This window comes from Neovison vison, chromosome 13 (genome assembly GCF_020171115.1).
Source record: "Neovison vison isolate M4711 chromosome 13, ASM_NN_V1, whole genome shotgun sequence".
NCBI classification, from domain to species: domain Eukaryota; kingdom Metazoa; phylum Chordata; class Mammalia; order Carnivora; family Mustelidae; genus Neogale; species Neogale vison.
In genome coordinates, this window is record NC_058103.1 from 62,371,534 (window position 1) to 62,916,404 (window position 544,871).

At 38.5% G+C, this 544,871-nt stretch overlaps 8 protein-coding genes, 1 non-coding gene and 4 pseudogenes across 15 annotated transcripts; 7 read left to right on the top strand and 6 right to left on the bottom strand.

Annotated features, from left to right (window-relative positions):
• Nucleotides 1–8,657: 8,657 nt before the first annotated feature.
• LOC122894081 (protein only RNase P catalytic subunit) lies at nucleotides 8,658–159,610 on the bottom strand. Its single transcript, XM_044231430.1, has 8 exons — nucleotides 159,417–159,610; nucleotides 157,795–159,075; nucleotides 155,368–155,415; nucleotides 153,248–153,380; nucleotides 106,806–106,913; nucleotides 13,682–13,830; nucleotides 10,267–10,462; nucleotides 8,658–8,983 (listed from the first exon to the last, which is right to left on the bottom strand). Exons 2-8 carry the CDS (start codon nucleotides 158,778–158,780, stop codon nucleotides 8,852–8,854), a joined length of 1,752 nt encoding a protein of 583 aa, XP_044087365.1. The 5' UTR covers nucleotides 158,781–159,075; nucleotides 159,417–159,610; the 3' UTR covers nucleotides 8,658–8,851.
• LOC122894015 lies at nucleotides 34,100–34,655 on the top strand (annotated as a pseudogene).
• A 232-nt stretch (nucleotides 159,611–159,842) lies between the features above and the next one.
• On the top strand, nucleotides 159,843–183,622 carry PPP2R3C (protein phosphatase 2 regulatory subunit B''gamma). Its single transcript, XM_044231434.1, has 13 exons — nucleotides 159,843–160,097; nucleotides 165,252–165,379; nucleotides 168,067–168,171; nucleotides 168,962–169,074; nucleotides 169,816–169,913; nucleotides 171,321–171,391; nucleotides 173,395–173,527; nucleotides 173,941–173,996; nucleotides 174,074–174,149; nucleotides 174,836–174,972; nucleotides 177,429–177,566; nucleotides 180,231–180,290; nucleotides 183,316–183,622. The coding sequence occupies exons 1-13, from the start codon at nucleotides 160,049–160,051 to the stop codon at nucleotides 183,502–183,504; spliced, it is 1,353 nt and encodes a 450-aa protein (XP_044087369.1). The 5' UTR covers nucleotides 159,843–160,048; the 3' UTR covers nucleotides 183,505–183,622.
• Nucleotides 183,623–184,303: 681 nt separating this feature from the next.
• On the bottom strand, nucleotides 184,304–204,390 carry FAM177A1 (family with sequence similarity 177 member A1). Of its 2 annotated transcripts, XM_044231440.1 has the most exons (6): nucleotides 204,316–204,390; nucleotides 204,095–204,218; nucleotides 198,139–198,312; nucleotides 189,272–189,338; nucleotides 188,165–188,262; nucleotides 184,304–186,332 (listed from the first exon to the last, which is right to left on the bottom strand). In XM_044231440.1, exons 2-6 carry the CDS (start codon nucleotides 204,188–204,190, stop codon nucleotides 186,126–186,128), a joined length of 642 nt encoding a protein of 213 aa, XP_044087375.1. In that variant the 5' UTR covers nucleotides 204,191–204,218; nucleotides 204,316–204,390; the 3' UTR covers nucleotides 184,304–186,125. The 2 variants fall into 2 exon arrangements, with proteins under 2 accessions (XP_044087375.1, XP_044087374.1); XM_044231439.1 differs by having other exon boundaries at nucleotides 204,095–204,375.
• LOC122894016 lies at nucleotides 189,838–191,681 on the top strand (annotated as a pseudogene).
• Nucleotides 204,391–212,205: 7,815 nt separating the features above from the next.
• Nucleotides 212,206–254,138, bottom strand: SRP54 (signal recognition particle 54). 2 transcript variants are annotated; one of them, XM_044231431.1, is made up of 16 exons: nucleotides 253,903–254,138; nucleotides 244,254–244,364; nucleotides 240,024–240,115; nucleotides 238,964–239,048; nucleotides 235,109–235,213; nucleotides 233,446–233,512; nucleotides 233,308–233,365; nucleotides 229,174–229,324; nucleotides 227,225–227,373; nucleotides 226,779–226,879; nucleotides 226,192–226,278; nucleotides 222,828–222,901; nucleotides 222,503–222,611; nucleotides 217,446–217,616; nucleotides 213,610–213,705; nucleotides 212,206–212,708 (listed from the first exon to the last, which is right to left on the bottom strand). In XM_044231431.1, the coding sequence occupies exons 2-16, from the start codon at nucleotides 244,329–244,331 to the stop codon at nucleotides 212,617–212,619; spliced, it is 1,515 nt and encodes a 504-aa protein (XP_044087366.1). In that variant the 5' UTR covers nucleotides 244,332–244,364; nucleotides 253,903–254,138; the 3' UTR covers nucleotides 212,206–212,616. The 2 variants fall into 2 exon arrangements, with proteins under 2 accessions (XP_044087366.1, XP_044087367.1); XM_044231432.1 differs by lacking the exon at nucleotides 253,903–254,138 and adding an exon at nucleotides 248,835–248,963.
• LOC122894788 lies at nucleotides 227,384–227,520 on the bottom strand (annotated as a pseudogene).
• On the top strand, nucleotides 232,074–232,185 carry LOC122894802 (annotated as a pseudogene).
• Nucleotides 254,139–254,218: 80 nt separating the features above from the next.
• LOC122894084 lies at nucleotides 254,219–290,415 on the top strand. 4 transcript variants are annotated; one of them, XM_044231435.1, is made up of 9 exons: nucleotides 254,219–254,417; nucleotides 254,604–254,708; nucleotides 271,099–271,220; nucleotides 273,217–273,355; nucleotides 276,250–276,371; nucleotides 278,100–278,210; nucleotides 284,435–284,541; nucleotides 288,405–288,495; nucleotides 290,050–290,415. In XM_044231435.1, exons 2-9 carry the CDS (start codon nucleotides 254,612–254,614, stop codon nucleotides 290,164–290,166), a joined length of 906 nt encoding a protein of 301 aa, XP_044087370.1. In that variant the 5' UTR covers nucleotides 254,219–254,417; nucleotides 254,604–254,611; the 3' UTR covers nucleotides 290,167–290,415. The 4 variants fall into 4 exon arrangements, with proteins under 4 accessions (XP_044087370.1, XP_044087371.1, XP_044087373.1 ...); XM_044231436.1 differs by having other exon boundaries at nucleotides 254,219–254,380; XM_044231438.1 differs by lacking the exon at nucleotides 254,219–254,417 and adding an exon at nucleotides 254,439–254,467.
• A 45,350-nt stretch (nucleotides 290,416–335,765) lies between these two features.
• Nucleotides 335,766–335,886, bottom strand: LOC122894736. The gene has a single exon (XR_006381808.1). It is a non-coding gene; the product is annotated as a small nucleolar RNA SNORA32 (small nucleolar RNA).
• Nucleotides 335,887–369,551: 33,665 nt separating this feature from the next.
• BAZ1A (bromodomain adjacent to zinc finger domain 1A) lies at nucleotides 369,552–463,163 on the top strand. Of its 2 annotated transcripts, XM_044231660.1 has the most exons (26): nucleotides 369,575–369,694; nucleotides 381,221–381,499; nucleotides 403,003–403,146; nucleotides 413,196–413,297; nucleotides 415,786–415,873; nucleotides 420,454–420,588; nucleotides 421,366–421,465; nucleotides 422,209–422,375; nucleotides 424,658–424,753; nucleotides 425,437–425,575; nucleotides 426,859–427,005; nucleotides 432,286–432,381; nucleotides 432,509–432,733; nucleotides 433,886–434,051; nucleotides 434,309–434,422; nucleotides 437,366–437,490; nucleotides 440,919–441,515; nucleotides 443,333–443,496; nucleotides 444,210–444,364; nucleotides 445,324–445,472; nucleotides 453,369–453,616; nucleotides 453,708–453,934; nucleotides 455,867–456,339; nucleotides 459,104–459,246; nucleotides 461,589–461,676; nucleotides 462,123–463,163. In XM_044231660.1, the coding sequence occupies exons 1-26, from the start codon at nucleotides 369,582–369,584 to the stop codon at nucleotides 462,317–462,319; spliced, it is 4,677 nt and encodes a 1,558-aa protein (XP_044087595.1). In that variant the 5' UTR covers nucleotides 369,575–369,581; the 3' UTR covers nucleotides 462,320–463,163. The 2 variants fall into 2 exon arrangements, with proteins under 2 accessions (XP_044087594.1, XP_044087595.1); XM_044231659.1 differs by lacking the exon at nucleotides 432,286–432,381 and having other exon boundaries at nucleotides 369,552–369,694.
• Nucleotides 463,164–477,404: 14,241 nt separating this feature from the next.
• LOC122893064 (heterogeneous nuclear ribonucleoprotein A1) lies at nucleotides 477,405–478,432 on the bottom strand. Its single transcript, XM_044229851.1, has one exon. The coding sequence runs from the start codon at nucleotides 478,376–478,378 to the stop codon at nucleotides 477,416–477,418; it is 963 nt and encodes a 320-aa protein (XP_044085786.1). The 5' UTR covers nucleotides 478,379–478,432; the 3' UTR covers nucleotides 477,405–477,415.
• Nucleotides 478,433–483,174: 4,742 nt separating this feature from the next.
• Nucleotides 483,175–485,931, top strand: CFL2 (cofilin 2). Its single transcript, XM_044230598.1, has 4 exons — nucleotides 483,175–483,281; nucleotides 484,366–484,673; nucleotides 484,794–484,870; nucleotides 484,954–485,931. The coding sequence occupies exons 1-4, from the start codon at nucleotides 483,279–483,281 to the stop codon at nucleotides 485,064–485,066; spliced, it is 501 nt and encodes a 166-aa protein (XP_044086533.1). The 5' UTR covers nucleotides 483,175–483,278; the 3' UTR covers nucleotides 485,067–485,931.
• Nucleotides 485,932–544,871: the final 58,940 nt, after the last annotated feature.

Below are 544,871 nucleotides of genomic sequence, written 5' to 3' on the forward strand. Positions count from 1 at the left end.
TTCTAACACCCAAAGATACCTATTAACATTTTAGAATCAACAAGATGTTATTTCTTTGAGATACTTTTCTCCAGGTGTTTCTTTCCTCCCATAGGTCGGTCCTTCCTGCCTTCCTGCCTTCCTCCCTCCCTCCCTCCCTTTCCCTATTCAAAAAATGGGATATTAGACATGCCATTTTGTAGATATTCTTTGATTTAATCCATGCCAACACACAAAGAATCATTTTAACTACTGTAACATTTAAAATTATACCTACTTTTTCATTCCCTTGTTTTGAACATTTAGTTATTTACAGTGTTATTATCAATAATACTATTATGAATATCTTCATGTACAAAGCTTTTTAAAAAAAAGAACTTCTTTTGGAAATGTAGTCAAGAGTAGACTGCCCACAACAGAAACTTTGAAGGTAAACATCAACACAGTTTGCTAACTGAATAAATATGCAAGTAAAGGGAAAGAATAAGAAAAAATAACAAAGTAAGGCAGGAAGTAGCTCTGTTGGGGTGAAGATGAGTGGTTTCCAAAATGGCTGAGTTTGAGAGTCTGCAGGCCACCCAGGTAGGAATGCCTAACTGGAAAGAAACCAGGGGGTAGAGATGGTGCCTTCCCTTGAGACACCTGTCTACTAAACTAACCCCAGCAAGGCATGGTTTTATTGGGCCACAAGCCTAAAGGTGTTTGCAGTTAGATGGGAAAAGAGCCAGTGGAAAGGGATTGACTAAAGAGAACAAGGTCTCAAGTCACTAAGAAGGAACAGAATGGAGGCAAGTAGAAAAAGTAACCTAGAAAAGAAAAGGGAGAAAAGGTCAGGATAGGAAAGTTATTGGAAATGGCAAAAATTGCTGAAAAGGCTCATGACAGGTGGCTTGCAGATCCTAGTTAAGTCACTGCTAACAGTGAGAATGGTGAGGTGATGATGCAGGACTTAAACTGACAAGTGTTGTTGCATTAATGTAAGCTTGAGCTCATTTGCCGCTACTCAAAATACTATTCAAGACATGGTCTGCAGCATTGTATCCCTAGGTACACCAGACCCAAATCAGAATCTGCATTTTCAACAAGATCCCGGATGATTCTATGCCCATTAAAGACTGAGAAGTACTGCTATAGTCCATCTTCCCCACTGAACAGAAAAGGAAATGGAAGTTCCAAGAGATAAACTATTTTTCAAGTTAAGATTGCAAAAGCTAAGAGAGCTCCTTCAGGAAATGAATGGGAATTCAATGAAAGATGAAAACCAGAATCTTCAAATGGGAGTGAAGTTCTAGCTGTATAATTACATGACTTTTCTAGCAATACTGTTGTGTGGGAATGAAGTGGAATGATTTGGAGCTATCCAAAATGATGTTTCTCAAAGGCAGTGCAGGAGGTGAAAGGAATGAAAGAATCCATGGTGCTACTGAAAACATCTCTAAGATAAATGCTTTAAGAGTGGGATGGGGGTGGGCGGTGCCTGAGTGGCTCAGTCCGTGAAGCATCTGACTCTTGATTTCAGCTCAGCCCATGATCTCAGGGTTGTGAGATTGAGTCCCTCATCGGGCTCCATGCTCGGTGCAGAGTCTGCTTGAGGTCTTCTCCCTCTGCCCCTTCCACTGCTCACTCTCTCTCTCTCTCTCTAAAATAAGTAAATAAAAAAATAAATCTTAAAAAAAAAGAGAGAGAGAGAGAGCGAGAGTGGGATGGGGAAGAAGGCAAGCAAACCCAGATGGGGAACGACAACTGAGGCCTTTAAAATAAGAAGGGATGGATCTCAGAACACACCAATGAGCTGGTTATTGGGATGAAGGAGTACGGCGGATAACAAGTTGTGGTCCAAATGAAGAACTTGAAAGTTTGAAATTCTGAAGCTGGAACACTTTTAAGTAATTTAAAAGGCTCAAGTTGGCCATCTCACAAGGGGCCAAAATGACCTAAAGGTTAAGAAACGAGACCAAAACATGGGTGGTGTTGGAATATCTGGGCATAACGGCAGTGGGTGGGAATAAAAAAATCTATTGACACTTACAAAGCACAGTCTGTTCGACTCTGATTTCCTCACATAAACTTCCCTTGGTGTGTCAGTACAAAAAGAGCTATGTGATTTGCTTTAAAAGATAAAAAGCTCTTTATCTGTGTAAAGCAGTGATCCTTCATGAGACTCTCTTCAAAAACTTGGTATGACTCGAGTTTATTTCTTTAGTACTTAGACATTAGAGGGTCTAACTTGGAAAAGACCTATTTCTTCAAAGATCTGACCATGCCTGCGAGAACTAGACTAAATGCCAAAGGACACGACCCTTCATTTGAGCCAATAGATATTATCAGAGTGACAGCTTCCTGGAACATGAATTTCCTCCTGAATGCAAGGAAGCCTTGAGGACTTTGAGTACACACCTCTGCAAGTAGTATTTTATGGTAGACAAAAAGGCCCTAGCTTAATTCGGCCACCCCTCTTTAGGAATTCACATTATTATGATTAGAGTTCATGAGGAAGAAGTGGTAGAAGACTATACAAACAAAGGAGTTTTCATTTTCTCTCAGGCGAAAAAAAAGTTACAAGAGTTTATAGAGAATGATCCTTTAAAAATTATATATATGTAATAGGCATATGTGTGTGTGTGTGTGTGTGTGTGTAAAAACTTAGTAGCAATAGATAGCTCAGCTTTGGAGCAGAGAATAGAAAAAAATGCAGCTTTGGCTTCTAAGACAAGGTCACTAAAGAAAGGAAGAAACTATAAGAATATTTTATTTTTAATGACTTAGTGATAAGGGCATCTGGCTGGCTTAGTTGGTAGAGCATGCGTCTTGATCTTGGGGCTAAAAAAAACCAACTTAGTAATATAGTACATCTTACCTTTGGGAAGACCCGCCATAACCACTTTCAAAGGAACCTATTTCATGGAGGTGTGGAGGCCCATTCTCTTCTCCCAGGCTGGCACACTGCCCTGCCTGAAACAGCCAAATGAACAGTAGAATTGTCAGGGAATTCCACTGGCACTTGTTAGGGCACTGGCATTCTCTGTTCTAATGTAGTCATAGAAAGCAAAATAAATCTGTTTTAATAATTGATTTTAAATATTTTGATGTGAACTAAACTTGATACCAAGTAATGTTCTGGTCCAGCTGAGAGTGAAAGGGCAATCTGAACTCGTCTCTTTAAAAATGAATTTCTGTCTCTACCATTAGAAATGACAGTCTCTAGCAGTGATTTCTCAAGTATTTGGTCTTGTGGGCTGGATTTTAATTAACACCAAAGAGAAGACGGGTAATTATTTTTATTTATTTATTTATTTATTTTACAGATTTTATTTATTTGACAGAGAAAGAGAGAGTGAGCACAAGTAGGCAGAGCGGCAGGCAGAGGGAGAGGGTGAAACAGGCTTCCTGCCAAGCAGGGAGCCCGATACAGAGGCTCAATCCCAGGACTGACCTGAGCTGAAGGCAGATGCTTAACCAACTGAGCCACCCAGGCGTCCAAGGGATAATTATTTTAATGTGGTTGAAATTTATGTCACATTTCTTGTCAGAAACTACCAAAAACCCTTCATATGACAGCTGCTATTTACAACACGTCATGGTTACCTTAATAATCCATTTGATAAGAATGTACTGTGAGCAATCTAGTGGTAACACAAACTATTTTTAGCTGCCATCAGTGACTAGATAATTGTCTTCCTGTTTATTTTAATTCCCAGTTGAATGCAAGTGGTGTATGTGGTGTATGTGGAAGCCCTGAGTGGAATACTGCCAACAAAAAACAAACCTCAGAAAAGAGAGCTTTAGGGAATGATGAAACACCATGAAATAGACATGTTAAGAGAAAATTAAAGATTATTTCTCAAGATTTATGGCACTTACTCATTGGTATTCTCTTTATTTTATTTTTTTTAAGTGTGGGACATAGAATTTTATTTATTTTTGTTTTTAATTATTTTTATTAACATATAATGTATTATTAGCCCCAGGGGTACAGGTCTGTGAATCGTCAGGTTTACACATTTCACAGCACTCACCAGAGCACATACTCTTCCCAATGTCCATAACCCAACCTCCCTCTCCCTCTCCCCCCACCAACCCTCTGTTTGTTTTGTGAGATTAAGAATCTCATATGGTTTGTCTCCCTGCAGATCCCATCTTGTTTCATTTTTTCCTTCCCCACCCCCAAATCCCCCGCCCTGCCCCTGAAATTCCTCATATCAGGGAGATCATACAATACTTGTCTTTCTCTGATTGACTTATTTCACTCAGCATAATACTCTCTAGTTCCATCCATGTCATTGCAAATGGCAAGATTTCATTTTTGATGGCTACATAGTATTCCATTGTGCACGCGCATGTGTGTATGTATACATACATACATACATACATACGTGTACACACACACACACACACACACACACACACACCCCACAAGTTTATCCAGTCATCTGTAGATGGACATCTAAGTTCTTTCCATAGTTTGGCTATTGTGGACATTGCTGCTATATACATTTGGGTGCACATGCCCCTTCAGATCCCTACATTTGTATCTTTAGGGTAAATACCCAATAGTGCAATTGCTGGGTCATAGGGTAGCTCTATTTTCAACTTTTTGAGGAACCTCCATGCTGCCTTCCAGAGTGGCTGCACCAGCTTTCTCTTGTATTTTTTCATCTCACTGTTTTCTATAGCTTTCTCTAGGCAGATCTCTAAATGGAAGTCCCTTTGCTTATACTGAGAGTTCGATCTGCTTATGTCCCAGCCTTAAAGAATACCTAAATCTAAATATCACCATTTCATCTCAGTGGTCTATATTCCTATATTCCCAGTCATTCCCACAAGGGTGCCTTTAGATGTTTTTCACTCTAGGAATTCCAGATTACTGAATGATGGCTGAAATACCAGATCTGAATTCCATTTAGCTTTGCCCTCAATTACCCTGATCATATTAATTTTTAGCCAATGAATGTAAGACTCACCATGACAGACCAGAATTCAGGTGCCCATATAACACACTCTTCCTTTCCATTCCTGCTTTAGAATGAAAGTATTAGCAAAAAAAGAAATCTAACATGAACATATATGATGCATTTTATGGTGCATCAGGGCCATTTTTAAAAAAGTGACAAACCTGTTAAAGGACTAAAGAGCAGGGCGCCTGGGTGGCTCAGTGGGTTAAAGCCTCTGCCTTCGGCTCAGATCCTGATCCCAGGGTCCTGGGATCAAGCCCTGCATCAGGCTCTCTGCTCAGCAGGGAGCCTGCTTCCCTTCCTCTCTCTCTGCCTGCCTCTCCCCCTATTTGTGATCTCTCTCTGTCAAATAAATAAATAAAATCTTTAAAAAAAAAAAAAAAGGACCAAAGAGCAAGCCATTCTACTAAAGTGCAAACCTGAAGACAAAAATTAATTTAACGTGAAGAGCAAGACACCAGAGGTGAGGTAGTGCCAACTTAAGTCCTGAATCATTAACTCAGGCTTCCCATTTGAGATCTTCTCATTTTGGGGTCTAGAGAATAGTAGTAAGGAAAAGAGACTGTAAATTCAGGAGCATGTCAGGGGGAAGCACAAAGCACTCAGAAGCAGTTTTCAGTGGCAGAGTCAATGCCCTTTCAAAGCCTTCATTTGTTCATAGCTGACTTAAATGATATCAATCCAGAGCACAACTTTCTTCTTCTTTTCCTTTTTTTTTTGAGAGCACAACTTTCAAAAGAATTCCTCTTCCCATTGTCTCGGACCTTGCTTGACATGTAGCTTTTTCTTTTCCACTCAGGTGATCAGAACACAAAAGGGCAGCCTAAGTGTTTGGTACCAGCTGCCTTCCTTCCGTCAGATCTCTGCATTCGCCAGGGTCCTGTGTCAGTGTGATTTACCCTGAACAGTCCTAGAATTGCCCTACTCCTGGACAAAGAACAGATGTACCTCAGTTCCAGTCAACCAGAAATTAGGACTTTATTATTATTTTTTTAAATCTTTATTCTTTAGTTATCTCTACACCTAATGTGGGGCTTGAATTCACGACCCTGAGATCAAGAGTCACATCTTTTGACTGAGCCAGCCAGGAGCCCCAGGGTTTGTTTGTTTGTGTGTATGTATGTATTTAAGATTTATGTATTTGAGAGCGAGAAAGAGAAAGAGAGCGCACGAGAGAGAGCACAAGGGGGAAGGGCAGAGGAAGAAGGAGAGAGATCTCAAGCAGCCCCTTGCTGAACAGGGCTCCATCTCAGGATCTCAGGATCTCGATCTGAGCCGAAACCAAGAGGTTTAACCAACTCTGCTTCCCAGAGTTTTATTGAACAGTATTAAAGTGTTAAAAAATAATGTAATTTCCCTACCCAATTTTCTACACCAATGAGCCATTTTACAGATGTGGACCCTTTAAAGAGGTACTCCCTTTTTTCTTTGCTCTCAATCTGCCCCGTTTCTTTCTTTCTTTCTTTTTTTTTTCTTTTTTAAAGATTTTATTTATTTATTTGACAGAGAGAGAGAGAGAGAGATCACAAGTAGGCAGAGAGGCAGTCAGAGAGAGAGGAGGAAACAGGCTCCCAGCTGAGCAGAGAGCCCGATGTGAGCCTCGATCCCAGGACCCTGGGACCATGACCTGAGCTGAAGGCAGAGGCTTTAACCCACTAAGCCACCCAGGTGCCCTGCCCCCTTTCTTTTATGTGGCTAACAGAGTTCCTGAATCTAAATACTGGGTACTCTACCGTTCAGTCTGTCTGAGTTTTTATGAACTACTCTAGCCTAAATCAGTGTGAAGAAGAATGAGTATTTGGGTGGGAATCAGGGAAGGTGGGTTATGGTTGAAACCTAACTAGCTGTGGGTCCCCTCCCCTAACTAGCCCTTCCATCTTTCTGGGTCTGTCCTTCCTCTATAAAATGCTACCGATGGATTTTATGGTCTTCAAGGATCACTCCTACTCTTAACATTCCAGGATTCCTTTTGTATCCTCCCCCATTCTCCACGTGCTCCTTATAAGGGCTTTGCATTAGTCTTCTAGAGAAGTTTAGTTAACAAATGCTTTCTTCTTTTCAAAAATTTTTCCTAAAACTAGGATAGTTCCTTTAGAAAAAGGTTAATTCTCTGAAAGCACAGCTTTCTAAGTATGTAGTTTGTGAAATGTAGAAGATAACCAGATTGGATTAAGAGAACTTCTGACCCTTAGCATCTTCAGTATTATCAATTTATTAAGCACTTCCCTGGAGAGCTATTTTGTCTAGGTGTGCAGCAGTGTAGGATCCAGTAAATGGATAAGGAGATGAAACATCCCCTCCTGAGTTTTTCCTGGATAGTCTCTCTCTGCATACTACATGCCCTACTTAACAATTGTGTATATGGCTTTATGTAAATGAGGTAATTTACTTGTTTATTTCATGTAAATAATTCTTTTTAAAAAAGATTCATCTATTAGGGCACCTGGGTGACTTAGTCAGTTAACTGTCTGTCTGCCTTCGGCTCAGGTCATTGTTCCCAGGGTCCTGGGATTTAGCCCCACATCAGACTCCCTGCTCAGGGAGGAGTCTTCTTCTCCCTCTGCTGCTTTCTCTGCTTCTCCGTTGTCTCTCTCTCTCTCTCAAACAAAATCTTAAGAAAAAATTTATCTATTTATAGAGCTCTAAAGAGACAGAGTATGTGCAAGCAAATAGGGAGGAGAGGAAGAATCTTCAAGCAGACTCCCTGCTGAGTGAGGAGTCAGACATAGGGCTCAATCCCATGACCCAGGAGATCATGACCTGAACCCAAACCAAGAGCCAGAAGCTCAACTGACTGAGCCACCCAGGCATCCCTAGATAATTATCTTTTTAATGTTAACATTTTTTGACATATTGATGTAAATGCATCCACTTTAAGTATTTAGTGTGATAAATTTTGACTAATATACACATACACCTAAGTTAGCATCATCTAGATAAATATATAGAACTTTCTATCACTCTCCAGAAAGTTCTCTCATGCCCTTGCCTCAGAAAACTACTATTGTGATTTTTATCACCACAGATTGGTTTGGCCTATTCCTGAATATTAAACCATACAGTAAGTATGTATGACTGAGTAAAGAACATAAAGTATTGGGACATGAATATTTCCAGTTAAAATCAAGGTTCAGTGAGGTGTAAGCTTGCTGGCAAGTAGGTAAAACAGAGGCAAATATGAAAAGTTATGACTTGTTAAACTAAGTCAAACTTGATTAAATGAAAAAAAAACTGCATCCTTTAAAGAAGTCTCATATGCTGAGCAATAGAGTTAATAGTGTTCACAAAACATTGAACTAATCTGAAAAAGGCATTATAGAATGAAAAGCAAATGACCAGAGGCTAAAGAGAATGAACTGCTCCTTTTCCTCCAACCCAAATCATTGGGTGGTAAGTAAAACTTGCCAATAAGCTTCTGATATCTTGGCCAGTTTATCACAGAGGACATTAAGTGATTCAATGTGAGTAGGAGAAAATCTGTACAGGATGAGATAATACCAGAAATGGGAGAAGGGGTTTAGAAACAACATGAGCAGCCTAGGCCTCGATGCATCGATTCTGCTATTGGGGGACTTGGAAGGTGAGGTCAGGAGTAGCAAAATGGATATGGGAAGCACTTGTTGTCCAGGTTAAGTGGGGTAGCTGGCCCACCAGGAGAAATGTAGGCTTCATTCTGCCTTGAGTTCCCTAAGTATGGATTCAGTCTCCAAAAACAAATGCTACTGGTTATGAAAAGATATTATGTTTTATTTAATCCAAAAAAGGTCAATTTGTTGACATGCAAACCAACGGGACCAAACAGGACAAAGTGGCTCCTGCCACTGTGCATGTAGGAGCACTGCTCTGAATAAGCATCGACCGAAGAGCTCTGATGCCAACCAGAGGGCACCCACACACTAGTTCAGCATGGGGTAGAGTCTTTACGTCTTACGGTGAAGGCACAGCCATTTGGTTGGCACTTCATAGGAGTATCTTTCCACCGTGTCTTCATCATAAGGTATGTGCCATGAGTCTCCAGTTGTCTGCACCACTGTGTTGTAACTGGGGATATGCTGTTGAATTTAAAAGGGAACCAAACATTGAGAACAACACTGAGGGGTTACCTGGCCATTTCCCTTTCTTTTCTGATAACTTCTCGTTTGCTTCAGGATTATTCTCTCTTACTTAACAAGAGCAACTAGCTCTATGAAGATGAACCCTAGTATTAGGGGTTCCTTTTTTGGGGGTGGGTTCATTTTTGAGGTTAAAGATTCTCTGTAGGAGTATTACTACATTTATAGGCGATAATATCCCTTTACTTATCTTTATCAGTTTTCCATGTGAGAGAAAAATTTCATATACGCAAACGTAGAGAAATGGTATGATGAACTCCCAGGTACCACCCAGCTTCAACCATTATCAACACATGGCTAAATTTATTTCATCCTACCACCCCCGAAGATTACTGTGAAGCAAATCTCAGATATTGTATCACTTCTTCTGTAATAGTCAATATGTACCTTTAAGAGATAAGATCCATTTTATAAATATAAGTTCAATACTATTATTACACTTAAGAGTTAATTCCTTTTCATCAGATATCTACTAGTCACATTTCCCCAAGTATTACATGTGCATACACATATTTTACAGTTGATTTTTTGAACAACAGTTAAAATTAGGTTATTACTAAATTATCTCTTAATTTTAAATAGAGCTTTACTTTTCATCTCTATTCTTGTAATTTTTTGTTGTTGAGAAAACCAAGCCAGTCATCCTGTATCATTTCCTATAGTCTTGATTATTTGTATAGATCTTTTGTTTTATATGTTTTTTGACCACTGGACCACATTTATCATTCACTAGTGTATTTTTCTATAACAACTCGCCTTTGGATTTTCTCCCTTCACTTTCACCCAGAGACATTCCTTAAATTTGCAGGAATCTAAACTAGAATCAAAGGAGAACTCAGCTGAGACCATGCTGCAGAAGTGGATTAATAGGAAAAAGGAGTTGCTTAGCAGAAATATGATGAAGCATAAAGGATAAGAAAGGTTCAGCTACTGCAAATATCAGGAAAATAAAAAACATGTATGAAAATAAAGAACAAGTTATAATCAGTGACATAATTGAAGTCACAACTGATGACACTGCAGATGTTTTCACTATGTCAATTAATGTGGGGCTGATCTATGAAAACTTTTGCCCTGGCAAACTTTCTGTTTCCAGGAACTGGCTAATTCCAAGTACCAACCTAAAGCTGAGAAAAATCAAGCAATTAAAACCTCCAATGAGTCGCAACATTCTTTGACTATACCATCCTTTGTTGACATTATATGGAGAACAGATAACATACCTGAAAGGTTATTTTTGAACTTGTAAGCCTATTAATAATTGCTAGCTGATGTCCCTGCTGCCACTTGAAGAAGAGGCGCTGGGTCTTGGCATCACGCAGACAGGCCTTGTGGTCCCGCATCAGATCTTTTGTGATGAACTTGCAGTGGTTCCCCGAGTGTAGTGTGGCATATAGAAGGAACGGATCATCCTCTGAGCTGAGCCAGGCAGGAGAAAGAAGACAATCAAGCACAGCCCCAGAGAGGCAGAGGATACCATTCTTAACCATGATTCTTACTTCTTATTCTGCTTTCCTCAGAGGTGGTCTGCATTCTTTTTTTTTTTTAGATCTTATTTAGTTATTTATATGAGAGACAGAGAGTGAGTGCACAAGCTGGATGGGGGCAGAGGGAGAGGGACAAGCAAACTCCCTGATGAGCAGGAAACACCCCTTACCCCCTGCAAAGGAGGAGCCCAGGACCCTGGGATCATGATCTGAGCTGAAGGCAGATGCTTAACCCATTGAGCCATCCAGGTATCCCAGTGCTCTTATTCTTAAGTGACATAATCCCAGTGATGCTTATAAACCAACCACCTCCAAGTCTTTTGTTAGTAGAAAGCACTATCTAGAACAAAAAATGGAAAGCTAAGGGGAAGGGAATGCAAATGCTCAACTGGCTCAATTGGGCTCTTCCACTAAAATGGGAAATTCTAACAATAATTATCTCTTCACATTCCAAACTTTGTTCTCTGGGTGCCCTGGGTGTTGTGCCCATTTGCCTTAGTCACCAGAGAGCACGCCCTTACTTCCTTTCCCTTTCCTCACTCAAATGCGAAAAATGTTCATAATATTAATAGGACAGGATGACACTTTCCTGCAGCAAAGCTACCAAAAATAATGGGCTGCCTTAAAGCTAAAACTGGCATCTCATAGCAGCTTCTGGGAAGTCACCCAGATCCACACCCAAAGGCATCTCCTACTTTGAGAAGAGACTGTGACTCAGACTCTCCAACGGACCCTCACGCTCTGTGAGAACAGCAGGGGCTGCCTTGGCTCAGGAGACTCGGACTGCAGCATGGGCTAGGTCTTATGCCTTGATCCAAATGACCCAAAATGGGACCATTTGATGTTTATTTTATAACAAACTATTTCAAATGAAACGATAAATGACTGGAATCTATCTGCCTTAAAAATCTCTAGGAAAAAGAGGAAGAGAAAAAAAATGCAGGGGGTTATATGGGATGAGATGAGAAAAATGATGGTAATCATTGGAGCTGGGTGACAGTTACATGGGGATTCACTATGCTGTTCTCTGGAGTATACGTCTGAAAAGACTTCTTTGGCATGTTAGTGGAAAACAGAATTAAGGTTAAAAACTTAGATATTCAAATCCAAACCACAGAAAGTCACTTGAAAGGACACAATAAATACAAGTCCCAAGCCAGGCATGAGACCAATTTCCATCAAGCTCCTTGGTTTTACCATTTATCATTTATCAAATTCCTCCATCTAAGAAAAAGAATAGTGATGATAACAGCACTACAAATATGATTCATGTACTTGGTGCCCTGCCACAGTTTTATATATATTATTTACAGGTATTCTCTCATTTAATCTTCACGATAACCCTGTAGGGGTTACATATGGGGAAGACCCAGAGATGGGAAATACGTTCCCGGATGGGAGGTGGCAGGGCCACGCTCTGAAACTGGGCAGACCAATTAAAGCCTGTGTTCCTCATGTCTACCCACTGTTGCCTAAAGCGAGGGTGTGAAGGACGTTATTGTTGTCTTCTGCTCTTGGGAGACAGAGAAGCAACCCTTTCCGGAGTATGGAAAAGGACTTACCTAAAGATAAAAGGGATTGGTTTGGGATCTGAATGAGGGCTTAGCCTCCTGCTCCATGTACTGGGAGCCATTTTACCCTTTTAGGAACAAAGAATTTGGGGAATACTGACAAATCCTGAAGCTATCACATTCAGTATAATGAAACCTAGATCAGCTGAGGGACACACATTATCCATGCAAGGTTAGAAATAAACTTTTGGGGTGCCTGGGTGGCTCAGTGGGTTGGGTCACTGCCTTCGGCTCAGGTCATGGTCTCGGAGTCCTGGGATCGAGTCCCGCATCGGGCTCTCTGCTCAGCAGGGAGCCTGCTTCCCTCTCTCTCTCTCTGCCTGCCTCTCTGTCTACTTGTGATTTCTCTCTGTCAAATAAATAAATAAAATCTTTAAAAAAAAAAGAAATAAACTTTTGTCACCACATAAATCAGATGTAAAACTATGTGCATTTTATTTTTTTTTAAAGATTTTATTTATTTATTTATTGACAGAGAGAGAGAGAGAGATCATAAGTAGGCAGAGGGGCAGGCAGACAGAGAGGAGGAAGCAGGCTCCCTGCTGAGCAGAGAGCCCGATGCAGGGCTCGATCCCAGGACCCTGGGATCATGACCTGAGCCGAAGGCAGAGGCTTTAACCCACTGAGCCACCCAGGTGCCCCAAAACTATGTGCATTTTAAAACTTTACATGTTCTGTTGAGGATCTGTGCCCCTCCGGACTGATGCTTTCTTCTTTATGGACACTGTACCATTTTGTCACTGACCTTATTTAGCATGTTCCTTTGGCTTCCTGAGACACTCACGGCAGCATTCCCTTTATAGTTAGAATAAAATCCACGTTCTCTGCTTGCCTGCCAGAGCCCACAAGGTCTTCTGTACTGTGGTCCCTGCCTTTTCCCTGACCTTGGAACCTACCACTTTTCTTCCCACTGCTACAGCTCATCTGCACTGGTCTGTTAGCTGTCTTCCAACATGCCAAACACACTCATGGCTCCCTGGCTTTTTGAACACCTGCCATTCCCTTGGCTTGGTATTTTCTTCCATCCACCCTCCTATTTTCTCAAGTGACTCCCTCTCTTTGTATCTGTCCTCTCTCAAAGGCTATTCCTGACCACCCCATCTCCTACCCTCTGACCCACCCCCTTTCTTACCTATTTACTCATCCTTTCTTACCTATTTACTTTGCTATACTGTCTTCTTAACATTGATCACTGCCTGGAATTATATTATCTTTTTATTTGTTTACCTGTTTATGTTAAGTCCCAAGAAGGGGCAGGGACTTTGTGAACAACTGCTGTTTTCCAAGAACACTGAAGGTGCTCATTTATATAAAATATCTGTTGAATGATCTATGTAGGACCTTATAGCATGCATTCTGTGTACTCCTCTTACTTCTGACTTTATCTTCCTCCTAGTTCTCCTTTATCCTGATTTCCTCATCTATTTAAATTTATCCTGCTGTAGAAAGTGTATTTTTGTAAGCTGCCTCAAATCCTTTTTTGGATTCATACACGAGTACTTTAAAAATGGCAAAAATAGGTAACTACCAAGCAGATGACTTGGGCCTAGGGTAATTCACCTAGTACCTTCAGTACTTACATGTTGTCGGCAAAGAAGCAGCTGGCTTGCTTCTGCACCTTCTTCATCTCATCCTTTCTCCACCTGGAGTGCTGTGTTAGCATGTGCTTTCGGCCCAGGACCAGCAGCTGCAGATTCTGCTTGGCTAGTTGGGAGACCACATCCAAGAGCTAGAAAACACAAAGACAGTCAAGGGAAGACTCTCAAAGTGGAGTAGATCCTCCAGCTGCTAGTCTCAATGGTAAAACACTCTTTTCTGGTAAGGGGTGAAAAAATGTTCCTTAAAATAATTTTGTATCTTTGTAAGCCTGAAGAAAAGGTTTCCTTATTACAAATAAATGTCTACCACTTGCCTACTAGTCAGGCTATATTTCACTGGGTCTGGGGGTATTTCTAAGCAAAGACAGGATGAATTGTTTTTCAAGTGTGTATGACAGAGTCCACTGGGATAGACAGAGGGAGGTTCAAGGAGGATGCGTTTTAGTCTCCACCCTGTTTCAACCAAAACATCTCAGCTTTTGTATATTTATATATCATATTCTGCATAAGTTTCCACTTGAATAAAGGGTTCTCTCTCTCTCTCTTTTTAAAATACAGTTTGTATATGCCTGGACTAGATTGTGTCTTTTCAGCCAACTTTTCTATGCCATGATTCTGGTGAGACTGCTACCTTTCACTGAAATCCTTTTTTTCCACTCAAAGATCAGTCAATTTCTATTCTCTAGCTCCTTTTCAGTGAATTTACTCCCATTTTCTCTACTTCCCACCCATTTTCTTTGCACATAATTGCCTCTTAAAAGTCTGGATTTTTAGCAAATCTAGTAACTTGGTAAGCTTGCTTATATTCAATCTTTCATAAGAAGTCCATAGATTACTTTTATTTACAACTTACTAAACTAAGCTATAAATGGATATTACTAGGTAAAATAAAACTTAATGAAAAATTAAACTATTAATATTGTATCAGAAATATAGAAGTTCTTTACAACAGTTTCTGAGCCTATGAAATCAGGAATTAAAGTCACTGAAGAAATCATTAATATTCTTGAGTCTTGGTTGGAAAAGGCACTGACTTTATTATTATTATTTTTTAAAAAATTTATTTATTTATTTGACAGAGAGATCTGTCTCTCTGTCAGGCAGGAGTAGCGGCAATGGGAAAGGGAGAAGCAGGCTCCCCACTCAGCAGGGAGCCTGATGTGGGGCTCTATCCTCAGACTTGGGGAACATGACCTGAGCTGAAGGCAGACGATTAACCGACTAAGCCACCCAGGCATCCGTAAAAAGCACTGATTTTAATCCAGCTTCCCTTAACTCTTAACTTCTTCTCAAGCTTTTTAGGATATTATTTAAAATTCTTTAATCAATAAAACTTCATCATTTATTTGGTCAGTTGTCAAACATTGCTTTAGCACAAATTGTATATAATATCTGTGTAGACTCTCTAACAGTCTAAGAATAAATTTAGTTAGGGTCAAATTTTTAATATTACTGTTTGATACTTTGGATTTAAATCATCTATCCTACCCCATTACTAATTTTATTATTTTAGGAAACTGTAGTTGTTTTTATTATCCCTAATTATTTGTTCTCGAATTAAGACAGAGTGGACACAACTTGCCCAATGAATGTGTGCTAATACTTAAGCAGAAAAGTATATCAAGACCAGTGTAAGGCCTCTAAAGCCAAAGCTTTATAACCACTAATACAGAATTCCTTCCTTCAAAGGTAGGAATAGTGGCTTCTATGTTCATTCAACAGTTGTTTCCCAGGTCTCTCTATGTATAAGGCACATGGTAGGTATCTTAGCCTACAAAATTTTGAAAGACCTGGTCCCTGGGGCACCTGCGTGGCTCAGTTGGGTAAGAGTCTGCCTTTGGTTCAGGTCACGATCCCGGGGGTCCTAGGATGGAGCCCTACATCAGGCTCCCTGCTCAGCAGGAAATCTGGTTCCCCCTCTGTCTCTGCTCACCAGTCCCCTTGCTCTCTCTCTCTCTCTCTCTCTCACATAAATAAAATCTCAAAAAAACAAAACAAAAAAAGACCTGGTCCCTGTCTTTAGCGAGCCTATTAAGGCCAGGAAAATATATATGCTAAATCTACATTTGTTAGATGGTTAATAAATATTTTCTGCTTAGCTGACGAATATACTCAACATCTATTTTTATCTATCATAAAAGTTGCTCATTATCGAAACTTGAAAAATACAGACCAGAAGAAAGACAAAGCAGCAACCACTCATACCCTACCACCTGAAGACTGTTAACATGTATCTACCAGTGGAATAACCATACATTTTCATATAATCTTTAAGCCATCATCTAAAAAGTTAGGCTAGGGCGCCTGGGTAGCTGCCTTCAGCTTGGGTCATGATCCCGAGGTCCTGGGTTCAAGCCCCACATTGGGCTCCCTGCTCGGTGGGAATCCTGCTTCTCCCTCTCCCACTCCCACTGCTTGTCTGCTTGTGTTCCTTCTCTTGCTGTGTCTCTCTCTGTCAAATAAATAAATAATATTAAAAAAATTAAAAAATAAAGTTAGGCTAGTAATCAAAAGCAAACATCTATACTGTAAGGAAGTTTGGCTCTCTGATTCAAATACCTCAGAAGACATTCAGAGAGGTGCGTCTCCTTCAGAATGCACACATAACATTCTTTCTTTTTTTTAAGATTTTATTTATTTGAGAGAGAGACAGCATGAGGAGGGGGAGGGGGAGAGGCAAAGAGTGAGAGAACATGGGAGGGACACGCAGACTCCTGCTGAGTACGGAGGTAGATGCAGGGCTCCATCCTAGATCCTAGAACCCTGAGATCATGACCTGAGAGGAAGTCAGATGCTTAACTGCTTAGCTGAGTGAGCCACCCAGGCACCCCTATAATATTCCTTTCCTTTAGGATTATTTTCAGTGAGCCCAATTACAAAATGGCAACTTGATTCACTAAGAGGAATGACAATTACTTTTAAAATTTTCCATATGAATTCTCACCAAATTAAAGATAGGAAAAAAAATTCAAACAATAACTTTTTTTTAAATGATTGTTTAAATTTTCATGCAATTGGAAAGATGTGGCTTAAAGAAAAACAGAGTTGGATCTTCAGAGCCATACGCTGGTTTAGATAAACAGCCTTGAGTTTGCTAATATTAAGTTAAAAATAGGGGCCAGAGAAGAACAGAAAAGGATTAGCTTGAACTGCTCTGGGGCACCATCTTGTGGTTTAGAGGTCTCTACCAGCTCTCTATCTGAAACAATGCAAACAAAGGAGTGTAAGTGAAAGACACAGGAAAGAAAGATGTGTATACAGAATAGAGGTACTGGCCTGAAACTCTGTAAGAGTCTAGCTGTGAGCAGACTTCTTCTGGGGTAAATTCCAAGGCTGGATCTAGTGGGCTGGGTCAGAGTCAGAGGTATACTCAGAACAGTAAAGAAAAAGAAAATTTACCTTAATTCTACATTAGATCAAAAATAAAACTGGGAGGGAGTTCCACTTCTAGGAAGATGGGAGTAGATCTACTTTTCCTACCTCTGCCACTAATTACAACAAAAACCCCTAGCCATTATACAAAACATACACAGAAAGACTTTGAAAGTTTGATGTTCCCCCAAATCAAAATGTTTCCAAACACATTTAAGATATAAAATTCAGCACAGGGGCGCCAGGCTGGCTCAGTCGGTGGAGCAGGCAACTCTGGATCTTGGGGTTGTCAATTTTAGCTCCATGTTGGCTGTGAAGATTGCTTAAAAATAAAATTTTTAAAAATTACAGTATAAAATGAGATTTATGCCTATTTTCCCCATAAAGCAAAAAAAAATTTTTTTTGAGAAATTAAAAAAAAACACTGTGGAAGGTAGAGAGAAAAAAGCAGACTGGCTAGGGACCTGGGGGCATGATGAATGACATGGCAGTGTGTTCCCTGGATTTTTTTTTTGCCTCATATATCCTAGACTTGGCGCTAAAGAAGCCAGAAATCCAGAAATGTCCATGGGTACAGACAAAAAGAGCCCAAGAAAGGCCCGTTTTTCTAGCCAAAGGACCAGGAAAGAGGCCACCTGGCAAGACAGAAAACTTGTTACAATGATGACACCAGCAGACTGATATTTTGTGTGTGTGTGTGTGTGTGTGTGTATACATACATACATCTAGTATCTGGAGCAGCCATGAAAAATGCTATACAAAGAGATACACTAAAAAAATACTATAGATTAAAAAATAAAATAAAAAACCCACTATAAGTACATCAAAGTGGAATTCTATAAAAAGTTCACATAGCCCATAGGAAGGCAAGAAAAATAAAACAAAAAATAAAATGGCAGGTATAAATCTTAACATTTCAATACTAACATGAAATATATTTTTTTAAGATTTTATTTATTTACTTGAGAGACAAGAGAGCACAAGCAAGGGAAGACCAAGCTCCCTGCTGAGCTGGGAGCCTGACGTGGGGCTCAATCCCAGGATGTGGAGATCATGACCTGAGCAAAAGGCAGAGACACTCACTCAACCATCCAACCCACCCAGGTGCCCCAAAATATAAAGAATTTTAATATACCAATTAAAAGAGCCTGGTAGAGGTGCCTGGGTGGCTCAGTGGGTTAAGCCTCTGCCTTTGGCTCAGGTCATGATCCCAGGGTCCTGGGATGGAGCAACACATTGGGCTCTCTGCTTGGTGGGGAGCCTGCTTTCCCCATTCTCTCTGCCTGCTGTTCTGCCTACTTGTGATCCCTCTCTCTGTGTCAAATAAATAAAATCTTAAAAAAAAAAAAAGGCTGGTAGAGTGGGTAAAAAAACATGACCCAGCTAATATTATCTAAAAGAAACTCATTTCACATATACAAATATAGGCTGGTGGAAAGTTAAAGGATGGAATAAGTTAAATCTTATGCAAACTACTGCAAACTATTCATCAAAGCAAATCCAGAGAGGTTACATTAATATTAACAACAGAGCTGCAAAAATGTGAAAAGAAAGATGATAGAATGTAAAGGTGAAATAGACGAATCCACAATTACAGCTGGAGACTTCAATACTCCTCTTTCAACAACTGGCAAATGACCTCGTCAGAAAATCAGCAAGCACATGGAAGAAGAGAACAATACCATCCATGTTCATGGATTGGAAGACTCTAGACAGTAAAAATGTCAAATCTCTCCGAATTGAAATGTGGGTGTTTAAAGCAATTCCTATCAAAATCCCAGCAAGATTTTTTGGTAGATATATAGACAGGATTATTATAAACTTTTATGGTAAGGCAAAGGAAGAAGAATAGCTAAACCAATTTTGAAAAAAAAAAGGGGGGGGGAGAATCAGTCTACTTCATCTTAAGCCCTATTATAGAGCTAATGTAATCTAAATTCTGAGACATTGGTAGAGGGATGGGCACATAGATCAACAGAACAGAACAGATGACCCAGAAACAGACCCACACAAATATGCCAAGGAAAGATAAACTTTTTAACAAATGGTGCTGAAGCAATTGGACATCAAGTAAATAATAAACCTCTATTTAAATCTCATACCTTATATAAAAAATTCAATCAAAATGGACCATGGACTCGAATATTATACAGCTATATAGTTTTAGGAAAAAAACCTAGGAGAAAAATCGTCATGACAGGTTACACAGAGTTCTTAGACTTGGTATCTAGACACTGTCTATAAAAGGAAAAATTGATAAATTGGACTTTATCAAAATTAAAACTGCTTTATGAAAGGCCCTGTTAAAAAGATGAAAAAGACAAGTTACAGACTGGAAGATAATACCTGCAAACCACATACTCAACAAAGAAGTTTCTAGAACACAAAGAACTCTGAAAACTCAACAGCTAAAAAAAGCAAACTATCCAAATAAAACATGAACAAAGTCCTTTTGGGGCACCTGGCTGGCTCAGTTGGCAGAGAATGTGAATCTTGATCTTGGGGTTGTGAATTCCAGCTCCACAAAGGTGATGGAGTTTACTTAAAAACAAAACAAAACAAAAGAACGCCTAACACCTTGCACTAAAGAAGACATACATGATATACAAGCATATGAAAAAATATCCAATATTATTAGCCATCAGGGAAATGCAAACTATAACCCAATGAGGTATCACCACACATATATCAGAATGGCTAAAAAAATAGTAATAACACCAAATGCTGAGATACTGAATCATTCGTATATCGCTGGTGGGAATTTAAAATGGTACAGCCACTCCAGAAAACAGTTTGGCAGTTTCTTGTAAAACTAAATATGCAACTACCACACGATTGAGTTATTGTATTTCTGGGCATTTATCCCAGAGAAATGAAGACTATGTTTACATAAAAACTTGTGCTCAAATGTTTAACTAGTTATGTTTATTCATAATAGCCAAAATCTGTAAACAATCCAGATGTCCTTCAATAGATGAAGAGTTAAACAAACTGGTACATTCAGATCACAGAATACTAAACAACAATAAAAAGGAACAAATTATTGATACCACAACAACCTGGATTGATGAGGTCAGGCAAGAAGTAGGTATGGCTGTAACAGGGAAATAGGAGGGATGTTGTGGTGATGGACACCGCTCTATCTTGACTGCATCAAGGTCAATATTCTGGTTGTGATAATACAGTTTGCCAAGATGCTATCATTGGAGGAGAGTAGGTAAAAGATACATGGAATCTCCATGCACCATTTCTTACATCTGCAAATGAATCTATGATTATCTCAAAATAAAAAGTAAACAAAAACAACAAAAAACAAAACCTTTAAAACCGAAACTGGGACTTCTGGCACACCTGGATGGCTCAGTTGTTAAACAGCTGCCTTTGACTTGGGTCATGATCCCAGGGTCCTGGATCAAGCCCTGCATCAGGCTCCCTGCTCAGCAGGAGCTGAGCTCCCTCTCCCACTCTCCCTGCTTGTGTTCCCTCTCTTGCTGTCTCTCTCTCTGTCCAATAAATAAATAAAATCTTTAAAAAAAGAAAAAATAAATTAAAAATAATTATTAAAAAAAAAAAACCATCCCTAGGGCTTCTAAGGACAAAGGGGTATGGGACAAATATCCAATGTGTACTGGATAGCCAGAAGAAGGTATAAAAGGCAATCCTCTCCTGAAACTATAAGCAGGAAATATATTTAGATGAGAACGATAAGGAAGAATTTTCTTGAGTTCAGGGCAGTCGTGACCACAGAAGCTGCAATCCACTCTGGATTGTTCTAACATGGGAAACTGTGAGATGGGAGGGATAGTTCTGGGCTTGTCTAAGGAGTCTGGAATCTGAGCCAAATAGTAGAACAAACCAAATAGTATGGCTCCTTCTAGAGAATATCTAAAATTCCACATTGACTCCAGAACTTTCTGTGGGTACCTTAAGGCTAACTTAAGATTAGATCTCACATCTCTTCGTGCCATTGCTCCTTAGGATGTCTAAAGGGTAACTTTCCAAAAACCAGAAGAGTAAGAACAAATTTCAGACTAATATCTGATGCAAACATTTTCTGGTTTAGGCTTTCATTCTAACTTGGTTTTCTCCTGCAGGAACAAATAAAAACTTTGTTTTTTGTTTTACTTGTAAGTGACACACTTATTTTTGGCACAAAACTGCTGAAAGGTAGTTAGGGTAAAAATACATTTGGCAGGGCTATAGGTGTTAGAAATAACTGTAGGGATACTCAGGAAGTAGAAAAGCTGCCTGAGAGGTGGTAGAGGCCAATGAGGGCAAGAGCTTTTCTGAGCAATCCTAGACAACAAGTGTAACTTCCTTTCCCTATTCTTAACTTTTTACCCCACCGCCTGCAGTCTCTGGCACTTCCTGGGTTGTGTGGACTGTAGATCTTTAAAAACTCTTAAGCCTTAATATCTGATGGTCACAGAAATTAGTTTTATGCCAGTTCTTCAGCAAGGTAACTATAATCAATATACCTTATATTAAGAATTCTCATTACCAGGGGTGCCTGGGTGGCTCAGTCATTAAGCATCTGCCTTCAGCTCAGTTCACGATCCCAGAGTCCCCCCAGCTGGGCTCCCTGCTGGGTGGGAGGCCTGCTTCTTCCTCTTCCACTCCCCCTGCTTGTGTTCCCTCTCTAGCTATCTCTCTCTGTCAAATAAATAAATAAATAAATAAATAAAATCTTAAAAAAAAAAAAAAGAATTCTCATAATCAGATACTTTCTGGAAAAATTTTGGAAACAACCCAAATGCCCAGCAACAGATGGATAAACAAAATGTGTAAATGCATACAACAGAGTATTATTCAGCCTTAAAAAGGAAAAAAAAATTCTGATACATGCTATAACATGGATAAACCTAGAAGACATTATGTTAACATTATGTTAAGACATTAAGCCAAACATGACAGATATTGTACAATTCCAGTTATATGATGTACCTAGAGTAGTCAAATTCATATAGACAGAAAATGTAATGGTTGCAAGGGGGAGGAGCTGGGGGATGAGATTATTTAATGGGTATAGAGTAACTGGAACATAAGCAAAAAACTAAAAAACACAAAAATCTGGTTAACATAAATTTTGCACTATGTACATTTTGCCACAATAGAAGTTTTACTACTGAAATCTAAAAATACAAACAAAAGTAGGTAAAATAGCATAATGAACTGCTGGGGGGTCTGTCACCAGCTTCGATAACTATCAGCTGCAGGCCAGTCCAATTTCATCTGTCTCCCCACCCAGATTATTCTCCCTTTCAGATTATTTTGAAACAAATCCCAGACATCATATCATTTCATCTATAAATATGTCAGAACGTACATCTAAACATAAGGATCCTTAGAAAAAATAGGCACAATGTCATTATCATCCTAAAATATTAACAATAATTCCTTAATATCAAATTATCAAATACACAGTGTGCATCTGAGTCATCATTTTTTTTTTAGTTTTCAAAAAATATGAGGATCTAAAAAGGCTCCATATATTGCAATTGCTTGATTGTAGTAAAGAAATGTTGCTGTTTGTCCTAACAGAATTTCCCACCCTTAGATTTTGCTGACTACATCCCTATGGTATCGTGTAAAATATTCTCTGGTCCTCTGTTTTTCTTATAAATTGGTAGTTGGATCTAGAGACTCGATCAGATTCAGGGATTTTTTTGGATGTGCACTTACGTGTGTGTGCGTGCGCGCGTGTGTGTGCATATGTACACATGCTTAAATCTGTGGCCTGACACAGAGAAAACTCCAGTTCATTCATCAACCATTAAAGAGTACTTCTCTGCCAGCCAATAGCAGGGGGTACTGGAGATACAGACAGAAACACACAGTCATCCCTAACCTCCAGGAGTTCGCGGTCGAATGACTGTAATATAATTTAACAAGTGGTAAGAGGGAGGACAAGGGATGAGCACTTAAATCACATGGGGGGTGGGGAGGGCAGTCTAGGAAGTCTCCACGGAGGAAGCAACAGCTGAGGTTTCAGATGAATTATCTGGGCAAGGAATGGGAGTAGCATGTTGAAGGTGGAAGGTCTTTATAAGTACACTGAATTCGAGGAACTGCAAGCTGTCAGATGCAGTTCACTCAGAAGTGTGGGATGACAGTGAGAAATGCCAGAAAAAAGGCCGGAATGAATATAGAGGTCAGATCACAAAGGTCCTTGTAAGCTGTGATAAGGAATCTTTTCCCACCTAAAGGCAATGGGGGTAAAGCAAAGGATTGAAAACAGGAGCATGAATGACTCCCAATTTAGAGTGACCAAAACTGTAAACTGCAAAAAGGCTGAGCAAGGAGATCAAGTAGGGGGCTTCTGCGGTAACTGAAGTAAGAGATGAGAACGGAGGCCGGGGCAGTGAAGACAGAAAGAAGAGAGCCCTCTGAGAGTTAGTAGAGCAGAGCTGATCAGACTTAGTCATTGATTTCATGTGGGAAATGAGGAGAGAGAAAAACCAAGGAAGACTGGGACGACAGGACAAACGACGGTAGCAAGACAGGACCTTTGAGAAGAAAAGCTCACGATACGCCCAGGCTGGAGATATCCAGTGGGCATCCAGTGACAGGACTCTACTATTTAGCAGAGGGCTCTGGGCTGGAGATAAAGATGTGGAGCCATTCGGAGTAGATGAGGTATCACAGGAAGGATACAGACTTATAAGGGAATAAAGCTGAGGATGAAACATGAGGAATATTCTTTTCTGAAGAGTAGAGTGAAGAGAAAACAATTTAATGTAAACTGAGGAACAGCAAGAGATGAAAAGAGAACCAGGAGACGGAAGTCTCTCAGAAAGACTATGAAGGAGAGGGTAAGTATCAGTGCTTACAGAGACACCAAAGCTTGGCCTGCAGCCTGGAGGAGTCATTTTGATGACACCACGGGGGCAGGAATGATATTTCAATTGGTTCCCTAAACTACATACGCTTATAGTTTGCTTTGTCCAGAGAGACTCTGTCTTACAAGCATGGCTCTATTTTGCTTACCAAAAATAACAATCAATTCTGCTTTTTCATTTCAGAAACTGTGTCGTGTGTCCTCTTTGAAATTTCCAACTTCCAGAAGTTTCACTGTGAAGGGAGGAGGTGTTTGATATTTTTTTTGTTTTGTTTTGTTTTTAAAGAGGGAAGAGACTTGACAATATTTATACTCTGATCAGAAAAAGTCAGTGGCAAGCTAAAAGCTGAAGATACAGGCATAGAGGGGATGATTGTTGGAACCAGTTTCCCGAGAAAACAGGCAGAGAATCTAGAGAACAGGTGAGAGAGAGAACATCTCTAGCACAGAGATGGATTTGAGCAGAGATAAACTGGTTTGACTGTGGGGGGTGCGGGGGCGCGCGCGCGTGTGTGTGTGTGTGTGTGTGTGTGTGTGGAAACACGAGTTCACTCCTCCTGACAGCTTCTATTTTCTGTGTGTTGCTGGGGGTGAGTCATTGGCAGAGGGACGGGGTGGGGGGGAGAGAGAGGGAGGCTTGAGGGCAGAAGCACGGAGGAGATACAGCTGGTGTGAGGATGGAAGTGGGAGCCGGCTGCGGCTGCGGACGCCCAGAGCAAGCCAGTCAGCGTAAAAAACCAGGAGAGGGCGGAAGCCAGAAGTGCCTAGAGGCAGCAGGAGTGGGGACAGGTGGGAGGTTTTCAGCACTCAGCATCCTGGCTGAGGGAGAGGCCGGGTGAGTAAGTATTGTCCCTTGCTCCACATTCACCTTTGGTCAAAGGACACTTTCAAGTGGAATCATAATCGAACCAGCAGTCATCTAATATCAGTCTCCTGATTTGCTACAGAAGATACCATTCCAAATTTACAGGATAGAATAGTATAGGATCTGTGGGTGGGGAGTCCAGGCCTGAGTCAGGAATTTCACATTCCTGTTTCATTTATTTGCTCAGATTGCTTTATTTTTAAAATGTGCGATCAGGTGCCCTCTCACCCTCTCCCCTCTACCACTATCCTTAACGGTATTATGAACATTTCCCTCTCAAGTCATTCTCAACAAAAACATAAAATGACATCACAGCCACATACAATTCCTATTCCTATATAGCTCATTGGAAAAAGGATCTCAAAACCATGTGGCTTTCAGGGCACTCGGTCTCTGGCAATGACTCTTCCTTCTAAAGACTTGGAAGCAACCAGGGGCCAGTTTGATAAGGTGGCCCCGGGGAGGCTGCATGTTAGTGCTGAAGTATGTTTCCTTTCTCACCTACCTCTCAATCTTTAGCCCAGCCTCTCTCCTCTCAGTGTGGAGGAGTGGTGGGGGAATGGTGAGGAGAAGCTGTATTTACTTCTCTTAGCCTGACTGAAGGGCAGCCCCTCGCCCAATTCTATTCAGCTAGTTAGAGCCCGCTACCCAGTGGATAAGGCACCCAGCGTCATTCCCAGGCACCTTCTTCTTCTTCTTTTTTTTAAAATTTATTTATTTGACAGATAGAGATCATAAGCAGGCAGGCAGGCAGGCAGGGGGCGGGGGGTAGGGGGGGAAGCAGGCTCTCCGCTGAGCATAGAGCCCGACGTGGGGCTCGATCCCAAGACCCTGGGATCATGACCTGAGCCAAAAGCAGAGGCTTTAACACACTGAGCCACCCAGGCGCCCCCACAGGCACCTTCTGATGCTGGCTGGTATTCGATGAGTGAAATGGGAAGTTAAAAGATTCCTGCATTCAGCTGTGGACAGTTTTCTTTAAAGGATCTAATGTAGAAGGGGAGCTTGATTAAAGTAGAAATTGTTCCCACTGAAAATGGTCACCGGCTGTTACACGTGCAAACTGTGAACAGGTAGGGTATTTGAGGAGGAAGGCATCATGGCACTTGGCCGGTCTAAGTTTGGAGGCCTCATTTTTCTCAGATAAAACCATATAAAGTGCTCACACCAAGGAAAATGTGAAGTGATTTTGTTTTTGACCTGTCTCCTCTTTATACGTACACACAGCTATAATGCAGCACCTGAGCTGTGAAAGGAAGCAGATCAATTTTAAATAGAATGTTGAGGGGTGCCTGTGTGGCTCAGTTGGTTAAGCATAACCCTTTGGCTCAGGGATTGAGCCCCGCATCAGGCTCTCTGCTCTGCAGGGAGTCTGCCTCTCCCTCTGCCCTTCCCAGCCCAAGTGCATATGAACTCACCCTTTCTCTCTCTCTTTCAAATAAATAAATAAATAAAATCTTAAAAAAAAAAAAAATAGAATGTTGGGGCGCCTGGGTGGCTCAGTGGGTTAAGCCACTGCCTTCGGCTCAGGTCATGATCTCAGGGTCCTGGGATTGAGTCCCGCATCGGGCTCTCTGCTCAGTGGGGAGCCTGCTTCTCTCTCTCTCTGCCTGCCTCTCCATCTACTTGTGATTTCTCTCTGTCAAATAAATAAATTAAAAAAAAATAGAATGTTGATGTTAAAGAGATTATTTTCCATTATCTGTATGTGGAGAGACTTAAAATTCCATAAAAAAAAAACCAGAAAGAAGTTCTTAGAATAACCACGAATAGCCTGCATATAGCTCCAGCATAGAAGAATACCAATTTCTAATACCAGTTACATAGTTTTCTGGACACTAAGACCAGGAAACACACATTCACTTTTTATGCTATTGCTTCACTAAAGACAACCTCATGGTAACTTGGGGGTTGAACTGGGATGGATGGGGGGTGGAGGGTTCCTATTTGAATCTGGCTGGGTTTTAGGAGATGATAGGTTTAAGTCAAAAGCAGACAAGAGAAAGCAAGAAAAGTAAACAAAGTTTCTTTGGATCCTTTTCTTTCATGTACATTAATTTTGACAATTATTCCCCACAAAATTAATTAATTTTGACAATTTTGAGAACATAAAATCACTTTAGAGATGCAATGATAGACGAAACTCTATAGGAGCAATGTTCTCACAGACTCAGAAGACACAATGTTTATAAATTGACACACTGCGCTCTCCACAAAGTTTGCAGCAGAAAAAACAATGCAAGTCATAACTTACACTACAACAATGGAGTTTTCTACTTGTTTCTGTGTTCCTAACATCTTCAAGTGAGCTCATAACCAGTTTCACTTCTCTTCTTTGTCTTTGTAACACTGTTCTCTTGAGCTAAGTTTCAGGAAAAGAATTCCTGCCCTAGAGATAGTGCTCAGGTGACTGTTATTCGACATTTTTCTATGTACCTCTGAAAATGCCACCAAGGAAGAGTGCAGAAAACCCACCAAAGTTGTGGCTCAAGGCTTCTTGTCACATTTTCATTTGCCAGCTACTTACTGGTGGGGTCTAGGCCTCAGTTCTACCTATGACAGCTGCTGCTGCTGCTTACAGAGAGAGAGACAGAGGGAGAAATCATTCTTTACTTAAAGAAGATTAATGAATTTCATTGCTGGAACTGTTCAAGAGCTATATACCAGGTAAGGTCTAGATTAACACTTGATGAAAATAGGTACTTGGAAGAAGATGAAAAAAGGAAATGTTTTAGAGAAGCAGCAGAAGCTGGGGTGAGGTGAGGGAAGGAAACTTCTCTGGGTGGTATTCCAGAAGTGGAAGCTTCAAAAGCCTTGTGGTGGAGTTTCAGAGAGGAGAGGCTGGGAGTGAACCAGAGTCCTGCTCCCATCTCTGGGACCATGTACTCTGAACGCAGAAGATTTAAAACTTTAGTGACTGATTGACTCCATAAAGTTCTTCAAATCTCTTGGAAGGAAGTATGTACACAAAATACTATCACTTTATTATGATGTCATAAATGATCCCACTATATCACATTAGACTCACCATGTCCTATATCCTGCTTTCATCAGTCTCTGGTATTTTGGGGAGATTTCAGTGATCTCATGTTGTCTTTAGTCAATGAAACAATTCTACTGAGGAAGAGAAATGCCCTTCCTGACTTGGGAACATCCTGTCAAGTGTGGGATGTGTTTCCTGCGTACCGTGTCTCTCTGATGCCATTAGCACCCACACAGTTGTCCAGCCTTTTAGAGAATGATTAAATTGGCCAAGATGGATTTCCCCATCTCGCTGAGAGTCAGCGCTGTCTAGAAGACAGAAGATTTCACTCCTGACTCACAGAATGACTTCTCTCCAAACATTTACACACATTTTTTGGTCTTTTTAGTTTCTCTGTAAGATATTTGCGTTTCTTTTATCACAGTGAGGAAGAAAAGGACAGTATTTTGAAGACCGAAAACTAATTTCAGGAAGATTAAATTAACTTACTTTGATGCATTTTAATTTCCACTTTCAAAATTTATTAAAAATTTCCTCCAGGGTTCCAGATCCAGTTCATGTATGGGGGGTAATCTGCTCACAGTGGTAAAGAATGTAAACATGTTCAGGCCCACAGGTACCATTTAATGACTAGAGGAGATAGCATAAGATGAGGGGACTGTGGAGGCTTGGAAATTTGTGTAGTCTTTCCTTGACTGCACTGATTCACATAACTTCTGTTTTAGCACAGAGCCACATACAACAGTGCATTGTGACTATTGACTTTGTTTTCTGGAACAATCCTGTCAGTTCAAAATAGACAAAAGACCTAGGAATATAAAGAGACACCTTGGGTAATCACCAGTTAATGTTTCAAGTCATCTCTATAGCTCTGCAGTGGAAGGGCTTATACAGTAAATAAAATTGAAAAGAGACATAAAAGAGACTTTTCCAATTTATAGTTAGTATTTAATAGTATAGTAATTAAGAGCAACAAGCTTTGATGTCAGACTGCCTAGGTTCGAATTTTGGTTCCACTGTATCAGAACTGTGTGACCTTAGGAAATGCACATTTCCTCTTTGGGCTTCTGTTTCATCATTGGTAGAATGGAGATACAAATTGGGTTATTATGAGGATTAATGTAGATGTATTTAGCTACACAGCACATGGAAAAGTACTCAGTAAGAACTAGCTATTATTAGAAAGTACAGCATGGATTAGTACATTTAGACCTCTCAAACCTCACCGTATCCACCCCCCCCAAAAGGAAAGAGAATCAAAATGGAAGAAAAAGAAAGAGAGATTCTCACAGACTTCACTGATTTTTGTGTTAATCTCTCTGTCAACGCTTGTTAATAGTGAGGAGAACGTAAGCTTTGAGGTTAAGAAGACACACACAATCTAATACCAATCCCAACAGAAATCCCAGTAAAACTGTAATACAGAGCCTTGTAAAATGACAAACCCACAAGAACTTGGAGAACAAGAGGGGAGATAGCAGCAACAAAATCTGGAAGCTGGAAAGGACATGGACAGGTGGCCACTAACCTTGCAGATACAACAAAGTCAGATTTGAAGAGGGGTAAGCTAAGAACCAATTTAATTTCTCAAAACAATCCAGAACTAAAAGCAAAGGAGGCATACTAAATGGAAGTCCATCTCTTACCTCTGGAGAACTGGGTAAAAGCTATTAAAGCAATATCAGAGTCCTAAATTTGCTTTCCAATCCCACATCCATATTGATTCTGCTGGGGCGGGGATAAGAAGTCTAAAGGCTCATTACCTGGATGTGGTGGTTCAAAGGATCTCTTTTTTTTTTTTTTAAAGATTTTATTTATTTATTTGACAGAGATCACAAGTAGGCAGAGAAGCAGGCAGAGAGAGGGGGGGGGGAAGCAGGCTTCCCTGGGGCTCGATCCCAGGACCCTGAGATCATGACCTGAGCTGAAGGCAGAGGCTTAACCCACTGAGCCACCCAGGTGCCCCTCAAAGGATCTCTAGATTACAGTACTAAGCTCATTTGACAGTGTGTGTCCCATACTGAAAATAGGGATTACATGAATATATGCGTATTGAAATTAGAATGTAGAGAAACTCAGACCTGTCTCCTTCCTTGGCTCTCAGAAACACTGGCACTGGTGAGGCCTTTACCCTGCAGGCAAGAGACTGGAAACACGCCTTTGGGGAATCTGACCAGGCAAAGGAAAAAACCCTAGAGATACTAATTGGGAATTCCCCAACAAATGGCCAACCCAGATCACCCTACTGTGAAGTCAACAGTCAATAACCCCACCTACACAGAGCTTCTAATCAGCTGTTATGTTTAGATTATGTTTAATCATAAGCAGATAGCAAAGAATCATCACAGGGTGGAGAGCCTGTGAAATGGAAGAGTCTAAAACAAATAAGGAAAATAAATAAGCAAAAGCCTATATATAAAGGGAGAAGGCCCAAATCCCATAAAAACCTATCACTAAAATCCTATGAGATAACGGGGGGCCTGAGTGGCTCAGTTGCTTGAGCCTCTGACTCTTGATCTCAGGATCATGAGCTTGAGCCCCTAGTGGGGCTCCCCATTAAGCAGGGAGTCTGCTTGAGATTCTTTCCCTCTGCCTCTCACTCTGCACGTGTGTGTGTGTGTGTGTGTGCATGCATTCTCTAAAAATAAATAAATCTTTAAAAAAATCCTATGAGGGGGGACAAGATGGCGGGGTACTAGGAAGAGGCGTCTTTTCAGCTGGTACCCCAAAGTGAGCTGATTACCTACCAAAGAACTCTGATTACCAAAAAGGAGAATTTCAGACCAATATCACTGATGAATATGGATGCTAAGATTCTCAACAAGATCCTAGCCAACAGGATCCAACAACACATTAAAAAGATTATCCACCATGATCAGGTGGGATTCATCCCTGGGCTACAAGGATGGTTCAACATTCGTAAATCAATCAATGTGATACAACAAATTAATATGAGAAGAGAGAAGAACCACATGGTCCTCTCAATTGATGCAGAAAAAGCATTTGACAAAATCCAACATCCGTTCCTGATTAAAACGCTTCAAAGTATAGGGATAGAGGGAACATTCCTGAACCTCATCAAATCTATCTATGAAAGACCCACAGCAAATATCATCCTCAATGGGAAAAAGCTTGCAGCCTTCCCGTTGAGATCAGGAACAAGACAAGGATGCCCACTTTCACCACTCTTGTTCAACATAGTATTAGAAGTCCTAGCAACAGCAATCAGACAACAGAGAGAAATAAAAGGTATCCAAATTGGTAATGAAGAAGTCAAACTCTCTCTCTTCGCAGATGACATGATTCTTTATATGGAAAACCCAAAAGACTCCACCCCCAAACTACTAGAACTCATACAGCAATTCAGCAGCGTGGCAGGATACAAAGTCAATGTGCAGAAATCAGTAGCTTTCTTATACACTAACAATGAAAATACAGAAAGGGAAATTAGAGAATCGATTCCATTTACTATAGCACCAAGAACCATAAGATACCTGGGAATAAACCTAACTAAAGAGGTAAAGGATCTATACTTGAGGAACTATAGAACACTCATGAAAGAAATTGAAGAAGACACAAAAAGATGGAAGACCATTCCATGCTCTTGGATCGGAAGAATAAACATTGTTAAAATGTCTATACTGCCTAGAGCAATCTATACTTTTAATGCCATTCCGATCAAAATTCCACCGGCATTCTTCAAAGAGCTGGAGCAAATAATCCTAAAATTTGTATGGAATCAGAAGAGACCCCGAATCGCTAAGGAAATGTTGAAAAACAAAAATAAAGCTGGCGGCATCACCTTACCTGATTTCAAGCTTTATTACAAAGCTGTGATCACCAAGACAGCATGGTACTGGCATAAAAACAGACACATAGACCAGTGGAACAGAGTAGAGAGCCCTGATATGGACCCTCAACTCTATGGTCAATTAATCTTCGACAAAACAGGAAAAAATATACAGTGGAAAAAAGACAGTCTCTTCAATAAATGGTGCTGGGAAAACTGGACAGCCATATGTAGAAGAATGAAACTCGACCATTCTCTTACACCGTACACAAAGATCAACTCAAAATGGATAAAAGACCTCAACGTGAGACAGGAATCTATCAGAATCTTAGAGGAAAACATAGGCAGTAATCTCTTCGATATCAGCCACAGCAACTTCTTTCAAGATACGTCTCCAAAGGCAAAGGAAACAAAAGCGAAAATAAACTTCTGGGACTTCATCAAAATCAAAAGCTTCTGCACAGCAAAGGAAACAGTCAAAAAAACAAAGAGGCAACCCACGGAATGGGAGAAGATATTTGCAAATGACAGTACAGACAAAAGGTTGATATCCAGGATCTATAATGAACTCCTCAAACTCAACCCACACGAAACAGACAAACACATCAAAAAATGGGCAGAAGATATGAACAGACACTTCTCCAATCAAGAAATACAAATGGCTATCAGGCACATGAAAAAATGCTCATCATCATTAGCCCTCAGGGAGATTCAAATTAAAACCACATTGAGATACCACCTTACACCAGTTAGAATGGCCAAAATTAACAAAACAGGAAACATGTGTTGGAGAGGATGTGGAGAAAGGGGAACCCTCTTCCACTGTTGGTGGGAATGCAAGTTGGTGCAGCCTCTTTGGAGAACAGTGTGGAGATTCCTCAAGAAATTAAAAATAGAGCTTCCCTACGACCCTGCAATTGCACTCCTGGGTATTTACCCCAAAGATACAGATGTCGTGAAAAGAAGGGCCATCTGTACCCCAATGTTTATAGCAGCAATGGCCACAGTCGCCAAACTATGGAAAGAACCAAGATGCCCTTCAACGGATGAATGGATAAGGAAGATGTGGTCCATATACACTATGGAGTATTATGCCTCCATCAGAAAGGACGAATATCCAACTTTTGTAGCAACATGGACGGGACTGGAAGAGATTATGCTGAGTGAAATCAGTCAAGCAGAGAGAGCCAATTATCATATGGTTTCACTCATTTGTGGAGCATAACCAATAGCATGGAGGACAAGGGGCGTTAGAGAGGAGTAGGGAATTTGGGTAAATTGGAAGGGGAGGTGAACCATGAGAGACTATGGACTCTGAAAAACAGTCTGAGGGGTTTGAAGTGGCGGGGGGGTGGGAGGTTGGGGTACCAGGTGGTGGGTATTATAGAGGGCACAGCTTGCATGGAGCACTGGGTGTGGTGAAAAAATAATGAATACTGTTTTTCTGAAAATAAATAAATTGGGAAAAAAAAAAAAAAGGAAAAAAAAAAAAAAGAAAATCTAAAAAAATAAAATAAAATAAAAAGCCAGAGGGGGGGGGGGAAAATCCTATGAGACCATGCATTCATTAAGCTTTTTTTTTTTTAAGGAAGAAAATAAAGGGCTCTTATGAATTAAAACATGGCTGCTACCAGGAATTAAAAAAAAAAAAAAATCAACAGAAGGGTAGGAAGAGAATACGGAAAAGACTTCCCTTGGGGCACCTGGGTGGCACAGTGGGCTAAAGCCTCCGCCTTCAGCTCAGGTCATGATCCCAAGATCCTGGGATCAGGTCCTGTCGGACTCTCTGCTCTGCTCAGCAGGGAGCCTGCTTCCCCCTCCCCCATACCGCCCCCGCCTGCCTCTCTGCCTACTTGTGATCTCTGTCAAATAAATAAATAAAATCTTAAAAAAAAAAAAAAGAAAGAAAGAAAAGAAAAGACTCCCCAGAAAAGGAGTAAAGAGATAAAAAATAAGAAATTTAGAGGACCAGCCTAGGAGATCTAACATCTGAATAAGAGAGAGAGAGAGTAAGGAAGGGAAAGAGGAAGGGAGGGAGGGAACAAACAGGGAAAACAGAGAGGATTCATCAATGAAATAGTCAAGGAACATTTCCTAAAACAGTAAGATAGTGAGTTTTTAGAATGAAATAGTCCATGGGATTCCTGGGTGGCTCTCTGAGTTGTGTCTGCCTTCGGCTCAGGTCATGATGCCAGGGTTCTGGGATTGAGTCCCATATCATCAGGCTCCCTGTTCAGTGGGGAGTCTGCTTCTCCCTCTCCTCTGCCCTTCCCCCATGCTTGTGCGCTCTCTCACTCTCTCTCTTTCTCTCAAAAAAATAAAATCTTTTCTTTTTTTTAAAAGAACTAAATAGTCCATTGTATACTCAACTCAATGAATGGCAAACAGACCATATCAAGTCATGTTCCTGTAAAAGCTTAGAACACTGGAGACAAAAAGACAATTCCAAAAGCTTCCGGAAAGAAAAAAGCAGACCATATAGAAAAGATCAGGCATCAAAACGTCTTCAGATTTCTGTCCTTCCCATAAGCAGCCTGAGGTGATCTCTGAAAATGGTTCACTACTCACTTGACCCAGAAAGCCCTACAAAATCATGCAAACCAAAAGGTTCAAATCTTCGTGTTCACTTTAAGAACACACGTGAAATTGCCCAAGCCATCAAGGGTATGCGTATCTAAAAAGCCACCAAGTATCTGAAGGATGTCACTTTGCAGAAGCAATGCATACCATTCCATCACTACAATGGTGGAGTTGGTAGGTGTGCCCAGGCCAAAGTGTGGGGCTGGATGAAGGGTGGGTGGCCCAAAGAATGCTGAATTTTTTACTGCACATCCTTAAAAATGCAGAGTCACACTGAACTTAAGGGTTTAGATGTAGATTCTCTGGTCACTGAGCACAGCCAGGTGAACAAAGCCCCCAAGATGCAGCGTAGAACTTACAGGGCTCACGGTCAGATTAACCTAACAGGAGCTCTCCTGCCACACTGAGATGCTCCTTACTGAGAAAGAGCAGACTGTCCCTAAGCCAGAAGAGGAAGCTGCACAGAAGACAAAGATATCCCAGAAGAAACAAAAATTATGGCTTGGGAGTCAATTCTGCATAAAATAAATGCAAATAACAGTAAGAAAAAAAAACGTTTTCAGATTTCCAACACTGCAAACAAAGCACTGTCTTCAAAATTCTGAAAGAATGTTTCTAACCTAGAGATCTATTTTCAGCCACTCTTTCATATATAAGAATAATACAAAGACACTTTCAGACATGGATGCCTTCCAAAATTTTACCTCCCACGCACCTTCCTTAGGAAGCTCCTGAAGAATGTTTTCCACCAGACACTAAACCAGGAAAGAGGAAGGCAGGAAATAGGAGAGAGAGAATGGGAAATGCATGAAGGATAGTTAAGAGAGATTCCAGGATAAGGGCTGTGTATAAGAACCAGAGGGCAATTGATCAGGATTAGAAAGTGCCTTGAGAGATGCCCACACTAGGGACAGTCATCACCATGATCCCCACTGCCATGACATTAGCATTTTCACTGGAGAATCAAGTGCCTGTGTGAGCTCATACTTGGCTGTCTTAAGCAAAGTCTGGAGTTACTATACTCCCACTCCTTGCCTTGCTGCCTGGATCAGTGAAGACTTACATTTTACTGAAAAGGCAAGAACATTTTACTTTGGTCTACTCTTAAAAACTGGAGGAAAGCCACATGAGTTTAGAGGCAGTAAACAGCAGCCTGTGATGTTTGACCATATTTCTGTCCAATGTTGTACAACTCATTCAAACTACAACTCTGCAAGATGTCTTCGCTGTGGTAAAAACCTCTGTTTCCTAAGACTCATGCATAACCCTAAGCCCTTACCTCACCAGAAGGGACTCTTAGGAGCTCTCAGAGAAGCCGTGAACCAAAGATTCTGTTCACCTTCTCTGGGCAGGGGGAGTTGTCATCTAACAGCGACAATACTTGTCTTTCCTCACATGCCTAGGGCTGAACTTGCACTCAGGTTTTTCAAACCTAAACAAAGAAAGGCAAGGATATTACACTGTACTCAGGCTGTGGGCATGGGCGAAGAAGAGGTTAGCAGGAGGAAGAAAAATAAGTTAGGGCACATAGAGAGCGTTCTAATTTAACGGTAGGTACAGAAGAATTAGTTTTATTATTACTCTGTACACTATATATTTACATTTAAGTGTTCTTAATTTAAGTTCTACATTTAAGTGTTCTTAAGTGACATGTTACATACACACCAGAGGCTTTGTAAAATGAATCAGACAAAGGTCCCAATATTCTATCATTTTTGAGGTACAAAAGAGCAACCTCGTATGTTTAAATTAATATCAGTTCAGGGGGTGCCTGGGTGGCTCAGTAGGTTAAGTGTCCAACTCTTGGTTTTGGCTCTGGTCATGATCTTGTGGTCCTGGGATCAAGCCCTGTGCCGGGCTCTGGCTCAGTGTGGAGTCTGCTTCAGATTCTCCCTTCCCCTCTGACCCTCCCTGCTCACGAATGCACGCGCTCTCTCTCAAATAAATAAATACACCTGATCTTAGCCAAAAGGCCAAGAAGCGGTCCATCAAATGAATAAATAAATAAATAAAATGTTAAGAACAAAACAAAACAAAATAACTAACAGTTCAGGCTCAGCATTTACCTATGGCCTTGAGGCAAGTCAAGAGCCCAAGTTTCCCCATTTGCAAGACATAGAGTGAAAAAATACAACAGCGAATTTCTTTGATGTAATGAACTCTCATAACTGAGTAACTCTCATATTATGTATGCCCAATATAGTAATTCCTGTCCTCTAAAAGATAAAATGTGACACTAATGGGGGAAATTCCTTTGTGTTTCCCAGAGAAAAGATCCAGAAAATATTATATTCACATAACTATAGTTTAATATAATGTAACAAGGAGAACTTAGGAACAGTTTTTAGAAATCCCCAAACCCTCACATTTCCCTCACTTCTGCTTTTCTTAGCAGAAATGGGGGCACAGAAACTGGAAATGACAGGAAGCAATAATGGGGATGTGATTTGAGGGAGGGCTGTGAGAGGAAGAATTAGATATAAAATGAGACAACTGTGCTCACTATTCTCTTATCAAGGCAGAGATATGGGTGGATGGAGTTGATTCTTGGTAGAAGAGCTATTTTGAGGCTCTTTTTCCAAGTACATAGATTAAAAATTCATGTAAACTAAAAAAAAGACTCTTCCACTTTTCTCCCATTAGCTATAATTTACTAGGCAATTCTAATGGGTCAGAAGCACTTTAAATGTCTTTATATACATCATCATTTCATCCTCACAGATGTCCTATGATTCTGGTACCATTATTACCACCCTGCTCCTAATGCCTTTTTACAAATAAGGTAACAGAGGCTCAGTAAGGTTAAGAAAATAGCTCACAGTCACAGGCCAGTAAAAAGCAGGGCCAGGTTTCAAACCTACATTAATCCTAACCATTCTCTGAATCAGTAGTGCCCATATTAAGTACCTCTTGATTCTAACTTCTGTCTTTTCAGTACATACCATTCCTAATCCTGCCCCTTATTCTATAGCTAACTGTGATTATAATTTTTCCAGTAGCATCTACTGCTCCCTCCTTCCTGGGTAAGTTGTGGGAAACCCCTAGGTACTTTTGTTTGAAAGCCTAACACTGTATTTCTCACACTAGGGTATACCCAAGCAGGACCTGGCAATATACTGGGGTATCCTGAAGCCCAGAGGACAAGCAAGCACAACCTCCTGGACTGAGAATTTTACTTCAGGCTTTTGTTTGTTTGTTTCTGAGAACATCCTTGTTTTTTATTTGAAAACAGAGATGCTTTAATATTTGCAAATTCAAGATCACTGTTTTTATTAAAGATTTTTTTTATTGATTTATTAGAGAGAGAGCATTAGCATGAGAAGCGGGAAGGGCAGATGGGGAGAAAGAGAAGCAGACTCCCACCTGAGCAGGGAGTCCAAAGCAGGACTCGATCCCAAGACCCCGGGATCATGACCTGAGCCAAAGGCAGACATTTAACCAACCAAGTCACCCAGGCGCCCCTACACTAACTTTTAAGATGAAACAAGTAAGACTCCAAAGACATTTTTTACTTGCAGCAGGGTCATCTATTCCAAACCCTGGGTATAGGAGCTCTTTCTCCTTTGCAAGTAGTGTGAGGTGACCACTGGATTGTAAAATAAGTCAGCTAAGAACAGCACTCTGCCCAGCCCAGGAGCAGAGTCATAACATGGAACATGACCCCAATCTGACTATTCAAAGACAATTACAAAATTTTGTACTTGGAAATACATATATTTTTTAAAATGCAGATTTTAGAGTAATATGTTTGATGATGGCATCTTTGTGAAAAATAATTACGTGTGTATTTACGTGAAAACAGTCTTGAAAGACATACACTTATCAGTGGTTTCCTCTGGGCAACAGGACCGAGAGAACATTCAATTTCTATCATTTGATATTATTTGACTTTTTCCCCAGTGATATATACTACCTTTATTAAGGATGAAAAACATTTAAAGGTTAAAAAACAGCAAAAAGAAGGTGGGGGACATGGAGGAAGGCTGTCAAAAGATATAAACTTGCAGATATCAGGTAAGTTGGTTCTGGGATATGATGTACAGCATGGCGACCACAGTTAACAATACTGGACTATATATTTGCAAGTTGCTAGGAGAATAGATCTTAAAAGTTCTCATCACAAGAAAAAATTATATCTATGTGAGGTGATGGATATGTTTTTTGTTTTTTTTTTAAAGATTTTATTTATTTATTTGACAGAGAGAGGTCACAAGTAGGCAGAGAGGCAGGCAGAGAGAGAGGAGGAAGCAGGCTCCCTGCTAAGCAGAGAGCCCGACGCGGGACTCGATCCCAGGACCCTGAGATCATGACCTGAGCCGAAGGCTGCGGCTTAACCCACTGAGCCACCCAGGCGCCCGAGGTGATGGATATGTTAACTAAACATAGTGTGGTAATCATTTCACTATGTATATATGAAATATATATATATCAAATCATTGTGCTGTACACCTAGAACTTATACAACATTGTATGTCAATTCTATCTCAATAAAACTGAGGGACAAACAGCAACAATAGCACCCAAAGTAATCCCCAAAACTAAAGATAAAAAAGGATCCTAGAGGGGCACCTGGGTGGCTCAGTGGGTTAAGCTTCTGCCTTCAGCTCAGGTCATGATCTCAGGGTCTTGGGATCGAGCCCCGCATCCAGCTCTCTGCTCAGCAGGGAGCCTGCTTCCCCTCTCTCTCTGCCTGCCTCTCTGCCTACTTGTGATCTGTCTGCCAAATAAATAAAATCTTAAAAAAAAAAAAAAAAGGATCCTAGAGTTCTTCCAAGTCAGTAATCCTCTGAATGATTGAGCCTGAAGGTCAATTTGAAAGTCAGCAGATTTCCGGTAGGTTCTGCCTGAATTTAATTCAACAAATATAGTATCCACTCTGGCAGGCACCATTTGAGGTGCTGGGATATTTAGATCTTTATGTATCAATAAGATTCACCTCTTTTCTTCCAAGAGTTCATTCCATAGAGGGGAAACAGACATGTAAACAAATCACTGTAATATATATGATTTTAATGCAATATAATGAATACAGAAACTTATCAAAGGAATGTAACTGTTCTGCTCCAGGTACTGTCCTAAGCACAGACGGACATCAGAGTGGATAAGACACGGGCCCCACCCTCAAGGAGCTCAGAGCTCAGTGGGAGTAAATACGAAGTATTGGTAGAATCTCTACAAGGGAGGGAGAAAAGAGGGGCCTCTGAAAGTTTTAAAAGGTAAAATGCAATGCCCCAGAAAGATGGGGGAGAGGGAGGGGACAGCATTCTAGATGAAAGAATTGGAAATCCAAAGGCACATATGTATAAAATAGCATGGTATGTTTAGGGAAAGACAGGAATTTTTAGGTCTGTTGGGTTGTACAGTGCTGGGTAGGGAGAAGGAGGAGCTGAGAGGGTGAGAGACTGAGAGGCTGAGAGGTATGTAGAGGTCAAATAAGCGAGTGCTTATTTGCACTGCACAGTACCTTGGGTTTATGGGATGACAAGCCTCTGAAGGGCGACAGGAGCAGAGCAGTGACACATTCAGATGTCCACTTCAGAAAGAACATTCTCACTGAGCCTCCGAAGGTGGGAAGGCCAGTTATTAGACTTTGGAGCCGTGAGAGAGGAAAAGAGTCTCGCTGAGATAGGACAAGGTAGACAAGAGCAGCATTGCCCGTGTGAAATAGAACCTGACCTATAGGGGTACTTGGGGGGCTCAGTGGGTTAATCAGGTCATGGTCTCAGGGTCCTGGGATCGAGGCCCGCATTGGGCTTTCTGCTTAGTGGGGAGCCTGTTTCCCACTCCTACCCCCGACCTGCATGCCTCTCTGCCTACTTGTGATCTCTATCAAATAAAATCTTAAAAAAAAAAAAAAATAGAACCTGACCCACAAATAAGTTTGGCAGTGACATTAAAAATAAAAAAAGAACACATGAAATAAAGATTAATAATGCATTTTTTCCTTAACCCACTATATCGAAAATATTATTTCAATATGAAATATAAATATGGTTAACAAAACAGTTTCTATCACTTTTTTATACAGAGTCTTCAAAATTGGGTATGTATTTCACACTTCTAGCACTTCTCAATTTGGTTAGCCACAGTATAAGCGCTCAACAGCTCCACTGGCTGGTGGCTATCATCTTAGTGCAGGACTGGAGGGATTACTTTAGGAAGCCATATTGGCAGGATCTATTAACTGAGTAGAGAACGAAAAGGTAAAAAAAACCTGGAATTGCTGGCTTGGGCAACTGGCTGGAGGGTGTTATTGGCAAACCAAATAGAGGATACAGAAAGAAGAATAGGTCTGAAGGAGGAGAAGCAGGAGAGATAGAATGTTTGGTTTTAGGGTGTTAACTTAGCAATGTTGTGATGTGCCTATGGTGACCTCGCTAGTACATGACAGAACCAGAATTCTGATCCAGATCTCTTTGATGCCAAATCTTTTCTAAAGATTCCTCTGAGGGGGGGTTTGACAAAAAGAAGGATAAGGCATGGGCAGTCAAAGTGTTCCTTTGTTTTCAATCGATGAAATACCTTCACACTGACACGTGTCAAAAAACAAACCAAAAAGATAAAAATAAAAAACCCCAAGTATGTGAGGCTGTACAATTCCATCTCCAAATTAATAATTTCTTGCATTAACAGTACAGCCATAAAAGTGCAATAATCATTTTTAATATTTTTGAAGATAGCAAAGGATTTTTTGTAATATTCCTAATTTTTTCAAATCTAATGTAAAACATATACTTTCCATAGTACCATACCCTACTTTATAAATATGTACACCTAGCTTAGAAACGGGACTTTCAGATATCATCAAAATTATGTTCATACTGTAGGCGAAGATATTAATTTTTAAGAATAACCTAATAGTCATAAAAAATGAATAAAAAAAGAATAACCTAATAGTCAGAAAATTATTAAGACCTTCAAATATTCTAAAGAGTCAAAAAGTGAAGGGATCCAGTCTGATTCTACACGCTAATTCAAAGACGTTTACTTGAACATCTTTGTTTTTGAAAATTTTGTTTTTTCCTCTAATATCTGCATATGCCTAGGAATACAACATCAGAAAAACGGAACTTCTTAAGGTAGGTGGCATCACAGCTCTCCTTAAGATTTGCTGTCTCAAAACACAACTGGTTGCCTTAGGAATGACTGTGATCACACACACACACAAAGGTATCTATGAATGGAAATAAATAAACAAACAAAATAATCTGTTTTCAAAGGCATGATTTTCCAAAACAGAAACAGGTGAACTGAGAAAACTCACCTGCGTAGGTTTTAAAACAAAGAAAAGAATGGTTTAAAAGTTGACCACTAGCCAGGAAGTAGTAGCCACAGTATTTCTAAAGGATGATAAAATTAGACCGTGTGTGTACAGAATGGTAGGAAATAGTCTGAGTGGTAACACTGGTGACAGTGAAATGATTTATAAACCACCAACTCTATGCCAGTTGGTACCACATTTCTCTTAAGCACTCTTGTTTCAAAAAAGTTTTCTAATTTTTTTTTAATAGAGAACAGAGCAGAAGGCCCTTTCTTTCTTTCTTTTTTTTAAAGATTTATTTATTTGACAGACAAAGATCACAAGTAGGCAGAGAAACAGGCAGAGAGAGAGAAAGGAGGAAGCAGGCTCCCCACTGAGCAGAGAGCCCCATGTGGGGCTCGATCCCAGGGCCCTGGGATCATGACCTGAGCCAAAGGCAGAGGCTTCAACCCACTGAGCCACCTAGGCGGCCCGGCCCTTGGTTTTCCACAGTTAGACAAGGCAGTACAATGAAAGGGAAACTTGTTTCAATGTGACAAGCCACTGAGTTGACATGGCAACGGTATGGTTTCATTCACTTACTGCTATTAGGTAATGTATGAAATGCAGAATAAATATTGTACCTAGTATCCATCACCTGGCGAAAGGAACAAGAATCCTGCTTGTAAGATGCAGAGTAGGCAGGCATCTAATTCTGGAAAATACTGCAATTGGGAGTTATCAGAACAAAATAATTTTATGAACTTCTTAGTCAGCTTGGGCTGCCATAACAAAAGATCGTAGACTGGGTGGCTTAAACAACAGAAACTTATTTCGCACAGTTCTGGAGGCCAGAAAGTCTGAGATCAGGGTGACAGTGTGCTCAGGTTCTGGTGACGGCGTTGTCCCTGGCTTGCAGACAGCTGCCTTTCCACTGTGCCCTTGGCATGGCAGAGAGAAAGAACTCTCATCTCTTCCTTTCTCATAAGCACACTAATCACACCATGAGGATCCCCCCACCCCCATGACTTCACCTAAATCTAAACATTGGTGGTTAGGGCTTCACTTGTGAACTTGGCAGGGGTACACATGAATCAGATCGTCTATTCTTGTTCTTCATCATGCCTGATCTAACCAACTCATAACATGCTGCCAAGCTGGCATTTAAATGCTGAGAATGTGATCATTCACTTTGAAAAAATGCCATTTGTTTTCAGGGAAGCAGAACATCTCTGAAAAAAGCACGGGATGTGGATTCAGTGTAGTACTAGAGAGCTGTTAACTTCTGGGCAAGTCACTTAGCTTCTGAGCCGGTTTCCCCGTATGTAAAACTTACTCCAAAAACATATGTAAGGATAAAATCAGATAATATCTGTGAAAGGACTCAGTAAGCTTTAAAAGACTACATATTGTTATTGATAGGGTATGAAAGCACAAAAATGTGGTACACTGACACATAGGTTTGACAGACCCTCAAAGATTAAGGTGTTAAGAGAATTAAGTTTTCAGGAAAATACAGTGAACGTATAGTTTCAAAGATCCTTCACTTTAATTCCTTGATTTAAGCACACCTATTTCTTCTTAGTTCCACTGTTGTCACTTTAGTTCAAAATGCCATTAGGTCTCCTGATCGGTCTTTTTTTTTTTTTTTTAAAGACTTCATTTATTTATCTGATATATACAGAGAGAGAGCACAAGCAAGGGGAGTGGCAGGCAGAGGGAGAGGGAGAAGCAGGATCCCTGCTTAGCAGGGAGCCTGATGGGGGCTCCATCCCAGGATCCTGGGATCATGACCTGAGCCAAAATCAAGAGTCAGACGCTAACTGACTGAACCACGTAGGTGCCTCTGGATTGCCATTGCTGTAATCAGTAACTCATAGAGAGCTAGCTGGCTCTAGCTTCTTTCCTCATCTAAACTTCTCAAAAGACTAGTATACAATTTCTTTCTTGCTATCCATTTACTCCTTAACCCCTTAAGGGATGGCTTAACCCCTATCACTGCATTAAAGCTGATCCCACTGAGGCCATCAGTCATTTCCTAATTATTGATTCCAGTGAACATATTTCAGTTCTTGTATTAGTCTGTTTGAACTGCTATAACAAAACTACGATAACTGGGCAACTTATGAATAGCAAGCATTTTTTTCTCACATTTCTGGATGCTGGGAAGTCAAGATTATGTCACTGCAGATTCCATGTCTGGTGAGGGCCTGACTCTGTGTTCATAGATAGCCATCTTTTCACTGTGTCCTCACATGGTAGAAGGGTAAGGGACATCCCTCTCTGGCCTCTTTTATAAGGATACAGTCCTATCCAGGGGGGAATCTGCCTTCATAACATAATCACCTCCCAAAGACCCCCAACTCCAAATAATATCACATGCCAGGTTAGACTGCAACATGTGAATTTCACGGGGAAATGTAAACATTCAGACCTTTTCTCCTCTATTTGGTACTCCACGTTTTTTCTTCCTGAAACCGTGAGGTCTGTGAGTCCATACTCTTATCCTTCTCCTTGTACTCCAATCATTCCTTGTCATCTCTTCCCCCTTAAATGTTGCAAAGGATCAAAAAGAATCAAAAGAGCATGACACAAAGAGCCTAGAGTAGTATTTCAAGAAAGAGGGGATAAATAGATCTGTTACAGAAGAATGAACATGGATTTTGGAAGGAAGTGCGTCTAATCCTGTGACTTTACCACCTACTAGCTATGAGACAAATTACCTAACCCTTTCTGAGCCGGAGTTTCCTTATCCTTAGGGAAGAAATACCACTATCTGTGAAAACGTTATGAAAATTAAATGAAACGCTGCATATAAAATGCCTCACATGGGCACCTTCCGCTTGCTCTACAGAACATTCTCAACAAACAGCAGCTCCCATCTCCCCACAATAGTCACTGGTAACACTGAAGAGCAATCATTTCAATTAAGCAGTGACAATGATGGTAAGCTGCCTCAGGTTAAGGCATCAAGTTATGAAGTACTAAAAATAGGGAACAATAATTGAAAGAGGAAAAGGATTTGAGAGAGTTAACCTTGTCTGAAGTCTAAAAAGGATGAAGCAAGTTAAGTGCCAAGAGGGAAGGGAGCCCACGGGAGCCCTCATGTCTTACATATAATTAGCATATGCCCCCAAATTATTTGAGGTAGAGAACCCTCATTGGCCTTTAAAGGATGCAATCTGCAACAGGGATAGAAGCTGTAGGGGGCTGGACATGGAAAAGATCACAGAACAAATGAGCCACCTCATGGAAGACAGTTTTGATGGAGCTGATGCCTGATACTTTTGATCATTTCAGCAAAGATCTAGGAAACTAAATATTTAGGTAAATTAGTTTCTAAAGCAGATTTGAATTCAAACATCTTTGGCAGTTAATGAATGTGAAGCACAGAGCTAGGGAATTTGTGTGTAGAAAACATTCCTTAATGGCACAATCTCTAAACCTTTCCATCTGATTCTAACTATAATAGATGTGTGAACAAACATACTTCTCAATTTTTCCAACCCTACATGCACCAAGAATTACTCTCTTCAAACACATATTTCATTCTAATAATGAGTCTTGACATGATAGTTTTCTTAGATAAATTCAAAGTTATCTCATGGGGCGCCCAGGTGGCTCAGTCTGCCTTCAGCTCGGGTCATGAGCTCAGGATCCTAAGATCCAGCCTCACATCAGGCTCCCTGCTCAGTGAGAAATCTGCTCTCCCTCTCCTTCTGCTGGTTCCCCTGCTTGTGCTCTCTTGCTCATGCTGTCTCTCTCAAATAAATACAATCTTAAAAAAAAAAAAAGACAAATTCAAAAATATTTCAGGTGGGCGGGACATGTGTGTGAAATTATCAATAAGTATTTTCATCTTCATATGTTGATTACAAGGAAAACCTACGTTTCAAAGAATTTAGAACTGTGCAGAGTCACAAGGCAAGATAATGGTATAATGGAATCCAATGCTATTCTTTTTCCCAAAGCTCTCTAGTAAATACAAGGAATGCAATGTTGTCTTCAAAGGACAGTACATAGACTTCTTACCAATTGCACATTTACTGGCCACAAATCAAGGTGGAAGAACCACTGCATAGTAAAAGAAAAAAAAAAAAGAAAGAAAAGAAAGAAAGAAAAAGAAAAAAAGATGCTATGATGATTGAAAGGGAAAAGAAAACTAGGAAAAACTCATGTTTTGCTGTACAAAAAGGAAGGGAGGAAGGGAGAAAGAGGGAAGGGAGAAAGGGAGGGAGGAAGGGAAAGATGGGAGGGAGGGAGGGAGGGAGGGAGGATGGAGGAAGAGAGAGAGAGAGAGAGAGGGGAAGGGAGGGAAGGAAGGAAAGAGTGGAGGAAGGGGAGTGGGAGGGAAGGGAGGAAAAAGGGAGGGAGGGAGGGAGAAAAGTAAGAAAGGAAAGGAAGGAGGGATGGAGGGAGGAAAGAAAGAAGGAAGGAAAGAGGAAGGGAGGGAGGAAGGGGGAGGAAAGGAAGGAAGGAAAGAAAGGAGGGAGGGAGGAAGGAAGGAAGGAAGAAAAGGAAGAAAGAAAATAGAGAACTCCTTAAAGGCAGAGAAAAAAAATCCTCCAATTACTACAGAAGGTGAAGAAGGAAGCTGTAAGTGAATTTTAGAGCAGCTTAACACAGGTAGTCTGAGAAAGACACAGGTTGGTTTCTCCACAAAATCTTCCACCCCTTGGAGATGACTGCATGCTTTCCTTAAAAGAAAGGTTTGCTCTCTGCAATGACGGGACACGGTAACCGACTTTATTATAGGAAATTAATTTTTTAAAAAGATTATTTATTTATTTATTTGACAGACAGGAATCACAAGCAGGCAGAGAGGCAAAGAGAGAGAGAGGAAGGGAAAGCAGGCTCCCCGCTGAGCAGAGAGCCTGATGTGGGGCTCCATCCCAGGACCTTGAGATCATGACCTAAGCCGAAGGCAGAGGCTTTAACCCACTGAGCCACCCAGGCGCCCCTAGGAAATTAATTTTGACAAACATCTGAATTAACCTTAGTAGACAAGGCCACCATGTGGAGTTGAGCTGGCTGTGCACTGCACAACTGCAGCACAACATCCACAGACTGAAATATGAGAGACACCCTGTGGACTTAGGCGTAGCAGCAGCCCTGATGGCAGGGATGTATTAAAAACAATTGGAGCTCCAAGAGGGCAGGGGTTTTTCTGCTTCATTCACAGTATCCCCAGCACAAAGAACAGTGCCTGGTGCTTCGGATCATCAATTAAAATGTGCTGCACTATGAATGCACTTATGAATGAAAGAAAAAGGGAAAATGGAAGTTTGAGAGCAGAGGGGAAGTATAGGTTAGAGAAGGATTTCTTACAACTGGAAGAAACTGACCAAGTAAAAAATCCAGAACCTTGGAATGTAATTCCTGCCTGTCACAAAGGAGGACAAAGATGAGAGGACAGAACCAGTTTTGAACTGTCTTGTCAAGTTTTCTTTCGCTCTGGCATGGACTTATTAAGAGTCAAGCAAAAGTTATATAATAAAGAAGGGTAGAAAGACCATGTTAGCGTAGATGGGAAATTTTCTTCTTAGTTAACAGGCTAAGTATATCAAGAAAAGTTCACTCAATTACTTTTTTTCTAACAAAAGTATCTACATGTCCATTCCCATACAGGGAGGTAGAAGTCCAAAGAAAAGAGGATTTTCATTATAAAATGAACCCCCCAAATAAATTCTTGAATTTATCAAGAATCAAGTAATAGAAACAATGTGGAAGTGATTTCTAAATTATTATATGCTACCACAGTGTTAGTTATTTTTATTATCCAAGTAATAGAAACAGAGTTCATAAAGATTAACTAATTAATGTCTACTGACCATATCCTGAACTTTAGCATACATGATGTATACAAAATATGTAACCTTTTATTCCTTGTGTATACTTGATTTTCATTCTGTTCTATTTATCAGGTTTCAACTAGACCTAAAGTTCTGTTTCTTTAAAATGCAAACCCTCAACATCGCCTTTATATGATCCCATAAATATACATATAGAATTTCTAAGGACAAGGGCTATACAAGAATTTCTGTAGCATTCTTTTTTTTTTTTTAAAGATTTATTTATTTTTAGAGAGAGAACACATGCGTATGGGGGTGGGATAGAGGGAAAGGGAGAGCGGGAGAAAGAATTTCAAGCAGACTCCCCGCTGAGCACAGAGCCTGATGTGGGGCTAGATCTCACGGGCCTGAGATCTTGGAAACCAAGAGTCAGATGCTCCACCCACTGAGCCACCCAGACTCCACGCTGTGGAGTTGCTTTACACATTCAGAGCATTAAAAATTCCAGCTACAGGGGCGCCTGGGTGGCTCAGTGGGTTGGGCCTCTGCCTTCGGCTCGGGTCATGGTCTTGGGGTTCTGGGATCGAGTCCTGCATAGGGCTCTCTGCTCGGCGGGGGGCCTGCTTCCTCCTCTCTCTCTCTTTGCTTGCCTCTCTGCCTACTTGTGATCTCTCTCTGTCAAATAAATAAAATCTTAAAAAAAAAAATTCCAGCTACAAAAATTTATTTGAAGAGCACTGATGCTTCTCTACCTCCTACTACGAGTCCTCTGATGACACAGCACAAACAATTCTACTCACCAAGGAAATCTGCTAAAGTTGCTCTAAATTCTGAGCAATACAAAGGTACTTACTGACCCATATTTCTTCTGTTCACAATCTGTTTTCTGCCATGGGTTTTGGCACACACCTTCTGTAACTTCCATTAAAACAACAGAAACCGGGGGTTGGGAGAAGGGGAATGGGGTTATGGACATTGGGGAGGGTATGTGCTTTGGTGAGTGCTGTGAAGTGTGTAAACCTGGCGATTCACAGACCTGTACCCCTGGGGATAAAAATATATGTTTATAAAAAATAAAAAAAATTAATTAAAAAAAAAACAACAACAGAAACCAAACAAAACAAGAACATACAGCTCTTCGTTGTGTAAACAAATCTATAGTTGGCTTCTCTGGGAGGAACCACTCCTACTCATGGCCACCTGATGTTTATCAGGATATACCAGTAGAGAGCTATGAAAAATAAAGAGTGGGAAGTTCCCTGTAACCAAATCAAAAAATGTTACAGAAACTTATGTGATCCTTAGCAATACTTGTCTCCTATCTACTGTACATTTAGGTTATAGAACCTACCAGATAAAGGACAATGGGTATGTATTCTCTTCATGTGGCAATGCGATGTATCAAGTCAGTAAAGCTTTATTTATTTTTTTAAAGTTTTTTTTATTTATTTGACAAAGAGAGATCACAAGTGGGCAGAGAGGCAAGCAGAGAGAGAGAGAGGAGGAAGCAGGCTCCCTGTGGAGCAGAGCCCGATGTGGGACTCGATCCCAGGACCCTGAGATCATGGCCTGAGCTGAAGGCAGAGGCTTAACCCACTGCACCACCCAGGTGCTCCCCTAAAGCTTTATTTTTGTATGGGTAATAAATCCAAATGGTTCCAAATCCAAAAGAAACCAAAGGCTATTTACTGAAAAGTGTCCCTCCCACCCTATCCTCTAGCCACCTAGCTCCTCTCCCAAGTGGCCAACAACACTCTCTGCCTCTTGGGGCGCCTTCTCAAGAGACATGAACAAGCAAGTGTGTATGTGTTTTCTTTCCCCTTCTCTGTACAATTGGTGGCATAACGTATACTACTTCTAGGTAGACTCTTAAGGGCTTCTCCCATGATGCCCAGTATCCCACAAGGACAGGGGAATAGGCTTCTTCTTGCATGTTATTGTTGCTGTTGTTGCGTTGATAGAACAAAAGCAGCTTCCTGAAGTGCTATATCGTGAAGGAATCTGAGGCCAGCAGGCTTAGAAAGTATGTTATGAATGTTTTGTAATACCTGCGACAGCCATTGATTCCTGTTCTGTGTCATACTTTATCTTCTACATGCTCCTACTGTTAGAACTACCACCCTTTATTATGTTTGGGACTCTTTTATTGGGACTTTTAAAATTCTCTTTTATGTATATAAGGTAAGGTGCTTACCCAGCCCAGGGCCTAGCAAGTAACAGCATTTAATTATTGATTTAGTAAAATATTAGTATGTCATTAGTAAATATTAGTAAAATATTAGTATGTTATTAGTAAACATTTATTTACTGAGTGAATCCCACAGCAAAATTCCCAATGTTTGGGGAGAATAAGAGAGCTTTTCATATTTATAAATGAGCTACTTCCCTCCATGCAAAGACAGATTTGATCAGCCCTGGAACTGTAGAGGTACAATGATGGTGTCTTTCAAACATACATGGCAGTGTTTTCCCTGTCCCTGTCAGAATTTACAGCAGGGCCCTCTGGCACTCAACCTGCTTGAGAAAAAAATACATCTACAGAACTTTACACAGGATTCTATGTGCATAATCACTTGGTTTCCAATCACTGCCATCTACCGAGAAAATGGTTGTATAACACGTGATTTCTGAAACAAAGGTGAGGGGGGAAGGAGTTTAGGTGATGGTGAAATAAAACTGAATGGAAACATCATGAGTGAGAAAGAAAGTTTGTGATTTTTTTTTATAAAATCCAGGGAACGAGAAAAATTAACTAAGAACATTTCAACTAAACCTTACTCATTTGAGACTCTATCTGCTAATCATTCTCAAACTTCCATTTTCCATATAAGTACTGCCATCTACAATACATGTAGGAATCATGGTATTTTTTAGGGGGGGAATAACTGAAATGAAAAGCCTGGCACACTACATGCTAATGTCTTCACGCCCTTTAAATACATGCATTTATCAAAGTTACATGGTACGCTATCTCTTTATCACATATTTTGAAAGGTAGTAATACTTAATGGGCTGCTTATTATCTTTTAAAAATATTGTAAAGCTAGAGTTTATGATTTTAAGTCTTCAAAGTCTATATTATATAAACTCTTAATAATGAAGAAAAAGAAATAGTTTATAATTTTGAATCAGAGTTTTAAGAAATATTTTAAATATGCCCAAATTCTTTCTTTCTTTCTTTCTTTTTTTAAAGATTTTATTTATTTATTTGACAGATGGAGATCACAGAGAAACAGGCAGAGAGAGAGGAGGAAGCAGACTCCCTGCTGAGCAGAGAGCCCGAGGGGCTCAATCCCAGGACCCTGGGATCATGACCTGAGCTGAAGGCAGAGGCTTTAACCCACTGAGCCACCCAGGCGCCCCAAGAGTCCCTTTTTTGAAGTGAAAAGAGTCTCTTAATTTTGGTGGGATTCCTCTCTGCTGACCTGTGGGTTAACCTAGGGACAGACAGGATGGAAAAGGAGGAAGAACATCAAAAATGAACAAACTGACTCAGATTATAGGTTTAAGCTGGAAAAGCCTGAATGGAGTTATCCCAAAACACAGGTGATCTTCCTGCTCCCAAGAGAATATTATACCAATATGTTGTACTGTCACAATACAGCTTTTAAGATAAATAAATGGAATCCATTAAAGCTGTTTTTTAGAATTAAAAAGAAGAAATTTGATTTTGGAGATGACTGAAGATAACCAATAACATTAAGACCAGTGAAAATTTTACTGGGTTGTTTAGCCAACTATCGTCAACTGCGTGTTAAATTTCATCTTTCTTTTCAAATCTCATCCTATGAAGGATATGGCATGGGTTTTGTTTTTTTTAATTCTTAAATTTTTTTAAAGGTTTGTTTATTTATTTTAGAGAGCAGGGGTGAGAGAGTGCACCCCCATGTGAGTGGGGGGAGGGCAGAGGGAGAGAATCTTGAGACCAGCTCCCCGCTGAGGGCGAGCTAGATGTAGGGCTCCATCTCAGGACCTATGAGATCATGACCTGAGACCAAACCAGGCACTCTGTGACATGAAAACAGGAAAATTTGAAAATAGGAGATTTGAAAATAGGAGAAAAGGTGATATTTAGTACTTCCCCCCCCACATTTCACCTTCCAGCTCCGAAGTACTACTTTGCTACCTGGTGCTATTTGAACAATGCTGTCTGAATCAGCCCTTCTTCTTTCCCACGCCCTCAACTCTACTTACCAAAATCTAACTGAAAAAAAAAAAAAAAGAACCAATTAAATGGTGATGTCTATCCATAAAGTATTCTTTGATTCCTCCTTACCTAGGAGTAGTTTTCCTTATCCTAGGAATGTTTTTTAGCTTTTTTCTTAAATACTTCTTAGGGCCCCTATAAATATTCTACAGATTAAAAATTTGAGTATTTACAAGACTTGCAAGATCATAAAGTCCTTGACAAGGAGAGAATGGCATCTCGTTCATCTCTGCATCTTCCACAATGTCTCGCCCTGTGCCGGGCACTGGAAAGGAAGTCAATAAAGATTTCATGAATAATACATGTTTACATTTGAAAGTTTACGTGGCTCACAGTAAACCAAGTAATTCTTTTGAAAAATATCATGGCACAAAGATCTACTACAGAAGGGTTTTCATTAAATATTTCTTGGTATAGGGTGCCTGGGTGACTCAATTTGTTAAGCATCTGCCTTTAGCTCAGGTCATGATCTCAGAGTTCTCGGATAAAGCCCCACCTGGAGCCCCATGTTGCACTGGACTTCCTGCTCAGCAGGGAGTCGGCTTCTCCCTCTCCCTCTGCACCACCCTCCACTCGTGCTCTCTCCCTCTCTCTCTAATAAATAAATACAATCTTTATTTTTTTTAAAAAGATTTTATTTATTTATTCGACAGAGATCACAAGTAGGCAGAGAAGCAGGCAGAGAGAGAGGAGGAAGCAGGCTCCCTGCTGAGCAAAGAGCCTGATGCGGGGCTTGATCCCAGAACCCTGAGATCATGACCTGAGCCGAAGGCAGAGGCTTCAACCCACTGAGCCACCTAGGCACCCCAATAAATACAATCTTTAAAAAAATATTTCTTGGACAAGGGAAGCTAGGATCTATGGCAACTACAATAAAATACACATACTTAAACTCATGTTTTTATGAGTAAAAATTAATGTCTTTAAGTCACCAGCAGCCTAATGACAATTTTATAACTTGTCAGAGCTTTGATCAGGCTAGGGGCATGTGATTTTACAGCTCTTTTTTCTTTTTTTAAAGATTTTATTTATGAGCGAGAGATACTGTGATTTTATAAGCTTTTTTTAAAAGATTTTTATTTATGAGAGAGAGAGAGAGAGAGAGACACACACACACACACACACACATACACACACACACTATGTGAACACGAGCAGGGGAGAAGGGCAGAGGGAGAGGGAGAAGCAGACTCCCTGCTGAGCAGAGAGTCACGATGTGGGGTTCAATTCCAGGACCCTGGCTTCATGACCTGAACTAAAGACAGACACTCAAGTGACTATGTCATTCAGGCGCCCCAAGGAGCTAAAACTTCCAAAGCTCTTTTTTAATCATTGGTTTATAGATTAGACAGACTGTACTATTGCCACGGAGATGTCACAACTACCAAAAATGGAACCATAACAAATTTTAAAGCATACCAAATGTTGGGAAGAAAGGCAGGCATTAGAATCCTTAGCCTTATGTTTACTGATTTAGATTCTTGGGGCTCCTTCCACTACGGTAGAAAAATGCCCTACCAAGGTATTCAAGTATTCAAGCCCTCCACAGATTTATTCAAAGTTCCTAATAAGTTTATGTATGTGGTAGGTCATACCATATGAAATTAACTACAGCAGAGTTTCCTTTAAAGCAATTAAGAACGATATATTCAGAAAAGAACACAGAATTCATGTGGACACATGGAAAGAATTAATTTCCGATACTAGTAAAACCAATATGAAGATTAAATGTGAACATGAACAGAAAGAAATAATTAACAGGCAAATTATAATTAAGCTAAAAGAGAAAGAGATAAAAGGCCATCATTAGTCTAACTCTGGAAACAATCAAGAAAGTTCCCACAATCCCACAACATATCACAACCACCCCAAAAGGAGCATGTGGTCAAAGATAGACAAACAAGAGCCAGATACTAACCATGTAATTTGAAAGTTGAGAAATGAGGGAAGAACGAAAGAGACAATAATTAACAGAGAGGGAACATTATTATAATTAGGCAGCTTTTGAAAAAGTTGTAACTATGAAGGTCAAAGTACTACACATCTGATAAAGTTCTTAATTAAAGTTGTTGTTTTGTTGCATTAATAATGTTTCATGCTCATTAGGTATTTTCTCATATAGGCTGTAACATTTTTCTCCATTGGAACTTCAGAAAGAAAATAAATTGAAGAGAATGAAATTATGTATGTAGTATTTAGAGCATTCGCTCAAGCCAGACTTCTTGAATTCAAATTCTAGCTCTCGCTTACTAATTTAGTGACCTTAGGGATGTCACTTGACCTCTCTAAGCTTCAGTTTCCTCCTCTGAAAAATGGGAACTAATTTTAGGTAGGAGGATTTATCTGTTATGAGGATTAAATGATTAATTTAGTAGATTCATTTATCATTTATAAAACACTCTGGAACTGCATCCCAGAGTAAGTGCTATATGAATGTGTGCTAAATAAAATCTGTCCTCAATATTTCAGCTGTTCAGCTGACTTAAAAAGTTTGGCCCCCATGATTGAGAAGGTCTTCAGATGTACATATTATGATGACACTAGGTGTAACCTAAAGAAAGGTGTTCTAATTTTGAGGAGCCCTGCTTTGACTTTATTGTCTATCCTTCATTTTCTCCCCTATGATTTCTAACTCTGTTTCTGTAATTTTAGTTAAAAGACGGCTATCCAGGAAATAGCATACCTCTTGTTCAGGGTTTTTAAGTCACTGCCTTCAAATCTGCCATGCCTCTAAAGAAACTTAAGGGGATACACACACAGACATACAGACACACACACACACACACACACACACACACACACGGGGGAGGGCAGGAGGGATATATATAGAGAGGATATAAGAAGATATGTATCACTTCCCTTATTAGACATATGACAGTACATATTAAAGCTGATGATAGGGTGGGGTCTGAAGTCTCAGTAAGATCATGTAAAATCAAGACAAGTTTCCACACAGAGGTGCTGGTATGCTACCTAAAGAAGAATCTAGTAGAGACTTCCAATAATTTATCAGTGAAAAATCAAGTAGAGGGAGAGCAAAGCTAATGGCCTTATTCCTAATAACAATCTCTAGAACACAGATAATAAGAAAAGGAAAACCTAGAAGATTAACACAAGGAGGCAAGTGTCACTGAGACTCATGACACTGGAAAGGTATGTTCTATTCTAATGATGCTGTTGCGGTCAATGAACAGTGATGCTGTCCTAAGACAGATTACAAAACAGATAGAGACACAATATACAGTAGTAACGGGAAATGTCACCTCTCCCAGCATGGGTGAGAGGTTTCATTCTGGTAAAAGTAGAGCACCTGATAAGTTGATATCATGAGAATTTCATTTCTCAGAAAGTAGAGGAAACAACAAAGAGAACTGCTATTCAGGACTATAGAGACCAAGGAGGAGGAAAGTGTAGATGATGTAGGAGTGACAAGAGCTTTAAAAGAAGTGATGGTCCTCACTGGTTTGGATTCTGTAACAGCAAAGGAAGGAAACCTTTTGCATGGGAGGACCCTAGACCCTAAAAGAGTACATTTCAAAGTGTTCAGACACAGGGTGGGGTAATCCCAAGCTAGAAACTCTAAAAGGGAGTGTAATTTAAGGCAAGTGGAAGGTACAGCTTTAAAAACAAAATTGTAATATTACTGATTCCAATGAAGAAAAAAGGAGAGAAGCAACTAAAGAAAAACAAACAAACAAATAACAGGTAGAGATGCACTTACGAAAGGATGAATACAAATGTGGTGCAGTCTCACCACAATAGTATCGGGAAAGTTAATGCCCAGAAGGAGGTAAATATTTCTTTTCCTATCCCCATGACCTTTTTGTTTCTTACCCCCTTCTCTTAAAGGTCAGAACTGCTGGTTACATTCTACCTGGGAGTAAGGAGGCCAAAGAATTAGAACCTCAGCCTGGGAAAAGAACTTGAGAGTCTAGAATGGGGAAAAGAAAGTAAATGCTAGGGATCTGGCAGTGTCCAAAGTAAGTTATTTTATGGCTGACAGAGTGGTCATAGCTTGGACTGAGGATGCCAGATGATCTACAGAAATTAGGGAGACTGCAAGCTCCATCAGCAGATCTGGGTGGTGTGCCCATACTTCTCATATTTCTTGTGAGTTCTCCCTCAGGTAATTGTTATTTTGAACTTTTTGTTGCTTTTCCTGAATATGCTCTTTGTTTTTTGAGTTCTGCTCTGAAGTTCCTCCAAATCTATAGTACTGTTAGATATATGCCCATTTTTCCATTCTTTCCAAAGCCTAGAGTTTGGGCCTAATGAATACTGAATAATGTCTCTAAATATGCCAGCTGTTTCTTGGTAAACATCATTTGTTTCCCTCCATGGATGTCTCTGGTGCTTGTCTATGGTGAGAACCCCTGAGTCTGGCATCCTTTAATCTCTGCTGTTCATATATTCATGTCCAGTGACTATTATAATTTGTAAGTTGTGGACAACAAAACTAAATGTTCAAAGTTATATTCAACTTGGAAATGCTGGACAAAGGTCTGAATGAGAAAAGAAAAGAAAAGAAAAAATAAAGACAATGGAAGTGACTGAAAAAAAAATAATTACTCCAAATTAGTTCATTTTTCTAGGCATGAAATTTCATCTAAGACACCAAGAAACTTACATATATTATCATGCAACCATTACTGATTATCTCTAGAGAAGGAAGAATAAAAGTCTGGAGATAAACAAAGATGACTGATTTTCAAAAAGGAAGGAAATATGAATCTTAAATACCAGAACATCAGCTTAGGAGAGGAGCAAGACCCAGAAAGGCCAGAACAGTAACATGACCAAGGTCATGCCACACGAGTGGTTAATTGGACACTGCCTCCTGGACCTTCAGGAGAGCATGCTTGCATGTGTGTGCAGAGAGACACACTGAAATCACAGTAGGGTAGGATTCTGTCATTGCTGTTGTTGTGAAATGTCTCAAACCACATCTGTGTCTTTACATCCTCCGGGGTGAAAGTCCCAGGAGGGAAAGTCCACCTGGCTAAGCATGGAATGTGTGCGTCTGTTTTAGTTATAGGCCTGGGACCAGAATGAGGTGACTAAAACCCCTACACTGAGCACAATATTTAAGGGGGCACCAAAAACCTCACTGGACAAGATAAGTAGTATTTTAATGCAGCATTTTACAAAATCAAAATTAATGCACAAAAATCCATGATGAAAAAAATATTACAATTTACAGAAAGGTTCAAAAATAGCACCATGCCAAACGATACTGGTGCCTGAGACAAAAGGGACAATCAATAATGGTGATCCTGCTTTTCTTTAAAATTTTGGTATTTTGTTAATCATGAATTTTTTTAAGTTTATTTATTTATTTAAGTCATCTCTACACCTAATGCGGGGCTTGAACTCACAACCTTGAGATCGAGAGCTGCATGCTCTTCTGACCAAGTCAGCCAGGAACCGCAATCATGAATTTTTTACATAATTGTGATTTTTAAAATACTGCATTAAATTTTTATCCTTATTAATTACTCAATTTTTTTGGCATCCCCTTAAATGTTGCAGCTGAGGTGAGTGTCTCATTCTTAGGTGGCCTCAGGCCTCTTCCTTGGTGCCAGGGAGCAACCTGAGGGACTGTCTGGAGCCATCTTTGATTTCCTCTATGGGAAGATCAGCTCTAAAACAGGAAATGAGTGTGGGAGGCTCCTTCTGCCTGACACAAATCTGTCCCTCCTCCTTCCCTTTATCTCTGTCATCAGGTCTCAGTTTAGATATCACTGCTTCACTACTGATTTAGGCATTCCTCTGTGTTCCCTTAGCATTCTATACTTACGCTTACCAAATACTTACCACTGTTTTGCAATTTATTTGTTTACATCCTCCCCCAAACTATAGTCTTAGGTGACATGGATTCTGCAATATTCATCCTTGCATCATTCTAATACTTAACAGAGTGCCCAACACATATTAGGTCTTCAATAAATATTTTCTGAATGCATGCATGGAAGCATTATCATAGGGGAGAGTAAATGAAATTAAATGTTGATTCCAGAAAAGATGACTCAGGGAAATATACATAGTTGTCCTCATCTATCTGAATGGCTGCCATGAGGAAGAAGGTTGAGATTGTTGTTTCTCAAACTTTTGTCCATTCCCCATCCTCCTGGAGGAAGTTCACTACATTTCCATCACAACTGGCTCACAATAATTATTAGGATTTTTTTTTTTTGGAGGGTGGTGGCACACCACCGTAGTACAAATGTGGTAGTACAAATGCTGAAAGGACCTCATACCCGTAGAAGACTATCAGAATGATGGAGAAGCAGTACATGCATTATGCTCCTCAGCCTCAGAATCATGGGACAAGTTTTACTTATCCCATATAGCTTTGTAGGAGATCTAGAACCCACTGTCAGATATTGTCCCAGGACAGGTTTTGGCCTAACAGAAAGAACAATTTCTAACCTTTAGAACTGTTCACAAACAAGATGGGTGGAGATGAGAAATGATGAATGTGCCATGACCATGGATCTGATGACTCCTTATCAAGGTGTTACAGAGTAAACCTGGCAGGAAATAGAGGGAGACTGGAGTGTGAATTTTGAATAGTGAACCTCAAAAAGATATATCCATGTCCTAGTGTCGGAACCTGTGAATGTGAGCTTGTTTGAGGAAAGGGTCTTTTAAGATGTAATCAAGTTAAAAGATCTCCACAAAGATGAGATCATCCTGGATTACCCAGTTGAGTTCTAAATCCGATGACTTTATAAAAGACAGAAGGAGAGAGGCCAGGAGACACAGAGAAAGCAGGTTGGATATGGAGGCAGGGAATTTAGACAAGCAGATTTGTGATTTCAAAATCACAGAATCTGTATTTCTAGGCATTTCCTGCTTAGTGGGAAGAAAAAAAACAACAACAACAAAACAAAACAGAAAAACAGAGTCCACGTGGAATGCTACCACTTAGGAAAGCTTTTCTGCAATGTTTCCAGAAACTGTTCTCAGAAACTGACACCTCTACTCTTGGGGCAATGAAGAAGAGGATATGTACTTAGATATAATCAAGCTGGCATACTGAAATTACCAATAAATTAACTGGTGATATTGAAAAGTTCACAATACCAAGCTCTTTCTAACAAATACATGAAGCTATGTCTAACATGTAGAATGCCCTGAGATGTGGACTCCATCCAAATGTCATGCATGGTCACTTAGGGAATGGTAGCTAATCCAAATTATGCAGGTAAAGAGCAAAGCCACTCTTCTGAATGGCTACCAAACACTTTTCAAGTACTCAGTGTCTAAACAATGTCACATGTAGGCCACTAGCTTTCATAAATGCCATATGCCCCTTTGTCTCCATAGACCCATCTCACTCTACCCATAACTTGCTATTTATTTACAAGGGCTTAAAAAAATCTGTGGGTACTTCATACGCTTTTAAAGAAATGGGAATACCCACTAAGAATGACATTCCAATTTCACACTTTTGGGATTGTTAATTAAAAAGGGGGATAGAACAACTAAGACAAAGGAATAAATCTTAACTATATGTCACTAGCATTTTTTTTTACACTTCTAAATTGTTTTCAGAAGACCAAATACTTTTTAAAAGGGAATATTTTTCCACTTCCAATTCAAGTTTTTTTTTTAATCACTTTTTTTTTAAAGATTTTATTTATTTAATTGACAGAGAGAGATCACAAGTAGGCAGAGAGGCAGGCAGAGAGAGAGAGAGAGAGGGAAGCAGGCTCCCTGCTGAGCAGAGAACCCGATGCGGGACTCGATCCCAGGACCCTGAGATCATGACCTGAGCCGAAGGCAGAGGCTTTAACCCGCTGAGCCACCCAGGCGCTCTCCAATTCAAGTTTTATTTGGAATCACAAAACCATTTTATTAAACAGCCTAGTGTATGATAGAATAGGGTTACACACAGATAACTAACAAGTAGCAGATCCAAACCCAGATACCTTTGCTCCTGAGCTCTTAACCAGCCAGTCATAGTATCTCCTAAGTTATTATCCTATTAGTGTTAATAGGCTATCCTGAGTTTGTTCACCAGTTTCTAAATTTATTTAGTAGTTCAAAATATTTAATGTAAGTGTACTATGTGAGAATATAAGGAACTACAAAGGAGAAAAATACAGGGAACTGCAAGGATTTGAGTGACATGCAGGGAAGAAAAGACATGTACTATAACCTAATATAAAGTATTATATAAAGAGAGGCAACTACTACAAGACAAACAGAGACAAAATGCTAGAGGAATTCTCAAGAGAAAGAGACAGTTTTTAGCCTGAAATTAGAGTAGTGGAATCTGGGAAAACTTCTGAGATGTGCCTCTATGACACCTCATGGTCAACTCACTAGAGGAGATAAATAATGGAATGATGATGATGATACAACATCACCTATTAATAGAGCATTTACAATGCGGTCAACATTTAAAATGCATTTTTAAAATTAATTCTCACTAAAATCCAATGGGTAGGTATTTGTCCTCCTTCTAAAGATGAAGTAACCAGAGAGATATAAGGTTATTTGATTAATAATAAATGACAGCTCATGGGTAGATCACATAATGCCAAATGTATGCTTTGAATAATATGAGGGATGCTTCTCAAAAAAGGTAGTAAAGAACACATGGTTGGGATAGGAATTTACATCTTGGAAGGAGGATGGTTGGTTTGTCTTTGTCAATTCCAGGATTCTCAACTGGGAGATGATTTTGCCCCCATGACATCTGGCAAGGTCTAGAGACCTTTTTGGTTTTCACAACTCGGGGAGAGGGCAGGAAGTACTACTGGTATCTCCATGGGTGGAGGCCTGGGATCCTGCTAAACATGAACAATGAACAACACTACACCCAAACAAAGAATTATCTGGCCTAAAATGTCAATAGTGTTACGGTTAAGAACCCCTGGGCTGTGCTATCTGGTCTCAACACTCCTGGTGAAGATAGAACCAGGAATGTTATACTTCACAGAGTAAGTCAGAAAGGAGATGAAAGGAGCAGAGGAAAAGGAGAACCAAGCAGAAAAAAAATGAAGAAACTGTAGCTTGAAGCTAATTAGAACGAGAAACATTAAGAAAGAAAGTAACAAAAAAGAGGGGGGTGCCTGGCTCAATCAGTTAAGCACCAGACTCTTGGTTTGGCCTCAGGTCATCACCACAGCTTGTGGGACTGATCCCAGCTCAGTGGGGACTCTGCTCGAAGATTCTCTCCCTCTGCCCCACTCCTCCCTGGCACACATGCTGTCTCTAAAACAAATAAATAAACCTTAGGAAAAAGAAAAAAAAGAAAATGAAAAAAGAACAGCCATTCATACAGCTTCTGACACAGGGAAAGAACGAAGGACAGAAAACATAGGAAAGGCAAAGCAAACGAAAGCCTTTCTCAGAATTAAAATAGAACAGGGGAATCCTGAAGGAGGCTACATAGAAGAACTTGAAGTTACATCGCTCTACTGAAACACAGTGACATGCATGTGCACAGAAAGGTCTTTTTATTTTTATTTATTTTTATTTATTCATTTGAGAGAGAGACAGAGGCAGCGCACAAGCAGGGGGAGAGGCAGATGGAGAAGCAGACTCCCTGCAGAGCAGGGAGCCAGATGTGGGGCTTGATCGCAAGACTCTGAGATCATGACTGGAGCTGAAGGCAGACATTTAACTGACTGAGCCGCCCTGGCACCCCCAGAAAGGTCTTTTTAACATGAAGTAAATCTATCAAATTATACCAAGGTATTTTGGTGAGTTTTTTGTGTGTGTCAGGGGGGACCCCAAAAACAAAACTAAGGGATGAGGATAGACTGAGAATACCTCTAATATAATTATAAGGTCTTTAAAATTTTGTTGTTTTAGGACTAATGAACAGATCTGTTTATATATATAATATGTTTTATATATATATATATAACATATATTTTTAAAGATTTATTTAAGAGAGAACACAAGAAAGAGAGGGCACGAGAGTGGGGGAGGGGCAGAAGGAAAGGGAGAGTGAGAGAATCTCAAGCAGACTCCTGCTGAGTGTGAAGCCCAATGGCAGCCTCCATCTCACAATCCTGAGATTATGATCTGAGCTGAAATCAATAGTTAGACATCCAACTGGCTGAGCCACTGAGGTGTTCTTTGTTCTTTTTATATATTTTTAAAAATGAGTTTAAAATATGTAGTACTCTGGAGTGCCCAGGTGATTCCGTCAGTCAAGTAGCTAATTTTTTAAAAATAATTTTTAAAAAAGATTTTGTTTACTTATTTGACAGAGAGAGACACAGCAAGAGAGGGAATACAAACAGGGGGAGTCGGAGAGGGAGAAGCAGGCTCCCCACCCAGCAGGGAGTCCAATGCAGGGCTAGATCCCAGGATCCCGGAATCATGACCTAAGCCGGAGGCAGTGCTTAACAACTGAGCCATCCAGGCGCCTCTAAGTGGCTAACTCTTGGTTTCAGCTCAAGTTATAATCTCAGAGACTCTGGATCTAGGCCACCCACCCCCCGGCTCCAGGGCAGGTTCCCAGCTTATACACACTTTCTTTCTCTCTCTGGAATAAATAAACAAATCTTTTTTTAAAAAAATGTAGTAATTTACCTCTAAATTAAATTTACCAACCTGGCTTTCTGGACCAAGATCTGATTTCCTAAGAATGAATTTAGGAAGGGGCAAATTTTCCAAAGAAAGCAAAGAAAATAAAATAGATTGGGCCACTTAAAAACTCAAAGCTTGGGAAAATATTTGCAATAAATATAAGAAGGTCCAATATATCTACTTTACAAAGAATGCTTACAAACAAAATAAATATTAAGCCCAACAGGAAAAAGCATAAACCTATAAACTTACAGAAATGACATGAATTCACAAAAGAAATCAAAACTGTTAACAAACATATGAAAACCATCAGCCTCATTATTTATTTTTAAAAATACAAATGAAAACAAGATACCCTAGATTCAATACAATCCCTATATCAAAATCTCAGCTGGCTTTCATGTAGAAATTGACAAGCTGATTCTAAAATTCCCATGGAAATTCAAGGGACTTAGAACAGCCAAAACAATAAAAAAAAAAAAAAAAAGAAGAAGTTGGAGGACTCACTTTTTTCCAATTTCAAAACTTACAACAAAGCATAGTAATCAAGACTATGTGGTAGTGACATAAAGACAAACCTAGTGGTCAATGGAATAGAATTGAAGGTCCAGAGATAAATTTTCACATTTATGGTGATTTATTTAATAAGGGTGCCAAGATAATTCAAGTGGGGAAAGAATAGTCTTTTCAACAAATTGTATCAGACAACTGGATATTTACATGCTCATGAATAAAGTTAAATCAGACCTTATACCGTAAATGAAAACCAACTGAAACAGGTCAAAGATCTGAGCGCGCACACACACACACACACACACAGATATGGAAACACACACATCACACATACACACACACAAGTCAGGAAAAAATTGAATAAGACAAAAAAAAAGGATAGAAATAGATCAAAATGTTAATACTGAGTAGTGAGATTATGTATATTAAAATTTTTTTTTGAAATATTACTTGCCAGATTTTCTAAAATCAACATTAAAGAAAAGCTTTTAAAAGTTATCAATAACATTAAGAATTGGTTTATATTACCTCATTCAAATAAATTTAAGGAACTAGTTGCTATTTCTCAAAGGTTGGGAGTCTGAAGACAAAATCAAGCTGAGATTCTAACTATTCAGTTCCTTTCAAGAAAATGCTAAAAGTACTCAGAAATACCACAGCACCCTCTTTTGGAAGAAATGTATTGTTTTTCACAGGGAGCCTGCTGGAATCATTAAGTTTTAAGAGCTGAGATTCTCTTGGGAGTATGAAGCCTGGTCTCCTCATTTTACAAATAGGAATCTGGGGCTGAAAAGAAGAGACCACCCAAAATCATAAAGGGAGGTAGCAGCAGAGCTGGGAATCTAGCCCCATATCAGATTCTAACCAGAACTTACTTTTTTCTGATTTTTGCATTCATCATTAAATACATTTTTAAGGATTAAAAAAAATAATAATACTCTTCCAATCTTCAATAAGTATGAAGTCTTATATTCAAAAAGCAGTCTAGGCACCCAGCCATTTAAAAGCAGTATTTAGGGGTGCCTGGGTGGCTCAGTGGGTTAAGCCGCTGCCTTCAGCTCAGGTCATGATCTCAGGGTCCTGGGATCGAGTCCCGCATCGGGCTCTCTGCTCAGCAGGGAGCCTGCTTCCTCCTCTCTCTCTCTGCCTGCCTCTCTGCCTACTTGTGATCTCTCTCTGTCAAATAAATAAATAAAATCTTTAAAAAAAATTAAATAAAAAAAAATAAAAGCAGTATTTAGAAAGACATGTCCAGGGTGCCTGGGTGGCTCAGAGGGTTAAGCCTCTGTCTTCAGCTCAGGTCATGATCTCAGGGGATGGAGCCCCGCATCAGGCTCTCTGCTCAGCAGGGAGCCTGCTTCCTCCTCTCTCTCTCTGCCTGCCTCTCTGCCTACTTGTGATCTCTGTCTATCAAATAAATAAATAAAATATTAAAAAAAAAAAGAAAGACATGTCCATTCTTGCCTGATGTTTGAACCAAATCAGAATAGGAATTTATAAAACAGAATAGGAATATATAAAACAACCTCTGCATTTGTCTGCTAATAATGCACTCTTCTAAAAAGAAACAACAATAGAGAGAGTAAAGTATTCCATTTAATCCTAAAAACCAAAATCTTAATGAGACAGATTCCTATTAGTTTGGGGCTTCTTCTTCTTCTTTTCTTTTTTTTAAAGATTTACTTTATTTTATTTATTTGAGAAAGAGAGAGAGCGAGCATGAGAGGGGAGAGATCAGAGGGAGAAGCAGACTCCCTACTGAGCAGGGAGCCCGATGCAGGACTCGATCCTCGGACTCCAGGATCATGACCTGAGCCGAAGGCAGTTGCTTAATCAACTGAGCCACCCAGGTGCCCTAGTTTGGGGCTTCTTAAAAAAGTCTACTATCATATAATTGACCTAATGTACTGGGATAGTAGTCTGTTGTAAAGTCCTTCAATTTCACTACTTAGGCTGATTTACGAATGGCTATTCATAAAGGGAAAGAAGCAGTATATAACTCTTTCCCCCCCAAAATAAATAATATCGGGACTGCCATGTTAGCTTTTATCGTTCTCCTACTTGTAGATCTGAGTGGTACATCTACTTTCCTGAAAGAGTATTCTTTGAAAGAATACCCTGTGTTTTCCTCTTATTTGAAGGATGACTAACAAAAGGAAACAAACGGACAATTAACAAGTGATTAATAAAAGAATAACGTATGGCTTTTATCATCAGCAGCATTTTAATGGCCTCTAAAGTATATTGAAGCAGTTGCACGAGAGATATGATGCTTACTCTTGGTTGATAGTTATTTGTCTACTGATGAATCTGTAAAGGTAAGCATCATTAATTCTTTTGACAAATATTTACTGAGCAGCTACTGCCTGCAAGGCATAGTTTTAGGTGCTAGGAATATAGCAGTAAACAAAATAAGCAAGGTCCCTGCTCTAAGTGGAATATACATTCTTGGGAAGTGGGGAATTGTTAGTAAACAAACAAAAACAAATAAATGAACAAGGTGATTGTAAAATGTGAAGACAATAAAATGGGTACCTAAGGAAAATCTTTTTTTTTTAATATTTTATTTATTTATTTGACAGAGAAAGAGAGAGATCACAAGTAGGAAAAGAGGCAGGCAGAGAGAGAGGGGGAAGCAGGCTCCCTGCTGAGGAAAACCTTAAAATTAATCTTTACAGTGTTGATCACCCACTAAAAATTGTCCATCAGTTCCACTGTGGGAACTGAGCCAATTCTATATAGATGATGGTCCACTATAATGCAATGTGACATGGGCATGAAGCCTGTAGGAACTTGCTCTACTGAAGAAAACTGGAGGTGAGCAGCTGTGCTCTTTTTTAAATTTTTCACCAGAAGTTTAGTGGGCATATCTTAGTATTCCAGATACTTAAATTAGTTTGTTTATCCAGTATCTAAATTAGGCAATGTTTTGGCTGTTTCTAGCTAGTAACATGTATTGATTTTCAGGATAATTGACACTTATCAACATGAGCCTCTCATGAAATTCTGTCACTGTCAGAATACCAGCTACTCTCGCCCCTTCTGCTGACTTCCCAGTTTAAGTCTTCTCCATGGGCTAGTCAAGACTCGGAACTGAGAGCTAAATGTTAAAAATAAAAACCACAGATATATCTGAAATCAGATTTGTTTTATATAAGTTTAACTTTTCCTCACCTGTTTTCTGGATGAAATACACCAACTGAAAGCAGAGAATGAGATGAAGCATCTTCATTACTCAAAACTAAATATTTTGTTAGTGAAAAATGACAGAATATAGATATCTTCTGACAAATAATGGAAACTCAATTTATACCTTATAAATAGGAACATTGCTCTAGTTATTCAGCCAAAAGCTTTTCTTCTCGTTAAAACTCCCTAATACCTAATCAACTTCCTTTTTTCCATTTGTGAGTTTGAGTGTGAGTGTGTGTATACACACATGTACATATGCAGTTCTATGAGTTTTAATCAATACCACAATCAGGATACAGGAATAATTTCACCATTAATTAATTTTTCATTTTTATAATTCTATGTTGGTGACTATTTTAACTCTAGAATGTGTTTTTTACTTTTATAATTGAAATGTAAAGATCTTATCTATTTTAGAAAGACTGCTCTAGCAAAAATGGGAGAAGATAAACCGGTACAGTATTAAACTAGAAGGAGGGTAGCAGAAAAGTAATAAAATATACTAAATCTTGCCATAGGGAATGTAATTTAACTCTAAGTATTGATGCCAAGAAATCAAGAGAAATCAGTAAGGGGGTAATAGGGAGACTAAAAAGTTTCTGACAAGGGAACAAAGAATAAAAATGACCCCAACATGAAAAGGTATATTTAGGGCCTGCTTTGAAAAATACCGCTACTTCTTCTTCTTTTTTTTTTTTTAAGTGTTTATTCATTTATTTGAGAGAGCAAAAGTGGGGCAGGGGAGGGGGAGAAGGAGAAGCAGACTCCCAATGAGCAGGGAGCCCAACGTTGGGCTTGATCTCAGGACCCTGGGATCATGACTGAGCCCAAAGCAGATGCTTAATTAACTGACTGAGCTGCCCTGGCATCCCTAAATACCACTGCTTCTTTTGTATTCATTAGGCAATTGACTGCCAAGTCATCATATTCAGGCATTAGACATTTATGAGAAGAAATGTACTCCTGAAGTTCGAAAGTCTAGAACTATCCTGTCCCAATATGGTAGCTATTAACTACATATTACTATTGAGCACATGAAATATAACTAATTAGAATTGAGATATACTGGATTTCAAGAAAATTACTATTGACATAGAATACAAACTATTTCATCAATAATTCAAAAAATATTACAAGTTGAGATGATAAAATTTTGGACATGCTGGGTTAACTAAGATTTAATGTTATTTCACCTGTTTAATTTTTTAATGTGGCTACTAGATTTGATCTAACATATTTCTATTGGACAGTGCTGATCTAGAATGTTACTCTAGAATGTCACTGGTCTATTCTGTGAAGACCACTCTGTACAGGCTAATAGCACTGTGCTAATAAGGCTGGTGATATGGATTAAGAACTACATGAGTCAGTCAGAAGCGGTCATCCCTGTGGGTTGAGTCCACCAGTTTCGGCAAAAACTGAAACACTGATTAAAAGAGAATAGGTTGGGGCACCTGGGTAGCTCAGTCATTAAGTGCCTGCTTTTAGCTCAGGTCATGATCCTAGGGTCCTGGAATCAAGTCCCACATGGGGCTCCCTGCTCAGCAGAAAGCCTGCTACTCTCTCACTCACTCCCCCTGCTTGTGTTCCCTCTCTTACTATGTCTTTCTTGGTCAAATGAATAAATAAAAATAAAATCTTAAAAAAGAAAAAAAAAGAATAGGTATAGATATCTACAATTGACTTTGAAATACATTAAATATCCACATGAATTAATGAATTCATAGAAAAACAGCTGATAAAACAAGTTCCATAAAATGTTAATGGAAGAATCCGGGAGAGGGGTGTATAGGTGTTCACTGTAAATTCTTTAAATTTTCATGTATTTTAAAAATATTTCATAGGGGCGCCTGGGTGGCTCAGTGGTTTAAAGCCTCTGCCTTTGGCTCAGGTCATGATCCCAGGGTCCTGGGATCGAGCCCCACATCCGGCTCTGTGCTCGGCAGGGAGCCTGCTTCCTCCCCTCCCTCTCTCTGCCTGTCTCTCTGCCTCCTTGTGATCTCTGTCTGTCAAATAAATAAATAAAATCTTAAAAAAATATATATTTCATAATAAAACATTGGGGGAAAAAAGGCAAACAGGAAGGTTGTATCAGCCTAGAATAGCATAAGGGTTAAACTGGAGGTTAGGAGGCCTGCTCCAGATACTCCTGCTGTTAAAATGTAACTTTGCAGTTTTTTTGTTGGTGGAGAACAGGACAATGAACAATTAATGTATTCACAGTAATACTGAAGAAGATACTTTTTTCTGACTACTGCAGTTCTTGACTTTTGTTATCTGATTTCTGCCTCCAGGAAGTAGGGTTTTTATTTTTTATTTTTACCTTTTAAAGACTTTATTTATTTATTTGACAGAGAGAGAGAGAGAGAAAAAAAAATAAAAGAAAAGAAACATCACCACCTTGGGAAGAGAAACTTAAAAACAGAAGATGCCACGTGATAATATCAACTATCAGGAAACTTTCGGAGTTAAAAATCAACACATTGAATGCAATAAATTCACGTGTTAGAATTTCAAGACTGCTGAATGACAAATGGCAAATGTCAAAAAGAAATGGCAAAAGAAAACTTCTAATTAACTTTCTCAGTGGGCTGCACTTGGACACTGCTAAATAAATGACACAAATTAGACAACCTAAAATAGAAATGTAACGGACCTTGAGAGATAATCAAAATTAGTTCTATGGTCTCATGAACAAAAAAACTTGGGACTTTCACTTTAGAAAGGAGATGAATGAGGCCCAGAGCAGCTCACTGTCTTACTTTCGGTCATCTAGTCAAAAAACAGTGGTGATGGGGATGATGTGCCATTTTCCTGCCATCTGATGTTATGACAATGTTGCTAGTCTACACACTTGTGATGGAGAATAAGACATCGGTTTCAGGTTAGGGGTGAACACTTAGGAATGAGCCATTTCCTTGACTTATAAAGTTTAAACCTGCTGCCAGTGAGTTGAAATATAAAGTTGTATAAAATAGATATGTGCCTTAACAGTGCAGGCCTGGCCAAAACTTAAATCAGAGGTCCTAACCAGTAAACAGTAAGCTTATTGATAGGACTCAGGTTTCATGGGAGTGCCACTCTCTTCCCCCCGACTCTGTAGCGTCGCTGCCTCCTCACTGGGGAGGGAAGGAAGGGAAACACCACTGTCCTCTGTTCTACTCAGGGAATTCACCAACAGTGTTCCCTCAGTCCTCTCCCGTCTGATGACTTGAAGGCTTCAGGGATATGAAAAACACTCCTTATTCACCAGAAAGATTGAAGAACCAAACAAAAGGACACTGTGTGTCCTATGCGCCACTATCACAGCCATCACACATTCCACAAGTCTAAAAATACACTTTGGGTCAAACATTCACTCAACCTTTTTCATATACCTACTATATGCCAGACACTGTACTGGTTGTCGAAATTTCTAAAAAGCACAGTCCCTGCTTATCAAGGAGCTTAGATCATTGCAATCGTGTGACTGGTGCTAGGGCCAGAGATGAGAGAAGGGTGTCCAGAGAGCATGCATAAGGGGCCAAGTGCCTGGACCCATGAGGACCTCTAGGAGAAGGTAGGGAATGTGGGGAAGGGGGTAAGGGGAGACTTCCTGGAGAGGATTCCCAAGCCATGCCCTGAAGGGCAAGAAGAAATTAGCTAGACTAAAGGAGCTTCACATACAAAGGCACAAAACTATGCTGATGTTACAAGTCTCAACTGTTTGGTAGACTGAGAACATCTTCTATTTCAAGATCACTTCAATACCTAATTAAATAAACGAATACCGGGACGCCTGGGTGGCTCAGTGGGTTAAGCCGCTGCCTTCGGCTCAGGTCATGATCCCAGGACCCTAGGATCAAGTCCCGCATCAGGCCCCTTGCTCAGCAGGGAGCCTGCCTCTCTCTCTGCCTCTGCCTGCCTCTCTGCCTGCTTGCGTGCTTTCTCTCTCTCTCTTTCTGACAAATAAATAAATAAAATCTTTTGAAATAAATAAATAAATAAATAAACGAATACCATTGATGGCTTTCCTTTCACTGCTGAAGCTGCTTTTCTCTCTTAATAGAGCAGATGTATGGAAAGCTGGCAAGATCCACAGGGAGAGAATAAAATACAGCATCTCTAAGCTAAGCCTCTGGTGTAAGATAGCCTAGGTTTGAATCTCAATTCTGACATTTACTAGCTGTAAATGTTTCAGGGGCAAGTTTCTTGGCTTTTCTAACCCTTCGTTTCTAGACCTGTAAGATGAAAATAATACCTTCTAAGACTGTCGTGAGGACTAAATGAGATAATGCATATAAAGGACTCAAACGGTTCCTAGTATATATGAAATTCTTCATTTTCTCATTTCTTTCACAAATCTTGCAACATGACTTTCCAGTAACATTACCATGTGACATGAGTATCACCTTTGACAAATGTTAAAGTGGAAGAAAATAAATTTAAAAGGAGAAAGGTAAGTAAACAGAGTATTACCTAAAAATATAAGCTCTTTCTCTACAGGAAGTTTTTTGTGGTTGCAGATTAAAGGAGATAACAGATACCATTTGTGAAATACAAAGCTCAAGAAACCATGTAAGGTCTACATATGTAGTAGTTCTGAATTTAATTAACCAATTCAATAAAAAACCTTAGGATGTTCTTGCTTGATTTTCAGATTTTTCTTTTTTTCTTTTTCTTTTCTTCTTCTTCTTCTTTTTTTTTTTTTTGCCTCAACACAGTAATAAAATGATCAAGCCTATCAGAAGAACACCCTTATACTAAAATGTAGGTGTTATCAGTAGCAAGGTCAAGCAAAATTAAATAAAGCTTAAAACTACATTAATACACAATATCTTTGCTCTTACAGGCTAATCTTAAGAAAGTGTAAAGAACATTTACTATCTAAAATTACCTTTAATTTATTCTAAAAGGAGTCCAGGATTAAAAAGCATTAAAAACATTAATTCTGAATATCTGTTATAGCTTCTCTCTTTTTTTTTTTTAAAGATTTTATTTTTATTTATTTGACAGAGAGAAATCACAAGTAGGTGGAGAGGCAGGCAGAGAGAGAGAGAGAGAGAGGGAAGCAGGCCCCCTGCTGAGCAGAGAGCCTGATGCGGGACTCGATCCCAGGACCCTGAGATCATGACCTGAGCCGAAGGCAGCGGCTCAACCCACTGAGCCACCCAGGTGCCCCTGTTATGGCTTCTCATATAACAAGTGAATAGTACTTGATGACTTAGAAAGTTCTGAAGACAGTTACATTTTAAGGCAAAAATTCCCCAAGTGTATTTTGAATAATATGTCCTTCAAAATGCTCTGTGAAAAAAGTTCCATAGACAAACAGTATATCCTCTGTTGGAAAAGAGCTGCATCTCCTTCCCTCCACACTTGCTGTTTTGGGTTATTCCACTCTCTACGCTTTGGATCCTGTTGTTTTCCACGTTCTTGAATACACTATCATTCACTCCTTTTCCTGTACATATTCAGCTTCAACCCCTATCTGGATCATCTCCCACTTGTCCATTAAATTTATCCCCTTTCAGATACTGCCCAGTTTTATCCTCCCTGCTTCCTGTCTTAATTTCCTTTATTCCTTGTGAAATAATGGAAGGAATACATATCAGTTACTGTCCCAGTTCTTGGCACAGAGCTCCTAAAACCCTTGGCATTTTCTAGGTGACAGGAGTGTCCTTTGTTCTTCTTTTGTTCTAATGAGGTGACTCTTGGTGGGCTCCTGGGTAGCTTTAGCATGGGGGCTGGTCACCAGAAAGACCAAGTCATGATTAGAAGCTTGGAACTTTCAGCCCCAGCATGCAGATCCTCCAGGAAAGGAAGAGGGGTTGGGAATTGAGTCAATGATCGTGCCTACATGATGAAGCCTCCATACAATTCCTAACGTATAGGATTTGGAGAGCTTCTAGGTTGCTCTAGAAGCTCTAGGTAGGCTCCTGCCTACATGCCAGGAGCATGGCACACACCCCAACTCCTCTTGTATGGAAGCTCCTGTCCTCAGGACCCTTCCAGAGCTTCTCATCTGGCTGTTCATCCGTATTCTTTATCTTATCTTTTATTATATAATAAATCAGTAATCATAAATAAGTGTTTCCTTGAGTTCTGAGAGCCATTCTAGCAAATGATGACACTCAAGGAGGGGTCATGGGAACCTCCAATTTACAGCTGATCAGTCAGAAGAGCAAGTAACAACCTGGGACTTAGAACTGGGGTCTGAGGGAGATGCAAAGTCCTGTGGGGCAAAGCCCTTAACCTATGGAGTCTGCACTAACTCCAGTTAATGTCAAAAATTTAATTCAATTATAGGCCAACCAGCTGATATCACAGATAACTGCTTGATGTGTGAAAAACACACATCTGTTGTCAGAATTTAAGTGTGGAATGTTCTATGTGAGTGAAAAAGGAGAAACACACAGTGTGTTTTTCCTATACAACCCTCAAGCTACTCCATTTGGCTGTTTGTCCCTTCCCTCCACTTCTATAGTTCACTCTATAGTCAACCAATCATCTCCTTTTCACTATATTCAATAATATTTCCTGATCCTCACTCCTCGTGATAGTTGTGTAATATTTGACAATATTACACATAATCTCTGCCTGCCTTTTGGAACATCTCTGACAAGATTACACATAATCTCTGCCTGCCTTTTGAAACATTCTCTTCCCTTGGCTACCTCAGCCTTCCCTTGGCTGCCATAACATATTTACTCTTCTAGTTTACCCCCAATCTCTGCTGGCACTTCTCCACGTCCTCTGGCAAGCTTATCCTCTTCTACACAGAGTTATGTATTGAAGTCCTTAAAGCTCTGTCTTAGAATGTCTTTCTCCTTCCATATGATTTCAATTATCACCCACAGGCATTTGAGTTAAAAATTTCTATATCCTTCCCAGACCTCTCTTCTGAACTCTAGGGCTATATGCCGGACTATCTATTAGGTAGCTCCATTTGAATATCTTGGAGGAATCAAACTCAACACATCCAAAACCAGACTCATGATTTTCCTTCCAAACCCCTTCCAATCTCTCAGTAAAGGGCAACACCTTCCAACCAGTTAAACAAATTCACACCCTGGCGTCATTCTTAATCATGTTCTCCAATTCACAAGCCCCTATCCAATTCAATATCAAATTCTCTCAGTTTTATTTCCTAAATATTTGAAGATTCATCCATTTCCAACTGGTCTCTCCCTCTCTAAATTTATCTTCTCTGTGCTTAACTCTGGGTGAGTTTCTCAGTACCAACTTCCAATTAATGAACTCTTTCACTGTGGCCAGTCTAGAATTTATAATGTCTACTGAATTATTTCAATGACTATTTTTCATTCAAGAGTTTTAACTGATTCTTTCAAACATCCATCTGGTTCTTGTTTCACTTCTGCCTGTTTTTTGTTTCATATTTCATTGCTTGCCTTAAATGGAATAATTTATTTGAATCTGAGCATATAAAACATACTTTTATTTTTTTGAGAGAGAGCTCTAAAGAATGAGAGCCTGGGATAGGGGGAGATGGAAAGAGAGAAAGAACCTTAAGCAGAACCACACTAGCATGGAGCCCTACACCAGCCTCAATCTTACGATCCTAAGATCATGACCTGAGCCAAAATCAAGAGTAAGATGCTTAACTGACTGAGCCATCCAGGTGCCCCTAACCATACTTTAAAATACTTGAACCTTCAATGAATTAATTTGATCCATGAATGTGTGTTTTGTTGGTTTTCTTTTTTAGCCTTAAATTTCATCACACTTTCGACTTTCAGTTTGTATATTCATTTTCATTTTAAGTTAAGAGTTTTTGTTTGTTCTTTCTCTCTTATACATTCTCTCTGTTCTTAACTTCCATTATGTCGATCCTATCCCTACCTAAAAGTTTTGGGATTACTAGTCTTCCTAGTTCCTGAGGTGATGGGAATATCACAGATCCTGTCACTGGTGGGTTGTAAGACTATTTCTTCTGTCTTCAACCCTGGGGCTTGCAACTTGTTATAGTGCATTAACTTCAAATGGTAGTTAAAAGGTTTTTGTTTTGTTTTGTTTTGTTTTTCCCTTACCTCAGATATGCTGCCATTTTGAGAAGCCTTACTCTTGCTCCAGCTTTAAACAATAAATCTGACTTTGTCCTATCTCACCTGGCACACTTTTAATCTTTACTACCACAAAGCAGTTGAAATCCCTGCCTCCATGCCTATTCTAGGACTCAGAATAGTCCTAAGTAGGCCTCTGTTTCAACTACTCAAGAGTTCACTTGTGTTTTGCATTGTTTTTGAGTTTGGCAATATCCTTTTGGTTTGCAGTTTCTATAGTTCATCTATCATTGATACATATTTGGTACAGACGTCGTATATCAAAGTGTGAATTTACAGAACTACCTTGACTGAAAGTCACTGATTTACTATCCACATTACAGCCAGAATTATACTTTTAAAATGAGAACTGGATTATGTCAATTCCCTGCTTTCGATCACTCTTAGGACAAATATCCAAGTCCGTAAAGTCTACAAGGTCTGGACCCTTTCTGCTCCTACCATTCTGACCTGTCAGTCTCTCATACTTGCCTTTTTCCATTACCCAGCTGCCTCCCTACTAAAGGCATTTGCACATGCTACTCTCTCTACCCCAAATCCACTTTCCATCCTTCTTTGTTATCTTTCTTTACCTAGTTGACATCCCTCTCATCTCAACTCATTTGCCATGTCTTCAAGAAAACCTTTCCTGATCTCCTTGTCTAGCTCAAGTTTTTTTCTTAAATATCTTCGTAGCACCATGTACTTTTGTTTGTTTGGTTGGTTGGTACCATTTATGACAACTGCAGTTGTACATGTATTTCTAGGATTATAATAACATCAGGCTCTAAACTCCATGGGGACAATGATCATGCCTGTTTTTATTTACCACTGATCCCCAAGCTAGCTATTGAATGATGGAAAGAAAACTCCAATCCTTCACAATATGATATTTAAGGTGCTTCAAACCAGGACCAAAACCAACCTTTCTGACCTCGTGTCCTGCTATTACCAAGCAAGTAAGCTATGCTCCAGCTACTAGTTGTCTACTCACTACTCTTCAAGTATGCCTATATTTTCCGCCTCTAAACACTCATGACTCAAACCACTGCCTCTGCTTAGAATACTCTCCCCACTAACTCTGCCTGATGAAGTTCATCTCAAATGTCACTTTGTTCATGAACTCTTTCCTTAATCTCCTTATCTACATCTCACTTATGGTGTTAATATGCCTGCCCCCCCCCATTTGTGTATGTTTTATCACTTTTAGGTTGTGAGTTTTCTCAAGGGCAAGCCATTTGGCCATTTCCAGAACCACGTAATAGTCACTTAATATTTATTAAACTGAATGTGAGCACAAATAAACTTATTTTTGTTGATTTGTAGAAGATCTTATTAGAAAATGACTATGCTGGGTATATCCTCGGGGGAGTCAAGATGGCGGAGAAGTAGCAGGCTGAGACTACATCAGATAGCAGGAGATCAGCTAGATAGCTTATCAAACCATTGCAAACACCTACAAATCCAACAGGAGATTGAAGAGAAGAACAGCAATTCTAGAAATAGAAAATTGACCACTTTCTGAAAGGTAGGACCCGTGGAGAAGTGAATCCAAAGTGACGGGAAGATAGACCGCGGGGGGAGAAACTGGCTCTAGGCAAGCAATGGAGCACAAAATCAGGACTTTTAAAAGTCTGCTCCACTGAGGGGCATCGCTCCAGAGGCTAAACCAGGGTAAAGCCCTCGCAGGGTCAGCGTGGCCCCAGGACCCGTGGGGTCACAGAAGGATGGGGGGTGGTCTGAGTGTCCCAGAGCTCACAGGTATTAGACGAGGGCAGCCAGCTACAGAGACAAAGCCGAAGAGTGAGCTCTCAGCTGGGGGTTACCTTGAACCGGTCGCAGGCTGGGTGAGCTCGGAGTGCGGCCGGAGGCCAGGGAGACAGGAGTGATTGGGCGCTCTTCTCTGAGGGCACACTGAGGAGTGGGGCCCGAACTCTTGGCTCCTCTGGGCTGGAGATTGGGAGGCCACCATTTTCACTCCCATCCTCCGAACTCTACGGAAAGCATTCAGGGAACAAAAGCTCCCGAAAGCGAACCTGAGCGGATTACTTAGCTCGGTCCCAGGTAAGGGCGGTGCAATTCTGCCTCAGACAATACACTTGAGAATCACTACAACAGGCCCCTCCCCCAGAAGATCAAGAAGAAATCCAGCCAAGACCAAGTTCACCTATCAAGGAGAACAGTAGAATTCCAGAGGAGGAGAAAGCAAAACACGGAACTCATGGCTTTCTCCCCTGATTTTTTAGTCTTATTGTTAATTTAATTTTTTTAAATTTTTTTTCTTCTGCTAAATTTTTTTTGACTTTTACCCTTTTTTAATGTTTTTTAACTAGTTTATCTAATATATATACATATATATATTTTCTTTTTCATATTTTTTCTTTATTTGTTTTCTTTTTTTAATTTTTTTTTCTTTTCTGAACTTTTTTTTAATGCCCTTTCTCCCCACCACGATATGGGGTCTCTTCTGATTTGGTTAGAGCACATTTTCCTGGGGTCTTTGCCACCCTTTTAGTATTTTATTTACGCCTTCATATACTTTTATCTGGACAAAATGACAAGGCGGAAAAACCACAAAAAAAAAGAACAAGAGGCAGTACCAAAGGCTAGGGACCTAATCAATACAGACATTGGTAATATGTTAGATCTAGAGTTCAGAATGAGGATTCTCAAGGTTCTAGCCAGGCTCAAAAAAAGGCATGGAAGATATTAGAGAAACCCTCTCGGGAGAGATAAAAGCCCTTTCTGGAGAAATAAAAGAACTAAAATCTAACCAAGTTGAAATAAAAAAAGCTATTAAAGAGGTGCAATAAAAAATAAAGGCTCTTACTGCTAGGATAAATGAGGCAGAAGAAAGAATTAGTGATATAGAAGAAAAATGACAGAATAAAGAAGCTGAGCAAAAGAGGGACAAACAGCTACTGGACCAAGAAGAGAGAATTCGATATAGAAGAAAAATGACAGAATAAAGAAGCTGAGCAAAAGAGGGACAAACAGCTACTGGACCAAGAAGACGAAAGAACATTAGAATAATTGGGATTCCAGAAGAAGAAGAAAGAGAGAGGGGAGCAGAAGGTATATTGGAGAGAATTATTGGAGAGAATTTCCCTAATATGGCAAAGGGAACAAGCATCAAAATCCAGGAGGTGCAGAGAACACCCCCCTCCAAAATCAACAAGAATAGGTCCATACCCAGTCAACTGATAGTAAGATTTACAAGTCTTAGCGACAAAGAGAAAATCCTGAAAGCAGCCCGGGAAAAGAAGTCTGTAACATACAATGGTAAAAATATTAGATTGGCAGCTGACTTATCCACAGAGACCTGGCAGGCATGAAAGAACTGGCATGATATATTCAGAGCACTAAATGAGAAAAATATGCAGCCAAGAATACTATATCTAGCTAGGCTATCATTGAAAACAGAATGAGAGATAAAAAAAACTTCCAGGACAAACAAAAACTGAAAGAATTTGCAAACACCACACCAGCTCTACAGGAAATATTCAAAGGGGGTACTCTAAGCAAAGAGAGAGCCTAAAAGTAGTAGATCAGAAAGGAACAGAGACAATATACAGTAACAGTTACCTTACAGGCAATACAATGGCACTGAATTCATATCTCTCAATAGTTACTCTGAATGTTAATGGGCTAAATGCTCCAATCAAAAGACACAGGGTTTCAGAATGGATAAAAAACCAAAACCCATCAAAATGTTGCCTACAAGAAACTCATTTTAGACCCGAAGACACCTCCAGATTTAAAGTTAGGGGGTGAAAATTTACCATGCTAATGGACATCAGAAGAAGGCTGGGGTGGCAATCCTTATATCAGATCAATTAGATTTTAAGCCAAAGACTATAATAATAAGAGATGAGGAAGGACACTATATCATACTCAAAGGATCTGTCCAACAAGAAGATCTAACAATTTTAAATATCTATGCTCCTAACGTGGGAGCAGCCAACTATATAAACCAATTAATAACAAAATCAAAGAAACACATTGACAATAATACAATAATAGTAGGGGACTTTGACACTCCCCTCACTGAAATGGACAGATCTTCCAAGCAAAAGATCAACAAGGAAATAAAGGTCTTAAATGACACACTGGACCAGATAGACATCACAGATATATTCAGAACATTTTATCCCAAAGCAACAGAATACACATTCTTCTCTAGTGCACATGGAACATTCTCCAGAATAGATCACATCCTGGGTCATAAATCAGATCTCAACCGGTATCAAAAGACTGGGATCATTCCCTGCATATTTTCAGACCACAATGCTCCAAAACTAGAACTCAATCACAAGAGGAAATTTGGAAAGAACCCAAATACATGGAGACTAAACAGCATCCTTCTAAAGAATGAATGGGTCAACCAGGAAAGTAAAGAAGAATTGAAAAAATCCATGGAAACAAATGATAATGAAAACACAACCATTCAAAATCTATGGGACACAGCAAAGGCAGTCCTGAGAGGAAAATATATAGTGATACAAGCCTTTCTCAAGAAACAAGAAAGGTCTTAAATACACAACCTAACCCTACACCTAAAGGAGCTGAAGAAAGAACAAGAAAGAAAGCCTAAACCCAGCAGGAGAAGAGAAATCATAAAGATCAGAGCAGAAATCAATGAAACAGAAACCAAAAAAACAATAGAACAAACCAACGAAACTAGGAGCTGGTTCTTTGAAAGAATTAATAAGATTGATAAACCCCTGGCCAGACTTATCAGAAAGAAAAGAGAAAGGACCCAAATAAATAAAATCATGAATGAAAGAGGAGACACCTCTTTCATAGTATGTGTTAGGAGACTAACACCAAAGAAATACAAACAATTATAAGAACATACTATGAGCAACTCTATGCCAACAAATTTGACAATCTGGAAGAAATGGATGCATTCCTAGAGACATATAAACTACCACAACTGAACCAGGAAGAAATAGAAAACCTGAACAGACCCATAAACAGTAAGGAGATTGAAAGAGTCATCAAAAATCTTCAAACAAACAAAAGCCCAGGGCCAGACGGCTTCCCAGGGGAATCCTACCAAACATTTAAAGAAGGAAAAAAAAAACATTTAAAGAATTAATTCCTATTCTCCTGAAACTGTTCCAAAAAATACAAATGGAAGGAAAACTTCCAAACTCATTTTATGAGGCCAGCATCACCTTGATCCCAAAACCAGACAAGGATCCCATCAAAAAAGAGAATTACAGACCAATATCCTTGATGAACACAGATTCAAAAATTCTCACCAAAATACTAGCCAAGAGGATTCAACAGTACATTAAAAGGATTATTCACCATGACCAAGTGGGATTTATTCCAGGGCTGCAAGGTTGGTTCAACACCCACAAGTCAATCAATGTGACATAACACATTAATAAAAGAAAGAACAAGAACCATATGATACTCTCAATAGATGCTGAAAAAACATTTGACAAAGTACAGCATCCCTTCCTGATCAAAACTCTTCAGAGTGTAGGGATAGAGGGCAAATACCTCAATATCATCAAAGCCCTCTATGAAAAACCCACCGCAAATATCATTCTCAATGGAGAAAAACTGAAAGCTTTTCTGCTAAGGTCAGGAACACGGCAGGGGTGTCCATTATCACCGCTGCTATTCAACAGAGTACTAGAAGTCCTAGGCTATCAGACAAGAAAAAGAAACTAAAGGCATCCAAATCAGCAAAGAAGTCAAACTATCACTCTTCGCTAATGATATGATACTGTATGTGGAAAGCCCAAAAGACTCCACTCCAAAACTGCTAGAACTTGTACAGGAATTCAGTAAAGTGTCCGGATATAAAATCAATGCACAGAAATCAGTTGCATTTCTCTACACCAACAACAAGACAGAAGAAAGAGAAATTAAGGAGTCAATCCCATTTACAATTGCACCCAAAACTATAAGATACCTAGGAATAAACCTAACCAAAGAGGCTAAGAATATATATGCAGAAAACTATAAAGTACTCATGAAGGAAATTGAGGAAGACACAAAGAAATGGAAAAATGTTCCATGCTCCTGGATTGGAAGAATAAATATTGTGAAAATGTCTATGCTACCTAAAGCAATCTACACATTTAATGCAATTCCTATCAAAGTACCATCCATCTTTTTCAAAGAAATGGAACAAATAATCCTAAAATTTATATGGAACCAGAAAAGACCTCGAATAGCCAAAGGAATATTGAAAAAGCAAGCCAAAGTTGGTGGCATCACAATTCCGGACTTCAAGCTCTATTACAAAGCTGTCATCACCAAGACAGCATGGTATTGGCACAAAAACAGACACATAGATCAATGGAACAGAATAGAGAGCCCAGAAATAGACCCTCAACTCTATGGTCAACTAATCTTCGACAAAGCAGGAAAGAATGTCCAATGGAAAAAAGACAGCCTCTTCAATAAATGGTGTTGGGAAAATTGGACAGCCACATGCAGAAAAATGAAATTGGACCATTTCCTTACACCACACACGAAAATAGACTCAAAATGGATGAAGGACCTCAATGTGAGAAAGGAATCCATCAAAATCCTTGAGGAGAACACAGGCAGCAACCTCTTCGACCTCAGCCGCAGCAACATCTTCCTAGGAACATCGCCAAAGGCAAGGGAAGCAAGGGCAAAAATGAACTATTGGGACTTCATCAAGATCAAAAGTTTTTGCACAGCAAAGGAAACACTTAACAAAATCAAAAGATGACTGACAGAATGGGAGAAGATATTTGCAAACAACATATCAGATAAAGGGCTAGTGTCCAAAATCTATAAAGAACTTAGCAAACTTAACACCCCAAAAACAAATAATCCAATCAAGAAATGGGCAGAGGACATGAACAGACATTTCTGCAAAGAAGACATCCAGATGGCCAACAGACACATGAAAAAGTGCTCCATATCACTTGGCATCAGGGAAATACAAATCAAAACCACAATGAGATATCACCTCACACCAGTCAGAATGGCTAAAATCAACAAGTCAGGAAATGAGAGATGCTGGCGAGGATGCGGAGAAAGGGGAACCCTCCTACACTGTTGGTGGGAATGCAAGCTGGTGCAACCACTCTGGAAAACAGCATGGAGGTTCCTCAAAATGTTGAAAATAGAACTGCCCTATGACCCAGCAATTGCACTACTGGGTATTTACCCTAAAGATACAAACATAGTGATCCGAAGAGGCATGTGCACCTGAATGTTTATAGCAGCAATGTCCACAATAGCCAAACTATGGAAATAACCTAGATGTCCATCAACAGATGAATAGATAAAGAAGATGTGGTATATATACACAATGGAATACTATGCAGCCATTAAAAGAAATGAAATCTTGCCATTTGCGACAACGTGGATGGAACTAGAGTGTATCATGCTCAGCGAAATAAGTCAAGCGGAAAAAGACAACTATCATATGATCTCCCTGATATGAGGAAGTGGTGATGCAACATGGGGGCTTAAGTGGGTAGGAGAAGAATAAATGAAACAAGATGGGATTGGGAGGGAGACAAACCGTAAGTGACTCTTAATCTCACAAAACAAACTGTGGGTTGCTGGGGGGAGGGGGGTTGGGAGAAGGGGGGTGGGGTTACGGACATTGGGGAGCGTATGTGCTATAGTGAGTGCTGTGAAGCGTGTAAGCCTGGCGATTCACAGACCTGTACCCCTGGGGATAAAAATACATTATATATTTATTAAAAAAATTTTTTTAAAAACTTGAATTAAAAAAAAAAAAAAGAAAGTGACTATGCTGTATTTAAGCTTTAAGCTTCATCAAATAAAACATTACAGTAAAAAAAACCTTTTTGGTTTTGAGTTATATACAACAAATGCTTGGTTGTTTTATGTTGTACTGAAATAAAAATCAGAACACATGGAGAGGACAAAGGGACATATTTTATGGCTCCTAAAGTAGCACAAAGAAATGTAAAAAAAAACTCTACAAAGTTTTATTTATTCCTTCTGCTATTAAATCTGAGAATATCCTAATTTCCAAATGGGACAGCCAGATTGAGAGTTTAAACATTTAGGGGCTCTAGGTGGGGGGCAGGCAGTAAGGCAATAAAGAGACTGGACCTGTTCCCTACTAGAGCTAGAAAACATACAGATTACTGGCTATAGTGACACTCTCATTTTGAGACGCTGCCATATCCCAGGGAAATGCAGAGAGGGGTTTTCTTGAACTGGCAGGGTCCAAGTTGGTGGATTAAAAGAGGAAAAAACCAGGTAAGTAATCTCAGGGTGTAGGGGTCAGAATGAACAGAACAGAAAACCTGGTGGATATAAAGAAAGAAAGAAACCAAGTATCAGAATAGCAGGAAAAGCAGCAGAACAAAGAAACAGTGGGAAGGATTCCCACCTATTTCTTCTATAGCCACACACCAAAACAACTGTATGTCTTTTTGTAAAACATCATAAAAGTGGTCTCTAACTTACAATATATTGATAACTTGTTTAAAGAGAAGTCTTACACACTTGAAACAATTGTCAGAGAATCCCCAATAATCTTCAAATGCTAGAGTAGGCCTTGCAATTACATAAAACAACTGGATAGATGTGCCAACTTCACTAGCACAGGTACAGATAACAATACTAATATAAAAATAACCAAAGATTTTGAGTACATTGGGTGTGGGGGGAAAAGTCCTTAAGTTCCAAAGCATTTCAAACCACAGAAAGGGTAAGTTTTTTTCTTTGCATTTCCACTGGCTCTAAAAATAAACCTTTACTGTTTTCCACATTATAAAAGAAATGTAAGTTTGTTATTTAAAAAAATTCTAACACTACACAAATACGTAATATAGAAAGCCAATGTTCTATATAACATTTCCCTTTGGAGGTAACTAGTGTTTATCAGTTGGGTACCAGCCACTTTTTATTATTATTATTATTTTTTTTTATTACTTGAGACCTAGTAATAGAAGAGCTGCTCCGAATAAGTTTATACTGAGGATTTCAGTTTCTCCTTTGAGCTGTACCTTTGCTACTCCACTGCTAAGGAAACAAAAAAGGAAAAAGAAAAATCCAAAATACACGCTGATCCTCCAAAACAGGCAAGTTACAAGCAAGACTAACCCCTGAAGAAAAATCAAAGGTGACTGGACAAAACTGCTACACTAAGTGGCAGAACCAAATATTACTTGATATTGAAAAATGGAGTAAAACAAAAAGTACTGACCTTTCTTATTATTCTCGATGATCAAAAACGGGGACAGTATCTTTTCCTTCAAAAAAGACTGAACCAGCCTACCTAATTATCTATGTTTTTTAGTTTTTAAAAAAGAACGGTGTACAAATAAGGTTAGGAAGTGCTCAAAAAACTGCACAATGAAGGGGAGACAAATCAAAGAGACAGGAGCCAATAAAAAGCTTGCAATTGCCAAAGCTAGAATAATGTGAACAAAATAAGTACTAGATTATAAACCAAAGTATAAAATAAAATATCCATGAGTCCATACTACTATAAATAAAGATTAAATAAATAAATAAATGGGGAAGAATATACAAATTTCCCATGGAGAACTTAAAATAACTTATGTGAATATCCTGCCTCCAAGGAGGTAGAGCCTAACTTTCCCCCTCTCTATGTATGGCTGCATGTGGACTTCCTTCCAAAGATTACAGCATGGAAACAGGAGAGAGAGAATAACTTCATGCTGGAGAAACCTGACAAACCCTTCCTCAGCAGGTAACAGAAGTTAGTATCAACAGGGTAAGTCATGTTGATATTATGTACTTTTATATGATGTTATAGGGCTGGTACTTTACCTCTATGGTCTTCCTCCCAAAACCTATAACTCCAGACTAATCATGAGAAAAACATCATACAAATCCCAACTGAGGGACATTCTACATATTACCTGCACAGCACTCAGCAAAACTATCAAGGTCTTCAAAATAAAGTCTGAGAAACTGTCACAGGGAAGAGGAATCTAATGAGACATGATGACTAAAGATAAGGCAGTATTCTGGGTGAGAGCCTATGGCAGATACTATGATATCTCTATGTCATTTTTTTTCTCTCTGATGACATGTCAAGAGTGACAACCAGGGAATGGACATTGAAATGGAATTAATAAAACTAAATACTGGTGAGTAATTAAAAATTTGGTATACTTAGGATTGTTTTTACACCCATGGAACTATGTGGCTTTGCAATTTTCACTTTCAAGTTCTTATTCTGGTAAAAGACTGATATTGATAAAACACTTTATGAATATTTTGCAGGGTTATTTTGGGCTATTTGAAGAGGAAGTGCTGTTTCCATTTATCTTCTCAGTTTAAACCCAGTAAGATTGCCTGTTACTTCTTTCTTAAACTGATGAGAAAATTTTTAAGTCGTTTTCCTGACGTTTATACCAGAGTACATGAAGATCTTTTTCAGGAGAGGGAGATCTATAATAATTGGAAAGCTTCAATGTAGACTAATTCTATAATTTTATGTACACAAGCAAGTTCTAGGCATTTATGATTTACACAAAACTGAGTGAGAAAAATGCTCTGTTGATTAAATTAAATGTTGAGTTACAAACTTCTTTTTCCACATTAAAGAAATCACATTTGGGGTACCTGGGTGGCTCAGTGGGTTAAAGCCTCTGCCTTCGGCTCAGGTCATGATCCCGGGGTCCTGGGATCGAGCCCCGTATCGGGCTCTCTCAGTGAGGAGCCTGCTTCCTCCTCTCTCTGCCTGCCTCTCTGCCTACTTGTAATCTCTGTCTGTCAAATAAATAAAAATCTTTAAAAAAAATTTTTTTAAATGGCATTTGCCATAATTACTTAACAAAAACCAAATGCAATTCTGATATTTCAACTCACCTGTGCATCTCTTTAAATCTTAAGAGTGCTTACTACAAGGGAAACATATTAGGAATATATACTTCCTGGCCAGATTTTTTAAAAACTGCAATAAAATGATAAGTTTTTAAGAAAAGATCTAGTACTGCTATGGATTACTGTAAGTCAGAAGGGAAAAATCAGCTTACCTATTTTCCGAAGAGGTCAGAAATCAAGAGTCCTGCTACCAGGCCTCTGGCCAACCTGAGACAGCATTAGGAATACTGAGTTACTGAGGCCTGTTCTCCCAAGCTCACACACTGTTCTTCTGACACGTTTACTGCTGATGCTTACACAATCCATTTGCTTGGACCAAAAAGAAGGCTGTAAAGAGCACTCAGAATGCCCACATCAGAAATCTCTTTGGCTTAAATATTAGGAATAATGGTACTTTCTCTAAACAATTTGTTTCCATTTGATCTTATGAATTATGTGAATCCCCCAAATCAATGACTCTTACAGGAGAAATAACTTCCTTAAAAAGTGCACCAGAATGATGTGTTTTCAAACTTCTCCACTTTCTGATATATCTTAACTCTCCCCAAACCCATCCCAGCCCCTTTGAGAAGCTCTTTAGGTAATGAGAGTTTTTATAAATGGCAGTGTGGAGTGCTTATGAATGATGTGCGGGAAGATAAAAGGACGAACCCCTGCTCTTCAGCAATCATGTTTTCATCTTCAAGTTTGTTGACGGAATTTATAACCACACTACTAGAGCACTTCATTGGTATGAATTTTGTGGACCAAACTCAAACCTCTTATTCTTCCTAAGTTTATTTGCCCTTTGTGCTCTTACTTTAATTTTATTTTAGCTTATATTAAGTTTATTTTATTTTATTTTTTGCAATGCATACATCATTATAACCATCTTTTATCTCACAGAACCAAGCAGGACAGAAACCATCTACAAATAAAGAGTATCTACTTTGGATTTGGGGGATGAGTACTTGAAGGAAATGTATACTCTTCCTATACTATCTAGGAAAGAAAATGTCTAAGTGAAATACTGCAGGAAAATTTAAGCTCTAAATTAATCTCAATTGTATTTGAGAGAAAAATCAGCCTTTCAATAGTTAAAAGTCTGAAATAGAAGCTTTTAAAAGGAAAAAGACCTGTTATTTTAAAATAAATATTTTAACACAAAATTAATGACTAATAAGGTATTACCACTGTAATACTCATTAGGGACAAATTTATACAACTTCAAAATTTAGACAATTTCAAAAACATGTTTGAGTAAATTTCCTATTCCTTCTGGAACTGCTGTGTACCTTACAGATTTAACAATATATATTTTTACATTTTGGCCCAAGTGGGTATTTTATTTTCATAGGTAGCTCTACCTAGCACATTCCTGAGAAGCATGTTTTAAAATACTGTCATAGAAGCAAGGTATACACAATAATGATTCACAAAGACAATCTCACCACACCCCAAACAGTTATCGCACAAACATTATGAGTGGCACATCAAGAGAAGAATCAACTTGCCATTAAGATTTTGTCAGCAAGAAAACAGATATGGGAGCCTGGCAACACTGTATTCCTAACAATGCTGTTCTAAAACACACAGTCATTTGACTGACTAATGCAATTGGGGAAATTTTGTTTCCAATACTATGCAAAGTATACCCTTCTGGGGATATCCTAGAAGAAACAGATATGAGACCAAATTCATTACAGCAAGTTTGCCTGGCTTCATTCATCTTGTACTTATTCTCTTGATTACTTCACCAAAAGTCCACTTATGTGACAGTCCATCATTCACTCCATTAGCAATCAGTCCATGCAAGAATAACTCTGAATCATATAGACTATTTCAGTAGTCATGTGACAAAACAGAAGTCTTACAACATGTGAAGCAGGTGGAGTGGGTGGAATTGCACATGGATGAAGGAAGTCCCCAGCCAGTCTGGCATTATTTGATCTAGGGTAATGTGACTTAACATTGAGTTACCATGTCATGAAAGAAGGAGAGTAAGAAAAAAAATTTTGCGTGTGTTTTTCAGTAAACTTCTGGATTGGCGTTCACAAACACCTATTTATTTTTCCAAGTCATTTACATCACCTCTGACTATCCAGATGCAAGTATTTTTAAAAATAAGGAATCAAGATTAGATCTACTTTTCCACTTCATGTAATAATAAGTGTATAGATTAGAGAACACATGTCAGTCCTTCCTAAATCCTAATGAAATCAAACTTAAATGCTGCTACCAAGTTCTCTGCCTTAATATCCATAGTCCAAGTTTATAGTTCCAACTGTTTTTCTTCTTTCCTTTTAAAAAAAAATCTTAGGCTGACAAATACATACTAACAATGACTTATTTGGGTGATTATTTCAGACATCCTCAAGAGAAAAAAGCAATTCTATGGGTTTGATAATCCACATAATCACTCTTAGTCTTAGGCCTTCCTCAATCAGCACATTCTCTTTGGCTAATTAACGTTTTTTATTTTATTTATTTGAGAGAGATTTATTGAGAGAGATCACAAGCAGGCAGAGAGGCAGGCAGAGAGAGGAGGAAGCAGGCTCCCCGCTGAGCAGAGAGCCCAATGCGGGGCTTGATCCAAGGACTCAGAGTTCATGACCTGAGCCCAAGGCAGCGGCTTAACCCACTGAGCCACCCAGGCCCCCCCACTAATTAACGTTTTTTAAAAGTCATACTCAGGTACCTTAAAATTGTCAAAATGCTAATAAACTACTTGATAATATAATACTTATTATAATTATTACATAAATATTACATATAAGTATACATAATATATAATTATAATATATAAGTATTATACATAATACTTATATAACTACTTGATATATAATACTACTTGGTTATGGAAATATGGCAAACTTCTATTTTGAAAGTGGAAGAAGTATATTATTCTTAAGACCCAGTTTCAGTACCTTAAAATGAGTTTCATATAGTCAGTTAAAAAAACAGATTCCCAATCCAAGATTCATTAAGACGTCTAATAATTTTGAGTGTTTGACTTTTATAAATTGCTTATTTTTGTAAAGCTTCTGAGAAACTGTTTATATAATAATGGTTCTCAAAATGTGGGCCCCTCAACCCAGAAGCATCAGCATTACTTAAGAACTTTTTAGAAACATAAATTCTCAGCCCCACCCCAGACCTTCTGAATCAAGAACTCTGGGTATAGGGCCAGCATCCTGTTTAACAAGCATGCAAGGTGGTTCTGAGGCACACTGAAGTCTGAGAATCGGTATTCTAAAGTATAGCAGAATCTTTAGTGGTTCAGTTTATAATACTACATATTTATTTATCTTTAAGAATATCTTAAGAATGGGATGCCCTGGGTGGCTCAGTTGGTCCCAGTGTCCTGGGATCGAGTCCTGCATCGGGCTCCTTGCTCAGTGGGGAGTCTGCTTCTCTCTCTGCCTCTGCCTGCCACTTTGTCTGCTTGTGCTCTCTCTCTCTGACAAATAAATAAATAAAATCTTAAAAAAAAAAGAATTAAAAAAAAGAATATCTTAAGAATGTGTTAGTTTTTTCTAAAGAAACAGAATGAGTACTTGCAAAAATATATAAATTGGATAAAGTAAAAAGTGTTTTCCTGGATGAAAGTTTAAGCTAGAAATAACTGGTTTAATAACTGTGTCTATAACTCCTACCCTTAAAAACACTGAAAGAACCATTAAAAAAAATTTTTTTTTTAATTTTAGAGAGAGTCAGGGAGAGCAAGCACAAGTGGGAGGGGCAGAGGAAGAAGAAGAGAGAATCTCAAGCACAGCTCTGTGCTCAGCACCGAGCGTGACGCAGGGCTCGGCTCAATCTCACGATCCTGGGATCGTGACCTGAGCCGAAACCAAGAGTCAGTTGCTTAATTGACTGTGCCATCCAGGCGCCCCAAGAACCAATTTTTAAATTCCACTGGAAAGAAACTATTGTTAACCAGTTGACTAAAATTAAGAAAATATTTAGAAATAATCTTCAATCACTTATTTCCAATCTTTAGTAATCAACAAAACTTATGAAAGTAAACTGGGAAAAATGACAAGTTTTCGATTCTAGATTTCAGTATAGAAAAAATTACTCACCTTCTCAGAGCAAACATGGGGGCAGTATATGTTCTTTGAAGGCAAGTAGCAGCATGACATCCTAGTTTTGAGACCCAAGGAACAAGGCTTTCTACCTCTACACCCGGCCCTTAAGAACTAGTCTTAAGCAGGAGGAACAATTATATGGACAAAAGTATTTAAAAGTTAAGGAGGTTTAATAAAAATACTTCAATACTTAATCTAACATTTGCCACTGCAAACACAATAAGGTATTTAAGAGTTTCTTTGCTACTTCAACATTATTGAAACATAATTTCAAGCACAATTGGTGTTAAAGTCCGTAATATTTCTAGTTTGGGCAAAAAGAAATATGCCCAAGATTAAATACACACACACACACACACACACACACCCCACCCCACCCCCAAACATAGTTTATTATATCTTAGGTTCTTTATGGTACTGAAACATTTCTAAGAGGTTATGTAAATCAACAGAAAGAAATAAAATAACTTGGGTGGCAGGAGAAAAAAGCGAACTCATTGCCAAGTAAATGCTACTGCCAAATGACCTTTAATGACTAATACCCATGTTTCCATTTTTCTCTCACTGTAGTAAAACCAACTAAAAGATGGCAATCAAAACAAATTCTGCAATGTTTCTACCAAACTACTTTCTATTCAATGCCCCCACCATGCCATAAGAAGGAAAGCATTCAGTGCTGATCTCTGGCCATAATTCTTTTAAATTACATTATAAATTTTCATTCTGCATAAGCTATTTTAACCAATTCTCAGTTATCTGCAAAAATTGGTAGTAGAGTTTTGAACAGCTAGCAAGATTATCTAAAATGATGTCCTTTTTTTCCTATATGCCCTCTACTAAAGGAGCTTATGAACAACTGAAAATCCAAAATGTAAGCTGCAAAAGGAGCAAGGAACAAAGGCACTAGGACTGAATTATGGGTAGAAGTGTGTGTGTGTGTGTGTGTGTGTGTGTGTGTGTGTGTGATAGAGAGAGAGACAGACAGACAGAGGAGACAATGAGAAAACTCAACATAAGAAGCTTTCCACTTTATATCCTTTTGTTTTTTAGATGAAAGGTTAATATGGTGTCCTTGTCTCCTCAAGGCGATCTCACATTGTCAATTATTAATGATGAATTGGTGACTCAAAAGAAAAACCCATCTTAAAAATGAAAGTTGTAAAAGTATATGTAAAATATGAGTCATTGAAACTTCAGAATTTCTACCTGATCACTCTAGAAAAAAATGATCAACAACAAATGCATCAGTTCTTTCCACATAAAACCATGGTGAAGGAAACTGCTATTGGAAAAAAAAAAAAAAAAACCTGAGCAAAGTCAGTTTGCATGGTCATGTTGAAACTCATTTCTAGCTCCCAGGCTAGACCTGACCATTATATCAAACACCACCAATCTCTGTGTGCCAGCCATTAGAGCTGCTCCAAAACAGTAATTCTCTCTCCTTCTGGGTACATATCATAGGACTGCCTCCACTATCTTGCTGAACTCAGGTGTACCTGCACAGCTTGTATCAGCTGCTAATTATGGGCAGAAGTGATAGGTATCAAATCTGAGCAGAAGCTTTATGAGTCAGTGTGTGCTCTGCCATTGTCCCCTTTCTCTCTGCCACAGTGACTGGCAGTATTTCAGAAAGTTATTCTGTGTCCCGGAATGAGGATGATGATGACGCAGAAGATCCACAATGAACATGTAGCATGAACAAGAAATAATTTGTTTGAAGCCACTGAAATCTGGGGTTTATTACTGCAGCATAACCTATCTTAATACTAATACAGTCTTTTATTTTCTCTATATGGTTAATGTATTTCCTATTTAAATATTTTGCAGAAAAGTTAGCCATTAATTTAGAGAACTTGGGGTACCTGGGAAGTGCAACTGTTAAGCGTCTACCTTCGGCTCAGGTCATGATTCCAGGATGCTGGGACTCAGCCTCTGTGTTGGGCTTCTTGCTCAGTGGGAAGCCTGCTTCTCCCTCTCCCACTACCCCTGCTTGTGTTCCCTCTCTCACTGTGTCTCTCTCTCTGTCAAATGAATAAATAAAACCTTTAAAAAAATTTAGGGACTCAAGTTCAGCTAATAAGCATCAGTTAAAAAAAAATGAAGACTTGGGGCACGTGGGTGGCTCAGTGGGTTGAGCCGCTGCCTTCGGCTCAGGTCATGATCTCAGGGTCCTGGGATCGAGTCCCGCATCGGGCTCTCTGCTCAGTGGGGAGCCTGCTTCCCTCTCTCTCTCTCTGCCTGCCTCTCCGTCTACTTGTGATTTCTCTCTATCAAATAAATAAATAAAATCTTTAAAAAAAAAAAATGAAGACTCCCCAAACTAAAAAACTCAAAGAGGAGACTGTCCATTATATTTAAATTAGGAAACTAAACACAACATAAAAAAAGACCTCCCTGTTGTTCCTACAAAGTTAAGGCCATGGACAAATAAATGCACTCACAAGGTGATTGGTTGTTGTTTGTTTGTTTGTTTGTTTTCCTATTTAAATGTACTGGACTACGTGCCAGGTACTGCAATAAGTGCTTTTCAAGGATCAGCTCATTTAGTCTTTACGTAAGGCATGAGGAAGTTAAGTGACTTAGCTGAGATCACAAAGCTAGCAAGTGAACTAGGGTGCAAAATGGTGAAACTCAAGAAGTCTTTCAGAATTAACCCTGAAGGAAAACCAGACGCTATTTCTACAGGTCATACAATGTACTATATATCTATTTGTTCACTGTTTCATTCATTTACTAAGTATCTACTGAGCAATTTATTATGTGCAAGGCCCTTTTCTCAGTATTCAGAATCTAACTGTGAACAAGATGCACAAAATCTTTTGGAAATTTAATAAAGTAAGCAACCCCACGCATATGTAGTGGTAGCTACAAAGTGTTGTGAAGGAATTAAATAAACTATTGCTGTATAATTAACTACCTCAAAACCTCGATTAAAATAACCACTTATTTTCTCAAGGTACTATGGGTTGCCAATTTGGGTTTGGCTCAGCTAGACAGTTACTCTGCTCTACATGGTATTGTTTAGGCCAATCCACATGTTCAAAATCAGTTGGCAGATCCCAGATAACCTTACTCATGTATCTGGAGTCTTAGGGGAGATGGCTATGCACATGCTTTCTCTTGCCCCCTTTCTCCTTCTCCCTCTCTTTTCATGTGGCATCTCATCCACGAAGAGACTAATGTGGGGTTGTTCACAAGGTGGTAGTTCCTACAGAGTGACAGCATAGCTGCATGGCCTGTGGAGCCCGTGCTTGGAAGTCTCATAATGTCATTTATGCCACATTCTACTCCTCAGACCAAACCATAAAGCAAGCTCAGATTCAAGAGATGGGAAACAGACTCCATTTCCTGATAGGAGGAACTGCAGAGAATCTGTGGCCATTTTTTAAAATTTATTTTTTATTTATTTTCGGCATAACAGTATTCATTATTTTTTCACCACACCCAGTGCTCCATGCAATCCGTGCCCTCTATAATACCCACCACCTGGTACCCCAACCTTCCACCCACCCGCCAATTCAAACCCCTCGGATTGTTTTTTAGAGTCCATATTTAATGCACCACCCAAGAAAGTAAGGTGGATATAACTGAAAATATATGCAGAAGGTAGGAGAGCAGACTGCGGTTACTTTAGAAGAATTAGGGAAGACATATGAGGTGCTGCTAAAGAAGAAAGAACATTACAGGCTGAAGGAATAGCAAGTACAAAGACCCCGAGGCAGGAAAAAGTTCGGTATGCTTGAGGAATAGGAAAAATTCTAGTGTGTCCATAATTCAATGAAAGAGGGGAAAAAAAAAATAAAGACATGAGGCTAAAAAGAGAGGGAAAGTTCAGGTGATGAAAGGCACAATACTCCATGATCAGGAACTTGGATCTTATTCTAAGGGTAAGTGAAAGTCACTGGGACAAGGGTGAAAAAGCAAGGAGACCACTCAGGAGATTAGATGAGAGATGATGTTAATGGAGATAGAAAGAAATAGTAAGATTATGGGATACACTTAGGGGTTATGACCAATAAAACTTGCTAGTTAAGTGGATGTGGGGCGAGTGAAAAAGAACAATTGAGGTTAGGATCTTTGGTTTTTGACTTGAACAATTAGGAAGCTGGTGGTGCCAATTACCTACTCACTTAAGCTCTAAAAAACATTTAATTTTTACTTCTGATTATCTATACAATGCATTTCCTCAGAAGTATTATTAAGAGTCAAAACAGTATGTTGTTGGGGGATGGCTGTTCATAAAAAGATTCATGAACTTAAAACTGCTCTAAAGAGATATGTTTATTAAAATAAAAGAAATGCAACCTAAGAAAATCCAAAATACTATATCTTGCAGCAGGTAATGTGAACGTGCTACACAAAGGTTGATCAAGGGTTCAAGGGTACAAGAGTTCACAGATGACACTTTAAATTAGTAAAAATTTAAAATTTAGTCAAATTTGACTTCCCAAATTACAACATATTATGGAGAAATGAATGTTATGAAAACTGTTTTGCAATATTTATTATTTTAAATTTTTTAAAATAATTTTTATTCATTTATTTGACAGAGACAGAGCACAAGCAGGCGGAGTAGCAGGCAGAGGGAGACGGAGAAGCAGGCTCCTCACTGAACAGAGAGTCGGATGTAGGGCTCAATCCCAAGATCCCAGGATCATGACCTGAACTGAAGGCAGCCACTTAACTGACTGGTCCACCCAGGTCCCCTGCAATACTTACTTAAAACAAATTCTTATCCAAGTATTTTGGATAAACACTATTCTCTATTCTGACATTTTAGGCAAATTTTTTTTTTTTTTAAAGATTTTATTTTATTTGAGAGAGAGAGACAGTGAGAGAGAGAATGAGCGAGGAGAAGGTCAGAGAGCGAAGCAGACTCCCCATGGAGCTGGGAGCCTGATGTGGGACTCGATCCCGGGACTCCAGGATCACGCCCTGAGCCAGAGGCAGTCGTCTAACCAACTGCGCCACCCAGGCGTCCCGGCAAATTTTTTAAAAAAGATTTTATTTACTTATTTGAGAGAGAGAGAGGGAGAGAGAGAGCACAAGTAAGCAGAGCAGAAGGCAGAGGGAGAAGGAGAAGCAGGATCCTCACCAAGCAGGGACCCTGGGATCATGACCTGAACTGAAGGCAGATGCTCAATAGACTAAGACACCAAGGCGCCCCCATTTTAGGTAAGTTTTTAAGAAAAGAATCATACACAAGGATCACTATTAATAAACAACAACGTGCACAATATACTATGAATGTCTTGTTTAGATAACGTGACCATTAGTCTAATCATGTTAGCATTAGACATTAGCATTAACATGGTTAGCATTAACATGGTAATCATGCTACCATTAGTCTAATCATGCTAGCAATTCCTAACATTTTTGGCCTAAAGACATATCCTCACATCTTAAAACTGTATCTGGCATGGAATAGGTGCTCAATAGACAGTAACTGAAGTTACATCGTGATTCCCAGCTAGGACGTTCTGTCCTCAAACTGGAGGCTATATAATTAATCTGTTGGTCATTCAGAACACTTTCCTCTTCTTCAAAATAAAAATATAAACCAGAACCTTTCTCCTTCAGAAAATTTGAAACTAGATATATATTTTTAAAGCAGGATATACTTCATACTTGAAAAACATCTATAAGGTTAGTAGCAAACCTTCTAGAACTCTTAGAAGAAAACAGAGGAATGTATCTTCATGATTAGGTAATGATATTTTTAGATATGACACCAACAATGACAGGCAACAAAAGAAAAAAAAATAGATAAACTGGACTTCATCAAAACTAAAAACTTTTGTGCTTCAAAGGTTACCACCAGGGCGCCTGGGTGGCTCAGTGGGTTAAGCCACTGCCTTTGGCTCAGGTCATGATCTCAGGGTCCTGGGATCGAGTCCCGCATCGGGCTCTCTGCTCAGTGGGGAGCCTGCTTTCCTCTCTCTCTCTCTGCCTGTCTGTCTACTTGTGATGTCTCTCTGTCAAATAAATAAATAAAATCTAAAAAAAAAAAAAAAAAAAAGGTTACCACCAAGAAACTGAAAATACAATCCAAATGGGAGAATATATTTGCAAATCGTATGTCTGATAAAGGTCTATTATTCAGAACATATAAAAAATTACAATTCAATAATAAAAAGACAAGTAACCGTATTAAAAAATAGGTAGATTGGGGAGCCTGGGTGGCTCAGTGGGTTAAAGCTTCTGCCTTCGGCTCAGGTCATGATCTCAGGGTACTGGGATTGAGCCCTGCATCAGGCTCTCTCCTCTCTCTCTGCCTGCCTCTCTGACTACTTGTGATCTCTCTCTCTGTCAAATAAATATATAAAATCTTTAAGAAAAAAAAATAGATAGAGGATTTTAAGAGCTATGTCTCCAAAGAAAATACACAAATGGCCAATACACACGAAAAGATACTTAACATCCTACATCATTAGGAAATGCAAATCAAAACCCACAAAAGATACCACTTCATATGCACTAGACGGTTATAATAAAAATGATGATAGCAGATGTTGGTGAGGATGTAGAGAAACTACAACTCTTATATACTGCTATGGAAATGTAAAATGGTACAGCTGCTTTGGAAGTTTGGCAGGTCCTCAAAAAGTTAAATAATTACCATATGACCTAGCAATTCTACCTCTATGTGTACATCCAAAAGAACAGAAAACATGTCCACAATTCAGCAAAAGTGGTTCTAAAAACCAAGTTTATAGCAATATAGGCCTACCTCAAGAAGCAAAACAAAACAAAACAAAACAAAAAACCAAAACAAAACAAAAAAAAACCTCAAATAAAAAACTTAACCTTATACCTGAAGGAGCTAGAAAAAGAATAAACAAAATCCAGCAAAAGGAAGGAAATAATAAAGATTAGAACAGAAATAGGGGCATCTGGGCACCTACCTTAGTCAGGTAAGTGTCTGACTCTTGGTTTTGGCTCGGGTCATAATCTTGGGGTTGTGAGATCGAGCCCTGAGCTGACTCCATGCTCAGCACGAAGTCCGCCTGAGATTCTCTCTCCCTCTCCCTCTGCCCTTCCCTCCACTCATACTCACCCTCTCTCTCTTTCTCTAAAATGAATAAATAACATTTCTAAAGAGATTAGAACAGAAGTAAATGATATAGAAACTAAAAAAACAATACAACAGATTAATGAAACCAGGAGCTGGTTCTTTGAAAAGATCAACAAAATTGATAAACTTCTAGCCAGACTCATTAAAAACAAAGAGAGAGGATCCAAATAAACAAAATCACGAATGAAAGAGGAGAAATAACAACCAACACCACAGAAACACCACTGTAACAGGATATTATGAAAACCTATATGCCAACAAACTGGATAACTCAGAAAAAATGGGAATATTCCTAGAAACACATAACCAAAAACAGAAAGAAAGAGAAAATTTGGTCAGCAGGCCAACTGTCAGCAATAAAATTGAATCACTATTCAAAACACACCCAACAAACAAAAGTCCAGGACCAGATGGCTTCAGAGGCGAATTCTACAAAAACCTTAAAAAAGAATTAATACCAGGGCGCCTGGGTGGCTCAGTGGGTTAAAGCCTCTGCCTTCAGCTCAAGTCATGATCCCAGGATCCTGGGATGGAGCCCTATATCGGGCTCTCTGCTCAGCGGGGAGTCTGCTTCTTCATCTCTGCTGGCCTCTCTGCCTACTTGTGATCTCTGTCTGTCAAATAAATAAATAAATAATCTTAAAAAAAAAAAGAAAAGAAAAAGAATTAATACCTATTCTCCTCAAACTATTCCAAAAATAGGGGAGCCTGGGTGGTTCAGTTGGTTGGGGTCTGACTTTTGGTTTCAGCTCAGGTCATGATCTCAGGGTTGTGAGATAAAGCCCTGTGTCTGCTTGAGATTCTCCCTCTCCTTTTCCCTCTGCCCTTCCCTCACTCTCTCTGTCAAATAAATAAAAGTCTTTAAAAAAAAAAACTATTCAAAAATATTGGAGGAAGGAAAACTTCCAAATTCATTCTGAGGCCATTACCACTCTGATACCAAAATCAGATAAAGGCACCACAAAAAAGGAGAACTAGAGTCCAGTATCTTTCATGAATATAGATGCAAAAATCCTTAACAAAATACTAGCAAACTGAACCCAACAATACATTAAAAGATACCACGATCAAGCAGGATTTATTCCCAGGATGCAAGGGTGGTTCAATATTCACAAAACAATCAATGTGCTTTGTCACATCCCAAGAGAAGGATAAAAACCACAAGATCATTCCAATAGATGCAGAAAAAGCATTCAACAAAGTATAACACCCAATCATGATTTTAAAAAAATGAAGGCCTTCTGCAAAGTAGGTCTACAGGGAACATACCGTAACAACATAATAAAGGCCTTATGTGAAAAACCCACAGCAGGGGCGCCTGGGTGGCTCAGTGGGTTAAGCCGCTGCCTTCGGCTCAGGTCATGATCTCAGGGTCCTAGGATCGAGTCCCGCATCAGGCTCTCTGCTCAGCAGGGAGCCTGCTTCCTCCTCTCTCTCTCTGCCTGCCTCTCTGCCTACTTGTGATCTCTCTCTGTCAAATAAATAAATAAAATCTTAAAAAAAAAAAAAACCCACAGCAAACATCACACTCAATGGGGAGAAACTGAGAGATTTTCCCTTCAGGTCAGGGACAAGACAAGAATGTCTGCTCTTACCACTTCTATGGTACTAGTACTTAAGTTCTAGCCACGGCATTTAGACAACATAAAGAAATAAAAGGCATCCAAATTGGTAAAGAAAAAGTAAAACTCTCACTATTTGTAGATGACATGATAGTACATATAGAAAATCCTAAAGATGCCACCAAAAACTACTAAACCTGATAAATGAATTCAATTAAGTTTCAGGATACAAAATCAATGTACAGAAGTCTATTGGCTTTCTTTACACTAATAATGAAGCAGCAGAAAGTGAAATGAAGAAAACAATCCCAAGTACAACTATACAAAGACAATAAAATATTTAGGAATAAACTTAACCAAAAAGGTGAAAGACTTGAAAACTATAAACTATTGATAAAAGAAACTCAAGATAACACCAAAAAAATGGAAAGACATTCCACGATCATGTGTTGGAAGAAAAAATACTGTTAAACTGGCTATACTATTCAAAGCAATCTAAAGATTTAGTGAAATCCCTATCAAAATACCAGTAGCACTTTTCATAGAACTAGAATAAACAATCCAGAAATTTGTATGGAATCTTAAAAGACCCTGAAGAGCCAAAGCAATCTTTTTTAAAGATTTTATTTATTTGACAGAGAGAAGGGGATCACAAGTAGGCAGAGGGGCAGCAGAGAGAGAGGGGGAAGCAGGCTCCCTGCTGAGCAGAGAGCCCCATGTGGGGCTTCATCCAGGACCCTGAGATCATGACCTGAGCCAAAGGCAGAGGCTTAACCCACTGAGCCACCCAGGTGCCACGAGCCAAAGCAATCTTGAAAAACAACCAAAACTGGAGGTATCACAATTCCAGACTTCAGTCATATTACAAAGAGGTAGTTATAAAAGAGGTAGTAAAGTAATGGCACAAATACAGACACATAGATCAATGGCATAGAACAGAAAATCCAGAAATAAACCCACAATTAGAAAACCCAGAAATAAACCCACAATTATATAGTCAATTAACCTTTGACAAAGAATGAATGAATATACAATGGGAAAAAGACAGTCTTTTCAACAAATGTTGCTGGGAAAATAAGATAGCTACATGCTAAAGAATGAAACTGGACCACTTTCTTATACCATACACAGAAATAAAGTAAAAATGGATTAAAGACCTAAATGTGAGATCTGAAACCATAAAAATCCTTAAAGAGAGCACAGGCAGTAATTGCTCTCACATTGGCCATAGAACATTTTTCTGGATAGGTCTCCTGAGGTAAGGGAAATAAAAGCAACAATAAACTATTGGGACAATGTTGAAATAAAATTCTGCACAGTGGAGGAAACAGTTAACAAAATGAAAAGGCAACCTACTGAATGGGAAAAGACATTTGCAAACAACATATCCCATAAAGGGTTACTATCTAAAATATATAAAGAACTGATACAACTGAATATCAAAAACCAAATCATCCAATTAAAAAATGGGTAGAAGACACGAACAGACATTTCTCTAAAGAATATACACAGGTGGCCAACAGACACATGAAAACATGCTCATAACCAGTGATCATCAGAAAAACACAAATCAAAATTACCATGAGATATTACCTCATAACTGTGAGAATGGCAAAAATAAAAAACCACAAAAAATGACATGTGTTGGCAAGGATGTAGAGAAAAGGAACCCTCTCACATTATGGGTGAGAATGCAAACTGGCACGGCCATTGTGGAAAACACTATGAATGTTCTTCAAAAAATTAAAAACAGAACTACCCTACAAACCAGTGATCGTACTACTGGGTATTTACTCCCAAAACACAAAAACACTAATTCAAAGGAATACATGCACCCCTGTGTACACTGCACCATTATTTATAATAGCCAAACTATGGAAGTAGTCTGTGTCCATCTCCATCAATAGATGAATGGATAAAGAAGATGTGGGCTCTGTGTGTGTGTGTGTGAATGGAATATTATTCAGCCATAAAAAGAACATTGTCATTTGCAACAACATCAATAGAGCTAGAGTGTATAATGCTAAGCAAAATAAGCCAGTCAGAGGAAAACACTTACAATTTCACTCATTTTTGGAATTTAAGAAACAAAACAAATGAGCAGAGGAAAAAAACAGAGAAAGACAAATGAAGAAACAGACTCTTAAACTACAGAGAACAAACTGATGGCTACCAGAAGGGAAATGAGGGCAGTGGGTGAACTAGGTGATGGATATTAAAGAGTATACGCATCGTGATGAAAAAATATCAAATAAAATTAAAATTTCTCCTTAAAAGGGGTAGTTCATTAAATACTCAGTTTGTTGGCTAGAGTCAGCTATTTTATTTTCTGTAAAAAGATCTGCTTTTCTAGAGCTGGACTTTGAATCAAGACTAACCTTTCTAAAAGGCTGTAATCCTAAAAGGTCATTTAATATATACCCATGCCTTGGGGTGCCATTCAAGAAGGTAATTCCTCAGTGTCGATAGAGTTCTCTGTGCAACTTAAAAAAAAGAAAGAAAACACATCCACACAAACACCTTTATGTGAAATGTTCCCAGCAACACTATTCTTAATAGCCAAAGAGTAGAAATAACCCAAATGTCTACAAACTATGAATAGATAAATAAAATGTGACCTATCTATTCAAAGGAATATTATTTTGCAATAAAAAGGAATAAAATAGTGATTCATGTTATAAATAGATGAACTTCAGAAACATTATGCTAAGTGAAAATATGAAATGTCCAGAATAGGCAAATCCATAAAGACAGAAAGCAGATTAGTAGTTGCCATGGGAATAAGGGGAAGAAGAAACTGGAAGTGACTAATGACTATGGTGTTACTTTGGGGAATGAAAATATTCTGGAATTAGATAGTGGTAACGGTTGCAAAACTTTGTTGAATATACTAAAAAACCACTGGATTATACATTTTACACTTGATCTTAACTAAAAAGCCAAAAATTAGTTGGACTATACACTTTATACATATTTTTAATTTTTATTGTTTTATTTTATTTTATTTTTTTTAAATGGGCTCCATGCCAGGGTGGAGCCCAAGGTGGGGCTTGAACTCACGACTCCGAGGTCAAGACCTGAGCGGAAATCAAGAGTCAGATGCTTAAAGGACCAAGGTACCCAGGCACACCTGGATTGTATATTTTAAAAGGCTGATCTCAATAAAAGAAAAAGAAAACTAATGCAGATATTAAAGAATTGAGGTAGGACTTCATCAAGACCCTAAATTATGGGCGCCTGGGTGGCTCAGTGGGTTGGGCCACTGCCTTCGGCTCAGGTCATGATCTCAGGGTTCTGGGATCGAGTCCTGAGTCAGGCTCTCTGCTCAGCGGGGAACCTGCTTCCCTCTCTCTCTGCCTGCCTCTCTGCTACTTATGATCTTTCTCTGTCAAATAAATAAATAAAATTAAAAAAAAAAGACCCTACATTATGCCCAAAGTAAAATCTAATCAGGGACTTTATAGCTCCATTTTCATTTAGTATATCCTGCATGTATATCCTGTATTAAGACACCAGCAACTGAAGGATAAACACAGTCTAAATATTTATTTAGTAATAACTTTTCAGCAAAAAACTTCTCTTTTTCAGTAAACAACAAAATCATATATTAACCCATACTTTTCTATACCATATTCTTCTTTCAGATTCATAAGTAACATTTAAATACAAACCTTCACATCTAAGTTAAATGCTCTTTTGAATCACTTTTGGCCATAACAGCTCGTATAGTCTCATGGTGATAAATTACATACCATTCTCCTTAGAAACTGTGTTCTTCATCTTTACTTCTTAGATCACTTTTAGGACCAACAGCAAAGACTGAAGAATAATGGGGTATTATCTGTATTCCACATTGATTACTGCTTTTCTTTCAATGAATTTTGCTATTCTGCCTTTGTTTACATGTGTTGTAAACAATTTTTTTTCTTATTTACCAAGTAAGGTAATCGACTTGAATGTCTATGGGAAAGTTTTGCCAGGCAGAAGTTTGTTGCCCGAGTGACAACTTTTTAAAATGCAAAAATCAGTTATAACAACCTCTCCTTGCTTCAAAATTCTGTACCTCATTCCAAAAAACATGTCAATTACCATTACCTTTTACTGCAATGTTAGAAAACCTTCAGGAAATATTTAAAGTTCAGATTAATGTTAATATTAAACTGTGTAGAGCTGCCAATTCAACGAACTCAACTGAGGTCACAAGCGGATAGACAGACCTATGTTATGTCCCTACAGCTAAATTCACACGTACCCATGCAATGCCAACTGCCAATAAGTCTCAACTCCACATGGCAACTGGCAAGGTTCTGCTGACATCCTATATAAGACATAATCTGGCTTCAGAAAATTAAAATACAAGAAAGATATATATGAAAATTGAAAGAATAAATTCTTAAGAACTTATTTTTAGCTCCTTGACCTCTGTCACTACTAAGCTATATGCTCTGAGACCAAGATATGCAATCCCTCAATAATGAAGGTAAAAATGGTCTTTTCTTATCTATGAGCTGACTTATGGAGAACACTGTTAAGATTCGTAATTAGCAATTAATGGAAAAAGACCAAGAATTTGTAATGTATTATACATAGAGTTCATGGCAAGAACATAAATGATCTCTGCATTACGCCACAGAAAATATCCAGAAACTTCATCACACAGATGAAAAAGCTTAAGGCACACAGAAATAGGATTCCTAGTATTTCCTTTACTCCTACTTACAGGTGACTATAGTAAGAGATGGAAATAAAGAAGACATATCAAGAATATCTTGACAAGCCAAGAATATTACCTTTCTGAACTATTTAATTTTGTTAACAAATGTTTGAAATCTAAAAAATGGGGGCGAGGGACTGTCCAGCTCTTTCCACGTAACAGATTCACAGCACAAATGTAGCTCAATAGTTGTAGCAATCATGTAATAAGCAACCTTGAAGAAACTTCAATTTGGAGGCTTGGCAGGAGTATAAATTGCTACAATCATTTTGGAAAGCTATTTGGCAATATGTACTGAGGCCTTAAAATATCCACACTCTTTGACTTCCATTTCTGAGAATCTATTTTAAAGAAATCATCTGAAAGCTGCACAGAGATGTCCCAAACATTATTTACTGGAGTGAAAAATGGAAAACAATCTGATATGCCCATCAACAGCGAAATGATTAAAGAGCTGTGGTACATCCATAAGATACAAAGGATTATATAGATATTTTAGAATATTTACCAAGAATGCCTCATCACTTTTTTCTTTTCCTGATGGTGGTTTGCTCTTTATTTTAAAGTAATACATACTCATTGTAAATTGAAAAAAAAAAACAAAAACAAATGAAAAACTGAAACCCTCTCATTTTCTTATATACTATCTCCACCTCCAAAAGTTTTTTACTGTTAAGATCTTATGGGTACTTTCTAGAAAATTTCTGGGCATATACAAAGTTATCTAACAACCTTTTATACAGATAATCCTTTATTTTGTTTTAACATAAGTGGGGCCATATAAGCTTTTATTCTTTAAATTGCTTTTATTCTTCAAATTGCTTTTTATTCTTCAAATTGCTTACTAATTTGGCTATTATTCTATATCAGCACGTACAAATCTACCTCATTCATTTAAAATAGATATTTCAAGAGAACAAATTCATGGTTATCAGAAGGGAGGTGGATGGGAAGATGGGTGAATGAGGTGAAGGGGATTAAGAGTACACTTATCTTGATGAGCATTGAGTAATGTATAGAATTGTTGAGTCAGTACATTGAACACTTAAAACTAATTTAATACTGTATGTTAACGATACTGGAATTAAAACAAAAAAATAAATAAAACAGACGTTTCAATATATATCAGGACCTAGACTGATATATATTTAGGTTGATTAGACTTTTTTGTCTACAAACAATGGCTAACTAACATACTTGGAAATATAACTTTATGTGTTTGTGTGACTAGATCAGTTCCTACAAGGAATATTTCAACATTTTAGTTATTCAAAGTTGTCAAATCACCTACCCAAAATACTGTACTCTTCTCCCTACCTTTCCAAACTATTCAAAATATTGGATGCTAACAACTTTTTAAAGTCTGCCAATCTGGAAGACAAATATTTTTTATTTGCGCATCTATAAACATGAATCTACTGGATGGTTCATCTTTTTCTTACGGCTTATAAGAGACAATGGTAGTATCAGAAAATTAGCCCTTTGCCACATGTGCTATAAACAATTTTTTCTCCTTGTTGTTATCTTTGAACAATGTTTACAGTATTTTTTTGTGCCTAGTAAATTTCTCTATTCCCTCCATTAGGACTCCTATACTTTGTATACGCTTCAAAGGTGCTTTTATCTCAAAAATTTTTTTAAGTATTTATTTGACTTTTATTAGACAAAGATCACAAGCAGGCAGAGAGGCGGCACCCCTATCTCAAATATTTTTAAAAGTACATGTTTTCTTCTACTTCTTATATAGTTTCATTTTTATTAAGAGTTTCCAACAACTGTGAATTAAAATGTAGATATACTATTATTTACAAACTTGAAGCTTGACTAGGTAAGAAAATGGAAAAATGCTGCAAGAAATAAAACACTGACAGTGGTTATTGTTCGATGATAAAGCTGTATATGATTTTCTTTACTGTAATTTCCAGATTTTCTATGTGCCTTACTTTTATAATCAGAGGAAAATAAAATTTCTTAAAATCATATTTAAACTTTTTCTTAAATTTTGATGATACAGGCTTCACTTCTCAATTATTATTTGAGTATCTTACCTAGATTGAGTCTAATAAGGGTAGAGCTTTGTATTCCTTTTAATTCTATTGAATGGCGACCTGACAGGAAAAAAACTACCAAATAAGGGTCTACTGAAAGCAAGAATTACAGTTCCAGTTAGGAAATTTATCTGAATAGTAATCACAATAACAGTTATACCTATTAGATATTTACAACATCCAAAACGCTTACATATATTAACTCATTTATTCTTTACAACACCTTTGTGAGATTAAGTACTACTGTTCTCTTGATTTTACACTGCAAAACTAAGGCACAGAGAGGTTAAGCAATTTGCTCAAACCATGAACACTCTTAAAAGTAGAAGAGCCAGGACTGGAATTCAAAAAGTCTGACTCCAGAATGCTTATTTTTTTTTTCCTTTTGAGAGAGAAAGCGATCAAGCAAGGGTGGGGAAGTGGGGGTGGAGAGGCAGAGGGAGAGAGAAGGCTCCACGAACAGCACAGAGCTAGCATGGGGCTGGATCTCACAACCCTGAGATCACGACCCGATCAGAAATGAAGAGTCGGATACTCGGAGCCCCTGGATGGCTCAGTCGGTTAGGCTTTTGGCTAAGGTCATGGTCTCAGGGTCCCGGGATCAAGTCTTGCATTGGGTTCTCTGCTCAGTGGTGTGTCTGCTTCTCTCTCCCCTTCTCTGATCTCTCTCGCTCTCTCTTGAATAAATAAAAACATCTCAAAAAAAAAAAAAAAAAAAGAGTTGGATACTTAACTTACTGAACCAGTCAGGCACCCCTAGAATTCTTATTCTTAACTACTAAACTAAAATCCTCTTTAAAAGATTAACAGAAAAACTGGGAAGCTAGTTCTGACAAGCTATAAAGTGTTAAAGAATAAAAATAAGCCACAAAAGGGCCTAACAATAGATTTATCAAAAAAAAAAAAAAAAGGAGAGAGAATGGACTATGAAAAATACAATATATCTTTATTTTTTACCAATCTCTAGCTTCACAGATTTGAAAAAAAAACTTGAGAAGGAGATGTTTTCTGTCTTCCTTATTCAGGTGGCTTCTCTAAGCTGAGCCTCTGAGCTGTGGTTTTCCAAACATAATGTCAGCGGAGCTGTCACAAGATAATGGGACTTTGAAGAGCTGAGTAATACCAATTACCTGTCACATAAAGTGTTGCTCACATTAAATTATTTTGAAAGTAAAAACTAAAAGCAGTGACAGATGCCTATGATCTCACTGGTCAATTATTTGTTCTTTTCCTCTTAGTTTGCCACAATCTGCTAGGATCTTTCCAAATGTACAAATTTTTCTCACATAATGCAAGGGAATGTATCTACTACATCATTTTCAAAATGCTACTTTCCCCAAAAATGTTCACTCAATTTAGGGAAGTCAATTTTTAATACTTTATGTGAAGCTGAAAGTCAAACAAAAGGTAAACAAATACAAAACTTTACTTCTCACAGGAACTTTTTAGAATGAGCCCTTCTGAGTCTGAGCTCCATCATACATTAGAGACAGTAATTTTATGTTTCATTTTCTGATCTTGCCCTTGTCAAAATTACTGCCTCAAAGATCCCTTCAAGTACCTAAAAGACAAAATATTTTCAACTTGCTTTTTTTGTTTAAAAAAAAAAAAAAAAAGATTGAAAAGTACATACTTGACCACAAAAATGGATGCACAAACATAAAAGAAAGGCATATAAAGAAACTTCTTTAAATCAACCTTATACTTTGTGTACTTATAAGCTTTTCTGAGTAAAAATGGTCAAAATGGACTAGTAGCATCTCTGAGAAACAGCTTTTAAGTTGGCAGCAATTTTTAAGAAATAACACTGATTAACTACAGATGAATGGCGAAAAATTGTGAACAATAAGAACCATAAACTTGGTGGTGCCTGGGTGGCTCAATCAGTAAATCATCTGAATCTTGATTTTAGCTCAGGTCATGATCTCAGGGTTGTGGGACTGAGTCCCACGTTGGGCTCTGTGCTCAGCGGGGAGTATGCTGGAGATTCTCCCCCTCTGCCCCTCTCCCTACTCGATCTCAAATAAATAAATAAATCTTGGGGAAAAAAAAAAGAGAACCACAAGCTTGAAACCCAGAAGCTCTCTACAGTTGAACTTTGATGTTATGATTACTTTCTAAGGATTTGCTATACAAAATTCATTTTACTTTTCTAATATTCTAATCTATAAAAAGGGGTCAAAATAATTGCTCATTATTGCTATGAAAAACCGTGACACTTATAAACTCACAGAACAAATGATCACCTTACAAAAAAAGAACTATTTAGATTTATTTATGAGTATACAATGTTTGGAAAAAACAAATATATTAATATCTCTTGAGAGTTTATGTTGATAAACATCAAACAGATAATGTAACACAGAGAAATGATAGAGTCATTTCTCTATCAAGCCAAAGAAGAAATGCAGATGTAGAAAAAGGTCAGTTAAAAATTATATATGGAAAAGGTCTGAAATGGCCCTTTATTAAGTAGACTTTTTTTTAAGAAGGCTCTACACCCAGCATGGAGCCCAACACAGAACTTGGAACTCATGACCCTGAGATCAAGACCTGAGTGAAATCAAGAGTCAGATACTTAACGAACTGAGCCACCCAGCTTCCCCTATTACGTGGACTTTTTAATCACTCTTGGCCAGTCTAGAAGAGCCACTTACTTGCCTGAGACGAAAACAGTGACTCTTAGATAAGGAGTTAGTTGCTGGGACACCTTCTGGAGCTTATTTTTAGATGAAGGAAAAATGGGGAGTTAAAAAACCCAAGAAGATCACAAACAAGTACGATAAATATTCCTAGAGATTTGGAATAACAATATAAAACCTGTACTTACAACTTGAGATTCACGAGCTTTAGGAAATGTTTTGGCAACATTGAGCCCATCAATGACGATATCGAAAGGAGGGCAGCATTTTACAAAGCTCTGAAATCTCTTGAGTTCCTAAAAAAGAAAAGCCAGACAAAATATTAATAAGAATTTAGCAAGGACTTTATTATAAGCTCATTGTTATGACTTTTATTATTGTTCTGGTAAGTAAAAATACCCCTTAAAAATACAAACTCAAAAATAACTTTGAAATGAAATCTGAAAAGACCAGACTATGAGATGAAACTGCATGAAATTATCTGAAATGCTTCTTCACACTTCATACAGCACTTCCACATGCTAATTGCATTTGATCCATAATCAGCTCTCGCCTGCTAAACTGACTCACGTGGCAATCATGATTAAAATGAAATGTCAGCACATATACTAAAATTGGAATGAGCCCCACGTCAGGCCCCCTGCTCAGCAAGGAGTTTGCTTTTTCCTTTGCCTCTGCCTCTACCCTCCATAGCTGCCCATGTGCTTGAGCTCTCTCTCTCTCAAGTGAATTAAGAATATTTTTTAAATATTCCAGAAGAATTAGGAAAATATGATCATGGTCAAGAGAAAAAGAAGTGAACAGAAATCATCAAGGTCTGGATGCTAGTCAGCAGGCAAGAACATTTTTTAAAAAAATTAACATATAATGTATTATTTGCCCTAGGGGTACAGGTCTGTGACACATCAGGCTTACACATTTCACAGCACTCACCATAGCACATACCCTCCCCAATGGCAGGCAAGAACTTTAAACTAACTAGCTCTTCTAAATATATTCAAGAATTTAAAGGAAAATAAAATCAAAGAAGGGAAATAAATAATTATAATATAATCATAGTTATAATAAAATCAAAGTTATAATAAAATCAAAGAAGGGAAAACAGAAAAATGTAAACCATAAAAATGAACACTCTAGAACCCAAAGCATGTATGTGAAATAAAATATTCACAAGATGGACATTAATAGTAGATTAGGGATCGCAGAAGTAAGAATCACTAAACACGAATCACAAAGCAACAGAAATTATATGATCTGAAGAAAAAAAGATTGAAAAAAAAAAAGATAAAGCCTCGGTAACCTACCTCTGCAATAATGTCAAACAGATTCACAAGTGGGTAATTACAGACTAGAAGGAGAGGATAGAAAAGAGAGAATAGAAAAAAATACTTGAATAAACGGCCAAAACGTCCCCCAAATTTGGTGACAAATGTAACTTACAGACCCAAGAAGCAGAGAAAACACAAAGCAGGGTGAATACTAAGAAACACAAAGTAGAATAAATCATAGGTAAATAAAACATGCAGATGTGGTATGTGTAACAACAGCAGCACAAATGACAAGAAGTGGTAAATGGAATTCTGCTGCTAGGTACCTACTTCTTTTTTCTTTTCTTTTTTTTCTGTTCTTTTCTTTTCGCTAGGTACCTACATTTTACGTAAAATGCTATGATCTAAATTCTAAGTCAACTAGATTAAGTTAAGGGGTTTGTCATCCCAAGTCATACATTTAAAAAATAATGAAGAAAAGGTATAGAAAAAAAGTGAATGGAAGAATAAAATGAAATAGTAACAAAATTTTTGATTAGCCCAAAAGAACATGAAAGGAAGGACAAAAGGATAAAAAATATTTTGGATAAATAGGAAATAAGTTACAAAATAAAAATATTTAAATTCAAAAAAAATTTAAATTCAACCCTATCAAAAATGTTGTTTATAACAGATATAATATAAATATGAAGATATGGATAAACTCAAAATAAAAAGTAGGGGGAAAATATCAATGTATCAGTAAGCTTAAGCAGGTTGCAGTGACAGAGGCACCTGGGTGACTCAATAGGTTAAGCATCTGCCTTCATTCCACTCAGGTCCTAGTTCTGATCCTGGGATTGAGGATTGCCTTGGGCTCCCTGCTCAGTGGGAAGTCTGCGTCTCCTTCTCCCTCTGATCCTATTCCCTACTTGTGCATGAGCACGCTCTCTCTCTCTCTCCCCCTTTCTCAAATAAATAAATAAAATCCCTTAAAGATAATAAAAGGACCAGTTGAATTGTTCCCACTTTTGGAAAATTAGGAATAAAGATAAATAAAAAAGACAGTTGCAGTGACATTAATATTAGTTAGACAAAATGGACTTCAAGAAAAGGAGTATTATAAAACATAAAAAGGGAGATTCCTGCTCCTGTTCTCTCTCTCTAATAAATAAAATCTTAAAAAAAAAACCATTGATCAAAACATAAAGTGAACTCATATAACTTAACACCAAAACAATAATCCAATTTAAAAATGGGAAGAGAACCTGAATAAATATTTTCCCAAAGAAGACATACAAATCGCCAACAGACACATAAAAAAATGCTCTGTATCACTTCTTATCAGGGAACTGTAAATCAAAACCACAGTGAGGTATCACCTCCAGCCTGTCAGAATGGCAAGTATCCAAAAAAAAAAAGAAAGAAAAAAACCCCCAAAATCACAAATGATGGTGAGGATGTGAATAAAAGGGAACATTCATGTAATGTTGGTGGGAATGTAAATTGCTGCAGCCATTATGGAAAGGAGTATGGAGGTGACTCAAAAAATTAAAAATAGAAATATCATGTGATCTAGTAATTCCACTTCTGGGTATTCACCCAGAAAGAAAACAAAAAGCTGAATTTCAAAAGGATACATGCATCCCTGTTTACTGCAGCACTATTTACAATAGCCAAGACATGGAAACAACCTTAGTGTCCATCAGTAGATAAACAGCCTGCTGCTCCCCATGCTGTGCTCTCACTCCCGCTCTTTCTGACAAATAAATAAAATCTTTAAAATTAATTAATTTAATTAAATAAGCACTGATCCATATGCATGCTTGCATTTCGCAGTCTGCTTGTCCCTCTCCTTCCCTGCGCTTGCAGCCACGCACACTCTCTCTCCCTTTCTTTCTTTCAAATAAATAAATAAATAAAATATTTTTTTCAAAAGCCACTGAGTAGACCATGCTGATAACGAATGACAGAGAAAGAGCTGACCTACTGTGATAGCATACTAACTACACATAGGACAATATAACTCTGCAAGCGTAACTGTTTTAATGGAGGGTAAATTTAAGTAAGTATTTCTTTCTAGCACTGCTGCTAGATTGTATTTGATTACAGACTGATTAATGATCTGGGCAATGAAAATCCACCACCTTGGATTAACAAAAGAAGTTCTTTTGGGAAAAAAATTTATTGATATATAATTCACATACCATACAATTCACTCATTTGAAGAATGCAATTTATAGGTTGTGCCACATTACCACAATCTAATTTTAGGATATTCTGGCTTTCCTACTAGATACTCCATACTCATTAGCAGTCAATCTCCATTTCTCTACCCTACTACATAGCATCCACTAAACTATCTTCTGTCTCTATAGATTCACTTATTCTGGACATATCATATAAACCAAATTACAGAAACATGTGGTCTTTTGTGATTGACATCTTTCACTCATGTTTTCAAAGTTTGTTAACATTATAACATAAATGAGTATTCCACTCTTTTTTATTGCTAAATAATATTCCATTGTATGGCTATACCACCTTTTATTTACCCATTCATTAGTTGATGGACATTTGGATTATTTCCACTTTTTGGCTATTAAGACTAAACACTGCTATGAACATTTGTGTACAAGTTTTACATGGGAAACTGTCATGAGTTACAATATGTAGTAACAGTAACTCTAAGTTCAACTTTTTGAGGACCTACCAGACTATTTTCCAAAGTAGCTGCACCATTTTACATTTCCAAATGCAATGTATAAGGCTTCCAATTTCTCCACAGCCTCACCAATACCTGTTATTCCATGTGTTTTTTATTACAGTCATGCTTGTGGGTGTCAAATGGTACCTCATTGTGTTTTGATGTATGCTTCCCAAATGACTAATGATGTGGAGCTTTTTCTCAAGTACTCATTGGCCTAAAGGAAATTCTTCATTTTTGTAACATATAGGTTTTATAAATTCAATATACAAGTTGAATTTTAGAAATTCCATAACAGTCACAACTTCTAACGTCTTTACCCATTTTACACTTTTAAATTTAAATCAGAAAAGTGTTATCGCACAGGAATTATAAATACCATGACTTGCAACAGAGTTTGTTAACTCAAATGCCTATAGGGATTAGGCAGGTGACATAAGTAAGTAAAAGGACCAAAATGCTCCTTCAGAGCAGGGAAAATGATAAAAAGCAAATGGTGTAAGTCTCATTGTCCAAGATTCTATAGAAAAAGATCTTAAGGACTAACAAACTAGAGAATGTAGGTCTCTTATAAAGGGAGTAGCCCAGTTCTTAGTTCAGCTAATTGCTGCCAAACAAAAGTTAATACCCGGGTTTCAGAGTTAAAATTTTTCAAGGAAAATAACAAACCTGGTATTCTGAAGTATTATCAAATAATTTTTAAAAAGAGTAAAATACAAAGATGGATCTTCAAACAAAAATATATGGATATGTTTCACCCATAGACCACAAGTTTGTAATACATTCACTTAGTCAAGCAATAGATTTTAATTAAACACCTACTCTGTGCCAAATAATGTTCTTACTCCTAGGAACAGAACTGTGAACACTTCATTGAGCTCAAGAAATTTACATATTAAGGACAACTGGGTGGCTCAGTCAGTTAAGCATCTGCCTTCAGTTTAGGCCTTGATCCCAGTGTCCTGGGATTGAGTCCCACACATTTGGCTCCTTGCTCAGTGGGGAGCCTGCTTTCTCCCTCTGACTGCTTATCCCTCTGCCTGCACTTGCTCTTTCTCTCTCTCCCTCTCTTTAAAAAAAATTTACGTATTAGTAGAGGAAACAAAACCAAGATAACAACTACATATTTAATTTTAGGTATGGAAAAAAAGTGCCTTGATGAAAAATTAATTGGGTTATGGTGTTAGCACCACTCTTCCTGGCCTCTCTCTAAGATATGGTGAAAAGAAATGGCCTTTCTAATGGGGTGACATTTAAACAAAGACTTGAAGGAAGTGAAGGAGTCAATCATGCTTCTGAGGAAGAGCCTTTTAGGCAGAGGGAAAAACTGCCAAGGCCCTTAGCCAAACACCACAGAACTTTGCATGTTTGAGGATTAACAACTAGGCAATCTGAAAGCTCAAAGAATAAGTATAAAGTCTTTGTGTATTATGTTTTAAGTTTAAATTTTAAAAAGCCAGTTCTTGTTTTTTATTACCATATGGGAAAGAGTAAATAAATTTAAAACAATTCTGAAACAGCTAATCAAATGTCTTACACTGCCTATCTTATTCAACCTACTAGGAACAAAGAAGCAGAACTGGTATTTGTTGTTTTGTAGTTGTTACCTAATCACAAATGAGTAGCAAAATGATCCAAATATGTGCAGCAAAAGAGAAATAAACGAATGGAACAGCTTATGCCTTACACATGACACATGAATTCTAGAGGTGACCCCAGCACTTGCCATCACAGAGCTGATCTCGTAATTTTAAGTGACTCTCAAAACATACATAGCAGTAAAAATTGACTCTGCTATTGCATGGAGCACTGGGTGTGGTAAAAAAATAATGAATACTGTTTTTCTGAAAATAAATAAATTGGAAAAAAAATTGACTCTGCTATTTATTCTTCTTCCTACGCTATGGATGAGAAGGCAAAGAGGTTAAGCAACTGATTTTTCTCAACAGGTGATATTTGAAAACATGCTAAAACTTCCTTTCCACCTTGCCACTTAGAGGAGGTTAAAACTCTTCCATTTTTTGGAATGATGGTCTGTGTTTATGATAGTTTGCTTCTGAGACTGTGACACAAATCTCACCAGGAAACTCAAAGACATCTCTCTCATTTATTTTATTGAGTTAACATCCTACTCTAGAATGGCAACTAAGGGGAAACACGACTACAAAATGTATACTCAAAACTTTACATCATAAAAGAAACAGTGAACTTAACAAGTTAATTATATCCAACGCACCACAACAATCAGATTATATTTTCCAAAGATCAGAAAAAAGGGAGTATTAGAACAACTGGCTTTAGTCATAGTGGATATGGAAAAACAGGGGAATACCAGCTATTTTGGTGGCAAGCACTGCTCTTCACATGGGAACCACAATACAAAGTCCAGCTCTGCATCTAATGGCAACATTTCTATGTGTGTCTTCCTTGTACCATGAAATACAAATAAATTCTAAATTAAAAGAAACTAAAATGATTGCCTTAATGTAGCCAGAGAAAAATGAAATCATATGTCTAGAAAACACTGCTGCAATCAAACAACTAATAGTCTTAGAAAGCTTAGACTTACCTAATAGCAAGCCACGTTTTAGAAGATATTTTTCACTTAGTAGTTATAGCTATAATTTCCATAGTATACTATCTTATTTTTAAATACTTATAATCTTATCTGAGTTTTCTGATTCCAGTAAGATGAAAACAAAAAGAAAACAAACCTTTCCTGCTGTGTCTAAATACAGTCTAAAAGGCTGTATAAAATGCAAAAAATTACCTATGAATGGATAAACTTGTAAGAAAGAAAGAAAGAAATCTCCCAGTGCCAGAGATGAGGCCAAATCTGAAAATCAGAACGGTAAGAATAAAGGTTGATGTTAATGTTGTCTAGAAGAGAAGAAAAGAAAGGGGATGGATGTTAGCAAACAGGAGCTTGGCTTTTGATATCCCCGTGGGAGCTGGAGATATATCAAACCTCCCAATGAAGGGAAAAATTGCAAGTGAACTCCTGAATGAAAGAGGAACCTTCACAAATAGGAACACTGTCATCAAAACACGATATACCATTTCATCTAGGTTGCTAAGCTTATTGGCATATAACTGTTCGTAATAACTTCTGATGATTGTTTCTACTTCCTTGGTGTTAGTTGTGATCTCTCCCTTTTCATTCATAATTTTATGAATTTGGGATTTCTCTCTTTTCTTTCGGATTAGTGTAGCCAGTGGCTTATCGATCTTATTGATTCTTTCAAAAAACCAGCTTCTAGTTTCATTGATATGGATGCATTCCTGGAAAAATATAAACTACCAAAATTGAACCAGGAAGAAATCGACAACCTGAATAGACCGATATCTAATAACGAGATTGAAGCAGTGATCAAAAATCTCCCAAAAAACAAGAGCCCAGGACCTGACGGATTCCCTGGAGAATTCTACCAAACCTTCCAAGAAGAAATAACACCTATTCTCCTGAAGCTGTTTCAAAAAATTGAAGCAGAAGGAAAACTTCCAGACTCTTTCTATGAAGCCAGCATTACCCTGATCCCCAAACCAGGCAAGGACCATACCAAAAAGGAGAATTTCAGACCAATATCACTGATGAATATGGATGCTAAGATTCTCAACAAGATCCTAGCCAACAGGATCCAACAACACATTAAAAAGATTATCCACCATGATCAGGTGGGATTATCCCTGGGCTACAAGGATGGTTCAACATTCGTAAATCAATCAATGTGATACAACAAATTAATAGGAGAAGAGAGAAGAACCACATGGTCCTCTCAATTGATGCAGAAAAAGCATTTGACAAAATCCAACATCCGTTCCTGATTAAAACGCTTCAAAGTATAGGGATAGAGGGAACATTCCTGAACCTCATCAAATCTATCTATGAAAGACCCACAGCAAATACCATCCTCAATGGGAAAAAGCTTGCAGCCTTCCCGTTGAGATCAGGAACAAGACAAGGATGCCCACTTTCACCACTCTTGTTCAACATAGTATTAGAAGTCCTAGCAACAGCAATCAGACAACAGAGAGAAATAAAAGGTATCCAAATTGGTAATGAAGAAGTCAAACTCTCTCTCTTCGCAGATGACATGATTCTTTATATGGAAAACCCAAAAGACTCCACCCCCAAACTACTAGAACTCATACAGCAATTCAGCAGCGTGGCAGGATACAAAGTCAATGTGCAGAAATCAGTGGCTTTCTTATACACTAACAAGGAAAATACAGAAAGGGAAATTAGAGAATCGATTCCATTTACTATAGCACCAAGAACCATAAGATACCTGGGAATAAACCTAACTAAAGAGGTAAAGGATCTATACTTGAGGAACTATAGAACACTCATGAAAGAAATTGAAGAAGACACAAAAAGATGGAAGACCATTCCATGCTCTTGGATCGGAAGAATAAACATTGTTAAAATGTCTATACTGCCTAGAGCAATCTATACTTTTAATGCCATTCCGATCAAAATTCCACCGGCATTCTTCAAAGAGCTGGAGCAAATAATCCTAAAATTTGTATGGAATCAGAAGAGACCCCGAATCGCTAAGGAAATGTTGAAAAACAAAAATAAAGCTGGCGGCATCACCTTACCTGATTTCAAGCTTTATTACAAAGCTGTGATCACCAAGACAGCATGGTACTGGCATAAAAACAGACACATAGACCAGTGGAACAGAGTAGAGAGCCCTGATATGGACCCTCAACTCTATGGTCAATTAATCTTCGACAAAACAGGAAAAAATATACAGTGGAAAAAAGACAGTCTCTTCAATAAATGGTGCTGGGAAAACTGGACAGCTATATGTAGAAGAATGAAACTCGACCATTCTCTTACACCGTACACAAAGATCAACTCAAAATGGATAAAAGACCTCAACGTGAGACAGGAATCTATCAGAATCTTAGAGGAGAACACAGGCAGTAATCTCTTCGATATCAGCCACAGCAACTTCTTTCAAGATACGTCTCCAAAGGCAAAGGAAACAAAAGCGAAATAAACTTCTGGGACTTCATCAAAATCAAAACCTTCTGCACAGCAAAGGAAACAGTCAAAAAAACAAAGAGGCAACCCACAGAATGGGAGAAGATATTTGCAAATGACAGTACAGACAAAAGGTTGATATCCAGGATCTATAATGAACTCCTCAAACTCAACCCACACGAAACAGACAAACACATCAAAAAATGGGCAGAAGATATGAACAGACACTTCTCCAATCAAGAAATACAAATGGCTATCAGACACATGAAAAAATGCTCATCATCATTAGCCCTCAGGGAGATTCAAATTAAAACCACATTGAGATATCACCTTACACCAGTTAGAATGGCCAAAATTAACAAAACGGGAAACAACATGTGTTGGAGAGGATGTGGAGAAAGGGGAACCCTCTTACACTGTTGGTGGGAATGCAAGTTGGTGCAGCCTCTTTGGAGAACAGTGTGGAGATTCCTCAAGAAATTAAAAATAGAGCTTCCCTATGACCCTGCAATTGCACTCCTGGGTATTTACCCCAAAGATACAGATGTCGTGAAAAGAAGGGCCATCTGTACCCCAATGTTTATAGCAGCAGTGGCCACAGTCGCCAAACTATGTAAAGAACCAAGATGCCCTTCAACGGATGAATGGATAAGGAAGATGTGGTCCATATACACTATGGAGTATTATGCCTCCATCAGAAAGGACGAATATCCAACTTTTGTAGCAACATGGACGGGACTGGAAGAGATTATGCTGAGTGAAATCAGTCAAGCAGAGAGAGTCAATTATCATATGGTTTCACTCATTTGTGGAACATAACCAATAGCATGGAGGACAAGGGGCGTTAGAGAGGAGTAGGGAATTTGGGTAAATTGGAAGGGGAGGTGAACCATGAGAGACTATGGACTCTGAAAAACAGTCTGAGGGGTTTGAAGTGGCGGGGGGGTGGGGGGTTGGGGTACCAGGTGGTGGGTATTATAGAGGGCACAGCTTGCATGGAGCACTGGGTGTGGTGAAAAAATAATGAATACTGTTTTTCTGAAAATAAATAAATTGGGGAAAAAAAAAAAAAACACGATATACCACCTTCTCTATCTCTACCAGGGATCTAAGTAGGGAAAAACAAATCCTTGAACAAAAAGAAACTTCAGGCTTATGTTTTAAATAGGCTGGAGTACAAATTTAGACAAACTATGTGATACAAAACTCATGATGCTCCACCAAGAAATCACACAAAAACTGGTTGTGAACCAAGGGTGCCTGGCTGGCTCAGTCGGTAGAGCATGTGACTATTGATCTTGGGGTCATGAGTTCAAGTCCCACAATGGGTGTAGAGCTTACTTAAAACAACAACAACAAACACAAAACACAAAACTGGTTCTGATCCAGTAATATCCCTTGGACACATGGCAGAAGCTACGAGAAAACCTCTCCAGAGAGACACTATCAATAATCCAGACAATAAAGGAATTCTCCCAGGAAAAGCAAGTCCCTCTAAAACTGAACTCATCAATTTAAAAAGCATAAAACACAAGGGTAAACAATCTACCATGTGTGAGTCCTCTGACACAACAGAAGGATTAAATCCCAAAGAATTCAGGATAAAGAATAAAGAAATCTAAAAGGCAATAAAAACTAAGTATGAAAACTAATTAGTTTTCATACTTAGTTTAAAACATAAAAAAGAAGAATCAAACCTGTAAGAAAAGAAATAGACCATGAAAGAATGAAGAAAAAAATTTGAAAGAGAACTTCTAAAATTAAAATTTTAAAATAATGGAAACTAAATGGATGGGAAAAAATTCACATGTCCATCAGGTGGTGAATAAACAAACTGTGAGGTATTAATACATTAGAATACACTCAGTAATGAAAAGGAACTACTGATACCTGTAACATAAACTCAAAAACATATTTAAAACTAAATATAGGCTCCTGGGTGGCTCAGTTGGTTAAGTGACTCCCTTTGGCTTAGGTCATGATCCTGGAGTCCTGGGATTGAGTCCCACATCAGGCTCCCAGTTCTGTGGGGAGTCTGCTTCTCCCTCTGACCTTCTTCCCTCTCACGCTCTCACTCTCTCAAATAAATAAATAAAATCTTAAAAAAAAAACTAAAACATTCTAAAAACAAACAACTATTCTAAAAACTTAACTATGTTAAGTTAAGGATAAAAAAATTTACAGATTAGATTCTATTTATATGAATCTTTTAGTAAAGGCAAAACTACAGAGACAGACAGCAATTCAGTGGTTGCTGGGGTTAGGGGTAGGAGCAGGGATTGCCCTCCAAAGGGCATGATGAAAGTTTGTGGAGTGAAAAAAGTATTCTAAAACTGAGTCATGTTGATAGCCACACAAGTTTATAAATTTACTCAGAACCACTGAACTGTACACTTAAAATGGTGAATTTTGTGGTCTGTAAATTATTGAAAACAATGGGGGGAAAAACCTGTAAACAAATGGGTAGAAAGAACAGACACATCTGAGGTAAGAAGCAGTGAATTAGAAGACATATCTAAATATGTTACCCAGAATGCAATTCAGAGATACAATGACATGAAACTTATGAAAGAAAGAATAAGAGACATGGAGGAGAGTGAAAGGGTCCCACAAAAGTCTAAAAGAATTTCAGGAGAAGCAGTACTTGGAAAATACAAGGGCTGAGAATTATTCAGAAGTGATTCAAGATATAAAACCTCAGATTCAGGAAGCTTAGTGAATCTCAAGCAGGAAAAATTAATACATTTATACACACACACCATAATGAAACAACAGAAGTGAAAAAAAATTTTAAGAGCAATGAGGAGGACAAAGATGATCTATAGAACAAAACTTGAACCAAAGGGGTGCCTGGCTGGCTCACTTGGAGGAGCATGGGACTCTTGAACTCAGGGTCATGAGGTTCAAGCCCCATAGTGGGAAAGAGATTACTTAAATAAATAAAAAAAAACTTCAAACAAACAAAGAAACAAACAAACAAAGGGTGGGAAGCAAATGTCTCAACCATAACTAAAATAGAGACCAGAAGATATTGTGATACTATCTTCAAAGTGTTGAGGGAAAATATTAAATTCTATGCAATTAAACTATCATTCAAGTAGACATTTACAAAGAATAAAAAACAGTTTACCACTCTCATCCTGTCATTGAAAGAATGTTATTCAGGAAGATGCCCAACAGGAAATTTGGGGTTTGGTAAGAATGAGAGGGCTGGAGGTATATGTATCTGTGAATCATTGGTGCACAGGCACTAGAGAAAACCAGAGTGGGTCAAATGGCGAGATAGAATGGGTGGTGTAGCAAAAGAAGAGGGAGGAAGCCCTCAGAAACAACAAAAACTCAGGGGATTGAGGACACATTTTATTATTGTTTATTATTGAGGACAAACTCAGCTGCATCTATGAAGAAAGAGCAATAGGCGTGAAGGAAAGAACTGCAAGAAATGCAAAGGGATCTGGCAAAAATAAAATAGAAATGCAAAAAAAAAAAAAGAAAGAAAGAAAGAAAGAAAAAGAAAAAAAAAAAAGAAATGCAACAGCAGAATTTAAATCTCCAAAGCAGTAAAGATCAGAAGTAATTTACTAGAATATGTATTTGGTGAAATGCAGCACAAACGCTGAGAAATTCTACTAGAACGCAGAGGAAAAGAAGAGAGACTGCTAAGAGAAAACAAATTATAGATACAAAGGACGGAAAGTAGAGACAACTTAAGCCTCACAACAGTGAGGAATAAACCAGAACAAAAAGATGAGAACTAATCATTTTAAAAAATAAACAACTTTCTTAATATTAAAAAAAAATCTGTGTCTTTAAAAGATTCATGAGACTGAAGGAAAACTTAATGAAAAAATTCACCTAGTTCTCTTCTCACAAAATGTCAAATTTTGAGGTTAAAGAAAGAAATCCTACATACAGCAAGCCAAATAATAAACAGAAAGACTTTTATAGGATTTTCCACGTACCACGTAGATCACAAAGTACAGAAAAACAAGAATTCTAAGTGCTTTTCATTTAACTTTCTCACTCCTAAAAATGATTAGGCACTGAACAGATTAGGAAACTAAAGCACAGAGAAGTTAAGCAGGTCACAGAATCAGTAAGTGGTGGACTTGGGATTTAAAACCTAGAAATCCATGCTCTCATGTGTGCCACTATACCTCAGAGCAATAAAAATCAAGCTAGGAACCACAAAAGCCAGAAGACAACAAAACAGCCATGTTTGAAGATAGTCCTCAGGTGGGCCTGAACCCCCAGGCACCAGCCCTGTGTCAGTTTTGCCTTCCTCCTGGACAGTACATACTAATAAATTATGGCCTATGCTTTTTCCACTTTTATTGAGAAATGAGTGTCACACACCACTATATAACTTTTAGATCTACAGTATGACGGTTCAATTTACATATATTGTGAAATGACTGTGACACTAGGTTTAACTAACATCATTTCACATATTGTACCTATTCACATAGGTACAATAAAAGGAAAAAAGTTTTCTCCTTATGACGGGAACTCTTAAGATTACTCTCTTAACAAGTTCCCACAGATCCTACAGTAGTGTTAGCTACAGTCATCGTGCTATATATTATATACTTAGTACTTATTTATCTTATAAAAGGAAGTTTATATCTTTTGACCATCTGCCTCCAATTCCCCTTCTCCCCACCTTCTGCCTCTGGTAACCACAAGTCTGATCTCTTTTTCTTTGAGTTTGGTGGGTTTTCTTTATTTAGATTTCACATATAAGTGAGATCATACAGTATTTGTCTTTGTCAGACTTATTTCATTTGGCATAATGCCTTCAAGGTCCATCCATATTGTTATAAATGGTAAAATTTCCTTGTTTTCTAATGATTGAATAACATTCCCATTGTATATATATGCCACAACTTCTCTATCCATTTATGTATTAATGGACACAAGTTGTTTCCCTGTGTTAGCTACTGTAAATAAAGCTATGAACATGGGGGTTTAGATATCTTTTTGAGCTAGTGTTTTCATTTCCTTTGGATATATTTCCAGAACTGGAACTGCTGGATCATATGGTAGTTCTATTTTTAATTTTTCGAGGAACCTCCATATTCCATACTGTTTCCCACACTGGCAGTGCCAATTTACAACCCCCCCAACAGTGCACAAGGGTCTTCTTTTCTCCATATCCACTCAAGCATTTGTTATCTCTTATCTTTTTGATGATGGCCATTCTAACTGGTATGAGGTGATATCTCATTGTGGTTTTAATTTGTATTTCCCAATGACTAGTGATACAGAGTATCTTTTCATGTACCTGTTGGCCATTCACAAATTTTCTTTGGAAAAATGTCTATTCAGGTCCTTTGTTTATTTTTCATAAAATGATGAAAGAAATCTAAGATGATACAAATAAATGGAAAGGTATCCTGTGTTGATAAATTGGAAGAATTAATATTATTAAAATGTCAACACTATCAAAAAGCCATCTGTAGATCCAATGCAATCCCTATCAAGTTTCCAAGTGCATTTTTAAAATAGAAACAGAAAAAAAACACTCCTAAAATTTATATGGAACCACAAAGACTCCAAATAACCAAAGAAATACTGACAAGGAAGAAGGAAGATCAAGGTAATGAAGGAGTAGGAGGCTGGCTGAGGACAAAGCCAAAGCTGGCACCTTGCACCCCCTCTTCACCCGCTCCCCTCAGTAATATGTGTGACATTCCTCAGGCACCCCTGACTGCCCTAAAAGAAAAACAAATAATTAACTTGCAGAGATCACAATCCTGCAAGACATGAGTCTCCCTTGGTTTACAAATGTCCTAGAGATTTACAACAAAGAAGTTACCTTATCAATAGCCCAATTTCCAGGGGCACATAACTCAGTTCCTCAAGCCCTAACATCACCCCCCCTCATAAAAACTGGAGGAGGATGAGGCAGAAGGAAATGTAAATAAAATTAAATTTCTTCTAAATCCAAATCTCACTAACAAGGACGCTTGATAGCAAGAATGTGACATTCCACCAGGAAACTCCCAATTGTCTTCATGCTAGTGCCTCATTAAAGGGAAAAACGGCCTTGGCTTAATAATAACCAGGACTTCAATATCCTGACAGTCTCTTTACCCTGATAGCCCTTCTGAACACCCCCTTTGTCCTCACCTACCCTATATATACCTGTGTATATAATCAGCCACTCCTCACATCCCCAAGGAAGCAGCCCTTTCTGCCCATGGGTCCTGTCCCCATGCTTTAATAAACCACCATTTTGCACCAAAGATGTCTCAAGAATTCTTTCTTGGTCATCGGCTCCAGACCTCACCCCACTGAACCTCACCTAGGTTCTAGAACTTCATCAAAGGGATCATACTTCCTGGTTTCAAGCGATATTATAAAGCTATAGTAATTAAAACCACGTGGTGTTGGCATAAAAACAGACAAACAGACCAATGAAACAGAATGGGGAGCCCAGAAATAAACCTAAGCAGATACAGTCAACTAATATTTAACAAGGGACTCAAGAATACTCAATGGAGAAAAGACAACCTCTTCAATAAATGGTGCTGGGATGGGTACATGGATGTCAGAGCCGGTTAAGCATTGACACTTGGTTTCAGCTCAGGTCATGATCTCAGGGTGGTGAGATAAAGCCCAATGTCCAGCTCCATATTCAGCATGGAGTCTGCTTAAAGACTCTCTCTCCCTCTCCCTTTCTTCCCTGCTCACTCTCTCTCTCTAAAATAAAGAAACCTTTATAAATAAATAAATAAATAAATGATGCTGGGAACACTGGATATTCACATGTAAAAAAATGAAACTTGACCCCTATTTTATACCACTCACAAAAATTAATCCAAACTGGATTAAAGGCTTAGAAGTAAATCCTAAAATCATGAAACTCCTAGAAGAAAATAGGGAAAAGGCTCCTTGACATGGGTATTAATAATAATTTTTTGAAAATCGTATCTAAAGCAAAAAATATAACGATATATGCCACATCATCTTTATCCATTCACCAATTGAGCTACTTCCATATCTTGGCTATTGTAAATACTGCTGCAGTAAACATAAGGGAGCATGCATCCATCTGAATTAGTGTTTTTCTATTCTTTGGGTAAATACCCAGTAGTGTGATATCTAGATCATAGGTTAGTTCATTTTTAACTTTTTAAGGAACCTCCATCCTGTTTTCCACAGTGGCTATACCAGTTTGCATTCAAAAGCCTATGCTGGGTGTGGTGAAAAAATAATGAATAATGTTTTTCTGAAAATAAATAAATTGAAAAAAAAAAAAAAAGCCTATGCTCTGATGCAAGGCACACCAGTCAACACTATTGCCCTCCCCCATAACGTATTGACAAACAATGGGAAAGAAATGCAAATCCCGGGACGCCTGGGTGGCTCAGTTGGTTAAGCTGCTGCCTTCGGCTCAGGTCATGATCCTGGGGTCCTGGGATCGAGTCCTGCATCGGGCTCCTTGCTGGGCAGGGAGCCTGCTTCTCTCGTTGCCTCTGCCTGCCTCTCTGCCTGCTTGTGTGTATTCTCTCTCTCTGGCAAATAAATAAAATCTTAAAAAAAAAAAAAAAGAAATGCAAATCCCTTTCTGAGTTCTTTTATAGAGAAATCATATTGCCTTGAAGTAGTCTTTCTTCCTTATTTAGGCTGAGATATCCCTCCTACTCCTCCTCCCTACCCCAAAAATGACCACTCATAGACTAATGAGATTTCACCTGCATAGAGAAGTCTAATGTAGTATTTTTCAACTGTAGGTCACAATCCAGTACTGGGTTATGAAATCAATTTAATAGGTTGCAACCAGCATTTGGGGAGGAAAGTAAACAATTAAAATAGAATATAACACATGCAAACAGATTTACAAGTAGATTTTTCTAAAAGACAGATTTACAAGTATATTTTTCTTTCTTGCAAGAAGCAAGAAATTTTCAGGAAAAAAAATACAAGTGGTTTTGAAACCTATGAAAAGATGGTTGACTCATTTAAAAAAATAGATCTATACTGAGATCTATTTTTCACTTCAGAGAGGCAAAAATCAAAATGTTTGATGACATTGAAACACAAAGGTGTGGAGGAACAAGAATTCTCATATTTTCCTGATCAATGTGTATGTATACTGATAAATTTCCATGGCGGCCAATCAAAACTGATACATTTCTGGGCGCCTGGGTGGCTCAGTGGGTTAAGCCGCTGCCTTCGGCCCAGGTCATGATCTCAGGGTCCTGGGATCGAGTCCCGCATCGGGCTCTCTGCTCAGCAGGGAGCCTGCTTCCTCCTCTCTCTCTCTGCCTGCCTCTCTGCCTACTTGTAATCTCTCTCTGTCAAATGAATGAATAAAATCTTTAAAAAAAAAAAAAAAAAACTGATACATTTCCACTGCCCTAACAATCCCATTTGCCGAAATCTGTTACAGCTGTCTTGGAGTATGTGAGAAATTACAAATGTGCAAGGAGATTCACTGTGGCATGTTCGCAATACTAAGACTCAGTTTAGACAACCCAGATATCCTTTTATAGAAAACTGATTAAGTAAATTACATTCATTCTGTTAACTCCATGAAAAAGGAAGTTATTAAAATCTAAGAGAGCTGAAAGCTATCAAACAGAGGGGACCAGAGAGGGAGGCAAACCATAAGAGACTCTTAATGTCAGGAAACAAACTGAGGGTTGCTTGAGGTTGGGGGCAGGGATGGGGTGGCTGGGTGATGGACACTGGGGAGGGTATGTACTTTGGTAGTGCTGTGAATTGTGTAAAACTGATGAATCACTGACCTGTACCCCTGAAACAAAGAATATATTATATGTTAATTTTTTTTAAAGTTAAAAAAATAAACTACTAAGGAAAAGAAAAAAAACTTCATTTAAAAATGTTTGTGCGTGGGAGGTTGTTCACATTTATGCATCAAAGATGTGTACCTTCAGACTTTTGTATCAAAATAAAAAAGAAACGCTTTTAAACAAAAGCAAAAACAAAAAAACAAAACAAAACAAAAAAAATGGATGGGAGAACAAGAAGGGATATAAGTAGGGAAGGAATGTGTTTTGTTTTGCAGAATTAACAGTTCCAGCCAAGGAGACACTCATTAGGTGTTCTACCTTTCTGTGTCTGGCCTGATACAGCCCCTTACATGTCAGTGGGTTTGAACTGGACTGGAGTTGAGAACCTGTGCAGGGACTCCTGGGAGCTGACCTGAAGTTACCTTTAGCTCATTAGAATACTAAGATCTCCTCCTATGGGCAGAGTTTTCTGCCTGTTTTTGAATATACAATGTATATTCACATGCCAGGCATGAGCAATTGAACAAGTTGTCTGTAAACTCCCTGCACCGCCCCCAATACACTGAATAAAAGCTTCCTGTAGCAACCCCACAGGGAGGTAGTGCTTTTAGAGCTATCTCCCTGTCTCCTTACTTGCAACAAGTAATAAAAAGTCCTTTGCTGTCCACATTTACCTTGGGTTGTGTTCAAGGAGTGTTCTCCAGCAGCTAAGTATATTTACAAGTAGATTCGTCTATTAAATATCCCAGAAAAATGGTATTTACTCACAAGTTTAAAGTTATTTCCTGCATGGACTTTGAGGAAATAGATCTTGTTCAGTTAAAAATAGTTAGAAATTATATTTTTAGGCAGAACAAAAAGCCATATTCTTTTTAATCCCACTCTTTCTGTTCCCATCCTACCCTGACTTACAAAGAAGGGCTAAAAGAAAGGCAAAAAGGCAATACATTTCTTTTGAGGCAATACGTTTTTTAATTGCAGAATCTTGCTCCCAAATTAGAAAGGAACACATCACACAAGGAAAAGCGATAAACATGGCTCCCAGAAATGCTATTAACCACGTTTTGTTTGTTTGTTTGTTTTTTGTTTTTAAATTCTGCTTTCAGTTAAAGGAGTTCATCCACGCTTACACGTTCTGGAAATCCCCTCTGCTTTACACACAACCAGGAACCAGCTCTAAAGCATAAACACTGTGCCAAACTTCTCTCCTTCCTTGGAAGCAAACACACAGAAAATTTAAGTCCTTTCACTGGATGATCCCAAACCAAAACAAAATAAAAATATGCAGAGCTGAAACCCAGTGGAAAAACTCCCCCCTCCTCCAAATCAGAAAGTAAACACTTTTCAAATAAGGGAGAGAAAAGTTTTGAAGAAAAATTTAGTATGACACATAGAACCTGAAGCCCTCAAAAAGAATTCCCAGAGAAAAGCAATTACAGAGCATCGTCCAAGGCTCGTTTTCAGAGTCTTTATAGATTTTTCATTGTCCACCCTAAAAAAATAAACTCAAAATGTTTCCTTTAACAGTAACTTTGGATACCGTATTATTATTATCCTTCTCAGATACAAGCACAAGCCCTCAGAGGAGCTGTGAATGTGCTAACGGAGTGTGAACAAGCCATAAGTCTATCTGGATTTGCATCTTCTCTGCCAGAAGAAGAGAAGATGCCTCTTAACGACTTTGGTCACTTTTCTGAGCCTCAAGGTTCCTCTGGTATAAAGTGGGGCCACCTACCTACTTCAAAGGGTTACCGTAAGGACGCAATAAAATTAAATGATTTGATTAGCATTTGAAACGCATCTAACGTGTACATTAGGTAAGTAGTAATAACAGCCCAAGTTTTATCAACAGTTTGTCACTATTTATAACTCTTTGGGCTATAAAGGAAAATAACTTTCCCTGCTCCGTTGGTAGGATAGACGGATCCCTGTAGGTACCAATAACCTGCCTCCATGTGTGTAAGAAAATCATGTCTATACTTCATTTTTTCCCAGGTGTTCCAATTCAAGGGCCAAAGAAACCATACAGCTCATCCCCTTCAGAAGGGCTCTGGACTGAGACTAGATCCATTGCCCAAGCACTACACAGGCACAGATGATTCATAAATCAAGTCTTTTCCACTAGGACTGCCTGTTATGCTTCCTTGAAAACTACTTTATGCTTTACAATGGGCATATATCTTCTGATTCTGTCCTCCAAACAATGCTGTGAGAAAACTGAGATACACTGGGAAACCAAGTTAATGACCACATAAAAAACACAGAACCTCTATTTCTAACTCCTACTTAACTCATTACTTTACTGAGCCGAATAAGCTTTTGTTTATAAACCAGAAATAACATTGTATGTGCAAAAACCATCAAAGGTTAACATTCTCACTAGCATCGAGGCAGAATTTGCTGTCATCTATACTCATTTTTATTGTTAATTACAAAAGAAAATGGTCTGGGTTATCATTTTGTCCTCTTTTTTCTTTTTTTAAAATTTTATTTATTTATTTATTTAACAGACAGAGACACAGCGAGAGAGGGAATGCGAGCTGGGGGAGTGGGAGGGGGAGAAGCAGGTTTCCTGCCAAGCAGGGAGCCTGATGTGGGGCTCCATCCCAGGACCCTGGGATCATGACCAGAGTCGAAGGCAGATGCATAATGACTAAGCCACCCAGGCACCACTTTTTGTCCTCTTTCAATGAAAAAAAAAAAAAAAAAAAAATCAAGAATAGAAAAGGGAGAATAGAGAAGGGAAATTTTTCAGTTCCTGGAATTTCTAGTGTCTAAGTAAACAATCCTAAATCTGACTATAACAAAGTAAGCATATGGTCAAGCTTTGTGCATCACAGTAATAAAAAGTAGCCTCCTAAAGCTGTCTACACGGAAGGCAGAAAGGAACTGGGAAGTGGCTTCATTCTGAAAGAAATTCAAAAGGTGAAAGAGTCAAAAGTAAATTGGAGAGGCAAGAATACACAGGCAGACATCTTGGGGCTATCCCAGGAACAGTCATAAGCTCAAATGACGTGGTTTGTATATCTCATCAGCAGTTTTCCCTCCCATGTCCAACTTATACAAACATTGAATAACTTAAGAACAACGTACAACTGGAAGATGAGTCATTCCACCAGTAAGCAACGAGATTAAGGGGAAATTCTATTTTCCTGTGAACCCTGACACAGTTTGCTTGGCACTGTTTGCATCTATTTGCCTTAGCCCTGTTAGCAACAACTGTTAATCCATGCTTGAACACTTCTTCTGCTACCGTTAATCAAGCAAGTAATAGCAAGGTAGGTGTTAAGCACTCTTCCACCCCCCCCAAAATACATCAAACTAGTAAGTAGAATTACTAGTAAGTGTAAATGGTGTGTATAATTGAATCCAAAGAGCTAAGTGTGAATCCTGACTTCATGACTTAAACAGTGTGGCTTTTGTAAGTTACTGAAAATTATTATTGTAAAGATTAAGCAATATAATTAAGTACAGGGTAGCTATCACATAAGAAATATAAACACTGAAAAAAGAAATATAAATACTATATGATAATGTATAATACTATACAAAATTACCGTAAAGATTAAGCAATATAATTAAATACATAGTAGCTATCACATAAGAAATATAAACATTGAAAAAAAAGAAATATAACCACTGGATGATAATGTATAAATAACAATATTTCCTGCATGCCTCCTTGATGCCAAGCACCATGGAGAATACAAAGAAGGGTACCCTGTTCTTCAAAGAGCTTGTAAGGTGGATGACGAGACATTAGATACCAATGTGAAAACCTAAGCACTAAAACGAGAACAGACGGTATAGGGTAAATAGCCAAGTGCATGCCAGGGTTCAGAAATGCTCCAAGTTCCAAAGAAGAAAAGGTCCATGCAGATTAGAGAGGCCTTCATGGCAGAGAAAGGACTTGAGATAAGCCTTGAAGAAAAAAAAAATGTGAAGACAAGCGTACATTTTAGAGGAGGAGAAAAAGCAGAGGAACAGAAAGGGCAAAGCAGGCCAGAGTCAATGAGCCATCAGCTCTAGGTGCATTGCCTGCCTGTGGAGGAGAATGGTAAGAGATGAGGCTTTAAAAGTGGGCTGCGGCTGGGTGCCTTGGTGGCTCAGTGGGTTAGGCCACTGCCTTCGGCTCAGGTCATGATCTCAGGGTCCTGGGATCGAGTCCCGCATCGGGCTCTCTGCTCAGCAGGGAGCCTGCTTCCTCCTCTCTCTCCCTCTGCCTGCCTCTCTGCCTACTTGTGATCTCTCTCTGTCAAATAAATAAATTTTAAAAATCTTTTAAAAAAAAAAAGTGGGCTGCAGCCAAAGAAGGAGTTACTTTTAGGGTAGGAATGGGAAATGCCACAAGGGTTTCAGGTAAGGGAATAATGTAATCAAAATCTGTTCTGAGAAAACTGATCTGGCAATAGTGTGAAAGAATGATGGCAGGAGAGTGTCGACACAAGAAAAATGCCAGAAGGTAAAAATGGAAGCTGAGGTTGAGGAAGGATCTAGTGGAGGGATGAGAGCTGTGGGAATAGAACAGCAGAGGCAGATAAGAGAAGTACTGCCCAAGAGGATCTGTGACTGATTAGACACAAAGATTAAGGAGAAGAGAGGAATCAAAAGCAGTTTTAGTCTCTTCAGTCTGGGTGGCAAAGAGGAAAGTCACAAAAAGAAACTCAATGGTGTGTGATCAGAAGCCAGAACGGAAGGAGCATTTGTGAAGAATTTGATTTGTGACACACTGAATTTGAGTCCATAATGGCATAATCACATATAAATGTCACACAGACAGGTGATTACACTATCTGGCATTCGAAAGAATAGTGAGGATTAAAGAACACAATTTGGGAGTCACTGGGACAAAGGAGCACTGCAGCTGAAGGGGAAAGAAAAAAAACAAAAAACAAAAACCTCTGGGACTCCATAAAGACTTTGGGTCTTTTTCCAGGAGAAAAATGCATTCCACTGCAGGGAAATGGGTTTTCTCCTCCAGGGAGGAGAGGACATGGGAGTCCAAGAGCCCAATATTCCTAAAAGTCTTCTTAAAGGAGGCATCTAGATAGTGGCATTACGTCTTTGTAAACAGCGGTATCAGTCTAATACAAAAAATCTGTAATGCAATGTGAACTAAGATAGGGAGATCCTACCTTGAATGGCCATTGTCACTGGCTGCTCAGCCCCATTATGGACTCCAGTGATGGAGGTAAAGTCTGTTGAAATACTCTGCACCTGTTTCTTCTATATTTAGCCATTTTCAGATAAATGTTGATGCCCTTAGCTATAGGAAATTTAATCTAATTTTATTCTGGATAGATGTGTGGTATCTACCTACCAGTCCAAAACCCACCTGAAACACTGCACACATATTTACACAAAATTCTACTGAAGCTTCTGGGAGTTCAGAATCTCATGGAACAGAACCTAAAAACCATCAGAGTTAATTACAAAACAAGAGAGAAGAGTTATGACATCTTCCTCTCCCCTCAAAACCTACTATCATTCCTTTACTTTATAAAGGTATTCTACTTTAAAACTTTTATTTTAATACAATAATGTTAAATTAAAAGTAAACACTTTTGGATTTAAAAACTACTTTAGCTTCCCTGATAACATAGCTGTCAGGAACAAAGAATGCTGTGTTTTGGACCTGATCATTCAGCTCTGCTAGTTCTGGAAGTGATCTGTTAGGTTATTCTGGTACTTTATATAATAATCATTTCCTTACATATATCACAACACTGTCTTGCACCCCTTAAATTAATATATTACATGTCACTCATATCTCAAAAAAGTTGGAAAAACAAACATTTAAAAATAATAACCAGTTCTTACTTTCTAATAATCATCTGGGGTTTCTCTGATTGCGCAGAAGCCTGATACTATTAACACAAACTTAGTGAGAGCAACTTGGGAAGAGATCGCTTCAAAAAATTCTATATCCAAAGGTCTGGCCCATGTTTATATGTGGTACAGGTCCTCAAATATATTTTGAAAAAAAAAAAAAAAGAATCACAGTTATTAGGCCATGAGATATTGCCTGCAGAAAAGGTATTAATTTATGATAATGCCTTTCACCTTTCACCTAATGTTTAATAGCACCTGAGCCTTCACTCTACTAATAAATTCTTTTTAATTCTCAGCGATATTGTACCCAGGCATAGTACCTGATACAGCCTTATCCTATTTTCCTGAAAAATACCCTCTTGCTTTTCTCATTTTGGGGAATTTATAGGTCAAATAATCAGTTCAACCCCAAAGACAAGCATTTAGGGGCACCTGGGCAGCTCAGTCATTAAGAGACTGCCTTCAGCTCAGGTCACCACGAGCCTCCTGGGATCGAGCCTGCATCTGGCTCCCTGCTCCACGGGAAGCCTGCTTCTCCCTCTCTCACTCCCTCTGTTTGTATTCCCTCTCTCGCTGTCTCTCTCTCTCTGTCAAGTAAGTAAATAAGATCTTAAAAAAAAAAAAAAAAAAAGCATTTATACCGTATTAATCTGCAAAGGAGATAGAGCATTTTTATTCATACAGCAGAATGCAATTTGGCCATTCACAGTTTTTCAGTTAGTTTGCAAAGAGGCATATAGTTAATTAAAACAGTAATCCATGAATGCCTGCCTCTGAGACAACTGAGTTACCTGCTACTTCAAATCATCTGAGCAAACCTACCACTGGCACGAATGCAGTGAACTTATAAACAACACAAATGTTTAAATCAACTGCATAGGTAGCTCAATCCATAAACATTTCACTCTTCCCATTATAAAACTCCAAAAGTAAAGCTAGCATTCCTAAGTGCAGGAAATCAGATTTTACTACCCTGCAGCTGCTTCATAGCTCAGGAAAATGCAAAAACAAAAAGGAAATACGCCTGGAGATCTTAATAACAAAGAGTGGAAATCCCCTTACTCCACATCTTCCAATTAACACTGCTGAGAACATAAGCTCGCGGGTTCAAATTTCCCTTCATGGAAGGCCTAACCACACCAGAATTAATCTGCAGTTGCCACCTGGATTAAAGACAGGGTAGATGCACGCTGGAACATTCCAGACTGCCACTTTGGCTATAGTTTTCACTACAGAATGGATTAACATGTCAAGGATTTTTTTTTTTTTTAACTCTAGAGCAGACATTAATCTTTCTGCAAAGCGAAAGCAGTGTGGTTCAACAGAAATCTCTCTCCTGCTCTTGATCTAAATTTCATCTTTCATGCATTTCCTAAATGCAAAAGAGAATATTTATCATGTGCAAAAGACATGACAATTTTCAGCATTTTTAAACATTTGATTGAAGAAGGGGATTTTCACTTTCTATAGTGACATTTCTAAACTATTTTCACATTTTACAATAAGTATAGATTTGGGGGAAAATATAGAAAGATGTTGCCTCTGCATGAAATTCACTAATGATACATTGTTTTATTAATCGCTCTCTTCATAATTTCTATCCTGAAAGCATGCATGTATTTATTTGTGCCAACTTTTTAAAAAAAACGATTTTTACAATAGAAATGTCAAACATATACAGAATAGAATAATATAATAAATTCCAATGAACCCATAAACTAACTTTATCCACTCAGAGTCAATCTTGTAACTTATACAAATCCTTCATTTCCCAGTTATTTATTTTTTTAAGATTTTATTTATTTGAGAGTGAGCAAGAGTGAGTGACAGAGAGCACAGTAGGGAGGAGGGGAGAAGCAGGCTCCCCTAGAGCAGGTGGATGAGGGGCTCTATCCCAGGACCCCAACATCGTGACCTGAGCCAAAGGCAAAGGCTTAACCAACTGAGTCACAGATGTCCCTCCCAGTTATTTTTGAAGCATATCTCAGACATCACATCATTTCAACCATAAATATTTCAGTGCACAGCTCTAAAATAAAAAGTTTTAAAACATAACTCACTAGTATTATTACACCTAAAAGAAATAATAAGTAATAATTTCCTAATATTTCCCACAACTGGTGTTCAGATTTCTCTGATTGTTCAGATCAGGAATTAAATACAATACAGTCCATACCCCGCAAATGACAGAGTACAAATTGCTTTTGATTTACAGGTCTCTATCTCCTTGCAACTAACTAATCAGAAGATCCAGAGTTGTCTCACTGAGTTTCCTATGGATCTGGTATTGCAGTCTTCAGGTGTAATACACCCCTTATATTTCCTGTAAATTTGTAGTTGGCTCTACATGCTTGATCAGATTCAAGTTTGACACTTTCAGACACCAGATTCTTAACTCTTTTATCTCCTATTTCTTGCAACCTAGCGGGAGAAGAACCACTGGCTTAGTTTCAGCCCAATGCTAAAAAGTACTGCTGAACATTAAGGAGTGTCATGTGCTCTGCTCAAAACTTAACTTTGAATTTCCACCTTTGAAAGGCAGAGAGGTAAAGAGCTTCACCCCACTGAAACCTCAACAACTATTTGATTCATTCCTTCTCAGGACTGACATTGTGCTAGATACACATTCTGCATTTTTATTCATCTAAATCACAACTTCCTCTTCTACTCTACTGTTTTCAGGCTTCCACCCTCACCTCTGCTCCCACTAGGAAAGGAAATGGAGAACAAGAATCCAGTAGTCCCCCTTATCTACAGAGGATTTATTCCAAGACCCCCAGTGAATGCTTGAAACTATGAATTGCACCGAACCCACGTACATTATGTTTTTTTCTATACATTCCTACCTATGATAAAATCTAATACACAAATTAGGCATAGTAAGAGATTAATGACAATAACTAATAACAAAATAGGACAGTTAGAACAACATACTGTATAAAAGTTATGTGAATATGGTCTCTCTCTCTCTCAAAATATCTTTCTTCGACTAGACTCACCCTTCTTGTGATGATGGGTGTGATAAGATGCTGATGTGATGAGATGAAGTGAGGTAAATGACAGGCACTGTGACGCAGCATTAGGCTACTCCTGACCTTCTGACAATATGTCAGGAGGAGGATCACGTGCTTCCGGACCATGGCTGACTACAAGTAACTGAAGGCATAGAAAATGAAACTGCGGATAAGCAGACACTACTGCAATGAAATAACTTGCCAGTGGTCACAATAAAGATGATGTTGGGGCGCTTGGGTGGTGCAGCTGGTTAAGCATCTGACTCTTGGGTTTTGGCTCAAGACATGATCTCAGGGTTTTGAGATCAAGCCCCGAGTTAGGCTCTGTACTCAGCCTGGAGTCCGCTTGGAATTGTCTCTTGCTCTCCCTCTATCCGTCTCGCTGGTGCTCTCTCTCTCTCTCTCTCTCTGTGTGTGTGTGAAATAAATAAAATCTTGAAACAAAAAAAGATGAGGTTAAACGAGTTATAGTTGTAAGGTACACACAATAGTGACTAATATATAATAAACCTTATATGTATGTATGCTTTATTTTTGTTTATTTATTTATTCATCAGGAAAAGAAAGCGAGCATGAGAACAAGCAGGGGAGCATAGACAGAGGGAGAAGCAGACGTCTCAGGAGCCAGGAGCCCCATGTGGAACTCAATCCCAGGACCCTGGGATCATGACCTGAGCCAAAGGCAGCTGCTTAACCAACTGAGCCACTCAGGCGTCCCTATGCCTTATTTTTAAAAAAAAAAAAACACAGTTAGGGCGCCTGGGTGGCTCAGTGGGTTAAGCCGCTGCCTTCGGCTCGGGTCATGATCTCTGGGTCCTGGGATCGAGTCCCGCTTCGGGCTCCCTGCTCAGCGGGGAGCCTGCTTCCTCCTCTCTCTCTGCCTGCCTCTCTGCCTGCTTGTGATCTCTCTCTGTCAAATAAATAAAATCTTTTTTTTTTTTTTAAGATTTGATCTCTCTCTGTCAAATAAATAAATAAAATCTTTTTTTTTTAAGATTTGATCTCTCTCTGTCAAATAAATAAATAAAATCTTTTTTTTTTTAAGATTTTATTTATTTATTTGACACAGAGAGATCACAAGCAGGCAGAGAGGCAGGCAGAGAGAGAGGAGGAAGCAGGCTCCCCGCTGAGCAGAGAGCCCGACGCGGGACTCGATCCCAGGACCCAGAGATTATGACCCGAGCCGAAGGCAGCGGCTTAACCCACTGAGCCACCCAGGAATCTTTAAAAAAAAAAAAACACAGTTAAACCAAATTAAAAAACGGAGTATTTTTTAAGATCTCTTGAATTTCTTCAAGAATATAAATACTCCGTTCTACCTTGCATTTTGAGGAATAATGTGTTCCACATGTAAGTAAATGTTCCAGATAACTGAGGCATGCCCCTTTAAATATCCAACTTTATCCCATTTTAATCTTTTAAAGTCAAAATAACCCAAGACAGAATTATTGTTAGAAATGTTACATACTTTCCTTTATCAAATGAAGAACACCAAACAATCTTGTTAAATTTCTTAGTGACCCAGTATTTCATTATGAACATTAATGAATAGAACACAGATTTTAGAGATGGGTTCTAATCCTAGCTCAGTTGCTACTAACAAACTTGGCGTGGCAAACTCACTTAACCTCTATAAAGCCTAGCAAATAGAGATACTGTTTCCTTGGAGAATTATCAAAGAATTAGAGATAACAAAGATCTAGCACAGTGCCTGCTACACAGGAAGCATTTAGAAAATGGTAACTATTATTCATTAATTCAACAAATTGAGCATTATTTATGCCAAGGATTGTTTTAAGTTATGGCTATACCAGAGTTCAAATGGACAAAAATTCCTACTTTCATGGAGCTTCTCTTCTAATATGACAAAAATATAACAAAAGCTAATAAAATGGGGTGCCTGGGTGGCTAGGTTGGTTAAATATCTGCCTTCAGCTCAGGTCATGATCTCAGGGTCCTAGAACTAAGTCCCACATCACATCTCCCTGCTCAGCGGGGAGCCTGCTTCTCCCTCTTCACTCCCCCTGCTTGTGATCTCTCTGTCTCTCTCTGTCATAGAAATAAAATCTTTTTAAAAAAAGCTAATAAAATGTAGAGTATGCAGATAGTAGTAAGAGAAAAATAAAGTGGAAATAGAAGACTTGGGTGAGGTGTGAGGGTATATATGCAATTTAAAATGTGATGGTCAGAAAGAACCATTCCAAAAATGCCATACTTGAGAGCTAAAAGAAGTGGATGAATAATCAAGCAGATGTTTGTACAAAGATGTTTGTACAAAGAGGAAATAGCAAGTGCAAAGGTCCTGAGGTAGGAGCATATGTAGTAAGTCAAGAAATATGAAGGAAAAATAAAGAAAAAGAAAAGAAAGAAACACAAAGGCATCCCACACAGCTGGAATACAGTAAGATCTGACAGGCTAATGGGGCTAGATTGCAAAGGATCTTGCAGGTCACTGCAGGTTATTTTGACTTTAAAAGATTAAAATGGGATAAAGTTGGATATTTAAAGGGGCATGCCTCAGTTATCTGGAACATTTACTTACATGTGGAACACATTATTCCTCAAAATGCAAGGTAGAACGGAGTATTTATATTCTTGAAGAAATTCAAGAGATCTTAAAAAATACTCCGTTACAGGGTTGCCTGAGTGGCTCAGTTGGTTAAGTATCTGTTTTCAGCTCGGGTCAGGATCCCAGGATCCTTGGATCAAGCCCCGCATTGGGCTCCCTGCCCAGCAGAAAGCCTGCTTCTCCCCCTGTCTGCCACTCCCTTTACTAGTGCTTTCTCTCTCTCTCTCTCTGTCAAATAAATAAATAAAATATTAAAAAAAGAAAAAAAAGACTGAGTTTCAGCCTGAGTGACATGGAAAGCTCTTGGAGAGTTTTAAGCAGAGAAGTGACATGATTCGACACGGATTTAAAAGGATCACTGGCTGAAAACAAACTTGGGCATTAGGAAACAGGGAAATCAGTTAGGAGGCTATGACAATTGCTTGGTCTAGAGATCATGGTGCCTTGGATCAAAAACTTGGTAGTATGGGTGCCTGAGTGGCTCAGTGGGTTAAGGCCTCTGTCTTCGGCTCAGGTCATGATCCCAAGGACCTGGGATTGAGCCCCACATCGGGCTCTCTGCTTGGCAGGGAGCCTGCTTCCTCCTCTGTCTCTGCCTGCCTCTCTGCCTACTTGTGATTTCTCTCTCTCTGTCAAATAAATAAATAAAATCTTTAAAAAAAAAACAACTTGGTAGTAGTGAAGGTGATGAAAAATGGTCAGATAGCCTTTGAAGGAAAATTGACAGGATTTTCTGGTAGACTAGAGGTAGGGTATAAAGGAAAGAAAGAAGGAGTCAAGAATGAGTGACATTTCTGATATCTGAATAACTAGAAAGAGAAAGCTCTATTTACTGAGAGATGAAAGATGGCAAGAGGGACATATTTACAGAGATGAGGAGTTTGAACCTACAGAGAATGAAGGAGGTCTTTACCCTTATTCTCAACATTTCTGCAGCTGCCATTTCACAATGATAGTTTTCTCTTCCCTCAGAACTAAACAGTCTTCAGTTACAAATTTGTTATTGTTTCTAATCTATCTTATTCCCGTTCTATTCTCTAGGAAGACCAAATGAAAACACATTAAAAACTGATACATTACTCAACAGTGAAAGATAAACTGAATCAGAAATCTGAAGCAGCTTTTTCTATGGAAAAGAAAACTAAAAGTGGGGTCACTCTGGGTAGTACCTTACTTCCAACATATTATTTCCAAAAAATCACTTACAGAATGGTTATTTAGAACTCAAATATCTTTCCCCAAGTACAAATTTATTAGAAATGACTTGGTTTCCATGCCAAACTACATAATGGAGCTACGTTATAACAACAGCAGTGCCAGCCTGAATCCAAGGGAGAAAAATCACAGGGTATAAGAGAGACCAGACTTTTTTGCCCTTGGCCTAAGAATAAAATAAGTTTCTCCTCTGCACACTCCCACCATGTTTCAGTCTCCCACACTAAAGGTGCCTTTATCCTCTGCCTCTAGCACTGTAATCTTCAGGAAACCTCCCATTCTAGCATCCTCTTCCAATCTGTCAGGAAAAATGTTCTCCATGTCTAAAAATTGGCCACCCAACTCAAGCAGCAAATGGATGCTGTTTGGCACCCAAACAGCAGCAACTAAACACCCACATCCCATGCAATTCTCATTTCCTTGTAAAACAATACTCAGCAAGGCATCAGAAGGAAATGCACAGCTTAAAGCTAATTCTAATATAAATGACATGATCTTAGTTGGAAGAATTTCAGCAAGTATTATATAAGAGAAAATGAAAAAGAATATGGAAATAATGGAAATATTTGACATTGAGAAGGCTACGGCAAAGAATCCACCTACTTCTCTTTATATGTCTTCACCCTTCCCGTACTTCCAAATTCACTGATTTTTCTGTAAGTTTCATCATAATTCTTGCACCAATACCCTGGACGATCTAGAGATTACATGCCTATTTTCCAGTTTTCAGTTGTGGAGCTAAAGAAGAGGGAATGGGGAATAACGTTAATGATTAATTACATATGCGTTGGGTAAAATGTTCCGAAGTTAAGGACTAGAGTCATTAAGGGACTCTTACAGAGACTTCAAACTACATGTATTTAAAACTCCACTTAGCATATAATTACATTTCTTTCCCAAGTTTTTTTCTTAAACTACCAAACCTCTCAAGTTTGCCATTTGCCATTCAACACTTTTTTTTTTTTTTTTAAATCTGGGGGTATGGAAGAACCTCACAGTTCATCACAGAGATAACTAGGGCTTCAAACCCAAAAAAGATGAAAGGGCAGAGCTCTGAAGACTATAACCAAGGGTTCAGTCAGCTCACATTGTTCACATTTGCAGATGCCATTTAAACTAAAAACAAAACAGCAACAACAACAACAACAGATGCCTACGTTAGATCAGTTCTCATACTGACATTCATTTGGGTGACATGTTTTGTGTTAAGTCTGTGGTTAGAGAAACACCAGAAGGTCTCCCTTCTGTCAATTAACTCAAGAGACATCATCAAGTGGAATAAATGGTCTGATTTAAACTTAACGCTACAAACTTAATTAAATCTACTATAGGCCATTTGCCTTCCTCTAATTTCTTTTTCAGAAAACAGAATCCCAAGTCATTAAAATTTTATTTAAAGAATTCTAAATCACAGGATTATGAGGTCTGCTGTTGGATTAAAGTTTCATTAAGAGTTTAGAAAAGAGGGGTGCCTGGGTGGCTCAGCGGGTTAAAGCCTCTGCCTTCAGCTCAGGTCATGATCTCAGGGTCCTGGGATCCAGCCCCACATTGGGCTCTCTGCTCAGCAGGAAGTCTTGCTTCCCCATCTCTCTCTGCCTGCCTCTCTGCCTACTTGTGACGTCTCTCTCTCTCTGTGTCAAATAAATAAATAAAATCTTTAACAAAATTTAAAAAAAAAATAGAGTTTAGAAAAGAGTCTCATTAAAAGCTCAAAATGAGGACCATGATTATTTCCTTCATTAGAACTAACTATTTTGACTGAATTTTTTTTTACAATTAAAAAATATCATTTTTGGGGGCGCCTGGATGGCTCAGTGGGTTAAAGCCTCTGCCTTGGGCTCAGGTCATGATCCCAGGGTTCTAGGATCGAGCCCCGCATCGGGCTCTCTGCTCAGTGGGGAGCCTGCTTCCTCCTCTCTCTCTCTCTCTGCCTGCCTCTCCGCCTACTTGTGATTTCTGTCTGTCAAATAAATGAATAAAATCTTTTAAAAATATATCATTTTTGTGATTAGAACAAAAACACTTGCATTTTGGAAAGAGACAGATGGTGATGAAATAAGTCTCAATAAGAACTAAAAGAGAGGTGCTTGGGCGGCTCAGTCAGTTAACTGTCTGACTCTTGATTTCAGCTCAGATCATAATCACAGAGTCATGGGATGAAGGCCCATGTGGGGCTCCACACTCAGGGGGGAGTCTGCCTAAGAGGCTCTGTCCCTCCCCCTCTGACCTTCCCACTCATGCACACACTCGTTCTCAAATAAATAAATAAATAAATCTTTGGGGGAAAAAAGACTAAAAGAGAACAGAAGACACTAAATAGAAAATACACTGAAAAACAAAAGGCTGTAGTGAGATTGTGTTTGTTTTAACTTCTTTTGTTAATATTTGTATAATAAAATTGAGAGAAATAAGTTTTACTGAAACTTTTCAAAAAGAAAAAGGAAACTCCATCTATAGCACAGTATTTCTAGAGCAGTGGTTCTCACGCTGTGGTTCAGGTAATCTGTAAGGTTTTAAAACTATTTTTATAATAATGTTAACACATTACCTGCCTTTTTCACTCTCATTTGCTCACAAGTGTGCAGCAGAGTTTTGGTATTATACCATAGAATAACCACAATTATCTGAAAATGTGAATAAAATAATCTCACCTTTTCTAACTATGTTCACCTCTATGAGTCTCCATTTTTTTCATATGCTTCAGCCAAAATCACATACAACAGATTGAGTACAGAAGCATATAAAAATTCACTTGTCTTCCATCAAGCCATGTAATTAAAGACATTTACAAATATATAACAATGCCTCTCTTTTCACAAACTGTTTTTGTTTTAGACAACAGTTACTACTGAAGAAATGCTATTTATATTAACATGTAATAGTTTTGTTATTTCAAATAAATTAATACATATTTTTAAAGGTTCCCAGTTTTAATTTCTAATGTAGTAATTACCAATAGCTATAATCCCAAAAGCTCTCAGAAGTCGTTCATTTTTAAGAATGCAAAAGGGGGGGGCGCCTGGGTGGCTCAGTGGGTTAAGCCACTGCCTTCGGCTCAGGTCATGATCCCAGGGTCCTAGGATCGAGACCCGCATTGGGCTCTCTGCTCAGCGGGGAGCCTGCTTCCTCCTCTCTCTCTGCCTGCCTCTTTGCCTGCTTGTCATCTCTGTCAAATAAATAAATTAAAAATCTTAAAAAAAAAAAAAAAAAAAAAAAGGATGCAAAAGGGTCAGGGCGCCTGGGTGGCTCAGTGGGTTAAAAGCCTCTGCCTTTGGCTCAGGTCATGATCCCACGATCTGGGATTGAGCCCCACATCAGGCTCTCTGCTCAGCAGGGAGCCTGCTTCCTCCTCTCTCTCTGCCTGCCTCTCTGCATACTTGTGATCTCTATCAAATAAATAAATAAAATCTAAAAAAAAAAAAAAAATGCAAAAGGGTCTTTTGGCACCTGGCTGGCTCTGTCTATGCACCCTGTGACTCTTGGTCTCCGGGCTTTAAGTTCAAACCCCATGTTGGATGTAGAGATTTTTGCTGTCCTCAAGTATTTCTTAGTCTTTAAGAAAAATCACTCTACAAAGGAATATATATATATTTTAGATTTTATTTATTTATTTGACAGAGAGAAATCACAAGTAGACGGAGAGGCAGGCAGAGAGAGAGAGAGGGAAGCAGGCTCCCTGCTGAGCAGAGAGCCCGATGCAGGACTCGATCCCAGGACCCTGAGATCATGACCAACCCACTGAGCCACCCAGGCGCCCAGGAATATTTTTTTTTTAAGATTTTATTTATTTATTTGAGAGAGAGAGAATGAAATAGAGAGAGCATGAGAGGAGAGAGGTCAGTGGGAGGCAGAATCCCTGCTGAGCAGGGAGCCCAAAGTGGGACTCGATTCCAGGACTCCAGGGTCATGACCTGAGCCAAAGGCAGTCGCCCAACCAACTGAGCCACCCAGGCGCCGAACAAAGGAGTATTTTTTAAGGTAAGAGAAACAAGTGAAGTGAATTTAAAATTTACGGGGCAAATGATTAAGATCAGATTTGCTTCACAATAATCTGAGGAGCAAGGGAAGAACAGGTGGAGGTATAAATGAAGTAAGAATGGACATGAGTTAATAATCATTGAGCGGGGAGTTCGTTATACTAGTCTCTCCTTTTACATATGTTTGAAATTTTCCCTGATAAGAAGATGAAAGAAAGAATTGAACTCATATCTTAACAGTTTAATTACAAAAAAAAAAAAATCTAATTGTAATATAATGTTATTGCTAAGGATGAAGGAAAATAAGGGGGAAAAATCTTACTAATATACAATTAACAGTATATAAATAGCTCCAAATGTACTTTTTGATCTTCACTGGCATTCTCTCAATTGGTTTCATATAGTTAAATCAGTAGGACATGTGTACTATTTGGAGTTCTGCTTTGTTCACTTAAGATTCACATATACAGTTCCCATTTTTATCTACTATCACTAACCAGACTTCAAAATGGCATAGATATCTTTCAGTTTAATAATACAAGAAACTTACCAAACCCTTTAACCTAATCATTGGGCTATAAAATGCAGAATAATTTTTACATGTTGTACTACTGCCATCTGCTGGCTGTGATGTCTAAGTACAGTAAACAAAGATTTAAAGCAGAAAAGCTAAAAATTTACCTATGACGGAGGTTTTCTCCCAAAATTATCCTGTAGAAAAGAAGCTACTATACACTATTAGGGATCTTCAAAACCTCACTTTAGATAAGATGGGTGTTCAGGGTGGTATGATTATAGGCCAAAACCTCACATTAGAAGCAGTGGTTCTTGACCCTGGGCTACATTCTAAAAATCACCTGAGAGCTTTTGAAAATCCTGATGTCTGGACCCCAGAACCAGAACAATTAAATCAGTCTCTATTTTACAGAAATGAAAGGCAAGCCACAAACTGAGAGAAGATGTTTTCAGAAGACATATCTGACATAGGAGTTATATCTTAAGATTATATAAATTGTTACAACTAAAAAATAAGAAAGCAACCCAATTTTTTTTTTAAGATTTTATTTTTTAAGTAATCTCTACACCCAACATGGGGCTCAAGCCCACAACTCCCAGATCAAGAGTTGCATGTCCCACCAACCGGGCCAGCCAGGCATCCGAAAGCAGCCCAATTTTAATAATGGACAAAAGTTCTGAACAGGCACATCACCAAAAAAGATATAGATGGCAATTAAGCACATAAAAAGATGCTCTACATCATCAGCCATTGGGAAAATGTAAATTAAGACCACAAGGAGATACTACTTCAAATCCATCAGAGTGGCTAAGGTAAAGAGACTGACCATAGTAAGTGCTCTCCAGGATATGAAGCAACTGTAATATTCATTTAATGCTGGTAGGAATGTAAAATGGGACACCATTTTGGAAAATGGTTTGGCAGTTTCTTAAGAAGCCACATACACACACCTACTATAAGACCCAGTCACCCTACTGCTAGATATGTACCCAAGAAAAAGAAAAGTTGCAGGAAGTTAGTATCCCTTCTGAAATTCATGTCCACCCAGAAGGTGGCCTTATCTGGATGAAGATGTAATTAGTTAAGATGAGATTGTACCAGAATAAGGTGGGCCCTAAATCCAAGGACTGATGTGCTCATAGGAAGAGTTGGAACACAAAGAAGAGGGAGAGAGTGAAGAAATATGGCTTAAAGCCAAGAAAAACCAAGGACTATCTGAAGTGAAGCTTGGAAAAGAGAAAGAAGGTCTCCCAGAACCTTCAGAAGGAGCATGGCCACATCCATACTTTCATTTTGGACTTCTAGCCTCAGAATATGAGAGAACAGATGTCTGTTGTTTAAGCTACCAGTTTATAGCGATTTGTTACAGCATCCTTAGTAAACACAGAAGCACAAAGTACAAAGACTTCTACAAGAATGTTCTTTTTAATTATATTTTTAATAGTCCCAAACTGGAAGTAACTCAAATATCTACCAACAGGTGAATGGATTTACAAGTTGTGGTGTATCTACCCAATAGAACATTATTCAGGACTAAAAATGACTGAGACATAAAAACAAACAAACAAGAAAAACATGGAAGAACTCTCAAAATTATTGTACTGAATATTTAAAAAATAATAACCAGACAAAAACACTACATATGGTATGATTCTATGGTGTTTACCTGGGGTTGGGGCAGGGAGGCAAGAGTGAGGTACAGCAGTCATTACAAAGTGGCATAAAGAAACTTTAGGAGGCGAGAGATACATTCTTTATATTGACTGGGGCAACAGCTCCACAGGGGCATATATGTGTCAAAACTTACCAAGTTGAAGGGAAAATGGTGGAGATGGAAGCACCAAGAATCTGTCTCTCCCACCTAGACGACAATCACACTGACAGAAACTCTCTGATGTAACCAACTATTTTGGAACTCTGGAGTCTGTTGAAGGCTTGCAATTTGCAGGGGAGGTCTTGAATGACAAACTGTCCTTAATTTTGCTCAGTTTTGGGGCACCTGGGTGGCTCAGTGGGTTAAGCCCCTGCCTTTGGCTCAGGTCATGATCTCAGGGTCCTGGGATGGAGCCCCACATGGGCTGCTTCCCCCTCTCCCTCTGCCTGCCTCTCCACCTGCTTGTGATCTCTCTCTCTCTGTCAAATAAATGAAGAAAATCCTTTAAAAAAAAAATTTGTTCAATTTTAGCCCCTAGTGCAGCAGCAGCTACCCATCCCTCACCCCAAGCCAAATGGCAGGCAGCTTCCATGCCCCTAGAGCAGCTTGCATACCCATTAAGGGAGCTAGGGTGGACAAAAAGGATCCCTTCTCCAAATACTGGGAATCCACGCTCTGCTCATTGCTACTTTTGATCAGAGGTTCAGAAAACAAAGCACACTCACAAAGAAAAAAGAAAATCTGAATACACCTATATGTAGTAAGAAGACAGAATTAGTGAAAAACAACAACAACAAAAAAAAAAAAAAAAAAAAAAACCTCCCAACAACCACAAAAGCCCTGGATTTGATGGTTCACTGGTGAATTCTACTGAACATTTAAAGAATGAATACCAAAAAACTTTTCCAAAAAACTGAAGAGGGACTATTTCCCAACTCATTCTTTGAGGCCAGTGTCACACTGATACTGAGGCCAGAGGAAGACACTACAACTACAGACCAAGATCCTCCATAAACATTGATGTAAAAATCCTCCACAAAATGCTAGCAAGCAAAATTCAGCAGTATGTTAAAAGGATTACCCATATGACTAAGCGGGACCTATTTCTGGAATGCATGGATGGTTCAACATATGAAACTCAATCAGTGTAACAGGCCACATCAACAGAATGAAAGGGAAAATAACCCATGATCATCTCAATTGAATGCAGAAAAGGCATTTGATAAACCCCCTTTCATGATTTAAAAAAAAAAAAACAACACAAAACTAGAGGAAAACTATCTCAATGTTTAAGAGAAACCCACAGCAAACAACATACTCAACATACTCAATGGTGAAAGACTAAAAGCTTTTCCTCTAAGATTAGGTCCAAGACAAGGATGCTTGCTTTCCACCACTTCTATTTAAACATACTGGAAGTTCTAGCCAGAGCAAGGTAAGCAAGTAAAAGAAATAAAAAGCACCCAGACTGGAAAGGACAATGTAAAATTATCTTTGTTTGTAGATGATTTGATTATATATCCAGAAGATCCTAAAAATTCCACACCAAAAAAAGCCACTAGAATAAATCAATTGAGCAAAGTAGCAAGTCATAAAGTCAACATACAAGAATTGGTTACATTGCTATTAATAATGAACAACCTAAAAAATAAATGACAAAAACAATTCTATTTACAATAGCATCAAAAAGACTGAAATACTTAGGAAGTAACTTAACCAAGGAGGTAAAAAACAATACAAAGAAAAACTACAAAAGATTGCTGAAAGAAATTAAAGACATAAATAAATGGAAACACATCCCGTATTCATAGATTGGAAGACTAAATATTGTTAAAATATCAAAACTACCCAAAGCAATCGACAAATTCAATGCAATCCCTATCAAAATCCAAGTGATATTTTTTGCAGAAATAGAAGAACTCATCCTAAAATTGATATGAAATCTCAAGAGACCCTGAATAACCAAACAATCTTACAAAAAGAATGAAATTCATACTTCCCGATTTTAAAACTTACTACAAATCTGCAGTCATCAAAAGAGCATAGTGCTAGAGGTGTCTGGGTAGCTCCGTCGGTTAAGCATCTGACTCTTGATTTTGGCTCAGGTTATGATCTTGGGGTCGAGATTCAGCCCTGCACCAGGCTCCACACTTAGCATGGAGTCTGTTTATTCCTCTCCTCTGCTCTTCCCCCTGCCTGAGCTCCACCTCCCCTTCTCTGTCTCAAATAAATAAATAAAATCCTAAAGAAACAACCAACCAAACAAAAAACAGTGTATTACTAGCATAAAAATAGACATATAGACCAAAAGAATAGACATAAACCCAAACCATTTCATATATGGTCATATGATTTCTGACAAGGGTCCCAAAACCATTCAATGGGGAAAGGACAGTCTTTTCAACAAATAGGTCTGGGAAAACTGGATACTGACATGCAAAAGAATGAAGCTAGACCCTTAACTAACACCATATACAAACATGAACTCAAAATGAATCAAAGATCTAAATGTAAGACCTAAAAGAGTAAAACTCTTAGAAGAAAACATAGAACAAAAGCTACATGACACTGAATTTGACAATGTTTTCTTGGATATGACACCAAAGATACATGGTAGCAAATATAAACAAACTAGACTTGATAATATTTAAAAATTTTTGTGTATCAGAAGATATTATTAACGGAGTAAAGAGACAACCCATAAGATGGAAGAAAATATTTATAAATCGTATTATCTAATAAGAGACTAATATCCAGAATATATAGAAACTACCAAGAACTCAACAACAAAAAAAACCCAATTCAAAAATGGGGAAAGGAATTAAACAGACATTTCTCCAAAGATATACAAATGGCCAACAAGCACAAGAAAAGATGCTTAACATCACCAACCATTAGGGAAATACAAATCAAAACTACAATGAGATACCACTCATAGCCATTAGAATCGATACTATTAAAAACAAACAACAAAACAGGGGCACCTGGGTGGCTCAGTTGGTTAAGCGTCTGGTCATGATCCCATGGTCCCGGGATCAAGTCCCACATCAGGCTCCTTGCTCAGCAGCGAGCCTGCTTCTCTCTCTGCCTGCTACTCCCTCTGCTTGTGCTCTCTCTCTCTATCAAATAAATAAATAAAACCCTTCTTAAAAATTGAAATAAAAAACCCAAACAAAGCAGTATGTGTTGGTAAGGATGTGGAGAAATTCAAATCCTTTATGCACTGTTTGTGTGAATGTAAAATGGTGCAGCCACTGTGAAACACAGTTCCTTAAGAAATTAAAAATAGATTTAGCACATGATGCAGTAATAATAACACTTCCAGGTATATACCCAAAATAATTGCAAGCAGGGTTTCAAAGAGAGATCTGTAACCCAGGCTCATAAACAGCATTATTCACAATACCTAAAATGTAGAATCAACTGGAGTGTCCACCGACACCTGGAGAAATAAAATATGGTATACATACAACGGAATATTATTCAGCCTTAAAAAGTAAGGAAATTCTGCAGTATGCTACAACATGGATAAACCTTGAGGACATTATGCTAAGTGAAATAAATAAAAAGGCAAATACCAGGGCACCTGGTGGCTCAGAGGGTTGGACCTCTGCCTTTGGCTTAGGTCATGGTCTCAGGGTCCTGGGATCGAGCCCCGCATCGGGCTCTCTGCTTGGCAAGGACCAGGCTTCCCCCTCTCTCTGCCTGCCTCTTTGCCTACTGGTGATCTCTCTCTGTCAAACAAATAAATAAAACCTTTGGGAAAAAAAAAAAAGCAAATACCTCCACTTATATAAGGTACTTGCAGCAGTCAAAATCATAAAGACAGGAAGTATTGTGGTGGTTGCCAGCAGCTGGAAGGAATTATTGTTTAATAGTAGGGTTTCAGTTTTACAAGAAGAAAAGAGTTATGGGGATAGATGAGGTGATGGTTACGCAACAATGTTAATATATTTAATATCACTGAACTGTATGTACACTTAAAACCAAAATCTATAGAGGGTGGAGTCCAGGTGTCATTAATTTTTCAGTATCTCCTCAACTATTCTAACCAACAACCACTTCATCAAAGGGTGCCATTTCATTTACTCTGTTTTGAACAAAAGAGTTCTACTTGATAAAAACATTTAAGCCTGAAATAATTTTTTTAAAGATTTTATTTATCTATTTAAGAGAGACAGAGAGAAAGGATGGGGGAGGGGCACAGAGGGCGAAGGAAAAAGAGAAGCAGAATCCCTGCTGAACAGGGAACCCAATGCCTAGCTTGATCCCAGGACCCTGAGATCATTACCTAAGCCAAAGACAGATGTTCAGCTGCCTAAATATCTATTTAGAAACATCCAGGCACCCCAAGTCTGAAATAATTTTGATAATTCTCATTTTAGATGCTTATGGAGGTCAGTCGACATCATACTTTATTTTAAGTAAACAAAGATGTGATATTTACTCCTTGGTTTGTACCTCAAATTCCTAAATTACAAGGTTTAGAAAGCAGTGTTGCAGCTACTTGCTCCCAGCACAAAATAATTTAAAATACAGAATATGTTTTTGCAATGAATGGCAACATAGACTGAACTGTGACCACCTCAAAATTCATAGGTTGAAGTCCTAGCCCCAAGCAGTGCAGAATGTGACTGTATTTGGAGATAAAGCCTTTTAACAAGCAAGTAAGGTAAAATGAGGTCATAAGGACCGGCCTTAATCCCATCTGACTGGTGTCCTGAATACATAGAGATACCGGGGATGCTCAGGCACAGAGGAAGTCCATATGAAAATCAAGCAAGAAGGGGGAGATCTGCAAGTCAAAAAAGAAGCCTCAAGAGAAACGAAACCTGCCAGCACCTTGATCTTGGACATCTAGTCTCTAGAACTGTGCAAAAACAAAGTTCTGTTGTTTATACCACCCGGTATGTACTATTCTATTATAGCAGCCATAATAGATTAATACAAATGGTGAGCAAAAACAAAAAAAAAATAAATCTGGGAAATGACATTCTGGATCTAAACTTTACCCTGGAGCCCATACCAAACCCTGACCGTTGGATACTGGTTTTGGCCAGAGCCTAGAGTTGCTCTTCCTGTCAAATCTTAGCCTCAAATATTTCACCTGCTCTCTGACCTCAGCCTTCTAGTCCTCTTTCCTTGACTCCCACTAAACCTTTTCTTCTACCCCATACTGAGACTGCTGGTCCCTTGAACTCTTCTAGAGAGTGCTCTCTGGCCTTCCCTCCCTTCCCATCTAGTCTGAGCACCATAGAAATCATGTTCACTATTCTGTCAGAATGAACTTCCCTTGCTCTCCATCATACTGTCACACTTCACCAACAAAACCCCAAATTCGAGCCAATGCTACATTTTGTCTTCACTACTACCATTGCAGGTGAGCCAAGCTCTGTCAGAAAAAAATTACATTATACATTCATGTGAAGTCAAGTCTACAAATTACTGACTCAAATCTCAGCACCCACCCCCTGCTACAATCCTGTGAGGAGTTAGCATCTCCGCCATTCTTTTTTTTTTTTTTTTTAAAGATTTTATTTAGTTATTTGAGAGAGAGAGACAGTGAGAGAGAGCATGAGAGGGGAGAAGGTCAGAGAGCGAAGCAGACTCCCCATGGAGCTGGGAGCCTGATGTGGGACTCGATCCCGGGACTCCAGGATCACGCCCTGAGCCGAAGGCAGTCGTCCAACCAACTGCGCCACCCAGGCGTCCCAGCATCTCCGCCATTCTTAACAACCATTCCAAACATTCTTCACCGTCTCTAGTGTTGACTACACTCCAATATGGTGTCGACTAGACTTTCCACTTGACTCCAGCTTCTCACCTTCTACCCATTTAACACAGATGTCATTTCCCTCAAACTTCTCTCCCTCTACCTATATGCTTATCTATGTCTGCACCTATCTTCACTTTCTTTTCTACAGTCTCAAATGAGGCTCAAATTGCACTCTTTTTGGCAGCTCCTCCTATTTCTGAACCTTGCCCATTCATTATCCATTCTCTCTCCTACCTGTCCTGCTTATTCGACATTTGTATCTTTACTGACACCCTTTCTTCATCACCTAAACATGCACAAGTCTCTCCCACATCCCTACATCCTCCCTTGATCTCTACCATCCTCCAGCCCAACTATCCCATTGCTTCTTATTTTCATCTAATCTTCTCAGAGGTATAGTTTATTCTCAATGTGTGTTCACTGAGTTGTTCTAACTTGGCTGGCGTGGGGCCCCAATGTACAACTGAAACTGCTCTTCCTGAAGTTATCAATAACTTCCTAGTTACCTAGTTCTTAAGTAACCCACGCTATAGGCCTGAGGAAAAAGAAGAGAGCCTCTTCTAGTACCAACTGCTCTTTCAAAGTCACTATGTCTCCATTCTTCACCTCATACCAGTGGTCAGCAAATTTTTCTGTAAAGGGCCAGACAGTGAACAGTTTAGGTTTTATGAGCCACATGGTCTCTTTGATAGGTACTCAACCCCAATTCTGCAAGGCAAAAGCAGCCACAGACAATACATAAATGAATGAGTGTGGCTGTGTTCCAATAAAACTTTATTTATAAAAACACGTAGTGGACTGGATTTGCTCTGCAGGCCAGTTTGCTGACTCATCCTCTTTGCTAGCACCTTGTGTCACCCCAGGTGCTTCTACATTTATCAAGAATTTGCCACCTGACTCAGTTCTCCATCACCACCTAAGTAACAAAACACATTACCTGGCACCTGGTAGGCATTCTATAAGCGTGGCTGCAATTATTATTTTAAAAAATTATCATACAGACACACTCAATAAATCTGTGGATGACCATCTAGCACTTTCAGCTCTGTTTCTTCATCTGCTTAACTCTCACACTCTAGGTTTTGTCATCACTGCAGAGCACTCTACATCTGAAATCTAACCTCTCCTATACACTGATCAAAATCTCCTGCTTGTCACTCTCACTCCTCTTATGCTTGCTCTTCAACCTCAGTGAGCCTCCAATCCACTTTTATCTCTATTCTCTCCTAATCCATGAGCTCCCGCCATCTTTACTTCCTATCAAGCTTGATCTCATGGTCCGTTCATTGAGCCATCCTCTCACCTACACCCCCAGCAACTATTTTCCCACTGTACCAGACAAGCAAAATCCTGTACCATCCCATCTATCTGCCTTCTCTATTCCTACACCTGGACGGCTTAGGACTACTCACAGATCAATGCCATCACAAACTTAGATTCTTAGCTGGGGCTTCGGCACCACCCAGCAATACCTTCCCCAATCCTCTCCTTAAGGTCCCTTAGGCTTAGGCTATCATACTTTCTCTCATGTTCAAATGACTAATTTGCCCCGGATTCTTCAGAGAAATGAAGAGGTGTGAATCTATGTTCTCAACTCTTTGCTGCACCAAGACACTTAACTTGTCCACCATCTTGAATTCCTTCCCTCTAGACCCAGAAAAACAGTTGCTTCTACTCCAATCCACCAGCAGTGTTCCAGATCCATCCCTGCCCCTTCTACCTCACCGATTCTACAAAAACCAAACCCTGAGCAAGCCAGCCACATCGTACAACTTTCTTCACTGCTCTTTAACCATGGCTACATTGCTTAACCTGAGCTTCCCCATCTTCAAAATGGTGATATCCTTGCAAGGTTGTTGTGAGTGTAATAGATCTTGAAGTGCCTGACATTTGGCAGTCATTTCATAAATGGTAGCAATTATTAGATTAAGTTAATAGCCTGAAGGTGAAAGGCAGTGACAAGAGATGGAATACAGGGTTGGAGACCTTCAGTGGTGGGGTGAGGGGTGGGCGAGGTGGGGAAGGGAAGCATACCTGGAAAGAGAAAGAGAAAATCATTTCCCTTAACCTAAAATGTTCCAGTCCTTCTATGAATATAACCAGTTGTTTTGTGAATTACAGTAATTAAATGTATGACCACTCTTTGCTATTCTCACCATAGTCTGGAGCCTGCAACTCCTCTTATAGCATAACCCTCTCCCAGAGGAAGATGTGCTCTATGTTCTAAGGCTTGGCCAACAAGGAAAACTAATGAATCTTCCTTCTATTAAGCTAGAATTAAAGTTATATACATTAAAAAGGAATTATAGCCATGTTGAACCATTAGAGGTATCAAACAAAAGTATTCAATTTATGATTCCATTACTGGGACAGAAACACTTCAAGGTGAGAGCCTGAGCCATCTCGTGCTTGAAATAAGCAAAAACTGGGGGCAAACACTGATGGGACAGTGAAGGAAATGTCAAAAAAACACAGGAGTTGGCCTGAAGGGGCTCCTAAAGGACAAATCCAGGACATTTTGAGCATCAAAAAGAATAATGATGGTGGTAACAGATTCTAGCACAATTAATCAAAAAGAGAAAAGAAAAAGTCCTTATGTCTGGAAAAGAAAATTTTAAAAAAAAGAAAAAAAAAGTAGAAGCTCCAAAAAAAAGAAAAAAAGAGAACTCTTCTACAGAATAATACAGTTAAAAAATATAGAAGGAATGAAAAAACTAGACAATTACCACTTTACAAAATCCAAAAGTAAAAATCATCCCCATGATACAAAAAACACTGGGTGAAGAGTTAATAGGCTATCTGCAAGAAGGAGAGAACATCTGCATATGCCCAACGTATTATTCCACAGGCTACTTAAATTTTAATTACAAAGATTGCCAAGGGAAAATGTGCCTTTATAGTGGAGATATCTGGCAGCTGCCCTCGTGATCAAGTGATGGAACTTAGCGTCAATAGTGAGAATAACCTAATGTTATGTGGCTGGTGGATGGCAATAAGCGCACAGCATCAGCCGTGCAGTGCAGGCCCAAGAGTGGTCTACTGAATTGATGGAGGAGAAAACAATCAATTAGTCCATAGTCTTACTGCTCAAAATGCCATCTAAAGATTAGAACCATATCATCTGGGGGCTGTTCAAAATACAGATTCTCAGGCTCCCCTTCAGACAACTGAATCATAATTTACATTTTAACCAGATCCTCAACTGATTCACAGGTACAACATTTGAGAAGCCCTGTACAAGACAAAATACCTAGCCTTTCCAAAAAAATCAATGTCATAAAAATTTTAAATGTGGCTGTGTGGGAGGGTCTGTTCTCAATTTAGTGAGACATGACCACTAAAAGCAATAAGTACATTGTGATTGAATCCTGGAGCAGAAGGGAAAAATTTATAATAATATATTTCAGGGGGACAAACTGGGAAACTGGGAAAATCTGAATGTATCTTTTATTATGTATTATTTATTATGTACCTTTTATTAAGAAACACTGAAATGGGTGCCTGGGTGGCTCAGTGGGTTAAAGCCTCTGCCTTTAGCTCAGGTCATGATCCCAGGGTCTAACTTTATCAATAAAACCAGCTAAAAGTTATTCCGTAAAATGAAGCTAATGTTTTTATGTATCACATTTTCTTTATTTTGAAGAATAAAGGTCTTCATATGATCCAAGGGCATTCTATGACAATTTTAAGTCAAAGTAAGAAGGAAGAACAATTTTCACTTCTTGTTTTTATTTGGTACCTTGAAGAAAAAGCGTTTACTAAGGTAATAAGTGACCTTTCCCCAAGGTAAAAGCATTTTAGTTCTTCAGTTTAATCTTAGTAAACCAGTATAATAAAAGACTTCAGATTAGCAAAATGAAGCTATTAAAAGTGACTTACAGAATCAAATTCAATACCAAGAAAATCTGGAAACTCAAACTCTTTTCATTAGAAGAGTTGTGAGAAACCATGTTTCTGTAAGAGTTACTGAAAACAGTTTTCTGGAAGTACTTATACAAAAAATGAGCACCTATCTTTTTGGCTTAAGTGGACCTGTGCCTAGATAAAACAGGACTGACTCCAATAGATGGATGATAGTCTACCCCAATTATTCTGTTAAATTCTAAAGCAGTCTCTCCTAAAGGTTGCCAACTATAGCCAGCAGGCCAAATCCAGCCTACAATGTATTTTCATAAATATAGTTTTAATGGAACACAGCCATGCTCAGTCACTTATGTACTGTATTTCGAGCTGAAAAACTGCAGCAGAGACCATATGGCCCACAATGCCTAAAATATTTACTGTTTGGTCTTTTACAGAAAAAAAATTGCCAATTCCTACTCTAGACAAGCAATCCACAAAAGGAATAAAACCTGTTCAGGACTCACCTGAGGTGTTGTCTTTTTGTATTGATCACCTCCATCTATCACATCCCTCATGATTTTTCCCTTAAGAAATTCATACTCTTCTGGACTCAAGTGAATAGACTCCATGGTTTTTCCACAGCCCGAACATTGACCACTGTAATTACAACAGTTTGTATTAAATAGTATCCTGGAAAAAATTTTTCCTAAAATGAGTAATCCTAGGACAAGAGGAAATTGAAGAGTAATGAAAAAAGAACATTATAATCTTTGTGATCATCACATTCATCCAATTTTTTATAAACTTGATAATAACACACATTAGATATGCCAGAAAAACCTGAAAAAGTAGACTGCTGGGCACCCAGATTAAAGTTTTTTTTGTTTGTTTGTTTTTTCTCCAATTTATTTATTTTCAGAAAAACAGTATTCATTATTTTTTCACCACACCCAGTGCTCCATACAAGCCGTGCCCTCTATAATACCCACCACCTGGTACCCCAACCTCCCACCCCTCCACCACTTCACTCCCCTCAGATTGTTTTTCAGAGTCCATAGTCTGTCATGGTTCACCACCCCTTCCAATTTACCCAAAAGCACATACCCTCCCCAATGTCCATATCCCTACCAACCTTCTCCCAACCCCCCTCCCCCCAGCAACCCACAGTTTGTTTCGTGAGATTAAGAGTCACTTATGGTTTGTCTCCCTCCCTATCCCATCTTGTTTCATGGATTCTTCTCCTACCCACTTAAGCCCCCATGTTGCATCACTACTTCCTCATATCAGGGAGATCATATGATAGTTGTCTTTCTCCGCTTGACTTATTTCACTAAGCATGATACGCTCTAGTTCCATCCATGTTGTCGCAAATGGCAAGATTTCGTTTCTTTTGATGGCTTTTGATTGTGTATATATACCACATCTTCTTTATCCATTCATCTGTTGATGGACATCTAGGTTCTTTCCATAGTTTGGCTATTGTGGGCATGGCTGCTATAAACATTCGGGTGCACGTGCCCCTTTGGATCACTACGTTTGTATCTTTAGGGTAAATACCCAGTAGTGCAATTGCTGGGTCATAGGGCAGTTCTATTTTCAACATTTTGAGGAACCTCCATGCTATTTTCCAGAGTGGCTGCACCAGCTTGCATTCCCACCCACAGTGTAGGAGGGTTCCCCTTTCTCCGCATCCTCGCCAGCATCTGTCATTTCCTGACTTGTTGATTTTAGCCATTCTGACTGGTGTGAGGTGATATCTCATTGTGGTTTTGATTTGTATTTCCCTGATGCCGAGTGATATGCAGCACTTTTTCATGTGTCTGTTGGCCATCTGGATGTCTTCTTTGCAGAAACGTTTGTTCATGTCCTCTGCCCATTTCTTGATTGGATTATTTGTTCTTTGGGTGTTGAGTTTGTTAAGTTCTTTATAGATTTTGGACACTAGTCCTTTATCTGATATGTCGTTTGCAAATATCTTCTCCTATTCTGTCAGTTGTCTTTTGATTTTGTTAACTGTTTCCTTGGCTGTGCAAAAGCTTTTGATCTTGATGAAATCCCAACAGTTCATTTTTGCCTTTGCTTCCCTTGCTTTTGGTGATGTTCCTAGGAAGAGAACACAGGCAGCAACCTCTTCGACCTCAGCCGCAGCAACATCTTCCCAGATTAAAGTTTTTAAAGTCATTCTCAAAACACAACTGGGCTCCAAATCTGTAGAGGAAAATATCTCCGGGGCTTCACACAAGGCTCATACCACTTTATGGGAAAAACATTTTGAGTACTGGAAATTCTCCATATTCCAAATATGGCTTTTTTTCTTAGGTACTCTCCTAATTATTCTATCTCTAATGTATTCTTAAAAATTTTTTGATCGGGGCACCTGAGTGGCTCAGATAGTTGGGCATCTGCCTTCGGCTCAGGTCACAATTCTGGAGTCCCGGGATGGAGCCCCACACCAGGCTCCCTGCTTGGCAAGGAGTCTGCTTCTCCTTCTCCCTCTGCTCCTCCCCTTGCTGTGTTTGCTCTCTCTCACACATTCTCTCTCAAACAAATAAAATTAAAAAAAAAAAATTTTTTTTTTTGATCAGTAGCAACAAAACCTACTAAACTCACATCAAGAAAGTTAAAATTAAATTTTGGTCTTTACCTTTCCTTGATTGTTGTGAACTGTCCTTTCCATTGTTCTCCAGGAACACTACAAAAAAAAGATTGCAAAACTAGATCAGTAGGAGGTCAGATTCCTACGCAACCAAAAGATAAGCATTTCATTTAGAAACTCAGCAGGCAAGAGCTCTGAAAAGTTCAGGATACTTCCTTACAATGGTTTAATCAGAAGAGTGGGTGATACACTGTGAGGGGGCTAAGGAGATAATGGTACCCTATTCTGGATCTCCTCCTTCCTTCACTTCTCCTTTGGTCATCCAACCTTTATCTTTATTTTTTTTTTAAGATTTTATTTATTTATTTGACAGACAGAGACCCCAAATAGGCAGAGAGGCAGGCAGCGGGTGTGGGAGCAGACTCCCCACTGAGCAGAGAGTCCGATGCGGGGCTTGATCCCAGGACCTTGAGATCATGACCTGAGGCAAAGGCAGAGTCTTAACCCACTGAGCCACCCAGGTGCCCCAACCTTCATCTTTGTATCTAAATCTGCCTGACATTAATAGTGTAACCTATAAATCAGACTTAACTCTAACCTTCTCCATTGAGCTACCAGAGACTGTTTCTCCCCAAAGTAATTTCTTCCCTTATATTATCTTCTTATGTACTACTATTAACTGTCAAGTATTATATTCCTAATTAGGTTGTGAATCCCATCTTAATAGAACTTCTATCACCAAATGCCCACAGTGCCTAGCCAAATGGAGGCATTCAAAACTACTTCATTTATTTGCTCAAATTATCCTTTCCTTCCTCTTACTTATACTACTGTCAGCTTCTACTGATTTGATTGCTTTCTCTCCTTCCCTAGTTAAATCAAGATCTCAGCTCTCATTCAAACCTATAATTGCCTCCAAATAGATCTCTTTATTTCCCATCTTAACCCCTCTTCAATTTTTTTTGTGTGGTGTTGACAGTTACCTTTCTAAAACTATACTCCAAGGTAACAGAATAAAGTCCAAAATCCTTGTCATTCAACATTTTCACAATCTAGCCCCTCTAGTGATATTCAATAAATTTGTCAAATAAGATAATTAAGCATGGTTGCTACTTCAAAGATCTGTAAAGAGAATATATAGCAGAAAGGAGAAAACCAGAAAAGGAATTAAATTTTTAGGAAAAGAACCTAAAACAAATTAGTGTTGAAAAAAATAAGTGAATAAAAGACTGAAGCAATTGGGGTGCCTGGGTGGCTCAGGGGATTAAGCCTCTGCCTTTGGCTCAGGCCATGGTCTTAGTGTCCTGAGATCGAGCCCCACATCAGGCTCCCTGCTCGGTGGGGAGGCTGCTTCCCCCTCTCTCTCTGCCTGCCTCTCTACCTACTTGTGATCTCTCTCTCTGTCAAATAAATAAATAAAATCTTAAAATTAAAAAAAAATAAAAGACTGAAGCAATAAATAGGCACAGAACCAGTAACATGAATAAAAACAAAGAGAAAGCAGAGAGCCTTGGAGAGAGCAGCTGGATGATGGAAAGATCCAAAAGGAACTGGACAATGAGATTTTCCATTTTTACCACTTGAGTATCACTGATCACGGTACCTCCATCTGCTCCAACCATCCAAGTTAATGAAATGCATAGATTAAACAGATACCAGTCACTAGGTTTCTGAAGAACTTCTTAAATACTAATATGACCCAAAGACAGCCCCAGTTTTCTTGCTATGAACTCCAGCGACAAAAACTATTTGCACTTGGGTGGCTCAGTGGGTTAAGCCGCTGCCTTCGGTTCAGGTCATGATCTCAGGGTCCTGGGATCGAGTCCCGCATCGGGCTCTCTGCTCAGCGGGGAGCCTGCTTCCTCCTCTCTCTCTCTCTGCCTGCCTCTCTGTCTACTTGTGATCTCTGTCAAATAAACAAAAAAAAAAAAAAAAACAACTATTTGTAAGTATATCATACAGAACTCAGAAAAAAAGATTATCCTTCTACAAAGAAAAAATACATGAAAACATACAAGTGCTTGATAACTTCCCTATTATGTGATGAATTGAGAATAAAAATTTTTTATGTTATTACTTTTTTAAAGAGGAGGAAATTTTTCTTTATTTTTTTAATTTTTTTTAAAAAATTTAAGGATTTTATTTATTTGCCAGAGAGAGAGAGAGAAAGAGAGAGCAAGAGAGGACAAGCAGGGACAGTGGGAGGCATAGGGAGAAGGAGGTTCCCCGCTAAGCAAGGAGCTCAATGCGGGACTCGATCCCAGGACCCTGAGATCATGACCCAAGCCGAAGGCAGAGGCCCAAACCCACTGAGCCACCCAGGCACCCCCAAAATTTTGTTCTTAAAGGGAAACAAATCTGAGAGAAGGAAAGAAGTATAATCTGAATAGAGTAATTCTCAACAACAACAACAAAAGGTGGCTGCTTTTAGGTAGAGGTATTAAAATAAAAACATACTATAAAGATCAAAATTACCTCTCAAACCATGTTTTGATACTGTGGGCAAATGATTCCTCAGGATACAGATGATTATTTCTTAGATACAAAAGAATGTCAAGTAGCTTATTTGAATACTGATCATCTTTCACGTTTTTTCCAAAATCAAAGAATGCTTTTAAAGTTTTCAACATAGGAGTAAGATCACGACCTAACAATTCCTGATACAAATTCCAAGCGAGGCTTACGTCTTGATGGAGGAGGGCTCCCTCAATACAATCATTGTAGTTCCTTACTGAAGGGATCAGGACTTTTTTGACATCCTCTAACAGCAACAAAGCTTCTTTCCATCTATCTGAGTGGACTAATCCCTGGATGAGGAGAGTATAGGCTCCAGGTTCTAATCTCCTATATCTGGCTTTCATGATCTCATAGACATCAATAACTTCCGATGTCTGCTTATGAAAGACGCAGAGATACAAATACCTGACCAGCAAATCATAGCCTACAATACCGTTGTTTTTTGCAGCTACCCAGGCTAACAGAGATTTGGCCACATCTACAGAGCTATGGGAGTGTGCCATTTGTGAAATAATCCAGCTTGCAAAATTAGCTTTTCCTTTGAAATCTTCCTTGAGTTTATCCCACTCTTCTGAATTCAAAGGTTTTGTTGGAAGTTGAATAGTGTTCCTTACAGGTGGCAAGGCATGATCTTCCCCGAGAGGATTCATCTGTGATCTCTTCCTAGCCGCTCCAGCTGCAAACAGATGGGAATCAGAAGAAACTTCCTTATTACTGCCTTCATCTCCTTTCCTGCCGTATCTGGACTTGGCAACCAGCAGATTCACTGCTTTAGTATTTTGTGCAGACACTGTTTTAAGAGAAAACCACTTCTGTTGCTCCCGGATGCCATAACGGTCTTTGAGAAAGAGAGAGAGGAAAGAGTGCCCCAGGCTTAGGCCAAGGTATGGATTGCTCTTCCAAAGCTTGGGAAAGCTTCGAATACCCGTGAAACACAAAGTCATCGTGCAGTGAGATCAGCACTAGACAGGATGGTGTTCACAAAACCCCTACTTCTACAGCATAATTAAGGAACTGGGAGTGGGGGCGGAGAATCGAAGCACCACTTCTTAAAAGATGATTTTCAGTTTCTCACAGACAAATCAGGGGTCTGCTTTTGGGGCTACCTAACGCAACGAAGTCTGCTGAGTTCTTGCCGTTAAACAACCATCCGGGGACATCCGACATCGGTCGCCAAGTTCTAAAACCTGGGGACAGGGTAGGAATCCTCCGGTGTCTGATATATTCCACACGGTGAACCTGAGGAAAAAGCACAAGGAGGCCCGTCCAGTTTGATTCGCGTGGAACACAACAGCCCTTGAAAAAGAGGCATGATCCCAGGGGAGCCTTGCTGAACGAGGGACGCCCCAACCCCAGACCTGGGAGCAGCATGGACGGCGGCGAAAGCCAAAATCTAGCGGCCCTGGGCCGGCATAACAACCCTCCCAGGCCGCCAAACACGTCAGGTGATGATATGAGGGCGGGGGCGTTGGGGAGAGAGCCGAACTGACAATTCAAGTAAGGAAGTGGGATTCACGAAGGGCACTGCCGGCCGTGTACAGACCGCTTAGAAACTAAGTTCCCTCCATTCAACAACTCACCTCAGCACTCACGCTTAAGGCAACCATAAACACGACGGAACTACCGCATCCACAATGCACCGCAAGGGCCCAGGCCCCGGGGCGTGGCCGAACCCCAAGCAGGCGTTCCGCCGGGCCGGAAGGCGATAGAAACACAATTGTGAAGCTGTTAGTGGCAGAAGGGGCTGTTGAGGACGTCTACTACGTTCAGGGAAACTTTAGGGCCTCTAGATATCTGCAGTGAGCGATGAAAAGAAATTGTGAAGCAAAAAAGCTCTTCCTCAGGCCGGAAGCGCCGTAGGACTCTGGAATCACGTGGTACACAGGCGCCAAAGTCCCAAGTTAAAGAAATAAATACGTGGGCTTCTTTATCCTGCACCTTTAAAATTGGACTTCGGGAAGCTGGGCTCTGCCTAACAGATCACTTTTCGGTCTGTTTCAGGTCGGCGTTCCCCGCTGTTAACTTGATCGCCGTATTCTACGCAGTAGCTATAATGGGTTTCTGCCTGGTTAGCCCACTTCCGCCCGTGTCCAAGATGGCGCTCGAGCGATCCTGACCTTTACGGGGTTGGGCGGTGATTGCAGTCTGAGCTAGTAGGGGGTGGAGCGGTTAGTGAACTGCAAATGCAGGAGCTGCTGCGCGGGAGTCAGCGATGGACTGGAAAGAAATTCTTCGCCGGCGGTTAGCGTCGCCCAGCACAGGTACCTACAGTGAGTTTGGGAGGGGCTGCTTCCAGAGTTAGGTCGGCCCTAAACTCCAGCAGGTAGGGGGGAGGTCGGGGAGGAGCAGCCTCTGGGAGCCTCGCTTTACGCTTCTATAAAAGCTCTCTTGACAAAGGCGGATGGGACGTGATTTAGGGGTACTGAGAGGTTTGACCCGCACTTCCCGGGAAAAGGTTTGCGGGAATGAAGAATTATCTTAGCACTCAGTTACGTGGCCTTGACTGAGGCTTTTGAGGGATAATTGAGGACCCCGGTTCCAACCGTTCTTCGATCCTACTACAACCTATAACCCACTGATTGATCTTAATGCCTTTTTACTAACACTTTTCACTTCCCTTCTTATACATTTTAGATTTTATAATCAATTTTTCTTTATTCTTTTCTCCCCTCCTTCACATTTGCTTGTTAACCAGCCTGGCTGAAGCTCTTATTCCACATGTACCCCCGGGGCAGCCGAAAGTGGCTGGAGAAAAACGGAACCGTGGTCAATTGTCTCACTTTGAATTCATGTCCTCTAACCTAAAGCAAGTGTCTCGGTTATTCATTTGCACGTATTCCGCGTTTCCCTCCGTATTCATTCTCCTACACTCTAAGGCAGTTTTCATCTTCCAGACCTCTAGTATCTTTAGTTGATGAGCTTGTGTATATATTTGAGAAAGTCAGTGCAAAGAAAAAAAACCCACTTTTCCCCACTTACCGTTTCTATCAGGCCTTTCCCCACGCTAGATCCTTTTTCCCCACCCTAGATACTTTGCCTTTACTGTTCAAAATGAACTGTCCATATTCGTATTTGAGACAATTCCTCCACTCCAACAGCAGATCGTGTTCCCTTTCTTTTATTCACTGACTTCACTCTGTTCTTACTTTCTCTCTCATATATCATCAAGTTTTTCTTCTCCACTAGATCATTTCCATCAGCTTTGACAAACATGCTGTAATATACTCCATGTAAGAAATATCATTTCAGGGGCGCCTGGGTGGCTCAGTGGGTTAAAGCCTCTGCCTTCGACTCAGGTCATGATCCCAGGGTCCTGGGATCAAGCCCCTCATCAGGCTCTCTGCTCAGCAGGGAGCCAGCTTTTCCCTCCCCTCCCTGCCCCCTGCCTCTCTGCCTACTTGTGATCTCTGTCAAATAAATAAAATCTTACAAAAAAAAAAAGTCACTTGTACTTTCTCCTCTCCTTTTTTTTTTTTTTTTGGCTGTCAATAAAAGGTATTTTTATTGAAGTAAATTTGCTTTATTTTTTTAAAAATTTTTTGTTTAAATTCAATTATTTAACAGATAATATATTACTGGTTTCAGAGGCACAGGTTTGTGATTCATCAGTCTTATATAATACCCAGTGTTCATTAAATCCCATGCCTTCCTTAGTGTATATCACCCAGTTACCCCTCCCTCTATCCTCCCTTCCCTCTAGCAACCCTGTTTGTTTCCTATAATTAAAGTCTCTTGGGCGCCTGGGTGGCTCAGTGGATTAAGCCGCTGCCTTCAGCTCAGGTCATGATCTCAGGGTCCTGGGATCGAGTCCCGCATTGGGCTCTCTGCTCAGCAGGGAGCCTGCTTCCTCCTCTCTCTCTCTGCCTGCCTCTCTGCCTACTTGTGATCTCTCTCTCTATCAAATAAATAAATAAATAATATTTTTTTAAAAAAATTTTTAAAAAAGTCTCTTATGTTTTTCTCCCTCTCTGATTTCATCTTGTTTCCTTTTTCCTCTCTTCCCCTATGATCCTCTGTTTTGTTTCTTAAATTCTGCATATGAGTGAAATATAATTGTCTTTCTCTGATGACTTATTTCGCTCAGGCATAATACCCTCTAATTCCATCCACATCATTGCAAATGGCAAGATTGCATTTTTGATGGCTGTGTAATAATCCATGATATATATACCATATCTTCTTTATCCATTCATCTGTCAGTGGACATCTGAGCTCTTTCTCTAGTTTAGTTATTGTGAACATTGCTGCTATAAACACTGGGATGCATGTGTCCCTTAAGATCACTACATTTGTATCTTTGGGGTAAATACCCACTTCATTGCATCTTCATTATGTACCAAGTACTATTCTAGGCTATAGCAGTAAACAAAACAGACAAAAGTCTTTGTCCTTGTGGTACTTAGGCTTTAGTGTTGGGAGAGATGATAAATAATAAGCAAATCATTTTGGTTGTACAACTTGTATTTAAGGCTGTTTTCTTCATCGGTGTGCCAGATCCCATTTTTGGTACTCAGAGTTGTATTTCTGCAGTTGTCCCCTCTCTCCTGCATTAGTTTTTCTTTCTCAGTCATTACTATCATTGTATGAACATGGTGGTGTTTCTCTCACCCTAAAGAAACTTGTTGTCTTGGGACGCCTGGGTGGCTCAGTTGGTTAAGCAGCTGCCTTCGGCTCAGGTCATGATCCCAGCGTCCTGGGATCGAGTCCCACATTGGGCTCCTTGCTCAGCAGGGAGCCTACTTCTCCCTCTGCCTCTGCCTGCCATTCTGTCTGCCTGTGCTCGCTCTCTCCCCTCCTCTCTCTCTGATAAATAAAAAAAAAAAAAGAAAGAAAGAAACTTGTTGTCTTAACTTCTACCTCTAAGCTATGCCTCACTTCCCTGCTCCCCTTACAGCAATGCTTGTTAGAAGAAGTGTTGATTAAATCTGTGCTGTAATTACTGCTTGTCAAGATCATCAGTGTTCTCCATTGCTATTCCAGTGGTCAATTTTTCGTCCTCACTTTACTTGGCCTGCTGGCATTCCCTGCCAGGATATGGTAGTTGGCTCTCCCCCTAAACATACTTTCCTCTCTTGGTTTCTGGGAGTCATAACTCCCTCAGTTTTCTTCCCACCCCACCAGTCATGCCTTCTCAGTCTTTGTTTTCTTCTCCCCAGCAACTCCGCATTGGAGTGCCCAAAAGCTAAGGAAGTCCTTGGTCAGTTTCTGTTCTCCATCTATACTCACCTTCATGGTGAAATCAGCCATTCTTATGGCTTTAAATAATGTATGTTTGCTGTTGTCACCTAAATTTATATCTCCACTTTCCAAATGCCAGATTCATATATTTCATTGCCTACTTGACATGGCCATTTGTTAAGTGGCCATGTCAGGTGACTCTAATAGGTATCTTAATCCTAAACTTGTCCAAAACTGAACTCCTGGTCTCCTTTCTAACTTGCTTACCTGTTACTTTCCCTATCTTCTCAGGTCAAAACCTTTGGAGATCTCTTCAACTGTTCTTTTTGTCTGATACCCACATGCAGTTGTCTGCAAATCCTGAGACTAAGAAAATATATCCAGAATATTTACTCCTAACTACCTCTATTGCAGCCACCACAATCCACGGCCATCACGATCTGTCACCTGGACATTAGCCTCCTAATTGCTGCTGTTGGCTCTCTCCCTCACCAGAATAAAAGCCGGGGTCTTTCTAATGACCTATGGCCTTGACTCTTATTACCTGCCTTCCCTCATCTACTCTTTCCTCTGGCTCACTCTGCTGCAGCCACACTGGCTGTCTCCTTTTTTCCTGGATACACCAGGCAAACTCTTGTCTTAAGGCCTTGGCACTGTCTGTGTCCTTGCCTGGTATGCACTTCTCCCTGTTTATGTACATAGACTGCTTCCTTGCCTTCTTCAGATTTTTTGCTCAGTTTCATTTCAGTGAGTCTTTCCCTGACACTGTGTTGAAAGCCATATGTAGGTGTGGACACATGTGTACATGTCCACTCATACTTGCTTGTCCCTAGAATAGTTGAATGAAAAAGGATAAGTGAAATCATGAAAATGACTCCAGTGATTTGGACTGGGGTGACTAGATGAATACCACTAACTGGAATGGAAATGTGGAATTAGAAGAAGAATAGTAAGGTGAGGGATGGGAAAATTATTTTAGATATGTTGGAGGTGAGGATGAAAATATTTTATTTTGAATATATGAATTTAAAGTTCAATAACAATGTCTGGGTAAGTGACATACATTTGGGACTCAGAAGCCAAACTACTAAGTTGAAATGAGGAAAAAGATTAACAAAAAAGAAATGGCCAGAAAATAAGAATAAACAGTTAAGGTTAAAAATTAACTTGGCACATGTGGCAGAAATGCAGGGGAATGGCTCTGGCACATTGGAAAGAAGTGAGACTAGGAGAAGAAAAATAGACTATTGAGAAAATAGGTCACAGATCTGAAGATTTCAGTGAGGCTGACGTGTAGGTATCATGACAGGTTTTGAATAACCAGGAGAGAAAAATTATCTGAGAGTGTATTTAAGTTTAGTATATTTAGGAGCAGATAAGATCTGTGGTCTTGCCATGGAACCAAGTGACAGAGGTGACCCCTCTTAAGAGCTGAGGGGTCATGGTTAGTCATAAACATTTATGCTTCCTTGACGATTGCAGGACCTTGAGCTGAAAAACAGTGTGCGCCAGTTGCTGTGGTCAATACACAGTGCAGGGGATGGACTGAAGGAGACAGCTGTAGGCCAGTAGCAGGCCAGCTGGGGCTAGAGCAGCCTGAGATGGAAGAGGTTTCCATTACGTAGAGGAACAGTGATTGAAAGGACGAAACTTCATGAGGTCAAGGGCTGCATCTGTTTTTTCACCATGCTAACCCTAGTGTCTAGTACTGTTCTGTACACAGTAGGTGCTCAAGAAGTACTTTTGATGGAATGAATCATGAACATACCAGAAGTCTGGAAGAAAGGGACTTGAAGAAGACACAAGTATAGTGACAAAAAGAAGTAGAGGGAGCAACTAAGATGTGCTTGAAGATGCAGGGGAGGCTCTTCCAATTCTTGGTGCTTCAAGAAAATGAATGTACATGTTCAGTGTATAAGCACAATTTTAAATGTCTTTTTTGCACTGTAATTACGCCATAGTAAAAACAAATACTGATTTTAAGGGGTGCCTGGGTAGCGCAGTTAGTTTGAGCACCCATCTCCTGATTTTGGTTGAGGTCATGATCTCAGGGTCGTGAGATTGAGCCCTGTGTTGGGTTCCACACTGGGTGTGGAGCCTGCTTAAGATTATCTCTCTCTTTCTTTCTCTCCCCCTCTCTTTCTTCTCTCCCCCTCTTCTCTCTCTCTAAAAAAATAAGTAGGTAAAAATACTGATTTTGAAAGTGCTCTTCCCCCTTCAATCTGTTTTGTTACCAGAAAAAAAAAGTGAACAAGAATTAAAAGATGAAGAAATGGATTTGTTTACCAAATACTACTCAGAATGGAAAGGGGATAGAAAAAGCACAAATGAATTCTATAAGACCATTCCCCGGTTTTACTACAGGGTAAGTGGTATCTAAGCAAATGTCTCATGGAGTTTATAAATGAAATGTTAACTCTTAAGATGGGATCAGAATCTTTTATATAAATAAATAGAGGTTGTATTTTAAATTTTATATATTCTTTCATTGTATTTGATCTTATTGTTGTTTTGAAATTGATAAAATCTCAAGTTGGTTTTTCTTTTAAATCTCAAGTTTTGATATAAATTGGTATAAGAACACAAAGTTGTTACTTGGCCCCCTTTTGCTGATTTACAGGCTTTTCCTTCCTATTTTTTTTTACAGATATTAGCAGTAGGTATTCTGTTGGATCATGTGTCTAGGTTTACTTGGCTGATTACCATTTTTAACTTTGTCTTTTACCCATGTTCTTAAGGTGTAATACATTTTGCTCAAGGTTAAACTGAAAAATAGATTAAAATGGAAAACTTGAAGAGTTGTACTTACGTTTGCTTGTGCCAAAACCATAAAGAACTCCTTGAAAGAGAGTACAGAAGACAGGAAGACCTTAAGAAAGCTACTTACAGCTGAAATTGAAGGCCACTTAAAGAATAAGATATATTTAGTATTATGCAAGGTGTGACCACTATAGAAAAGTTAACTGTAAAATTTTAGCTGCACGTCTCTTAATTTTCTACCTTCTAAACTCAATTGTAACATTATTTACAAAGATAATAAACGTTGTTTTGCTTATATTTAGGAGCAATGTATTAATATAAGTGAATTATCTAGATAGTTGTAACATTTCTTCAAGTACAAGGCTTTTCCAAGTGAACCTTTTTTTTTTTTAAAGATTTTATTTATTTATTTGACAGAGCGAGATCACAAGCAGGCAGAGAGGCAGGCAGAGAGAGAGGAGGAAGCAGGCTCCCTGCTGAGCAGAGAGCCCGATGCGGGACTCGATCCCAGGACCCTGAGATCATGACCTGAGCCGAAGGCAGCGGCTTAACCCACTGAGCCACCCAGGCGCCCCAAGTGAACCATTTTTATTGGAAACCTTTCTGTAATACTGTTTCCTGGTCTTTCGAGAGTTATATGACTATGGGTGCCTAGCTACCCTAGAGTCAGTAGAGCATATGATTCTTGATCTTGGGATATGAGTCCAAACCCCATGTTGGGTGTAGAGATTATTTAAAAATAAAATCTTAAAAAAAATATATGACTAATCCACATTTGTCATGGAAAAGAGAAAAAATAGCTGATATTTTCCCATAACATTGCACAGAGATGTAAATAAATATTTCTACATGAATCCTTCTCCATACTTCTGTGTACACATGTGTTTAATAACAGTGGGATCATATCATATGTACTTCTCCCACTTTATGCATTTCACACTTTCTTAAACAGAGTCCACTAGACAATTGAAAATCTTTTATAGTCTAGGGGAGCAGTAAGGGAATTGATGTTTATTGAGTGCTGATGTACTTCAGAGCACTTTATATTCATGATCTCATTTAATCAGGATTATGAAATAGTATCTTACCCAGAAACAGCCCTTAGATGTTGAGGTGACCCCATTTCTGAACCAAGGACTCAACTTTCCTGTACTGGAAGTACCAGTAGCAACCTTTTGATCTCCCCTATGGTTCCTGAGGAATTCCTTTTACCCCATTTCTGTCTCTTCCTTCTCTCTGTGACCTCTTGCAGATCCCACATGGTCTCCAGTCTACAGATGTGGATTTGTGGAATGTTCTTCTGTTTCTTCTTCTCTCTCTGTCTTCCCACTGCTTTGGAGAAACCACCTGCAGTCTTTAGTCACCACTTCTCTCCTTGGCTGATTAGCTAGCTGGTTGACTAGCCAGTGGAGCACGATCACAGTCTCAGCCCCAGCCTTACCCTCTCATGCTTCTTCCTTTTCCATTCCTTTGGATGGGAGGGATGGCATCTTAGTTCTTGGAAATGAAAGAACAAATTTGACTATGGTTGCTTAGCTAGGTTTAACGGGGCTGAGTTACAGACAACAAAAAAATCCTCGAAGCAAATTGTTTGACGTTGAGCTGGAATTAGTCATTTTAAAGCCCTGTTTATGGAAATCACCACAGCGAGCAGACTGTCTGCCTAGGAGGTGAACATAACAGACCCGGGCTTGACCATCTCCAAGAAGTACGATCATTCAAGCTCAGAAGGCATACTTTGCTAAGACCATGTATCTTCAGTTCTTTTTTTTTTTTTTTTTTTTAAAGATTTTATTTATTTATTTGACAGAGAGAGATCGCAAGTAGGCAGAGAGGCAGGCAGAGAGAGAGGAAGGGAAGCAGGCACCCTGCTAAGCAGAGAGCCCGATGCGGGACTTGATCCCAGGACCCTGAGATCATGACCTGAGCCGAAGGCAGCGGCTTAACCCACTGAGCCACCCAGGCGCCCCAGTTAGTTCTAATTTAATTCTTTTGTCAGTCTAAAGTTAGAGTGGAAAGAGTGCTCTAAGAATATAAAATCAAACTTGGGCTAGACCGTTAGCTCTTTCTAGGCAGGGATCTGGCCTTACTGATCATTGAATTCTCTCTGGATCTCTTTTTGTTAAATGAACTTTCTGAATGAATGATAACTTGAAGTTAAGCAAAATTGAGATACAAAACATAATTTGAGGCAATGCAATATGTAGTTACTTTATGATGCGCAGTATATTTTACATAATCCAATAATAGTCTAGAATTGAAGTGTAGAAATTAACTCTAGTGTATTTTTAGCTGCCGGCTGAAGATGAAGTCTTACTACAAAAATTAAGAGAGGAATCCAGAGCTGTCTTTCTGCAGAGGAAAAGCAGAGAACTGTTAGATAATGAAGAATTACAGGTAAGAAAAGGATTAAAGGTTGCTTTGGACCTTAGCCATTTTTTTATTTATACAAAAGTCAAACAGGACCTCAGGGTGTCTTAATGGAGCCACAGCTGCTGAGTGGGTGAACACACAGGCCCTGGAGCAGTGAGTCCTACCAAAATCAACTACAGAGCTTGCCTGGGCACCAGCTCCTCAAGATGTTATGTTTTGTTTTGTTTTGTTTTTAAGTCCCTACATGATTCTAATGTGAGGCCAATGTTGAGAAACACTACTATAGGGTCAGACTTTGGGGGTTCACCTCCTAGCCATGCTCTGTGCCTTGGGCAATGGACTTAACATTTCTGTGCTTCAGTTGTCATCTGTGATGTAAGGATAATAGTATCTCTCTGCATCACATAGTTATATGGATTAAAGAGGTACTGTAGCATTGGGGAATGGAATAACTGGGTGATGGGCATTAAGGAGGGCACATGTTGTGATGTGCAACTAATGAATCGTTAAACACAACATCAGAAACTAATGATGTACTATATGTTGGCTAATTGAACACAATAATTTAAAAAAGCTTAAATTAAAAAAAAAAAAAAAAGAGGTTCCATACATGAAAACTTTAAACTTGGGCATTCAGTAAATGCCAGCTATTTGTATTATGTTATTAGTAATCAAAAGGATAATAGGGAATGAGATTCAGCTTACTATTAAATCTCTACTATCAGACTATCATTTTAATGGAAATAACACATTTAACTGATGTTAAATTTTGTTTTATTAACTATAACATCTTCATTTCTGGAATTCTCCTAAGAACTTATGGTTTTTGCTGGATAAGCACCAGACACCGCCTATGATTGGAGAGGAAGCAATGATTAATTATGAAAATTTTCTAAAGGTTGGTGACAAAGCTGGACCAAAGTGCAAGTAAGTTTCATTAAGTATAATTAACAAAGGAATATGTTGTGTTAGCATTTTAAATGCCGAAAATAAATATCAATGAAAATATAAGTCAATTGTGTGACAGTTTGAGTCCTTTCAGTTATTAATGAAATTTTAAAACTATTTAGTCAAACAAATTACATTGGCATGAAGTTATTAAAAGAAACAGATGGTTTAGAAGGAAAAAATGAAACGAGATGGGATCCGGAGGGAGCAAACAAACCATAAGAGACTCAATCTCAAAAAACAAACTGAGGGTTGCTGGGGACTAGGGGTAGGGATAGGGTGGCTGGGTTATGGACATCGGGGAGGGTATGTCCTATGGTGAGTGCTGTGAAATGTGTAAGCCTGATGATTCACAAACCTGAACCCCTGGAGCAAATAACACATTATATGTTAATGTATTTTAAAAATAATAGTTTATAATATAGTGTATTTATATACTATACACTGTATGTATGTGTGTGTGTGTGTGTGTATATATATATATATATAGTACATTTATATGCAAGGATATAGGTTTTCATTCTTTTTTGGGTTGTTTTAACCTTTCATTCTTAAAACAATAAAATTCAAAGATGTCTGACAGTATTTTAAGTTTTGAACTGTGGTTCTCACTTTGATTTTTTTCATTTTGGTTTTTAATTGTTTGAATTCATGCAGTTTGCTAATTCAGTATGTTTGCTCTGTTGGGAGATAATTTTAATCTTTGTTTCCTTTCCTTAGGCAGTTTTTCACAGCAAAAGTCTTCGCTAAACTCCTTCATACAGACTCTTACGGAAGAATTTCTATCATGCAGTTCTTCAATTATGTCATGAGAAAAGGTGATTTCATTTTCACTGTGTTTAAACTCTTATCTGGGAATCAAGGAGGTTTTCGTACATGCTTTTACAATACTTCTTCTCTGTGAAACAACTCTCTTAGTAAATTTGAATAAATAGCAGAATTTCTTTCTTCCTTTTTTTTTTCTTTTGTAAAAGGGAGAACAGAACACGCATGAGTCAGGGTTGGAGGGTAGGTGTTGGGACAGAGGGAGACAGAGAATCCCAAGCAGACTCCATGCCCAGCGGGGAGCCTAACACACAGCTGGATATCAGGACCCTGAGACCCTGACCGGAGCCAGAATCAAGATTGAGATGCTTAAAAAAAAAAAAGATTGAGATGCTTAACTGAGCCACCCACACACCCCTGAAGAGCAGAATTTCTTACTTTTTGATGCAGATTTATTTTTTATTTTTCTGATTCTCTCCTGGAGGAACTTATTAGAGCCAAGATATTCTACCATAAATTTGGGTTCATTATTATAAATAACACAAAACAAAAACATGTATCCTAAAGATACTAGCTAAGAGTTATATATTAAAAGCTGAACCAAGAGGGGCACCTGGGTGGCTCAGTGGGTTAAGCCTCTGCCTTTGGCTTAGGTCGTGATCTCGGGGTCCTGGGATCAAGCCCCACATCGGGGTTTCTGCTCAGCAGGGAGCCTGCTTCCCCCTCTCTCTCTGCCTGCCTCTCTGCCTACTTGTGATTTCTGTCAAATCAATAAATAAAATCATTTTTAAAAATTAAATTAAATTTTAAAAAGCTGAACCAAGAGTTTTAATGTAGTGATTTAAATGATTTTAATTCACTGGTAGTTCTGTTTTACCAATATATAGTTGACCCTTGAAGAACACAGGGTTTGGGGCACCAACCTCTCGTGTAGTCAAAAATCTGAGTATAAGTTCTGGCTCCCCAAAAACTGAACTGTTAAGAGCCTGTTTTGGGCTGGAAACCTTACCAATAACATCAACAGTTGATTAACATGTTTTATATCTTACATGTATTATATACTGTATTCTTACAATAAAGTAAGATAGAGAAAAGAACATTAACTATGAAAATCACAAGGTAAGGCATCTGGCTGGCTCAGTCAGTGGAGCATGCAACTCTTGATCTCGGGGCTATGAGTTTGAGCCCGTGTAGAGTGTAGAAATTACTTAAAAAAAAAAAATATTTTGAAGGGCATCAACTTTATTGTCACTTTAGGCAGGGTAGAATTGTTGATACCTGCCATTAATTCTATGGTATATTTTGATACAATTTTAGGGTTACTGGATAAGTAATATATGTGTGTGTGAAGAAGTATGTAAAGTTATTAGTTTGCCCCTCTAATCTAGCTGTTTATCTCCTTTTATCCGTATATATACTAAAGGACAGCTCTTAAGATTATATTATATCTTTATTGTTAGTTTGGCTTCATCAGACAAGAATAGGACTCAGTTTATATGATGTTGCTGGACAAGGATACCTTCGGGAATCTGTAAGTATTAACCTATTTTAATAACTTCTATAGATACAGAATGTTAACAATAGTTATCACTGAGTGTTGGGATCAAAGGTGATTTTATTTTTCTTTCTCTGATTCTGTTTGTTTTCACAAATAATGTGTTACTAAAAATCTTTTAAAATGAATATTTTCATATTCATTCACCCCCCCAAAGTATATATTGACCACAAAAATCTTTTCTAGATTCTTTTTCTCCAACTTTTGAAAATAGCTTATCAAAGGAGAAAATTAAAAGAATGTAGTGGAGTTTTTTGTTTTTGTTTTTGTTTTTTAAAGATTTTATTTATTTATTTGATATAGAGAGAGAGATTACAAGTAGGCAGAGAGGCAGGCAGAGAGAGAGGGGGAAGTAGGCTTCCCACTGAGCAGAGAGCCTGACTTGGGGCTTGATCCCAGGACCCTAGGATCATGACCTAAGATGAAGGCAGAGGCCCAACCCACTGAGCCACCCAGGCGCCCCAAGAATGTAATGTTTTAACAGGATTAAAAATCATTGAAGAAAGAGGAAAACTTTTCATTATTCATGAGTGTTACAAATGTTAGCACCAGGAATTTTTCAGGCTTACAAAGAACAGAAAGTTTGATAATGCTTTTAAGAAGGGAATATATAGGGACGCCTGGGTGGCTCAGTTGGTTAAGCAGCTGCCTTCGGCTCAGGTCATGATCTCAGCGTCCTGGGATCGAGTCCCACATCGGGCTCCTTGCTCGGCAGGGAGCCTGCTTCTCCCTCTGCCTCTGCCTGCCTCTCTGTCTGCCTGTGCTTGCTCTCTCTCCCTCTCTCTCTCTGACAAATAAATAAATAAAATCTTTAAAAAAAAAAAGAAGGGAATATATAATACGGCATGATTTCCCAAACTCTCAATTTGCAGTGCCTTTAGTATCTCAGTAATTTCTGCATAGTGCTTTTAGGTCAAAAGAAATACCTAACAGTTTCATTTATTAGTTCTGAACAATTTATGAAAGCATTTATTAAGCTTATTATATTAGCCATTTGAAAAAAAAATACACCTAAGTTGAAAGTAATATTTTTGCTTCATTCTTAAATTACAAATACTAATGGAAATTGTGCCCATGGGGCACACTGTATGGCTAGTCAATCCTGGCAGTTAAGATTGGACAGTTGTCCTTCACTTCCCGTTCCACACTAACTTCTGTGTCGTACTTGCTTTGTGACAACCATCAAGAACCTAGCTTCGCAAAGATTTATGTCATCAAAAAAGCATGTATCCCCATTAGTGTTGATAATGTGCTAATTGATAATTGATAATGTGTTAATTAATAATGTGATAATATCTATCTTGAGGTCATAGCTCTAGCTCATAGCCACATCTGTTTTGCACTCTTTGGTGAAGTCATTGTTTCCCTGAAATTTTTTTAATATCCTACTGCACCCCTGTGAGTTTACTGAAGCATTCCTGGGGCACAGTTTGGGAACTGTTGGTTTAGCCTTCACATTGCTGGTGGGAGTATAAAATATAGGGGGTAGGTGGGAAGTTTTCTCCTCCCTGCTTGTGCTCTCTCTTGCTATCTCGGTCTTTCTCAAATAAATAAAATCTTTTTAAAAAATTTAAAAATAAATACAAGATTTTATTTATTTGAGAGAGAAACCAAGTATGAGAAAGCACAAGTAGGGGGAGGGGCAGAGGAAGAAGCAGGCACCCCGCTGAGCAGGGGGGCCAATGCAGAGCTCTGTCCCAGAACCCTGAGATCAGGACCAGAGCCACCCAGGCACCCCCTTTTTGTTCTTTTTGATTTTGGAATTATACCAAATATATTGCTTATTCAGAAATGTTAAAATTGAAACAAAAAGCAAAACAATATAGGTTTTACCACTAACATAGTTATGATTTTATTTTATCACTAATATAGTATTAATGCTGAATAATTTTTAGGACTGAAATTCAGCATTCCAGCGTCTAACAAAGAAACAAGATTGGACAGTTAACTCTTTAACGTTTTGATTTGTTTTCTTTCAGGATTTAGAAAACTATATATTGGAACTTATCCCTACTTTGCCACAATTAGATGGGCTGGAAAAGTCTTTTTACTCCTTCTATGTCTGTACAGCAGTTAGGAAATTCTTCTTCTTTTTAGACCCTCTAAGAACAGGTAAAAGAAAATCTTAGATGTTATAAGGATATTATTCTAAATCTCAATAACTAAAGTCTTGAAAATGTCATTCATTTTTCTACTATGTCATTGCCTTTAATATATAAAGATCTTTTATGATTTATTTGCACCATCTAGAACCAACTTTGTGACAGTGGGCATGTCACCTAACTTCTTAGCTTCTTCATCTCCAAAGTGATGTATGAACTGGATAAACATTGACTCCTTCTGGTTCTAAGAAACCAGTTATTCTGAAATGATTTGCTATCCCTGATTTGTAATATACTGGAGAGCTGTTCTTGATGAAAGATATGAAGCTTTAAAATATCAATTGTGTGATTACTCTTCTAAAATAATGCCTTTATATTGAGTTCCTCTTTTTTAAAAAATGAAACTGTGTTTGTTCTTTAAAGGGAAGATTAAAATTCAAGATATTTTAGCATGCAGCTTCCTAGATGATTTATTGGAGGTAAATATGTTTTTTAAACACCTAATTATATCACTTGACAGTTACTATCTTCTAATTATGTCTCTGTGTTTATTTAGTTAAGGGATGAGGAACTGTCCAAGGAGAGTCAAGAAACTAATTGGTTTTCTGCACCTTCTGCCCTAAGGGTATATGGTATGGTTCTTGTCATAATGCTAAAATTTGAATGATCCATTCCTCAGTTAATTAGCATTCAAAGGGCAGTTTTATACATAGGCTTATTTATCTTAGGATGAACGTATTCTAATTACCTTAAGAGCTAGTATTCTAGGTTACTAAAATTTACTTGTCATTTTCTTGCTCTTTAATAGAACATACAGAATGTAATTTGATCCTTTCTTGTTGACTCAGGAACATCATTATGAACATCAGTCATTATCTTGCATTGTGATAAAATGCCACTGCTGTCAGCGTCCACAGTGGCAAGTGTTCTAGGGACTGTTTGCTTTTTCCTTTAATTTCATTAGTATGCTCCATTATTCTCTTGGGTGGTCTTCGGATTCCTTTTGGCATCCTTGATCTCTGCTTTCAAGAGCCAGCATGTCAAAGTGTTTTTTATTCACCCCTGTCTCTAATTTTGAAACCTAGGAAAGTTCTTAAAGGTTGCAAACTGAAAACAGATAATGATGGCAATAGCCCAAAGGCCATGGCTATATGCAGAGCATAGGGACTGTGGTGATAGAGAGTGCAGGGCACTACCCTAATATAGTTTGAAGATCAAAGTATTAACCAATAAAAAGAACTTCTGGTGTTTATTCTTTTGTCCTCAGTTAGATTTTTATTTTGGTCATAAATGTCTTTTTATCATTTTTCTTCCCAAGGCCAGTATTTGAATCTTGATAAGGATCACAATGGTATGCTCAGTAAAGAAGAACTCTCCCGCTATGGAACAGCAACCATGACCAACGTCTTCTTAGATCGTGTTTTCCAGGAGTGTCTCACTTATGATGGAGAAATGGTAGTAGTTTAAATCTGATAAGTTTTAAAAATTTAGGCTCCCACAGTTTTCACAAACCCTTCCCTTGATGTGATACAGCATTATTTTTATATCAGTATCTTTAAAAGTCTGAACTAATCAAATTGTGAATTTTGGAGCCTCTCATCTTAAGGTAAATTTCCTTAAAAACATTATGGACTCAGGACAAATATAAAATTTTAATAATTTTTTCATTTCATTATCAGTGTATCTCTCTTTTTAATGTTTCAAGTTCTATTTAAATTCCAGTTAGTTAACATGTAGTGTAATATTAAGAATTTAGTGATTCATCACTTACTACAACACCCAGTCCTCATCCCAACAAGTGCCCTCCTTAATATCCATCACTCTTTTAGCCCATCTACCCTGCCCACCTCCCCTAAGGAGTATGGATTAGGGGAGAAAAAAAAATCTGAAAAATCGGCAAATCCTGTTGACTCTTTTCATGTAGATGTAGATAGTTCATTAAATTTCCAGATCAGATAGTGTACCACAGATGCCGTGATTTAAATCTAAGAATCAGGTTTTATTACTTTCTGTAAGTGTCTGTATTAGTAGCTACTGATTAACATGCCCTGTCCTCTTACCACAACAATGCACAATACTTAAGGAAATTCTACCTAGCATTTTATTTCTTTTTTTAAGATTTTATTTATTTACTTGACAGAGATCACAAGTAGGCAGAGAGGCAGGCAGAGAGAGAGAGAGAGAGAAGAGGAAGCAGGCTCCCTGCTGAGCAGAGGGCCCAATGTGGGGTCTGATCCCAGGACCCTGGGATAATGACCTGAGCCAAAGGCAGAGGCTTTAACCCACTGAGCTACCCAGGTGCTCTTTACCTAGCATTTTAAAATCACCATTCTTGCTATTAAAAACATGTGTTAAGGATGTGATAAATTATCAAACCAGTGACACTTAAGAAATGGTCATATTTTCAGAGGAGAATTGGTGTTTTTAGGTTTTATCACTTAGCTTGAATAGCAGTTTTCTAAACACCATTTTTAGCTAGCATTATGGGAAAAAGGGGGAACTCTGCTTTGTGACTCCTACAGCTGTCTACAGTCGACAATGAGGAGCTTGTAGTGGACTAATGACTTCTGGTGAATACAGTCAGAGGCTACAACTATGGATGGACTTAGACCGTGATGAGGCTGCATCTCTTTAGCTCTTTATACTGCAGTTCACACAAAAAGGAATTCTTAATCTTAGCCTAAAAAAACTACGAGAATATAAAATTTTTTCTAAGTGTAATATCCAAAGTGTTCTTTTCACCGTGCAAAAAAAGTAATGAGTATCCCTTTTTTGTAGAGAAAGCTTTCTGTTTTCTTCATGTCTTTCTGGCTTTCATTTGTGGTTTTTTGTCTTTTGGATGAGAACAGTTTCAGTTCACTGTATAATATTGGGTATTTTTAAGATGGCTTATTCTTTTCTAAGAGTTTATTTATTTATTTGACAGAAAGAGATCACAGGTAGGCAGAGAGGCAGGCAGGCAGAGAGAGAGAGAGAGAGAGAGAGAGAGAGGAGCAGGCTCCCTGCTGAGCAGAGAGCCCAATGCGGGGCTCCATCCCAGGACCCCGAGATTATGACCTGAGCCAAAGGCAGAGGCTTTAACCCAGTGAGCTACCCAGGTACCCCGGCTTATTATTATTCTTATCTGATTTTAAAATGTTTAAAATATTTCAAAATAACTATTTAAATGTACTGTTCTATTCATTCCAGATAAACTGGTTCTTCTTTTTTTTTTTTTTTTTTTACAACCTTACCACACTGAAAAGAAGGTACTAATTTAGTGGCATTGTATAATAGCTTAGTCATTGTCCTATCTACTTCAAAGGCATAATAAAACAAAATTACTTCTAAAGAGAGCAACTCTCTCATAAGAAAATGAGCTATATCCCCAAACTGTCCTATACAGATTAACTGCTTTGTAGAATTTCTAGAAACCAATATTAAGTATACAAATGGATATCTCATTTCATATTTTTTTAAAAATTGCCATTTTTCTGAGAGACTCTTGACTGGGAAACAGTTGTGGAAGGGGCAGTAGGTGGGGGGGATGGGGTAATGGGGTGATGAGCAGTGTCATGTGAAGAGCACTGTTATATGCAATTAATGGTGTACTATAAATTGGTTAATTGAGGAACACCTGGGCAGCCGAGTCAGTTAAGCATCTGCCTTCAGCTAAGGTCATGATCCCAGGGTCCTGGGATCAAGTCTCACATCGGGAGCCTGCCTCTTCCTCTGCCCCTCCCCCTGCTCATGATCTCTCTGTCTCTCTCTCTCTCTCTCAAATAAATAAAATCTTTAAAAAATATGTTGGCTAATTGAATTTAAATTTTAAAAATTGCCATCTTTGATTGTAAAATAGCTTTAAATCATTATTCAATTGAAAAGTTAATTCCAAACAAGACTTCTAACGAATGTCATCTTCTTTTCTATAGGACTATAAAACCTACCTGGACTTTGTTCTTGCATTAGAAAATCGAAAAGAGCCGGCAGCTCTGCAGTATATTTTCAAATTACTTGATATTGAGAACAAAGGATATCTGAATGTCTTTTCACTTAATTACTTTTTTAGGGTAAGTCTCATTTGTGTAAATGAGTCATTGTTCCTTAAGATAATATTATACTTATATATACAATATTAAATTGATTTAAATTATCTAGGCAGTAACAATTTTATCTAATTTGTGATATTTAAGTATAACAAAAGGGTATACTAACAGATATTATTAATATTTTTTAAGTATTGAAGCCCCAACATGGGGCTTCAACTCCCAACCCTGACTAAACCCTGAGCTGAAATCAAGAGTTGAACACTTAATTAACCTACTGAGCCACCCAGACATCCCAATTTACTAACAGATTTTAGAAGAAAATAAGTCTTTTAGTTTTGTTTTTTTCTATTTTTTGAAAAAATATAAGTAGACTAAAGCAAAGCTGATTTGATTAGTTGTAGAGCATTAAAATGTATAAATATCTGTCAGGGGCTATACTGGCCATTGGAGATGCAGACATACATGAGAAATTTTGTGCATTGGTGATCAAAAACTAGTGTAAAATCCTTCAGAAGCTTCAGTTAAACAGTTCAGAAAAGGTAGAAGTTTTGCAGACTTTGGTAGTAGTAGATTCTTTTAAATGCTGTGCTGTAAAAAATAAGTATTTATTTTAATAATTTTAAAGTTATTGCATGCTGCATTTCAGCATGAAAACAGATTTGCTGAAGTGCTTATTTTGTGCCTTAGGTGGTCTCAGAGAATAATGTGATGAGTTCTGAGAAGGAAAATTTGAATGTATCTTATTTGATGAGCATTCAGATGCACAGAGTGTAAAAATAGGAATGTCTGCCCTTTTAAGACAAATCAGTCCTAAATTTGAATGGTAACTTTTCTATTTGGTGGAACAGTTTTGTACAGTAGTATTTCACTATTACCTTATTTCTAGGGCTAGTTTTTAGATGACTAATTTTTGGTTAAAATATGGTTAAGAACAGTAGGAAGAAACGGCTTTTTTTAAACAATAAAAAATGACATTTTCACATCTTTGTCACAAAACATTTTTCCTAGAGGCTTTTCCTTTTTCCATTTAAATATTTGGGATACTTTAAAAATAACTGTTTGGTTCTGAGTTTCATAGTATGTAAAATTCATAGTTTTATGTTAAATCCCCTAAAACTTCCATAATGATTTCCTAGACAGTAATGACTACCAATATTAGGATAAACTACAATTGCAGTATTAGGATACATTTTTTAAAAATTGAATCCATGGCTAATCTGAGAGTATAACACCAACTCATCCTATCAATGCCCCACTTCAGGCAGACCTATTAAATGAAAATTCAGTTTTAGAAAAACAAACTAAATATTTTTAGAAATTAAACATTCAACCCTTTTTCTTTTCTTTTTTTTAAGATTTTATTTATTTGTCAGAGAGAGAGAGAGCAAGAGAGGGAACACAAGCAGGTGGGGTGGGAAGGGAGAAGCAGGCTTCCTGCAGAGCAGGGAGCCTGATGGGGGTCTTGATCCCAGGACCCTGGGATCATCACCTGAGCCACCCAGGTGCCCCTCAGCCCTTTTTCATAAAGAGTTCTTTACAGTATCTTCTCTTAGAATAGTAAAATTTTTGTTCTTAAAATATTTTATACATTTATTTTATCAAAATATTTAGGCTTGGTTATATGGGTTAAGGTAAATACTTACTGGGGCTGCATCCTGCAGTCCTAAGCTGTTCATAGAGTCTTTATCAGTATCCCACTGATCAAGGTCAGCCTAGATGGTGCACTCGACCCTGTCTCCAGGTCTGTGGCTCTAGTGGCTGTGAGTATACTCAGATTCTCACCTGCTGCAAAGAGATAACCTGTGCACATGCTGGTATCGGGGGCACCACATACAGACTACTCTGCAACATATTTATTCACTTCTTTACCAAGAATTTTAAGCTTCACATTTTCTAGTGAATGATTCTCACCTAAAATACTTACTAGTCCACCTGGATCACGGTAGGATAGTTTTTTTTCTTTTTTGTTCTGTGTTTTTTTGTTAAAGGCTTTGTTATAAAAGGGAGTTTGAGGGAGGCTTACTTTTTTTTTTTTTTCTGTCAAGTATAAAGCATAATACAGGGTGGGAGGCAGAGGTGGCAGATTGGGTGTCTTAAAGAATGGTAAAGGTGGGGCGCCTGGGTGGCTCGGTGGCTTGGGCCGCTGCCTTCGGCTCGGGTCATGATCTCAGTGTCCTGGGATCAAGTCCCGCATCGGGCTCTCTGCTCGGCGGGGAGCCTGCTTCCTCCTCTCTCTCTCTGCCTGCCTCTCTGCCTACTTGTGATCTCTCTCTGTCAAATAAATAAATAAAATCTTTAAAAAAAAAATGGTAAAGATATGCACAGCATTCCTGGAAAATGCAGGGATCAGGCATAACAGAATAATTGCTAGGCCATGTAAAGACCCATGGGAGGTTGGAGACCATTCCTTTATGGTAGTAATAACCTGCGGCCTTGTCTACTTTTTTCTGGAATTCTCAATAGCAAGATAGAGATCTATAAAGGTTGATGGTTACACTGATCATTGTTTAAGTTTTGCTGACTGGATGGGAAGCAAGTTCAAGGAAGTTGAGAACATTGGCAAGAATGGTTGAAATGATAAAGCTTGTGGTCTGATAGGAAAAGATGTGGGACTAGAATGGGCCATGGGACGGGAAGGGGGCTGTGGTATATTTTTTATTTACAGACTTATTCTTACCCATACAGGCCATACAGGAACTTATGAAAATCCATGGACAAGATCCTGTTTCATTTCAAGATGTCAAGGTTACCTTCTCTTTTCTTTTCTTTAAGTAAGCTCTGTACCCAATGGGGGCTTTTGAACTCTCATGACCCTGAGATCAGGAGCCACATGTTCTACCGACTGAGCCAGCCAGGTGCCCCTTACATGTTCTTTTGGGATACCAGTTGGGATGCCTGCGTGGCTCAGTCAGTTAAGAGTCTGACTCTTGGTTTTGGCTCAGGTCATGGTCTCAGGGTCCTGGGATGGAGCTCACATCGGGCTTTGTGGGGAGTCTCTTTCCCCTCCCTCTCTCCCTTTGCCCCTCCCCCTGCTCGTGCACACACGTGCTCTAAGATAAATCTTTTAAAAAATAATATAATAGCAGATAAGCATCTATATTAAGTGAAATTTTGTATGAAAGAAATTTACGAATACAAAGTACTGAACTGAACCAAGTATTTGCTGTTATTTATTCTGAACCAATATTTAAATCATTAGAAACTGAGACCACACTTGGAATAATGAGTTGCATAGTTTATAATGTTAGCATTGTCAAACTGTATTTTCATTGGAAGCATTCATTCATTTTGATTGAAAAGAGAATCAAATATAGCCTGCATCCTTTGGCAGCCTATTCCAGTGTAAAATGAATTTTTAATCTTGGTAACCTACAGTTGACCCTTGAACAACACAGGAGTTAGAAGTAATGCCCCTCTCCCATGCAACTGAAAATCCATGTAGAACTTTTGACTCCCCCCAGAACTTAACTACTCATAGCCTACTGTTGACTAGAAGCTTCACATAAACAGTAACATAGTCAGCTAACACATATTTTGTATATGTTTAACATACTATAATTCTTAAAAATGGAGCTAGAGAAAAAATGTAACTGAGAATCATCAGAAAAGGAAATGCATTTACAATATAATGTATTTATCCAAAATATCTACGTCTGACTGGACCCATGCATTTCTGATCTGTGTTGTTCAAAGGTCAAATGTATTTAGGTTTGGGCACTTTTTAAATCTACTCCTTCAGAGGTCTTACTTGCTTTTGTATTATTAAGGAGCTATCAATCCTACAATATGAAAACAACCACTATTTGAAACACAGGCTAATGCTTCATTTTCAAAGTCAGACTTTCACCAGCTGTAAAAAACCTACAGTACCTAATATAGATTCAGGTTCACATTAAGTAGTATAATAAAATAACCATCTGATTTTAATTAAGTATAAAATAAAGGGCTATTTTAGTTTAATATAAATGAGACACATCTGAAGCTATTCAACAAACAACCTAAGAACTAGTAATTTTAAATTGCTACTAACCTAGAAAAAGAGGTTTCATAAACATACAAGATGAAGAGCTCATACATTTCATTTACCTGAATTGTTTTAATCTTTTTTTTTTTTTTTTACGATTTTGTTTATTAGAGAGAGAGAGGGAGATTGAGAGAATGAGTGGGAGGCGGGGCAGAGGGAGAAGCAGACTCCTTGTGGAGTAGGGGGCCCCATGTGGGGCTTGATCCCAGGACTCTGGGATCATGAACTGAGCTGAAGGCAGACACTTAACCGACTGAGCCACCCAGGCACCCTTAAAGAGTTATTTTATTTGTTTGTTTATTTAGAGAGGGCATGCACATGTAAGCAGCCGGAGGTAGAGGGACAAGCAGACTCTGCACTGAGCGTGGAGCTTGAGCTCACAACCCTGAGATCATGACCTGAGCTGAAATCGAGTCCAATGCCCAACTGATTGAGCCACCCAGGCAGCCCGAATTGTTCTAATCTTTTTAAAATGTAGTTTGCATCCTTAAATGCCAGTATATCTTCTGAGTAATTTTACTACAAAAAGATAAATAAACATGTACCTAATTCCTTGTAAATACTCATACAGTATACCTCGTAATATAGAAGTTATTTTCATCTATTCCAGTAAATTTTAGCACAATTTCATTGTCACTCTGGATGACTAATTCTTTAATATGACTAATTCTTCAAAAATGAACCTCCCCACCCACCACCCATCTTAAATCCAGAGTATAAAAGGTTGACCTCTATATTGGAAATGAAGTTTGTCATTATCTTGACTTTGGAAGCATTTATGGGTTTTTTTTTTTAATTTTTTTTTTTTTTTTTTTTCAGAGACAGGGAGAGAGAGCGAGTGAGCACAGGCAGACAGAGGCAGAGGGAGAAGCAGGCTCCCTGCCGAGCAAGGAGCCCGATGTGGGACTCGATCCCAGAACCCTGGGATCATGACCTGAGCCGAAGGCAGCGGCTTAACCCACTGAGCCACCCAGGCGTCCCTTTAATTTTTTTTTTTTAAAGATTTTATTTATTTATTTGACAGAGAGAAATCACAAGTAGATGGAGAGGCAGGCAGAGAGAGAGAGAGGGAAGCAGGCTCCCTGCTGAGCAGAGAGCCCAATGGAAGCATTTATGTTTTTAGCTGGAGCTGAGTTTGCACTTAAACCAAGACCATACATCACCACCAATTAAAAGACAATAGAAACGTTTAGGATACTTAACATGTATTCAAAGAATGCTGCATTAGTTTTGCCACTAATTAGCTATGTCCTTTGGATTAGATTAAACTCGGAGCCTCAGTTTCTTTCTCTTTTAAGATGAGGGAGAGTGGGGCACCTGGGTGCCTCAGTCAGTTAGGCATCTGCCTTTAGCTGAGGTCTTGATCCCAGGGTCCTTGGATGGAGTCTTGAGTCAGGCTCCCTGCTCCACAGGGAGTCTCCTTCTCCCTCTGCCTGCTGCTCCCCCTGCTTGTGCTCTACAGCCCCCTCTGTCAAATAAATAAATAAAATCTTTTTTAAAAAAGGGCGGGAGGAGAAGGAAAGGGGGATGGATAGCTATTATATACCTAAGTAATCTTTCAGTAAAATTCTGTGATTGTACATAAAGAAAAGGAGATTGCCTGTGTGTGAACTGGAAAGGAAAAAAAAAAACGAGATCAAAAAATTTTACATAAGCTCAAGTGCCAGCCTTGTATTTCACATCAAAGTATAATAGAAATTTAGTGGATCAGATACAGATTTCATTGTGTTTTTCTCTCTCTCACAGGATGAAATCTTTGACATGGTTAAACCAAAGGATCCTTTGAAAATCTCTCTTCAGGATTTAATCAACAGTAATCAAGGAGACACAGTCACCACCATTCTAATCGACCTGAATGGCTTCTGGACTTATGAGAACAGAGAAGCTCTTGTTGCAAATGACAATGAAAACTCTGCAGACCTTGACGATACATGATCTCTCAAAGACGAGACTGTGTTCATTAAGATAAGCTTAAATGCTGCACACAAAACCTTTCAAGCACAATCCTTAGAAACAGCCTAAATAAAACACTTTATATGCCTATAGAACACAACAAATGTTCTGGTTATTGGAATTTTGGTTGCAGTAGTTTGGAATCAATAGGACCAAATATGGTTTTGGGATGTATTAAATTCTTGTTGCACTTAGCTCAAATATAGCAAGTGTGATTTGATAAAGGTAGGAATCCACTTTAAATCTGTATAATCTTTAGATATAAAGGAAGTTATCATGGGATATTTCTGACATTAGACATTAAGACATTAAATATTTGAGGGATAGTTTATATGTGGTTATTTAACCTCAAGTCTTCTAAAAGTATTCCCTGTATCATAGATTATAAACTTCCCATTCATTAGAATAGAGCCATTTCTTTTCTGGGTTAGTAGTGTTTGGAGATGATACCTCTTTTTATAAGCTATTTCAGTAAAAAGTATTCAAGTTACTCTTCCACTTAATTAAAATCACTGGTATAAAATAATCTGTCTAGCTTTATTAACCAGTACCAGGGTCACATTTTATAAAACTCAACTCCATTTTGTTAAAGATTTTTGTTAGAGAATTTGCTAATTCAGTGTAAAGGTTCTCAATTATACTGTTGTTTCATTTTTTTTATGAGAAGAAAGATTAGAAGAGGGTAAAATAATCATGAACTATGATTCGGGGGGAATAGTAATTATAAGAAGGGTCAAAAAGGAAGGAAAAGTAAAAGAGGCTTAAAAATAAGACAAAACCATTTAATCGATTTCTGGGAAATTTTATAGTTTGCATAAAGTATAAAGATTTAATAAGGCACAGTGAATAACTATATAAACATTACAAACTGGCCACTGTTGGACAATTAAGAGAAAAGTGAAATTTAAGAAACAAAACTTTCATAATCTTCCTTCTACAATCAGAAAGGTTTCTAGGTAAACTTTCAGATCTAGTGCCTCTAAGGAGAAAAGATCATTATTAGATATGCATGCCTTCACTGGATAACCCAATAAATACTTGAGTTGGAGGTCCTATCTCGAAGTTAAAAACAAATTAGAGGGAAGAGGTCAGGTTAGCATGTTTTAGAGCTTATGGTAAACTATAATTTATGGTGACATTAATTACATGATCTGAAGCTTAATTCTTTACTAAGTTAAAGAGTTTACAGCCATAACCAAAAAATTACCATCACATACCGTGCATGAACTACCATACCACAGATCCATATAACTGAAAATTCCAAGTGAAAAATTATCTTTCCTAAATCTTTCAGATTTCAGTTGAAGAACTTAGTGGCCAGATGTTCATGTTCACTGATAACAAATTTCTGTAATAGGTCCACTGTACCTTTGTTAGAGGAGTTTCTTTGAAGCTACATTTTATATAAAAATATTTAAGACTGACAGCTTAATGCTGCTTAGAACCACCATTACTCTCTGAAAGATCTTAAGTCTGTGAATAGGCTTTTTAGAGCAGCATTTCTGAAATACTCCACACATTCTTCCTTACCCACATTTAGTTATAAATCAAAATCATACAGATCTCTCATAAGATTATGAGTGGATATTTAGGAATATTTTCAAAATTAGTTTCATATTATACTTCAGTAAGTGTTGCCAGTACCACAGTGGGCTCTATCTAGAGAACTGACCAAACCTGGGTTAAGCAAACTATCCAGTCTACTGTTGTAAACTTCAAAGAAGAGAATGATTGGTGACTTCACTATGCTACTGTGGCACTTGGTACAATATTAACAGTAGCCCCTGAAGGGTCAAGTCTTCATCTGTCCCTCACCCTACCATCCTCCTTCCAACTACTTGGCCCACAGGAAACACTCAGAGTCCACTGAGTCACAAAACCAGGATACCATGTGGATAATCACTGGATGTTACCACTTGAATACAGATACATTAATAAATACATCCCGTAACTAGTGTTTTTAACGTAATGTTCAAAGCTAGTTATTTAATTTGAATAACTGCTGAAAAAGAATGTAAGATTAAGTAACCTGCATTAAAAAATGGAAACCCATCTTAGAACTGGTGTTACAAACTCACTCACCTTTTCATAAAATATTCTCAAGGAAAGAAAAATCAAAGTGCTTTTGTCTTACTCCTTTTATTACACACTCAGTGAACCATCCTTAGTATGAAATTAATGGTTAGATTTATAAATGTAAGACAACATGAGAAAATCTAGGGGGGGAGGAATCCTTATTTCAGTCTGAGACTAGAAAGATCAGCTCCAGTTAGTAATTTAAGTATTTTTTTCTTACAAACACTAATAACAGACAAGCTTGATAATTTAACACTTAATTGGCAATTATGGCTCTAGAATGTCCTTAATTTCTTTAAAGAACATTTTAAAGCCAAAGCCCTAATGTGACACACAGAAAAAGCATAGTACAAATGATCAAATTTCAGATCTGGCTTTTGCTAGATAGAGCCTCAGAATGAAGAAACATTTTTCCCTTTCCAGATAATAATTTAAAATATAAATAATTGTATTAAGTCCCACTGAATAAAGAATGTGAAAGTTCCTGGTATTATAAAAACCCTAGAGTTTGAAGTCTGATAGTTATTCTATGGTGGGACAGAGACTGGATTTTGTTTGCTTTCCATAATTACTTCACAGTCTCCCTCCATTTCAAAATTGAGATTGACAAATGAACTGGATGCCACCGTTTCCGGTTGATCCCTCTGGACAATGGAATCAGCCTGCAGTTTATTCTGCTGGTATTGTCTTTCTGCTTCTTCGGGCATTCTGTTTTCTTCTTCTTCTTCTTCTTCCTAAAAAGAGGAAATAATCAAGAATAGATGAAATATAAATGCCTAAAAAGAATAGTATTTGTTCCCCACTTTCAACTGCTTGTGCCTTTTTTAAAAAACTAAAACAAGGGGCGCCTGGGTGGCTCAGTGGGTTGGGCCGCTGCCTTCGGCTCGGGTCATGATCTCGGAGTCCTGGGATCGAGTCCCGCATCGGGCTCTCTGCTCGGCAGGGAGCCTGCTTCCCTCTCTCTCTCTCTGCCTGCCTCTCTGCCTACTTGTGATTTCTCTCTGTCAAATAAATAAATAAAATCTTAAAAAAAAAAAATCAAAAAACTAAAACAATAGTGACATGTCCAATTCAGTCTCATCTAATTAAGCCAAGAAACACCTCCTTGTCCTGTGTTCCCAAACTGAAATGGGAACTATCATATGTCATTTTAAGGAAAGGGAAGTCATTTTAAGTATGGTACCGCACTGCTTAGATGGGTCCTGAATTAACTTTGACAGAGGCTATATCTTTCAGATAAATTCTAATCTAAATAAAAAATAGCTAAATACTGCATCACCTCAATTACAGGGTATCAGCCTATTCAGTTGAATGGGGTGGTCCAGTCACCAAATGGTATAACATGGTTAATGTTCCCCAAAGCAGCTAGTATACAGATAATTTCTAGGTCCAGAACTTCTAAATTCTTGGAGGAAGTGAGTATTGTATTGGTCAATGCTGTATGGGTACTCAGTACAGAGTAGGTAACCAGTCAAGATTAATTTAGAGCTTGCTTGAGAGAACATAAGAAAGAGAGACACTGGGGAGTCTATTACAATAGTCCAGATGAGGTATTGAGGCTCTAAACATGGCTGGAAGTGTTAAAAACACTCATTTGTTCATAAAAGGAGTTTTGAAACCATATAACAAATATAAAGTCAGCTGTCTTTTCCAGATGCATGGCCAGCCACTCCCCCAGTGCACTCTGCTCCAGTGATAAAGGACCATTCCTGCCACTTCTCCAAATACACAACTTCTCCTCATGCCTCTACATTCTCACTTTAGCTGAATTCCCCTCCCCATTTGCTTGAAGAATAATATAAGATTCTAATATTTATTTTGTGTTCACCAATATACACTGGGTGCTGTTCTAAGCATTTTACATATCAAATCATTTAATCTTTAGAGCCACCCTGAATGAACATGGATGCCACAATTTTCCTCATTATAAAGATGAAGAAACTGAGCTTACAAAAGTTAAGTATCTTGCACCGATGGTTTTCAAAGTTAGAAGTGGGGCAGTCAGAATTTAAATTCGAACCCTTTGGTTCTTCAGCCTATGCTCTTAGGAGCTAAACTTTTCTCAAGGCTAAACTTATTTCACCCTGACCCTAAAACCTCACTACATTTGCAGACAAATTGCCTCACCTCTTTGTGCCTTAACACCTGGCACTTACACATTTCTAGTACTTGTAATTTTCTGTGCTTCAAATCCTCCACTTCTCCTACATCCAGTCTACAGGTTCTAAGTACAGAGGCTGTCTTATTTTCTCATCTGAAGACTGTAATAATAATCCAAAGAGAGAGGTATGAAGATTAAATAAGATCATATATAAGGCACCTCACATAACAGCTAGCCCAATGAAATCCAGCTTAGTCTCATACCAAGATCCTAGGGAAATTTCCGTTTATAAACATATAAATTAAAAATATCTAACTTGATTAATTAGTAACCCTACAATGAAATGCCTACCCTAAGCGAGCTCTCTCTTTTGGGCAGCTAGAGAGGATCTATATGCTCATTACACAACCCATTAAGTCCACAGTAAATCAAACTGAAGCAAAAAAATGTAAAAAGGAGACACACCTCCTTCTTCATCCGGTAATACTCATCAATGGCATATTGGTACTTTGGGGTGCTGATGCCCAAAACAGATGCAATCTTCTCTCCAAGAAAGTCACACACTGAAGATACAAAAGTTAAATGGCTTATATAATTCCATAAACATTTCTTGAGCACGTTCTATGAGTTACAGTCCCTGCCCTCAGGGAGATTATGAACACTCTGTGCATCTCTTCTGTGTATCTTCCTCGATTTCCTCAAGAGGCACTAGTAGCTCCTTCTGGGTTCCCAATAACACTCTGCTCATATCTCCAATTATACATGTATCACCATGTATTATAATTATCTATTACATGTCTACTTTTTCAAGAAAAAACATAGATACTTGGGAAATCATTAGACTCTAGGGGAGGAACGGCTTGCACTGTAACATTCCCTGAGGGCCTGCCACATGCCAGGCACTGTGAAAGGTTAGACTCAAAGGTTAGACTCGAAAGGTCTATCCAGGTCTGAAAGTGAAGATTTTCCTTACACCACACTACCTAGTAATATTCTTGAATGAATTACTATTCAAAATTACCTATAATAAAAAGCAGAAAATGATAGAAGCTATCACAGAGTTGAAACTGAAAATAGAGGAAAGCTTTATAATTTAAAACCTATATTTAAAATTAGCAGGATTAATTCATATGTTGATAGTTCATTTCCTTCAATGATTTAAGTTATAGCTCAACTTAAGATATGATGTATTAATGGAATTAAAAATAAATGAATTGTATAATACAGGGTCTAGAATAGTCAAACAGAGTAAGAACAGTATCGGTACAAAACCATGTAACAAAATAGCAAAATAGTTGCTAACACAGAAGATCCAGAAACATAAAAATTAATATAAAATAAATTAATAAAGCCATTTTTCAGTTCTCTAAAAAAATCCCCACCATTTGAAAGTGAAGAATGTTTTGAAGTGAAGTACAAGTTAGATTAATATCCAATGCTAGCTAGCTGCTGAGAACAGAGTGATTAACTCCTAATGTTTCTCCTTCATTTTGGAAACACCCCATTTGGTAAAGTTCTTGTTCTTGCAGCATATTATAGCAGTTATACGATATTCAAACAGAAAAGTAATACCTGAGAGGGTTGATGTGGCAGCTCGGAGCATGTAAAACCATAAGTAGGGGCCCCAGGTGAGTTTTGTCTGCAACGAGAAGTCAGGTTAGCAACATTTATACCTAAACCCATTAGGTATATTTAGGCCAGAATGAAGCAATCAAATATTTGGCTAGCACATAGAATATTCTATAGATAGTACTACAGACTACAATCCAATTAAAAATTTAGAAGCTTTAGAGAGAGCATTCCACAAGGACTTTTTATATTTACCCATATAACTATAATATTTACCCTAAGTCTATGGAATAACCAAAGAAAGCAGCAGCTTTTTTCTAAAACTCCATTTTAGTTGGTATGATTTGACAATCTACAGCCTCTTCTCCTGTCTTGCTGCTTTTTTGTCTTCACTGTTCATAAGCACAATATCAGAGAGAGTATGCAATAAATAGAAAGGAACCTTAAGAAATCATACAGTACAACATACTTAAAGTACAGCGAGGAAATTGAGATTCAGAGAAAGCAAGCAGGATAAGTAAGAGCACATCAAATGAACTTTCAATGATGGGAAAATAAGTGACCAGTAAATGGCAAGGTGAGTATTTTGTTTCTTTAAGGATTAAGAAGGGCCTGGGGCGCTTGGGTGCCTTGGGCTCAGGTCATGATCCCAGACTCCTGGGATGAAGTCCCACTTCGGGCTCCTTGTTCAGCAGGGAGCCTGCTTCTCCCTCTGCCTCTGCCTGCTACTGCTTGCGCTCACTCTCTCTGACAAATAAATAAATAAAATCTTAAAAAGGATTAACAAGGGCCTAGACTATATATCCCAAGACAAACTCTGTGCGCATTTCGTAAAGAAGGAAAAATGGCAGAAGGCAATCTACACTGCACAACTCCACTATTAATTTTGGTGCTATCATTGCCATAGAACACTTCTGTGAAGATTGCCACACAGACAACAGTTTGCTTCTGTGGATGAAATCAGTAATAAAAGCATGCTTCATTGTACCTATATTTCTGTTTACCAAAATAAAGTATTGTATAGATCAATCAAATAATATTATTAATAGTATTATTATTTAATGTTGTTTCCAGGAAGGAGAAAAATGATGAAATTATACATAATATTCTTAGCTAAGATATATATTCATGATTGTAAGGTATTAAAACAGAAAACACAAGAATATCTGTAAGACTGGGTAGAAGGACTAAAGAGAAAAGGGGGAAACACAACAGTCTTCCCATGAAAAGCAAGTATGCTGACTTCTGTGATAGTATTCTTGAAAAGAAACAGAAGTGAGTTAGTTCTTTTATCTCTATCTACATAAGAATGAGTGTCCAAGTAAACAAATACCTTCAACTAAGAAAATACTGTATATTTATGACTCTCTCAATCAAATCCACCGTATCTTCTATATTCAATGCTGGAAGCATCTCTCTTATGTGGGGATAGGGTTATTTTAGGGATTCTGTTTAAGATGTTCTCATCTAGGGCAGGGCAAAGAGGGTCATCATCTCTGCTCCTTCTGCTGACATTCCCATGTTCATGATGGGTGTGAACCATGAGAAGTATGACAACCCCCTCAAGATTGTCAGCAATGCCTCCTGTACCACCAACTGCTTGGCTTCTTTGGCCAAGGTCATCCATGACAACTTCGGCATTGTGGAGGGACTCATGACCACCATCCATGCCGCCACCACCCAGAAGACCATGGACAGCCCCTCTGGGAAGCTGTGGCATGACAGCCGAGGGGCTGCCCAGAACATCATCCCTGCTTCCACTGGTGCGGCCAAGGCTGTAGGCAAGGTCATCCCTGAGGTGAATGGAAAGCTCACTGGCATGGCCGTCTGCGTCCCCAACCCCAACATGTTGGTCGTGGATCTGACCTGCCGCCTGGAGAAAGCTGCCAAATACGATAACATCAAGAAGGTGGTGAAGCAGGCAACAGAGGGCCCCCTCAAGGGCATCCTGGAGTACACTGAGGACCAGGTTGTCTCCTGCGACTTTAACAGTGACACCCATTCTTCCACCTTTGATGCGGGGGCTGGCATTACTCTCAATGACCACTTTGTCAAGCTCATTTCCTGGTATGACAATGAATTTGGCTAGAGCAACCAGGTGGTGGACCTTACGGTCTACATGGCCTCCAAAGAGTACAAGACCCTTGGACCACCAGCCCCAGCCAGAGCAAGAAGAAGAGAGAGGCCCTCAGCTGCTGGGGAATCCCTGCCCCAATTTATCCCCCAAAACACTGAGAATCTCCCAACCTCCACTGTTTCCATCCCAGACCCCCTGAAGAAGGGGAGGGGCTTGGGGAGCCCTACCTTGTCTTGTACCATCAATAAAGTATACAGTACCCAGCCAAAAAAAAAGCTCTCATCTTGGTGTTTACCTTACAGTTTTTACAGCAAACAGGACAGTACAGTAATATAGGGAATGGAACCAGTTTCTGTAACCCATGATAATGGCAGGGCCAATAAATGACTTAGAAAAGGATTAAGCAGGCTTTTGAAGGAAAGCATATATTTCTCAGTGGAACAATTCTCCTGGAGTTGTTTCTAGAGAGAACAATTGCTAATATCCATGCAGTGACTACCAAAGAGTCAAACCTGCTCCAGAGCTGAGGAACTGGTTAAGGATATCCCTGAATAACATCTATCATTATCACACAGAATTACACAGAATGAATGCATGGGGCTCTTTGTTTAGACACTGATCTTACTGAATTGAAAGGACAGATGACTCAAGAGACTACACTGGAACCTTGCCACCACTGCCAGCATCACCACCACGCCACTACCCCGGTAACAAAAGAAATGGGTCAGAGCTTGGTCTTCAAGACTTCCAGTTTATGGTGCAAACTTAAGCTGATTCATTTTTTCTCCAAAAACTTAAGTATCTATCCCTACCTGAATAATTGAGTATCCACCCTTTCCTTAATAAGAACTATTCAGACTTGTTATCTTTTTTTATTTTTTAAACAACTTATTTTTTTTTAAAGATTTATTTATTTATTGGGACACCAGGGTGGCTCAGTTGGTTAAGCCACTGCCTTTGGCTCAGGTCATGATCCCAGGGTCCTGGGATCGAGTCCCACATCGGGCTCCTTGCTCGGCAGGAAGCCTGCTTCTCTTGCTGCCTCTGCCTTCCTCTCTGCCTGCTTGCGTGTGCTCTCTCTCTAACAAATAAACAAATAAATAAAATCTTTTTTTTAAGATTTTATTTATTTATTTGACAGAGAGAGATCACAAGTAGGCAGAGAGGCAGGCAGAGAGAGAGAGGAAGAAGCAGGCTCCCTGCTGATCAGAGAACCCAATGCAGGGCTCGATCCCAGGACCCTGAGATCATGACCTGAGCTGAGGGCAGAGGCTTTAACCCACTGAGCCACCCAGGAACCCCTAAACAACTTATTTTTAAATTATAAAAGTAATGCTTATTTTTTGTGGAACACTTAAGAAAATGGAGCAAAGTATAAGGAAAATAAAAGCCATCCATTTTTCTATCACCTGTAGATAATTATCACTAATATTTTAATACATTCTCCAAATCTTTTCCTAGGCATGTATGTTTTTACAACCTTGCTGTATTTTCTCTACCCTGCTGTTTTCCCGCATTTATAATACTTGTATTTAACCAAAAGGACTGAAATCAGGACCTCCAAGAGATATTTTCACTTTCTTCTTCACTGTAGCATTACTCATAACAGCCAAGAGATAGAAGCAACCTAAATGATGAATGAATGGATAAAGAAAATGTGGGAATACATATAATGGAAAATGCAGCCTTAAAAAAAAAGAAGGGAACAACATAGATGAACCTTGAGGACATTATGTTAATAAAATAAGCCAGTCACAGAAAGACAAACAGTGCATGATGGAACATCAATCAGCATTTCTGCTCCTGCCCAAAAGCCATCTATTACTGAGACTGTTTCAGGTGAGTGCAGTTGACAGGTGCAGACTCCCTCCTTCTTCTGTCAGCTCCTGGTGATGGAATGGTAGAGCCACTGAGAATCCTAGGGCACTGACAGTCTCTGTTCATGAGGCAGCAAAAAAACCCAAAAAGATCTAAGGCTACTGCTACCCACCTCTACCAGCACTCAGCTCCTAAACCAGGGCTGTCACTCAGGAATGCAACACTGTGCCTACCCCCAACTTCAAAGCTCTGGCTAAGAGATTTTGCCCAGGAGGAAGAGTAAGCCATAAAACAGCTTCTAATCTGTTCTCAAATGAACTGACTTCATTTGCAACAGAGCTGCAACCAAGGCCAAAGGGTGCTCTCAAAATCAGCGGAGATTGTGTTAAGAGGTAATTGAGAGGAAATTCTTAGATTCCCTGAAGATGCAGGCTAAACTAAAGGCTAGCTAGTTTGTAGCAGAGAACAAGAGGTGGGGAGGAGACAGACTTCACTAAAATAATCCAGCAGTCACTAAACAAAAAAACAAACAAAAAAAAACAAAACACAAAAAAAACAAGCAAATAACAAGGGGGTGGGGTGGAGAGGTAAGGGCAGTATCAAGAGTTGTTGTAATATATTATCTAAAATGTACAAAAAATTAAGAGACATACAAAGAAACAGAAGTATGCTATACACTGGAAGAAAAGCAGAGAATAGAATCTATGCATGAGTCACTAGATGCTGAATTTAAAAGAAAAAAATGTCAAAGCAACATTTATAAGTATGTTCAAAGAACTAAGGAAACCATAATTAAAGAAATAAAGGAAAGTATAACAATGTTGCATTGAATGGAGAATATTAATAAAGAGATAAAAATTATTAATGGAGAGGCACCTCGGTGGCTCAGTTAAGCATCTGACTCTTGATTTTGGCTCAGGTTCCTGAGATGGAGAGCCCCAGGTTGTAGGGCTCCACTCAGCAGGAAGTCTGTTTCTCTCGCACTTCCTCTCCCTCTAACCCTACCCCCATGCTCACATTCTCTCTCTCCCTAAAATAAATAAATAAATAAATCTTAAAAGAATTATTAACAAACAGATAGAAACTTTGGAGTTAAAAAGTGCAATAAATGAAATGAAAAATTCAGTAGAAGGGGCTTAATAGAACAAAAACACAAAATAAAGGGAACAGACAACTCAACAATAACAGGTGGAGACTTTGATGGCCCATTTTCAATAATAAATAGGAAAACCAGGCAGATCAACAAGGAAACAGAAGACTTGAAAAACATTATAAGCCAACCAGACCTAACAGACACCTACAGAACAACAGAATCTACATTCTCCTCAAGTATAAACAGAACATTCTCCAAGACAGACCACATGCTAGGCCATAAAACAAACTTCGATTTAAAAGGAGAAATAATACAAGTATCTTCTTCAACCACATGGGGTGAAATCAGAAATCAAGAACAGGGTAATCCGGGTGGCTCAGTTGGTTAAGTGTCCAACTCAGCTCAGGTCTTGATCTCATCTCAGGGTTATGAGTTCAAGCCCCACACTGGGCTCCACGCTGGGTATGGAGCCTACTAAAAACAAGAAAAACAATCAAGAACAGAAAATATAATGTGAAAACTTAACAAATATATGGGAAGTAAATAACATACTCTTAAATAACCAATAGGTCAAAGAAAATACTTTGAGATGAATGAAAATGAAGGTGTAACATACAAAACTTATGAGATGTAACTAAAGCAGTTCTTAAAGGGAAATTCATAGCTAATTAAAGAAGAAAGATAACTCTCCTTTAATAAAGGAAAGATAACCTTCCACCTTAAGACATGGGAAAAAATAAAGCAAACTAGACCTAAAACAAGCAAAAGGAAGGAAATAAAGACTAGTGTAAAAACTAATGAAATGGAGAGAGAAACAAGAGAAAAAAACCAGTGAAATCAAAAGCTGGTTCTTGGAAAAGATCAACAAAATTGGCAAACCTTTTGCTAAAGTAAACTGACCCAAGAGAAAAGAAGGAAAACCCAAATAACTAGAATCAGAAAAGAAAAAACAAAAAGGACTATAAAGGAATACTATGAACAACTACATGACAACAAATTTGACAACATATGAAATAAACAAAACTACCAAAATGGACTTAGAAATGAGACAATTTAGGAATCAAAAAACCATACACAAGGAAAAGCCTAAGCAGGTAAGGTCTACCAAACATTTAAATAAGAATTAATACCAATTCTTCACAAATTCTCCCCAAAGAACCAACCAACAAAAAACCCAGAAGAGGAAGGAACAGTTCCCAACTCATTTTATGAAGACAGTATTACTCTGGAACCAAAACCAGACAAAGACATCACAAGAAAATTACAGACCTACGTTTTTTTATGAGTACGGGTGCAAAAATTCCCAATAATTACTAGCAAACTAAATCCAGCAACATAGAAAAAGAACTATATACCATGACCAAGTGGGTTTTATCCTAGGAATATAAGGCTAGTTTTGCAGCCAAAAATCAATCAATGTCACCATTATCAACGGAATAAAGAACAAGGCAGTTCCTCAAATGTTTAAATATAGTTAGCATATGACCTGGCAATTCCACTCATAGGTACATAGCAAAGAGAAATTAAAAACTGTATCTAGGGCGCCTGGGTGGCTCAGTGGGTTAAGCCGCTGCCTTCGGCTCAGGTCATGATCTCAGGGTCCTGGGATCGAGTCCCGCATGGGGCTCTCTGCTCTGCAGGGAGCCTGCTTCCTCCTCTCTCTCTCTCTGCCTGCCTCTCTGCCTACTTGTGATCTGTCTGTCAAATAAATAAACAAAATCTTTAAAAAAAAAAAACTGTATCTAAAATATTCACACCAGCATTAATCATAGTAGCCAAAAGGTAGAAATAGCCCAAAAGTTCATATACTGACAAATATGGTATCTCAAAAAAAGGAATGAAATTCTGACATATGCTAGAACATGTAGGAACGTTGAAAACATGCTAAATCAAAGAAGGCAGTTACACAAGATCACTTGTTATGTGATTTCATTCTATGAAATGTCCATAATTGGAAAATCTGTAGAAAGAAAGTAGATGGTGATTATTAGGAGTTGGGGAGATGAAGGATAATGTACAATAACTAAAGGGTACTAAGTTTCTTTTTGAGTTGATGCAAATGTACTAAAACTGACTGTGGTAATGGTTGTGCACATCTATGAATATACTAAAAGCCACATTATTATAACTTTAGTATATGTGCTGCCGAAGCGAGCACAACATTATTATAACTTTAAATCGGCGAATTGTATGCTACGTGAACTTTATCTCACTAAAGCTTGTTTAAAAAGATAAATTTTTAGGCACATAGGAAGGACGCATTTTCTTCTATGCAATGCTTTAATTTTTTAATGCTCAAAAATAACAAAATTTATTTACTTATTTAATAAATAAAATTTATTTAATAAAATTTATTTATTTATTTAATAAAATTGAAGATTTTATTTATTATTTGAGAGAGAAAGTGAGTATGTGTGAGAAGGGGAAGAGCAGAGAGAGAGACAAGCAGACCACACTGAGCATGGAGCCCAATGCAGGGCTTGATTCCACCACCCAGAGATCATGACCTAAGTCAAAACCAAGAGTCAGATGCCCAAATGACTGAGCCACCCAGGCGCCCCAGTATGCAATGCTTTTAGTATCGCTTTCTATGTAATAGAGAGCAACTACTGAGACAATGATTTTTAAAAATCATACAGATAGATACAAATGTATACCGACAAATAAGAACTAACCCCTTCAAAGTAATTTAAAAGAAAAATACTTATTCCAACAATTCTCCCAGTGCATGAAACACCTCTGTAATATTCTGCATGCATTTGGAAATGCCATCAGAGTATACTGCATGGTCCTTTGAATATATTCTATAGTAGAGACTCTGGATCTAATTTTTTTTTTTAATAACCAAAATCTATCAAAAGCCAAATCTGACAAAATACTAGTAATAACATTTTTAAAATCAAATACAAATTAGTAATTTTCTATCCCGCTACCCTTCTTTACAGCACTTTACAGTCTGGTAATTATAATATGTACTTATTGCCTGTCTTCCCACTAGCATATAAGAGCAAAAATTTATGTCGCCCGTGGCTGCATCACTAGTGCCCAAAACAGTACCTACTAGAAAGTCAGTAAATACTGATCAACTAAAAACTTCAAAGACTACTTAGAAGGACAACACTCCTTTTAAAGAATGTACAGCTTGTCCTATAATTTTATAGTTACATCATGTATAATTTAGAAATAAATTTAGCTGATGAGGCACATAAAGTTAAGAACCATAGATTCCTATCTTCCAGTCAAAACTTGAGGCAATAATGTAAAAAAGAACTAATGAATCCTAAATTTTAGGTGGAAACTACTATGATAGCATAATCCTTGATTCAAAGGGACTGAAATCCAAGCACTCTCTTTAGTAAGATAAATCTTAAAGAAACCTAGCCACACTGACAAAGTACTCTGACACCCAAGCTATTTAAGACTACTGAAATGCTGGAATATTTCCATCCATGTGTGTAAAAATACTGTTTTCTATCCAAATCATAATGTATACTTTTATAACCAAAATATAGTTGATTTAAACCTCAAAAGACCCCTTTCATTTGATGTTTAAGGGGAAACAAATCAATTTTAAAAACTATTGACAGTGCCTTCTTAGCACCCTAGGCAGTGTGGGAGTCTCATAAAAAACTATTGACCAGGGGTGCCTGGGTGGCTCAGTGGGTTAAGCCTCTGCCTTTGGCTCAGGTCATGATCTCAGGGTCCTGGGATCGAGCCCTGCATCAGGCTCTCTGCTCAGCAAGGAGCCTGCCTCCCCTTCCCACCACTGCCTGCCTTTCTGCCTACTTGTGATCTCTCTCTGTCAAATAAATAAATAAAATCTTAAAAAACAAACAAACAAACAAACAAAAAAACAACTACTGACATGAGCTTCAAACTTACCGGATCAACAGTAGGCAAAACATCTTTCTTCTCCAGGCCATCGACTTCATCTTCATCTGTGCTGTATTCTTCCATGGTTTCACCACTAACAAAGTGGATGACTCTCCTCGGGACTTTTTTCTTCTTTCCTATAACTCCCAGTTCTACATTTTCAAAGCCTCTTTCACTATTCATCTAATGACGATAAATTAAAATAGTTAAGTTTCAAATGAGGTTAATTTTCTTTCATATGGCAAAAAAATTTCTTGATTGCTTTATTTGAGGGAATAAAGAAACAGAAACCAATCCTTAATTTTTTTTTTTAGAAAATAAGACATCATACACACACAGGAATATCAATAACATAAATGTAGAGTTTAATGAATAAAAAAGCAAACATTTACATACCTTCTACAGAGGGCAAAAAATAAAATTTAACAAAATAAACTTTTTTGAAGTCAACGGCTAAGAAATCAAGCACCACACTTCAAACAGAGCAATTCCAATGATTATAATATGCGAAGATACTCTGGACATCAATCATTTTAAAGAATAATGCTAATTACAGATCAATGTGTAGTATCAAAAGATATCATATAGATGCGCATGTACATATATTAGAGACATCAAATAAAATACCAGTTCATGGCAAGGAACTTTCCTAAATCTTTGGATCTGGGATTAGCTACTTGTGGACAAAACAAAACCCATTTGACTTAACTCTGCTTCTCTCCTCTTCTCAAAACAGGAGTTCCAAATTAAAATGCCTTTTAAGGTCAAGTGGCACCAAAAGTGAGCAAAACTATAAAGGGAAGGGTAGACTCTGAGGAGAAAGCATCCCCCGTGAAGACATTTAAACTGAAAAAATGTTTTATATCACTGTGCAGTCCAAATAAAACTCACTTGTAGATCAAATCTAGAAAACAACCCATTAAGTGTTCTATCTTTGAACTTTCAAATTTCTTAGTCAATAACACAGAGGTGACAACAGAGTTTTCCTGATAGTAAGATTTGCCTACAGCCACACCACCCTGAGCGGGCCTGATCTTGTCTGATCTTGGAAGCTAAGCAGGGTCATGACTGGTTAGTACTTGGATGGGAGATAGTAAAAACATTTTACAGATTTTAGTGCAATAGTCTATGGAATTCTAATTACAGCCAAATTTCATTCCTAGGGATATACTAACTTTACCTCAAATATAAACCCATGTTCCCACATCAAGGTAAATGTATATTGTGGGAACGGACAAAGAGCTTTTCACTGTTATGTTGCCTCGTTTTAACTTTTCATCTCCTTACTAGAGTACTTCAAAAAGGCACAGTAAAATTATGAAGAAAAACCCAGCAAGTGGTTACTCCTAGGGATAGGTACTGAGACAGGGGAGGAGGTACGGGTAAGGGAGTAGTTATTCTTTTTTTGTATTTTGTTATTTTTTGTTTTGTTTTGTGAAGAGAGTATGTTCATGTATTACTGATAAAATTTTAAAACTAAACCAAACAAAATGATACAGGACTATAGGACTGCCACAATTAATTGGAGTCCACATTGGTGGGATTTTCTAGGATGGTCCAGAGTTCAAAAATCTTGTCCTCTATAAGGATTCTTACACTTGTGGGTACGACCATACAATTTAAACCCACAAATGGTGTTCAACCAATAGGAAAGAAAGTTCTTTGAACTGCAGCTGTAGAGATATATTGATTAAAAACAGAGAGAAAAACTGCAGAATTATACTGATAAAAACAATGGACTAGAACTGCCCAGTTATACAAATATAAGTAACTTCATTTTTGTATTATTTCCTCTTAATCCTTTTAGTTTATTTTTAGAAAATATATATAGCTCTCTGTTCTTCACTTCCCAAAGGTAAGTTTCAGTCATTAGCCAGGATGTGAATACAGGTATATCCAACCTAAAAAACACACGCAGTGGGGCATCTGGGTGGCTCACTTGGTTAAGGAGCTGACTTCGGCTCAGGTCATGATCCCAGGGTCCTGGGATCAAGTCCCACATCGGGCTCCCTTGCTCAGCAGAGAGCCTGCTACTCTCTCTTCCTCTGCCTGCCTCTCTGCCTACTTGTGATATCTATCTCTCTGTCAAAATAAATAAATAAAAATCTTTTAAAAAAACCACACACATTGCAACACTTAACCACACATCACTGACAGCAACTATAACTGCTGTATAGCGAATTGAGATCATGAAAATCTTGAGAGCATAGGATATCTATGGGTTAACCTGAAAAAACAAAAGCCACAATTCTCCCTAGCCTGTCTTAAGAGTTCAAACAAATCCCAGCCCTTAATGAAGATCAGCCCATTTATAATATCCATAAACAAAATGAACAACAAACGGTCCACCATGAGGACATCTGGGTGGTTCATTCGGTTAAGCATCTGCCTTCAGGTCAGGTCAAGATCCCAGGGTCCTGGGATGGAGTCCCGTATTAGGCTCCTTGTTCTCCCTCTACCTGCCTATTCTCCTTGCTTGTGCTCCCCACATCATCTCTCTGACAAATAAATAAATAAAATATTTAAAAAGAAAAAAAAACATGGTTCACCAAGTTCACCTGGTCCCCAGACATGGCAAGCCATTCCTACCCATCATTTTTCCCCTTGAAATAAGACTTGATTTATGGTTGTTCTAACAACAATGTTTCCTTCTAAACTACTACTCAGGTCTGTGGATCCATTTACAAGCAAGGGAAGGTCAGAGAAGTTGGGTTAGATCTCCATTTGTCACACTACCTGGATGGATCTAATGCCAAAGCAACAGTTCCAGTCAGTGAAAATAGCTGAGACCTTTCAGGATACATCACCATGGCCTGTTCCACCCCCATTAAAGCAGAAGCAGCTTCTCACTGTTCGCTCTAGTAATTTCTCATTGGCTGAATTTTTCCCTTCTTAGACAAAGGCAAAGGAGAAGGGCTGTCTCTCATTGGCTCAACTACTTTACCTTCCCTAGACAACTTTAATAAATCAAAACATTCCAGCTGGATCATAACTATTAGTATAAACTTAGCTACTATCTCCATTAACTCTGACTCTTGGCTATATTCTTTCCAAAATATTTTTTTAAACCTACAAAGGTGAAGGCTGAAATATGATTCATAATCTTTTCTTATTTTTTTTAAGGATTTTATTTGTCAGATTGAGAGAGAAAGCACACAAGCAGGAGAGGAAGAAGCACTCTCTGCTGAGCAGGGAGCCCAATGTGGGACTTGATCCCTGGTGGGATGTGGCCCATAGGCCATAGTTCTGTCAACACCTCATCTTAAGGAAATGGACTGGCACATAAAAAATCTGTGAAAGACAATCTATGACATGTGATTTCGACCTCTACTTAGGAAATAAAAAAGGGGAAAACAGTGAAGGGCAGTAATGATGGCTAAAATCAACCAGAAAATTAATTTGGTGAAAAATTTTCCAACAATTATAAATGAAAGTTATTCTCTGAATTTTGCAAGTGTTTCTTTTTTACAGATAAACAATAAACCTCTTAGTAAGAAAAATTTCAGTGTCAATATTACAAATTCCATTTTAACAAATTTCAAAGATGTGAAAAAAGAGGTTCCTAACACCAGGAAATTAATAGATGCACTGTCAATTCACATTTTATCAAATTTTATGGTTAACCACCAGACCGTACATCTGTTTATCTAGTTCCCTGGGGCCTGATTTTAATGGCAATTATCTTTTTATACACTTTCATAGAACTTCTTTAAAATATGTACTACACACGGATTTCATTCTGTATCACCTTCCCCAACTAGGTAGCTTGCAACATAGCAGTTGGCACAGTGTGTATCCTTCACTGCTATATCCTGTAGTCTATAGTTCTAGTACATCATAAGTTCTTGGTAGCAGAGGTGCTACATAAATGAATAAGTAGTGTACTGAAATTTTAACTTCTTTAATAAGACTGAGGCTCAGATTTTGGTTAAAAGTTTAGTCAAAGAACTTGCCTGATAAAATGTCACAACAGGTAGTGTATGGCTTGGTTTAAGGTGAAATTCTAAACACAGACCCAAGCTCCTATTTCTAACTCTTTTCCCTACACGGCACTTGGAATTGCTCAGTCTGACAAACTGATGAAGGACAGCAGGCTCTCCATCCGTCCAAGTCCCCACTTCACTGGCCTCTTGTCTTTTACTGTACTCAAAAGCATGGATCTGGGGTTTCCAGAGATGTTTCTGCTTCAGGAATGTGAATGGGAGCAAAAAGGGAAAGTTAGAAAATAGTTTGTATGGTATGAACCCATTTGTGTTTAACACAAAAGAAGATATTAGATATGCATAAGAAATCCCAGAATGATTACAAGACAAACTTACTTTTGGTGAATGTGAAATACTGCCTAGGGGAGTATTCCTATGACTTTCTACTTTGAGCTCAACGGTCTCCTTTAGTGTTTAGATATCTATTACTTTTTCAACCAAATATATGAAAAAAACATAATATCACTAAACCAAAAGGAAGAACCTCTCTTCAAACAATACTTAGCTGATAAATCAATACAGGTATGTTTACGTTGCTATTAGAGCAATTCAAAGCTTGAAGCAGTGGTGAAAACAATTACAGGAACAGAAGGAAAAATCAAATGGAAAATACATCCAGCTTTGTGTCAGCAGCAGGTCTCAACTGAAAATGAAATGTGGCTCTCTAACCAATTTAGTGTTGCCGCTGAATTCTTTCCTGCTGGTCACTTTCCTTCTTAAGTAGGAGAAAAACAAGAAATTCCATATAAAAACTACTATGTGAAAAAGTTTTTGTTCATGCAAACTACATCTTATACTACAAAAGTTATACTCACATTCAGGCACTATTCCCTTGGGAATCTGTGGTTGGGGATGGGGGCGTCAGTCTTACTGACATTCTGGTAGTTAGTCTCAAAAATGAAGCCACTAAAAAGGCTTCACTTTCACTGAAGGTGGAAAAGATTTCTACATAGAAGCAACTCGGGTTTTTAATGGCCCATACTATATACTCCTGAGTTGGTTTCAGTTAAAGCAATTTCTTCATTAGTTTTACTTGGCCCAAGATTCTAAACTATTACTTTAGACTACCAAATCCAAAACAAAACAAACTTCTAAACCTTACCTAACTCTCTAAACTTAGTCTAACCAACACAGTAACCACTAGCACCATCTGGCTAATGCTCCCTTAAAATGAGAATAGTTCAAACTGAGACGTGCAGTAGGTGTGACACGCATACACACACAGGATTTCTAAGACTTGTACCAAAAAGAGAATGTAAAATACCTCACGGTTAACTTTTCACATTAGTTACGTGCTGAAGTTTTTTGTTATATTAGATTAAACAAAATATTAATAATATGCATTAAAACATCAAAATGTATTTTTATTTTTTTTAATATGGCTACTAGAAAACGTACAATTTACAACGTAGCTCCCATTATGTTTCTGCTGGGCAGCTCCGAGCCTCAGTTACCTTGCGGGTGAAATGGGGATCACGCCCACATCATGCAGAAGTTATTAGGATTAAGTGAAATAAAGCCTGTAAACGCTCAGCACATAGTTGCTATTAGCTAACCAAAGGGCACAAGCCAAGTCAGGCGCTTCCACCCGGAGAGGCTGAGAAGCGTCTGCCGCCGCCGCCACCTGGCTTCCAGATACCCTAAGGACAGCCTTTCGGGGACACGCCTTCCTTCCCTGGCTCGCGGACCGAAGCTGGAATAGCACCCCCGGAAGCCCCGCAGTCTGCGGCGCGGCCAGCGGAGGGGTTGGTGAGGGACGCCCGGCTGTGGGGAGGCGTCCGCCCCTTTCCCCCAAGCCGGTGTCTTTGGGCAGAGGTGGGGCTACAGTGACAAGGAACCCCGAAACGCACCTCCGGCGGGCGGCCTGCTCGGGGGAAGGCCGGGCAGGCCAAGAGAGCAGCGGGCGGACGAGACAGACACGAGACGAGGCTCCCCTAGCCCCAGCCTCCGCACCGCCGCCTCTCTAGGGCGGCCCCACTTACCTGCTGAGCCGATTCCCTGAACGTCGCGGCGGCCGCAGCTCCCGAGGCTGCAACTGCTTCTCCTCCTTCCGCAAGGGTCGCTGGCTCCGGGTCCATCGTCGTCGCCGCCACAGGACTGCTGGCGCTAGCAAGATAGAACGTCAGGGCCGATAAGCCCATTTCCCTCCTCCGCCTCCCCACCCAGGCGAGGACCTTGCCGGCCGTCACCAAGCGGGACTCACCGGCAGCGCCCACCTCGCGCCGCGCCTAGCCACGCCACGGCAGGAGGAGCGGGCCTGCCCTGATGGGTGGGACCGGCCTGGGGGGCGGGGCCTGCGGGCGCCTCGCCCCTCTCTCCGGCTCCTCCGACCGCGGCCTGGGAGGCTCAACGACAGGCTTGCGTGGGGCGGAGCGAGGCGAGCGGCTGCTGCACGGCTTCCGGCCCAGCCCACGTCCGGGGCTCTCCTAGCCGCCGGCTGGCACCGCCGGTGACGTCATGCCTCGTACCTGCACCTGGAGCTTGGCTTGGCGATCTGGGCGCAGCCAGCCCCCAGCTGCGTTTTGGGCAGTCCCCACTGTCCCAGACCTTGGTTTTTCTGCACTTAAAAAAGGAAACGGTCCCGTGTGTTTCAAAGGCTTGTGAAAATATATTTTAAGATGTAAGGCTCTGCTGCACGTTATTTTATTTTTTGATTTGGACAGCGAGCGAGAGAGGGAACACAAGCAGGGGTAGTGGAGAGGGAGAAGCACGCTTTCCGCTGAGCGGGGAGCCCGATGCGGGGCTCCATCCCAGAAACCTGGGATTATGACCGCGGTCGAAGGCGGGTGCCTAGGGACTGAACCACCCAGGCGTCCCTGCATATTTCATTCCTAACATGGATGACAGTCTAGCCCAAAATACTCTTGAAATAAGAGCCTCAAAGGTAAATTTTGTTTACACTTCTCTGACATAAGTATAACTGTAGAAAAAAGTGAGATCTGAAGAAGAGGAAAGGGCAGCACCAAGGTTCTATTTTGACAAATATGAGGAATATTTTATGTATCTGCGCGCGCGCGCGCGCGCGTGTGTGTGTGTCGGGGGGGGCATTCCAGACTTTTAACAATGTTCAACCAAATTAAAGTCATGATTGCAGTGATTACAGCACTAGTTGGAGCATTTCCAGGTACATGTTCTTTTATTGTGGTTTCAGTATGAAAGTTAAAATACAAGTTATTGTGAATTGTAAATTCATTATTTTGAATTTATACATTATTTTGGCCACAGGGGCTTTTAATGAACTTTATATTCCATTTGTATGCCAGGCAAAATTCAGAAATACTCCCCAAAGTTATGGCCTGGTACGTGCTTTTCTACATGTCACCAACAGGTCCAGCACCCCTGCAACCTTAAGTATGCCTTTATCTAGTGCAAAAATTATTTTTTTGAAGATTTTATTTATTTGACACACACACAGAGATCACAGGTAGGCAGAGAGACTGGCAGAGAGAGAGGGGAAGCAGCCTCCCCGCTGAGCAGAGAGCCTGATGCAAGGCTTGATCCCACCATTCTGAGATCATGACCTAAGCCGAAGGCAGAGGCTTAATCCATTGAGCCACCCAGGCACCCATCGTGCAAAATTATTTTTTTTATTCTCTGCTTAATATTTCTGTACACTTTCTATCCTGCATATAACTTTAACCTAAAAAACAAACCAAAAACCTTAAAAGACAAAAGATTTGAAAACCATGGACATTTTAATAACTGGTTGGAAATTCATAATCCATATTCTGGTAATAAAATCAAGTTAGCTTGTTGCTAATGTAAACAAGTTTTAGTAATATGATCTAATGCTGCCTCGCTGTCCAAAACAGCAAAAATAAACTCGGCAATAAATTGAAAAGGAAAATAAAAGAGCCAATTGTTAAATAACCTACAGTTCTACATTACTTGTATTCAAAAGCCCTTTCTTCTTACTGACATCAACATTATTAAAAATTTGTGGAGTGTTTATAAATGCATGATTTTATTTTGCAAATTGACAAATGCCAAGTTATAGTTTTCAGTGCTGAGGCAGAACTTGTTTTCATAGTTTACAAGTATATTTGTTAGCTTGAAAACTTAAAATGCAAACCATATCCCAACATGAACTATATGTACTTCCTAAGAAGAGTTACTTTTTACAGTTACACAAATATTATAATCTATTACAAATCTGGACTGGTAGCAACAGAAAAGCATAGAAATCTAATGGTTTTATTTTGGACATTTATATTTTTGTCATTATCTCCAGACTGTCATAACTCAACTAAAAGTCAACTAAGACTGTCATAACTCAACTAAAAGCAGTATGTCAAATCTGTCCTTCATTCACCTTGTAGTATAAGTTGTATTATATCACTATGGCAAAAATACATCCAGGTATTAATATAATTTATCTACTTGAAAACGTAATTGTGGTCTAAATTTATCACTTAATGGTATTTACAGATCTAAAAAGGTAAATTTAGATCTACCTGTTTCTCTGAAAGGCTGGGAAAACAAAGCTGACTAAAATTGATAACCAGGCATGTCTATCAAATAAAAAACAAGATTTTCTTATGGTTTTCACAAAGGTACATATCTATTTTATCTTTCGTTTTAAGCTACATATCTATTTCAATAGAAAATGTTTTTAAGGTTACCCCATCCCTCAAATAAGGGATCACTGTCAGTGATACATAAGAAAAAATAAGATGGCAAAACTAAAAGTGCACTTTAGGTTGATATTTTTTTTTTTTGGTAATTTTATTTTTTTCAGAGTTCCAATATTCATTGTTTACGCACCACACCCAGTGCTCCATGCAATACATGCCCTCCATAATACCCACCACCAGGCTCACCCACCCCCCAAACCCCCTCCCCTCCAAAACCCTGTTTGTTTCTCAGAGTCCACAGTCTCTCATGGTTTGTCTCCCCATCCAATTTCCCCCAACTCACTTCTCCTCTCCTTCTCCCAATGTGCTTTAGGTCGACTTTAAGCATAAAGAAATTGTTAAAATAACAGTAGTGGCTCCATTTATTAAGCCCAATACGACAGGTACTGTGCTTAGGATTTTCCTTGCATTACCTCTTCTTCCTAACAGCTCTGTAATAGAGGTCCTATTATAGTTACCAACATTCTACAGATGAGGAAACAAAGGCTCAGAGAGATTAAGAAATTTGCTCATGGACATAGCTGGTAGCTGGCAGAGCAAGGATTCAAACCCAGGAAGTCTGACTACAGAGCCTATACTAAAGACACTCTGCTCCTCTGGGAATGAAAATGTCAGAAATGGTCTATTACGGGCAGAAAATTCCTACACCAAAGGTGAATGTGATATTTGAAAAGATTTGGAGGCAATTATCAAAGTGTGTATTTCTTTTTAAAGTCTATTATGAGAAATAGCCATTTGTAAGTTTTAAAGCCCTGTATTTAAGAAACAAATGAAAATACCAAGTGAACATGTTTTATTTGATGCCATGTGAGTACATTTCTTTTAATTGGAATTTGTCCGCTTTTTTTTGTCATGGGACTGGACTATTGATATTCAACTAGCAGAATTTTTTATATAGCATTAGTCATAAAATATTAGTTTATTTGTACACTATGCCTAAACATAGCAATCTCAGCATTGAAAGCTAAACATATTAATCTGAAGTCTGAACGGTAGGAGTCTTCTGACAATAATCTAAAAAACTGTAATAAAATAAGTATGTATTTGTAATCTATGTAAAATAATTTTTAATTTTTTATGTTATAAAATTATAATATGTAATATATATTATTTAAAAACATATTTTTTTCTTTTATGAGCTATAATAAGGATTGCCACAATTAAGGTTGCCTTTCCATGTAATGTATACAATGACTAACACTGATATACAATATATAGAAAACTTAAGGGACTAAGTCCTAAGTTCTCATCACAAAGAAATTTTTTTGACTCTTTTTCTTCTTTATGTTGTACCTACATAAGAAGATGGGTGTTAGCTGAACCTGTTATGGTAACCATTTCACAATATATGTAAATCAAGCCATCACACTGTAACCTTATACAGTGATGTATGTCAATTATTTTTCAAAAAAAACTAGAAAAAAAGTCATTTATCTCACTGTCATATATCATTATTTCAGAGCAAGATAATCCATTGTTTAACGCAGTAAGAAAAAAAATTGCAGAAAATCAAGAGACACACATCAACTGAAGGATTTCATACTTCCTGCATTTCCTATGAAATGGAGTGTCAAGATATTTTCAGGTATTTCTTGAACCACTTCTGCCAGAAATGAAATTTTGGGACCCCCTTAATTGATTCCCCAAAGTCAAAAGTTATGGGTTCATGAATATATCCAATAACAACTCTTACCTCTTTTGGGTCATTGTAGAAGAAATTTCTCTTCTTCAGTTATAAAATCATAAAAAGCAAGCAAGCATGTTTCCCAGCCTATGCAGATAGGCAGACATTGCATGTTCTCCTTACTTGACGCAGAGAGGCAACCATTCTCTGGAAAATGGCTCACAAAACTTGAGCATGTGTTGCTAAAAAATATACCATAGTCACAGGATATTACTCCCTTCCGCTTTCCTTGAAAAGGAAAAGCCTTTACACCCCAGTGTCAGGGGAGTCTCCGGACTCAGGAAGATTTTCTCAGCTTCAGGCTCATCAAAATTATCCCTGTTACAGGCAGGTACTGCTGTGTAATTACTTGAGTATTGTGCCATTTAGATCCAACTGCTACCAAGAAATGCATTGTTTTAGGCTGAGAGAACCCTGTAAGCCAAGTGAAGCTAAAAAAATAAATGTTTTTGAAGTGATAATTTCAAATGGATAGAGAAGAGTAATGAGAAAACTGCAGAGTAGCACAGGCATGCCAAACTCAAAAGAACTTGTGTGGCACCGCATGAGTATTATCAAAGGAAATGTGCCGTAATTACCAGCTTACAAGGTGTATTTTCCTCTTAAAAGTATCTGAAAATTACCTCATACTAATATACCCATATCACACTAAGAGGTCAGTAAAAATGGCCTAGATTCTCGGGTTAGCAACTACCCAACACTGAGCACAAATACTTACCTACCCCTAAATGCAAAGAGTGGGAAAAAAACCATCACAGTAAAATTTCACATCCCATCTATAACTACTTAACATAACCCACAGACTACAGAACTATCTAGGAGCTAAATTTAAAATTACCCACCCCCCGCAATGAGATACAAATTCAACATTCCTGTAATTTGTGACTCAAAAGCCAAGAAGATATTAGGTTTTAATGCAATAGATTAATGTTGGGAATATGGCAATTGGATTTTAGAACAGAATTTTTGGAAGATGACAACTCCATTTCAAATCCAGTGTGAATGCAAGCAATGAACATTATCTAGATTGGAGCTGTGATGATGGATTTCTAGTTTTGGATATAACTTCTTTGGCTTTATTAATAATTATTTCTAGATTTTAAGGAAGATCAAAACTTATGTACATTTTGTTGTTATTTAGCCATGATTTTCACTGACACTTTTATTACAGCTTATCCAAATTCCTTGGTTACTTTTCTCATACAAACTGTAAAATACTTGATTTGATCACATATCCAACATCAAGTTAAAATTCCTTTGCATTTATTTTAAATGCTTTGTTCCATTTTTTTACTGAAATATTTGTATGTTCTAGAGCTATATGTAAAAAAATACAATTTTATTTTTATATTATGGTTTACTTTTTAAATCCTCTACATTCACTGAAATAAATCAATATTATATTAATTTTACCGAACAAATATGCATGATGAGAATTTAGTTCTAGTAAATTTCCTGCTTTTCTTGCCTTCTGTATGTAGGTATTTATTCACAATATCGTATTTCTTTTTAGCTATAGGGCACTATAGTTCTATTCAAGATGAGTACATTACTGCCTATCAGATCTAGGAAATCTTCTCATTAAAATATACTGATTTTGAACAAAATAATGATTATGCAACACACTTTGAAATCATTTTTACTACATATAAAAAGTGTTTCGTTTTTTCCAAAACACCCCTCCATAAAATTGCAATGCATTGTGTATACTTACCTTATATCTCATATGGCAGCAAATATGGTACTTCCAGAAGAATACGGACATCCATCACATTAAATTGCCTATGAATTTGCCCTATGCTAGTACCATAGTTCATTGAAACTAATTTCTGAGTTTTTGTTTTATGATTATATAAACATTGAAAGCTTAGGAATTACACCTAATTTTATGTTGGTAGATATTTAATTAATATTATAATAAAATTCAGGAAGGGGGTGCCTGTGTGGCTTAGTCATTAAGCATCTGCTTTTGGCTCAGGTCATGATCCCAAGGTCCTGGGACAGAGCCCGATATCGTGCTCCCTGCTCAGCGGGGAACCTGCTTCTCCCTCTCCCACTCCCCCTGCTTGTGTTCCCTCTCTCACTGGATCTCTCTCCATCAAATAAATAAATAAAAATCTTTAAAAAGATTAAATAAAATAAGATTCAGGAAGAATCCAATGTTACACAATATTAGATCTAGCTAGTGGTCTAAGCTGGGGCTGTAACAGGTATCAAAAAGCTTAGCAACCAATTTTAACAACAGTGAAAAAAGGAAATTTGGTCAAATTATTTGATTTTGGTATATGGTACTTACACTGTTAAACATCAGTACTTTGACAAAAACTGTGAGGTTGGAAGGATAGCTTTTGTAACTAAAGATGTCAGATTGAGCAATTAATGCGGTCAGAATTTGAGCAAGCATCTCCAATTCCCTCATCTTATAGAAAAGAGATATGGAAGCTGAACTAGGAGTTCTGGTGTCCTTTGCCACTGTAATTTTTGCTTCTGAAAAATATAATTTGCAACAGACACAAAAACACTTAAAAAAAACAATGACTGAGCCATCAAGTTTGGCCAAGAGTCCCCTTTCCTTCTTTGGTCAAAGTGAAAAGTGGTACCCCGAGGATAGAAATCACAGAAATGCTTGCCCAGTAAAGGTGGTATCCATCAATTTAATTAGAAACTAATTTGGAAAACAATATTTTCTCATTGACACATTTCTATAGCTGGACCTTATGTCATTTCTGCAGAACACAAGATACATAATTTATAATAGGGTATACAGTGTTCTATAGGGATATGCTAAATTTTTAGCTGGTAAAAATAATTTAGTGGGATATAAAGTCATTGCCCAAGTAAACAAGAAAATCTGTTGCATTCCTTATGTCATTTCTTTTTTTTTAAATGTCATTACTTTTTAAAGATACTTTGGCCTTATAAGACCTTTTTATTAAATTATCTGAGTTATAAAAAATTAATACTATAAAAACCAGCTATTTCACTATTACAAATCAATCCTTTGCCAAAGATCAATTCATTATAACTCAAAATACACTACTACATGATATCTATTGTCTTCATGATGTCAATAATAAGTATAATAGTTATTCTAGTATTTTTAATTAATTCCATAATTTATTTAAAAGTCACTTTTCTAAATGAAATATGTAGCAATCCAGAGTAACCAGCAACCTAGTCCACCTTGTCACTGTCTCATTATCTTTAATATGTAATTGTGACAGCCTAATATATGCAATTATTTTCCCACTAGGAAGTCAATAAGTTAACTATCACCAAAGAACATCAGTTTCATCAAGCAGATTTTTTTGGTGTGTAAGAAACAACAAAATTGGCTTTTCAAAAAAACCAAATATTGCCACTAAGGCTTCAAATATATGAGGTTAAAAAATGGGAGCTATATACAAAACATTATATTATAAACTAAATTCACAATTTCAATTTTAAATGGCAGGCTTGAGATTTTTCTATGGCAAAATTAACGTAATTATTCTAGGTAAACAAAAATGCCTACTACTAATGGTTAAGTTATTCTACCATATTTCTGATTAAAGGTAGACTCCAAGCCCAGCATGGAGCCCAACACAGGGCTTGAACTCAAGACACTGAGAGCAAGAATCAGAAGAGGCTTAACTGAGCTATCCAGGCACCTTATAAGACTAGTTTTAAGTGACATACAGCCATTGGGTTTTCTCTCTGCCTTTTAATGTGATCCACTGACATATTTAAATTATAAAGGAAGTTAACAACCCCTTAATTTATAACGAGTTTGAAGTTTATTTTACAGCACTTTTATTGAGACATCATGTAACTACTGACCAGGACTGTTTACAAATGCAGTGCTTGGCCTTTGAGACAATTAAAAAGTTTTAAGTACTAAATTTTACATCATGATTTGTTTAACTTAAGAAGTATTATGATGGTGAAAACTAACAGAAGAAAATCTAAAGCAAAAATATAATGATTTCCACAAAAACTATATATTCCTCCCTCATATCAAAGGGAGGGAAGTAGGAAGTAAAGAAGAAGAAAAGGAGAGAGGGAAAAAATAGGTAAGAAGAGAAAGAAAAACGGCAAGACAGGCAAGAAAAATACTTTTTTTTTCCTGTTTGCAAAAAGGAGGGAAACTCTGAGGTCTCAGCAAATAATGTAATCAACTGAGTCAGTTTATATTAAGGCATCTTCTTTACATATTATTGAATCCCATCATGCCTTTCATATTGCCAGCAGCACCCTGTTGAAATTGCCTCATCATTGACTGAAGTCCTGCCATACCACCTAGAGTAAAAATAGAGTAAAATCAGGTAATTATTAGGTGGCACTTGAAACATGTATTATTCTTACCAAATAGGTACTTTAACTTCTAAAAAATTTACTGGGATCTGATTACGATTTGGTCATCAGACTTAAAGAACATGCCAATTAAAAATCTGTATTATTAACCAGCATCCTTATCTATAAAACTGAAAAAAAAAAAACCTACCTCATCAAGTTAGAAGGAATAAATAAGATAATATACGAAAAGATCTTAGAACAGTACCTGTCACACAGCAGGGAGTCAATAATTCTAAACAAAAGAATTTTTTCTGGCAAGTCCAAAAGAGTCTTGTTGTAAATAGTAACCAATTCTGGGGAGTGGAGGAGTTGTTTCATAGAAGTTACAGGAAGAAAAGAATTCACCATTTATTACACATCTATATGCCCTGAGCTGAACTAAATGCTTTCACATATATTAGCTCACTTAATTGTCACAATTTCCTGATGAGATATTATCTGTGATTTTACAAAAGAGGAAAATAAGGTTCAGAAAGTTTAAGGAATTCTCCATAGGTCACACAGCAAAAGTATAACTGGGTTTCAAAATCCTTATATAATTTCAAAGTCTCATCATTGAAAATATCCAGATTCCAAACTAGGGCAAAAGGTCACTGGAACAAACATTAACAGATGATGATGAAGTACCTTGCTCAAAAATCACACAGATGGCAGCAGAAGAGGGAATAAAACCTAATTTATATAGCACTATTACAACCATTCAACTTAGAATTCAGATGACTATTTCCCTCAAATCATATATCTTCTGAACAGATGTTTATAATATCACAACAGAAGGCTTATTAAAACTCAACCTTTATAAATTAAACTGTGTATTATAAACTGGCAACAATTTTGTATTTACCCATGTGATGAAGAACTCTTGGATCCATCATTTTGGCCATTTGTTGATTCAGTTTTGCCATCTGTGACTGACTCACATTCTTTGACATATCACCACCTGGGGGGGAAAAAAAAGGTTTTGAGGAGAATGCAATATAATCAGTATTGTAGAAAGTTTAATGAATTGAGGAAAATTTTTTAAAAATCACCTACAACCATACTACCCTTACACATTATTTCTATTTGTACATATTCTCTTCTAATCTTTATCTCAAATACATACATATTTTTGGGAAAGAACAAGGGAAATTATATACTAAGGGGCATTTAAAGGATTTTTTAAAGGGCTATGATTTTTGTTATTACAGAACTGTATCCAGTGATTCTTGACAGTAAGCTACAACAATGTTTAAAAGTCATATGGGAGAATGGCAAACAAAAACCTGACTTTATAGATAAGGGTTCACAGGGAAAGAGCCTGGGTTGCTGGTAAATTAATATAAAAGAATATGACTGAGAGAACATGAAGGTTTGCATATCTAAGAAGCTATTAAAAATAATGGAAAAGCTTCAGAGAATGGAAAAACAAATAATGCAAATCCATTTACCAATGAATTTCCACACACTTAACTGAAAACTCCACAGTAAAAAAGGAAGCCAGTAAAAGAGATGCACTCTGAGGAAGAACCGATAAGAGCATCCCCTTTAGAGAAAAGCTGCTGTGGTCTCAAGAGACAGGAAGCAAAAGAGATCACCGATTCAACAACAATGAGTAAGTAGAGGGGCTTCAAGCAAAATTATCTCAAAGGAACATTAATTCTGGTACTTCTCAAGTGCATTATGAAAATGAACATGAAAGCTGGCTCATCTGAATAAATTATATGAATTAAGAAATATGAATAAAATATTTTTATAAAACATGGTAAAATCTGTGAAAAATTTTTCATGATTAATACATCAGTGTAAGATGTGACTTCTGTATCCATTGGTAAATTGTCATAAGTGTTTGTTTCTGAAGACTTAAAACTTGTAAGAAATATTAAGAACTTGGTGTAACAAGAATTTGTGTTACATCCACTGCCCATTCATCTTGATTGATTAGATAAGTGGATCTACTATAGTTCTAGCAAGAATAGTCAGCTATCTCTCTAAAATAAATAAATCTATTTATTTATTTATTTATTTAAAAAGCTTTTAAAAAGCAGTGCCAGGGTAGCGTTATGCGTCCAACTTGGTTTCAGCTCAGCTCAAAGTCATCAGATTGGGTTCTCTGCTTAGAGCAGTGTCTGCTTGAGATTCTCTCTTCCTCTCCCTCTGCACCCCCCCCCCGCACATGTGTTCTCTTTCTCTCTCTCTTATTTTTTTTTAAAGATTTTATTTATTTATTTGAGAAACAGCAAGAGAGAGAAAGAGGGAGAAAGCATGAGCAGAGGAGGGGCAGGTAGAGAGGGAGAGGCAGACTCCCTGCTGAGCAGGGAGCCAGATGTAGGGCTCGATCCCAGGACCCTCGAATCATGATTTAAGCTGAAGGTAGATGCTTAACTGACTGAGCCACCCAGATGCCCCTCTCTTTCTCCCTCTAAAATAAGTAAAAAACTTTAAAAAAATAGGGTTATTTGGTGGGGCGCCTGGGTGGCTCAGGGTGTTAAGCTGCTGCCTTCGGCTCAGGTCATGATCTCAGGGTCCTGGGATTGAGTCCCGCATCGGGCTCTCTGCTCAGCAGGGGGCCTGCTTCCCTTTCTCTCTCTCTGCCTGCCTCTCTGCCTACTTGTGATCTCTCTCTGTCAAATAAATAAAGAAAATCTTAAAAAAAAATAGGGTTATTTGGGAAAGATGTTAAACTCACATGTGTTTAAATAATCACTATTTGAAATAGCATGTGATATGAGGAATTATAACCAATCTTAAACATGTTTGTCTAACTTTTCTCCCTGTCACAAAAAAACAAAATAACATAGGGTCACCTGGGTGGCTCAGCTGGTTAAGCCACACACTCTTGATTGATTTCAGCTCAGGTCATGATTTCGGGGTCATGAGCTCGAGCCCCACATCGGGCTCTGCACACAGCAGGGAGTCTACTTGAGATTTTCTCTCTCCCTCTGTTCCTCCCCTAACTCATGTGTTTACATGCTCCCCCGCTCTCTCAAATACATACATAAATAAATAAGTAAAATCTTTAAAAAAAAGAAAATAGCATATAGCAAGCAAAGAAAATAAGAAAAGTTATCAAAGACAGAAGGGAAAAAATATAAATACTCATCCTTTTTAGTAAGCTATTCAGTGGTATTGCTTCATTTGGAGATTATCTAATCAGTGTGTTTTGAAATAATAAATTCACTTTAGTAGTGTTTGTAATACAGAAAAAAAAATTTTAAGAGAGGGCTAGGACAATTAGAAAAGTAAACTTATCTTTTGACCTTACACACTACACAGCAAAATAAATTTAAGATGAGATAAAAAGTTAGAAACATAAAAAATAACACCCAAACAAGTAGAAAATGTAGGTGGGTATTTTATCAGCACGGGGAAGGTTTTTCCGAGCATAACAGAAATAAAAGAAAATGATAAATAGTCTTGGCTACATTAAAAATAAAAGCTTCCATTCACTAAAAAATACAAATAAAAATAAAAGGGGACTCGAAGAGATTATGCTGAGTGAAGTAAGTCAAGCAGAGAGAGTCAATTATCATATGGTTTCATTTATTTGTGGAGCATAACAAATAGCATGGAGGACAAGGAGAGTAGAAGAGGAGAAGGGAGTTGAGGGAAATTGGAAGGGGAGGTGAACCATGAGAGAAAATGGACTCTGAAAAACAATCTGAGGGTTTTGAAGGGGAGGGGGGTGGGAGTTTGGGGGAACCAGGTGGTGGGTATTAGAGAGGGCACAGATTGCATGGAGCACTGGGTGTGGTGCAAAAACAATGAATACTGTTAAGCTGAAAATAAATTTAAAAAATTAAAAAAAAAAAAAGGCAAATGAACAGCAGGTAAAATACTTGCAGACCTAAACCAAGGATTTTCAAGAGTTACTACAAAGCAACGGGGTGGGGGAGGGGGGGAATGAGACAAATGAACAAGGAACCTAAGGGGTGATTCACAAAGGGAATCCAAACTAATAAATGTATAAAGAGATGTTAAACTTGAGTCGTAATCTAAAAAACACCTACAGAAAGAAACATTTGATCATTAAATTGGAAACATTAAATTATTACAAAATTCATTCAGCGTCTACTATGTAATCTGATTAAACAGACAAAACCCCTGGCTTCCCAGAAGACTACACAGGAACTAATGCCAGAACTGATACTAATACAGAAGCAGATAAGCCAGCCTAAATATCCACTGCACAAAACAAAGATACAAGCATAACCTGAAGAATATTCAGTGATTAAAAGCTATGTTCTAAAGAATATTTGGCAATATAGAAAAATAAGTCATGATGCTTCAGAAGAAAGCATTAGTTACATACAGTCCCATTTGCAATGGGACCCATAGGATTCTCTGGGGAGATAAGATAATGGGTGTTTTAAGTTTCTTTCATATACTTTCGTATTCTGTCTAAATTTTCTTTAATATGTATTACATCTTCATAAAAACAAAATCATTAAGTTTGTTTTTTAATTAGTGTTTATGACCTTGAATCTGAAAACAGAGAAATCACAGATCACATTCAAGAAGTTCTAGCATTGGTGGTTCAGTGGTAGAATTCTCGCCTGCCAAGAAGTTCTTAACTAGAACATGAAATTCAGCAATATGTTTCCCAATATTGGCAGTAATCCCCAGCTTTAATTTTAGTGTTTCAGCTTCTTTCTTTACTTTCACTATGTTAACTAATGAGAAGTCTGTTATTTTTCTTACCTTTGAAAAGTCCTTTGATACCGCCCATCTTTTTTACCATCTGTGCAAATTTGGTGTATTGTGTCAAAAGTTCTTGAACATCTCTTGTTGACACACCTGATCCTCTTGCTACTCTTTGAATTCTTCCTGGTTGCTTACTAAAAACCTTGGCACCATCAGTACTGTCAAGTTCTGTAGACAAAGATTAATTACTTTCATTTACATACACTTAAAATTCATTATTAAAACAGTTATATACAAATACCATACACACACAAAAATAAAATGGTAAAACCACCACCTGATTTAACAAATGTTATCACCTGTCATGTTTGCATCTGATTTTTTTTAAATTTTATTTATTTATTTGACAGAGAAAGAGAGATCATAAGTAGACAGAGAGGCAGGCAGAGAGAGAGAGAGGGAAGCAGGTTTCCTGCCCAGGACCCTGAGATCATGACCTGAGCCAAAGGCAGAGGCTTAACCCATTGAGCCACTCAGGTGCCCCTGCATCTGATTTTTAAACATTAAACATAAACTATGTTTGTATTCAAAAGAACATCTATAATATTTATTAAGCTACAAAAACAATAAAAAGTACACATGTACTCACTCCACCATTTAAGTAAAATAGAACATCTGAAAACCTTTAAAACCCATGTCCACCTTTTCCATATCTTATATCCAACTGCCCCTCAGAGCATACTAGAAGTATAAGGTATATTTCAAAAAAGAAAAGTGCTTGCTTTACCTCTAAATAACTATTAACATTTAAATAATAAATTTAGGCATCTAAGCAACAGAAATAGGTAGGTTCTATCATCAACAGTATAATGGTAATCTTTTCCATATAATTACTACTAGTATTTTAATCCTTTCTGTGACATAGTGAGTTAATTCCCCCCAGTGTTTTTATAACTCTTAGAATATGAGGTGCATTTCTTCTGGCTTTCACTGCATACAATCTCAGGAATGCAAGACTTTAGTCTAAGTTTCTATTATATCTGCATTCTCTCTACAACATCCCCCAATAAATGGTCATCTAGCCTCAGTCCTAATGTGCCCAGATGACCCACTATCTAGTATCTAAAATACAGTAATCTATGCCATTCTATCATACCTGTAATTATGGAAAATCTTTTCACATATTAAAATAAAACAAATTTGCCTGGCACCTCTTCCTATTTGCATACATGTCTCCTTGCCAGGCACAAAGAATGAGGCTTTCAAATATTTGAGAGCTACCAAGTCTCTGGTGAATTTCCTCTAGGTTACAAATTCCCAAATCTTTTGACTGTTTCTCTTATAACATGGTTTAGAACTCCATTTATTATTTTTTAAAAAGATTTTATTTTTATTTGATGGAGGAAAAAAGAGGGAGAGAGAAAGAAAGTGCAAGCAAGGGGGAGCAGCAGAGGGAGAGGGAGCAGCCTCCCCACCGAGCAAGGAGTCCAACATAGGGCTCGATCCCAGCACCCTGGGATCATGACCTGAGCTGAAGGCAGATGCTTACCAACTAAGCCACCAAGGTGCCCCTAGAACTCCATTTATTATCCTGATTTCCTAATATTTTCTAATTTGTCTATGCCCTTTAAGCATATAGTCCAGAAGTGAACTGAAATCCAGTACAATGTAAATAAGGAACCCATTATCTCATAATAAATTTACAGCCATTAAAACCTAAATCCATCTCATAAATACAGCTTTTAAGCCACACCTTCACTATAAAATATTTAGGAAATATGTATTCTAACAGCTAAAGTGGAATGAAGGGAAAGAAGACAAGCTATGACAGCACATCATGGTAAGTCGTTATGACAGAATTAAACAAAAGTCAGAAGGGGACATAATTTAAAGAAGAAAGGAAGTCAGGAAGGTTCCATGCTGATGGTTCTTCTTTAACTGAGTAGTTCTAAAGGACAAATAGGAGTTCAATAAGAAAAAGAAGCAAGGGACATTCTATGAAGCAGAACATGGGATTTCTAGAATAAAAATAGTTTTGAGTAGAAGAAATGAAGCTTGGATAAGAGCTGAGATTTTAAGAAGTTGAAAAAGTAGGTAAGGACAAGATTATAACAGGATCTGTATGCCAGGCTTAGGAGTTTGGAATTCATTATGACAACAATAAAAAGTCACTGAAAGAGTCTGACCCTAGAATTTTTCTTTAAAGATTTTATTATTTATTTATTTGAGAGAGAGCAAGCGAGAGCATACGAGTTCTCTAGCAGGGGGAGGGGCAGAGGGAGAGAGGGAATCTTAAGCAGGCTCCACACCCAGCAAAGAGCCCAACATAGGGCTCAATCTCATGACCCCAAGATCATGACCTGAGCAGAAACCAAGTCAGATGCTCAACCAAATGAGCCACCCAAGCGCCCCGATCCCAGAATTTTTTGTTTAGAAAGGCCATTATTGTGGCAGTGAGGAAGACAAATTGGAAAGTGAAGTGATAAAATCGAAAGGTACATGTTAGGAAGCTACTATATAACAATCTAGGTTGAGAAATGATGAGTGTATGAACCAACTTAGAAACAAAGGAAAGAGGGAAGATATGAGAACTATTTAGGAAGTGGAACTCACTAAACCTAAGGTAATGTTGAGGTTCCTGTATTCCAGTAGAAGTGGTAAAATACTAATAGAAGTAAACTGTGATAAGTTAAATATATATGCATATTATAATATCAGGCAGTTCAATATGTATGCATATTGTAATACCTAAAGCAACCATTAAGAAAATTATTTTTAAAAATATATTCAGGGGGTGCCTGGGTGGCTCAGTGGGTTAAAGCCTCTACCTTCGGCTCAGGTCATGATCCCAGGGTCCTGAGATCAAGTCCCAAATCAGGCTCTCTGCTTCCCAGCCCCCCCCAACCTGCCTCTCTGCCTACTTGTGATCTCTGTCTGTCAAATAAATAAATAAAATATTTAAAAATATGTATATATATTCAGAAAAACTATATGTATTAAATAACCTATAAATAATATTTATTATTCTATAATATTTATAGAATACTAAATAACATTCAAGTAACTCACAGGAACATATAAAAGAAAAAACCAGAAGAACAAAACTTGCAAGGAAAAAATAAGACAAAAATTAATTTGGCAGAACTAAATCCTAATATATCAATAATATATCAGTTAAAATAGAGTGTATGAGAATATGTTAATAGAAAAAAATAACTCAATTACATGCTGTTGACTAAAACTCACTTTGAATGTAATGATACAGGCAGGTTAAAAGTAAAAAAGATAGAAAAAGATAAATAATCCAAACAACTGATTAAAAGAAAGCTCTATTAATATAAGACAAAACAGACGACGGAAAAGGAGGACATGACATACAAATGACAAAAAGGTCAATTTACCAAGAAGACAAAACAATCCTAAATGTGTACTGTACCCAACAAAAGAGCTTACCTGACAAAAAAATTATAGAATAAGAGGAGAAAAGCTAGGTACTTCAATACCTTCATCTCCATAATCAATAGAACCACTAGACAGAAAATCAACAAGGATATAAATCTTGGTTGACCCCAGTTTCTAGGTTGGGTGACTGAGTAGACAGGTATCTATCAGATAGATGGATTTTCTCCCCAAGGGAGAAAACTGAATTTTGGATCCGTGCCTCAGAAAACTTTCAAACTTATAAATAGACATGTCTGTCCACCATTTAGTGAGCATCTAGAAAAGAGGTGGTCCAGAGTGCAGACTCTTGAGCCAGAATGCCTGAGTTTGACGCCCAGTCTCTCCACTCTGTAGTTAGCATCCTTGAGCGAACAACTCAACTTTCCTGTATCTCAGTTTCCTAATCTGCAAAAGCTATATAATAATGGAATTTAACCCCAGAACTGTCCCTTGAGAGTCACTGTGATGATTAGATGGGTTAATGTATATAAAAAGCTCAGGAGAGAGTAAATACTCTACATATGGTTGTAATTATTAATTCTAACTACAAAACTTTTTGTAGTGTTGAAGACACACAGATGAGAAAGACACAATCTTATCTGGGTTACTATGAAAGCCTAGAGCTCAGGAAAGAGGTAGAGACTACAAAAAAATAATCAGTCAAGCAACACAGAAAGTACAGATGTGGATGAATTATTCAAAGAAAATGAGCAGAATGAGAAGAAACATTGGCTGAGGACAGAACCTGTAGTATGCAGTCATTTCAGGGGCAGACTGAAAAAGTAACTGGGTTAACAAGAAAGGTAAGGGTAAAATTAGTGAGATGGCATTAATAGAAGCCAAGAAAAAAAGGTGATTAACAACAGCCAATGTTTAAAGGTCAAGAAAAAGACTGAAAAAAATCCACTGGAGCAGCTCAGCAGGTTACTGGAAATCTTTGTATGATCTGTTTCCATGTGGTGGTGGGGAAAGAAGTTAGATTTCAGTAGTTTGAAAAAAATACAAACTGTTCTTTTAAGAAGTTTGACTGAAAAGAGAAAAAAAAAAAGAATAAAAAAGCATGAGGGAGGATAGCCCAGAAAACCTGAACTGAAGAATGTTTATATGCTGATATATAAGGTAAGAAGAGACTGGAGATACAGGAAAGGATTTTATTGAAGGTATACTTTCCCTCTTCTACTCACTCCTCCCCAACTTGTGCACGCACACACTCTCTCTCCCTCTAAAAAAAAAAAAAGACTGAAACCTTGAGAGCTTCAGTGCCAAGTAAGTTTGTAAACATTGCTTAAACTATCTCTCTTACAGATTCCCAATTCATGTTACCATATGACTGTTCTGAGGAGACGTAAATAAACTTAATAGTTTTTTAACCCAGAATTCCCTCACATTCATTTGACTAAGGAACTCTCAAGTTATTTCTATCATCATCAAGAAGAACGAGTGTTCTCTGGAGAACACCTGGGAGAGTGTTTGGAAATGTACTAGACATTTCTATGAAGTCAATCCAATAGTCCTAACCCTTTGAATAAGAGCTTTCAAACAGCCATAAATCCATCTACCAATAATCTTCCAGTCTAAATTTTTCCCCATCTTGTCCACAAGAACACAGTGAAACTATCCACTTGCAAATATTCAGAACGTTGTCCTCTAAATCAAATAATCTGCCATCTTACCTTGATCATTCATACTATCCATTATCGTCATTAATTTCTTTAGCCTTGCCATTGACTCCTGTTCATTTCCTTTGCTCATAAAGTCTGTTCCAAAACCAGGGATCATCCCCTGAAATAAATATATTTAAACATAAAAATCAACAATAACTTGAAATTAAATTGTTCAGAATGTTCACATTTAACTACTGGCTTTATTTTTGACACTGTTTTTAAAATTTTTTTACCCAAACAGCAAAAGTAATAAAAGCAAATGCATCTATTTTTAAAATTTTTAATGAAAAGCAGAAGAAGAAAGAAGAAAAAAAAAACTTTTAGGATAACTAACCAAGATCTGACTGAAGGGGCCCATTTTCATGATATTTTGAAATTGTTCATACATGTCTCGCAACGTAAACTGACCTGAAATACAATATAAATGGTTCAGATATATTAGAGAATGTACATTTCCATTCAATAAAATTAATCTTTTCCTTAGTCATGGGTTCATCCTGAAGCACACTTGTAAAACATCCAACTGATAAACATTCCTGAGCAGTCACTAGGGGCAAGATCATCAGGTGAATGCACTGTAGAATATAACACAGATTCTGTCCTAGAGAAGCTCACATTCTATCAGAGAACAGGGACAAAAACAAATATGCAAAAACCTTGAAAACGAGGCAACCCAACTCTACCCACTAGGATGACTAAAAAGCCTGACAGCACCAAAAGTTAAAGAAGATGTGGAGCAAGAAGAACTCTCACATGTTGCTAATGAGAATGAAAAATGGCAAGACACTTCAGAAGATTATCTGCCTTTTCCTAAACAACTTGGCTGTCCACAGGACAGGAAAGTGATAGACTGTGGATGAAATACTACCCAGCAAACAAAAGAACAAGCTACAGGTACATGCAACTAAATGGATGAATGTCAAAAATTTATGCTCAATCAAAGAAACTAGGTGGGGGGGAGGGTGGGAGAAAGGACATAACTCTAGGAGTCTCACAATATGATGTACTTACGGGGAAGGAGAATGAGCAAACTTTGTAGTTAATGGAAATGTTGTTTCCTGATGGATATGGGTTATTCTGCATTGTCAAAATTGATAGAATCACATCCTTAGGAACCAAGCATTTCACTATGTGTAAATGAACCTAAATTAACAACAACAACAATAATCCAGAGTATTTTCTGTTTATGTCCTAAAGATATAACTAGAAAAGGTATTTGGGTTTTGCAGTTCTGTTAAATTTAAGGGGCAGTACAATATTTTAAAGGAAATGTTAGAGCAGACAGCTAGAAATGCAAAAATAAACAACAGTAGAAAAAGTTAAGGCTGAAATACACATTTGGCCATTATATAGAAGGGACCATTGAAACCATGACAGCAGATGAAATCCACTGTCATGGAACCCAAATGAAGAATTTTAAAACAAAAGAAAGATAACACTTAAGTATTGGGAACCAAGGTAAAAAAGAAAGATTACTACTTTTGCCCTTGGTGACCTCAGAAATAGTAGAATGCTAAGAGCAGAAGCAAAATGCAGATACAGGGAGAGGCCTAAGAGTCAAAAAGTAGACTGACTAGGGATATAGTTTAGTGTGGTGGTGGAAGCACTGGTAGGGCTGTCCAGTAGAGAGGAAGGTGGGGAAAAGAACCTGGCAATGAGGGATAGAATCATTTGTACAACAAATATTTATTAAAGATCTACCAAGTGCCAGAAATAGGTACTATAAACTTGAAAGGTGAGGAATACAGCTATGAAACTTACCTACATCTTAAAGCAGGGAAGTCAGATATCTAGTAATTGTGATGAACAATACAAAAATTATAGGGTGCAATGGAAACATAAAGCAGAGAGTTGTAACTCAGTCCAGGAATCAGGTAAAGTGTCCCTAATGAAGGAGAGACTGAAGTATGAGTAGGAGTTACCCAGTATAGCTGGGGAGAGGAGGGTGGAAGTAGGAAGATGAGAGGACACCTGTCTAACAGGCAAAGGCACAGAGGTGATAGACAGCAATGTACATTTGAGAAGCTGAGTGAAATTCAGCCTACCGGCACATGAAATGTTAAGAACAGCATCAAAAATGATATGAAAGGGAGTGCATGGGTGGCGTGAGTTAAGCGGCTGCCTTCAGCTCAGGTCATAATCCCAGGATCCTGGAATCGAACCCCGCACTGGGCTCCCTGCTCAGCGGAAAGCCTGCTTCTCCCTCTCCCTCTGCCTGCCGCTCTGCCTACTTCTGCTCTCTCACTGTCAAATAATGAAATCTTAAAAAAAAAAAAAAAAAAAAGTTACAGAAGATGTGACCAGATGGTAGAGTCTTTTTTTTTTTTTAAAGATTTTAATCTCTACACCCAACATAGGGCTCAAATTCACAACTCTTAGATCAAGAGTCGCATGCTCCTCCAACTGAGCCAGCTAGGCACCCCAATGGTAGTGTCATTTTAAAAAACATCCTAAAGGCAATGGGAAGCCATGGAAAGATTTTTAAGAAAGGCAGTAATGGGATCAGACTTGCATTTTTTCAAAGATCATTTAGCTACACTATTAAAAAAATAGATCCAAGGGGAAGAATCCAAGAAACAGGAAGATTGTTAGAATAAACAATCTAGGCAAGAGATAAACTTGCATAATTGAAGGAGCCCTAGGGAATGGAATGGAACGAAGATATTTAGGAGATGGACTTACTAGGCCAGTTGACTGGTGGGAAAAGGAAAGGGCAGAGTGAGGAAGAAATAAGAAAGAGTTCACGACAACACCCGTTTCTGCCTCTGGCAACAAGACATTAGCATTCATTTAAGATAACAATCCAGTAAGACAGTAGGATGGGTAGATACGGATATGCTGAATTTGAAGTATGGATGGAACATCCAAGGATGGTCTAGTAAACATACAGATAACGGTCTGCACCTCCAGAGAAAAGAAGATGGCCTAGCATTGATCCCTGAAGAACACCAACATTTAAGAGAGAGATAAAGGCACTGGTAACTGACAAGATAAGTGAGAAAGAGCAGAGAGGCAAGATAGTATGTGATAGAAATGGTCCATAATAATATATGTTGAAAGCTCCCGATTTTATATGTATCAACTGATTTAATCCTCACAACTCTATGAAGAACAGACTTAGAATTACCTACTTTTTACAGATAAAGAAATAAAGGTTAAGTAATTTGAAAAAGTTATATAGCTAAAAATAGATCAGATATAAATTCAGGTATGGTAGATTTAAGAACTTGAGCTCTTAATCACAACATATATGTTCTACAGAAGTGGTCTTTAATGTGGTGTGAAAAAATGTGTGTGCTTTATTTCATTCTTTCAAATTTCTTTATATTTCATTATATATTATATATATACATATATATGCACACATAATTTATAAGTAAACAAAAAAATTTTTTAAATTTATAAGTAAACAGATTAGAAAAAGTGTTCCAACTTACATTTAACCTGTTCTACTTCAAGAAACCCAATGAAAACCTTAATTTTAACCTTAAGGCAATTTGATTACAAGGAAGAAAACAAAAACACTCGATTCTATAATTGTTCACATATCTGAGATTTTAAATGATTTGCATATAATAAACATTTGATGAATCGAACTGTAATCACAGATTTATCATTTCAAACAAATTAACAGTAGCTTCATCGAAAAGAAATCATGAAAAGACATCTGAGAGCAAATGCTTTTGCTTCTCATATACCATGTTTCAACTTCTCTATAAGTGCTTCATTGTCATCCAACTTCAACTCATTGACTTTATCTATCAGTCCTTCAATGTCGCCCATACCTATAAGACCCAAAAAAAGAAAAATTAACAACAGTATATGCTTTACATTATAAAAAAAATACATGCCCACAGATAATACTCCTGTGAGATAGCAGGGCAGATGTTTCTACTACACTTTACAAGTGAGAAAACTGAACCTTCAGAGGTTAAATGACAAAGCAGGGACTCTAGCCCAAGGTTTTATTCCAATTCCATGATCTCTATTACCTGGTACAAAAAGTTTTACTGCCATTCCCCCTGCTATTACCAAAACTAAATATTTTTGTATTGTGCTCTAAAACTTTTCCAAAGAACTTTCCATCTAATAGCTCATTCTACCACTCTCACCACAAGAAGCAGAAATCCATCATCCTTACTTTTTACAGGTGAGGAAAATAAATTGTAGAAGGTGATGATTTTCCTAAACTAGTCAATGAAAGGGTGGGATTAAAATCCTAATCTGTCCTAAAGATCCATGCTATTTCTTGGAGACTTCTCTATATCCCCACCAATGTACATACCAAGAAGTTTGCTGATGAAAGGCTGTGTTTTGAAAGGTTCAAAGTCATCTATGTGTTCCCCTGTACCGATGAAAATAATTGGACTTTTTGTGGCAGCAACACTGCAAAGAAAAAGAAAACAAAGATAATCTCAAAAAGGCAAACAAATTTCTAGCAGATATCAAAGTAATTAGATAAAAGTACACAGTTCCAAGTTTCTTTTCACTTGTTAAAACAGAACAATATCAGAAAGACTCCAAAATTCTGTTTCTATTTAAACTTCTTTTACAGACCATATTTTGGTCCACTACTGGAATATATCCTATTTTTAAAAATTTTTTTAAGTTGGAGTATATATTGAAATATATTTTAAATGATCAATAAGAAAGCCATAAATACACACACACACACACACACACACACCATATAAGCCCAAGACACAGGACAATAGCATTAATGACACTTACGCACTGAGTGCACCACCTCCTTTTGCATGGCCATCAAGTTTTGTCACTATGACTGAGGCTACATCTACTTTATCTTTAAAAGCCTTTGCCTGGGCTTCACAAGCCTGCCCAATGGAGGCATCCATCACATAAACAATGTTATCAGGTTGCTAGAAAATTTAAAGAAAGATACATATTTTTACTGCTCTTAAGCAAATGTCATCATTAGAAGCGACACAAAAACGCTTCTTATAAATAATTATTCATTAAATTAATAAATATTACACTTGATCTTAGCCAAAAGGCCGAGAGGGAATACTGTACTATGTATTAGGCACCATTTAGGTCCTGAGACTAAGAGATAAACAAGAAAAGTCCTTGTCCTTGTGAGACTTATATTCTAGTCAGAAGAGACAGATAAGAAATGGGCAAGTCAACATTTCCAATGTTCAACAATTAAAATGGGATAGAGAGTATCAGTTTTGAGGTGTGGGAGACTTCTTTAGGTAGGGCAGCCAGCAGGGATCTCTCCGGAGATAACATTTGAGATGAGGCCAGAATAAAGGGGGAAAAGTTATGCAAAGATCTGGAGGAATCACATTCTAGGCAAAGGGAATACTAAAAGTAAGAGGAAAAAAGTAGAGAAGTATGCACTAAAACCAAAATGAATGAAACACGTGAGGTTATATCCCTTAGTTTGGCTCAACTAGGTTAAAATAATGGCATGGTTAAAAAGAAACCTGTTGGCATTAACCATTAGCCAAAGAATTACTGCCAACTTCTCAACAGCAAAACATGGGTTCATGGGCAAAATACATTCTACAGATGTATTTTGTACTCCTAAGTTATTTCCACCACAGTTTTAAAGAGACTAAACGATCATTAACATTTTTAAATGCTTCATTTTGAAAATCTTTCAAAATTCATCTGAAGTAAATGTCCCAATTTAATTTAAATAATTTACAGTAAGAAAAGTCAATAAAGGGGTGCCTGGGTGGCTCAGTCAGTTAAGCGTCTGCCTTCAGCTCAGGTCGTGGTCCCAGGGTCCTGGGATAGGTCCTCGCGTTGTGCTCCCTGCTCAGAGGGAGTCTGCCTCTGCCCCTGCTTATGCTGTCCCTCTCTCTTACTCTCTCTAATAAATAAATAAAATACGGGGTGTCTGGGTGGCTCAGTGGGTTAGAGCCTCTACCTTCGGCTCAGGTCATGATCCCAGGGTCCTGGAATCGAGCCCCACATCAGGCTCTCTGCTAGACAGGGAGCCTGCTTCCCTTCCTCTCTCTCTGCCTGCCTCTCTGCCTATTTGTGATCTCTGTCAGATAAATAAATAAAATCTTTTTAAATAAATAAATGAGTAAATTTTTAAAAATTAAAAAAAAAAAATTCAGTAGATGGGGTGTCTGGGTGTCTTAGTACCTTCAGCTCAGGTCATGATCCTGGAGTCCTGGGATTGAACCCCATGTCAGGCTCCCTTAGACAGGAGTCTGCTTCTCCCTTTTCTTCTACCTCTCCCCCTGCTCCTCCTCTCTCTCTCTCTTCCTCTCTCTCTCAAATAAATAAAATTAAAAAAAAAAAAAAACAGAGAGAGAGAGACTGTCTAGTAACAGAGGCTATAATGCTGAATAAAGCATTCTTAAAAAAAAATTTCAACAAATAGTAAAGGTAATTCTCAATTTTTATTTCTTGTTTTTCTTATATATACAATAGGATGATTGACAAAGGACAATTTTTTTGATACATACTCAGGAAAATTTCTATCTAGTGTAGAGAAGATTAAGTCCTTACCATACAGATACACAAACCAAACATAGAAATAAATTACTTGGAATCCACCATACAGACAAAAAATAATTTATATGAATCTTAAACTCAATCAGGGGTTATAATTAAATTAACCAAATCCTTACAATGTTGTTAAATTCAAAGTTACGGGCACCTGGATGGCTCAGTGGGTTAAATTCAAAGTTACTTACTATAGCATTAGCAACTTGAAGCATTTCTTCAAACAAAGAGTCTTCCTGTTTATGGCGGCCACTTGTATCAACAATAATAATTTCAAAATTTTCATTTTTGAATTTCTCCACTCCTTCAGAGGCAATGATAACAGGATCCATTTCTGTATAGCTATTTAGCAAGGAAAAGTGATTTAATGACAACTGCAGAACAAAACTTTCAAAGATTAATAATTTGGCAATTGCTGGTATATATACCTTTATTCAGAAAAAGTCATAATGATCACAATTTCAATTTAGAAGTATAAAATCTAATAAATATTAAAAACAGCAAACAAAACAATAATAAATAAAAATAAAGATAGCAAACCATTCCTAGAGGAGCATAGAGCAGTATCGTTTTCCAATTACAAAATTCTATGTGATTCTGCTGCATGTCTTTTCTTGAATGAATTGTGCTTCCCTCTAATACTTTTTATATTTCCTTTAATAAGTGATTACTTTACATATGCTTTCCCATTTAACACCCTTTTGTAAGCATTTTATAAAACCATTAAATATTCTGGAGTGCCTGGGTGGTTCAGTCGTTAGGCGTCTGCCTTCGGCTCAGGTCATGATCCCAGGGTCCTGGGATGGAGCCCCACATTGGGCTCCCTGCTTGGCAGGGAACCTGCTTCTCCCTCTCCCACTTCCCCTACTTGTGTTACCTTTCTCGCAGTCTCTCTCTCTCTGTCAAATAAATAAATAAATAAAATCTTAAAAAAAAAAACAAAAACCTTAAATATTCTTGTAAAACGTGACTTTTAGGCTGTATAACATTCTATCATATGGTTATACTATCATATATTAAATAAATGCCCTACTGTTGGTCATTTGAAATATTTCCAATTTCTTAGTATTAAAAATATAGCCAATATATAAAGAGATCATAATGCTGTTTCTTTGAAATTGTTATGACATACTCTTACACCTTGAATTTGAATCAAATGATCTGATAATTGAGACATTTGACTTATTTTTTGTTAAATTTGATGGGAGTTCTATGGGCTTCCAGGATTTGGATGTCTGTTTCCTTCCACAGGTTGGAAAGTTTTTAGCTATTATTTCCTACAACCAATAATCTGCCCCCGTTTCTCTCTCTTCTTCTGGGACTCCTACAATATGAATGTTATTACATTTAATGGGTAAGCTTTTGGTTTCTAAAAGAAAAGTGTCTTCCATAAAAGTTTAATTTCATTCCTAATATAACCACAGTCGTGATATAACCACATTTTCACAATCCTCAAATATCTTTTCTACCTGAAAATCAAGAAACGAGATCCCATTTTAATCTGTACCGTTTTCAGAAGGAGCAACTTTTTACACAGATCAATACTGTCAAATGAAAAGACATATGTTAAAAAAAAGTTTTCCCCTTACATGAACAATAAAAAATCAGGTAGGAAGGCATTTAATAAGAAAATATGTGAGTTTTAAATGAAGAAAATTACTATATTTAAGGACATAAATTTTTAAAGCAAGAATGACATAGAAAGTTCTCAAACTCAACAAAACAAATATAGTAAAGGTGTCAGCTCTCCACTAAGTTAATTGGTTTCAATGTAGTTCCAATCAAACTTAAGGGAGATTTTTGAACTTAATGAGGAATTTTAAAATTTAATCTAGGAAAATAAACAGGTGAGAATGGGCAAGAGAATGTTGAAAAAAAAAAGAGATTACCATTACCAGCTATTTTTAAATGTTAAAAACAATTAAAATTTATAAATGTACAAAGAAACATATCATATACAAGTATATAATGGAACTGCAATGATGTCATAAAACAATTACCTTAAACAGTATATGGTCTATTCCAGAATTATTAAGATCCCATTTTTAAATAAATGTGTTAACAAAGTATAATACATTTAAATGGAAAAGTTGCACAAACTGTAAACTCAGTGAATTTTCACAAAGCAAACACACCCAGATCAAGAAACAACAGAACTGGCACCACACTCCCTCCCAAGAGTAATCACAATCTTGTCAATAAGATCCCATTTGTAATCAACTCTATAGTAGTCTACTGATACATGTAAGACACACCATTTTAAGTGTTCATTTTGATGAGTTTTGACATATTTACATATAACCATTATCACAACAAAGTACAAAAGCAGTATAGATGCCATTTCAATTTAAAATATCTAACTATATCTGTGTATTCATTTGCACTAACACTGAAAAACAGCACAAGGGGGCACCTGGGTGGCTCAGTGAGTTAAAGTCTCTGCCTTCAGCCCAGGTCATGATCCTAGGGTCCTGGGATCAAGACCCACATCAGGCTCTCTGCTCAGCAGGGAGCCTGTTTCCTCCCCTCTCTCTGCCTGCCTCTCTACCTACTTGTGATCTCTGTCAAATAAATAAATAAAATCTTAAAAAAAAAGAAAGAAAGAAAAGAAAGAAAGAAAAACAGCACAAGTGGACGTGCTAAAAACTGGGAAGTGAAACTGTTAGTGCTTTCACTTCTTCAAAAATTTTAAGCAATATAGATTTTTTTAAAAATACAGAACAAATTATAATATAACAAACAGTTCTGTATATATCCCTCCCAAAATAGATGCTTAATATGTAAACTGAACAGCAGAGATGCAGTTCAAATTCTTCCTCAGTCCCACGCCCTTCAGTCCTCCCAAAGGAAACAACAATCACTAATACTTTATTCCATACATGTATTATGTTTCTTAAATTTACATGAGCAAAAGAGAAATTATTTAATTAATGGTATGGAGAATACTGTTTAAAAAATGCTCTGGCTTTGGCCAATAGTTATCAGCTAAATTATTTACAAATTTTGAACCCTAAGGATATAACTGTATTATCCCTTGATACTTTCTTATCGCTTGATTTTTAAATCTATTATTAGAAATAATTCTTATCCTAGCTTTGCGCAGTGGCAGTATCGTAGCCAATGAGGTTTATCCGAGGCGCGATTATTGCTAATTGAAATAATTCTTATCCTAAAAATAAAATTCCTAACATTATTCTCTAATCTACCTATTAGAAATCATAAAAAAAAACCTGAGAGAAAAAAGAATTTAAATAAAGAATATAGAATAAGCCAAAGTTCATTAGCATTTCTGGCTAGCCAAAAAGGAGAGGGCAATGACTAACAAAATATCATTCATTAAATACCTCCAATTTTAGCTTGTTTTAACTTTTTTTTTTTTTAAGATTTTATTTATTTGACAGAGAGAAATCACAAGTAGGCAGAGAGGCAGGCAGAGAGAGAGAGGGGAGAAAGCAGGTTCCCTGCGGAGCAGAGAGCCCAACGTGGGGCTCGATCCCAGAACCCTGGGATCATGACCTGAGCCGAAGGCAGAGGCTTTAACCTACTGAGCCACCCAGGCGCCCCTAGCTTGTTTTAACTTTCTAAGAAACCAATTATATGAATGATGTTAAGAAAAATGCTACCCCCTGCAAAAGTCCTAAATTCAATCTAGACTTAATTCCTTTCTTTAATCATTTTAACATGATAAACTCGTAACTGAACTACTCTATCAAATGAAAGACTGCAATGATGAGACTCTCTCTCTGAGATAATTATACATTCTAAGCTATTTTAGGATGATCAAACACAAGCTTTTTAAAATTATGTACTAAAGAAAAGACAGAATTCCCCAGTGTGTTTAATCCAGGAATGCTTCAGATAGGTCTTAAAAGAAACAGTAGGAATAGGGAAGCAAGTGAGAAAGCATACAAGGCAGACTGTAAACTAAACAATGTCCACTTTAATCTATCAGGCTGGATCAGAACAGTCATGTTATCATAATAAAAAGTAACAATTTATTAATTATATCCCCACTTTGTTCTAAGAAGATCAAAACTTTTTTTTAAGATTTTTATTTGACAGAGAGATCACAAGCAGGCAGAGAGGCAGGCAGAGAGAGAGAGTGGGAAGCGGGCTCCCCACTGAGCAGAGAACCCAATGCTTGATCCCAGGACCCTGAGACCACGACCTGAGCTGAAGACAGAAGCTTAACCCACTGAGCCACCCACGTGCCCTGAAGATTCAAACTTCTAAGTAAATATGAAAATGTGACCAGGTAGCATAAAATAAAAGCTCAGACAAGATGAGACACATGAGGGAGTACCAAAATAAAAACCAGAACCCACCTTCCGTAGAATGGAATTCTTGCTTTGGTAGCATTCTGTTTCAGTTGGTCAAAAGCACCTATAAGATAAAGAGTTAATGAGTCCTAAAACTTGAAAATAAAAATTTCAGAGAACAGTTTTCAAATTTCAACACATTACCTGCTCTGAATGTGTCTGCACATATCAAACAGGTCTTCCAACCTTTCCTCTGGTAATAATATGCTAACTGGGAAAAGAACATTTAAAAAATAGAGTATCAATAACAACTAATTATTATACACACAATTCTTTCTGTTTACCCTTGTTATTTAAAGATTGAAGTAAAACTCCTCATATTCTCCTGAAAGTAGTATTATTACATTAAGTTTTTGTTTGAAATTCCAGTCAGTTAACATCCAGTGTAATATTGGTTTCAGGGGTACAAAATAGTGATTCCACATGTCCATACAGCACCTGGTGCTCATCACAGCAAGTGCACTCCTTAACCCCCATCACCTGTGTCTCCCATCCCCCACCCACCTCCCCTCCGGTAACCAGCAGTTTGCTCTCTATAATTAAGGGTCTGTTTCTTGGTTTGTGTCTCTCTCTTTTCTACCCCCTTTGTTTGTTTCGTTTTTTAAATTCCACATATAAAAAACACCTGGGTGGCTCAGTCACTTAAGCATCTGCCTTCAGCTCAGGTCAGGATTCCAGGGTCCTGGGATCTAGACCCATATTGGGCTCCCTGCTTGGTGGGAAGTCTGCTTCTCCCTCTCCCACGCCCCCTGCTTGTGTTCCTTCTCTCACTGTGTCTCCCTGTCAAAAAAAAATAAAAAATCTTTAAAAAAAAATAATAAATTCTACATATGAGTGAAATCATATGGTATTTATCTTTCTCTGACTTATTTCATTTAGCATAATATTCCATCCATGTCACAGCAAAGGGCAAGATTTCATTCTTTTTATGGCTGAATAATATTCCTTTGTGTGTCTGTGTGTGTCACACACAGGCAGAGCCTGACACGAGGCTCAATCTCATGACCCTGAGATCATGACCTGAGCAGAAATCCAGAGTTGGACACTCAACCAACTGAGCCACCTAAGCGCCCCTATTATTACATTATTGAATACAGCAAATTTGCTAACAAGTTTAAATTCTAACTGCCATCCAGTAATATTCCAATGATATAAAATGATCAAGCAATACATGACCATAGTGAAAAATGTTACTATTCATGTTACTATTAATGTTAATTAGCAGTATTAACAGTTAATTAATAGTATTAATAGTTACTATTAATGTTAATTAATAAAAACAAACAATAACATAACCCTCTAGGAAATAATCCCTTTCTCTTTTTTCTAGACTATAACATAACTGAGGCTTGTGAAACAAAATCTGGTAACAAACCTGAGGCACCCAATTCTGGAGAAAGAGGTGGTATAATGAATTAAAAATTAGTAGAAGGATATGTAAAATGAAGATCTAGATTATGCTGGGTGGGACACTGTACAAAGGGAGCCTTAAACCATAGGAAATAGGGCAAACTTTCCATGTTCTCTTCTCCAAAAATTATATCCTCACTTCCTTAAAGGGTAAGCCAGTCTCTTTGGTAAAAGAAACAGCATAGTTACAGAAAAGTCTTCCATTGTTAAAAAAACAACCACAAGCGAGATTCTGGGATTCCTTCTTATTGTAAAAAAAAGCTATTACAAAAATGTAATAATATACTGAGTAACAGAAAATTGTAAAGCAACAATATTAGCCTGGTTTTAACATAAAACTTGATTTATACAAATATCTCTTCTCCATGACTCTTTTTTAAGACTAAATATAATTTACCTTTGAACACGTTGTTGTTTTACCACTCCCTTGCAATCCAACAAACATGATCACATTCTGTTTTCCTTTAGTGGGTGTCCATGCTTTAACTCCAGGGTCTACAAGCTAGGTATCAAAAATAAAATAAAAATAAAATCAGGTTAACATATGCTTATGTTCAAAACCCCTCTCTCCACAAATTCTAAACTGTAAAAATAATTTAAAGACATTTTAGTATAAGAGGCAACAATAATCCTACCATTCTAATACAAACTTACTATTTCCCTTTGTACACGCATAGTGAAATTTAAGAATATAAAATAATTCACTGCAAAGTCATAAGCAAACCTATACTCCCAAACCAATTCAGAGAAAGGATCTCAAGACATTTTTTTTTTAGAATAAGCTAGAATGTGAACAGTGAGACCAAGTGTGAGCCAAAGGAGCAATCTGCATCAGCAGTACAGAAATATAAAAATATATGTGTAGGCCGCATATGAACTTTTAAATTGCTAGTAATGACATTAAAGAAAATGAAAATAAGTGATAATAACTTTAATACTTTATTTAATCCAATATAATAAAATGCTATCATTTCAACACATAATCTACATTTAAAAATTAATGAGATATATTATATTCCTTTTCCCCATACGAGGTCTTCAAATTTGGCATCATTTTCATACTTATAGCACATCTCAATGTGGACTAACTACATTACAAGTGCTCAGTAACTACACGGGGCTAGTAGCTGCCATATTGGGACACCTATCCTCATGTTCAGTTTAATAAATGTTTATGTAGGAGCAAAATTACAAATTGCATGTGAAAGATTTTCCAGGTCAGTCAGATGTCAAATTTTCCAATGCCGAAGACCTACTGTTCTATGAAGTTCTTATATTTAAAGAGCCAGTAAAAAATAATCGCCAATTTCATGAGTCAGTGGGAAATTAAGGTTCATATATGGACAGCCCCCAAATGATACACATGAGTTCATTTAAAAAAACAGTTCCTTTGCAAGTCAGTTGTTGAGAGCTGGAAGCATGTTATCTCCACATGATAATAAAGCCATAATTGCAGTTAATGCCCTAGAACAGAGACTGGCAAACTATGTGTGAGTAAAATTTTTATGGAACATCGCCAGGCCCATTCATTTACTGCTTTTGTGCTACAGCAGCAGAGTGGGATAGCTGCAACAGAAATCATATGGCCCACAAAGCCTAAACTATCTAGTCCTTAAGAAAAAGTTTGCAAGACCCATGTGAGACGATACCATAAGGTCACACGGTCTGTATTACACCTGAATTTCAAGGAAAGCCACGTGGTAGCAAAGGCAGGAAAAGAGAACACATTTTGTTATCTCTTTCCCAGGCACAGGCCTAGCTTTAAGTAAACTTCTGAAATAGGCACAATCGATCTTAAACATAAATTCACTCTCCTTCCCTCTAGATCCTTTCAGATACTCACACTACCCTACATTCACTTCCGATCTCCGTATCGCACAGCAGAAGCACTCAGCTCTCTATGAATCTATATTTGGAACATATGTGTTTTAGTGACTAATTATTTTATAAATCTAACTTCTATTCCTTCTGCACCCTAAAACAGCAGTACTTTTCAGTCTCAGGATTCCTTTATAATTATAGTAGTTTTTTAAAGTTAGTTGCAATGTAGAATCTGAAACCATATAACCTCCACACTCCATTCCATTAAAATCTGTTATTCTATCTTGCACTTTGAATGCAACTTATGCTGGTGCATGATTTTATAACATCATATATTAGTCACTGACAAATTTCGTAACACAAAAAGAAAATTTATTATATCAATACTGATCGCATCAGAAATGTACTGGGGTCCTGTCAAACTCATGGTGGAGATACAAGTTTCTAGTTTTCTTTTTTTAAGATTTTATTTATTTATTTGACAGAGAGAGATCACAAGTAGGCAGAGAGGCAGGCGGTGGTGGGGAGGGGAGGCAGGCTCCTTGCTGAGCAGAGAGCCTGATGCAGGGCTCGATCCCAGGACCCTGAGATCATGACCTCAGCCAAAAGCAGAGGCTTAACCCACTGAGCCACCCAGGCGCCCCAAGTTTCTAGTTTTCACTGGAAAACTCAAATTTTTTCACTGGCCACAACATAATTATTTATTTGCCTTAAAGTGACAAGCTCACTTTACTTGAAAATCCTATTCAAGTCTGAATTACCACAGATTATCTGTCTGTTGTTTGTTCACATAAAAACGGTGTTTTATGAAAGCAGCAGCTAGCTCAGCTTGCACTCAAATAATCACACATGTCTCTTCCTCAAAACAACCATCAAATTTCAGTATGCAGCAAAAAAGCTTTCTATGTACTTCCCATTTCATGCCACAAAATCGTACAAAGATGTATATACTCAGAGGTTAAGATTTAATACAACTAATAACTTCTACTGCTCCATCAAGGGCATTGTTTTTTTTAGGGGTACAGGTCTGTGATATCAAAAGCATTCTTAAGTAAAACAGCTTCACACCCCTCCCACAACAAGTGTGTAGTAGTAAAAAGTATAATGACTACTAGTATAGTTCGGTACTCCAACCTTGATTCACGCTAGGGAATTTTATCCACCACTGATTATGAACTACTGGCACAAATATCAAACAATACAAAAGGCAAATAATGTCTTAGTATTATTATGAAAAGTTTTGACCTTGTTTTGCACATCACTGCTCTAGACCATATGCTTCTGAGTATAGGGACCAGTCTAATTTATCTCTATCAGCAGCATCTGACATATTGCCGAGAATAAAGAAGGTACTCAAAAAATGCTTAACAAAGCAGTTAATGCACCAGAATTGCCTACAGATGCCAAACCCTAAAAATAGAAATTTTCACTAACCCCACACTGACCTCGGGGCTAGATGAAAAGCAAACTGGAAATAAAATGAGGAGTCCTACAAGGAGTTTGGTGATCAGACCTGTGTCGGCCACTTACTAAGTGTCTCATTTTTCTCAACTGCAAACTGATAAGTATGACTGGATCAAGTCTCTGACCTCTTTAAGGTCTGATTTTCTTTTTTTTTATTAAATAGTCTATAAGACTACATGAAATGATACAACCATCTGAGATATAGACTTTCTCTGAGTATCAATCAATCAGCTCTGCTGAAACCAAAGGAATAAATGAAACTATTGGAAAATGAAAAAATAAAGGGAAAAATACTGGAAGACCACTAGCAGACATCTGTTCCTCTAAAAAAATTTTTTTTCAGTTCCTTCCTTTTTTCCCCCTACCACTGAACCCATACATATTTTTTTAATGCTCTAAGATTTTCACCATAATTTTCATGACCACAGCAGCAATATCAGTTCTAAGGTGATACCAGGCCATAGGCTGTATTTACTACTTGCAAAATAAAATTTCACTAATTGCGCATAATGTAGACAAGAGTTGGGATATCTGATCTTTTCAAAGGGAATTCTGGACACAATAAACTGTTCAGAAAAGAACACTTGTCAAGAGTGACTTTCTGTACAAAAGCAGGACCTTCAATAGGCAGAATCTGATATTAAAAAGGATATAAACTCAGGAGAGGCCCTTCCATCAATTTATCTGTAGTGAAGTTCTACCTTTCGTAACCCAGCTTTGGGAATTTTTACAGGAACAGTACTGGCCTTTCATATCTATACTCAGAACTTTGTATTCAGAAAACTCTATAATAAAAATAGGCCCCTTTAGAAAAGTTAGTAATCCTTCAATTAATATTTTTAATAGAGGAATATTCTATAAAAACATTTAAAAATATTCTGAAACAGTATTCCTATTGGCGGTGCTAATGTATTTTTACCCACTACAGTCCATGGAGAATCATAGAGCACAATCCTGATACTTTTACCTTCACAAGTTCTTTAAATACAGCGTGCTGAATCATTTTTCTTTTGTTAAGACCAGATGCCATCTCTTCAAGATCAATAGCAGACCTTCATGATGATGGTTTTTGTGGGGAGGAGAGAGAAAAGCCAGTTAAAACACTACGAAAAAAAGTTTCTGCTCCAAAAAAAATATAAAAGTATTCAGTCATTCACATTAATAGTCTTCTGATTAACATGTATAAAATTACTATAGATTCATAAGTCTATGGAAGAATTTACCATGAAATATTAGACATAAGACCATGGTTAGTTTTTCAAGGCTTTCTTTTGAAAGTCAAAATATCAATTTGTCCTCATATCACTGCAAAGTAATTTTATTTTTACGGCATATATATTTTATACATCTTCACACATAGCAGAGAATAGGATTATTTTCTCTAGTTCTAAATACTTAAATGCCAGTAGTTCTACATTTATTACCCAGTCTAACAATATGAAAAGGAGAAATGGCCTGAACATGACAAGGGCTAGGAGTCCAACAGTTAATTGAGGTGCCTGTATTATTCTATATGGCCTGCCCCAGTCAGTGCCTCTCCCAAAGAACACAGTAACCAAGACGACACACATTACTCCTTCACTCAAATACAGCCAAGAAAACCAAGAGGAGAACAAGAATGAATATAATTCTCCAACAATGAAGGAGGCTGATTAATGTCATCTTAAGCCTGAAGATGATAAAATGGCACCACTTTTCTATGAAGAACTGTTAAAAAGCTTTCATATTAAAATACTATATTGTAAAAAAAAAAAAATACCATATTGTGTAAGATTGAATCTATCCAAATAAAGGAGTAGTAAAATGAAAAGAAATCCATAATTAAATGAAAGCCACATGTAGTTTATTCTTTGAAACATCATTATGGAAACACACTATCAAAGCAGTCTTGCAACATATGAGTTCTGTTCTTTTCAAATGCCATCCGGCAGAAATGTTTCATGATATAGCAGACTTTTCTAGTTAGCTCTTCATCCCAGTAAACTAAATTTAGTTTGCGTGGTTTTTACCTGATTAATTTAACTTACTTTACATTTTCTCTTAGTTGCTTCACTAGTTTAATATTAACATCGGCTTCCAATAATGCTGTACATACTTCTTTTAGCATAGCATTTAATACCTGCAAATATATAAATACATAAAAATTTAGCACTCCTAGTGTGTCATTTCAAGCACATAAAAACAACGGCTGATTGGTCATCATATACTACCATAGCCTAATAAAAACAATACTACACTGTTAGAGAAAAAAATGTTCTCAATTAGCCTCAGAGAGGTAATCTTAGCAAATGTCTAATCATTTTGCCAAAATAAGATATTCCATTTAGTTGAAATCTTGCCCTTTGCAATGATGTGGATGGAACTAGAGGGTATTACGCTAAGTGAAATAAGTTAATCAGAGAAAGACAATTATCACATGATCTCACTGATAACACGGAATTTAAGAGACAAGGCAGAGGATCATGGAGAAGAAAGAAAAATGAAACAAGATGAAACCAGAGAGGGAGACAAACCATAAGACACTCTTAATGACAGGAAACAAACTGAGGGTTGCCAGGTGGGAGGGGATGGGAAGACTGGGTGATGGACACTGGGGAGGGTATGCATTGTGGTTGAGCTCTGGGTGTTGTTTAAGACTGATGAATCACAGACCTGTACCTCCGAAACACATAATGTATTATATGTTAATTTTTTAAAAAAGATATTCCATTTAGCTTTATTCAACCAAGTATTGTCAAAATTTTATTCCTATATTAACAATAGTAAAGACAATATGCAAGCCTAAGAAAGTTATTATGCAATTCATGTTGCCATTGAATGCCTTCTGTTGCTGATACACAGCACTTTATATTCACAATATCTGCTTAATTGGACTAGTAGGAGGAAAATGCAACAGAAGAAAGTGACCCAGACTGACCTAGCAGTCTTACTATGTCCACTCACAGCAGAGGAACAAAGTTGAAAAGAAAACTATCCTCCATTAATAACTCACTATCATCACATATTTGCTGAGTTACAAGGTGCTGTGGTTAAAAGGTCTTAACTATAAAGTCTTAAAAAAAGATGAGGTTTTTGTTGCTCAGGTAAATAAGGGTTTACACAGTAACCTGTGTGCTCCATGAGGGCAGGGATTTTAGTCTTTTGTCACTGCTATATCCCTGGCGCCAGCAAAAAGTCTGCAAAAATGCAGGCCGTAGGGCACTGTCGGCTAGCTCAGTCAGTTACAGCATGTGACTCCTGCTCTCGGGGTTATGAGTTCGAGCCCCACAATGGGTGTAGAGATTAACTCAAAACTAAAATCTTTTGATTTTTTGATTAAAAAATTTTTTTTATTAACATGTAATGTATTATTTGCCCCAGGGGTACAGGTCTGTGAATCATCAGGCTTACTCATTTCACAGCACTCACCATAGCACATACCCTCCTCAATATCCATAACCCAGCCACCCTATCCCTCCCCACCGACCCCCCAGAAACCCTCAGTTTGTTTTGTGAGATTAAGAGTCTCTTATGCTTTGTCTCCCTCCCCATCCCATATTGTTTCATTTTTTTCCCCTCCCTAACCCCCAAGACCCCCCTGCCCTACCTCTGAAACCCCTCATATCAGAGAGATCACATGATAATTGTCTTTCTCTGATTGACTTATTTCACTTAGCATAATGCCCTCTAGTTCCATCCACATCATTGCAAATGGCAAGATTTCGTTTCTCTTGATGGCTGCATAGAATTTTTTTTTTTTAAGATTTTATTTATTTATTTGACACAGAAAGATCACAAGCAGGCAGAGAGGCAGGCAGAGAGAGAGGAGGAAGCAGGCTCCCTGCTGAGCAGAGAGCCCGATGCGGGACTCGATCCCAGGGCCCTGAGATCATGACCTGAGCCAAAGGTAGTGGCTTAACCCACTGAGCCACCCAGGCGCCCAGAATTTTTTTTTTTTTTAAGATTTTATTAATTTGAGAGAAAGAGAGAGAAACCACAGGCAGGGAGAGGGAGAGAGGGAGAGGGAGAAGCAGACTCTTGGCTGAGCAGGGAGCCCAATGACATGGGGCTCGATCCCAGGACCCTGGCATCATGACCTGAGTTGAAGGCAGACACTTAACCAACTGAGCCACCCAGGTGCCTCAAAAATAAAATCTTAAAAAATAAAATGGGCCCTGGAATATTTCTTGAATAATTCCCACCTTCAACTCATTTCATCCTACAGAGGCTCATCAGATCCATCTCTTATTAATGGAGTCTGATAAAAATGGAACTGATCTTTCATTAGAGAGATCTTTCATTAGAGAGATTCTTGTTAATTCCCTAGCAGCACAGTACTAAGAGCAGAGAAGCTGCCAATACAAGCAACAGCTGTTACTATACTTCCCACCAAGCTCTTCTCCCTGGTTTCTTTTTTCTCTACTATAAACATAAACAGCATAAGGGTTACACAACAGGGAAAACTGTTTGGAAGGCTGCTGTTTTATTTATTCTGAATGCCAAAGACTGCACAATGGTTTAAATTATGGTTTATCATTTAATAATAATTATTAGAAAAAACCCCGGATGAGGAATTAGAAAAAAGATACTAATCCTGGCTTTTTGGAAAATAAACACGTGGAACTGACTTCCTGTTGCTGTTAACTGAGAGGCTGGACTAGCTGAACTCAAAGATGGTCCCAAAATTATTTAATACCATTAACTTATTAAGGTATTGATAGCAAATTCTACATTAGATTTTTTTTTCAGTGAGCACTGAGTAAGGTACAGAACTAGTGAATCACTGTATTATATACCTGAAACTAATATAGCACAGTATATTAACTACACTAGAATAAAATTTTTTTTTAGTTCAAAAAAAATTTTATTTTCCAAACCTCCAAGTTAGAAAGTACTTTTTTTTTCCTTAAGGAGAGCGAAAGAGAGGAACAGTGAGGGGCAGAGGGAGAGAGAGATTCCCAACTGACCCTGTGCCCAGCACAGAGCCTAAGGTGGGGCTCAGTCTCACAAACCCAACATCATTACCTGAACTGAAATCAAGGGTCAGACGCTTAACTGACTGAGCCACGAGGTGCCCCTAGAAAGTACTTTTTTAATCTATTATTTATTTAGATTCTTAAAAGCACCTTGTAAGGTAAATGCTGTTTTTCTCATTTTATACATTAAGGAATCTGAAGCTAACTTGCCCAGATTTCTATCACAAGCTACTAAGCAGGTGGCTAACGAGGTCTTCTAAAACCAAATTCAGTACTGTCCCATTGGTACCACAAATATAAAGTATACTTGGGGACTCTCATCTTCTTCAATTGACAAATCATTAAGATACAAGGTATGGGGGGGTGGATAACAATTTTTTTTTTTTTTTTTTTGGTGGGCAGTAAAAGGTTTAATAAGCAGTAGCAAAGCAATGGTACAAAGCTCCGAGGAGGGAGGGGACCCAAGAGGGTTGCCTGAAAAAGAAATATTTAAAACTAAAAACAAGAAAAAAAAAAACTAAAAACAAGAGCGCCAGGAGGAAGAGTACTTCAGATACCATATAAGGAGTCAGCTTATAAAAACTAAAGAATAAAAACAAACAAAAGCAAAAAAACTGAATGAGGATTTCAGAGAAAAATCAAAGTAGACAACATGAAAATACCAGCCTTCTATGAGAAAGCGGAATAAAAGTGAAGGAGAAAAAGATGAGATGCGCACCTGTCTACCCAAGAAGAAAGAAGCAGGACACTGAAGTTTCGGGCCAATGTCTCCAGATCTAAGCCTTTTTTACTTTTTTTAAAGATTTTATATATTTATTTGACAGAGAGAGATCACAAGTAGGCAGAGAGGCAGGCAGAGGGAGAGGGGGAAGCAGGTTTCCTGCTGAGCAGAGAGCCTGATGTGGGGCTCAATCCCAGGACCCTGAGATCATGACCTGAGCCGAAAGCAGAGGCTTAACCCACTGAGACACCCACGCACCCTCTAAGCCATTTTTAAAACAAAAAAGGTATGCCATTTTTACATGTTAGTTAAGATTTGGGGGGTTTCTGTTTCCTTTTTAATCCACTGAGCCACCCAGGCGCCCTGGTTTCTGTTTCATTTTTTTAAAATTCTTTATAGAAAGTAAAATAGTAAGATAGTCAACTCAATAAAAAACACCATATAGTGTATCCAGCTTTAAATTTTTATCTATAGTTATTAAATCTACATCAAAACAAATATAAACATAGGGATTACTAATAATTCATGTCCCGATGCTACTAATGACGTGCCATCATATATATTTCACACATTTTACATACCTCTTCATTGATAATGGTGGCATTGCTCAATGAGCGTAATGCTGATGTTATTTTTCTTCCAAGGTCTGCTAGTACCATCTTGAAGGCTTTAAGATGTGATTACAAGAAAACCTAAGGAAAAACATTAAATAAAAACATTTGAAAAATAATCAATACAGTTTTCATAATTGAAGACTTCTGAAGAAGAGTATTTAATTAAAATTAAACTATTATAATGTTTAGATACTATAACTTCAACTTCTATAGCCTCAATCTGCAGCCTCAATATACATATGTCCAAAAGCTAAGGCTACTCATTGATTATGATGACTTGAGTTTGAATACCTAATTAGAATATTCTATACAAATCAGCAATTTCAACCTTCAGATAAAATGCTTTGAGGCAATAATGATACAATCTCAAATCCAAACATCTATATGAATACGGACATTTTGGAAATATATGTGAATATGAGTAAGAGAAGAAAAAAGGTGAAATCTCTACCCAGAAATATTGTCCAATTACATTAAAGGACTCTGTAAACTATATTGATTTATGCTCTAAGCCAAAGGAAAAAAAAGGTTTTAATTAATAAGAATTAATAAGACACTTCACTTTTCACACACATTACATTAGCTCATCTTATTCTTCTAACACCCAAATAAAGGGGTATATTACTGACTTTCCTGTTTTAAAGCAGTTCTTGATTCCCCAACTCTAAAACAAGATAACCTCAAAGGCCTTCCAGCTCTAAAATGTTATGGTTTTAGAAAGTATACAGATGCACCTACCACATCGAAGTCCTTATACCATGCAAGGACTCATGGATGGTAAGCAAGCAAATAGGACAGGTAGTCCCTGACCTCAAGGTGCTTACCTACTAACAGGGAAGACAAGACACAGGAATGTGCAGCAAATAAATATAAAGAGAATTCCTTTTGCCTGACTGCTTTCAAACTGGGATATCAGTTTCCTTCTACCTTCAGATTCACATGAAACACCAGCTCTTCCTGGGTCTCAAGTCTGCCAACCTTCGAAATGGAACTACACAACTCACTCAGCTCTCCTGGGTCTCTAACTTGCCAAGCTGGAGGATCTTGGGACTTGTCAGCCTCCATGATCACATAGCCAATTGCTTATAATAAATTTCTTTCTACACACACACATCCTATTGTTCTGTTTCTGTGCAGACCCTTGACTAATACCGCTAAAGTACTAGTTCAAAGCTGCAATAAAACTTTATCATCAACTGCCAATGACCATTTCTGTAAAAATTCAAAGGAAGAAAACATAGGCTAGGTAGATAGAACAAGCTTTACAGAGAAGTTTGAATATGAATTTGATCCTGAAATATAAGTAGAACGTGCATAAGAGAAGAAGACAAAAAAGAATTGGAAGAAAATGATAAGGCATGAGCAGAAACGGAGACATAGAAAAAGCATGGGACATACTATACATACTATACATATACATATACTTATGCGTGGACTTAAGAGATTACTAAGTATGTACTATTTGGAAGGCAGTAAATAAAATATTCTAGTCAGGACAGTGGCTAGCTAATTAAAAGGAAATACAGGTTGTGAAGAGCCTGAAACCAGGTTAAGGAGTATCAGACATCTGGTAGATGCAAAATCAGCAGAAAAGCTCAGTGTTCAAAACAATGTTAGTAACTCTTTCGAGTTAACTAATCTAGTCAACCAAGATAATCAAGACTAGAGTCCTATTAAAAGAGTATACAGGAGATTAAAAATGAGAGAATTAAAAAGACTAAATTGCTGACTCATTCAAAATAGAGAAAGAGAAGAGGAGGGGAGTCAAAAGAAGGAGGAAAGGAAATGCACTCAAGGACCTATCACTGGCAAAGAGATGTTCCAGACTAGCTCTAAATTAGACACTACATTTCCACTCAGGCAAAACTAGGTAATTTAGAACCTAAAAAATTACTAACAACTTGATGGAATTGAAAAAAAATGTGCTTACCATAAATTGTTTACATTACATGGTTATTTCACCTGAAAGACCAATTACTTCACAGACAAGATCCAGTACTTTTTATTTCTTACCCCATACTCGTTACACTAAATTATTATTGCTTAAGTAAACATTCTTGAGGTAAAAAATAAGAATCAGATGTTTCAGCTCATCTCCTTTGCCACCGTGTTACCCAGAGTGATATAATCCTCATTATGACACCACAATTTACTATTTTAGAGATCACGTCATAAACACATCATCCTCCATTTTAAAAAGCTATTATTAGTTAACTCTTAAAAATAAACCTATCTTCCTACATTGACTGATCTTTTAAACTAAAAATACTTCTGTGAAGTTTTCTAATACATTTTTCCTCATGTAAGTACTTATTGGCAGCACATTTTTTGATATATTTGCCTGTTTATAAAAACATACATTTCCATAAAGGAATAATGATATCTAGTAATACCTTTTATTTATAGGGTATTATCTGTGCAATTTCCAAGGATGTGTTCCTGAATTAGGATTCTCCTCAAAACCTCAATGACTTCCTATTTCATGCAGAGGTAAAGTCCTCAAAATGCAAAATGGACTGTAAGGCACTCCCAAATTCACACACTCCATTTTAATCACACTGACCTCCTTACTGTTGATCCTGCACATTACTACCTCAGGTCCTTTGTACTGGTTGGCATGATCTCCCCCTGGCTGACAAGGGGAAAGATAGCTCCCTGCCTCATCACCTTCAGATTGCTGTCTAGATGCAGTTTCTCTCAATAAGGCCTTCCCTATCACTTGTTTAAATGCACAGTCTCCCCTTTATTTTTTTCTATTGTCTCATTATCAAATGACTATGATTTACTTATTTTGTTTGTGGTCTGTAATATCCCCCAATTGAAATGTAAGCTGCATGAGGGCAGGGACTTTTGCCTCTTTTGCTCCCTCCTATGAACTCACTGCTTTATGTCTCCTCAGTATATACTGTACCCTTATTAAAAATGAACTTTATGAATGAATGTATTTAAGACTATAGGAACAAAGGGAGATAGGGAACAAAAGTTATGAAAGGCCTTACAAATATCTTTTTTAAGACCAGTAACACAGAGCCACTCTGGAAAACAGTAAGGAGGTTCCTCAGAAAGTTGAAAATAGAGCTACCCTATGACCCAGCAATTACACTACTGGGTATTTACCCCAAAGATACAGAGGTAGTGATATGAAGGGGCACCTGCACCCCAATGTTTATAGCAGTAACGCCCCCAAAAGCCAAACTATGGAAAGAGCTCAGATACCCACTGACAGATGAATGGATAAAGATGGGGTATATATATTCAATGGAGTATTACGCAGCCATTAAGAATTGGAATCTTGCCATCTGTAATGACATGGATGGAACTAGAGAGTATTCTGCTAAGTGAAATAAATCAATCAGAGAAGATAATTATCCTATGATCTCACCAATATGTGGAATTTAAGAAACAAGGCAGAGGATCATAGGAGAAGAGAGGAAGAAATGAAACAAGATGAAACCAAAGGGAGACAAACCATAAGAGACTCTTAACTACAGGAAACAAACTGAGGGCTGCTGGGGGTGAGGTGAGGGGGATGGGGTGATTAGGTGATGGACACTGGGGAGGGTATGTGTTGTGGTGAGTGCTGTGAATTGTGTAAGACTGATCAATCACAGACCTGTACCCCTGAAACAAATAATGCATTATATATTAAAAAAAAAAAAAAAAGGAAGAGGTAGGAAAAAAAAAAGACCACCAATATAAACCAATGAAATCAAAAGAAAGTCAATGACCTAGGTAATTGATCTTGTACAACTACAAATATCCATTTGCCATTACTTAGTGTAAATTTTTAGAATTTCCCTTAAAAAAAAAAAGAATTTCTAACAAGATTCTTAAAAATGAGCCTCACCTTGATCTAATATGCATACTATAATACAGAACATCCTTTTTAATGTTACTAGTTAACCCTATATCTCAAATTGGAGTAATTTACAACTCAAGCACACTCACTCAAAATTCTCTTTTTCAACTAAAAAGGTTTATGGAAGTAAGTCAGTGTATACTAGAATTTCATAAAAGAGGAATCTCTATTTCAATGGGGCTGTTGGAAAAGTTTAAGGGTAAATTACTGTATAGTACTTTATACAGTTTAACATCTATTATCTCATTCCGCCCTCACAACAATTTTATAAGTAGGTTAGAGATTAGAGAATGGTGTTCCCTAAAAAAAAAAAGAAAAAAAGCAAAATGACTTCCCACAGTCCCCTGGCTACACAATCCTAGGTCCTATAGTATAAATGACACTTTCAAAAACAGGGTTGAATATCCCTGCTGGCAAACTCCAGGACAAATTTTGTTGCTGTATTACAATGTCAGGAAATCATATTTTGAAAGCAAAAATGCACACTCCTCTTCCTGGAAGAATCATTGCAATGTCCAGAAAGAACTGACAATCAGGACCACTGCAATCAGGATGTATAAGGACTGAGCTTTGTCCAAGTCACATGTTCTAAAAGGAATCTAAGAGGAGCTGGATAGTGAGGTGATGGAAAGAGGCCTAAGTCTAGGGTGCCCTGATAAGGCAAACACAAGGCCAAGTATCATACTTACCTGCTGCAGTGTGAAGTACTGGAAAGAGCATGGGTTTTGGAGTCTGACAGACTTGGATTCAAATCCCAGCTCTGCCAAATACTGGCTGTGTTACTTTGAGTAAGTTACTTAATCTCTCTGAGCCTCACTTTCCTCACCTGCAAAATGGAGATAATACCATTATCAAGGTAGTGACCCTGAAGGGATGTTGTGAGGGTTAAATGGGACACTAAGTATAAAACTGTCGTCAAGCACCTAGTATATTAACTTCCTGGTTTTCTCGAATGCTACCAACTGAATCTCCCTATTGTACTACCTGAAGTGTAAGTAAACTGGAACTTTTCTTAAACTTTACTAAAGCTACTGTCCCATTACCTAGAAACGATCCCAGGAATCTTTAGTGCCAATTACACGTACCTATAATTCTATTACTCAACAGAAGCTACAGTGTTCAAACAGCCACTTTCCTCTACATAAACAATTATAAATATTCCTGCCAGAAACTTGCCTAGAGATCATATAAACAGATCCCAATGACTAGAGATTTCAAATCCTATCACAATGAAAATCCCTATAAAAAAGTTCTTCTAAACCCTAGTCAGTGACTAACTTATTGGATCAATATTAGACTAAAAAACTAAATAAATATATTATTAGTAGTAAATACCTTTAGAAAATTCAATTCTAAACTATGTACTTTTCCAAAAGCTCGTCAAAAGCCCAAACAAATATTTGCTTTCCTTACTATAATACTAAGTCCATATATATTGTATGTGTATATATATAAATATATATATATATATTTAAATTCTGTGTAGTATATGTATCATATTCCAGGATAACACAGAAGTAAATTTACCTAACCAAGTGGTCTATATGCATCTTATTTGCTAAAATTATTCTATTTGAATGATAATATAACGTTAATTATGACTTTTAAATGTATGAGTATTTTTTCATTCTGAATCTTAGTCCTCCAAGGAAATAATTCATAATAATTTATATTTGTGATTACAGGAAAATATGTAATCAGTGTAAAAATTCAAACATTACAGAAATACTGAAGATAGAAATTATAATTCCCCTAATCTTACACCCTCTTGTCCCCTGATAACCAATTTGGTTTATGTTCCTATAGACTTTGTTTTCCATGCATATAATTTAGGCAAGTTTTCATTAAGAATTAAGGTTTGGGGAGTGAAAAAGGAAGCAGCAATGAGGGAAATTCTTTTGTAAACAAGCTTGCTAATGCTAAAAACATGCTTAAATGCAAAGGCAGAATACAAAACTGCATATACTGTCCATTTTTTGTCTATAAACAAATATCAAAAAATAACATTAGCCTCCCAGGAAATACAGCTCAAAGGCACAATCAGATGCTACTTCACACACACACACAAATGGCTATAGTCAAAAAGATGTAACAAGTGTTAAGGCTGTGGAGAAATCAGAACCCTCATACACTGCTGGTGGGAATGTAAAACGGCATATAGCCCTTTGGAAAGTTTGGCAAGTCCTCAAAATGTTAAACACAGTGTTACTGTACATCACCCAGCAATTCCACTCTGAGGTACATCCAAGAGAAAGTAAGACACACATCCACAAATATCCATAAAATGGAATTCCTGATAATAAAAAGGAATGAAGCACTGATACATGTTACACCATGAATACTGAAAACATTACGCTGTAAGAAGCCAGTGACAGAAGAGCCACATACTCTATGATTCCATGTATATGAAATGTCCAAGAGTAAATCTATAGAGACAGAAAGTTGCTTAGGGCTCAAGAGTTGGGGGAAAATGAGGAGTGACTGTTAGTGAGCATGGAGTTTTTCCACAGAGTGATAAAAATGTTCTAAAATTGATTGCAGTGATGCTTGCCCAACTCTGTACATACACTAAAAACTACTAAATTGTATACTTTAGGTGAACTGTATGACATGTGAATTTTATTTCAGTAAAATTCTTAGAAAATAATAACATTCATCATTTCTGGATGATGAACAATTATTAATCTTTATTTTTTTTATTTACATCATTTTGTAATTGCCAAATTTTTGGTAATGACTAAGACTATTGTTTTCTAAAATCAAAGGGAAAATTATTTTTCAAAGTGCTCCTTGTGAGAAATACAGTGATATTACACTGGGGATTGAGATGGAATTGCCACTTGAATTCATTTAATTATTCATTCATTCATTCATTCATTCAATACCTACTATGTGTTCCACGAATCGTCCCAGACTGAGAAAAGTTCTAACTCCAAATCAACAAATTACATCAATTTAACACAAACAAGACTTCTCTCTTGACTTCAAAAGATCAATTATACATCATACCACCCACTGACTTAACAGCTTTACTTCTGCACCGAAGGTTTTATTTAACTATGCAAGGAGTACCAGAAAATTCTCTCTTCATTTAAATAACCTGTTTCCAAATTTTAAAACTCCTTTTAATATTTAAAAAAAAAAGAATGCAACATTTCATAGTTTGATAGCAGAAAATTCAATTTTTACCAAAAATTCAACAAGAGGTAATAACCCAAAAACAATGAGAATCACTTAAGATACTTTACTGGCTATCAGGTCAATCATAACAAGAATCTTTACGTAAACTGTTACCAAGATTAAAACAAAGTCAAAAGAATTCCTCGGCAATAGTGTGTCCTGAAATTGGAAAGATCACAGGCTGAAAGCATGGAAGAGAAGGAATAAGAGGTATATGCTATTTTTGTTATTTCAGGTACATGTACGTAACACCAATCTGCTGAAAATTAAATACTCAATCATAAAATGTCCAAGGATAGTACCATCAAAAGGTTTTGGAGGAAGTGGCTGGCCTCTTTTAAATTCTTTAATTAGGAGGGCAAAACAAGGCATCTATATTTTGAAAAACTTCACTGGTTACACTGAAGTGCAGCCAGGCTTAAAAATCACTGCATGAAATAATACTCCTCAAAGGAAACAAGGGAAAAAAAATCTGTTTCATAATTTAAAAATTAGAGTCAACATAGCAAGTTGACTGGAGGGAGAAAAAATTGAGAACAAGGAGACTAAAGACACACTAACCAAAAGCCTGGTGGAGGCATGTGGGCTTGAACCAGGGAAGCAGAAAGCAGAATGGATCAAGTCAAGTCCAAGCAGAGGCTACAGGAATTACTGACCAAATAGTTGTGGGAAGTGAAGGAGAAACAAAAGGCAAAAGTGACTCCAAGGTCTCAAACAGTAGTGAAGGGAAGACAAAAAAGAAGGTGGTTTGAAACCTAAAGAGTAACCAGACAAAAAGTTAAGAGGTTTTAAGGTTTTGTAATGTCGTATTTGTCATGTTCTACTAAACTGGGATTTTGAGTACATTTCCTATAATACTTTGTAATGTCCTACTAAAGTTGGATACTGACTACACAGGGGTTCGTTTTATTATTTTTTTCTTTTTTTTTTTAATTTTATTTATTTTTTTGACAGAGAGAGACACAGCGAGAGAGGGAACAGAAGCAGGGGGAGTGGGAGAGGGAGAAGCAGGCTTCCCGCTGAGCAGGGAGCCCGACGCGGGGCCCGATCCCAGGACCCTGGAACCATGACCCGAGCGGAAGGCACCCAGGCGCCCCTTATTATTGTTTTTCAAATTGAACATACGAATATCACAAAACTCAGGTACAAACAAGGAGTTAAAGCCCTTATGTATCATATATATAATAATGAAAAAAGTGGGGGAAAAAAGCAAAGTTGAGGTAGTAAGTTTGGTTTGGGACCTACTGAATTTGCAGAAACTAAAGAACTATATCACTCATGAGACTTAAGTTACAGGGAAAAAAGAGAAATTAGAGAAGTTTGGAAATGGTTAGCATACAAAGATAATGCCATGGAAGCAAAGGCATGAGATGAGAAGTCTCAAGGACAGCCTCTGAAATACCCTGAGATGGCGAAGAGCCAACAAAAAGGAGTCAACCAAAAAGAATAATTAAAAGGGATAGAAGCCCTTACTAACCCCTTTCCCTCTCCAAAGGCATACAGAAGAAAAATCAATTTAAAAAAAAAAAAAAAGGAAGCTACTATTTATCTTCCTAAATTCCTGTGGTAAGTCCAGAATTTCCAGTGAGGTGGAGTCAGAGGAATAATCTGTTTGAAAGAGGGCCTGAAGATGTGTTTATTAAATTAGAAAATATTAACTGACCACATGAAAATACCAAGAGAAAGAGTTTTGAGAGAAATAATTCCTCTCCCTTCAGTCATTAACACTGCTATATACCAGGCATTGCATGAAACTGATCATCTAATCTTTTATCCCCATAATAAGTTTATTAGATGGATGAGGAAACTGAAGCTGGACTAGAAACTTGTTCAGGGTCACAAATCTTCCAAGGAGTACTCTCATCTGGGTTCCCAGAGCTCTCATAGCTCTTTATACCTTCCTAGAGATTCTCATTACTCATCTTATTTAATGTGTATATATGTGCCTCTCTCACTACTGTTAGCTCCTCAATGACAGGGTTTGTATCACTCATTTCTGTATTCTTATAGATAGGAATAAATAAATAGTGTGTTGAATTAAGCACATGAAAGAACTAGGTGAGAACAGCATCAAGAAAGCCAACTGGGGAAAGAGTTTCAAGAAATGGTCAACAGTGGCAAATGCAGAGAGAGCCATCAGTGTATCTGAAGTCATCACTGGCACTGATCTGATATCCCTTATTCATTTATGAAACGCCTACTATATGCAGGACAACGTGTTAAGCACAACGGACACGGAAAAATAAAATCTGGTACACGCCAAAAGGTTTTCGGAGAAGTGGCCACATCTAAATTCTTGATCGGGAGAGCAAAGCAAAGACTCAGGCCTGTAACTGCCAACACCTAATCTGGCTCGGGTAAATCTGAAAACTACTTAAAAGGGTCACAGTGCATCTTTTAAGAAAACTTCCGATGGGACACAAGAGATGAAAAAGGGCCAGTGCACCTCAGTCTCGGTGACGAGAGCCGGTGGCCAGAGAAGCCGACTCCCTCCGGGGTCTCCGGCCCCCAAGGAGAGCTGACGCTGCCCCTACCTGCCAGTCCGTGGTCGGGGGCGGGAAAAACCAAGACACTTACCGCAAAAAGCACCGCTACCGCTGTGGCCCAAAGGGGCCGGGGATTCTTTCGCGAGGCCCCGCGCCGTGAGAGGAAACCAAGGAAAGCAAGGATCAGACAGACAGGTGCGACCCCACAGCCCGACTTCCCGAACTATACAAACTGGAGCTCCGGCGCCCAGCACCGCGACGCCAACTCCCACCAGCTGGAAGACCGACGATTGCCACCGAACCTTCCGCCCAATGAGGAAACGTCACCACTCGCCGAAGTCCAGCCTTTCATGAAAAGGATACACTTCCGCTTCCGGGGCACCTGCCGCATTCTCTCCGTACTTCTACTGAAAAGGTTTATTGAGAGGTTTCTTTGCTTGGATTGGCTTTTTGACACTCCGTTTTCTTATCGCTTAATCTCTGCGACAGCAAAGTGGCAAGATAGAACGCCCTCTGGGGATGCGATCCCAGGAAAGAATTTCGACCTCGATAAGTCGCTTTAAGAAAAAGTGACTAGGCTGTGCACGGCCAGTTAAGAGGGGAGCGGTGAGACTTGGACGGGCGATTAGAGAGCAGGGAGTCCTCCCCGGGAGCATGTGAGAACTCCAGAAAGGGGCGGGGCTTGGGGATTTCGCCGCGCAGAGAGGCGGGTTCCGCTGCATCGGAGCTGGCGTGGAACCCAGTCTCTGCCTGCGCGTGCGCAATGCGAACCTTCCCCTCGGCTGCTTTCAGCTTTCAGCATGGAATTCCGCTCCGCGAGGCGAGCAGTCCTGCAGCTGCTGCGAACGGTGGCTCCCGCAGACATCCCAGCGCTGCTCGATTGGATGCGAACTACCCGTAAGCGACCAGAGCCAGACGCAAGGGGTTGGGGCCAGGATGTGCTATGGGCGCTGACCTTGGGGACTTCAGACTGGGTGAGGCCGAAAGCCTCCTAGGGGTCGCTGTGCTGGTCCCCGCTCGAGTACAGGGCTGATTGATGGGGGCACATCGCAGACCTTAGCAGCTTCAGAGTCCAGTTTGGGATTGGGTGCAGGAACACCTGGCTCTCGGTTGTTTCTGACTGCGCTGCAGACTTCAGACAAGCCCCTAGAGGCTCTTTGTAGCTAAGCCTTTTCAGAGGGGAAAGAAGGGGCGGGGGATTTTGCCCCTCCACCCTCCCCCCATTACTCCCACAAACTTGGGACTACCTGTGAAGAAACTACCTGAAAAAAAGAAGTTTCGGGCTGTGGAGCAGGAAGCTTTTACCCCTGCAAGCGAAATTACCTGTTGGCTAGTGCACTTATTTTCTCAATTGTAAAACGGACCGTCGATTTGATAGCAGTTTTTCGGGGGTGAGGGAAAGGAGAGAAGGGGGTGGGAATAGGGAGAAGACTCTGATTTTAAACTGTTAGTAGAATTAACAATAATAAAAGGCGCAAGTTAGAATCGAGGAAATGAAGCGATTAGGTAGACTTATTGAAGAATGATTAGATCTGTTTTGGCAATGTGAGGCCTGGTGAAGCACCTGAAAATAGGATATTCCTTGTTTGGGAGCTGTGCCAACCTAGGCTATGCCTCTGTACCTCTCAGCGTTGAATCCTATGTTTATTTACATCCAGACCCATGACTTGAAATATTCCTCTGTGCTAATGACTTCCAAACTTGACTTCTTCCCAGAACGTTCTTTCTTTGTGATTTTAGAATCAGTCAGTAGGTTTGGGTATTATTATTATTGCACATTTGGAGGGATTGTTTTAGATAAGATGCCAAACTGAAATTAACTTGGACAACTGGTAGTGAAGTTTAGCCTGGAAAAGTAGAGAAAACCAGACAGATAACTTCATACGTACACACATAGCAAGATTCAGGATAGGAATTGCTGAGTCTCCTGTCTTTTTTTTTTTTAAAGATTTTATTTATTTATGAGACAGAGAGAGATCACAAGTAGACAGAGAGAGAAAGGGGAAGCATGCTCCCTGCTGAGCACAGAGCCCAATGTCGTGCTTGATCTGAAGACCCTGAGACTAGGACCTGAGACCATGACCTGACCCAAGGCAGAGGCTTAACACACTGAGCGCCCCTCTCCTGTCTTTTCATTAAACCTTCTATTGCCAGTTTTATCGATCATATCCCAATTAATTACACAATGTGCCAATTTCCAAGGTTTTTTCTGCATTCCTCAGAACAAAAACTTCCTCCAGAAACCCTGGAGTGCCTACAAAAATGCCCCCTACTGCCTGGTTCTGGCAATTGCACAATTAACTAAAATATCCTTGCCCTCAAGATTTCAGTTTTATGGAACCATTTGTAATCTAAATCTCCAGTTTTAGAGGCATCGTTTGAGAACTTCATTTTTCTTTTTTTTTTTTTTTAAGATTTTATTTATTTGTCAGAGAGAGAGAGGGAGAGAGAGCGAGCACAGGTAGACAGAATGGCAGGCAGAGGCAGAGGGAGAAGCAGGCTCCCTGCCAAGCAAGGAGCCCGATGTGGGACTCGATCCCAGGACGCTGGGATCATGACCTGAGCCGAAGGCAGCTGCTTAACCAACTGAGCCACCTAGGCGTCCTGAGAACTTCATTTTTCAAAATCAGGAAAACTTGCAAGGATGTTTTGGGTGATAATTCTGGAAAAAAGAAGACGCGGTATCCCTGGTTAAACAGTACCTTTTTACTCTAACAAAGCACTTTCTGTGCCTTTCTCCAGCACACCCTGTAGTCAGAGAAGCTCATGCATTTTGTTAAATGATTTAGAAAACAACCTGAGTTCCTGAGAATATTTATTAACGTGAATATTTTAAGAAATGAGGGTATCACTTAAAACGGAGTGTTTTAACATCTATCTTAAAAAGACAACTTACTAGTATACTGTTTCAAGTGGTAAAAAATGTATAACGTAATGCTTACCATTTTAAGCTGTTTTTAAGTACACATTTCAGTGGCATTAATACTTTTACGTTGTTCAGATCACCACCATCTATCTCCAGAACTTTCTCATCTTCTCAGGCTGAAACTAAGTATACCGTTTTATGAAGTGGCTCTAAATAGAACACAAAAGATTCTTACTATTTTCCTAATCAGTGTCCTTTTTCTAGGAAAAGAAATTATTTTCTATCTCTAGCATTAAGGCACTTGCATAATATCTTACTTTTCTGACATATTCTTAGACCTTCAGTAATTATAATTCTCCTTAAATTTTTCTACCATTTAGTGGAATAGCAAGAGACAATAATAGACACTGAGTATGACTTTGGCTTTGAGTTTCATAGTTTATTGAAATTAAAAAATATTACAGGTAAAATCACAATAATTTTAGATACACAAAAGAAAGAATAATATTCTTGATCTCTGAAGGAGTAGTGGGATTATCTCACCAAGACCTGGGGTCTTTTAGGATCGGCAGGTAGAACCAGAAGCTTGGACCAGGGCAGAGCCAAGTACATGTCAATGCCTGATAAACTGAAGATTTAGAAGAAATAAAGATAGGAGCCTACATTTTACCTTGGGTACAGCATAGGCCAAAGATCTAGGAAACAAAGAATACTAATATAGGAAGATGAATCAAGTCTGAGGGGCAAAGCACACGAAGATACCCACCCCTCCCCTACCCCACCCCAAAAATGAGTAAAATACAGCAGGATCTCAGCTGATTGATTCTGTTCTTGTGGCACAGTATCTGTTTTCTTCTGTTTCCTGTATGTATGTAAAGTGGGCTCTTGATCTAGATTTCAAAGTATAGGAGAATGACTGCAATCCATCAAGTGAAGGGAGCTAAGAGCCAGAATTGCAAGTGGGATCCCCAATAAGCATATAAAAAAATACATTGGGGGATGTCTGGGTGGCTCAGTTGGTTAAGCCACTGACTTTTGATCTCAGCTCGAGGTCTTGATCTCAGGGTCATGGGTTCATGCTCTGCTTTCGCCTATACCCTGGGATGGAGCCTACTCAAAAATTATTTTAAAAGGGCGCCTGGGGGGCTCAGTGGGTCAAAGCCTCTGCCTTCTGCTCAGGTCATGATCCCAGGGTCCTGGGATTGAGCTCTGCAGCGGGCTCTCTGCTCAGCAGGGAGCCCGTTTCCTCCTCTCTCTTTCTCTGCCTGCCTCTCAGCCTGCTTGTGATCTCTGTCAAGTAAGTAAAATAAAATCTTTAAAAAAAAAAATTAAAAAGGGTGCCTGGGTGGCTCAGTGGGTTAAGCTGCTGCCTTTGGCTTATGTCATGGTCTCGGGGTCCCGGGATCGAGTCCTGCATCGGGCTCTCTGCGCAGTGGGGAGCCTGCTTCCCCCTCTCTCCCTCTCTGCCTGCCTCTCTGCCTACTTGTGATCTCTCTTTCTGTCAAATAAATAAGTAAAATCTTTTTAAAAATTATTAAAAAACTACATTGGAACAGCTGTTAACAGTGCTTTTCTGAAGCTTCTGAATTTTTCTTGGATATGCAAATACAAATGAGAAAGTCAAGCCCATAGCCCATAAGAATGCCTATTAAGAATCAAGTTGCAAAGGATAGAAAATTAGGGTTTGCTTTAAGAAGATTAATAAAATCATCAAAAATTAAAATTAATGCTTAAAGAAGATAATAGTAGTTGACCAGAAGCTTTTAGAAGCTTTACTGTATCCTGTATTTTAAGTATATCTTCACTGACCAGAATTGGACATGTTTGTGAGCCCAGCTACAGAGCTGTTAGAAGTCCTTTGAAATTCCTGCAAATCTAAAAAGCCAACCCCAGTTTCTAATTACGTTTGTCAGACAGCATACTGCCCCAGTTTCATATTGCATTACCACTGAGGATGTATCAATATAACAAAGATATTCCAGGCTTTATTGAAACCATATGAATCTATGAAAGTTATCAATTCCATGTGGTAACAGAAATAGATTGTTTCTTCAAAAACTAAAAAGGTATACTGAGCAAATTGGTACCTCTTTTTTTTTAATTGGTATCTCTTAAAATTTTTTCTATTAAATAAAAAGAATTATACTTTTCTTTAAAGTACTTTTACACCTTAATATATTGTTGTATATTAAGAATGGACACGATAGGGGCACCTGGGTGGCTCAGTGGGTTAAGCCACTGCCTTCGGCTCAGGTCATGATCTCAGGGTCCTGGGATCGAGCCCCGCATCGGGCTCTCTGCTCAGCGGAGAGCCTGCTTCCCTCTCTCTCTCTCTGCCTGCCTCTCCGTCTACTTGTGATTTCTCTCTGTTAAAAAAAAAAAAAAAAAAAAAAGAATGGACACGATATATGAAAAAAAAAATACATCACAAACAAGTGAGTTTATCCCGAGAATGTATTGTGCAACATTATAAAATCAATGTAACTCACCATATTAAGTAAAAAGAAAAACTATGTTGTTATCTCAATAGACCAGGAAAAGCATTTGACAACATCCAACATCTCTTCCTGATAACTCTCATCAGACTAGAAGGGAACATTCTCAACCTGCTAGAAGTCATCTGTGAAAAATCTGCAGCTAATCTCATACCTAACAGTGAAAGACTTGAGTTCTTTCCCCTAAGATCAGAAACAATAATGTATACTCCTCACTACTATCATCATAATACAGCTTCTGGCTAGTATGATATGGCAAGAAAAAGAGGAGGTGGGAGGCATTTCAATTAGGAAATGGTGAATGGATAAACAAATTGTGGCATATTTTTATAAGGGAATACTACTTGGCAAATAAATGGGAAGACATTTGTACAATAGCATGTATAAATTCTACTAAGTGAAGGAAACCACACTAAAAAAGACTGTATACTATATAATTTCATTTATTTAAAATTTGAAAGTGCAGACTAACCTGTAGTGACAAAAAAAATAGGTCTCTCGCGGCTGAATGAGTGGAGGGGTTAGAAGAGAAGGATTAAAAAAGGGCAAGAAGAAACATTTGGGGGGTCTCAGGTATGTCCACCATCTTGATTGTTAAGTGATCGTTTCATGTCTGTATACATACATCAAATTTGTATAATTATATACTTTAAATATGTACAGTTTATCATGTATGAATTCTGTTTCTATAAAGCTGTTTTTGTTTTTTTTAATGGCTGCAAGTTCTTTAACTCTCATTCCATGAGAGGTCTGATCTGTATTCTCTACCTTTGAGTCTGGATGGGCTTTGTGACAGCTCTGACCAATAGAATATGACAGAAGTGACACCATGTCAGTTTCAGATCCAGGACTTAAGAAACTGGCAACTTCTACTTTCTGTCTCTTGACATTCTTGGTCTGAGAGAAGCTAACCATCATGTATGCAGTCTGACTACCTTGAGATCATCAAATTGTCAGGAATTCCCAGCTTTCCTATGGAGAGCAAGATGCCCAACCAGGGTATAACTGTTCTTACCATCCAAGTCCAGGCACTAGAACATGTGAGTAAAGTAGCTGTCTGAAATGCCTCGTCTAGTCAAGTCTTTTCTTACAAATAACATTGCTTGAATATGTGTAGATTTTTCTGTTAATGTAAGTTTTCATCTCTGTGATAATATTCAAGAGTGCCATTGCTGGGTCATATGGTAAGTGCATTTTTAGTTTTATGGAAACTGCCAAACTGTTTTCCAGAGCGGCTGTAGCATTTTGTATTTATACAAACAGTATATGAGTAATCCAGTTTCTCTGCATCCTCACTTGCATTTGGTCTTACCAGTATTTTTCATTTTAGCCATTCTGTTAATTTGTGTAGTGATATATCATTGGGTTTTAATTTCCATTTCCCTAATGATGTTGAACAGTTATTGTTCATGTGTTTATTTGCCATTTGAATATCCTCTTTGATGAAATATCTGTTCATATCTCTTGCCCATTTGTTTTTTAGATTTTTTGTTTTATTTATTTGACAGACAGAGATCACAAGTAGGCAGAGAGGCAGGCAGAGAGCGAGGAGGATGCAGGCTCCCTGCTGAGCAGAGAGTCCTTTGCAGGACTCCATCCCAGGACCCTGGGATCATGACCTGAGCTGAAGGCAGAGGCTTTAACTCACTGAGCCACCCAGGCACCCCTCTTGCCCATTTTTAATTGTATTTTTGGTATACTGTCACTTTGAGAGTTCTTTATGTATTTTAGATATAAGCCCTTTGTCATATGTGTGGTTTGCAGATATTTTCTCCCAGCCTGTAATTTGTTCATCCCTTAAAGTTTTTAAAAGCAAAAATTTTTTAATATTGATGAGGTCCAACGTATCCACTTTTCCTTTTTTGGCATCAACTTTAAGAACTCTGTTTAGCTCTAGATCCCAAAGATTTTCTCCATTTTTTTCTCTTCAAAAATTATACAACACTCTATTAGTGTCAAGTTCTATGTTATCATTGTCTTTTTCCTAAAAGAGCTGTGCTTTTGTCTTTTGCATTTAATTCTTTGGTCCAAGTTAATTTTTTTGTAAGGTGTGGAGTTTAGGTTTAAGTTCATTTTTTCCCCCTATAGATGTCCATTTCCTCAAGCACCATTTGTTGAAAAGGCTATCATAATCAGTTGCCATTTTTGTGTGGATCCATTTCTGAGCCCTCTATTCTGTTGATTTATGTCTCACTCCCTGACCAATACCACGCTGTCTTGATTACTGTAACTATTGTTTAAAAAGTACCTTCTTTAACTTTCAAGTGTTTGGAGATTCACCTGTTACCGACTTCCAGTTTAATTCCACTGTGGTCAGAAAAAATACTGTGTATGACTTCAGTTCATTTAAATTTTCCTGTATTTGTTTTATGGCCCAGGATATGGTTTATCTTGGTGAAAGTTCGATAGGTACTTGGAAAAAAGCTGTGTATTCTATTCTGTTCAATGCAGTGTTTTATAAATATCTGTTAGGTCTTTTAGTTGATTGTATTTTTCGGTTCTGTTTCTTTGCTGATTTTCTGCCTTTTAGTCTTTCAGTTGCTGAAGAGTGAGGCAGTGAAGTTTAATTGTGGATTTGCCTCTTTCTCCCTTCAGAACAGTTTTTGTTTCATTTTTTTGAAGCTCTTGTTTAGTACATTCACACTCAGGATAACTATGTCTTTTTGGTGGATTGATCCTTTAATAATTATGTAGTGTTCCTCCTTGTACCTAATAATTTTCTTTGTTTTAAAGTCTAGTTATCTCATATTAATATAGCCACTCCCATTTTTAACTAATGTGGGCACAATATATTTTTCCTTTCCGTTTATAAAAATTCATTCTTCCTATAACATGTCTGAAGTGAGTTTCTTTTGACAATATATAGTTGGGTTCTGTTTTTAAATCTACTTTGCCAATCTCTGTCTTTTAATTGATGTATTTAGAGCATATACATTTAAAGTAATCATTGCTATATTAGATCTTAAGTGTGGAATCTTACTGTTCGTTTTCTGCTTGTTCTTTCTTTTTTTTTTTAAGATTTTATTTATTTATTTGACAGAGAGAGATCACAAGTAGGCAGAGAGGCAGGCAGAGAGAGAGAGGAAGAAGCAGGCTCCCCGCCGAGCAGAGAGCCCGATGCAGGACCCCATCCCAGGACCCTGAGATCATGACCTGAGCCGAAGGCAGCGGCTTAACCCACTGAGCCACCCAGGCACCCTTGTTCTTTCTTTTTCTTAACCTATTTATCTCTATTTGCCTTTCTATAAGTTACTAGGACAGTTTTAGAATTCTGTATTTGTTTTTCTGAGTATATCTCTTTGTATAGTTTTCTTTGTGATCACTCTTTTTTGTAGTTAAATATATATGGAACCCATCACCATCTACTGGTACAAGTGTTTTGTCACTTGAGTGGGGTATTGAAATCTTACTTCCGTTTAGTTCCCTTTACCATCCCCCACTTTTTAAGTACAATTGTTTTATATCAGATAGTTATATCAGATGATTTCATAAATTTTGATTAAACCATCAAATATGTTTTAAGAAATTAATGACAAAAAAGATAGTCTCTTGTACTTACTCTATTTTTACCCATCCTGTTTTTTTCGTTTCTGAAGTTCCAAACCTTCTTCTGCTATTTCTTTTCTGTTGTAGAACTTCTATAGCCATTTTTTAAGGGTAGATCTACTGGCAACAAATTCAGTTTTCACTCATCTGAGGATGTCTTTATTTCCCCTTCATCTCTGAAGGACAGTTTCATAAGATATAAAATCCAGAGCGTACAGACTTTTTTTTTTCCCAGCACTTGAAAAATGTACCTCCTTCTGGTTCCCATGGTTTCAGATGACTAGTTCACTGTCGTTCAAATGGGTATCTGCCTACAGAGAGTGAATCATTTTTCTGATTTTGAGGTTTGTTCTTTGTCTTTTATTTTCAGAAGTTTTTTTTTTTTTTTTAAGATTTTATTTATTTATTTGAGAGAGAGACAGTGAGAGAGAGCATGAGCGAGGAGAAGGTCAGAGAGCAAAGCAGACTCCCCATGGAGCTGGGAGCCTGATGTGGGACTCGACCCCGGGACTCCGGGATCATGACCTGAGCGGAAGGCAATCGTCCACCCAACTGAGCCACCCAGGCATCCCCCTATTTTCAGAAGTTTAATTATGATATGTCCTTGTGTGGATTTCTTTGGGTCTATCCTATTTGGAGTTTCTTAAAAACCAAATTTGGTGGGGAGGGTTAGCTATATTTCTTCAAATGCTTTTCAGACCCATACTCTTTCTCCCACTTCTGCAACTCTGATACTAATATTAGATCTTTTGTTGTTGACCCACAGAGCTCTGAGGCTCTATTCTTTAATTCCGTCCGTTTTCTCTCTGTCGGTCAGATGGAGTAAATTTTATGTCTGTCCTCAAGTTCGGTGGTTCTGTCCTCTGTCATCTCTACTATTAAGCCCATCCAGCAAGTTTTTTAAATTTTGATTATTGTGTATTTCAGTTTTATAATTTGCATTTCATTCTTTAACTTCCATTTCTTTGCTGAGATTTTCTATTTTTTTTAACTTGTTAAAATTCATAATTGCTTATTGAAGCATTTTTGTGATGGTTGCTTAAAATTCTTCTCTGATAATCAAATTCTGGTTCACTTTGTTATTGGATATATCATCCAAAGAATGTCAGATTCAGATTATGAAACAAACGATTATTTTTCCTGTTCTTTGTATGATAACTGATTTTCCATTATACTAGGATAATTTTGATTGTATCCCTGATATTTTGGAATATCTGCGATATGCCAAGTTGCCCTCTTGTCTTATGCTCTTGTTCTTAATATTCAGATTTTTTATCTTAATAGGCAGTTGCCTTGCTTAGTTTTAACTTACTGGTTCTTGGCCTGATAGCAATTTAGTTTTCAGTGTCCTCGAGTGCTCTTCAGCTCTGCTTTGTTCTTTTGACACTGCAGCAATTCTTGTTGAATCTATGCTAGTGTCACCTGCATGGGGAAAGACTGGGCTACCCTGTCTCGCTGAGCTGCCTTTCGCTAGTGGGGGTAGAGGAACAAGCAATTGAGGGCCTGTTTTATTCTCCATCACTGGGCAGATGGCTAGGAGATGCCAGACCTGGATCTATTTATGCCCCTGGGGAGAGGACCTGGAGACTGGGTAGTCTGCTACTGCCCCAGGTGTGGAGTGGGACTTAGGGTTCCTCAGTAGGTCTTCCGTTGTTCTTCCCCCTTTACCAGGCTTTGGCAAGAGACAGCAAGTTTTTCTTAGTTCTTGTTTTCTTCCCCCTGTGCCTGTTAGTGGTTCTGGGATGCAGGTCTCTTTGGTGTCCAGTCTAAGCTACTTGGAAGATAAAAAGAAAACCCAGGCAACTCCCTACTGTGACCTTTCTTAAGTCCTAAGACTCCTAGACAGTTTACCGTTTCTTTCTAGCTTTCAGAGTCTTCATAATTACCTGTTGAATATTTCTAGTGTATTTAGTTGTAGTTAGAGGGAAGGAACAAGGGAAAGGGAGGAAAGTTGCCATCTTGTCTGGGACCAGAACTCCCCTCAATAAATTTTTAAAATTTGAATAGGGACTTCAAGAATAATATATGATATGAATGAATAATAGGTAATATATAACCCTGTGTTTAATTTTGCACTATAAGTCATTAAAGGTAAGGATATGGGTGAGTTAAAGCTAGAAATGGAGCATAAAACCTCATGGAGGAAAAAAAAAAAAAAACCCTCATGGAGACAAAATTACTTGGACAGGCCCTTAATGCAAAGGGCAAGATCATGCAGTTGAAAGGAACAGTATGAACAGGAAGGGCTATGGAAAACAACTGGGAGGATTTGCCTGTCTTGAGGAGAAATTATGCCAGGGGGTGATGAGAATAGAAAATAGGATGGATAGGCTCTGCTGATACAGAGGCCCTTAAATATCTAAAGTGAGATTTGCTAGGTTGAACAGTAGAAAAATGTCCAAAACTGGTAAGGGAAACAAGTGACACAAAAGTGAGGTTTGGGATGCCTGGCTGGTTCAGTTGGTGGCACCTGTGACTCTTGATCTCTGGGGTGTAAGTCCGAGCCCCATGTTGGTGTGGAGATTACTAGAAAAAAAAAAAATCTTGGGAAAAAAAAAAAGAGAGGTTTGGGGCGCCTGGGTGGCTCAGTGGGTTGGGCCGCTGCCTTCGGCTCAGGTCATGGTCTCAGGGTCCTGGGATCGAGCCCCGCATCGGGTTCTCTGCTCAGCAGTGAGCCTGCTTCCCTTCCTCTCTCTGCCTGCCTCTCTGCCTACTTGTGATCTCTCTCTGTCAAATAAATAAATAAAATCTTTATAAAAAAAAAACAAGAGAGGTTTCAGTGAGATTAGTTTAAAATAGATGTACAAGGTATTTTACAGTTGGGGAAAACCAGTATCGAGGAGCTAGTTAGGAGTTTGTCATGGTATGGTATCCAAGTGTGAGATCCAGACTGTGGCTATGAGGTGGTTGAAGTGGGAATAAAGAGGAAGTAGGATTTACAAGCAAAAGGGGTAGGATTTGATACTTGACTAGATATAAAAAAGTAAGGTTTGATTCATAAGCTGTCAGGTTCGGTGATTGCTGCTTCCTCATATATCTTTAAGCTTCCTCATATATCTTTAAAAATAACCAGGAAATTTTGAAAGAATAAATTTTGCCCTTTAGAGAAGCTTTTCTTCTGCTGCTCCCTTCCCACCTACATGTGTAATTTGAGAACTTTACTGTCAGGCCACTGATTAACACCTTTCTTTAATCTTTTTCCAAGCATAATACTGTTACCACACATTCTGAAATAGCTATTACAATGTTAAAAGATGTCAGCCTCACCAGTAATTAAAGAAATGCAAATTAAAACAACAAAGTTTGTTTTTTATGGTAACATTTAGTGCTGCAAGGGTTTAATGAGACCTGTATTCTTTTCTCTTAAAGTAAATGGGTATACTCTTTCAGGGAAGAAATTTGACAATATGTAGCAAGAGTCTTTAAAAAATGTTTAAGTACTTCTACTTCTGAGCATTGATGGTAAGGAAATGATCAGAAAAGCAAAGAGATGATGGATGCCAAAATGTCAGATGTAGTATCTTAATTTTTCACAATTATTAGTATATCTAAATGTGTATTAGGAGCAGCAAATGGTTAATTAAATATACAATGGTAGAATATTGCACAGCCTTTAGAAATAATGTTTTAAGGAATTTAATAACAGTAAATAAAATGTTACACGAATTCCAGTTTTATACACTTCATTAATATCCTATCATATCATGCTTTTTTGACCTGCACAGCCATTATTAGGGCAAAAATGTAAATTTGCTGCTCTTTTCAGAAGTTATTTGCCAACCACTACAGATAGTAAAGCTAATTTTAGCCTTTTTGCACTAAAAATTTCCACAATGCCTTACATATAGTGCTCAGTAATATTAGCTATAATTACTGAAGATCTCTTCAGAGCTTTCTTCCTAGGGGCACCTGGGTGGCTTAGTGGGTTAAAGCCTCTGCCTTTGGCTCGGGTCATGATCCCAGAGTCCTGGGATCAAGCCCCGCATCAGGCTCTCAGCTCAGCCTCCCCCCCCCCCCGCCCCCTGCCTGCCTCTCTGCCTACTTGTGATCTCTGTCAAATAAATAAATAAATAATCTTTTTTTTTTTTTTAAAGGAACTTTCTTCCTAGAAAAGCATATATATTTATGTATACAGCAAAGCATACAACTCTGGGCCCTGCAAAGCTCACATAAATCCCATATGCAGATCCTCTTTGACGAGAGCCATGGTGAAGAATCATTGCTGTAAATGAAGAAATCTCCTTTTACCCTTGCGTGTGGGTGGTTGAATCAGAGTTTGCTGTCCAGGGAAAGAGGTGCCAGTTCTCATTTTCACCTGACATCCTTGGTATTGAGCTGAAACAATTGCAGTCTTCATTTAACACTACCTTTTTGGAATGGCTGAATTTAATATACAGTTTCTTAGTATCTCTCATCTTGACTGGTGATGCCCCCATTGATTGGGTATTGACTCTCAGATAAACCTGTTTCAGACAGCTGGAAATCTGCTGTGATGGTTCAGAATTGGCAGCCATTCCCGTCTGTCATTGTTCCAGTTTCCTCAGTCTTTACATATGATTGTTCAAGTCTTTACATGCGATTTACGTATGATTGGCTTCCACTGCCACCGTCACCCCTTCCAAATCTATTTATTAATCACCTAGTAGCAGTAATGTTCAGGGCCCTAGATGCTACAACGTGACAGGAGAAGAGAATAAACTGAGGTAGTCATGGATGAGAGAACCAGATCTCCGGTGTTGCTTGCACAGCCGCATTTAAAGGGTTCTGTTGAACAAGTCCAGAAGACAGCAAGCTAATGGCAAAGAATGTGGTTGCGGCATCCAGTGGAGAACTGTCTGGTCCGAGGTGGAGAGAAAAAAAAACTTCAGTAGTGGCAGGAGGACTGTTACTAGGCAGCTACCTTAGAGAGCCTATATGGTGTAGTGATGATAGTGATGAGTTCGGACTAAGGGGGCACCTCACTGGCTCAGAGGAGCAGGTATGCAACTCTTGATCTCAAGGTTATGAGTTTGAGCCCCACATGGCATCTTAATTAATAAATAATAAATAATAAATAAAACCTCAAAAGAAAAAAAAAGTTCAGGCTAAGACCTGCATTCAAACCCCAGCTCCACCCCTTTCTGGCCCGTATGACCTGAGGCAAGTAACTTAACCTCTGACATCAGGGTTTTTTTTGTTGCTGCTGTTATAGAGTAGAAATGATTTTAGTATCATCTATAGGATTCTTAGGATTAAATGTCCTGTGAAAAGCACTGCACCAAGTCTAGCAGGCCTGAAGGGTTCAGTCAGGAAATGTATAGCATTAAACATGATGATTCCTCTCGGGCTGAAACTGGAAAAATGAGTTAATGTCATTATGAAGGGGCAGACTGGGGCTTTGCATGAGAAATGCCAGCCTGAATGTGTTCAAGCAAAGACTAAACAACCAATATATATGTATCAGAGATGTGTAGATGGGTGGGCCATTTGGTAATCGGTCATAATCTAATTTCCCTTCTCACTGTAAGACTCATTTTTTAAGGCAGACCTACAGCAAAACTGTTTTATTAACGTGGCTTTTTATGTTTTAGAATTAAGTCCAGGGTCGCCTGGGTGGCTCAGTGGGTTAAAGCCTCTGCCTTCAGCTCAGGTCATGATCTCAGGGTCATGGGATCGAGCTCCGCATCGGGCTCTCTGCTCAGTGGCGAGCCTGCTTACCCCTCTCTCTCTCTCTCTGCCTGCCTCTCTGCCTACTCGTGATCTCTTTCTGTCAAATAAATAAATAAAATCCTTATTTAAAAAAAGAAGAATTAAGTCCAAAGAAGTTGGGATAGGAAATAGCTTAGTTTAACATAATGACATTTTTATTGCCTTCTCTAGTTATGTACAAATTGAGAGGACCTGCTAAGGATCACCAGTGGGAGTGATACTATTAGAATTAAAAGTGAGTCACAGAGGCTCCCAGACAGTGTTCTATCTATCTGTGGAGGGAAGGAAGCTAAGCACATGTTAGGTATTAATTAACACCTTGTGGGGCGCCTGGCTGGCTCAGTCGGAGGAGCTTCATCTCTTGATCTCAGGGTCGTGAGTTTGAGCCCCAGGTTGGGTGTAGAGATTACTTAAAGAAATAAATGTTTAATTAGCACCTTGAGAAAATTTAATTAGATTTTACAAATACAATTAAAAAGGCCAGTTTTCTTGAAAAATGCACTTAGGTTCCACCTGAAACAATTTGGAATGAATTTTAATAGTATTTTTGTTTCTCTGTAATTTATATTCTGCCTCCTTCTAGAAATAATTAGAAGCAGCAGTTTAGAACATGGTGCTAAATAGGTGAGGGGAAAAAGGGGGCTTCAAAGGCCTTCCCACATCAGTTCAGAGAGCCAAATCTTTGTATTCACTACTGTTGCTCAATGAGAAATTACACAGAGAAAGATCCTTTGTATATAGGGCACAGAGGAGTATTGCTAAAAAGAAGAGTACCCTTAGGTAGAAGCAGAAAACCTCCATTTATTTCCCTGTGTTGCTGTTGGCCCGCTTTGTTAACTTTTAATCATTATTAGTGGCATGAAAATAGCATTCTGCACCAACTCAAGAATTCATTTTTGTTTAAGAATGAAATCATGAGCTTACTTAAAAACAACCAAAGATTTGGGGCAGGGGATATGGAGACAGATGATATTTTCTTCAGGATCTCCTTGTTTTCCTTCTACAATTATTTTAAAACAGAGTAAGTGGGGTGCCTGGGTGACTGAATTGGTTAAGTGTCTGCCTTCAGCTCAGGTCATGATCCCCGGGTCCTGGGATCGAGCCCCAGATCCTTGCTCCCCAAGGAGTCTGCTTTTCCTTCTCCCTTTGCCTGCCTGCCACTCCCCCTGCTTGTGCTCACTCCCTCACTCTGTGTCAAATTAATAAATCATCTTAAAAAAAGTAAAACTCGGGCGCCTGGGTGGCTCAGTGGGTTAAGCCTCTGCCTTCGGCTCAGGTCATGATCCCAGGGTCCTGGGATGGAGCCCCGCATGGGGCTCTCTGCTCTGCAGGGAGCCTGCTTCCTCCTCTCTCTCTGCCTGCCTCTCTGCCTACTTGTGATCTCTGTCAGATAAATAAAGAAAATTCTTTAAAAAAAAAAAAAGTAAAACTGAGTGAGAAACAATCTCCTTGGGGTACTGTTATTCTAGCAAAAAATATAAGAAAGTGTTTTAAGAGAAAGGTAAACTATTTTCATTAGCGCTTTCTAGTCTACCTTTGGCATCCTGAACAGTAGCTAACTTTAGGAGTGTTTTACTTTCAGATAAGTCACATTCTATTTAAAATTACATATGAGCTCCTTAGAAATAATATTGTTTTAGAACCAAAAAAAATTAAACACACAGAAAAGTAGAAACAACAAACAATGAACACCGCTTTTATACCCTCACCTGGATTCAGCAGCTGTCAATCTCAACCAAGCCTCCCTCTTTATTGCTACACACATTCTCCCTTCTGTTGCCTCCCCCTCCCCTTTTTGCCAGATCATCCAAAAGTACACCATAGCCATCATAAATAGCCCTTATGTTTTGTTTGTTTTTTTTATCTGCTGCTCAAGCGCAGCAGAGCCACATGTTTATTGTAAAGTTCATTATATAGTTGGTGTCAGCTGTTAGAACTTATTATCTAGAGTCTTAGGTACATTTTATTGGTATCGGGGGTATTCAGATTAAAGTTATTTTAGTAATTTCTGTGATGCTTCCTGTACTTCTCAGATCTGCATAGTGAGAGAAAGAATATTTAACTACTTACTGGTGAGTTTAAGACCCTACAAACTAATGACAGTACTGCTCTTGAGTAAAAATAGTTAAAATATTATATATAGTATTACAGTATATATATATATATCACATATAAATATATATAATGTAATTTAAAATATATATAATAAATATATATAGTTTTTAAGTACTTTTTGTCTTTTGCAAACAGGCTGAAATAGTCAAGTTTTGTATTTTCAAGCAGTTTAGGAAAGGAAAAACTCAATATTTGAAGTGAAATATTTGTTACAATTTAGATATTTCATTGGTTAAAAGGTTTATTTATTGCTATAAACTGATGCTATGGGGCCCCTAGGTGGCTCAGTGGGTTAGGCCTCTGCCTTCAGCCTAGGTCATGATCTCAGGGTCTTGGGATCAAGCCCCTCATAGGACTCTCTGCTCAGCAGGGAGCCTGCTTCCTCCTGTCTCTCTGCCTGCCTCTCTGCCTACTTGTGATCTCTCTCTGTCAAATAAATAAATAAAATCTTAAAAAAAAAAAGAAAGAAAAATTTGATACTATAATTGATGGTAGAAAATATGGCCGTTCTGTTCACTTAGCCTAGGTATGACCAAAACCATAAAAAAGATATTTCTCTCCTTTTTTTTTTTTCCAGGAGACTTTGATGAATTCACTCAAGATAATAATGACACTATGCTGAAGAACATAGCAGAGGACCTTCGGAATTGCTTACCTCTAGAAACCATGCTTTCTTCAGAACATCTAGCCCTCCAAAAAGTAAATACACTAATTTACTCTTTTTTTTTTTTTTTTAAAGATTTTATTTATATATTTGTCAGAGAGAGAGAGAGACAGAGAGAGAGAGGGCGCACAGGCAGACAGAATGGCAGGCAGAGGCAGGGGGAGAAGCAGGCTCCCTGCCGAGCAAGGAGCCAGATGTGGGACTGGGTCCCAGGACTCTGGGATCATGACCTGAGCTGAAGGCAGCTGCTTAACCAACTGAGCCACCCAGGCGTCCCCCCCCTAATTTACTCTTAGTGCTACTTGAGGCTTCTTCTATTCTTCCCTAATCCTACAGCCTCTCTGATCCAATTAGTCCTGAATTCTGCTTTAGACAGTTTTTCATTTGGTGCTTCAATGATGTCCCTAATTCTTTCAAGTCCATAGTCCTCTGGCTCCCCATTCATTCAACAGGTATTTTTCAGGGCATCCTGTTTGCCAGCTCTCAGTTTTTACCCACTCAGTGCCCCCCCCCCAAAAAACAAGGCCCAACAGTTATCTGGCCCTGTCTCCATCATTGTCCTGGTTTTCTCTTTCCTGTTCAATATCCCCAACTTTTATCAAAGGTGAAATTCATCTCTTTGTTTCCTTCTCCTCCTTTTATGCTATATAGTTTTTGCAAATTCTGTTCCTTCATTCCTAAAAGAAGTTCTCATTTTTCTTCTCCAGACAACCCCCTCATTCAGTCCCCTTCAAATGTCAACTCTTCTGGAGGGCATATGCTAGGAATATTGTTTCCTGAAACAAAGCTGATAATAATCTCTTCTCCCACCAGTCTGAAAACAGCAACCCTCAATTTTATTTTTTCACTGTGTAGATTCTGAAGCAGAGGAACCAGATCCTGTAGATTTTCAATAGTGCTGTGCACATTGTGAGCACTTAGCAAATCTTAATAATATCATCAGTCAGAGTCATTCCCAGAGGTGGAAAATAGCGGATAGTTTAAAAACTGAGAGCAATATTTGTAGTATAGTTTGGATGTTTTTAATAAGTCAGTCCTATCAGTAACATGATATACCAAAGTATATGAAACAAAAAGTGTTCATCGAATGTAATGTTTCACCCATAATCCCCTCTTCTAACAAACTGTTTTTATCTTGCATTATTTCCTTCTAGTCCTTGTGTATGTCCATACATTTTACACACTTACAATATAGATGTGTGTGTATGGTAGGTGTAGATAAGTAGATAGGTTGGTTCTTTGTTATAATTAAGGTGAAAGGAATCAGACATTTTATTCTTCATAGCCACTTACTATTATATCATGTATTACCAGTATTAATAAAGGGCTATTCATTGTAAGCATGAAATTTTACCAATGTTTTAATTATTTGAAAACTCTGCCTCTGGGCAGAGCTTACTGCTAAGTATTTTGATGGGTCAGTCACTGATACACAGGACTCAGGAGACCTGGTTATTAGTTTCAGTTCTTTGCTCTCTCATGTCATTTCTTTTTTTTTTTTTTTTTTTTAAGATTTTATTTGTTTATTGGTAGACAGAGAAGCAGGCAGAGAGAGAGAGAGGGAAGCAGGCTCCCTGCTGAGCAGAGAGCCTGATGCGGGACTCGATCCCAGGACCCTGAGATCATGACCTGAGCCGAAGGCAGTGGCTTAACCCACTGAGCCACCCAGGCACCCCTCTCATGTCATTTCTTTAGAGAAATCTCTGAGTAGGAGTTTCTTTATTCATAAAACGTACAACCCAGGATGGACAAGATAGTCACTGAAATATTCCTTAAATTCAAATTTTATATATTTCACCTAGCCATGTTTTGTGTCATTACAGGTCAAATTAAAAGTTGCTAGTGTTTCACAAAACAAAAACAGAAAACCAGAAAGAAGAGTAGGGTGGCTCTGTGATAAATGAAACTTGTCTTTCTGTGCCTTGCTGCTTTCAGAATTTTAGCATATGAAGCACTGATGTTTTGCCTTATTTAGCAATGAAAAGAGACTCCTTTGTACTTCGTTTCTTTTGAAGTTCTTCTCTCCACCAGATACGGCAGCAGCCAGAACCCACAGTTCACGTTGATGCATTCCTTTATGATGAAGACTTTATTGATTCATTATGTGAGGAAGGAAAAATGAGCAGAAACTACTGCATGGTGTGTGGCTCACACCAGACGGCTCCTTTAGGTAGGCCCTCGAGTATGCAAACCTGGGGACTGTGCGTGTACATGTCACCAGAACACAAATTCTTGACCAAGTCATTCAGAGTTTTTTGAAAGGAAAAGGCCAACCATGCAGCGTAGCCATTACCAATTACTGAGGTTAGGGAGACCGAAGTGTAATATTGTCCAGGGAAGCTGCGCCAGAGGATGTCACCAAGGAAAGCAGCTCTGCTTTTCACAGAAACTGTTTAATCAGAGGTGACTTTTCAGGTCCAGAAACTAATCACAAGTGACTGCGTTTAGGGAAACCAACTTATACTTTCCTTACTTCAGAGAGATTCAGAGGTAAACCACGATACTGGTTCACTTAGAATGAGAACTATAACTGCAAGGGGGCTGAAATGTCCCAATAAAAGCATCTACTTAAGAAGGCAGGTATTGTTGGATAGGCACGGATTCAGAGGCCAGAGATAGTCTTGAGAAAGGTCTATTCGGGCCTTGATTTGACCTAGTAGAACATCTCCTATCCATAACAGAGGACAACTCTAGTGACAAAAGGTCTCCTGCATCTCTGCCCCTCAGATGGAGCACCTGGGTCCCAAATGGGAAACGAGACTGACCTCATGTTGCAAATATGTTAACTCTTTGTTAAGGTGTGCCTGGGTGGCTCAGTCATTTGAGGGTCAGACTCTTGATTTCAGCCCAGGTCATGGTCTCAGAGTTGTGGGATTGAGCCCTGCATCAGGCTCCACATTTAGCAGGGAATCTGCTTGAGATTCTCTCTCCCTCTCGCTCTGGCCCTCCCTACCACTCATGCACACGCACACACACATGCGCACGCTCTGTCTCTCTCTCTCTCAAATAAATAAATCTTTTAAATATATATATATATTTATATATTCGGTGTTCAAATTGGATATGATCATCTAGGCTATTACTTTATTCTTTTAAAGATTTTATTTATTTATTTATTTATTTGACAGAGAGAGAGAGAGAGAGAGATCACAAGTAGGCAGAGAGGGAGGCAGAGTCAGAGGGAGAAACAGGCTCTCTGCTGAGCAGAGAGCCCCATGTGGTGCTCAATCCCAGGACCCTGAGATTATGACCTGAGCCAAAGCCAGTGGCTTAACCCACAGAGCTACCCAGGTGCCCCTAGGCTGTTACTTTAGATACAGTATTTCAGTCTTCCTGGTCACTTAGATATGGAGTTACTGCTTATAGTGGCCTACCTCTCCAGGTAAGTAATCTTACATTCCTATTACTGATCTTAAATAACATCATTGTCAAAAGTTAAGTACTACCAAATTTGTAATATGCTGCTAATACAAATATTAGGGGATTAAACTTTCCTGATTTACTTGTTTAAGATTCTGTCTTTAGATAGTACTTAAAGTTTACACGTGAGGTGGTTGAAATTCACAGATTAGAAAAGGACTTAGATAAGAACAATAGAAGGAAAACTAAAAAGTGAATTATAACTATAATACCATATCAGATCTGATTTACAGAAGGTTTGCTTTTTTTTTTAAAGATTTATTTATTTATTTTAGGGATGGGGAGGGGCAGAGGGAGAGAGACAATCTCCAACACATTTCCCCCTGAGTAAAGAGCCTGACTTGGGCCTCAGTCCCATGACCCTGAGATCCTGACTTGAGCCAAAATCAAGAGTTGGACTTTCAACCCCCTGAGCCATTCAGGTGCCCCTGATTTACAGAAGCTTAAAGAATAGATATATTTGACAAATAAAAATCTGAAAGTTAGGATGCATTTTCCCATAGAAATCAGATTGTAAATAGTGACTGGGTATGCAGGCCAGCCCATACAACCACAGTGAACCTGAAAAAGCTACCATTTGTGGAACTCTCCTTCCTTAGATGATAAGGAGCTTATCTAGCTTTAAGACACTAATGATGACTTTAAGGTTGAAGCACTAATTTGACAGGGAGTAAGGAGGATGAGGATTCTGGGCAGATAAGTCTATGGTGGTCTAAGCCCACCCCCATCCCCAGTCACACCCTTTATTTTCTTCCAAGAGATTAGCCTGCCTGCTTCCATTTGCCACCATCTCTTAGTTACGGCCAAAGTTTCTCTCCTTCCTGACCATTAAATTAAGTAGCACATAATATTGTAAGTCTTTAAAAAATATACTCAGGCTTTCCCAGATAATTTGATTTGGTCTAGGAAGCTTGTAGCAATTAAAAATTGTAACAGTTAAACTAAGGGAAATAAGAATGATTGGTGGGCGTACATCCACTTCCCTTCATACCACCCTCTCCTATGCTCCAGAACACATTTAAGGTTGGTCAGGGCTGCCATGTTGCTCAACTCCAGAGATGGTCATTCATTTGGTAGTCTACATGCAGTGGTAAGGGGGTATTCTGTGGTTGCTCTGGGGTAAGGTGAGAAAGCCAGATGATATGGGAGGTAGGGAGCATCCCACAGAATAACAGTCATAGGGAAAGGAAGGGAAAAACCAAGGACCTTCTAATCAACAGCAAGAAGGACATGAGGGACATAGTGAAAGGGACACATTGCTGGGTAGCTATTCCCTAGAGGCCTTTTAAATGTCAGAGACTTTGGGGCTCCTGGGTGGTACAGTTAGTTAGGTGTCTGACCCTTGGTTTCAGCCCAGGTCTGAAATAAATAAATCTTGAAATAAATAATAAATCTTGAAAAATAAAAAATAAATGTGAGAGACTTCATGGTTATTCTTCTCTAATATAGCTCAGAGTGAATGAGTGCAAAATTGTCACATTAATTTTTTCTAAATAGTCTCTGAATTCCTTTCATTGGTTTAGAAGAGAAAAACGTGAAATAGATGTTATAAATATGGATAAAAGAATTAGAAATACAGAATCAAATGTTTAGTACCCAACCAAAATTTGACAATTTGATGTTTATTCTGTTCTAATTCTCCAGGATTTATTTCTCATTCCTTCTCCCTCATGGAATTGAAGTTCATTTATCATCATGTACTCCCTGATCTGTCGGGAAAGGTCTTGGTTGACGTTGGCTCCAGGCTCGGCACAGTCCTTTATGGGGTAAAGTCCAGCTTGTGGACATATTCAACATTTGGAAAATGCTTTCTCCTCCTGCTAGCAACAGTTTTGCCTGCCACCATCCAAGGTGACAGCTTGGCTTTATTTATTAGAGTAACTGAATAATAAGGTTAAAATATGATCCTGAATTTGGAATTTCAAAGGCCAGCTCTCTGATTTCCTTTACTGGTTTGTCTCTGTGACACGAATGAAGGACTATCAGCAAAGCAGAAGCAGGTGACCTCAAAACACTTTTGTTATTTTATTATAACACTGTTGACCTCCTAACTCTGTTTTCTTTGTGCTATATGTTAAATAGTGTACTTTATACACTTTGATAAGTGTATATAGCTTTGGTAAGATCCTTTAAAAAAAGCTCTTATAAAGTTTACTTGACCTAGGAAATTGCATATGGCCATAACAAAGTTGCTTAATACTCCCAGCTTCACGTTCCTCACCTGTAAATAAACTAAATGATACCCAAGGACACATCTTGGTCCAATTTTCTGTGATTCAAGTTTGAATGTAGACATTTGTGTCTGAAATACCACTTCGATGTGGCTTTTTAAAAAAAAAATTCAAATCAAGAGTATTTGTAATGTTCCTAAATGGTTTTATCAAAAAACTTAAATGTGGTTTCTGGTTGTCATTAGCAGACTTGTTAAAACATGTGGCCAACAGCAGTAGAGGCCCAGGCCAGAAACTCTCAGTTCCTGGCATCCCTCGCCTGCTCCAAACAGAAACACTTAACTCTTTAGTGCTTAGCTTATTTATCAGCGTTAAGGCTTTTATTCTATAATTAAAAACAATATCCATAATAGAAAATACAGTTTGTCAAATGGCTTTTTTGGAAGACATTAGAGATTATGATTATTTACCATATTTGCTCCACTCTTGTCCATTTTTTGATTTGTTAGAAAAGTACATAGCTGAAAGAAACCCAGCTATGCCATTACGTGGCAGGGTTAAGAAATTTAAACATAGTCTTTCTCATTTTTCCTCCATATTAATATGGTTACTGATTCAGTCAACAAAAAATTTTTGAGTACCTACTTACACTCTGTTGAACGGATTCTAAAAATCTATCATGAGCTGTAAATGCAAATTTGGTTCACACGTGGGTGTTACTTGATGTAAAGTAATACTCAGAATATGACTTGACCTTTCCATCCATACTACTTTTTTGTGGATACATAATAATATCTGATCAGTTCTTGATAATCCTTGTTAACTAATTGGTGGTTTATACTAGGCAGATGCCAGATTGACTTCCTAAGCCAAACAGGACGTATCTCTGGCCGCCTTCCTCTAGTGTCAGACTGTGCATGATTTTCCATTATATCCCCCATGGGTTAATGCCTGTCTTGCTTTCCCCTGCTGTACCTTCCCAAGAAATTACAGGAATAGACTATTAAACAAGAATCTGTATGGGATTACTTCTCTCATTTCCAGTACATTACTTAATGTACTGTTTTATCAGGAAAGGTAAGAAATCAGTCTTTCAAAATAAAATTACTTTTAAATAATGGAAATTGACAAACTACAATTAAGGTCTTGATCAGTAAGAATCTTTAAATTCTTGAAGTTGTAAGTTCTACATATATTACACGTTATTTATCTTTCATTTTATTTTTACTTTATTGAGTTGTATTTTAAGTTTGATTTTTTTTAATTTGGTATAGAAATGAACTCACAGTTCATTCATTTGCGTCATGTCTTCATTTTTTTCAGGGTTATCTTTATAGTTCAGCCCTGCAGCTGTATGGAGTAGAATTGAATGGAGACTTTTGCCAGTTGCAGGAAATGATCATAAAAAAATACCAGTTCACTGACAGAATAAAGGTACCCTTTTATTTATGTATTTCTTTACTAATGAAGTACAGTTGAGACACAATGTTAATTAGTTTCAGGTGTACAACATGGTGATTTGGTAAGTCTTTATGTTACACAATGCTTACCAGGAGAGTAGCTATCATCTGTCACTCTACAATGTTATTACAATATCATTGGCTATGTTTCCTATGCTGTCCTAAAGGTACCCTTTTAAATATATATTCTGTTATCTATTTTACAGCATCATTTAGCGAAGTTTCTTCTAGATTAGAGTTGGAAAATCTTCGGATCTATTCTTGGTTGCTGCTGTGTAGAACATTGTGTTGACTTAGTACTTTAAAACAATAAAGGTGAATTTAATTATAATTACCTTCCACTCCTATTTCTTTTCCTCCCCACTTCCATTAGAAAGTAGAATTTTTCTTATATCCTTCATCTCCTCTATAGTATAGTTTGGGTAGCAGCATTAATCTGTGGATGTAAGTCAAAAGTGTACTTAATGAAACTCTCTTAATGAAAGTGAACAAAAAGGTTAAGTAATACTCTCAGTACTTTATCTTCTTTTTCTTAAGTTTCCAGGAAGAGCTGTGGATGCCACAGAATGGCAGTTCAGGTGGAATGACGGCCTGGTTGGGCTATAACAGAACTTAGCTCTTTCTCTATATGTAAGGGCAAAAATAACCAGAAAGGGAAAAGGAAGTTTTTTGGTTAATGCAGTAATTCTTATCCTTTCACGATGATCCTACACTTCTAATGGCAATGCGGGGAGATAGGGAGCACCTAAGGATCTCTTGTGTTAAGGTGTTGAAAGACATCTCGGTAAGATTAAGGATCTAGTCCTCCCCTTTTTTATTGAAGGAAATGTTTTTTTCCTCCTTCCAAACTTCCTTTTTTCCCCTCTCTCTTTGTCTCTCTTAGAAATAGAGGGGAAAATGATTAAAGCAGATTTATCATACAGTAAAAATACATGGATTTTTCTCACCATCCCAATTTAGTGAACAGAAACACATTGTTCTTGGCATAATAAGAATCACACAAGAGGAATGTTGATTTAATTGAAAGTTAAGATTTAAAAATTGACCTCTTAAGAATCCTAGTTTATAAATGGACAGTCAAGGGGTGCCAGGGTGGCTTCATTGGTTGAGTGTCCGACTCTCGATTCAGCTCAGGTCACAATATCAGGGTTGTGGGATGGGCCCTCGCAGGGCTCGGCACTAAGCAGGGAGTCTGCTTGCGATTCTCCTTCTCGCTCTACCCCCGCGCCCCACCCCCGCACCATGCATGTTCTCTCTCTCTAAAATAAATAAATCTTTTAATTAATAAATAAATGGAGATCCAGTACCTTATTTTTATTTTATTTTTTTAAAGAAGATGATAAAGGTATGTTAAATGCATTTATTTACATATTAAAAGATTTTTTACCCCTAGCTTTTCAACGGAGCATACGTGGATGAGTCCCCACCCCACATACTTCTGTTGGCTCTGGTGGCTGTTAGTAACCCAATGACAGAAAGCTGTTTGTATACCATTTCATTGGCAACCTTTACAGTTTCCTTCCTGGATGGTAAAGACAGTTGTGTTTGAGAGGCCCTAAGATCAACGGAAAGGAATTCTAGGGTTTGTTTGTTTGTTTGTTTGTTTTAGGTTATTTTAAAATTTATCATATTTTTAAATTTAAATAAATTTATATAAATACAGGTTATTTTTATCTTGAAATCTAAGTAGCCTTAAGTCTCGGGCTCTGCTTTTCATTTTATTTTTGTTCTTGTTTGGTCTTCTTTAATAGGACTTTCCTCAGAAGTCTAGATATCCTTCGCTGTCCATTCAGACTTAAGAGTGAGAAACAAAAAAGCTGGTTGAAGTTCTCAGCACTGAAGTGGGGATTCTGAGCATTGGGGGCTTCACTGTTGAGTGATCTTCCTTGGCTGGTTAATTAGTTGGCGAGTATCTGATGAAGTATATTAAGATCTTTCCTCTTGGGCTGGTCTGATTGCTCAGAGAAAACCTTTCCAGGCTCCTTACTGAGTGGCCAACAACATCCTACCCTGAGGGGTAGAGGAGAAGAAGTGAAACGTAAAGGATTTACAACATCCTGTCTGCCTTACTGCCCTTGTTTTCAGGGCATTAGCCTTTCTTTCAGCTAGTCCTGCTTTCCCCTGACCCAGACACCTTTGTTTTATCTTTCCCAGAGAATAAACCTCTATTCTTTTGCTGCGGTATAAGAAAGTCCTCTGGGGGTCTGGGTACTTCTAAAACTGACTTTCAACCCAATTACCTTATTTTTAGCATTTCTCCCTACTCCTTCACCCAGAAATAGCTGGTGCCATCAATTGTGAGCCTTTTTGAGATTCTGCAGTAAAAGTCAAGTCTGGGCCTTAGCTTTCTATCTGTCTAGCTTAAAAATCAGGTTTTTCTGGTCTCCTAAATTCCTTATTAGTTTCTCTTTTTTTCCTAACTTACAAAATTTTATCTCTGTTATTTCCTTTCCCATTTCCCCCATCCTTGTGGGTATATACTTCTTTTCTAAAAACCCTATACTGTTGTTATAATGAGGTCTCAGGAAAGCGTATGCGTACATGCCATGTGTCTTATGCGCTATCTTTACATGAAAGACCCATTGGCTTAAATTCTTTATTTTTCTTTATTCATTATTTTGTTTATTCTTTATTCATATCTCGCTTATTCCTTTGATGTCACTTAGAGTTACCAGCATAGCTGTTTCATCCCATTACTAGAATATAACATATTTGAGTGTAGGTATTGTATCTCATTCCTCATGGTGTGTCACCCTCCAGAGTATCTTGTATTTAGAAAGTACCCATTAGAAATTGGTTAGGGGCACCTGGGTGGCTCAGTCAGTTAAGTGTCTGCCTTCACCTCAGATCAGGATCCTGGGATCGGGTCCCACAACAGACTCCCTGCTCAGTGGAGAGCCTGTTTCTCCCTCTCCTCTGCTGTTCCCCCTGCTTGTAATCTCTCTCTCTCTCTCTGCCAAATAAATAAATAAATCTTTAAAAAAAAAAAAAAATTGGTTGAATTGATTTTCGTTACCATGCAGCCTTTGCATTAGTAGCATTCCAGTTTGTCCAGAGCCATTTTGGGGGGTTTCCATGGGACCTCTCTTGGTTGCCATAATTAATTTAATTTAATTTAATTTAATAATTTATTCTTTTTTTTACCATATCTGTGGGGTGTGGGAGAGTGAACAGAGATGGGAAAGAAAAAGAGGAAACTGGTATATCAGTAGGTTAATTTGCATGTCTATTTCATATCTCAGCAGCATGTTTAGAAAGTTTATTAATAAAGTGATTGTTCTCTGTGTGTTCAGGAACATGTTAAAGGTGTGTTTCAGAAACTAGAGGCCCACTTAATGTAAATTATCTTAGTATTTTTCCTACTTAAAAAAGAGAATAAAATATGTTAAGAATCAGACCCCACAACATTCTAAATACTGTTTATTTGTAAGACCAAAAAAAGTCCTCTAATACAAAATAAACTTTTTCTCTTCCTTTTAAAATAAAAGTGGTTTGTTTTGCACTTGAGAAAATAGATGTTTTCTCTTGTTACATTGCTTATGCTCTGTAAGACTTGTTGATTGTGGTCAAGTTAATTTTTTTGAGGTATATAGTTTCAATTTTTTGTTATTAAGTTTGTTATGTTAATTCCTACGTAGTTGAAATACAGTGCTGTATTTCAGTTGTACTCTACGGTGAATCAGCAGTTCTGCACGTTACTCGCGCTCATCATAAGTGCGCGCTCATCATAAGTGCACTCTTATCCCCATCGTCTGTTTCCCCCACTCCCCCACCCACCTCCCCTCTGGTAACCATCAGTTTGTTCTCTCCAGCCAAGAGTCTGTTTCTTGGTTTGTCTCTCTCTACTTTTTTTTTAATATTTCTCTCCTTTGCTTGTTTTGTTTCTTAAATTCCACTCATAAATAAATATGGATGAAATCATATGGTGTTTGTCTTTCTCTGATTTGTTTATTTCACTTAGCATTATACACTCTAGCTCTATTCATGTCATTGCAAATGGCAAGATTTCATTCTTTTTTATGGCTAAATATCCCTGGATGGATGGATGGATGGATGGATAGATAGAGGTCCCACATCTTTATTCATTCATTTGTTGAAGGACCCTTGGGCTGCTTCCGTAATTTGGCTATTGTAAATAATGCTTCAGTAAATACCGGGGTGCATGTATCCCTTTCAATTAGTGTTTTTTGTATTTTGGGGATAAATACCCAGTAGTGCAATTGCTGGATATAGGGTCATTATGTTTTTTAGCTTTTTGAGGAACCTCCCTACTGTTCCACAGCAGCTGCACCAGTTTGCATTCCCACCAGCAGTGCAAGAGGGTTCTTTTTTGCTACATCCCCATCAACACTTGTTTCCTGTGATTTTGTTTTTAGCCACTCTCACCGGTGTGAAATGATACCTCATTGTAGTCTCGATTTGCATTTCCCTGATGATGAGTGCTGTTGATCATCTTCTCATGTGTCTGTTGACTGTGTGTCTTGTTCGGAGGAATGTCTGTTAATGTCTTCTGCCCATTTTTAAATTGGATTATTTGGGGTTTTGGTGTTGAGTTGTGCAGGTTCTTTATATATTTTGGATACCAACCCTTCATCACATCGGTCATTTGCAGATATCATCTCTCATTCAAGAGGTTGTCTTTTAGTTGGGTTGATTGTTGCCTTTGCTGTGCAGAAGCTTTTTATTTTTATATAGTCCCCATAGTTTACTTTTGCTTTTGTTTCCCTTGCTTCAGGGAACCTATTTAGAAAGATATTGTTGTGGCCAGTGGGAGAGAAATTATTGTCTGTGATCTCTTCCAGGATTTTAATGGTTTCAGGTCTCATATTTAGGTCTTTACTCCCTTTTGAGTTTATTTCCATTCATCCTGTGAGAAAGTGGTCCAGTTTCATTCTTTTGCTTGTGGCTGATCAATTTTCCCAGAGCCATTTGTTAAAGAGACTGTCTTTTTCCTGTTGCATATTCTTGCCTCTTTTGTCAAAGATTAATTGACTGTATAATTGTGGGCTTATTTCTTATTCCATTGATCTGTGGATCTGTTTTTATGCCAGTACCATACTGCTTTGATGACTACAGCTTTGTAATCTAAATTGAAATCTGAAATTGTGATGCCTCCGGTTTTGTTTCTCTTTTTTAAGATTACTTCGTCTATTTGGGATCTTCTGTGGTTCCATACAAATTTTAGGATTGGCTTTTTCTAGTTCTGTGAAAAATACAGTTGGTATTTTGATAGGGATTGCATTAAATCTGTACATTGGTTTGGGTAGTGTAGACTTTGTTACAATTTCTGTTATTCCAGCCCATGAGCATAAGATGTCTTTCCATTTCATTGTGTCATCTTCAGTTTCTTTCATCAGTGTTTTATACTTTTTTTTTAAAAGATTTTATTTATTTATTTGACAGACGGAGATCACAAGTAGGCAGATAGGCAGGCAGAGAGAGAGAGAGGAGGAAGCAGGCTCCCTGCTGAGCAGAGAGCCTGATGTGGGGCTGGATCCCAGGACCCTGGGATTATGACCGGAGTCAAAGGCAGAGGTTTTAACCCACTGAGCCACCCAGGCGCCCCAGTGTTTAATACTTTTGAGAGTACAGGTCTTTCACCTCTTTGGCTAAGTTTATTCGTAGGTATTTTATTGTTTTGGGTGTGAAGCATATAATTTTTAAGTAAATTGTTTTATTTGCTTCTTTGGATAAATGAATCAAGTAAATTTTAGGCAAAAAGTCAGACAAAGCCAATAAAAGTATTGTATTAACATTTTATAATATATAAATTACTTTTATAGATTTGATATGATCCCATTGGATTCTGTGAATCAGGACAGATACTATTCCATTTTACTTATGAGGACACTGACTGCCTAAGTGTACAGACTCAGTTGATGATGGAGCCGGAGTTTGAACCTAGGGCCTTTGTCTCTTACAATTAATCATATGGTCATAGTGGAAAAAGCTCCAAACTAGGGATCGAAATACTATAATTATATGACTATGTAAATAAATCTATCTAAAACAAATTTTCACAAGGTTATGGTTTTTAATTAGATACTAAGTATTTCCCACAGGTGATACTATTAAATAGACTGTTCTTTCTCCCATTGTAATTATGGTTAACTTCTCATAGTGCCTCGTGTCATTGAACCCATAACTATATCTTCTGTGGTTATCTTTGTTTTCTCAAGTGAACTTACTCTTCTTTAGGTGCTTCATGCGGACATCTGTACCCAGGGTTCACTTCTGCAAAATGCTGATGTTATTATCATGAATAATGTCTTCGAATATTTTCTTGATGAGGCAGAACAGGCCAGGTATGTTATTTATGCAAGCAAAAAGGCTGTTAAAATATGTTCAGCAAAGTATGAAAAGGGATTAGTGGGGTGCCTGGCTGGTTCAGTTGGTAAAGCATGTGACTTGATCTTGGGGTTGTGAGTATAAGTCCCACATTGGGTATAGAGATTACTAAATATCTTTGTTTTTAGAAAAGGGATTGGTAAAGTAGAAATATTTTCATATTTAACTTTTTGAAAACAACCTCAATAAGATTATGTTAATAAGGAAATGTATTACGCATAAAACAAAAATAAACTTTGTCTAACTTTGTAAAATATTACATCTAATGGGGGGTACATATTAAATGATATCATGACCCAAGCATTTGCTTAGCAATCAGGGATGCAATAAGATAACCATTCCTGATAGGCATTTATACTTACTCTTTTCTGTCTCCATTTTAGTTTTTTTGAAAAAACATGTCATATGCTATCCTATCACAAAATTTTGGGAAATAATTTCTATAAGTGATAGAAGATATAAGAATATTAACCAAAATAGTGATTAGTTGTCAAACTTTAAAAGTATTTTTAAGGCGGTAATCATAGGTTCCTAAAACTCTTTAGTTCCTAAAACTATTTCTTTTCAGGGAATAGAAAAGTTAGCATATCTATGATCTCTTTTTTTTTTACTTCTCTGCCACAGTTTGATGCTCAGGACCAGTCAGTCCCTCTAATTAGAAAATTCCTGTGGTCCATAGTCTGAGACATTGATTTTCTAGCTAGTTAGGAATCCTGACTTTTTTTTTTTTTTTTTTAAACATAATGATATATGTCTAGTTGAAGGAAAACTCCCTTTCCTTACATACGAAATGGAATTACGTAAATGTTTAGATTGGGCATCAGTAAGGTTTATACTGCAGAGAAATAAAAAGACATATAATTGTAGACCATAAATAGTTAATACAGAGTGAAATCCTGAATGGTGAAACCCTCTTTATCCTGCCACCCTTTTACCTTCTATGTTCTCCCCTGCCCCCAACTCTCTGTCTCACATACATACACACACACATGCCATACCCATTACTAGTAGGTTAAGGTCACCATGAAATTAACAGCTTAAATATTTTAAAAAGAAACTAGTTCAAGGGGCGCCTGGGTGACTCACTGGGTTAGAACCTCTGCCTTCGGCTCAGGTCATGATCCCAGAGTCCTGGGATAGAGCCCTGCATCAGGCTCTCTGCTCAGCGGGGAGCCTGCTTCCCCCTCTCTCTCTCTGCTTTCTCTCTGCCTACTTGTGATCTCTGTCAAATAAATAAAAAAACTTTTTTAATCTTTAAAAAAAAAAAAAAAGAAAATAGTTAGAAAGAAAGCTAATCACATAATCAAAGCTTAGCCAGAATAGGTGACAATTTTTGGTCACAGGCTGAAGACCAAAAACACAACATGAGCAAAGTTGTCTTAATCATAGCCCTCTTTAGCTTAATTTCCAGTGGACAAAGTATGATTAGCTTTTCACCTTTTTAAGTTAATGACCAGTAGCCAAAACATTACATAATTTTTGGAGAATGAAATATTACCAGGTTTATGTTGTGTAAGAAGTTAAAAGAGAAAAACACCTTAAAGGCTTTGGAGTTTCATTACAGAACGATTTTGACTGCTGAAGAATGATAAAAGTCACTGGTGAACTTGGCACCAGAAATACTGAATGTTTGGGTTGTTTTAAAAGCTTTCTTGGTACATTCATTCACATACTCGACATTGTTCAGTGACTAGGTATTGGCCACGTGTATTAGTTCAGTCATTTCTCCTAAATTAGTCTAGTGCAATGGATTTGAAATATAGGTAGGTTATAGCCATGAATGACAGTATAGAGGAGAATGTTTAGGAGACCCAGTAAAGCATTCTGACATTGGAATCATTATCATTTACATACATTAAATCTGTATTGTACTGAATGAAAAAGAATGATGCTACCTCATATAGCCTCCAAGGATTTGTCTTAATGAGAATCTGGGACAAGTAGAATGACACTGCTATAGGAGTTAGTATATAAGAGAAAACAGAAATATATCCTAAAAATAGGACATGTGTACTCAGGAAAGACTCAGGCTTCCGAATAATTCCTATCTCATTGAGGAGTAACACCCCCGATTTGTTGAGTAATTGTTGGTTTCAAAGGTGCCTCAGTGCGTTTCCTGAGCAGGTGAAACACCTAGAGCTGCCAGGTCAGCTTGCCAGAAGCAGCAAGCGCTATTCGGAGAGTCATGGCCAACCACGCCAATTTAGTCAGCTTCTTCATTCTTATTAAATAAACTTCTGAAATACGTTGTTTTTTTGTTTTTTTTTTTTTTCTTTAAAGATTTTTTTTATTTATTTGAGAGAGAGAGAGTGTGAGAGAGAGCATGAGCGAGGAGAAGGTCAGAGAGCGAAGCAGACTCCCCATGGAGCTGGGAGCCTGATGTGGGACTCGATCCCAGGACTCCAGGATCACGCCCTGAGCCGAAGGCAGTCGTCCAACCAACTGCGCCACCCAGGCGTCCCGAAATACGTTGTTTTTAAGGAACCACATCAAAACAATAGCTCTAGCCCACGCACAATGACTATTATCAAGCACTGCTGCATGATTTTAGATCTAGCCTGAGGAAAAGAACATTTGTTATCATTTTGCCTAATGAACTCCAGAATACTAAACCTAATAACCATTGCTGTAATGGAAAGAAATGCGCTGCTCACCTGCCTGTTGCAAGGGCTGCTCATCTCTGCTTTGCTTGCCCATTGCCCGCCAGTAGTAGGGGTTACTCTCAACACTCACGCACGTAGAGAAAGCCAGCTCGTGTCTGCACGGAATTAGAGCTGGGCAGGTGCGGTCCTGTGGTACGTGTAAACACACGTGGCATTTCATCATGCTTTCAACGTGGCTGGTCCCACTCAACTCCGCCGTTGCCATGTTGCCCAAAAGTCTTCCCATTAAATTTTTTTGACAACCAGGGGTGCCTGGGTGGCTCAGTGGGTTAAAGCCTCTGCCTTTGGCTCAGGTCATGATCCCAGGGTCCTGGGATCAAGCCCTGCATCGGGCTCTCTGCTGAGCAGGGAGCCTGCTTCCTCCTCTCTCTGCCTGCTTCTCTGCCTACTTGTGATCTCTGTCAAATACATAATAAATAAAATCTTCAAAAAAAAATATTTTGGACAATGGAATAAAGTACAGTTTCACTCTTGGTGTTATTTTAAAAGATGTAATCTACATATCATGCTCTATTGTTAGTCTTTGCTTGGCTTCTGGTTTCTGGGGCCTTTCTCCACTACTCTTCCCCATCTCTACCTCTTAGCCCTTCTCCATTCCACAGAACCAGTTTTGACACACTTTATCAAGAGTTTATGGAGCACCTGGGTGGCTCAGTCAATTAAGCTTCTGACTCCTGGTTTCAGCTCAGGTCATGATCTCAGGGTCATGAGATCAAACTCCACGTTGGTCTGTGCTCTGGGCTTTGAGCCTGCTTGGGATTCTCTCCCCTCCCATGCTCTCTCTCTCTCTCTCTCTCTCTCAACCAAAAGAAATCAAAAGAGTTAAAGGGTTTTAACTGCTGACCCAGCTTTGACTTGTGTATTGGTTTTGAAAACTGAGTTTTGGCCTTAACAGTACCTCGTAGTAACACAAATCCTCATCTTGTTAAAATCTCTTCAGTGTTGTAACATCACAATTTTGCCAACTATCCCCTTCAGAAACTGAAGAACTTATCAGTTTCTAATATGTTGCTACAATCCTATTTCTTGCAGGCAAACATTTTGCCCATCTGGATTTCTGGGTATTGCCTGTGCTGCACTTTCTCTTGTGATCTTCATTTTTTAAAAGTGTTCAGTGCCTGGTAAAATGTAAAATATTAATTTTTAATATGTTGCAGAGCCTGGGAACATATCAGCCATAATGTAAGGAAACAAGGATCATTATTAGTAACAGTACCAAGTCTTGAAGATTCTCTGTCAGGCCTTCAGGTATGTAAACCTCTTTCCAATAATTTTTCTTTTAAGATTTTATCTATTTATTAGAGAGAGATTGCACACACGAGAGAGTGATGGGGGGAGGCATGAGGGCATGGGAGAGGGAGAAGCAGACCCCACTGAGCAGGGAGCCTGATGCAGGGCTCGATCCCAGGACCCTGGGATCATGACCTGAGCTGAAGGCAACCGCTTAAGTGACTGAGCCACCCGGGACCCCCTATTCCAGCATTTTTATTGTCAAAACTTTTCTCCTACTTTCTTCTGATAGCTCTTACTATATCCTAGAGATGTTCTGTCTGAAGAAAGAAAGAGCAGTAACTTAGAGCCTAAGAACTGGTTTGTGGTTTGTTCATTGGCCCCAAGAGCTCTGAAATTGTAATTCCTATCTTGATATAGAGTCCTTTGCTGCTCCAACCAGTTTTTCCAACTGGGGTCTTACAGTATTAGGTTAACAAATGCTACTAAATGTTTGCAAGAGGCTTAGAACACCCACATCATAACTTTCCCCTTACAACAAAAGGAACAAGAATTCCTGGGTGGGTCAGTCAGTTAAGCATCTGCCTTCGGCTCAGGTCACGATCCCAGGGTCCTGGGATCAAGCCCTGCACTGGGCTCCCTGCTCAGAGGGAAGCCTGCTTCTCCCCCTGCTTATGTTCCCTCTCTTGCTCTCTCTGTCTCTATCAGATAAATAAATAAAATCTTTAAAAAAAAAAAAAAAAACTGAACCATCAATAACACTTTCTTAAGAAATTTTTGTCAATCCAAATTATAAAAGTAGTTCATATTTGTAATAACAAGGGAAATAATCTTGAAATATATAAAGAAAGATGTTAATCTCCCCGTCCCCTTCACTTAAGTGTTGTCCAGGAGAGACCCATCTCATGTGTGGTATAATCCTACCATACTTCTCGTGCTTATAAAAATATGTCTTTTAAAATATATGGTCTCCAAGGGGCACCTGGGTGGCTCAGTCAGTTAAGGAGCTGACTCCTTTTTTTTTTTTTTTTTTAAGATTTTATTTATTTATTTGACAGACAGAGATCACAAGTAGGCAGAGAGGCAGGCAGAGAGAGAGGAGGAAGCAGGCTCCCTGCGAAGGAGAGAGCAGTCAATGTAAGGGAAGGGCCTGATGAAGGTTCTAGAAGGAGAGTAGCCCCTCTCACGCAACCCCTTAACACCATCACTGTGTATGTATGAACAGTTTGCTCTGTTCTCTGTGTATTCTTTGTTGTTTTAGTCTTTTATTGTTTAAACCTAATGATAATTATTAAACTAGTTACGTTAAGACAATTACTCTATTCTTTATTTTCTTTATTCTTTCAAATTCCAAAATCACAGTAAATTAAATGCTGAACCCACAGACCTACCATGTAGTACAACAAAGAATTGTTCATGTGACACCATGTAAACTTAGTCCTCCTTATTGTAAAAAAAAAAAAAAAAATTCTGTCATCTTCAATGACTTAGTTCATCATGATTTCTTAAAGTTCCAGAGAACAGGATGATTCTGCATTTTTCATGTATGTTTATCATCTTTTTTCCTTCCAGATTAATATACAGTTATCTTCCTGGGTTGAAGAGGTACCACTGAACTACAACGTATACCCAGAAAACCATATTGACAGAGAAGCTCTTGAACAAATTCATTTGTATAAGATTCTCTAACGTCAAAATAGTCCTACCTCAATGTAGTGGTTTGTTGAGTATATTACAAATTAATAAAAAAGAAACATCACCCTGATACTCTAACACATATTTCTATATATTCCTTTCTAGACTTTATATGTATGTTTACATATTTGTAAATAGTCTTATAGGTATATATACACACACATAGTTGTGTATAGACACATAGTTGTGTCCATATACAACTTTGATTTCTGTGATAATTTAATTAAAATATTTATCTGAATATTTTTGGTTTTCCTGTTTCTTTTATCTTGCTAAAAACAAATACGTGTTTCTTTAGTCACTGACTTTGTATACCAATTCCAGATATGACAAAAAAGATTATAAGGTGTTTCCATCATAAGAAAAGGGTAGAAGGGAAGGTAGGTTACTTTATATCCCATTTATTAGATCTCTGTTCTGTAAGATTCCTTGTACGCAACTTTTTGTGAGGAGGCTAGCCCAAGGACAAAATAAGAAAATAATTGCTGTTGCTAGGAAAAACCAAAACTAGAAAGATAGCCTCCAAAATATAAGTAGAGTTTTTTATCTAGGTGGAGCAATTAATTACTGGTGACTTTTTTTCCTTTTCCATGTTTTTCTTTATTTTCCATTTTTTTTCTGTGAGGAATGTATTTCTTTTGAAATCAGGAAAAGCAAAGTTGTTGTTGTGTTTTGTTTTGTTTTTTAAGAATATAGTGGAACATCAAAAGAACACCTAACTGGTTCTAGTAATCTCATATTTAATATTATATTTATATTACCTTTTTAAACTAATCTACATTTCAGAATTGTGGAACTTTTAGGAAATCTATGTTTTGGGGGTTTTTTGTTTTTTTTCAATGAGAGAGCAGTGGAGAGAGGCAGAGGCAAAGTGAGAGAGAGAATCTCAGGTAGACTCCCACAGAGTGCAGAGCCCCACATGGGGTTTGAGCTCACAAAACTGAGATCAGGACCTGAGCTGAAATCAAGAGGCAAAGGCCAGGGGCACCTGGGTGGCTCAGTGGGTTAAGGCCTCTGCCTTCGGCTCAGGTCATGATCCCGGGGTCCTGGGATTGAGCCCCCCACACTGGGCTCTCTGCTCAGCGGGGAGCCTGCTTCCTCCTTTCTCTCTGCCTGCCTCTGTGCCTACATGTGATCTCTCTGTCAAATAAATAAAATATTTTTTTAAAAAAAGAAAAGAGGCCTCTTTTTCTTAATAAATAAATAAAATAATTATTTTATCTCTTAATAAATAAATAAATATTTATTGTTTTAAATAATAAATATTTATTTATTTATTTGACAGAGATCACAGGTAGGCAGAGAGGCAGGCAGAGAGAGAAGAGGGAAGCAGGCTCCCCACCAAGCAGAGAGCCTGAGGCAAGACTTGATCCCAGGACCCAGGATCATGATCTGAGCCAAAGGCAGAGGCTTTAACCTACTGAGCCACCCAGGCACCCCTTATTTTTAGAGATTTTATTCGTTTATTTGACAAAAAGAGACACAGCAAGAGGAAACGGGCCAGGGGAGAGAGAGAAGCAGGACTCTGCTGAGCAGGGAGCCTGACCAGGGCCTCGGTGCCAAGGCCCTATGTCAGGACCCTGGCATCACAACCTGAGCTGAAGGCAGACATTTAGCGACTGAGCCACCCAGGCTATGTTTTTAAAGGGTTTTATCAAGTATACTTTATGTCATCACCTGCTTATGAGAACTTGCCATGTAGTCAATTTAAACTTTTCTGGGGGTGCGAGGGAGGGGCAGGGGGAGAGAGAATCTTAAGCAGCCCGCATACCCAGCATGGAGCTGACAGGGCTCAATCTCAAAACCCCAAGATCATGACTTGAGTTGAAATCAAGATTTGGACACTTAACCAACTGAGCCACCCAGGCACCCCATTGTTTTTTGTTTTGTTTTAAAGAAGTTATTGGTAACTAAATAAAATGCTAAAAATAAAAAGTTTGGAACTTGGGACACCTGGATGGCTCAGTCAGTTAAACGTCTGCCTTCTGCTCAGGTCATTATCCCAGAGTCCTGGGATTCAGTCCAGCATTGGGCTTCTTGCTCAGTGGGGAGCCTGCTTCTCTCTCTGCCTGCCTCTCTCCCTGCTTGTGTGTTCTCTCTCTCTCTCTGACAAAATCTTTTGAAATCTTTTTTAAAAAGTTTAGAACTTTTACTGTTGTTATTAATAAGCCTCATTTATAGTATCTAGTATAATACTGAATATTAGGATAAATGCTCAAATTCCAATAATTTTTTATTCACACAGGCATTACTTATTCCTGCTAACCCATTAAACATTTTTACCATGCTAGTCACCCAAGAAGGTAAAGTAGAGTTAGGAAGTTACTGTCAACTCTGGCATCTCAGTAACAGGTGGATGTTTCTAGGAGGCTGTGCAGACTTTCTGAAATTAAAGAGATTCCTAGAAATGGAGAAAAATTAATTGAAAATATTTGAGAATATTTCAATACTTAAAATACGTGTAGCTATTATTCATATGATTGTTTTATACATAATTAAATGTATTGGCTTATTGTAATAACATTTAGGCACTTAAATTTAAAATACAACAAACTATTAACTGTAGCATATATGTAAGATACAAATAGTAATCATCCATGAAAAAAATAAGTTTATTAATAATATGGCATATAATTACAAGCAGAACATTAATTGAATTTTGTCTGATGGCGCACCTATTCTTAAGAAACTATATTTCCTAAACTCTGATACCCAGTTGCCCTAGTTTATTTGAATGTTCCTCAGAAGCGTGAATCTCTAAAGCATAATGGGCTGCTGTGGCCCTGGGTGAATGCCAGAACTCCCATTCTGGAATGCCCTGGACGGGACAGAAGGAGAGAGAACACTAGCAATACTCTGGACAAGGAAGGGACAAGTCTAAATCTGGTTTCATATCATTCAGCCCCTAATTTGTAAAACAAAAATAAGTATGCATTCAGTTATCCATAGTGGAATATACTCAACAGCACAGATTATCAGTCATTTCCATAAATGTGTACAAAACGTTACATAAAAAATTGACAATTCTTTAATTTGTGTAGGGTTTTTTTGTAATCTCTACATCCAACATGGGCCTTAAACTCATGACCCCAAGATCAAGAGTCACATATTCTGCCAACTGAGCCAGCCAGGCATCCTGATGATTATTTACTGTTGTCACAGCTATGATTTTAGACATGTTAAAATAAATTCTGTGTCTTTAGTTGAAGGAGTGGAAAAAAGGTATAAACAGGTATGAAATAGGAAATAGTGGAAATTATTCTGTGTAATCTTTAAACATTTAACAGTTTTTAATAAATGCCTGAGGCAAATATTAGAACTATAGGATATTGAGAAGAACTTCTACTAGTATTAATGTTCTGTTTGTGGAAGTCTTGAACTTTTAAATGTGTATGTATTCATCTAGAGACAATTATTGTCACTAAAAAGGCTAGTTTCTTGGGGAGAATTTCTCATGTATGAAGTTTATGCTGCTCACAGTTTGTCATTCCTTAGCCTCAGCCTCCCTCTCTCCCCCTCCAGTGTCTGTGACGTGTATCTCAGAAGGCTTAGGAGGAAGAGTAGTGGAGTAAGACATTTTTGTATTTTAGCAGCCAATATCTGTGAAAAATAAAAATTTTTTTCATATGGCTTTACTGGCGCTCAGACAACTCAAAACATTAAGATTACATTAGATGTCCAAATTAGATGTCCAAATTATCTAGCTCGTTAGCTGATAAAATACATGACAAATTCGGTGAAAGAGTTAAATTGGTAGAAAACAGAAAATAAAATTGTATTTTGGATTTTTTTCTGCTAATGTTCCTTTAAAATTACTGAATTTCATAGAGCTTCTCCAAGTTTGATCACCGTGTTCCTTCACCTAACCTCCAATTCCCTTTACTAAAAGCAGATACCCTCAAGGTCCTAGCCAGGTCCTATTTTGGGATACCACAGCTTAAACACTCAGAATTTCATGACAACTTCATTATTAGTAGTCATTATAAGGTATGTTCTATTGATGGTGAATTCCACAGCCATGTGACTATTAATTACATGAACTAATCACACAAGCATGTGTTAAGCGTCCACAGTGTATCTAGCCCTCTGCCAGCCTCACTTGGCTCTACCATGAAAGAACTCACACTCTAGGGGCGCCTGGGTGGCTCAGTGGATTAAGCCGCTGCCTTCAGCTCAGGTCATGATCTCAGGGTCCAGGGATCGAGTCCCGCATCGGGCTCTCTGCTCAGCAGGGAGCCTGCTTCCCTCTCTCTCTCTCTGCCTGCCTCTCTGCCTACTTGTGATCTCTATCTGTCAAATAAATAAATAAAATCTTTAAAAAAAAAAAAAAAAAGAACTCACACTCTAAGGAGGGAGAAGAATGACGCCTTAAGTTTAGATACAGGGTAAGGAAAGATGTTCCTGGTGAAGGGGAAAGCATGTGCAGAGGCAGAGAATAGTGAGTATTATGACTAGGGCCCAGGGTAGGAAGGATTACATGAGGATCATGAAGGGAATGGATGCCAGATCAGGAAGGGCATGGTATCCCAAGCAAAGGAGATCACATTTTATTCTGAGTCAAGGTGAGTCATTACAAGATTTTAAGCAACATATTGATAGGGTCAAAATAAAATTATAGAAGCCATATGGTGGCCCAGTGACTGTAGGGATATAGGGAAAAGAAAGGAGTCTAGAGGTATCTGGGAGGGCTCAGCACTTTGTTAGGAAGTAAATAAATCCAGAATTAAAGAGGGTTTTAAAATTACATTTATGGAGATACCTAAGAAAATCAATGTGTCCTTACAGCAAATAATTACTAATTCAAAAGATAATAGCAAGGACCCTACTGAATACAGTCTTATGTACTATCTGTATAAGAAATAGTTAGATACTAAGTGTATGGCCAAAAAAGAATGCTGGGAGGCAAAAACTAAGACAATAACTTGATAGGAAACTGCCAAGGGTGAAACACGCATGCGTGCATGCGCACACACAGACACAGACACACACACACACAGAGTAAACAAGGATATTAACATTGAAGAGAAGGATTTGGCTGGGGCATAAAATTCCAAACATTCATCATGTAAATAAATGAAGAATCTAGCTAGGAAAAAAACAAAAACAAAAAAACGAGTTTCAGTGGGGTCATGCAAGCACAGTAAAAGATTTCTCCTTGTCAGAGGAACTCAATTCTGGGACACAATATTAATTAAACAGGCATTGTTTGGCAGCTGTCCACTTCCCTAGACTTGTCCAGATGCCTAAAGCAACTCAACCACTTTAGTAGTTTACCCACTTGTCAATTAAGTTAGGTAATATTTTTGGACCGTGAGTTTCACAGTACATTAACTGAATAACTAAATAACTAAATACCTTGAAATATAAAAGCACATAAATAGAATACAAATTGAAATTAATTTAATTTTTTTTTAGATTTAACTTATTTATTTGACAGAGAGCACAAGCAGGGGGAGCAGCAGGAAGAGGGAGAAGCAGGCTCCCTGCTGAGAAAGGAGCCCAATGTGGGGGCTCCATCCTAAGACCCCAGGATCATGACCTGAGCGTTTAAGCAGACGCTTAAACAACTGAACCACCAAGGTGCTCCTCGAAATTGGTTTTAGTCTCTCTCTACAAAGATGTGTCCCAAGAAAACTGATAGATAAGATAATCATAATTGTATCAAGGATTCTCATTTCAACTTAGTTTTTGACAACAACAATAATTATCAGTTGTTAAATTCTCCAAAACTTCTTGTTTTCCCAAATTTCTACTTTCTTTGAGGGAGTAAAGGAAAGAAAAATCTGCCCAAGATAACCTAGGAATAAATTGAATATGGAATAATAAAACCATGATCCTCTAGGCTACGAAAAAAATGTATAAAAAATCTGAATCTAATGGCAGGAAAAGATCACAGGCTATGAAATGGGTTCTTAAGTAGGTTCTGTTAAAATACTTCCATACTGACCTAAATCAAAGACAGATTTCTAGACCAGGAAGGTAATATATATTTAAATCCTGAGCGCTCAAGGAAGATTTTCTGATTTAAACACACACACACACACACACACACACTCAAAACCCCTAAATTCATCGACATGGATTTTGTTGTGTTAGCTACGGAGCCTGACAACAACCCAATTAAGTAGGCGCTATTAGTCCTATTTAAACAGTTGAATAAACTAGTTTTAGTGATGGCGAGAAACCTTCTAAAAGTTCTACAGCTGGTAAATGGCACAACCAGGATTCAATTCCACTGTCTACCTACACTCCCGCTAAACTCGTATCTAAACTACTGCTCTTTTGTTATGCTGCCTCTGTATTTTAAATTTCCTAGTCTAATATTAACCACAAAATTAACAGATTATGATGGAGAGAAGCTTCTTTATTTTGCCTTTGGTTTCCTCATCAATGTGAGAATTACTTGACTAATTAATATGTGAGATGCAGCTGTGATTTTTTTTAAGTTTATATTTAAATTCCAGTTAGTTAACATACAGTGTAATATTAGTTTCAGGTGTACAATATACTGATTCCACACTTTCATACAAACTCTGTGCTCATCACAATAAACCAACTCCTTAATCCCCCTCAACTATCTTACCCATCTTCCCACCCAATTATAGCTGTGACTTATAAATCTGTTGGATTCTTAAACCAAGAGGAAAAGTGACATCTAGGTCCTAGTTCAAAATTTGTGGCTTCTGAATGAAAGAAAGGTACAACATGACTTTAATATTACAATTGATATTGATTAATACTATGATTAGTAGTAGTATATACTCAGGTATGTATCCTAGATACATACCTAAGAAAAAGGAAAACATACATCCAACAAAAACTTGTACACAGGGGCACCTGGGTGGCTCAGTCATTGGGCATCTGCATTCAGCTCAGGTCATGATTCTAGGGTCCTGGGATTGAACCCCACATCAGGCTCCCTGCTCGGAAGGAAGCCTGCTTCTCCCTCTCCCACTCCCCCTGCTTGTGTTCCCTCTCTTGCTGTGTCTCTGTCTGTCAAACAAATAAATAAAATCTTTTTTAAAAAACTTTAAAACTTGTACACAAATCTTCATAGTACATTATATACATAGTAGTAGTATCCTAGATGAAAATTGTTAATGTGAATATATTTTTACGTTGAAATTTACCTATAGGGCACTTGGGTCGCTCCTTCGGTTAAGCGTCCGCCTTCAGCTCAGGTCAAGATCCCAGGATGCTGGGCATTTGGGCTTCCGGCTCAGCAGGGAGCCTGCTTCTCCTATCCCAGCAATCGTGTGCTCTAGCGCACGCTCTCTCTCAAATAAATAAATAAAATCTTTGGGCATCTGGGTGGCTCAGTGGGTTGGGGCCTCTGCCTTTGGCTCAGGTCATAGTCCTGGGGTCCTGGGATCAAGCCCCACATCGGCTCCCTGCTCGGTGGGGAGCCTGTTTTCCCTCACTCTCTCTGCTTACCTCTCTGCCTACTGTGGTATCTGTCTGTTAAATAAATAAAATCTTTACTAATTAAATAAATAAATAAATAAAATCTTTTTTAAAAATTCATCTATATAGAAAATAAGTTCAATCTCTTCCCTTTTTTCCATTTTCTAAATTATTCATCCTTGTAAAATAATACTTGAACTTTTCAAAAGCAACTGAAGATATAGAAAACACACCAAGATTCTGGCTTACAGGCAGCAAGGGTAACTAGTTTAGACGATAGACGATTTACTTAAAACAATGACTCAGTTTTTGGACTCCAGCTTTGTTTATTTTTTCTTGCCAAACAAACATTATTATTTAGGTCAAACTACAAGGTGCAAATAAGAAGATCCATTCTTTCTGTTGGAAGATGAAGAATTTGGAGAAGCACAGATTTTTAGTTAGAAGGTACCTTAGAATAAACCAATTCAAATTCATTTTCTTAGAGAAAGAAAATTATATTTGAAGCCCCTTTGCAAGTGGGAAAAAGCAGCTTCCTGAATATAGATCTGCATTCTGATAACATGCGACCAACAATTTTTGGGATAAAAGGAAGCTTGGAAAATACTTCAGGGGGCTCCTGGGTGGCTCAGTCGGTTAAGTATCTGCCTTCGGCTCAGGTCATCATCCCAGGGTCCTGAGATTGATCCCCAAGTCGAGCTCCCTGCTCAGAGGAGAGCCTGCTTCTCTCTCTCCCTCTGACCCTCCCCCTCCTTGTGTTCTCGCTCTCAAAAATCTTAAAAAAAAAAAGTACTTTAGGTTGATTGAGAAATTGGAAGCTTCCTACATTGCTGGTAGGAATTATAAAATGGTATAGATGCTTTGTGGAAAACAATTTGGTAGTTCCTCAAAATATTAACCATAGAGTTACCATATGACCTAACAATCCCCCTCCTAGCTACATACCCAAGAAAAAGGAAACATACTTCCAACATAAAAATTTATACACAAATTTTCATAGTACATTATTTATAATACCCAAAAAGCAGGGTAGGGGGAAAAAAGTATCCATCAACTAATGAATGGATACATAAATAATTGTGGATAAATAATTCCATACCATAGTATTTTATTCAGAATAAAAGTTTAGTATTAAAAAAAAAGTGAAGTATTGAGACATGCTGGGACATGGATGAATCTTGAAAACATGCTAAGTGAAGAAACTGGTCACAAAAGATCACATGTTGTATAATTCTATTTATATGAAATGTCCAGAATAGGCAAATCTGTAGAGACAGAAAGTACATTAGTGGTTCTTAGAGCTGGGAGGGAAGCAGAAGGAGGATAGGAAGTGACTATTAATAGATATGGGGTTTCTTTTGGGGGTGATAAAAATATTCTAAAATTAGATTGTGGTAATAATTGCACAACTCTGTAAATATACAAAGAACCACTGATCTGCACACTTGAAATGGTTGAAATTGTCTCCTGTATGTGAATTACTTCTCAATAAAATTGTTTACAAAAATAAAATGAGGTGCCAAAACGACTTTAGATTGTAAGCAATACAACTAAAAACTGTGGAAAGAACCAAGATGCCCTTCAACAGACCAATTGATAAGGAAGATGTGGTCCATACACTATGGAGTATTATGCCTCCATCAGAAAGGATGAATACCCAACTTTTGTAGCAACATGGACGGGACTGGATTGGGTAACTAACACAGTGGTGTTTACTAGCAAATCATGAAGTGAGAAGACCACCTATACTTAGTTTAACAAGTACATGCTTGATTTTCAGAAAGCAAATAATTATATTAAAAATTATGCTAATCTCGGTTACATTTGTTAGAAGCAATGAGATCCTTGTAGTACTACCACCTACTATTTTAGGTATAAGTGGACATAAGGTTATGTGACAAGAGGGTAAACCAGTGGTCTCCTAGTCCTCCTCTCATGCAAGGCCACTGGGGCCCCTGGATGGATGTCTAGCATTTTCATAGCCTGCGTACAATTTTAGCACTGAAAGTAACTTTTACATTTATGACTTCAGACATGAAACAAGATCTGGGATGTGTCCCACTGACAGAGATCTAAAAGAAAGCAAGCTGCCCCAAAACCGAGGAGGCTGCAGGCTTAAATGCAATTGCATCTGCTGTCCCTTTTTCTCTGTATTTAATGAGTTCCTGAACATCGGTACGGGAACCGATGGAGCCATATCGTACGTGCTCAAAGCTGTCAGAAGGCTCTTGGGTAGGAAAAGAGTGGCACGGATAAGAGATCTTCGATCACTGCAAAAGGACTACAGTTCTGGGGCACCTGGGTGGCTCAGTGGGTTAAGCCACGGCCTTCGGCTCAGGTCATGATTTCAGGGTCCTGGGATCGAGCCCTGCATCGGGCTCTCTGCTCAGCTGGGAGCCTGCTTCCCCCCCTCTCTCTCTGCCTGCCTCTCTGCCTATTTGTGATCTCTCTCTCTGTCAAATAACAAATAAAATCTTTTTTAAAAAAAAAAAAAGGACTACAGTTTTTCTAAGTAAAACAATTTGAGGAAGCCAATTCGCAGGGCTTTGTTATGCACAGAATTCTAACAAGTTCTTCTGAGCATTACATCTAATATTAGCACCAGTGTCAAAGCAAACAATTTTATTGAAGTACAATCAGCATGCAATAAGTATTCATGACATATGTTTACACCTTTGAAATCATCACCACAGTCAAGATGATAACCATTTCAATCCCATCTAGACTTTTTGCTCATCTCTTTGTCATCTATCCCTTCCTTGACCCCTACCCCAGGCAATTACGGATCTGATTTCTGTTGTGATAGATTAGTTTGCTTTATGTAAATGGAATCATGCAGTATACACTTTGTCAAGCTTTTATCATTCAGCACAAGGATTTTGATGTCCATCCACGTTGCTGCATGTATCAATAATTTGTTCCTTTTTATTGATGAAGAGTGGTCAATGGTATGGATTTACCACCATTTACTATGAATCTTAATAGAAAGCATTGTAGATCTTCCGACTTTGTTTCCTTTCAAAAAAATTTTGGCTACTCTAGGTCATTTGTATTTCCATAAAAATTTCAGAATCCACTTGTAGATTTCCACAGAAAATCCTGCCGAGATTTTCTTTGGGGTTACACTGAATCCATAGGTCAATTTGGGGAAGAATGACATCTTAACAATATTGAATTTTCTGGGCTCAGTCATTGCAGGACATGACTCTTGATCTCGGCGTTGTAGGTTCAGGCCCCACGTTGAGTGTAGAGATTACTTAAAAATAAAATCTTAATGAAATCCTGCCATTTGCAACAACATGGATGAATCTGGAGGGTATAATGCTAAGGGAAATAGGTCAGAGAAAGAACAATACCATATGATCTCATTCATATGTGGAATTTCAAAAACAAACCAAATGAACAAAGGAAAAAAGACAAACCAAAAATTGGGCTCTGAACTGTTGAGAGCAAACTGATGCTTACCAGCAGTTGGGTGAGATACGTGAGGGGGATTAAGAGTGCACTTACAGGGATGCCTGGGTGGCTCAGTGGGTTAAAGCCTCTGTCTTCGGCTCAGGTCGTGATCCCAGGGTTTGGGGATCGAGCCCCACATCGGGCTTTCTATTCCACGGGGAGCCTGCTTCCTCCTCTCTCTCTCTGCCTGCTTCTCTGCCTACTTGTGATCTCTGTCTGTCAAATAAATAAATAAAATCTTAAAAAAAAAAAAAAAGAGTGCACTTATAGTAATGAGCACTGTGTAGTGTATAGAATTGTTGAATCACTGTATTGTACACGGAAACAAATATAACACTGTATGTTAACTATGCTGAAATTAAAATGTGAACAAAATAATAAAATAAATAAAGTAAAATCTTAACAACAACAACACAATATTGAGTTTTCTAACCCAAGAACAAGATATACCTTTCCATTTACTTAAATATTTAATTTTTCTTAGCAACTTTTATAGCATTTGTTGTTTCAGATCTTGTGCTTTTTTGTTCAATTTATTCCTAAACATTTCATATTTTTAATGTTTTTAATAAATGGTATTTTAAAATTTTAAGTTTCTGATAATTGCTAGTTATATAGAAATACAATTGATTTTGATGTATTAACCTGTCTTCTATAATCTTATTAAATTCACTTACAAGTCCTAGTGGGTTTCTTGGTGATACTTTCAGAAAAAATTTTACTTCTTCCCTTCCAGTCTATTTACTTTTTTTTTTCAATTTATTTATTTTCAGAAAAACAGTATTCATTATTTTTTCACCACACCCAGTGCTCCATGCAATCCGTGCCCTCTATAATACCCACCACCTGGTACCCCAACCTCCCATCCCCCCCGCCACTTCAAACCCCTCAGATTGTTTTTCAGAGTCCATAGTCTCTCATGATTCACCTCCCCTTCCAATTTACCCCAACTCCCTTCTTCTCTCTAACACCCCTTGTCCTCCATGATATTTGTTATGCTCCACAAATAAGTGAAACCATATGATAATTGACTCTCTCTGCTTGACTTATTTCACTCAGCATAATCTCTTCCAGTCCCGTCCATGTTGCTACAAAAGTTGGGTATTCATCCTTTCTGATGGAGGCATAATACTCCATAGTGTATGGACCACATCTTCCTTATCAATTGGTCTGTTGAAGGGCATCTTGGTTCTTTCCACAGTTTGGCGACCGGGGCCATTGCTGCTATAAACATTGTTGTACAGATGGCCCTTCTTTTCACGACATCTGTATCTTTGGGGTAAATACCCAGGAGTGCAATTGCAGGGTCATAGGGAAGCTCTATTTTTAATTTCTTGAGGAATCTCCACACTGTTCTCCAAAGAGGCTGCACCAACTTGCATTCCCACCAACAGTGTAATTTTTATTTTTTTACTTGCCTTACTGAAGTAGCTCTGACTTCCAGTAAAATGTTTAACAGAAGTGGTAAAAACAAACCTTGTTTTCAATCTGCTGGGAGGAAAGCACTTTGTCTCTCACTGTAAGTATGATATTAGCTACAGGTTTTCAGTTTATGTCCTTTATTAGTTACGAAGTTCCCTTCCATTCCTGGTTGGCTGAGATTTGTAGTATAAGTGGATGTTAATTTTGTCAGATTATTTTGCTACACTTACTGAGTTGATCACATGATTTTTCTTTTATGTCTGCAAAAATTGTGAACTACATTGTTTGATTTTCAAATATTAAACCAACTTTGCATCCCTTGGAATAAACTCTACTTGGTTATGACATATACCATTTTGTCAGTTGTTGGATTTGATCTGGATAAATCCATGTGTACAAGGAATATTGATGTGTAGATTAGAGTTGTTCTTGTTTCACTGAAATGTCGTCTGGTTTTGGTGTTAGGTTGATGCTTACCTCTGACAATTTCTGCCTTTATTCATTTTTTTATTAAAGATTTTATTTGTTTGAGAGAAAGTGAGAGCCAGCATGAGTCGGGGGCAGAGGCAGAGGGAGAAGCAGACTCCCTGCTGAGCAGGGAGCCCATCCGAGGACCCAGAGATCATGACCTGAGCCACCCAGGTGCCCCCAATTTCTGCCTTTAAATTTTGTGTTTATACGATTACACTAACTGTGATTATTGATGTAATTACGTTTAAATTTATCTTTTTTCTTTGTGTCTTCTATTTGTCTCATCTGTTCTTTTTTTTAAGATTTTATTTTTATTTTAGTTGAGAGAAAGTGAGAAAGAGAGAGAGTATGAGCAGGGGAGGGGCAAGGGGAGGGAGAAACAGACTCCTGGTTGAGCAGGGAGCCCAATGAGGGGCTGGATCCCAGAACCCCAGGATCATGACCTGAGCCTAAGGCTCAGTCGACTGAGTCAGCTTAACCAACTAAGCCACATGGTGCATCTCATCTGTTCTTTGTTTACTCCCCCCCCCACCCCGCCCCCGCTTGTCCTATCTTCTTTTGGATTAATTAGAACACTTTTGAGATTTGATTTTATCTTCTTTATCTACTTATTAGCAATACATCTTGTTTTTTTAACTGATGCACTAGAGTTCACAGTGTACATCTTTAAGTCATCACAGTCTATCTTATATAATATTATACTAATTCATATATAGTATAAAGACCTTATAAACATATACATTCCTTTGTCCCCACCCAGCCTTTGTGCTGTTGTTGTCATATTTACTTCCACATATATTATAGGCCCTACAATACATTGCTATTGTTTTTTGCTTTCAACAGATCACTATTTTAAAGATACTGTTAAAGTAAGGGAAAAGTCTTTTTTTTTTTAAGATTTTATTTATTTATTTGACAAACAGAGATCACAAGTAGGCAGAGAGGCAGGCAGAGAGAGAGGAAGAAGCAGGCTCCCCCCTGAGCAGAAAGCCCAACGCGAAGCTCGATCCCAGGACCCTGAGATCATGACCTGAGCCAAAGGCAGAAGCTTAACCCACTGAGCCACCCAGGTGCCCCTCTCTGGCTGCTTTTAATATTTTCTTTTCGTTACTGGTCCTCGACAATTGCATTTTGATATGAATGGCTGTGTTTTATTTCATTTTTTCTCTTGCTTAGGATTTATTGAGCTTCTTGGATCTGTGAATTTATACTTTTCATCACATTTAGAAAATTGAGGGTTATTATTTCCTCCTATCTGCATTCCATCCCTCCTCTTTCTCTTCCCCTTTTGAAACTTAAGGACACATGTTAGGCTGCAGGATGTCCTGTAATTCAGTGATGCTTTGTTCCTTTTAAACTCAGTCTTCTATCTTCCTGTGTTTCATTTTGAATAATTTCTATTGCTGTGTCTACAAGTTTACTAATCTTTTTTTTTTAAAGTAACCTCTAACACTCAACATGGGACTCGAACTCATGACCCCGAGATAAAGAGTGGCATGCTCTACTGACTGAGCCAGCCAGGCATCCTAAATTTACTAATCTTTTACTCAGTGTCCAGTCTGCTATTAATCTCATTCAGAGTATTGTTCATTTCAGACATGGCTTCTTTTTTCATCTCTAGAAGTTTGGTTTAGGTCCTTTTTACATCTTACATACCTCTTCTTATGTTCACGTTTTCCTCTACATTTTTGAAGACATGGAGTTTGTATTATAATAGCTGTTTTAGTATTCCTAATTAATTTAACTAATTCTGTCATCTGGGCCATTTCTGGGACTGTTTCTATTGATTAAATTTTCTTCGTTATAGGTTATATTTTCTTGCTTGTTTGAACGCCTCCTAAATTTTTATTGCGTGCCATTAGGTTGGATTTTCTTTGCATCCCTCTAACCATGGCCGGGCGGGCAGCAGGGGAGCTTTTTTCCGGGATGCAGTTATGTTACTTTCAAGCCCCGGTTTCAAGCTTTGTTGGGCAGCTCCAGAACAGCCTTTAATTTGACGCTTACTGGACCAACTACCAAGGCAATAGCCTTCTAAAGATTCTGCTCGAAGCCCACCACGTTAGGTCTTTCCACTCTGTCTGGTAGGAACACAAATGACTCCTGGCCCTGTGTGGCTCCAAGTGCTGTTCTGCTTCTTCTTGTCCAGTGATCTTTGTTCTTCAGCCTTGGTAGTTTTCTCACATGCTTGTGCTGATCAGTACTCAGCTGAAGACTTAAGAGGGACTCTTCCAAGCTCTTCTTTTGGGCAGCTCGCTTCTCTGGTTTTCACCCTGAAATTCTGATGCCTTCACCTCCCAGATCTTCCAGCTCTGTTTCCTCTACTTGCAGGTGCCCAACCTTTGCTTGGGTTCCTCTTCCCTGGGCAGCAGTGTGGAAAAATCTCCTGCAACCAGTAGAATGATAGGACTCACCTTGTTTGTTTATTTCTCTGAAAAATCGCTGCCTGGGAGCGCCTGGGTGGCTCAGTGGGTTAGGCCACTGCCTTCAGCTCAGGTCATGATCTCAGGGTCCTGGGATCGAGTCCTGCATCGGGCTCTCTGCTCGGCGGGGAGCCTGCTTCCTCCTCTCTCTCTGCCTGCCTCTCTGCCTGCTTGTGATCTCTCTCTGTCAAATAAATAAATAAAATCTTTAAAAAAAAAATCGCTGCCTGCTCTCTGATCCCTGAAAACTATGACCTCATACTTTTTGTCCACTTTCTAAGTTATTTGGGGAGAGACTAATTCTGGTCTCTGGTGACAGCAGAAATCATACCACAATTTTTTAAAAATTTCCCAATAATTTTTTCATTAAATAAACAACCCAAATTTTCGTGTTTTAAATAATTTGACAAGATGGAGGAAGCTAAAAAAGTGGGAAAGATTAAAAAAAAAAAAAAAACCCTGAAATGAAAAATTGAGAAATGCAAAAAAGAAAAAAAAAAACAACAGTCATGATACTTTGCCAAAATGTAGCATGAGCTATTTTTTTGCCCAACACGGGCTTGAACTCACAACTCTGAGATCCAGATCTGACCTGATACCAAGAGCTGGACACTTAACCACCTGAGCCACCCAAGCGCCCCACTGTAGCACTAGATAATAATTAAATATCCCAAAGCCTTTTAGAAGACATCAAAAGTTCTCTGAATTATTTGTTATATCTCAATTTTATGGCTTCAAGTGTTAAACAGATCCTAGCATGGACAGCTTTTTGAAAACCTACCCTTCCACTCCAATTGCGCTTATAGGTAAAATTTGAAAATTTTTCCCTTAAATCATGGAAGATATTTAGCATAAAACTTAATTTTCAAGTGGCCAGCTATTAACTCTAATGAGGACAAAAAGGAATATGGTCATTTTCAGCACAAGTTACAGAATGAAAGAAGAAGTTACTTTTAAAAGAAAACTTACATGAAATAATAAATATATTTTCCCCAGTGAGTATAAAAAAATTACCTCAGGGGAGTTGTCTCACCTTTTCCAAACAAAATCAATCGCTTTTGGGCTGACCAAAGACACAGCAAGTTTCAAACACACATAAAGCATGGTACCGTTAAAAAGGGCTTGTAATTCAGCTATCTCTCCAGCATGCTTCTGGAATCCTAATCACCTAAAAGCTGTATCGTCTGCATTCCTGTCAAATGGATGAAAGGAGCCCAGAAGGCTACTTCTGATAAAAAGGAAGGCACAGTAGAAATGTTACTATGTAAGGGTGCCAAAGGGCAGAAGATGTGATTTTTCTCCTCCAGTCACCTAAAAATACGGCATCTTCTGCTTCTTTTTTGAGGCTCCCAATGATCTCCATCTGCTGGCCTTCACATCTTTCTGTAGTTTCCTCCACTGTGTGTGGACTGGACCCAGTGACTTGTTTCCAATGAATAGAATATGGCAAAAGTGATGGAAAGTCGCGCCTGAGATTAGATTACAAAAGGCTCTGACTTCCATCTTCCTCTCTCTCTCTTGCTCTCTCACTTGCTCACTGATGAAGGAGACTGCCCTGTTGTGAATTGCTCAGTGGATAAGTCTAGGTGGCAAAACAGAGGGCAGCCCCCAGTCAACACCCAGTGAGGAACTGAGGCTCTTAGTGCAACATGCTGAGAGGAACATCCTCCTGAGGGAGATAGAAGTGGACCACCTATAGTCAAGCATTAAGAAGACTGCAGGAAAAAAAAAAAAAAGAAGAAGACTGCAGCAACAATTAACACCTTGACTGCAGCCTTGTGAGAGACCCAGACTCAGTAAGCCATGTCCAGCTTCCTTACCCATCACCCATAGACTCTATAAGATAGTCAACGTCTATTGCTTTAATCCACTAAATGATAACCTGTCACACAACAATAGAAAACTAATACAGATTCCATTTAATAGACAGTAACTTCCTCTAAGTCAAATTTCACTCAAGAAGAAATTGATAAGCATCTGAGAAGATTTATTTCTTACCCAGTCAAGGTAGTTATTTTGCCCAGAAAAAGCTTTGATATTTGCCAAGTGACTATGTCATAATCTCACTTCTGAGTTTAGAAATCAATCTTAAAGAATTGTAGTTTCCAGTCATACCTTTCCATTAAAAAAACAAAACAAAACTATGAGGTTCTATTTTCACAAGCCGTAAGTACTTAATTTTCCACTACTCTGAACAATAATATACTTCTAGTTTATAGCCAATTCTGGTCAATTCTGGAAACAAGTATTTTGTAGTGGAAATTATTAGAGCTGTGGATTTGAAAAGACCTACCTATTTAAATAAACAGCCACCATTTTCTGAAAACTCAATGGGAGAAAAATCAAGTCGACAATTTTCATAAATAGTTAACTTAAGAAGTTATTCTCAAGCTGGTAGATACACTGATGTTTCACTAGTTTTTTAAAATCTATATGTTTTATATGGTCTTTGGTATATTGATACATTTTATAATAAAAATGTTTTAAAAAATCAAACAAGGTTTCTGCCTTCTGACATTTAAGACTTCAGTTAAAAGTCAAGTTTTAAAGGGTACGTACAGCAGTCATCTGAAAAAAGACGTGCTTTCTAAGCTTCCATTAAGTTTAACATACTTTAATTCTCCCAAAATTTTTAAGTTATCTATTTACCAAAGATCAGATCCTCCAAAGTTAATGAATCCTTTTGTTTTGGAAGATAAAGTGTGAAAAAAACACAGATTAAGGAGAGGCCCCAAATCAGAAAAAAAAAAAAAAAATTGTTCCCGCAGTTACCTCCTATTTGAACTTCCATAGGCTTATCTACCTACCTAAATGGATTAATCTCTTCCTTTTCTCAAATATTCAGTCAGAATCCCAAGGGTTACCTTTGACAATGGTATTATGGACCCCACTATGTCTTTATTACTTGCTCTGAACTTTAACTATTACTCTTAATATCTAATTACATCATTTGTTGAACCAGTAATGCATGCTACCACTTTAAAGTTTGGAATTAGAGGGGCACATGGGTGGCTCAGTCAGTTAATCATCTGCCTTCGGCTTGGCTGAGGTCATGACCCCTGGGATCCCGGGGCCCTTGGATAGAGCCTCGAGTAGGGCTCTCTGCTCAAATGGGAGCCTATTTCTCCCTCCTGCTTGGGCTCTCTCTCACTCTCTCTCTGAAATAAATAAGTAAAGTCTTTTAAAAAAATAAAAATAAAAAAATAAAGTTCGGAGTTAGATTAAACTTCAACTCTTTTGGCAAATCAGGTTTGTTTTAGAACTGGATGCCTCTGGAACATTTTTTTTTTTTTTAAAGATTTTATTTATTTATTTGACACAGAGAGAGAGGTCACAAGTAGGCAGAGCAGCAGGCAGAGACAGAGGGGAAGCAGGCTGCCCGCTGAGCAGAGAGACAGATGCGGGGCTTGATCCCAGGACCCTGAGATCATGACCCGAGCCGAAGGCAGAGGCTTTAACCCACTGAGCCACCCAGGTGCCCCTGGAACATTTTTTGTAGTATTTTATAAATTCAGTGCTTTTTTTTTTTTACTCTTTTAAAAATATGGCTCTATTTTTCATTCATTCAGCAAGTATTTACAGACCTTTTACTACATATCTGGAACTGTTTAAGACAGGTATGCAGCAGTGAACAAGATAGACAAGGTCACAGTCTCTATCTTAGCTGGGGGAGGGGTGAGATGGAGAATGCTAGGCAAGGAAAGTAAATTACGAACTGAAGTTTTGCATGACAATATTTTCCAATAACCTTTGACCTGTTGATATTCAAGGATTACTATATATACCATATATAGTATCAAAAACTATATATATATCTATATAGTATAATATGTATACCTATATATTACGCTGTATGTGTGCGTGTACCTCCTAATGCAGATTTGTAATAAAGTGACAATAATATACTTACGTTCACTTCTCTAAGTGTGCCCTAACAGGTTAAACCACACATTTATGACAGCTATACATTATATATCAACATCTTAAATAACAGCTTTGAAATCTCTCAATGATAGGTTGCACTCCACTGAAAATCAAGATATATACACTTAATGCCATATTCATTAAAACAGGAAGGGAGTAACTCTCATCATGCATAAACTCAAATCAAAGTTAACGCCACATGGTTTTCTTTCTCTTTCTTTCAGTAAAAATTCATAGTTTATCATTAAATACAAGAAGAAAATATCTTTGAGTAGACCCAATCTTACAGGTCATGAGTATTTAATGAAAATAACAGAATTACTTAACACCTTTGAAGGAGAGACCATTCAGGCGAGAAAGCCCTTTTTTGTCCACCTGCAGTGGATGGCTTCATACTACAGGGAAGGCATTTAGCAAGAGCCCACTGGAGATAAGAAATGCCCCGAGCTTTCTCCTCTTTGATCTACATACCGTGTCTCACGTGCCAAGGGTGTGACACCGCCTTAAACACAAACTTACCCTTCCCCACTCAAACACCAAATTGGCAGGGGAGAATAGAGAGGGCACAGAGTCTCTTTCCTGGTTTGGCATGCCAGGGACAAAAATCTCTGTTATATAGCTTTCTGTATCTCCAAAACAAACCAAGCTTCAAGCAAGAAATATTGTCACCCCTAGAAAAGTTCTACCCATTGGAATATGAGACCCTCAGACATTACAGATAGGAGTGTGATAAAAGCCTTAAGATATTTAAATACCTTGACTAAGCAGCGTGTCATCTGTAAGAACTTCAGAAAATAATCCAATATTTACAGATTATTTATGTATGATAGTTCAACACAGTGTTGTTTATACTGGTTAAACACTGGCGACAAGGGTGCCTGGGTGGCTCCAAAGGTTAAGTGTCTGCCTTCAGCTCAGGTCATAATCCCGGGCGCTGGGATTGAGTCCCACATTGGTCTCCTTGCTTAGTGGGGAGCCTGCTTCTTCCTCTCCCTCTGCCTGCTGCTCCCCCTGCTTCTACTCTCGCACGCTCTCTTTCTGCCAAATAAATAAATAAAATCTTAAAAAAAAAAAACTAGAAACAAACTAAATGTCTGTCTAATAGAGATTAAGTACAGAGCAACCATATTCTGAAATGACAATCAAATAAGAATATTTCTGGATGTGAGTAAATATTCACAATATATTGTTAGGTTAAAAATGAGGTTACAAAATATAAAAAAGTATTTAACTGAAAAGAAAATGTCAGTAAGTGTCATAGAATTCACATAGTAGTAAGCCAGTCACTCTTTTCAGATATTACTTTAAATCAGAATACTTACTATAAGGAAAAATCCAAAATTAAAACTCTTAGATAATTGTACATGTTATTATGCTTCAAAAGATTAAGGGGATAAATTTTTGGACAGTTATAAATAATTCCACATAAGCTTTTTTTATGTTGACCCTACTTGAGATTTGTGACTAGCAAATATTAATGTATTTCAACTCTTGAATCACTTCATGAAATTCTTTTATTCCTTGTGGGTATGTGAAATTATGTGGTTGGTTGTTTCTGCATGAACAATATGAAATGCCTTTCTTCATTAGGTGGGATTCATGCATATCTAATTTTCCATGGAAGACTAATGACAATGTAATATGCAATATATGAATAAAATCTAGATGGAGTTGCTGTTCATGGTTGATGTGACATTGATATTGTTACCTTGAAATCAGCATTGAGGGCATCATTCTTCTGCATTTTATATGACTGAAGAACATTTTGAATTTTATAAATAAGTGTAATACCAATTGGTCTTTAAAGAAAAAGTAGTGCCAGTCTATTAAAATACTGATGTATCTTCATAATAACAAGAGATAGAAGTAGAGAATATAAACTGATATGGTTGAAATGAAGAAAACTTCACGGATATCAGTAGAGAATAGCTAACTCTTTCCTTAAAAGGGCATACAATTATATGTTGACATTCCTTAATAATTACCTTGTGTTCAAAAATTATGAAATAATTACTCCTGGATCATTATATCAGAGCAAGAATCCTTGCATGCTTGTAATCTGTATTTTGAACAAGGATTATGCAGTGGATTTGAAATGCAGAAAAATATGAGGTTACAATGTATTATATAGAATAAGATCCTAATTACATTTATGCATATGTATATGTATAAATGTACATATAAATTGAAACGTTAGATATATGCCCAGGGGTAAACAGTGATTACCACAAAGGTGGCTTTTGTCTTTCTTACTGCTTTCCTGTGTCTGTCTTTCTTTCTTTCTTTCTTTTTCTCTTTTTTAAGATTTGTTATTTATTTGAGAGACAGAGGGTGCAAGTACTCGCCTGTGGTGGGAGGGGCAAAGGGAGAGAATCTCCAGCAGACTCCACACTGAGTACAGAGACGGACAGGGGGCTTGATCCCATGACCCATAAGAACATGAGTCAAAACCAAGAGTCGCACACTCAAACAACTGAGCCCCCAGGTGCCCCATGCTTTTCTGTGTATTTCAAATTTCTAAGAGTAAAAATCTGATACTCCTTTTGTCGTCAAAGAAAAGAATAATTTTAAACAAAGTCTGCTTCTCTAAAATCCCATTATTCTCATTTGGCTATCGCTCTTCCTGTCATCACTTTCTGAGTGTCTATATATTGTCAGTACCTTCATGATATCAACTGTCGTTGTCTGATATTTATCAGAATTTCACAGGTGTAGGAGTATGAACTTCCAATTTATCTTGAGGTACCTCTCCATTTAATAAGGATTTGCGAAATTAAATTAAGTACATTTATCCTTCTGTGAGCCTAGCCTCTGTGACAGAGCTGCAAGGTGATGGGGACTTCTTGCGGGGAGGGGATAAATTATGCCAAATATTAATATCAAAGTCACAGGGATGATACATTTCTTGGCAAAACAATATTATGAAGATGCAATGCCATAGGCCAAGAAGAAATTTAAAAATGTTCCAGAGAGGAGTGGGAACATTGGGAAGACAACTAAACATAAAAGCGTTGGGAGCCTTCCCCCAGGGGAAAAAAAAAATCTTAAAAACTGAGGAGTCTTTCTTCCTTTCCTTTTTACTCCTTCCTTCCTTCCCTTTTCTTTAGCAGTTATTTTTAGTTATTTATCTCCTTTTTAGAAGAGAGATAATGAGAAAAGTTTTCTTCCTTCCCCCAGCTCAAAGATTTTGTATTATCAAGCATGTGAACGAGTGGGTGCCTCCTGTCCAGGCGAGTGCATCCGGAAATGAAGACCAAGGACCTGGAGGCGCCATCTTGGAGGTGGTTGTTAGAGAGTAACAGACTCTGTACCTATTGAGAGTGGCATGGGGAAGCCAAACCAGCATGCGAAGCCAAAAGAGACTGTAAGAATGTGCTTGGTCCCCTTTGGCGCTGGAGTGAGATTACCAAGAAACAGCACGCAACATCATTGACCAATAATTGGATTTAGGGGTTGGCAGCAAAAACAAAACAAAACAAATCGAGGACAGCAACATATGTCCCTGGGGTGGTGACAGAGGTGGGATCGCTACTTCTGGGAAATCTGCATGAAAGGGGCCCTCTACTAAAGGAATTACTTAAAACAAAACAACACAACAACAACAACAAAAAACCACTGCAGGTTTAGGGGAGAACAAGAGTAGTGAGAATTGCATGTGTACCTAACAGAGGGCTGTGTCATCGCCCACAGCACCCCACCAGCACAGAGAGTTGGGGTACAGCCAACAGTGGCAGACCACTTTCATCAGACTGCTACAACTTTAAGCATCCAGTGTGCCAGGCCGTGGCTAAGAGCAGCTACTTCCATTACGGGAACATAAAACTGAAAGCTGCAGATGACACTTTTTCTATTCTGTGCTTTGCCTTCCAGCAAGTCACGTGGTTATCAAACTTCTCTTTACTTAAAACTGGGCAATAACTTCTTTCTCACCTTGCAGGTGCCTCCCGAAGTACAGCTAACACCATGCTGTGCTTTGGCTACTTGTGTTTTTTAAGAATAAACCCAAATCAGCATTTTTAATCAGCCACATTGGACCAGATTGAGAAAGAACAGTTGCCTTGTTCCTCTTTATGACCAAGCAGGAAGTTTCAGAGCAAACCTCCACTTCTCAGGAAGTTTACGTCAAAATGAGTATCGACATCCTGTTTAATAGAGTCTCACATTTTTTCCCCTCAATTCCAGACAGTCACTCTTTGTATTAAAATGTTTGAGTAATCAGTCCTGAAATTGTGTTTTCCTTTGACTCTCAGAAGACTTTGTATATCTGTTCTAAGTGACAAATGGAATATTTCTATGGCTAATAATGACAAAAGTTAAAAAAAATTTTTAGCAGTAAGTGCCTGTAATTATAACTCTATTTATAATCTGTATTCCCTATCCCTTATTCACTTATCTTCCAAGTAGGTCCTTGTTAACCATATTCTGAATCGTTAGTTGTGTAGCTAATCTACTGAAAATAAGCAAATAAAACCTGCAGTGGAATGTGCTGGTGCTTCCCCTCCAGGACATACAATGTAATATTAAAGTGAGGGAGGTAACACGGTGGTGGTTCTAGATCCTCTAAAAACTGGTTGTATGACTTTGGCTAAGTCCCTTAACCTCTCTGGCTTCAGTTTTCTCACCTAAAAATGAGATGGGTGGTTAAGTGATCTTTAGTACATCCTGTCCAACGGTACTATGGAGAAGTGAAAATCTTTTTTTTTGGAAATCTTTATCTCAGATATGGTAAAGTCATATTTCTTACATTAAAAAAAAAAAACCTCTAGGGGCACCTGGATGGTCCAGTTGGTTAAACATCTGCCTCGAGTTATGGTCCTGGGGTCCTGCAATCGAGCCCCACATTGGGCTCCCTGCTCGGTGGGAAGCCTGATTCTCCCTTTCCCTCTTCTGCCTGCTGCTCCCTAGGCTTGTGCTCTCTCTCTCTCTCTGTGTCAAATAAATAAATAAATAAATCTTTACACCCCCCCAAAATAAATAAATAATATAAAAATACTTCTTATGTTGTGTCTTTCTAGTTGTACTGGTTAGGATTCTTTACAGTTGCAAGTAGTCAAAATCCAAATAGGTCTTATTTAGATAAGACGGCAAATTTATTATATAGTATAAAAGCATCTCCCAGAACTCAAGGATGGAAATTCAACTGCACATAAGGAACCAGGAAGGCAAATGTCCAAGACACTCTCCTCCTGCCTCTCCCTCTCTTTGTGCATATGTTTCATTCTTCCTTTTCTCTGCAGACCAGGTGCTTCTGCTTCCCCTGACCACATCATGGAAAAGAGGACAGTCTGGAAGCTCTTGAATTTAAAAGTTATAATCCAGACATAAAAAAGAGAGATGGCTCCCTTAGTCCAAATGTCATATCCAGGAAAAGGCTCTAATTGGTCCATGTTAGGACAGATGCCCACCTCTGGACTAATCTACTGTCATCTAGGCTTGGGACCACATTGACTGAACATAACAGTTTTCACCACAATCCTGAGGGATAGGAGGGAAATTTCTAGAAATGGGAAATAAGCAGAAAATCCTACAGATGTTCTTACACTGAAATAACATGTAACACAATAGTGTATTTTCTATTTATTAATTATTAAAAATTGGTACAGGGAGGTTCCCCTACTTTCCCCCCAGTGATAGCATTTTACATAACTGTCTAATATCAAAAGCAGGAAATTGACATCAATACAACCTATAGATTTTTTCCAGTTTGCCACCTTTACATGCACTCATTTGTATGTGTGTATGAAAATCTGTGCAATTATACCACATCTGTATAGATTTGTGTAACCACCCCCATCATCTAGATACAGAAAAGCTCCATCAGCACAAAGATCCCATGCACAAATGCACAGTTCAGTAAATTTTCATGAAGTCAATGTAATTCAGTTCAAGAAACAAAATCACCATTTCAGAAGACCTCCTTATACCTTTTTTTGGTCATTACTCTACCTTAAGAGTGAATCACATATTATATACCCTTTCGTATCTGACTTCTTTTGCTCAACATTATGTTGGTGGCATTCATTTATGATTGCTTTATATGACTATATATAAATATTTCTTTATATATATAAACTATATATAAATATTATATAACCATATATAAATTCATATATATAAATATATATCACTCATTCTTTAATGAGCTTGACTTTTTTCTATTCTATTGGGGTCACATGACATACAATAAACTGCACATTTTTAAAGTGTAAAATTTGATGAGTTTTGACATACATATATGCCTGTAGCAATACCACAATCAAGATAACAAACATATCTGTTTCCTCCAAATATTGCATTAATTTTGAAAGCTAAGAATGGGACTTAAGAAAAGTGAAACACTTAGAGCTACATTGGTTTTCGGATCTTTTGCAAAAGGTTGAGATAATATTTGCTCTTCTCTATTGTTAGGCCTTTAATGAAAAAAGTTCTTATACATGTTCTATCAAAAAAATCTAGCTCTGCAAGATCATAAATCTAAATAATTATTGTAAACTTCCCCCTAAAGTGGTTCTGTGAAGCAATGTTACTGGTGACAGCTGGAGACAAATGGGAAATCCAGACATAAGAGCAAAAACACAACACACACACACTAACATACACACAAAAGGACTACCAGGACCAAATTTTGGATTAACTAACAGGTACAAACCCCAAACTATGAGCACAATCATAGTGTTTAGGGGGACATAGACCAAAGGACATTCACTAATTTTACATACATAGAAAATTTACATAGTACTATTCTTTTCTTTTCTTTTTTTTTTGTAAAGATTATTTATTTATTTATTTGACAGAGAGAGATCACAAGTAGGCAGGGCAGCAGGCAGAGAGAGAGGGAAGCAGGCTCCCTGCTCAGCAGAGAGTCCCATATGGGGCTCGATCCCAGGACCCTGAGATCATGACCTGACTGAAGGCAGAGGCTTGACCCACTGAGCCATCCAGGTGTCCCCGTAGTACTATTCTTTTCTTTCTTTCTTTTATTTTTTAAAAAGATTATTTATTTATTGACAGAGAGATCACAAGTGGGCAGAGAGTCAAGCAGAGACAGAGAGGGGGGTAGCAGGCTCCCTGCTCAGCAGAGAGCCCAATGCAGGGCTCGATCCCAGGACCCTGGGATCACAACCTGAGCTGAATGCAGAAGCTTAACCCACTGAGCCCCCCAGGCGCCCCCATACCACCTCTTCTTTATCCATCCTTCAGGCACTGGATATTTGGGCTCTTGCTATAATTTGGCTGTTGTTGATAGTGCTGCTGTAAAACATCATGGTGCATGTATCCCTTCAAATCCGTATTTTTGTATCCTTTGGATATATTGCTAGTAGTGCAATTGCTGGTAGTTCTATTTTGAACTTTTTATTTTGAACATTTTGAAGACCATCCATACTGCTTTCCAGAGTTAGGGAATTTATGTTCTTTTTTTTTTAAGTAATTTATTTATTTATTTTAAATAGAGAGAGAGTGAGTAGGAGCAGAGGGAGGGAGAGAGGGAGAAATAGAGAATCTCAAGGAGACCCTCCACTAGGTGGACCCTGATTGTGGTCAATATCACAACCCTGAGGTCATTACCTACGTCAAAACCAAAAGCTAGGCATTCAACTGACTGAGCCACCCAGGCAGCCCCATATGTCTGATTCTTGATTGAAAATCATGTTTTACTTTTCTGTCTTTCTGTTTTTTATAAATTTTTATTAACATATAATGTATTATTAGCCCCAAGGGTACAGGTCTGTGAATCTTCAGGTTTACACACTTCACAGCACTCACCATAGCACATACCCTCCCCAATGTCCATAACCCCACTCCCCTCTCTCAAACCCCCTCCCCCCCGCAACCCTCAGTTTGTTTTGTGAGATTAAGAGTCTCTTATGGTTTGTCTCCCTCCCGATCCCATCTTGTTTTTTTTTTTTTTCCTTTAAAGATTTTATTAATTTCGGGGCGCCTGGGTGGCTCAGTGGGTTAAGCCGCTGCCTTTGGCTCAGGTCATGATCTCAGGGTCCTGGGATCGAGTCCCGCATCAGGCTCTCTGCTCAGCAGGGACCCTGCTTCCTCCTCTCTCTCTCTCTGCCTGCCTCTCTGCCTACTCTTACCTCTCTCTGTGTCAAATAAATAAATAAAATCTTTTTAAAAAAAAGATTTTATTAATTTATTTGACACAGAGAGAGAGAGAGAGAGAGATCACAAGTAGGTAGAGCAGCAGGCAGAGAGAGGGGGGAAGCAGGCTCCCCGCTGAGCAGAGAGCCCAATTCAGGGCCCCAGAACCCCGGGATCATGACCTGAGCTGAAGGTAGAGGCTTAACCACTGAGCCACCCAGGCGCCCCCATCTTGTTGTTTTTTATAATTTTAATCATGGGAAATTTAAACATATATACAAGTGGAGGCAATAACATAAAGACAACCCCTTATATACACATCACCCAGCTTCTACAATTATCAACTTATGATGAATCTCATTTCATCTATAACCCCACTTCACTATTTGTCACTCACTGAATTATTATGAAGTAAATACTTTTTGAAGTAAGTCTTTGATTCTCGCTTTTGACAGTTCTAAAGTAAGAAAGTTGGAGTGAATTCATTCTAGGGTTCCTTCTCTCCAAAATATGACAATAATTTCATCTTTGACCCTTTCCAGTCTTATATATTTAATTCAACAAAAATTTACTTCATATTTACTATAACATCTTTCTTCAGGCTTTATCAATTCATCTCCTCTGAGTCAGTATAACCCATATAGTATGTACCAATCATTAGGAAGTATAATTATACTTCTTTGTATTTATATTTTTTGTATATGAGTTTTATTTCCCAGTTCGATGTTTAAGGTTCATATCTTAAATTTCTGTTTAGCAGTGTACTGGAAAAAAAAGGTAATTGCTATTGTTTATAATAATTATTAATTAAATTGATGAGTTTTAATCTTTTTACCTTTTCTTTATTATTTATCTATTTAATATTTAAATTCAATTAATTAACATAAAGCATATTACTAGTTTCAGAGGTAGAGGTCAGTGATTCATCAGTCTTATATAATACCCAGTGCTGGGAGTTTATGTTCTAATGAACACATCTGCCTTGGAGAATAAGGGAATAATTAATAATAATAATAAATGCATTTTTATTGAAGTATAGTTGACATGCAATATTATGTTAGTTTCAGGTATACAACATAATAATTCAACAACCCTATACATTACTCAATGCTCACCAATATAAATCACCATCTTTGTACTGTACAATGTTATAACAATGATCAACTTTATTCCCTATGCTGTACTTTTCATCACAGTGACTTATTTATTTTATAAATGGTTGTTTGTACCTCTTATCCCCTTCACCTATTTCTCCCATTCCCCTATTTCCTCTCTGCTCTAGCAACCACCAGTTTGATCTCTGTATTTGTGAGTTTATTACCATTTTGGCTTGTTTCGTTTTTTAGATTCCACATATAAGTGAAATCATGTGGTATGTGTCTTTTCTGTGTGACTGGTCTCACCTAGCATAATCAAAATCCATCCATGTTGCTGTGAATGGCAAGATATCATTCTTTTTCTATGGCTGAGTAATATTCCATTGTATCTAATTATCATTGTATATATTCATCTTCTTTATATATTCATCTATCAGTGGAGATTTAGGTTACTTCTATATCTTGGCTATTATAAATTAACACTGCAATAAACATAGGGAGGCATATATCTTTTTTAATTAATGTTTTTGTTTTCTTTAGGTAAATACCCAGAAGTGGAATTACTAGGCTATGTAGAATTTCTATCTTAAGTTTCTTTAAATATTTAATTTATTTATTTTAGAGTGAGATAGAGTGGGGGGAAGGGCAGAGGGAGAGCAAGAGAGAATCCCAAGCAGACTCTTTGCAGAGCGGAGCTCGATCCCAGGACCCTAAGATCATGACCTGAGCTGAAACCAAGAGTCAGACGCTTAACCCATTGAACCACCCACTTGTCCTTCTATTTTAAATTTTTTGAGGAACCTCCATACTGTTTTCCATGGTGGCTGCCCCAGTTAACATTCTCACCTACAGCACACGAGGACTCCATTTTCTCTACATCCTCACTAGCACTTGTCATTTCTTGTATTTTTGATACTAGCCATTCTGACTGCTGTGAGGTGATCTCTCATTTTGGTTTGATTTGCATTTCCCTGTGATGAGTGATGTTGAGCATCTTTTCATGTGTCTGTTGGCCAGCTGGATATCTTCCTCAGGGAACTATCCATTCAGGTTCTCTGCCCATTTTAAATCAGATTATTTGGAGGGGGTTGGTGTTGAGTTGTAGGAGTTCTTTATATATTTTGGATATTAACCCCTTAAAAGATTTATAATTTATAAATATTTTCTTCCATTCAGAAGATGTCTTTTCACTTTGTTGATGGTTTCCTTCACTATGTAAAAACCTCTTAGCTTGATGTGGTCCCACTTATTTTTGCTTTTTTGCTTTTGTTTCCCTTGCCTGAGAAACCTCCACAAAAACCTCCACAAAAAGGCTGAGGTCCAAGAGGTCACCATTTATGTTTTCTTTTAGCACTTCTATGATTTTAGGTTTTACATTTAGATCTTTAATCCATCTTGAGTTTATGTTTGTGTGTGGCAAAAGAAAGTGGTCTAGTTTCATTCTTTTGCATGCAGTTGCCCACAATTTCCCCACACCATTTATTGAAGAGATTATCTTTTCCCCATTTTATATTCTTGACTCCTTTTTCACAGATTAATTGATTGTATAAACCTGGGTTTATTTCTGGTTCCCTATTATGTACCATTGATCTATATGTCTATTTTTGTGTCAGTACCATATTGCTTTGAATATTGTAGCTTCACATTTTATTTTATTTTATTTTATTTAAGAATTATTTATTTATTTGACAGAGAGAGAGAGAGAGAGAGATCACAAGTAGGCAGAGAGAGAGGGGAAAGCAAGTTCTCTGCTAGGCAGAGAGCCCAATGGGGGGCTTGATCCCAGGACCCTGAGATCATGACCTGAGCTGATGGCAGAGGCTTAACCCACTGAGCCACTCAGATGCCCCTACCTTTGCATTTTAACTTAAAACATGGTGCTATAAGTGCCAGAAGTGCTTAAATTTTTTCTTGTTGAAATAGGAAATATGTTATAAAACTAAGAAAATCAAGCTGAAAAATCTAACCAAATGCAGAGACATCTAGATAACTGAAGGCTGGATTTTTTCTCTATTTTTGTATTTCTCATAACTAGGATAATTATTAGAAATGTCTATGGCATCTCATCACACTGAGTGTCTTCCTCTGTATGCTTGTTATTAACTCTTGTTATTAGGATTTCAGGTGCTAGAAGAAAGCTTACTAATATAGGCAAATTAAAATTAAACCAATAAAAAAAATTAAACCAATAATTTGGAAGATATTATTATAAGTATTATCCTATCAAGTTTTTAATCATTTAATATCAATTGGAAGTCTACAATGGCCAAATTTACCCAGAGAAAAATAATCATTCCCCAAAATCATTCTCATTATTAAAAGTTATTTTTTAAATTAATCTGTGTTCAATATCTATATATTCCCTTTTTCCCCTGTATTCCTATATTGTGGAAACAGACTAAATATATGCCCTCCACAGAAGTTCAAGGGCACCAGTACAAAACCAGGTGTGTACCTAATTGTAATAATCACATCAAAAATCTTTTATCATGTTATTTATTAAAGATCATCAAGTTTGTAGATTTTGCTTCTGTTGACATAGCTTCTTCAATAAATAGCATAATAAGTAAAAACTATTAACATAAAAAAACAAGTCTTTTTTGTCTGGTGAAGTGATCAACTGTGATAAAAACCTATTCACTGTTGGGTGGGTTAGCTGGACATATTTCACTTTGTATATGATATCTGTTGTCAACATGTATTCAGTTAAAGCTCTGGGCTTTAGAACAGAAAGTTTCCTATTGCTCCTCTCGTCACCTTTCAACTTCTTCATAGCCTTGTCAGGAAGCTCTTACATAAATAAACATTTAAATTGAAAACTATGAAGTGTATTTTGTATTACCTGATCCACCTTCCACATATTCTACCTCCATTCCTCTTACGTGCTGAACCTGCTCTTTGCAACCCTTACTCTCAGTCTCTGAGGAGTTGAACCTGCCACACAAACCCGCCCCTACCAAGAGAATGTCCAGATGAGGCCGTCACCTGCTGTAAGTCACCACAGCGATTGATAGTTAAAGGATTGTAAGGAGGAAGAGAGGGGTCAAAAGACGGTAAAGCCAGAACATGCTTTTCAACAAGAGAAGAAAGATAGATTCTGTGTAGTGTATTCTGGAAAACTTCACATTTAAAACATTAAGAAAAAGGAAAAAGGTGAGGATAGATTCTCTTCAATGATTTGAGTGCCCTTAAAGGATAGGACACTGATCACTTGGAGCTGGACTGAATTTACCAAAAACAGGGTAAGCCACACTAACTTTATTTCTTTTTCAGATAATAGTGGTAGATTGGTAGTAAAGGAAAATGCTATATGAAGGGTGTAAAACATTGAACTCCTTGTGGACAAGAAAAAAACTATGGATCAGGTTATAGTGCGGTTAGATCTAGTTTTGGATGACTTTGGCGCCCCCAAAAGTAAATAAATGTTCTCTTGGACAAGTCCTGCTGTTATATTGCAAGGGTCTGTCATGGACTTTACTGTACTTCACATTTTTATTAGTGGCTTGATAGAAACTCACATGTAATTAAATTTGTAGATCATATGTAGTTAAGGATTACTAATTTATTCATTGACACTAAAGAGTTATTTGATAAACTGTTGTAAAGGCCAGCATTTCAGTTAAAAGCCAACTCTACAAATAATAATAATAATAATTAATTAATTAATAATTCAGGTAAACACATCCTGACAAGAATTTTTAGACATAATCTTCGGCGTCATTAATTGAAATTCAGTGTGTAGAACCAGAGAAACATTGGCCCTATCTACTCTTGCCTGGTTAGAAAACATCATAGTTTCAAAAAAGTATTAATAAACCAAAAGTATCACAAGAGACCAACAAAGATAATAGGAATTTAAACCTATGTTTTATGAAACTGCTGAAGAAATGGCATATTTTCAGATACCCGAAGAAGAATTATGTGGCAGATATTAAACTTAGTATTTGTGACTTCAGAGAACAAAACCAGGATCAGTCTATAGAAACTACATGTAGACAAAGCTTAGCTCAATATAAGAGCTTTCTAGCCATTAGGGTTGTAGGCTACTTTGAGGGTGTGGTAGACATACTAATGCTGTCTCTATCTTAATTCCCGGGACCCCTACATGTGGCTTTGTACATGGCAAAAGGGACTTTGTAGATGTGATTAATTTAAGAATCTTAATTTAGGGAGATTACCTGATGAGCCCAATGTAACATCAGTGGTCTTTAAAAGATGGAAGAGGGAAGCAGAAGAATCAGAGAAGGAGAAGTGATGATGGAAGCAGAGGGCCAGAGTGAAAGGGAGATATGAAAATGTTATATTGCTGGCTTTGAAGATGGAGGAAGGGGCCATAAGCCAAGGAATGCAGGAAGCCTCTGGAACCTGGAAAAACAAGGAAACAGAGTCTACTTTCTAGTCTCTGGAGGGAATTCAGCCTATCAACACTTTGAATTTTGCCTAGTGAAACTCGTTTTGGACGTCTGACCTCCAGGACTGTAAGACTATATTTTTGTGTTATTTAAGCCACTAAATTGTAGTGATTTGTTACAGTGATAGGGGAAACTAATGTAGGGAGTTAATGAGTTTATGTTATCACAGGTATGGTAGCAAGCTGGGATCGTTTTATTCTAGCAAATTGAGATTTGTGTAAAGGATTGGGCTAGAATGATCTACAAAGTCTTTTCTACCTGAACTGAGCTCTTTTTTCATTTTTTAAATATTTTCCCTTGGAGATCTTCATTATTTCCCATAACTTCAACTATAACCTTTTTATTATTAACACCCAAATTCGTATTTCTAGTCTTAATTTCTCTTGAGTTCCAATTACATGTATTAGCTGACATATTCATTTGGACATATTGAAATCCCCTTTAAATTCAATATGCCCCCAGGGAGGGAAAAATGTAGGGACTGAGAGTTTAGGATGCAAGGAGAGAAATGTGGTCTTTCTTTGAAGGAGGAAAAATAAGGCCAAATTCTCTTCTATAAATGAACAAATCCAAAATCAAGAAAAATCAGCCCTGAAGACTTCTGATGACAAAATATCAAGAGCTTTGTGCAGCGAACTAGAGGTTTTTTAACCTCAAATGGGATAAAGATGTTTTTCCTTAAGTTGTACTTCTTTGAGTTTTTTTCTTAAATGTTTTGTTCTTAACAAGAAAAATTTAGACTAAATAATACCTGGACCTGATATGCATGTCTTCAACCATCTCTCACAGGACTAGGCTGAGCCCAGTGAAATGGCAAAATGATCAACATGAGTTCAAATGGCAACGAGCCATGTACTATGATGGTTTGGAGAGCAGGCTCTGGAGTCAGGTTGCCTAGAATGGAGTCACAGCTACACTCAGCATTGGATGAGCAACCTTGGACAAGCTGGTTGACCTTCTTTGCCTCAGTTTCTTCTTCTATAAAAGGCATAGAATAGATTACCTACTCCATAGAGGAGTTGTAAAAATTTAAAAAGGTAACACAAGCAAAGTGCTTAGAACAGCGATGGTACATAGCATATGCTCGATAAATACCAGATTTCTTTAAAAAAAGAAGATAACCACAGAAAGTTCTTGACCATCAACCCAAAGGGAAATTCTGGTTTCCAAGAGGGATATGTTTCATACAAAATTCAATCCAGTTGGGGCGCCTGGGTGGCTCAGCAGGTTAAGCCTCTTCCTTCGGCTTAGGTCATGATCTCAGGGCCCGGGATCGAGCCCCGCATCGGGCTCTCTGTCCAGCAAGGAGCCTGCTTCCCCCCCTCCCTGTCTGCTTCTCTGCCTACTTGTGATCTCTCTCTCTCTCTCTGTCAAATAAATAAATAAATAATCTTTAAAAAAATTTTTTTTCAATCCAAGGCTTTTCCTCATGGCATCCTGACTCAGCTTTAGTCCCTAATTCCTCCCCTGGTAAGACAACTGTGGTTTCCTAATTCTTGGATCATTTCAGTTCTGACTTAATGTCAATATTCTCCCTGTCATCTCAGTGACTAATTCAGAGCACACCACAACTCCTTTCTGATTCCCACCCTACCTGCTCTACACTGGCAACTTGACCCACCTGTTCTTCAAGAATGCACCACTCCAGCAGCCCTCTGCTGCCTTTACCTTTCACCCATCCTAATAGGTGCAACATTCCAGCTCTGACTTTAGCTCCAAAAGAAACTTCGGTGGTTTTGGCAAGGTGTTATTAAAAAGTTGAAATTGACTGAGGGAGGGTTTTTGTAGATGAGTGTTATGCTTCTCTAAATATTATTGAATATGATGCTCACCATACATCATTGGTCATTAGAGAGGTCATACTTGAAGAACATTCTTCTTATTTACTGAGTTTTTAAAATTCTAATTCCAGTATAGTTAACATATAGTGTTGTATTAGTTTCAGGTGTACAATACAGTGATTCAACAATTCTGTTGTACTCTTAATCTCCCTTTTCTATTTCTCCCATTCCCTACCCACCTCCCCTCTGGAAGCATCAATCAGTTTGTTCTCTATAGTTAAGAGTCTGTTTTCTTGGGGTGCCTGGGTGGCTCAGTGGGTTAAGCCTCTGCCTTTGGCTCAGGTCATGATCTCAGGGTCCTGGGATCCAGCCCTGTATCAGGCTCTCTGCTCAGCAGGGAGCCTGCTTCCCCCTCTCTCTTTCTGTCTGCCTCTGTGCCTACTTGTGATCTCTGTCTGTCAAATAAATAAATAAAATCTTTAAAAAAAAGAAGAATCTGTTTCTTGGTTTGTCTCTCCCCTTCTGTTTTTATTTTTCATTTGCTCATTTGTTTTGTTTCTTAAATTCCACATGAGTGAAATCATATGGTATTTGTCTTTCTCTTACTTATTTTGCTTATCATTATGCTCTCTAGCTCCATCTACGTTGTTGTAAATAGCAAGATTTTGTTCTTCCATTGTGTGTGTGTGTGTGTGTGTGTGTACTACTTCTTTATCCATTCTTCTGTTGATGAACACTTGGGCTGTGTCCATAGTTCAGCTATAGTAAATTATACTGCAATAGAAATAGGGTGCATGTATCCCTTAGAATTAGTGTTTTTGTATTTTAGGGATAAATACCCAGTACCATCATTGCTGGATCATAGGGTAGCTCCATTTTTGGCTTTTTGAGGAAACACCACACTGTTTTCCACAGTGGCTACACCAGTTTGCATTCCCACCAAAGTGCATGAGCATTCCTTCTTCTCCACATCCTTGCTAACACTTGATTTTTCTTATATTTTTGATTTTAGCCATTCTGATGTAAGGTGTGAGGTGATACGTCATTATAGTTTTGATCTGCATTTCCTTGATGATGAGTGATGTTGAGCATCTTTTCAAGAGTCTGTTGGTCAGCTGTGTGTCTTCTGTGGAGAAATGTCTGTTCATGTTAAGACTATTATTCTTAACAAATAGGTATGATAAAAAAAAATAAACTGGGTTGCAGACTACTCTATATTCTCTTATCTAAGAGAATAGACTAAACCACAAGCCTATGCAACCATTAACCAGGCACTACCATCCACTGGTGGTATCTGAATTATAAATATAATGGCTCACAGAAAATAATACATTTTTATAAGGCTGGCCTTACCAAGGTTTAATCTATAACATGACAACAAATGGCCATTTTTAAAGTGGTGTCCAGTAACCAATATAATGATGTAAAGAAAAAGAAAGATGTCAGTATTGACCATAAAGATAAAAAATAGAAATAAATGGCCATTGAAGAGATGACCTTTTATACAAGTTGTTTACAAAACACAAATTTATTGAAAGATTAACATTTGTATAGTGCTTTACAATCCACTTTTCACATACTCTACCTCATTTATTTCTTGTAACACTATTACAACACTGGGTGAGAAAGACTAAGTTACTTGCCCTAGGTTAGGTTCACACATTTAAAAACAGCAGACAGATGCCCGGGTGGCTCAGTCCACTAAGCATTTGACTTGATCTAAGCTCAGGTCTTGATCTCAGAGTGGTGAGTTCAAGCCCCATACTGGCTCACATTAAAAAAAAGAAGAAAGAAGAGAACAAAAGAAAAAAGAGGCAGAACCCTAATTCCAAGTCTTGGGCTTTTCCCATTATATCCTGCTGCCCCACTACAGGGGCTCCATTTAAATGTATATAATAACTATCTAAATAGGATTTTAGAATTCCATCCTTAGGAATCTTCAAGAAGATAATCCGTTTTGAATAATCTTAGCCAGTCTGTAAGGAGACTTTTAGGTGTAATCATTTTGAGGTTATTTTCCACTTTTCTAAATTTTCAATTACTATCAGCCCACTTCTCACTTAGGTTGAGGACTTGTGTTTACCCCACATGTGAGGAATGTGTTTATAGAAGTAGCCAGAGTGTCTGCTTTGGAAAAGTACCATTCATTCAAAGTCAGTAGTGTGTAGGTGACCAGACAGTTAATTGTCTCTCTTTGTCACTACTGTCTGACCAGAGCTCCATTCACATTCTCACTTGAGACTGGGTTTGTAAATGTTTCAGGTCCCTTCTGCTTCCTGCTCAGCCACACACACACACACACACACACACACACACCCGCAAGCCCGCAGGGACCCAGCCTCCCCTTGCTCACCCAACAACTTGCCCCCTTCTGAAGCTCTGCTGGTGGGAAAGGCAGACTTAGGCCTTGGTTTTGTTTTTGGTGAGAGCCATTCAACATGTTTCCTGCAGAAATTCTGTCCTGAAACATACACAGTGATCTCAAGAGATCCAAAGGTTTGTTCAGGCCAGCAGCCATCCTTCGGGGTAGGGGCACAACCCCAAGGTGGGTGGGGCTTGCCCTAGGTGAGCTGGGTGTCTTTTAGTGCTGCAGGCAGCATGATGAGGATCTCTGCACTGTTGGGGAAGAGCAGGAAACCACCAGGGAATATGCAAGAATGAGAGAATGAGTGGACCCAGGTCAGAGCCACATTGACTCAAGGGGTGAGCCCGGCCAGTGAGAGGGTGGTTGTCTACCTTGGGTGAGTAGTCAGGTGCCCAAGCTTAACATTGGACAGAAAACAAAAATAATCTGTGAAATGCCTTTATTCCACAGAGCTTCAGAAGGCCCTTCTAGACTCAAGCTTCTAATGGGAGAAGTCCTTAATGGATAACCCAAGGCAGGGGCCTTGACACCAGTTGTCCCCAAACCCGTTGCTGAAGAAGGGCACTCATCTTTAGAGCTGGCTCCTTTCGAGCTCCTTCAGCTTTTTTGAAATTCAACCCCCCATTCTAGTTTTCTTTCCTACATTGATGTCTTTCTTCATAGGTCCCTAAAACGTGGTATAGAGTTCACTCAGCCTATGAAATGCAATCAACAACAAAAAAAGTGTTTTATTGAATTAAATATACTTTTAAAATTGTCCATATTATAGTTATCTTATTAACAATATAATAATATATATAATAATTTTAAAGACAAATATACAATGTAGCTAGTACAATCTTAAGTTTATAAATGAGAAAAATAAATGTAACCCAAAAGGCATAGGAAAATTCATATGCAAAAGAATGAAGTTGGGTTTTTAAACTTACAGCATGTACAAAATCAACTCAAAATGGATCAAAGCCTTACATGTAAGAACTAAAAGTATGGAACGCTCAGAAGAAAATATAGAGCGAAATTTTTATGACATTAAATTTGGAGAGGTTGTCTCAAATATGACACAAAAAGCACAAACAACAAAGGAAAAAGGTAAATTGTACTTTATAAAAATTAAAGCCTTTTGTTCATCAAGGGACACTATCAAGAGAGTGAAAAGACAACACATTGACAGAAAGAAAATATTTGCTAATCATATATCTGAAAACCACCACCCATTAGGAAAGCTATTATAAAAAATAAAAATGGTGGGTGCCTGGGTGGCTCAGTGGTTAAGCCGCTGCCTTCGGCTCAGGTCATGATCTCAGAGTCCTGGGATCGAGTCCCGCATGGGGCTCTCTGCTCAGCAGGGAGCCTGCTTCCCTCTCTCTCTCTCTGCCTGCCTCTCTGTCTACTTGTAATTTCTCTCTGTCAAATAAATAAATAAAATCTTTTAAATAAATAAATAAATAAATAATAAAAATGGTACGGACACCTGGGTGGCCCAGTCAATTAAGCATTTGCCTTCAGCTCAGGTCACAATCCCAGAGTCCTGGGATTGACTCCCAGGTTGGGCTCAGAGGAGATCCTGCTTCTTCCTCTGCTTCTGCTGCTCCCCTTGCTTGTGCTCTCTCTCTCTGTATCTCTTGCTCCCTGACAAATAAATAAATAAAATATTTAAAAATAATAATAAAAATTGAAAAGGTAATAAGTGTTGGTGAAGATATGGAGAAATTGGAGCCCTCCAATACAAAATGGTTTATACCATTGGGACTATAAAATGGTGCACACTGGAAAACAATATGGCAGTTCCTCAAAAAAAAGAAAAAAGAAAGAAGGAAAGAAAAGAAAATAGAAAGAGAGGGAGGGAAGGAAGGAAGGAAGGAAAGAAAGAAGGGAGAAGGAGAATTGCCATATAATACAACATTTCCCCCTCTGGGTATATACCTTAAAAAAAATGTGAAAACAGGAACTCAGATACTTGTATATCAATTTTCATAGTAAAATTATTCACAACAGTCAAAAGGTGGAAACAACCCAAATGTCCATCAACAGATGGACAAATGTCCATCAACAGATGAATAAACAAAATGTGGTGCATACATCCAATGAAATACTATTCAGTCTCAAAAAGAATTAAATTCTGATACATGGTGCGACATGGATGAACCTTGAGAGCCTCATGCAAAGTACAATAAACCAGACACAAAAGGACAAATGTTATATGATCTCACTCATATGAAGTACCTAGAGTAAGCAAATTCATAGAGAAAGAAAGAGAAAGAAAAAAAAAAAGAAAAAGGAAAGAAAAAAAGAAATAGACTAGTTTACCAGGAGCAGGGGAGGGGAGAGGTGGATGTTGGTGAGGAAGGAATGGGGAGTTATTATGTAATGGGTACAGGGTTTTTATTTGGGGTGATGAAGAGGTTCTGGAATGCATTGTGATAGTTGTACAACATTATGAGTGTAATTACTACCACTGAATTGTATACTTAAGAATGATTAAAATGGTAAATTTTGCATTATGTGTATCTTATCACAATAAAAAATCTATTTTTAAGAACAGGAAACATGAGCCCTTAGCTCTATTACCGAAAGCCTTTGTGACCTCCATGTATTTGCTATAGAGTGAATGGATAAACCACCACACCATGGGAACACCAGAAGCAAATGTGAATTTAGTTAAGAAACTATGTGGGTGTAGACAATAGGTTTTTGTCTACATTAGATATGATTCTTCTGACTTGTCAGAAGTGTCGAAGCCTCTCTGCTTCTTTTCTCCAGTCTATTGTGCTTCAGTTTTTACAGGGAGAGGTGGAAAGGAAATTGTTAATGATGCTGCAAGTAACTTCCTTCCTCTTCTCACCCAGAGATTGGTTGAAGGAAGAAGAAATGTGACAGAGGCTCTGCAGGCCATGCTTCTCAGCCATTTAATTCCTCCCAGGGTCAGAGGTACCCCACAACCACATTGTTTATGGGTACTCTAACCATCATTTCCCCCTCAAAGTTTAGCTTTCAATGTTTGAAGACTCAACAAAATGGATTATTTGTTCCTGGTGAGTTTTGGCATATACTGAGGTTTATTGTAGACTGTTGACCTTGAGCAATAATTCTTTCAAAACTTTCATCATGCTTGGGAAAAGGAGTTTGTTTAGTAAGCACTCAATAAAGTGGTATAGACGTATATTAAAACTAGTGCCCCTCATGTGATTAAAATACATCACTTCGATCATTGTTTTTGGGAAGTTGGAAAGTATTCGTCATTTATAAATCATGGTGATGTTTATTATAAAGATTGTTTTAATGAACAGACATTTCTGCAAAGAAGACATCCAGATGGCCAACAGACACATGAAAAAGTGCTCCATGTCACTCGGCATCAGAGAAATACAAATCAAAACCACAATGAGATACCACCTCACACCAGTCAGAATGGCTAAAATTAACAAGTCAGGAAATGACAGATGCTGGCGAGGATGCGGAGAAAGGGGAACCCTCCTACACTGTTGGTGGGAATGCAAGCTGGTGCAACCACTCTGGAAAACAGCATGGAGGTTCCTCAAAAAGTTGAAAATAGAGCTACCCTATAACCCAGCAATTGCACTACTGGGTATTTACCCTAAAGATACAAACGTAGTGATCCAAAGGGGCACGTGCACCTGAATGTCTATAGCAGCCATGCCCACAATAGCCAAACTATGGAAAGAACCTAGATGTCCATCAACAGATGAATGGATAAAGAAGATGTGGTATATATACACGATGGAATACTATGCAGCCATCAAAAGAAATGAGATCTTGCCATTTGTGACAACGTGGATGGAACTAGAGGGTATTATGGTTAGCAAAATAAGTCAATTGGAGAAAGACAACTATCATATGATCTCCCTGATATGAGGAAGTGGAGATGCAACGTGGGGGGTTTAGGGGGTAGGAAAAGAATAAATGAAACAAGATGGGATCGGGAGGGAGACAAACCATAAGGGACTCTTAATCTCACAAAACAAACTGAGGGTTGTTGGGGAAGGGGGTGCCGGGAGAGGGTGGTGGGGTTAGGGACATTGGGGAAGGTATGTGCTATGGTGAGTGCTGTGAAGTGTGTAATCCTGGCGATTCACAGACCTGTACCCCTGGGGATAAAAATACATTATATGTTTATTTAAAAAAAATTTTTAAAAAGATTGTTTTAAACAACAACAAACCACAGTGAAGAGGGAGATAAAGATAGATAGATACATACATGCCTAACACAAGATGGAGATATGAAAATAAAATAACCAAGGAATTTTAATTACAAGAGTAGTTTCCTGTGGCTTAGTCCCACTTTAGTGGAAAGTAGCTGACAACTGTAGCTTAACCCACAGTTTTTACCAAACCAATTTTTTTCAGGCTCCTGGGTTGCTCTGGGGTTTAGAGTAAGATTAGAATGGGTGTGAGGGACCTAACTCAAGGGAGTGGAAGTGGAGGTACCATATACCAAAAAGGTCAGAAGCACTATAGATTCTCCAAGGAGTTCTGATCAGTTTCAGAAAGTGTGCTACCAGGGGATTCCAGTTAACATAAGCATAATCAGTAACAGGACCAAACTGGGTTGTTTGGGGTCACTAGAATTATTCCGTCTGGGGATTTTTCTGGAAGTTAAGAACAACCCCAATGATACATTAGAGAGGCAATTGACCAGATCAAGTGCCCTAAACCTCCTAAATCGTCAGGGACTAGAGACTGAATTTTTGGGTTTGCCAACAGTATTAGGATGTACTTATGACTGAGATTTCTGGTCCTAGTATCAGATTCAGATACAGACTTTTTTCCTATCCTAAATGTTTTATACTTAATTAATGGCAAACATTTACATTTGAGGAAATTAAGGTTCAGATAGGTTCCACAATTTATATGAAGTTACATAGATCTGGGACTTAAATCCAGGCTGTGCGGCTCTAGTGTTCCAACTCTTAAACACTGTACTCTGCTGTTCATGCCACTGTGATCATTTTATCAAATATGGATGTTTAAAGTAAATCTTACCTGGTTCTAAGACTAGGAGAAAATTAGGTGCTCTTTCTAAATAAGTTGGATTCAGGGCCTGTATGCATGCATATCCACATACAATTAGTCAAGATGTAATTTTGTATGTTTTCAGGAAATTGTATATGTCAGCTGCAAAAGTCTTGCAGATAGAGTTTTCTTTTTATAAAACACCAAAAGAAGAATGAGAATGCAGATATGTGGCTCAGATAGATTAAAAAGTAAAAAAGTAGAGGGGTGCCGGGGTGGCTTGGTTGGTTGGGTGTCCAACTCCTGATTCTGGCTCAAGTCGTGATCTCTGGTCCTGGGATCGAGCCCACGATGGTGCCGCACTCAACATGGAGTCTGCCCATCCCTCTCCCTCCCCCTTAGCCCCTCCTGCAGCTCACTCAGCTATTGCCCTTCTTATCCTCTTCTCACTCACCTAACCTTCCAAGAGTTGCATATACTTACTAACTACACTTCATTTCCCACTCATTCTTTGGTCCACTGCAATCTGTCTGGGACCATCAACCTTTGTAAAACTATGCTTGCAAAGGACATCAGTGATATCCTAGTCTCAAAAATCCAATAAATGCTTTTTATGAGAGATATAATTAAGATACCAGAAAAATCACAAGTTTGAAGTGTACAATTCAGTGATTTTTAGTATATTCACAAGGTTGTGTGACCATTGCCCCTATCTAAATCCAGAATATTTTTTTTATCCCCAAATAAAAACCCCCTAGCCATTAGTAGTCACTTTCCATTTCCTCTTCCCAGCTGGCCCTGACAACCACTTGTCTACTTCCCATCTCTATGGATTTACCCATTCTGGACATTCACTATGAATGAAATCATATAATGTGTGACCTTTTGGGACTGGCTACTTTCATTTATCATAATGTTTCCAGGTTCCTCCATGCTGGAGCATGTATCAATACTTCCTTCCTTTTATTGATGAATAATATTGTGTTGTATGTCACCGAACAGATCTATCATTTTGTTTATCAGTTCATCAGTTAATGGGCATTTGTGTTGTTTCTACTTTTGGCTCTTAAGAATAATGTTTCTATGAACCTTCATGTATAAGTTTTTGTATGATCATTTGTGTCAGTTCTCTTGAGTAAATATGTGAGTGGAATTACTGGGACCTATGATAACTGTTAAACCTTTTGAGGAACTGCCAAACTGTTTCCCAAAGCAGCTGTACGTTTCACATTCCCACCAGCACTAGATGAGGGCTCCAATTTCATTGACTCTTGTTATTATTTGATTTTTTTATTCTAGCCTTCCTAGTGGGTGTGAAGTGATACTCGTTGGAGTTTTGATTTACATTTCCCTAGTGACTAAAAACATTGAGCATCTTTTTATGTGCTTATTGGCCATGTATGTATCTTTAGAGAAATGTCTATTCAAATCCTTTGCTCATTTTTAAATTGGGTTATCTTTTTATTACTGAGTTGTGAGAGTTATATTCTAGATACTAGACCATTATCAGATATATGATTTATACCTATTTCTCTCTTTCTGTGGCCTGTTTTTTCATTTTCTTGATAGTGTCCTTTGACACACAAAAGCTTTTTTTTTTTTTTTTTTTTTTTGGAGAGAGAGAGAACATGTGAGCCAGAGGTGGGAGGAGCAGAGGGAGAGAGATAGAGAATCATGAGCAGGCTCCATGCCTAACAAGGAGTCCAGTGTGGGGCTCAATCTCACAAGCTTGAGATCATGACCTGAACTGACATCAAGAGTCAGACACTTAAACGACTGAACCACCCAGTCACCCCAACACACAACAACTTTTAATTATGATAAAGTCCCGTTAATTTATTTGTCCTTTGGTTGCTTGTGTTTTAGGTGCCATATCTTAGAAACCACTGCCTAAGCCAAGGTCATGAATGTTTGTACCTCTTGTATATTCTATGACTTTATCGTCTTAGCTCTTACATTGAGGTCTTTGATGCATTTGAGTAAATTTTTATGTATAGTGTGATGTAGGGGTCCAAATTCATTACTGTGCATGTGGATATCAACTGTTGCAGCACCATTTGTTGAAAAGACTATTCTTTCCCCCATTGAATTTTCTTGGCACCCTTGTTGAAATCAATTGACCATAGATGTATGGGTCTAATGGGCACTTTTCACACTTGACCTCTCATCAGCCTTGACTCTTACTGGGGATCACTCTCTCCTTTTGAAGATGCTCTTTTTCTATGACAGCCCAATTAGCAGGCAGCATGGGAATTTGCCTGCTTTATGGATAATACAAAGCTTAGATAGATAGATAACTAGTTGGGAACCAGTATGTCTTAGGTGAATAAGTACTTTGGTATAGGAATCATGAGATGCAGTTGTAACATTTTCTGTGAACAGCTTGGTCATATACTTTGTTCATCTTTCTCGGGCGTTGTGGTTTTTTATTATTATTCTTTTGTAGTAACTCTTTACTATTAGAAAAATTAATTGTCTCTGCTATGAGTGGCAAATATTTTTCCTCAGCTTGTTCTTAGTCTTTTGAATTTCCTATGAAGGTCTTTTACCATGCTTTATTTTTTTGGTTAATTTATTAGTTTTTTTATGGCATTCTGGCTTTATATCATTTTTTAAAAGGCTTCCCCCATTCAGACATTGACAGCAAAAAATAAAAATAAAAATAAAAATACTTCCATGGTTTTGTCTCATAATTTCAAGGGTTTGGTTTTTTACATTTAAATCCTTGATTTATGTGAAACTTGTCCTAGGGTTAGGCGTGAAATATGGATCTTAATTTTTTTTTCTGGATATCTCTTTTTTTTCTCGTTTCATTTTGAATACATGTAATTGCATAATCACCTCCCAATTTAAATAGCTACTTTTATCATATTCCAAATGCTCATGTTTTAAGGTACATTTCTCTGCTTACTATTCAGTTTAATTAGTCTATTCATAAGCTATTTCCACACTGTGAAATTAGTATTGCTTTCTAATGTATTTTATTTATTTACTTATTTTTTATTTGTTTATTTATTTTTTATTTGTTTATTTATTTTAAGATTTTGTTCATTCATTTTACAGAGAGCAATCTAGAGAGCACAAGTAAGGGGAGCAGCAGAAGGAGAAGCAGGCTCCCTGCTGAGCAGAGAGACCGATACAGGGCTTGATCCCAGGACCCTGGGACCATGTCCTAAGCTGAAGGCAGATGCCCAACCAACTGAGCCACCCGGTACCTCTCTAATGTATTTTAATATCTTCTCCTTTTTTTTTTTTTTCCAGAATTAGCTTGGATGACAGACTTATTTTATTTTATTATTTTATTTTTTTAGATGACAGACTGTATTTTTTTTAAGCCAATAAGTTTTTATTTAAGGAGTTTTTACATGTGATTCCTTCCACTGCCAGTCACTGCTCATCACCATAGTTCCTCCAAAGTTAGACTCATAACCTTCAAAACAGCCCTTTTAAAAAGAACTTGATCAATCCACAGTTGTCACTGTCACTCCTCTATAACAGGAACATAAAGTAAGGTTCCATTTCCAGAGATGATCATGTAAACTGAAGCCAGCCTCCCTCCACTAAATCTATTACATTACAAGTTGCATGGTTATTTACAATATGGAAGGAGTTAGCAAAAGACATCTCTTAGAGATCTAGGCATGCACTGTTCAGTATACTGGCCATGTATGTTCAGATGAGAATCTGAAATAGGACCATTACCAAATCACGTATGGCTTCTGTTAAATTTATACTGGACAGTGCTAATCTAAGGCAATGGAAATAGAACAGAGTTGGTAAAATGTTCCCAATAGGCTGAATGCTAGCAAAGTAGCAGAAAGAAAGAAAACCTAGTGGGAAAATTTTTTTATGGTCATGTCCACTAGATGATAGACTTTAAATGGTCCCTGTTAAGGAGTAAATTTCACCTTGTTTATTTCAACCTGTGAAAATATTTTAAAATCTTAATTCTGAGGTAAACTGTTTGCTCTATTTAATTATCATATTTTATAACATTGCCTACAGATATTAATCCAAAATAAAATTTTCAACAGAAAAGGGCTAGAAATAGATGCCGGTAGCATTGTCCTAGAGCCTCATTACTCTAAGTATGGTCTATGAACCAACCCCACCAATACTACCTGGGAACTTGTTATAAATTTTGAATCTGAGGCCCCAACCCAGATTTAACTAATTCAAAATCTGCATTTTAACAAGATCCCCCCAAGTGATTTGTATGCATGTTAAAAGTTCAAGAGCAGTATACAATAGAGATTTCCCTCTAGGATAGTAATCCACAACCTTCGCTGCACATGAAATTCATCTGGGGGAGCTTTTAAAAAATACGGAGGACTGGGCTACACCCCTAGAGATTGATTTAATTGGTCTGGGGTTGGGACACTTGGCACTGTATTTTTAAAAACCCGTAATTGCAACCAGGTTTGAGAAACAGTGCTCTAGAATTACAGCTTGCCATTGTTAAGGTCCCAGTTACTCGAAAACCATGAAGGATGCCTCTATCATCTGATGGGGTGTCATTAGAAAACAACCATGATCCATAAGCATTATCTGCACAACTTGCATCCCCGGTATTTCTTAGCTGTTGCACCAGCTGGGCTTGATTTTTTTCTCCCACCATTTCTTTGATTTCCTTGACACATGACTCTTGCTTCCTTAACCATCTCTTCATCTCTCTGTGGTGATGCCCAATGAAAGCCTCTGACTTGTCTGCTTACTTTTTTTTTTTTTTAAAGATTTTATTTATCTACTTGACAGAGAGAGAGAAAGAGATCACAAGTAGGCAGAGAGGCAGACAGAGAGAGAGGGGGAAGCAGGCTCCCCGCTGAGCAGAGAGCCCGATGCGGGGCTGGATCCCACCACCCCAGGATCATGACCCGAGCCGAAGGCAGAGGCATTAACCCACTGAGCCACCCAGGTGCCTCTTGTCTGCTTATTCTTAACAAGAAGCCATAAGTGGGTTCCAGCCTGTGTTTCCGTCCTACCTTAAATATTCCAGTTCACCAGCCTGATTTAATTTTATCCCTGCCTTCTAGCTCTAGCGTTGGCTTGGAGAGATTTGGGGGGTTTTGCACAGTTAGAATCCTATAACCATAAATAGCTCTCACACTGGCCAATTCACCTTACTGTGGAGCCATGGTGATTAGCAAAACAGGCTACAGAATTCCCCTGATATACCATCCCCGTAACTTTAGCAAAAGAGGAAAAGAGGATTCCTCTTGAATGACTTTCTGAGAGAACACATGCTGCTTGTAATAATCACTGTACTTCCATTAACGCTCATGAGCCAATGTTTAATAAACTGCTACAGAATGTTGCAGGCTACCAGAAGCAAGCTTTCTACCATGTAATTATTAGAATATACATTATCAAAAGTTTATAAAGCTATCAGTCTATGGTTTCTAGAAACCTGCTCCCCCTTACCCTTTTTTTAACATTATTTCTCAGAGATTACTAACACTGACTCTGAATAAAGTCAATGGACCAATGCTTTCAGCATCTAAGGGTATGCTTCTCAGGAGTCCTACTTGAATTCTTGAATTCTGCAGAAGTAAGAATATAAGAATAGTCATTATTTCTTCATGTATTGTAGGTTTCTTCTCATCTACCCTTAGTTTTATCTCACATACATGAATGAGCACCACAATGTGCTGAACTTAGACAAAGTTGAATAATCAAGGATTTCACTCTCCATTTGGAAAAGGTAATATGTATATGTTCAACCAATACACACTCTTGTGCGAAAGAAGTGGCTTGGATGTGGTAGATGAAATTCTGTATGTGAAAGTAGCTGGTCTTAAAGTTCTGAATTTTGAATGCTGATATTATGGATTTGCAGATTCTAAAGCTTGTCCCGGGGGTGTGGAGTATGTTAAGGATTTTATCTTGGAGGGACTAGAAACCAGTTTCCAAGTAGTATTTTGATTTTTCATTCCAGCTTGGAAATATTTTTGTTTAGAATATTTTTTAAATTTTTTATTAACATATAATGTGTTATTAACCCGAAAGGTACAGGTCTGTGAATTGCCAGATTTACACACTTCACAGCACTCATCACTCATATTTATTTGACACATACCTTCCCCAATGTCCATAACCCAGCCACCCTCTCCCTACCCACCTCTCCCCGACAACCCTCAGTTTGTTTTGTGAGATTAAGAGTCTCTTATGGTTTGTCTCCCTCCTGATCCCATCTTGTTGCATTTTAGAATTTTTTTTTTAACTTGATTACTCTAGGAAGTAATCAAGTAACCCCATTCTCTCTTTTATTTTATTTATTTATTTTTTTTTTAGCTATTACAATCATACCATTTCTCTTAAGCAGTGGGCCTATTTTTTGTTTTGAAGTATTTCCTCTCACAAACTTCTAAAGAAAATCTACAGGTGAAATATTTTCTTTAATTATATCAAAATAAAGATTTAAAATGTTTGGTATTGTGGGCATACAGTCAGAGTGTTAATGCAGATTTGGCTCAACAATTGCAACAAGTCACTCAAAACATATTTTATGATCTACCTCAAAATCTGTCCTTCCCAACTTCAGAACAGTGTAGAGAAGAGCATTAATAATGATGACTCTTTAGCTCATTTAAGACAGGCATCTATTTTATTTGATCTTCACAATAAGCCTCTGAGGTAGGCACTATTATTAACTCCGTTTACAGATCAGGAAATAGGCACAGGATCAGGAAATAGACACTAACACATGGTTTAGTGGTAGCCCTTAAGTGCTAGTGGTAGGATTCAAACCCAAGCCCACCTGACACCAAGGCTTAAGTGAGGAACCACCATACAAACTGCTCTCTTGTCTGCTGCTGTTCCCTCTGCATTACTGGGTAAAGCTTGCCTCCCTGCCTTCCTTCAGGTTGTCAGTGGGTTATCGTAGCCTCAGGCTTGAGATGGTTTTTGGAAGACACTGACTAAGCAATTTCATCTCTTAATGCCAACCCTACTATGTATCTGTGGCAATGCATAGTTTTTTAGTTTACTTGTGCTTTTATGTATTTTTTAAAAGATTTTATTTATTATTTATTTGACAGAGAACATGCGGGGGAGGGGGAGAACGTGGGAGGGGCAGAGGGAAAGGGGCAAGCAGGCTTCCTGCCAAGCAGGAAGCCCAATGCAGGGCTCGATCCTAGGTCCCGGGGATCATGACCTGAGCCAAAGCAGATGCTTAACTGACTGAGCCACCCAGGCGCTCCACTGCATTTGTTTTTTAATGAAACACTCTGCTTTCCTTCAGTCACATATGAAAACAAAACAAAAACAACAAAAATATGAATGGTCCTTTTCTGGCTCCTCCACCCTACTTTGTAAGAAGTTCATGGACTCGGTGGTGCCCATGAGGCCCATTTGAATATTTGGTTTCTTTTCTGTTTTTCACACCCCTGCACATATCTGAAACAGCCAGAAACATGGACACACATGCTTCCCCAAATATTTTACCTTATATTACATTTTCAGATTTTGAACTCAACATCTATTCATAGCCCATCTATTAGAACTGTGCATAGAGAATAAGAAAGGAGGATAAAAATATGGGTTTTTTTTCCCAATCATTTAAATGTTCTATAATCTCTTATTTCCAATAAAAGAGATTAAAAACACACACATATATCTTTACTTCACTATAAATTACAATAAATGACCTTACCACTTCAGTATTGGCCCAGCTCCTGATTACGGTCAACTTTCATGGAATGTTGAGATTATACTACTGTTTTTCTGTAGGTTACCGGTTTTTAACTGCTAGGAGGAGAAAACCAGTAGAATAAATAGAATACATTCAGCCTCTATGAAATTCAGCCTATAACTTTTCAACACCAGAAGAAAAGGTAATTATTTAAGTATTTCTTAGCCATTTAGAACTTTGGTTATCTTTATTTAGTATTTCAGATCTGACCATTTTGTTTGAATACTGCTTGGGATCAACCGTATAAATTACTAGTTTTGATTATTTGAGAAACTGTGAAATATGTGAAGTTTTCCTCCATGAGTCCTTTATCTTCTTTTCTGTGCCATCTTTCTGCGTTCTCCATTCTTCCAGGGCCTGGTGTCCTGCAGCGGCTCCCAAACGGCCTCCAGGCTCTGCGGCAGACACACTAGCCTGGCAGTTGTCCTTTCTTTTCCTTTCAGCACTGAGCTCCTATATCCTACAAGTCTTGTGCAGGTTGGTACCTCTAAACTCATTCAAACTAACGTATTAGGGACGGATAGCAGTCTTGGGAATTTGGGGGAGAGGTTTGAGAAAGGCCTCTCCCTGGGGCTTTCAAATCCTACCTGGACAACAGATTCATGAGCTTATCTACAAGTGTGGTATTTTCCCTAAACAAATCAATCACCATGTCCTGGGGCACATTTGGAAACAATGTATTGTTTAAATATAAAATAGTTCTGTGCTCTATTCAGGGGCACATATACTAAATATAAGATCATTGTTTATTTAGGGAGCTACTGCTTAATTGTGTCTGGGAATGTGAGGATTTTATTTTTTTCGACATCTAGAGTTAAAGTAAGAATTAGGAGACTCATTCCAAAATCACATATCAGAAACTCATCTTTTTCCTGGCTTTGTTGCTACTACATATCCTACATGCATTCCTATACGAATCATTTATAAATAGGAATGAAATATCATATTTTATAGGAATGTCACAGAACTCAATGATTGTTTACTAAATTATAAGTATAAAGAATAATTATGATATTTAAAGTTACATTCTTTGGTTTTCTACAATATTACCATTTATAAAATTATCCAGTTATAAACATAGAATTAGAAATTAATAATCTAAAAAGTGTATGAAATGTTGATTCACATAAACATTAAATCAAGATGTTTGGAAGCATTAAACATTCAAAATGGATAAAATATAGATTTTAATTTTTGTGTTTGAAATTTGTCCCTAATGAGCAAGTCAGAGTAAAATAAGAAAACTACTGACACTTTACGTCAGTGATAATTATAGGTTCTAAATCAATACTGCTGATTAATATAAACTTAGTTAAAATTTTTAATTTATACAGTATATAAATAATATACTATTTCAGTTATAGAGCTCATAGATTCTATTTTTAAACTATACTACTTAATTTGGATTTCTCCCTGAGGTTTTAGAATTGGGAAAAAGAATTGGCATAGCTTTAAAAGCAAAATTGTTTTTAGTAATTATGCTGAAAGGTCCTTGTATATGTCTACTATCATCCAAATAGCTCAATTAATTTTCAGTATTTTTGTGGACAATCTGAATCATCTGTATTTCTTTTAATTAAATAATTATTTTTATTTTCACATGAATGTGATTAAATATTATACATCATTTAACAAACATTATATTTGCTCACTTATTTTGATTGTATGAGTAGTGAATCATAACTTTTTGACTGATCACTAACTACAGACTTACATGTACAGACAATGATGTTGCTTTTTCATTATCACATCAAATTGCAAAAATTAAATTGGATCTATATTTGTAGAACAGAATGAGAGATAAAATTCAAAGATAATTTTTGAAACCTGTTTATTCTTTCTGATCTGTCATAAGTAAGTTTTTCCTGTTTCCCTATGAATTCTTCATGTATTTGCTATATAATAATCATTCAGTTATTTCACATAGATAGGTTAGCTATCTTTAATAGGTTTAGTGCACAACTAAATGATACTTGAGTATAGCGATCCTATTTTCCAGACCAAAAAAATAGTATATGTGCTCTGACAAGTGTATCTTTGGCAATAGTATTTTTGAATTACAGAAAGAGGACTATCCTGAACAATCTAAAACACAATGTTGCCAAATACAAGTTACATGAAACAAAGAAACATCATATAAAACAACAATAAAGAGTGATTTATTGAATGCATACTGTGTGTCAGGCATTTTATCTATAGTATACCTAATTTTTATAGCAACTGGCAAAGATAGGTGCTATTATTCCATTTTCTATTTACAGAACTCTGCTGAGGTTTAGGGTGGAAATGAGGTGGTTATGTAACTTGTCTAAGATCAAATGGCTGGTGTGCGCTAGAGCTGGGTCTCAAACTCAGAGCTGGTCTAACATCAAAGCCTATGATGATCTAGTATCTCTTAGCATAGATATTCGTGGTTAAGAAAGGATGAGGAAGGGAGTCAGGAGTCAGACAGATCTGGGTTGACTATTGGCTGTATTGTCTCTACCACTTAGTAGTTGTAGGACTTTAAGCAAGTCATCTTAACTTCTCTAAGCCTTGGTTTTTCTCATAAGTAAAATGGGTTTAATAATACCTATCTCAAGGGTTTGTGAGGATTGAGTGAGATCATGCATGTATAGTACTTAACACAGCACCTGTACAAGGTAAGCGCTCAATAAATGCCATCTGTTATTTTTATCATTATTTCACAGTGACAGTTCAAAATAGAGAGTGACATTGATACATACTAGTAAAAATGTTTTTGTTGGTGAAAATTTTTATGAAATATATCTTCTGATTTTATGTACTTCTCCATTACCAGATTTAATAATTTCTACTAATAAAAATAATTTCTGGGGTGCCTAGGTGGCTCAGTTGGTTAAGTGTCCGCCTTCAGCTCAGTTCATGATCCCAGGGTCCTGGGATGGAGCCTTGCATTGGGTTCTCTGTTTGGCAGGAACCCTGCTTCTCCCTCTCCAACTCCCCCTACTTGTGTTCCTGCTCTCACTGTCTCTCTGTCAAATAAATAAATAAAATATTTTTTAAAAATTAAAAAAATAGGGCGCCTGGGTGGCTCAGTGGGTTAAGCCGCTGCCTTCAGCTCAGGTCATGATCTCGGGGTCCTGGGATCGAGTCCCGCATCAGGCTCTCTGCTCAGCAGGGAACCTGCTTCCCTCTCTCTCTCTCTCTGCCTGCCTCTCCATTTACTTGTGATTTCTCTCTGTCAAATAAATAAATAAAATCTTTTTAAAAAATTTAAAAAATAATAATTTCCAAATAGTGATTTTATTTTTTATTATTCTACTTTTTAAAATTCCCTCTTTTAAACCTTTAGTATTTTAGTGCCTATGGTAAATCTGGACAAAGACTTAGTAGAACAGAATTAACATGTGTTTATTGAGCATCTATGTGCCAGGCACTGTTCTAAGAGCAGGGGATCTATTAGTGAGCAAAAACTGTTTGTGTACTCATGGAAGAAGCAAAATAATCAAATAATTACACAAATAAATGTAAAGCTGTGCTTGTGGCAAGGGCTATATGAGAGATGTACATAGTGTCATGAGAGGTTATAGCAAATGGGTATTTAACTGAGTCAAGGAAGTCTCATGAGGCTTCCTAGAGGAGGGCAGGAATGATCTGGGAAGTACAAATACAAGTAACTAGTAACAATGGGAAGAACATTCCTGGCAGAGAAAACAGCTCCAGGAGACAAGAGGAATACCAGGGATTGAAAGAAGGGGAGTTGGCTGGAGACGGCCAGAAGACAGTATTGTAATAAGAACCTGAGAGTAGATGAGAGATCAGAACATCCAGGGTTTTGAAGGCAGTGCTAAGGAGTTTGGACTTTAAGAACAATGGGAAGACATTGAAGGGTTTCAAGTTGAAAATTAATCTTATTAAACAACAGAAACAACAAACTACAGATTTGTATGCTTGCGGGGATAGCAGGAAAATTAAATTGATTGGATTTTTTTAAAAGGGATTATTTTGAATTTTATGAATTTTATGAATTAGATAATGGGAATTAAGAAAGAGTTAAGTGGTTTTACAATGAAATATAGTCATATTTTAGAGATAAAGTAATTTGAGAGTTAATTAGGTTAACAACCACCACAACAATAAAACAAAATAAAGACCCTCCTAAAATGTAGTTGAAGATTAAGCTGTATTAACAAAGAGGAAGGCGTGCCCTTGTGGCTCCATTGGTTAAGCAACTGCCCTCTGCTCAGGTCATGATCCTGGAGTCCTGGGTGAGCCCCACATGTCAATCCCCACTCAGTGGAGAGCCTTCTTCTCCTTCTCCTTCTGCCTCTAACCCCCTGCTCATGCTCTCTCTCTCTCTCTCTCTCTCTGTATCTCTCTGTCTCAAATAAATAAGTAAAATCTTTTTTTAAAAATGAAACATTTTAGCTAGAAATAATAGACTAAAATAAGCACTAATAAAAATCTAAATTATTTCTAATTTTGTTGCAGCACGATATGGCACATTTGCATGTCCTTACAGAATTTGAAATGGTATTTTAAATGTACTTTAAAATTTGTGTGCGTAGATGGTGGTAGCACTACTGACGGTGACGCATTACTCTTGAACGTCTTTCATCCTAGCATGGTAAAAGCCTTTACAGACATTAAAACTCACAACACCTCTGACAGTTTGGGGTAATTAAATTCTGTGATCTGCCCACTTGGTATATGAATCAGTTCCTAGTTACTATGCTCTTGCATATTTAAAATGAAATTTAAAATTTTAAATAACAAAAATGGCACAAGCCATGGAGAAATACAGATGAATTTAAAATAACCATGAAGACTCCTAAATTTAAAAACAGAGCTCCTTTAGAAATATGTGAAATTTTGTGCTTGGAATAGTTCAAAGTGGACCTAAAATATTAAAATTCATTCTTCAAAAAATATTTTTGGAGGTCCGCTGTGCATTAAACGTGTACTACTAGAAGTGGTTTATCCATTGGTAGGTAAAGGTATGTCAACACTGACACCTGGCCTTGAAGAGCAAACTATCCAATGAGAAACCATCAAGGAGGCAAAGAATTATGATACAATGTGACAAGTGCTGTAACAGAGGTGTTTACCAAAGTGCTATTCTGCTAAAGCATGAGGACAATGGCATGTAAAAAGGTGAAAGATCTTACATTAATAACCATCACTCCAAAAACTGTGTTAATAATACCAATTTTTCTAAAGACAAAGATACATTTCTGTGCTATGGAAAATAATGAATGGCTTCACAAAATCTGTAAGCTGGTTCCAGGCATGCCTGGGTGGCTCAGTCGGGTAAGCCTGGAACCCTTGATTTCAGCTCAGGTCATGATCTCAGGATCTTGAGATCAAGGCTGGGCTCTGCACTGAGCAAGGAGCCTGCTTGGGATTCTCTCTCTCTCCCTCTGCCTTCCCTCCCACCCCCTTCTCTCTGTCTTTCTCCCTCTCTCTCTATTATAAAAAGGCCAAAAAAGCTGGTTCTGTGGCAAGCATCTAATTGCAACCTCTTATTATATAGATATGTCAACGCCACCACTAAGAAAACCGGGTCCCCTTCACCCACCATCAGAAGTTTAGTGAATGATGGTAGAAACTAAACCTGGCTACTATTGGGGTTCTATCTTATTTCCTCTTTTCCATCCCACTTTTTTTTTTTAAAGATTTTATTTCTTTATTGGACAGACAGAGATCACAAGTAGTCAGAGAAGTAGACACTGAGAGAGGAGGAAGCAGGCTCCCTGCTGAGCAGAGGGCCTGATGCTGGACTCGATCCCAGGACTCTGGGATCATGACCTGAGCCAAAGGCAGAGGGTTTAACCCAGGTGCCCCTCCATCTCACTTTTAACATGATTTTATTTCAACCTACTCAAGATCCAAAAAAGGAGAAACCATTTTCCATCTCTTTAAGTTTATGCAATGGAGTTGAAAAAAATATAGTCCAGAACCTCCTGGGTGGCTCAGTCAGTTAAGCATCTGCCTTCCCCTCAGATCACAATCCCAGGGTCCTGCTCTCTGCTCACCAGTGCTCTCTGCTTAGTGGAGAGTCTACTTCTCCCTCTGCCCCTCCCCCCGCTCAGCCTTGCACTCTCTCTCTCTCTTCCTCTGAAATAAATAAATAAAATCTAAAAACAAACAAATACAATCCAAATTCTTCTTAATGTCCATTCATATTCATATTCATTCATTCATTTAGGATATATTAAATAAGGGGACATGTCTGACATGTATTGTTTTAGGGGAGGAAGGGGATGTTCCTGCCCTCCTCCATCCCAGGACTATTAACATATAAACAAATGGGTACTGTGTGTTGTTAAGAGCTATGTAGGAGAATAAGGGAACCAAGAAAGAAGTGTTCAGCGTTTGGTGTTTGGGTGCTGGGCGGTGGGGGAGTGGGTAACAGGAAGTGCTTCCTTGAGAAGATACGTGCTTAATCTAATATGTTTTAAGATTACTAGTCTTGATCTTGCAAAAACAATGCCTTGGTCTACATAATTCTATCTGACTTGTGCAAAATAGAAGTTTTTATTCTGGCCAATTAGAGTTACATAAGAATTTTTGGACCCCTTAAGTTCTTCCCAGGTCCTGCTTATTTTGGAAATTTTAGCACTACTTGTTGCAATTTGTTTTCTCTGACTGTTGAGACACACTAATGAGCTTTTGTTCTTGAACAGACTGGTTGCAACAGCCTTGGAATGTCTTTGCAAAATTAAAAGATAAACAAAAACACAAAACGCTACAGTTCAGAATTTGCTTTTTATTAGATCTGCTACTTTGCTTTAAAATGTACACAGACAATACAAGAAACAGATAAGTGCAAGTTGCAGAAAACTTTGTGCTGACTGTCTCTTGGGAATCTTAATATTCCCAAGGTCCAATCATGCAACTGGGTAGACTCCAGAAGGTATAGGGGTCGACCTAGTTGTGTATCCCCATTATTATGAAGAACAAAATTACAGCATAATTAGATTTTAGGCTATCTTTTTTTTTTTTTAAGATTTTATTTATTTATTTATTTATTTGACAGAGAGGGAACACAAGCAGGGGGAATGGGAGAAGGAGAAGCAGGCTTCCCGCGGAGCAGTGAGCCCAATGCGGGGCTCAGTCCCAGTGTCCGGGATCATGACCTGAGCTGAAGGCATTAGCCTAACGACTGAGCCACCCAGGCGCCTGATTTTAGGCTATCTTTGAGAACATGCATTGTAAGTTCCGTGTTACTAACATACAATTTGTAAACCTGAAGCCATTCAAAACACAGAGAAGCAATCTTCAGACTAAAATAAAACTCACTACTTTGTTAGAACAGAGAGACTATACTTTTTGCTGGGAAGCTAAGTCCTTGGAGGGACAGAGACTAAATACTCCATAGATAGCAAGTCCCAAAGAGCCTTCCTTTCAAAGTGAGTGGGATGGAGCCACCATATGACCCAGGGATCTTTCTAGAAAAGCTGAGTGCCGCCCCAGTGTTGCTGTTGCTATAGCATACAAGCATCAATGGGGTTTACTTCAATGAGTTTGTTCAGAAATCCTACATTGAGCTCTGGGGAAGAACAAAACATAGGGATTGAGGTGAAATGTGTAGGTGGGGCTGTAACGTTGAGAGGAGGCCTCCAGGACCATTTTATAGACACAGATGGGCCCCAGATCACATTATACTGGGTGCCCACCCAGCATTTTTTAAATGCAAATCAAGTTAAAATGAACGTCAACATGTAAAAGTAGAAAAGTGGTCCTCAGATTAGGCATGATCAGTCCCACTCTTGGTGGGAGAGTGATGATGACATTGACCTCGTTGATTTTGCTGCTGTTTATTTATTTATTTTTTTAAAGATTTTATTTATTTATTTGACAGAGAGAGATGACAAGCCGGCAGAGAGGCAGGCAGAGAGAGAGGAGGAAGCAGGCTCCCTGCTGATCAGAGAGCCTGATTCGGGGCTCAATCCCAGGACCCTGGGATCATGACCTGAGCCAAAGGCAGAGGCTTTAACCCACTGAGCCACCCAGGCGCCCCGATTTTGCTGCTGTTTAGAAAGACTCTTGTTATAAATACAAATATTGCTTAAGGAGAAGAGAGAACAATACTAAATGCTTGTTATGGGCAGACACTGTGCTTAGTACTTTCTCTGAAAGGTAACAATTAACTCTCTCAGCATAAACAAGCAATTAGAAGACTGAGAAATTACCAATCCCATAGCGTCATCTGACCTTTGCTGGTCAATGGACTTAATAGTCAAATTAATTTACTAGAGCAATAATTTTTCAGAAAACGTTTTTCCTTTTGTTTTTGTCATAAAAGTGCCAATATCATCAACAGAGAGAATTGGAAAGAGAAAGAAAGTGATATTGAGTTGTGTTCTGCCACCTAAAAGAGCAGTGTGGAGGCAGGTGCGATCAAGTAAACTTTAGGGACTGGGATGGTGTTGCTTGGGGAGCATCCCTACTTGCCTTTTGTATTCTTCATATGTAATAGTATTGTCAAAGACAAACTATTTCATTGTGTATTGTAAACATTTTTTCACAGACCCACCATAAGTTTTTGTGATGTATTGTCTTGTGAGTTATTACTAACTCAGTAATAAAAATTACTGAGTTGCAGTATTTAAAGACCAAAAACCCCAGCTAACCTTACTTTTTATTCTCTCTTTTTTAAAGATCTTATTTATTTGAGAGAGAAAGCAAGCCTTCACGCATGCGTGGAGGGAGGGGCAGAGGGAGAAGTTGGCTACCCTCTAGGGGTGGAGCCAGAGGTGGGGCTCTATCCCAGGACCTTGAGGTCATGACCTGAGCCAAGGTCAGACACTTGACCCACTAAGCCATCCAGGCACCTCCCTTTAGTATTTATTCTTATTATAAAAACAATCTATGCCGATTGCAGAGAAGTCAAAACAGGAACGAAAATATTTAAAATAAAAATTAAAAACACCAATTAACCCATAGATCCAGAAATAAACGCTGGCCAGTGTTAGAATTTCGATACATGTTTAAGACCTATCAAACATACTATTTTATAACTTTTTTTCTTTCATTTGAACCATACATTTAAAATATCTAAATATCTTTACATGGGAATAAAACACACTCTACAATGTCATATCTAATTGCAGGTAGCACAGTAGTTAATTATTTGGATATACCATAATTTATTTAATCCCTTTCTGCTAACTATTGGAATTTTCTTCTTTTTCTTTTTTTTCTTCCTTTTTTACTAATAGAAATAGAACTTTTACAGCCTTACATATAAATCTTTGCCTACAATACCCAAAATTTCCAGGGAATATAATTCTAGTGAAAAAAAAAAGAGTGAAATTTATTCCTTGAAGATTAATAAGTGAAAACTCATGTCCACATCTCTAGTGTCTAATGAGACAACATCTTTCTCTAAACAACTGGTCATTGTATTTCTTATTTTATGTATTTATTTATTTAGTTTTGTATTTCTTCTTTTATAAGGAGCTTCATGTCTTTTGCCCATTTTTCTATTGGGTGTTTTTTCCTTTTCTTTGTAAGAAAATGACATTAGTATAATCCATAGAGTTTATTCATATATTATATGCACTCGTGTATGTGTGTGCATATGTATAAAGTTCTATGCAATTTTATCATATGTAGGTTATTGTAATCACAACCACAATCAAAATACAGAACTGTCCCATCACCACAAAGCTCACACCTCTGCCACGCCCATTTCTAACTCTTGGCGACCACTAAAATGGTCGCCATCTCTATAATTTTGTTATTTCAAGATGGTTACATAAACAGGATCACACAGTATATAAACTTATGAGGTTTTTTTTTTTTTTGCTCCATATAACTCCCTTTAGATCCATCGAAGTTGTTATACCAATGGTTTGTTCCTTTTTATTGTTGAGTAATATTTAATGGTGTGGATATGCCACAGTTTGTTTAGCCATTCACCCACTGAAGGACATCTGGGTTGTTTCTAGTTTGGGCCTGTTACAAAGAAAGCTGTTACAGGTTTTTGTGTAAACTGAACTTTTCATGTCTCTGGGATAAATGCCCAGGAGTGCAATTGCTGGAATGCATTTTTAGTTTTATAAGAAATTGCCAATTTTCCAGAATGACTGTACTATTTTACATTCCTACCAGAGATGTATGAATGTTTCCATTTTCCACTTCTTTGCCCGCATTTGGTCTTATAATTTTTCATTATTTTAGCCACTCTTATAGGTGGGTAACAATATCTCATCATGGTTTTAATTCTAATTTCCCTGATGGCTAATGATATTGAACATCTTTTCATGTGTTAATCTGTCTATCCTCTTTAGTGAAATGTCTGTTCCTGTTTTTTTGCCCTTTTTTCTAATTGGATAACTTTTTTAACCGTTGAATTTTAAGAGTTCTTATGTTATATATATGTAACACATACATACATAAAATTAAAAAGCTTCTGCAAAGCAAAGAAAACCATCAACAAAATGAAAAGGAAACCTTCTGAATGGGAGAAAATATTTGCCAATCATATATCTCACAAGGGGTTACCGTCCAAAATATTTAAAGAACTCATACAACTCAATAACAAAAACCAATATGATTGGAAAATGGCAGAGAATTTGAAAATTTTCTTTTTTCTAAAGGTTTTATAGTTTTTATGTTTTAAATTTAAGTCCATGACCCATTTTGAGTTCTTTTTTTTTTTTAAGATTTTATTCATTTATCTGACAGAGAGAGAAACACAGTGAGAGAGGGAACACAAGCAGGGGTAGTGGCAGAGGGAGAAGCAGGCTTCCCACTGAGCAGGGAGCCAGATGGATGCGGGGCTCTATCCCAGGACCCTGGGATCATAACCTGAGCCAAAGGCTGATGCTTAACAAATGAGCCACCCAGGTGCCCCCCATTTTTAGTTAATTTTTATATAAAGTGTAAATTTTAGGTGGAAGGAAGTTTTCCTTTATAGCCTATAGCTGTCTACAATCATTCCAGCACCATCTATTTAAAAAGCTCTCCTTTCTTCCACTGACTTGTTTTTGCACCGTTGTCAAAAATCCATCAGGCACATTGTTTGGATTATTTGTAGCTCTACTTCACCAATCTGTGTGTCTACCTGCCCTGTTTATTCCTTTTTATTTTTAGAGATTTATGATACACTTTGTATCATAGTAAGGAAGGTCATCTTCATGCCTCTTCTTTTTCAAATATGTCCTTGCTCTGGTGGATCAGGATAGCCTAGAGGTAAAGAGTTTAGGCTCCAAAAACAGTGGCTTCACCACTCAAGTAGCTATGGGATCTTGGGCAAGCATGAAATGGAAATGGAGCCAGGGGTACTAAAAGCTTAACGTCTGCAGAGTGCCATACTGTTTGACACAGGGTCAATGTATTATTAGTCTGGTTGTCCAATGTTGTAATAAAAAACCCAAAGACTTCTTACATGAAAGAAAAAAGCTTACTTCCTGCTCATGCAACAAACCAGTGTGGGTGTTCCTGATAAGGTGACTTCCTTGAGCAATTCTCTACTAAACTGTAACTCGAGGACATAAGGCTCCTTAGTTCTCACTTCCTTCTTGAGGCTCCACCATCTCTAGGTCTTTGGTGTATTTTCATCTCGTTGGTGGGAAAAGAGAAGAGCAGAGAAGTGGTTGAGAGATTTGGGTTTTTTTTTCCCCTACTCCATAAGTGGCACTTTATCCCACACAACACTGGCCAAAATTCAGTCACATAGATCCAACTCACTGCTAGGAAGGCTGGGAAATGTGTTCTGTGCACCCAGGAGAAGACGTAAACACATGCAAACACACAGAGCAGCTGTCTCTGCCTCTGGAAATGATTAAGAGCGTTAGGGCCTAGAATGGGGAAAAGTCTTTATAAAGAACAGGAAATTGAGAAGAGAATGGAATGATGAGAGAGTGGCAGACAAGCAAAGGGGAGGGGAAATATTTTAAGCAGAAGCACCAAGGTAAAGGCCTCACTCAGTCTGGGCTCTTTTGAATGGGATCTCTCTTCCATTTTCTAAACAGCTATTGGTGCTGTAGAGGAAAGTTATTTGGTAACCAAACATCTTTCTGAAAATCTCTTATTAGTGGTAATAGTTTTTATAGTTGACCCTTAGTTTTCTAGACAATTAGACCATCCATACATAATGATAAATTCTCTTATTTCAAAATAGCTTTATCTGGAGTGGCTGGGTGGCTCAGTGGGTTAAGCTTCTCCCTTCGGCTCAGGTCAGGGTCTTGGGGTCCTGGGATTGAGCCCCAAATCGGGCTCAGTAGGGAGCCTGCTTCACCTTCTCTCTCTGCCTGCCTCTCTGCCTACTTTGTGATCTCTCTCTCTGTCAAATAAATAAATAAAATCTTAAAAAAAAAATAGCTTTATCTTGTTCCTTTGTCATGTCTCACTTACTAGCTAGCTTCCTGAACAGATATAAGTAAGAGCAACAACAGCGGGGATTTTTTATTGTTCCTGATTTTGATGAAAACATAACTGAAGTTTTAACGTTAGGTTTGAAATTTGCTGCTTATGTTTTATTTTGGTTTTGCTCATACGTTACAAACCGAGAACTGACGTTGACTTTTATCAAGTCCTCTTTTGTTCTCTCTCAAAGTGCTCTCGGATTTCTACTCTTTCGATGCATCTTTTGGTGAAATTTATTTATTGATTTTTTAATGTTGAACCATCTATACATTCTCAAAATAAACCCTTCTCAGTTAGGATGTGTTATTCTAATAATACATACTACTGGATTCGACTGCTGATATTTTATTTGAGTTGGTTTTGGTTTTTTTTGCATCAGTTTTCATAAATGATATTAGTCTGTGGTTTTCTTTTTTTCTGTACTATGTGTCTCAGATTTTGTTCTCAGGGTTATGCTAACTTTGTAAAATGAATAATAAAGCTTTCTGTAGCATTCTATTTTCTAGAGTGGATTAGATACTCTGGGTTATGAATTAAAGTTATGAGCCTAGAATTTATCTCCATTCTTTATAGATGAGGCAGCTTTTTGTTTCTCAAGGCTTTATAGGCCAAATGGAAATTTAAAGCACCAGTCATAAAAGACATTTGCTTTCTGCGATAGCCTATTGTTTCTCTAGCATGATTCATGACTCCTAACGATTGTAGAGATGTCTTGCAAATAAGGGATTCTTCACCTTTGATAAAATAGAATTTATAAAAAGCCTCAATAATATGACATGGAGGGGAAATGAAACTCCTCTATGTTTGTGAATTTCCCATATATGATCAACCAGTGGTTAGCTGTCCCTCCCATTTCAGCCCCCACTGCAGCTTCACTTTTAGACTAGGGGGCGGCTTCCAGTGTTAGGCTGACAATCTCTCAAAAATATTCTTTCTTGTTATGAGACTCTCTGCTGCTACCGAAACCCACTAGACACCCTAGAAACTGATTGAAGTCCATTTTTTGAACAAATGCTTTCTGGATCCTGAGGCCTAGAAAGAAAATGTGATAGAGCAGGGTCCCTCTGGTTCAGCCTTCCTGTTCCTTTAGACTCCACAAAACTTGAATGTTATAGTTTGAAATATAAATTTCTCCAAAGCCTATTGAGAAAATAATATTCTCCCTCTATTTGCTGGCCTCAAGCTTAGTTCATGGAAACAATAACTCTCCATTTCTGGACAGCAGCTTTTGGTCTTGTCTTGTCTTGCTCAGAGAGCCCAAGAGCAAAATTAAAGAGCTTTATTTTTTTTTTTAAGTTTTATTTATTTGACAGACACAAGTAGGCAGAGAGAAGAGAGGGGAAGCAAGCGCCCTACTGAGCAGAGAGCCTGATGCAGTGCTCCATCCCAGGACCCCGAGACCATGACCTGAGCCAAAGGCAGAGGCTTAACGCACTGAGCCACCCAGGCACCCCATAATTAAAGGTCTTTAGTAGCTGCTCTTTGTCCCTGTTCCACTTTACAAAACTCGTTCTGTTTATTTTAACCACTTAATATCAAAATCCTTTAAAATGAAAAGAGGATATCCCCAAAGAAAAAAATCCAAGTGGCCAATAAACATATAAAAGTATAATTAACCTCATTAGCAATGAGGAAAATGCAAACTTAAGCCACAATGAGATATTCTTACAAAGCCACCAGAATGGCTAAAAAAAAAAAGGCAACACAAATTATTAGTGAGGATAAACAGTTACTGGAACTTATATAATGTCGTTGATGAGAGTACCAACTAATATGACCACTTTAGAAGACAGTTTCACTATTTATTAAAGCTGAGAATATGTATATCCTGTGACCCAACAATTCTATTGCTATGCGTACATTCACATGTCCAAGACTCATGTGCAAGAATATTCATAGGCAAAAACTGCGAACAACCCAATGTTAATGAACAGAAAAATGGGTAAATTACGGTGAATGTATAGAACAGCACATTGCAACAAAAATGAATAAACTACAGCTATGTGTGACAGCCTAGATGAATTTCCTAAATTTGGGGGCATATACTGTGCTCTCTTTCTTTACCTAGGCGGTGTTTTCTGTGATAATTCCTTAGGTTGTGTATTCTTTTGTGTACTGTTCTGTGTATTTTGCAATGAAAAGAGTAAAAATGTGTGTGTGTGTGTGTGTGTGTATACATACATATATATACACATATACACATATAAAAATACAGTGTATGTATTCTTAGACTCCTTAATGGTATACGGAACATAATTTTATCTTTTCGTAATAATTTAGAGGTGTGGGACACCTGGGTGGCTCAGTTGTTAAGCATTTGCCTTCGGCTCAGATCATGATTCCTGGGTCCTGGAATCAAGCCCTGAGTCAGACTCCCTGCGCAGAGGGGAAAGCCTGCTTCTCCCTCTTCCACTCCCCCTGCTTGTGTTCCCTCTCTGGCTGTCTCTCTCTCTCTGTATCAAATAAATAAAAACAAAATCTTTAAAATGGTAATAATAATAATAATAATTCAGAAGTACTATAATAAACACTTATAATGGGGCTATAATACAATTAATGCATGTGGGACTTTATGTGCTAACACTAAATGACTTCAAATCCAGGCTTTTACAATTCTTCTATCTGCTTCTGAATGTGTCTTGAGTATGAAGTAGTTCTGAGTCATCTTCTGAGTGGTAGAGATTGTGTCTGACTTTTATGGCAGTTGGAGTTACCTCTGCTTTCCACTGAAATACATGATACAATGAATATAAATACGTATCATCTTGTTTGTATTAGAAAGATCCTAAGGGCGGCTGGGTGGCTCAGTGGGTTGAGCAGTTGAGCGTCTGACTCTTGGTTTTGGCTCAGGTCATGATCTCAAGGCTGTGAGCCCCATGTCTGGCTCTGGACTGTGGAGCCTACTTAAGATGCTCTCTCTCTCCCTCTGCCCCCTCCCCCAACTCATGTGTGTGCTCTCTCTTTCTCTCTAAAAAAAAAATAAAAACATTTTTTTAGAAGTTTGAAAAGAAAGATCTTAAAAACATGAAAACAAGGACACAGTGTGGCTCAGTCTGTTAAACATCTGCCTTCGGCTCAGATCATGATCCAGAGTCTGGGGGTCAAGTCCTGCATTGGGCTCCCTGCTCAGGAGGGAGTCTGCTTCTCCCTCTCCCTCTGCCCCTCACCCCACACATGCTCGCTCTCGCTCTCTCTCTCTCTTTCTCTGTCAAATAAGTAAATAAAATCTTTTTTAAAAATGAAAAGAAAAAATTCCTCTAGAGGATTTCAAGAAAAAAACTATTTTCTAACTTACTCAATGTATCACTGTGATGACATTATTCACTAGAGAGGGTGTTATTTCTTCTTAAAGATAATTTTATGGATGTAGAAACACCATTCATTCAAAGCCAGTGTAAGTTGACTTCTCAGCAATCAAGGAAGGAGTTTTTAGGAGTGGCCAGCTTCATTAAATGTCATAGACTAATCGAGAGACGTGAGGACTGCAAACAACTTGTGGAAGGAAAACCAGGTAGCAGAGTGTTAGAGGGAATGAGTGCTGTGGAATGTGGGGGATGGTATGGAGCAAGAAAAAAGAATGGAAGTAAAGACAAGTAGAGGCATTTTTCAAGATGAGACCTGTATATAGTTAATGGAGTTGAATGGATCCTGTGGAAGAGGCAGTAACTGATTGAGCCAGGCTTCAAAGGAGATTTAGGATACAGGTGATAAAATCAACAATCTGGGTAGAAGGGTTAATCTTGGAAAAGTGTGTGTGTGTGTGTGTGTGTGTGTAGGTGGGTGGCAGGAGAGAAGATGGAGGAGTTGTCAGCTAATGAGTATAAACACCAAGAGTGCAGGGATCTTCTGTTTCCTTCCCTAAAGTAGCCTATGTTTCTAGAACAGTGGCTGGCATACAGAAAGGGCTTAGAAATATTTGTTGGATGAATAGAGTTTGACATCTAATCAATCTCAATTCGAATTCCAGCTCTTCCACTGGCATACTGCGGGAACGTGAACAATTTCTTTACTCTGCTAAACCTTAACCTGATTATCTATAAAGAAGGAATAACAACATAGAATGTATGTCTAGACATGTCTGTAACACAGACCTTTAAGCTGAGCCATTATGACTTTCTTATATTTAAATATTAAGCTCAGGGCTTGGCAAAGTGCTTTATACCAAGTAGTTGCTCTCTAAGTTATTTTTAAAAAAGATTATTTATTTTAGAGAGAGAGTGTGGGGGCCCGGGGCAACAGAGGGAGAGAGAGCCTCAAGCAGATGCCAAGCTGAGCACAGAGCCAGACATGGGGCTTGATCTCACGACCCTAAGATCACCATCGCAGCCTAAAATGAAGAGTGAGGCATTCAACTGACTCTGACCCCCAAGTACTCCTCTCTAAATTATTTTTAATTGAATTTTCACACTTTACTATGAGGAATAAACTTTGCTTTACTTGCAAATTTTAATCTTCAGATTTTTCTAGTTGTGGGCTTTAGTTTTGTTAGGATGACATAAAAGTGTATTTTATTTTTGTGAAATTATAAAAATAACTTTTTCTAAAAGTTGATTATAAAAATTAATATAACTTTTTTTTCATTTATTTATTTTCAGCATAACAGTATCATTATTTTTTCACCACACCCAGTGCTCCATGCAATCCGTACCCCCTATAATACCCACCACCTGGTACCCCGACCTCCCACCCCCCCGCCACTTCAAACCCCTCAGATTGTTTTTCAGAGTCCATAGTCTCTCATGATTCACCTCCCCCTCCAATTTACCCCAATCCCCTTCTCTCTAATTCCCCATGTCCTCCATGCTTTTAACTTTTAAAATATTTTGTTCTTTAGCTCCAACTACATAGCATCACATTCTGACATTTTCTCTAACTTCATCAATTAAGAAGGCAGCTATAGTGGTGGATCAGGGCTAAAAAATAGCTTTTTTGGATAGAAAGAGAAATGTAGGTGTATGTATAGAGTATAGAGGGGAAACATTGTCAACTTTCCTGCTAGAAAGCTCTAAAGCCTAAATAACTTTACTGAATATTGATTCTATCTTAATTAATAATGGGAAAAAGTAGTGTGTTCGTGGTGCCTTCTTTTTTTTTTTTAAGATTTTATTTATTTATTTGATTGAGAGATAGAGAGGACAAGTAGGCAGAGTAGCAGGCAGAAGGAGAGGGAGACGCAGACTCCCCGCAGAGCAGGGAGCCCAATGCAGGTAAATTATAAAATTATAATTATAAACTGTTTTCTAGATGTCAAAGATGTAGTGTGTAGATGCTAAAAAGTTATTGAGAAATAGTTTGCTGGTAGCTTAGAGTGAAATTTCAGTTATGCTAAGGAAATAAGAAATGGGTGTTTTGACCTAAAACCCTGGGATCATGACCCTAGCCGAAGGCAGCTGCTTAACTGACTGAGCCACCCAGATGCCCATCTCATGGGGCCTTCTAAGTTTAAAACTTGACTGCCTGTTTCTCATGCGAACATCTACATTCATTGCCACAGGGACTGCCCCAGACCCTTACTTAGGGCCTCAAATGAGTGTAATTGCTCTTGTTATAGGTATCAGAAAAATCCTAACTTATGAATAAGAGATAACCATTACATGAAACTCTATGTGTCTTTATAATTTTAACTCCTTGCAAACAGGTAATGGCAAAGTAGTATTATAGTATTTATTATTTCTGGGAAGTGGACACCCCAAATCTCACAACTATTTCCCGATTAGTCATAGCTGAAAACATTTTTGATTAATTTACTACATGGCTTTTGCCCTACAGAAACTCACATTTTCGAGACTCTGACATAAACATATAGGACATACACAAATAGCTCTAGCAACAATTCAAGCCACTATCAAGACTATATATATATATATAGTTGTAAAGTTTATATTACTTTATATATATACTATATATATAGTTGTAAAGTTTGTATTATATATATATATATATATACACAAACACACATATATATAGTTGTAAAGTTTATATTACTTAGTAGCACCAAAAAAAAAAAAAAAGAGTAATAAGGTCATAGAAAGCTCTGAGGAAATCAAAGCTAAAGAAAAAAAATTTTTTTTAATTTTTGTTTATTTTTTAAAAATTTTAGTCTTCCAGAATTGATTGTTTATGCACCACACCCAGTGCTCCACCCCCGGGCTCACCCAACCTCCCACCCCCACCCCTCCAAAACCATCAGATTGCTTTTCAGAGTCCATAGTCTCTCATGGTTTGTGCCCCCCTCCAATTTCCCCCAACTACCTTCTCTTCTCCATCTCCCCATGTCCTCTGTGTTATTAAAGAAAAAAATTTTTAAAGATAGGGTGGACTTGACTATGTTAGCAACCCAAAAGAAAGGAGCAAATGAGGTAGGGAGATCTTAAGAATGAAGTCAGGGAATAAGGTCCTGGAGGTTGAAAGAAATGTGATCAAAAACACAGATATAGCCTTGGAAAGGAGAAGAAAATGGGGAAAGAAAGAAGGGTGGAGTGACAACATAAGAAAGTTGGGGTTGAGAACAGAAGTCATATTGAATGGCCCAGATTTGAATTAGGAGGCAAAGTGAGTGCCAAGATCAAGGTAAGGCTAAAAAGGAAAGATCAGGTTGGAAGCTTGAGAAAAATAAAAAATGATTTGGAAAACCTGTTGTAGGGTGTTCAATAGAATGTTAACATGAGAGAACTTACAAGGAATCTAGTGTGTCTGTGAAGGCCCCTAAGATCAAACACCACAGTTTTTGTAATACCTTACTCTCAATCAAGAGAAGCAACAGAAAAAGCAAATGCCGGGGGCTACTCATGGTGGGAGAGTGAGATATTTTGGAGCGCCAGTGAGTGTCTTGGGTGCCCTGGTATCTTGGGTAGGTACTTGAATAGAGGAAATAACATCAATAGATTTATTTATTTAGCAAATATTATTTACATATTAACATTTCTATGCAAATATTATATAGTCCTATAGTAGCCCCACCTCATGCACAGGGGATATATTCCAAGACCCTCAGTGGATGCCTGAGACTATGGATAGTACTGGACTCTATATAACTATGTTTTTCACTAGACACACATACCTGTGATAAAGTTTAATTCAGAAATTAGGCACAGTAAGAAGTCATAATAAAATAGAACAATTATAATAACGATGTACTATAATAAAACTACATGTATATCGTCTCTCTCCCTCAGAGTATCTTATTATACTGTACTCATCCATCTTGTGATGTTGTGAGATGATAAAGTGCCTGCTTGATGAGATGAGGTCAGGTGAAAAGCTAGGTTGGCATTAGGCGACTGTAGAGCTTCTAATGAGTCATCAGGAGGAGGGATCATCTGCTGGGGGCCCCTGGTTGACTGTGGATAACTGTGACTATGGAGAGCAAAACTGTGAATAAAGGGGAGGGAGAACTACTGTATCCATCAACTTTAGTAGCTTTTGTTATCCTATTTCTAGAAACTGTTCCTTGATTCTTTTGATTACGGAGCCCGGTCTACCCTTGATGGGGCATCTCTGCTTTCACGTTCCATATCTAAGATTAACTGCTTCCGCTTCCTCCCAAACCTATTTCTATACCCAGTTACCCCATTTCTGTTAATGATGCTGTTACCTTTCTAGTCTCCCAGACCTGAAATTTCTGAGTCATCTCTGACTTTTCCTCTCCTTCTTTAATGTGTCATCAAGTACCAGCCTTAAATACTTACTGAAATATTTCTCCTGGCTTATCTTTCTTTCCATTACCAGGGCAATAATTCAGGCTGTTGTCATTCCATACTGGGTACTTCTGTGCCTTCTCAACTGGTTTCCCTGCCTCCAGGCCTACTCAATCCAGTCAGTCCTACATACCCCATCCAGATTAATTTTTATAAAAGGTCAATTTGATGAGTCATTCCTCATCTCAAAACCCCACAAGGAGCTATGGTGGAGTCCATGAGGAAACAAGAAGACCCTGGAGGACATTATATTCTAAGAAGGATGGGGCAGTTTATGTGGTCAGGAGGAGGTGAGGACTTAAAGGAGGCTTCCCTGAGGAGTGATGAGAGAGGAGAGTGGATGCAAGAAAGAAGAGATACATCCGGGTTTAGGAAGTAAGTTGAGGAGAAAGAGGAGATGCCAAGGAGACTCAGGAAAGTTAGAGGAGTTGGAGGAGAACCAGAGAGTGTATCACAAAGACCAAGGTAGGAGAGGATATCAAGGAAGAGAGTGAATAACGTAGATCTTTCCCTGGTGAGAGTCCATTGGATTTGGCAATTAGGGTGTCAGAATCAAGAGCAGCTTTAGGGGCATTTAGGGAGACTATGGAGGGTTGAGAAATAAAGAAGTAGAAATGAGGAGCGTAGGTTTCCTTTTTAAATGTTGTTGGTTAAGAAGAGATAAGAAACCATGCTGAATGAAGATAAAGAGAGGTGAACTTAAAAAAACCCTCCCCAGGGAAGAGATTTGCACTAGATTATAGCCTAAAGGTACCAATCTCTGTAGTGGAGAGCTTGGTATTAGATAGAGGGAAGACAACTGACAGAGCAAGACCCCCAAGGAGATCTGGGGAGATCCAATCTAACGAAGAGAAAAAAAGTCTTTGTCCATTTATAATCCTCTTGCTATATACATGGTAACTCTTGACTGTGTGTATGTTATGGTTGTGTATGGTTAAGGTAATGAGGCATTATGAAATAACTACATGAATTTTTGCAACTTAAAGGGTAGAACTAGATGAATCATTTCAGAAAACTTAAGGAGTTGCTAATAACCTCAGCTTGAAAGAGCTCAATCATTCATTAAAGTTCAAAGGTGTTGGTCACTATTGCCTTGAAAATCAGCTGAGAATTAAGAATGTTTTCAGACTGAGAAGTGGATGTATCCATTCTCTATTGCTGTCCTAACAAATTACCAGAAACTTAGTGATAGGTCAGAAGACCAACACAGGTCTCACGGCGCAAAACATAGATGTTGGTGGGCTAGGTTCCCTTCTGGAAGCCTCTGTTCCCTTTAGAGAATCTGTTCCCTTCCCTCTTCCAGCTTCTAGAGACCACAGAGTTCCTTGGTTTGTGGCCCCCTTTTTTCTCTTCCAAACTGGAAACATCTCTCTATCCTTTCTTCACTTATGCCATCTGTCTCTGACTGCATTCACAAAAACATCTTCACTTTTAAGGACTCAAGTGATCTGATTGGGCCCACATATATAATCCAGGCATACCTCTCATCTCAAGGTCCTTAACCTTAAGTACATCTGTGAATTTCTTTTGCCTTGTAAGATACAACATTCACAGTTTCTGAGAAAGAGGTTGCGGGCTTCGTTGGGAGCTATTATTCTGCCTACAACACTAGAACTGAGAGCGAGGTCTTTATTTTAAGAGGGAAATTTGAAATGGGAAAAAGAAAGATGTTTAGTAGTTGTATTTTATTCTTAAAATAGGCAAAATACTTGGTCTGGAAGATAAACTGGTTTCTAGATGTCAAGTATGTAGTGTCTAGATGCTAAAAAGTTACTGAGAAACAGTTTGCTGGTAGCTTAGAGTGAAATTTCAGTTATGCTGAGGAAATAAGAGTTGGGCGTTTTGACCTAAACATTTAGACTAGAGAAATAAGGTAGTAACCTATCTCCTGGGTCTGAGGTATGATGATGGTGACAGAAATAAAAGAGAGAAAACCCTAAATATGTTCGCTTGGAGGCACTGTAGGAATAGAATAGGCTTCAACAGGAGTTCTTAGATTTGAATTTAGTGATCTATTCAGAACTGGATTCTAAACTTTAAGTCTTAATCCTCTTTCTTCATCTATAATTGCCAGGTAGTCTATGGATACAGGAAATATGGAGCTAGCTCGTGGTGTCAAACTTGCAAGTCAAACTTGCAATGTTAATACCATGCTTCACTCACATAAGATAATTGGTTAAAAAAAGATAATGGTCCTAAAAAAGTGGATATAGTCCTAATTATAAAATTAAAAATTGACTAGTATAAATATTATTTAAATATTATAAGAAATAGTATTAGGAAAATGAAAGATCATAATACTTTTCTATAGTACTATATGGTACTATATACTATTACTATTATACTATTATATTTTCAGGGCCTGCTGTGTTCCAGGCATAGTAGTATATATTTTTTTAAAAATTAAAAAAAAGATTTTTTTAATCATATGGCAATACTTAAAATGATATGAGAGTAGTTTATGTAGCCTGAACACTAAAGGAAAGGTAAAAGAGAAACAAAATATATTCCAGTATTTTATACTCCAGTATTAACAGAAATTATTAAATGAGATGACAAATATTAGTGTTAACTTTTAACTGATGGCTAGTTTACAGATAGCTAGTTTTAACTTACAAATAAACTAAAACTTAAAAATTAATTTTGCAGTTGGTAAAAATAAGAAAAAGAGCCCTCCTATTTCACATTTTAAAACCTTATACTTGTTCCTTAAATGTCTTTTTAAAAGCAATAATAAACTATTTGAACATAGTATGATTTGGTCTATAAATTTATATATAAACAATTATTATCATAAACATTCTAGAGACTATTTTTTGGTAATATATAATATAAATTCTATCTCCACATTAAGATGAAAGCAGCCATCCATATGACTCCATTTCTTTCACTGTAACCAAATTAAATTTGTATTTCATATATCAATCTAACCATTCATTCATCCAACAAAGTGGGTTAAACTCCTATCGTGGGAAAGGCATTATGCTAGGCCCTGTAAAATATTTAACATAGACATTTGAACTTTTTATTTGCAGTTCAGAATTTATTTCCAGTTGTTAGTGAAAGACTTTATTACATCAGCTATCTGTCCTGACCTGCCTCTTTACCATCTAATCTCTGTATCTTACACATTTTTTATTAATCTTTGTATTGTGAGAAGTCTTCCTTCTATTCCTGTTCCCTAGGAAATCTTCTCCCAGAGGGAACCAGTGTAATATTTTTCTATATATCCTTCCAGATGCATTGTATGTATCAAGCAAATGTATATACATATTAAACTCCCCATAAGTATTTTTCTGCATCTTATCTTTTTTTTTCCAGTCTCATACTTTCTTACATCTGCACACTATTCTATTGTATGGACATTAAGTAAATGTACTTAATTATGGGCATTTCCATTAATTTTTAAATATTTAACTTAATTCTAGTATTAGTCTATTCCTAACAAAGTCAAATAGTCTTATATTCAAATATATTTGTGGATATCTTCCTACAGATGGAACTTGTAAGGTACTTACAAGTATTTACCTGTAATGTAATACATTCCTAGAGATGTATATTTAATTTCAAATAAATATTGTCAATTTGCCCTTCACAGAAGTTGTGCCTGTTTCCCCATAGACTTAGCAACAAATGATAATAATCTTTGCAAAGCCGAAGGATGAAAAATGTCATCTCAGTGTAGTTCTAATTTGCATTTCTTTTATGATGAGTGAGGTTGAGAATAATTTTACATATTTCAAAACCATTTGTATTTCCTTATAAAATAAGGCAACAGGAAATTATTTATATATTAGGGAAATTAGCCCTTGGCTAGTGAGTTGCAAATACTTAATTTTTTCCCAGTTTGCTAAATGTCTCACAACTTTGTGGCAGCTTTTGTCAAGCAAAAATTTTAAATTTTTATTCTTTAGAATTATTTTTATAGATGGACTTTGTGTCATACTTAAGCTTTCCCCATTCTGAGACAACTTTTAAAATTCTCCATGGACTCCTGCAGTACTTTTTTTCTCCTCTAGTACTTTTATGATTAACATACATTCTTAATCATTACAAGTTCTAGGGGCACCTGGGTGGCTCAGAGGGTTCAGCCTCTGCCTTTAGCTCCTGTCATGATCTCAGGGTCTTGGGATCGAGCCCCGCATGGGGCTCTCTGCTCAGCGGGGAGCCTGCTTCCTCCTCTCTCTCTGCCTGCCTCTCTGCCTACTTGTGATCTCTGTCAAATAAATAAATAAAATCTTTAAAAAAAATCATTACAAGTTCTAAACTGTTTAGTGCATAGGATCAAATTCCCTGTTTCAATTTATATCTGAGCTAGATTACCAAATCAGTCCCATGAAATTCAGAACAACAGTAAGGAGCACGAACTTTGAAGTTGATAATCTGCTTCTGAGCTGTAGGATCTTGAGTATGCTACTTAGTTAACCTCTCTGAGCCTCCACAGCTTCAACTGTAACATAGAAATGATAAATAGTACTTAGTTTGTTGTAAGAATCATGGGATGATTCATTTAAAGCCCTTATTTAGCACCATGCTTCACAAGCTAGAATCATTCATTAAATAAACTACTGTGATAATGATGATGACCATAGACTATTCTTTCAACTGCTACACCATCCCACAATTCATGACTTTAATCACAAAAGGTTGACTAAAAAAATGCATCCCAAATTTGCCAACATTACCACTTTAACAACAACAATCCAATCACCTCTAAGCATAGCTCTCAACCTTGGCAGTATAAAATCATCTGAGTAGATTTTTCAGTTCCCACTGCCTGGGTCCCTACCCCAGATATTGTTTTAACTGGTTTCATGTATGGCTCGGGCATCAGTATTTTTCAAAAACCCCTCTGGTGATTTCAGTGGGCAGCTAAGGTTTAGAACCATTATCCCAACATGTGGCCAGTGGTTTCACACATTAAGGAAAACATGTTCATTACCTCTAAAGAACAATACATAGAAATTTTTTATGTCAAATGCCATGAATTATTATTTTTTTAAAGATTTTATTTATTTATTTGACGGACAGATCACAAGTAGGCAGAGAGGCAGGCAGAGAGAGAGGAGGAAGCAGGCTCCCTGCTGTGCAGAGAGCCCGATGTGGGGCTTAATCCCAGGACTTGAGGGATCACGACCTGAGCGGAAGGCAGAGAGGATTTAACCCACTGAGCCACCCAGGCGCCCCTAAATGCCATGAATTTTTGAGGAAGACATTAAAAAGAGAACATAAAGAGTTGAGACTGATGTCAGATACAGATACTGAGAAAAGGAGTTACAAAGTTGTAGATATTCTTTGTATATACTTCTAAGACCTCTTTCTCAGAAGAGTTCAGGGCTGCTATCCATAAGTACTGTTACTAACTGCTCCTTAGTTGTAAAAGATATAAAGTGTTTATATTTGTTAGATGTGCTAACCGAAGCAGGGAGATAGGACTCCTCAGCTCTTCAAATTTAGGATTCTCATTATCCCCATTCTCCAAGATAAACTCCTGGATAATTCTCAAAAATAAATTATCTCTGATCATGAGTAATACAGCTTATCTCCTTATACATTTTAGCAGGTTAAGAAGGATTTGGAAAGGTATTTAGCTCACTTATAAAGTGTGAGATGGGTATACAGGAAAATTAGAAATTATGGAATCCAAGAGGAAACTAGTATGGTCTAAAGAGACTGGGCAAAGAGTCAAGAGTCAAGAGGATTTTAGTTCCTGAGCCTGTTTCCTCAGCTGCAAGATGAGAGAATTAAGAGATCCCAAACATATCTTTCTGCTCTAAGTAATTACTGTGTCACCAAGCCCCCCAGGTAAGGCCTTTCTTAATCAATCAGTAGAAGACAGTGAAAGTATTATAGCTCAAGCTGTTAAAATACATACTTCATAGATTTGTCCTTTTACATACAAAAGGCAGTATGCTTTCTCAAATACTAAACTAGGTCTTGATGCTATTAGGCTAATATATGTCCTGCCTAACTTGCAGATACACATTTTACATTTAAGCAAGCAGGGGCAACTGGTATCTTTACCCAGACAGGTGACTAATGGAGGGTCGGGGGTTGGGGGCTGCTGCATTCTGAGACCTGTGAGGAAATGTTGGAACTCGAGCTTTCTATTGCCTTTCAAATCATCCCCCTCCTCCCCACCCCACCACCCCGTGGATAACCTCACTTGGGACAGATCACGGGTCCTCCTTCTATGTTTTCTTGTAATCTTTTCTACTTCTCTTTTTGCATTATAATACTCATGATCATTAGTACTCACACAATTCTTGTTTTTGTTGTCTTTACATTACCTCTTTCCCATAAGATTGTACTTTTTTTTTTTAAGATTGTACATTTTTAAAAAGACTTGATTTATTTGAGAGAGTTAGAGAGCGTGAGCAGTGAGGGGGGCGGGGAACGAATGGAGAGGGAGAGGCAGAGAATCCCAAGCAGACTCCATGCTGAGCCCGGAGCCCCGACGCAAGCTCAGGCCCACAACCTGGAGATCATGACCTGAGCTGAAACCAAGAGTGCGACTCTTAACCAACTGAACCAGCCAGACACCCCAGATTGTACAATTTTTAAGGCCAGGAAAATTTATAGTGTATCCCACGAGCTAGTAGTGCCTTAGCATGTAAGAAAAGCCTGATAAATGTTAAAACTGTTAAAAAATTAAATGATTTTAATTTTATTGCTTCTTTTTATGTGATACTTTTTCAGTTTACAGTATTTCCAATTTTCTCTTATGAATTCTTAATTCATGACTGTATCCTTAACTACTTCCTAAAATAGCAATGAGCTTTTCATTCTCAAAAGCCTAGAAGTAGTAATAAGAAAGCAATCATGATATCAAAATATAAAATAAATACGTTAGGTAAGCTTTTGGTAATAAATGTGTAGGATAACTTTAAAAGAAGTATTATTTTGAGGTAACTTATAAAGGCTATCTATTTGATCAAATAGTATATAAATACATCAAAATTACACTAATATGGGGCACCTGGGTGGCTCAGTGGGTTAAGGCCTCTGCCTTCGGCTCAGGTCACAATCTCAGGCTGGGATAGAGCCCTGCATGGGGCTCTCTGCTCAGCAGGGAGCCTGCTTTCTCCTCTCTTTCTTTCTGCCTGCCTCTCTGCCTACTTGTGAGCTCTCTCTCTGTGTCAAATAAATAAATAAAATCTTTAAGAAAAAATTACACTATGTTAATTATAATTTACTATACTTACATTATTGTGAATTAACAATGAACAACTATATAACATTATTAAATATCACAAATCATTAAATGCTATGTATATAACTCAGAGAATTAAGTTACTATGTTATGATAGTACTGAAATCTATCATACCATAATATGGTGGTAGGGAAATGGTATTATGATAAAATAGAATTAAATTTCAATTTTAAGTTAGTACTAAAAAGAAGCAGTTTAAAAATCTGTATTTAATGAAAATAAAATCTGTATCTTTGATCATGATTTTAACAAAATTTTAACACTTTATCAGATACTGAACGCTAAGACTCCGGGTGATGTATGGAAGTGTTGAGTCGTGATATTGTACACCTGAAAGTAATATTACATTGTATGTTAGCTGGAATTTAAATTAAAACTTTAAAAAACAGTGAGCTCTAAGAAATACAAATATTGTATATTCAGAGAAAATTTCCTGTTTTTAGCTTAATAGTTAAGTTGGGATTTCGACTTGTGAGAGTGATGCTTCATTAGCACTTATAAATTTATCCATCCTCCATGATCTGCTTTTGAGATTACTTTTATGGGTTCTAAATTTTCACCTGGAATATTAAATACTTTCTAGAAAGGGAATTCTAAATTGTCACTCAAGTACAATGCCAGCTTAAATGAGTGCATAATTTTTTGAAGAGTTTATCCATACTAAAGAATATAGTTAGTACTGAGAACATTTCCAAGCCTCTGTGACTACTATATTCGTACAGTAAGGTGCATTAACTTTCTTAATGATTTTTAAAACACCTGAAGTATATTGTGTCTTCCACAAAATTTTATTTTGCCAGCTGCTATAAAAGTATCTTGAAAGAAGTTAAAAAATTATAACTCTTGCTATTTGAATAGTCCTTACATTTCCTGCTCCTACGTACACATGTACTTAATTCATTGTTTCTGTAACTGTTATCATATCACAGTATTGGTACTTATGTCCTTGGTTGAATGTTCTTCAAACTTAACCATCTTATAGACTCATTCTTACATGTTAATCCAGAAATAAGCAAATGTCAAGGGCAATAGCAAAAAAGACCATTTAATACAAAGCTGGCAAAAATTTGGAATTATTTATAGTTTCGAAAATTCTTTTCAGTTTCTAGTCACATGCATTATGTGCATTAAAATTAGTGTCACAAATGACTTGTGGATATGGGAAAGTTGCTTTAGGGGAAATTTCACTAGTAAATCCACAACCTTTAAAATTCTGTGTGATTGAATTGAATATCGATACTTAGCAATGCATTTTCAGCGGCGTGTTACCAAAAAAACACAACTTTCTAAAGGTGCGGTTTTTTAGTTTTAAATATGTGGGGGGTCCTATAGGCACGATGACCTTTTCTAACCTACTTTTTTGGTCTTTTCCTCTGCTAAGTCTTTGATTGACTTGCCCTCTTTAAATGTTAACGAGAACTGCTGTCAAGGAAGGTATTTTCTCCTCGAGGAGGATGTTTACCCAAGCAAAGTATTTTTTCGACACGAAAGTTCTAATTTGGAGGAAAATACCAAAATACTTTCTATTTTTTATTCCTCATTTCCCTTCCCATCTTTAAAATAAAAGTTCAGTCTTAATTGGAATCCTTTCCCCACCGTGAAGCCCAGCGATGGTGCCCGACTTGAAGATGAAGGCTTTACTTTGTTAGCCATGTGTTTACGAAAGCCCAGCGCCTTCCCCAGATCTCTCGGCTGATAATCTCAAACATGGAGGATGCTTCTGATTCTGCACAAGGGGTTGCTCCATTAATTAATAATGTAGCTCTCCCAGGCTCTCCGCCGTCTCTTCCTGTATCAGTGACAGGCTGTAAAAGTCATCGAGTAGCCAATAAAAAGGTAGAAGCGAGAAGTGAAAAGCTCCTCCCAGCAGCTCTTCCTCCTTCGGAGCCGAAAGTAGATCAGAAACTTCCCAGGAGCTCCGAGAGGCGGGGAAGTGGCGGTGGGACGCGATCCCCCGCGCGGAGCCAGGCCGTGGCAGCGGGAGCAGCGGCGGCCGGCGGCGCGGCGGGGCCGGCGAGAGGCGACCCCCCGGCAGGACAGGGACTCCCCGCGCTGCCTTTGTAGTTGGAAAGGTGAAGTGGCAGCCGGCGTGCTCGCAGGTGAGGGGCTCCGTGCGGTCGCTCGGGAGCCGGCCGGCGCCGGCGGGGAGTGTAGGCGAGCGGGGGAACAAAGCGGAGCGGCGCCGGGGTCCGCCCGCAGCGAGCTCTCGCGGCGTCGGGCCGGCCGGCTGCGCGCCAAGCACGTTGCGAGCCCGAGGCGGCGGCGGCGGCGGCGGCGGCGGCGGCGGGCTGGGAGCCGGCGCTGGGGGAGGGGGCCGCCGCCGTTCCCGCACCGCCCGCCCGCGGCGGGGCGTGCGGCCCCATTGTGAGCCGGCCGCCGGGCGTGCGGAGGTGGGGCGCGCCGGGAGGGCAGAGGCGGCGGCTCCGCGGGCTCCAGACTCCGGGAGCGGCAGGGGACGACCTCCGCTCCGGCGGCGGCCGCGGGCGCGTCAATCACACAAAAGGCGGTGGAGCTCCCCCCCCGGCGCGCGGACTGGCCCACGCCGCCGCCGAGCGCTCCCCACCTTACCGGCTCTCCTTTCCCTCCAATTCTGATAGGGAAGCGGGGCCGACGCGGGCGGCCGAAGGCGCGGGTGAGCCCGCGGGCGCACGGGAGATGCCGCTGCTACACCGAAAGCCGTTTGTGAGACGGAAGCCGCCCGCGGACCTGCGGCCGGACGAGGAAGTTTTCTACTGTAAAGTCACCAACGAGATCTTCCGCCACTACGAGTAAGGGCCGGGCCGGGCGCGGGGGCGCGAGGGGGTGTGGGGACCCTCTCCCCAGCGTCCTTTTGTCTCTCTCCTTTTCCTCGCCTGGGGCTTCTGGCGGGGCGACTTGGAAGTGACGGCTGGCCGCGGGCCCGCGTTTCTCCGTCTCCCCCCGCCTCCCCCCCCGCCCCGAGCCCGACCCGGGGACGGCGCGGGGTCCCTGGGCGGTGCGGCCGGCCGTGGCGCGCGTGGGGAGAGCGGGCCGGGGCCGAAGGAGCTGGGGTCCTCGCTCGGCCGTGGGGACCGCGTCCAGCCGCGGCTGCCGCGGGGCCGCCGAGCGGCGGAAACTCCCCGCCTCGCCCCTCCCCGCCTCGGCCACACGCGCACTCCGGGGCCAGTTCCGGGATCCCCGCCCGGCGGCCGAGGGGATCCCCGCTCGGGTCAGCGGCACGGGGCCGCCGTCCCCCGGCCCGGAGAGGGAATCCCCGCCCCCGGGGGCAGGAAACGGCCGGGCTGGGCTGGGCTCCTCGGTGGGGAGTGGAGTCTGACGTCGGAGCTACCCAGAGGAGGGGAGGAGAGGAGGAGAGGAAGGGAGGGAGCGGAGCTGAGACTCGGGGAAGGAAGGGGCTCCCCGGCGGGCGGGGGGCGGGGGGGGGCCGGGACGCGAGAGCCTCCCGCGGCGGCCTCTCGTCCCGTGCGGCTAGGCCTCGCAGGGTGCGACGCGAGCTGAGTGCTCTGTCACCACCTCTCGTCGGTGACTAACTCCCGGCCCCGGAGAACTCAGCGTCTCCGCCTCCGGGAGACCTCGGTGAGGAAGAAGTCGGGCTCGGGCGGGGGTGCCGGCGGGGAAGGAGAAGGCGGAGAGAGCGGGGCACTGGGCGCCCTTAGTTATCACTTTCGCGTGGCCCCAAGGGCGGCGGTGGCTGTTGGGGGAGGGGGTTAAGACAAGTTCAACTCCAGCCTCAGCCAGTCTCCTCTTTTTATCCCGCTGCGCATGTGGGCTGCCTGACATGTGCCACTCGCTATTGTTTTGATAAGAATCCCGGAGCTGCCGCGTGTGTAGTTTCGGCTGCTAAATTTTCAGTGCCTCGCCTGGTGTGTCCCCAGAGATCCCCTTGGCCTGGGACACCGAGCACTGGGGGTGTTTTAGAGATCGGTGTTGAAACGGGATCTCCAAGTGAGAACCTGAATTGGTCGATCGGGGAAACTGCCTGATCCTCCCTTTTTCTTGTGCTTTATCGTCTCCGCTCGGAAGGAATCCCTTTGTGGCTTAGAAACCAAATGTTAGAGCAGCGAAATAAATTGTGTGTAGGAGCCACTTTTTCTGAGTGGGGGCTTGCTCGAGGGAGGGCTTTAGGCAAAGTCTGCACCTGTCCGAGAAAGGAGCAGAGACGTTAGAGAAGTCCGTTCCTTTGAGCTTTTAAGGTAAGGCTTCTTTTTCTTCAGCTCCACAGAAAGAGTTACACCTAAACTTGTTATATCTGGAAAAGTTTTCAGCAGACTGTGCTTTTAAATAGGAGTGCACATCTTAACTCTGCTCCTGTACAGACTTGTTTTGTTACTCAAATAGAGTTCACTCTTGTTACTCCTTAAGTGAATTTGGATTAGGTAACTTGACAACGACGACGTCTTTTTTTTTTTTTTTTTAAAGTTAAAATCCTTGGTAATACCAAAAAAATTTTTTAAAATAGCATTTAAGAATGCCAACAAAATAGAAAATGGGCTCAACTTTTCCACCTTGATAGAAGCAATCTTATCTTTTTGAGAGGCTTTTCTTGCTTTAGAAGGAAACAGGATATGGCTGTCCTTTTTGAATTAAATTTTTTGTATACTTTGGTTCTGGATGATTTATATAATAATGGAGAAATCTGAAATATCTGAAATGCCAAAATAGAGGAAGAGATTTTTGGTATTCCAAACCTACTACCTTCCACTAATATTACGGAACTGTGCCCTTTGTCATCTTATTAACAGGTTTTTTACTTTAATAGCTGGTTTTTGGTTTTGTTGTTTGTGCTGAAGTATTTGGGTTTTTGCAATTTACAAGCAGTTCAGGAAAGGCATTTGGTTTGGGAGCAAATATATTTGATCATTTACCCTGAACAAAGCAGAGCTGCTAGTATTGTGTTCTTAGGTATTAATTTTTGTGACCTTGAATTGGCAAAAATGGAAGAAGACTGACATTTGTGTTAAATTTTGGGTTACTTTCTCTCTCTTAGATGATTACAGAGACATCCTTCCAAAATTGCATTCATAGTGTGTGGTATATGGTGATCCTTAGTATTATGGTAATCTGACCCTTAACACAAGTCTGGAGAAGGAAACCTCTGTTTTTACTCATTCATTAAATCACCAATTGGTTTATGTGAATTTGAAGATTACCCTTTAAGTGCATTATATGAATATTTGTCTTTTGTAATGGTGTGAAGACTACTGTGCTCACCTAATTGCTCAGGTTTTAATTTCTTGAATACAACCTTTTCTACCTTAATCTCAAAGAGATTTTCTACATCTCCCTGCCTTGTTCCCTTTGCAACACAGTGAAAAGTAACTTTTCCCTCTGACTCTGGTTAGTAGAAGTTGCCCATGACCTTTTGTTAAATAGTTTTCTGTCTTTATCGTGCTTGATATAATAGCCTAACACTTTCTCCTTTGTCCTAGGCATCGATGACCATCTCTCCTTTTTATCTAGTGTAAGATCAGCTATTATTGCAGGGTAATGCAGTACATTTGTTGCCTCAAATTTTCTCTTTCCTAGACCCTCAGTTTTTTGAGAAAGGGACTGTGACCAGGATGGATCCTTAGTGATTATACAGTACAAACTTCTTTTTCTGTTTGTTTGAACTACATGCTCTTTAACTAATTGCTAACTCTTGTTTGACCTGCTTTCCTTAAGTAAAGAAGACTCGTTAAAAATAGCCCCTTAACTGTAGGCAAACGCATAAGCTAAAGTAAGTATAAAAGAATAAAGTGGACCAATATCTTTGTATTATACACAAAAATAAACTCAAAAGAATTAAAGACTGGAACAGAAGTCCTGAAACCATAAAACTCTTAAATGGTAAGCTCCTTGATACAGTTATTGGTGATTTTTAAAAATCTGACACTAAAAACAAAAGCAAGGAGAACAAATATAAACAAGTGGGGCTTCGTGAAACTAAAAAGCTTCTGCAAACAAGGGAAAACATCAAAATAAAAAGGTGAGCTACTGACTTGGGAGAAAATATTTGCAAATTATACACCAGTAGGGGCTAATATTCAAGTTATGAAGAACTCATACAACTCAATAGCAAAAAAAAAAAAAAACTGACTAAAACATGAGGAGAAGATCTGAATTGATATGTTTCTAAAGGATCCATAAAGATGGCTCACAGGTACATGAGAAGACTATACAACCTTAATCATCAGGGAAATGCAAATCAGGACTCCAGTGAGATCCCGCCTCACACTTGTTAGAATGGCGTTTATCAAAAAGACTAGCGCATTAACAGTTGCTGCCTAGGATGTGGAGAAAAGTGAACTCTTCTGCACTGTGGGTGGAAATGTAAATTGGTGCAGCCACTCTGGAAGACAGTATGGAAGTGCCTCAAAAACTTAAAAAAGATAGAACTACAAATTGATCCCTCAACTCTTCCTGGGTGTTTATCCGAATTTTAAAAACCACTAATTTGAAAATATATATGCACCCCCATGTTCATTGCAGCATTATATACAATAACCAAGATATGGAAACACCCTAAGTCTTCATCAGTGGATGAATGGATAAAGAAATTGTGGTATATATACAAAAGCTTATTACTCAGCCATAAAAAAATTGAAATCTTGCCATTTGGGACAACATGGATTGACCTTGTGGTCCTTATGCTAAATCAAGTAAGTCAGACAGAAAGGAAAACTACCAATGATCTCTCTCATATTTGGAATCTAGGGGGGAAAAAAGTTAAGAAAAATACTAAGCTCACAACCCTTCAACTCTATACTTAGTGATATTGTAAGAGCAATGTCATGAGACAGATGGTAGCTATACTTCTAGTGAATGTAGCATAATGTTTAAGCTTGTCAAATCACTAAGTTGTATGCCTGAAACTAACTTAATGTTGTGTGTCCAACTGTACTTTAAAAAAGATTTTATTCCACCTCCAAAACCACACACACACACACACAACTAAGCTCATGGGCAAAGAGAGCAGAATAAAGCATGTACTTTAATCTTTTAGATAAGATAAAAATTTATTCTGTAATTTGGTTAGCTGACAGTTTTGTTTTTATTTATGTTTTTAGGACTGTGGATTGTTAAAAAACGGAGCAGTCAGGTCTGAATACTAGGAATTCTAAAGTTGTGGGATAAGGAAGTTTATTTGTTGTATTACCAAATGACTTAATTTCCTAAATAAAATAACTTATTTCTTTGGCCATTTAGACCCTTGGAACTGGAATGTTTTTACCATCTCTGAGTGAGTTATACTTTTCATACAAAATGTAGGAACCTCTTCATTACTTATATGCTAGCTTATGTTTCAACCTGGCTTTCTTGTGAAAGGTGTTTAACCTGATTTTCATGATTCATCAGCTCCTTATTTGTTAATTCAGTCCTTTCAATAGCCCTCTTTTACAGATAAGGAAACTGGATTTGGATTAAAGAGAGTAAGTCTGAGATCAGTGTCAAAAACAACCTGTCTAGCCGTTGGTGACACCAGACATTTCATTCACATACCTAAAACTCTGGAGGTTATTTTCTTATTTACTACCCACGTGGTACAAATTATGGAGAATTTCCCCTAGTATTTGTTGAAGCTTGCAGAAATGTGCACCAGGAACATAGGACTCTGCTTTAATTTAAGCTTGCTACCTAGATCTTTGGGTAGGCACTACTCTGTTGTCTGCCCAGACCTTTGGCTTCTTTAGCATATCCCCAGTTATTAAGCTTGAGGTGTTAAATATACAAACTAGAATGCCATCAGTTTACAGTGGGGAAAAACGTCTTTCACACAGACTGGTTCTCATACTGATAATTAGGTATGTATGAAGTCTAATTATTATCTGAAGGCCATTTGGTGAGCATGGAATTTTTAAGGAAAGTTGGATAATCTTCATAGATAGTGTCTTCAAATTAGGTTTTCAGCTCCTCTTTAGGAATAAGTCTGCTACATGGTCCTGATATTTGGATCTATGAGTCTTTTTTTCTTAGGTGGTATAGCAGAGATTCCTAAATGCCTTTCCTTTACTTTTTATCCACGTAGTAGGCTACCATGTTTTGGGTTAATACATTCTTTCTTCAGACAGAACATGTCTTACCAGTTGCTGTATAACAAGCCATCCTAAAATTTAGTAGCTCAAAATAATCATCTGTTTTATTTGCTCACTCTTCTGCAGAATGCCAGTGTGGTTTCTCCTGGCCTGTGTGCTCACTCATTTAGCTATGGTCAGCTGGAGGCGAGGCTGAGGCTGTGATAGAGTAAAAGGTAGCCTCAAGTCACACAGCAGGGAGCTCAGCCGGGATGGCTTTTCTTTCTTTACCAATAGATTTGTAAGATATTTAAAGTGTACAATGTGGCATATTAATACCGAGATGGCTTTTCTTACCATGTGGGCTTTCATCCTCAAAAAACTAACATGGGCTTCTTTAGGTGCTGGTCTCAGGGTTCCAAGAGTGTGAGAGCAGAAGTCTCTCAATGTCATTTCTGTATAATGTTGGTCAAAGCCAGTCTCCAGGCTAGCCCAGATTAAAGAGGTGGTAAAATAAACTTTCTCTCTTGTGAGATACAAGTATCAGTCGTATTTCTAAGGAGCCTGCCTACCTTCAACTCTCTTTGGAGACAATCTACCACTGAGCAGCTGGTAAGATTTTATCCTTGGGCCATCCTGATTGGATTTTGGTAGTTCATCGGTAATCTCTCTGCAGTTAATCCCTCTTGCTACCCTTCTACCCAGTGCCAGACTTTTTCTTCAAAGATGCTCAAGTCTTTCATGAGTTCCTCTGACATTGTTCTGCTATCACACTGGTTATTCTATGTATTTTTCTAGGCTCTCTTTGCAGATATGGTACCTGAACAGTTAGAATTGATAACTATTTATTGAGTGCACATACAATATGCTGGGTATACATTATTATTATCTTATTTAATTTTCATATTAACTGTTTATGGAAAATGTCCCCATTTTATAGAGGGGAACCAGGTTCGATAAGGTTGTGTAATTTACCCAAAGGTTACCACATTCTACAAGTGGTAAGCTGAAATTCAGACCCTTTCCTCTCCTTCACAGTCATGTGTGTACTTTCTCTGTTTAGATACACATAGAAATAAATGTGGGCTGCCAGTGGAGTGAATGTTTGTTTATTACCCTTGACACTATGCAGAGTCTGGAGATACTGAGATAATTTGTCCCTCTAGTGAGAATAGAATGCCATAACACAATGGCATAAATCACGTGTGCTATGGAGCCTATGTAATGGGACCATAGAAAATGGAGCTGATAACTGCTGGGGAATTGAGGAAGCCCTCAAATAAGGAGAGAACATCTGAGTTGGGTCCTGAAAGATGGAGCTTTCAAGACACAGAATGGAGAAAAAGGGCATTCTAAGCAGAAAATATGCTAAAAAAATACTTTTTAAGCTGAGGAAAATATAGAAAGTCATAGAAGTGTGAATTTGCAGTCTCACTTAAAATTTGCCTTTTTCACATTCATTATTGTTAAGCTAGGACTTTTGTTAAGCTACTATAATGTTTTACTTTTGTTGATACCTATTTAGGGTTTTAGACTCTAGATTTAAAAAATCTTTATTGCTATCCTCCACCTCAGTGTCATCTATAGATTTTAGGAGCCTGCCTTATATGTCATTATCTAAGCTGGGGCAGCACTGAGTCAAGTGCAAAGTAGTATGTCATTAAATGTTTTTTAAAACTAAACATTATATTTTTAATTAATCTGACTTCTGCCCATTTATGAATAAATGTAATAATCATCTAGCTGATTTTTCTCTAAATAACATAAGGCATGTTAAGTCTGCCATGCCCAAGATCTCCTAATTTCCTGCTTTGTAATACTCTCAGTGGTAGATATTATTAGAACACTCTATGCTGTTTTATAGCAACTACTACTTTTCCAAGTTTATAAAATACTTTCCATCTCTTGGTATTATATGCCGCTTAAGGTCAGAAATTATGTTAGTTTTTAACCTGTGGCTGCATTTCTCAGTTATACTAAATATGTTATGGACAGAGGAGTTTGTTTATATCCTTTAGATCTTTTGTGCAGTATTGTGCCGAGTCTTTTTTAAGTTTAATTGATAAAGTTTGGCCCTTAAGGAGAATACGCTTTGCATTTATTTTTTCTAAATTATATTTAGCTTCTGGTTTCTATGTCACTTCATTCTTTTTGTTTATCTGTTTTGGTTTGGGTTTGGTTTTTTTAGTTCCAAGTTTTTATTGAAACTCCAGATAGTTAACATGAATATTAGTTTCAAGTGTAGAGTTTAGTGATTCATCATTTAGGTGCAACACCCAGTGCTCAGCCCAAGTGCCCTGCTTAATACCCATCACCCATATAACCCAGCCCCGTCCCCAACTCCCTTCCAGCAACCTCTCAGTTTGTTAAATGTTTTATGGTTTGCTTGTCTTTTTTTAACCCCTATATTCATTTGTTTTGTTTCTTAAATTCCACATGTGAGTGAAATCTTGGTACTTGTCTTTCTCTGATTTATTTTGCCTACCATAGTATTCTCTAGTTCCATCCACATTGTTGCAAGTGGCAAGATTTCATTCCTTTTTATGACTAATATTCCATTGTGTGTGTGTGTATAAATAAAACATCTTCTTTAGCCATTCATCACTTCCATGATTTGGCTATTATTGATAAGGCTGCTATAAACATCAGTCATGTATTCCTTCAAATCAGTATTTTTTTATCCTTTGGGTAAATACCTAGTAGTGCAATGATCATAGGGTAGCTTTTAAGGAACCTCCATACTGTTCTCCAGAGTGGCTTTACCAGTTTGCCTTCCCACTAACAATGCAAGAGGGTTCCGCTTTCTTTCGTACTTGCTAACATCTGTTGTTTCCTGTGTTGTGAATTTTAACTATTCACATCATTCTTACATGTTACATCATTCTTAATCTTATTCCACTAGATTTTTAAGTTTTCCAAATGACCCTGTAAGTTAACAGTATGTTGCCCTTTGTCCCTTAGTTTGTTCACCAGAGTATTGGTTGACTTTATATTAATTAAAGGTGTGTTCTTGCTGGCAGTCGAGCTGATAACTCAGAAACAATTTTTTTCCTTAAGAAAATAATGATAAACAGAAGAAGTCCTCAAATTTTTTCTTAAAGGGCCAGATAAAATCGAATTTTAGACTTTGTAGGCAGTGGTGTCTACTGTGCCTGCTCAACTCCACAGGACATAGTGAGAAAGCAATTACAGACAATACATAAAGGAATGGGTGTGGTTATGTTCCATTAAAACTACAAAAACAGGTGGAAGGCTAGATTTGGCCTCCAGGCCAGTAGTATACTCATCTCTGGTAAAGAAGATGGTTGAAGGACTGTAGTAATAAATCGGACACATAATTATATTAGCCTGAACATACTCATACAAAACAATATTTTGTGTTTTAAGAATTTTATTCACAATAGCAAAATGTGCTTCTTATAAAAGTTTCATGATCTTAAATTCTTATAATATAGAAATTGAGGAGGCACTGTTACCTACCCCCCCTAGAGTTATTATTAGAAGAATCCTATATATTTGAATGTGTATGGCAAATGGATGAAGAGCAGAATTACAGAAGTGTGAGAAAGTGAAGGTATAAAATGTTAGAGATACTACCATGCTGATAGGAGGTAATGAATCAGGAGAATTGGGCCTTTTTTTTTTTTTTTTTTTTTTTTTTTGCTTGCCTGCTTGCTTGCTTTAAAAAGGCCATGATGATAGTGTCTGTGTCTGTCTCCCCCTGAGGGTAGATCTTTGTACACAGCAGGGCTATAATATAACAACTTTGCAGAGTAGATACACACAAGGGAAACAGTACAAACACTTTGCAAGAGGAGTTGGGAACCTGGGTGTAAAAGGAGAGCCATATGTACAATAATGGTTGACTATCCTATTTTTCTGCCTAGTAACACATGTTTAATGGAGGTTTGTGGCACTTGTGCCATTGATTTTTGGTATTTTGAACAACATCAACACATCTAAGTAGCGTTTATTGCAACTCAGTATAAAGTCTGTCTCCCTGACATGGCATGAAGTACCCTAGGTGACCAAATACCAAATAACTTTGATTAGAGCTGTCAGGAGCCATTACTTGGCCCGGGGTTTTTAAGAACTCGAAATATGACTAATCTGAATTAAGATGGGCAGTAAAAGTAAGATATATAGTGGAATTTGAATACTTAGTATCCCCCCAAATAATTTAAAATATTTACATATTGAAGCATTTAAAATTCATCACATATTGAAATAAAGCATTTGGGAATGTACTGGGTTAAATCAAATATGTAAAAGTAATTAATATAGAAAATTAGTGTTTCTCTTTAAAAAATTTTTTAATGCAGGCATTAGAAAATTTAAAATTATATATGTGGCTAGCATTCTATGTTTGCTAGCACTGGTTTAGAGACTAGTTAATGTTAGATACCTAAATTTGAAATATATTTTTCTTAAACAGTATTATAGTTTAAACTATCAGAAGTATACCTCACATACGTCATGTGCTGGTTATGTGTTGGCTTGTTAAGCTAAGTCTTACAGTTATGTTTGTTCCGATAATAAAAAATTTAAAACTTTTATAACACTTTCTAAGTGAACTGCTGTTTTAGGCGGTAAAACTTAAGACTTCTTTCAAGATCATCCATTCATTTATTTTATTCTGCACCATTGATAGCCACTTATTGGGTATATCTGTTGTCGATCACTGACATACATAAATTTTCTTGTTAATAAGAACCTTATTGCATTCATCTTTTCTCTGTCTGGTATTCCTTTCTTCAACCCTACTTTTCCTTTATAACCTAACCACTTCCTCAAAAAAGCTGTTCTAAAACTTCTTGAGCATTTTTCCCTGTCTCTCCTCTGTCCCTTCCTCTCATCTCCCAAGGATATTTACTTATCTTTTAGGTTTCTTTTAATCACCTTGTAGTTTTAATTTTAATGATATACATCCATTATCACCTCTACTAAAAGGTACATACTTCAAAGGATCTTCATTGTACTGAATTAGATTCATGTAACTTGACGAATGCATCAATCTCTTTAGATCTCATATATATATATATATATTTATTTATATTAGGTTATGATTAGTTTCTCTTTCTTTCCATACATTTCATTTTTGTTGTTGTTCTTTCTACAGACAAATATACAAATGAAACTATGTTAAAGTACATCAAAGTATAGAGGAAGGAAAGATATTTACCGATACCTTACCACTTAGAGGCAACCATTATTATCTTTTTTGTGTATGTCTAACATTTTCTAAAATTTGTTGATTGTAAAAACAATACAGGTACATGCTCATTATACAAATTCAAGCAACATTAGACATACTTAGGATAACAAATTTTCCTTTTCCTTCCTTCGCAGTCCTTCCCTTTCTCCATAGGGAATATCTGTCTATAGTATTTGTATAAGTACACATTTTTTGTTCTAATTAGTGAATATGGGATTGTATATTCAGTGATTTGAGTTTTTTTCTACTTAGTGTGCCCTAGAAATCTTTCCATATTATGGATTTCTTGCATTTTAAAACTGACTGGATAGAATTTTGAAAAGAAAGAAATGTTCATGTTAAGAAATTCCAACAGTGCAGAAAAGCACTCAGTAGAATGGTCCCCAGGCCCATCCATACTCTGTAGCTATTGGCCTTGATTTTTGTGTAACATTCTAGAAATCTTTTCATGCTTCTTGAGCTGTCTTTCTTTTTCTGCCTTCCTTTTTCTTTCTTTCAAGTGGGACCATATTATATATATTGTTTTGGTAAGCTTTTACTTATAAAAATACAGGAGGAAATCAAACTAGAAAGTTAGTGTTTTTTTTCTCCCCCGTGAGCATGTTATTTAAGAACTCTCTTCATACTGTTTTAATGACTATGATTTTTCATTATATGAAGTACTGTAATTTACTTAAATTTTCTCATCATTATATGCTTAGATTTGCCAGTTTTTCTCTATTATGTTAGAGCTTTTTAAAGTTCATAGTTAGGCGCTTAAATTGTCCCTAGTGTTTTGGCTGCTTTGGAACAAAAAGCTTTAAAATTAGAAGAAAAAAGAAAGGTTGAGTTTATTTTCAGTTTCACTCCTAATTTCAAAAGTGATGGAAATCAAAGTCCAATTTTAGCTGAATGTACCTTTAAATTGCAAAATATAAATGTCTAATTTAAATATACTTTTTGTTAGCTTTGTATTAATGCGTAAGTTGACCAATTAGTAAGCCCTTCCTTATTCTATGATTCTATGTAAAATTTTGCAGTGAAGCCACAATCCTTTATCAGCTTTTAATGTAAAATTTGTGAAATGATGGTTAATAAATGGATTTCTGTTTTTGTTTTTTAATCAGTGACTTTTTTGAACGAACCATTCTGTGCAACAGCCTTGTGTGGAGTTGTGCTGTGACGGGTAGACCTGGACTGACCTATCAGGAAGCACTTGAGTCAGAAAAAAAAGCAAGACAGAATCTTCAGAGTTTTCCAGAACCACTAATTATTCCAGTTTTATACTTGACCAACCTTACCCATCGTTCACGCTTACATGAAATTTGTGATGATATTTTTGCGTATGTCAAGGATCGATATTTTGTTGAAGAAACTGTGGAAGTCATTAGGAACAATGGTGCAAGGTAAAGTACTTCTAATTTTTTTCTTTTGTTACACATACATTCACATTACTCACAATTCAAAGTACACAAAAAGGTGAACTGAGGAAGGCTTCCCTTCTCTACTTCCATTGCTCTCTTACCCTCCCCACAGATAGCCCTAATAATGTTAGTATATTTTTCCAAAGCTTATGTCTATACAGATCACCAGAAACATGTATACACATAGGTATTTGTGTATATATGTGAATGTGCACACACACACAATCTCCTGTCCCTTTTAATGCTTGTTACCCTTTTCTTTTAAAATATCTTGAACATTAGTCCATTGCTTTATGAACCACCTTTCTTCTCTTTTTTGTTTATTGTATAGTAAGTTCCATTGTATGGAAGTTGCATCTTTATTTCCAAGTTAAAAAAAAAAAAAACCTTAAAGATACCTATTTTGTCATTATTATGCTACCTGATAGTTTAAATATACATGTATTTCTTACTGGGTTTTAGTAGTTCCTCTGATAATACGAGGACTGGATTTTATATACTCCACTGGGTTCTCTTCTACCCGCTCTTCAAGAAAAAATGAATTTTTCATAAGCAAAAATTTTAAATGACCTTATCTATGGCATTAAGTTAAAAATTATTATTGCTTTCCTCAAGTCTTAAGCATTTGTGATTGGCTAATACTTACCATAATATTTTCTTATTTGCATTAAAACTTTTTATAGCCTCTTGGTATCTTGTAATAGGTAGTGTCATGTGTCTCATTTCTTTCACTGAATAATGTTTCAAAGTTTATCGATATTTTAGCATGTATCAAGATTTTATTTCTTTTTATTGATAAATTCTACTTTATGGATCTGTCAACATTCTGTGACAGACATTTAGGTGGTTCCCACATTTTGGCTATAATAAATAATGCTGTAACAGGCAATCATGTACAAGTTTTTGTGTGAACATATGTTTTCGGTTCTGTTGGGTATATACCTAGAGGTAGAATTGCTAAGTCATATGGTAACACCATGTTTAGCGTTTGAAGAACCTCCAGACTTCCAGAGCAACTGCATCATTTTACATTCCCACTGCGGTGGATGAGAGTTGCAGTTCCTCCACATCCTCACCAAGTGCTGGCTATGGACAATTTGCTGTTCATCTTTTTTACTTTGCCATCCTCGTGGCTATGGAATGGTATCTTGTGGTCATTTTCATTTGCATTTCCCTAATGACTATGTCAAGTTATGCATCCTTTCATGTGCTTATTGATCATTTACGTATCTTCTTTGGAGAAATGTTTGTTCTGGTCCTTTGCCCATTTTTAAATTGGGTTATTTATCGTTTTTATTACTGAGTTGTTAGAGTCCTTTGTGGTTTTGGGGTACAATCCCTTATATGATTTGCAGCTATTTGCTTCCATTCCATGAGTCGTCCTTTCACTTTCTTGATGGTACCATTTGCAGTACCATCTCCCCTTACTTTTAATTTTTGTTTCTACTTACTAATAGTGTATACCTTTTGTTTCGATCTCTGGTAGTACTTACCAGTGGTCCTAAAGACTGCTTTATCACCAGAATTAGTTTTATTGGAAAGAGCATGCTAAATTACAGAGAAATGGGGTGGATGCCATTCTTAGGGTGAATTAGTCTGTATAGGTACTCTGGATCCTCTCACCTCAGTACTTTTTTCTCACTGTCTCATTTATCTTTAGTACCTCCCCTCTTTCTTGTTGCATTTTATAAGTATAGATTAGGTGCTTGCCTCCTTACCAAGACTTTCTGTTTTGAAATAAGCGATCAGCCAACAGATAGTTCTAGAAGATACTTTGTCATTGCTATGGCAGAATAGGAAAGACAAAACCTGACTACTTGAGGAAACAGTTCAGCTCTTTATCCTCCCCATCCTGATTACCACCTAGCTTGCCTATCAGTTGTGCAGACATTTGTTCTCTGCTACTTCATTAGAACCTACTGGAGAAGTGAGAGAATCAGTGGTCTATGTAAAGAGCACTAAACTAGGATTATATTGCATTACGTTATGTTATGTTACATTACATTACATTATATCAGCAGATAAAACCTCATTGTTTCCATTTACAGATGAGGAAACAGATCCAAAGAATTTTGGTAATGTTTATCATCTATTACTGATCTCCTGCTATTTACTTGCACTGTTCTAGACACTGGAAATATAGCAGTGAACAAAAAAAAGTCATGGAGCTCCCATTTTAGTCTTATAAATAGTAAGTGGTAGGATTTAAACTCAGGTAGAGCTGACTTACAAAATCATTTCTTACACTGTATCATTGTCTCCTTAGTTTCAGATTCTGCCATTTATTTGCTCTGAGCAAGTAAATTCAAATTCTTTAAGCTTTAGTCTTTTTTCATCTGTTAAATGGACCCTGCCTTACAAGTTTGACACACAGGATGAAATGAGACAATGAAGGCGAATTTTTTTAAACTGTATTCTATAATACTGCATTTGGTACAGGTGCTTTGTTAGTATCTGAATGTATGTAGTGAGGCCATGCAGTTGGACGGATTGCTTTTGTTTTTTTGAGAGATCTCAGTAGTAAAGTGACTACAATAACTGCTTGGGCCACTTTTTTTTTTTTTTTTTAAAGATTTTATTTATTTATTTGACAGAGAGAAATCACAAGTAGATGGAGAGGCAGGCAGAGAGAGAGAGAGAGGGAAGCAGGCTCCCTGCTGAGCAGAGAGCCCAATGCGGGACTCGATCCCAGGACCCTGAGATCATGACCTGAGCCGAAGGCAGCGGCTTAACCCACTGAGCCACCCAGTCGCCCTGCTTGGGCCACTTTAACTAAGAATCAAATTTCTCTATTGTAGCTATGAAAAGAAACCCCATAGTTAACAATTTCACTAAGAAAGACATAGTTGTTTATTTTTGAAGATGGTCATCCCACTTTTGTACATGGTCTAAAAAATGCTGCAATAGCAGGTTTTTGTTTTTGTTTTTGTTTTTAAGATTTTATTTATTTGACAGAGAGAACGAGAGAGCACAAGTAGGAGAGAGAGGTAGCCCAGTGCGGGGCTCGATCGCAGGACTCTGGGATCATGACCTGAGCCAAGGGCAGATAACCTAATCATCTGAGCCACCCAGGCGCCCTGCTGCACAAACAATTTTAAGGCATCTAAGTTTCAGTAACTTGATCTTCTTTTTAACATCATTGTTTAGTGAAAGGTTGGGAGTATGGTGACCCAGAACTCAGTGATCACATGATAAACCCATTCTTACTCCCTGCTCAGCCCACCCTCAACCCAGGCCTGGAACTGGAGAATAAAATCAGGAAAAAGAAGGTGGGAATCACACCACAAATACACATTTGGGATTGTTGAGTTCTCTCTCAGTTGAAGGATGGGGCTGGAATTTGAGAGAATCTGAAAAACTGAATCAATATAATTGTGTATTTGGTAATTTTTTTAAATTAAAATGGGCTTTGGGCAGCTTGTTTTCAGACATTTTATAGGCACAGTCAAGATATTCTTGGAGTTCAGAGGAGATTTGAAGCAACAGATATGAAGAGGTACCTCTAAAAAAGTAGGTATACTGACAGCAAGAAGTGGCACCTGATAGGAAAGAAGGAGATGGAATAACCATTAACTACTGTTGATGGTTAAGTATACTGGCTTGGCTTAGTATACAATTTGGTAGCATTAGAGGACATTGCAGAATTAAAAGTATCGTAGCATTTATTGAACCTTTCCTATATTCTAGGCACTATGTTACATGCTTTCATTTCAATTCTCATGATATTGATTGGGAACTCAGAATTTTCCAAAAGTTGTATGTTCCTTGGTATTACTGAAAAGTTGAAAACTTAATGTCCACACAAAGACCTGCAGATGAATGTGTATAGCAGCTTTATTACTAACTTCCAAAATTTGGAAGCAACCAAAATGTCCTTTACTAGGTGAATGGAGAATAAGCTGGTACATCCAGGCAATGGAATATTATTCAGGTTTAAAAAGAAATGAGCTATCAAGCCATGAAAAGACATAAGGAACCTTAAGTGAATATTACTGTGTGATAGAAGCCAATCTGAAAAGGGTACACATGTATGGTTCCAACTATAAAAGCCAAAACTATGGAGACAGTAAAAAGATCAGTGGTTGCCAGTAGTTGAGGTAGAGTTGGGGAGATGTAAGTAGGTGGAGCACAGAAGGTGTTTAAGGCAGTGAAAATACTGTGTATACTATAGTGATGGATACATGTCATTATATATTTGTCCAAACCCATAGTGGAACACACCAGGAGTGAACTGTCACATAAGCTATAGAATTCGAGTAATGATTATGTCTCAGTGTGGACTCATGAGTTGTAACAAATCACCTCTGGTGGGGGGCTATTGATTAGAGGCTGTGAATGTGGGGCAGCAAGAGGTATACAGGAAGTCTCTAGATCTTCCTCTCAGTTTTGCTATGAATCTTAAAACTGCTCTAAAAAACTAAAGTCTTTGCATTAACAATAAAATTATGTGCTGTGTTTATTAAGACTAAAGTTTATAGTTTATTAAAATCTGTTTTTTTCTATAAAGGTTCATATATATCAAAGAAAATTATGAAAATTGAAGGCCTAGAGTGCATTTCCCAAATGCTCATTTCAGAGATAACCATTGTCAAAAAATTATTACATTAAAAAAATATAAAATATTGTCCTTTTTTCTATACTACGCTAGATTTAAAAAAAAATAGCAAGCAGCTTTTTCACTTAATAATGTTTGGGTATCTTCTTATATCAAAATACATAGATGGGCATTTCTAATTGGTTTTGCATAAATCGATCAAAATATTGGTTCCTAAAAAGCTTACTTGCTTCTCCTGAGGCTGGAGAAAGTTACTTCTTTTACTAGTCCTATGTGAATTTTCCCTTTGAAAATAAAAAAGCTACATTTTTTCCAAATAATCTCTGACCTGGGTGCCTGTGTGGCTCAGTTAGTTAAGCATCTGCCTTCAGCTCAGGGTCCTGGAGTGAGCTCCAGGTCTGGTTCCCTTCTCAGGGGGATTCTGCTTCTCCCCATCCTTCTGCACCCCCCCCCATTGTGTGTGCGCTGTCTCTCTCTCTCTCTCTCTCTCAAATAAATAATCTTTTTTAAAAAAATAATAATCTCTGACCCTTGACTGACAGAGCTTTTTCCCCACTGCAGTTTAAATCAGTGAAATAGGGACATCTGGGTTGTTCAGTCATTAACTGTCTGCCTTCAGCTCCGGTCATGATCCTAGGGTCCTGGGATGGAGCCCCACATCAGGCTCCCTGCTCAGCGGGAGGCCTGCTTCTCCCTCTCCTACTCCCCTTGCTGGGTTCCCTCTCTCGCTGTCTCTCTCTGTCAGATAAATAAAATCTTAAAAAAAAATAAAATAAAATAATAAAAATGAATCAGTGAAATAGCAAAATTGGATTTGTACCAAAGAGTTTCAATTATGGCCAGATTTTCCCAAATATTATCCCCATACTACTTAGATTTAAAATTTATAAAGTGTTACCTAATTAAGAAGCATAAGAGATAACAGTTCAATATTGTTTTTAGAATTGTTCTGTAAAATAAAGATTATAGAATTCTTCTATATTGGTTTTGGCATTAAGTAGTAACCAAGGAACTAGAAATTTTAATTATTCAGCTGTTAAAGTATATTCCCTGTAGCTTTCTATGTTTCATTGGTGGAGCTTTTAAGCACTTTACTGTAATGAAGTAAGAGAAAATTAGTATCAAAACCTATAATATAGAAAGTAGGCACTCAGTATATATTAAAAGTGGAAATAAGAAAATGAACTTCCAAGTCTTTGGGTTCTTTTTTTATATTGCTGGCCTAAATGGTATTAGTGAATCATAATTAAACTGCATTAATATTGAAGACAAAGAGAAATACTAACTATATTGAGAAGATAGGATGAACATAAAAGATTTAACTGAGGACCAAATCTAGTTTTATTTAAACATATGTGCTTGAATGTTAGTAATTCCATCCAGGTGGGATTAATCAAAGAGAAGTTTTGGGAAAGGGTTGACTAGAAATTTGAAGGCAGAGAGAGAAAAATATAAATTTGTAGAAAAAGATTAAAGGAGAAATTCTTCTTATTTAAGTGTAAAGATGGTATAGAACTTTCAGCAATGTACATTAATCAAATTTTTTTAAAGATTTTATTTATTTATTTGACAGAGAGAGATCACAAGTAGGTAGAGAGGCAAGCAGAGAGAGAGAGAGGGAAGCAGGCTCCCCACTGAGCAGAGAGCCTGATATGGGACTCGATCCCAGGACCCTGAGATCATGACCTGAGCCGAAGGCAGTGGCTTAACCCACTGAGCCACCCAGGCGCCCCATTAATCAAATTTTTATTATTAGAACTTTTTTCTTTTTTAAGGTTTATTCGAGAGAGAGAGCAAACGTATGTGCACAAAGCGGGGGAGTGGGAAGGGAAAGAGAATCTCAAGCAGACTCTGCACAGAGTGGGGAGCTAGACTCTGGGCTCAATCCCAGGATCCAAGATCACAACTAGAGCTGAAATCAAGAATTGGACACCTAACTCACAGAACCACCCTGGCTCCCCATGTGTTGCAAATCTCTTTCAGAAAGAAGGCTTTCTATAGCTCAGCTTACACTACTGAATTTTTTTTTTAAGAGGCTCCACCCCCAACATGGGGCTGGAACTGAACCCCGAAACTGAGTTGCATGCTCTATTGACTGAATCAGCCAGGTGCCCCCCTACTGATTTTAAGGTAAAAATGTCTGGTTCTCAACCAAAGAGAGTCCTTAGCAACATTCACAGATTGTTTTCAGTGAGCCTAGTATGTTGATAGAATTTTTAATACCAAAAAAAGGGGGGGGCTGTTTGGGACAAACTGTTCTTTGGAATTCTAAGTTAAAGTGGAAACCCCCTTCTTTAGATATATGTTATGTTTCTTGTATGTACCAAAGACCCAGACTTACAAGCTGATTCCCAGATTGTCATTGCAAGTTCAACAGTTAAAATTTAGAATCTTTATTTACTTGCATAAGTAAATTAGGAGGATATCCTGGGAAACTTTAATACTCTAAAAATCCCTAAATAATCACAAAAATTAATGAAAATGATTTTTTAAAAGATATTATTTATTTGTCAGGGTGAGCAAGAACAAGCCAAACAACTGAGCTGCCTAGATGTCGCTGAAAATGATTTTTTAAAAAGATTTTATTTATTTGAGAAAGAGAGTGAGTGGGGACCGGGAGAAGAGGGAGAAAGAGAAGCAGACTCCCCCCTGAGCAGGGAGCCAGAATGGAGCTCATCCCAGGACCCTGAGATCTTGACCTGAGCTGAAAGCAGACACTTAACTGACTGAGCCCCCCAGGTACTCCTGAAAAAGAATTTTTTTTTCTAAAGAAGTTTAAATCATCTGTAAAGCTTATGTTGTATTTCTGTATGGGCTTAACAAAATAGTTCACCTTAGCAAAATAGTTCAGTAAAATTTCGACTGATCATACAAACTTAACTCATTTTCTTCAGTATTCTAAGGGGCTTCAAACTGCATTAGCCATTAGGAGCATCTGCCTAATGTCTTTCAAAAGTCTTTGACTGTTAAAAGTTGCGGTGAGGGGGCGCCTGGGTGGTTCAGTGGGTTAAGCCACTGCCTTCGGCTCAGGTCATGATCTCAGGATCCTGGGATCGAGTCCCGCATCGGGCTCTCTGCTCAGCAGGGAGCCTGCTTCCTCCTCTCCCTCTCTGCTGCTTGTGATCTCTCTCTGTCAAAGAAATAAATTTTAAAAAATCTTAAAAAAAAATATATATATATAAAAAAAAAGTTGCGGGTGAGGGTAATCTCTGTGGCAACTTCCCTGTTGTATTAAAACCAAGTACAGTCAGGTGCATCTCCACCAACATTTACAGTCCTTATGACGGGGGTGAGAAAAAATGATCAATATGGGGAGTTGGCAAGTAAATTGAGGTTCACCTCTTTGCTAACATAAAAGGAAATCAAATGTTTGCTTGCTTCAATTTGTATCTCATTGAACTTGTTAGTAGCGGGATGGTGAAGTAGAACATTAGTTCTGAAGTTCTTAGTTCCCTGTGACAGGAGAATATTAGAGGTAATATCACAAGAAGGGAGACTATGAGTAGCTATTCCTGTCCTGAGATCGCTGTTAGAAATAAAAGGGAAGTTCATTTCTACATGGTTACAAGTTCAGGTCTGAGAAATTTGAGCCTCTTCTGAATAAAATCTCTCTTTCATCTTTTTCTACCTACTTCGTGGTAGGTAGGAATGTATTGTGGCCAATATAAGATCAGTTTTTGATGAGTGACTTACCTTGTAGATACTTTGAATTTTTCTGAGAACAAGATAAAACTGTAGTTTGTTAATTTTCTATGCTGTTTTGGAGACCAGTAGTATGGTGTGTAAGTGGCATTCATTTGACCTATGGTTCTGAATTACTGTTTTTAAAATGGGGTTATCTGTCTATCTTAGACAAAGTCAGAGACCATCCAAACATAAAAGTTAAAGGAGAAATAGGAGAAATGACAGAAGTTAAAATAATTTTTGATGAAAGGAAAAGAAATGGTAAAAATACAAATAGAGGGGTGCCTGGATGACTCAGTTAAGTGTCCTGACCCCTGATCTCAGGCTTGTGAGTTCAGGCTCCACATTTGTCTCCACAGTGTGTATAGAGCCTACTTAAAAAAAAAAAAAAAAAAAAAAGTACAAATAGAATCTATTCATCACTAAAGGACAGGCAGAATCCTTTGATTAAATTAAAAACGTATGCCAAGAGAATAATTCTGGGTAGAGTTTGGTACACTTTTTTAAAAATAAAGGGCCAGATAGTAAATATTACAGACTGTGTAATTCATATGGATTCAGTCACAGCCACCGAACTCTGCTTTTGGAGTGCAAAAGCAGCCATAGACAGCGTATGAATGAGCATGGCTGTTTTCTAATAGTTCCTTCTTCATAAATACTGTAATTTGAATATCCTATTATTTTCACATATCTCAGAGTAGTCTTCTGATTTTTATTTGAAGCCACTTAAATATGTATAAATCGTTCTTAGCTTGCAGGTCGTACATATAAAAAAACAGGAGGTAATTTAGATCTGGCCCATAGGCCATAGTGTGCTGACTCCTGAGGGGAGGGAAGGGTTCCTGCTTTAAATAAGGTTTATTGAATAAAATCCACAGAGGTCCCCTTTATGTTTAGAACTTCAGAGTTTGGCATGCTGAAGTGATTTGGGAGGGTGGGAAAAGCCTGTGGAGCCAAACTGACTACTACTGTTTCTGGGAATCTTCTTTCATAATCTATAAAGCTGAAATAATATCTATATTCATATAGTGGTTGTATGAGCTTCTACGCATAACAAACCAGACCCAAAATTTAGTGGCCTAAATCAGTAAACATTATTCTCACAGTTGGTTGACTGGAATGTTCTTATGGTCTGCGCTGTCCTGTCTGGGGCTGGATTACCTAGGTCCTCTACTTTAGAATAGCCTTCCTCACATGTCTGGGGCCTCAGACTGGGGTGGCTACTTTGATGTGGCCTCTCATCCTACAGGAAGCTAATTCAAACTTGTTCCCAAGGCAGTAGCAGGGCTCCCAGCAGCAAGAGAGGGCAAGCTCCGCTGTGCAAGCACACTGCAAGCCTCTGCATGCTTTGTGTTTACTAGTATTCCATTGACCAGAGCAAGTCACGGGAACAAATCCGGAGTTGCTGTGGGAGGGAATCAAAGAGATGTGAGTCAACGGGAGCCATACCTGCAATTATCTGCCACAGTAGTTACCATTTGGTAGTAGGCCAGCAGAGTACCTGGCACAGGAAGCACTCAGTCAATGTCAGATCCTTCCTGTACTTGTCAGAGATGAGTGAAGAGTCTGCCAGCTGTGGTGATTCATCTTTTTTTTAAGTCAGTCCCTAATTTTCTTACGTCCTAGTCACTGTTCTTCAGAGTTCGGCCACATACCATTTTAGGGAGAGGATGCCAATACCTGTAAACTTTTGAGAGCTTACTATATGCCACACACTGTTCTAAGCTCTTTATATGATCTTATTTAATTCCCACAACACCTTCTGTAACAAGAGCTCATTTGTTCACTTTACAATTGAGAAGCTCATACAGCTAGGTTAATTAATTAAAACTTGTTCAAGGTCACAAGTGAGATTTCTAAGCACAAGGCATTGTCAGAATCACTGCTTCTGTTTGAGAAGAATACACTCAGAAATATATATATTAAAGGATAGCAGTTAAGGAGGATTTAAAAATTATAGTTGAATATACCCATTGAACACCCACTATTTACTCTTCCCTTTACATAAGCATTTTATAATTTGTCTGTGAAGAAAGATAGGATTATATATATGTGGTTAGATTATCTTTTGATCATTTGTTGTAAGAGACAGTGATACAGGTCATAAGGTTGAGTGTCCAAAAAGCAGCATCATCTTTTGATCATTAATTCAAAGGGGAAAAAAACAGGTTTAAACAGGTTCCCTTTTTCTTTAAATTCTTCATCATTTTTCCTATCAGAGGGTACCTTAATTTTTCTTTTTTAAGATTTTTCTTTTAATCTATTTGAGACAGAGAGACTGAGAGCACAAGTGGGGAGGAGGGGCAGAGGGAGAGGGAGAAGCAGACTCCCTACTGACCAGGAAGCCTGACTGGGGGCTCAGTCCCAGGACCCTGAGATCAACCTGAGCCATAGCCAGATGCTCAACCAACTGAGCCACCCAGGCACTCCCACAGGGTACCTTAATTATTTTACTTCTGTACTTTGGCCTGTTTAAGCTATCTTCTTTTCAGATATTTTGCCCTCAGATTGAAGAATGCTATTTACTAGCAACAAAAGGTGACTGCAGGGACGCCTGTGTGGCTCAATTGGTTAAGCTGCTGCCTTTGGCTCAGGTCATCATCCTAGGGTCCTGGGGTAGAGTCCCACATCAGGCTCCTTGCTCAGTGGGGAGTCTGCTTCTCCCTGTGTCTGCCTCTCCCCCTGCTTGTGCTCTTTCTCTCTCTCTGACAAATAAATTAAAATCTTAAAAAAAAAAAAAAAACTATCAAAAGGTTACTGCAAGCATGGGGAAGACTGTAATTTTTATTTATTGATTGTCTTTTGGCAGAGTTGCCAGAATGAACAATGGAATTAGTTATGTCTTTTTTCTTGGAGGTAGTAGGGAATATTATGTATTCTAGGTCCTGTACTTTGTGTATAAAACAAAGCCAAGTTTTATATGGTTCATTCAATAAGCATTGTGTGCTAGGTTATTACTGTTGTAGGTTTCGAAAAGAGGGTAGTGATTAAGGCAAGAACTAGGGACTTCTATTCAAGTGCAAGAGAGAGAAACACACAAATCAACAAGATAATTCAGATTCTCATCAGTGTTGTAAAGAAAATAAAACTTGGGACGCCTGGGTGGCTCAGTCATTAAGCGTCTGGCTTCGACTCAGGTCATGATCCCAGGGTCCTGGGATCAAGTCCTGCATCAGGGTCTCTGCTCAGCAGGGAGCCTGCTTCTCCCTCTCCCACTCCCCCTGCTTGTGTTCCCTCTCTGTCTCACTGTCTTTCTCTGTCAAATAAAAAAATTAAATCTTTAAAAAAAAAAAAAGAAAAGAAAACTTGATGGAATAGAATCTTGAGTAATACTTTTTTGTTTTAGCCAATTAAATCCAATGATTTCTCCATAAACCACTGTTGGATACTACAGGATAATCCAGTATGAGTAAAGAATTAGTACTTACTGTTCTCAAGCAGAACATAAGTAATAGGAATAGAGTTTGCAGGACAAAGATAAGTGAAATAAGTATAAATGACAAAGGATTGAATAAGAAATGCCCTAAGGGGCATAGAGGGGAGGGAGAATTGGAGGAAAGTAGTTAAAGGGTAGAAACTTCTAGTTACAAGATAAATAAGTACTAGGGATATAATGTACAACATGATTGTAGCTAATACTGCTGTATGAAATACAGGAAAGCTGTTAAGTGAATATATAAATCCTAAGAGTTCTCAGGAGAAGTTTTTTTTGTTCTTTTTATTGTATCTGTATGAGGTGATGGATATTAGCTGAATCTATTATAAATCACTCACAGTATATGTACATCAAATCATGCTGTATACTTTAAACTTCTACAGTGACGTATGTCAATAATTCCTCAGCAAAAGTTGGGCTAAAAGAGACATAGTTGAGTTTTATTTTGTTAGTGAATATATCACTAACATTCAAACAGAATGAGTGGAATAGGGGTGCCTAGGTGGCTCAGTCGTTAAGCCTCTGCCTTCAGCTCAGGTCATGATCCCAGAGTCCTGGGATCGAGCCCCGCATCAGACTTCCTGCTCAGCAGAAAGACTGCTTCTCCCTCTCCCACTCCACCTGCTTGTATTCCCTCTCTTGCTGTCTCTCTCTGTGTCAAAGAAATAAATAAAATCTTTTTAAAAAAAAAACAAATAAAAGATACTGTAATGCCAAATGAATTTAGCAATCTGATAATAATTTGCTATGATTGGATATTAGAATGGGCTGGTGTTTTACCTTTTAGTTACTAATCTTTATGAAGGTATTCTTGCATCTTCACCTGCTTCCAGTCAGTCAGTCAGTGTGTTGATTTTCACTGTTACCATATTAAGAATATTACTGCCTGGGTGTCTCAGTCAGTTGAGCGTCTGCCTTCAGCTCAGGTCATGATCCCAGGGTCATGGGATGGAGTCTGGCAGGACCCTTGCTCAGTGGGGAGCCTCCTTTTCCCTCTGTCTCTCCACCTGCTTTTACATGCTCACTATCTGTCTCTCTGACAAATAAATAATAATTATTAAAAAAGAATGTTATTGACCTTAAGGATAGTAAAAAAATACTCAGGTTATTTCCTTTAAGCTTCCAGCTAGAATTTGAGAGTGCAAGAAATACTTGGTATGATTCCCTCATCTTAATTTAGTAGTTGTGTATATAATAATCTTTGCTAATTCTTTTTTACTTCTATGCACTGTATTTTGATGTGCAGAAGCCATCTGACTTTCATTTGACTAACTCGAGGTGGAAGAGAGATACCGTATATTGAATTTTTTTTCATGAAGAATGGATTTTTAGGTGAATTTTTATAATGTTTATTATGGTTGAGGTAGAAAGAACCTATAGAATAGGTCTCCTTTGACACAGTTTTCGCATTACACAGAACTCTTTGACCTTTCTTCTGATAAGTATCACAAGTGCTCGCTTCGGCAGCACATATACTGATAAGTATCACAGGACTAATCTATACTTCAGTGAGATCTAACAAGTAGACCTACTTCAGTTATCCTTTCTCATGTGCATTAATATTTTTAAAAGAACAGGGCACCTGGGTGGCTCAGTGGGTTAAGCCGCTACCTTCGGCTCAGGTCATGATCTCAGGGTCCTGGGATCAAGTCCCGCATCGGGCTCTCTGCTAAGCAGGGAGCCTGCTTCCCTCTCTCTCTCTCTGCCTGCCTCTCTGCCTACTTGTGATCTGTCTCTGTCAAATAAATAAAATCTTAAATAAAAAAAAAAGAACAATAAAATTTTTTTAAGCTGAAGAATGAATAACTTACATTCAGATAGGCCTTTATCCTAAGTAGTCTAAACTAATAAAGTTTTATTAAAGCACTACTTTATTTTCTTATGATAAAATTTATTTTTAAATGTATAGTTGTGACTTCTGACAGTTAAGTAACCCACCACAATAAAACATAGAACATTTCTACTATTCCCCAAAAGTTCTTTCATCCCATCCTGGTAGTCTATCCTTGCCCCCACCTCCTAACCTAGCCTATATGGCAACCACTGATCTATTTTCTGTGCTTATAATTTTCGCCCTTTCCAGAATATAAATATAAATGGAATCTTGGGCCTGACTTTTTTTTTCCGTTGATCTGTTTGTCTTTCTGTCAATACTACACTGTCATTATTTACTGTAGCTTTTTAGTATTTTTATTGATTTTTTTCCCATGATGTGAAATGAATGCTTTTAGTTGGAGTTAATATTTCCTAATATTAGTATTTTAAAATTAAACTTTCTATTTTGAGATAACTGTAGATCCTTATGCACTTGTAAAATAATACGGAATTTCTCCCAGTGGCACTACCTTGCAAAATTGTAGTACTGTATCCCAACCAGAATATTGACATTGATATAGTCATGATAGAGAACATTTCTATTACTACAAGGATCCCTCGTATTGCTCTTTGATAACCACACCCACAAATCATAGGTTGTTATATTTATTTTCTTTACTTCTTCATATTTTCAGTTTTCTGAAACAGATATGACTTGAATTCTGTATTGCCAGTGACAAAGTAACTTTCAAGTTTGAGAGTCTTATTCAGCTTTATTTGTTGAATTGAAAAATACAGTGCTGTGACTTAAAGTAAATTTAACAGATAAAATGTTTGTAGACGAGTCAATTTTTAATAAAAATACCTAGTACCCCTAATAGATAGCTTAGTGTTTTTTCTTATCAGCTGGGATTTGACTTGGGTGCATATGACAGAAAGAATTTCAATGGCATAAGGAAATAAAAAATTTTCATGTGAAATTAAGTACCTGCATTATAGTGTGGGGGAAGGGAGGTGGGATGCACATCCATAAAGTTGTCAGGAACTCAGGTTTTTTCCTGTTTTCTGCTCCATCATTCTGAGGCTGTGACCATTGTTTTCATTGTTCAGGATGGCAGCAAGAGAGAGGGAAGGCAAGAAGCTTCTCTTCCTATGTCCGTCCTTCACATTCCAGCTGATCTGAGTATTCTGAAATACTAAATGTTGGTGGGGTTCCTAGGTGGCTCAGTCACTTGGGTATCAGACTCTTGGTTTTGGCTCAGGTCATGATCTCAGGGTCATGAAATTGAGCCCCAAGTCAGCTTGAGATTCTTTCCCTCTGCCCCTCCTTGCCTCGAGCTCATGTTCACTCTTTCTCCCAAATAAATAATTAAGTCTTTAAAAATAAATAAATAAGGGGGCACCTGGGTGGCTCAGTGGGTTAAGCCGCTGCCTTCAGCTCAGGTCATGATCTCAGGGTCCTGGGATAGAGCCCTGCATTGAGCTCTCTGCTCAGCAGGAAGCCTCCTTCCTGCTCTCTCTCTCTGCCTGCTGCTCTGGTTACTTGTGCGTGTGCGCGCGCTCTCTCTCTCTCTCTCTGTGTGTGTCAAATAAATAAATAAATAAATAAAATACTATATGTCAAAATGAAAGGTCACTTCTGCTAAATCTGTGGTGGCATTTCATTATATTTAGTGTTTACTTGTCTCTGATCTTCATATGTTGGTCTTGCCTTCTTACAAGGTTATCATGTCTCTTTATATGTTGGTGTCAGTATGCCAGGCTAACATAAAGCTAAGCACACAAACGCTTTAAATGCTTATTAATTTGAATACAGTAGTTAGAATTTTAAAGTATTTTGGTGACACTTTAATTAATATGATTTATACTTAAGTCTGACTAACTCTTGGGGCTTTAAGATGATAATTTAAATAGCATGCTCGTAATATCCAGGGATTTGATACTTATTAGAAATATGTAGGATTTAACCCATATATCTTATATCTAGGATTTTATTTCCAAAGATTTTCACTTGAACTAGATCTTTTTTTTTTTTTTAAGATTTTATTTATTTATTTGACAGACAGATATCACAAGTAGGCAGAGAGGCAGGCAGAGAGAGAGGGAAGCAGGCTCCCTGCTAAGCAGAGAGCCCGATGCGGGGCTCAATCCCAGGGCCCTGAGATCATGACCTGGGCCAAAGGCAGAGGCTTTACCCACTGAGCCACCCAGGCGCCCCTATTAAAACTATTTTTGAAACAAAACCAGGAGGCACCTGGGCGGCTCCATTGGTTGAGCATCTGCCATTAGCTCAGGTCATGAGCTTTTTTACAGTCCCATCTTCTTTGGACTAGAACCAAGAAATTGTAGCAGGTGGATTTGAAAGACATAGAGTAATAAGCTTATTAGAAATCTATTAGAAGGTGTTGACTTAACATCTTGAATAGTTAACCGAAGTTTAGCTTAGCACTAGCAAGAGGCCTGGCCTTGATAAGATTAGCAAGAAATGTTAAACCTGTGGTTTGTGCAAAGTTAATAGTGTTAATAGTGTTGGTAATAAGTAGTATAATTTATATGTAAAACATTTCCTGCATTCTCATCTATGCCTCTGGACTGGTTTGCTTCTCCCTCGTTGTGTCAGGGAAGTATATTTCTATATTATTTTTCTGTTGGTTTTAAATAAATTAGTTGTTGAATTATCGTAGCTCTGTGGGCCCTACTGGGGATCATAGACTATTCCCTTCCGTACACTGTCGAACCATTTCAGGCACCACACCAGCCATACCTGAGCTGGGCACAAACCCATTTCTTTGTTTTTCCTTCATGACCACCGCCACCACCATCACAACTTAGGGGAACTCACCTGGGCTCTGCTAGTGAAAAACCATCTCTTTATATAACTTGAAGAACCTTATCATAAGTTCACTGAAGAGCTTCTTTCATCACCAAAGGGAACTCTGAGCAAATCATCCCTAGATGATACCCAGACCCTTCAAAACTGGGTCTGTTTGAGGTGAAGGGGGTTAAGAAATACAAACTTCCAGTTATAAATAAATCCGGAAATGAAAAGTGCAGCACAGAGAATATAGTTAGTCATGTTGTAATAGCGCTATATGGCAACAGATGATGGCTACACTTACCGTGGTGAGCACTGCATAATGTACAGAATTGTCGAATCACTGTGTTGTATACCTGAAATGAATATAACATTGCATGTCAACTATACCTCAGTAATACATTTTTTAAAACTGGGTCCATTTGATTGATTCCTTGCATATTTTTGTGCAGTTCATGTCACTAAGTTTACAGAACTTTTGTATTATTAGGCTACATAATTACCTAACATTTTTGATAGGATTTCCTGTAGTAGTTCCTCTTTAGAAACACTGGATTATTTCTGCCAACCAATGGTGAAAGTCAGCCTGCAGTTCTTTTTATACCATTTATGTTTGCTACTGATTTAGCCTTGATATTGAGCCTTTGTAAGCTTTATTGTTAGAACAGAAAAGAATTCTTAAAAAAAAAAAAGTAAAATAAACATAAGATTTGCCATTGTAATCATTTTTAAATGTATAATGTGGTGTCAAAAGTATATTCACGGTGTTACATAACCATCACTACTATTTCTAGAACTTTTTCATCATTCCAAACAGAAACTCTGTACCCATTAAGCAATAACTCCCCATTTCTCCCTCCCTGCAGACTCTGGTAACCTTTATTCTACTTTCTGTCTCCATGAATTTTCCTTTTTCTAGATACTTAATATAAGTGGGTTTGTACAATATTTGTTACTTGTTTGGCTTATTTCACTGAGCATAATGTTTTCAGGGTTCATCCATATTGTAGCCTGTATCAGAATTTCATCACTTTCCATGGCTGCTGAATATTCCACATTTTGTTTCCCCATTTACCTATTGGTAGACATTTGAGTTTTTTCCACCTTTGGGTTGGTATACAAGTATCTGCTAAGTTCCTGTTTGTTATTTTTTTTTAAAGGTTTTATTTATTTATTTGACAGAGACACAGTGAGAGAGGGAACATAAGCAGGGGGAGTGGGAGAGGGAGAAGCAGGCTTCCCCCTGAGCAGGGAGCCCAATGCGGAACTTTATCCTAGGACACTGAGATCGTGACCTGAGCCGAAGGCAGACGCTTAACGACTAAGCCACCCAGGCACCCCAAGCTCCTGTTTTCAATTCTTTTGGGTATATACCTAGAAATAGAATTGCTGGGTCATGTGATAATTCTGTGTTTAATTTTCTTAGGAACCATCACACTATTTTCACAGCAACTACCGCATTTTATATTCCCACCAGCAATGCACAAGGGTTCTAGTTTCTCCATATCCTCACTAACACTCATTATTTCTCATGTTTTGTTCTTTTAATAATAGCCATCTTGGGGGCGCCTGGGTGGCTCAGTGGTTAAGCCGCTGCCTTCGGCTCAGGTCATGATCTCAGGGTCCTGGGATCGAGCCCCGCATCAGGCTCTCTGCTCAGCAGGGAGCCTGCTTCCTCCTCTCTCTCTGCCTGCCTCTCTGCCTGCTTGTGATCTCTGTCAAATAAATAAATAAAATCTTTAAAAAAAAAAATAATAGCCATTTTGGTATAAAGTGGTATCTCATTGCAATTTTGATTTTGTATTTCCTTTACTTAAGATTAATGATGGCTAAACATCTTTTCATGTACTTATTGCCATTTGTATCTATTTAGGTCCTTTGCCTGTCTTTGAATTGGGTTCTTTTTTGTTGAGTTAATAAGTGTTCTTTATATGTTCTGCCTTGTTTTTGTCTGGTTTGTGTATCAGGGTAATGTTGGTATTATAAAATAAGTTAAGACATGTTATATCCTCCTCAGTGTTTGGGAAAATTTTGAGAGTTGATATTAATTCTTTGAATGTTTAATAGAATTTTCCATGAAGTTATCTGGTCCTGGGCTTATCTTTTTTGGAAAGTTTTTGATTACTGATTCAGTCTTACTGCTTACAAATCTATTCAAATTTTCTATTTCTTCCTGGGTCAGTTTTGGTAGTTTGTGTATTTTCAAGAATTTGTTCATTTTATCTAAGCTATCCCATTTGTCAGCATAAACAGTTGTCCATAATCTTTTCTTATAGTCTTTTTTAGTTTTGGTAAAATCACTAGTAATGTCCCCCACTTTACTTCTCATTTTAGTAATTTGAGTCCTCTCCATTTGTTCTCAGTTCTTTAAGAGCAAGTTGTAAAGGAGTCACATATGATACTTTTAATTGAACCTATATAACACTCAGAATGAGGTAAAATGAGCAAAGAGAGAAGATGATTTGAGGGCTGGATTCACCTACATAGTTTACATTTTGAGGATTCTTAAACTTTGGGGTGCTGTAAAACTGATTATTTCTTCAATTTAGGAATGATGCAAAAATTTCCTAGCAGGAAATCTCTGGTCCTGGTTTTCTCTGTGCCTAACAGCAGCACTATTAGATATTTTAGGGTATACTAAAGATGTTCTTCTAATGGAGAATTAATGAGCACATGATAAAATGTACACTAATGAAAATATGTGCTACTATGTTATAAAAATTCATCAGCTTTCCGGGGCGCCTGGGTGGCTCAGTGGGCTATGCCTCTGCCCTCAGCTATGGTCATGACCTCACGGTCCTGAGATTAAGCCCCGCATCGGGCTCTCTGCCTCATCGGGCTCTCTGCCCCGTGGGGAGCCTAATTAGCAAGAAATGTTAAACCTGTGGTTTGTGCAAAGTTAATAGTGTTGGTAATAAGTAGTATTGTAAATAAATAAATAAATAAAGTCTTGGGAAAAAAATGTATTGGCTCAGCATAAAGGTGCCCACCCAGTATCAACTAACTCTGGCCAGGACCTTGTGGGACCATGACAGCTCTACTTAGTTGCCGTGTGGAGGGAGGTGGGGTAAAGGAAGAATGAAGTTCCTAGGAGAATGGGGATGGTGACTAGATGGGCAGTTTATGAATGCCCACAATATATCAAAACTTGTTTATGGTTTGTAGGTTGACCAAATGAATGATAAATAGTGAGCAAATTGTCTAATCTTGAACCGCTTTTTCTCAGAAAAGGGATTTACCCCATTGGTAAGTATAGGTATATATGTACTTAAGATATTCTTAGTAATAAAACCTTCCCTTGGATTGCCCAAGTTGTTTTCTCTCACCCTTTTCCCTTCCCTGCCCCCAAGATCTTGGCAACCACTTACCCACTTTCTGTCTATGAATTTGCCTTTACTGAATATTCCCTATAAATGAAGTCATACACTATGTGGCCTTCTATGTCTGGTTTCTTTCATTTAGCATAATGTGTTCAAAGTTCATCTATACTTCATTTTAATTTTTGTGCTGAATAATATTCCATTGTATGGATATACTACATTTTTATTATAGGTTGCAAATTGGCATAGTAAAAATGGGATTGAGAAGTATTTCAGTTGTGAATATGTCTGGAATTGCCCATAAAATCCAGATAGAGTGTGCAGAGGTTAAGGAATTCAAAATAGAGGCGATAAAGAAATGGGCAGAAGACATTAACAGACATTTCTCCAAAGAAGACCTCCAGATGGCCAACAGACACATGAAAAAGTGCTCCACATCACTCAGCATCAGGGAAATACAAATCAAAACCACAATGAGATACCACCTCACACCAGTCAGAATGCTGGCGAGGATGCAGAGAAAGGGGAACCTCCTACACTATTAGTGGGGAATGCAGGCTGGTGCAGCCACTCTGGAAAACAGTATGGAGGTTACCCAAAAAAGTTGAAAATAGAGTTACCCTATGACCCAGCAATTATACTATTGGGTATTTACCCCAAAAATACAAATGTAGTGATCTGAAGGGGCACCTGCACCCCAGTGTTTATAGCAGCAATGTTCACAATAGCCAAACTATGGAAGAAGCCCAGATGTCCATTGACAGATGAATGGATAAAGAAGATGGGGTGTGTATATACACAATGGAATATTACTCAGCCATCAAAAAGGAAAGAACTCTTGCCATTTGTGCCAACATGGAACTAGAGAGTATTATGCTAAGCAAAATAAGTCAGTCAGAGAAAGGCAACTATCATGTGGTCTCACTGATGTGGGGAATTTAAGGAAAAAAAAAAAAAAAGGATCACAGAGAAAGAGAGGAAAAAATAAAATAAGAGGAAACCAGAGAGGGAGACAAACCATAAGAGACTCTTAACTACAGAAACAAACTAAGGGTTGCTGGAGGAGAGGAGGATGGAGGGAAGGGTAACTTGTGATGGTTATTAAGGAGGGAATGTGATGGTAATGAGCATTGGATGTGATATAACACTGATGAATCACAGATCTGTCCCTCTGAAACCAATAATACATTATGTTAGTAAAAAAAAAAAAAATAGAGGCAGTAGAACTAGTGAATAGGAAGTTTAATATAGAGATCAGAAATGCCAACAAAAGCTACAGTGAGAATAAAAAAGGTTATGATCAGGAGAATTTCAGAATTTAAAATGTTGGGTGCTTTGAAAAACTGTAAGATCCAGTCTGTATAATGACATATTATGCCAGTGTTTTATTTTCTAAGCAGTAACTTTAGTTAAGTATATACTTGCTGGGACACCTGGGTGGTTCAGTGGGTTGAGCATCTGCCTTTGGCTCAGGGCATGATGCCCCAGGGTTCTGAGATTGAGTTCCACATCAGGCACCTTGGTCAGCAAGAAGCCTACTTCTCCTTCTACCTGCCTGCCTCTCTCCGTTTCTCTCCCTCTCTCTCTCTCTCTCACAAATAAATAATAAAATAAAATCTTTTTTAAAAAAAGAATGTAATTGCTAAGAATTTTGATAAATTGACCTCGTATTATTTTAAACTGTAGCTAACCTTTGCTTAAATTGGATGTTACAGATTTTCTATTTGGTTACATCAATGAGTCATAGTTTCTACGAAACAAAATATCTTTTCAGTTGTTCAGAATAATTAGATTGTTCTGAAACATTTGATTATAAAATATAAAATAATTTCCATTTTTTAATGTATCCTTTTCTTTCAGGTTACAGTGTAGGATTTTGGAAGTCCTCCCTCCATCACATCAAAATGGCTTTGCTAATGGACATATCAGCAGTGTCGATGGAGAAACTATTATCATCAGTGATAGTGATGATTCAGAAACACAAAACAGTTCTTTTCAAAATGGGTAAGTGATTTTTACAATGTATTATTTTTAAATGTATAATTTTTAAAATGTATTATCAGATTGGCTAATGATACCCTATTGATACAATTTTCTCTTTAATCCTTCCCTTTTTCTTTAGTAAGCCTACAGTGTAAAATCCATCTAAGTGATGTGGTTCAACAACATGTGTTAGAATTTGCAAAATTGAAAGTACCTAGTTAACTCTAGTCAGCTGCTTAGGAATAACTGAAGTTCGCCTCATTCAGTTACACACACACATTCCAATTTTCTTGGGAAAATTCTTTCTGTACCTTAATTATTATACCTAATCACTTTATAGTGCATATGGAAATTGGTCATTTGACAGCCTGGGTCAGCTGAGTGTTCCTGGGCAAAAAATCACACAGGCAAATATAGATTGGCATTGTCCGCAGGTAAATTTAAAATCTCAGCTAAGTCTTCAACTGGTTAAGTCTTCTTAAATGCTATTCTGTATGTTCCACAAGTAAGTGAAACCATATGGTAATTGACTTCCTCTGCTTGCTTGATTTATTTCACTCATCATAATCTCCAGTCCCACCCATGTTGATGAAAAGTTGGGTATTTATTCTTTCTAATGGCTGAGTAATATTCCATTGTGTATATGGACCATGTCTTTATCATTCATCTGTTGAAGGGCATCTCAGCTCTTTTCACAGTTTGGCTATGGTGGACATTGCTGCTGTGAACATTAGGGTACATATGGCCTTTCTTTTCACTACATCTGCATCATTGGGGTAAATAGAGTTGCCAGGTCATAGCTGTTATACAGAAACAGTGAATCATGGAACACTACATCAAAAACTAGTGATGTGCTATATGGTGACTAACATAATAAAAAATTATATCCAGAAAAAAAAAGTCTTATGTTCTTTAGCTCCACTCCCTCCTCTGTTCTAGTAAGAAACCTAACCTGAGGCTGCTTTTTTTTTTTTTTTTTTTTTTTGGGTGTGTGGCGGGGTGCATAGGTGGCACACAGTGCTACATTAGTTTCAGGTTTCCTGGCTGGTTCAGTCAGTAGAGCATACGATTGACCCTTGATCTCAGGGTAATGGGTCTGAGCCCCACACTGGGCATAAAGCTTACTTTAAAAAACAAACAAACAAAAAGACATAGTGATTCAATATCTCTCTGTACTTTTGCTGTGTGACATAGTGATTCAGTATCTCTCTCTGTACTTATGCTCACCACAAGTATATCTACCATCTGTCACCCTACAATGCTATTACAATACAATTGACTATATTCCCTATGCTGTGCCTTTGCATTTCTGTTACTTCATTCATTCCATAACCGGAAGGCTGTATCCTCCACTCCCCTTCACCCATTGTGCCCATACCTCACCCCTCTCCCCTCCATTGACCATCAGTTTGCTTTCCATACTTAGGTCTGATTCTTTTTATTTGTTCACTTGTTTTTTAGGTTCCACATATAAATGAAATCATATGGTGTTTGTCTCACCCATGTTGTCACAAATGTCAAGATCTCATCCTTTTTATGGCTACCTAATATTCCATTGTATATGTATGTATGTGTGTCTTCACTCATCAGTTGAGTAAATTGACTTGCTATTGATGGACACTTGAATTGCTTCCATATCTTGGCTATTGTAAATAATGCTGCAATAAACATAGGCATGGGTGCATATATCTTTGTTTATGTTTTTGTTTTCTTTGGGTAGAAATCCAGTACAGGAATTATTAGATCATATGGTATTTCTGTTTTTAATTTTTTTGAGGAACTTCCATACTGTTTTCCACAGTGGCTACACCAGTTAACATTCCTATCAATAGTACACAAGGGTTCTTTTTTCTCCACATGCTCACCAACACTTGTTTTTTATCTTTTTGATTGTTGCCATCCTGACAGGTGCAAGGTTTTGATTTGCATTTCCCTGATTAATAGTGATATGGAACTTTTTTTTTTTTAAGTAGGCTCCATGTCCAGTATGGAGCCCATCATGGGGCTTGAACTCATTACCCTGAGATCAAGGCCTGAGCTGAGATCAAGAGTCAGGCGCTTAACCAACTGAGCCACCCAGGTGCCCCAGCAGTTGAGCATTCTTTTTTTTTTTTTTTTTTTTTTAAAGATTATATTTATTTGACAGACAGAGAGGCAGGCAGAGAAAGAGGAGGAAGCAGGCTCCCTGAGGAGCAGAGAGCCCAATGCGGGGCTGGATCCCAGAACCCTGGGATCATGACCTGAGCCGAAGGCAGAGGCTTTAACCCACTGAGCCACCCAGGCGCCCCGAGCATTCTTTTTAAAAGAATTATTTATTTACTTTAAGAGAGCTTGCGCATGCATGAGTCGGGGGAGGGACAAAGAGATATGGGCAAGAACCTCAAGCAGATTCCCTGCAAAGCAGGTAGCCTGATTCGGGGCTTGATTCCACAACTTATGAGATCATGACCTGAGCCAAGATCAAGAGTTAGAGGCCTATGTACCCCTTGAGTGTTTTGTTTTTTTTAAGATTTTATTTATTTATTTGACAGAGATCACAAGTAGGCAGAGAGATAGGCAGAGAGACAGAGTGGGGAAACAGGCTCCCTGCTGAGCAGAGAGCTCAGTGCGGGGTTCAATCCCAGGACCCTGAGACCATGACCTGAGCCAAAGGCAGAGGCTTAATCTGCTGAGTCACCCAGGCACCCCTGCCCTGAGTATTTTTTAACATGTCTGTTTGCCATCTGTGTGTATGGGTTCTTTGGAAAATTTCTAGTCAGGCCCTCCACCTATTTTTTTTTTTTTTTAATTTATTTGATAGACAGAGATCACAAGTAGGCAGAGAGGCACGCAGAGAGAGAGAGGAAGGGAAGCAGGCTCCCCGCCGAGCAGAGAGTCCGATGTGGGGCTCGATCCCAGAACTCTGGGATCATGACCTGAGCCGATAGCAGAGGCCTTAACCCACTGAGCCACCCAGGCACCCCCCCCATTTTTAATTGGATTTTTGGGGGGGGGGTTGGTGTTGAATTGTATGACTTATTTTTTTTTTAAGATTTTATTTATTTATTTATTTGACAGAGAGAGAGATCACAAGTAGGCAGAGAGGCAGGCAGAGAGAGAGGAGGAAGCAGGCTCCCCGCTGAGCAGAGAGCCTGATGCGGGGCTTGATCCCAGGACCCTGGGATCATGACCTGAGCCGAAAGCAGAGGCTTTAACCCACTGAGCCACCCAGGCGCCCCGTATGACTTTTTTATATAGTGGTTATGAACTCCCTGAGGCCACTCTTAACTACTTCCTTTATCTCCTTTGCATCTGAAATATCAGTAACTACCAAGTTCTGTACATAGTTCAGCTTCTTGTTTTATCTGACTTGAACTTACTGTATCTATAACTAGCATTTGAGCATTTGCTGTCCAGGCACTGTGCTAAGTTCTTTATATGCATATCAGTCACTCCTGGAAGAGTGTTGTTATCCTTGTTAAACAAGAAGAACCTGAGCTTTAGTAATTTTAATTGGTGTTGCACAAGACCATCTAGCCTAGTATATTGCCTGACAGAAAAAACAATTTTTAGGTGAGTGAAGCAAGACATGGTCCTATTAATAAGTCTTTTGATGCATCTCGTTTTTTTCTTGAGTTGTTACTTTATTAACGACAAAAAAGAGATTTTTGCGTCCCTCATTGAATATAGAGTTTATGATGCAAAATTATTGAGTATTATGGTGGTTAATATATGTCTTTTAGCAGCCCTGACTGTAGTTCATGTGTTTTGTTTGGAGTGTATGAATGATTATTACCCTTAAATAGAGTTAATTATATATGAGTCTTGAAGGGTTAAATATAGATTTGTATATAAAGGACTTTATTTAAATTGATGTTTAAATATGGTAAGCATTAAATTTTTTCATTTTAAACGATTTATCAGTTAAGGCTATTTTATACTAACTTTTTTTTAAAGATTTTATTTATTTGAGAGAGCTCGAGCAAGAAAGCACAAGCAGAGGGAGGGGCAGGAAGAGGGAGAAGCAGGGAGCCCAATATGGGGGCTCCACCCCAGGACCCTAAAATCATGACCTGAGCCTATAGACGCTTAACCTACTGAACCACCCAGACACCCCTATTTTGTAGTAACTTTTAACCTAATCTTTCTAATTCTTGTAGATGCTTTAGGATGAGCAATGTCTAGACTCTTAGGTTCAGCACTCCATTATTCAGCTCATTAATGTCCTTTCTCTTCCTTTTTTGAATAGGAGGTACATGCATAGTTTGTAGCTGATTTGGTACCTTGAGTACAAAGCAAATTAATTCATAATCCCCATTAGTAATAGTAAATATTTTACTTGCTATATGTGGCTTTATTCCCATCAATTCTACTTCTGCCACGTATAACAAGCTTATCCCGGAGTATTATTTAATTTGACCATGATTTCCTGCCTAAATAGCTTGTGCCTTATTCCATGAATATACTTGGTATAGAAAAAGTGAGTAAGCTAATTAATTACTTTATTCACAGGTATTTTAACCTGTTTGTGATTCTAAAAGGATCTGAGCCTTCACTATACATCAACATCATAAAATGCCTACTTATTTATAGCTTGCTTCCATTGTATTCTGATATCCCAGGAAAAGTGAAACATAATCATCTTTGGGCCATTGTTCTGTTATTTCTATCAATTCTATGATCTAAGTGAGTAAGAAATTTACTTCTTCTAGGTTGCTCCCTGACAACAAAACATAATCTGGAGTTTCTCACATTTCAGTAGGTGGGTTGAAAGGATGAGAATGGAACAGTTATTTATTGGTCATTTTCCATTACTTGAGCTGTATAACAGCACCCACATCTGTTTTCTTATTTATTTTATTCCTCAGAACCATTCTATAAGGGTAGATGATCATATTCTTTTATCATTGAGGAGAAATGGAAGTTCAGAGTTAAAAAATGTTTCCACATCACCTAGTTAAAAATTTCTGTGAGACATACTAAGGCGGCATATTTAGAATTAAGCCTAGGTGTTCAAAATGGTCACCAGCATTCCAGGGAGAGGGGCGTTAAAATATATATAATATTTTCTGTTTTAGCCATTTTAAGTGTATAATTCAATGGCATTAATTGCATTCACAGTGTCATACCACTATCATCACTATTCCCAAAACCTTTTCTTTACCCCAGACCGAAACTCTATACCCGTTAGGTAATAGTGGTACATTCCCTTTTCCCCCTCCGTCACCTGGTAACCTCTAATCTGCTTTCTGTCTCTGTGAATTTACGTATTCTAAATATTTCATATAAGTGAAGTCATACTGCATTTGTCCTTTTGTGTGTTGCTTATTTTATTTAGTACTATTTTCCAAGGCACAGTCATGTCGTAGTATGTTGAGATTTATAATAGAACTTTGATACACCTGTCTTAAATATACTTTAGAAAGAGATGAGGCTAATTTTTCTAATCATTACTTTTTATTGCTCTGCATTCCATTGTATGTATATACTACATTTTGTTTATCCATTCATTTGTTGATAGATGCTTGAGTTTATATGAATAATAATAATATGAATATATTGATGAATAATTGATGAAAATGAATAATGATGAAAATATTGATGAATATCTGAATATCAGAGTTTTATAGAGTCATCTCTAGGCAGATATTATTTGAAGTTTAAAATTATCTTAAAAATATTATTCTAACCTGAAAATAGTATATGAACAAGGATACATTTTTGGTAACATTTTATAATCCTGGTGGTAATTTGCAAGAGCACAAGGAAAAACTAAGTATTTTAGGAAACTTGAAAAGTGTATTGTGTATCCCATTTTGAAATACTATACAACTGGGGCACCTGGGTGGCTCAGTGGGTTAAGCCGCTGCCTTCAGCTCAGGTCATGATCTCAGGGTCCTGGGATCGAGTCCCACAACGGGCTCTCTGCTCAGCAGGGAGCCTGCTTCCTCATCTCTCTCTCTCTGCCTGCCTCTCTGCCTACTTGTGATCTCTCTCTGTCAAATAAATAAATAAAATCTTTAAAAAAAAAAAGAAAGAAAAAAGAAATACTATGCAACTGACTTCCTTCATGCAGTGTAATCTGGCTGTGATGTCCAAGTGTTATTTTTAAAGAAGTAGACCTAATTGTTTTGCTAATTGTAGTTCATATATGAAATTTTTATGTGTGAGGTCAGGTTAGCATTTTAAATTCTAAAAATAAACAAACAAAACACCACCATAAGTAACCCCTGTTTGTGCTGAAAGCTTAATTATTTGATCTTTTGTCATTTCTGTTGTACTGCTATAGAAAAAAATTTTAACTGCCTTTTTAGTATCAAATATTGTCCATGGGATAGCAATAAAAACAGTTCCCATTATGAGAAAATAAAAGTAGAACTAAAATTATATATATAATATATAATAAAATTATATATAATATATAATACATACAATAATATATAAAATTATATGTAATGTATAATATAATAATATAAAAATTAAATATATAATATAATACTAAAATATATAATATATAATAATATATAATAAATTATATAGAAAAATATATAAGTATATAATATATAAAATTATATATAATACATATAACATGTATGTATAATATATACAATTGCCAATATGCCTAGTTACATATACTAGTTACATATAATATATATGTAACTAGGCGTATTGGGGCACCTGGGTGGGCTTAGTCAGTTAAATGTTTGACCCTTGATTTTGGCTCCGGTCATGATCCTCAGGGTTGTGAGACTGAGTCCCACAATGGAGCCTGCCTGCTTGGGAGTTTCTCCCTCTGCCTCTGCCCCTCCCTGCTAAAAAATACATATAACTAGGCATATTGAAATATGGTATATTTATAAAATAAATCGGTGATAAAATTTTGTGAATAAATCATTGGAATGGTGATCTAATTTCTACAAATATAATATTTGGTGTTAATTTTCCAGTGTAGAGCTAGTAATAGATCTGTACTTGTTGCTAATAAAATCAGTCTCTTAGTTACAGTCATGGCTAAGATCATTACATTCAATTTAGTATTCCAGCTATTTAGGCCTAGGCTTTAGGAAGCAAAGGAGAAAAATTGTTAAAATGGTTTTTTTTTTTTTTTTAAAAGATTTTATTTATTTGACAGAGAGAGATCACAAGTAGGTAGAGAGGCAAGCAGAGAGAGAGAGGGGAGGAAGCAGGCTCCCCGCCAAGCAGAGAGCCCGATGCAGGACTTGATCCCAGAACCCTGAGATCATGACCTGAGCTGAAGGCAGAAACTTAACCCACTGAGCCACCAAGGTGCCCCTTTATTTTTAGTATTATCTTTTAATTCCTGTCTTATAGGTGAATCCATATGATAAGCAGTTTCTGTTGGTTTCCAACAACTGTACTTCCTTGGAAATAATCTAGTTATGATTTTATTTACATAGAATTTTGTGTAAGAGTTATAACAAAACTCCCATAAGAATATTTTCACTGGTTGGAAAAAATGATTTTAGTTCTGTTATGTTTTATCTTCAGAAATGAATTTTATGGGGAGCCTGGGTGGCTCAGTGGTTTAAAGCCTCTGCTTTCGGCTCAGGTCATGACCTCAGGGTCCTGGGTTGGAGCTCTCTGCTCAGCAGGGAGCCTACTTCCCCGTCTTTCTCTGCCTGCCTCTCTGCCTACTTGTGATCTCTGTCTGTCAAATAAATTAAAATCTTTAAAAAAAATGAATTTCATGATATAGCAAGAAAAAAATAATTTTATATACAAAAAAATCACATTTTTATAGCCTTAAATCCATTAAGATAAAGTCCAAACAAGTTTTCTATAAACAAATAATATATAAATAAAATAAATATATTTATAGATTTATAACTGTGACTTTAAAAATAATTATATACTGCTCCTGGCAGTAATCTTTTAAGTGCAATCTATATTATGCTTGATCAACCCCTTATATGTATAAAATGGTAGTGATTGATTAATTGCTAAGCTAGCACTAATTCAAAAAATGATATCAAGATAAAAAATCAAGTCTGTTCTTGAACAACTGCTGCTGATTCATTAAGATCCTTTTTTTTTCCCCTTCTTTTCATTCCAAGAAATTCCTTTATCGGAAACTCACATCAGTATTACTCTCTGAACACTTCGACTTCTCTCTTTGATCTGTTCTTTTGGGACTGTGATTTTCAAACTGCGGGTTATATAGCTTTGTGTAGGTTGTGAAATTAATTTAATAATGAATTTTAACAGAATAGAAAATATTAGACTGCATTCCATATAGTCAGGTTGAATGATTATATATATTTCCTGTGTATACTGGGTCTCAATGTAAAGATCTTTCGTTCTCCAACTAGAAACTTGAATGCAGTTAAAGGTGAATACTTGAGTTTTATTTGTGTGATTGTCTCATGCATCCCTTCTGTCTGAGTCTCTCCGCACCCCCCACCTTGTGTGTACTGTATTTATAACACTTTGGCTATATCTGACCCTCATTGCTAACAATGCTTCCTTTATTGTCCTTTCCTATCATTTTCATCTCAGTCACCCATACTCACAACCCTGTTATATATGTACTTGCATTCACAGAGGCAGCTTATAAAAAATCCAACCACTTGTCATTTACTGCCACCACGACCACCCTAGTCTGTAATTGCCATCAATTCTCACTTGGTTCATTGCACTAGCTTTCTAATGGATGTCCCTGTTTGCACTCTTGCCCCACAGTCTGGCAGCCAGAGTAATCTTTCTGAAGTGTAAGTTAAGTCATTATCTCCCCTTTATTCAGTATCCTCTAGTGTCTTTTCAGAGTGAAATCCAAAACTCTTATTATTTGCCTGTAATCTAGCCCTTCTGCTTCTTCTCTAAATGGATGTTCCTCTTTTATTCTCCTTATTTATCATTCTTGTGCAAACCATGACTACTTCCACCTTAGGGCCTTGGCACACTCTTTTCTCTCTTCCTTTAAACTCATTTTCCCAGGAATTTCTCCTCAGCAGTTCCTTCTTTTCTTTCAGATTTCTGCTTAAAGATTTTATTTATTTATTTGTCAGGGATAGAGGGAGAGAGAGCGAGCGAGCACAAGCAGACAGGCAGGCAGAGGCAGAGGGAGAAGCAGGCTCCCCGCCGAGCAAGGAGCCCGATGTGGGACTCAATCCCAGGACGCTGGGATCATGACCTGAGCCGAAGGCAGCTGCTTAACCAACTGAGCCACCCAGGCGCCCCCAGATTTCTGCTTAAATGTTAACTTCTTATCAGCCCTATCCCATCAGTTGATCAGGGCTGTTACTTTATAATAGAAGGGACCTATGAATTCCTTTCATAGCTTACCACCTACCCTGCTGCAGATTTTTGTTTCTTCGCTTGCCTCTATGTCCCCACTATGTTTCTTTTTCATTCACTGTTTAATCTTTATTGTTTAGTTTTGGGCACATAATACACTCTTAAGTATTTATTGGACAGATGGATGAATACATCCCCAAAGGAAAGACGAGATGAGAAGTTGGTGGAGACGAGGATTGAATGTATACCCTCTGCCAATTCTTAAAACAGGGTGAACTGTATTATCACTACTTTTGCTCTTGCTTTACATAGCTATTAAGAAAAAAGCTTAAAAGCAAATCCAAGAGCTATTTGTTTGCTTTACAAATTTATCTTACCTAAGGTAAGGTAGCTAAGTTGGTCGAGTGACTACCTTGGGCTCAGGTCCTGATCCTAGAATGCATTGGGCTCTCTGCTCAGCAAGGAGTCTGCTTCTCCCTCTGACCTTCTGCCCTCTCATGCTCTCTCTCACTGTCTCTCTCCCAAATAAATAAATAAAATCTTTTTTAAAAAAAATTTATCTTACCTGAACTGGGTACTTTGTGCTTTTTCATCTTTAGTTGATTTCTTCACAGGAAAATTTATTGAATGATTAAAATACATACCTAACATAAAATAGTGCTTTGTAATATTTTGGCTAATAGAATGGTGAGGGATGTTAGTAACTTATAAAATCCTAGTTAAACTAAAAATGCATTAGATTCTGTTACAGTGTGTTCTTAGAAACTGTATTTCTATTTAAAATCTCAGATTTTCAAACAAGTTATTAACTGATTTATATCTTTGCTCTTTTTTAGGAAGAAAAAAGATGCAATCGATCCCTTATTATTCAAGTATAAGGTGCAACCCACTAAAAAAGAATTGTATGAGTGTGCTATTGTTAAAGCAACACAAATAAGGTAAAACTCAGTATCTCACCCATGCTGGTTAAAAATAGAATAACTGTGTTCAATTAAGATTCACTATAGAACAAACAGTATTGCCTGTGATTGTTTCCCTTTTTAAAATAAATGTACACTTATAGACTGATAAAGTGAATCTTAATGGACTCCATGAGCCCTTTGTAACTAATCCCAAAGAGTTTTCAGTCTAAAAAGTTATGAAGGATCCTATTTGCGAGGTACTTCTCATGAGAGAACTCAGTTTTCAATGCTGAGAAGTCTGATGGTACTTAAAAATAGGTCACATTTGTAATATTTTATTCATTAGACACAAACATCTGATCAGTCTCTTCTGTTCCTTCAAGTTAATAATAACAAATTAGTATCCTTAAAAATTCCTGTTTGAGGGACATTTGGTTGGTGTGGTCAGTTAAGCATCTGACTCTCGATTTCAGCTCAAGTTATGATCTCAAGAGTCATGAGATTGAACCCCAAGTCAGGCTCAGTGCTCAGCATGGAGTCTGCTTGGGCTTCTCTATCTCTCTCCTTCTGTCTCTCCCACTGCTTGCACATGTGCTCCCTCTAAGTAAATTTTAAAAATCTTTTTTAAAAAATTAAATAAATAAAAGAGGGATAATTACTGGTTACTATTTAAAGGAAATGACTTTAGGTGACACAGATCTATTTTTAGGACAATCCCTATTGTTGTGTGCTGATGTTAGGCCCCTAGTCATCTGAAAGTAAATTGACGCTATCAGCCATTGATCAACTTGCTACTTAGTAGTCAATCTTGCATTTCATTTGATGTAAAATGATTTTACTTGGGGTGCCTGAATGGCTTAGTCAGTTACACATGGGCCTCCAGCTCAGGTCATGATCCCAGGGTCCTGGGATCCAGCTCCTTATCGGGCTCTCTGCTCAGCAGGGAGCCTACTTCTCCCTCTCTTTCCTCTGCCTGCCACTCCTCCTCCTTGTGCATGTGTGCTCTCTTGCTCAAATAAATAAATAAAAATCTTTTAAAAAAATGGTTTTACTTATTCTCATATACCTCTTGCCTCATATATACTCATATGAGTCCAAAGAAAAGTGATAATAACCTAAGTGTTGTGAATTCCTGAGTCAGATATATTACTTTCTTTAAGGAGGTGAGTGTAGTTTTTGGTTGGGTTTTGGGGGTACATCATTAATTAAGATCTCTGGAGTGGGAACACCTTGCTAGCTCAGTCGGTTGGGCGTCTGCCTTCACTCAGGTCATGATCCAGGGATCCTGAGATTGAGTCCTACATTGGGCTCCTCCTTGTCCATTGAGGAGCCTGGTTTTCTCCCTCTGCCTGCCTCTCCCCCTGTTTGTGTGCACTCTCTCTCTCCCCGACAATAAATAAATAAATAAAATTCTTTTTTATAAAAACTGAAAAAAAAAAGATCTCTGGAGCATTCTGCATTTTATTCTGTGCTAAAGAGTAGTATTCCCAAAATAATGCTCATAGATTATGCACACTTGTTTTTAACTATTTTTTTTTAAGTAGGCTAGTGAGTGCCATGTAGGACAATACGATTCTTGAGCACTGGTGTGTTTATTCAGTAGCCAAGAGATAATTAACCTTCTTATTATTAAGAAGCCAGGCTAGCACAGTAAGCCAGTAAGTATGCACAGCAAGCCAATTCTTTCTCTCATATAGTCCTTTCTATAAGAAAAGAATATACATTTTTGAGGAGACTAGTACTTTAAAACTCCTATATTGTTTATTCACTCGTAGAAGCTTTTAAGTTGGCTTTGTCTTGAAAGAAATATATAGAATTCAATTAAAACATTTACTTTCTTTCCAGAACTTTTCTAGAAATACTTGGGTATTTTGGCGGATTTTTTAATTTGTTTTGATTTGGTTTTGGTGGTGTTTGTTACCATTGTGGTGGTGGTTTTTGACTTTGGGGGCAAGGGAAAATAAAAAATAGCATGTTTTTGGAATCTTAATTCTAATTCTCTTTCATTTTAATCCCATGAATTTGTTTGCTGCCTTTTGAAGTTTAAATATGAAATATTTTAGAATTTGAAACAACCTGTGTTCAAGAATGTTCACAATAACCATTCGAATGTTGACCTACTTAGTGTTATATGAAATCTTGTAGTCCACTGATTTTAATTTTTTAAAGAATTTCAATGGTGATATTTGTAAGAATGATCATCAAATTTTCTAAAATTAAGTTTACTCTGTAGTATATTTTCCTTGAGGTTTATTTGGTTTCTAAGTGGTTCTTCTGCAACAAATGCATATACTGTGTTCATAATGGACATTTACAATAGATCCACTTGTTGATCTTTTAACATTCTACATAAATACTTCTGTATAAAGTTTCTCATAACGTCTACATAAATGCTATTGGAAAATGAAATATCCTTCTTTTCCTAAGCTTGAAATAGAGGTTATGGATTTACGGAGATTATGAAGTTCAAACTGAATTCTTTGATACTAACACTTTACTCTTTCTCCTCCTCTTTCCCTGGTAGCCGGAGAAAACACTTATTTTCTCGTGATAAATTAAAGCTTTTTCTGAAGCAACACTGTGAACCACAAGATGGAGTCATTAAAATTAAGGTAATCAGAACAGTGAAATTATTTATTGGAAGGAAGAAAAAAGAGAAAGGGTCGTATTATAAAGTTGAAACATTGCAGAAATGTTATTTCAAAGTGTTTGAAAATAGTTCTCTTTTTATCTGGAGCCAGTTTTTAGTAATTTTCTATTTATTAAATACTATTTTTGCAATTGCTAGAATTGCTAGGTGGCTCAGGTATTGCACTTTTTTCCCCCTTGTAAAAAAGATCAACCAAGACAGGTAAGAGTAATAGATGGAAAACTTGGAAAAAGAAAATGTTATAGGGGAAGGGAACAACTGTATTTTTTTTTCTTTTTTTTTCCAATTTATTTATTTTCAGAAAAACAGTATTCATTATTTTTTCACCACACCCAGTGCTCCATGCAAGCCGTGCCCTCTGTAATACCCACCACCTGGTACCCCAACCTCCCACCCCCCCGCCACTTCAAACCCCTCAGATTGTTTTTCAGAGTCCATAGTCTCTCATGGTTCACCTCCCCTTCCAATTTACCCAAAAGCACATACCCTCCCCACAACTGTATTTTTCTAAGTGGGATCCTGTCTCACAAAAATAAATTCAAAGAACAATGCTAAAATAAATTCTACTAGATAGGAAAACAATTCATATAATAAAAAGAACATCAGAGACCTATACTAAGTAGATGGATTATTTTAATAATCATTAAGAGGGGGAAAATCAAGTTTAGAAGTCTCACATTGTAAAGTAAATAAAAAGTTAAATGGTAAAACTAGGTCTAGTTTTTTTTAACTGAGAAATATTTAACTCATATTGGGAGAAATACTAAGTAAGAAATACTAAGTAAAAAAGCAGTAGAATGGGTAGAGAGATGTATGCATGTGTCAAAAATCAGCTACTATATGCTTAAGATTTGTGTATTTCATAATAAGTAACTGTTACATCAAAAGAAATGGAAAAAAAGAAGATATGAGTTTATGTGGAAAGTACTATTTCAAGTCTCTACAAACCAAGATAGATTATTTAACAAAACTGGGACACCTGGTTAACTTGGAAAACAAAATTAGAACTAACTCAGAGGAGAAAAAAGGAAATGAAATAATTCTTAATGTTATGCATGCTAAAGTACTTAGGAGGAGCAAGAGAAAAGAAATACCAAGAATAAGACTTATTTGACAATAGAAACTTAAGGTAGGTTCAGGGGCATCTAGTTGGGTGCCTGGGTGGCTCAGCTGGTTAAGCATCTGGCTCTTGATTTCGGCTGGGGTCATGATCTCAGAGTAGCAAGTCTACTTGGAGATTCCCTCTGCCCCGCCAACTTGCACGTGTGTGCATGCACGCACTTTCTATCTGTGATAAATAAATAAATTTTCAAAAAATAAAAATAAAAATGTCATGAATAGAATTGAAAGACAAGTGCTAGAGGAAAAATACTTTCAGTGACTATAATGAGGAGCTCAAAGCAATTAAAAAACATAAATATCCTAGTAGAAAAATAAACAAATAGGCATGATCAAAATTCACAGTAGATGAAATATAAAAACTTGAAAACATAAGATAGAATCATCTGAAATAATTTTGTTAATGTGAGCATATTTATGTATTTGTCTTGGTAAGAGGTAAAAGCTTAAATTGTGCTCAATCTGTGGCATTGAAAATCACAGATAGCCATGTAAAAAGATGCTTACAAAAAGTTAATGATTCAGATATTTGTGAGAAGTGGCTAGAACAGTGCTGGCACTGGTAAGCAATCCGTTATATATGAAATAAGTTATAGTATGTTTATCATAAATAGCAAGTTGACCAGTTTCCCTAACTTATAAAAATGTCATACATATCGATGAATAAAAACAACCCAATTGGGAAAAAAATGGTAAGAAGTATTGGCAGTTTTTCACCAAAGAAAATAAACCATCAGTAGACATGAACAGACATTCAACTTTACTTAATAAATAAATGAAAATTGGGACACCAGGATGGCTCTGTCAGTTAAGCATCTGCCTTCTGCTCAGGGCATGATCCCAGGGTCCTGAGTTCGAGTTCTGAATCAGGCTCCTTACTCAATGGGGAACCTGCTTTTCCCTGTGCCTGCCGCTCCCCCTGCTTGTGTTCTCTCTCTATCTCTCTCCTTCTGACAGATAAAAAAATAAAATCTTTAAAAAATAATGAATGAATGAATGAAAATTAAAGTGACAGTACACGTTTTTCTCTTAGAGTGTAATGAAAGTTATTAGTGGTTAGTCTAGTGTACTTGCACACAAACCCCAAAACAACAAAGTTTTAACACCCAATGTGAGTATAGTCCACTATTAGGAGTACTCAAGAACACGAAGATGTATTTGTTTATTGTGTTATGTGTGTATGAATAAGAAACATTGGCAATTGATGTATTAAAGCCTATTTTGACCTTTTTTAAGCATATATATTTGAGAAGAAACCACCCATATGTTTTATATTCATATTTTTAAAGGACAATTCTATATATTCAGGAGTTATTTATGTGGGATAGTCAACAACCATCTTAATAGACTTTAATACAAAATCTTAATAGATTCTTGATTTATTATGATGCCCAGAACTGATTGAGTTTTAAATGTTAAAAGTTATGTTCTACCATGATTACAATTATTACACAGAAAATTTAATTCCCAGTCGAAGTGTTAAAAAAAATTAAAAATTTTGAAAGATTTTTATTTATTTATTTGACACAAGAGAGAGAGAGAGAGAGGGCACAAGTAGCAGAGCGGCAAGCAGAGGGAGAGGGAGAAGCAGGCTCCCCACCGAGCAGGGAGCCTGATGCTGGGCTCGATCCCAGGACCCTAGGATCATGACCTGAGCCAAAGGCAGATGCTTAACTGACTGAGCCACCCAGGTGCCCCTAAATATTTATTATCATTATTTTCTTACACATTTTCTGAAAGATACTAATGTGAATGGCATGTTCCATTTTTTTGTAGAGAAGGAATGATGATCTTGGCTATTAGACCAAAAATAAAAAGTTTAGAGTTGGACATGGATGAAAGGTGAAGAAGTTTTGAAACTTTTGGATTTAGCAAATATCCTAAAACTGCACAACTTCTGATAAAAAAAAGAAAAAAAAAGTTGACTTCTCTGAACTTAAATCTGAATTAAACTTGTTAAGAATTTATCAGCATTGGGCGCCTGGGTGGTTCAGTGGCTCTGCCTTCGGCTCAGGTCACGATCCCAGGATCCTGGGATCAAGTCCCACATTGGGCTCTCTGCTCAGCAGGGAGCCTGCTTCCCCCTCTCTCTCTGCCTGCCTCTCTGTCTACTTGTGATCTCTGTCAAATAAATAAATAAAACCTTAAAAAAAAAAAGAATTTATCAGCATTTCTCCTTTTTGCCAGATCAGCTTTGAAATTTGATACATAAAGTCTTTAAGTTAAAAAGTCTCTATCACCCCCAATTGGAGGGAAAATCTAAATGTTCAGCACTTAGGAAATGGTTAAGAAAAATTAATTGGGTTAATACAGTGGACTTGTAATGTTAAATATATGGATTATTTATTTACAAAGAAAATTCCATACAAAATAAGTCAAAAGCAATGCAATCCAAAAGAGATTATTATATAAACATAATTTTGAAGTAGTTTTAGAATATAAGAAACATATGAAGGATTCCTGCATATTTTATGGGGGGAAAACCCTTTGAATTGTAGTTTTCTTTCTGGGAAAGCTGATTAATGATAGATTAAGTAAACCAGCTAAAATGTGTATTACTGGATAAACAATTTTTGTGTGCACACACACACACACACACACTGAAATATTACCCAGCCATCAGAAAGAATGAAATCTTGCCATCTGCAACAACGTGGATGAAACTAGAGGGTATTATGCTAAGCGAAGTAAGTCAGTCAGGGAAAGACAAATACATGATTTCACCCATATGTGGAATTTAAGAAACAAACAGGTGAACATAGGGGAAGAGAAGGAAAAGTAAAAAGATGAGAACAGGGAGGCAAATCGTAAGAGACTCTTACTCTTGGAAACAAACTAAGGGTTGCTGGAGGAGAGGGGAGGGAGAGTTGGTTGGGGTAATTGGGTGATGGAATAATGGAGGGCATTTGAGGTAAGGAGTATTTAATGTTATCTGCAACTAATAGATCAGTAAATTCTACCCCTAAAACTAAAAAAAAAAAACAAAAACAAAACAACAAAAAAAAAAACAAAAAACAGGGGCATCTGGGTGGATCCGTTAGCTAGATGGCTGCCTTTGGCTCAGGTCACAATCCCACAGTCCTGGAATCTAGTCCTGCATTGGGGGGGAGGGATCCCTGCTCCTCGGAGAGCCTGCATCTCCCTCCCCCTCTGCCTGCCACTCCCCTGCTTGTTCTCTCTCTCTCTCTCTCTCTCTCTCTCTGATAAATAAATAAATAAAATCTTTTTAAAAAATTAAAAATTAAAAAAACATATGGGAGAGAACATTTTAAAAAGTGTATTACTGTGTATTAACACATGAAATTCTAATGTTTTTGACCTAGTCTTTAATAGCAGTCATATGAAATTTTAGACATTTTAAATCGATATATGGTTTCCTAATGGTGTTATTGCTGTACGCTGTGTCTTTTTTTTTTAATGAAGGCGTCATCTCTTGCAACATATAAAATAGCAGAACAAGATTTTTCTTACTTCTTCCCTGATGATCCACCCACATTTATATTTAGTCCTACTAACAGAAGAAGAGGGAGACCTCCCAAACGAGTATCTATTAGTCAGGTAAGTAGAGAATGAATGAAAACTACATTGTAGCTCTTAATAAAACTGTTCAAAATCAAGAATGGTCATTGGCTCCCTTTGGCTCCCTTTGGCTCCCCTTGGCTCCCCTCCTGCACATAGCCTTAATAAGGGGCACATTCCTTTGTATACAATGTGTGTACCATATGTTGATAACTCTTAGCAATGAGACTTGTAGCAGTTTCAAGTGTGAATTAGACATAATGGGGATTTTATACCAAAGTGGAAGCAAGCATATAAGCAGTTACTGAAATGTAAAGCAGCAGAAATACAGAGATAAATTATGGGACTGAAACATGAAGAGCATATAAAAGATAAAAGATAATAAAAATATCATACTAAGTAGGTTACAGACTATTATTCTTCCAAGAAGTACAGTAAAAAGAAATCTTTTGACATTGACTATAGATATACGCCTCTTTCACATTTGATGTTTACACCATTTTGTTTATAAGGTACCATGGAAAAAATTTTTTTCTAATGCATATTTTTAAGGCTCTTCTTGTAAATCACTGGTTGTTTTTCCTGGGAGATTTTTGTACTACTTTGTAGAGCTATAGAACTAACTCAAATTCTCTCTGTTACTGAATAAAGTTATTAAAAGTTCAGTTATGCTTAGAATAAAATCTTATTATAGTAAGATGAGAGTTTAACTTGATGAGAGTTTAAAATTTTTATTACTGTTAGAACAAGGCCAGACGATCAGTTTGTAAAAGTTTTGGTGGTCTACAACTTTAGTTTCTTGGTTTGTTTTTTCAGGAGGACAGCGTTGCTAATAAACAGACTATTGCAGGTTATAGGAACAAAGCTACTAAAGAAAGAGACAAACTTTTGAAACAAGAAGAAATGAAGTCACTGGGTGAGTTTAACATTCTCTCCAAAAACTGTTTGTATAGGAAAGAATATTTCTCTGTGCTTGGTGGGGGGTGTTTCTGATATGGCGTATTTCTTTTATTTGGGTTTTGGTTTTTTTTAAGCCTAGGTATCTGTATCTGTATCAGATATCTGTAGATTTTTGTCTACAGTATCTGTAGATTTTTATGATAAAAATCCCCCTCAGGTATCTGTAGATTTTTATGATAAATGAGACCTGTGTTCATCTCTTAAAACAGTATCTCAAGGTATCCCCTGTTAAACCAACCTAATGCTAGATTACGCACATGTTGGAGTTTCTATGGCTTCCAGACTCTTTGGGGCCATTTGCTTGATTCACGCAGCTTTATAAAACATTGCATTCCAGATTTGACAATACATATGAATCATTTGGGAATCTTATGAAGATTCTAAATTAGTAGGTCTGGATGGGAGAAGAGAGTCTGCATTTCTAACAGGGTGATATTTTGCTCCTGATCTTAGGACCACACTTGGAGTAGTAACAGGGCTTTGAAAGGCAGATATAGGTTTGTCCCAGTGCAGTAGTTTGTCTTAAACCCAGCCAACTTGCTTTCCCATTGTAATCACCTGCTGGCTCCCTCCAGCAATTTACAACCCGCGTGAGTCTCTACTGATCACATTTAACCATAAATTTTTTTAGGGATTATTTTGTTACTTTAAAAAATGTTTTCTGTCTGTGAATAGTTCTAACTTTGACCTTCTCCACAGCTTTTGAAAAGGCTAAATTAAAAAGAGAAAAAGCAGATGCCCTAGAAGCAAAGAAAAAAGAAAAGGAAGATAAAGAGAAAAAGAAGGAAGAATTAAAGAAAATTGTTGAAGAGGAGAGACTGAAGAAAAAAGAGGAAAAAGAGAGACTTAAAATAGAAAGAGAAAAGGTATTCATTCAAGTATATTAGCTATGCTCTCTATATAATAAGTAGTGGGTTTTACATACTTAAATTCATGGTTAATTTTCAAATGCTTTTACACTTTGATTCGTATTTCTAGTTGTGCATAGACTGCTGATAAACAGTTATTGCTTTATCTCTCTTTTGCTTTGGAAAATTTAATAATTAAAAAAAAATTAATAATTTAAGGTTCAACGTGTGTGTGTGTGTGTGTGTGTGTGTGTGTATACACATACCTGTCTTTATAACCCAAAGCCTTTTAAAAACAATTCTGAAGTTGATTTTCTTCATTATTTAGACTTCCAAATTTAGGGAAGATGATACGCATAAAACTTGTAAAATCTATAATTGGAAAAATAAAATCTACAAATAATGAATTATTAGTGTTCTTATTCTCCTTGAAGGAAAAAGTATCTGTAAAAATGGGTTTTTCAGCATATCTTTTATTAGAGTCTTTAGTGGTAGATATTTCTTAGAGAATTCTGTAGGTAGTTTCCTCCAGAGTCAGGAAGTGTCCTTGGTTTTGCCAGATATTCGCAAGCAGCCCTAGCTGATCCTGTTACACCCTGTGCTCGTTTAAATTGCCTGTAGTTTCTTGAACTATTTCAAATAGGCCATTGGACTGGGGCTGGAGGTCTCTAATACATACACACTCCAGAAAATGTAGAGGACAGGAAAACCACTTGTAACCTACATGTGTTAACATTTAGAGATAGCATTTTTTTAAAAAATTTTATTTATTTATTTGAAAAGGAGAGAGAGCACTAACGGGAGGAGCAGAGAGAGAGAGAGAATCTCAAGCAGACTCCCTGCTGAGTATGGAACCCAACACAGGCCTTGTTCCCAGAACCCTGTGATCATGACCTGAGCCAAAACTGAATCAGATGATTAACCAGATGCACCACCCAGGTGCCCTTAAAGATAGCATTTTTTTTTTAGCACTTCAGTTTATATTTAATCTTAATTCTGGGCCTTAAAAAAAGAAATGCAGGATTTATAATTTTGTAATTTTTTTTGTTTTAGTATTATTGAAATATCCCTTCATGTTATTTTTTTCCTTTTTTTTAACTTTATTTTATTTTTTCAGTGTTCTGAGATTCATTGTTTATGTATCACACCCAGTGCTCCGTGCAATCCCTTCATGTTATTAAGTAAACTAAGTAAGGTGGGATTTTTAGTGACTGCATAATAGTTAATCAAATAGATACAAGTAAAGTGCTTTATAATTTTTTGCTCATTAATGATGATACCCTGTTCAAATTTATAAATAAAAGTTTTTAATGTTTTTAGATTATATCCCTGGATAAATTATTAGGAAGTAGAATAATAAGTCAAAGGCTAAGAACATTTTTTAAAATGTACATAGGTATGTGTTTGCTAAATGTGCTTATTTTCACTCTTAACAGTGAATGAGAATACCCATCTTATTACATGCTACAAGAATTATTTGGGGCAGGGAGGGGAAGACTTACGATAGCAGAATTAGTTCTGTAACTGTCTTTTTATGTTGAAAAATTGATAAGTGCCCATCTGTTACCTCCAGTGGTCCTAAGTTTCAAAGGAAGAGAATAATATTAACATATGTTAAATATTTATTGGAAAGTAATTATAAGTTGTAATCAATTTAAAATATTTCCTTTACACTCTGCTTTATTGGAGACTTTTTAGGGTCATAATTTATCTTCCAGTGTCAAATACAAGAACCAAGAAATAAGTGTATTTATCAAAAGACCAAGAGAGCAAGAGAAGTGGCTTGGATGGAAAGAAAAAGAAACCTATCAACTGTGTTCTGATACTGCTTTTACTTCCTGGTCCCTCTATCCTTAGGCTGCTAGACTTAAATGAATCTTGAAAATAACAACTATACTAGAAATATGGGGGGAGGTTTTATTTTAGGTACTCTAATAATTTGTTACATTACTTTGTCAGCATTTAATTGATTTGAAATGGAAGAGCCCCTGTAGGCAGAGTCAGATTGAATTAGTATTTATCCACAGGCTACTATGTATGAGACCTTTTCCATCTTTGTAGCGGTTGTGTTAGACAGGCATTGTATCAGTAGTTCTAAATCAGTAGTTCTAAAACTTGAGCATGCATCAAAATCACTGGAAGGACTTACTAAAACATCAACTCCTGGGTCTCAAATGAAGTTCCTTGTTCAGTAGGTCCGAGTTAGGGCCCAAATATTTGTAATTCTTACAAGTTCCCAGGTGATGCTGATGCTGCCTTACAAAATTCTTATAAAAAATTTTATTAACCTTTTGTTTTAGGAAAGAGAAAAATTACGGGAAGAAAAGCGAAAATATATGGAATACTTAAAACAGTGGAGTAAACCTAGAGAAGATATGGAATGTGATGATCTTAAGGTATAAGTATATTATGTGACATTTCACACCTATGCTCTTTGTGCCTTATGTGGCTTTGCTAATTAAATTTTTCTTTCTTTTTAACAGCGGGATCATATTGAACTGAGAGGAAATAGTCAGTTAAGCAGATGCTATAGTTAGAGTCCCAAAGCAGCACTGTTAGTGTTTTATAACAGACTTCAAAAATGATTCTCATTCTGCAGACACAATTTGTCATTTGTATGGCTTTAATAATCCAGTATTATCATGCATCTCAGTTTGTAAGGAACCAATTCCACGTTCAGTAGATGGTGGATTACTTCTATTCCATACTAAGAAAACCCTGCATTGAGGATAATATTGATGTAGCTAATAATGCCTTGATCTCAGAATCTAGGTTAAAAGTCTGTTTTAACTAGAAAATGTAGTCAGAAGTACACATCAGCTCAAAGTTGTTCTTAGCTTGATTTTTTTTTTTTCTTAGCTTGATTTTTAAAAAGTCACTAGTGACTGTAATTACTAAAGCTGGAATAAGGCCAAGACATTTATAATTTTTAAAGTTCCAAAGGTGATTGGGATAAACATCCAGGGTTATGAACCACTAGTCTACCTGAAATCTTATTCAACAAAGAGTATATATCTACCTTTTACAGTTTTCTCCACTATATAACTCAAACAGTTACAGAATTTGTTTAATCTTTCAGGAACTTCCAGAACCAACTCCAGTGAAGACTAGACTACCTCCTGAAATCTTTGGTGATGCCCTGATGGTTCTGGAGTTTCTTAATGCTTTTGGGGAACTTTTTGATCTTCAAGATGAGTTTCCTGAGGGAGTAACCCTAGGCAAGTTCTATTGCTGTGTTAATAAGTCACCCTAATATTAGTGGTTTAAAATAAAAAATTAATATATCTCAGAATTCTGTAGAGTCACTGGACCTCTCTGTCCACCCGTTTTCTTGGAGTCTTTCATTTGGTAACAGGAAGTGGGCTGGGTCTGGAGTCATCTGAAGGCTTACCTGACTGCATGTTCAAGATGGCTTCCTCCCACATATGCCTGGTGCCTCAGTGCTTGTCCATGAGCATCCCACTCCATCAGGGTAGCCTTTACTTGTAATGTGGCAGCTAAGGGCTCCAAGAAGGAAGAGGACAGAAACTGCCAGCCTTCTTTAAGGCTAGGGTTGGAACTGGCAAGCCTTATTTCTGTCATATTGCATTGGTCAGGCCTGCTGGGATTTAAGGGAGTGAAGGAATAGATTCCTCTTCTTGACGTTGTCATGGTTTGCGTAAGTGCAGGGAAGGAAGGAAATTGACATCAGCTGTATTTAGAGACAAGTTACTGCCTACCTTAATTTGTCATTCTATATTGACTCTGTACTTGTTCTTTGTACAAACATTATAAGAACTACATTAATTGAGAAGGGCTTTGGGTCTCATTTTGGATTTTTAATTGTTAAGTAGCAAAATAACTTTCTTAAAATCAAAATAAAGACCCTCAAAGACACAATTATGATGCTACTGTTATTTTAATAAAAGTGTATTCTTCAGGAGGGCTTTCACTTCACATTCCCTCAGTTTCTCTATGAACTGGGTGAGGCATGAATCATTGTGCCTTGCAGATCAAGAAGGTCTAAACAATGCTGGTTTAGGTAAGATAAATTAGATAACATTTATGACTTGGATACAATATTAAGATTATCCCTGATACTAATGATTACCTCTCCTCTGCACTACTTTGTTAACAGCAATGTCTCACATAGCTCTTGAGAACAGTGGGGCAACAATAACAAATCTTTGAGTTGTTATTCAAATTAGAATAAAATGATAATTTTTAATATGTCCCTTAATTTGTACCTGAAATTTAAACTTAAAATGAAATATAGTATTGATCTGCTGAGGCTAATTTGACTTTCCTGAATGTAGTGATTTTGGCTTATGATTTTATTGTATTTTATTGTAATCATTAAAAATTGTTTTTTGATTTGGCCTTGGATAATATTCTACGTTGATAAATGGACACTTAAAATAATTACATAGGCTGTTTGATTAAAATGTTTATTATTCCAATGGAGTTGTTTTTTCAGTACATGAACAGAACTTTAAATTCATTTTAAACATTTTATTCACAGAAGTGTTAGAGGAAGCTCTTGTAGGAAATGACAGTGAAGGCCCACTATGTGAATTGCTTTTTTTCTTCCTGACTGCCATCTTCCAGGCGATAGCTGAAGAAGAAGAGGAAGTAGCCAAAGAGCAAATAACGGATGCTGACACCAAAGGTCAGAATTCAGTACTATTGCTGATTGATAGTAGCTTTGTAGCTTTGGAACTGATCTTTGAAGGTTATCTTAAAATTAACCTCGCTTTTACAGTTATAAAATATAGCTGTTCAAGTCTCCTAGTTCTGGAATCATATATGAACAATACATTATCAGTTGTTTTATAAAAACTTTGTTTTAATGCATTCTGTTTCTGATGACCTTAAAATATCTACCCTCCCCCACAATCTGTCTTCCTTTTTATTCTTTTAGATTTTACTTGTGATTTAGGAGCATTATAGATGTCACTGACCAGTATCTAGTTCCAAGAGATTCTGCTAAATGGCACTGATTCTTTTTTTTTTTTTTTTGCCCCCACCTAAGGAAATACTTTAATTATTGTTACCAGTACTTAAATTGAAAATACTCTGCTGATTCCATTTCAGATGTGATAGTTTGTAGATCAGAGTTAAGTAAAATTTAATTTTTTTATTTTACCAGCAGTTTGAACTAGAAATTTTGCTATTTAAATTCTATGCACTTAAATATCTAAAGTCAATGTGTGGTACATATTAACATAGGAATAATTCTTGGAGAAACCCTTTATATTTTTAAAACAGAGTATGTTCTCTATTTTGTTTAGGACTTACCTTAATCAGAGGAATTGTTAAGCATGTATAAAAAGAGATCGATTTGGCTTCCTGAATTATACTCTCCATGAACCTTGTCACATGAGAGATAAATGGAAGAAGCCTTATTAGAAGCCTTATTAAACAATACTTCAATGTATTGCATAAATATTCACAATAAGAAAGAACTTTTGGGAGACATTTTGTTAGCATTCTCAATACAAAAAGATGGGACATTCTTGGATTCAGATAGTATTGTTGACCTCAGATAATGTGAGCTTATTTTTTTAGGCCTGGGCCCTAAAGCAACAGGATAACTACGCATCTGATGTTGGCTTTATCTTTATTTTACAGCCTGAGTTCTAACTAAATGTATTCTCTAGCTTGAGTGCTAAGCACCATAGTTAGGTCCCTTATCAAGGTCATTTAAACAGTGTTGTCCCATTTGTCCTCAGATGACTTAGTCCATAAAGTGAGACTCTACTAAAGGGAAGATAGAAGAGAAAACAATTTATAAAAGTCTAAAGATTTTCTAAGATAACAAGTACCAGCACTAAAGATGAATTATCTAAGACAAAAAATGTGGCAAATAGTCATTAGATTGTCTTAATGACCAATAACATTACAGGGTGATCAAATTCTGACCTTAACATAATTTCTGACCTTAAATTTGTATTTAATTCAGGATGTGAAGTGGGTGAATTTTGTGGTTTTGTACAGATGACAAAAAATGGGTGACAAGGAAATTATATTGGAAAAATCAGCTAGTTTAAAGAAAATACATGCAACTATTGGTGTTTGTATTGCCATTGTATTTTCCTTTCATGATTGGTTTTATCTGTAATTTTTATAGCTCTAATCCTATAGAGGACTAATCTATACATGCTAATGCAAGATCTACCTCTAAATGAGTATTGGTCATTAAATAAAGGTTTTAATGCTCCTTTTGAAGTTATTTATTTAAGTATTAGGGGAAAAAATGCTTTGGAGTTTTTCCAATCTTCTACACTTCCCTGTCCTGTCGACTACATTTTACATAGTTATTTCAGTTATAGTAAGGACCCTAGGCTATTCCCCCAGGTTATTTTACCTATGTTCTCCTATCTACATTACAAAAAAGCTTCCCCACAGTTCTTTCTGAAAGAAAGTGACGTAAGACACTATATATACTTTATTTCATTTAATGGTCATACCATCCTTATGGTATAGATAGGTATAATACATCAGTAGGTTGTTAATAATTATTTTCTGCCATTACTTACAAAAAAACTTAGACTTAAGGAGTTTAATTAACTTGCCCAAAGACACGTGGCTAATAAGAAAGTGATGGGATACAGATTCAGGCAGCCTACTTGGGAGCCTCATACTGGCTATGCTATATTGCCTCATAATATGGCAAAGATTTTGAAAACTTGGATATTTGTTTCCCTAGCATTGCCTATAAAATTATCCATCTTTTTTTATATCAAATCTTGGAAATTTTGACCAACAATTTTTAAATCTTACATTAAAAATTTCAGTTCCGGAGCGCCTGGGTGGCTCAGTGGGTTAAAGCCTCTGCCTTCAGCTCCGGTCATGGTCCTGGGGTCCTGGGATCGAGCCCCACATCAGGCTCTCTGCTCAGCGGGGAGCCTGCTTCCTCCCCTCCCTCTCTCTGCCTGCCTCTCTGCCTACCTTTGATCTCTGTCTGTCAAATAAATAAATAAAATTTAAAAAAAAAATTTTTCAGTTCTTCTCTTTAGTCTTACATCATGAAAAAAGCCCTTCAAAGTATATAGAGGAGTACCCTTATATAGCATCTTTTCACGTTTTTACTAAAATATCATTGTTCAGTGTTAGAATTGTAGATTCCAGGTTTCTGTGATGATAAATGTAACTTTCAGTTAATCATAACATACAGGTGACCCTTGAAGAATACAGGGGTTAGAAAGGCCAACCCTGGGGCACCTGGGTGGCTCAGTGGGTTAAAACCTCTGCCTTTGGCTCGGGTCATGATCTCAGGGTCCTGGGGTCGAGCCCCACATCGGGCTCTCTGCTCGGCGGGGAGCCTGCTTCTCCCTCTCTCTCTGCCTGACTCTCTGCCTACTTGTGATCTCTCTGTCTGGCAAATAAATAAATAAAATCTTAAAGAAAAAAGAAAAAAAAGAAATGCCAACCCTCCCTACCCCCAGCCCAAAATCCAAGTATAACTTTTGACTCCCCCAAAATAACTGTTAGCAGCCTACTGTTGACTGGCAGCCTTACTGATAATATAAAAACAGTTAAATAGCACATATTTTGTATGTTTATATGTATTATAGGCTATATTCTTACAATAAAGTATGTTAGAGAAAAGAAGATGTTATAGAGAAAATACATTTACAGTACCATATTGTAAAAAAAAAAGAGAGAGAGAGATCGAGAGAGAGAGAGAACCTACTTATAGGGACACCTGTGTGACTCAGTCAGTTAAGCCTCCAACTCTTGATTTCAGCTCAGATCATGATCTTAGGGTCATGAGATCAAGACCCCCATCGTGCTCACGCTGAGCATGGAGTCTCCCTTGAGATTGTCTTTCTCCCTCTCCCTCTGCCCCTCCCCCTGCTTGCTCTCTAAATTTCTCTCTCTTTCTCTTAAATAAATAAGTACCTAAAAAGTATTTTTTAAAAGATCTACTAATACATGGTCCCACGTGGTTCAAACACACGTTGTTCAAGGGCAACTGTATTCTCTTGGTATGATGTACCCAAGTGACTGTCTCTAAGTAAATCCTAGAGTAATAATACACTTTCTTGAGAGTCCTATTTGGTAGATAATTGAGTTAAATAATACATATTTTGAGGCACCTGGGTGGCTCAGTTGGTTAAGTGTCTGCCTTCGGCTCAGGTCATGATCCCAGGATCCTGGGATCAAGCTCCACATCGGACTCCCTGCTCAGTGGGGAGCCTGCTTCTCCCTTTGCCTCTGCCTAACACTACTGCTTGTGCTCTCTTTCCCTCCCTTCCCCTCCTCTGACAAATAAATAAATAAAATCTTGTTTTAAAAAACCATATTTTAACATGCTAGTTTACAATTAAACAATTAAAAGTAAACTGTCATTTTTTTAGTTGTCCATTTCCTAAGGCCTATATAACTTTGTCCTAGGAAGTTAAAAGTTACTACAGATAAAATAGGTTGAATGTGGTGATTGCTGCAAAGGAAGAGGGCCAGTCCACTTTTACAGTTCTGTAACTAAGACTATTGCTAATTTTAGAGTGCCTATTAATTTTCTTCTGCTTTCCATGTAAAATGAAAATTGAAGAAGTTTTAGCTCTAGTATTTCCCTGGTAAGAAGGAAGAGAATGTCTGTCATTTGGACTGGATTCATGGCCTGGGAGGAAAAACTTCTGCATATATGCAATGTTCAGTCAGATAACTTCTCCCGTGTAGTAGTGCTTTAACTGCCATGAAATTGTCAATGATTGTAATCAGACATGATCCCAGAGCTGCCTTTTTCCTTTTAGTAAAGGACAGTAGTTCTGTTCTCTGAGGTTCATTTTGTCAGCTTGTGAACTTTCGGAAGGGGAACATAGTAGGAGGCTAAGGAACCACAGATGGAGTTTTGCCCAGCGATTTTCCAGATCTAATCCATGGAGTACTGTGAGTTGTACAGGGATTCCTGGGGGCCCCTGCAGGAGAGTTGGAAAGATGTCTGGTCAGGGTTATCATCTCCATATCCCACTGAACAAGGGAACTTTTATCTCTTTTGTATTGGATCCTAAGACGTAGCTGGAAGAATTTAAAAACTGCTGATTGAGACTCACTCCTTTAAGAAGAATGAAGCCAATTAAGTGATTTGTCTGAAGGCTGCATATCTAGGAACTAGGGGACTGGCAGTGCTGAGCCTAGAATATGTATTATCCGACTCAGTCTGAAGTTATTCCCACCGTTCTGGGATAGAACAACAGGTTTTCTTGTAAGCTTAAAGTTTTTTCATGGTTGACGCTTTAATTTTTTTTATCATCTACGTATTATAATTAGTAATTGCATATGCTAATGCTTTATACAATTTGTGTCAGTAGATTTACTCTGTAGTCATGTTTGGAAGCCAGGCATGACTTTCAGAATTAAAGCAGTTTACTTAGAAAATGCAGGGAACTCTTCCTGTTGTGTCTTAGATTGGAGAGTTTTCAAAGTAGAAACGAACTTTAAATGAAGAGGATAAATCAGTGGTTAAGAGACAGAAGTTCTACCTTAAAGTTGTTTTAGTTCTTTTTCTGTGCTGGTTTTGTGATTATAACCCATACGTTGTTATGATTCGATCTTAAAAATTTATATAAGATTGGGGATCTTCAAAGATATTCTGATTTTCAAAGTAGACTTTTCTGAAGTTATATTGAGCAAAGAGATTTGTTTTTAAAAGTGCACTGTACCATTTTGGGGGCAATGTATACGTGCATCTTGTAACTTGGTAACTTGGAATTGTCTTCTGTGTTAACTAAGGAAATAAGAGTGTGTAGTACGTGTCTCGGGATTTCTAGTTGAAGGTGGACACTAGGCAGCATGTGAATGATGCTTGTTGTACCTAGCGTTGGTTCTTTTGAGGTTCCGCATGTTAAGTTGTTTGCTGTTTCTTTCATCATTTTAGAAAGGCATTATTCCCAAAGATTCCAGTTTTGATTTTCACTAGAATAAAGTATTTATTTCCTTAAAGATTTAACAGAGGCTTTGGATGAAGATGCAGACCCCACAAAATCTGCACTGTCTGCAGTTGCATCTCTGGCAGCTGCGTGGCCGCAGTTGCACCAGGGTATGTGTGGGTTTTATTTTTTTTGTTGTTTGGCTTTTTATTTTTAATTTTATAAAGGTACATTTTACATTGCTGAGGGTTTATTGCTGATATTCTAAATGACAACTTCGTCTTTTAACAACTATAGGCTGCAGTTTGAAAAGCTTGGATCTTGATAGCTGCACTCTCTCTGAAATCCTCAGACTGCACATCTTAGCTTCAGGTGCTGATGTAACATCAGCAAATGCAAAGTACAGATATCAGAAGCGAGGAGGATTTGATGCTACAGACGACGCCTGTATGGAGCTGCGTTTGAGCAACCCCAGTCTTGTGAAGAAACTGGCAAGCACTTCAGTGTATGATTTGACACCAGGTAAGCTTTGCAAGCTAGAATCGGTATAATCTGCCCACTTCCTCCCCTCCTCTGTCTCTTTAGCCCAGAAAACTAGGTCCTGCTGAGAAATTTTAGATAGCCGTTTTAAAAGAGAAGGAGAACCATCCTTTAAAAAAAAATTGTTGGAAGGGGCTCCTGGGTGGCTCAGTGGGTTAAGCCTCTGCCTTTGGCTTCAGGTCGTGATCTCAGGGTCCTGGATGGAGCCCTGCATCGGGCTCCCTCCTCAGCAGGAAGCCTGCTTCCCTCTACCCCTCTGCCTGCCTCTCTGCCTAATTGTGCTCTGTCAAATAAATAAATAAAATCTTTAAAAAAAAAAATTGTTGGAATACAAAGAGTGACCCAGGTGGAGACTACTCTTGATATTCATATCAGCTGTTTCTGATGTTCTTTTCTTTTTCATGTGGGTTTTCTGTTACTTTAAAAAATTGTGGTTAATCTACTAAATTTAGAAGGATAAGTAAGAATTAGCCAGAAATTTTGTCAGCATATCAGAAATTTAAGCTGTAGCTGCTAAATTCTAACATTTGTTTGAACAGTGTTTGAGGTATGAGAAATGGTATATAAAATTAAGATGAAATAAGTTATTTTTCACTTCCTTTTTTAGATAAAAAATTACAATGCACAAATACATAGAGTTTAATTTAATATACTTATTTAAGAGAACATATAATAAATATATAATACATAAAATAAAAGTAGAGTGCCTTCATTCCTAACATTCACATAGTTATTACACTTTGTAGTAGTGTTTTTGTGCAGTATTTTCAGAGTACCGATTTGCCTATTGCCCTTTTTTTAATTCACATGGTAATAATTTAGTTTTTATTTGAACTTCCTACGTGAGCCTAAAAATTAAAACTTGAAAAAAATTCTTTGTCATTAGAAAGTTTTTCATGTCTGTTTAATTGGTCTATATGGGAATTATTTGTATTTGAAATACCTTGTATGTCATGTATCTGTTAATTTAGATTCAGAGGTGCTTTTTCTGAAAACATGCCATTGGCATGTTCAGTCCAGAGACTTTTTTCTATTCTTTATTAAGCTTTTTCACATTGAGCCACAAATTAAGATTTCTCAAACAATTCCTTTTTGCCATTGATGATACAGAAGTTATTTACCCACTTTTGACAGGAGAAAAAATGAAGATACTTCATGCTCTCTGTGGGAAACTACTGACCCTAGTTTCTACTAGGGATTTCATTGAAGATTATGTTGATATATTACGACAGGCAAAGCAGGAGTTCCGGGAGTTAAAAGCGGAACAGCATCGGAAAGAGAGGGAAGAAGCAGCTGCTAGGTAAAAGATAATTATAGTTAGTTGTGCTAATGAAGACTGTTTATTTCTTTGCATCTAAAATGATAATTCACATTGGGCTGTAATGCGATACTGGCTCACACTGATGTTCGATAGCTTAACTGTTATAAATGAATTACTACACTGTAATTTGTGATAACATTTAGAACACTTCCATAATTTTATGATTAAAACAATATGCTGAAGTTAAAAGTTTATCTTCCATCAAATAGACTATAATATTTTATGTTAACTTTCAGAATTCGTAAAAGGAAGGAAGAAAAACTGAAGGAACAAGAACAAAAAATGAAAGAGAAACAAGAGAAACTGAAGGAAGATGAACAGAGAAACTCAGCCGCAGATACATCTGTTGGGTATGGTTTGAATTGCAGTGCTCACTGGGCTTTACATAAAGAATAAAAATCAGCACCTTAACCTCTAAAATGCTTTTCAGAAGTTCTAAAAATGAGTTTTCTAGTTTTTTTGTTTATAGGTACATAATAATTATACCAGTGGACCTATGAAATTTACATATATATACAGTTCTCAAGTATACATGTGTTATGTTAAAAAATACTTTCAGGGAATCTAGAATTCATTTTCTCATAAAATTAATGTTATAAATGATAATTGCCCAGAAAGCCTTTAATAGGCTATTTTTAACCAGTAGTACATTTCTAGCATTAATAGTGGCAACTCCCTCACTCCACCACCACTACCACCACCATCACAGTTGTACAGTGTATTTCCCGAAGTTCCTCTGACTTCATTGAGGAATAGGGATGAAATTGGAGGTTTTAGTAGATGGTACAGGGAGAAGGTAGAAGCACCTTAAGTAATTTAGTGACTTAAGTACTCTTGGTATTTGAAAATATTTGGGACAAAAATTGGCTATGAAGACAAGTGGGAATTTTTGCTTATTGTAGAGGGCAAACTCTGTTCAAATTTTGCAAAAATAATTTTTTTATGAGATCTGCAAAGCAAGGTTTTAAAATCTCAGTATTCTGAAATTTGTATATTGACTCTTAGTTAAACATGCACATAAAAATGCCTAGGTCATAGGTCAAAAACTTGTAACAGCTGAATTTTATATGCCCATCAATAGTACTTTAAGAAATGGAATTTGGATACCTTGGGAAAGTTAATCTGATACCTACAGCACAAGCAGTCAAAGAAAAAAAAATAGATAATTGGGTTTCTTCAAAATTAAAAACTTTTGTGCTTCAACGAACACTGTCAAGAAAGTAAAAAGACAACACAGTGAATGGGAAAAAATATTTGCAAATCATGTATCTAATAACGGTTTGATATCTAGTATATATAAAGAATTCCTATAAGTCAACAATAAAAGAACAACCCAATTAAAAAATGGGTAAAGGATTTTAATAGGCATCTCTCCAAAGAAAATAGATATACAAGAAGCATTGAAAAGACATTCAGCATCACTAGTCATTAGGGAAATGCACACTGAAATCACAATGAGATACTACTTCACATTCCGTGGGATGGCTGTAATCCAGTTAAGGGACAATAAGAAGTATTGGTGAGAATGTGGAGAAATTGGAACTCTCATGCATTGCGGGTAGAGATGTAAAATGGTGCAGCTGCTTTGGATAAGTTTGGCAGTCTCTCAGTTGAACCATTTGCTACCGTATGACCCAGAAGTTTCACTCCTAGGTGTATACTGAAGAGAATTAAGAGCAAATGTTCACCCATAAATGTATATACAAAAGTTCACAGCATCATTATTCTTAATAGCCAAAGAAGTAATAACACAAATGTCCAACAGTTGATAAATAGATAAATAAAACGTTGTATTTCTTTGGTGCTATACCCATACAGCCCAATGTTGTTCAGCAATAAAAAGAAATAGAATTCTCATACATGCTACAGTGTGGATAAACTTTGAAAACATTATGCTGATTAAAAGAAGTTAGTCACAAAAGCCCATGTGTTGTATGATTCCATTTATATAAAATGTCCATAATGGGCAAATCCACAGCAAAAAGTAAATGAGTGGTTTCCAAGGTAGTGGGGAAGAGGAAATGGAAAGTGACTACTAATGGCTACTACAGAGGTTTTCTTTGGGATGATGAAACTGTTCTGGAATTAGATAGGGGTAATGACTGCACAACCTTGTGAATATGCTAAAAACCACTGAATTTGTACACTTTAAATTGGTGATTTTAGGATATGTGAGTTACAACTCAATATTCTTTTTGTATTTTATAAACCTTTTCAGGTTCTATTTAAATATATTTGACTTCTAACATTGTACTAATCATTTTGGATATATAGCATAATGATTTGATATATGCATATGTTGTGAAATAATTACTACAATAAGTTTGGTTACTCTTCATTACCTCCTATAGTTAAAGATTTTTTTCCTTGTAATCTTTTCATTTTGAAAAAAAGGAAAATAAGCATATTATAGATTCTACCATTTCTTTCTTTCTTTTTTTTTTTAATCCTCATCTAGCCTCACTCATTTATATTATCTCTCTGGCTCCTAAACATATTAGAGTTTTGCAAACCTCTGGATAAAGAACATAAGTGGTAAAACTTATTTCAAGGTGCATACAGTTTAAGTTTTAATTTGGACAGTGTAGTGGATTAGATGAAACATCTGATGTGTTCATTCAGCCTACTCTCCTCTATTATTTGTCTATTTTCTACTCAGCCAACCATCACCTCCCAGCCAAGCTACCTGGGCTGTTATAGTGGCCTCTTGTCTCCCCTCATCTACTTTCTCTCCCAGATCATCTTCCACATAGCAACCAAAGTGCTTTCCAATCCTATCATTTCCCTTTTCTAAACTCTTCTACTTTTTTTCCCCATTGCTTTTTAAGTAATGCCCTACAAAGCCTTTTGTATGTATGATCTAACCCTACCTTTTTCTCATCCATATCTTGGATTACTTCTTTTTGTTTTATATTTTTCTCAAAATGATAAGCTCCTTCCTTTTCTCTTCAGTTCAGAGCCTTTGCATGTTACCCCCTCTTCTAGCAGATTTCTTCTTATCTGCCACCTTACCCCTCCCCAGTCTCTCTAGTCTCACAGTTTAAATATCACTTTTTTCTTGATCCTTGAAAAGCTTTCATAGCAACTTGAATTTCTCATTTTTAATAGTTATTACATATTTTAATTTTATAATTGTGTTATTATCTGTTATTTCTCTGAGAATATAAACTCTATGTCATTTTGTCCACTACTTCCTAAACATAATGGCTAGCACTTCATAGGCAGGCAATAAATATCTCATGAATAGAATTATATGTTCATTAATGAAAATAATCTTTGTTTTTTTCTTTTAGGGAGGAAGAAAGGGAAGATTTTGATACTAGCACTGAGAGCAAAGAAATAGAGCAAAAGGAACTTGATCAAGACACAGTCACTGAAGATGAAGATGACCCAGGATCACATAAAAGAGGCAGAAGAGGTAATACAGAAGTTTCTTAGGGGCATGCTTGCTTGTTTTTAATTTATAAGGCACTTTATAACTCAGCTATCCTGAAATATGTATTAGATTACTTCATTTGTAATTCCAAGGTGTATTTGCTTTTTAAATGCCCACCTCATAGCTGTGGTAAGTTTTTTAAATGGTGACTGTTTTCTTAAATGGTTTTAGAAGTTACATTCAGTCTTTATTCTCATGTCATTTATACTTGAGGGAGGAGCGACAATATTCATATTGTTTTAATAGGTCAGTTTCTCATAACTTCAACTTCTGGGTAGCAAATTTTGTGGAGTTTTTGTATTTGCTATTTTATACTAGGCCAAATAGAAATTTTTATTCTACAGCATACTCAACGTGCATTAGGTGCCATTTAGCTGCTAGAAATACAAAGGTCAGGAATGCTTATAATTGGTACCATATGGCTGAGAATGAAAATCAGCTACCTTAGAATAATTGCATGAATTGCTGGATCAAAGGGAATATATTTTTTAAAAGTTGTGATTTGTTAGTATACATATTTTAGAAATGATTAATCAAGGCCGAGTTTCTTATTTTTATTTCATGCAGTTATACTTAATAATTTTATGACCAATAAAATTATACCATTGGCAAAAAATTTTAAAAAGTTGATACAAATTACTTCTGAGGATCTTTAACCATCTTCATTTGACAACTATTGAAGATTTTTAACTTTATTCTGTGCCTATAATTTCATATCTTTTTTTCTACTTTATTTGCTAAGTAGTTATTATAAGTAGACAAAAAATTTGTATCATTGAGGCTACATTTTCTGATTATAATGCAATTGATTTAGAAATCCAAACCAAAAGGCCTCATTTGATTCATTTTAAGACACACTGCTAAATAATAGGTCAAAGTAGAAACCATAAATGAAAACTAGAAAATATTTAATACTGATCTATACTATAAAAAAACTAATCAGTATTGTTCACTAACACTTGTTGGATACAGTCCCTCTGCTTAGAGGAAAATTTCTAGTTTTATTACATATTGGGAAAGAAGAAAGGCAAATTGAGCTAGTCATTCATTTAAGAAGTTAGAGGTAGAAAACAGAATAATCCCTCCAGATGAAAGGAAACAAAAGGTACAAGTAGAAATTAATAGAAAGTAATAGAAGAGAATAGCAAAGCCAAAAGTTTGTTCTTTGAAAAAAATACAAACTAGACAAATCTTTCTTGAAACTGATTTGGGAGGGGGACTCACAATAAGGTGAAGACTCAAAAGGGAAGCAATGTAACTACAGATTAAGTAGAAATTTAAAGATAAGGGGATAGCATATATAGTTTTATGGCAATTACTTTGAAAGTGGAGGCAAAAAATAAGCAAAATCCTAGAAAATACACATTATAAAAATGGATTCATGAGAAAATATATAATGTGTATTGTCCTAAATCATTAAATCTTGAATCAGTGTTAAAAATCTTTCTAGAGGGGCGCCTGGATGGCTCAATGGGTTAAAGCCTCTGCCTTCGGCTCGGGTCATGATCCCAGGGTCCTGGGATAGAGTCCCGCATAGGGCTCTCTGCTCAGCGGGGGAGGGGGGGGGCTGCTTCTCTCTCTCTCTCTCTCTGTCTGCCTCTCTGCCTACTTGTGATCTCTGCCTGTCAAATAAATAAATAAATAAATAAATAGAAATCTTTAAAAAAAAAAAAAAAGCCTTTCTAGAGGGGCGCCTGGGTGGCTCTGTCTGCTAAATGTCCAACTCTTGGTTTTGGCTCACGTCATGAGATTTAGCCCTGCGTTGGGCTCCTCTGCACATTGGCCATGGAGCCTGCTTAAGATTCTTTCTCCCTCTCTCCCTCTGCCCATCCCCTGATCTGCCCCCCTCCAACCATTCTCTCTCTGAATAAAATAAATCTTCCTACAGCGGAAACTTTAGTCCTAGACAACTTTATAGGTGATTTTTTGGGAAAATTTTTCCCAAATTTTCAAGATTTTATTTACTTATTTATTTATTCATGAGAGCCAGAGAGAGAGGCAGAGGGAGGGCAGGGAACCCGATGCAGGACTTGATCCCAGGACGCTGCTATCATGACCTGAGTCTAAGACAGTTAATGGACTGAGACATCCAGGCGCCCTAATTTTCCCAAATTTTAAAGCAGCAGATAGTTCTAATCTTAAACAGACCTTTTCAAACAAAAGAGATAGAAGAAATAATTCCCTGACCATCTAAGCAATCTGACAGTGATTGAAACAGGAGAAGTTTACTTCAACATGCCACTCAAGGCCAGGCAGGCCACCAGGAATCCAGGCTCTTCCTGCCTTGTTCATACTGCCATCCTTATGGTTTTGCTGCCATCCTCATGTTCCAAAATGATTTATCCCAGAGGTTACATATAACGCTCTACTTCCATCTCTGATCAGAAGTTTCTCATAGCTACCTCCCGGGGAGAAATTTCCTTTTGGGAAATGCCCTACTTTTGAATTGCTAGGTACCCAACTAAGCATTAGGGGTTCTGTTACTTTAAATCAGTGGTTAGTAAACTATAGCCGATTGGCCAAATCTGCCCTGCCAATTTTTATATAATCCAACTAAACTGGTTTTTACATTTTTACATTTTTAAATAGTTGGGGGAAAAGAATGATATTTTGTAATATGAAAATGATATGAAATTTGGATTTCAGTGACCATAGTTTTAATTGAACCCAGCCACGGTTGTTCATTTACATATGGTCTATGGTGCTTTCATGCTACAGTGGCGCAATTGAGCAGCTGTGACAGAAACCATATGGCCCACAAAGCCTAAAAATATTTACTAGCTAGCCCTTTATAATAGTTAGTTTGCGTACTCCTGCCTTAGAGAAAGGACCGAACGTATGTTGCAGAGTAACAGACTTGACCTCACTCTCCGGTATAGAGATTGCAGTTTAAAGTGTGTCCCTCATATTTAAGTGTACCAGTTTCTTATCAGCATAGCATATTAGTCTGTTCAGGCTGCCATAATAAAAAAAAAAAAAAAAAAAACGCAGACTGGGTGGCTTAAACAACAGAAATGTATTTTCTTACAGTTCTGGAGGCTGGAAGTGAAAGATCAAGGTACCAGCAGGGTTGATTTCTGGGGAGGTGTCTTCTGGCTCGCTATGACCCTTTCTCGCTGTGTCCTCACACAACCTGTCTTCTGTGCCCACAAGTAAACAGAATGAGCACTCTGGTCTCTTTCTCTTCTTAAAAGGACACGAGTCCTGAATTAGGGTCCCACTCTTTGAACTCACTTGACCTTAAAATCTCGTCAAGGGCCCTGTCTCACACTGGGGATTAGGATTTCAACCTATGAATTTTGGGGGCATTCAGTTTGGCCCATAATACTTAGTAACTTGGGATATTTTTGGATATTTTTCTGATGAAATTTTAAAATATGATGGGTGATGGTCAAATGTTTAAACCATAGGGAAAAGGAGACAAAATGGATTTAAAGAATTTATAAGACAAGAAGAAGTCAACTGTGTAACAAGAGAGCCTCTTACTGCTGATGAGGAAGAAGCTTTAAAACAGGAACATCAACGGAAAGAGAAAGAGCTCTTGGAAAAAATCCAAAGTGCCATAGCATGTACCAATATCTTTCCCTTGGGCCGAGACCGCATGTATAGGCGATATTGGATTTTCCCTTCTATTCCTGGATTATTTATTGAAGAGGATTATTCTGGTCTCACTGAAGACATGCTGTTGCCTAGACCTTCATCATTTCAGAATAGTGTACAGTCTCAAGATCCTCAGGTATCCACTAAAACTGGAGAGTCTTTGATGTCTGAATCTACCTCCAACATTGACCAGGGTCCATGTGATGATTCTGTGCAGCTGCCAAAACCAGTGCATAAGCCAAATCGGTGGTGCTTTTACAGTTCTTGTGAACAACTAGACCAGCTCATTGAAGCTCTTAATTCTAGAGGACATAGAGAAAGTGCCTTAAAAGAAACTTTGTTGCAAGAGAAGAGCAGAATATGTGCCCAGCTAGCCCATTTTTCTGAAGAGAAATTTCATTTTTCAGGTAAATTTTCATTGAAAACTGTTTCTTTCTTTCTCCCCATAATCTCCGGTTCCGGTTTAAACATCTGTCAAAGTCTTGGAGCTATATTTAAAACACCTCCTCTTTCGCTTGGACCGTGCTCTCAGTTTTCAAGTTAGAGAATATTTACCAGTTAGAGGAACAAGGTTCTCTAGATTTCACTGGTTCCATTTGGATTATAAGGAAAGGCAGTGCACAAAGATCCATACTCTTCCTGATCTCATTCCCTGATCAGTAGACCTAATAACCAAGGCACTAAGGATAACCTTAATTTTAGGCATTTGATAGGATAGTGAGAGTGCGGTCACTGAGGGTTTTGGCTAAGGGCTTAGGGACAGGTTCCCTTAGTGATCACTTCTTTGGAGATTGGCTGCAAGGGCAGATCAGGCAGCAGCAGCTCCTATATGATGGCCGGTTCATTAATAACAGATAAGAGAAAGCAGTAAGGCATTTTCGGGTATAAGTTTTCATTATTTCATTATAAACGAGATTCTCTAGGTAAAGAACTCGTAAATTTAGGGACATATTGTCATGACTACTTTAGTTCTCTTGGGAGGGAGACAAACCATAAGTGACTCTTAATCTCACAAAACAAACTGAGGGTTGCTGGGGGGAGGGGGGTTAGGAGAGGGGGGAGGGGTTATGGACACTGGGGAGGGTATGTGCTTTGGTGAGTGCTGCGAAGTGTGTAAACCTGGCGATTCACAGACCTGTAGCCCTGGGGATAAAAATATATGTTTATAAAAAATAAAAAAATATTTAAAAAAAAAGTATAGATCACAATTCTTTAACAGCTTTATTGAGTTTAGTTCATACACCATACAATTCACTCATTTGAAGTGTACAGTTCAGTGGTTTTCATTATATACAGATGTGCAGCCATCAAACAATTGTAGAACATTTTTATCACCTCAAAAAGAAACCCCAAATTTGTTTTCTGTCTCTGTAAATTTCCTTGTCTCAACATTCTGTATGAATGTGATCATATAGTACATGGTCTTTTGTGACTGACTTTCACTTAGCATAATGTTTTTAAGGTGCATCCAAGTTGCAGCACATGTTAGTACTTCATACCTTTTTATAACCAAATAATGCTCCATTATATAAATATATAACACATTTTATTTAACCATATATTAGTTGATGGATATTGCTTTTGTTTCCATATTTTGGCAGTTATGAATAATGCTGCTGTCAACATTTATGTACAGGTGTTTGTCTCAACATAAGTTTTCATTTCTCTTGGGTGTATATCTAAGAGTGAAATTACTGGGTCATATGATAATTCTGCATAATCACTTGAACGGCCATACTGTTCTCCAAAGCAGCTGCACCGTTCTGTATTCCTGCCAGTAGTGTCTGGGGGTTAGAATTTTTCCACGTCCTTGACAACACTTGTTATTGATGATTTTTAGATTCCAGCCATTTTTGAGGTATGAAGTGGTACTTTATTTTGGTTTTTATGTGAATTTTCCTAAAGACTCATAATGTCGAGCATCCTTTCATGGTCTTATTGGCTGTTTGTATGTCTTCCTTAAAAGTCTATTCATATCCATTCATTGCCTGTTCTTCTCATTGGAATGTCTTTTTATTGAGTTGTAAGAGTTCTTCAGATATTCTAGGCATGAATTCCGTATCAGATACTTGATGTGCAAACATTTCCACTACCCCCTATTTTTTGCACTTGAGGATTTATTAAGTGTTTCTATATCAGTTATCTCACTATCATAGCCATCACATTGGGGACATTATATTTTTTAGTAAGAAAATCATAATAAAGATATTGATAACTATTTCAGACAAACCTCAAACTGATAGCAAACCAACCTATAGTCGGGGAAGGTCTTCCACTGCATATGATTCAGCTCAGATGTCCGCAGAAAGACAGCTTGAATTGAGGCTGAGAGATTTTCTTTTGGATATTGAAGACAGAATCTACCAAGGAACATTAGGAGCAATCAAGGTTTGTACCTGTTCCCATTTTTAGTTTACCTAATTACCAAAGTTTTGGTCATATCTGTTTATTTATTTGGTATAGGCAAGGCATGTGTGTTTTGAATAAATACATGGGAGTGCTATATTTTTTTGTGAAAATTAAGTTTGCCCCCTGTATCAAAATACTTATATATGGGTAGAGATCTTCCTTAAACATACTCTACGGCTATCTGCTTTCTTAAACAGAATTTATAGAATGTAATTGACCTTTTTAATACTAATTTTTAGTATTTTTTAAGTATCTGTTTTATGGTATTTTCATCCGAGATATTAAAATGTGTAAGGATATTTTCTTCTTCCTTGACTAGCTCCTGCCTGCTCTGCTGAGTCTGGTTTGTTTATTGGTTTCTTTGTTACCTTTTTAAAATCTGTAAGTAATTCATGCTTGATATGTGTGTTCTGCTCATTCCTTTGCTATCATCTGTCACTTTTTTGCTACTATCAGGTGACCAATCTTAGAATTGTTTATGATTTCCCTATATAGAGAGTGAGGTGCTAAAGCTTCCATCTATGAATGATATGTATTTCATTTTGGCCACTTAGTAACCGTTTTAGATCCCTTTTTGATTTACAATCTGTTCTAGAATATTCATGAATTTTTCATATGTACATTGAATCTCATACTTCTTAGGAACCACATATGCCATTTTTCCAGGTTGGTAAATTTGGGTTTTGTTACAGGTTACAGATCGACACATCTGGAGATCAGCATTAGAGAGTGGACGGTATGAGCTGTTAAGTGAGGAAAACAAGGAAAATGGGATCATTAAGACTGTGAATGAAGATGTAGAAGAGATGGAAATTGATGAGCAAGCTAAGGTCATAGTAAAAGACAGGTACAAAAGGGATATTTCTAAAGTAATGGTCACTTTTCCTTGCCACTTCAGTTATGTGGTTCTTTTCAGTAAATGTTTCTTTTTCTTTAAAAAACTGTTTTAAAAATCTTACCATGAGGACTTTTAATATTTGTAACCACTGAAATGAATATTTTCCTCAACCTCAGGCTCTCTTTTACTTTACTTTGTGCTAATGCAGCCCAAAGACAGCTAGTTAAGATAATGGTAATTTAATTTCTCAAGTTCAAAAAAGAAAAATCTTTGAACTTAAGGTTTTAAAGTAACTTTATTCTATCCATTTTCTTTTCTGAGGATAATAGTAAATTGTGGTAGGCTTAAATATTTTGTGAATTATTAATCAGAACCTGTATCTTTATAGCTATAGACAGATACTTTTACTTTCAGAATTATTTTTGCATAACCCCTCTTAAAGAGTTTATTATCTGGAAAGAACAGAAGATACGACCTTAGGAGGGAAGATGTACTGAAGGCTTTGAGCGGATAGGTTTGTACATGTAAATGATCATTTTAGCTGCAGCATGGAGATTTATTGCAAAGGGAATAAGACGGGAGGCTAAGGAACTGAAGAGGCAGCTATCAGTGTCCCAACCAGTAAAAGTTGAAGCAAGAGAAAAAGAAAGAGGGAGCTGCAGCTGCCTGGGATACTTATCTTAAAGGCCTGTGACTGGGTCATCTGCCTAAAACCTTTCCCCCTGAGCTTTGTTTCATCCACCTTCCCTCCAAATATTTGCCCTTCTCACCTCATTAAATGAGTTGGTGTTTAGTTTAGCTCTTGATTCATGTATATATCGCCTTTTCTTACTGGCTTATGTGATCTGTGAGATGGAGGAAACTATTTCTTACACAAGTGTAAGTAAGCATTTGGAGGACTGAACTCAAGTTTTATTTACCTAACAGTGTTTTTAAGTACCATAAACTCTTCCATGTTTTCATTGTAGACTTTTGGGCGTGAAAACAGAAACTCCTAGTACTGTCTCAACTAATGCAAGTACCCCGCAATCAGTGAGCAACGTGGTTCATTATCTGGCAATGGCACTTTTTCAGATAGAGCAGGGCATTGAGCGACGTTTTCTCAAAGCTCCACTTGGTAAGTACCAATTTCTACTTCTAAATATTAGCTCTATTTTAAAGGATTCTAAAATTGCCCTTTAATATAAACTCACCGGTTGACACAATACTGTTGGCTAATTTGAAAAACTTGAGATTGTATTTTCATTCCAAAACATGGGTTCTTTCAGGTGAGTTTTTTTTTTTTTTTTTTTAATAGTACTTAAGCTGTGAAGTGTGTAAACCTGGCGATTCACAGACCTGTATCCCTGGGGCTAATAATACATTATATGTTTTTTTTAAAAATTTTTTTAAAAGATTACAAAAAAAAATAGTACTTAAGTACATTTTAGTCTAAGTACTAATCTTAATGACTTTTTAATTTTCTGTCAGTCTTTTCTTTAGTGTTTCATCAAAAGAAAGATTACCAAAACACGTGACTAGCCAGATCCTGCATAATCAAAAAATGTATATGAATGTTTGTTATTTAAAACAGAACCCCAAAGAAGCTACTTAAATGTCCGCCATTACGGGTATGGTTAAATAACATGGGTCACTGGGCTGCCTGAGTGGCTCAGTTCATTGAGTGATGACTTTATTTCAGCTCAAGTCATGATCTCAAGGTCATGAGGTTCAGCCCCACTTCAGGCTCCATGCTCAGCGGAGAGTCTGCTGGAGGATTCTCTCTCCCTCTACCTCTCCCTCCTCTCATGCTCTCTCTCTCTAAAATGGGTAACTAAATCTTTAAAATAATAACAGTAATCGGATTGGAACCTGAGCACTGTATAAGAAGCACTAAGTCAGAAATACCAAGTGTTAAAGGGTACATAAATGAGGAAATGCTCTATAATTTATGGTAGGATGTTTAGAGGATACAATCTGGATCATGTTTTTAGCAATTTATGAAATGTCTTCTTAGGTACTAATCTAGGAACATAATCATTGTGTGTTTAGGAAAATATGTTTTGAGTTCCAAATCAATTTTCATACCATAACTCATAATTTCTTCTACTTCTGTGTGCTCTTTCTGATACGTTACTTTATAACTCGTCATATTCAAGTTAATTTGTATCTCAGTAGCGGGGTAGAAGAAAGATTTTAAAACCATATCTTGGGGCACCTAGGTGACTCAGTGGGTTAAGCCGCTGCCTTCAGCTTAGGTCATGATCACAGGGTCCTGGATCGAGTCCCGCATCGGGCTCTCTGCTCAGCAGGGAACCTGCTTCCTCCTCTCTCTCTCTCCCTGCCTACTTGTGATCTCTGTCTGTCAAATAAATAAATAAAATCTTTTTAAAAATAAATAAATAAATAAATAAAACCATATCTTGCAGCACCTGGGTGGCTCAGTCAGTGAAGCATCTGCCTTCAGCTCAGGTCGTGATCCCAGGGTCCTGGGATCAAGCACCACATTGGGCTCCCCACTCAGCAGGGAGTCTGCTTCTCCCTCTTCCTCTGCCCCTCTCCCTGCTTATGCTCTCTTTTGCTCTCAAATAAATAAAATCTTTCAAAATAAGTAAATAAATAAATGAAACCATATCCATTTGGTCTCATATTGAGAGCAACTTAAATAGACTTAAAATGCCTTTTAAATTATTTGAATATTACCTTGTTTGAATAGTAAGAACAAAGTTTTTGTAAATATATGGTGCTGTCAGAAAGTGAATGTATTTGTAAAATGTCTGTTTTGAAATTGAAAAGTTTATGGCCAGTATCTCATAGTAAATAGGTTCTAATAAACCTATTCATATTTTTATAAATTGGTAATTCCACCATGAGCTCAACAACTCACTTTTCAGATTTGGAAGTAGCAGTTGTGGAAATAAACATGTATGGTCATAGCTCACAAAAATATTAGTTTGTATTTCCTATATCAATCTTACTTCGCAGTCTTCAATATTTCTTAATATTTTCTGTGTCTTGGGGCATGGGTAGCTCAGTTGATTAAGCATCTGTCTGCCTTGGACTCGGGCCATGATCCTGGGGTCCTGGGATTAAGCCTCAGGTCAGGCTCCCTGCCTAGCAGGGAGCCTGCTTCTTCCTCTTCCTGCTTGTGCTCTCTCCACCTCTATTGGTATCTCTGTCTCTCTCTCAAATAAGTAAAATCTTAAAAAAAAAAAAAAAATACTTTCTGTGTCTAAATCGAATTACATATACAAGTGATCCCTCTCTATTATTTCTTACAACCATATGTGAATCTACAATTACTAAAATTAAAATTTCAATTAAAAGTTATTTGTAGGGGCGCCTGGGTGACTCAGTCATTAAGCATCTGCCTTCAGCTCAGGTCATGATCTGCATCAGGCTCCCTACTCCATGGGGAGCCTGCTTTTCCCTCTCCCACTCCCTCTGCTGTGTTCCCTTTCTCACTGTCTTTCTCTCAAATAAATGAAATCTCTTTAAAAAGTTATTTATAGATTATGTAGCCCTTATAAGTATTTTACTACTATTCATTAATTCTGTGATTCCAAAAGAGATAAAAGACAGTTCTGCTGATTTTTACATTTCTGAAACTACCATCAATTAAAGTTGTTTATAAATTCAAGGGGAAACGTCAAATTGTTTAGTGTGTCCATATTTTCACACTAGATATCTCATTAAATATCTAGACAAAGAGAACAAGTTAATGCTGGGAGATGTTGCAATTTACATCTAGTAGGTTATATGAGAGCTGAGAGCTATAGTATTCTTTACGCTAGTTTGTATACAAGAGTGTTGGAACATTAATTTCATCCTAAGGGATATAAAATAAACAATTTCAGCTTGAGGTCTTAAAAAAGTGAAATAAGAAAAGTTCAACTTAACTTTGGTGGTAAATGTTGATCAAAGTTTAGATGTTGATCATTTACAATATGAATATTATCATCTACCATTGTTACCCCATAAAAAGCTAATAGAATAATTGATGTTTGCAGCTTTTTATATTTGTCTTTTAAAGATTTTATTTATTTATTTGACAGCGAGAAAGAGAGCACAAGCAGGGGTAAAGGGAGAGGGAGAAACAAAGCAGGCGAACCCTGGTATGGGGCTCGATGCCAGGACTCTGGGATTATGAGCCGAGCCGAAGGCAGTGGCTCAACCAACCGAGCCACCCAGGCATCCCACTTTTTGTATTATGTTTAAGCCTTTGGAGGATCTGTTTTGAATGGGACAACAAGAGATAGAGGTGCCTCTGGAGTTTCAAGATAATCTAAATATTTAGAGCAAGGTAATCAAGAATATCCTTAATATGGGGATTCTGCTTTATGAATGTTTGAGATAGAATATATATTAAAATTCTCCATTCTTTCAATTATTTTTCAGCATAGCAAATTAACTGTGGTAGGAATTTTCCCAGTTTAGTTTCAGAGGTTACTATAGTTTCTTGAGGAAGCAAGTAAGAAATAAGAATTCTACTTACATTCCACCTTCCTCAGGATGTCTCTCTTATTCTAGAAATTAATCACATTAGTAAAACTTGGCTTTTTTTTAACTTGAGGAAGATACTCATATTTGAATAATTTTAGGTAACATATGTGAGAACTGTTTGTTTAGGTTGGTAATTTCATTATTTATAAATTCATGCTTTATGGTTAAATCCTTAAGCTATGAAAAAATCCTTTAACTTTATCAATTTGAAATTAGATAACATAGTAATAAAGATCAAAGAAGAGATAGGAAAAAAAGGATAAGAAAAAGAGGAAGATCAATCTAGTGTGAGAGGTTAGGTAAATTCTTAACTTTTTTTTTTTAATATTTTATTTATTTATTCAACAGACAGAGATCACAAGTAGGCAGAGAGAGAGGAAGGGAAGCAGGCTCCCTGCCGAGGAGAGAGCCCGATGCGGGGCTAGATCCCAGGACCCTGGGATCATGACCTGAGCCGAAGGCAGAGGCTTAACCCACTGAGCCACCCAGGCACCCCCTTCTTAACTTTTTAAAGAATTCTGTCTTTTTAAAGAATTATGATTTTATTTTCTGTGTTGCTGAGTACTAGTTTGAATATTTAGCTTTTGACAGAAAACCTTGAATTTAATTTTTTTGAAAGGAATGAAGTTGGGAACAAGCTTATAAAACAATATCATCTTCCTAGCATTTATCTTCTACATTGCATACCTCAGCTAATGAAACTTTCTAAAAATTGGTATATAAAAAGTTGACATTGTGAATCTTAATATACTCAAGTTATTAGTGAAAAAGAGGAACAGTGGTAGAGGTGTGTTTGTTTATTTTGCATATGGTATTTATGTACAGCTTTTTTTTTCTTCTTTTTTACTAGCATAGGGAGAGTTATAGGGTGGGAGTTTTTGTATTGTTTTATCTCCGGGAAAAACCTACATAGCATGGTCACATGGATTACTATGTAGTGGCAGTTAAAAATATGAAATCTCCCAGTGTAATAATTGATCATATGACTCTGCCATTATTTCATATTAGTAAAATCCTAATCCTAACTTCTTGAGGAATTTATTTGTGCTAGCATGATGGAAGATAAAAGAGAAACAAGATGTTTCTGCCCTTGAGAGTTTTATAATCTAAAGAAGCAGCAAGACAATTAAAAGAAAAATGGAATCAGTTATATGCACTCTTTTTCATCTTTATTTAGATACTATATAAAAATGTGAAAATGTGAACATCCATTTAACAGTCGGTAGGAGGGGCTCATGGGTGGCTCATTCGTTATGCGTCTGCCTTCAGCTCAGGTCATGAGCCCAGGGTCCTGGGATCGAGTGCAGCATCAGGCTCCCTGCTCAGCAGAAAGACTGCTTCTCCCTCTCCCACTCCCCCTGCTTGTGTTCCCTCTCTTGCTGAGTCTCTCTCTGTCAAATAAATGAATTTAAAAATAATAATAATAATAGATCAATAAAAGTAGGTGGGATAAAAATTGGACTTTGGGCTACTATTGATTTAATTTTCTTAAAGCACACTCTTTGATCAAAACCCTTAATGTTTCACCAACCTTTGAGTTAAAAATTCATTCATACTGACTTGCAAGGTTCCAAAGGCTCTTTACAGTTTGGCTTTTTCTTCCACCCTTCCACATTGGCCTGTATGCAGCCTTATTTCTTGCGCTTACTAATAAGAATGTCCTCTTGAGTTATCCAGGAAGATTTCTTCAAGATCTTTGAACTAGCAGTTTTTGTTGCCCCTTCCTTAGAGATCCTGCTCAGACCAGAGCTTTTCTTGAAGCCTTATATCAAAAAACCATGGCAAATAGAAAACACAAATGAGAGGGTGGAAATAAATCAAATGGACTGTATTACTGTATTGATTTCCTACTTTGCTAATATTTCTTTTTAGCTTTGTTTGAAGAGCCTTTGACCCTTTGATTTTTTCCCTCTCCCATTGAGTTATTGCTCTCAATTATTTTTGGAGGTCCTTAAGCTTTTTCAAACTGCTTGGTTACTTATATTTTCAAAACATTTATTTCTTAGGGGTGCCTGGGTGCCTCAGAGGGTTAAGCCTCTGCCTTTATCTCGGGTCATGGTCTTGGGATCCTGGGATCGAGTCCCGCGTCAGGCTCTCTGCTCAGTGGGGATCCTGCTTCTACCCTCTCTCTGCCTGCCTCTCTGTTTACTTGTGATATCTCTCTCTGTCAAATTAAAAATATATATATTTTTTAAAAAAACAAAAAACATTTATTTCTTAAATATGTTTTAAGATATCCTGCGTCTAATTCGAATCTCTCAAGTCTTTATGGGTCTGATTCTGCCAGCTCTTGCCTGTAGTGTTTTGTTTCCACATGTGCATTGTGGGTGTGACTGTTAACTCTCATTCCTCAGAACTTGATCTATGGAAATGTCTTCAGAGAGAATTTGCAGATTTGTACTTGTTCCTGTCATTCACCTGAGGTCACTACAAACCTGGACCACTTTGAAAATCTTATGTTTTTTCAGGTTTTAAACTGTTTAATGCATTGCTTATAGTTACATGTTCTCGGGTAGATTTATTTTCCCTTTCCACCCAACTTCAAGGTCCAGATAAGCTGATTTCCTCACTACTTTTTTTCCTCATGGTACCCTTTTCCACCCTGATGCTTGAGGATATAGCTTTGGAGTTCTAGCTTTCCAGAAAGGATTTAACACATTGGGTGAGCCCTAGATTTCATGTACTGTCTCTCTCATCCTGGCCGAGAAATAGGAGCTCAAGACTTACTAGTGTTTGACAGGTCTGCTCTTTTCTGACTTCAACTCCTGTGTTCTCCCAGCTATATAAAAAATTTCTTAAAGATAGGGACCATAGAATAGACTTCTCCTATCTTCCAAATAGTGGCACACGGGAGGAACAGTATACGGGAGGAACAGTATAATGTAGGAATAATGGTAACAGTAACAGTATTTACTCCGTGACCGGCATTTTACTTGTCTTGTGTATATTACCCCACTTAATCTTCCCAACAGCCCTCAGAGGTAGATGGTATATACATATTACTGTTGGGGAACCTGAGGCACAGAGGAGTTAAGTAACTTGACCGAGCTCACTCACATAGGGGAGCTAGTACTTACCCCAAGGCAGACAGACTTCAGAGCCTATATTCCCTTAACCATTAGGCTACTGCCCAAAAGGACTTTTTTTGAGGGTAATAGTAGGAAATATGTCATAATAGAAACAAACTATATAGGAAGTCCTATATACCTTGTAGAATTTTGACATTATGTGGTAGTCCCTTCATAATTAAGTTTAATTTTCAGGAAAACTAATGTGTCAGCAATAATTGAATATTAATTGAAGAGAGAAATCACATGCTAATGTAAAATGATAGGCCAGCTAGTTAATGCCATCTAATCAAATGACTTTTTTTTTAAGATTTTACTCATTCATTTGACAGAGAGAGAACAAGCAGGGGGAGTAGCAGGGAGAGGCAGAGGGAGAAACAGGCTCCCACCAAGCTGGGAGCCTAATGCAGGGCTCAATCCCAGGACCCGGAGATCATGATCCAAACTGAAAGCAGATGCTTAACCAACTGAGCCACCCAGGCGCCCCTAATCAAATGACTTTTAATAAATTTTTTAGTCCAGAAGACAAAAGAATGATGTTATTAATGAAAGGAAGTTTCAAATGTTCTTATGTAAATATTGGTACTGAAAGTTCTTATGGGAAACGTGGGATATTAGTATTTTTTAATTTACCTCATTTAAAAAAATATTTTCTTCGAGATAGAAGACAATAGAGTTGGCATTTCTACATAATTGATATTTTTAATGATAGCTTTATTGAGATGTAGTTCACATATGCAAAATTCATCCTTTTAAGAAGTATATAATTTAGTGGGTTTTAGTATATTCACAGTTGTACAACCATTCACCACGATCTAATTTCAGAAAATTTTCATCAGCCCCCCCAAAAAAATCATATATGATTGATATTTAACTTAAAGAGCAGTCCATCTTTTTTTTTTTTTTAAGATTTTATTTATTTATTTGACAGATCACAAGTAGGCAGAGAGACAGGCAGAGAGGGGGAAGCAGGATCCCTGCTGAGCAGAGAGCCCAATGCAGGGCTCAACCCCAGGACCCTGAGATCATAACCTGAGCTGAAGGCAGAGGCTTTAACCCACTGAGCCACCCAGGCACCCCAGAGCAGTCCATCCTTTATCCGAAAAGAGGAAGCAATATTCTTGACTCAAATGGATAGTAAATGGCTTATAATCATATTTAGCTAGTTCTTCAAGTCAGGTCAGACAAGTTTGAGAACATATTGCCTAAGTTATTTTTCTTTTTTTAACAATTGGAATCCCAAAGTTTTGAGTTAGGATTTAAGTAATTTCTTATGTCACAAATAAGATGTGGCTCAGCAAATATTTTCTTTAACATGAGGTTTCATTTTTGATATCAACATGATCTTTTTGTTAAGTTTTAGAACTTTAAAATCTAACCTGTTTAAAATACCAAGAAAATAAGTCTAGGAGATATCTGAAGGTTTGTCTAGAAACTTAAATCACTTTACCTTGTCATTTAAGATGCCAGTGACAGTGGACGTTCTTACAAAACAGTCCTGGACCGTTGGAGAGAGTCTCTCCTTGCTTCTGCTAGTCTGTCCCAAGTCTTTCTTCATCTCTCCACCTTGGATCGTAGTGTGATATGGTCTAAATCTATATTGAATGCTCGTTGCAAGATATGCCGAAAGAAGGGTGATGCTGAAAACATGGTACTCTGCGATGGCTGTGATCGGGGTCATCACACCTATTGTGTTCGACCAAAGCTCAAGGTAGTTTCTTCCTCTTCTGCGCCTTAGATTAGAATTGAGTGATTGATTTTTGAGTGACAGATGACTAATGATCATTTCTGTGACTTGTCAGACTGTGCCTGAAGGCGACTGGTTTTGTCCAGAGTGTCGGCCAAAGCAACGTTCTAGAAGACTGTCATCTAGACAGAGACCATCCTTGGAAAGTGATGAAGAGATGGAAGACGGTATGGAAGACGAGGACGATGAAGTTGATGATGATGATGAAGAGGGTCAAAGTGAGGAGGAGGAGTATGAGATAGAACAAGATGAAGATGATTCTCACGAAGAAGAAGAAGTCAGGTAAGTCCTAACATGCAACAAAGTGAGAGTTTGCGAGTCATAGCTAAACAGTCTGACTACTCAAATACAAATGGAATGATTGGGGCCCATAACTTTTTTAAAACTGGTGTGTAATATGGTGGCCTGAAGTTTTCCTTGCTTTAGTATTCTAAGAATTTAAAGTTATTCCTAAGGGAGTATAGTACCTATGTGAGTTTAGCCAGGTCATAAAATCAGATATGAGCTCACCGTATCATGCTTAGCAAAATAAGTCAAGCAGAGAAAGACAATTACCATATGATCTCCCTGATATGAGGAAGTGGTGATGCAACATGGGGGCTTAAATGGGTAGGAGAAGAATAAATGAAACAAGATGGGACTGGGAGGGAGACAAACCATAAGTGACTCTTAATCTCACAAAACAAACTGAGGGTTGCTGGGGGGAGGGGGTTTGGGAGAAGGGGGGTGGGGTTATGGACATTGGGGAGGTTATGTGCTTTGGTGAGTGCTGTGAAGTGTGTAAACCTGGCGATTCACAGACCTGTACCCCTGGGGATAAAAATATATGTTTATAAAAAAATAAAAAATTTTTAAAAAAAAATATGAGCTCACGTTTGGACAGGAATACCAATCCAGACCCGCTGAGTTTGATTTTTACTTAATTTTATGCCTAAAGCAGCAAATAAGCGTCCCAAAGGATATTCATGATATAAAGATGAATGCAGCTTCCCAGTGCCTCTCTTGCTTTCTCAAGGAGTTATCCTCAAATATTGGTGGTCTTGGCATTTATAGAGAGAGTGACAGAAAGGCCAGGAAGCACATGGTATTCTTCTACTCCTTCCACATTAGCCCCCAGAAACAACTTCTATACCACTGTATAACCAGGTGTTCTGCAACTTAGCAAGCTGTGTCACCCAGGCCAAATGAATGGGGTGGAGTGGGGGCCTGGTCATTCCTGCTATGGCAGCACTAGAGCTCTCTCCCCCTTGTTTGCCCCAAGACCTCCCCACCTTTTTAACATTTGAACCCCATTCATGTGGAATCAGGAAAGTGGATGTAAAACAAGGGCAGCTTTGGACTGAGAAAGTACAGAAAGGCCAGTCTGCGGAGGATGGGTAGAGAGAGCTGCCCCATCTATTGTAAGCAAGTTGTTACTTTTTACTAGCTCCACCTAGTAGAAGCCGTCATCCCTATAGATGATAAGGGCAGTATTTGTGTTAGACATAAAGATGATAATGAATTTAGAAAATACTTGGAAATGTTTTAGGTAAACTGGCAGTCCGGATATGTGGGCAGATGGATAAAAAGAGGCTTAATGGGGTTGTTTCATCCTTGTCTACAACTTAAAGGCAATTAAAGGATGAACGTAGGGGTGCCTGGCTGGCTCAGCCAGTGGAGCATGTAACTTTTTTTATTTTTATTTTTTTAAGATTTTTTATTTATTTATTTGACAGAGAGAGATCACAAGTAGGCAGAGAGGCAGGCAGAGAGAGAGGAGGAAGCAGGCTCCCTGCCGAGCAGAGAGCCCGATGTGGGACTCGATCCCAGGACCATGAGATCATGACCCGAGCCGAAGGCAGCGGCTTAACCCACTGAGCCACCCAGGTGCCCAGAGCATGTAACTTTTGATCTCAGGGTCATGAGTTCTAGCCCCATGTTGGGAATAGAGTTTACTAAAGTGTTGAACCTAGTTCTTTATTTTACCATGAGAATCAGAAAATGGCAAAGAGATTCTTAGCTTCATATTCAGGACAGGTTTAGGGCCTACTTTGACCAATCTGTGGGTTACCTCAGCATCAATGGTAATGAAAAGTGATAGTCTCCTGTAGCGTAAGGACACCAAAGAAATGTATGTAGAACTCACTGGCTGAATAGTAGAACAAGGGAAATAGACATAATCTTATGCACATTGTTTCTCTGTACAATAATTATGTTTTCTAACAATATTTACAGCCCACCAAAACGAGGAAGACCGCAAGTTAGATTGCCAATTAAAACAAGAGGGAGACTTAGCTCTTCTTTCTCAAGTCGTGGCCAACGACAAGATCCTGGAAGATATACTTCAAGGAGTCAGCAGAGTACACCCAAAACAACTGTTCCCTCTAAAACCACCAGTGGTAGAAGCCTTAGAAAGATAAAGTCTGCTCCTCCAACAGAAACTAAATCTTTAAGAATTGCTGGTCGTTCTACTCGCCAGAGTTACGGCCCACTGCAAGCAGATGTATTTGTGGAATTACTTAGTCCTCGTAGAAAACGCAGAGGCAGGAAGAGTGCTAATAATACTCCAGAAAATAGTCCCAACTTCCCTAACTTCAGAGTCATTGCCACGAAGTCAGGTGACAAGTCAAGATCTCTAAATGTTACTCCAAAACTTTCTCTCCAAGATAGTGAATCCAAGAGAAGAGGAAGGAAAAGACAATCTACAGGTATGAAAAAGTCTAATTTAAATTATTCTTACCTAAGAAAATAGAATCATTTGGGAAGACTGAGTGTTGAGATATTTTGCATCATTTCTTAAAGGCTGTCACTTTAGTAGACAAAGTGACTAGGAAGTAGTGTGGCCTGAGGCATAATATTCATTGAAAGGACAGCACTTTGGGGAATAAGGTAAATGATACGAGTATTTTTCTAGTAAGGTAGTTGTGAGAAAGTTGCAGTGTCCTGTTTCTAATGGAGAGATTTGGCCAACATTTCAGTAGTGTCAGTAGAAGACGTTATAACACTTCATTCTCTTTTAAAATACACATACTCTTCATCATCTAGACAAGCTACGCTGAGTTATTTGGGAAGTTTTTGATAATTGTTGTTTATAGTAATCTTTATCCAAGCAATAATCTCTTTATGATCTCTTCAATTCTATTATTTCTTTCCTTTAATATCAGTAGTAATAAAACTTTGATAGTTCCAAAAAATGAAATTAGATATAAAAAATTATACTGTTCCTTGAACTATAGAGAGGTTGTATTGCATTATTCAAATACTTGAGAGGATTAAGGAGTTCATTGGTGAAAGAATGGAAGACAGTCTGTTATGCAATCACCAGATTATCGGGATGGTGGAAAGGTATTGTATCAGGTAACTTAGCACCAAGATCTAATTTAGCTTTTCCTGTCCCATTATCTGGTTTGCTTTTACCCAGTTCTGAACGTCAAGCTATTTGGAAACATAGTATACCTAAAACATTTGTATTCTAAAAAACTCTGCTAAGAAAAAAATTTTTTAATTGATTTATAAAATTACTAACCTGGTTCCAATGACAAAAGGAGAGGAGGAAATGTATGCATTTATATTTAAATGGAGAATTTAAATACCTGAATTCATAGTATGAACTATGCTAATTCATACTCTTGAGATTTCATTATATATGCCTTGAGTTTTGTGAGAAAGCATTTTGCTTTAACAAAGTTGCCATATAAAATTAAGATAATAGGGACACCTGGGTGGCTCAGTTGGTGGAGGGACTGACTCTTGATTTTGGCTCAGTTTGTGATTCCAGGGTCACAGGACTGAGGCTCAGGCTCCACACTCAGCATGGGGTCTACTTGTCCCTCTGCCTCTGCTCCTTCCCACCCCACAACTTGCTCCTCCCTCCCCAATAAATAGGGAGATTATCTTTAAGATAATCTTTTACTTCATTGTTGAGCATTACATTTCTATTATGCAGGATAATTTTAAAGAGGCCTACTTGCTAGATCTGAAGAGTTTGCTTTCCTAAGGATGTGTTTCAGGAAATTCTGGAGAATTGCTTGCTTGCTTATTATAGTTGAAAAAATATTTTTAATAGAATAGGCAAAAAATAAACTTTATGTCCTAGGAATTTTCTTTCATATTACAGTAGGTTAATAAATAAAACATGTTTAATTAATTTTTAAAGATAATAAATAAATAATAATAAATAAAACATGTTTAATTAATAAAACATGTTTACAACATGTTCCCAATAAATGTTTAATTAATTTGGAAATTTTATGATCAAAAAGGAGATAGTGAGGCACCTGGCTGGCTCAGTCGGTAGAGCATGCAACTCTTGATCTTGGGGTTGTAAGTTTGAGACCCACATTGGGTGTAAAGATGACTTAAAATCTTTAGGGATGCCTGGCTGGCTCCATTGGAAGAGCTTGAGACTCTTCATCTCAAGGTCATGAGTTCAAGCCCCACACTGGATATAAAGATTACTTAAATAAAAACTTTTTTAAAAAATAAAGATTCAAATTAAAACCACATTGAGATATCACCTTACACCAGTTAGAATGGCCAAAATTAACAAAACAGGAAACAACATGTGTTGGAGAGGATGTGGAGAAAAGGGAACCCTCTTACACTGTTGGTGGGAATGCAAGTTGGTGCAGCCTCTTTGGAGAACAGTGTGGAGATTCCTCAAGAAGTTAAAAATAGAACTTCCCTATGACCCTGCCATTGCACTCCTGGGTATTTACCCCAGAGATACAGATGTAGTGAAAAGAAGGGCCATCTGTACCCCAATGTTTATAGCAGCAATGGCCACAGTCGCCAAACTATGGAAGGAACCAAGATGCCTTTCAACGGACGAATGGATAAGGAAGATGTGATCCATATACACTATGGAGTATTATGCCTCCATCAGAAAGGATGAATACCCAACTTTTGTAGCAACATGGACGGGACTGGAAGAGATTACGCTGAGTGAAATAAGTCAAGCAGAGAGAGTCAATTATCATATGGTTTCACTTATTTGTGGAGCATAACAAATAGCATAGAGGACAAGGGGCGTTAGAGAGGAGAAGGGAGTTGGGGTAAATTGGAAGGGGAGGTGAATCATGAGAGACTGTGGACTCTGAAAAACAATCTGAGGGGTTTGAAGTGGCGGGGGGGTGGGAGGTTGGGGTACCAGGTGGTGGGTATTGTAGAGGGCACGGCTTGCATGGAGCACTGGGTGTGGTGAAAAAATAATGAATACTGGTTTTCTGAAAATAAATAAATTTTTAAAAAATTAATCATAAAAAATAATAAAATAAAATAAAGTCTTTTTTAAAACAGGAAAGAGTGAATATTTGGTTCAGATTTTCATGTTTCAGAATGTAAGTTAGTTTATTTCAGCATATATAGAATATCAGTTTTCTGTTTGCATTTAGGTTGCATTTATATACCCATTAAGCCTGTAGTGATCAAATATTTTGCTTTGTCATCACCTAAAATTACTTATTTATTTAGAATCCTCTCCTCTGACCCTGAATCGAAGGAGTTCTGGTCGACAAGGAGGTGTCCATGAATTGTCTGCTTTTGAACAGCTCGTTGTGGAACTGGTACGCCATGATGATAGCTGGCCTTTTCTGAAACTCGTTTCCAAAATCCAGGTAATATTATTACACTTGATCAAATGTAGTCATGTATATGATCTGATTTAGTCTGCATGGCAACTTTGAGGTAGCCAAAACACCCATTAGTCACTATTTACTTTGTTTTTTAAACCCTTGGAAAGTTAGTTTCCACACTGAAAAAAAGGCCACTAGAGAGCATGCTTTCCTCAGTCCCCTCTAACCCTGTGACCAGTTCTCGTGCATGGTGACAGTATGTTGACATGGCTCCAATGTGTTTATTCTGTGTAAGGAGTATGAGTAGATTTAATTCAACTGTGTACTATTCTTGGTATTTCTGTAATGTAAAATAGCTGTTCTCAATGTTCAGCATACACCAGAATCACCTGGGCGGTGGGGGGCTTCTTAAAACACAGGTTACAGGGCCTCACCCCAGAGTTTTTAATTCGCTCGGTCTGAGATGTTGCTGATGCTGAGATCTCACTGTGTAAGAACACTGATGTGAAAGGTAGGTACTCCTAGAAACAGAGATGGCCTCACACTAAGGCATTTGAGATGGTGCTGGAGTTATTGATACACGTGGGGCATGTCATGAGCTGCAGCAGATGGGACAATGTGATAGTGCTGTAATAGAAGTTCTTTTTTTTTTAATAGAATCAGATTAGTTTATTTTTTTAAATATTTTTAAAAACATTTTAACTTTTTTTTTAATTTTTTTTAAAGATTTTAGTTATTTATTTGACAGAGAGAGATCACAAGTAGGCAGAGAGAGAGAGGAGGAAGCAGGCTCCCTGCTGAGCAGAGAGCCCGATGCGGGACTCGATCCCAGGACCCTGAGATCATGACCTGAGCCGAAGGCAGCGGCTTAACCCACTGAGCCACCCAGGCGCCCCTTAACTTATTTTTTTTATTTTAATTTTTTTTTCATTATGTTCAATTAGCCAGCATACAGTACGTCCTTAGTTTGTTTGTTTTTTTAAAGATTTTATTTATTTATTTGACAGAGAGATCACAAGTAGGCAGAGAGGCAGGCAGATAGAGAGGAGGAAGCAGGCTCCCTGCGGAGCAGAGAGCCAGATGTGGGGCTCGATCTCCAGACCCCGGGATCATGACCTGAGCTGAAGGCAGAGGCTTAACCCATTGAGCCACCTAGGTGCCCCATTACATCCTTAGTTTTTGATGTAGTGTTCAATGATTCGTTAGTTGCATAGAACACCCAGTGCTCATTACAACCCATGCCCTCCTTAGTACCCATCACCAAGTTCACCCCTCCCCCAGTAATAGAAGTTCTAATGGACTTCCAGAAGTACAGAAGAAAAGGAGATTGATTTGAGCATCTCGGAGGGTGGGAATAGCAGGAATGTGAAAGTTTTTAATGGAAGAACTGTTCGGTCTGGTCATTAAAGATAGGTGAAATTTCAACAGTGAGAAATGGAATAAGGACATTTCATGAAAAGGGCGTGATAAGTTAAAGACCCAGAGGTGAGAATATGGGAAATGATGGGTAGTTTGAATGGAATAAAAGGTGCGTTAGAGAGGCACAAGTAGATTATAAAGGGTCTCACTTGTCAGGTGTGTTAGGTGAAGGTTTCTGAATGAAAAGTGACACCTTCCAAATTCTACTTTGAGATTTCTAGAGGAAGGATTGGGGCGCCTGGGTGGCTCAGTTAAGCATCTGCCTTCAGCTCAGGTCATGATTCCAGAGTCCTAGGATGGAGCCCCACATCAGGCTCCCTGCTCAGCAGGAGGCTTGCTTCTCCCTATCCCACTTCCCCCTGCTTGTGTTCCCTCTCTCACTGTGTCTCTCTCTGTCAAATAATAAAATACTTTTTTTAAATGTGAAGGACTAATTACCATTGGATAGCATCCTGCAAAAGTAAATCTCCGTTTGACTTTTATTTTTCCTGAGTAGTAGTTGTGCTGAACTAAGTTTTGTTACATACATTTTATTATTTATTACAAATGCAATAATGCTCATTAAGTAACTATAGATAGATATGTGTATCTCTTGGAGAGAAATAGAGAGCACACAAGAAAAATCATAAGCTTTTTCTTTTCACAATAAGCTGTCATTTTTTTATAATATCAAATAAGCTTCTATAACATTATAGTGACTGAAACATATTAAGTGGTTTTAATGGAATAATAGTATTCAAAAATTAATATTCAGTTGATATTAAGTGCAGAACCTTCACATATTTGACCTCTTATCTCCTTAAATTTCCTTTCTTTTTTTTTTTTATTAACATATAATGTATTATTTACTTCAGGGGAACAGGTCTGTGAATCATCAGTCTTACACAATTCACAGCACTCACCATAGCACATTCTGATAAATTTTCTATACAAGAGACAAGAGATATGTTTGAATTATTTTACAGGTCCCAGACTATTATGACATCATCAAAAAGCCCATTGCCTTAAATATAATTCGTGAAAAAGTGAACAAATGTGAATATAAATTAGCATGTAAGTAATTTATGTTCTTCTCTAATAATTATTTTTGTTTAAAGAGGTAACAGCTGTTTTCTTGTGATTTAAATGATGTATATTAATGTGATTATGTAGATGGGATCCCAAGAGGTCTCTAAAATGCTGTCTGTGTAGATGAAGGAAGAGATAGGGATTTGAATGAGTTAGATATTTTGTAGAATCTGACTTAATAGAAGTTCTGAGTAATTATGTAACATTCCTAATTACATAATTGCATAGTCTCAGTAGAACAATGTTAAAGCATTTGTAGTTAAACAGTTTTGAGCTTTAGATCTGCTACCTTGTTTCAGAGGCTTCAATTTCTAAAGAAAAAAGTGGGCTTACATTTTCTTAATGACATTTCCAGATATCGTATAAATAAACAATTAGGTTTATAAATTATGTACTTTTATTCTAATTTCATTTGGTTTTTTTCTTTCTAGCGGAATTTATCGATGATATTGAGTTAATGTTTTCAAACTGCTTTGAGTACAACCCTCGTAACACAAGTGAAGCAAAAGCTGGAACTAGGCTTCAAGCATTTTTTCATATTCAGGCTCAAAAACTTGGACTCCATGTCACGCCTGGGAATGTGGATCAAGTTAGCACACCACCAGCTGCAAAAAAGTCACGAATCTAATTTTGTCCTTCTAAAGGATGTATTTGAGGAAAACAAATTGTTCATGAAAATGGAACATTAAATCATGCTCTAAAGCAGACATATATATATATAAAGCAATAACAACTGATTGACCACACTGAAGTGTGGCCTGCACTATATTCTCAATTTTAATATTAAGCACTCAGGAGAATGTAGGAAAGATTTCCTTTGCTACAGTTTTGTTCAGTATCTAATAAGTTTAATAGATGTATTGGATACAGTACTGGTTTACAGAGGTTTTTGTACATTTTGAGATCATTCATGTGTCCCAATATCTTTGAAAATATTTTTTCACCTGTGATTTATTTTGTCCTTGATTTTTTTTTTTTTTTGGAAGTGATATGAAGAAAGATTTGTCTGTATACAGATAAGTCTTCTGTATACAGACAAATCTTCTGTATACAGATAAATCTTCTATTATAGCACAGTTTAGAAAAGTGTATATGTCTAAGAATTGTTTAATGAACACATTCTTTCAACACTACACATGAATGAATCGAATTTTATATCCTTGCAGTGCTGTACCAGTGCTGGCCGGAGGTATTAAGTCTGAGTTTATTAACTAGATATTTATTTAGCATTCAAAATAATTTGTGAATTTGTTTTGTATTTATAAAATTTGTACCTCGAAAATGTTCTTTAATTTTTTTAAACATTTTACTGTGTTTTTGTTTTATTTCTCTAACTTCCTTCATGATCAATCAGTAAAAGGTAACACCCTCCCTCTTCCCTGACAGTTCTTCCAGTTTTATAGAACTGTATTACAAGTTTCTATGTACAACTTTTTAAATGTACAAATAAAATAATACGTGTTTTTCAAGTATTCTGAATCTAGAATTTTTACAAATCAGAATTGAACTATTACATATGATACATACCGACCATAGGAACTAATTTATTGTACCTGAGTCTCCATGGCAGTGGGATTTGCATCTTTTTGGGCCCAAACCCTTGGAGAGGAGTAAGATTCCTCCCATTAAGAACAGTAACAGCCTGTGACAGGGATTCTCAGTAAACGAAAGAAAGGAGGTTTGGAATATGCCTACCTGGTTAAAAAAAACACCACTCAGACATTTTTAAATAAAATAGTTCTATTTCTTAGGTGTGGAAGATATACAGGGGCCCCAGTTTTATAGGAGTAGCTCTTCCTCTTTAGGATGCAGAAGGCAATCTCTTCCCCAGGACTTTTTGGGAGGCAGTAGAGTCATCCCTCTATTTGCTCATCTAAATCTTGACAATACCATATTTTCATTTAATTAGGTTTGTTTATTCGGTAGTTCCCCTCTTTCAGGTCTTTCTCTTATGTCTTTGAGATGATCAACTCTCTGGATTCTTTGCAGGAATATGTTCACAACTGTAACTTTTGGTAAGTTTGTAATTACTTCATATGCCAATAACCAAATGTCTTAGTAAATTTTACTTTGGGAGCACAAGGGTCTCTTAGTCATTAAGGATCTGCCTTCGGCTCAGGTCATGATCCCAAGGGATTGAGCCCTACCTCAGGCTCTCTGCTCAGCTCCCTCTCCCTCTGCCTGCTGCTCTGCCTACTTGTGCTCTCTCTCCATCTCTCTAATAAATAAATAAAATCTTAAAAAAGAAACAACAACCTGAAAACCCTGACTGTTATGTATAAAGCAACTTAAGACTGAAAGTTGGAGAGGAGGCAGACTGTCTGGAGACCTTGGAATCTGAGGAAAGAGTGATGAGTTCCCTGGGTTTTCTTTTTGGCTCATACATCCAGAAGATGCTGAAGAAGCCGGCAACTAGAAATTCTAAACGGCACAAACAAAAGGCAACAACAAAAGCTTTTCCTAGCCAAAGGACCAGCAAAGGAACAGCCTCATAAGACAAAACATTTAGACAGTAGCCACTCCATTCCAGCCAGACACCACAAAAACTGGCCTTACCCACACACGCAGCAAAAATCAAATGGGGGGCCTAGACTTCCACCCTAATAAGGATAAAATGAGGTGCCCCAGCACCCCCACTGGAGTGGTACGAGCCAAGACTTAGTAAGAAGCCTAGACTTTGATCCCTACCAGTCAGGCGTGACATATTTGTTCTCCCCCAACAGTGTCAGTGCAGGAGGTGCCTAGAGTCACACCACTGGCCAGAAATGGGAATCCCGTTTCTGCTGCCGTAAGTGGCTGAGTGGGAAACTTGGATTTCTACTGCATCTGGCAAATACAAGGCAGTTCCCAAGCTTTCCCTGCCAGTGGGATAAGAGAAAGCCCATGAAGAAGGAAGATTTAAATAAGGTCCAGAGTCTTATAATACAAAAATGTCCATGTTTTAGTTGAAAATTACACCACAAACCTAGAAGGTCTCAAACTGAATGAAAAAAAGAAAGATCCCAACACCAAGATGACATGTTAGAATTCTGTGACAAAGATTTTATTTATTTATTTATTTATTTATTTTTAATGATTTCATTTATTTACTTGACAAATCACAGTAGGCAGACAGGCAGAGAGAGAGAGGAGGAAGCAGGCTCCCTGCTGAGCAGAGAGCCCGATACAGGGCTCGATGCAGGGCTCGATCCCAGGAGCCTGAGACATGAGCAGAGCTGAAGGCAGAGGCCTAACCCACTGAGCCAGCCAGGCGCCCCAGTGAAAAAGATTTTAAAGCATCCATGATAGGGACGCCTGGCTGGCTCAGTCAGTTAAGCGTCTGACTCTTGGTTTCCGCTCAGTTCATGATTTCCTGGTGAGGAGGTCGAGCTCGGTGCGGAGGCCCAAGTTGCGCTCTGTCCCCATCAGGAAGTCTGCTTCCCCCTCTTCCCTCTCCCTATATTCTCTCTGTCTCTGAAATAAATAAATCAAAAAAAAAAAAAATAAGGCAGCCGTGACAAAAATGCTTCCGTGAGCAATTACAAACACACCTGAAACAAACAGACTTTCAGTTTTCTACTGCTGCTGTATCAAATTACCACAAACCAAACAGCTTGGATGATGCAAGCTTGTTGTAGGTTAGAAGTCTGACACAAGTCTCGTAGGCCAAAAAAAGTTTTCAGAGAACTGCTTTTCTTTCTGATGTCTCTAGGGAAGAATCCGTTTCCGTGCACCTCCCAGCTCCAGAGGTTACCCACATTCCTTGGCTCACGGCCCTCTTCATCTGCCGATCTACCAACATAACATTTCTCTGTGCATTTCTTCAATAATCACATCTTTCTCTAGCCACTGTCAGGGAATTTTCTCTGAGTTTAAGGAGACCTATATCTGCCCAGACAACTCGGGAAAATCTCCCCAAGTGCTTCAGTTAAATCTCTCAAGTGCTTCAGTTAATCACATTTTAGAAGTCTATTTTGCCATTTAAAGTAACATATTCATAGGGATTCCAGGGATTGGGACATGGACAACTTTGGAGAAGGAACAGAAAAGAAAAAAAAAAAAAAACAGATAGACATAAACCCTAACAGATCAATAATTATATGCAATTTTAAATAATCTATACCGATTAAAAAATAGAACAAAAACAAAAGAAATTGGCTAGGGCTGGGAGGAAGAGAGGAAAAGAGGGTTAGAGGGCTGAATGAAGCACAGGGACTTTTTTAAGTTGTTTTTTTTTTTAATTTCAGTGTTCCAGAATTCATTGTTTATGCACCACACCCAGTGCTCCATGCAATACGTGCCCTCCATAACACCCACCACCAGGCTCATCCAACTCCCCACCCGCTCCTCTCCAAAACTCTGTTTGTTTCTCAGAGTCCATAGTCTCTCATGGTTCATCTCCCCCTCCAGGTTCCCCCAACTCACTTCACTCCGTCTCCCCATGTCCTCCATGTTATTCCTTATGCTCCACAAGTAAGAGAAACCATGTAATTGACACTCTCTACTTGACTTATTTCACTCAGCATAATCTTCCTCCAGTCCTGTCCATGTTGATACAAAAGTTGGGTATTCATGCTTTCTGATAGAGGCATAATACTCCATTGTATACATGGACCACATATTCTTTATCCATATGTCTTTTGAAGGGCATCTTGGTTCTTTCCACAGTTTGGCAACCATGGCCATTGCTGCTATGAACATTGGGGTACAGATGGCCCTTCTTTTCACTACATCTGTATCTTTAGGGTAAACACCCAGTAGTGAACCACAGAGACTTTAGGGCAGGGAAACTATTCTGTATGGTTCTGTAGTGGTGGCTACATTTCATTATAGATTCGTTAAAACCCATAGAATGTACAACACAAAGAATGAATCCTAATGTAAATTATGGGCTTCAGTTAATAATGTATCAGTATTGGTTTATCAGTTATAACAAATGTAGCACACTAATGGAAGATGTTACTAAGAGGGAAAACTAGGGATGGGGGTTAGAAAGTATATGAGAACTCTGTATTTTCTGCTGTAGTTTTATGTAAACCTAAAAGAGTTCAAATGAATAGTCCACTAATTACAAAGAGATTGACAAAATGGATTAAGACACATGAGCAAATTATATGTGATCTACAAGAAACTCACTTCAAATTTATATGGGTAGCTTGAAAGTAAAAGGATGGAAAAAGATAAGGCATGCAAACATTGATTACAGAAAATCAGGAGTGGCTATATATATATCCATATCAGGTAAAACAGACTTAAGAACAATTAAGGTTGCCAAAGATAGGAAGGGACATTACATGATAATAAAGGGATCAATACACCAAGAATGGTAATTCTAAATGTGTATACATTTAGGGAAGCAAAACATGTGGAATGAAAACTGATATAACTGAAAAGAGAAGTAGACAAATCCACAGTTACAGGTGGAGACTTCTCCCCTCCTCTCTCAACAGCTGATAGAACAACTAGGCAGAAAACCAGCAAGTAGATAACACGAAACACCAGTGATCAATAGGATCCCCTCACATTCATGGAACCCCCTGCCAAAACAGTGGAATACATATTCTCTTCACATGTTCCAAGATTGATCATATCCAGAGCCATAAGCCTCCATTTCAACTCAGCTTTTTTTTTTTCTCTAAAGTCTAAACCAACTGTCAGAGCCTACAAAGTACTCTCTTTGTTTAACTTATTGGGGGCTGAACAATGCCATCTTGTAGGACAAAGATAAAGGGTCCACCAGTCCAGACCGTCCCTGGACAATTTCTTGGAGAGAAATGAGCAAAGTATGAATCAAAAGAATATCTGGAAATCTATCCTGTAAACGTAGGAAACAAGAGATCTATCTGCAACCACAGCAAGTTAGAAGTGGTTGGACTTGCTATGGCTACATCTGGTAGAACGAGAGAAAGTGTGTTGAGAGTTCACATATGTTAGGAATCCCAGCAGATCAAAGACTCTTAGCTTGAACTCTTTTCTATTGGATCTAAAAACAACTACCACCGCCCCCACCCGAATGTGCATGTTACTTTGAAGGTAGGAATTCCAAGGGCAGCACCTTGAAGAGCTAACTTTTTGAGATGAAGCTTTAGCAAAAGTGTTTTACTTAGATAAATAATACAATTATCACATTTTTTTAAATGTTCTGACCTATGGCCAAAAAATAAATGGCCAAGAAGGGTCTAAAAAAATCTTTTAATAAATGTAAAATACTCCTTTGGTTATTCTATTTTGTAGAAGATAAAGGGCCTCATTCTTCAAATTTAGGTCAAAAACTATGCTTCCACATAATCAAGGCAAACTGTCCTCATTGGTTTGGAAAGAACTTTCCTAGCATAAAAACTGTCATAGGACGCAGCCAACCACACAAGCATTCCTTCTTGACCATCCTTGGATAGCCCAATAGAAGCCTGCTCTGTGGTGCTCTTCTATGGCGTTCTTTCAGAGTCACCCAGGGATTAGAAGCCTAAATGCAAAGAAGAAAACTTTAAAATTATTTGAAGAATATATAGAATATATATTCTTAATATATATATTTTATATAATATATAAAATAGAATATATATTATAATATATATATTTTAATCTTGATGTATAATAGAATACATATTTTATATCAAGATTAAAAAGGATCTCCTCTCTTTCTCTTTATATATATTATATATATACTTTTTATTATGGGCAAATTTTAACATATACAAATTAGATAGAATGAACTTCCATGTGGGATGCCTGGGTGGGTCAGTAGGTTCAGCGGTGACCCAGGGTCTTGGGACAGAGTCCTTCACTGGGCTCCTTGCTCAGCAGGGAGCCTGCTTCTCCCTCTGCCTGCTGTTCCCCCTGCTTGTGCTCTCTCTCTCTCTCTGACAAATAAATGCAAATAAATGAAACCTTAAAAAAAAAGATGAACTTCCATGTACCTATTACTCAGCTTTGACCATTACCAACTTGTGGCCAATCTTGCTTTCTCTGTCTCCCATTCCTCATATTATTTTAAGGAAAATTAACTCATCACACTACCTCATCTGTAAATATTTCAGAATGTACATCTAAAAGGAAAGGGACCCTAAACAAAAATCACCTCAATACCATTATTACATTAAAAAGACTTTAATACTGATTCCTTGAGCTCATCAAATACCTACTGGGGGAGGATTTCTTGAAAGGAGAAAACATTGGGAAGAAGGAGGAAGTAGAGACAAGGAGGAGGAGAAGGGTAAGGGAAGGAAGATGGGAGGGATGGATGAAGGAAGGAAGGGAGAAAATAAACCATAAACATAAAAGGCACAAACTTAAAGGAATAACTTGATACATTCTATCACATAATTTTTTTTAACTTCTTAGGAGACACTATAAACAAAACGGAAAGATGGCCCAGAGAATGGGAGAAGATACCGGGAGTCCTGGGTGGCTGTTTTTGATTGGCCTCTAGAATTGGGGCAAAATTGTCTGTTGGGGAGGAAAGCACTGGAGTCCCTAATTAATTAGATTTTCAACATTTAAACCTAAGACATTGTGGTAATTAAACAAGTAACTGATAGCAGAATCACTGTAGGTTAGAATGTAGGGTTTTTTTAAATTAAATTTCATTTATTTATTTTTATTAACATATATCTTCAATGAAGACATTTATTTATTTTAATTAAAATATCATATATCTTCAATGAAGACATACAAATAGCTAACAGACACATGAAAAAATGTTCATTATCATTAACCATCAGGGAGATTCAAGTCAAAACCACACTGAGATACCACCTTACACCAGTTAGTTGCACCAGTTAACAAGACAGTAAACAAGTGTTGGAGAAAGTGTGGAAAAAGGGGAACCCTCTTACACTGTTGGTGGGAATGCAAGTTGGTGCAGCCACTTTGGAAAACAGTGTGGAGATTGCTTAAGAAATTAAAAATAGAGCTTCCCTATGACCCTGCAATTGCACTACTAGGTATTTACCCCAAAGATACAGATGTAGTGAAAAGAAGAGCCATCTGTACCCCAATGTTCACAGCAGCAATGGCCACGGTCGCCAAACTGTGGAAAGAACCAAGATGCCCTTCAAAAGACAAATGGATAAAGAAGATGTGGTCCATATACACTATGGAGTATTATGCCTCCATCAGAAAGGACGAATACCCAACTTTTGTAGCAACATGGACGGGACTGGAGGAGATTATGCTGAGTGAAATAAGTCAAGCAGACAGAGTCAAGTATCATATGGTCTCACTTATTTGTGGAGCATAAGGAATAACATGGAGGACATGGGGAGATGGAGAGAAGTGAGTTGGGGAAAACTGGAGGGGGAGACAAACCATGAGAGACTGTGGACTCTGAGAAACAATCTGAAGGTTTTGGAGGAGCGGGGAGTGGGATGTTGGGTGAGCCTGGTCGTGGGTATTACGGAGGGCACGTATTGCATGGAGCACTGGGTGTGGTGCATAAACAATGAATTCTGGAACACCAAAAAGAAATGTAAAAAATAAATTTAATTTAATTTAAAAAACCATAATGTAGGGGCGCCTGGGTGGCTCAGTGGGTTAAAGCCGCTGCCTTCAGCTCAGGTCATGGTCTCAGGGTCCTGGGATCGAGTCCCACATCAGGCTCTCTGCTCAGCAGGGAGCCTGCTTCCCTCTCTTTCTCTCTTTCTCTCTGCCTGCCTCTCCATCTACTTGTGATCTCTCTCTGTCAAATAAATAAAATCTTAAAAAAAAAACACACCATAATGTATTGTCAGGTTTAGTGTATAGATTTTTTAACTATCATCTTTTTTAATCAGTTCGTTTCTTGATATTCTTCTTTTTTTTTTTTTTAAGATTTTTATTTATTTATTTACTTATTTGACAAAGAGAAAGCACAGGCAGGGGGAGCAGCAGGCAGAGGGAGAAGCAGACTCCCCACTTAAGCAGGGAGTTGGATGTAGGACTCGATCCCAAGACTCTGAGATCATGATCTGAGCCAAAGGCAGCTGCTTAGCCTCTGTGCAACCCAGGCACCCTAACAATTTACTCGGAGATATTAAAGCCTCCACACCACTCTCCCTATTCTAAACCTTGTAATAGCTTCCTGTAACAGCTGGAATAAAACTCAAAGATCCTTAACAGTAGAAGTTGCTAAATTTTCTGTTCAAGGTGCACTTAGTATCTCAGTACTTGTTTTCAAGGTGCTCTTAGGCCCAAAGAAATACCTAACAGTTCTGCTTGTTAAGTAGTTAAGTCCAAGCGAGTTAACAAATATGTCCTAACAGCGCCTCCTGGGCGCTGCAGAACTTCCCAGACCTTCGAATCCGACAACCACCCTCATTTCCTGCTCTACACGGATTCTCTCGAGGGTGTAGCTTTTTATCACACCAACCGCGGAAAACTCATCCAAAGAAACAGCAGGATCTGAAGTTCAAAGTGAAAACCAGCTCGAGTTGGTAAGTCCCCGCGCTGTCCGAGAGATGTCGCTGTGTTTCCCTTGAAACAGAAAGCGTCCGCAGCTCACCCGGGGAGTTTGCGGGGGACAGCCCGGGGGAGCCTCAACTCAGGGTTTGGGACAGGTTTATAGCTTCTGCAATAGTTTGCCCCTAACCACTTCAGCCTCTCCTTCTTGTCTGCTACGCTGTAGCTTCACTGGCTTTTTTTTTTTTTTTTTCTCCCCAAAAGACCTAGCTTCTTTTTTCACGCTGCTGTCTTCTTTGGAACGTTCTTCAACATGAGAAACCCTCCTGAAGTCCCCTGCTGTTTTTCACATAGACTATAAGCTGCATGAAAGCAGGGACCTTCTTTGTTTTCTTCACCTTACATCTGGCGCCTAGCACAGTACTTGGCCCATAGTAGGAACTCAATACTTAAAAACAAAAAATCAAAACAAAACAAAATCTATTGATATTTTTAAAGAGTTATTCTGTTTGTTTGTTTGTTTGTTTGTTTATGAGAGAGTGCACAAGCAGGGGGAGGAGTAGAGGGGTAAAGAGTCTCCAGCAGACTTCCCGCGCTGAGCCCCAGGTCCCCACAGCCTGAGATCATGACCTGAGCCAAGACCAAGGGCCCTCTGCTGAACCAGCTGAGCCACCCAGGTGTCCCTATTGATATATTTATTTAGAGATTAATTTTAAGACTTGCAATCAAGGTATGACAGACAAGAGAAATTCCTTTCTTGCTGGTTCAATTTGTCAGTAAGCAGTTATAAATCTAAAAATCGATAGCATTTTTTAATGTGATTGCTAGCATACCTATAGTGGCATTCAAAAAAAAAAATTGAAGGGAAAAATAATCTTTTCAACAAGTGGTGCTGGGACAACTTGATATCCACATGCAAAACAATGATACTATTTCATGATAGTAAGAAAGTAATCCAAAGAGTGCCTGGGTGGCTCAGTGGGTTAAGCCTCTGCCTTCGGCTCAGGTCATGATCTCAGGGTCCTGGGATCGAGCCCCGAGTCGGGCTCTTGGAGCCTGCTTCCTCCTCTCTCTCTCTCTCTCTGCCTGCCTCTCTGCCTATTTGTGATCTCTCTCTGTCAAATAAATAAATAAAAATCTTAAAAAAATAAGAAAGTAACTCAAAATAGATCATAAATCTACATGTAAAGCTGGAATTACAAAACTCCTTGGGTAAAAATGGGAGAAAATCTTTATAAACATAGACGAGGTGATGGTTTCTTAGATATAACACCAAAAGCACAAGCCACAAAAGAAAAACTAGATAAACTAGACTTCATCAAAATTTCAGTTTTTTGCTTCCAAAAACATCACTGAAAAACTGAAAAGACAACCCGCAACCCACAGAATGAGAATTTTTTTGTAAATCATATATCTAATAAGGACTTGGATCCAAAGTATATAAAGAACTCTTACAACTCAATAAAAAGACAAATAACCAATTTAAAGAATGAACTGTGGGGCGCCTGGGTGCCTCAGTCAGTCAAGCGTCTGCCTTCAGCCGGGGTCATGATCCCAGGGGCCTCAGATCAAGTGCCGAATGGGGCCCCCTGCTCAGCAGAGAGTCTGCTTCTCCCTTTCTCTCTCCCTCTGCCTATCCCCCTGCTCATGCTCACTCTTTCTCTCAAATAAATAAAATCTTTTTTAAAAAATTTAAAAAATTAAAAATGAACTGAGGGTATTAACAGACATTTCTCCAAAGAAGATATACAAATGGCCAACAAGCACATGAAAATACATTCAGTATCATTAGCCATGAGGGAAATGCAAATCAAAACCACAAGGAAGTACCACTTCACACTCACTCAGATAGCCAAAATAAAAAAGACAAACAATAACAAGTGCGGGCAAGGATGTAGAGAAATGGGGACATTGTTAATGAGATTGTAAAATGGTGCGGCCACTTTCGAAAAAATTGGCAGCTCCCCAAGAAGTTAAATGTGAAGTTACCATACAACCCAGTAATTTCACTCCCAGGTATACATACCAAAGAAATGACAATAAATATGTGTTCACACAAAAATGTGCACGTTACTGTTTATGGCAACATTATTCACAATAGCCAAAAAGTGCCAACAGTTGAAAGGCCCATCAGTTAATGAATGGATAAAGGAAATGTGGTACACCCGTGCAACCCAGTATTATTTGACCCTAAAAAAGAACAAAGCACTGACATATGGTACAACATGGACGAACCTTGAAAATGTTACTCGAAGTGAAAGAAGCCAGCCACAAAAGACTATGAATTATATGATTGCATTCATATACAATGCCCACAACAGGGAAACCCACCCAGATTAGTGATTGTCAGGGGCTGGAGGGAGGCAGGAATGTGGAGTGACTGCTCAGAATGGTTGTAGGGTTTTCTTTTGGGGACCATAAAAATGTTCTAGACTTAGATAATAGTGATGGTTGCACAAATGTGAATATACTAAAAACCACTGAGCGGTACACTTTGAAAGGGTGAATGCCAAAGGGTGATATGCCAATAATATCTCAATATATTATGTTATTAAAAAGCAATTAAAAAATCATTGTCTTTCTCATTGCCTGCAGAATAAAATTCTCAGAGTAGGATCGTATGCAACACTCACAAGAGCTGGTATCTCCTACCACTCCATCTTTCCTTCCCTACCAAGAACAGGAGCTTCAGTTACAGCAAACTACATGGGGTTTCTTAGGCCTTACTCACGCAGCCGTGGCTTCGTACATTCTGTTCCCTCTGCTTTGCATGCCCCTTCCTTTCTGCCTAGTGAATTCGCTCTTGTCACTTTGGACCCAGCTCCCTCCAGACTGAGCTGGTGGCCCTCCTTTGTGTGCCCAACCCATAGACACTGGCTTCCTTGCTGTAGTTTCACAGAACTGATTCTCTTCCAGGTGGGAATTATTACTTTTTTAATAAATTATTATTACTTCTCTCTCTGCAATCTCGGCTTCTAGCAGAAGTGCTCGATAAATGAGACAAAAGAATGAGTGACTGAGTAAGCTTTTGTCATTCTTGATTTAGTTTTCGTTCTGTTGCCTACTCTTATTCATGTCTGTTAACATACAGTTTTCGAATGGGATGCTTTTCATGTCTATATGATTTCTGGGATTGAAGACTTTTGGGGGACATCTGGCTGGCTCCAGTCAGTAGAGCACGTGACTCTTGATCTTAGGGTTGTAAGTTTGAGTCCCAAACTGGGTGTGGAGATTATTTAAAAATAAAGTCTTAAAAAAATAATAATCTACAGCTTTTGTAATGAAGTAAGCTAAACAAAGGATTCCCACCTCAAAAAAATTACTAGCAAATTTCTTTTCTCAGATGCTGTTTTTGTAGGGGTTGTAAAATTTAGGTAACCGGTTCCTACTTACTCTCATGATCTGATTTAAAGCAAATCACTGATAGTAGATCTGATAAATGTGTCTGTGAGTTCATAAATTGAAACTAGAGGGGTGCCTGGGTCGCTCAGTCAAGCATCCAGCTCTTACTTTCAGCTTAGGTCATGATCTCAGGGTAGTGAGATGGAGCCCTACGTCAGGCTCCGTGCTCAACAAGGGATCTGCTTGAGATCCTCCCTCGTTCTCCCTCTGCCCCTTCTTCTGAGCACACACGTGCTCACTCGCTCTCTCTTTCAAATAAATAAATAAATCTTTTTAAAACATATTTTTAAAAAATATTGCATCTAGCCAACTCAAATACAGAGTTTGCAACTGTCTCGAACAACATTTCACTACTTCCTCCACTTCACGGCTTTGAGTCTACCTCGCCACCTCATCACGTGACATCAACTGCTACGTTCCTTCACTGTGAGGTCATGTTCTTAAGTTGGAAAGAACTAGAAACAAGATGTGTAAGACCCCAAGTGAGTTTTGTGGATCAGAGAGTGAGTCACAGAGATCAGACTCTGACACACATCTCCCACTATGTTTATTGTCTCATTTTAAGTTCCAACTCGAATTTAGAAAAATATTTCATTTGCCTCCTTACCAGTCTTTTAGCTCAGCCGTGGGTTAGGAGAGATAGGTCAGAAGAAAGAAGGCATGTGAGCAAAAAGGTACATTTTGAAGTGGCGAATATCTTTACACTTACATTTGTCTTTGTCAGGAAGTAGCTGTGGGAGCTAAGCGTGACATGTCTTGACAGTAAGTGGGGCTAGGAGAGAATTTTTCTGCATAATCTTTCATATTCTCTGGTTCTGACGGGACTTGAAAAATGATTCTAAACTTTTACACGTCACAGAAAATCCAACTAGCTTATCTCTTGGGAGAATATGAGTCAGGGGATGTTTACTTTTCCAATTTTCTGAGGTATCTTGAATAAACCAGCTTCATCTGAGCCTTACAAATCAATACCCATGAGGCCTGGGATTGCTTCGTGACTGCCGCCTGTGAGCCGGTGTAGGGGAAGAAGACTTCCTTCCCCCTCTTCTAGATTCTTTGGCTGGCCTAATCATTAAATGGATATAAAACAGGTTAACAAGAGAAAAACAAATGTAATTTCATACACAGGAGCTCACAGAAATGTGAAATTCAAGGCAGGCAGCTTTCATCCCTTTTAAACAAAGAAATGATGAATGTGTGAGGGATTACCAAAACAAAGAAGCATGACCTGGGGGCAGTAAACCAGTGAGGAAGTAACAGGGATTGTTTATACAGTTTTTTGGGCTCTGACTTCCCTATCTCTGGTGATAGGGATGTCTTGTTTCCTCCTGGTACCAGAAGGATACCTTTCACTTGGGAGATGTGTTTCCGGCTTTCAAGGGGACAAAGGATGACCGGAGTGTGTTATTTGCACTGGATGTTTCTTAAGTAACTTTACTTAAAATAATCAAAACATCAAAGTGGCATATTTGGGGGAAGCCTGTCCGGAAGCCCATCATTGGTAAAATCATGCTCTCACTTCACTCCACCAATGTTAACTAGGGCCGTCAGGGATCCTATTCCTGTACTGGAAAGAGTTTACATACTTTATCTCACCTGATCCTCACCATAATTCAGAGAGAAGGAGGTAACAAATTCCCCTTTTTGCACTTGAAGAAAGAGCCTTAGAGCAGGGAAGTAAATGGCCCAAGACTGTGCCACTACAGCGTGGCAGAGCTGAGATTCCTTTCAGACCCATCCTCTCTGAGGTTACTCTGATTCAGTCCCCATGCTGTGTGCTGCTGCCATCCCTGTGCGGTCCAGCAAATGGAAAATTAGAGCTTGGATGTGAGTTCTAGAACTGGATTGTTCAGCGTCCTTCTGTGCCATCTGTTATTTGTTTGGGCTTGAAATGACGAAAGGGAACAGATGTGGTGTGGTAGGCAGAGTAATGGCCCCAGCTAAAAAGCAAAATTCAAGGATGTTTGAAGATCTAATTGGTTTTATTAAATGATTTATGAATCGGGCAGCATCCTTCCAGCAAGTAGAGAGGTGCTCTGAGGAGTTGTACAAAGTGGAAGGTTTTTATAAAGGAAAGTGGGGCTAGGGAATTATTAGCAAAAGAAAGGCCTGTTTCAGGCCAGGACACATGGTGAAGGGGGATATCCCAGGCATATTCCTGGAATAGGTTGAAGCTGTAATTAAGACTTGGCTCGCTGTCACAGGGGAGTGGGGGGCCAAAGGACTCCATCTGGAGCTGTTTGTTTCTTTCTTTTTTTTTTAACATCCCCAAGGGATGTCCCTGTCTTAAGTCCCAGAACTTATGACTATGTTACCTTAACATAGTAAAAAAGACTTTGCAGAGGTGATTAAGTTAATGATTTGAGCTGGGAGATTATCCTAAATTATCCATCAGGTCCAAAATCATCACAATGGTCCTCAGAAGTAAAAGAGGGAGGCAGGAAAGAATCAGAGATGTGATGACCGAAGCCACCTGGGGGCCATAAACGAAGGAATATGGGCAGCCTCTAGAAGCCAGAAAGGGCAAGGAAATGGATTCTTGTACCGTGGCCTCCAAAAGCAAGTAGGGCTGCCATCATCTTGATTTTGGCCTTGTAGGACTCACTTCTGACTTTTTTTTTTTTTTAAAAAGACACATTTATTCAGCGTCATGATCAGACTATTACATTTAGCAATCAACAGCATGGGTGCAAAAAAAAAAAAAATCTACATTAAAACCCTTTGTTGGAATGCTTTACACTTTCCACAGAACAGAAACTAAAATAACCTGTTATACAATTAGTCACAAATACAGTCCTCGAGTTTTTTTGCCCATACACATGAGTATTGTCTAAAACATGTCTTCTTTGTAGCAGCTAGGCCCTGCCACCACTGTGCTTGGCTGAGTTCACAAATCTGTTGTAACCTGTAGCTTCCCTGTCACTTCTCTGGCTCTCCTCTCCTGCTAAGCTTTGTTTCTTGGCAGTAATTAAAACCTTCTGCCACTGCCATAACTGCTGCTGCTGCTGGAACCACCATAGCCACCTTGGTTTCGTGGTTTGGCGAAGTATTGGCCTCCACCACCATAAGGGCCAGAGCTTCTGCCTCCAAAATTGCCTCCTTTCATGGGTCCAAAATTTGAGGATTGATTGTTGTAATTGCCAAAATCATTATAGCTTCCACCACCTCCAAAGTTGCTTCCATCATTACCAAATCCGTTATAGCCATCCCCACTGCCACCATATCCACCACCACCTCGACTGCCACCAAAGCCACCTCGACCACTGAAGTTTCCTCCGCGACCAAAGTTGTCATTCCCACCAAAACCACCTCCACGACCACCACCAAAGTTTCCAGAACCACTTCGACCTCTTTGGCTGGATGAAGCACTAGCCATCTCTTGCTTAGAGAGCGCTTTCCTTACTTCACAGTTGTGGCCATTCACAGTATGGTATTTTTGAATGACAATCTTGTCTACAGAATCATGGTCATCAAATGTTACAAAAGCAAAACCCCTCTTTTTGCCACTGCCTCGGTCAGTCATGATCTCAATCACTTCGATTTTCCCATACTGTTCGAAATAATCTCTTAGATGATGTTCTTCAGTGTCTTCTTTAATGCCACCAACAAAAATCTTTTTCACAGTTAAGTGGGCACCAGGTCTTTGAGAATCTTCTCTTGAGACAGCCCTCTTTGGTTCCACAACTCTTCCATCCACCTTGTGTGGCCTTGCATTCATGGCTGCATCCACCTCCTCCACAGTGGCATATGTGACAAACCCAAAGCCTCTGGAGCGCTTGGTGTTCGGATCTCTCATTACCACACAGTCCGTAAGTGTTCCCCATTGCTCAAAATGGCTCCTCAGACTCTCATCGGTTGTTTCAAAGCTCAGACCTCCGATGAAGAGCTTCCGCAGCTGTTCAGGCTCTTTGGGAGACTCTGACTTAGACATGACGGCGGTGGGAGGGGAGACTTTAACGATGCTTACTCGGCGGCGTCCACGGGCAGAAAGCTCACTTCTGACTTTTGATCTCTGGAACTGCAATGCAATAAACTTGTATTGTTTTTAAGCCACTAAATTCATGGTAGTTTGTTACAGCAGCCACAGGAAGCTAATATGCATTGATGTAGGAAAGATGTGAGTGTTCGAAGCTGATGGCCAAGAACACATTCTTGAGATGTCTTTGGTGCAAAGAGGTGGTTTTATTAAAGCATAGAAGCAGGACCCTGGGCAGAAAGGACCCCCTGCCCAGGGGTCATAAGGAATGGCCCATTATATACTTTCAAGTTGGGAAGGGGTTAGGGATAGCCTAAGTCTCTAAGGAATTTTGGAAGTGAGGTTTTCAGGACCTTGAAGGGGCTACCTGTTGCTAGGAAAAGGTCATTTTTTAAAAAGATTTCATTTATTTATTTATGAGAGAGTGTGTGTGCGCGTGTGTGCACGAGAGAGCGAGAAAGAGAAAAGGAGCAGGGGGAGAGGGAAAGCAGAATCCCCACTGGGCAGGGAGCCCAATGTGGTACTTGATCCTGGGACTCTGGGATCATGATCTGAGCTGAAGGCAGACACTTAACCAACTGAGCCACCAGGTGCCCCAGAAAAGCATTTATTAGTGTCTAATAAAACCTGAGTTGTGATGTATATCAGTGGGTCATATGCTTGGGGATGATTGCCAGCATGTATCTTGGGAGGAGGGGAGAGACAAAGGAAGTTTCCAAAGGAAATTTTGTATGTTAAAGTAGAATTACAGGATCCTGGGGTTTGGGCTAAGACTGCCTTCTCCCCTTAGCAAAATATTAACAGTGAGGCAGCTGAGTCCCTAGAGAAAGGTCACTCTGCTGTTTCAAGGACGTGTCAGTGGGCTGTAAGTAGTAAGGAAAGTTAATAACTTTTCTTCTGCCTTTGTTTCCCACATCACACATGATGTCTGACACTCAGATCCCTCCACTACACAGGGACCAAAATTCATGCAGTAATTCTTGGTAATGTCATCCCTTTACCAAGTGGTGGTAGGTTCTGGTTATAAATAACAGACAGGTATGAAGAAAAGGAGTACTGGCCTTGAGACCAGCCAGAGGTTCTAAGTGCCGGCTTCACAAGGTCACATGGAAAGAACTCACAGTCTTCAAGAGCTTCCTTTTTCTTCTCTCTATAACACTAAAGCACCTTAAATATGTTACTTCACTGTCTACTGAGCCCCTACTATATTCTAGGTTCCAGAAATTCAAAGATTGAGTAGGACTCAGATCCTCAAGGAATTTAGAGCCTCGCAGGGTGGTGAAACACGTAAACTAGTACAATGCAACAAGATAAGTGCGAAGACAAAAATATCTTCAGGAAAAGAATCCTAGTGTATGGAAAATATCCACTCTGCCAGAGGGAGGTGGGGAGTGGAGAGGGGTAGTTAGGGTTTGGGGAGGGTTTGGTGTCACAGCTGGGGGTGACTAACATCTTTGAAATCCCCAGGTTTGATGGGAGTTCTGACACCTAATCTAGGTCCCTGTGTCCCCAGCCCTTGGCTGTGTCAGCGTTGTAGCTTCTATGTAATCATTTTGCTTCAAATTTCAAGCTGTGGAGGGCGGGAGACCTGAGAGGAAGTGTAGAGGAAGGAGAAGAGAGCCTGATACCCAGATATAACAAATGTTTGGAGCACTGGAGATCTGTTCCCCATGATTTCCATGGAACCTCAAGAGAGATCTAGAAAACGAAAGGTTTTGTGGCCTTCGGAATAAGTAGCCCCAAGATGTGCCACTTTGGCATGCAGATTATTTTGATCTAAAAATAATCAAGGCCCAAAAGACGCAGGAAGAAAGAAAAAAAAAAAAGACACAGGAAGAAATTCTGCGCTTCCCCTCTAACTGCCTAAAGGAATTTAGATAGAAGACCTACTCAAGTTAAAAGAGCCATCACCACAGAGAACTACATTAAAATAGGAACTAGGCAGAGCAGAAAGAGAGAAAACCAGCAAGGCCTATTTGATCAAAGCTCTCTATGTCCCATTGTTTCTGAGTGGCCCAGCAAACATTTTTTTTTTAAACCAAACATTTACTCTTTCTTTTCTTCCTTTGAATTGTCTTCCTTCGCTTTGAAGTCCCAGACTTCTACCTACCCCTTCTCCTTAGTTTAGGATGACATATATGCCTCCATTTCGGGGCACCTGGCTAGCTCAGTTGATAGAGCATGCAGCTCTTGATGTCAGAATTATGAGTTCAAGTCCCACATTGGGCACAGAGCTTACTTTAAAAAAACAAAAACAGGGGTGCCTGGGTGGCTCAGTGGGTTAAGCCTCTACCTTTGCCTCAGGTCATGATCCCAGGGTCCTGGGATAGAGCCCGCATAGGCTCTCTGCTCAGCAGGGAGCCTGATTCCTCCTCTGTCTCTCTGCCTGCCTCTCTGCCTACTTGCGATCTCTCCCTCTTTGTCAAATAAATAAATAAAATCTTTTAAAAACAAACAAACAAACCAAAAAAAAACCCATATGTACCTCATTTTGCCCGACTTGTCTTTGGAATCTCATGTTTATTTGGATTCCCCCTACGTACAAAATGAAATTTGACTTTCCTCTGTTAATTTGTCTCTTGCCAATCTGATTTTAGACCAGCCAGAAGAACTTGAAGAGCAAAGAGAAGTTTTTCTTTCCCAACAGTTTCACAAATTGTAAAGTACCAGCTACAAAATGTAATTTTTAAAGATTTTATTTATTTATTTGACAGAGAGAGATAGTGAGAGAGTGAACACAGCAGTGAGAGAGGGAGAAGCGGGCTCCCCACTGAGCTGGGAGCCCAACTGGGGTGGGGGGGCTCAATCCCAGGATGCTGGGATCATGACCTGAGCCAAAGGCAGACACTTAACCACTGGGCCACCCAGGCACCCCTAAATATAAAGTATTGTATCCACTTGCTTGCCATTCATGCTTATACACAGGGAAATTTTGTCTCTAAACTAAGTCAATCTTTCCATTAAGAAAATGCACACAAGGGCGCCTGGGTAGCTCAGTGGGTTAAGCCGCTGCCTTCGGCTCAGGTCATGATCTCAGGGTCCTGGAATCGAGTCCCGCATCGGGCTCTCTGCTCAGCAGGGAGCCTGCTTCCTCCTCTCTCTCTCTGCCTGCCTTTCTGCCTACTTGTGATCTCTCTCTGTCAAATAAATAAACAAAATCTTTAAAAAAAAATGCACACAAGGGGTATGTATATTTCCTGGTATGTGTAAATACCATTTAAAAGCTGGAAAGGACTTTAAAGATAGTTTAATGAGAGCTTGTTTTATTTTGTCAGTGGGGCTGAAAGTCCTTTGAGGTTATAGAGATAGGGGCAGTGCCAAGATTTAATACCCAAGTCTACCAGCTCCCAGCCCAAAGTTCTTGCCCATGTGGTGCCCTTCTCACTTAGTTTGTGTCAAGATTTATCTGGACTTACTATTTTCTTCCCAGCAGTTTTAGGTTATAACAAGTGCACTTTTTTAGTGCAAGTCTTTTTCAAAAAATAAGTTTATCAGAGCTTTAAATTTATTTTATCAATTTTACAAATGAAGAAAGAAATAGTAAGCATTCAGGAGAAAAGGTAGCATAAATCAGCCCAAAATAATTAAACACTTTATTAAATCTTTCTTTCATTATAGATTATTCAGGTATAGATTATAGATCACAGAAATTTTTCCTCGAAGTATAAAGTGACATATTTTTTTAAGTTTATTTCTATGAGTGAGAGAGAGTGAGATCAGGAGCAGGGGTAAGGGTAGAGGACTACCCCCCCACCCCCCCACCCCCCACTCCTCGAGCCAGGAACCTGATATAGGACTGACTCCATGCCGGGACCCGGGATCATGATCTGAGCCTAAGGAAGATGCTTAAACGACTGAGCCACCCAGGAGCCCAAGTGACTTTTTTTTTTTTTTAAATGATAAGTAGATACATGTTTAAGTACCAAAAAGGTTTAGTTAGAGAAGACACATGGCTCGGTGATGTAGGCTTTGCTAGAAGAGGTGTAATTGCCAAGAAGGACGAAATCTCTACTCTTGGGTCCATTTATTAGATATCAGCTGTCAGAGCGGGGGCTTCATGAAGGAAGGACTACCAGCATTCATATCTTCCCAGGGATGTTACTACCCAATTTCCCCCCTATTGTTATTATGTCCACCACAGACTTCGCGAAAGTCATTTTCCACTTCTGTTTATCATTCTGCTTTTGCTGAGTAATTCAGTCAACTGGGGTAACCCCCTATAGTATTCATCCTCATTTAACTGGAGGAAGGAAATCTCAACAATTCACGCCATCTCTTACACGGGTTTTCAAAATAAATAAATAAATAAATAAACTCAAAACGCTGGAATCCACCCCTTTCCGTAGAAAGCACAGGAAACTAAAAGACATCCTGGCGCACGGTTCTCTTCACGGGCGCCCAAGGCCGGGAGCAGCGCCCTGGGGGAGGCATGGGGAAGCTCCCCTCCGGGAGTGCAGCGCCCTCCCGGCCGGCTGACTAATGCTGCCCCGGGGCTGGAGTCGGCTCAGCCAGGCCCCCGGGCCCCACACACCGTCACCCGGCAGCCCCGGCCTGCTGGACGGGCGCGCGCGCCGGGGTCAGGTCGAGGACGCGGGCGGGGCAGGGAGGCGGAAGGGCCGGCCCGGGACGTGCCCACGTGACAGCCCCGACAGCCCCGCCCGCCGCCTGCAGCCCCCTGTGCCGCCGCTGCCGCTGCCGCCGCCGCCGCCGCCGCCGCCGCCGCCGCCGCCCCCGCCTCTCGGGCTGCAGCTCCCGGCGTGCCCCGCACTCGCCGCTGCCCGCCCGCCCCTCCCTCTCCTACCAGTGCCACAGAGCCGGAGTCCGAGCCGCCGCCGCAGCCACAGCCGCGGGCACTATGGTAAGGCGGGCGCGCCACCCCCAGGCACCGAGGGCCGGCACGCGGGAAGCAAGAATCCCCCGCGCGGCCCTGCAGGGCCCTGGGGGCGAGGCCGCCATTTTACCCTGATTTAGGCCTTTAAGGTGGGGGCTGCAGCGCTGTAGCCCCGCTGCTCGCTCTCCAGCCAGCCAGTCGGCTGGCCTAGCCGCCCGCCGGGAGGCCGGGCCCTGCTGCTCTTCGGATCCCTGAGGGCGAGGAGGGCGCGGGGTCGGGGGTCGGGGGCCAGAGCCTAAGCCGGACAGGAGACGTCCGGAGAGGTGGAGGCTTTGGGAGCTGCGGCCAGAGGCGCGGGAGGGTCTGCGGGGCTGATCCCGCGCGTGCCGCGTTTGCGCGGGGCTTCCTTTCACTTAGCGCTAGCCTCTCAAATCGGTACGTGCTCTAAAGCCCTTGCTGAAGGCTTTCGGTTAAGGGTCTTGGTGGCCTGTAATGAAACTCCTAAGAGGAGATTAAGGAGGTGTGAGAACGCTTTTTTAAAATGCTTTTTCGCCGTAAAAAGCTTTTACACTAGCTCCGTTAGTTTTGAAGTGTCTGCATTTGAGCTGTGAGGCAATTATGTTGTAGCCGTGGGCGGTTTGGAGTTCACACTTGATTCTCTTTCCTTATGAGGAAACGGCACTGGCTGGGATGACTTTAAAGAAAAAAATAGTAGAAGCTTTAACTGAAATCCAAAAGTGTTTTTTTAAGGCCTGCAGAGTTGACACAATACAGAAGGTATTTTTGCTGCTGCTCCTGAAGCTCTGACATCACCCAGTGAAATAGGAAACATTTCAGGGATGGGACAGCTTGCATTTGGCCCTTTCCCTCTACCTTCCATTTACTTCAACCTCCAAACCCCTTTAAAAAGGATGAATGGGGCAGGATGAGTTAGAATCCTTGGGCGCATCTCTTATACTGATAATTAAAATGTGGCGAATCTGATTGGACTGCTTGCATGGTACGATGCAATTTTTGATGACCAGATTAAAGTGAATCCTCTCTAGGCAAACAGTAATTTTGGTTAGAACCAAAATGCTTGTTCTGAGTTACTGTTCTTTTTTTATTTCAGGCTTCTGGAGTTACAGTGAATGATGAAGTCATCAAAGTTTTTAATGATATGAAAGTAAGGAAATCTTCTACACAAGAGGAGATCAAAAAAAGAAAGAAAGCCGTTCTCTTCTGTTTAAGCGATGACAAAAGACAAATAATTGTAGAAGAAGCAAAGCAGATCTTGGTGGGTGACATTGGTGATACTGTAGAGGACCCCTACACATCTTTTGTGAAGTTGCTACCTCTGAATGATTGCCGATATGCTTTGTACGATGCCACATACGAAACAAAAGAGTCTAAGAAAGAAGACCTAGTATTTATATTCTGGTGTGTAAAAACAAAAGAAAAAGTACTTTTAAAATGCAAGGATTGTTATTAACATAGTCAGTTTTGCCTTTGTTTTTCTTTTAAGTGGAATTCAACAATTGTGGTTTTTTTTTTCTGTAGGGCTCCTGAAAGTGCACCTTTAAAAAGCAAGATGATTTATGCTAGCTCTAAAGATGCCATTAAAAAGAAATTTACAGGTACAGACATTAAAAATTTTGTGCAGAGGAATTACTCCTTCTTAATTATAATAAGATAATGAGATAATGTTTTTCCTTTTTAGGTATTAAACATGAGTGGCAAGTAAATGGCTTGGATGATATAAAGGACCGTTCAACACTTGGAGAGAAATTGGGAGGCAACGTAGTAGTTTCACTTGAAGGAAAACCCTTATAAAATGACAGTCAAGTGCCATCTGGATCTTAAGGAGCTTCCATTTCTCCAGCTCAATCAATTGAAATAGTATTAGGTGTTTTGTTTTGTTTTGTTTTTTCTTTCTCTTCCCACTGGGTCCTTCCAATACAGTGAATGAAGGAAATACCATTCATGTAAGCAACCTATCAGTGATTGCCATTAGACTGTTTAATACTGTTACTTTAATGTAGAATCCAAGGAATGCCTTCCCATCATATTTTAGCCAAAATAACTGGTTATGTGCCTCCCTTGCAGCAAGCACTACAATGAAAGTGATTGTCAATGTGAATAGTTAGAATACTGCAAAGGGTAAGCTGATTGGATGCCTTGAAAGTATTATCCACTGGTCAGATGGTAAACTTTATTCAGTATTATTATTTATAGTTGCACTTGATTGCAGTTCTGTGAGGCTCAAGCATTCATACACCTCACCTGCCTTGGCAAGCCTATTTTTGTGACATGGCAGCACAGATACAACACTATGCATTGAAAGCACTTTTTTTGTAATGAGTTTAACCTCCCACCGCTCCCCCAAAAGGAATGCCAATTAAGTTTTGTTAACTGTGTCATCCACTTATCCTAGTACCTCAGTATTCATTCCTGTTACCTGCATATCTTAAAAGAAATAGCTGTTACTAATGCCTCTTCATTTTCCATTGAGTGTACACTACTGAATAAGTGTAGGAGTTTATGTTTACCATGTAAGTTTTGCAACACTAAAAGTATTTTGAATATCGGTCATGATGGCAATTTCTGTATAAAAGAGCCTTAAATGGAACATTGTTTTTGAGATCAAACCCCACCCTCACAATAATGGCCACGTTGCAATAAAAATTGTGGCATATTACAGAACGTTGCCTTGTTTTCCTTGGACATTTTGCAAAATGGTATGTGAAGCAACTTCTAAGGTAAACAGCTATTACTAATCTTTGCACTGGTCGTTTTAAGAATTTTTTTGTACAACATTCATGCATGATATTTTCCAGTTTGTTGAGTTTAAAAAATATTCTATCCTAAAGCCAATTAATAGAAAATATTGTGACAGAGGGATACTTTTATAAGCATTAGTTTATTTATTTCCTTATGTTAATATGAAGATCAGAAGTTATTTTTTGCACTTTGACATAAATATTCTTCAATACCAGATTTGTTCTCTGGGTAAATTAGGGTAGTTATTTTTTAATTCACGTTTACATTTCTAAGTAATTGAGTAGTAGAAGCAGGAAGCTCTTACTGCGTATTTGGTCGTAATGAAAATAATTTATAAAATGTCCTTCAAAAGTTAATACTCCTTATGTTTAGGATCTTTCATTTCAGCTATCATTTCTTAATTTATTTTGCAAATTGGAAAGAAAAAACGATGTAGCAGTCTTAAGCATTAGTAGTGGGATTTGGCTGTGGTCCAGAGTGCTCTCCTTATAGAGAATTTGATCTGCTCAGTGTGAGCAGTTTGCTGTTAGCCAGAGCTATTTATGGCAAACACATGCTTTTGTATCTTGTCATAGTTATCCACAAATGGCAAAACTGGACTCGATTCTACTGGTATGCAAAACAGGCATGCTAGTAAGCAGTCAATCGTGGCTTAGAACTTAACCCCATAGCTCTGAAGAGTGTGCTCTTATCAGAAAATGGGAAACAGAAACTCTCCCTTTTTTTTTTTTAATGTGTGAAAGTAATTTGAGTATCATCAGGTATTTTCCCATATTTTCAAAAGATTTTTTTTCAGGTGGACACAAAAATAGGAGTTAAATGTTTAGGCTTCCTTTTAAAATTATATGAATGGCTTAGGATCTTTTGCACTGAGCCATTTTATTTCAGGCTTCCAGCTGTCCCTGTGAGTTATCCTGGACATTTTCGTGGCTTTTTGGTAAGGCTAAACTCATAAGGAAAGTATGACAATAATGACATACTAAACCATATGTGTAACCGATTCTTATACCATTGAATTTTTCATTTTCTCATTCTAAAAAATAAGGGACTCTAAGTTATGTAGTATCTTTTATTTTTAAAGCTGATTTATCAGCTTCTATGCCTCATATAATAATAATTTCAGAGATCAAATATTGCTTTAAACTGTGTTACTTTAATTTGTTTGATTGACAGACTGATAACTAAGTTCATTTTTGAAATACATCTTTGTGCATAAAGCCAAAAATAATGATAAAATTAATGGTTCACATGTTACTTGAGACTAATTTGGCGTTTGAAATGATCGTTTTATTTTACGTTATTTACAATGAACAATGTTCCAGTTAGCTTTAAAAGTTATACGGTGCTAATTAGTAAAATATTGCTTTCAATATTTTACTGCTAGCTTGCAAAATTATAAATGTTTAAAAAAATAAAATGTATGAAAATATATAAAGCTGTTGAGATGTGTTTACTTAAGAACATTAAAATTTTAAAAATTAATGTTGCAGATCAAAGAGGCACCATTATTTTTAGTCTTTTTTAGGATTTTAGTTGATACACTTTTCTCATTTACAGATACCAATTTTTTTTTTAATTTATAACTTACAGTGATTAATTTTAACATTTGCAGACAAATGAGAACAGTTGGCGTTTGTCCCAACTGGCTATCATCAGCTGTTGTTTTCAGTCATCTAAAATAATGTGGCCAGCATTGTGTATTTAATGTGCCTTTTTAATAGATTGGGAAAAAAAAAGCCTCTTATGTTTGAGTTTTTCTGATACAGATCCTTTTATAGCAGCTAATTTATGAAATCTAGCAAATGAGATTTGGAAGAAAATTAAGTATTCCCTTATTAAGGAATAATGCTAGCAATGGTCAATCATAGAAGGGTTGGGAACACCATAAGGTTTGCCACTCTGAGAAAATAACCTGGTTTTGCTCATTATAGGTCCTTGTTTTTGCTTGAAAATTCAATAATAGTTTGAGATCCAAACAAACATGAATATTAATTTTTCTGTGAATATTTAAACTATTAGAGATGTGCAGGCAGGCTCCAATGAATATTGCTTTTTTTTTCCTTTTTTTAAAGATTTTTATTTATTTATTGGACAGAGGTCACAAGTAGGCAGAGAGGCAGGCAGAGAGAGGAGGAGGGAGACTCCCTGCTGAGCAGAGAGCCCCTGAGATCATGACATGAGCTGAAGGCAGAGGCTTTAACCCACTGAGCCACCCAGGTGCCCCTGAATATTGCTTTTTCAGACAGCTTGAATTTATAAGTATTCCATATCTTATCTCAGCCAATAAAGAGGTGTTTCTTTTGCCCTAGAACATCCAAATTGCTTTTTTCTATGTAGAATTGGGAGTCATCTGTCCACTTCAGTTTCCTGTCATAAAGGAGCTGGGCAAAATATTCTTTCTGAGCCTCAGTTTCTTAATAATCATAAGAGAATAATATCTATCATATGTCTTGTAGAGGATCAATTATGAAAATGATTTTTGGGAAACAGAAAAATGCTTTGTAAATGTAATTTGTTTAAATCATTCTATGGGTAGTTAAGTAGATAACTACATTAAAAATAAGATTTATTATAAGTCTTTGAACCTCTTCATTTTTGTAATTATTCCACTTAATCTCAGTTTAAGGACATTAGCTGGTATGTGGCATCGGTTTTCAGAATGGTGTAAAGTGTAGCCTCTGAGTTGATGTTCATGACTGCTCTTAATCTTTTTAGTGTCGTTTTCTTTTTCACTTGTGACCAATCAATTACTAGTCGTTTCCCCCAAATAATTTTGAAGTAAAAAATAAAAGAGGAAATAAATCTACTCTGGTATGGAATACTTGTCATGAGTCAAGATCCATATTGTTGAAAGTCTATGACTGTCTGTTAATATCCTAAATTTATGTAGTCCTTTGAGTTTGTCAAGGTACTTGAAATTCTTCTAATCCCCTTAGGTCTTCTTAACCAGGTAATCGTTTTTCTCTGCTACCCATGAAGAAGCTGAAGTCTGGAGAGGTTAAGAGACAGCTCAGCTGTTGAGTAACAAAGCTGATTCCAGTTCAGTATACTTTTCACTCTGCATTTTTGTAACATGTAGTGAGTTACTAATTTTCTTTTTTTTTTTTAATGGAATAATCTGATTTTTTTTAAGATTTGATTTTTTTGACAGAGAGGGATCACAAATAGGCAGAGAGGCAGGCAGAGAGAGAGGGGTAAGCAGGCTCCCCACTGAGCAGAGAGCCAGCCCGATGTGGGGCTTGATCCCAGGACCCTGAGATCATTAACCAAGCCGAAGGCAGAAGCTTAACCCACTGAGCCACCCAGGTGCCCCTGGAATAATCTGATTTTTTTTGAACAGGACATAATTATTCAGTATGTTTTCAAAGTAGTGTCTCAAGAATATTTGAAAAATCATTTTGGAATTTTTGTCTCCTAAGGAAGTCCATGGTCATAAAGTCTGAAATAATTTTACAGTTCAAATATTTTCTTAGATGTTTCAGTATTGTAGGTTTATGGAATTGTGGAAACCGTAAGGATTATGTAGACATGTTTTCCAGAAAACTGGTATCTCTTATTAAAAAAAATTTTTTTTAAATTTTATTTCTAAGTAATCTCTACACCCAACATGGGGCTCAAACTCACAACCCTGAGTTGAAGAGTGACATGCTCTACTGACTGACCCAGCCAGACACCCCAAGGCTGGTACCCCTTACTCTTTTTCCAAAAACTTGGATATCTCCCTCCCTATGCTCTTCTACTCATCTTTCTAAGGAGAGATAGTGCAATGTATTATAGTGGTTAAGTACTAGAACTTTGGTATCAGACCGCTTGGGTTGTTCACATATTGGTCTTTTTTTTTTTTTTTAAGATTTTATTTATTTATTTGTCAGAGAGAGAGGGAGAGAGAGCGAGCACAGGCAGACAGAGGGAGAAGCAGGCTCCCTGCCAAGCAAGGAGCCCGATATGGGACTCGATCCCAGGACGCTGGGATCATGACCTGAGCCGAAGGCAGCTGCTCAACCAACTGAGCCACCCAGGCGTCCCTCACATATTGGTCTTTAACACTTATCGAGTGACCTTAGGAAAATTGACCACTCAGAGCCTTATTAGTTCATGAATAAAAGGAGGTAATAATTGTACCCTGTTTCATAAGATTTGAGGATAAATGAAAGCACCTTGAGGAGTTACTGGCACATAGGAAGTACTTTGTAGGGTTATCCTAAAATTTGCAGCCCAAACCAGGACATTTCTTGAGAGTAAAAGGGAGAGTGTTAATAATTATGCCAGGACAATAGACTTACGGTGCAGCAGTCCTCAGCAAACCAGATCATACTATCAAAAAGTAGGCTGATAAGAAAATACTTAAATAGAAGAAACTGAATGAAAGACCCTAGGTCATTAATTTCAGTTTTATAAGGTATTAGTATGCTAAGATTATCTTGAAGTATATGGCTACTTTTAAGTGATTAGCCTCAGAACAGTCAACTTTGTATTTTTTTATGCATTTTTTTTTTGGTAACTTTTTTTTTTCTTAATTAGGTAGAGTGAGAGAAGTAGGGGAGGGGCAGAGGGAGAGAAACAAGCTGGCTCCACACCCAGCATGGAACCCAGTGTAGGGCTTGATCTCACAACTCTGGGATAATGACCTGAGCCAAAATCAAGATTCAGACACTTAACCAACTGAGCCACCCAGGCTCCCCTTTAGCTTTCCTTTTGACTTTAGAACTTGTAAACTCTCAGATACTGCATTTTGCTGTTAACAGTATGCTTTACTTATAGTGGCTTGTCTTAATTGTTGCTTCTCATCTCATGTGGACTTGGAAAGCCAGTTTGTTTAGAATTGTGCATAAGAAAATGAATAGACTCATTGTAGGCTTGAGAGCAAAATTCCTGAGCACATGAACCTTCTAATATTTCTTTTGGCTGTTTAAAGAAATTCAGTGTACTTTCTGAATTTTTGGTTCATGTATGTACCATGTATGTAAGACAGCTGAGCTGTAGATAAAAGAGGCATCACTGTATTCCTGTGAGGTGTCAAAAATATCAATAGCCTGGGTGGCTCAGTGGGTTAGGCCGCTGCCTTCGGCTTGGGTCATGGTCTCAGGGTCCTGGGATCAGGTCCCGCATCGGGCTCTCTGCTCGGCGGGGAGCCTGCTTCCTCCTCTCTCTCTCTCTCTCTGCCTGCCTCTCTGCCTGCTTGTAATCTCTCTGTGTCAAATAAATAAATAAAATCTTTTTTAAAAAATAAATAAATAAAAATTTAAAAATAAATAAATAAATAAATAAAGATAAAAGACATTTATTTATTTGAGAGCATGAGTGGGAGGGGCAGAGGGACAGACAATCCCAAGCAGATCCTCTGAACATGTAGGGCTCGATCTCACAACCCTGAGATCATGACCTGAGCCGAAACCAAGGGTTGGAAGTTTAACGGGCTGCACTACCAGGCGCCCCTATCATTAATATTTTGAAAAGTAATTTTTGTCTTTGACAATACTTACATCGTTAAAGGCACACAACTGAACTTGTTCCCGTTAAGAGAAAAGGTTTTGGGGCGCCTGGGTGGTTCAGTGGGTTGAAGCCTCTTCCTTCGGCTTGGGTCGTGGTCTCAGGGTCCTGGGATCAAGCCCACGTAGGGCTCTCTGCTCAGTGGGGAGCCTGCTTCCTGCCTGCCTCTCTGCCTACTTGTGATCTCTCTCTCTCTCAAATAAATAAATTAAATATTTTTTAAAAAGAGAAAAGGTTTATTCTAGATTATTGAAACAATGGAATATGAGAACATGCATTTGATAAGAAAAGTAATCTTAAAAAAAAGTAAAATGCCAGTTGATTTTTTTTAGCTTATTAGATTTTTCTTAAATGTACCCTAGACGTGTTCACTAGAAGTAGATTTAACTACTCTTCATCTAGATCTATAAATAGTTTCATTTACTTTTGACTTCTGATAGCTAATTTGATTATGCATACACAACAGTTTAGTAGTTTATTTGGTATAACATGAAAGTTAAGAATAGATAACAATTTAGAACAGATTTTTGTTCAAATGTATAATTTTATTTTTAAAGATTTTATTTATTTATTTGACAGATCACAAGTAGGCAGAGAGGCAGGTGGGGGTTGGGGGAGGGGGAAGCAGGCTCCCTGCTGAGCAGAGAGCCCGATGTGGGGCTTGATCCTAGGACCCTGAGATCATGACGTGAGCCAAAGGCAGAGGCTTAACCCACTGAGCCACCCAGGTGCCCCCAAATGTATAATTTTCTAACATGAAAAAGCACTTAAGTTATGGTACTATCTTTTTTTCCCTCATTTTACATAGTCTTAATAGTGGAATTCCAAATATTTCCTTTGGGAAGTTGATAGTTATTGAATGAATCACAAAATTCCTGGGCATATGGCCCATAGTTCCTGTGTGTTCCTGTGAGCTGATGGGGCCTTTTTAAAATATTATTAGCAGCAAACTAAATCACCAGATAAAACAAGTCATGGCATAATTAATTGGCATAATTAGTTTTATCAAAGGTAAAAATGGCAATTGAGTACTTTGTTCTAGAAATAATAAAACTTTGCTATACTGTACAAGGAATAAGATATGAGAGACTTCATGCAGATTTCATGAAATAAGTGTAAAAGAATTTTATGTGAAGATTAATATGTAAATCTTTTTGTATAAAAAAGCTATGGATCAGGGACTCCTAGCTGGCTCAGTTGGTGGAGTATGTAATTCTTGATCTTGGGGTTGTGGGTTCAAGCTCCACTCTGTTGTAGAGATCACTTAAAAATAAAATCTTTTTTTATTTTAAGAATTTTTTATTATTATTTATTTATTTATTTGTCATAGAGAGAGAAGCGAGAGCAAGCACAGGCAGTCAGAGTGGCAGGCAGAGGCAGAGGGAGAAGCAGGCTCCCCACCAAGCAAGGAGCCCAATGTGGGACTCGATCCCAGGACGCTGGGATCATGACCTGAGCCGAAGGCAGCCGCCCAACCAACTGAGCCACCCAGGCGTCCCTTTAAGAATTTTTTAAAGAATTCTTTTTTAAGAATATTTTTTAAGAATAAATATTAAATATTTTTAAGAATATTTTTATTTTTATTTTATTTATTTTAAAAAAAGGTTTTATTTATTTGACGGAGAGAGAATGTACAAGCAGAGGGCAGGGCGGGGTTGGGGGGAGAAACCTGCTCCCTGCCATGCAGGGAATCCTCTGTGGGATTTGATCCCAGCACCCTGGGATTATGACCTAAGCCAAAGGCAGACACTGAACTGACTAAGTCACCCAGGCTCCCCTAAAAATGAACTCTTAAAAATAAAAAGCTGTGGGGCACCTGGGTGGCTCAATGCGTTAAACGCGAGACTCTTGTTTTCAGCTCAGGTCTTGATCTCAGGGTTGTTAGATGAAGCCTGGCGTTGGGCTCTGTGCTCTGTGAGGGGTGTGCTTGAGATTCTTTCCCTCTGCCCCTCCCCTGTGTGCTCTCTCTCTAAAATAAATCTTTTAAAATAATAAATAAAGCTATGGATCAAAGAAGTAGGAAGTTACAGTCCCTTTACTCATTACTGCTTATCAATAATTGTGTTACGAACAGATGTATAGTTACTTTATAGTTTCCATTTCAAAAAGTCTTTTACATGAGGGGGAAGGGGATGGGAAGCTAACAAAACTGGTGTTAGTCATTTCCTAATTTGCTGTATATTAAGATTATAGAATGTGAGTTTTTTAGGGTTAGTTGATTTTTTTTAATCTATTTATTTGACAGACAGAGATCACAAGTAGGCAGAGAGGCAGGCAGAGAGAGAGGAGGAAGCAGGCTCCCTGCTGAGCAGAGAGCCAGATGTGGGGCTCTATCTCCAGACCCCGGGATCATGACCTGAGCCGAGGGCAGAGGCTTAACCCACTGAGCCACCCAGGCACCCCAGGTTAGTTGATTTTTAAAAGTAAAGTTGATTTACGATTTTTAATACTGTTGCATATTGAGTTGTATACATTTTAAATAATTGCTGCATTAGAATTAAGTTTGTTATGAGGTTGATTTAGCAGTACTTACCTCCTTATTTTTGCTTTGTTTTTATCTTCCTGTTGAAGAAAAATGCCTTATAGTTATCACTGAATAGTAATTTTAAGAAATTAAAAATTTTTATTTTTATTTTTATTCTATAAAAATATTTTAAGAAATATCAGGTGATTGAATTAGATAATCTTGTGTCCCAGCTATAGAAAAGCATTGGGATCAGTTGAATAGTCATTCAGCATCATTGCCACTGCAACATGAAATTTTTCTTCTCTAAGCTGGATATTTTATTTCATTCAGATTTTCTCTTGGCAAGATGTAAAATAATGAATAGAATTCTGAAAAATGAGCCTTAGGTAAAACATAAACTAATGACATTCTCCTAGGAAAACCCTAAAAAATGGGCTAGGCTAACATGGTTAATATTTTTCTGCATAACTTTTTTTTTTTTTAATATTCTACCCATTCATTTGACACAGAGAGAGAGAACAAGCAAGGGGGAGTGGCAGGCAGAGGGAGAGGGAGACTGACTCCCTGCTGAGCCGATCAAAAGCCCAATGTGGAGCTCGATCCCAGGACCCTGGGATCATAACCTGAGCTGAAAGCAGAAGCTTCAACCAGCTGAGCCACCCAGATGCCCCTGTATACAGGCAAGAGCAAATTAAGTTAAATCACGAGTTGATTTTAAATATTGCAGATAAGTTATTTTTCAAGCTATTATGAAAGTATAAAGATATCTATAGCCAAAACTAGTTTTTAAGTCATTTGTGCATGTAGATAAAAGAGAAGACTTTATCCTTCAATATTGTTTGTGTAAATTCCTTAGTATTTTTTATCCAAGAAAGAGAACTTTGTTGTGGCTGTAGTCACAGAGAAGCAGGTTTGGAGCTAGAAAATAATGCATCCCACCTACCTGAATGCTTGCTGTATGACTTGGCATTTTCTACCATAAATATCTGAAGCCACAGAATTTCCCTGTATTTTTTAGGCCATCTCCTTTGGTTTCTTTGGGACTTGATAAAAGGCACCTACACATAACTTTCACTGTTCCCCAAAGGAATTATTTTACAAAATATCATTCATATGTGTGTGTGTGTGTGTGTGTATCTCCAATATATAGGACTCTACAATACAACATGTTTTCCAGTATATCAGGACTCTACTTTTCTCCTGGTATGTGTATGATAAAGGTGAATAAATACTAGTTCCTAGTACACAGGGTAAACAAACCATCCTCTGCTCTACTTTGTATCCTGTTAAAAGATTTAAGATAAAACATAATGTATACATTTTGCACTAAGCCAGAAGCTGGCTATATTTAAGCATTTGTGTTCTGTGTGCTATTCCAAGAGGGTCTGGTAATCCCTGTGATTAAAGAAACATGGATTTATGTTTGCTCTGGAGAAACATGATCCTCCTGGCCACTGTGAATCATTCTGAAAATGTCCCATCTCTGTTTCCCAATTACTCAGATCATTAGATCAAATTTAGTTCACTTCAACAAACATGAAGCACTTTTCACGGTCTCAGAAAATCTGTGGTGACACAGGAAAGGCAAGCATATAAACCATTAAAATGCAATGTGATAAGTAGCATGATATGTTACAAGACATAGAAAAGGGAATGATTAACTGAATTTGGCTGGGCTTCAAGAAGGTCTTATAGAAGAAGTAATATTTGAGCTGGACTTGAAGAGTTGACCAGAACTCAGTATGAGAGGATGACCCTGGAGAAAGGAAAAACCGTGCAGCAGCCCTGCAAATAGTTCTCACAGCTGCTTAGTCTAGCATGAAGCCCTGCGATGAGAAGTGCAGGAGAGAGGAGTGTGAGCCGTATCACTGAGGGCCACTGATACTGTGCTAACCAACATGAAACCTGTGCCTGATAAGGAGCCAGTGCAGGGTTTTAAGCAGAGAAGTGTCATGGTCTTTCTGAAACCCAAGTCTGATCATTTTACGACCATGTTGAGAATGTATGGGAGGGTGAGGAAACTAGAGGCAGTTAGGAGGCCTGAATTAAGGTAATGGAAAATGCACTTGGAATGAGTGTATTTAAGAGGTATGTAGGAGAAGTGACAGGACTTGATGGATTTCAGAATTAAAGGTTTATGGTTAAAAAAATTAACCATTATTTGGAAAAGGTTAGGTATATTTTTAGTATTATTGACATTTAAGATCTTTTAAACATCAGATTGGCTCAGAAGAGACTTAATAGGAAATTTATAAATGTGGAAAGAAAATATTAACACCTTTTTAATGAAAGTAGCATTTTGAAACAAACCATTGGTTAAAAAGTCATAGTTCCACTTGAATTTAGATTTCAAACCTGCTTTGCAGCAATGTTCATAAAACAATAGTTTCAATAGATAAGGAAAAATTAAAACTACCATAGCTATAAATAACATTTTTGAAGTGGAATATATCTTACAGTTTTAAAAATGATGGCTGTATTTTTCTATCCTGTGCTAGAGCTTTTATTGTAAAACTCTTATTTGATCACTTACAAGCCATGGCTGAATTCCTGGATCAAAAAGAATTTAGCAGTATTCATATAATCTGCTCATTATAGAAAGTCTGTCCCATTCTGCTGGTGATAGAAAATGGAATTTTTGGATTATCTGAAAGATCACGTTCTATTAAGGGAGAGTTTTAATTCTTACTAGTAAATAAAAGCTATTTATAAACATATATCTTAATTCCTTTCACCAAATAGTATCCAGAATCAAAGATTCCTCTTTGGGGGAGGTGCTTGGTTGCTTAGTCATTAAGCGACTCAGGTCATGATCAAACCCTGAATCCAGCTCCCTGCTCAGCAAGGAGTCTGCTTCTCCCTCTCCCACTCCCCCTGTTTTTGTTCCCTCTCTTGCTGTGTCTCTTACTGTTAAATAAATAAATAAAATCTTTAAAAAAAAAAAGATTCCATTTTTGGGGCGCCTGGGTGGCTCAGTGGGTTAAGCCTCTGCCTTCGACTCAGGTCGTGATCTCAGGGTCCTGGGATCGAGCCCCACCAGGCTCTCTGCACAGCAGGGATCTCTGTTGAATAAATAAAGAAAAATCTAAAAAAAAAAAAAGATTCCTCTTTTTTCAGCACCTTGTAATAAATATTGCTTAACCATATTGGTTTTTATTATTGCTTTTATGGCAAATAAGTTCACTTTTGTGAAAGGCCTTATACATACCAGGAAACATTTATTGAGTGTCTATTTGTAGAACACTATTCTCACCATCCTGAGAAATAAACTTCTCAAGGGCACTTTTATAATCCAGTTGGCGAGACAAAATAGACCTGTGAACTAATAAGTGTTCAGTGATAAGCAATTGAATAAGCACTGAGGGAATTCAGGAAAAAATAATTGAAAGAGAAAAGATTTCGTTGAAGTGAGTTTTATTCATTTTTTAAAAAATATTTTATTTATTTATTTGACAGACAGAGATCACAAGTAGGTGGAGAGGCAGGCAGGGAGAGAGGAGGAAGAGGCTCCCTGCTGAGCAGAGAACCCAACGAGGGGCTCCATCCCAGGACCCTGGGATCATGACCTGAGCCAAAGGCAGAGGCTTTAACCCACTGAGCCACCCAGGCGCCCCTGAAGTGAGTTTTAAATAGCATTTAGAGGGGGGCCTGGGTGGCTCAGTGGGTTAAGTCACTGCCTTCAGCTCAGGTCATGATCTCAGGGTCCTGGGATCGAGCCCCGTGTCGGGCTCTCTGCTCAGCGGTGAGCCTGCTTCTCCCTCTCTCTCTGTCTGCCTCTCTGCCTGCTTGTGATCTCTCTGTCAAATAAATAAAATCTTTTTTAAACAAACAAATAAATAAATAAATAGCATTTAGAGAAATATGGTTTTTTAAAAGATCAAGACATTTTCCCTTCAAATAAAGAATTATTTGAAATGAGCTTCCAACAGCCTCTTTCTTCACTGAATATCTCTTTACAATTAAGAACAAAAAGGGCCTTTTTATCACCACTTCCCTTAAATCCTTTAGAAGAAGTAGAGAACTTACTTTGGGAGTTCCGTGTTCCATATTGATTGTCACAGATCCCTGAGTTTCTACAGGGGTTCTTTTTTTTTTTTTTAAGATTTTATTTATTTATTTGAGAGAGAGAGAGACAGTGAGAGAGAGCACGAGCGAGGAGAAGGTCAGAGAGTGAAGCAGACTCCCCATGGAGCTGGGAGCCTGATGCGGGACTCGATCCCGGGACTCCAGGATCACGCCCTGAGCCGAAGGCAGTCGTCCAACCAACTGAGCCACCTAGGCGTCCCTCTACAGGGGTTCTTAACCTCTTCTTGCACCATTTCCCTAGTTAGAATGTTTGAAAATTTATATGTATGTATGAATTTTATTTGTATATATATAAAATGTATCCACCAAAACTGATACCTTAATATATATGCTTCTTTATTAACACATTATGTAACAGTGTCTAGTGGCAATATAATAACTACCATAATATGTAGTGATGAATGTAAGTGATACTTTGAGATCTGCAATAACAAAATATGACCTGAATATGTGATTTCTATTGGTGACAAACCCATAAGAACTGGTGATAGCACTGTGGTTTATGATCTATATTCATAATATTTTTTGGTCTATAGTCAGTTTAAGGAAGTAATAGATTTCAAGTAGTGATGAGTTAAAGTAAAAATGTAATTTTTCAGGGCACTTGGGTGGCTTAGTCAGTTAAGTGCCTTTGGCTCTGGTCATGACCCCAAGGTCTGGGGATTGAGCAGCCCCCCCCCCGCCCCCACTCCACTGTCTACTTCTCCTTTTCTCTCTGCCCCTCCCCTGTGCTTGTGCTCTTGTGCGTGCACTCTCTTTTTTCTCAAAATCTTTTTTTTTTTTTTTTAGATTTTATTTATTTGACACAGAGAGAGAGATCACAAGTAGGCAGAGAGAGAGGGGGGAAGCAGACTCCCCTCTGAGCAGCCCAGGCACCCCTCAATAAAATCTTTTTTTTAAAAAAAGATATAATTTTTCATAGGTCCCCTGAATTCTTTCCATGGGTCCCTTGGGCATCCAAAGACCCCTGGTTAAGAAATCCTACAATAGGGGTTTCTGGCTAGCTCAGTCAGTAGAACATGTGACTCTTGATCTCAGGGTTCTGAGTTCAAGCCCCATGTTGCACATGGAGCCTACTTATTGGAAAAAAAGAAGAAGAAGAAGAAGAGGAAAGAAGGAAAGAAAAGAAACCCCATGGTTTAGCAATTACCTGAGAGCCCCAGGAAGTAAAGGACTAAAATGACTAGGGCTCTCATATATTTCAGAGAAACTGCTTTTATTTTGTTTTATATATTAGACTTTCATAGAAGATTTCATTTGGAATAAAAATGGCTTCTGGGACTAAATAATGTATAATTTTTGAAAATCATTGTAAATGAAAACTGATTCTCTATTTATCTTGCTTTTTTAACTTAAACTAATTTCTTTTATAAATATCCTAAGCACATTAGTGTACCATCTAGTTTATAACCCCGGAAATACAGATTTAGAAGTCAACAGTGTATAGTCGAAACCATGGAACATCAGTTAAGATTGCCCAGCAGTAATCTGTGTGAGTGTAACATGAGAAGAGAAACAGGCCAACAAGTAGGCAGAAGAAAAGCCTGGAGATAAAGAAGGAGCTGTTGGCGAGGTAGAAGAACACAACTTCTGTAATGTTACAGAAGCAAAGGGTGTCAAATGCTGGAGAAGTCACGTAGCATGAGGACAAAAAAGAAGCCACCAAATTCGGCCATAAAGAGGTCAGTGACATTTCCTGTAGTATTTACAGCAGAGTGGGGAAGGGTGATGCCAGTTTGAAACGGCTTGAAGACTGAACAAGGGATGAAGTGGAAACAGTGTTGTGTAGACCAGTGCTTTTTGAATGAATGTGGTGAAACACAGTGTCTGTAATTTCCGATCTGTCATGGACTGACAGTAGTCCTGCTGTGCGTGACTAGAATGTCACTTGCTCCTGGTGCAAGTTACCCTGAAAGTTGGATGATAGCCTAACTGGGTCTACACTCTCTTCAACAAGACGAGTTCGTTGATGACAGGCTTGGAGGTCGTGGTCATGTCAGATTGCTGTAAAAGTTTCTAAATGTTCATTCTTCATTCTGTACAATGGGAAAGGTATAAATTATTCTTTTTTTTTTAAAGATTTTATTTATTTATTTGATAGAGATCACAAGTAGGCTGAGAGGCAGGCAGAGAGAGAAGGGGAGAAGCAGGCTCCCCACCGAGCAGAGAGCCCGATGCGACGCTCAATCCCAGGACCCTGAGATCACGACCTGAGCTGAAGGCAGAGGCCCAACCCACTGAGCCACCGAGGCGCCCCTAGATTATTCTTTTTAAAAAAGATTTATTTGAGAGCACGTGCACAAGAGGGGGAAGGACAGAGGGTAAGGGAGAGGGAGAACCAGACTCCCCACTGGTCAGGGAGCCCCACGTGGGGCTGGATCCCAGAACCCCAGGATTATGACCTGAGCAGAAGATACACTGAATCACCCAGGTGCCCCTACATTATTCTTTCAAGAAAGTTATCTGTCAAGGAAGAGAAAGACTAGTCAGTAGTCGGTGAGGCCTTACAGGGTTGGGAGAAGGTTTCTACCAATATTGTTTCTTGCAACTTTATCCTCTGAATATTTCCTGATGTTCTTCGTGCTTCACATCTTTTTTAGTCCCGAACTTGGATCTCCAGCCCATAAAATAGTTCCTGGTATATAGAAAGCATTTAAATTAAAAGGTTGTTGAACAAGAGAATGAACTTTCGTGTAAACTGTGGAGGAGCCAAGCAATCCTGTGCCTCCACATTTTACAGTATATCCTGCCTCATTTAATCTCTGGGTATTTATTTGGCCTGTAGCTAGGGAACTGTCTGGGAGGCTCATTCATAATCTTCAAAGTCTTTGAGTGCATTAAAACGTTAACCTCATCTTCAAAGATAACATCACTGACTTTTACTTAGTAGGACCTGTGTTTTGAGAGTTTTTTTCCCCCTCAAAAGTGGTATTGGATTTCCTTTTTGCTTTGCCTTCCCTTGCCTCTTTAAGGGCATACAGTAACAAAGATGAGAGGTTTGGGACCATACCATGGCCACAGAATAAAGAGAATGAAATACCCCTGCACAGAACTCAAACCCGAAGATAATATTTTGCATAAAAGAACTCTTGTCTTTTATAAATCCTTTCACCTTCCTCTTTCTCTAATCGGAATGATTTTCAAATATCCTTCTTATTTTTTCATCTAAAGCCTTGCCCCTAGTCCACATGGTGGAACTCAGATCTACCTGGGAAAATGAGAATTCTAATACAAAATGTGGGCAAGATGAAGAGGAGCCAAAGGAAAGCAGACAATTCCAGTCATTCACACAACAGACATTCACTAAATGCTTAGGATGTGCCAGACACAGCCCTGAGTGCTGCATATGAAGATGCCCCCAGGAAGGTGTAGAACTCAGGTCCAGTTGGCTGGAGCAGGCCAGACTTCTTCTAACCCACTGAGCCACCCAGGCGCCCCAGGCCAGACTTCTTTTAAACACTCGATTAGACTGGTTTCCCGAGGTAGCCGTACATCGTAAATACAGCTCTAGGATGGTCTACACTAGATTGTTACCCTTAATCAGGCGTTGTTTAACAAATTTAAGGAAGAAGCAGGAAAATCTCAGCTGTGTACATGTTTATGGTTTTGGGGGTGGGGTAAAGAGGAAGGAGATTAAACGGGAACTTTCAGTACTTCTGGAAATATGTGGTAGTTCCATTTATAGCTTAATCAATAAGGATTATTAGGACTTTTTGTCCAATTCTGGGATGAGGAGTACCTGAACTCTTTAGCTGAAAATCTTCTCCACCCGGCCTTTAGCATGAAGTGCACAATCTGTAGGGAAGTATATCGCCAGTATTAGACCCAGAGACTGTTGAAGTGTGCGGCTTGCATGTAATTGTTCATCTTCTCGTTCATTCACTCACTCGCTCAAAAACAATCGAGTGAATACATTCTATGTTTAGCCTCCTTCACTGCCCTAAAGGAGCTGGGCTGAGAAGAGAAGAAATATCTGTAAATAGCCGTAACACAAGGTGGGAAGTGTTCCGTGCTGGACGTACAAAATACATGATTAATTCCATTAACCTGGCTGTAAAAACAGCCCAGGGCCATTCAGAGATACCACAGGGATAGAGGGGAAGTCTGCTTGTTTTGCACAGTGACGATTTGTCATCTTACGGATCCACTCTGTGCCAGAGGCTCGAACTAGAGCAGTTTGGGGGTATCAAATAATATCACTTTGGCATAAAAGACTACGTCAAAATTAGACATGTGTTTTTTTAGCATATTAATTTCTCACACGCAGTTACATAGTTCCTAAAGTGCCTTCTATAAATGCATATTATACCACAAAAGATACATCTATTCTGGCAGGCAAAAGAATTATGGTGGAAAAGCCTGGCTTCTACAGTCAGGTGTCATCAGAATACCTGCTCCTATTACCTGTTAGGTGTGTGACCTTCAGCAAAGTACTAACTTTTGTGGGCCTCAGAGTCCTCATCTGAAAAATGGGAATAGTACCAAACTAGGGTTGTTGGATAGTCTGCCCATCATCATCATCATGGCCAATATTTATGCAGAACTTACTATGGGCACTTCACATAGATTATCTCACAGATTATTCCTCCAAACGAGGCTAGTAGTGGTGATATTATTTCTCTATTTAGTTTAGAATCTGTGGCCTAGAGTTTAAATAACTTGCCCAAGGTTACATAACAAAGAAAGGGTTAGAGATAGGATCCAAACCCAGGCAGTTTTGACCTGTTGTCCTTTTTTTAAACAACTTTATTGAGATATAATCCATATGTCATACAATTTACCCATTTAAAGTGTATAATTCAGGGCGCCTGGGTGGCTCAGTGGGTTAAAGCCTCTGCCTTCAGCTGAAGTCATGATCCCAGCGCCTGGGTTGCTCAGTGGGTTAAGCCTCTGCCATCCGCTCAGGTCATGATCCCAGGGTCCTGGGATCAAGCCCCGAGTCGGACTCTGCTCTGCAGGGAGCCTGTTTCCTCCTCTCTCTCTGCCTGCCTCTCTGCCTACTTCTGTCTGTCAAATAAATAAATAAAAATCTTTAAATAAATAGATAAAGTGTATAATTGAATGGTTTTTAGTATAGTCACAGTTATGTAACCATCACCACAATCTAATTTTAGAACATTCTTATCCCCTATGCCCCACAAAAGAAACCCTATAGCCATTAACAATTACTCCACCTCAACCTCCTACTTTCAGCCCTTGGTAGCCACTAATCCGCTTTCTGCTTCTAGAGATTTTGCCTATTCTGGACATTTCATATGAATGGAATCATAAAATATGTGTTTTTTGTGATTGGTTTCTTAGCATAATTCTTCCAAAGTTTATCCACGTCTATGGATAAAAGACGTGGTTTATGCCTGTATCAGAACTTCATTCGTTTTTATATCTCTTTGGTTTATTCATTTATCAGTTGATGGCCTCTTGGGTCATTTCCACTTTCTGGCTATCATAAATCAGAACATTTGTGTACAAGTTTTCTTGTGTACAGATTGAGTTTTCATTTCTTGGCTATGTATTTAATAGCTATATGCTAGATCATATGATAACTATATTTAAGTGTTTGAGAAAATTTTTTAAATTGTGAAATCATAATTAAATTTCACAACCCTGAAATCAAGAGTCACATCCTCTACCAACTGAGCCAACCAGGTGCCCCATAATTGGGAAAAAAAATTTTAAAGTTGAATAATAGTACAGAGAACCGGAGCACCTGGCTGGCTCATTGATTCAGTGTCTGCCTTCAGCTCAGGTCATGATCCCAGCATCCTAGGATCGAGCCCAATACCGGGGCTCCCTGCTCAGTGGGCAGCCTGCTTCTCCCTATCCAGATACCCTGTGCTTGTGTTCCCTCTTGCTATCTCTCTCTGTCATAAATAAATAAAAATAAAAACTTATTAAAAAGTAGTACAGAGTACCTGAATACCCTGCATTTGGATTCCAAAATTGTTAACATTTTGCCAGTTTTATATCTCTGCTTCCCCCAACACATGTCTCTGTCCCTCCCTCCCGATCTCTCTCCGTCTCCAATTTCATTTTTTAGAGCCAGCCCTCTTAACTACTACTTTTTTTTTTTTTAAGATTTTTATTTATTTATTTGGCAGAGAGAAAGGGGGAAGCAGGCTCCCTGCCAAGCAGAGAGCCTGATGCAGGGCTCGATCCCAAGACCCCAAGATCACAACCTGAGCTGAAGGCCAAGGCTTAACCCACTGAGCCACCCAGGCACCCCTTAACTACTTACTTTATATTCATCCCCAACTAAGTGAGTGAACATAGGTGAAATAGTATAATGCCTGGCCAATAACTGCTACTCAATAAATGTAAATTCCCTCCTTTCCTCTTCTCCCCAGTATTTAGAAATGTTATGTAGGATCCAGCCTGCAAGCTCTACATCAAGATAAGAGATGTGAGACCTAGGGGCACCGGGGTGGCTCAGTGAGTTAAACCTCTGCCTTCAGCTCGGGTCGTGATCCCAGGGTCCTGGGATTGAGCCCTGAACCCGGCTCTCTGCTCAGCAGGGAACCTGCTTCCCCTCCTCTCTCTGCCTGCCTCTCTGCCTACTTGTGATCTCTGTCTGTCAAATAAATAAATAAATAAATAAATCTTTTTTTAAAAAAAGAGAGAGAAAGAAAGAGACGTAAGATCTGAATAAAGACTCATGGACCTTACTTTCTGCAGTATTCCTGGACCTTCCCACAGTATTCCTGGACCAAGGTCTGTGGAACTAAGTAAGTGGCCATCTAAACTGTGGTGATCTTGATGTCTAATTTCTGGTTGATTTCATTAGGATGATAGTAAGATGAAATATCAAGATAAATTCTTTTTTTTTAAAGATTTTATATATTTATTTGACAGACCGAGATCACAAGCAGGCCGAGAGGCAGGCAAAGAGAGGGGGAAGCAGGCTCCCTGCTGAGCAGAGAGCCCGATACTGGGCTCAATCCCAGGACCCTGGGACCATGACCTGAGCCGAAGGCAGAGGCTTTAACACACCGAGCCACCCAGGCGCCCAGCAAACTAAATTCTACAAATACTTGCATTAATAGAAAACAAGATAGACAAAATCCAAACCATCGCAACTGCTTGGGTTTTTGTTTTTGTTTTTTTTTTTTAGAATAGTAGGAAATTTAACTCCCAGGATACATAAGCCTATTCTAGAGCAAAATAAGAAATCCCATTTACCAGTGCAAACGTCCATATCCCCCACATTATGTGTGGGGACATGAAGAAGGAGCTATGAAAAAGAACTGACCAAAGCTGAAGTTTTACCAAGAATGCTAACAGGAAGGGTTCATTTCTTCCTGGACAGTGACGTCGAACACATGAAAAGTAGGACAGCATATGACCTACTTATTATTGATTTATTTAGAAAAATCAGTCATAACATTGGATCCCTGGGGGCTCTAGAACAATCTTCATGGCAGTGAAATTCACTTGCTTTCTAGGAAACTACAGGACTTCCTGGAATTTTTATGAATTTTATGAATACCATCCATAATTTTTAGACATCAGACCTAAGGAGCCACTTCTCATCCAGCTATATTCCTGGAGCAGAGGTTTTCTCCTCACTGCTGAGATAAAACCTGGGAGATTATGCCTACTGTTTGGTCTTGTAGACACCCATTTCTGCTGCTTGAGTCCCACTGGGCCTGACCCTGAGTTTCTGAGACCTGGCTGTGTACCAAAGAGAGACCAATATTACACATAACAAACTGATGGTTTCTTTTTTTTTTTTTTTTTAAGATTTTATTTATTTATTTGATAGAGATCACAAGTAGGCAGAGAGACAGGCAGAGAGAGGGGAGGAGGAAGCAGGCTCCCCGCTGAGCAGAGAGCCCAATGTGGGGCTCAATCCCAAGACCTTGAGATCATGACCTGAGCCGAAGGCAGCGGCTTAACCCACTGAGCCACCCAGGCGCCCCAAAACTGATGGTTTCTTAATATAATCTAATATCTGATATATATTCAAATTTCCCTAATTGTCCTCAAAATGTCTTTTTACAGCTTGTGTATTTAAACCACTGTCCAACAAAGTCCACATATTACATTTGATTTTTGTTATTCTTAAGCCTCCTATAATCTAGAATAGTCTCCAACAACCTTTTTTCTTCTTTTAATGCCACTAACTTGTTGAAGAAACTCAGTATGTCCTATAGAATGTCTCACCTTCTGGATTTGTCTCATGGTTTCCTTTGATGTCATTTCCCTTGTTTCCCTATTCCCTGCATTTCCTATAAGCTGGCAGTTAGATCTAAAAGGTTGGTTAGACTCTAGCTAAATATTCTTTTTTAATGATTTTTTTTTATTTATTCACTTGAGAGAGAGAGAGCACAAGCAGGGGGAAAGGCAGAAGGAGAGAGAAGAGGACTCCCCACTGAGCTGGAAGCTGAACATGGGACTGAATGAAGGGTTCAATGAAGTCCTCGATCCCAGGACCTGGAGATCATGACCTAAGACGAAGGCAGAGGCTTTACCATCTGAGCCACCCAGGTGTCCCCAGGCTAAACATTTTTGATAGGAATACTTTCTAGGTGATTCCGTGTTCTTCATACTGCATCACATCGGGTGTACCCACTATCTTTTGTCCCACTGATAGTGAGTTCATTATTTTAATTTTATTTATTTATTTGTCAGAGAGAGAGAGAGGGATAGAGAGTGAGCACAGGCAGGCAGAATGGCAGGCAGAGGCAGAGGGAGAAGCAGGCTCCCTGCTGAGCAAGGAGCCCGATGTGGGACTCGATCCCAGGACGCTGGGATCATGACCTGAGCCGAAGGCAGCTGCTTAACCAACTGAGCCACCCAGGCGTCCCGTGAGTTCATTATTGATCAGTGTGGGCAGATGATCACAGTCTGACCCCTCCCATTACACAGTTGCATCTTCCCCTATGACCAGTAAACTGATCTGTGGGATGATACTTTGGTTCTTCTATTAACTGCCACCATGTGCCTTGTGAGTCCTGGAAGATTAAAGGGAAAACAAAAGAAAGAATTATCTTTGCCTTTCTGGTTAGAATCAGTGGATTGAAACAAAATATGTTGTCTGATCACAATGGAGTGAAATTAGAAATTAATAATGACAAGTAAATTAGGAAATTCCCAACTATGTGAAAATTAAACTCCTAAATTTTAAATTAAACCAAGATTATAAAAATTGGTTCTTGGCAAAAGAAGAAAGATTTCCTAACCCAGCATCGTGGAGGTACTACCTCCCACAAACTTGTTTTTTTGACCATGTTCCTGACTGAAGTCTGTGCTTTTTTTTTTTTTTTTGAAGTCTGTGCTTTTAGTTCTGCAACTCAGAATCCAGCGGCAGTCCAACATCTTCTCCCTCACACTTCCTTAACCAATCCATCACGGTTCTCCAAATCTTATCTTCTAGAAGATATCTCAGATTTGTTCACCTCTTTCGTGGCCCTGGCCTAGGCTGCCATCATCTCTCGCCAGGATTCCTGTCAATCTTCCTCACAAGCTTCCTCATGCTGCATCTCCCACATGTCCTTCACACTGCAAGCAGAGGAATCTTACCCAACTCAGAGTTCATCCTGTTTACAATCCTTCAGTCTCTTTACATTTTAGGGTAAAGATCAAGATCTTCAATGAGGGGCTCCTGGGTGGCTCAGTCAGTTAAGTGGCTGACTTTTGACTCAGATCATGATCTCAGGGTCAGGAGATGGAGCCCTGCAGTGGGCTTCATGCTCAGTGGGGAGTCTGCTTGAGATTCTTTCCCTTGACTCCCCACCCCCATGCTCTGGTTTAGACTTGCATGTGCGTGCATGACTGTGGTCTCTCTCTCACTCTCACTCTCTAAAGTCAGTCCATTAATAAACCTTTAATAAAAGAAAAGGCTTTCAGTGAGGCCTGTAGGCACCAACCTCCGACTCTTTTGCTACCTCCCCTACCTGTCTAGCTCCTATACCCTCTTGTTTTCCAGGCTACATCTACTCTAGCTGTGCTGACTGCTCCTCAAGTGCCCTGTGCTGCTTCCTGTTACAGGACCTTTGCACCTCCTGTTCCCACTGCCTAGAATGTTCTCATCCAGGATCCCTGTTCAGCTACTCCTACATTTCACTCAGATCTCAAACCCATTATTACTTCCTTGGAGAGGTTTTCTGTAATCCCCCTCTGGTGGTACATGCTCTCAGCAACGTGTGCCTTTCCTTTTTATCACAGTATGTCTTTACAGGGTTTTTTGTGATCAGTGGCTTAATGTGGATTAAATCACCTTCACTAGATTGCTAACTCCCTAAAGGATGAGACCGTGCCTCTTTTGCTCACCATTGTCTCTCTTATACCTAGCACATACTAGGAGCTCAATATATATTTGACCATTCATAAGAATAGAACAAAACTAGGGGCGCCTGAGTGGCTCAGTGGGTTAAAGCCTCTGCCTTCGGCTCAGGTCATGGTCCCAGGCTGCTGGGATCGAGCCTCACATTGGGCTCTCTGCTTGGCGGGGAGCCTGCTTCCTCCTCTCTCTCTGTCTGCCTCTCTGCCTATTTGTGATTTCTGTCTGTCAAATAAATAAATAATTAATTAAAAAAGAGAATAGAACAAAACTATATGTAGATGTTTACCACAATTTTATTTATGATAGAAGAGGTATCAACATAAAGATTAAATAATAGAAAATTTACATAATGAAATATTGTAGCCATTAAAAATCATGTTTAATTTTTAATATTTAATATTAAAGTAATATTTAATGATATATTTAATGATATTAGAATTCTGAGTAATATTTAATGATATTAGAAAATACTTGTTACATCATGTTAGATTAAAAAGACATGACAAGGGGTACCTGAGTGGCAGTAGGTTAAGTGTCTGCCTTGGGCTCAGGTCATGATCCCAGGCTCCTGGTCAGGCTTCCTGCTCAGTGGGAGCCTTCTTCTCCCTCTCCCTTTGCCTCTCCCCCTCACTCATTCTCTCTCAAATAGAATCTTTTTTTTTAAAGATTTTTATTTATTTTTGCAAGAGAGAGAGAGCACGCAGCACATGAAGGGAGGGTGGAGAGGGGAAGGGGCAGAGCAAGCCCCAGATTCCCTGCTCAGCAGGGAGCCAGCTGCAGGACTCTATCCCAGGAGCCTGGGGTCATGAACTGAGCCCAAGGTAGATGCTTAACCCACTGAGCCACCCAGGTGCCCCTCAAATAAATAAAATCTTAAAAAAAAAAAAACAAAACCATGATGAATGTGGAGTAAGAGTCCTATTCATTGATACTTTCAAAAGTAGAATGACTCAGTATAGTTTCATTCCCTGCTTTTCAGTTAACATTGCATGAAAATATATATTATATATATGTAAAAGATTTATATGTAGAGGAAAAGGTTGAAAATAATGTTATTGGTAGTTTATTTCAGCAGACAGGATTTCAGAGGAATTTATTTCTTCAGACTGTATTTTCCAAATATTTTTCAATAAATACATATGTTTTTATAATTAGGAGGCAGCTATAATCAAGAATATGGATTCTGCTATTAGCTAGACCTGAGTTCCAGCCCCAGCTCTACCTCTGCCACTCAGACATTGAGTGACCTGGGCAAGGTACTTAACTTCCCCTCAGAGGAGTACCTACCCACAAGGTTGCTGCAGGAGGCAAATGATATAAAACTTACGAATCACTTGGTACAATTTCTGCCACATCAATAAATAGCAGTTCTTGTTATAGATTTTGATCTGTTAAAATGTTCCTTTTAAAATTTAAAAACAACACACCCTTTCCTTGGAAAAGAAAAAATGAAAACCAAGGAGGTGGTTCAGTGCCTGCCTTCGGCTCAGGTCATGATCCTAAGACCTGGCAATCAAGACGCACATCAGTCTGTCTCTCCCTCTGCCTTCCGCTCTCTGTGCTTGTGCTCTCTCTCTCTGTCAAGTAGATAAATAAAATCTTTAAAAAAAAAAAAAGAAAAGAAAAGAAAACCAAAACCCACAAGTCCTTTCAATTATATTTTTAAAAAGAAAAGAATGAACATTGCAAACATGGACAGCTGGACCCGGAGGATCAGCAGTAGGAAGCCCGATCACTGAAATTCAGGAAATTAAGTCCCAAGTCACTTTCTGAGAATCAAAAACAAAACCCTTATGTTACCAGCTCAAAGAGAGGTGAGAGGGCGCCTGGGTGGCTCAGTGGATTAAGCCGCTGCCTTAGGCTCAGGTCATGATCTCAGGGTCCTGGGATCGAGTCCCCCATCGGGCTCTCTGCTCGGCAGGGAGCCTGCTTCCTCCTCTCTCTCTCTCTGCCTGCCTCTCTGCCTGCTTGTGATCTCTCTCTGTCAAATAAATAAATAAAATCTTAAAAAAAAAAGAGAGAGAGGTGAGAAAGGGGTGCCTGGGTGGCTCGGTGGGTTAAGCCTCTGCCTTCGGCTCGCGCCGTGATCCCAGGGTTCTGGAATCGAGCCCCGCATTGGGGCTCTCTGCTCAGCAGGGAGCCTGCTTCCTCCTCTCTCTCTGCCTGCCTCTCTGCCTACTTGTGATCTCTGTCTGTCAAATAAATAAATAAAATCTTAAAAAAAAAAAAAGAGAGGTGAGAAAGCCAGCTTGGAGTGGATTCATCTACTGACGTCCAGCAGCTGCCGCAGAGCCCCTCAGCGCTGTTAATACTGTGCTCTCAAGCAGGCAAGAATTCCAGCCAGACCGGCTTGTCAACAACATCGCGATGTCAACAGCATCGCCGCCAGCTCTGGGAGCCGGATAACCCCCAATTCGGAGGATACAGACTCACACGACCTCCGGCTTCTCCATAGCGAAGGCAGTTTGGCTCCACAACCAGGTGGGTCATATGTGAGCTATCCAAAATTTGTGCCCCATGTTCCAGTCAGGGCAGTGTGGAGTCAAAGAGACCAATTTTATAACAAGGGTTAGGTTTTCTGTGTGGAAAGAGACTGTTTGAATCTCAGCTCCCACGCTTTCCCAGTTTTATGACCTGGGGCTAAAACTTCACTCTTGAGCTTTGTTTTCTCCCCTGTGGCTGGGAATGATAATTCCTACCTCACCAGGAGGCTGTGCGGAAGGAGGGACATGATGCTTGCGAAAGCTTAGGACAGAGCTCGGCAACTGGCCGGAGCCATGTGTTACTTCCCACATTCCCACCTCCAGGGGCGACCCAGTGCGTGGGGCAGGACCAAGGGCGCCATGCCTGAATCTGACCACAGGGAGACATGTGGCCCAATTTCTTCTCGGGGCACATGCTCAGCCAACCGGGCCTGCTGCCAAGTGGTGGAGGCCTTCAGGGAGGGGATTGACGCAACCCCCGCCTTCAGGAAGCAACATTCCTAAGCAGCCCTTCCACCCATTTGAACAGTTCAAACTGTTATTAGTTTTAAATAGACAATGATCACATCTGCTTTCTTGAATGATTATACCTCCAAAATTTCTAAATATAAATTTAAACTGTGATAACCCTTACATACGCACACACAGAGTCCTTGAATCAGAAGAGTGAATTTTTCATTACCAGTCACAGCGTTTCCCCAAATTTTCTGTTTGTTTGTTTCCAAAGATTATTTATTTATTTATTTATTTAACGCAGAGATCACAAGTAGGCAGAGAGGCAGGAAGAGAGTAAGGGGGAAGCAGGCTCCCCGCTGGGCAGAGAGCCTGATGTGGGGCTCGATTGAACCCTGAAACCACAATCTGAGCTGAAGGCAGAGGCTTAACCCACTGAGCCACCCAGGCGCCCCTCCCCAACTTTTTCTTTTGAAAAATTTCAAATGTACAGAAGAGTTATAGTAATACAATGAGTACCATGTGCTGTTCCATTAGAGGTATAAGCAGAATGTCACTGCATTGTTTTCTCTTGTTCAGCTTGTTTTCTCTCGTTCTGCTTTTAAGTCTTAACTTTTTGGTGAACAATTGAAGAGTTAATTATAGATGCTGTGACACTTCATCCCCCAAAACGTGAGTTTTTCCTAAGAAGGGTATTTCCTAAGAAGAAGGACATTCCTTGTCCATAACCACATAATTAGTATCTCACTCAGGAAACTTAACCTAAATGCATTAGTATTATCTAATACACAGTCCATATTCAAATATTCCCAGTTATCCCTATAATACCCTCCACGGGTTTAAAAAAGATCTAGACTTCAAAAAGAAAAAAGGAAGGAAACCACATTGCACTTAATTGTCATGTCTCATCCTATTCTGAAATTTAGCACTTCCCCCTTTGGTGCTAAAGCTGTTGTTTTCCTCTTTTATTCACTTAATGGGTCTCATTACTAAATGTGGGCCCTAGCAATTTTTTGTCTTCCTTTCTGATCCAAGTACTTTTTTTAAAAAGTGGCTTGTACTGAAAATAATCCCACTCTTTTTCAGTTCTTAACTTCTTCAGTCCTTAGCATATTGAAATGGAATAACAAATGTTAACAGCATCTACACAATGACACGTCTGAGGAGGAAAGGGCTGAGCCATTCAGCTTGGGGCATGTTCAAGTCAAAATCATGACAAAACTTTCAGGTGACAAGCCCAATAGGTTGTGATTGGAGATGGGAACCTAATCCTCTTCCTAGGTAAGGTAAAGAAAGTCACAGAGAAGTGAAAGGGGAAGCCACAGAATAGGTGACTTCCCCCGCAGAAGGACTATTCTTGAGGAGGCTAGTATGAAACTCAGGAGACTTCCAGGCCAGAGGCAAAGCAGCTGGGTATGCTGGACACCCAGCAGAACCAGGGGGCTGGGAGCAGAGGTAATGAGGAAGAAACAACAAATCCCACCCTTGAGCTGCTTATAGTTTTTAATTTAAGGTGCAAATTAATTCTCAAAACCAGGCCGAGAGAGGGGCTGGAGGACTCAGAGCTATGCCAGCTGGAGTCAGACCAGGTGACCTTCTGGAGGAACAGGGTGGAGGTTAGTCTAGACATACAAAGACTCAGATGTCCTGGGGGCAAAACTCCCCTAGGTAAGGAAACCAGAAAAAGAACCAAGAATAATCACCAAGGGGGCACCTGGGTGGCTCAGTGGGTTGAAGTCTCTGCCTTCAGCTCAAGTCATGGTCCCAGGGTCCTGGGATCGAGCCCCACATCAGGCTTTCTGCTCAGCGGGGAGCCTGCTTCCTCCTCTCTCTCTGCCTGCCTCTCTGCCTACTTGTGATCTCTATCTGTCAAATAAATAAATAAAATCTAAAAAAAAAAAGAATCATCAACAAGGGAAGTTGCAGAGGACACCGGGAAGGGACAAGCTGGGGGACAAAAGCCAATTCAGTTGGGATGGCCAGAGAACAAATGGAAAGAATCTGTGTCCTTGACAACATTGAGACACCAAACCAACCAACTCCAAAGCCACCCCACCTCTGAACTTCTGGTTCTGTAAAATAATACATTTCCACATTATTAAAAAAATCAGAGTTAACCTAAATCGATGGATTAAGAAACTCCCCAAAAGAGCATATTTACCAAAAAGTCTTAAGAACCAAGAGAATGAGGTAAAAATATCAAATAGGTGAACAGAACATAGTCACAATGACTACAGCAAATCTTCTTGGCTTATGAAATCTATCTTATACATATGATTACATTAAAATTTATGAAGAACAAAACTGTTAGGCAATAATTCAGTTTTTTACATTCTTTTTAAAGATTTTATTTATTTATAAGACAGAGATCACAAGTAGGTAGAGAGGCAGGCAGAGAGAGGGTGGGGAGTGGGGAGGGGAAGCAGGGTCCCTGCTGAAGAAGAGAGCCCGATGTGGGACTTGATCCCAGGACTCTGGGATCGTGACCTGAGCTGAAGGCAGAGGCTTTAACCCACTGAGCCACCCATGTGCCCCTTTTTTTAAAATTTTTTACTTATTTTTTAAAAAGATTTCTATATTTAAGTAATCTCTACACCCAGTGTGGGGCTCAAACACAATCCTGAGATCAAAAGTCCCATGCTCCACTGACTGAGCCAGCCAGTGCCCCTTGGTGATTTTTCTTTCAAAGATTTTATTTATTTATTTGAGAGAGAAAGTTTGAGAGAACACAAGCAGGGGGAGCTGCCGAAGGAAAGGGAGAAGCAGACTCCCCACTGAGCAGGGAGCCCAATGCAGTGCTCCATCCCATGTCCCTGAGATCATGACCTGAGCTAAAGGCAGCTGCACTCAACCAGCTGAGCCACCTGGGTGCCTCCCCTCAGTGATTTCTAAAGAGCCAGAGAGAAAAGTTCAGCAAAAGGAGACTTCTGCTATATAGGCCCTCAGTTTCTTAAGACAAAACATATGAATAGGGGCGCCTGGGTGGCTCAGTGGGTTAAAAGCCTCTGCCTTCCGCTCAGGTCATGATCTCAGGGTCCTGGGATGGAGCCCCGCATTGGGCTCTCTGCTCAGTGGGACGTCTGCTTCCTCCTCTCTCTCCGCCTGCCTCTCTGCCTACTTGTGATCTCTGTCTGTCAAATAAATACATAAAATCTTAAAAAGAAAAACATATGAATATATATGTATATACATCTGTACATGATACATAAATGTGTTTATTGTGTATACACCCACATACATGTGCACACACTCACATATACACACACATCTGCATGTAATACATTATGTATGCACATACGCACAAAATTTGCCCTATGCAGGAGGCACTGATGAATATATAAATAGTTCTGATTATTCAGGTGGTGCCAGGGAATACCGACCGCTGGAGGTTGAAAAGAAGTTTAGGGTGCTCTCGCCACCCAAGGAGAGGATTTTTGCCAGAATAACTAGAATAAATAGAGCTTTCATGTGCTCCAGTTTTAATAAGGTTTCAAAAGCAGTGTGAGTAACGGAGGGGCAAGTGTCGTGCTCTTCCCATGGTCATGCTTCTCGGCAGTAAACTCTTCTCAGCAGATCCTGAATCATCGCAGGGAGATTAATAAGCCCTTTTCCTGTCTAACAATTAACCCCAGAGTACTTCGATGTACTGGTGCGGGTTTTACTTCAGAGCTGGTTACAGGACTGTGAATGAATTTAACAGGCTCTAGATTACAAATTTAACCATAAAATTTTCAAATTTATTTCCTTCAGCGAATTATAAAGATAGTCCGGGGACTCCTGGCTGGCTCAGTGGGTTAAAGTCTCTGCCTTCGGGTCAGGTCATGATCCCAGGGCCTGGGATCAAGCCTGCATCAGGCTCTCTGCTCAGCAGGGAGTCTGCTTCCCACCACCCCCACCCCCACCCCCCCGCCTGCCTCTCTGCCTACTTGTGATCTCTATCAAATAAATAAATAAAATCTTTAAAAAATATATATGAAGATAGTCTGTGCTGGAGTTACAGAGAAGAAAGGCAGTGCATATTTTCACCCCTCTCACCCTCAAATCAACGGCACCACCGTTTAAATGAGACAGCAGTAGTTGATTTAGAGACTAGTAATATTGACTAGCTCTTTCCTGCTCTCCAAACCCTCTAACCTCCGGGGGTGGTGCTTCTCGGGACTCAAACAGCTGCACATTTCCAACATAGTATTCCCTACATGGTGTCAAATGACAGGGGAGGAAGTTTTGGTGACTGGATGATTTATCCACTTAGTCATCATTCCGTCAGGGGAAACAATAAGAGGCTTTTGTTTGTGTTTCTGTGTGTAGGGTGTGAGGGATGAAGAGAAGAAAATAGCCATATAATGAAATCTTGGTCCTCTTTTTTGCGCTCTCAAAAGAGGTCTTTATCTTCAAACTACTATACATATGTCATAAATATATCATAAAAAAAAACCCACACTGTGGTTGTTCCTACACTGTTTCTTCATATTTTCCTGGAAAGTTTCTTTTTTTCTTTTTTCTTTAAAAAAAAAGGAATACATGAATATGTTTTCATCATAAAACATTACGAAAGCATACAGAGTGAAAAACAAAGGTCTCCCTTCATTGCCTTTGCCCAGTCCTCCTCTCCCACCATTCAGCCCTTACAAAAAAGTTCTTTTTTTTTTTTTTTTTAAACCTCGATTACCACAGTTTAGGGCACTTTCGTAACAACAGATGGCACATTGTAAGCAACAGGCAAATTCCAAAATACAAGCGATCAGAAATCACTGAACATGAACCTCACTGTGGAACACATTCCCAGAAAGGGCCAGGACAAGTCATGCAGAGTGACTCAGTACAGATCAGGGATCCCTGGAAAAACAGGCACATGGAACCAGGAATATCTGGGTGTGCTTCTGGATATCCTTGAACTAGCTTGATGTCCTTGAGCAACTTTTGTTTCCCCAGGTAGGCATGTCAGTAGGAGCATGAAATCAGATTGTGTGTAAGTGCCTGATGAGTGCTAAGTTTTTGGCATCTATTGGTTTTCCTCTCACTTCCAGAGGAATTTCTAAAGCACACATTAGTTTATTTCTGTTGAAGTTCTAGTTATGTCTGCATGTTTGTGGGGAAAATTATAATCCTATTTTGTACACTGTTTAGAAAAGTTGAAAAAGAGCATGCTTTCCTCACCTGCCAAGCTGCTCAAAGCTCATTGGTGTTTTTATTTATAGGCTGGTGTAGAAATAGATCTGCATTGTATTTGGGTTCAGGCAATGTATGTGGATTCAGGCAAGAGCATCCAGGATCAAGGAATCCTGATAATCAAATGTGTGTTATCTCCTGGAATCCTGTATCATTAAGGGACTGATTCAAAGAAGCTGAATAATGGGGCAACACTGATGCAAGAACACTGGATTACTTTTAAGTTATTCGCGTAATATGAACATGGCTTTTTGGGAGTTCAGAAGTTTTGGGGTTTTGTCACCAAGAAAACTACTCCACAATCATCCAAGAGGCAAGCTCATAACAAGGTGAAGATGAAGGCTTCTGGACGGATCCACGAGCGTTTTCTGCAGTTTATGAAGCCTGGAGAGCCCTCTACTGGTTACCTTCCAGAGAGCCAGGCAGCTGACGGTTTCACGGAGGGGTCCAAGTTTTTGAAACACCATACATACAACATGTCCTCTCTGTAAGTGACTTTTTTCTGAAGGCTTATCCTCTGAAAGAGAGAGCAGTAGCTTTTGGGGGGGGGGACCAACTTGATTCCTTAATCATTAGTGTGTCTGAGATGCCATTTAAAAGTGATCAATTATCTGCTATATCCTAATTTTTTTTTTAAGATTTTACTTATTTATTCATGAGTGAAAGAGAGAGGGGCAGAGGCAGAGGGAGAAGCAGGCTCCCCGCTGAGCAGGAGCCCATTGAGGGACTTGATCCCCGGACTCTGGGATCATGACATGGGCTGAGGCAGATGGTTAACCATCTGAGCCACCCAGGTGACTGATTCTAATTTCTAAAATAATCAGCATGTTGGGAGAAAAAATAAATGTAATAAAGTGACCCCAAAATATTTAACTGGGTTTTACATTTTAAAAAATATCTTTTGTTGTAAGGTACTTAGTTTCTAATGTACACTAGTCTCTCCATACTAGTTTTTCAACTTCCTGTGAACGTGTAATTATTGTAAGATAAGAAGTTGAAAAAAAAATCTAGTAACTACTTTGCAGCCTTAAATCATTGAAATCTTTCTTTGAACTTGTTGAACCCTAAAAGAAAGAAAATGCCAACGACATAGAAAAATGTGCGTTTGAGACTTGTGTTCTCTGCTGTTTTTCCTTCCCTGCTTTGACCAGTAGCCAGTAACCCTTCCTGATGTCTTGAAGGACCTGCAAGTGTCCATCGAGAACAGGTATGCCCACACTCATTGGCCATCACAGCTAACTGGACTTCTGATATGAACTAGCTCACTGCTTTTCACACGTGTGTTTAAAAGCAGAACCCTTATCTTCTAGTGCAGCGTAACCCAGAATTCATCTACTTCTCATTCATCACGCATTCGTTTGTTCCCATTACTGAGCACCTATTCCCTGCCCATGCTCTGTCGACATGTCCTGAGTATGTCCTGCTTCTACCAGATAGGGGTTCCAAATAGAACCGCATTCCTTTTAACACTAAAACTAAACAACTCTAACACACACACACATACACACACCCCATCCCAGGAACATGTCTGTTTTTGCTTCCCCAGAATTCTCTGTAAAATCCATAAACTCCAGGGGGCAGGCTAGGGCTGGGACCCAGTCTTCCTTTTGCTTGCCTACTGGTCTCTGCTGGGAGTGTGGAGACTCAGATTTGGACTAGTTTCCATCGCCCCCAGCATTGCCCTGCATTGCCCCCCAAACACACACAGACAGCTGCAATGAGTCCTAGAAGAGGAAAGGAGGATGTCTTTCCCCGCCCAGCTTAATGCACACAAAAGGCAGATATCCCAAACTGCTCTTTAAACACACACACACACACACACACACACACACGGCCAAAAGCCCACCTTTCCCTAGAGGACTGGTATCTAGAATACCTAGTCTTGCATCCATGACTTCCGAAGTCTCTAAAATCAAGTAGCCTTTGATTTGGAACCGTCAGTCACATCCTTGGTTACTTCATTCCACATAAAGCAGACAACAGAGCTGCCTTGGCTGAAGCAAGGGTGGGGCTCTGTCTCTTTCCTCCTGTCCTTTCTGTGTATCTCTCCCCTCCCAGGTTGGTGGGCCTTGAAGTACCGCTTGGAACTGTGATGTTTTGTGAAATACAGATTGAAAGCCACTGCTCTAGGGACGCCTGGCCGGCTCAGTTGGAAGAGCAGGCGACTTGATGTAAGGGTTGTGAGTTCAAACCCCACGTTGGGTGCAGAGAGTACTTAGAAATAAAACCTTAAAAAGAAACCAAGAAGGGCACTAATCTATTTTATAACTCTTATTTTACAGATGAGAAAAATGAGACCCAAAGTATTGTAAACTGTTGATCTGGAACTCAAGCTAAGATCTGATTTCACACCCCTTGCTCTTCTGGTTGTATTATATTGTTTTTGTTTTTTTTTTTAAATCTCTATGAAGATTTATTTGTTTTATGTCTCATTCCCTCCAAGAACAATCTTATGTAGTTATACCTTGAAAAGAAATCTCATAAGCTAATTTATAATTGGATGTTTATGGCCAATAATATCTTGGTAAATTGCTTCTTTCAAGCCTGGGTGGCCCAGTGGGTTACATGTCTGCCTTCAGCTCAGATCATGATCCTGGGGTTCTGGGATCAAGCCACTCATCGGGCTCCTTGCTCAGCGGAGAGTCTGTTTCTCCCTCTCCCTCTGCTCTTCCCCTGTTTGTGCTATCTCTCTCTCAAATAAATAAATTTTTTTCTAAAAAAAAATGTATCTAAGCCAGGAGGAAGCCACACCCTCAAATGAGGATGATTCAAAGTAGTTTAATAAAGGTACAATTTACACAAGTGTGTGCAGTGTGTAGGGAGACCGCCAGGGATAACCGTATCAGGGCTAGTCCCACCTGTTGGCCAGGGAGGGAGCACACTCTCCAGAGAGATTTGGAGCCTGTCAGAAGAGGAGTGTGACCTTTGGTCAAGGAACCTAGGCAGCATAAGGTGACCTTCCAGAGATGAAGGTGGATAAGTATAACACCACCTTCACTGTCTTCTCTTCCCCTAATCTCTGCTGGAGATCTTCATTGGCTGAACCCAACTGGACGTCAAAGACATTCAACAAACCATATGGGCCAGTCACTCTACAGAGCATGTTGAAGAACTGTGAAAAGTAGATCTGGAGAGCAAATGGTAACCGTTCTACAAAATCATACAATTCAGCAAGTAGTCAGAGCTGGGTATTACACCAAGATTCTAGAAGGGAAAAACACACCCACACCCACCCCACCCCCCACAAACACAGAAACCATTTGAGTCCCTACCTTTCTTGCCATAGCTCATCAGTCACTTAATGGAGTCAGTCCTATCTTCTATAAACACTTCTTTATTTTTTAAAGATTTTTATTTATTTGAAAGAGAGATCACAAGTAGGAGTAGGTAGGGGGAGAAGTAGACCCCGACTGAGCAGGGAGCCCAAAGCAAGACTCGTTCCCAGGATCCTGGGATCATGACCTGAGCCAAAGGCAGACGCTTAACTGGCTGAGCCACCCAGGCGCCCCTTATAGACACCTTTCGGTCCATTTCTCTAACCTCCAGCTTGTTTGCCACTCACTTAGTTTTGGTCCCTACCACATCAAACCTGGATGTACGATAGCTTCCTAACTAGTGTCCTGCCTTTAGTTTCCCAACTTCCACACCACAGATGGCATCATTTCTAAGATGCAAGTCTGACTATGTGCTTCTCCACTTACTACCCTTCAATGACTTGATATCACCTCAATGCACTTTGGATCAGTAACAATTTATCTTAAAATGCAGTGCCTTAAAGCAACAATAATCATGTTTTCTCTCTCACTGTTTTTCTGAGTCAGGAATTTGGAAAGGGCTTGGCCAGGAAGTTCTTCCTTGTAGTCTTTTGTGAGGACGCAACCAGATTTTGGCCAGGCCCACCGTTATCAGAGGCAAGGATCCCTGGGGGCCATCTTGGAGCCTGGCTATGACACATACCTGGATAATCCTAAGGTTTCCTACAGGACCATTCACTCTTGTCATCAGGAACAAGGACCTGCCATGTCCCAGCACATCTCAAGTTTGCTATTTTAGAAGTAAAATATTTCTTTTTTTTTTTTTTAAAGATTTTATTCATTTTATTTGACAGAGATCACAAGTAGGCAGAGAGGCAGGCAGAGAGAGAGGAGGAAGCAGGCTCCCCGCTGAGCAGAGAGCCCGATGTGGGGCTCGATCCCAGGACCCTGAGATCATGACCTGAGCCGAAGGCAGCGGCTTAACCCACTGAGCCACCCAGGCGCCCCAGAAGTAAAATATTTCTTAATTGATTCATTTACTCCTCAGTGCCAGGAATTAGAGGTAAGGTGTATTCTCCAGTTGATTCATTTATTTTAATGTTTTTGGGGAAACCATGTTAGTGCCACTTTAAAAGAGTCATGTATATAAAACAATGCATTAAACTAAATAGGCATATTAGAGCAACATAACATATTTAGTTTAATTCATTTAATGTAATTGATAATTTAGATATAACATCATCAGGGGTGCCTGCGTGGCTCAGTCCATTAAGCATCTGCCCTCGGCTTGGGTCATGGTCTCAGGTCCTAGGATCGAGCCCCACATCGGGATCCCTGCTCTGTGGGGAGCCTGATTCTCCCTCTCCCTCTGTGGCTCACCCTGCTTGTGTGTGCCCCCTCTGATAAATAAATAAATAAATAAATAAATAAAAATAAAACATAATTAGCATTTAAACCCAAAATTTTGTTAATAAAATTAAATTTACTAAATATTTTTCATCTGCTCTCTTTTCCTAAGACAAGATAATCCCAAAATTCTTCTTTATTTCCTCCTATAGCAGCTCCCAGCCAAATTCTTGGTACAAAGTAAATGGTCATTAAATATTTGTTGAGTTAGATTGAATAATACAAGGAGTAAATAATCCCCAGCCTTTGTTGTTCCTTCTGAATTTCTTCAGAGCAGTGGACACTCTTGTGTTCTGGGCACTATGCTAACAAAGAACAATGAAAAAAAGAGACAAACCGAAAAGCAAACTCTTAACTACAGAGAACAAACTGATGATTACCAGAAGGGAGGTGGGTGGGAGGGATGGGCGGAATAGGTCAAGGGGATTAAGAGTGCACCCATTATAATGAGCAGTGAGTGATGCATAGAGTTGTTGAATCACTATATTGTACACATGAAACTAAGATAACACAGTATGATAACTACACTGGTATTTTTAAAGGAATTTTTAGTTAAAGCCATGCCATCAAAGCAAATAATCGTGATATATTCAAATAAATAAAAATTTTTAAAAGATTTTTATTTACTTATTTGACAGACAGATTACAAGTAGGCAGAGGAGATAGGCAGAGAGAGAGAGGAGGAGGACGCAGGCTCCCCGTCAAGCAGAGAGCCTGATGTGGGGCTCGATCCCAGAACCCTGGGACCATGACCTGAGCTGAAGGCAGAGGCTTTAACCCACTGAGCCACCCAGGCGCCCCATAAATAAAATTTTTTTAAAAATAAATTTTGAAATCAGGACGTAGGTTATTGTTGATGTGAACGTTTTATACACTGCCTTTTTTGTTTCCCTCCTATGCTGTCAGTATATCCTAGAATTGCAGAAATACATTATGTCAAAGATGTGGCCCACATCTCTTGCTTCCCTGTGGTTTGTCCAAGAATGTGATGACTATGACAATTACATATGCTTTGTGAAGCTAGACTGACATCCTGTTGTCTTCCAGGAACTTCCCAGCTTTCTGCCACATATATACATTTGCAAAATGCATCTGCAGATTAAGCATTTTCAATCTTGAGAGCATTATGCACTTTAGAGTAAGGAGAGGGGAAAAGCATTTTAGAGACTCTGGTTTCTATTCTGTAGTAAACATGGGTATAATACGCAATCTCTTACATGTTAAAGAAAGGACTGTTGATTTTCCTGGAAAAACATTTTTCTCTTCATATAATAATTTAAGCATATTTACTTATTTACTACAGGGCTGTTGGCCATTATTTCATCATTATCACCATCATTATGATGTATGTATAGTGAGGGGGAAAAATATTAACACCCCATTGTTTCTTCCTGAGTTAAAGCTTTTATAGTTTAGGAGCACTTTTTTTTTCTTTATTTTTTTCAAGTTTTTATTTAAATTCCAGTCAGTTAAGAGGCTCCTGGGTGGCTCAGTCGGTTAAGCAACTGACTCTTGATTTTGGCTCAGGTTATGATTTCAGGGCTGTGGGATTGAGCCCCGCACCCCAGTTGGGCTCCACCCTGAGCAGGGAGTCTGAGATTCTCTTTCTCCCTTTGCCCCTCTCACTCATGCTCCCTCTCTCTCTTTCTCTCAAATAAATAAATTTTTAAATTACAGTTAGTTAACATACAGTGTATTATTAGATTCAGGTGTAAAATTAAATGGTTCATCGCTTAAATAGAACACCCAGTACTCATCACAAGTGATACCCATACCTTCTTCATAACCATCACCCATTTAGCCCATCCCCCGCCAACTTCCCCTCCAGCTGCCCTCAGTTTGTTCTGTATAGCTAAGAGTCTGTTTTATGGTTTGCCTCTCTTCTTTTCCCTCTATGTTCATCTGTTTTGTTTCTTAAATTCCACATACGAGTGAAATCATATGGTGTTTGTCTTTCTCTGACTGACTGATTTCGCTTAACATAATACACTCTAGCTCCATCCACATTGTCACAAATGGAAAGATTTCATTCTTTTTTATGGCTGAGTAGTATCCTCTTGTGTGTATATATATACCACATCCTCTTTTATCTACTCATCAGTCATCAAACATTTGGGCTCTTTCCAGAATTTGGCTATCACCGATAATACTGCTATAAACATCAGGGGCATGTATCTCTTTGAATCAGTATTTTTATATCCTTTGGGTAAATATCTAGTAGTGCAATTGCTGAATTGTAACATTGTTCTGTTTTTAACTTTTTGAAGAACCTAGAAGTACAATTTTAAATTAATTATGAAGATGAGACTTTGGGGAATAACTTGGATGGCTTCGAGCCAGTAAAGGAAGAGCTAAAGTGCTCTATAAGAAATGAACAAGAGGGGCGCCTGGGTGGCTCAGTTGGTTGAGCCTCTGCCTTTGGCTTGGGTCATGATCCCCGGGCAGTGGGATCAAACACCCGCATTGGGAATCCCAGCTCAGCGGGGAGTCTGTCTCTCCCTCTCCCTCGGGCCCTCCCCCTGTTTGTGCACTCTCTCTCAGTCTCTCTCACTCTCTGTTAAATAAATAAGTAAAATCTTTAAAAAGAAAAGAAATGAACAAGGGGCACATGAGTGGCTTAGTTGGTTAAGCATCTGCCTTCGGCTCAGGTCATGATCCCAAAGTCCTGGGATCAAGCCCCATGTTGGTCTCCCAGCTCGGTGGGGAGCCTGCTTCTCCCTCTCCCTCTGCTGTACCCCTGCTTGTTCTCTCTCTCTGTGTGTAAAATAAATAAATAAAATCTTTAAAAGAAAGAAAGGAACGAATGAACGAACGAGAATTTGGTGGATTAAGGACAAATAAGTTAGGGAGGGATGAAGGCTAAGCAAGATAGGGGGTGCTGGGGCTGAAATCTGGCCCACTTTCTGCTGTCAAGCTGTGAATTGCGAGGCCTACTAAAGGAGAGCTGCTTTTTTCTAAATGTGCACAAAGATGTCACATGGGTCAGCAGTGACCCCAAGAGGGATCAAGCATAATGCCAGGAGACTGCAGCCTGAAAGGAAGAGATACAGAGTGATTTCTTCATAAGAAAGAATGGACCAGGGATTTTTAAGTTCAGAAATGTTAAAATCCAATTTAGGTCATTCTGCCCTAAATATCATCTCCTCCATGCCTCTCTTCCTTTGATAATATCTGCTCATGTATGTTACAGTGAGTAGTGCTTCAGAGAGAAGAGATTGAGGCAGTCTCCAGTGAGGGGGTGAGGTGAGGAAAAGAAAGAAGCAACACTGAGTCCAGGGCCTATAATGTGGCTGGAAACAAGACCTCAACCAGAGGACACCAAGAGGAGACTAAGCTCCAGAGAATCCTCAGGGACATTGGGGATGAGTATTTGAACCAACTGCTATTTGAATTTCAAGCCCATCGCTTCTCGGCCTTTTGGCTAAGATCAACTGAATTTCAAGCCCATGCAGCTGACATTTATATTATGCATACATAAATATCACCTAAGATCATTTGAGTTTTCAACAAATGGTACTCGAACAACTAGACATCTGCATGCCAAAAAAAAAAAAATCAATCTAGACATAGACCTTATACCCTTCACAAAAAAATCACTCAAAATGGATCACAGACCTACATGTAATATACAAAACTATAATACCCCCAGAAGGTAACATACAAGGAAATCCAAGTGACCTTGAATTTACTGATGACTTTCTAGATACAACACCAAAGGCACAATCCATGAAAGAAAAAACTGATAAGCTGGACATTATTAAATTTAAAGTTTTCTGCTCTGTGAAATATACCGTTAAGAAAATGTAAAGATAAGGGGTGCCTGGGTGGCTCAGTGGGTTAAAGCCTCTGCCTTCGGCTCAGGTCATGATCCCAGGGTCCTGGTATGGAGCCCTACATGGGGCTCTCTGCTCAGCAGGGAGCCTGCTCCCTCCTCTCTCCCTGCCTGCCTTTCTGACTACTTGCTCTCTGTCTGTCAAATAAATAAATAAAATCTTTAAAAAAAAAGAAAATGAAAATGAAAAGATAAGCCCCAGACTAAGAGAAACTATTTGGAAAAGACATTTCTCTTAAAAAAAAAACAAACCCTGTTATTCAAAATATATAAAGAACACTTAACACTCAACAATAAAAAACAGACAACCTGATCAAAAAAGGAGCCAAGATCTTAACAGATACCTCACCAAAGAAGATATGCAGATGGCATGTGTTCTGTATGCTCCACATCATATGTCATCAGGGAAATGCAAATTAAAAGCAACAATGAGATACTCTGGATGGCCAAAATCCAGAACATTCCCAACACCAAATGGTGAGGATACGGAGGAAAAGGAACTCCCATTCATTGCTGATGGGAATGCAACTGTATTAGACAGTTGGGCAGTTTTTCACAAAACTAAAAAAACCAAAAACACTCTTGCCATACGATTCAGCAATAATACCCCTTGATATTTACCCAAAGGAGGTGAAAGTTATGGATCCACCAAAACCTACACACAGATATTTTTTGTAGTTTGTTTATACTTGCCCAAACCTGGAAGCAACCAAAAGATCCTGCCGTGGGGGAAAGGATGAACTATGAGACATCTAGACAATGGAGTATCAGGCCATGAAAAGACATGGAGGACGCTTAAGTGTATTTTACTAAATGAAAGAAGCCAATCTTAAAAGGTACAGACCTGGGGTGGGGGGGTGGCTCAGTCGGTCAAGCGTCTGCCTTCAGCTCAGGTCATGATCCCAGGGTCCTGGGACGGAGCCCACATCAGGCTCTCTGCTCAGTGGGGAGTCTGCTTCTCCCTCTACCCCTCGTCCCCCCCACCCCATCATGTTCTTTCTATATCTCTCTCAAAGAAAAAGAAAAGAAAAGGAAGGTACTGTATGATTCCACCTCTATGACATTCTGGAAAATCAAGAACTATGGCTACAGTAAAAAGATCAGTGGTTGCCAGGGGTTGGGGATGAGGGAATTGATGAAGAGGTGGAGCACACAGGATTTTTAGGGCAGTGAAACTACTCTATGATACCATAGTGGTAGACACTTGTCACTACATATTTGTCCAAACCCACAGCATGTACAACACAAAAAGTGAACCATACTGTACACTGTGGACCCTGTGTGGTAATGTGTCAACGCACATACACCAGTTGTACCTAATGTCCCACTCAGGTGGGGGATGTTGAGAATGTGGGAGGCTACACATGTGGGGGGGGGCAGGAGTATGTGGGGAATCTCTAACTTCCACTCAACTTTGTTATAAACCTAAAACTGCTCTAAAAAGCAGTCTACTTAAAAAAAACACACACACACCAAAACAAAACAAAACCACTGAAGGAAATGAGATCTGAGAAGCTAACAAACTTGTTCCGGGAAAAACAGCCCATCTGTGATTGAAGTATGGCTTCTGCAACTTCTGCTTTCTGCCGTGAGGAAATAAGAGGAACCAAATTCGCTGCGGGCCTTAAACAATTTTTTAAACGTGGCAAAATATTTGAAACAACGGTTTCAGACTTTGGATGAGAGGCAGTAGAGAACAGTAATCTCTGAAGGGAAATAAAAAGATGAGGCCTGGGGTGCCTGGGTGGCTCAGTGGGTTAAAGCCTCTGCCTCTCTGCCTACTTGTGATCTCTCTCTGTCAGATAAATAAATAAAATCTTTAAAAAAAAAAAATAAAAGATGAGGCCTACGGTCGCTCTGGCTTCCTGCCTGGTACCTTTCCAGGCAGTGGTACAGAGAGGCGGAAGCTAGGTCACGCCCTGAGCCTCCCCAAATGAAGGAGACAGAGTTGAGAATTTGCAAAGACTCAGGTGGCTGGAATTCTCAGGGCAGAGCACCAGAGAGCCTGGCTGCAAAGAAAGAAAGAGCGAGCTCCAAAGATCTGAACAGGGTTCCCTTCAAGTCTTCATGTGTGAGGAAACTACTATTATATTCTAGTTTGGGAGCTCTGAAATGAAAAAGAGTCTCATGGGGCTAAAATGAAGGTGTCAACAGGGCTGAATTCCTTCTGGTGGCTCTAGGGGAAAATCTGCTTCCTTGTCTCCCCGCCCCCCCCCCCACAGCTGCCTGCATCTTTTGTCTCAGGGCCCCCTTCCAGCCATATTGCCCATCTCTCACACTGTCACCTCTCTGGGTCTCCTCTTCTGCTTTTGTCTTTCATTTACAAGAAGCCTTGTGATTGATTACACTGGGCCCACCTCATATAATTCAGGATCATCACCACTTCTCAAGGCCAGCTGATTAACAAACTTAATTTCATCTGCAAATTTAACTCCCCTTTGCTTTGGAAGGTAACATGTTCCCAGGATCTATAGATTCCAGGACATAGATCTCCTCAGAGGCCATCGCTCTGCTTACCATGTCGTGTAGACTACTTGGAATTAGAATTGTGCCACTGCAGCGCCATCCGTAAGGAAGACAGGAAGTCTGTTTTGGAGGGCAGTTTTGCAACTTTGCTGGAAAACGAACTTAATATCCTCAGGATGTCTTTAGAGCTGTAGGAAGAAGTTTTTGAGCACTTCCAGATCCTTTTCAGGAGCACTCAAACAGCAAACCCATTTATTACTGTATTATTAGTACACTTAATTTCTACAAAGGACATGCAAAATATTCTCATACTATTCCTTGCCCTTTTATTATTAGTTAATTAATTAATTTGTTTATTTATTCTTAAAAATTTTATTTTGGGGGCCTCTGGGTGGCTCAGTCAGTTAAGTGTCTGCCTTCGGCTCGGGTCATGACCCCAGGGTCCTGGAGTGGAGCTCCCTGTCAGGCTCCCTACTCACCAGGGAGCCTGCTTCTCCCTCTCTCTCTGCCTGTTGCTCCCCCTGCTTATGCACTCCCTCTGTCAAATTAATAAATAAAATCTTTTTTAAAAAATGTTATTTTTAAGTAATCTCTACACCCACTATAAAGATTAAGATCCTGAGATCAAGAGTCGCATGCTCCACCAAATAAGCCTGCCAGGCACCTTGAGAAAACATCTTATTTTATTTACTTACTTACTTACTTATTTTTAAAGTAGGCTCCATGCCAAATGCGGGGCTTAAACTCACAACCCTGAGATCAAAGTCACATGCTCTACTGAGCCAGTCAGGCAGCCCTCTTGCTCTTTTTATTTTTTAATATTTGTTATTGAATTATAGTTGACATACATTATGCCTTATCCTAAATATTATGAAATAATGAGCCAGTTGATACAAAAGCTGTTATCCAATAAATATGCCAGTGGGAGATACCTTTGCATGTGCACCTACTTCAGGCCGTGTTGAAGTACCCAGCCAGTGTCCCAGGGCGTTGGTTCACTCAGCAGAATCTTCGGTGTAATCTCACAACATTCATGGTTTAATGAAACCTTCCCATCCCCACTGCCTTTCTTCTTCTTCTTCCTCTGGGGAACTAAATCAGACAACTAAGATCAAGCACAGCTAATCTTTCCAAGGAAGATGTCACCTCCCAATGGCTTCACCCTCTCCTGGTTTCCAGACAACAGAAGTCTGGAGGAGGTCTCCCACTCCTAGTACTCTTCATGGGGTCATTCTAGCATTTCTGAATTTTCTTCTTTCCAAAGTTACCTGATGTTTGGCTTCTCAGTCTCAAGATCAGCTCCTTTTATTCAGTGGTGGCTCAGGCCCTTGGCTTCTAGTCAGTCTTCCATTCCAACTCAAGTTCTGTCATTCTCTTTGCTCCGCTCATGTCCAGGGACAATGCCTCCATTTAGTTTTAGCCCCTCCTCCCTTCATGGTTATACCCTGACCTTGCTGTCACTGGGAACTGCTCCTCCACTGGAATAATAGATTCCAACTCCCCACTCTCTGGCCAGGGCGTCCATTCTTCCATCTCCCTCCCTCCCATTGTTCTCCCAGCTGCCTGTCATAAACAAGTTAAAATCTCAGTAGTTATATTAGTTAGCCTTTGCTATCTAGTAAGCCTTCCTAATATTTATTGGTGTAGAACAACCATTCCGTCATGAAGCACTCGGCTGGGCCTGTGGCAATGGCAGAGGCAAACGGGGGCATGTGGATGCACGAGTGCCCTTTAAGGGCACCTCTGCTCACAAGCTGCTGGCCAAAGCAAGTCATGCTGTCAAGCCCAAAGTCAAAGGGCTAGGAAGTACACTCTGCCCACAATGAGGCCATTGCAGAGGTGTTGACATGGGAGAGGGGGAGGAGGAGGTTAAATCGTCAGGGCCAACAATTCAGTCAATCACAGTGGCTCACCACAATAAAAAGATTTTTTTCCCTCATTTCACAGTTCAGTGTAGTCAGTAGGAGAACTGTGTTCTACTCAGTCACTCAGCCACACAGCCTTCTGTTATGGGATTTAACCATCTCTTTTGGCTTCATCGTTCTCTGCAGGTGTGGAAAGGCCAAGTATGTCGGGGGATCACTGCAGTGTGTCCCCAGTGATGTCCCTGTTCTGATCTCCAGGATCTGGGAATGTTATCTTACATTGCGAATGGGGCTTTACAGATGTGATTAAGGATCTTGAGATGGGGAGATGATCCTGGATTGTCTGGGTGGTCCCTTAAAGTAATCACTAGAGTCCTCAGAAGAGGGAGGAAAAGGTCAAAGGAGGAAGGAGGAGATATAAGGATCAAAGATGTTGGGGTGAGGAAGGAGCCATGAGCCGGAGCACACAGGCAGCCTCCAGAAGCTAAAAAAAGGCAAGGTAATGGATTCCCCATTAGATCCTCCAGGAGGAACGAGTTCTGTGCACCTCCTGACTTTAGCCCAATGAAACTGATTTCCAACTCACAGCCATAGAAGTAAGAGAACAAAACTGTGTTGTTTTAAGTAACTAAATCTGTGGTAATTTGTCACAGAAGCAGTAGGAAAATGAATACGATCATAAAAGAAGTTTTTCACAGGCAACCCTGTGCATATCTTTTTCACTCACAACATATTTGACTTAGTCACTCAGCTGCTCCTATCTCTGTGGGTCTGGGTAATGTAGTCTCTTTGGCCAGGGAAAAAAAGAAGAGGGTTTGGTGAATATCTCCTCCGAAGCCCCTCACAGATCCACCGGCCAGACTGAACGTCCCTCCCCTCCTCAAGGGCACCACCCTCCTGCCCCAGACCAGATTTTTACAATTACTGCAATCGCCACAAGATGGCAAATCCTGTGGCACGTGATGGTGGTCTTCACCCAAATTTATGAGACGCCCCCACAGCAAGTTTATGCAAGGTAGGGGATCAGTTAAATGCAAGAGGGGGAGAGCATTATCTTTAATAATTTAGGATTTAATGGATGCCTTTAAAATAAGGATGCACGTGTTCTGGCTTTCCTTTTTAGAAACTGCAAGGCAAAGGAAATTGTGTAAATAGCAAGGTCAAAGACGTGACTAAAAAATGTGGTTGTAGTATACAAAAGAGTGAATAATTCAATACATTTGCTGAGTCAAAAAGCAGAAAGAAACCTCAAGAGGTCCTTTGGCCCAACTCTCTGCTTCTGGGAAGGCTCAGACCAAAATCATCCCAGCTGGGGCAAGTGTGTGGGGTGTGGGGTATGGTGTGGGGGAGGGATGGAGACAGGAAATAGGGGGTAGGGTAGGATCTGTTCTGTTCTATGATCTCTAGGCATGGAGGAGGCATTGTATAGATCTTTTCAAAGTTTTGTCTGAGTCTTCAGATCATCTCTACAGTAGCTAATATGTTCAATATCTGCTAGGTGCCTTACACACGAAGACCTGTAGGCACCCAATTTAGCTGTCTTCTGACTTTGAGGAATGGCTGAGGAGTGGAGAAACTTCTGGGCCTCGACCATATCGCAAGGAAAGCTAAACCTCAAAACTTCTTTCTGCCTGATAGGACTGAACTGCCAGGTTAGCATGGGGACAGCCTTCGGGACAACTTATCTCTGAGTCCTCAAAGTGATCAAGAACAAGAGTGTCTCGGGGCATTTGGGTGGCTCAGTTGGTTCAGCGTCTGACTCTTGATCTCAGGGTCGTGAGTTCAAGCTCTGCATTGAGCTCAGGCTCCACACCCACTCTACATAAAAAAAAGAAAAAGAAAAAATGAACAAGACTGCCTCCCTATTACCAGCATGTGTATCAGTGAGTCTGATGCCCCCATTCCTTCAGATGTAAAGTCTGGAGAGAGGAAATCAGGACCTGCGTGTCTGTCTATGTCCTCCTCTTTTCTTGCTTTCTTTTCCCCCCACATCAGAGTTGAAGAAGGCTAGAGCTACTGTCTCCCTCACACTCCAGCCTCCCAGTAAGGCCTAAGGAGCAGGCAGGAATCTCTTGTTTACATTGTCAGGGGAGCTCTATGTTCGAACTCCTCCAATGGCCAAGCATCCTGCAACTAAGACCAAGTGACTGCTCTCCCTTGCTCTGGGGCAGTAAGCCTCAAGGCTCAGGCCAGAGATGGAAAGGTAGGGAATAAAACTTAGGAATGTACTTATATTTAGTATTTTAATATTTACAGAAGCAAGTCCTGTTTAATAAGTGGAGGAGCTAGAACTCAAATGAGTTCTGTCTGATTCAAGTCTTTGCACTTCAGAAGTTATTCTTGAACTTTTTTGCTCAAGGTCAGCCTGGCTTCCTAATATATTTCCCAGCTTTTTCATTCCGTTTTGTTGCAACTTAATTAAAACCATTTGTTGAGGATCCATTAAGGATCTGTGTTACCGTGATAGCGGACTTCCTGCCCTCGAGATTTCAATCCTTTCAGGCTTCCGCTGGCCTGAAAAGTGTTCTGCTGGCCTTGTTCCTGCCTTATTGCCACCTTCAGGTTTGAGCTTTTTCCCTCTGTAAGCGAACTCTCCTTGAATCTCTTAATTTGAGCGTGACATCTGTTTCCTATTAGAAACCTGACCAAGAGAAGGGAAGTCCGTAACTCGCCAGCCAGAACTCACATGGTAGATGGCTAGCTGAGTTGTGGGGCCTTCCACAGTGCAGAGTTGCTGCCCAGTCCGGAAGTTACAGTCATTTCCCAGACCTTCCTGTGCCAAGACTGACCATGTGACTGAACATAGGCAGAAGAGCTGTTCCTGCCATCAGGCCTGGCCCACGGAAGCTTCCCACTTATCCTGCTGCTCTCTCTGCCCTCGCGCAATAGCGTCTGAGGCTCTAGGGCAAGCATTAATCCTTTTGTGCTGTGGATATCTGAATCCCTTTTCAGAATCATGCCTTTTTTTTTTTTTAAGATTTTATTTATTTATTTGAGAAAGAGAGAGAGAGCAGGGGGAAGGGCAGAGGAAGAGGGAGAGTGAATCTCAAGCAGACTCCCTTCTGAGCGTGGAGCCCAACTCAGGGCTTGATCTCATAATCCTGAGATCATCACTAGAACCAAAATCAAGAGTCAGATGCTTAACTGATAGAGCCACCCAGGCATAACCTCCCCCATTTTTTTTTTTTAAAGATTTTATTTATTTATTTGACAGAAAGAAATCACAAGTAGATGGAGAGGCAGGCAGAGAGAGGGAAGCAGGCTCCCTGCTGAGCAGAGAGCCCGATGCGGGACTCAATCCCAAGACCCTGAGATCATGACCTGAGCCGAAGGCAGCGGCTTAACCCACTGAGCCACCCAGGCGCCCAACCTCCCCCATTTTTAATAAAGTTTTTATTTTGGAATAATTTTAGATATACAGAGAAGTTGCAAAGATAGTGTCTTACTCCTTTTGGGCCACCATAAGGAAATATCATAGACTGGACGGCTTATAAACAACAGAAATTTATTTCATACAGTTCTGGAGGCTGAGAAGTCCAAAGCAGGCATGGCCAGATTCAGTGTCTGGTGAGGGCTCGCTTCCTTATAGTCAGCCTTCTTACTGTAACTTCAAATGGCAGAAGGGATGAGGGGTCTCTTTGGGGCTTCTTCTATAAGGGCAGTAATTCCATTCTTGGGAGGCACTAATCACCTCTCAAAGAACCCATCTCTTAATACCATCACATGGGGCATTAAGATTTCAACATATGGATTGGGTGGGGGGGGAGGGAAGGACATAAACATTCAGTCCATTGCAATAGTGATATTGCAATGTGATATTTCCTTTTACTCCCCACTCAGTTTCAATGACCTCCAATCTTATCATCTTACATTACTGAGGTACATTTGCCAAAACTAAGAAACCAATATTAGTATATTATCATTAACTAACCTCCAGACTTTATTCAGATGGAGCTTGTTTTCCCATTAATGTCCTTTTTCTGTTCCAGGATCTAATCCAAGATAATATGTTGTACTTAATTGTTAAGTCTTCTTAGTGTTGGGGATCTCTGGGGGGTTCAGCCAGTTAAGTGTCTGCCTTTGGCTCAGGTCATGATCCCAGGGTCCTAGGATGGAGTCCCACATCAGGCTCCTTGCTCAGCAAGAGCCTGCTTTTCCCTCTCCCTCTGCCTGCCTCTCCCCCTGCTTGCACACATTCTCTCTCTTTCTCTCTGACAAATAAAATCTAGAACAAAAAAAAAGTTTTCACAATGTCCTCTGGTCTGTGACAGTATCTACACTTCCCTTTTTTTTAAAGTTTATTTATTGTTTTTAGTAATCTCTACACCCAATGTGGGACTCAAATCCATGACCCCGAAGTCAAGAGTCACATGCACTTCTATCTAAGCCAGACAGCCACCTCTGTTTTCCCTTTTTTTCATGACCTTTGACAGGTACTTTTGAGGAGTATCAGTCAAGTATTTGAGAATTCCAGAATAATGTTTTAAATGCATAAAATAGGATTATAAAGAAAACAAGTCATATTGAAATATAGGTATTGGAATTTTTTTAAGTTGTGATACAATATCATATGTTTTTTTTTCTTTAGATTTTATTCATTTATTCACCTGAGAGAAAGAACACAAACAGGGGGAGCAGCAGCCAGAGGCAGAAGCAGGCTCCCTGCTGAGCAAAGAGCGAGATGCGGGACCAACCCCAGGATCCTGGGATCACGACTCAAGCCGAAGGCACACACTCAACCACGTGAACCACTCAGGTGTTGTTCATATGGGTTTCTTTCTTTCTTTCTTTTTTTAAAGATTTTATTTATTTATTTGACAGAGATTACAAGTAAGCAGAGAGGCAGTCAGAGACAGGAGGAAGCAGGCTCCCTGCTGAGCAGAGAGCCGGATGTGGAGCTCGATCCCAGGACCCTGGGATCATGACCTGAGCCGAAGGCAGAGGCTTTAACCCACTGAGCCACCCAGGCGCCCCATCATATGGGTTTCTTTTTTTTTTTTTTTTTTAAGATTTTATTTATTTATTTGACAGAGAGAGATCACAAGTAGGCAGAGAGGCAGGCAGAGAGAGAGGAGGAAGCAGGCTCCCTGCTGAGCAGGCTCCCTGCTGAGCAGAGAGCCCGATGTGGGACTCAATCCCAGGACCCTGAGATCATGACCTGAGCCGAAGGCAGCGGCTTAACCCACTGAGCCACCCAGGCGCCCTCATATGGGTTTCTTAATTAACACATTAAATAATTAGAATTAGTGGTAGTCTAGTAACTATCATAACTTTTAAATAGTGGTGAGTATAAACATTATTTCGAGATTTTGTAACATCTGTAATATATCATGAAAATAGCTGTGTCTTCTTTTGGTGGCATAGTCTTGAATACTACTGTGTTTTGTTGCCTACAATAAAAGCTACAGAAAATGAAGATGTAAATTTCTTTCCCATCCAGTTCACAGATTCTCTGAATTCTGTGACCTTCATCACTGTCCTAAAAGGGATGGCAGAACCAGAAGATGGGAGGAGACCGAGTTCCTGAATATCTACATACAGCAGGGAATCCACTCCCAGACTCTCCCCTCTTGCTGAATACATTTTGCATAAGTAAGAAATAAATCACACAGGGTTTAGGTTTTGGATTTACACCATTTAGGTTTTGGATTTTCTATTAAAGCACCTAGCATGATCTTAACTAATATGGCTCTTACCCACTAAACGTGATACATATACATAATGACTAATACAAAAGTACATATATTAGTATTAATTGAAACTTTTTTTTTTTTTACAAGTAACCAAAAGCTTCACCAAAAAGGGAGATGTTACTGGGAAAGTACTGGAGTATTTCACTGAATACAAAGAGAAGTCAAATCATGAGACTTCTTAAAGCGGACGGGTCAGAGCAGCACCAGGGACCTCAGCAGCAGTATTCTGGAGTGCTCTTATCTTATGAAGGCCCTGCCATTAAAGTCACTCAGCTTCCAGCTCTATCTCTACATGCCTCTGCTTAAATTCTTTTTTTATCCCTGCTAAAATATTTTTTTAAAGATGTATTTATTTATTTATTTGAGGGGGGATGGGGCAGAGAGAGAGAGAGAAAGAATCTCAAGCAGACTCCCTGCTGAATGTAGAGCCCAACATGGGGCTCAATCCCAGGACCCTGAGATCATGACCTAAGCTGAGATCACAACCTGAGCTTAAACCAAGAGTCTAGCATTCAACTGACTGAGCCATCTAGGTGCCCCTCCCCTCCTAAAATTCTTAAGCAGAGGAATCTGATTGGCCCAGCCAGCTTGAGTCAGCTGCCCTCCTCTGGTCCAATCAGTTGTAACATAGGTTTACTGTCCATGATGGAAACAGGGCTTTGGGGAACCCACTTATCAGGAGTGGGACAGGGTAGTTCTAAGAAAATGATAACTGTATCATTATAACAAATATCTCAGCTTTTGCCTTATGTCCGATACTCTTTTATGCACTGTATATGGATTATTTTAAACCTCCTTGAACCCTTTGAGATTGAGTTACATGTTATTTATTATCCTCATTTTGAAGAAAGAGAAAACTTGGGGCACCTAGCTCGCTCAGTTGATTGAGTCTCTGACTTGATTTCAGTTCAGTTCTTATGGTCGTGAGATTGAGCCCCACATTGGACTTTGCGCCTAGCAGGGAGCCTGCTTGAGATTCTCTCTCTCCCTCACCCTCTGCCCTTCCTGTTCCTGCTCTCTCTCAAATAAATAAAAAAATTTTTTCTAAAAGAGGGGGGCACCTGGGTGGCCCAGTGGTTAAGCCTCTGCCTTCAGCTCAGGTCATGGTCTCGGGGTCCAGGGATCAAGTCCTGCATCGGGCTCTCTGCTCAGCGGGGAGCCTGCTTCTCACTCTCTCTGCCTGCCTCTCTGCCTACTTGTGATCTCTCTCTCTGTAAATAAATAAAATCTTTTTTAAATTTTTTTAAAAATTAAAAAAAAAAAAGGAGAAACCAAAGAACAAAACTGTTTAGGAAAATGTCAAGACTCCACAATAGTTAAATGGCAAAGCTCAGATTGCCATTCAGGATGTCTAACTCCAGACACTATGTTATTGTTGCCATATTACGTATGAAGACACTGGCAGTAAGGGAAAATGGCTTGCCCACAGTTACAATCACAAGGCCAGCATCTAACATAGGAGATGATCCCCAGAGCCATCCTTTCTTAACCATTACAGGTGAGGAAGGAGTGATGATGGAGGCAACTCTTGGACCAATTTTGAAGGATGAATAGGATTGGAAGAGGCAAAGATGAGAAGAGAAGTCAGTTTAGGCAGTGAGAACAGAGAAGGACCTTATACCACCTACCCATACTGAAATCTGGGCAGCTCCCACTTCTAGACCAGACTAACCTTCGAGTCTTTTCACTATAGTGGGTAGAAAAATTCAGCACCACAAATCAAAGGGTTTCCTAGACCTGCCATTTTATTCTTCATGGAACACAATGACCAAATATTATTCACACCCACTCCTGAATTGGAAAGCTTCATGTTTCTGGAACTCTTGGACCCAGTTATGTCTGAGCAACAGCACCAAAGGGACAAACAGAAGGGGGTGCCCAGGGCCTATGGCTGAGTCTCCATGGGGTGTTTTTAGGCCTTTTGTTCTGGGAGCTGGAATTGTTTCCTGATCCCTATACATTTCCTTTCTTGAGACTCCTATGGTAGAGGTTGCAGCCCCCTCCCAGGCTTGCTAGGACTTAACCTCATTCATCTTTGCTGGACAATGGTTCTTGCCCAGCTACCCTTTGATCCTAAACAAAGGGATAAGCTACTCCTAGAAAGATTAAAGCAGTAGGGTGAGAGAGCAGGTTTTCCAAACAAGGCATGGGGTTTGTATACATAACTCATTCTCCTTTATGCAAACATACAGATATCTTTTCAGAAAAGAACGCTGTAAAAAAAAAAGAAAAGAAAAGAACGCTGTGACCTTTTGAAATATCTTCTTTAAAACTGTATGTAAACTCCTAAGAAATAAATTCCCTGAAGTTACTTCATTCTTTTTTTTTAAATTGAGATATAATTCACATACTATAACCTGCCCTCTTTTAAAGTATACTATTCAAGGGCACCTGGGTGACTCAGTCAATTAAGTGTCTGCCTTTGGCTCAGGTCATGATCCCAAGGTCTTGGGATCGAGCCCCACATCGGGCTCCCTGCTCAGCGGGGAGTCTGTTTCTCCCTCTCCCTCTGCCTGCTGCTCCACCTGCTTGTGCTCTCTCTCTCTGTAAAATAAATAAATATTTTTTAAAAAGTAACCATCATAACTATCCAATTCCAGAACATTTTCAACACTATAAAAAGAAACCACATATCCAGTAGCAGTCACTCCTATTTCTCCTCCAACCCTGCCCAGCCCCTGGCAATTGCTATTTACTTTCAGAGATGTATGTGTGTAAAGAGATAGTTTCTTCAACTTCTTCTGACCTTTCTCCTTAAAAGCACATCAGGTAAGATTTGGCAGAGCACTTTTTTTTTTTTTTTTTAAGATTTTATTTATTTAGGGATGCCTGGGTGGCTCAGTTGGTTGAGCGGCTGCCTTCGGCTTGGGTCATGAACCCAGTGTCCTGGGATCAAGTTCCATTTCCGGCTCCTTGCTTGGGGGGGGGGACCTGCTTCTCCCTCTGCCTCTACCTGCTACTCTGCCTGCCCGCCTGCGCGCAGGCTCTCTTCTCTCTCTTTGTCTGACAAATAAATTAAAAAAAAAAAAATTATTTACTTATTTGACAGAGAGACACCAAGAGAGGGAACACAAACAAGCAGGGGGAGTAGGAGAGGAAGAAGCAGGCTTCCCACTGAGCAGAGAGGCCAGTGTTGGGCTCGATCCCAGGACCCTGGGATCATGACCTGAGCCAAAGGGAGATGCTTAACGACTGAGCCACCCAGGTGCCCTAGCAGAGCACATTTGTACCAATGCTTTACAAAGTATGTTTATAGTGGCACTGGTCTGGCTCAGCTGGAAGAGCATAAGACTCTTGAGCTCAGAGTCTTGAGTCTGAGCCCCATGTTGGGGATAGAGATTACTTAAATATAAATTAAAAAAAAAAAAAAGACAAACCATAAATGACTCTTAATCTCACAAAACAAACTGAGGGTTCCTGGGGGGAGGGGGGTGGGGAGAGGGGGGTGGGGTTATGGACATGGGGGAGGGTATGTGCTATGGTGAGTGCTGTGAAGTGTGTAAACCCGGCAATTCACAGACCTGTACCCCGGTGATAAAAATACAGAATATGTTTATTTTAAAATAAATAAATAAATAATTTTTTAAAAAATGTTTTAAAAAAGCATGTTTATAGAAACCTGTTAATAGTCCCATGGAACTCTTTTTGAAAATTGCAGTACCTCACTCAATGTTGCACATAAGAGTACTCAGTCCAGAGGCACTGGGTGCCATCAGGTTATGTGCAGAAATCAGTGGCTTTCTTCTACACTAACAATGAAAATACAGAAAGGGAAGTTAGAGAATTGATTCCATTTACTATAGCACCAAGAACCATAAGATACTTGGGAATAAACCTAACCAAAGAGGTAAAGGATCTGTACTTGAGGAACTACAGAACACTCATGAAAGAAATTGAAGAAGACACAAAAAGATGGAAGACCATTCCATGCTCTTGGATCGGAAGAATAAACATTGTTAAAATGTCTATACTGCCTAGAGCAATCTATACTTTTAATGCCATTCCGATCAAAATTCCACCAGCATTCTTCAAAGAGCTGGAGCAAATAATCCAAAAATTTGTATGGAATCAGAAGAGACCCCGAATCGCGAAGGAAATGTTGAAAAACAAAAATAAAACTGGGGGCATCACGTTACCTGATTTCAAGCTTTATTACAAAGCTGTGATCACCAAGACACCATGGTACTGGCATAAAAACAGACACATAGACCAGTGGAACAGAGTAGAGAGCCCAGATATGGACCCTCAACTCTATGGTCAATTAATCTTCGACAAAACAGGAAAAAATATACAGTGGAAAAAAGACAGTCTCTTCAATAAATGGTGCTGGGAAAACTGGACAGCTATATGTAGAAGAATGAAACTCGACCATTCTCTTACACCGTACACGAAGATAAACTCAAAATGGAGAAAAGACCTCAACCTGAGACAGGAATCCATCAGACTCCTAGAGGAGAACATAGGCAGTAATCTCTTCGATATCAGCCACAGCAACTTCTTTCAAGATATGTCTCCAAAGGCAAAGGAAACAAAAGCGAAGATAAACTTTTGGGACTTCATCAAAATCAAAAGCTTCTGCACAGCAAAGGAAACAGTCAAAAAAACAAAGAGGCAACCCACGGAATGGGAGAAGATATTTGCAAATGATAGTACAGACAAAAGGTTGATATCCAGGATCTATAATGAACTCCTCAAACTCAACACACACGAAACAGGCAAACATATCAAAAAATGGGCAGAAGATATGAACAGACACTTCTCCAATCAAGACATACAAATGGCTATCAGACACATGAAAAAATGTTCATCATCACTAGCCCTCAGGGAGATTCAAATTAAAACCACATTGAGATATCACCTTACACCAGTTAGAATGGCCAAAATTAACAAAACAGGAAACAACATGTGTTGGAGAGGATGTGGAGAAAGGAACCCTCTTACACTGTTGGTGGGAATGCAAGTTGGTGCAGCCTCTTTGGAGAACAGTGTGGAGATTCCTCAAGAAATTAAAAATAGAGCTTCCCTATGACCCTGCAATTGCACTCCTGGGTATTTACCCCAAAGATACAGATGTCGTGAAAAGAAGGGCCATCTGTACCCCAATGTTTATAGCAGCAATGGCCACAGTCGCCAAACTGTGGAAAGAACCAAGATGCCCTTCAACGGACGAATGGATAAGGAAGATGTGGTCCATATACACTATGGAGTATTATGCCTCCATCAAAAAGGACGAATACCCAACTTTTGTAGCAACATGGATGGGACTGGAAGAGATTATGCTGAGTAAAATAAGTCAAGCAGAGAGAGTCAATTATCATATGGTTTCACTTATTTGTGGAGCATAACAAATATCATGGAGGACAAGGGGTGTTAGAGAGGAGAAGGGAGTTGGGGTAAATTGGAAGGGGAGGTGAATCATGAGAGACTATACGGACTCTGAAAAACAATCTGAGAGGTTTGAAGTGGCGGGGGGTGGTGGGAGGTTGGGGTACCAGGTGGTGGGTATTATAGAGGGCACGGCTTGCATGGAGCACTGGGTGTGGTGAAAAAAATACTGAATACTGTTTTTCTGAAAATAAATCAATTTAATAAAAAAAATAATATGTTGGGGCGCCTGGGTGGCTCAGTGGGTTAAGCCGCTGCCTTCAGTTCAGGTCGTGATCTCAGGGTCCTGGGATCGAGTCCCGCGTCGGGGGCTCTGCTCAGCAGGGAGCCTGCTTCCCTTCCTCTCTCTCTGCCTGCCTTTCTGTCTACTTGTGATCTCTGTCTGTCAAATAAATAAAATCTTTAAAAAATAATAATAATATGTTTATTTTTAAATAAACAAATAAATAATTTTTAAAAAATTTTTTTAAAAAAAGCATGTTTATAGAAACCTGTTAATAGTCCCATGGAACTCTTTTTGAAAATTGCAGTACCTCACTCAATGTTGCACATAAGAGTACTCAGTCCAGAGGCACTGGGTGCCATCAGGTTACGGTCTCAGGATCGTAAGATTGAGCCCTGGATTAAGCTCCGCACTCAGGCTCAACAGAGTCGCCTTGAGATTCTCTCTCTCTCCCCCTCTGCCCCTTCCCTGACTCATGCTTTCTCTCTCTTGCTCTCAAACAAATAAATCTTAAAAAAAAAAAAAAAAAAAAAAAAAGAGAGTGCTCAATGCAACTACCAAACTGAAATTTCATCAAGGAAACCTCATCTGGTATTGAAAAAATTTAGACGCCATCTATGTCAGCAGAATGAATGTAATTGTCAACATTAAGGTTAATTATCTGTTCGTCAACCAAAAGAATGAAAGTACCCAGCTCTAAAAGTTAATGTGATATGACTATGAATAAGAGAAGACATGTGATTTCTCAGTTCCTGAATTCAATCTTTAAAAGATGAAAACCATATAGCATTGATGTCAGTGTGAGTAGAGGGGGTATCCAAAAATGATTTGAAGTTGCTGAGTTTTGCTTTTTGGATTAATCGCTTTTTCAGGAGACATCTTGGGTCAACGTTCTTTGCAACAAGGACTTCTAAAAATTTCCCAGGTTCCGGGACTCCTGGCTGGCTCAGTGGGTTAAAGCCTCTGCCTTCGGCTCAGGTCATGATCCCAGGGTCCTGGAATCGAGCCCCGCATTGGGCTCTCTGCTCAGCAGGGAGCCTGCTTCCTCCTCTCTCTGACTGCATCTCTGCCTACTTGTAATCTCTGTCAAATAAATAAATAAAATCTTTTAAAAAAAAAAACCCAGGTTACAAAATAAGAAGTGAAAATGTTTCTCTCTCTCTCTCTCACACACACACACACACACACGGACATGAAAGAAAAAGGGTGAAAAATCCCTAGAGAAGTAGTAGATTATCTTATGTGAGGGAAGTGTAGCTTTTGTTCTGAAAGCAGAAATTCTTAACTAGAGAGAGAAAAAAAAAGCAAGAAATGCTTAACTAGAGAAACAATGGGTTATGTGTGGCATAGCATCCAACAATTTAGTTAAGTCTTTTAAAATTTTTTCAAGTTAATTTTATTTCAAAAATTGTTCGGAAGATTTGCACTCTTTGTTTCTGCTTTCTCTGTAGGGCCTGAATCCTCAAATGAAATAATGGAATATAACAAAAGATGAAAGAAAATATGTCTAAACATACATTTCCCTTCTCCTAAAGCATTTCATATCTGGGAATAGAGGGGTAGGAAACCTTAAATTATTTTAATACCATTTTAATTTTTCTAACTACTTATGAGTGTCATGTGTTAGGCACCTCCCTGTATTTCTTGCAGGTTTCTGTCTCCTCCTTCCCCTGCAGCTCTGTGATGGAGGAATGAGGGTATCAAATCATCAATATTGAAATACGACTTAGAAATGATTTAACATAATATATATGCTGCTTTTGTTCTAGGCATGGAGCAACACTAAACTCTCCTCTATGTCTCTGTCCTTATCAACTCGTGTTTAAATCAAAAGAGGGTGCCTGGGTGGCTCAGTCATTAAACATCTGCCTTTAGCTCAGGTCATGATCCCAGGATCCTGGGATCAAGCACCACATCAGCCTCCCTGCTCAGAGGGAAGCCTGCTTCTCCCTCTCCCACTCCCCCTGCTTGTGTTCCCTCTCTCTCTCTCTTAAATAAATAAATAAAATCTTTAAAAATAAATAAATAAAATAAAACGGGCAAAAGAAAATGTGCTAGACTTCAGTGTAATGGTCTTTGGCTTCTAAATGGAATTCTTCCAAATAGAATCAGAGGTATGAACATTAATCAATAAATCTGCATGTGCCTTGGGGTCAGGATTCTGTAGAGATGATGTCACTTTTTCTCTTGGTCCTCAGGCACTATGGTCAAGATTACTTCAGCTGGTCCACGACTGGTACTGATTCCCAGGGCTGAATCCCAGGAAAGAGGGAGTTGATTGTGTTTCTCTAAGAGTAATTTTCATCTCTGGAACATTCACTTTTCCACCTTCATTTTCCTGAGACATGACTCTTTATTTTTTGATCTTCTATATATGGTATCTGTATTGTTTGCTTGCTTATTGATTTATTTAAATAAAGTGTGGTTTAGGAACCACAGCTCCCAGTTGGCCATGCAATCACAAGGGTAAACAACCGATACACTTACAACCATTCTGTACCCACGCAACCATTGTTTTTCACTTTCAGTACAGAATTCAATGAATACATGAGATATTCAACCTTATTGTACAATAAGCTTTGTGTTAGATGCTTTTTGCCCAACTGTAGCTAATATAAGTGTTCTGAGCATGTTTAAGGTGGGGTAGGCTAAGCTACAATGTTGAATAGGTTAAGAGTATTACATGAAATTTCAATTATGGTATTTGCAGTTTATGATGGTTTTATCAGGTTGTAACACCATCATAAAGTGAGGAAGATCTGTACTATGCCTAGAGACTCCTTATTTTTTGTTGTGAGATCACACATTTCTGTACTGCTCAGTTTATTCGAATTGACGTTTTCTGTTACTTGCAGGTAAACACACCCTGACTGATATAACCGGAAAAAACAGGGTTCAGCAATCTTTCTGTAGAGAATTTTGTTGTAAATATAACTCCCAGGGAGAAGGGAAGAATTAGGACCCAAAGGTTGTCCAAAACAAGAAATGGTCTAGAATTCGAGGAAATGAGGAGTTGATAAAAATACATTTTGGTGAAACTTTCTTTGATGAGAACATGATAAAAGGAATTAAATAGTTTTCTTCTAAATCTAACTAAATAATCATTTCATTTTTTTTAAGTTTTTCTTCTGGAAAAAAAGTTGGTTTTTGTTTGATAAAAATGTTCAAAGCAAATATATTTTTTTATTTTCCCAAAATTTAAAAGTGACTTGTTTATTATTCTCTAAAAGTTTACTTTTCTCTAAAATCTTCCAGTACATTTGTTTTTGAAACACTATTTAGTATCTATTCCAAACTGTAATATTTTATTTTTATGTAACTAAATCTATGAAATAATCAGATTGTGAGGGGCGCCTGGGTGGCTCAGTAGGTTAAGCCTCTGCCTTTGGCTCAGGTCATGATCCCACGAGCCCCGAATCGGGCTCTCTGTTGGGCGGGGAGCCTGCTTTCTCCTCTCTCTCTCTCTGCCTGCCTCTCTGCCTACTTGTGATCTCTGTCTGTCAAATAAATAAATAAAGTCTTAAAAAAAAATCAGATTGTGATTCAACACAATATGCTTGTGAAATTTATATAGAAGTAGGTAATTTCACAAAAATCTATTAAAGCAAGATGAAAAATTGATTATTTGGCTAAAAGTACTAGGGAAGGAGCTCCTGGTGGGGGAGGGCACAGTCAGTTAAGCAACTAACTCTTGGTTTTAGCTCGGGTCATGACTCAGTCAGGGTTCTGGGATCGAACCCCATGTCAGACTCCACGCTTGGTGTGGGGCTTTCTTGGGATTTTCTCTCCCTCTCCCTCTGCCCCTCCCCATCATGCTGTGTGTATGTGTGTGTGTGTGTGTCTCTCTCTCTAAAATAATTAAATAAATCTTTTTTTTAAAAAGTACTAGAGGGGCCTGGGTGGCTCAGTGGGTTAAAGCCACTGCCTTCGGCTCAGGTCATGATCTCAGGGTCCTGGGATCGAGTCCCGCATCGGGCTCTCTGCTCAGCAGGGAGCCTGCTTCCCTCTCTCTCTCTGCCTGCCTCTCTGTCTACTTGTGATCTCTGTCTGTCAAATAAACAAATAAAAAATCTTTAAAAAAAAAAAAAAGTACTAGAGAAGTGGTTCAGTTTTAATATCTTTTCAATTTATTCTGTAAGTAGCAGAAGAATGTTGTGTGAGCTAATTTTAATCTCTTTTCCTTTGATATTCCTTAAACTCTGTAACTGCCTTTTTTTTTTTAAGATTTTATTTATTTATTTGACAAACAGAGCTCACAGGTAGGCAGAGAGGCAGGCAGAGAGAGAGAAGGAAGCAGGCTCC

What these genes read in the sequence shown, in the direction of transcription:
- LOC122894081 (XM_044231430.1), bottom strand. Translation starts at nt 158,780, where the DNA reads ATGACTTTGTGTTTCACGGGTATTCGAAGCTTTCCCAAGCTTTGGAAG. An exon ending in ACAAAAAGACAACACCTCAG is followed by an intron (nt 106,914 to 153,247) that starts GTGAGTCCTGAA and finishes TTTCTTTTTTAG; the next exon opens with GAACTCAAGAGATTTCAGAG. An exon ending in TGCTTCTTTGCCGACAACAT is followed by an intron (nt 10,463 to 13,681) that starts GTAAGTACTGAA and finishes TGCCTGGCTCAG; the next exon opens with CTCAGAGGATGATCCGTTCC.
- PPP2R3C (XM_044231434.1), top strand. Translation starts at nt 160,049, where the DNA reads ATGGACTGGAAAGAAATTCTTCGCCGGCGGTTAGCGTCGCCCAGCACA. An exon ending in TTCCCCGGTTTTACTACAGG is followed by an intron (nt 165,380 to 168,066) that starts GTAAGTGGTATC and finishes GTGTATTTTTAG; the next exon opens with CTGCCGGCTGAAGATGAAGT. An exon ending in TTTCATTTCAAGATGTCAAG is followed by an intron (nt 180,291 to 183,315) that starts GTTACCTTCTCT and finishes TCTCTCTCACAG; the next exon opens with GATGAAATCTTTGACATGGT.
- FAM177A1 (XM_044231439.1), bottom strand. Translation starts at nt 204,253, where the DNA reads ATGGGCTTATCGGCCCTGACGTTCTATCTTGCTAGCGCCAGCAGTCCT. An exon ending in TCAGGGAATCGGCTCAGCAG is followed by an intron (nt 198,313 to 204,094) that starts GTAAGTGGGGCC and finishes TATCGTCATTAG; the next exon opens with ATGAATAGTGAAAGAGGCTT. An exon ending in TGCCACATCAACCCTCTCAG is followed by an intron (nt 188,263 to 189,271) that starts GTATTACTTTTC and finishes TTGTATCTTCAG; the next exon opens with TGTGTGACTTTCTTGGAGAG.
- SRP54 (XM_044231431.1), bottom strand. Translation starts at nt 244,331, where the DNA reads ATGGTACTAGCAGACCTTGGAAGAAAAATAACATCAGCATTACGCTCA. An exon ending in TGCAGACACATTCAGAGCAG is followed by an intron (nt 233,366 to 233,445) that starts GTAATGTGTTGA and finishes TTTATCTTATAG; the next exon opens with GTGCTTTTGACCAACTGAAA. An exon ending in AGAATTCCATTCTACGGAAG is followed by an intron (nt 229,325 to 233,307) that starts GTGGGTTCTGGT and finishes CTTGCTAAATAG; the next exon opens with CTATACAGAAATGGATCCTG.
- LOC122894084 (XM_044231435.1), top strand. Translation starts at nt 254,612, where the DNA reads ATGGAATTCCGCTCCGCGAGGCGAGCAGTCCTGCAGCTGCTGCGAACG. An exon ending in ACACCAGACGGCTCCTTTAG is followed by an intron (nt 273,356 to 276,249) that starts GTAGGCCCTCGA and finishes CTAATTCTCCAG; the next exon opens with GATTTATTTCTCATTCCTTC. An exon ending in ATTCTCTGTCAGGCCTTCAG is followed by an intron (nt 288,496 to 290,049) that starts GTATGTAAACCT and finishes TTTTCCTTCCAG; the next exon opens with ATTAATATACAGTTATCTTC.
- BAZ1A (XM_044231660.1), top strand. Translation starts at nt 369,582, where the DNA reads ATGCCGCTGCTACACCGAAAGCCGTTTGTGAGACGGAAGCCGCCCGCG. An exon ending in TCCTGAGGGAGTAACCCTAG is followed by an intron (nt 425,576 to 426,858) that starts GCAAGTTCTATT and finishes TTTTATTCACAG; the next exon opens with AAGTGTTAGAGGAAGCTCTT. An exon ending in AGGGAAGAAGCAGCTGCTAG is followed by an intron (nt 434,052 to 434,308) that starts GTAAAAGATAAT and finishes GTTAACTTTCAG; the next exon opens with AATTCGTAAAAGGAAGGAAG.
- LOC122893064 (XM_044229851.1), bottom strand. Translation starts at nt 478,378, where the DNA reads ATGTCTAAGTCAGAGTCTCCCAAAGAGCCTGAACAGCTGCGGAAGCTC.
- CFL2 (XM_044230598.1), top strand. An exon ending in GACCTAGTATTTATATTCTG is followed by an intron (nt 484,674 to 484,793) that starts GTGTGTAAAAAC and finishes TTTTTTCTGTAG; the next exon opens with GGCTCCTGAAAGTGCACCTT. An exon ending in CATTAAAAAGAAATTTACAG is followed by an intron (nt 484,871 to 484,953) that starts GTACAGACATTA and finishes TTTCCTTTTTAG; the next exon opens with GTATTAAACATGAGTGGCAA.